Raw genomic sequence first — 563,292 nt, 5'->3', positions numbered from 1 at the left:
GTCAGCACAGCCTTCCTCATCACTCTCATCCTGGTTTTGGAGCATGTGTCTTGAGTTAAGGATAGGAGCCTCTCCACGTCAGTAGGGCTGTTTGCGCCCCTTGGGTACAACTGTATCCCAGCTTTGGGAAATGGTTACCAAACAACAGAAAAAACCCAAACAGCCCAAGCCCAGAACCAAAGAGAAGCAGTGGTGAGCAGAAAGCCTTCAGTAGGTGTAAATATGAATGCAGGAAATGGTTTGAATTATTTCTGTTTTATCAAACTAAGCACCCACAGGGATTGCACTAGGACTTGTAACTGCAGTTGAGTGAAATAAACATTGTTACCACAAGAGCAGCAGTTCAGTGAAAGAAACTATCAACAAGTTAATTCAGCATCAGCCGAGGAAGAGTTTCCAACATTTAAGGGCTGCTGTCACAGAGGATTAAAAATTAATCCAAAAAGGAACAGCCTATGAATCCTTGTGTAATGAATTTTAATCCAGTTTGAACAGTCTGGAGGTGAATGTTCCTACATGCACATGGGAAAAGAAAAGTATTCTTGAGGAAAATCATGGCCAGAAACGTTATTTTTCTGGGGAAGAACAACTACTGAGGAGAAACATGAGAAAAGCCCAGTTATACACTTCGTTTGCGCCATATTGGGAAATTTCTCCTCACAGCCTTTCCCGCTGCTTTTGTGATCAGGGTGGACAGCCCTTCAGCACCTGCGGCAATTAACTCCACCTTGTGCCGGAGTGAGCAGGACGGCCGGAGTGAGCAGGAGGCCCGAGAGCCCGTGCCCCGCCTGCCCCCGCCTGCCCCACCCCCGCACCGGAATAAGAGGCGGCGGCGGCACGGGACGAGCCCAGAGCGATGGGCACCGTCATGGGAGCCGGGCGAGCGGCGGGGCTGCTGCTGCTGGTAAGTGCCGTGGGAGCTGGGGCTCTCTGTCCCACTGCTGCTGAGTGCCGTGGGAGCTGGGGCTCTCTGTCCCACTGCTGCTGAGTGCCCGCTGGGGCTCTCTGCCCCGCCCCTGCCTGCCGCGAGTGGCGGCTCGCAGCCGTCCGCAGCCAGAACTTAAATCCTGGCTTTTGAGGCGGAAAAAGTCTTCCTCCTGCTCTAGCGTGAAGGAGCCTTTGGGTTTTTCTGTACTTTTCTTCTTTAAGAGACTTTGGTAACTTTTTCGAGCTTTTTGTTCGTGTTTGATGTCTAAGGAAAGTTACGGCAGCGCCGCTGGCATGAACCCGGCGCCCTCAAGGAATGTACCGCATCTCCTTATCTGTTCGTATCGCACTCGCTGCTGCCCTTCCCTCTCTCCTCAGAGAAAAAATGAGTTACGAGTCAGGAGTGAGTTCTTTAATACTCCTCGGGTTGTTTAAGTGTGAAACTGGGAGTTTTCTCACCCCCCACAGTTAGGGGGAAGATTTTCAGTCTACCGAGGAGAGAGTTTAAAGAGCGGGACCCTCTTGGTTTTAGCTGAGACGATGCCCGCTGATGATAGTGCTGGGGAGCTCGGCGTGCTGGCCTGCTCTTCTCCCCCCCCCCCCTTCCCGCTGTTGCTCTGGAAGATTTCTCTCCGTGTGCGAGACCGCTCAGGAGGTGACTCAGCGGGGCCGGGCGTGCGCTCGCCTCTCTGGAAGCGCTTGGATATACCGGCACTGAGAGGTTGCAGGGGAGCCCTGCCCAGTAGTGCGCGGTCTGCAACTTTCTGCCTCTTAAAAAAAAAAATCATCCCCGATGCTCCTGTAGTATTGCTAATGACTCGACTTCTGCCTAAGATTCGAGCCAGTGAGACGTGTCCGAGGAGTCTGTGGGGCGTTTCCTCAATTTTGCGGGAGCGAGACTAGCCCTGATTCTGATTAATTAAAAGGAAGGGGGAAGGAAGAAACTAATCCCTTGCACACCGCAAAAACTTTGGCATCTGCAGTTCAACTGTAGTGAGATAGTGGAAAGAAAGCAAAAGTTTATGTGGAGGCAGGAACGTGTGGCAACAGTTGCCTAAAGCCCATGAGCTGCAGCACGGTGCTGCCTTAACCCCAGCTTTGTGATGGCAATTACTGCTGTGTGCAGCACTTAGCAGAAATTAGTTTGGGTTTCCTCTGTGGCTTCCCATAAATTTCTGAATGTGTTTCCACGTCTTTACAAGTTAATCTCCCCAAGATAGTTATCATGTCCATGCAGGATGACTCACTCAAAAGGCCTGTTTGCCTCTGCTGTAGGTTGTGCTACTGACGATGCCTAGAGCCCGAGCGAACTGCGGGGAGAGAGAGTACTCCCATCAAGATCACTGCTGTGTGTTTTGTGAAGCAGGTAAGACTTTGAGCAGTTAAGGCTGATAGCAATTGTTTCCTACACTGCATGCTGGGAAAGTGTGAGCCTGGTTGGAGCCGTGAGGACTTCTTGGTGCTGTAAAGGCTGGGCTCCATTTTGAAGTGGAGCCCCTTATTGCAACAGGTGGTGACTGGGAGAGGTGCTTTGGCATCAAGCCAGGATGCCTTTGCTTGTGGTTGAGGATAAAGTTTTTGAAGTTAATTGATTTAGTTAACACAAAGAACAGGCCTAGGAGAATTCTGATATTTCTGTGTCTGTAGGCAAAGCTTCAGTATGGTTTTGCTCTCCTCCTTGCTCAATGTGTGCAGAGCTAACAAGTTTTGCACTGAGAAGAAACCTCTCATTTTTATCAGAAGCTTACTGGTGCTTTTAGGTAGGATTCACACTCTCCCTGGGCTTGCCCCTTTCCTTCAGCAATGGCACCATCCACAGGCTCCCTGCCTGCTGCAGTGACTCATCCTTCCTGCCTTGCTGGACACCTCGTTTTGCACCTCTCCCTGTCTGAGTGGCAAATTGCAAATGTGCCTCCTGACTCTCCTGTGCCTATTGGTTTGTGTGGCATGTGATTGATTTGAAAGGAAGAGTTGAACCTTTCTCAGAAATTTGTGTTGTAATATCTAGGTTTAGCCCTTTGTCTGCCAAAAGATCCCAAGATTGCTGCTGCTGCCAGTTCTCTTCTTCCACAGGTACCTTTGTTGCTGATCACTGCAATACTTCACATTTGCAAGGAAAATGTGACCCTTGCAAGGAAGGAAAAAGCTTTACTGCCCATGCCAACGGCTTGGAGCACTGCTTGGCTTGCAGACAGTGCAAAGAAGGTACCAAACCTTATGAAACCTTAAAATTTTCCCCCTTTTTAATGTGAAAAACCTGGTCTTCACTGGGCATATTGAATTTAAAAGTAAATCGCCTTTATGGCCTGAGTATAATCTTTGCACTTACTAACTTATTTTTAGGTCAGATAACTCTGAGACCCTGTACCCTGACACAGAATGCTGAATGCCAGTGCAAACCAGGGTATTTCTGTGAAGATGAGGGCTGTGAAATATGTCGGAGAATCAGTCAAGAGTAAGTTTGAGAATAAGTTGCTATTTTCCTTCTGGGGAATGTTAGAGCTGTGGCCCAGTCTGTACCAATAGTTAACACATGTCATCAGGCTGTAAATAATTGCCCTGAAGCCAAATGGCATTATTCATGCATTTAAATTTTAGGTGTCAAAACCTGTGATGTTGAGACCTAGAAAGATGTGGACTTGGGCATGATTGTGCTTGTTGCTTATGGCTGTAAATCGGCATTTTTCATGTCTTCAGGTTGGTATTTCCACAGAAACATATTTGAATGAATTTTCTAGCACCCAGCTTAAAATTTTAGTATGTAGAACTACATGTTGAAGGCAACTAACCATGCATGAATAATGCCTATACTCTGTGGCTTGTTTTTTTTTTTTTTCCCTCCACTTAGATGCTAACATAGGTCAATTTTATCTGCTTTGCTTTTATTTTATCTTGCAGTTTTGTTTTGGATTGTTTAAAGGTACACCTCTATCAGAGTTTATGCATGTTCCATTCATAGTTCTGGGCTCTGTCTGAAAAAGAATCATGCCTGGACAGAGCTATGTACTGATCTGGAAATGTTGATACAATGTTCTGTTACCCTCCACTTCAGGCATCTGGACGGGAAAGAAATCATGAATTCCACTGATACCATGGAACTAGGCTTAACTAATCAAGGTCTGTTACACAAATCCCACTCACCTTGGTTTGTTGGGTCTGTGGCTTCAGGCTAATAACACCAGAGTAGTCTGTAAAGCAGTGGATTAAACTGCTGTAATGTACTTAAGAGCAGCTGCCTTTTAGTCTGGGAGTTATTTGCTAAAGACAAGTTCTCAAAGGGGTTGTTGGGGTAAACCACCTTGAGTTTCACTTGGTGAAAAGCTACATGTGTTGCTAGGGTTCTTCAAGTTGCAAGGGTGACCCAGTTGAAAGTTCTGGGTAGTGTGAAGATGTTTACTGTGCCTGGAGTGGGTTCCTCTTCTGCTAGGAATGCTCACTGTCCATGCTACAGCACCCAAAGCTAGCTATCCTCTTTTGCATACTCATTTCCCCTTAAGTGTCTCTCCATAAAACCTTGTGGAAGTTGCATTGCAGCTCTCTGCAGAGTTCCCTGATGCCTTTGGGAGCATGATGTGCAGTGCAAACAAGTGCTCACATGTTCAGGGCAATGTGTCCATAAGAGTCCCAGGACAAACTGTCTGGGTTATTGTACTAGTTCTGGGCTTAGGTTTTTCTCTAGGACAGCAAGGAATATCTTTTGGGGGGACAGTTTCAGTACTAATTTTTTTTTCCTTACTTTGCAGTGAAGGAAGCTCATAATTGGTTTATTCTGGGGCTTGTGTTGGCTGCTTTGGTTTTCCTCGTTGTCATTGTTGTTCTTGTTAAAAAGCTGAAGTGTGATAAAGGTAACTGCTTGATTATTATCTATGAAATTTGCTTTCCACAGCTGGGCAAAGCATGCACTAGGGCTGTCCCTGGTTCTTGTGTTGCCTTACAAGGGACCTGTTTAAGCTCTAGTTTATTTTGTGTGTGATTGAAATTAGCAAATGAGTAAAGTGGAAGAGTAGTTTTGCTTGGTAAATAAAATGCATAATCCTTAACTATGAGTTTTCTTACCTTGCTGGCAGATGCCTCTGCTTCAAAGCAAGATTATCATAAGGTCCTTAAAAAGGACTTCTCCAATCAACTTGCCTTGCATTGGCAAAGAGAAAAAACCTGTGTGGGGGTTCAGGTGCATGGGGCAAAAAGTAGCAGCTAATTAGATCACTAATTCCTTTCATTGTTTGGTTGTGGGGATTTTTTTGGTACAAATTGGTTCCCTTTAGTAATTTGAACCTCTTAATGTGAATATTCAAGTTGGTAAGTACTGTGTGAATTTATTTTGTAGTGGAAACTGAGCTGTTTTCCTTGGAAACTTCTATTTCTACTATTGTTTCAAAGTATTTTTGCTACTAGCATGGTTAAAATAATACTGAAAGCTATTATGAATCTTAAGTGCTGGGTTTGTTGAAATCATGTCTTACTGATTGTATTGCAGTAAAGACAATTTCTGCCTTCTGTTTTGCAATAGCCTACGAAAATTCTGAGAAACAAAAGCTGGAGTAGAGGATGAAGTGGCTTAAAAGTCAAACAGCATCTTGTAGTCTTCATTATGCTAAGCAGTATTAAGGCACAGTATTTGTGTTGTTGCTAAGGGTTGTACTGGGATGAAATATATGACCAGTCAAAGAAACTAAATGGCTTTTAAAAGCTTTGGCTGTGTTACAAAAGTTTCTATTGTGTATAAGTCTTGTGTGATTTCAGCCATGTTTAAGTTGCTGCAATTCTTATAAATTGCTCAGACACTTTTTTTTTTTCAGCTGCTGCAACTGTTAAAGATATAGAGGGGCATCTGGTAAGTATGTGATGGACCCAGTGTTTAATCTCTAATTGTTCACAGCCTAATTGTACCTGACACACAGCTTTCAATGTTTGTCTCACTGTAGATCTCTGCTAGGATGTGTTCCTGTGATGCAACAAGTTGTGATTCATGCAAGGTCAGAAATCAATTAGCAAGTGTCTGATGCATTCAATAGCTGCTGGTGTCTCCTTGTCAATACTGGAAAACACTTCAGAGCCTGTGACCAGGATGCTTTGGAAGTGGGGAAAAAACTTGGACTAGCTGCAAGTTTTCACTTCAGACTGTCTCCAAGTGATACCTTGATCCAATTAATTTATTTTTTGCTGCTTCCCATGTGATGGCAGCTATTGTTTGGTGTTGCAGCATGGTGGTGTTCCAGCTCTCACTGCACTGTGACTACAAATTATTAGTTCATAAGACTTAACCACTCCTGATCCACTAAGCGATTGAGTCTTCCTGCCTCTGGGCTCATGTCACAAGCTACAGATCAGGACCTGGCAGTCTGAATTCTTGGTCCTAAGCAGTCCCAAAAGAGGAGGAGTTTGGGGCTCAGAGCATGCCAGTCTCAAAGTACATCCCTGAAAAGGGTTTATCCAGCCGAGACTGGCTGCTGGCATTTGTTCCAGCTTGAAGCTGGGTATACCCTGGCATCCAAATGCCATTTCAGAACTTTACTGTTTGAGTCTAAAAAACTTATTGCTAGTCCAGCACTCTGCAAGACAAACACAAGGCTGGATGAAGTAAATACAAGCTGGCTTTAACTTCTCTACTTAGAAACTACATCACTACCAGCACCACAAGGCAAAAATGAGCTCAGTCTTAGTTTTACAAAACAAGTGTTAGTCTTGATGAGCAACTAGGAAGGATATCCATACTGTTCTCAGTGTGTGTACAGCACTTTTTTTTTTCTCCCTGGAGCTTCTCTTGTCCCTCACCAATGCATTACCCACCCAGTGTATGCACTCTTGTCTAATGTTACTAAGTAGACATTTTGAGTAATTAAATGCATTTTAATTATGTCAAAAATACTTGAAGACTGAAGAAAGAGAATTGAAAGAGATATTCAAAGGCTCACCCTAAACTCTGCTCTTTTTCTTTTTTAAGGTCCATAAGTGGCTCAAATATGTGAAACACCCCAGGTTTTTTGTTGGGTTGTATCTCCCCTCACGCCCTGGCCAGATTTGCAGCACTTCACCTATTTATAGAAGCTGATGAAGAAACGTGACAAAAAACCTGGTCAAAAAATGCTGTAGCATAGGAATAGCAAATATAACATGTCTTTAATTTCAATAAAATAGTTGCATAGTGATGCAGTTACAAATTGGTGCATGGTGCCACTTGTCTCTCATCTAAGAGCTGTCACAGGCAGATGCAAAGTCTTGCACTTGGGGTGCTCATGCTTCTGTAAGAGCGTCTTTGCTAAGGAGAATTCCACTGATGCAGTCCTGAGGCTGAGTATTTTGGCACCCACACACGCTCCCTCCCAAAGAACCAGTGAATTCCTACAGCTCTAATGCCCCCAACAGCTGCTGATACTTGAATAGCTGATGCTGGGTTTTGAAACAAAAGACAGTGCTCTTTCAGTCATTTGTTTTCCTGTTTAAGAATTATCCTGTATAAATAAGATCAACTTCTATAAACAGTGTTTCAGTGAGAATGATGTGCAACTATCTGTGTCATATGTAGGGGGGCTCCCCCTCACATCCCCACTTATGCATGTTGGTCATGGGGTGGTGTCACCTGTGGGTCACTGTGCAAACAGAAAGCATGCTGGCTTATGCTTACAAAGGGCTTGTACCTTAATAAACACAAGTCTCAGGGGCAGAACAGTAACTCCTCATCCTCATTTTCCACATATAAACAAATACTCCTAAATCTTGCCAGATTTAGCACTACCTGTCACATGAGACATGCTGCTCTGCTTTGTGCTTGTACTGGTCATGCTGACCTGGTGCTGTAGTCCCTGGCTATGCTTGTTTAAAGAATTGGCAATGCCAGAAATGAAGGGAGCCTTTCTTGATGGCTTCCCTCCTTCTCCCCTCACAAAAACTATGCCATGTACATGGGTGCTCACCTGCTTCTTTCAACTGATTATAGTTTGTGAACCCACCAGGAGAGCTAATCCAGCCACAGACAAGGTAGTGCACTGCCATGGAGCTGACAGGCTACTTGGCAACAATTCTGAGTATCAGCCTTGACATAGCAATAGCCTTGGGGCCCCTGGTGCTGTTAAGTCATCTCAGGTGCAGCAAGGCAGTTTAATTCCCTCCTGTCTTAGGAGCAGTACCTGTCTTCTGTACCTAGAGAGGAGCAAGCAGCAATCCACATCAGTAAGAACATTAGGAGAAGTTTCCTGTGGTTGTTGTGGAGGCAGCTTGTGTGCCTTACCCTGCAGTCTAGTGGGTGCAGAACAGCCAGGGAGGTGGAGAGTCAGGCTCTGAAACCATTTTGTCACAATCTGCTAGTACAAGTGGGGGTTGTGATGGTTTGTTTTACTAATCTCAGAGTGCAAAAGACACACAGCAGGGGACTCTCAGTATTAATCAAAACAAATGCACCTTTTATTGAATGTCCTTAGCAAATGTGATAGAAGGATTAGAAAGATTAGATAAAGGATAGAGAGAGAAAAAGAAGGGGGGGACTAGCTGCCAACAGAGAGACAAAATCCTCATGGTCCAGCCAATAGATCCATCTTGTCACGTTGGGGAGAATCTCAAAGTCTTTGGGTCTTTTATAGTCTTATGTCGAGGGAACAGGTACAGGACAGTGGAGAATAAGTTGTTGAGAACAAGTACAGACAGTCCAGTTCTGAACAGAATAATTCAGTCCCAGCAGTGAGCAGGACCCATTGTTTCAGGACTGGGTCCTATGGGAAACCAGTCTTGGTCCAGCAAACACGCCTGTAGGCAACACCTGGCAGACATCCTGCTTCAGACAGGCCAGCACCCCTGTGTTAGAATTTTAAGGGTCTCAGTCCTTGGGGGGGGGGGGGGGGGGGGCTTCAGTCTCCATCCTTGATGGTGATCGTGTGGCATATGAGGGATCTTCTGTGGGGGATCACCAAAGTTACCCCAGAAAGTCAGTCCTCCTCCAAAGCGGGTGGCATCTGGCCAAGAGGTGGGGAAATCCAGGGGCTATTGCGATGAGTGGGTACTGTGCAGCAGGTGTAAGTGTACAGAGTGAGCTGCTCCTTGTCAGGCCCTGCCCAAAGCAGTGTACCGTGGTGACGCAGCAAGCACGCCTGTGAACAATCCCTTGGCAAGCACCCACCTCAGCCAGGCCAGAACTCCAGTCAGGGTCTTCAGCGTCTTGGTGTGTGTCCTTGCGACGGTTGTGAGGCAAAGGAGGGAAACTTTGGATCATCTCTTGCACATTTGAAGTCTAATTCTGTAAAGGCTGTTACTTTGCCAAATTATCAGCTCTTCTTTTATGTCTCTGACATCTGGTAGCTTCAAGTATTTCCTTTTCTTCCCCCAGAAGAAACTAGTGGAAAATAGTGTGGTTTCTGAGCAGGGCACTGTCCTGTGCGGGAGCTGGAAGTGCTGTATGACAGCATGGTTGAGGAGGATTGCTAAGTCCTCATTGGCAGCAAAACCTGTGCAGAATTCTGCTTTTCAGAAGACTGCCCTATCTAATGTTCCAGGTGGAACTCCAGCAAATTGTAAGATAAGTGTACCTGTGTGAAATGATCATTGCATTTTCTCTAATATAGGTATCCCTTTAGTTGAGCTCGTAACTATTCCCAGAGCTTTCAGCAAAACAACAGAGGAAACTTTCCCTTAAAGATGTAATAGGAAGTATGGGAAGTGATAGCCTGGGGGAAAAAACCTTCAATCCCTCATTTCATTTACTCTGCCTCTTTGACCTCCCTGACAGAAGGTACTGTTTTGTGATAGCAGCAAATGTTGCCTTGGAGCCAGTAACGTGTTTGTTTCACAATGCAATTTTCTTTACTCCAGTACTTTCAGGTCTGCTCTGAAATCTGCTTTCCTTCCCCTCTTTGCTGCGTGTGATGTAAAAGCAAGTTGTCAAATAGGTAAAAAACAATGAGTGAAACACCCTGATTTCTTGGAGTAATGGTCCAACTTTGTATTACAGATATGACGTCCAAGTCAGATAATTGTTAAAGATCTCTCTCAACGTGGTAAGTATCCCATAAATTGGCTGTACTTGGAATTTGGTTTTATTTCCTATTGACTTCAGTCTACTTATGGAATAGTATAACGAGGCTAATGAATATTGCTTAGAGCTATAAGGCTTCCAGTTTATTGTAAAATGTGCTGAAACGGGATTATTGCTGCATTTGTAATCCCTGTGGTGAACTGTTCTACTTTGGAGCATGACTTTTCTGCATGAGAGTATAGCACAGTCATGATTTTAAGAATGGTACCAATTTTTGAAAAAAGTTTTAAAACGAGTCTGCATGGCAGCAGTGCACTCTGCTTTACTGAATGAGGTGTAGGTGAGAGTGAAAGATCTCTCTGTCAAATGTCTCCTCACGTGGAAGAGCACATCAAACCTCCATACACCCTCCTGTAGGCAGAAAATTGTTGTGCTGGATGTCCAAGTGATGGGTTTTGCTCGTGGTGGTGTTGGTGTGGCCAACCTGTGCCAGCAGCATGATGAAGTAGTTAAAACTTCCTCTTCAATAGCCCTGCCAAGGGAACATGCCAGCCAACGAAGCCTTCCCCAAAATCAGACAGTGGATGGTGTCCTGCCTTAGGAGACCACTACTGAGAATGCACCAATACCTTTAGCTACTTTCAAGACCACTTAATAGAAAACTTATTTGTCCTGCTGCTTCTTAGGTGCCAAACCCAGCTGCCTTGCTGCTGCTGTTTGGTCTGTGCAGGTATTGGCTGAAAATTAAGGGAAAAGTATGTGTGTGAGCTATGGAAAAAAACCCCCTGTGTTTTAAAGTCCAAGCTGATGTGTGTTGTGTGTTTCTTCTTGCAGAACTGAGAAAGACCTTTGGTGTCTTTACAAAGGAAGTACCACCACAACAGTGGAAGCAGCTTATGAGAACTCTTCTACAGGAAAATGATATTGATAAAGTTATATCTAAATTTCCTAATAATAGAGAAGAACAATCATATCAGATGCTTCTCATCTGGAAAAAGAGACTGGGAAAGAAGCAATGTATTATTTATCTACTGGATGCATTGAGGCACATAGATGCCAAGGTTTATTACAGTGTATTAAACACTTTAAAAAGTCGTAACACTGTAAGTAGGAGCTGAAGATTAATGTTTATGAGGAACTGCAAAAATGTTCCTGTGTACATATGTGTGTCTTCAGACTTCCTTAAATGAGGGTGTCAGGAACTGCTGGTAGAAATAGAGTTAGCCTCCTCAGCTCATGGAGACAGCCGGAAGGGATGTAATACCTCTGTTTTTTTCACGTTTACATGACCTTCCTACCTCTGAGTCATAAAATATTAAACACAGGTGCTGGATGCCCACTTCGGAGCCAGGAGCTGGGGCATCCCTTAGTTTGTGACAGTGCTGTCCCAACCTGCGGGCGGGTACCAGGACTCCGCTGCTGGTTTTGCGTACTGCGATGCTTTCGTTTCCGAAACCATTTTGTGTTGTATCGGAGTGCTCAGCACCGCTGTGTTTGAAGCACGCAATAAAACAGTGGCTCAGACAGAAGCTGGCTCTGGGACTTTGTTCTGCGGCGGAGCCTCCATCCTTGGGGCTATTTAAGGAGAGGCGGGCGGCGCTGTTCGGAGCGGGGACTCCTCCGTTGGCACGATGCCCTGGGCGCTCATTTCCCGGCCGGGCCGTGCGGGGCCGGGCCGTGTGGGTCCGGGCAGTGCCGTGTGGGTCCGGGCGGTGCTGTGTGGGGCCGGGCGGTGTGGGTCCGAGCAGTGCTGTCCGGGGCTGTGTGGGTCCGGGCAGTGCCGTGTGGGTCCGAGCAGTGCTGTGCGGGGCCGTGTGGGTCCGAGCAGTGCGGTCCGGGCGGTGCCGTGTGGGGCCGTGCCGTGCTGTCCGGGGCTGTGTGGGTCCGGGCAGTGCCGTGTGGGTCCGAGCAGTGCTGTCCGGGGCTGTGTGGGTCCGGGCAGTGCCGTGTGGGTCCGAGCAGTGCTGTGCGGGGCTGTGTGGGTCCGGGCGGTGCCGTGAGGGGCCGTGCCGTGCCGTGCCGTGCCGTGTGGGGCCGCGCGGCGCTGCCCGTTGCCCGGGTGACGCAGGGCTGCCCGTCGGAAGTAGCGTAGTGCGGGCGGGGCGAGGCTTCCGGACGCGCTGTTGCATCAGCTCGGGAGCGAGGGCAGGCGGAGGCAGCAGCAGCAGCAGCAGCTCCGGGATGGCAGCAGCCGCCAGCGCCGAGCACGGTAGGTGGGCGGGCGAGCGGCGCCGCGGGCCCCCGGCGGGGCCGGGCCGAGGGGCGGCCGGCGTTGTCACGGCTCGGCGGGGCCCGGGGTCGCGGCGCCGCTGCTGTCACGGCGGGGTCGCGTCCCTCGGAGGGGCCGCGCTGCCCCGAGCCCCGCGCTGGGGGCGCGTCCCGCTGGCTGCGGCTGCCCTGTGCCCGCCGCGGGTGTGAGGTTGGTGCTGGTGAGGTTCGTGCCGCCGTTCGCCATTTGTGGGGACAATCGGAGCTCCTCGTCACCGCCGTCCGGGAGCGGCTGTGCCCGGCTCGGTGCGCTCGGTCCGTGGCCGCTCGGAGCTCCCACATGTCTCCGTGCCTCCCGCACTGCCTTCCCCAGCCATCGGTGCTCTCCCCTAACTCACACCTGAACTTTTGGGCTTTTACGGACTTTTTTTTCGTGGTCGTGTTGTAATGATGGGTTGTACTCTTCGCTTCCATATGGAAGGAGGGCTGGGGTAGTGCTATAATTTTTGGCACTACTGTAGCAAATGGAAACTTGGCATACCAGTCATGCAAGTATGAAATACCATTATGGTATGTAAAGGGTTGGAAATTTCTGTCATTCCAGTTGAGGATCTGTAAATACAGATATTTTTGCCCCTTTTTCTTTAACAAAGCAACAAAGTAACCGAAAGTTACTTTGATCTTTATTCATCTCGTGTAATATTCCCACTAAAGTGCAACATTTCTTGTCATCAAGGGATCAGCTTTTTCAGAAGTCTTTTCAGTGTCTTAGGGGGAAAAAACCCAAGAAAGGCTCAGTTCAGGTGCACTTTGAGAAACTCTTTAGGTACTGTTTGTTAGGGTGGGGTTTTTTTAAACTGAATCTGCAATTGTTATATTTAGTTTCAGTTCAGGAAAAGTGGAAATGAAACTTTCCGGGCTCAAAAGACTAGGATTGAGAAGCTCTTCCTTGGTGTGAGATACTCCAGTCTTAAAAATCCCTGTTCATCTAAAAGCCCCTTGCTCCTTATGTGTGAGACTTGATAAGTCCTTTGTTTTTCTGTCTCTGTGCATGCTGTGTCTGGCATTAGCTGGAATCACTGCATTGGTTTGGTTCTTGTGAAATGTTAATGGAAAAGGAGAATTCATCTTGTCTGAGCAGATGGTTGGAATTCTTTTCAAAGGTACCAGAGTGGCTGGCCAGGATGACAAATGGCCTGTTTGGAGCTGTATTAATAATGTTACATTTGTCTTTTGTGGGTTGTCTTAAATTTGTGAAAGCCAAGTTGGATGGGAAGTTACATTTCAAAATGTTCAGAATTGGGTAGGATTTCTTTTTGGAGAATGCCTCTGCAGAATTCCCAGAACATTTACATCGTCATCTAATTATGACTGACAAGGTTAGTAGGTTCAGGGAAGCCCAGGAAACATTATTTTTCCCTGGAGTGAAGTAAATCCCTGGTTTTGTGTCAGCTAGCTTACTGCCTTCTTTATGGCTTTCCTGTATTTACTTTGCCATCCAACACCTTCAAGGAGCAGAGGTTTTCATTCTCAAGTTAATAAAAGTGAAAATTTTCAATGAAATTTGATATTGTGGGGATTATGTGCCTTGATTAAACCTCAAAAGTTATCTTATGTGCAGACAAAATGTAGAAGCTGTCCTGTGCCTTTGAGTCTGTGTGTTGCTGCTGTCTCTCAGACAAACTCCCAGTGTCCTTTAAAAGTCTCTGAAGCACTCCATGCATGGAAAGAGGAATGTGTGACACTTATATCACCCAAAGGGATTGTACTTCAGTGGTTATGGTGTGAGAACTGTATTAATTGATGTCTGCAGTGGAACTTTTTTGAAAGAACTGTCTACTGCATTACTTTAATTCTTCTGATTTTTCAAGGTTATTTTGTTACCTCTCCAATGCTCGTGCTCAGTGCTTGTTTCCTCTTGTGTGATACGATAACTATGGATCATTCTGTTCACGAGTTAAAATTCAGTGTTATGCAACAGCTCTGTAGTACTCTCGTGTTTCTGCTGTCAAGGAGACACTTCCTGATGCAATTGAGTAGTAACAACTGCATCTGTTCTGTTTTGGGGATGGACAAAAATTGCAGTTAGAGAGAAGGGCAATTCCTTAGCTGTTGTCCTAAAGCAACAAGGAAAACAGGTCAGATGTGCATTTATCCATTGGGCATCCTCCCTCAGTACTTTTTGAATCCATTGATTGGTATTAATTAATCCATCAATTTGACAGTGGGCAGCTGCCTCTTGCACAGCATTGGCAGACTTGGCAGTGATGGGCTGGAGCTGTGCAGCAGGATGGGGATACTGAAGGGTATGGAAAAATAGGATGCTGCACTTAGGAGGTACCAGGAAATGTTTCAGTATGAGTCTTTAATGAAGAAGGAATTGAAGAAATTTGAAGGAATTGCAAGATGGGGGGAACTGAGGATGCAGAATGGAAATCACAGAAAACCAGGTTCTGTACATTTTCTGTTCTTCTTTCAGCCATGATATCAATTAAACCAGAACAGACTTTTACATAGACAGCTGCCACTGATTCCTTTTGCTTGAAACAAGCGATCCATGGCTCCACTGCCTTCCAAGGCACTGTTATCACAGTCATCTGCTCACCACAGCCTGTGAAACTGATTTGGGACCCTGGGAATGGGACACTGAGCCTGCCAAACATTTTAATTCGAAGTATTAATGTCTGTGCCAAGATTGATAAAAAAAGTTTCAGTTGTTAGGCTTATCAGTGCTAAGCTGGTCCCGATATTCACAAGCAGTGTTTGCTACCTCTCCTTGCCAAAATTAGCTTGTATGAGTGCTGTCATATTTGTTGTATTTGTGTGTAAGTTTGGGCAAGTTCCCTTTTAGATTGGTTTGCAGATGTGGTTGGAAAGCACTTACATTGTTTCAGATACACTGACTTGCTTCCCATTAGCAGCCTGATGTGTGAATAATGGTCATAATAACCATAATAATACTTTGCAAATTGAGTGTTGCTTTTCCTTGCAAAAGATCTTTTCTTTGAGATATAGTTTCGTTTCTACCTAGATCATTCTTGTAATACCTTTTTTTTACCTTCTCCCTCATATCTTTCATGTATACAAAATTCATGTTCAAGTCTTAGGTTTCCACTGTTAATGAACAGAACTGTTACAAACTATTTAATGTGTACAAACATGTGAAGTTCTGTGTTGATAAACATCAGTAAATATTTAGGAGCATGAAAAGATTATAGTAAATTAACTGTGTGAGCCAAAGCTGAATCCCATTCAGCTGGATAAGGCAAACTATGAGGTGGAGTTATGAGCCATTATTTCCTTGGTATTCCTTATTTGTACTGAGCAATTGCATAGATAGGCCTTGAGAAGGATTTATACTTTACATGGATCTGTCTTCTTTTATTCATAGTTATTTTAAAATTTTAAAATAATCAAAATTCACAAAAGATATTAAAATCATTCACCTTTTTTCACATTAGTTCTCCCAATGCATCCCTATATCTCATTTATACCCCAAAGAGTTGAATACAAACATGCTTGATATCTAGCTGCCACTTCCCTGTCATCCTGAGTTGCTGTTGGATATTTTAATAATTGATTTTTGTATAGAAAATGGTTCATAAAGTTTTAACTGATGAAAAACTTCGTGCCATCCCTCCCATCCCCTCCTAGCCATCACTTTCCCATCTCCTTTCATTCCTGCCTTTCCAGGAGCTGTGAGCACCTCCATGCTTTGGGAACTCCCTGTGCAGGAGATGTTCCTGCCAGTGTGAGGAGTGACACTTGTGGCTTTGGGAGCGGGGACAGGTGCTCTCCTGCTGCTCTCCCACTTCTCTGCACGTGACCTTGGCTTGGCTGACTCCCTAGGCAGGATATTGCCTTCATGTTTGTACAGTGCTTTGAACACACGAACAGAGCCACAAACATTGAATCACTGTTGGAAAATGTGAATGCTGGGTTTGCCTAATGGCAGTGCTAGCATAACCTCAGAGTGCTTTGTGCCCCCTGGCTCTTCCAGGGAGCATCCCCACCAACACAGAGAGCTTTCCTCTGTGTCCCTGTGTTTGTCCAGAGGAGACATAACTGAACCTGCTTTGCCTATATACCAAAGAAATCACAGAATTAAAAAATTGTGAGAGAGGGCCGTGGTCTGATATCCTTTCTGTTTGTTTGTGTAGGTTTTACTCATTTTAGATATTATTCATGTGCCTGAGGAGAGAAGGGAGCATGGAAGAAGTATGGGAATACACAGGAGCAGCTGAAGTTGTGAGTTTCCAGAGCAAATAGGAGGAACTGAGCATTGTGCTGGGAGCCTGTGTGCAGGCAACACCCCTGCAAAGATGTAACTACATGCTCAAGTTCAGTGGACATATTCACAGCCTTTCCACAGTGCATAAAATGAATCATATTTAAATATTGACAGGATGAGTGTTTTAGCAGCATGGAAAAGAGTGACTGATTAGGTTTGCTGTATGTGAAGGATTTTCTCCAATTTTGGTAGATTATATTCTTCATGAAAAAGACCTGTGTTCTTGTCCTTATCACTCTTTGAAAGATGTCTTCACAAACTTATGGCAACACGAACATAATCCTGTTAACAGGAAATACGTAGTTATTTGGGAGCTTGTATTAAATCTGATTTTCTGAAATTTCTTACCTGTTGCCAGAGCTAATTTACAGGGGGAGATGTGTGTTATAAGGATATATTTTGGTCATGGGATCTCCTTCTTTTAATGCTGACCAAATGTCCTGTGCCTCTCTTTACAGCTTCCAGCTACAGTTTTATTCTGAGCATTAGTGAAGAGGAAGCCAGGGTGAAGGCTCTGAACGAGTACCTGAGCACTCGTAGTTATATCCAGGGGTTCACATTTTCACATGCAGATGTGGAGGTGTTCAGAAAGTTTTCGGGGCCACCTGTGGACCAGTATATCCATGTTGTCCGGTGGTACAGACACATAGAAGCAATCTATGATGGCAGCAGTGACAAAAATGAGCCTTGTAAACTTCAAACAAGTGAGTAATTTGAAACTGGTGGGCAGGTTGTAGACTAGCTGACATTGTGTTGGTTGTTATTGCGAGAAGTTCCCTTTCATACTCTCTTGCACGCCTTAAGAGTTACAGTGTCAATTTGTATTCAAAGTCATAACATTTTTCTTGCATACAGTTACTGTGCAATTGATAGATCCTGAGCTATTTGGATATAAAAGCTGTTACTTTTTTTTTTTTTTTTTTTTTTTTTAAAGTTCCTCAGTGTACAGAATTTGATTATGTGTATTTTCTTTAAAAATCTGGCTATCTTCTGGTTTGTAAAAGAATGTGTGGGTTTGGGCTTTTTCCTGGAAATACCAAGATTTGCCCAGTCTACTTTTTTCCTTGCAAGATTGACCAAATAGTTGTTCTATAATATACAAATCCACAATACAATAAACTGAATGCTTCCTCTTCTAATTGTTATTAACACTGAGCTTCACAAAGAATGTCTGGGCTTCTTTTTTAACCTTGGTAATTTAGGCATGCTGATGATTTGAGGAAGTATTAACTGGTTAATCTAGGTCATTGTGTAAGCATGGGCAGGCATTTTTGGGAGCTGCATCACTCTCCTGAGTTGTTTCCCAATGAGCTAGTCTAATTTAATTGCCTTATAGTGAGATCCTTGCTCAGGGAGTCATGAAATAATGAAAAATAACAACGCAGAGCTGTTGTATAGTGCTTGCAGTACCTACAAATGAATGCATGTCTGTCATTCTTGCTGATGGTTGTTAACTAGTATTGCTCCAATGCCATCTTCTCACAACCTCTCCCCATTTGTGTTCTCAATTCCTAAAAGATCAGCAGTTAAAATCAGACTGCTGTGAGTAAATTCAGTGTGTTGTGTGTGCCTGCAAATGTTTGTGCTGGTTATTATTTCCTTCCAGCAGAGAAGGGATCTCAGCTGCACCCCTGGCTCTGGTAGCAGATCTGTCCACCAACTGCAGATTGTCTGTAGGCTTCCATGGATCAGGGTGGAGCAGAAACAGAAAAGGTTTCCGTTTTCCTGACCATGAAATCTTTACTGTTAAATCTCTCTTTCTGAAGGGTTATATCTTCTTGATGCGTTTCAGGAATCATGGAATGGTGTTCTGCAGTGTTCACCATGAAAATAACACACAAATCTGCCATGCTTCTTAGACCATGAATGCTTCATTGTTGTTTTTTTGGTGTGGCAGAAAGCTCCATGGTGGATTAGAGCAAATGAACTTAAGTTCCACCAGAGGAAAGGCTGTAGGCTGGCAGAGGTGCATTTGACCAAACTAACCAATATTTTACCAGCCTTTTACTTTGCCCTTGGCATCTGTGTAGTGGGTAAAATGTGACACCTAACTCACAAGCTGAGAAATACGGAGTGCAGTATCTGGGTTTTTCCTTATGTTCATGTGGTTGTAACTGAAGAAAGCTTTACAGATTTATCTTTTATTAGGCTAACCCACACAGGCTTCTTTCCCTGAGGGAAGCGTTGGCCACAATTAAGCGTGCCAGAGTAATCTTTGTAAATCAAAGAGTAAACAAATCCATACCTTGGTGTATGACCTGTGTTATGGAGAGACTGCTCTTGAACTTGGGGTGTTCTGTTCAGGAGTACCTCATGCAGTGAAATGTTTAGAATGGACACACATTTCCATGGATTCATAGCATGGAAGTTAAATGAAGTCCCATGAAGTGAGACAGACTACTACACTTAACATATTTTTTTCTTATTTGGGCAGTTAGTCAAAAAAGCAAGATTAAGAGATTACATTTTTTTATACTGTGAATGTTTACATTACTTGAAGGTTTTCAGCCAAAATGTGCATATGAAGCTATTGAGAGAAACAGAGTTAATGAAGAGCACCCTGAGACACAGGATAAGAAAGGCAATTTCGTTGTCAAAACAAATAGTTTGTATAATGTTTTCTTGCAGCTAAAATTCATACCATGAGAATTCCTAAACATAGTGCTGTGTGTATTAAGCTGGCAAACTTGCTGTATTTTTGAATTTCTTGGTTTGCTTTCATGCCTAGTTAATGTGATAATTGGTTTAACATCATTACAGCTGTAAGCAGCCCAGTACACAGCAACTGCAGCAAACTGCAACTCTGACAAATCACATGCCCATACTTCTCTTTGAAAAAACCCCATGAGTTTAACAGCTGTGTTGCTTCTTACAAATTTAGGAGAAAACAAATTCAAGAATATTGTCACTAATATTACCCTGGGTTTTATCTACTCTCTTTAATGACAAAGTGTAGCCTCTTGCTGAACTGGAGCATATTTGTGGTAAATGAGTGTGTTCAGTAATGCCTTGTGTACTTAGCAACAATGCATGATAAAAAGCTGGGGTTCTTTCTAAGCCTTTCTGTCAGCTCTCCCTCTCACCCTGAGTGCACATACTCTGTCAATATTGGCTCTAGAGACCACCTCTGGACTCTGGAGATATTTTGCAAATTCTGTGTGAGATCTGTGATGTGTCATCACAGTAAAATCAGTGGTGTTGCAAAAAGCCCAGGACTGCCATAACACTTCATTAATGATTCATTAAATTTCAAAACTCATGGTAATACTTTACCTGAATTGCATGCTCTTGCTTTTGTACCCTCTTCCTCACTGCTGTTTGGATCAAAAACTAAAAGGAATGGCAATTTAGAGAGTAGAAAATAAACTAGATTGCAATAATTCACTTTGGTTTTGGTGGCTTTGTAGGAGGCTCTAACAGAAGTAGCTGCAATACTAGGATTGAAGCTCTTTTCTCCATTTAGATATGGGGTTTTTTCCTTCTGAAATAATGATGTGATAAAGAGAAAATGTTATATTGCAAATCTGTGTGTGGAAAGTGTCTTGTAAACTTTCTTTAAACTACCTTTTCTCCTAGGTAAAGGCAAACGAGTGCAACCTCCCTGGTCTCCCCCTGAAGGGACAAAACATTCCAGGCTCTGCCTCTACAACAGCCTGACTCGCAGTAAGGTGAGAAAATGAAAGGGAAGTGGGGATTTCCCTAGAAACACAAACAGAGCAGCCATCAAATCCTGTTTCTGAAGTGTTTGCCCTGTCAATAGTTGGGTCGCTGGGTTGTATTTTGTAGAATGTTAACAAGCACAAGCCAAGAACTCTGTACCAATCAATTGCATTTGCTGGGCAAGTGTAATGCTATTTACATTAACATATGTACACTACAAGTGTGTGTATCTTTGTGCATACTGCATAATATACAGTTTTAAGTTGTCATGCAAAGTAGCCAGGCATTCAACTGTAATACACATTAGTGTAGGCAGTGTGAGCTGAATAAAATCACAGTTTCTTTATTCAGATGTTGTCTATGTAAAAAACGTCTCACCAATTATATAGATGCAATATAAAAAGTGTAAAACTTCTTGTGGTCTTGTTTGAAAGTCCTTTGGGAAAGAGGAAATATGAAGAATATTAATTTTACATGGGATGTAATATTGAAGTATCTGTGAACTGATTATAGGGTGTAACCTTTTTCAATGCAAAAGAAAACTTTTACAAAAAGTTGGAGTAGTGCCCTGCTCAGTCCAAATAGTTGTAAGCTGATAGCTTGGTTGATTAGAATGCATAGAACATAAGCAGCCACACCTCATTATCTCTCTCACAGGATAAAGCTAGTGGTGATCTTTAGTTATGGTAAAGTTGAAAATGGAATAACTACTTGTTTTTTGTAATTATAATCCATGTTTTCACGTTCTCATCTCCAAATGGGGTGTTACTGGCCTGAGGTCATGTCTTCAATTTCTTCTGACCATTCTACCTTCCCTTTCAATTAAGGAAGTATTTCAGCCTCAGAATGGAAAAAAGGTCTTGTGGTATTGCTGTGGTCCAACAGTTTATGATGCTTCTCACATGGGACATGCCAGGTACTGCATTCCTTACTTTGATATAGGTGGTAACAGTGCCTAGTGGATGCAAAAGAGTATTAGAAGAAGGTATTATTCAGATGAGTATATTACTATCAGTGCTTGCAATTCAAGATTAAAAGCACCTTATAATATTTTATCATTGTGGGATTAAAAACTTTCTAATAGATGGGGCAAAGTAAAACTGCTGCACAGCTATTGATTATGGTTAAAATGGTTTGTGGACAGAATAGATACTGCTGTTTACTGAAAACACCTCTGGGTTTTTTTTTTGGTTTTAGGTCCTACATCTCATTTGATATCCTGAGAAGAATCTTAAGGGATTATTTTAAATATGATGTTTTCTATTGTATGAATATTACAGATATTGATGACAAGGTAAGGGTTTTTTTAATCTATTTTTTTGCAAAATTTTTTGCAATCTAAAATGCTCAACTTTTAGAATGGAAGTCAGTCACATGTAATTGCCACTTGATAAGCCAAGATAAATCTTACTCTTATTAACTGAGACATACATTTTGTGCACAAAAGCACTGATTTTCTCTGTTTTGTAGCACTCCTATGGTAGCAAACTCTTTAGTGTTGTATAATAATGAATGCTGTCACAAATAATGAAGACTCAGTATTTTAAAGAGATAATTTATTTTCTTTGCCTGATAAGGTAATTTATTGACTCTGTTGAGGTAGCCTATTAACTGTGTATGGTGTGTTTGATTTGTGTTATTGCACATTATTCTTGTAGCTTGTTAAATTTATAGGGAAATGCCTTTTGTAAATAATAGATTTTATCTGCACTTTGTATAACTATGTGTCACTTCACAGAAATATTTTCATGTTTTTGATTTGTAGATCATCAAGAGAGCAAGACAAAATCACCTTTTTGAACGATACAGAGAGAGCAAATGCACGCCAGATCAGCTGCTTGAAGATGTTAGAACTGCCTCAGAGGTGAGTGTGGTAATCTCTGCTTGTGTTTTAGGGTTTCACTCAGTAATGTAGGAAAGCATCTAGAGAATGCTTCAGACTTTGCTGCCTCCTTAAACTTTCTGCTTCTTTTAGTTCTGGTACTGCACATGTTAGAAATGTTACTTGAACTGCACATCACTTTGCTTTTTACATTGTTTTAGAATTGACATATTCTTTAAAAGGCATCTTAGCACTTATTTTTGAGTGCTCAAACAGCATTTGGATGTTTGTGTGTTAGAAATTCAAACTTTAAAAATAATCCTTTAAAAGAGTTTTTGATCAGTGGTCTGTCCATAATCTTTTAAAGCTTGGGAGGTTTCTCCTTTTTACCTTTGATGACCTTGGAAGGAAAAGGCTGGAAAGCTTTAAGGATTTAATAAATTGTGTATTCAGGACTGAAGGTGAGGGAAGGTGATTCTCTGGTAATTTTTAGAGCTACAGATCACAAAGAGATTATCATTCTAATGAATCGAATACAGGGCTGGAAATAGGAGGCTTGGAAATTTTGCCCAACTATCTTTGCCTGACATACTGCCTAAACATTGCATTTAATCTCTCTGTTTCACATTAAAGCTTGTCCTTTTCAAATTCGTGGTAATCAGCTGTGCAATTAAGGTGATCAGCTGCACAGAAAATGAAAACAGCAGTAATTATGATGATGATGTAGTGATTTATGAAGTCTTTCTGAAAAAATGAAATTGGGTACAAACTAAAGTCTTGTGATTGCACCATTATTTCTGATGAGGAGCATATTTCATATTTCAGTAGTTGATGTCAAAGCTTTTTCTGTGGCACAATGTCTTATTCATCACTAGCAAGGTACAATGTGGCTAAGATAATATCCTGTGTATGGAGCATGGTGCTGCTGTACTGCAGTTGGCTTTCTAATTTATTTTTTTTAATTGTAGCTCTTTTCAGTTAAACTAAATGAAACAACAGACCCAGATAAGAAGCAAATGTTGGAAAGAATTCAAAATGCAGTCAAGTCTGCTTTTGACCCTCTACAAGAAGCTCTCCAAGCAAAGCTCCCTGCTGAAGAGATCAGCAGATGTCATGAGGTAAGTTTGAGCTCCTTTTTATATTTTATATTTGGCTTATAGTTGTTAGGAGGTTTAAAAATATTGTGTAGCTTGTAGTAATTCCCTGAGATGTATGGAACCTTTAATTAATAAAAAGAGAAATGATAGGACTGAATTTTTAGTACTTTGCACTCAATACAGGAAATTTGATTCTTCAGTTCAACTACAGACTTTTTGGATGCTGTTTTTATCAATAACTTTTTTTTTAACCTTTTCAATGAGGATTTTGCTCTTTTATGTACTTACACTTTAACTTTTTTGTCTTGATGAATTAATTTCATTATAGGTTACTGAACACACATTTCTGATGTTCCAATACTGGTGGCACTTTTCCACACAAGTGTTTCTTATCAGAGAGGAAAATACCTTCCCCAAAGTTGTGTTCAGGATTATTTTTATGAAAAACAATTACATTTAGTGACAAACATTCATGTTCACTTTATGGTTCTGTCCAGTAATCAAGTCAGTCAGTATAACTATTTTTAGTAGTTATTGTCTTTTTGTAAATTATTTCCATTTTTATCTTCTCTTGTTTTCAGATTATTTGTGATAAGTACTGTGGGGTACACGTGGTTATGTGCTCCCTTCTTGAGAAGAACCTGTCTCTGAATTATGTTACTTTTTTTTTTAAAGCCCAGCTATTCTAATATCAAGTGCTTATAAAAGTCTATACTGATCTAATGGAATTTTTAAAAACCCTAAAATCTAAGCAATCATACATTCTGCATTATATCCTAGTGTCAGAAATAGAAATCCTTTCATATAAGACTAAAAGGCATCCTTGCTGATGTCCAAATTAGTCTTTCAGACACTTTTTAGCAATGTGCACAGTAAGGCCTCTTTTTAGATTATCCAGTAGCAGTGATGGAACAGAAAATGTAATACAACTGCAGGTCCCATCTGGTGTTTACAGCATAAGCTCCAGATGCCTATTGAAGTGAGCAGTATCAAAACAGATACCACTTAACAGTTTGTCTTCCTTGCTGTGGTTGTTTCATCTATATCTATGAAGAACAATATGATAAAAATATGGTAGAAAACTGCATTACTCTGTATTCACAATTAAGTGTCTCATTGCAAATGTCTTATTCCTTATTTCTCTTTCTCTGTTAAGAATAAGATCTTTCTGCACAATTTAAACAGGGCAAGTCTCTGCACAATTTAAACAGGGCAAGTCTTGGATCAGGTGCTCTTATGATTATTGTTTTCTAGACACTATTGGAAGAAGCCAAAGATTTGCTGTCTGACTGGTTGGACTCAAAATTTGGCAGTCAGGTGACTGACAATTCCATATTCTCAAAGCTCCCCAAATTCTGGGAAGGGGAATTTCATAAAGATATGGAAGCACTCAACGTAAGTAAATGAATTGTTTTGTCTTCTAAAGATGTATGTGCCATGCCTTAGAGTACCCAGAAAACAATTTAGCTCCTTATTAGCTTTCAAGAATCTCAATTTCAGCCTTATTGAAAATTACTTTAATATTAATAGATAGGTGTTAAATTAGCACTTGCTCTGTTTCCATCCAACAATCTTAAATCTGTTGTGGTTATTGTTGCACATCACTTAATTGGTGACCAGGTTTGATGTGTGCTCTCCTTGCCATTCTTCTGCTGCAACATGGGGAAATAATTATAAATTAGTCCAAAAAAGTTTGAGCTGGAACCTGTTGGCTGCACAAGAGATCCCTGCCAACCTCAGCATTTAGACTGCCTACTTAAGAGTATTCAGCCATTAAGAAATTATGTGATGGTAACCACCAAGAAGAGATTTTTCTGTTACACATAAAATGTTGTGTAGTAGTTCAGGTCGGTGAAGGTTTATTTATTTACCTGCAAATCAGAGGGACTTGCTGTCTCTTCTGTCAGAAGAGCTGGAATCCCCTCAAAGGCTGAGGAAAAGTGGCTACAGCACATTGGCTCAGCTTGAAATAGGAGTGTTGGATTTTATTATCACTTGCTTTTGAGCAAAATTGTAACCAATACATAACATATATGTTTAGTGCATATTTCCATATATATATATTTAATTCTGCTTTCTATCTCTAGGTTTTACCTCCAGATGTTTTAACACGGGTTAGTGAATATGTGCCAGAAATTGTGGATTTTGTGAAGAAGATTGTGGATAATGGTTATGGGTAAGTTTGCTACTGGATGCCCAAATGATTGCTTTCAGCTGTGAGCTGTTTTCTCTGTTTCCATCTGCAACAGTAGTCTTTGCCAGGAGCAGTTCTTCATCAAATAAAGAAATTTCAGGTTTCTTTGCAAAAAGCTGTTATTTTTACCTGATGTGCTTCTTATGATGTACTATAGGGTGAAATCCTTGTTCATTAAAGTCAAAGTCCCATTCACTTGAACTGTGTTTGATTGCTGGTCTTCCTCAAACATTGTCCAAAATTGACGTGTAATAGTTAGAAATCAGTTGCAAATAACACAAGAACTACAACTTGTAAAAATTTATGACTGTTTCTTGATACTTCTCAAAAGCTTAACAATAGCTGCTGTTTTCTCTTCAAATAATTTTATTATAACTTCCAACAATTTCTCCAAAGCCTTCATATGGTAAGGCCTTCAAACATAGGCTCACCTATGTCATACTTACAATACTGAGCAGTACCATAATGTGAGTGGAGTTACTAGAAAACTCATGGGAGTCATTCTGGGGATAAAACTCACTTAAGTTGTGATAGAAAGTTAGCTAAATAATGATCTTTAACTTTTCAGGTATGTGTCTAATGGATCTGTATACTTTGATACTATGAAGTTTGATGCCAGTGAAAAACACTCCTATGCTAAGTTGGTGCCTGAAGCTGTAGGTGATCAGAAAGCTCTTCAAGAGGGTGAAGGTAAAGATTTGCTCAGTTGCTGAAGAAACTGATGATGTATTGGTCTCTTCAACTGGTTTCACTGACATTTGGATCAGTCACAATCAGAGCTTAATGATTTACCTGCAGCACTCCCTTTACCAATTTCTTTGCCGAAGTTTTGTAGCTTGAGCCAGTACTTTCCTGAAAGTTTTTAATTGGAAAATACCAAGAAATGTTATTAATGGAAAAGTTTTTAATTGGAAAATACCAAGAAATGTTAGGATGGTTTGGGGTTGCTTTTTATTTGTTAGTGAGGGATTTTTTGGTCAGAATTGTGAATAACTCAGTCATTTGGCCATAGCCCAGTTATTTGCCCATTCGTTTGGCTCAGAGTAGGAGCAAAGACTTGAACCTGGATCTTCCACATGCCAGACATGAGTTTTCCATATCAGGCTGGGGTTATTTCATGACAAATATTTGGGTTCCTCTTTACTACTGAGAGCTCTTTGTTGTGTTTAAACAAATCCAAATATAGATTTTTTTGAATAAAGCTATAGCAGAGGATTAACTTAAAATGCTCAGTAAATGGAACTCATTAGTTATCTGCTCCTAAAGTTGTATAGTTTTAGCAAATCATGCAGAAAGTCTACAAAAAGAATATTAAAAGATTTTAATATAGTACTCTTACCAGGTGAAATCAGGACACTCATAGAGCAGTAGGTAACAGAGGAGTAAATGTAGTTATTGAACAAATACCAACTATTCTGTGCAGCAGCTGAGATTAGGGAAGAAATATTCTATGATCAGATTGTATCAGATTAAGACAATCATAGTCTCAATTTAGATCCATCTAACTTTGGAATGAATTGAATCTGCAGTCTTACTTGTATCTGAGTATGGGTTTTTTTCTTTCTGTATTTCTTTTTCTATAACTGAAGTATTGGATTTGTGCTTGGTAAGAGAATGTAGATGTGCAGCTGATACTTGTCAGCCAAACATTAACCAAACCCCAAAGGATTATCAAGGTTAATAATGAGGATTTTTGAGGGTTCAGTGATTCGGGCGTTTGTGTTTTGGGGTTTTGTTGTTTTGGGATTTTCTTAAGGTTATTTTTATGTGAGATAGAGCAATGCCAAAAATCAGTAATGCTGGTATAAAATGTATACATTTACATTTTCCCTTTTGAAAGGTGACCTGAGCATCTCAGCTGATCGCTTAAGTGAGAAGCGTTCTCCAAATGATTTTGCTTTATGGAAGTCCTCCAAGCCAGGAGAGCCCTCATGGGACTCTCCATGGGGAAAGGTAAGGAAGGACTTTATAATAAGGATTTGGATTTTCTTCGCTTATTTAAGTAGCAGAGTTACACAAGTTTTTTTGCCTTATTTCATATTAACACTGTATAAATTGTGGAGATTATATATTCAGTCCTAAGGTTCTGTGGTTAGCGTTCATTTAATAATCTAGAATGTGTATCAAGTGTGATACATTTTAAGCAGAAGTTTGCATGCAGGGTCAGCATGGCTGTTACTTGTTGTTTGTCCTCTGTTAATAGACAAGCTTTATCTGCAGTAAATTCTGTTTCCTTTTTTTGCCCTTGTGATCAAAAATATTAGTGTAGCTTTTAAAAGAACAGTAAGCAAGATAATCAGAACATTACAGGCTGGATTGCCAGGCTGGATCTTTTAATCAGTTTCCTTTTGTGAAGCTGAGATTGAGAATCTTTTTTACTTTTAGTAACAGCATGAGGAAATGAGACAGGGGCAGGAGAGGAAGACAGTCACTAGTAACCAAGTAATGCCTTTTTGTTAACAGGGTCGTCCAGGTTGGCACATTGAATGTTCTGCCATGGGTGGATCTGTTCTAGGAGAGTCGATGGACATTCATGGAGGAGGCTTTGATCTCCGATTTCCTCACCATGACAATGAACTGGCTCAGTCTGAGGTGAACGAACTGACCTTCCTGCAGTGATAGAGCAACGTGCTTTGCTTTGACTGCAACTTACACAAACCCCTAATTCAGCTTTTTCAACTTGATGTGTGTTTTGTATAAACACAAATTTTGATTCTCAGGATTTTATTCTCTCAAGTTTTCCTACTTCATATGTATGTAAACAGTCTTTTAAACATTTCTTTGGGTTTTGTTTTTTTCCTGCAGGCATATTTCGAAAATGATCACTGGGTTCGGTATTTTCTGCATACTGGTCACTTAACAATTGCTGGCTGTAAAATGTCCAAATCTTTGAAGAATTTCATTACCATAAAAGATGCACTGAAGAAACACACAGGTAAAAATTATTTTGGAATGGGAATGGCTTTGATGTACTTTGAGTGGTGACTGTGATTATTTTTTTATTCAGGGTAACTTCAGGTGTCTTCTTTGCTAACTTTAGAACAGTTTCCTTATTCTTCTCATCCTTGTTGGTATTTATCAGCATGGATGGTAGTGGTTGTGGTTTTTTTTGGTAGATGTAGTGATAGTAAGGAATTTAAAGATTACATTCTTAGCCACTGCAGTATTGGAGTCCATGAAAGTGTTTCAGCTTATAAAAACTTTCCTTGTTTATTTTAAACCTGCTACTAGCACGACAGTTACGGCTGGCTTTCCTCATGCACTCTTGGAAGGATACACTGGATTATTCAAGTAATACCATGGAGTCAGCTATTCAGTATGAGAAGTTTATGAATGTAAGTTTTCCATTTCTTCTCCAGCTCTCTAATCTTTGTGTTGCCATGTATGTTTCAAGGATCAGAACTCCAAGGATATGCAGGCCATATTCCCAGACTGGGTTTGCTTTCTGAATCCATCAGGTGGGATGGCACAGTGCTTATTTAGATACCATCAAACTCTCAAGTTCTGTAAAACCCTATGACTGCTACATTTCTCTGCAGTTGGGTGCTCTCTCCAAGTTTTGACATCTCTGAGCAGCTTGGCACTTACACACAAGATCAATTTCTCAGTTGCTTATAGAGCTCAGTCCAACAGACACTCTCCAACATTTCTACCAGGTCAGGCTTTACACAAATGTAGCCAAAGGGGAAGAAGGAATATTGTTCCCACTTTGTCTCCTCACCACAAACATTGAGCCATTGCCTCTATGCCTTGTGTGAGAGGTTAGGCACAGTTCCTGCCCCTGGTTATTTTGGAGCCATAATTTAAACTCACATTTCCCACAAGGACACTGTACAGCAGTTTGAAATTGTTGATCTTGGTCTCTCCAGCTGTAGCTGTTCTGCTTTTTATGTAAAATGTTTGGTTTGGGCCACAGATCAGGTTAAAATGACTTTTTACTGAGCTGGATGCCCATTCATAACAGATCCTTTATAGAAAGCTATTTTATTCTTCAGCTTCTATTTCTAGCAACACACTTTAAAATCTGCCATAAGAACTGTTGCCTAAACATTTTTAAAAGGTTTTTTGTGTGAGCAGCTTGGTGTTAGAGTATCATAGGGTATCATGTAGTAACAGGGCAAGAGATAAAAACGAATTGCAGTCCAACTGTGATTGACAGAGTTATGCAAAATTACTTCATTGGGTTTTATGGTCTTGAACAATGCTGTTTCTCCTGGCTGAAACAGCATTGAACCCATAAAGTTTAGGAGTCTCATTAAGAAATAATGACCCCTTTCATAGTAAGTATTGGTTATGTGTAATTGAAACCAACTTCTACCTATATTCTTCTTTTCCAGGAGTTTTTTTTGAATGTGAAGGATATTCTTCGAGCTCCCACTGATGTGACAGGCCAGTTTCAGAAATGGGAAAATCAAGAAGTAGAGCTGAACAAAAAGTGAGAGGAGCATTCCTACTTATCTCTGAATTGTGTCACTTCATCTTTGATTCTTTTTCCTTACCATATCATCTACAATGTGAAGAGTGATATTTGTCTGTAGCATTCCCACTTAACATACCAATTCTTCACAAGCAATCATTTTAATCTTGGGACAGCTTTATGAAGGATAGATTAAATTGTTAATTTCCCTTTTGCTTATGTTAAGTACACTGGCATGCCTCATTGCCATGTTTGTGAAGGGAAAGAACTCATTTGTTAGATAGCTGTCATTTTCTTCGCTATGTGAAATCTTGTTTTCTCTCTGAGAAATGACCAATAATTCACAGTGTATACAACTGGAAATATTATACTGGAAAAACAGTATTTTACATATTTCAAAGTATAGTAAGCTATCTGTAACAAACAGAAGTTAAATGACCTGACTAAACCATCAAAGATCAGTGCCAGTGTTTGAAAATATGTTGTTGAGACAATTATACAAATTTTGCAGTCTTTTAACTTCTATAACAAAACAACCATTATTATTTGTAATGCAGACAGCTTCCTAAATGAATTCCTTTTTGTCTGAAATTTAAAATAGAGGCATCTTGCATGGCAGTGCTAAAATTGTTTCCTAGTTCAGTTCACTGTTGTGGTCACTAATGTTACTATTGAAGGATTAAGTGCAGATGTTTCTGTGTAGCGATATGCTCTGAAAATTTTATCTTCAATTTGAGGTTGGTGGAGAGAACCCCTTTATTTCCAAAGGTGGGAGATAATAAGTAATGGAGAGGTCAAAAGGAAGGGATAAAGAAGTGGGAGAAATAGATGATGTGCTTTGTGGATATTTGGTTTTGTCTCCTTTCTTCTACCACTTCTTTTTTCTTGGAAAAAGTACATTGTCTGAAGCCCTAAAACCTTTGTGTCATGAAAATGATACTTAATATTTATTATATTGTATTATTTATTATACCTACTAACATGTCACTAACATGAAAAGATTTGCGTTAATTTATTCCTTTTATCTACTTATAATATTTTCATGACAATTTACTTTGTGTTAGCTTCCAGATTGGTGCTTCTTCCTGGAAAGCTTCTAAACAGAGAACTTGGCTGGTACACAGGGATAGGAGAGCAATACTATAAAAAAAGTAATAAAAAGAAGATACTAAATAAGCAATTTATACTGCTTAAAAAAAACAACAAACTTGGATGAAAAGGCCAGTTGCTGAAAAATTGTTTGATGTAATTTGTGTGGTTAGTTGTTGCCAATTAGATTATGCTGCCTGTCTTTGTCTATAGCAGTAAAACAGCATCATGATAATGCCTTTTTTCTTGTTCATCTGTTTCTTTTAAATACAAACTACAACCAGCAAAAAGTTACCTTACTTTTAGGTCCCCTTGCTCTTCTAACAGAGACTTTTCAGAGTACATTGCAGGGTTTTTGTCATGAGTAATTAAAAAGAATCTTTTTTATCTCAGTTTTTACGAGAAGAAAGAAGCAATTCACGAAGCACTGTGTGACAATGTTGACACCCGCTCGGTTTTAGAAGAAATGCGCTCGTTAGTCAGCCAGAGTAACTCCTATATTGCTGCAAAGAAATCCTCCAGACAGATGCCAAACAGACTTCTTTTAGAAAACATCAGCTCCTATCTCACTCAAATGCTAAAGGTATGTAACAGCAAGGAGTAATGTTGCTATTGCACTGTGCAGTTATAACTTGTATTTTCAAGTATGGAGGGATCTGTACAGTCTTTGTTTAAATCTTACAGGAAACTAGAGATCCTCCACACATCCCCCAGCCAAAACAACCCAAGCTGCAGTGAGTGCAGGAACAATTCTGAGTTCTCCATATTGCATTATGCTTTCAGCTAATTTTTTTTTTTTTTTTTTGAATAGTGGAGAGCCCCTAATATGTCCAAGAGAAATTAGATAGTAGAAAAAATATGAGGTCAGAATGACAAATCTGACATCTTTAAAGCTAAATCTGAAAGCCAATGCTTTGTATGGTGTATGTATGTATCAATTACAGATCATCATCAGAGCATCAATTTGTATGTATCAATTACAAATCAGAACCTCATCTTAACAGAGTTGTGAATTCTGGGTTAAATGAGATCTATTTGAATGCCTAGTATGTGTGATTTTGCTTAGTTTTCACATACCTGTGAATTGATGTGTACAATCTTTTCTTTTTCCTTTACCAGATTTTTGGTGCCATAGAAAGTGATGATGCAATTGGTTTTCCTGTTGGAGGGACTAGTCAAAACATAAATGTAAGTGAAGGACAAAATGCACTAAACAAAATTACTCTGTATCCTCTGAGAGCTTAGGTTAAAGTGATGACATTAGTGATATGTAGCTGAATTGCATTCTTTTTGCTTTTAGCTTTTGAATCTGATGTAATTAATTGGCTTAGGAAGCAGGATTTTTCTTTTACAAGCACTGGGGTTTTTATAGGTTTGTTTGATTTAATGACAGACAAATTGTATAGCAACCAGAAAAGGAATTATCTTGTCTCCTGAATGATGAGTCTGTTTCCTAAACCACATGTGAACTACAGGCAGCACATGCTACAGTCTAAAGACTCATTACAAGTATTTGTATGCTAAGTAGTTTCAAAAATGTAATTATACTGATTAAAGTTCTTTGTGGTACACCAGAAACCAGCCTGGAGGCAGCTGGAGTTTTATCCACATTTCAATCTTTTCTTCTGATCTCATTTGCGGCCACAGTTTTTATGTGGCTTTCAAAGGCTGTTTTGCTTTAGTCACCCAACAGTTTTGGGTGCAGAATTTTTCTGGAAATACCTGAGGGGTACCTGATGAAAATGCTGGTGGGCTCTGGAATACCTGGAATGTTTTCTGGTGCAGGCAGGATAAATAACTCCATGTGAAAGCTATCCACACTTAGTTCGTGCCAAAAATCTCTTGTGGACACATCAGTGCTGTTTTTCATGTATTTTTCTGCATTAAAGGTGTGACCATGCACGTTTGTGTTCCTCCTTAGGAGGAGTAAATTAAACATTTCTGGTGTAAAAAAAAGGTTTAACTTCTTAGTCATCAAAGAATTGGCAAGCTTGCTTATGGTTCGAAGAATGGGAATGAACACTCATCCCATAATTGCCAATGTAAATACTTCTATTTGTGGAAATTTCCATTAATAATATAATAAGGAAGATGTTCTGTATTGCCTACATAACCCATCAATAGTGATTTTTAAATTTAGGTCAGATTTTTTTTTAATTTTAGAAGAAAGGTAGAACTTAAACACTTACCTTTTTAGGGAAAATTAAAATTAAATTTGTATTTAACACTTCAGGCAGTGTTTCCAATAGATATGCTTTATGGAAATATTGATGATAGCTTGAGGCTAAGTCCTTTCTTTAAAATAGCACTGCCAAGGGTAGTAGAGTGAGAAGAATCTTGTGCAAAACAAAAAAAACCTGTGCTAACACATGTTGTTGTCCACAAAAACTGGATTTGTTACCCATGTGCAACAAGCCAGTAATTACACCCTCAAGAGCAACATTGATTATTTGTTTCAGAGTTGTGCAAGTCTGGATGCTCGGTGGTATTCCACAAATCAAGCACACCAACTATCAAAACTTTTTACTCTTTATGCATTTTGGCAAACAAAGCAACTTGTGTTCACTGGGTACAAGTTATGTAATTCTCTTATTAATTTGTATTCTATCCCCTCTTGGTTAATAATTTTCTTGCTTCCCATGCTAATTAGTCTGCATGCTCAGTCTTTCTGTTCTTGTGAGTTGTTGGTCCCTGAGTTGGTGTTTGAAATTACCTTTTACCCAGTGGGGGCTGATTCAGCACAGTTGCTGACTTGGCTTTATGAGTTTCTTCCTTATCTTGGGAGTTCTGCCAAGCGTCCTTGTGGCCTGTAAATTCTTTGTAGCATTCTTTGTGTCCACTATCAGTGGTCCATCCTTCTGCCCCAGTTTTGTTAACTTCCCCTAAGGTCTGAGATCATTGTAGCATGTCTAGCCCTAAACCTTAACAAGGCAATTCTACCAACAAGTAGTTTGTTTTTGTAAAGCCTAGACATCACTTTTAGAACTTGCAGTTAGCTGCTGTCTGTTTCAGGGATTACATCTCCCTTCCTATTGATTAGGCTTGAAAGAATACAAAAAACAAACATTAAAGAACATCCTTTCTTCAGAAAGTTTTACACATTCCACATTTTTTAGCACAGTTGTCAGAAGAGTCTTGTGCTAACAATTCTTACACTCAAGAAGCTTTTGTCTTTATCACCCAGATCATTACTAGTGTTAAGCATTGTAATACAAAAATGCATAATATCACAAATATTTTGGCTGTTTCATTAAATATTATACTGTCTTTCAGTCTTCCATGCAAATTCTTATTTATCTTAGCACAAATTCAAGGAGGTGAATTTCCAAGGTTCAAGAACTTTTCATTAGTTACAGAAGGCTGTGGGTCAGGCCAGTTGTTCCCTTGTCTAAATTAGAGATGAAAGAACCAATTGAGTCAGTATCTCCAAAAAATACATAATCCAATTCAGAAGTGCTGAAAGAAAAACTAACTTAATTACCATGGGTCAGTAATTTACTTGAAAAGTGTATGTAAGATATTTGAAGTCAGAAAGCCTCAGTTCCATAATATCATTTTCCAAGTGAATTCAGCATTTCTCTCAAGTTAGTTGTTGTGGAAATAAAAATGTTTCATCTTTAAATGACTGATAAAGTAATGACAGTGTCTGCTTTCCCCATACCACTTTATTTCCATGAAGAGGTATTTCCAGTGCAGTGGGGGAGTGGAGATGTGACTGTTCCTCACTTTCCAGTCTCTTCCTTGGGCCAGACTTGTCAGCACTGGATCTGATTATGAAGATGATTTCAGTGTTCACATTTATGAAAGGTTGTAACAGAACTCCTTGGTTCTTTTCTTAGGGGCACTTTTCCATCATGACAGACTATCTTGTCCCTTAATTGCACAGAAATTTGTCATGGAGATTAAACAGACAGGAAAGACGTGTGGAAATTGTAGAGGAGACAAAAGTTGGCAATTTTTTTTCCCACCCTCCAAAGTAATTAAACTTTTAGTTTAGGCTTTCCCCCAAGGGCCTGGCTTTTCCTCTTGGGATTCCAGAGAAGTGTAGTTATTGTGTAGTTGTACTACTGATCTGTAGTTGTTTTTGTAGCTCATCTGTAGTTGTTTTTGTTGCTGTTTACTAACTGCTTGCTGCTGCTATTCACTGCCATTGAGACCAGACTCACAGGACCTTTTCTCTGAGATTTTGTGCCTAGTGTTTACTTACACCTGAAATAATTCAACAGTAATCTTTCCCCACTTCTGGTGGGAGAGGGAGTTGTAAGAGGAATATAGAGAATTGCACAGTCTGTGCAATTAGCATAAGCTAAAAATCTCAGGAACAGATCTGGGTTCTAATGAAAATTAGTCCTAATAAGTGTTTGACATGGTATTATTATCTGATAAACAGCTGGGCCTAAGACAACACAGTACATGAAGGCGCAAATTTATCTGAGGGCTGTTTTTATCCCTGCACTGCATATATTGTGGCATGACCCTGTGGAAGTGATGGATCTAACTGAAAGGAGGTGAAAAAGGAATGGAGAGGCTGAACTTGACAAGCTGATTTTATCTGCACAAAATTGACAGCTAATGCAAATTTTCATCTATCCTTTGACATCAATAGAGCAATGACAATTTTTATTGATACACATCTGCCTTGAGGGTCAGATTCCATCCAACAGCACATAAATATGAAGTGGCTAGGGACATGTTTTATATCTAAATGATGATTAACTAACTATGGAAATAATGATCCTGCAGATTGAGTCTACAGTGATGCCATACCTCCAAGTTCTTTCTGAGTTCAGAGAAGGAGTGCGACAAATCGCCAGAGAGAAGAAAGGTGAGAGTTCACTTTTTCCTGTGCATGAGACTTTTCTGTACTTTCCTGAACTTTTCCTGCACATGAGACTTGGAGATCATAAGAACCAAACTGGGGGACAGGATGGAGCTGTGGGTGTGAGGCAGCTGATAGTCTCTCCTTGTTTAGAGAATAAAAGTAAGGCATCTTTAAATCAGAGCTGCTTTGAATTTTTGCATCTCTGCTGCCTGTCTCTTTAATTTGGGTGTCCTTTTAGGCTGCTAAACTAATTTTCATATCCTAAAGAATCTAAAAGTTCTGGAATGATGAGGTGTAGCTGCTGTTTTTCTAGGTTAGGGTGCTCCCTTCTTTATAAGTATGAAAGTACCATGATCTCTTCCCTGGGGAGCTTGCATTTTCTTGAAAGTGTAGATTGCTACACAATAATAGTGTCTGCATTTAAATAGCCCAAGATGTTCACTATTTGTTAGAATAGTTGGAATTGTAGCTCCCTTGATGGTAATTGAGTGTTTTCTTTGGAGAATTCATCTGGGAGTTTGCTAGAAGTTTCAGGTGCCTTTTTTAAATCCCTCTGAAAAGCTTTGATCATGCTGTGTCTGTTGGCAGCAGAACTACATAGTGTTAACAAGGTTGTTCCTTTAAGCATTCTTTGATTTTACTGATATTTCCTAATGGAGGAGCTCTTACTATTTTCTGTTGTTCCCTGTGGAATTTTGCATGTCTTCAACATGTGTTTGGTTCTTGTTTTCTTAAAACTTTGGCACTGGGATTTGTGCGTGAAGGCAAAACAGGGCATGTTTTTTATATACATAAAACATACGAGTAACCCATATATTACACAGAAACAAAAAATTACTTGTGGTGTTTGGTAACCTATTCAGCTGGAAAAGACTCTGAACTCTCATACTGCTACTGTTTGGAGTTCTTCCAAAGCTGATAAGTTTACATTAAAAGCACAAACTGTATTTGCTAATGTAATTACTCTGTTATTATTGTCAAACTCTTATAGGCCTAATTGATGCTGAGAAACAGGCTTAGTAATAAGTTCCAATAGTTCCAATAGTAAATATTTTCTGTAACTTGAATTAATTCAAGAGGTTTGTGTGTATATCCTCAGCCAAAAATGTGAGCTTTAGTCTTTTAGTATTTAACATACTTCTTCCTATGAAGCTTTTTTTTTTCCCCTTGCTTTATGATGGTTGAGCTAAATTGATCATTGCTTTTAGCAGTGGTAAGGTTTAAATATCACAGAGATCATTTTTAGAACACACTTGGCTCAAGTGTTTACTGGCACTTGAGTTTCCTGCTTGGAAGGCAGTGATTTTTTGCCTGAAATACACTGGACAGTGAGAATCAAACTGGATCTAGTGGCTGCTTGGTTGGGGTATGGAGCACTCTGCAATTTGACCAGGGAGGCACCTTTCTTTTAAACTATATGATATATGGAAGCTGAGTGGTGGTTGGCAGGACCTGCACTGACATATTACAGATTTCTTTCCCTTCCCCTATTAAATTCTTGCTTGCAGGAAGCATTAAATTACTGTAAAAGTTGTTCTGATTAGTGGCTGGGGATATTGCCTCTGCATGGCTGTAGGCATAGGGAGTTTCCCCATCATAGCCTGTTGCTGGCAGGGTTGTGTTAGATATTATTTAAAACAATCAGTATTGCTTTAAGTATTCTCAGATGTTAAATAAAAAACATGTGGCTCTGTAAACCTCTATTACAAATTTTCCCATCCACACACATGCACTTTCAAAATGTATCTACAAAACACTTCACAGAATAGCCATTTTTAAAGCTATGGTTTTTAATAATAATCAAAATATATGTACTCTGCAAAAATGTTACATCATCCAGAATGGTTAGCATTCAAATATGGACTTAGTAATTCTCACAGTGCCCACTGCACCTTCTGCCCTCTTCCAAATATGTCAGGAGTTGACCGGAACTGGGACGAACTCTCTCATTGTAGCATTGCCTGCTCTTGTCTTTTGCTGCCAGTCTTTATATCCAGCATTCTCTAGATGTTTTTCAAGCTCTTCTTTTTCCTTCCCATCACAGTGTTCTGATTCACAACATCTCAGCATCTGTTTCACATCTGATGCTCTTTGGCTTGAAATTCACAGAAAATGTGAAGAGGTCTGGGGAATAGTCACAGGCCCAAGGAGTGTCCATCTGCTGGGGTGTTGGTGGGCACTGGTGATAAGGCATTGGTCCCACTGGTTTCCTGGTCACTGTCCTCAGTGAGAGCCTCCTTATGTCCTGAGGCAACCCACAAACAACCCCCTACCCAATCCTAAACATAATTGCTCTGGAGATGCCACATGCAAAGAACAGGCACATCTCAGCTTTAAGAAGTGTGGTGCTGACTCCTCTGCATGACAGAATTGATCAGAGCATGTGTACTCTCAAAAAGAATATGTTTCATTATACGTTTCTCCTTGATGGATTTCTTCTTCTTCAGCTTTCAATTATTCATGATTTTAGATAAGTGAACATCTGTAACTGTGCAGATGCTGTTCTGGTGAATAAGTAGTGTTTCTTGATAAGCAAACACCTTTTAGTATCAACAGCCAGTGAGGGAATCTGATCCCTGGTTTACCTAATGGCTGATCTAGAGGTGCATCAGACATGACTGTGGCTCACTGTGTGTCACTGCTGTGGATCAGAGAAACAAGGACTCAGTTTACAGCAGAACAGAAGATGTTCTGTGCACTGCAGTGGTTTCCTGTGCAAAGAGAGCCACAGAGCACAGCCATGCCCTGAAACAGGGTGCTCCTTCTCATGGTTTTAGGATAGTCAGTGCTGTTCACTTGCAGCTCTCTGAGAGCTGTGGGAGAGATGAAGGCTCAGGGATGGTACTTGTATCTACCAGAATGTGCAGTGTTAAGGAAGCTCCCTGGATGGAAGCTTCCACTCCTTGAGACCCTGAGTACCTCTTGGGTTTAACCAGCTAAGAATTGCTGAAAGGGAGAACACCTGCTCATTATAAGCACATCTAACTCAAGTATCTGTCTTGTTATATTTGCTAAGTGTTCTTCCTAAATACCAGACTGCCTATGAAAAATGCCACAATTCACAACAGCAGCATACTGGGCGTCTTTGATGAATTTAATCCCTCTTAACTGTTGTGCTGCTTCTCAACTGATACAATTTCTTATCCAAAAATTATCTTGTATGAAGATTTGTTTTCTCCTTAAAATAGCATATATTTCAGCTAAATCTTAAGTTCTTACACTTTGCTGTCATGAAAGGCTCTTTGGTAAGTTTGCAAGGGGAAAAAAATAATTAGCTGTGATGTCCTGGTCACCACACAGAAAGCTAAACCAAAATTCTCTGTTCTGCTGTAAATAGATTGCTTGAAATATAAAGAGGGTGTTGGGATTACAGCTCCTCTGACAAATCAACAAAATCATAGTCCTTCAAAGGGCAGTGTTAGATTTAGCACAGGATATGTTAATTTGTGATTTTCTAAAATTAGGTTTTTAACCTTTCTTATTGCACATCCTATAGTAACCATTAGGATCTTCCTGAGTCATATACCCTTCCACCATACCCTGGCAGAATTGTTGCATCATTTCTGAATTGCCTTGGATTTTCTTTCTGTTCTTCTTCAGGAGCAGTGAGGGTATGTCTTGGAAGACAATTATGATTTTCAAGTCCCTGCAAAGAAATATGCTGCTTTTTTATGTGGCTGCAATAAGGCAGGGTTTAGTTATCACATTAAAAGAAAAGACCTTTCTCTCTCTCTGTGAGAGTGGCAATTTCTTAATTGCACTGAAGTAACTATGTAGCTGTACAAAACTATACTTTGGCCAAATTTTACTTCACTAAAAGTATTTTTCATGCTCTGTAGTAACTGAAGTGCTGCAGTTGAGTGATGCTCTTCGGGATGACATCCTGCCTGAACTTGGAGTTCGATTTGAAGATCATGAAGGTACCCAGTTATCTCCTGAAAATTTGTAGGATCTGTTTTTATAATCCTGATGTTTTCCTAAGAAGTGGGAAAACAAATTTAGAATAATTCAGTAAACTCAAGTATTGCAGAGCTATGGCATATCATATGTGCACCATATATATATATTATATATATATATATATATATATATATATATATATATATATATATATATATATATATGTATATGTATAATATGTACTATATATAATAGCACATAATATGTATCATGTATAATAGTGTATATATATTAATATATATTATAGAGCTGTATATTGGAATACATGTACAGAATAAAAAAACATACATTGCAATATTTTTCACCTTTTTGTGTAGCACCTAATTTCTTAGTCACTTTTGAGTAGCCACTGAGTTGTATTTGCATTTAGCATGCAAAAATAAAACAATTATCACAGGATGAATACATTTATCTTTGGCTAATCAAGAAATTAATCTGTCTCTTTTTGCTTCTTCAGGACTTCCAACTGTGGTTAAATTAGTGGATAAGGACACATTATTGAAAGAAAGAGAAGAAAAGAAAAAGGTAATTATTTTAAGCATCCTATATTTTTAAAATTGAAAGTAATGTGTAAGCTATGGATGTTTTTACATTTCTTTGATAATTCATAAGAAAAATCATAGACTAGCAACACAGAAGATGACATAAGAGAATTGATACAAAAAATTTAAGTGTGTTGGAAAAAACCAATTTTTTGAAACAGCTTCTTGAAAACTTTGTATGGAACCTAGTGAATACCTCAAAGATTTTTTATTTCATTGCTTTTTAAGATCTTCATATAATAATGCATGTTCAATATGATTGCATTCAAACTGTCTTAGCTTCTCATTGGAATTTTTCTTCCAGAGAGATAATTCAGACTTCTTTTGTTTGTACAAATGAAGTCAACATTTTCCATAGAACTAATCTATATTCATCTGATAGGTGAGGAAAAAATGTACTGGCTAAATCTTAGTTAATATAGTATGGATTAGTGAGATATTCAGGATGTGGGGACAAGAATTCATGTTGCTCTGTAAAGCTTGTGAATTTAAATTCACATGCACAAGGTTGGGACAGATCCCCTGCTTTAGGCACTTCCTAGTATTAATATTTGACTTTGTAATATTTAAAAGTAACACTTCATATGTCCATCTTCAATTTTACCAAATAATAAAATTCTATCATGACTAGAAATCTATGAAAGACTTTCCAACATTTGTCCTTCCATGTTGGTGTTTTTTAGAAAAGGGAGAAGTCATTTTAGTCAATTCCAGATGTTTTCATCAGAGTGACGTTTGAAGGCAGTTTGTTTAATGCTGCTGGGTAGGAACTGCAGCCAGAGTCCCTTTTCCCTGGCAACAGCATTATGTTCAGTTCTGGCAGAACACTTAGAGAACTGACAGGTCTCTCCCAGGCAAGTGCAAGATGGGATTTTTAGCAAGTTGGTTAAATTTAGATAGTTGTTTCCCTAGGAACATCAAGTGATACAACTGCTGCTTGAGGAACTGTGATATCTTTACATTTTGAGGCAAGAGCTTAAAATATCTGAAATACAGTCTTTTTAAAAAGTCATTTGCAAAACAGTTTTCCCCCTAAAATGATAGGACAATTTATTTTAGGTATTCTATTATAGGTATCCATTTTGCATGCAAAATGCATTCTGAACAGTTAGAACTGGTTTAACTGTGAATAAAAGCAAAAGAAATCAAAGTCATACAGTGGGAAGTATCAGACAATCCTAATTATAAGGCATGGTGGGTTTGCTGCAGGTCATGCTGCCAGTTCTGTCTGTAATTAGATACCCAGGGGAGCTGGCTCAGGTTTGTAGAAAACAACCAAATGGAATAGTGCCTTACCTTTTACTCACTAATACTGCCTCTCACAGATAGAAGAAGAGAAAAAAAGGAAGAAAGAAGAAGCAGCCAGGAAAAAACAACAGCAGGAAGTAAGTAACCTCATTTTGAAGGAAAGTGTAGGCAGCAGTGGTCACGTGCAGGAAGGACCATTAGAACACAGGCTCTCTGCCCAGCCTTGACCAGGTCTCCATTGCTTTTTTTTTTGTTTACAATTTCCTGCTCAGAATGCCTTTGGCTTGCAGTTCAGGCTTGGAATTTCAATTCTGATAGAGAAGCCAGTTTTGAAAACACAATTAAAGCCTGCAAAAACTTATTACAGAAGAACTTGTAGCGCTTAAATTTCAGTCTGTAAATAGTATTACCTAGTTGACAAAGTAGCATCTTACATGCTTGTTAGTGTTAGAGATGATTTTGCTTGTGTTGTTTATTATTTTATTCCCTTTCTATTATCATAGGTATATGTGAAAGGGTTTCTTTTTCCCCTTTTTTTTTCTTTTTCTCTGTAAGAAATCCCCTGTTCCTTATGATTGAGCAGAGAAATGTTTTATCTCTGTGATTGAAATTCACATAGCTCGAAGATTTTGGGCTTTGGACGGGGAGTGGACAGAGGAGATGAACTCATAAGAAAAAATATTGTTTGCCATGCTGATGATTTTAACAGTACAGGAAATACATTCCTGTGTTATAAGAGGACGAAAACTTTTAGAGAGCACCACATACAAAAATAAAACAAGATAAATAGCATTTATCAGCCACAAATTCCAAGTACCTTTTTTCTTTTTTTAATAAAGGTTATTCCCCGGCATAGGGCAAAAATTACATGGAAAAGATTCTGAGATGTGCTTGTTTACAGACAAGGGAGAGTTCAGTTTGTTTTCAGTGCAGTTACTGCATCTGATTCTTCTGTGACCTGCATTAAAACCTTAGCTTGTCAGCAAGAAACTTGGGAAAGGTGGTTCCCCTTTGCAGTGAGTTAATTGCTGAATATGTTTATGATAGCAGCTATTCACTTTGTGTTGACTAAAGAACCAAGTTAGCTAGACTCAGATGTAGTTTTTGGAGTTTATAAGCAAATTATTTTGAGTTTCTGCAATGTATCTGTTTTATAAAGTGGTTCTCTACCGGTTTAAACAGTTTTTCCCTCAGACAAGCACTGCTAAACCTACTGAGTTGTTCCTCACTCCAGGTTTCTTTTCACATAATAAACAATTATGAATTGAATGCTCCTTGATTTTGAAATTATAATGTATGTTTCCTTTTACATATGTGACAGGTTGTCAGTAATTAACTGTGATGTTAATGCATGTTTTATATTACAGGCAGCAAAACTGGAAAAAATGAAGATTCCACCACATGAAATGTTTAAATTGGAACTTGACAAATATTCCATGTTTGATGAAAATGTAAGAGACTTCTCTTCATATAGGGAGGAGTTTTCCTCCCCCAGTTGTGCATACTTATTTGTACATGTTTATAGCAATCTTGTTCCAAACCTCCAGGGCACTGCTATTATTGTAGCAAGAAGAGGGAAGGAGAGAAGGAAAATGTGATATATGAATTTTATTGTGCACTGGGGAGCAAGGTCTCTGTTAGCCATCATTTCAAGGGTGTTTTCATTCTACAGTCCTTTGTACATTCATTTTACATTTCCTTTGGCTCCCCTTACTGCAAAGCAAAATACATATTGTGGGTAGGAATGTGTATGATGTTCATTCACAGACTTATTACTCTGGTGCAAGGCAGGGTATTCATTTGCAAGTACAAACTCCCCAGCTCTTCCAGAACTGATATTTTTGGAGAGGTCCTGTGTTCCCTGTTCCCTTGTGCCCACTGTTTTGCTCTCTCCTGGCAAAGGCTCTCTGAAGGGGCTGTATGCGTAACTTTGCTCTTGATTGTTCCCCTTGGAGATAAAAGGGTTACTTGGAAAACATAAAGAACTGTTTCTTCACTTCTACTTCATTTGGGTCATTGATCCTGCTTCTGCCTCTCCCTTTCACCTACACAAATTCAAGTCAGAGGATAAATACTGGAAAATACCCCTACAAGGCAAGGAGAATGTCCATAAAAATGCTGATCATACTTTCTCCATCAAGAATATAAATATGTTACTGCTTTTGCTTTAAACCTTGAATTCAATCTGCTAGTATGATTAAAATATTATTTTAACCATCTGTTCAGGAATTAGTCATTATTCTCTTAACTAAAACCACCTAGAAGTTAGTGGTCTAAGCTTCCCTTACATGGTTCAGGACAGAAGATAAATACACCCTTATGCCTCTTACTTTGCTAGGAAAGGAACATTCAGAAATAGTCAGTTAGCTGTCAAACTTCTAGGTGACTAAAATTAGTCAAGATACACCCCTTCCTGACAGCCTGTCATTATGACATTATCTCCCTATCTTATTAAAACATGATTCCATAGAGAACAAAAGCAGTCCAAGAACTTATCTTAAATACTCTTTTTTTTTTTTGACTCTTTTTCCCTCTTTATATTTCAGGGATTTCCCACCCATGATACAGAAGGCAAAGAACTTAGCAAAGGACAAATTAAGAAGCTAAAGAAACTTTATGAAACCCAAGAAAAGCTACACAAGGAGTATCTACAAATGGTTCAGAATGGAAGTGCAAATTGAAAACAACAGGACTTTTTATGTAGAAGGCGAGTGCTGGGTTCCCATTGAAGAAGTGAGCATATACTGCTGCTTAAATTTCTGTTTACACTTTCTATTATGTGCAAAGTCAAATTCCTGTTTACGTGGGTTAATAATGTCATCTGGAAATGTAATAAAAATCTATCATTAAAAAAAAAGCCAACATGTAACAAGTTTCTTCTCAATGATAGCAAATGTGGTTGCCAGTTCTGTTTGTGAAGGTGCTGCTCAGTCAGCAAATCCACATAAGGATTCTTGTTCATTCTAGCTGTTCAGGCTTTGGTTAATTTGTCCTGCATACTGATCTCTATCTAATACCCCATGTTACAGTCAGAAAAATGTATTGCTAAAAGGGAGCTGAGTAATTTGCCCCACAGTAAGAACAGTATTTTCCAGATGACTTTAGTATCTTTACATAAGCAGGAAAAGTGGGTAGTTCCACTATGATACTCATTCTAGCTGCTGTTATTAAAAACACTCACAGGTATACCCAGAACACTTTGCATAGTAGAAGTTAACAGTCCCTTTGTTGAAAAAGGGAACAGATCATCAACCTGCAATTGCAGTCAAGTGGGTAAGTACAAGGCAATGCACCTGCATTGAACCAACAGCTGGGAGAGACACGAAGGGCTGATGGCAGAGGTGGTGTGTCCTTGGAGCTATCCCTTCAAGGAAACAGGAGCCCTGCCAAAGTACCTGATTACCCAAAGTACTCAGTCCCTAATTATCAGTTCAGAGCCATGCCATGGGGAATTAACAGAGGGTTTCCTACTGATATACAGTTTGTGGATTGATTTGCAGCTGGGGAATATAGCTAGGCATTGCCCTGTAGTCAAGACTGATGTTTTTAACATGATGATTTAACCCTGAGATAAAAGCCTTTCTGATGTAGTATGATCACACTATACTGCAGGGAGAGTTCTTCATTGCCTAACAATGCATTTCACTGGCAGAAGCTACTAAATGAACTAAAGTTCATGAAATCCTAAAAAATATCTCACCTGCTTCACAGCTGCACAGAACAGCCAAGTGTCTGATTTGCAGAACTATATTCATTCAGTATTCTCAAGGTGACCTGCAGAAAGTCATACTGTGACACCTCTGTTTTCTCAACTCCTAAGTTCATGCTACAGTGATCAGGCTATGTTTCTTTTTGTAATTAAGACTTAAAACATCTTTGCTTTTCCTTGATATTTTTATATTTATATTCCTCCTTCTGAGAAATGAACACATTATTTGGAGTAACAGGTCTAGTAGGGTTTTTTTCTAATTTGTCTGTATTTGCCTTTGAAAACATACGTAATGTTAAGGTCAGTAAAGCAGATACATCTTGTGTGCAGAAAATAAAATCTGTTGTGAAATACTTGTATGTGAACTCTTTGTAGTGGGGAAACTATTAAGCTTATTTTTATTCCACAACCATCTTTTTGAAATGTGGTTTGCAGAACTTTTCCTTTAGCTTGCTATTACTAATTTAACTAATTTTGCATTCAATATTTGATTGTTCTGCTAATTTCTAATCAATTTTATAAATGCATGTTTAAACTGCACAATGATACTTTAAGCAGCCAGCCATGGCCATTAGGGCACCTTCTCCATCCTGTGGTATGGGAAGAGGAAAGGTTCAATTACATTTTTTGCAGTATTTTAGATCCCAACTCCCTTTGGCCTTATCAGCTCATCATTTTCTTCCCAGCATGCTCCCTGAAGATGCATGTGCACTCAGGACATTTTTGAAGGATGGGACATGCCTATACTGCTTCTGAAATTGCAGCTTAATGTCAAATAGTGCCAGGAATTTGAATACAGAAATTGTTTTCAGTGATCTGAGTCAGCACTTAAAGTGAGTTAGTATTTAACTGTGGAGAAAATGCTGTTGATCCATGGCTGTCCTGGGCTGTAGTTTATGACGTCTCCATGATAAAATCCTGGCTTTTGCCCTTACATTTTGGTTTTTTCTCTTTCTCCTATGTTTTTAGTAGAACCTAATCCAATTCCATTATTATATCAATATAAAAGAATGAGGTTTTTTTAAATGCCCTTTTTCTTTCCTAATTGCTTCATTTTCTTTCTGGGACAACTCTCCTTGCAGGGATCTTGGGAGCATTTCAGACTCACATTTTCCAAAGGTTATTTTCCTGTTTTTCTGTATGCTTCCCACATTCACACACTGCTTCCTCCCTCCTTTGGTATGTTTTTTGAAATTCAGCATGCATAAAATCCTGCTGAAGGAAAACTTGGTAGCAAACAAAGAATGCTGCAGCCAGGCTTGGATGCACACTGCTTCAGATGACTTTTCCAGTGTGGGTGTGCCAATTGATATGTGGGATTACTGAATTGCACAGACAATGCCTATTCCCTGGCAATCCCTCAAGGTGGCACTTAATTGGATTCCTCTGCTCTTGCTTTGTGAGAGAGACCTGGCAAGCAGGAGAAGGGAATGCAACAGCAATGGGCTGTGGTGTCTTAGTCATCTGTCTCACTCAGCCAGGAAAAGGGAGTGGACAGACTACACAGTATTTAAATTTTTGGTGGGGTTTTTTTTGGGGGGGGAGGGGGGTGGGTTTTTTGTGTTTGCTTTTTTTTAAAAGGTTGTGTATGCATATACACTCTCAGGGAAGACAGTCTGAAGTATGATTTCATAAGCATTATGAAAAATTATTAAAATCCTCATAGCAAAATCTTAGAATTTAAAAATATTTTAATTTTCTGGAACAGAGACCTCATCTTGCTCAGACAGCATGGAGCTTTTCATTTCCCACCTATCAAAGAATTTATTCAGAGATGGCAAGGGAAGATAAAAGAGTGGTGTTTCTGTTTTAAATTGCACCCTTGGCTGAAGCCCAAACTTGGCAGCAGCAAAATTTGTTTGTCTCTTGCTCAGTGTGCCTTTCAACCTTTCTGATGTGAAAATTCCCATTAACGTCAAATGTGAATACTGCTCCACTCAGGAGAACAAATTCCTCCCATCACTCAGTTTGCTCAGATACTGGTAGAAAAAATCTGTGAATTGTTCAGTGTGAGCTTGATGCCACCAATCTTTTCAAAGACTTTCAACTGGTGAGTGCTGATTACCTTTATGGCACTCTCTTTGACCTGTTTATAACAACATTTTTATTTGCTGTTCTCCTGTTGCACAGAGGCTCTGGTACATTTTAAGTGCGCAAATAAGCAATTCGCTGTCACATAGAAGCTTAAAATGTAGAAAAATAAATGGAAGGTAAGTTGAAGCATTCTCAGCTAGTGGTAGTTGTTGGACCAACTTCAGCTGCCTCTTTATTACACAACTTCTACCACACAAATATGGGAAGGAATTTCACTCCACTCTGATTTCACAAGGCAATTTCTATATGTACCACATGCATATATACTTAACATGCCTTGAGACAGAACACATTAATTAAGAAGCACATCAGCTACTTAGTGCCAAGGCTCTGCTTAGCAATGATCAAACTTCTTCCTCCCCTGCAGGAAAAATCATTGACTGAGGAAATCTTATATCTCAGATGAGGCTGTGAATGTCTGGCATCTCACCCAGTGAGAGCAGTTTCCATTAATACCCACCCAAGGGCACAAGACACAGACAGTTTTAATGCCACTTACAGACCTCAGCCTAAGCTTGCTCTGCAGTGTCAAGTGCATCTGCTTGGCAGCTCTGGCACAATCCCTTCCCTCCTTGGTTCTCCCAGCTCTTGAATGTGAGGCTGGGTGCTTAAATCGAGCCAGGGTGATTCAGCAGATATCCCTGTGCAGCTCCCTGCAGGGGAGCAGCACCTGGCAGCAAGATGACTCCACAGCTTGGGCTTTGTCCACTGTCATGGAGTCTAGCACTGTGCTACAAGAGGTTAGACAGCAGTCAGCAAAAATCCCTCACTGACCATGGGAGAGTTAATGCCCTTGGAGACAGGCACTGAAAATCAAAAGGTGTAAGTGAAATGTGTGTCTACCTTGATAAACAAGCACAGAAAGGTGCAGCTAGATCTCACACCCGTCTGGCATCTTTGTAGGAGACAAAGTCTGGAAGTTGTACTCAGCATCTGAGCGGCTTTTAACAAAATGGAGATTGACAGAAAAATCTTAAGAGAATACTTGATAGCTGTGAGCCAGCAGCAAGCACAGAAGTGTGGAGTAGGAATACCTTCAGATAAGCCCTTCTCTCAGAGTTCATTATGCTCTTCTTTGGAGCACTGAGAATCAAGCATAGTCACTACCATGAATGCATACCTGACCTTAAAAAGTCACTACTATGAATAAGGTCTCAAAATTATGGATTACTGGAAAAACAAGGAAGCTGTTAACCTGCTGATGTTAGAAAAAGGACTTGTTTGGAAAAACAGGGAAAGGGAGCTGGAAGCAATGTAAAGAAGGGGGGCATTCCACTGAACATATCCTCTGGACCACCAAAACTGCTTGTTTGTGCAACTGGCTATAACATTCCTGCAGTTCTTTCAAAATTATCTCATTTTTTAATTACAGTATTGGTATCTAACGAAAGATTCCTTGGTTATGCCTGTAACTTAAATTCCTACTGTAAATTATTTAATCCAACATTAATATATTGACTAGTTGTTTTAAAGTATTGGTCTCATTGCTTCCAAACACTAGGTGTTATAGAAATCCAAGCTGCAGCCCTGGAGACAACATCTTAGAACAAGGGAACTCCCTGAGAGGAGAAAATGATTGGGGTTGGTTTTTTTTTGGTTTTTGTGGTTTTATTTTTTCTTTTTTTTTGGGGGGGGGGGTTGTTTTTGTTTTGGTTTTTGGTTTGTTTTTTTTTTTTTGAGTGAAATTTGAGTGAGATTGAGTGAAAGATGACTGAAACTCTGGAGGTGGCTCCTAGTGCTGAAATTGCACTGAAATTCCCCAATGCTCTCAGACTGCCATGCACACAGAATGTGGGCTGTAGTGGGCTTTTCCCGGCTGCTCTACCAGGGAATTGTGTCTGAGCCGAAGATGGCACTGCCCTGACCGCCTTTGCTGTGGAGGAGCAGTAAGGCAGCAGCAGCAGCAGCAGCAGAACATTTCTCATTTCCCAGGCCAGGCACGGTGCCTCAGAAACCGCCTGGATCCTCTCCCAGCATGGATCATCTCCATGACAAATGGCAGTTCCTGAGACGTGCAGGGATCTCATTGCTGACATGGTGGATAGCCCACCCAGCTGGAATGTTGTCATGGCTGTGTCCTTCTGAGGACAGGTCAGAGGTGGTGGAGATGCTCCGATTCTACCCAGGGGCAGAAGAATGAGCTGAGGGTTTCTGGTGACAATGAAGGGTGACACTACTGTGAGTGCTTGGGACAGGCCCACAGCCTCAGGGTCACAGGCCCGGTTCTCCCGCGGGGCTGACATTGCTGGAGGAACAGCGGGGCCGGCACACAGAGCCCAGGAGGTTCCCGGGCTTCCCGGGGATAACTTTCCTCTGCAGGAGCCGGGCAGGAAAGGGGCGCTGCTGTCACTTTAAGGGCGCGGGCACGCGCCGTCCCCTGCGGCCCCGCCCCGCCCCGCATCACGCGCTCGCCTCGCGCGCGCCCGCGGCCCCGCGCGCCCCCCGCCCGCGCGCTCCGATTGGCCGAGCGCCGCACCGCCGAACAGTCAACATGGCCCGCGTGCGGCGTGGCGGCCGCGGCGCCGCCGGGGCCAATCGGCGGCGTCCTTGCTGAGGGAGGGGCCCGCCCCGCGGCCAATGGGACGCGTGTTTGTTAGCGGCGGCGCTGCCCGAGCGAGGAGGCTGCGAGGAGCCCGGCGGCGCTGCGGCCTCTGCGGCGTGAGGGGCGCGGGCAGGTGAGGGCGGGCGGCCCCGGGCCCCGCGCCCCGGGCACCCGGCGGGCACAGCGGACGGGCCGAGCCGGGCGCCGCCACCGCGGCGCGGCACTGGGGGTTCGCTCAGGGCCCGCTCAGGGGCGGAGCACGGCGGCCACCGCAGCTTCGCGGCGCGGAGGGGATCGCGCCTGGCCTGCCGCGGTTCCATTTTAAGGGCGGTTCCAGAAGTTGGGGCCCACGGAACGGGTCCCGCGTTGCTCCGTGCCTGGGGCCGGGGAACGCGGGGGTTCCGGCCGCATGTATGGCCGCGCTGGCTGGCAGCGCGCCTGCCCTGTCCCCGCCCTCCCGGGGGAGCGGGGAGGAGGAGGGCGGCAGGGAGGGAGCGAGGGCTGCCGGGCTGAGCGCTGCCCCCGCCGCCCTGCTCGGCCTGAGGCAAGGCCCGCGCTGCTTGGCTGCGGTGCGGAGCTTTCGCCTGATCTCGGGCACGGTGCTGTGTTCCCGCAGCGCGGCCGGCGGTTCGGGGGCTCGGTTTTGCGTTTGCGTTCCTCGTCTCCCACGTGAGGGCCTCTTTGAGATTTTCTTTGATGCTGCGATTGTTTACTGCACACAGTACTGGTGCCCGTAGGATTTATCAGATTTCCTTCCTGTAGCGTCTGCTCACGAGGCTTTCAAATAGAAAGGTAGCGCGAGTGTGGAATTACGGATGAAGCCGGAATTACTAGGAACATTTTTATGAGGTCATCTCTAAACAAAATAGTGTTCCTTTTACTAAACTTCGGAGGCGAGCTGAGTATTCCTCATCTCCGGGGTTGTGGAACAGGTGAATGAGTTTCTTCCTCAAATAATTTTTCATGATTACTTATTATCCCTACAGAAAGTACCCGGCTGTTTGTTTGTGGCTTCCCGCGGGGTTACAGCTCAGTGCCTCTGGAACGGAAGCTGTAACTTTCTCTTCTGATTTGTTGTAGTTACGGAAAACACTTAACAGCTGTGGGCAGGAGTCTTCCTGTGAGTTCAGGAGCCCTTCAGTTTCCTGTTTTGTCCTTCGGTTGTGTTTAGAAGGTTTGTGCAAGGCAGGGAAGATTTATTCCGTGTACACTTCTATTTACGAGCACTTGCCAGTGTGTTGATTTTTTCCTTGAATTTGTGTCCTTTAGGATATTGTCCTTGTAATGAACTCTTCCTGTCCTGGTGTGCCTCCAGTTTACAGTCCTGCAGCTTTAAGGGATTGATGGGGTGTGACATTTGTGCCAGACAAGGTGCAGCAGTAGCTGCCTTGTAGGACTGGGGCTTGATCTGATCTCCTCCATCCCCAAAGCTTCATCTGCGTGAGTCACTGGGATCAGGGAACTGCCCAGGAGAAATGAGGCACTAAATTGGCCTTTTAGTGGTGGTGGCAGTAGTAATAATCGTTGTTACTTCCTTGGGTTCTGGTTGCTTTTTCCTGTCTTCATTGCCTGTAAAGTTGCTTGGAAAGCAATGGAGACCATGTCCACGAGGGCTTAGTGCTCTGGTACTGGCTTTTGTCAGCTGGTGTGTGCTGAGCTCTAGCTCTGAAATTACCTTTCCCCCCCGGCAGTGGCCCTCAGCAGCTTGTCCCTAACAGTTTTGTTGGTGCCTCTGTGGCAGTGGAGTCAGTGCGAGGCAGCTGGAATGAAACTGGGAATCACAAGCTGTCTCCTAAGAAAGTTGCCTCTGATTATTTATTTATATACTTCTTTTTACTTTCCAGTTGCCAAAGACACAAGTCTAGGGGTGATACAAGACTTGAAGTATGTGTTTGCACCAGGGAATGGTGCCTTTTTCCTTTTTTCTTTTTTTTTGTTCTTGCTTGTTCCTGGTGAGTGGCTTTTGTCAGAACATGCCCAGTTCATGCCTGTTCCAGTGGAGATGAATTCAGCTGCTATTCAAACATTGTTCCATGTTTTCCAAACACACATGAGGATCTTGAGGAGTAGTTCCCTGCAGGAAATAGAGCACAAACAGCTCAGCAGAAGAATTTTCATGTGGAACAGAGTCTGTTCCATTAGCTGGGTTGCTGGGCCAAGGCTGGAAGTCACAAGCCCTGGAGGGTAACCCTGAAGTACTGCCAGTCTGCATTTTTAGTTGCCTTCTGTGCCTCCTCTAATAGAGACTGGCATCATATAACTTGTTGGCTGAACTCTGATATTGGGTCAGTTTGCTCTGTTTTACCTCTTTTATTGTATCTTTTTATCCCTGCCTTCTGTTGCTGGGGAAGGAAATGCTCATTTATGCTCCTTTTCTTCAGCTGTGACATTGTGAAGATCTGGTTTGCTCTAGCAGTGGTTGCTGGCTTTGCCCCTTTCCCCTGTGGTGTTTAAGGCAAGAGGAAGTGTTTGGGGTGAATCAGCCTGAGCTGGTGGAACACCTCCTCTGCCAGAAGCCCCTTTGTTTTGTTCTGGCCTGAGCGTGCAGGGTGGGTTCCAGGCTTGCATGGGAGATGGGAACAGCTTCCTGTGCAGTCATCTGGAGTGCCCTGGCAGTGCTGCTGAACAGCAGCAGAGCTTTCAGCCCTCAGCAGGGGCTGTGCCAGGGCTGCCTTTGCAGCTGGGAGCGGCGCTCAGCGTTTCCCACACGGGAGGGCGCGTGCGATCCCTGGGCTGCTCCCGTTGGCATCAGCGCTCAGGCTCTCCTTTGGTGGCCCTCTGTTGGAAGCTGGGCCTGGGATCAGCCCCTGTGGCCTTCAGAGAGCTGGAGACAGCAGAGCTGTCAGCTCTGAGTGACTGAAGCTGCTTTTTGTTCTCAGTTTGACTCACAGACCAAGGTGTGCTTTCGTGAAAGTCTGGTGGTGGGAAACACCACCTGTGTTTCTATGGCAGGTAGTGATTATTGTGATTTGTGATCAGCTTTTTAAAGTGGGGGTGGAAACCCCAATCTCTGTTCCTGAAATACGTGTGCAGGCTGGGCTCTTTCACCCCAGAAAGGAAAGAACAGCAGAATCAGTTGGACAATCTGGCTCCCTCTCAGGAGAACTAATTTAGATACTGGGGGCTGGGGTAGCTGTGCTAAACTTGGTTCCAGTCATTGTTAATAACGAGATTTTAACTTCTCTCTTGCCTCTTCATTTTCTGACTCCTGATAAATAAGGAGCAAATCTTAATACAGGGGATTCTCTCTTCCCTGTTGCTAGATAAAAAAACACCAAATAGAAGACAATTATTTAGCAAGAGAAGAGGTTTTGACAGTAGAGCAGCAGAAGCAGCTACTCACAAAAATAACCCTGATTAAACAGACATGTGAAACATGTTTTTCTGCCTGGGTGACAAAAGAAAAAAGTCATTTGGAAGTTATTGTAATTAATTCATTTGAACTTTTGCTCAAGTGTGCTACATAGGCAGAGATTAAAAATTCATTATTTACTATGATGCTGTCAAGGAATTAGAAAATAATACATTTATGTCTTCTTCTTTGGCTTCTTTTTGATAGAATGCTGAGCTAATCTAGGAAACTGTGGCACTTACCTTCAGACTGAAAACCCATAATGGGGTAGAAATTCATTAGTATCTGGAGTATTTAACAGAAAAAAATAAGTTCTGGGAGGGTAAAACCACCTGACAGACTTCAAAAACTGAGCAAGTTTCATTTTGAGTTGGATACTGTGGTAGCTATTCAGTTTCCTGAGAGGGATTATGCAGGATGAATTTTATAGCAAAAAACCAGTAGCTGTTAATTTGCATTGAGGTCTTAAACAATGACCTGTTCTATTTTCATCTTCTGTTGAGGTAAACAAATTACTGTTCAAGTATTTTTAAACACTGCTTTTCAATTTGCAGGTGGATACAGGCACACAGATGGCAGATAACAGGTATGTTGGGCTGTTTTCCTGAAATTAAATCAAGGTAGTTAGAGCCAGGTGTATATCTGGTGTTCTGCTGGAGAAGTTTTGTTGTTGTTTTTTTTTTTTAACTGTGAAGAGTGGATTACCAGACTTGGATAAGAATAAAATGGTAATGTTTTTCTAAATGCTCTAAAGAACTGAAGAGCCTTAGTGTTTCTCTAATCTGTGTAATTTAAGCATGCAAAAAGGCACCTTTTTCTTCTAGTTTATTTAGTATTTTTGACCATACATTATTTTTATGGAACTGATGCAGATCTATATGTGCTGCTGCTCTTCTGAGGCTTGCAGTGCTGGATAAGCTGGTCTGTCCTGTACCTGATAATACCCATGTGCATTTGCACTATCTCTTCTGGGTTTGTGTGTTAGGGTTAGTTTCAGCCCTATCCAGTGTGCATTATGTCACCTCTGAGGTGGCAGGAGCACAGGGAATACTGGCTGGCTCTTGGCTCATGCTGGGCCCTCTCCTTCTCCAGCCTAGGAAGTGAGATGGAACACCTTGCAGCAGGGAGCTGGGGAGGCCAGGGACATGTCTTTTAGAATAGGAGTGAGTGTTTCTATCAAAACAGAGAAGATGGAAACAGAGCTTTTATCTCTTGTTCATCTTCCTTTCATAGCTGCATCCTTTGCCATGTTTTTCTGCATCACTTACACTAAAAGTGTGTCATATTTTTATCTCTGAGTAAAAACACTTTCCTGTGCAGAGTGAATGGCCACATGATTCACAGACTGAATCATACACATGATTGGCCAGCCATTCACTTAATGAGATGAATTTATCTGTCAGAGGTTTTTGTTTTGGGCTTGTTATGTTTTGTTTTGAGGTTGGTTTGTTTCTTTTTAGTTTTCACAAGCTTGAAGACATAAATACGCCTTTTATTGGGGTAATTGTCTATAAAACATGTCTGTAGTAAACCAAAGTACTTCAGTGCTGACATTTGTGTAATGTGATGCTATTTTAATATGTTACCCTTTGAATTCTTTTAGTAAAACAGAAGATACTGCTTCAGAGTCTCTGGAGGCTGCTAAAAATGCAAGCAACAAGAAAGGTATGAAATACATAGTAGTAGGTGACATTACAGAAGTGTAACAAGCCTTTACAGTCAAAACTGAAGATGTGTTCACAGCTGAAAGCAAAACTATGGAAACAATGGTTTTTAGGCTAACTGTTCACTTTCTGATGTTTTCCATGTTTATTGCAGCCAAAACCAGAGTGAAGGCTGTATTTTTGTGTGTGTTGTGACTGCGGTGCTTTTCCATTGCCTGAAATGACCTTCTAGACCCTTGCAATAAGGCCTGCAAAGGCTGGCTTGTAACAACACGTATTCTTTGTCAGCATAGTTACCAAAGTGGGCAGTTTTCTTTGTATGCTAGTTCTTTACTCTCTTGTTTCTCAGAAAGTGCATCTTCAGAATGTGTCCTGGAAGTTTTTACTCTCCATTAGCAAGGTCTACAGATAACTGCTGAGTAGTGTTTTTCAAATTAATGTTTCTGAGTGCAAAAAAGCTGCAGTTCCATTATTTCTCCAGATACTCAAATTTGTAAGTTATAGTGAAATATATTCCATATATGTGGTCACTGAATGTTCTTTAGGTCTCCCTCATTACCTATTTTTTTTTCAATACATCCTTTGTGACTGGCAATTGAAAATTGCATGAGAACTGGTAGACGCCATTGAATAATTTTTAAAGTCAAGTTGCTTGAGAAAAAACAACAACAAAATTCCAAATAAGTAAGGAGAACAAAGCAACACACAAATGCAAGCATATAAAAGCTTCACCGTGTTAGTGTGTGCTGTGCAAATTATTGGGTTTTTAATACCTGGGGAAAAGAGCACTGAGAAAGAATGGAAAAATGTGAAAAGCAAAAGTCCTCACACCATTACACACTGCATGGTTATTAATAAGGGTTTTTAACACCTCACCAGAAGCATTTTAGATCTGAACTCCTGTAAAAGTTGTCTTACTGGGAAGTGTTGTGATGGTTGAGGAGTCTTACAGATTATAAAATCTTCTTGAGGTAAATACAAGTGGTTGTCAAGGTCACAGTGCTGTGCTGCTTATTGTACTGTACACAGAGTTGGAAGGGCTTTTTCAGGAATCACACTAACTGGAAAACAGATCTCCTGGAAGTGTAATTCAGTGGTTCTCCTCCTGAAAATTTATATGTGGCTTTAAAGGTATAGCTAATACAGAAGGATAGAGAAACTTCTGCTTGTACTTTGTTACATAAGAGGAAAACAGGAAATTTGCCTGTGTTGTCAATATAGTACTTGCTTGTAAAAGCAACTGATAGATTTGCAAAGAGAAGAGTGCTTTTTCTAGCATTATCTTTATTATTATTCTATCATTATAGAATAGTAATATCATATTCTATTATTTATTATTTTTATTGTCATTAACTTTATATTCCTGAAAGCTGGTCCTGAAGTAATTATTTGTGTTAGCAGTAAAATACTCACTGTTTTCACACCTTAAATAACAGTGATAGTGATGTTATTTGAGGTGTGAAAATAGTATTTTTACTGCCACTGCTGTAAGACTCAGTATGACAAAAGCATTATAAATCTGTGCAAATTTGTTTAAAAGGGGTTTTCTGTCTTCATAGAAAAGCTGGCAGACCAAGTGATGCAAAATCCACAGGTCCTGGCAGCTCTTCAGGAACGTCTTGACAACACACCAGTTACTCCTTCCAGTTACATTGAAACGTAAGTAGTGGGCATGATAAAATACTGAAAGACTGAAGGCATAATAGAATATTGTTACTGTAATTAGGCTAGAAAATCAGAATAAATGATTCACTAAGAAAAATGGTTTACTTAACCTGTGATTCATAGTGTCTTACTTCTGGAAGAAGAGTGATGTTTTACCTAATGCAAACTTGCAAACAAAGTTTTGTCCTGTTCAATATTTACCATGGCTGTTTCTTGTTTTGGATAGAAATAACTCCCTTCCCTCGTTTGTTTCCTTCTGTGACCCTTAGTCTGACAGGGTATGTGCTACAGTGACTGAAGATTTCTATAACATTGCTCTTCTGGATGTAATGGAAAGTTCAGTACCTGTATATCCCTAGTTTGAAACTTAGTTTTATATTGTAAAGTAGATTTAAATGCTGCCTTTAATAAATACTTACACTTCTATTTCTTGACTGAGAATCGCTGGTTTAGACCTCTTCTCAGAAAAAACCTAAGTTCTATAGTGAGATCTTTTTACATGACTATGTCTAAATGTTTAATAATTGAAAGTGTAGATGGGCAGTGTGTGCTTTATGAGTATGACCCATGAAACAAAGCTTTCTCCTGTAGAGTGCACAGTTCTTATTTTTCATAGATGGATCAACACAAATCTAGTCTCAAAGTTTAGGTGTAAACAAAGGTATTAATTTCAGATCTCTGAACTACACGGGGAGGGTAGTGGCCCCAGGGAATGGAACAGAAGATAACACCTTTGAGAACAACTTGGGTAGGAGAGGATTCTTTCAACTTTTTGAAATAGGTTTTGGAGAAACATGTATGTTTGACATAAGCCTTTTATTTTAAAATTGCATGTAGTTATAAGCAACCTAATTCTCAGTAATATGTGAAATAATGCTGAGGCAACTAACTTTTAACCTTAAATAATTTTGATTTTTAGCTTTCCAAAAGCAGTGATAAGAAGAATTGATGCCTTGAAAAAGCTCCAGGTGAAATGTGCCCATATAGAAGCTAAATTCTATGAAGAAGTACATGACTTAGAGAGAAAATATGCAGCACTCTATCAACCTCTTTTTGATAAGGTAGGAAAGTTATGTATATAATTCTTATTTGTTTGTTCCTGTCAGTTCTGGTTCTGTATATATAATTTTACATCTTCAACTACATTTTTGGGTTTTTTTATCACAGAGAAGAGAGTTTATTAATGGGGAAGCTGAACCCACAGATGCAGAGGCAGAATGGCACAGTGAAAATGAGGATGAAGAAAAACTGGCTGTGAGTATAAGCTGGGTCATCTACTATGGGTATATCAGATTGTCAGAGTTAAATTCTTGTTCTTGCCATTGAAAGGAGTTTAGTGTCAGTGCTGTGTTCTTGTGATGAATGCACTGTCCTGGCCAGTGAAAGCTTCTACACCATTAGTTTAGCCTTTGTTCAAATTTGAGGAGTTGCTTTTGTTGGCACTGTTCGTAACCTGTTAACAGCACCTTCCTGCTAATGGGTTCCATTCCAGTGCTACATGAAACCCTAAGATAATACAGGACTGGTTGGTTCTCTGCCTGTCTCCATTATTTTGGGGGACAAAATTAGCTTTCATTTTCATAAATACAGGTGGGACACTTGTCACACAGCCATAAAACAGAATCGAGCTAATCAAGTGTCTGCTTGGCTGGTGGATTCCTACTTGTCCATTGAGTAGGAGCTGTCTAGATTTAGGAGGCATTTTATAGTCTGTGGGCTGCCTGTTACTTTCCCAGCATCATTTCTAGAGATGTGTGCTCAGGCTTTGTCTCAGAAAAGCGACTACTTAGAAAACTCTGTTTGCCATTCTGTCAGGTTTTCTTTGCATTTTTTGCTTAGCCTGATTCCTTCTTGTTTTTTTTTCTCTGTTCAAAGTGAATTGTTCTTTGTTTTTACTGATCTCCTGAGATTGAGCATGACACTGAGTGCTCCATGTGCATGAGCAAAAAACATTCCTTAGCCTCTGTGTAAATACAGCTTTGACAGGCCATATTCCACACAATAAAATCAGAAACACGTCTAGATGGGATATAAATTGCAGCTTCGTATTCTTGGCAAATCTTAACCCAAGCAACTGCCAGAAACATCTTAAATATCTGCTGCTATCTAGTGGTGTAAAAGAAAAGGTGCAGCTTGCAGACTCAATTCCCAGGGTTGTTTAGGATTGAGAAATTACTTCCTCATTCTTCTTTTTTATAACATTTGACATCAGTTATGTGGAAGGACATCCTGTTTCCCAAAATAGTAATAATTAGACACAGCATAATAATGAAAGATACCTGTAAAAAACAACTTTACAAGTATTCTGCAAAATGGGCAAGCTAAAAAAGCATTTCAGAGAACAAAGTTAGATTTTAAATTTTTAGATGGAATGCTGTAGGTGGCTTATGGAGCTACAGAAATTAGATTAATAGAAAAATAGATATGTATTTTTCTCTTTCTAGAAAGAAGGAAGTGTTTTAATTATTTCTGTTGTTTCAAATCAGTGAAGCAGACACTTGGTCTATTTAGTGTTCATATAGAAGAATTTCAAATTAGTTGAAAGTAAGTCTGAATTGTGTATATGTTCACTTGTGTAAATAAACCTTGTATCTCAACTTCATTTGCAGAGGAATAAAAAAGTAAATTTTAAATGTTCCTTAAACACAGCTTCAGAGATGGCAATTGTTTTGTACTTCTGTTTCTGTTTAAATTGTGACTTCTTAGTATATTTAATAATTTCTCAGCTGTTTCTGTATTTCTTTCCCAGGGAGAACTGAAAAATGCAGTGGTAATAGATGAAAAAGCGGAAGAGACAAATGTCAAAGGAATTCCAGACTTCTGGTTTACTATCTTTAGGAATGTAGATATGCTAAGTGAATTAGTACAAGTAAGTTTTTACTCTGAAATGAACAACTTCTGCTGTATCAAATGAATTGCTGCTTTTCCTGTTAGTAGTCAGTCCTTGTGGAGTGTGAGTCAATCCTTTGGTGTAAGACACCAAATCTTTTGAGTCTTTGCAATCCCTGAAGATGCTTGAAATGATGGACAAGCATTTTTAGTTTAATCCATAAAGGATTATTGTTGCAAGGTTGTAAGAATACCTTGGATTGGTTGAATTTGTGTTAAATAGCTTAGGTAGTTATGCCTGCACTTGTATTAGTGGCTTTTAATAATGTTACAGAAGAGTTCCCTGGAGTGTGTCTGCCTCTGAATCTCACTGGTAATAAATCCCTTGAATGAAGTTACTGTGTCTTCAGTAATACATCCCAGCAGCTTTGTTTACTGAAGATCAGCCCTAAAATGATTGAGAATTTAGCACATAGAATTTGCCACTATGATTAGGAAATTTAGATCTAGACCTTTACTTTAGCTGAAATTGTTGAATTAGTTATAAGGTGTGCTTCTTAATTAAGGAGTGACTGTTTTTCTAAGTATTGCCTGCTGAATTGAATTTTGCTTTTTTCTGCTTAGGAATATGATGAACCTATCTTGAAACATCTGCAGGATATTAAAGTTAAGTTTTCTGAACCAGGACAGCCTATGGTGAGTTTTCTCTGCTTGTTTCTCATGAAGATTGTATGAATGAAGTGAGCAGCATTCCAAAATACTCATTAGCTCTCTTTGGCTGTTGTTGTGTGGGGGGGAGGTTTCTTTCTAAGGTATTATTTTCATGCATTGCCTTTGAAAGATTTATCTCCAGATTTCCATACTTTTTGCTCTTTCATTCTTAGCCTGGACAGCTCTGACAGTACTGTAGTTTCTAGATTAAAATTCTGGCTGAGATCTATCTCTCTCAAATTCAAGTGTAGCTGCTCTTAGTAATAGAATTACATGCTGCTTTTGATTTGAAAATGAATTGTGGGAAAGATTCTGTGTATCAAATATTATTTCAAAAGCAATATGACTTGGTAATACTAATCAAAGACAATGATTATAGATAATATGCCTGTTGAAAAGAATAGAAAATATATTAGATAGTATTTTAAAAGTGTTCCTCATGAGTATTCTTTAAAGTATTACTTCATGCTTTTTTAATTTTGGAAATTTGTTCTGTTTAAGTTCGATGTACAGAAACAGAGACTGTGTTTCTTGAAGTTGCTCTGCTGCTTATTCAGTTTATGCAGACTATACTTATTCCTTGAACTCCCTTTGAGGGGGAGGCAGGGAGAAGGATGGAATTTCAGCCTACACATACTTTCTTTAAATTTTGTCATTCTGGCTTTTTTCTTATGTTTGGTATTTTTTGTTTTGCCTTATGGAGTGATGGTCTTCTGAGAATGTCTGAAATAAATGCCATCATTGAAGATTCACATAAGAAAGATAGGAGGACTTTCTCAGAATAGCTTTTAATGGTTAATAGCAAGTCTGCCAGTACTGAAACACTCAGGCTGATAATTGGCAAGAAATTAGAATGGCAGAGAAAAACTGAGAATTAAGCTTCTAAAGATTGCAGGGCTTAGGGAGAGGATATGAATTTTAGGAAGAAAATGAGTTGTCTAAGCACAAAATAAAGTATTCTAAGAAATTGCCTGTTGTGTCTTGAAGCATATCTATTCAGTGGCATTTGGATGAGATGGGAATAGGGTTGGTTTCTTTTTTGCCCACATGATTTTTGTGTTCTCATTCAGCTTTGTTTTATAGTACCTTAAGCTGGAGAGCTCTTTACACACTGAATTTATCTTGTCTTGCACTGTTCGTAACCTTTTGACAGCATTTTTCTGCAAATAGGTTCCATTCCAGTGCTACATTAAATCCAATAATGGAAGGCTGACAAACTCCATGTCCCTTCTGTATTTGGAAACAAAGGATGTGTTCCTAACTGCTTGAGTTAAACCTGTTCTGCAGCTGTGTGTGACTGTCTTTCAACAAAATCTGCAGTTCTTTGTGGAAAATTGGTGCAGCAGTGGTAGCTTTGTGCTGTATGAGCTTCACATAACCAGTGTGTCATAGATACACTAATTCTGCTGGGGATTAGGTTTTGCTGCTCAAGAAATACATGATAATTAGGAATTTTCTGATTTTCTGTTGACCCAAAACAATTAATTGTAATTATGGCACTCCAAAAGTAGATTTACTTGAGTGCAAATAAAGTGCTTCAAAGTCCTGTTTGTTATGGCTTGCACATAGAAACTTTCATCTGCGTGAAGCATAAATGACTCCATTACTGTTTACTTTTTTTATAACCACATGGGTAAACTCATATGTATTTTATAATTATAATTTCTCTTTACATATTTATTAGGACATCAGGATCCTTAGCTAGCATATTGAGACCTGGATGATGTATCTAGGTATAACTTAAGTAGCTTTAAAAAAGGCAGGGTTTTTTTTTTAACTTCACGAGCATATATTTGATTAAAAAACCCCAGGAACTGGAAAGGTTATTAATTGGAAATATGATGTGAAGCTTGGAGCTTCTTGTCTCCTAATTAGCAGGTATACAGTGAGATGCTGAACTGCAGTGTGTGCAGATATTTTTGTCTTGCTAGCCCTTGGGATCCTGCATGCTAAATAGTGCCACTGGTTGGTTATTTATAGCCCCAGTGATGGTTTATGGGATTATTTGGGTATGAGTGTTCGTCACTGGTAGTGGATCAGCTAAGTTTGTAACTCTTCCCCTGAGCATGTTTGCCAGAGAGAGATTAGCCTTAGCTGAAGGCAGCCTCCAAACCATGCAGCTGTCTCGAATTGCTTTAAAGGGAAGCAAAGCTGAAATAGCCACTGAAATCAGCACAGATATCCCAGGGTACTGCTGGGTCCCTGTGGCTTCCTGTCCTTAATCAGGGAGCACAGGGGTTGGGGAGGCTGCTGTTGCCATTGGTCCCCATCACTCCTGGACCACTCTCTTAGCAGGCATGAGTCCTGTGAGGAGATTCATGGGGTCTTAGAAGGATTAGGGGCCTTTGGGGTATGAGCAGGCTGTTATTAAATATCTGTCCTGAGTTATTTATCTTGTCCACGCATGAATGGCCTTGAGAAAAAGGATGGCAAGGCAGGCTTGGTGGTAACAGGCAGTTTTCTGGCCTGAGTCTGAAGAATGCCTGGGGAAGTATATGCAGGGCCAGTCTTTTAGCAGTTATGTAATCTGTTTTGTATGCAGATTAGGGCTAATTCGTAATGCATATTACTGGGAGAGTAAATCAGATATTTAAAGTAACTGTTACACATGCTGTGGCTGGGCACTGGTGTTGGAAGCTTTGGCTTTCAGGCCTTCTGTTGTGCTGAACTGACCTGCAGACTTTTCCCCCCTTCAAGTCACTAAATCAATACTGCCAAAAACTTTATTCTTTAGTGCTCTCCCTTTCCAAGACCGCTTGAGTTTTAGTGTACTTTGAAATGTTCATAGTTGATCCTGAGTGCAAAGTGAGCATTGTGCAGGGAGTTTAGAAACCTTTACTGAAAACTGATGCATCATGGATGCTGTGGTTTTCTGTAACTGGAGCTTTTTGTTCTCCATGTAAGAAACTGAATCTTTGCAAATAATTTCTGAGTACCAGAAACATCTACTTCAGGCTGTACGTTGTTGGGGCATGTTGGTTGTAGGACTCAGTTTATGAAATCAGTGTTCCTTTGCAGGATTTTCTATTATCAAATGGAAAAAAAACCCTCTGGTTCCAGGGGGACTGTGCTATTTAAATAGACTTTAGCAATCTAAATTGTGCTTTAACTGGAAATAAAGTCTGATTCACTCTCTTAAGATCATGATCAGACTTGGGGGAGCAATAGAACCACATGGTGTTGTTACAATGCTAAAATTACTTCATAATAACAACTTCATCCCAAGTGCAAGGATGATGAGAGGCTTCCATAGGAAATGAAATCAAGACTTTTCTGGAAATACCTCTAAGCTTTCTTTCAAGACAGCAGTTCTATATGTGAAGGTGAATGAAATCTACTAATTACCTGTTTATAATTTGAATATATGCCAAGGTTGTTGTAGCTTCTTGCACATTTGAAATTCATTGACATTCATAATTTCCTGCTTCTGCTGTAGTTTCAAATATATTTGCCATCAGTTTTTTTCCCTGTTTTCAGAGTTTGATTAATGATAATTATGCTGATGAACTATTTCATAGATGAAAGTTAGTAGTAACATAAAATTTCTTCCAGTCTTTCTCATTAGAGTTCCACTTTGGGCCCAATGACTACTTTTCTAATTCGGTCCTGACAAAAACATACAAGATGAAGTCTGAGCCAGACAAGACAGATCCCTTTTCATTTGAAGGACCTGAAATAGTTGATTGTGACGGGTAAGGCAAACTGAAATTCAAAAAAGCTTCTATAGTACAAATGCATATTTTTTTTTTGCTTATTGTGATAATGATTAGTAAAGATAAAATTATTACTGACTTCAAAACTGGGAACATTTGTAGGTGTGATGATGATGTTAGTCTCAGCATGCAGAAGTAATAGATGCATAGATGGAGATACATTGTAACATTGTGTACATTTTAAACTGAACACCGTTCAAATTTAATAATTCTCTATTTAAGGTAACAAACCTTTTATTTCCAGATAACTGGGTAAATTATTTTTAGTTCTTACCTCTCACAGGCTACCCCCATCCTCAGTCTGATGAGTAGCCTTGGACTCTCTTGGATTCTTGTCATATCCTCAGCAATTTTTATTCCAGCACTAATTGGTTTATTATTATCAGGCAGGAATAGGTCATATTTATCATGTGTTCTTTCAGCCTGCTTTGAGGCTGGAACATAAAGGTTATGCAGTTTGATCCTGACAGCTGTGGCTAGTGCAGCAATTTTTTTAAATTTTATTTTTATTGTGTTTGCAACACACGCTCAGAAAACAGCTGTGGATGGTGAATTCTCATGTCTGTTCTGGAAGCCTATTGAGTTGAACACCACATTATAGTTTCTTGGGGGTAAAAGAATTGTTCCATCTAAGCAAACCCTTTCTATTCCTATCCAGGATTACTGCTCTATAACCAAATTCCAGTGCCAGGGCAGAGCTGACACAAATGAAAAATGGCTTTTGTACCCTGTTGTTCTTAGCATCTAAGTATTCTTTTCTGTTGGTGATTATTTGGGTTTTTTTGGTATTTTTGGTGGTTATTTTAGGTTTTTTCTGCCCCTTCAAGGATGTGTTTTGGTGGTTTGGTTTTTGGGGTTTTTTAACTCACATTTAAGGTGTGCCACGTACTTGGTTTTGTGAATGTGTGCTGACAACCTCAAAACCTCTTGACTTCTAGTTCTAGATGTTGTTGAATCCAGCATTCACCTGCAGTGAGGCAAAAGTTCTTCTTGGAGTTTAGTTAAAGTTGTGCCTAAGTAACAGACCACTCCTTTTTGAAGAAAACTTTAGTTCATTACAGCAAAATATTTTCTGTTTAAGTATTATAAAGGAATGCTTTCCTGGATTGCTGATTTGTCAGAACTTTGATTTTAGTTGATGTTTCCTGAGGAAGGTGTTAAATAAGGTACAAGTAGAGCAGGAAAACATATCTGTGCCTTGTTATACAGGTTAAGTATAAAACTGCTGACTTTGGCCATCTGTCTATAGGACAAGGTATTTTGGAGGCATTTCAGGGTTACTGTGACACCATTATTTCCATTGTAGGAGTATTAGCTGTGTTTGCCCCTCACTATGTGCCATGTACAGCTTTGGGTAAAACTTGTTTGAATGGAAAGAGACTTTTCATTGAGTGTCAGTTTGTTCAGCAGCAGAATGGAACTGAAAATTAGTCTCTGTTCAGCTTGCTGTGCTTGGCTGCCAGGTCAGTCTGAGCACTGCTCTTTGGACAGCTCAAACATCCCTCTCCCTGGCCACTCTTTGGACATGCATTTTTAGAGTAAATGGACACTGCCTTGACCTGTAGTTAAAGGATATCATGTATTGTTTTCTAACAGTCTGACTGGTGAGATTTTCTCTGGAATAGCTTTTAATCCTGGCCTTGGTTACAGAAGTCCAGTTGTTGGGCCAGAGGAATTGAATTACAGGTGGAGTGAGGGCAGTGATTAATCTGCCAAGACAAACTTGCACAGCATTTGCATTTAGGAAAATATTTGACCTGTCCAACATACACATAATCTCTAGAACTATGATCCACTTCATAACTGGTCAAGCAGCTTTATCTAGACAGTGATAAGCCATCTTGGCCTTGGTGTTGCTGCTCTGCTGCTCAGTCCCTTCTTTTCCCTGGTGCCTTGTGTTAAAATGCTGTTTGTCCCCTGCTGTCTCTAGGTGTACCATTGACTGGAAGAAAGGCAAAAATGTTACAGTTAAAACAATCAAGAAGAAACAGAAACACAAGGGCCGAGGCACAGTTCGGACCATTACTAAACAAGTACCTAATGATTCATTTTTTAACTTCTTCAGCCCAATAAAGGGTAAGTGTGGAAATTTAAGCATATAGGATCCTTAAAATATGTTGTTATATATTTGTATTTATGTCACCTAAACATTCAAACTGTTTATGCTGCTGCATTGTAAAGTGCTTACTAGAGGAAGATTGCAAACTCTTGCCCATCCAAACAGATGATTTTGTTCTGTTATGCTGTAGAATTTGACCAATAGGTTTGCAGTGTAAACAGGAATCATAGTAGGGAGAGTCTCCTAGACTCTCTTAAAGAAGTTGACGTGTTTTACCACAGGATGGCTCCATGCATCAATTTGTTTCTAGCATGCAAAAGAGCTGTGTTCCATTGTTGGTCAAGTTACAGCACAGCAGTTTCATTGAAACCTCTGTGTCAAGAGACAGAACTTTCTGTCCTTTCTTCTGGGAGTAAATAGTGATCCCTGATACTCCATAAAGAATTTTCCTGTTTTCCTAGATTAATGTTAGATGTGTACTCACATTTTAGACAATTCAGATGGATTCCAGCACCTTTTTTTTTTCTTGGTCCATCTTTCATTGTCCTCTTCTGCAAGCATAAATGAGGGAAGTAGTTTATTTTGTGAACAAAAGGGGTCCTACAGGAAAGATGGTGAGGGACTTTTTGGAAGGGCATGTAGTGACAGGACACATGGAATGGCTTTAGACCAAAAGAGGGCAGGTTTAGGTTGGATATTAGGAAGAAATTCTTAACTGTGAAAGTGGTGAGACACTGGAACAGTTTGGAGCATCCATAACTTCTCGGGGCATTCATGGAAATGTTCAAAGCCAGACTGGATGGGGCCTGGTCTTGTGAAAGGTGTCCCTGCCCAGGTGGAGGGGTTGAAACTTAGTGATCTTCAAGGTCCCTTCCATCCCACACTGTTCTGTGATTCCAGAGGTGTACTGAACAGAATGGTTCTTGATTCTGGTGTGGGCTATTATGAACTACCTGTCCCTCCTAATTACTACTGCAAATGCCCATGTATGTGGGTTAAAAAACATGGGATATGTATTTCTAAATTTGGGTTTGGTACACAAATGTCCTTTAATGTTTGTTGCTGCTTTGAAGAAAGCATGGAGATTTGTCTCCTGTTGGTGTTATTTTGTTCTTTTAAATACTCAGAGGATACATTTTGGAATTAGCAGTATAAGACAAGACACTGACTGACATCTGCTGGCAGTGGATAGTTACATTTTCAACTTGAGAACTGAGCCAAATTATCACTTTCACAGTAGATCACATGGTAATGTAGGGAAGGGAAGTACGTTTTGATTTGTGTTGGGGTATTTTGCATTGATTTTTTTTTTTTTTTTGGTTATTGGTTAGTTGGTTGTTTTTTTCTTTAAACAAACAAAGCACCCACCCTGTTCTATGCTGGTTACAGCACTGGGCCTCTTCTCAACAGTGCTTTACAGATTCATGTCAAAATGTTCACCTATTTAGTTCCAGTTGTTTTGGGGAAGAGGAAGTGATTTGTAGTGCTCCCGCCAAATGAAGTTACTGTAATTACAGCATTAATAGAGGAACCAAGTATGTTGATCTGCATGTCCTCTGAACCCATCCTTGTAGAAAGAGTATTTCCTTTGCAAAAATCTCTTGACATCCAAATGGCAGCACTGATGCTTTAGCTACAACATTTGAAATTCTTACAATTTCTGTAGGTTTAACTTAATACTAATCTGAATTGTCATAGTTTTAATAGCTACCTTGTGATGCCTTTATAACCTCAGTGTTTTCAGGTATGAGATGGTCTCTATACTGTGTTTTGTCATCTTGAACATTGAGGTAGGTGAGAGTATACAGGCATTTCTTAAATTTGTTGTCTTTTCTTTTTGCAGTATCTGGTGATGGAGAGTCACTGGTAAGTTTTTGAAACAGCACAATTGCTCTTTGCCAAGTCACTGTATAGTGACTACAGGGTTCTTTTATTAAGTACTGTGTATTTTTATTGTTATTTTTGCCTTTGACAAAGCTGGGCTTCACCTTGATAAAGTGAAAGATACTGTCAACTTCTCCAAGTAATCAATTGACAGTTCACTGTTCCACAATTTGCTGATCCAAGACCTTTCCAGTGTCACTGTTGGGAAGGTCATTGTTTTCCCTGCCCACTCAGCAGTACTGTGTGGCTGGTACCTGACTTGAAAAATCAGTCTGGAGCATTCTGAGCAGTTCTGCAGCATCAGATGCCAGAGCCAGCCAAGTCTGAGCTTTTTAATAAAAGGTGTCTTGGCAGGACACTAACAACCTGTGTGTGTAAAGTAGGAAGCTTGTACAGAAAATCTCAATTCTGCAAATCTAGATTTAGCTGTTACTACAAAATGTACTGAAAGTACCTATGACCTGAAGGTTGGTGATGACAGTGTGGTGTTTTCCCAAAGATGGTACTTCGAAATATTTTCATCTGCTTCTGTGTGTCACATCACATTTGCAGTAGAAAACTCAAGCTGATTTGTCTTACAGGATGAAGACTCAGAATTCACTTTAGCAGCAGATTTTGAAATTGGACATTTCTTCCGTGAAAGGATAGTCCCTCGTGCTGTGCTGTACTTCACTGGGGAAGCTATAGAGGATGATGATAATGTATGTATGCAATTAGCAGTTTGTTTATTAGTCAGCACATAGAAACATGCTGCTCCTTTTCTGATTAGATTAGGGTGAAGTATTAATTACATGAGAATAACAAAAAAAAAAAAAACCCTGAAGAGATCCTGCTACTTGGGGATAGGAAAGGGTCATTCAGCTTGCTATAAGTTGTTAATCTGCTTCTGGAAGGAGCTTAGCTTCATTTACAGTGTTTGAATATGTTACACCTATTACTGCAAGTTTTTATGCAAATACTTGCAGAGCTAATTAAACCTTGGGTTTGTTTTTCAGTTTGAAGAAGATGAAGAAGGTGAAGAGGAGGTAAGATGCACACTATTTTTTATAGATTACTGACTACCCTTTCCATTCCAGTGCCAGAAATAATTCTATATGGAGCAGAAAACAGTTGTTCATAAATGCTCTTGTTCGTGGTACTTCTTTCCAAAAGAGTTCAGCATTCATGACTTGAAAAACTGTGCCTGGTTTTCCCTTTTCATAGTAGTACTTCCTGCAAGAGCATATATCCATTTTTTTATCCGCTACTTTGAAAGCTGTTTTCTGACATGAGTCAAAAATTAAAGACAAGCTTTTTTTTTCTGGAGTGCTGCATGGTAAATATTTGTTCCTTAGGTGGTAATGGAATTTCAGCTGTCAGCTTTTAGCTGTCATAAGCTTGAAGAGTGGGTTTTACCAAATGCAAAGTGAAAAAGGGGAAGTGTGCAACTGCTCAGCATAAACAATTTAGGCTGGCTCTGGTCTGTTTGCAGTAATGTTGTATGAACACAAACACACTATGAAAGGCTTTGCACAAAGTCCCTAAATGTTACCACACTTAAATGAACTAACATCCTTTACATTTTTTTGCTTTTACTGCTATTACTGTGCTGTCTTGCTGATTTGTCAAAGGTACATCCCTGATTGTTGTCAGCTTCAGCATAGCAGAGTACATCAGGGGTTATCAAGCTGATGTGATATGAGCTGGCAGCCTTTAGCATGCAGTCTCTTTTTTTCTCTGTGCTTAGGCTGTTGAGTGACTAAACATTTTCATTTTTTTTTTTTTAAGCTGGGTATTGATAGAAGTGTGTATATGTATTTTTAATTGGTTTTCAGTGCCAGATGTTATCACTTGGATGTAGTTGTGTGTAAAACTGAGTGCAAAAATCCTGCACAAGAAATGCATAGCCTGTCTAGAGTAATCTAAATAAAGTGGCTCTTTGGAGGGAGACTGAACTAAAGAATAAATTCAGGCATGTATGCCTATTACCAGAACTAAAATTCCAAATAATTTGTTAGGTAGAAGTTTAAAAATTGCTGTGGGACTGCATTAGCAGTGTGCATAGGAAGGTTGTCTTAAGCCATACTGAGACCTTTATACCATGTTTTAAAGATTTGTATTTAAAACTTGTAAGGTGCTGAATTCTTTTAAATCAACCCAATTCTGACATCTGAAACATTCTGGAATACAGTGATAATTTAATTTGTTAGTTTGCTTTTTGTCCATTATAAAAAGTTGCACTTTTAACCTATTTTAATTTCTGTTAGTTTATCTCTATTTTGTCATAGGAGTTGGAGGGGGAAGAGGAGGGAGAAGAGGATGAAGATGCAGAGACTGATCCTAAGGTAAGGACTTCTGTGTGCTTAGTCATAACACAGGCTATAATCATGAGCAGTGTAGTTAAGGGTATGATAGTTTGTGAAAAGATCAATCAAAAAAACACCCTGGCTTCTGACTGCAATGTTTTTATTATCTCCAGCACTCAAATTGCTCTTCAAAGAGAAGTTAATGTTTCCATCAGTTGAGAAAATCCAAGTTTTTGCTTCCAACATGCACCAAGATAATTTTCAATCTGTGTGCCTTTGCTTCTTAATGGCATCTCTGTGTAATGCTGTTACAGTTTTCCTTCAGAAAGGTCATATTTAGATGTTCTTTGGCTGGACTTCAAGCTAGAATTAGTCTGACAAATCTCAACTAGCTTGTTTGTTTATGTTATTTTCCTTAGAATTGTTCTTTATCGTTGTCCTGATGGCTGCAGCTTAGACTCTACATGTCTGTACTTGGTTGGAAATCAAAAAAAAGTCAGTCTTCAACTTTGAATTTTAAACTTTATGATACCTGGCTTAAAATTCAGCCTTGAGGGTTAGTGTTCCTTCTGATAGGTATTTTTCAGGTCTTCAGTCATGGTAAATGCTTATATTTAGTGAAGCTGGGACAGTGATGACAGACTTGTGTTCATGTAGTTCTTAAAACATCATGAAAGCTTTTAATTTTTTATAAAAACAGGTGAAAAAGTGAAAGGCATGCAAAACTGCTTGATCTTTGGATAAAAGTCTTAACAGCAGCTTGACATGTCACTCTTCTGGTACAGTTTTATACATCATCCTATCATTAGTAAATGGTTTTTGTCACTATCAAGAGTCAAGTTTGTTTTTCTTAAGGAGAAATTCTGTATACTAAAGAAAGTCTGTCTTGTACAAAGATCAATCAAACAGGGTTAGATTGGCAAAAATCAGTATTCTGACTGCTCTGTAGGATTCAGATGCAGTGGTGTACCTATAAAGGGTAAAAGTTGGGCAGCTGAGAAACAATGTTAGTTCTACATCAACATATGTTTGTGTGAAGTATCCTTTAGAGGATTTGGTATTCTGTAGGGGAAAAAATCTGAAGTTATCTTGGAAGGTTATGGTTGTTGCCTCCTGTATTATTTTGTACATTTCACTTTTCATCCATGCTGACAGTTCCTTTCAATTTTTTCCCATTTAGGTGTAATATAAGTCTGTTATTCATTCATACATTTCTAGGTAAGGTGGAATTCCATTCATACCTAACTTCCAAGAGTCCCATTTGTAGTCATGCAATGTGGTTTGTTTTCTAGGGTTTTGTGTTTTGTTTTTTTTTTTTTTTTTTTTCTTGTATGGGGAAAAGAAATGGGGGAATGGTGACTTCAGAGTTTAAGTTTTATGAATAAACAATAGAAAGAAACGGGTAGGGATGAGTCCTTTAAATCATATAATTAAAGTAGATTTTTCAGAATGACTCTGCCTTCCTGGCACACTTCCTGCTCTGCCTTTGTAGCAATCAAACTGTATTTCATATACACATGGTAAAAGATACTGAGACTGGTCAGACTATTTTTCCTTGTTTCTGGTTTGATGTTGCATCTCTTTACTGTTTCTAATGCACTTGCAAATTATTTCTTAAATATCTTCTCTGCTCTTTCTAAACTCTTCTAAGTCATCAGCTTACTTAGTATGCCTTTTCTAGCATCTTATTTATGCTGCCTGACAAAGGCAGCCAGTCACTCTTAGAAGCCTTTTCTTGATCTCTCATGATTCTGAACAGGTATTACTCTTCTGCTCATCTGTCTCTTTATTTAAAAGAAGAAAGAAAAATTTCCTTCTGTTGTATACTGTCATCTTTCACCTTTCATTCCATTCCTCCCAGAGAACAATGCCTGCAACAGCCTCCATACTTCTTCCCCCTCTGTATTTTAGGCTTGTGTCTTTTTATTTTAATTATTTAGAAGAAGGTATAATCCTTCCAGCTCACTCCCTCTGCATAGATAATGCCCTTCCTTGCCTTTGTTAAACTCAGAATGGAGCTGTGCTTCTGAATTGGTTTTAGTGCACTGGTGGTTCACCTGCAGCAGTAGAACATCTGTTTGTCACAGTGGCTGCAGTTTGTTTCACAGCTGTGTTCCCTCCCTACAGTTAAAATTGTTAGCCACTGGCTCCAGGTTTTCAAGTCAACTTGGAATTATTTTATTTCATTTTTTGACACTGAAACCCCAGTTCTGTCCTGTTTTCCATTCTTTTTCCTGCTTGTATCATTTTCTGATCCTTTTGTTCCCTGTTCCTTGCCTTTCTTTGCCTGCCAATTCCCACTCCCTTCTTTTCTTTTCTAGAGTAGTTTTCTTTTCCATGTACACAAAAATAATTGGTCTGTTTTCCTTTCAAATCCAGTTTCTCCTTCTCAATCATTTCCCTATTACCTCCTCCTTTATTGTTGTAGTGTATTTGTTGTATTGTTGTAGTACATTTGCTTCATGTCAACACTTTCTGCTTTGTTAACTTTTCTTCCTTCCTTCCTGTGAGTTTTTTAAGTATATTGGAGTTGTTCAGATAGAACCAGTTCATTATCATCTCTTCCACAAAGCACTTGTGCCATGTATAAGTTGTGACTTGGGAAGACTGAGCAGTCAGATGATTGAAAGTAGCTTCAGAAGATGCTACAGAACTGGATAATGTAGCTGGTTTTGTCTAGTGCATTTTCTATGTGCTTGCATGTCCATTCCTTTAGCTGCCTTTATTTCACCTTGCTGAGGCTGTGCTGGAATTGAGAAGTAGCTGGCAGGGTAATGCAGAGTGCGGGTTTGAATCATGAGGAGAAGAGCTGCTCTGTGTGTGAGAGACTGCTTGGGCTTCAAGATCTGTTGTCTCCTGGGTTACAGTGGCAGGACCTGGCAGCAGCAAATTCATTTCCAGACCCTGATGTGGAGGCAGGCAGTTTGGGTTAGGGTTGCCCACTTAACTCCAGCTAGCTCTGGGTTTGCATTCTGATATCCTTGCTTTTTCTCCTTGAGTAACAGAGAACAGGAAATAAAGATAAGATTCAGTTTTAGGTCCCATAATTGGACTTTAACATTGAAGATGTTTCAGAAAGGCTTTCTACCTTCTCCACTGGAAAGGCCATCAGATTTAGTGCCTGGTGCCTGCCTTGATACTGCTGTTGGCAGCAGAGTTCATAGGGAGAGTCAGATGAGATCCTGTTGATCTGCCTGTTCCTGCATGGCCACCTTAGCAGATGGGAAGCTTTCCAAAAAGTGAATTGGAAAAGTAAGGAGATAAAGACTTCATTGCTCTTTGAATCACCTAGGAATGTATCTTGCCTAGTGTGTTTAAATACTGAAGACTAACAGAAATTCACTGTTTCCTTTATGATATCTTTTGAAAAAACAAAACTGCTAAAATAAAAGGCATGGAAATTTTGGGCTTATGTCCCCAGCCTCTAGGGCACCAGTTTACCTGGATGGGCAGACACAGTGGGGTTTGTGTAGGAAAGAAAGCAGTATTAACTCAAACCTGCTTTCTTCTGTGTGTTAGCTCTATGTTCCTGTGAATTTTAGGTGCAATTTTTAATTGTGAGACAGTGATGCAGTAAGTGAGTGGCAGTAACAACAAGCTATATATTGATCTTTGTTAGCAAAAAAGAAAAAATAGGTGGGAGTCTCAGCTTGTTCATATCCATTGGAATGGTATCTCAGACTGAAATTCAAGGCCCAGAGCAGTTTAAACTCCTTGCACAGAGTAAGTGAATGTGAAATGAAATACTTTAAAGATACAAAAATTTTTTAAATCCTACCAATTTTAAGATTAATTAAAGTCTGCTTATGGTTACTGTAAAGAATCTGTTTACAACCAGAAGAATTCTTGTCTCTGTACCCCTGGTTGTGATCTTGAATATGTGTGTTCACTGCTAAATTTATTTTTAAATAAGATGCAATTCCTCCTTATCCTTGCCAGTTCAAGTCTCTCTGGTCTGGCCAATGCACTTCACTATCTTTCTGAGATATCATGGGAAGTTAATTTAGGGAAATAGAGCATGGAAAGCTTGCCAGGATGGGGTGATAAACAGCACAGGAGCTAAGGCAGGTCAGTGTAGTGGTTGGCTGACCCAGTGTCACCACGTCTGGGCTCTGCAGGAGGAGCAGGCTCAGGCTTTAAAGGGGAGTGTGGAGGTCAGCTCTGCATCCCACTCACAGCTTGGGGTCTGGGCCCTGATCTTACAGGAGCCAGCAAAGGCCAGAGATGAGCTTCAGTGTGCCTGTGCCTGCTGGAGCAGCTGTAACTGGAAGGGAATTGTGCTCTCTTTGTGCTGGTGTGCTCTGGGATTAGGCTGAGATGCTCTGCATGAGGCTCAGGGTAGCTGAAGGCAGCGTGGGGCTCACATGCAGGCTTCCTCAGCAAAGGCAGTGCTGTGTGTTAAAGTGGTGGGAGAACATGGATTATGTTGGAGTCTGGATCTGAAATACTGCCTTCATACTTAGGGCCTGCTTAAACATTCTGTGTATAGGGCCAACAGAGATACATCCTCAAGTGTAACCTAAAAATAGCAGTATTTGTCTCAAAATCCTCCAACAACTGCCTCAGATCCAGGAACCCCTCAAACTGTATTTATTTCTTTTTGTCTGAGAGCAGTAATCAACACTGAAAGGTTCTTAAAAAAGAACTTTGTGATCTCTGTGACTCAGTTTTTACAGGATAAACACTTATATGCAGTAAATATGATTTAAGTGTTTACAGAAATAAGGAAAGGATAATGGAGTTTATTAGAAAATACAACAAGTGTTTTGTTTGATCATTAAAATTTGGTGGAAATGGTTGCGGTGGTCAGCCTAGGTGTATTTTGATCTAAATATAGCAGGTGACTAGGAAGGAAGGAGGGAGATGGAAAGATTTTTTAAAGTACATTTTAAATAGTAGATTTCTTGTTTTATCATGGCTCTTAGCCAGAAGGCAAAGAGGAGAGGAAGTGATTTTGCCTGCACACTATTCCGGCCATGTTCAAATACCAAGCAGTTTAAAGGAGAATACAAACCTTTAGAAAACTTTAGATAAAAATGCTGCTGTGTTTTGCTTGCCCCTCAATAAAAAGGAATGGCATGCAATGAACTACCAGTGGCAGTTAAATTTTCATTTAAGAGCAAGAATGCTGATTTTGTTTTGTGTAAACATACCCCTTTTCCTGTATTTAGTCTCCAGTCAGCGCAATGTAATTCACATTGGTGTTACTTGGAACTTCAGGCAGATGAGAGAGAACAAAGTTAAAGTTAGCCAGATGTGCTGAGTGAGGAATACCACAAGGAAGAAGTCTGAAAGGTTTCTGACACATCTGTGCCTTTGGCTGTAATGCTGAATTGCAGTGGGAGTGATAGTGACCACTGTGACCGTAAAGCAGTTTTGGTGGGGAACAGAGAAACAGCCTGGATTTGGTGCAGGTTATTGGGGCAAAACTTCATGATAAGAAAGTTTAAATTAGTTGCATCTGTTCTTCCTTTCTAGAGGCAAAATGCTTTAGTTGCCTTAGCTCTTGGTTACTTGATGTATACTGAGCTTAGCATGGGTACATATTTTATAACACATAAACCTCTTCTTTAGGATAGTAACTAAGAAATATTTTACTTTGCGTCAGTGAGGTTCAAGGTGTTGTGTTTTATGCCTGTATTTTTCTTTATTAGACTGCAGCAGGTTTCTGTGACTGCTGTTTGTGTATAATAAACTATATTAAGAGTGGTAAGGGGAGAAGCAAAGTGGAAATTCACTGAGTAAATTCTCCTGCTTTCTAAGAATGCTATTTTACAATGGAAAAAAAACAAGAAGTGCAGTGTAAACGTGAAGTTCTTAGCTGTTTGAGTACTTGTTCTCATTCCCAAATACACTTCCTTTTGCTCAGAGGGAAGTTGCTTAACTACCTAATGAAGGTGTTTCTACTTTTACATATTCAGATTAACATATGGACTTCTTGCCCAGTGTTAAATTGTTGAATAGTTACCTGCTGGTGATGCAGAACCTAGAAGAAATCAACACATTAATTACATTTTTATCACCTTAGCAGAAAGGGAAAGGCTCCTAAGGAAAAACTCAGACGTGCTGCAGAATAAGCAGCGTGCCTTCCTCCCTCCTCAGAGCTGGAGGAGGTGGCAGTTTATTGTTAAAATTGTTCGGTAGGGCTGGAAGTCAAATAGAGCCTGTGGTTGAGGGCAGTAGGTGGTGGTTTGCTTTCTTGTTTGTGTGAACCTTGGCCTACAGGATGCAGTGTTAACAGCACAAAAATAGATAAATTATGGGGCACCAAGCAGCTGGGGGCAAGGGGAAACCCAGTAAATGTGGTGACTCTGTTGGACCTTTATGATGTAGCTTGAGTTTTCATGTAGCATTCCTGTACATTCTAGTGTTACCTAGTTAATTCAGAACTGCATAGCAAGTTTCTCTGTATTTGTTGAAGTGTTTTCTTTCATGCCAATTTGATTTTTAACTGTTTATTTTCTCTTTTTCCCTTTATGCAGAAAGAGTCCAGCCAACCTGCTGAATGCAAACAACAGTAATAAGGAAATACCACTTGGAAGTGATATTTGAACAACTTGTAACAAATAGTTGGATACCTGGCCTGCAGTTCAGGATATTCTATCGCTGCAGCACAATCTTATTAACAATGCTTAAAATTAATTTGTTTTAAAATGCATGATTTTCACTAACTTTATTGCTTAACATGTACAGTGGCAACTTCAATGCATTTGGGAAATATGAGGTTTAAATAAAGCACACTCTACAGCCGTTGGTACACTGTAGCTAAGTATGTCAATAGGCCTTTAGAGCCTTTTGCCCTATGCATAGGGGAATAGTCCAGACTACCATGTGAGGATTATCCACTTTCTTGCTCGACATTGAAAATCGTGGAATAGCAATGTGCTGAGAAGCTAAAGTAAATGGATGACATGTATGGTAGCTGAAACAGATAGAGCAATATGACTTTTTTGCTAGTTCCCTCCCCCATTTTTTAATGTTTCTTGCAACCTACAGATTGAACTAGTGCTTGAGCAGCTTTAAATGTCATATTTATTATCTCAGTACAACCAGTTGAGTTGAAGTAATTTTACTTCATTGAAGAGGGTGTCATATTTGAGACTTAGTTGTTCATCTTACTATTTATTTATTCATGTTTGTAAGTACTTTGACAGAATTAGTGCTTTTTAATAGTTTTTAATAGTTTTTAATATACTTGAAAAATTTTCTTCCTCTTTTGCATACAATATGGGTACTTGTAAAACAGGTAATTCAAAGTGGTCTCAATGTAGTAGTCTAGACAGAAGAAACAAACTCGCATCAAAATGACAACTCTTCTGGATGAAGATCAAAATGTAAAGGCCAAACTTGCTGTTGGTGGAAGTGGGTTGCAGCCAAAGAACCAGACAATTTCCAGTAGTGTTATTGCTTAGTGTCCAGCATGAAAGGACCTTTCACTATGAACACGGAAATCTATCAAAGTGAGTCAGTTCAATAAATCTGAAGTTTGGGTGTCTTACTTGCAACACTGAAATTATTCCATTCCACAATTTGTTTTATTTCAAGTTCTGAAGTCTGCAAAACTATGTTTTGTTGTTGTGTGGCACTTAAAGTACACATTTCTAGTTTCAGCATCCATTACCAACCTCTGGCAGCAGTTGAATAGCAGCTGTATCAACACTGTGACCAGGCATGTAGAGTGCTCCAGCCTTACCTTACACATTTGTAACTTAATACGGTGTTTTCAATTTGTACAGAATAGATAGAATATTCTATTAAAGTTGTGAAACATGATTGGTGGTGCCTGTCTGGTCCCTAATGCTTCCTAGGAGAAATGAGCATCCTGTTGTGAATGGTGGAGTGTTAAACACAGCACCTTTCCAGCTGTTTGCCCATGCAGCTCCTGGCTCAACATCTGTCTTTGCCAGAAGCCAAAACAGGAGCCCTTGTAAATATAACTTGCTGGCAGTTCTTTGATGTAAATCAGAACAAACTTGATCAATTTGCAAGCAAACAGTCTGGAATCTTTTGTAAGAGTTGGGCTTTTAGGGAGGCAGCATCATTACAAGATTCCACATGATCCATGCACTTAGGTCACGGACTGAATGAGGTGCTGGGGGCCAAACTGGTTTATGAATGTTAAGGTACTCCCACAGCTGACCTCCCAGTCAGAAAATGTAACACTACTACTCAGGTGCCACAGTATTAAGGCAGGAATGAGGAAAGAAGGCAGGAACAGGGATAGGTTCTGGCCTGTATTTTTAAAAATTAGATTTTGTAGCCTAGTCTGACTTCAGTGCACACGGGCAGGCATGGAGAGCAGTGTGAAGGTGGTTCTGACAACGACAGGAATAATGGAGCTTGCCTGTGTGCAGGCTGGCTCAGCACAGTGCAAGGTACATCAAGTAGAGAGATTTGACCTGGTTTGTTACTGTTTCCTCCAATATAAAGAGAAATAGTTCCCCGTCCTCAAGCAGTACTTTCCACTACATGGTTAAACGGGAGTCCTGCTACCTGGAGATAAACATCTGCAAATTAGCACACCAAAGTAATTTATGTGCATGAATCCTGAAAGGCTGACTTTAATTTTGAGAAAACGGGAAATTCCAGAACATGTGGAGCAAATGTGCCAGCATCTAGGGAGCCAAATGAGATGGGTGGGTAATGAAGCTGCCTAGCAAGATGTTCATCCTAGGGAGAATGATGGGAAAGCTGACCTGGGCTTCATTCAAGTGGAGTTAATGCTAGTTGACACAGCCTAATAGAAAACAGATCTTGTCAAAACCCAGCTGTGCTCTTCCCATTGCAGATCTCACCAATTATGGCAGAGATGAGCAATTCTTAGACTTCACTGTTTTCACTTAGAGACTTTGTCTGCAGGAAATGAACTGGTACCTGTGCAGCTCATTCCTCTAACAGAGTATGAAGAACTGCTGAGGTGGTAGGCAGAATGTTATGGCCAGATAAATCCAGGCTGAATGGTAAATACAGGCTTGATGGAGTGTGGGTGTGCAAAGATGCACAAGTTACTGTTTGAACGAATTTATTTCTTCTTTTATATTGGTGTGTTTTGTAGACTGGGCCATGAGACAAATAAATGAATGCTTTATGCAAAGCCAGTGGCAATTTTTTAAAAATGGTGAGGTGAAAAGCAAAATGTCTATGTTCATCCATGCCTGATTGTCATCTCAGCACCCTGATAAAAACGCTGAAGTTTCGTCTGTAGAAACACACTTTGGTGATGCAGCCTTCATGTTGGTGGCTTCTCATTCAAGGGAGGAAAAAACTCCAGTTCTGGGCCTGAAAGCTGAAGCAGCTGGAAGCACTCCAAGAGGAATTCATCTGGTGTGTCACCTGCTTGGGATACACATGATTAACAGCCTCTCAGTGCCTGGGTTGTCTAGGAAGAGAGCCTTGGAGGTACTGCTCTGCTGCCCTATCTGATGCAGGAACAAATGGCAAATGCTGGGCTGCCAGCTGAAACTCAGGGACAGCCTGTGGCTTCTCAGGAGTCCAGCACAGCACCAGGGTACCTTCCTGGAGATTTGGTGTTTGGGATAACAGAGCTTTTGGTTCAATTCCAGTATGTTCAGTTATTTGGGGTTCACTATTTGGTTAGGATCTGTGGTACCTGGAAAAATTAAGATGGTCTCTGTGTGTTTCCACTCTCCTCATTAAACGAGCTTTTCCTGTTTTAGAATAAAGGAGGCTGCTAATGGATTCACGCTCAGTTAAATGCTGCCTTGCTGGCAGTTCCTCAAGCAAATGAGGTCTGGCTGGGAAGCCAGCTCAGCACAGCGCAGGCCGAGGAGCCCCACGCTGCAGAGGGACACGTAAGAAGAGGTCGGACTAGTTCAGCACGAGGAAATCGCTTCCCTGCGAGCTCAGCGATGCAGAGGTGAGTTCAAGATGTGAGACACGGCCCCGCTGCCTGACGCTGCATTGAGCTACCACCTCCTGAGGAACTTGTGCTTGAAATGTGCACCTTCTTCTGAAGCATCTTTGCTCCAGCACTGTTGGAAACAGCTCTAGCTCAGGAAACACCCTTCCCAGCTGAGCTGACAGTAAAGATACAGAGGGACTATTTAGAGGACATATGCTCACAGGACAAGGAGGCTTCAAACTGAACAGCAGGTTTAGATCAGATATTAGGAAGAAATTCTTTATTATGAAGGTGGTGTGGCACGGGTTGCACAGAGAAATTGTGGATGTCCCATCCCTGGCAGTGTTGAAGACCAGGTTGGATGGGGCTCTGAATAACCTGGTCTAGTGAAAGGTGCCCCTGCTCATAGCAGGAGGGTTGGAACGAGATGTTCTTTCCACCCAAACAATTCTGAGTCTATGACAAATGGCAATGTATAAAAAAAAAAAAAAAAAGAGTTCTGTATTCATGCTTCTTTATTCTCTTGCCTTTTTCCAAGGATAAATACCTGTATTATTCCCCAACTAAAATCCACAGGGAATTGATTTTATGTCAATATCTGTTCAGGACTCCTCCCCTGAAGCTGAAGTACTCACAGTTTTTACCTTTGCTGTCCATGTTTTTCACTACAAATCAGTGTGCAAACAACTCTGTTGCAGTAGCTGTGACCTGTGCATGGAAAAACTTACATCCTCCCTTTCCCAAATGGCTTATCACACTAATAGCAGGAAGAAGTATTTTTTTTTCCATTTGCTCATATTGATGTCCTAAATACCACCAGCCTCTCACAGGCCAGGGCCATGAATCCTAAACAATAGTTGCCCTAAGTCACGCTGGTTTGACAAGCATCCAAGAAAAAGAAAAGGGAAAAAAAATTTAAAAAAATCCAAGCCTGTGCGCTGTTAATGAGGCATCATGTGAATGAAGACTGAGCAGTTTGTCAAGTGCCAGCTTTTGTTTCCAGGCTGCCTTTCCTCTCTGCTGGTTCACCTCTCCATTACACAAGCAAAACGCTCGCTCCACCCAGCAGCACTGGCCTCTTGCACAAGCTGCCTTACCCTCCGGATTTTACCGTGGGAATTTGGACACCATGTGGGGATGCCAGAGCCGGTTAATGCAACCCAGTGAGCCTGTGCTGCAGCTGCCAGCTCTGCTCCAGAGAAGCCTCCTGGCCTCTGTGAGCCTCCCTGGTAACAGTCCCCCACTGCAAAAAAGATCCCTCCCAGCAAAGTTTCCTTTCCCCATAAAGCATCACCAGTGATGCTGTGGCCTCTTGCTGGCTCGCCCCCACCTCCCTGCTTGCCCCAGCATCTGCAGGGTGGACATAACCCGTACTAGACTCAACCCAGCTTGAGAAAAAGGGCTGAAGAGAAGGGAAACACTAGGGAAAGGAATTTACTCATCATTCATGACAACCTAAAGGGTGGAACAAAAAATTAATAATTTGCCCCTGTTTGGGGCAGAAACCAAACAGCATAGGATGGTGTGATCTATCACTAATGCAAGTTTCTGCACTGTGCGAATATTCCTTGTGAGCTATTAAATTGGTTTTTATTACAAAGCGAATTCACTCTGGTTTTTGAGTCCGCCTTTTAGGGATAAATGACAACTTGCTTAGTTATATAATGTCTATTTGATAAACTCTGTTAGGTCACACTTAGAAGGAGGTTGGGATTTTTTTCCCTTTTTTTTTTAATATTGTTCTTTTACTGAACCCAGTTATCTGGTTTTCCTTCTTCCTTTTCATGCTTCTGACTTAAGGCACATTCCAAACTCTTTGATTTGCCTGAACAGAAAGAGCATGAGAGAATGAAAGTTGGGTGAAAAATGAGTATTGGAGCTCCTACTAAAGCCAACTGCTGGAGTTGGTGATGGGATATAACTTGTTAGGGGAGTTACAGCACTTGTGTAGAGGTCATGCAGAGCTCCTGCACACGAGTAAATAGTTCAAGGCGTTTTGATGCAGAGAAAAAACAATTAAGATATAACTGCTGCTGACATTCCCCTGAGCCGTTTCATCTCTTGCTGCTTCAAAAAATCAGGGAAAAACAAATTATGCACTTTCAATCTGAGATTTATATAGGCTGAATTGTTGCTTAGCGTATGAAAAGATCAAAAAGGAGATCTTTGAAGACAGATTGCCTACAAAGAACACTGGACTGTTATTACATTAAAAAAAAAAAAGAGAGTTTAATAAGCACAGTTCAGGTCAAAACGTAGGCAAGTGCATGTGTGCAATAAAGTGTTTGCAAGGGCTGCTTGCTCAGGCGTTTCAAAGCCGGGCAGCAGGAGGGAAAATCGCGGAGCCGGCATCTGGAGCAGCAGCGCAGGATTCCACGTGTGCCCTGCTCTGCACCCGGAGTGCCGACTCACACTCGCTGGAGCTGCTTCGGCTGGAAACTCCTGCGGTCGCAGGGATGGCCTGGCTGGTTTTGGGATCTGCCGGCCAAGGAGCAGAGGGGATGGAGCCCTCTTTCCCTCCACCCCCAGCTTCATCTTGTGCCTTCTGGGGAGCAGGTGTTTCAGTCCCTTTCACCCAATGAGGCTGCAAATAAACACTGGGACTGAAGCCCTGGAAACTGATTCTGTTTTGGCTGGGGACAGAAAACCAGCAGCGCTCTGAACGTTCACCTCACAGTGTGAGATCAGCACCGTTCCTGAATCCAAGCAGGGGTGGGGATCACGCCTGTGGGTGCTCCTGGCCCTGGAAACAAGCCATCCATGACCTTGCAGCATCCCTAGGAGATGGAGACCAAAATGCAGAGCTGCAGTGGGCATCCAGCTCCAGCAAGCCCCTGGCACAGCCCGGCACAAGGGATGCTGCCCCCAGTCTTGTTCTCCGCCCCTCATACCCCTGAGCATCCTTCCTCCACACCTGGCCTCATCTGCGGGCGCAGGGCAGGAGGAGGCAGAGGGAGGAGAGGAGGCAGAGGAAGGAAAGAGAGAGCAAGAAGAGGAGGCAGAGGAAGGAGAGGTGAGAGGGGAAGGAGAGGAGGCAGCCTGGCCTCCCTTCTCCTCCGCGGTGTGCGGCAGCCTCTCCCAGCAGCCAGCCCGAGCAGCACTCGGGGTTTGCCGGCTGCGAGGAGCCGGCCAGCAGCAGCAGCAGCAGCAGCAGCAGCAGCATCTCAGTGCGGGTCCGATTTCAAAGGCAGCCCTGATGAAGACATTGGGGGAAGGCAGAGCAAACAGACACCGTAATTGCGGTGCGCGCTTTCTCATCTCCGCGGCGAGTTGCAAAATGTGCCGCCTCCTTCCTTGTCAGCCGGGCTTTAATTGGCTTTAATGAAGAGGCAATTACCTTATTTCAATATTTAATTAAAGGGGGTGTTGGTGCAGAGGAGGGAGGGCCGACCCCCTTCGAGCTTGTCAGTGGCACAAAGGGAGGTATCTGGGGATGGTGCAGGAGGGTTTTTGGGGGGCTCCTCCCTCATACCCCTGGGCAGGGAGGGCTTCAGGGGGGCTCTGGGCTGTCTGGCAGCAGCAGATGGAAGCCAGATGCCTCCCAGCCACGCCGCTGGCAATTGTAGATCTTGCCCCAGCACCCCCAGGCGAGCTGCAATCAGCTTCTTTTCTCTTTTTCTTCTTTTTTTTTTTTTTTCTTTTTGTGCTAGAGCCAGCAGATCAAAGGGGCAGCAAATAGCTTTAAAAAAAACCCAAAAACAAAACAAAACCCAAAAAATCCCAAACAACAAAGCCCCAAAAAGCCCTCCCAAGCCAAACCAAGCCCTCCCCACACTGTGAACCAGCCAGAAACACCTCCTGGATAAAGTGCTTGATGCATGTTGGCAGGAGGAGCTGCTGGGGTGGGATGAGTGTCTTAAAGCTAAAGCAGAGCCACAACTGGGTGCTGATTTTATTTTAATTTTCTATTTTATTTTATTTTATTTTATTTTATTTTATTTTATTTTATTTTATTTGATATATTATTTTATTTTTAGTTGCTATTTTATTTTATGTTGATATATTATTTTATTTTATTTGATATTTTAATTTATTATATTTTATTGTATATTTTATTATATATTATATTATATTTTATTATACTATATTTTATTTTATTTTATTTTATTTTATTTTATTTTATTTTATTTTATTTTATTTTATTTTATTTTATTTTATTTTATTTTATTTTATTTTATTTTATTTTCTAATGCCAAGCAGCAGGCAACTGCCCTGTGATAGAAACACCTTCCCTATGACCCCACACAGTGAGCACCAAGGTGGGACTGACCCACCCAGCTCACCTGTTCATTTTCCTGTAGACACCACCTTGTCTGTCTGTGCTAAAGCATGACTGGAGAGGGGAAAATGGAGGCATGTGGTAGAAATGTTCCTTGGGAAGCAGCAATAATTGCAGGGCCCAAGCTGCTGGCTGAGTGTCTGTGCTTTATTGCTCTCTCTGGCAGCCAGGCAGCCGGAGCTTTGGCCTTGACTTGGTTCCATGTGCTGGGATGTCCTCCGTCACCGTGTTTCAATAAAACACAATCACTTTACGACTTCCTGTAGACAGAGATAAAAAGTCATTCAGAGGAGAAGCTGGCGGCTCTGTGGCTGCACTGCACCCTTGGCGTTCCCTCCGCCCCAGCCGCCACTGCCAGGCTTGCCCTTGGCTTGCAGGGAGCACCGAGCTGCTGGCCAGGCATGGCTGGGATGCCCAAGGTGCCCCCAGAGCAGCTGGCAGAGGCAGGAAGGTGGCCAGGCCTGCACTATAGCCAGGGCCACTCCATGGAGCCCCAGGAAGGGCAAGGGTGGAAGAAAAGGGAAAGGAGGCAAGGTGCAAGGTGCAAGGTCCTTGTGAGCAATGATCGGTTCACCTGCTGGTCAAATATAGCTGGAGCTGACTGGCGCTGCTGTGTGGGCACGCTGAGTCACCCCTGCTGCCGGCCAGCCGCCCCAGCCCCGTGCCAGGTGGGACAACAAGGTCGCCTTTAGGCAGGGAGAAGGGAAACCTGCCTTTTGAAAGAGCCGGGTGGGAGCTGGGACAGTCAGCACTGAGGCAGCAGCCTCCTCCCTTTGAAGGTCGGGGCTGAGATTCCGCTGCAGGCTCCGTGCCAGCCCCCTTCGAGCACAAACCTCCTCCCTGCCTTCCCACTTCCTTTGCCCCGGGCTCCCAGATGCTCCACAAAAGCTCATCGCCCTCGCTACCCGCAGCAATCATCGATCACAGCATGGTTTGTGGAGGGGACTGCTTTACAGTGACCCACAACCTGTTATCTCCCAGAGAAAGGCATCTGCTCCCACAGAGACAGCTGCTTCTCCATCCCAGCACCCAGCTTTCTCACGAGATGAAGGCCTTTCCCCCCTTTCTTCCCTCGTTACTGCTGGATGAGAAATCACTTGATCCAAGATGACATGCAGCAACTGCTTGCAGAGAATGAAAACTGCCTTCCTGCAGTTCAGGCTGGGGAACAGGGTGCTCTTCCCTCGGGGCAACCTCATCCTCATCCTCATCCTCATCCTCATCCTCATCCTCATCCTCATCCTCATCCTCATCCATCTGTGAGCAGCCATCACTGTTAGAGCCTGGCTTCACATCAGAAGCAGAAGCAGCGAGTGAGGCCCCCAAGGACGAAAAGTGGTGGAATGGCTGTGGCTAAAGGGGATTTCTGGCTGCAGGTGTGGTTGTGCTTCTCCTGCCCCTGCTCAACACTCAAAGAGTTTTCCCATGGAGACAGCCGGCCCTTGACAGGCAAGTGAAACAGGAGCAGCCATGAGTCACAAAGATAAAGGTCAAGCTCGTTATCAGCCATGGGAGAGGCTGGGCTGGGTGTGCTGCAAAGAAATGTGCTCAGAGGCCAGCCAGAGCCAAAAATCCCAGTGCCGTGGACACCTCTGCCCAGGGGACCAGCCCAGGGGTGCTGGTTTTCTTCTCCCACTGCCCATTTCCCAGCAGCATCCGGTGGTGATGATGGGTTTCAGTGTGCCCTGGGCCAGGTGGCGCCGGCAGGGTGGCTGATGGGTGCTTCAATGAGCTGTGGGTGCTGGAGCACCCACACGGCTCCCACAGAGTGCTTGGCTCTTGTCACGTGTTCCTGGGGTGCCCACAGATGAGTCCTGTCCTCCGTGGCAGGAAGAAAAGAGATTTCTCACTTAAATCAAACATTTTTCCTTCTGCTCTCACACAGCTTCTCACTTCAAGGTCCCATGAGGAGAGTTAAGACTGGAGATGTGCCATGTGCACACTCCCCTGTGCCTATGGAGTCCAAAAAGGCTTTCAGAAAAGCCTTGGCAATGAGAGGGGGCTGGCAGTGTCTGTGTTGGAAACTCCAGCCTCGTTTTCCAGTATTTTGGCCAAATGTGTGATTTGCTATTTGTGTCCCTGGGTTACTGCTCTTGCAAACAGGCACAGTCATGGACATGCATGTCCCCTCTGGAGTGCCCTGCCCGTGGCCTCTCTGGCTGCTCACAGCCCACAAAGCTTTTGCTGCAGCCCCGGATCCTGCAGCTCTGACCAGGGGTTTCCAATTATGGGAAATGTGTCCGGTTCCACGCCTGACTCCTGCTCCAGTAAGGCTGGAAGAATGGCTTAGTCATCCTGGCTGCCTGCCAAGCCATTTAACTCGTTTTGCTCCCTTTGGAGGTTGTTTCCGGGCTCCAAAGGCCAGCAGGGCTCCACACTGCAAATGTCCGATAGCCGATAAATGCATTGAGGAAACGAGGAACTTAAAGCACTTTATGCCTGATGTAGCAACCCTGGTTGCAACACCTCCAGAGAAACTCAGATAAACCCATCCTGGGTGGTAAATGCCAGTCAGTGCCACCTGTCCTTGGCTGAAGAAAAGACCCCTCTTCTAAAGGACACCAGTAATTTGGGACTAATAGCTAGGATTTTGTGATACTTGTCCCAGCCAGCTCTCAGCGATTACCCCACAGGAAAGGGGTTTATGTGTTTTAAGCTGTCACACAGTGTTAGAGATGTCCTGAATTTTCAGATCAATGCAAATAACTTCCTCCCCCACCCCGCAGCTGTACCAGAGGCTGGGATGGAGCCCCGCTGGGCTGACAGAGGACATGCAAAGGGGAAAGTATGGGAGCCAGGTTCCAGAGGAAACCCCTGGGAAGGGGGAACAAAACTGCCCCAAATAAAGCAGCAGGATGCTCTTGACTGAGCATAACATCTCTGTCCTGCTCCCCCCTGATCCTCTGTGCCATGGCTGCATCCCCCGTTCATCATTCCGCTGTAACCTGGGCTGCCCTGCCTCCAGGGAAATCTATTTTTGGCCCGTCCTGGGGGAGCAGAGCCTGGCCAAGGTTACATGCCAAGCACCCTCATTTCCTCCTCTTAACTGCCTCCCTGCTTTATCACAAACTTTCTCCCTTCATCTTTTTTTCCACTCGTAAATGCTGCAATCACTGGGCTCCCACATTGCCCAGGGCCACAGGGCCAGCAGGCTCAAACCTATCTCCTAAAACACTGGCTTTTTGCTCCCTCCACAAAACAAACAGAGATTTCCTCAAACCCATTTCTCCCAGCCACCAAACTGTAGTTTCTCTAATAGAGCAGGGAAAAAAAAAATCCTCAGCTTTTTATGGCTTAGGATTTCCCTTTCACACCTCCTGGCTCAGCCAGGCGGCACAGGGACCACCAGGAGCAGAATGACAGCATCACTGATGCTTGCCCAGCCCCAGCTCTCAGCCTGGTGGGACATGCCCTGAGCTACTCATTGCAAATATTTGCCCAGGTGGGGCCAGGTGTTTGACTATGAGGTGGGCTGAGTAACCAGCAGGAAAGAAGAGAGTTTGACTGCTACATTTTAGCCCCATGGGCAAATATTAACGCGAGGAGCAAGCGGACTCCTGCTATCCGCTGCCACACGAGCCACGAGGCGAAGGACAGGTACAAACTGGGAGGCACATGGAGCTTATAAACACCAACATCCACAGCTCAGGACTACTGGACTCACCCCAAACCCTTTCATTTATTTGGTGGTAGGAATGGGGAGACAAATCAGTGATAGGTGAGAACTGGGAAAAACCAATCAGAACTGGAAAAATACACATTGCTGATTTCCATTTTCCATTTTATCCAATGTTTTTAGGATTTTTTTCTCCCCTGTGGCTTTCAGATGTCACTGAACGACCTGAAGTTGATGCCTAGAGAGAATTTATTGCATTTTAATCCACCATATGAGACCCCTGTTTCCCTCCAGCCTTCCTGAGCATTGCCAGCCAGGCACCAGAGCATCCTCAGCTCCCACTGCCTGCTCCAGGAGAAGCCTGGTCATGGCACAGGTTTAGTGAGGGAGCAGCAGGGTAATGGTAGCAGGTAAAGATCACAGCAGTGGAAACAATGGCAAGGACGTGAAAGCCTCAGGAGAAAATAGAAAAAAAATCCTAAACCCTCATCTAACTGCTTCCCTTCACACCTGCCACAGTGTGTACTGGCTTCAAAAAGAAAAATTGGCAGCCAAAGCACAATGTCAGCTCTACCACCTGGCCTGCCACACACACCCCAGCTGTCCGGGAGGGAAAGGATGCTCTTTCCCCTCCAGCTACTTCCCACAGCCTGGCCCTGGCCACCTCTGGGAATGATGCACTGGAGGAGTTTCTTTTTGATGTCTTTCCAGCCCTCCTGGAGACAGGAAACATCCCAAAGCTGGACAGTACCATGACCTTATATTCTCCCCAACTCCCTTAAGTTTGCTGATGTTGTGGTTAGGCAGTCCTGTGATCCTTTTCAGTGTTTATTCTAAAAGTTTATATACTGGAAAAAAAAAAAAAAAAAAAGAAACAAAAAAAACCTCCCCAAAAAACCAAAACAAGCAAAATTCAGAATGTGAGGGCAGGAGGATGTGCCAACAGGGAGCTCAAACCTGTAAACCTGTGCTGCCTGTCAGGGCAGCCAGGTTGGGACACGGGTCACACTGCCCTGTGTGACACAGGACATCCTGGCACTTGTCAGGGCTGGAGCTGCCACAGTCTCCACGTGCGGATAAAGACAGGACAAAGATGGTTTAAAGCCACTTCCTGGACCTTGGCAAATTTCGAAAGTTCAGGTAATGTGGAGCAGTGACCTTCAGTACGCAATGTCAGCGTACTTCTGCAAAGCCTGGCCCTTCACAATCTCCAGTAAAAGCACTGCAGGGTAATAAAAGGCAGCAGACAGGCAATGCCAGGCTGAATGGCATGAGCTGAAACCACCAGGGACTTCCTTTGCAAAGAGCTCATCAGTGTCAGCCCAGGCTGAGGTCTCAGACATTTATTGTTGCTGCTGAAAATAAAGATATCCCAAATATTTATCCCAAGAGATTTAGTGTGAGAAATTGAATGCTTCAGCAGGGGAATGTCCCGTCATTTTAAAGCTGTGAGCTGTAGCCTAAACCATCTTCTGAGCTCACAGGACATGGGAAAATGTTGACAGCATTCAGAGGGGTCAATAAATAACCTCACAGTTCAGGGCAGGGCTTGGCAAGCCACTGGCTGGGCTTTCCTTTCCTTTGGCAGAAGGGGAAGTACTGAGTCCCCATGGGTCCCATGGGGCCCTGTGATGGGGTTCTGTCCTCCCCTCTGACATTTCAGGGTGCTCATGGATCCCCCCATGATGCTCAGCAAGCTGCTTTGTGAAGAGAATTGTGAGAACAGGCTGTGTTGAGGTCCACCAGCATCTAAACAGCAGTCCTGGACCAAACCCAAACTGTGGGGTCAACACCTTCCTCACCTGCATGAAGACGCACCCAGGTTCCTCCAAGCCAGGCCAAGCTACACAGGGATCTTGCAGCATCTTTTTACCTGTTGTATTTCTGCCAAATGGGCATGAAATTGGGCCAACAGGCTCAGAGATATGGGTATTAGGAGGGGCACCAACAGCTCAAAAGACCAGATAGCACAAGACTTCTTTTTCCATTTTTATTTTAATAACCAAACTAAACACCTGTACAGCATCCAAAGTGGGGAACACACTACACACACAGTCATGCCCAGGCTGCTGGAAAGAGACAGAGCAAAACAGCCCCTCTTCCCCCAGTTTTTAATGCCAGTATGGAATTTGGGTGCCTGGAGTTGTCCTAAGCAGGTTGGATTTGACACATTCCCACCCTTATTTGGCTGCCTGCTGCAGAGCACAGCCAAGGCCCGGCTGACGGGAAATGACATCTTTTCTTCCCAGCTCCTCACAACTGCTCCATGACTGTCTGCAGCAGTTTACAACATGTAATGGTAACACACTGACTCAGTGGGATGAGACATTTCAAGCCTCTCAGGAAAAAAGAGTCTTAGTCAGATAAATATTAGTAAATTGAGCAAGCTGGACTACGTGCTATTGCTGATTAATCCATGGCTTGCGTAGGGTACAAAAAAAGGATCTCCCAGATTGAGCAAAGATGCTTCCTCTGATGCCCTTGTTTAAATTAACACAAAAGCTCCAGCCTTGCTGCCCATCATTTACTGTAATCACCTAACAAACAGCCTGGGTGGCCTTCACCCCCCTGGCTGAGACCTTTGCCAGTGAACTGCCCCTAAGAGAAGAGCTTCTTCACCTGAGCTTGGCCATCTTGGAGCGATGCACCCAAGCTCTCTGTGTTCATGGAAAGGCCTGAACATCCCCAGGGGACACTGAGCCCCCTCCCAGGGCATCTCCAGTATGGGCAGCTGGCCCTAATGTGCTCCATGCTGCTCCAGGAGGTCCTGCCCACAGAGGGACTGGCACCACCAGTTCACCAGTGGAGTTTGGAGAGACCCAATGGCACCAATTTGTCCCAGGGCATTTCTGAGGGAAGAGAATATTAAGGAACTATAGCCAAAAACTTCCCAGAGATACTCTGAAACAGTCTAAAAACAAAAACAAAAACAAAACAAAAACCCCAACAAACAAACAAATACGCCCCCAAACAACAACAACAACAACAGCAAAAAAACCCAAACCCAAAACAAAAAACCCAAAAAACCCTACCAAATATTTAAAGGAGTATAAGGATGTGAAAAAATTTGAATAAAATGGGAAAAACATGAAAAAGCTCTGCTCATCATAGACTTTCCCCAGTAACAACCCACCCTTTTAGTTTACAGCTATTTAGGGTTTTTTGAGTACAGGTTTCCTAGGAGACTTAGTGGTCACTGTACTGAGCTCCAGCTAAAAGTGCCTGTGGATACAGCTACGCCCTAATATAAACGTGGAGGGCAGCAATTTACAATGCAGGACCATATGTTCCTCTGTTGCTAATCGACTTCAGCTGCCAGGATTACAATGTCAGTGCTGTAAACCAGCTTTTTCCCCTACACATGTCATGTTGAAATCATTATAATAAAAGCAATTTTACAGCCTTCAGTCTGCACTCCCCTCTGCTGCTGAGCAGCCTGCATTAATGCCAGAAAAATTAGGGGTCCTTCTCCAAGACAGAGTCCTGGGGGAGGAGATGCACAGCTCCAGGATTACAGAGGGACAGTGGGAACAAACCCAAGGCAGCTGCAGGAATGCCAATAGCTGCAGCAGGAGCTCCTGCATCTTTTGGGAGGGAGATGCAAAGTTTGGGCCAGCTGGAAACCCTGGTGGGATAAACGCACGGCTAAATCCCACAAAAAGGGCAGCAGGTCCTACTGATGGGCCTGTGGAGTTAAATTGAGAAACTCCCCAATTTTTTGGCATTTTTCCTCGGTGTGATCCCTATCCATCCTCATCCCTGACCTTAAAGCCGGGGCTGCTCCTGGCGGTGCCTGCCTGGCTGCCGCGCTTTGTTACCGTGACTCACACAGGTAGCTACGGCAACCCGATGCTGCCGGCAGCAGGGCACTGCCGCCTCCCTCGGAAACAATGATCAAACAAACCCCTCCTCTGGAGCGGGCACTCGCTGCAGCGCCGTGTGTCACGGCACAGCCACCGATGCAGCCTGCCAGAGCTGGCACCACCAGCCCATCCATCGAGGCTGAGTGTGGCCATGCCATCCCACACCCATAAAATCATCCCTGCGCACAGGACACGTGCAAGCACCCACCCCTCAGCGGCTGAATGCTGGTCCCTTCTCCTGGGAAAGGGATGAAGCCACACTTGCATGCCAAATTGCCATTTAGGCTTCTAAAATGCCCCTGGTAAATTGGAGATTGCTCTGGGCCAAAGCAGAGGGTGGTGCCAGCACCCCTGGCAAGTGTGGGAAGAGGGAGATGGCCGTGTGGGACAGGGCTCCTGTGACTGAGTGTCAGTCTGCTTCCCATCACCTGCCTCTGGTGCACACTCCCCACTGGGTTATTTCCCCCTCTTCCTAAGAACAGAGACAAATTCCTAAATTTTGAGTTTCCTGGAGATGTCCTGTATTTGGGGGGCAAGAAGGGCCAGTGCCTGATGATTTTATATTAAAGGCAGCTTTATATTAAAGGTGGCTGTGTTTGGGAGCTCACACACTGTCCAGGCACAGCCACGGTGATGTGCTGGGCTGCAAGGAAAAAATCCCTTCTCTTTCTCTCACTGGTAACACAGCTAAACAACCAAACCCAGACTAAAGGGAGTGACAGGTTCCTCCCAGCTGCCAGCCCCAGCTTGGACAGAGACAGCAGCAGCACCTGAGCTGCAATCACCCAAAGCTCCCATTAGCTGCAGCTTGGTCATGGCCCTTAATTATCAAAGCCATCCACTACCCACACGTAGTCACAGCACCCTGTGACACTTGTCCCAAGCTCTGGTGCCAGGGTAGGATGCAGGGCTGCATCACATCTCTTACCCCTCTCCCCAGGTGCTGAGGTGAAACCAGTGCCCTCTGTCAGCTCTTCACCTAAGTTATTAACCTTATTATTTAAAAAATAGGGCAATATAAATATTTTTTCTTTCCTCAGGCAAAATTAATGCTATATTCTTGTATCAGCAGTGACCAGCTACCATGGCATGCACTAGGATTAGGGTTGTGCTACTTACTTGTCAGGAATTGCCATGTTCCTGGACCAGATGGTTGCAGCTTGCAGCTCTCCATTCTTTCCTGAGAAATGTTCCTGTAGGAAATTGCTCATGATTTGGCTCTGCTGCCCATTGTGGATTCAGCTGCAGTCACCTTTGCTTTCTGTCTCAGTAAAAGTAATTAAATTTTAAAGACTGCTTTAGGGAATTTCTGCATGGTCACAATGGCAGAGACCCTATGGTACTTTACTAGACTTTCCTTTTATTCTTTTATCCACTTAACCAACCCATCTTAGGTTAAAAAAAACCATGGAGCCTTCATACAATGGACATATGTTCAAAACTAGGGTCCCTGTTCAGCAAGAACCCACCTTTTTCCACTGTGAGGAATTTTTTCACTTTTTCCCCCCCTTTTCTTTTTTCCTTCCGAGCAGTTTTCTAATTTGGCCAGTATTAAGGCAAGTTTACTGAGGTGACAGCTGGGGGAGGCTTTGAATATTTCAAAATGATGGATAAATGCACAAGAAAAATCACCCAGATGAAAGCAAAAGCAGCAAGACAGAGACCAAAGTGGTCTTCTGACCCTGCATCTACAGATACAAGTTTCATTTAAAAGGAAATTCAGGTTCTTTTAGTGGAACTTTTGAAGCAAGGTGTGCACAAACATGCCAAGTCCTGCAGCCTTTCCACACCAGGAGCCTTCCTCCAGATGTTCCTTGTATGTTCCTGACTTGCTGCCTGTTCTTTTTTTATCTTTTTGAAGTGGTGTCCCATTTCCTGTGCACAAAGACCATTCCCTGTTTCATTTTGGGGCCAAATTGAAAATATCCTATTGATTTCTGCTCAATATCCAGCTCTGCTCCTGGTTGGCTCCAGCTCCCTTGTTTTTATGGGTCCTTTTGGTCAGAAAGTGGTTTTACAGAGCAGACCAGCATCTACCCTGAAAATGTAGTGTACAACCTAATTGTAAATCAGTCTGGGCTGTTCCCCTCACTGAAACAAAATAAATCACACTGAAAAGCAGGATACAGTGCTGGCTCTCAGGGAAAAGCCCGCAGCTCTTCACATGCCAGGTCACAGTTGCACATATGTTATACAGCCTCTGCCCTACCCCACGAGCAGGGATGGCCACCGTGGTCTTCCCAGAGCAATTCCCAGCCCATCCCTCCCTGAAAAGCTCAGCCAAGCCCTTCCTGGCTCATTCATCAAACCCAGGAGCATCACACAGCCCCCAGCGTTTTTGGGAGCCTCCCCCCAGATGTGCACGCCGCAGCGCACTATCAAAGCGCGGCCCTGGAATCTGGCAGACGGGAGACTTGCAGCGGAAATGGGTTTGGCTCCAGCTCCGATCTGCTCCGTGAATGGGCCTCTGACCCTGCCGGCTCCCTGGGAGCGCTGCCAGCCCTTCAAAGGGGCCGGGCCCTGCCCTGCGAGCTCACCGCTGGGATCGGCCTGCCAGCACCTCTGCGGGTGCCGGCCAGCCGGGCAGGGCGGTGGAGGAGAGCAGCGCTCAGAGTCCGAAGGTGATGCTGCACCAGGTACATACCTGAGCCAATGCTGCTGGAGAAACAGCGAGAACCAGCTCGTTAAGCACAGCCCTGCCCTCGGCTGGAAGCTGGATCGGCCCTGTGTCAACTATCGTGAAGGAGTGACAAAATGAGAGGTGTCCAAAAGGAAGGGACTGCAGCCTCACACGTGCCTCAAATATCACCTCCAGCTGCCACAGCCTTTCCTGACCTCCCCATGGCGCTGGGCACTGCCGAGGCTGGAACTGTGGGGCCTTCCCTGGATGAGGGTATGGGCTGAGGGAGGGGAATGGGATCAGCCCAGTGATTGCACGGGATAAAAATAAGGAGAAGCAGTATTAATGCAAAACTGGAGAGGTGGGCTGCCCTCGGGAAAGGACGAAGGACGATGGTGATGGGGCAGAGCTGGTGGGATGCCGGGCCTCAAATGAAGCTGGTGGGCTTGGTCAGGCCCTGGCTGAGTCTCTTGGGGTGACCAGGGGCTGGACTCAGAGTAGATGTCCATGGGACATGGCAGAAACCACCCTGGGCTTGACTCAGGCCCCTCTGCCCCAGAGAAAGATGATGCCAGGGCAGATTCAATGCTGTGAAGATGCCCAGACCCAGGCCCTTAGGAGCAGTGCTGGGAGCATCCTGTACTCCATTAGGGATCTGGGAAGGGGCAGGGAGTGCTCAGAGGGGCAAGATGGGGCTGTCTCAGATCACAGTGGCCCTCTCCTCACCGCGGGCAGAGGAAACACGGGTGGGGAGGGCAGTGGGCAGGCAGGACTGGGGTCCCCTCATACGGCAGCAGCAGCAGCAGAGTGGAAGCCCCCGGCGAGGCAGCCCGTGGGGCAGGCACCCCCTCCCCACAGCCTGCCCACCCACCCGGGGCAGCCTCCAGGACCCCCGGGTTGTGTGCCGGGGCAGCCTCCAGGACCCCCGGTTGTGTGCCGGGGCCGCCCTCATGGCGCAGGCCCCGGGGCAGGGGCGGCCGGGCGGGAGCGCGGCCCGGGGGGCGGGCGGGAGGCGGGGCGGGAGGGGGCGGCGGGCCGGGCTCCCCGGGGGAGGCACCGGAAGGCGCCCGGCGCTGATTCATTGCAATAAATTGTTCCCATCGCGGCGCGGCTCGGTCATCGCCGCCCGAGCAGCAGTGGGAGCAGCAGCCGGAGCCACCGCCGGGGAGCGAGGATGAAGATGCAAGCCGAGGTGATCCGCGAGGGCGAGCTGGAGAAGCGGAGCGACAGCCTTTTCCAGCTGTGGAAGAAGAAGCTGGTGGTGCTGACCAAGGACAGCCTCAGTCTCTTCCCCGACGGGCACAAGCGGGCCAAGGGCAAGGAGCTGGGCTTCGGCTCCATCCTCAAGGTGGACTGCGTAGAGCGCACGGGCAAGTACATCTACTTCACCATCGTCACCAAAGACCGCAAGGAGATTGACTTTCGGTGTCCGGACCAGAGCTGCTGGAACGCCTCCATCACCATGGCCCTCATCGACTTCCAGAACAAGCGGGCCATCCAGGACTTCAAGAGCCGCCAGGAGATGGAGCAGGCGGCGGGCACCCAGGAAAGGCGGCTGGCCCGGGCGCCCTGAGCCGCCCGCCCGCCCGGCCGGCCCGGCCCCAGGTGAGCCCGCCTGGCCCCTCGGCGCTGCTGCCGCCGCTCCCCGTGCGCTTTCCGCTCGATCCTTTACAATTATTCACTCCCCGGCGCCCGCTTCGCGCAGCCCGACGGGCTCCGCGCTGCCTCCTGGCCGGGCGCGCCCCGAACCGCGCCGTGCTGCCAGCCCGGGGCTTGCGGGACGCGGCCTGTCCCGAGCCATCGCGGGGGCACGGCCCTGTCCCGAGCCATCGCGGGGGTCTGGCCCTGTCCCGAGCCATCGCGGGGGCACGGTGCTGTCCCGAGCCATCCTGTCCCGAGCCATCGCGGGGCTCTGGCCCCTTCTCCGATGCATGGCGGGGAATTTCTGGTGAGAGCCGCGCTTGTGCAGTGTGCCGAGAGAACGGTGTGGGGGTGGCGGGCAATAAGTAATGGCACTTGGCAGTGCTTTCCTCACAGAATCTGCTAAAAAATAAAAATCGGTGAAAATAAATGCTCAGCGCTTACTCTCGCTTTAAAGCCCCTCATTATTTTTTTTCCTTTGCCTTGTTGTGCTGCTTGTTTTACTAACCTACTTCTCTTGCTACCTTCAGAGCTTACCACTGGATGATAAACCAGATCGAGTGTCTTGGACTGAAATGGGACAGGGTACCAATGAAGGAAAGCAAAGAAGAGAGCTGGAAGCAGCTTGGTTTTCTCCAAGCCCGTTGTGGCTGCTGAGCAAAGAGCCCTGAGCTTTGCCTGAGATGCATAAAGAAAAACCAAAGACTTTCATACAGCACTTCTAACAAAGCGTCCACGTGCTTTGAGTGGCACAGCTTTGTGAACTATTATCTTCTATTTATGAGATGCAAGGAAGATTCAACACTGACTGGTGGTGTTAAACACAATTTAAATTATTTGTAGTATCTATATTTGTATTTATTTTGTTGAATGTCTTTCAGCAGTTACTGGTCTTAATATTGCTTTTGCATTAATGTGTCCATTCCAAATAAATTACTTGAAATGTTCACTTTTTATTACTGTACTCTGGGCTGCAGTAACTTTTGTTGAGGCATATCTGTGGATACAGGCAGTGGTCAAGTGGCTTGAGAAGAGTGGGTAAGGCTTGGTTTGTGGTGCCCTGGACTGGGCAGTGGGAGGTGGAGAAAGCCCAGCTAACCCATTTGTGTTTGACCTTTTCTCCCAGCCAGGGAGGGAGAATGTGTTGAGGTTCAGTTCTGGTCAGTGGTGGAGATAGAAAAGCCTACCACAGCTTGCAGAAGTGCTCCTCTGGAAGCTCTTTCCCACAGAATCCAGTAATGGCAGCTGCAGAAGGTGCAGGAGCTCCCTGCCATGGAAAATGCTGCTTTCTGTGAATGCCCTGTGTCCTCCCCAGCCCCCATAGCTCAGTGCTGTGCTAAGGCACAAAACTGGATTCCTGGTTTGGGAATGAGAGCGCCAACGCTCCATGGATTCCTCAGCTTTGTAGCAAAGCAAGCTGAACTCGCTCTCCTCTCTTCCTTCACCTCTGCAGTCTCTAGACAGAGTTAAATTTCTCCAGGATAACTGAAGAATGGAGGCAGGATCTTTTCCCCTAGCACCCAGACCAAGAAACTTGGAGAAAAATTACCTGATTTTTGGATAAACGTGCTGAGGGGTTTTTTTTTTGTGAGGCTCAATTCTCAGTAACTAACCTGGGCTTCTTCAAGAGCAATACTGCAGCACACAACTCCATTCTGGCAGTCAGGACTGTGAGCGCAGCACACAAAGTACTTGCTCCAAACTTGGTCACTTCCAGCAGGAATTTCCCCTTCCCAATACCAGCGCAATTCTTGCAGGAGACCTTGTACTAGAAGAGGTTGCAAAGTGTGTAATTACGTAAGCCTGTAGTAAGAGCAAGAGATCCTCAGTACAGGGAGGGGAAAAACCTGGAAGGAGGGTTGGCCCAGTTTCTGGAAGTGGCAGGGAGGCTCTGGCACTGCTGCCGGGTACGTCGGGGCTTTGCATCCTCGTCCCTCTTGCTGGCAGCTCGTGCACAGGCAGGGTTGCACACGACTGAGCTGTGGATGTAGCAAACCTCTGGCCACAGCCTTTGAAAGCCTCAGTGCCCCCTCTAACCTGAGAATGCTGGAGATGCATTTAATGCAGCAAAACAACGCTCAAAAGCAGATGTGTTTTACCCCTTGTTTTTTCTTGGTACCATTTCAGAGGACTGAAATAAAAGGCCAAACCAGAGCAAAGGCACTGGTTCTTAATCCCTTCAGTTTCAGTGAATCCAAGCAGGAATGCTGCCTGACAACAGCTGAGGTTGGGGGCTGTTTCCTGCCCTGACAGCCACTGCTGAGGGGGGTTAATGGGAGGAACCTGATAGCTCCAGGGGTCCCATGGCCCCCAGTTGCTCCAGCATGGCTCCAAGACCTCTGCAAACTGATCTGTCCCTTACTCTAGAGGCAAATATTGACAAAATGGAAGGATTGTTCAAATTGTTTTATTCTAGATTTACAGAACAACAACAACCAAAAAAACCCCTCAGGAATTTGTTTCTATGGGAAAGATAAGGGGGTTACTTTCTTGCAACTCTTTTATTGGCTTTTCATCTCTTCCAGTGGGATTTTACTCTTCAAGAGGAAAACAAACAAACCTAAATTGACCATTAACTGTAAATAGCCAAAGGAAGAGACTCCAAATTGTTTATATAAAACTCCACCAATGGTTGGACCCACCGTCCGGGTCAGGGGCTGCACTGAGGCACAGATCCCAAGCATGGCACCTAGGAGAGATGGCAGAGACACACAGGGTGAGAGCAAGTCCTGGCATGGAAAAGCAGAGAAGGGCACACAAGATCACCTTCATCCCTGATGCTGCTCCCCTCCAGTAGCAGCAAATCACTTCAAATGGTTTCTTGCATTAATTTATAGCGGTCCAATTAGGGTTTGTTCTGGTTAGGGACTCCTGCAGGCACAGGGACCAGTTTCCACCACGAGCCAGCTCAGCTCTTCCCTGAGTGGTCTGGGCAGTCACAGCACTGCCCAAAAGGCAAAGTGGGTGCTCACCAGGGTCCAGGGATGCCTTTGGCACCACAGGGTGCTGCTGAATATCTCACCTGGCAGGGCTGGTAACCACTGCATGGGATTAGGGATGGAGAGGTAATTTCTAGGGTCATGTTTGAGCCTTCCTAGCAAATCACACAGATTCTTCCAATCTCCTAATTACCTGAGTGGGCCCTGCTCCACCCAAGCTACTACTGCCATTTATTCTCTAGTCTGAAACAGAGAAACAGCTCTCTAGCAGGAGTGAGAGGGTTAGGCCTAACTAGGTCTTTAAGAATAAATAAATAAAACCACAGATAAAGACAGAACCCCCTTGAGATACTCCCCACCCCCCTTTGCAGAAAGAGCGGATATTTCCATTTGGATGGATATGCGAGCCCTTGCCCTGCTGGGCCGGTTCCCCCTCCAGCAGCTCTCACATTTGCATCCTTAGCAGGAACCCAGCAGATGGGGAAGCACCTCCAGTTTGGCAAAGGTGAGGTTTTTTCCACGTGCAGACGGATGGCCAGGACATCCCCTGGGAGACAAGGCTGTCCCACACACACCCAGTATGCTCTTTTGTCCTGCAGTCTTTGTTCAGGACAGCTGTCATGTTCAGAGGAGCAGAAAATACCCGGCCAGCCAGCAAACCATTAGCCCCCAACACTGGGAGGAACAGCAAGCTGGCAGTGTGTTCAATAAAATTGTGCCCAGCTCTGAAATGATGTTTGCAATTATTTTTTTACTATCGTATGATTATTTCAGCTGCTGGCATCAGTTTTCCACTAAGATACAAGCTGAGGTGCTGTCACCACGTGGCTGGGAAGGATGAGGAGAATGCTGTCCTTTTTGCAAGAAGAAGCAGAGCAGGAGTGTGATGTTTAACGTGGGCAGCCACGGGGAAATGATCCCCAGCTCCCAGAGAGAACAGGCAGCCAGGTGTTCGTGTAATGCCGGGCAGCGACTGCTGGGCTTTTATCAGCGTGCTTAAAATACTTGTGCAATGAGCCCAAGCCAAGGGTGTAGCCATGTGGAGAGGGAAATCTCCCGGGAAGCGCTGCCGAGCGCTCCTCCCACGCATGGGAACACAAAGGCGATGGGTGGGACCTTGCCTTGACCCTTTGCCAATGGGAACCATCCCACAACCACCAAACTCTCTGGGCAGGTTTTGCAATTATTTTTTCCCCTCTAGGTATTTGAATTAAACTAATTACTACGTGCAATTGCCAAACTGGCTCTTATGATTGAGGAGGCACTTTTTCCCCTTTCCTTTTTTTTTTTTTTTTTCTGGAGCAGAAATCCATCGTCTTAAAAGCCCAGGCCCTCCCTCTGCACTTCTCCAACATGCTGCTGTGAAAGATAATTTCTGTTTAATGGGCTTAAATTAGATCCCTCGTCAGACGCCCTCGGGCTTTGGGACATTGTAAATCTCAGCTCTGCAGCACGGCCGTGGCTCTGTGGCAAAGCTGCACATGTGACAGATCTCATTGAAGGCAAGACCTTTAACTGGGACGAGTCACCGCCTCAGCAGAAAATTTCCTGCATTGCTTCGCGCAGCTCTGCCAGAGCACATGCTCACCTGCTTTGTCACAGCTATCCCGCCTTCTGCACCTTCCCTACTCTTTCTTCTCCCTCCCCAGCTTTTTTCCGTTCCTTTTTCCCATACCTGGCACGACCTGTGCCGGCTGGGAACCGATCCTCCCCTCCCAGATCTCCTCTGCTCCCGCAGGTTTCAGGGCTGGGTGCTGGCGGCTCTCCAGGACGGGCGACTCCTTTCCAGCTCACATCCTGTTGCCTCTCAGATGATGGTGCTGGCCCAGATCAGCCACACGCCCATGGGGCAATCGCGTTTAACCATTAGGTCACTGTCGCCAGCGGCCACCTTTGAACCTGCAGAGCTCCAGCAAAGCTGGGGGGTTCAGCGCCCCAAGTCCTGCCTGGCTGCAAACTCTCCTCTCCTCAGGTTCTGATGCACAATAAAATCAGAGCACACGGGCCTGTTACGCACGGAGGCTCTGCTGGGCTTCCTGCCTCCCTCCCTCGGGAACGGGGGGATCTGTGCAGGAACAAGACCTCCATTCTTGGGGAAGGACCGGGGCTGACAAGGAGTGCTTGTGTGGATGCAAGTCCCCCTGGGCTCCGGGCTGCCCTCCCACCAGCTCATGCGTCCAGCAGAGCAGCACGTGCGTGTGGGGCTGGATTTTCTCTTCCTGCCTTTGAAGATGAAGAGAAGGAAAAAAAAAAATCAAAGGGAAACTAATTAAATCATTATTGCTACCTTTGCTTCTGCGCAAAGCCTGAGCTTTGAGAGCAAGCAAAGAGCAAGTGCCAAAAGCATCAGCCTCGGAAGGAAGTGACCTTGGATCGGATCTAAGGCAGGCTGATGGGTGCAGGGGATGGTGCCCTGCCACCTCCCACTGCTCCCTTTCTGAGACGCCTGTTTAAAATGAAAGCATGGGTGACTCAGTGTCTAGCGAGGGCGGACAGGCTACACTCCTGCAACGCCCCATCCATGCCAGCCCCGTGCTGAGATGGACACCTGAGCTCAGCCCAAACTCCAGCTCCTTCAGAAAGCCTCTTCCTGAACCAAAGAAAAACCTCCATTGCTTCTACAGGCTGGAAGCTGACCAAAAACATCAGAGAATGACAGCAGCAAGGCTCAAAAGTGATGCTTCCAAAGGCAAATTCTCAATGTGTGATTTCCTTGCATTAGCTAAAAGTTGTTGCGAGGGAGTGCTGAGGTTTTCAACACAGCAACAGGAAAGCTTTTTCATAAAACCAGATTTCCACACTTATGGTAAGGGTTTCTAACGTGCCACCAAAAACTTCTCTTTGCAGAGCCGGTCTCGGGCTCACAGAGGAAGGAGCAGCCTTCAGGCTGCTGTACGGGTGGAGCAGCCCTTGTGGGTGCCACCCACGGCCAGGGATGGATGGCAGGCATTTCAATGGCTGCATTTCTCTGTGAGACACCCACGCCAGCACTGCTGCAGCTGCTGTGGAAGGGCAGCCTGCTGGCTCTGCTGTGTCAGGCATTCCTGCCTTCGCCCCGGCCCCTGCTCGGGTACATCCAAAACAAGCACAGGACCATTAGTACCTCTTTCCCCATAAATATTGTAAGGAAAAAGCACAGTTTGAAAGGTGTGGGCCAGGAAGGAGTGGTGGAGATAAGGTTTTCCTCCAGTTCCCAATGCTCCCTGCCAGAGCATCCCTCTGTGGTATGCCCAGTTTTGAGCCAGCTGTAGCTCTGCCTTTGTAGCAGCACTTGGCATGGCATCAGCCTGGGATGGACAGGCAGGGGAAAGCCCTCAGTCGCCCATGGCATCCCCGCATTACCTGCAACCTGCTCCTGAGCATCTGCACAGCTCTGCCTCCATCCTGCCCTGCAATCCCACCCTGGCAAAGGGGGACCATCCATCCCGCCAAGGCACAGGCTGGCCTAACAACATAGGCAAGCAGGGAGCAGGGTGAGGCAACTAAGCCCATTTTCCTCCCTGACCAAAGCTTGCCTCCGGGCTCCAAAAGCTAAGCACTGCTCTGGTTTTCCTCACAAAACCCCTTTGAGAAGAGCCTGGATGAATTCCAGCTTGGTTGTGTGTCCCAAAGCCCCTTGGTGCCCTTCCCCGCTGGCTCTCCCTCCCATGAACATTGCTCCAAGTCATGAAACAGCAAATTTCTCCCTGGCTGAGCAGAGGGGCTGATACTCTTCCCAGGGAGGTGAAGACTGGGGATAAATGGTCCTTACAGGTGGAAATATCCCACTTGAAAATCACAGGCTCCCAGCAATTGTAGGAGATGTGGTGGGTCAGCTCTACAAATAAACTATTGAAGTGATTTTCAGAAAAGCTCTTCACCCAGAAACATCTCAAAAGTGCTTTATAAACTTTGCTAATGGGCTGTGCAAACTACAGCTCCCATTCTTGGTAGGGTCTGTGCAGAGGTATCTGCTCAGACAGCTGCTAGGGAAGATGAAGGGTGCAGACTGGCATCCCAGAAAGCCTCAGCTAAAGCAGAGACACTCTTGGGTACCTGGTCTGGGAGCAAACCCTGAGAGGGCTTGAGCAAAAGACACAAACCAGGTTAAGCAAGCTCCATCCCTGCACAAACTCAGCCAGGCTCCCATGACAATAATGTAGGCATATTTCCTTCATCAACAGAACTAAAGCCCCAGGTATAAAGATTTAAGTGTCTACCACTGCTGTCTTGCACAGGGAAATACAGGAACTCTCCTGAAACAAGGCCAAAACAGAGAGAGGGGGAAATTATTGCATCAGGCAAAGCATGATTGCAAACAGTAATCCAGAATCCCCTCCTGAGATACCCTAAGTCAAAAGGTGTGAACAAGCAGCCCTCTCTGACACTGTCACAGTGGAACAGCAGTGTTTTTTGGTTTTTTTAACATACTTTGGCTTTCCATGGAAAAGAGAGCTTGAGAAAGCCTTCCCTTTCTGTGCCCACCACTGTGGATGTCAGCAGGCAGCACAGGACAGAACAACCTGCCCAAGGCTGTTCAGGTCCATCCTGTATCAGCCCCACCATTCCTGTTCGTTCATCGGCTCTGCCAACACCCATTGTGTGCCCACCCGGATCTGGGTGTTCACCCACTGGTACCCCAGTGCTCCACAGCTGTGGTGGGAGCTGGGAAGTGCCCAATGGACTCAAAGCTGAGAAAACACCAGCCTGACCTTTTTTGAAGAGTCTTACCAGTGTCGGAGGGGGGCACGGCCTTGGTGAGGATGCTGTCTGTGATGGTGGCCAGCATGCTGAAGGCAAACACCAGCGGCGCTGCAATGATGCAGTAGTGCCACACTGTCCTCATCAGGGCCTAAGGGACAGCACACAACAGAGCACAGATCATCAAAGAGCTCACACGGTGACTTTGTGGCAAGAAACAACCTGGAGGAAAATCACGAGTCAAACCCATGACTTAGGGAAATGGTGGGAGCCACAAATGATACGTGGTGGTGCGGCTTTGGCCATTGTGGGGTCTTTCACAGCCTGCCATTTGTCTGCAGTGAATTATTCCAAGCATGCAGAGCAAACGATACCCTACAATCTGGCAGCACATTTCCCCGGCACTGCTGTGGGTATTTTTAGCATCTGGGAATTAGTGACGTCCCTTCCCCCTGTCTTCTGTCTTGTGTCCAACTCCCGAGGAAATGTTGAACAGCAGATGTATGTGGTGTACTTCAGGAAGCTTCCATTACTTATACAAAACAGCCTAGAGAAGGCTTTTTGGTTCATTATCATAAATAATTAAAACTAAACCGAGCCTGTCAAAATAAATGAGCATGGTGCATTATGTAACACCGTACCTTTGGGATTTCTAATCCTGTTCTGCTGCTTCCCTGCTAATAAATTCACCAAATTCAGTAATCTGGAATAGGTCTTCTGGCCATGAGTGCACATTAGCGAGCATAATTAGGGAGAGTAATGATTTTGTTATTGCACATATTCTTAGCGGAGACATCCCTCCAGCTGTTTAATGCTGAAACAAAAGCGGTGAGGCTCCCTAAGCTGTAGGGCTGGAGCGGCTCCCAGCTCATTCACAAGCCCTACTGGTCAAATGAATGGATTTCTCTGGGGCATGGAAAGGAAATTCCCCCTTTATTGCAAGTCTTCTGCCCTAACCCATGTCTCAAGGTGTGTTATTGTGGCTGGAAACTTCTGTCACTGGTTTAGCCAGAAGTTTCATTCTCTGGAGTTCTCCATCCTAAAATCTGGTCCCTGCCTCTCGGCTACAGAAGATGGAGGAGCCCAGAGACATTGCTCACTAATGACTTGGAAATGTTGAGGTTTATTCCTAGTTCCCCTCTAGAGTTACACTCAGCCAGGTTTTTCTCCTCAAAGGGTCTCTTTGCTTACATTTTGTTTAAGATCTAGGCACTTCTGATTAAGGAACCAGAGAAGAAAGACAGAGGAACAGGTATTCGGTACATAAACAAAAGGAAGGAGACTAATTCCTTGCTAGGGCAAATGTCATTGCAGGACAACATTGTGGAGCTCATAGAAAAAATCAGTTTTAATCCCTCATGCTTTGTACAGACTCCCTCATGGGCTGGAGCAAGTGAGCGGAAAAGAGCAGAGGCATATCTTGTGTCTCCTGTTAATCAAGGGGAAATGGCTCCTCACTTCCCAGGGGCTGAGGGAGAACTGAGCCAGGCAGAGCCCAGTCCTTGCTACTCCTCAGCTCTGGGTGGTGAATAGTTTTTTTGAGGTGAGCAGATCTGAAAGCAATTTTTAGGTGAGAGGCAGAATCAGGAGCCTCAGCAGACAACTCAAAACAAATGCCTGGGAAACATCCAGGCAGGATGAGGTACAGCCGTGCCTTCAGACAAGGGGAAAAACTTCCCCATTGCAACTGCCAAGCCCTCCCACAGCCCTGCCCACGCTCTCCCAGCTCACATCTGCAGATCAGACACTGGTTCTTCCCTCCTCTCCTTATCCAGGTGTTACTGCCGAACTCCCAGCCCACCCCTTCCCTTCTCCAGCTGCCTGTTGCTGGGAACATCCTGCAGCCTCTTCCCAGCTGCAGCACTGTCTGTCTGCTGCTGCCTGTGCCAGACTTCCACAAACACCCCAGTCCACCTCCCCTGCCTATGACACCAGGATGGGTTCTGGAGTGTCTTTATTAACAGCTCGCCTTTCTCCTCACTTCCATCCTTTGGGGAGGGGAACTGCTGCGTGTGGAGGCCACATGCTGCAAGGGCACAGCAGGTGGGATGCTCCTCCACTAGCAGCTGTGAAGGATTAAAAGCTTCACCCAATAGTTCTGCATTTGGGGCTGCTGCTGTGACAGCCCTCATCCCCACCGAGACAGAAAGCCACCCCAGAGCGGATGTGTTCTTGGCAGCCACTTGGACAGAGCGCTTTTTAACAAGGCATCCCAGCTGCATTTGCCTATGAATAGCTGTCATGGGAAGTCACTGCTGACCCTTGTGCCCAGGCCCGTGCTGTTAGGATGTCCACAGCCCTCTGGGCTTGGCATAATTAGCAGCTCTAAGATGATTTCCCTTCCTGGCTCCGGGTTCTCCTCCCTGTGCAGCCAGTGTGAGCCTTCCTGCACTGGGACATCTGTGCTGCCCCATGTGCCTCTCCACTGCCACCGAGGCTTTCTCTTCCACCTCCACCTGCCTCCAGCCTTCCCTGGAGGTCAGTGGCACCTCAGTGCATCAAAGCCATATAATTCATGCTGCTGCTCTGCCTGATTCCCATGGGATCGGGCTTCAGCACAGGGATTCAGTCCCAGCAACACCTGCCCTGCACCTGGCTGGGGGTGCTCATCTCTCTAGATGGTATCCACCTTGGTCCCGCCTACTTGCTTCCACCCATGACCAAAACACAATGGGGAGCCCTTCAAAGCCCAGGCCAAGTTCAGGAGCATCAAAGCTCTGTGCAGATGTCCCATATTGATTTCAGCCCAAAGAGCATGACACCAATTGGAAGAGACCCTTCCCAAGCATTCTACACCTGACAGAATCCTCTGGAGCCTCAAAAACCTTAAGGAGAGGGACCACGCTCCACCTGCAGAGGCAAGCCTTGGTCTGCACCCATCTTCCCTTCACAGCCTCATCTCAGACATGATTTAGCTTCAGATTAGCTAAGGTGTGTAGGTGCCTCATCTCATCCATGTAGCTGGGAGCCACAAACCTCAACACCCTCCAGGACTTGGCCCTGACCTCCCCACAGCTGTGGTATGGTTGTGGGAATGGCACTCATCCTACCTGCAGCAGTGGGAGCACCACCAGTGTCCTGGCAGCAAGGCTCAAGGCCAAATCCTGCAGGGAATGTTGAAAGGCTGATGTAGCTCAATTTTCTTTTGGGTCCAATGCACTGACAGGGACTGCAAGCACCTTCCCTCCATCCCCATGGGCTGGGCAGAGCTATCAGTGCCCTGAACGTGGCTTATCTGAGCAAACACAGTTCCCAGCACAGCTACCTACATCCACTCAGTTTTCCAATTACTGTTTGAGATTGGCATCAACCATCACCGGTGTGGACACAACCAGCAACAGCTAACATAACTTATCCCAAAATGGAGGAACAATATTACTGCCTCGCTACCTCCTAATCCAAATGCTCTCATGTTGGGGGATTAGACAAAAATAAAGCCCCAGAAGGAGAGGGCACAATCTCTGCTGTCTCACTGCAATACACAACTGCAATGATTTTTCCCCACCATAATCTTCATTTACTTTCTGGGTAGTCCAGGAAATGCAGTTGCTGACAAGACCAGGCCAGGATTTCTGTGCAAATCCGGTGACTCAGGAGGGACGTAGCGAGTTTCAGTGCAAGATTAATACAGTTTTTAATCCCCATAACTATTACTCACACGGCTCTTTATCACGGCTTGGCGCAATGCTGACGTTGAGCGCGGCCCTGTTTGCGCAGAGGCCCAGCAGAGCTGGTTCTCCCTGCCCTGAAGACCACCCGAGAGAGCCAGAGGTGGCATTTCCAGGGGCAGAGCTCGCAGCCAGGTCTCACAGACCTTGTGTCACTGCTTGTGATGCTGTTAAAGGCATTAAAGGCCCCATGGGTGACTTCCCACCCCACTTACCATGCCCAGGCCCACGCAAGCGAAGACGAAGACGCTGAGTCTGAGCAGGGTCATCTCTGAGCAGCGACTGGCAAGTTTTCCAACCACCAAACCCTGGACAACCTGGCAAAGAAACGCATAAGCACCATTAAACCTGATATAACATAATAATTTAAACAAACTCAAAAGAGAATTGCTACTTTCTTCAAGCAAACAGGTTCTTCCATCAGGGTTTCTCTGACAAAGAAGGACCTTATTGTCACAGTAAATGACGGGAAGGTGTGATCCATTATTTCAAGTGTTTTGCTTTCTAGAGAGAGATCCATCCCATCAGATGGAAGTTCTACTCAGGGTGCATGCCTGAGTTTACCATCACTGCCTACTCAGCAGCAGTGACTGAAATTTTCTAAAAAGGCTTGCAGATACAACTTGTGATGTGTTTGTGAAATGCAGTCAATGTTACGGTCTTCACTCCTGGCAGCTCCTCTCAAAGAAAAACTGCACATTTGTGAGCAAAGGAGGAAAATGTCTGTACCTTCTCTTGCCATTATTTTAAACTATAAATATACAAATTGGGTGGTTCATAATTTTTAGGCAGGAAACAAGTATGACAGAGATGCTAATATCCAGTCCCAGCAGTACACACAGATGTAAACGATGGGAACTGGTTCTACAGATTTTAAACAAAAACTGGGGGGGAGGGAGAGGGAAGGAAGAGCAAAGTATTAAAATCCCAGAAAATATTTAACTTTTCCAGCACTTTGCAGAGCACAGATTCCCTCTTTTATTTATCTGTTCAGCATCTCCCATACTTCAGGTGATCCTGGCCCAAGTGGACATGAGAGGAGAGAAGCTGGAAGAGATCATGGTTAAACAGTCTGACTACAATACAGGGAAGGGACTGATAGGGATCTATTGAGTTTCCCCTGCCTTGAAAGGCTTTGTTTGATCCAAATGAAAACCCCTCTGACTTGAAAGGAAAGCTCTAGTTCAAAATGCTTTGTTTCACTTTATTTCTGTGGCAGTCCAACCTGGAGAAAACTTCAGTGGTCTGTTTGGACCAGGAATGACACTACACTACACTCAGCCTTGTTTTGTTAGTCCTTAGGCAGAAATCCAAAGTCAGCTGAAAGGAAATGAGTGCAAAATAAATCAGAAAGTAAGTTATTAAACAGAAAAGATATGCTAATCTATAATAACCAGCTTTAAAAAAAAAGGCAAATAGCAATAAAGTGAAAATGAAGTTGACATAAAGAATAATAGCTGCAAAATGAATATATTTCCAACAGCATACAACTGAATGGAAAACCATCAAAATTCAGCCCTTCACTTTGCTTCAGAGCACAAAGGATTTTTGACACGAGGGCACGTCACATCAAGAAGACATTCTGGCTCCTTTTTTGTCATTGTCCCTGCCTTTGGCCAGGGCTTGAGAGCTTGGCTCACGTGTGCCCAGCTGCCACGTGCCACTGGCACGGCTCTGTGTGTCCTTCCTGGGTCATGGCACCTGTCCAGCAGCCTCTGGGACAGGAGGGCCTGCTGTGGCACGAGGCCTGGACAGTGCCTAGGGTGACCTGAATCATCCTGACCAAAAGCCCTGCCATGAGAGGAGGCTGATACCAGCCCCAGCAGCTCCTACTCCCGGGGTGGGTGGGGAAACCACTGAGTGACGCTCCATTAAGCTGAGTGCTCCAAAAAGGGAGAATCATCATTAACTTTTTGCAACTTCCCAGTCCCTCCTACAGCTGGGGCTGTGCTGAGTCACATGGGATGGGGGCTGAGCCTTGTCACAGGGCACAGATTGACTCAAGGGTGGCATCACCCCAGCCCCAGTTGAGCTCTGCTGAGCCATTGGAGGAAAGGAAACATTTGCCCAGACTTGAATGGCATATTTTATTGGGATACACCGTGCAGGCACAGCCCAGTCCCTGCCCTTCCTTGAGTCATTAGGGTATAGCATCAGCAATGTCCCTGGTCTGGTGGCCATGGGAGTGGCATTCCCAAAACCACTGCCATCACTGCACACGAGCCCCTGTGGGAAGGCAGCAAGCACCACTGCAGCAGAGACAGGCTCTGAACAGGCAGGAGCTGGGGATGTGCAGAGTGAGCTGTCCTCAGAGTCAGCAGAGCAGAGATGGTCCTCGTGCCAATGCTGGCATCCCCCATGGGCTTTCCCACCACTTGGACTGTGGCAATGAAAAGCTCAAGGTAAAACATCCCTGCTGAATCAACCAGCTTGGCAAGGGGACTATTTCCAAGGGCAAGAATGAGCCCAAGTCACCTGCTTTCCCCTTGGGGCAGGGCAGCAATCCTTAGGTTGTACAGATGGCAGTCCCCCCACAAGCTCTCTGGGCTGCCTGCCTTCCTCCCCAGCAAGGGCACTGCTGATCCAGCCATGAGGCCCAGGCAGGCAAGGCCCATCACCCTGATTTTGGACACAGAGCCTTGATTTAGGCACTAGATAATATTTCCAGTCACCAGTAAGTCTGGCCTCACTTTCCAGTCTGAATTTAGACCTGAAAACCCATTACTTCCAGCCTGAAATTTTCCCTGAGTGCAGAGCTCAGGGACTGGCATGAGCAGGAGGTGAAAGGAGGCTCATGTGCACTCTCCCATGTAAGATTTTGGACATGTGCTGCTGGTTTACCAGAACATAGCAGGGACATTCCAGGTGACTTGGCCATCGCCACTCCTATGGTCAAGTTCTGGTAGCTGATAAAGGGAATTTATCCTTATTTTTATTCTTACTGGTGTGTTCTGGGCTTTTTCCTTACACATAAATTCCCCTTGAGACCAACGGCAATGGGCCTTACCCTCCTGCATTTCATTTTGCCTGGATGGTGCTTGCCTTTGTAACCTGACCTCCTTTGAAGTCGGGGAAGAGCCAGTGTACCTGGCTGGAATGCCTTCTGCCATCAATAAACAAAAGAGAGAGGAAATTGTTTGCAAGTGAAATAACAGGCACTGCCTGTGGCTGTGTACATATGTCACAGGAAAAACCAACTCATCTTTTTTTCCGCCCCCCTCTCCTTCTTTGAAGGCAAATAAGTCTCCCAATAAATGCATAAGAACAGCCAAATCTCTGTTCATAATTTTCTGCATTCAGCAAGCTGGGGATTTGTTACACTAGTCCAGCAAATCACATGGAAAAATACCCTCTTGCCTCTATCACTGTGTTTGGTTTCTGGGAAAACATCTGCTCCTCTTTGCTCAGAAAGGCCAATTACCCATTTGACTGTTAACCTCTAACAAATTTCAGGAACCCCTTCTTGCAGGATGGAAAAGACTATTTGGAAGTCCAAGGTGCTAGTTTTTGGAAGACTTTTGAAGCACCAGCCTTGCTGCACAGGGCTGCTGCTGAGCTGGCTGGCACCTGCAAGAAGCTGACCTCACCTGTGGAGGTCAGAGGAGCTGTGCAGATGCTCAGCTGCTCCTCTGAGCTCAGAGGACATGGGACTGTTGCTAAAGATTCCTCTATGAGCACCAATTCAAAGCCTGACAGAGCCCAGCAGCAAAATCAGTCCCCATTCACCTGCCAGCTTGGAACTGGAAAGCTGTGAGAAGGTCGGAGAGGCAGACACAGCAGGCCAGATAAGCTGGTACAGCCTTGCAGAGGAGATGCAGGGCCCCATCCCTGCACAGATAGCATGATTCACATCAGAAGCTGCCTCCCACGCCCTGGACCCGTATCTCGCCTTTGAAATTGTGCCGGCTGGCAGTTCCCAGGCCAGCCCAGCTGGGGAGGGACCTGCTGGGGCAGGGCCGGGGGTCAGCACGGTCCAGGGGCTTTTCTGCATGAGCTGAACGTGTGCAAAGTCCATGCTGGGGAAAAGGGAGCGCTTTTACTGACACAGCCTTGCCAGAAATCGCTTGAGTCGTTCAGGCCTTGCGGAGGAGCAGGAGGGCGGTGGGACTGGAAGGAGGGATGATGGTGAGGACCAAACTGCTGAAGGCAGCACTTTGCCAAGCAGGGGGAAGAGGATGGTGTGTTTTGAAAACTCCAGCCTAATCGCTTTCTTTCCCCCTCCAACCCACCCCCTTGCACAGATATAAATCCTTCAAAGCGAGGAAACTGGAGAACTTTCTGTTTGTTGTTGCAAGGTCCTTTCACTAAGTGGGTTTTCGCCCCAGGCATACCTGGCTGTAATTAAATCCCTGGCTCTTTAATCATCTCTTTTGCTGTGTAGGGAGAAAAAAAAAGCGAGAGGGACAGACTGGTGATAAGATGATACGCAATGTAAATCTCTCCTCCAGGAATCTCTCTCATCTTTTCAGGATCACTCCGTACCAACTTGTCCCTCCAGAAGCTGCACAGCTAGAGGTGGAGTTTGTATAACAATACAAATTTAAATGCAGTAAATAGAACAGATGTCTTATGATTTCTTGATCCTCAGGGTTATAAATATCTACCCCTTTGTCCTACCCAGAGTTTTGTTGGGTGCATTTTGCTTTGGGTTGGTTTTTTTTAGAGAAAAAGTTCTTAAAGGGAAGTTTCACCCACCCCCTCCCATGGTTTGAAATCTAAGCATCAGATGTGACTTCAGATATCAACTGGGGACTCCAGGTATTTCACTTGCTTAATCCTCCAGCAGCATTTTCCAAGCCACATACTACACCTGGAAGGTGTCCATGCTATCATCACACTTCAAACTGAAAAAAAAAAAAAAAAAGAGTCTAGGTTCATTTCTGCCCATTACTCAAAATGAAATTATTTTAAACCATTATGAAATTAATTATTCTCTGGAGGGAGATGGAATGGCATTTCACACTGCCAGGCATTCACTCTGAGGGAAATCTCATTTGCATGGCTGCTCAGATGAGAGGGCTCTGGAAGCCCAGCCCTGGAGGACAGAGGGATTGTGTCCCTGACGGGCTCTCATAACTCTTGCCTGGAGACCTACCAGTGATCAGATAAAGATGCTTCCAGCACATCATGAGCAAGGGAATCTCTGCAGTGGTGCAGAGGCAGCTCTCCTGCTGTCTGCCCTCCTCTCCTCATTTCGTTATCATCTCCCACACGACTTCTCTTTACCTGGCACAGTCCCAGCTCATCAGACAGCCCCACACTTTCAGGGTACTTCAAGAATCACTGCAGAGACCTGGATTGCTTGAATCACCCCCATGTGCTACTTTCATTTCCCCATCAGTCCATTCCAGCCTCAGTCATATTCCATTTTCTAAGCCACAGCTCTGTTTCCTCATCAGACATTTCTTGTCTCAGTGCTGTCTCACTGCCTTCCCACCCCTCTTTGCTGACCTTCCTGGCTGTGTCCTGACCCAGACACAAGTCCCCTTCCCACCCCCACTGCACTTCACCCTGCCCACACTTTCCCATGTCCCCTGCTGCTGGATGATGCTCACCACAGGATGAGGTGAGCCTGAGGAGCTCTGGATGGGATCCCTCAGCGATGCCTGAATTGGTGGTGTCTAAACTAACATCCTCCATCTGTGCTGATTCCCCATGCAAAGAGCTGTTTGGTATAACAATGACAAAGAATTTGAGTTGCCTACTTAAAATTAGGTGGACTGGCTCAAAGCCTCTCAAAATCTCCTCTCTAGGTACTCGGCAGCTGTCTTGAATGAGAGGAATGAGGAGAAACAGATTCTTACAGTGCATTGGCCACTTCTCACCACAGCAGGTCAAATGAGGTTGGGAAGCTGAAAAACTAGATTAAGCAATTGGAGCATAATATCCTTGGGGTGGGAGAGGAAGGCAGGAAGACACCATCACTATTTGAGTCATCCTGGGATTGCTGATCAGGCTGGGAAAGGGAGCTGCAACATTGCCTTCTGTAAGAGGAATATGTAAGCTTTGAGAATATTTAATTTAAAAAATAGAAACTACAATAACACAAAGAAATAATTTCCCCCTTAATTTCTTTAATGTCCCCTTCCAGCTATAAAAGTCCTTAAACACTATCTTTTTCAAGTCCAGGAAGAGATGCAACCATGGGGGACAGGTTTCCTCTAACAGAAGGGCTCAGGGCAAGTCCAAGGGGATGGGAAAATCCTCACAATGATTTACAGCAAGGCAAACTAAAGAGTAAAAAAAAAAAATCAAAGCTGAGTATCTGGCTGATGAAATTGACTGAAAATTACACTGTATTCCTAATGAATAAAGCTGTCATTTACTCAAGTGAAGTGGGGAAGCCAGTCAGCAGATATTAATCATCATTCACCTATCCAGATTGGTGGAATTCACTTGCACCCTAATCTGCATTTGTGTCTCAGCAGTATCAATTCACTGTACAGCAGAAACAAATGCATCTGAAATGCCAGCTTGGGCAACACAAGCAGCTCTGGGGCTCCGCAGGACAGAGCCAGCACACCTCTATTCCCTGCAACCCAAACAGAAAGCAGCCATGAAACACTAACCCAGACACCACCCCCAAGAGATCTCTTTGGGTGGTTCTAGACAGATACCTGAAAGTAAAGACATGAATTCTAATATTTTACAATAATTTAAAAGCCAGAGAGTGAGGGTTCAGTCTGGTCCAGTTGAGGATCTTGTCCTGCATAAACCAGAGTAGAGTTTGGAACTGCCACTGTAGGATGGTCTTAGCAATATGGATAGAAACTGCATGGATATATGAAAGAAAACTGCCTGGCTGATAAAAGCCAGTTTCTGTGCCAAATGTCCCAAGGCAAAGACTCCCCAGTAGAGCAGATGCTGCACCTGAGCCTGCAGGGCCCTGCTGGGTTGGATTGTGGCAATAGGAGTGATTGGCCTCTGTGGGATGAAACTCTGTGACTCTGGGAAGGGTCAGGTCCCTGGTTAGCCTGGCACCTGACCATCCATGAGGAAGCAGAGTGGATGCTGTAATTCCCATATCTTCCAGGGCTGTGTCTCTGTGTGGGGTGGCCCAGCAGGGCAGAGGAAGGTGACCTTATCTGCGGCAGTTTCAACCAAACTAACCAGGGGAACAATGGCACTGAAGGCACATAGTTATTCCAGACATAACAGCAGTGTCCTCAAGACAGATATCCTGGGCCTAGCAGCAGAGTCCAGGCTCCATCTAGCCACACAAAGCCACTCCTTACAAGAGCCATTGCTGCCCACCTTACCCACTCCAAACAAGCACACCACAGCCATGCTGCAGCTCCACATCTGATTTCTGCCTGTGTAACAGGGGGTTTAAGTGACATGTCTAAAGTTAAAAGCCCAGCTCTGGGGATTCCTCCTGCATTCAGAAGGGGAAGAAGATTTGGGACAGTGACCTGGCCCCTCAAAAACCTGAGTGATTCCTGCAGATCCTGGTCTAGGAGGCAGCATACAAGGCTAACATAGGGAAAGCCTCTGAAAGCAGTGGAGTGTGGGTCAGAAGCTTGCTTGTGCACTGGCAAACTGGTCTTCTTCCCAAAGAGGCTGAATGGGACTGCATTCAGCAGGTTGGGGATGTTCACAGGACCAAGAGACAGCTATTCCAAAACCACCCTCACAGGAGGGACATGGCAAAGGCACCAACTGCTCAGGTCCAGTTTACACTGCAGAATCCAGCTGCTGATGTACAGCCATACCTGGCTGCTGCTCTACCAAGATGCCCAGACCTGGTGAGAGCAGGCCAGAGCCCAAGTGACTGACAACACCATGCCAAATCCAAATCACAAAGGAAGCAGCCTGAGCTGCCATTCCCCAAATGAGAAGCTCTCACAGGAACTCTGTGGCAATACCCATGAAATGAAGAGGATTTAATAACAAGACCACTCTCCTTCAGGATATTGCTTAACTTGCATTCCTACCTTGGGGCTTGGTTATAACCATCTGCTGCTCCTTCTACAAAATTATTAAGCCTCTTCCTCCAAAAGGAACACTCTGCTATAATACAACACTGCACATTTTTGACCCCTTAGTACTGCCTAATTCAGCTGACTTTTCCCTTTTACCCATTTTGGTAGCCTCCTAACCATGCTTTGTCACCCACCTTTCTGCTTTCTGTGCTTTGGTGGTTTTTTTTTTCTTTTTTTTTTTTTTTTCTTTTTTTTTTTTTTCTTTTTTGGGAATCACAAGCTTGCTGTGCTTGTTTCCATGCAGCAGAAACAAGTTCTTCTACACTGAAGGGATCTTCAGTAAAAACACCAGTAAGGTTGTCTGCTTTCCTGACTATACAGGGTGCTATATAAATGCAAATCAACTAACCTGCACCAGGAAAAACCTCAGCCAAGGCACTTCAGCTTCAATGTAAGTTTTGTTACAAAACCCAGGACATATCAGTCCAAGGAAATTTTAGCTCCACAGCTTAAAGATCCACAGAGAGGGACAAGGGGAAGAAAGCTTTCAGGACACTCCTTGCTTCAATTTCTTCCCATTCCAAGGAACAGAATAAATTGGAGTCACTTCTCTTTTTGAAGCTAAATGCCATATGGCAGAGCTAGGATTTGCCTGTCAATAATGCACCTGGATTTGGAAGAGCATGTGTCCAGAAGGTAGTGAATTAGGTAGCAGTGCTGCAAGCTAATCTGTCCAAGAGGGGGACTTGCACTTCACTTACCATTTGAAGGACACCAAAATATGACATCAGATATCCAGACTCCACTGCTTCCAAGCCAAAGAAATCCATAGAGATGATGGAAAACATAATCATGAACAAACCTGGAGGGAGGGTTAATGCAAAGAGTACATCAATACACTTGCAGTGCATGTAATAGCCAAACCCTGCTCCCAATCACCACCAGTCCAAGTCAGTAGCTCTCCCTGGGTTTGCCAGCACTGGGTATAAACATGAACATAATCCTATTCAAAGTCATTGTAGTAATTTAATCTTTAAATGTTAACTTTTTATCCCCCTTACTTTCATCTTTAAGTAATGTGACTATGTAGGCTGTAGTTTCAGCTGTTAATTATAAACTGGTAAATATTTGTATCACTGAAGCCAGGCTAACCATTAAGACAGCAAGAAAACATTTGTTCAGACAAGACTGTAACCATAAAAATAATCTGATTGGATTCCTCACCCCTTTTGCCTGACTTCAGATATTCAGTGTGGGGAGCAGCCCAGTGACATCAGCCAAAATGCAGTGGTTTCACTGCACACCTCAACAATGATGTCTGGGGCATGTGGAAAATCTCTTGTGAGGACAATGATAGCAATGTCAACACAAGCAGTCAGGAAAGTATGGGCAGAAAGAGCACAGACCAGGTCTGCGTTGCAATTGAGGCAATTTCTGCAAAGTGTAACAGAGAACATCCACTCAATCTCAAATGAAAATACAATAGTGTGTGTTTTCCCCACTGCCAAACATACACAAACACAGGCGTGCTTGCACATGCTCCCAGCCTCACAGAGAGAGCCATGAAATTAAAAATATGATGTCAAAACACTGCACTTCAAGTGTGGTGTGGGGTAAGAGTCTGCTGCTTCCCCCAGTGTCTTTTGCACCTGAGATGGACCAAGACAGGAGGAAATTGGGGCTCTCTGCGTGTGAAGAACCCCACAATGTGCCTGTTAGAGACCACTGATCCTTCTGGGAGAGAAGAGACCAGATGACTTTCAGCAGTCCTGCCTTTCCTTGAAAGACTCTCTGAGTTATAAAGACTGGGTAAAAAGGGAGCCTTGTTCCTCTCCTTCCTGCAAAAACCAGAATGCAGGAGGCAATGTGTGAGGACTGAGACGACAGCTGGTGGTTGGCAAAGTGACATGGCATGGGGAGGATTTGCCAGCTTTTCCTGGAAGGATGAAGAGGGTGATTCCAGATTGCTGGAAGGATTCGCTTCCTAAGGAACAAGAACAACTCCACTGCATCCAGCAGCCCAACTCCAGCCCAACCAGTGCAGCACCTGCAGCAACAAGGAGCTGCCTCCAGGCACCCAAAGCCTTTGCCTGGAGGGAGCACTGCCCTCCCATCCCAGGACCTGCCACAAAGCCTCCCTGAGCTCCACCAGAGACACGTCCTCCCCTTTAACAGGAGTAGCTGCACCCCAGCTGGCTCCATGGGGTTGGGAGAGAGGGATGGGGGCAGGAAGGGAGCCCTGCTCTTCTGCTCTCCAGCTGTGTGGAGAAGGTGTCTGGGAGCTGGGGCTCATGAGGATCTATGGCTTCACCACACCCCTCCACGGAGAGCACCCCATTCTTATCCAGTTTCTTTGAAATTGCTCTCAGCTCAAGCCAGCTTAAGGTAACATGCAAATTCCAGTATTTACTCACAACAGCCAAATCAGGCAACGGGGTTGCACATGTTTATAAAAGGCACACGTGACAAAATGAAAGAAAAACCACACTTGGTTTCACTTGTAGGAAGATGAGATGGAAGCAGGAGCTTGCCCTCAATCCTGCACCCCTCTGCAGGTACCACCTAGGAGGGGCTTGGCCTCCCTGCATACCTGATGCCTCCTCCTGGTCCTGTGCTCCAGCTTCTACAGCTCCTCTCCCCTTTGAAGTCCCTCATCAAGTTAAGACAGATTTGGATCTTTCTCCTCCAAACAAGCTGCCTTCTTTCTGAGCAGAGGAATAGGCTGTGCTCTTAAATTACAATTACACATTGCACAGCATCCCTGGAGGTGCAAAGGTCTCATTTTCAGATGGGTGTCATCCCCTGTGCCTGCAGGGTCCCTTAAAGCTGCCTGGAGGAGGGAGACCCCCTTGCCCCTCTTCTCTCAGAAACTAAGGTGGTCTCTCCCACTGGTAACACATTTCTTGATGAAACCCACAAGGCAAGCCTCAGATTGAACTAAAACAATATGTTATGTTCATTGGAACAAGCATTTCTCACAAAGATCTCAGCAGGTTCCCAGCTGGGTAGGCTGCAGGTCAGCTGAGTGCAGCACATAAATAATGATAAGCCTCAGTCCATGCTGACAGGCTCAACGTGGGAAAAAAAAAAGGAAAATGGCATAAAATACCCTCAGAAAACATGCCTTTTTCGAAGTCTATGAAAAGGGTGAAAACAACTTTTTTTCCTTAGAAAACCCGGCATCAGTGGGATGAGTAACAAAGGTCATGCAGCAGAAAGCAGGGAAATGGTTTGTGAGATGCAGTAACGGTGACAAAAAGCACCAAGGAAAATCAGGAGTGCAAACCCTATTTAAAAAAAAAAAAAAGTGCCAAGTCTGAAAGCAGCCTGTAGTTTTGGAGGGCCAGTTTAGCAATCCCTACAGCAAGATGGTGTGAGAAGGCAAGCACAGCCTCTGGGAGCTCATCACAGCCCTGCTACACTGGACTGGAAATGTGATGAGATGCAGAGCCCCAAGGCTCGCTGCAAAACATTGCTCCACACGTAGAAGAAAATCCTTGAAAAAATGGGATGCAGGTGCTAAAGCAATCATGCTGAAACCAGATTTTCCAAAGGGATTAGGCAGCCAAAGATTCATACAAGCAGCTATTTATCAATATTTTCAAGGCCCTGGCGATTTCTTGTCAATGAGAGTTATGTTTGATATTTTTATCCCCTTGTTTTTCTTTCTGTCTCTATCTACCCCAATGCAGTGAGGCTCTCTTTTCCCAGGTCAGCTGAGAAGATAACTGGGCTGTGCTGGAGCTCTCTGCTGCCTCCCAATCCCTGGCAGCTCCTTTCCTGCAAGAGGCACAGAGCCCACGTCTCTGCTTTTATGCAACACAGGGAGGAGGTTCCCAGCCCTGCAGCCCTCCCAGGGAGGTTCTTTCGGTCTCAAACCAGCTAATTTTAGACAACAATGAGATCCATAAGGAACAAAAGATTTTCTTTGCTGTATATCACAAACCTGTTTACAAAGTAAATAGAAAACAGTCTGTAATTTGGGCAATCTAATTAATTATACAGTTGCAGCCTGGGGATGAAAGGTAAATGAGCTCATGAGGAGCTCAGCCTCCAGCTGTGAGCTGCAGAGAATTAGGGATGGCCAGATCCCCTTTCAGCTGCCAGCAGTTTGGTCAGTGACCTGAAGTGAAGAGAGACCTGCAAAGAGAAGTCACTAGGATTTTAATCACTCCTATGATTTTAATTACTCCTCACTGTAGTGGGAGTGCTATAGCCCCAAGTGAACCTTCTCCTACCCTTACAGAAATACTGACAGACTGAAATCCCAGTGCCTGCCTTAAATCCCAGCTTCACTGTCTCCATCCTCTTTGCCTAGAAACTGCCTTGCAGCTTTGGGCAGGAGATGTTTATTTTGGTCAGTGAGTATTTTTGCTTTGCACAGGGAAAGGAGAATGGATTCTGTAACAGGCAGGAATTTGCATTTCAGCAGGAATGTCTAAAGCAAAGTGCATTTTGCCTGGCCTTTGGAAAAGAGAAAGCACACAGGAAATTACTGTGGGAAGCTCACATGGATGCAGTCTCAGGCATTTTTAACAGAGAAATGAATGCTACTCTAAGATGAGAAATGAGTCAGAATCAGCTAAGAAAACCCTTGTAAAACATCTTTCTCATTCTGTGAAATGCTGTCATTTTATACACTTTTTAGAGTGCAGTTTTAGAAGTTGATTGTATTAAGAACCAAAAGAATTGCACTGTTAGGTCAAGCCAGCAGTGGTTTGAGACTGCATCCTGTCTCCAGGGTCAGGGGTAGAACCAACTGGCATTACTGATCTCAGCCCATCTGATCACAGCTACACACAGCAGGGGGAAAAAACCCAGAAATCCTTTAATTCCAGCTCCAGTTGGACTCATTCCCCCAGAGATACAGCAAGAAATAACAGATGAGCCTGACCAAGCCCAGGAGTGCCATCCCCTTCCGATTCGGCCACATTCCACAGCCAAATTCACTTTCATTTGTAAACTGAATTTACAGTTTACAAATTAGCATTTAATTTGTAAATCATGTTTCATGTTCTTTAAACTTCAAGGGCTTCTCCAGACAAAAATGAATTGTAAAAAGATACAAAGTCTAAAAGCTAGGGTGCCTTAAGTCCCCTCTTAGGATCCCTGTTTGGAAGGGAAGTGCCTTAGTTTGTTCAGATGCATGATACACACGTGTTATGATGTGCACAAAACTCAGTTCTTGAAATCATCCTCAAGAGAAACTGGACTTTTTGGGTTGAATGGGAAAAGAGCTGTGAAGGCTTTGTCTGTGGAAAGGCAGAGAACATCACCCTGTCCTTCCACATCACTGATGAGGATGACTTGCAGCTTGTCTCTAGTCAGGTGTGTGGGGAAAGAAGTTAGAGGGTAGGCAAAACTGAAGATTATTAAATTATGGCCAGGGATACATAGTCAGGCAAATAGAGAGATATGAACCCTGCCAGGACAGCAGTTGACTCAGAGGAAGCAGGGAAAGAGTTGGGTTTGGGAAAGGATTGAAGGATCAGTGAGTTCCTACCATGACACCCCCCCCCCCCCCCCCCCGCCCAGCAGAATATATAAGGGAGAGATGAACAAGCATCCCCATCAATGTGCTAGGCAAGACACATGCTGTGGGTCCCCTGTGTGCAGCTCAGCCCTCTCATCCATCAGCAATTTTTAATTGCTGGGAAAAAGGTTACGATACACCTTAAAATCACTAAGTAAAATCAGGAAGGACCTCAGTTTTTCTGGCAGAGGAAAACCAATTTTTTTCTGCTCTGAAGAGCTTACCACACAAAGAGAAATGACAGACAAGAGGAAAAAACATTTGCAGTGAGGGACATGGAGAGATTAAATGATTTGCCAAAACTCCCAGATGCAGCTTGTGACAAGTAACGTGTTGGACATTCAAGTCCCAGGCTTTTGACCCTGTGTAGCTGAGACTACCTGAAAGCACCCAGCATCAAGTTAGGAGGTGAATCCTCACTGCTCTGTGACCAAAAGCAATGTGCTTTCAGAAACTTGAGACAAGCCTGGCCTACATCATCCTATTCTAAATGCATCAGCAATGATGGGTAATGGGTGAGATTTACCTATGGGAAGTCCAGCAAACACCTTGACTATGAAAACTTCCATCACTCCCGGAAACTTCATCAGACGCAGGATTTCTCTGATGCTAAACAAGCTGCCAGACGGTGATGTGCCTGCAGAGGATGAAATATGGGTTAATATTCTGATTATACAGGCTAAGGGTAGAAAGCAGTAAACTCTGAGACTCTGCTCAGGTTCAAAACCCACCCAAAACCCACCCAAACCCCACATCTCTGCTGTACCAGCTTTGTGCTGGTGGCAGGAGGTTGGGAGCTGGTGCCAGGTCTGCATGTAGAGGAATCCTCTGAGACAGTGGGGTTTCCTCCCCTGTCAGACAAAACTAACCCCCAGCAGGAGCTCCACAATCGCCTTTTCTGAGACTGGAAGACTGCAATTCTACATGGAAGAGTGATCAATATATTTGGAATAATCCTCTTCCATAAGCTCAGCTTAGACATTGAAGTGTCAGCATCTCAAGGCTGGAGCCTTTTTGCCCTTAAATCAATTCCAAAGTCCTTCAGCAGTTCTTGCAGCATGTCAATCCCCTGCCCTTTTTCATGTACTGTTTTTCAGAAACACAAAATACTCACTGTGCTCTGTCCTGTGATGGTCTGACTTTGGTTTAGTCTGAGAAGGGATCCAAAGCACTGCTATCAGGGTGTTGATGAGACTTCCCACCAGCCCAACGTATGTAGGAACATAAACACTGCAAACAGAAAAAATAGAGATAATGGATAAATACCATCAACAAGGTGTTTATACTTCCATCCTGCAAAGGCTTGGGCATTTGGATGAGGAACAGTTTCCCTTTCAAGTCACACTACATAAGGCATTAAAAGAACTCACATCCTTTCATGGAGGGTTTGGATATGACTACAGTTTGAAATTTCACCAAAAGATGGTGAAATTTTTATCAAGATGGTTTATCATTTTATTCATAACAGGGTATAATACAATGCTTTTGAATCTCCAAGTGTCAGGGGAAAAGAGCTTTTCTTGGTTTAATGAAGCTTAGAAATCTTCCCACAGAAAGCAGAGCATCTGCTTGTTAGAATCCACCTAATCCTTGTCTAATCCCCAAATTCATTAGTCTAAGTCTCATCTCACTCCTTGAAATTTCTCAGTGAAATAAAATGAACTTAAGGAAAGTACTCAGGATGATTAAGGATGTAGAATACGGCCTACAAGCAGAACTAAACCCACCAGGGAGATGATACCATTTGAAAAGAAGGCATTAAAAATAAAAACACGACTAAAAAACCTTCTGAGAAGGTAAACAGCATTTTGACTGATGCACTTATTTTTCTCCAAAGGTGCCACAAACCAAACCAATATCAGTGACCAAACATTGAATCTTTAACAGAAGTGGGGCCACATCCTTGGATATAGACACAGTGAACAGCAATTATTAACTATAGTTGTACAATGATAAAAAGGAACAATTACAACTTATCTAAAATACACAAACATTAAAAAGTCAATAGAGCCAGTAATTAGTCCCCAGTTATCACTGTCCTCTTAAAAGAGAAGATTAGGAAATTACTCTTCCTAGTGTTTCAGGGTATGTGGGAAGATTCCACAGTCTAAGGGACTTTAATGTTAACAAACACAGTAGAGCAAAGTCCAGGCCTGGAAGACTGAAACTGAGAGAAGTCAAGCTGAAAACAAAGAGAGAAGTTTGTTTTAACACTGAGAGCAATTATCCACTAAACCAGCTCATTAAAAGTCTCCCCCATCATGAGAACCCAGTTAGTTGTAGGGTTTCCTAAAACATGTGCTTGAAACCAACCACAGCAAGCAGGTTTGGGGTGGAAATGCCCAGCAAAAGCACCAAACATTGATGTCATGTAGGGCACAAGACAAAGTGACCACCAGGGTGCCTTGGAGGCATCCAAATTTAAGCATTTTGGACTTCAGCAAAGTAATGCCTGGATTTCAGCAGAGAAGGCTTTGAAGTTCTGCAGATCCATGCAGCCTTGGAGGTGAGTGTGCCATCCCTGCATTGCCAGCAACCTGTGCTGCCACATATAAGATGTAAAAGTGATCTGTGAGCCCCCAGCTGGTCCTCCCTGTGATCCTGCTGATTAGACACTGCTTATTGCCTGTTTTTTTACTGCTGATTTCCTTGCCAGGCTATGGTGCATGTTTTTCATTAAATAACCAGCAGCACCAATTGTAAAAGCCTCAAGTTTCCTCCATGCTAGACAAAGGTGCAGTCTGAATAATTTCTGGAGTATTATTCAAGCCACAGAGCAAGACAGTCAAGGATTGAGATGCAAACAAGCAACAAAATCATCAGAGAACAAATATAAATATACATATTATACACATATTCCCGCTAACAGTAACAGTGAAATCCCAGCTGAATATTTTAATTCTCATTAATTATTATTAAAACAATAAAGCCAGATAATATCTTTCTACAAAAGGATTTAGCACAGTAATTTAGACCTGCTGCCTTCCATCCACCAAGTTGCTTCACTAATTAACACAGACCACAAAATTAGTCATTTACTGGATCATTACTTTTCATTTTTAGTGCAGCAGATTGCCACTTGCTAAATTAAAATTATATGCCAAGCAGTTCCCAAACTACTAAAATCAAATTTGTGGACAAAAATTTTTTATCCAAGACATCCAGAATTTCTACTTTGCATTGCAACATAAAGTAAATTTACTAAGAAAATAAAAAGGATAAAATAACCAAAATAATAGTTGCAGCTGGCTAAATGTGTGTGGGGGGGTGTGATAATTTTTTTTTTTTGGTTGTCTGGTTGTTTTTTTTTTTTTTTTCTGGGAGTTTCTCTATTTCAAGCTTTCATTCTGATATATAAAACACATCTCAAAATTTTTCATCAGCCAGAAGAACTTCCTTTCCAGCCCTACTTTTCCCTGAAGTTGTCCAGAATCCCACATACCAATGTAAATATGTTTTACTCTTCACATCCAAGAAGAATTGCAGTAAGCAATGACAGAAGGATCACTCTGTAAAACTCTAAGCAAACAATGCCCTGTGCTTACTTCACTGCAAGCACAGGACTGTTAATTCACTGCTGTGAAAGGGAGAGGAGAACCTTGACAATTTACATGTTTGGGAAAACTTGGGCTTGATATAACAAATTTGTGAAATTTTACATGGCTGCTTGCTGAAATCAGAGAAATCCAGTAAAATATGGAGCTCAAAACTGTGTTTCCCACACAAACCTGAAGCAAAGTAATCTGAAAATCCCTTTTCCTAAGCACATCTTTCTGTTGATGCTCCATCTTTTTCCTTTAAGCACTGTCATTCCTTGATGGAATGGTGAGGAAAGTACACCCTACAGTTAGGTGCTCTCCTATCTCATCCTTCAGCAGGGACAAATGCTGAAATTTGACAAAACTCACCTGTGTCCTGGAAACTACCTTTTGCATTTGTTTGCTGGCTCATTTAAGAGAGATGAGGTGGAACCAAGGGAGGTGGTGGTAGGAATGCTTTGCTGGGTTGGTAGCACCTGCTGAACAAGAGCTGGCTCGTGGTCACTCGTCTGTTTTTTTTTTATTTTAAAATTTAAACGTCCCATCTCTGCTGATATCAGCCAGAGTCCTTTTGCATTCAGTTTTGTGTTTGGCTTACCAGGAGGAAGCCTCACCAGGAAGGAATGCAGTGGCACTATTAAGATAAATGAAGTACATCAAGCAGGTTGCTCCCGTGGGACCTTTTCCCATCCTCTTCCCCTTGCTGCTCTCCCTCTCCTCCCTCCTGGCTGTCCACAAACCAGCCATGTGGAACCAGGGTGAGCCCTGCCAAACCAGCAGCAGATTTCCTGAGCAGGGCAGAAGAACAAAGGCTGCGGGCAGGACTAATACAATTAAATTAAATGGAGCAAAAGGGCACAGCAGCTTTGGCAGCTGAGCTCATTGTATGGCCTCTTCCAGCTTCTTGCTGATTAATGAGAGATTAAGGGCCTTTGCTGTCCTGGGCTTTATGGCCAAAATAACTTGGGTAACTTTATCTGTGCACTTCAGCATGTTATTTATAATTCCTCTGCTTTTTAATCTGTAGAGAGAGCCCCTTCCTGACTTTTGTCAGCAGCCTCCTAGTCTTCCCTGGGGACTTTTACTAGCAAAGCCCCTTTCAGCTGTCAGCTAAAACCACAGCTGGCCACTATTTTTTTTTCCAGCCCTGCTATGAAGCAGAGGAATAAAGAGCATTTTCCTGTCCTGCTGATGTATCCCAATCTCCTGCTTTCAGGAGGATGCAAACACTTTGGCTGCAGGGAGCAAACACTTGAATCTAGCACCAGGAGGAACTAGGGTCGAGGAGGAGTAGTTTTTGCCAACATGACTAGCTGCAGCTTGTCCCGACATAAAACTTTCAGAGAAGCAGGAAGAGAACATGAGCAGAGGGACCTGGAGGCCAGGAGCCCATAACATCAGCCAAGCACTGCTTAATAACCTAACAACAGCCTCTCCTTTTCACTTTCCTGAAGCCAATAGGTAAAATGTGGTTGTATTTAAAGCGTTCTTTTAAAGGGTTTTGAAGGGTTTCAAAAAGTGGGATGGCCACTTGTCACAGGACCCATGGTGTGGCCCAGTGCAAGGCTTGTTTGGTAGCCTGTGGCCATGGAGAAGGGATGAGTGGCTGGCAGCTAACATTACCCATCTGGAAACTCCATCCTAAATGCTGGTGGGAAAGCAGAATTGATGTTGAAACCATTAATAGTAATGTACTGGAAAACAGATTGACCCTCAAAAAAATCCTAGGATCCAAAGCCAGCTGGAGGAGGGTTGCATTTCTTCCCATCTAACACTTAACCTGCCCCTCCTATTTATTGGCAAGTAAATCCCTACCTTCATCTCCCAAGGGCAGCAAAGTGAGGAGCTAATCCATGATCCTTCACAACCTGCTGCCATCAGGGTCAATTAGTGTGAGCCAAAGGAATGCAATCAGAGTTCAGTTTCTGAATCAAGACACGACAGTAACACAGCAAGGCAGTAACACAGAGGCTTTCCAACTCCTGTCGCCTGCCCCTGAAGTCAGAGGTGGCACACATGCAGCATCTGAAAAACTTTAGAGCAAATGCAGCTCTTGGAAACCAGGGCCTGGCCAAAAAAGAACGTGAGGGTGTTGTATAGGTACATACATAGGTACAAATACATGTGCAGAGCATTTCACAGTAGCTTTGAAGCAGTGCTTTCAGCAAAACTTCCATGAAAATTCAGTCCCACAAAGGCATGTGCAGCATGCAGGCACCAGGCAGTGGACCAGCAGCAGGAGAGGCCCCTGGCCAGGCATTTACAGACATATTTCCAGCTCACAGACAGGGAGCCTGAGCAGAATCCCAGCTGGTGCCTGCCAGCCACAATCCCCAGCAGTGCCAAGCAGGGATTGGGCACCTGAACCTCCTGCCTCCACCAAGGGCAGCTACAGCAAACCAACAGGGGCCACAGCTTTGGGCTCCAGCCCAAATTCCAGTCCTTGTTCAGCTGCAATTCCCATCTTTGATTTCCTGCCTGAGAAGCCTGGGACACACCATGGAGAGAGGTACCTAAGGGAGGCTGCCTGTGCCACAAGATGGTATCAGTGGCTCTCCCATTGGCATTCTAGCCACAGAGTCCTGCTCTGCAAAGCCCAGGAGCAGAACACACGCCCGTGATTGCACAATTATCCTTGAGTCAACGCTGCAGCGATTCTTTCGATTCTTTCGAGGAGGAAGCAGCTCCCAATGATTCCCCAAGGATTAAAGGATCAATATGTATTTCACAGTGAATGGGATTGTGTTTGTTTTCTTTCTCTTTTTCGTAATAAAGTCAAAGTTGAACATAGAGACAGCACAGATTGTTTTTTAGTGACTCACTCCTACTTCAAAACTGCGCTGCATAAAGCTGGCATTCATGGCCGGCCCAGATTCCTTAAACAGCTCTGAGAGGACTCTCAAAATATTTCTTTGATTGCAGTTTGGCCACACTATCCCCTCACACCCTTGGAGGGGCAGATATAGGTGAAAAAAAGCTGGTGAGTTAAAAAGAAAAGCGAAGCAAAAAACTGAGGTGGACAAAAAAGGTTCAGGTGAAATCACGACACCAAACCATGGGCTCGGGTAACCAGCTTTAGGTCTGTAAAAAAGTGAGCAGTGACCACTGTGGTCCTAATAACTTAGTGATGCATAAATTACTGCATAACCTATTGTAAATTAGTGATGGTTTTGTTCAAGAAACTCTTTTACTGCCTTGCTGAATGCATTTCTTCTCTGACCCATTGTGGTCTGGTCTATATTGTTGAGATTCTGCCTAAATATAAAAAAAAAAAAAAAAAAAAAAAAAAAACCAAAACAAAACAAAACAAAAAAAAAAACAACAACTAAAAAAACCCAAAAACCCAAGCACAAAATTCCACCAAGCCTTCTTAAAAAAGCAAACCCACAAAAGCCTCAACCAGAAAAAGACTTATTGAGCTGATAGAATTTTCCCACATTTCCTAGGATGTTCATGCCAATGTACAGAGCTAGTCCAGCTTCCACAGCCCAGGGCAAGAAACAACACAATAACACACATAAATTCAGACACCCCAATGCTCAGCAGACTTCAAGGCAGCACTACCAGAGCAGGACCACCCATCACATTATCCATGCCTTTGAGAGGAAAACAAAACACCCCTGAGTCTTCCTTTCTGCAGCTCCTACTCCTGTCCTCATGGAAAAAACATCACACAGAGAAGCATGTTCCCCATCTCTTGACACAGAACACAAAACTTGAGTGGATAGCCACCCCCTCCCATGCCTCAGCAGGAAAAGGGGGGAGTTCACCCTCCTGGAAACCATTACCAGGTTGTCCTTTTTGCCACATATGCTTTAGATGAGGAGCAGCAGAAGTTGGCTGCTACTGCTTTGAGCAGAGCAGGAGGCTTTTTTTCGCTATGGTGAGCTTGACATCACTGCAGTGTGTCCAGAGGGGGAGTGAGACTTCACATCCACACCCTGCAGAGAGCCCCTCACAGGGTGAGAATGAGTCATTCTCACAAGTGCTCATTCTACTGCTTATTTCTAGTGGCAGCCACATCTGGAAAATTCGTGTGGTGCGGAAGGAAAAAAATATGATGAGGGGAATAGGCAGTCTCCATGAGCTGTTTCCATCAGAACTGGGCAAGGGAGGGGTGATGAAGATTGGTGCATTAGCAGGGCAAAGAGCCAGGAGTGGAACCACAGGGGTACATCAGAGCTGCCATGTGCTGGGGACATTAGGAACAGGACTTCACAGCCATCACCAGTCCCTGGAGCCACCTGCGGATTAACTTCTCTTAAGGGACATTCCCTCCTGTGTGTGTCACTGACCCAGCACAAGGAGGGCTGCAGGTGGCTCTTGATACTCAGCCTTGAAGAAAAAGCACCAGGGCAATGCAGGGCACTGAATAAAATGCATTGGGCTTCTTCCACAGGGAAAAATCCTCTTTTGGCAGAGCTCCCCAGATAAAAAGTGTTTTGTATGGATGGATAAGGCTGGCTGTCCATCAGGAGCTCTGCAGCATGAACGTGATCTATCCCCACTGAGTGCCTGCTGCAGAGAAAATCCCAGCAATGAGAAGCAGCTGGAAGGAGCCAGCCCCAGCAGATCCTGCTGCCAGAGAGGGAAGGAGATTCCTGTGGCAGGATGCTAATGCCCAGGCAGCTGGAGGTCCCCATGGCAGGATGCTAATGCCCAGGCAGCTGGAGATCCCTGTGGCAGGATGCTAATGCCCAGGCAGCTGGAGATCCCTGTGGCAGGATGCTAATGCCCAGGCAGCTGGAGCAGCCATGCCAGGCTTGTGCTGCCCCATCCAGCGCAGCGGCACTGGGCTGATTGCCAGAAGAGGGATCTCAGTCACCCTTCAATAGGATGTGGGTGGACCTGCTTGCTTTGCCCACAGTCTGCCACTAATTTCGAGTATCATTTAGCCTCATGTGCCCTTTTCTCTGATAAAACACCCTATATTTCCAAATACTGCACTTTCCCCATTCAAAGCTTTGCTTGTATGTGTGATTATTGCTTTTCCCTATTGCACGGCATCAACAGTCCCACTGGCACCTCGGTTCACTGAACACCTGCACACCTACAAGAATTTATAACAAATGAGGGAATAAACTGCATTCCCCAAAAGATTTTAGCTGTTTTAGGCATTGCTTGCCTCACACTTCTATAGAGCATCACCCTGCATGCCTAGAAATGGAGAAGTCTAGCCAAGGACCAGGTATGAGCTGTGCTCCCTGAATGGGGGCTTGCAACACCTGGCTGTGATCCCAGCAGTGCTAACTAATGTTGGATGAGCTGGGACAGGCTGAGATAGAAAGTAGGTGTTGGTAGTCAGTGCTCACATCAGAGGCACCCCACTGGTGAGGCTGGGACATGTGCTCTTCAACCTGTGATCAATCTGGCACAGCAGTGAAGTAAGAAAATTTCCTGAGAGTACACAACTAAAAGAGTATTGGGGAAAAGAACAGCCAGTGGGGAATCACATAAATTGCATATGGCCCTCACAGGGCTGAGGGATTGGGTAATAACACAGATTAGATTTAAAGTTTGATTAGATGCTTGCAGGCTAAAGTCCTAAATTCACACATGAAATTATGCTTTCTGAACTGCTTATTTCTGGAGCAGGCAGTTAGGAAGTGACTGACATGGTAATTTCCACCACAAAAACTGGGAAGCACCAAATGAAACTGTCAAAGACTAATTCAAAAGAAAGAGAAAGGCCTAATTCTTCTTGCAACATGATGGTCTGTGGAGTTTGTTGCTACTGTTGTTGTGGAAGCAAAAGGTTTGGAGGTACAAGGCGAGATTAGATAAGCACTTAGAAGAATGCTGCACTGAAGATTACTAAAGCATCACGAATCATATTCACTCATTCGTGTCAGGAAATCCCCTGAGCTGAAAATAGTTGGAGGCTGGAAAAGTAATCAGAGAAGTATTATGCAAGTTTGTCTGACTCTTGCTCTTCACTAGGATTCTTACTATGATTTTTGTCACAGAAAGGATAAGGACACTAGAGCACATTGAGAGGCAAGTGCAATTTCCTTCTGTACACTGGGAATCAAACCCGTGTCTCCCACCACCACGTCACAAGCCAGACAGGCACATATTTGCTCATTCATTCCCTGGAAAATGCTGCTTTTTTTCCTACAACCCTAAAACATTCCAGAGAATAAGTAAGAATAAGCACAACTCTCACTTTGTGTTTGGGAGGACATGCAGCGGGGAAAGGGTAATGCCACATTTCAGTCCAAGAAGTGTTCATGTACCTTATTAAGTGACTGTTGAATATAACACAAAGATGCAGTCACCTATCTCTTAACCTTTTTCTTGGATACCTCAAAGAAAGTAGTATTACACACAGATTTTGGGGTTCTCCCCCACCCTTCTCCTTCATGTTGGTTTGTTCCCTAACAGGTAGTAAAGCCTGTAAGTATTTTTGTTTAAATTACCTAATTAAGGAACAAAAACTACTCTTCCAAGCTCAGAACGTGGTAAATTATTAAAATGCTCAGTTTGGGTGTGTTGCTGGGTAAGGACTCCCACACACATACTGGTTGAAGGTGAGCTTGCTAGACTACTCAGTGACTCACCACCAAACACATCATTAATTATATGTTACAGCATGTCTGACTTCATAGAGTGCTGTAGGTGGTGTGAAATAATCTCTGAATGAGTTCAAGCTTTTTCCAGCTTTTATGAGGTTACAGTGCTCCAGACTCCAAAAGACTCAGCTAGGCAGGAAACTGTTGAGGATTTGCTGTAGTAACCTGAGCTGCACTCCAGCACGTCAAGTCTCGACTCCCAGCAGTGGCTTTGGAAGATCTGCAGGCTTGGCACTGGCTGGAGCTGTTACCTCTCACCCATCATGATGCACTCACTCACTCACAGCTGGCTCAGAGCAGTGTGTGGGCAGAGCTGAATTTTGCTGCCCAAGGATGAGGGGTGGGGTCCAGGTAGTTCCTGCCAGGGGAAGGGGTAGGATTTGGCAAAGAAAGGATGGAGAGAGATCTGGCAAGCCACTGCCTTTTTTACTAGCACCGAGGAGTGAGACAGTGACTGCTGCTTCCAAGAGGACGTCTCCCACCTTCCAAAAGCAGACACAGAGAGCAGATGCTCTGGCTTTCTGCAGAGTGCCTTCTCAGCACTCTGGCAAGCAGACAGCAGGATTGTGGGCAGATAGGCTGATGCTGCAGGTAGCAACCTATTTTGCCAATCTTGGAGGTGTCCCAGCATCAGCCCACTAAGGCACTCTAGCTTCTCCCTCTGCCAGTCCCTTTTGCAAGCAATGCTGCTGCAGTGATCCCTGAGAACAACCCTTGTGTCACACAAAAGCAAGGACTCTCTCCACACCCCACACCCACAGGCTTTGAGGTAAATAAATAGAGAAGTCGTTGGCTAGCCAAGTCTGACACTTAAAATTCATCTCTTAACAGGACTGTGCTCACGTGAATGACATTTTAAAGCTACGTAATCCCTGGCAAAACAAGTTAATTCTTTACCTTGAGGTAAGTAACTGTAAATGCAGCATCCTACCAGAGGCATGGCACAGACTGATCTTGCCTTGGAACAAGCAGTGGCAGCCAACACCTCCCTCCTCAAGGTGTGAAAAACCTTGCCATGCTTCATCAAGGGCTCCAGCACCTTTTGTCTAGTAAGACCTTTTAATGAAATAGGACATATTAGGACTAATTTTGTATGGGAAGCAGTGTTGAAACACTAATACCCAAAAGTCACAAATAAGGCATTTCAAGGGTCAGGTGGGAGACTTTCCAGCATCCCACTGCAACCTCTCTGGTTGCACAACAGGCCCTTGAAACCAATCCTTTCTCCAGCAAAGACAGAGCCTGAGGGCTGTGGGGCAGCTGAATTGATTTCATGAAGAGTTTGACCCCAAAAGGAGGCATCTGCATGAGATGAGTGAGTCACTCCGTTTCAATAATGGGCGAAACCATTAACTGAAGGCACACAGTTTGCTTGTTTGGGCAGGCTTCCTATGCTCTAACCAGGAGTGGTCTCACTGCTGCTCTGTTTACTGAACTCCTTCAATTAAGTACTTTGTTTCCCTCATCCATAATGACAATGGTTTCTGCATGTTAAATATATTCAGAAAGGAGGTTGCTCTGGGTTTCGCATTTGCAAATTGGAGTAGCTTTCTCCTCTGCACAGTTGGTAGGAGAAACCCTAGCCAAGGAATGGCTAAGAAACTTCTCACTGAGGGAGGTATTCTCAACTACTTTGTTTAGCATAGTAGGAAATTATTTGGGTTAAAAAGCACATTCAACATTAACTAAAGTTGCTTGCACATTCTGGAGCAATGAATGAAAGCAAACTGAATGCATTTCATACCAGTCAAACGTAATTGCCAGGTCTTCTATTAATCCTGGGTATTTTGGTGGATACCAGCATTGCCAAAGCCCTGAACAAGAACATCCTTTAACTGCAGAGCTGCTGCAGCATTGCATCCCGAGCTCTGCCTCCCACACCTTCACTCTCAGTGAGAGCAACTCCCCTTAGGGAGAGAAAGAGCTCAGCTCTTTCTTCACACCACGTTTCATCTTGGCCCCACTACAGAGACCACCCACAGGGATGCCAGTTAGCATCAACTGCATTATGCTGAACTGGTATTTGTGGGAGCACTCAGTGGGAACCACATCTTAGGCAGCCTCACGGGCAGCTCTCCACCCAGCCACCCGCTCGCGGCACAGCCCGCTCCGCTCACCGCCCAATGGCAGCGGCAGCAAGCTACCTGACAGACTTGTGTGGAAAACTGGGAGCAGAGTGTTTACCGTATTTTTAGTTGCATTTAATTGCAAATTAGCAATTTAGTTGGAAACCAGGAGGGGTGAGGGAGGTGTGAGCTGCCAGCTGTCTGCAGAGGAGTTTGGGAACCTCTGGTGCTCCATGGCTGTGGCTGTGCGGGGTGAAGCGCCCGCCCGCTGCACGCTTGGGGCTTGCTGTGGCTGCAATATTTACATCTCAAGCCATCTGGTGGTGCCAGAGCCAGAGGCCACACACTTCTTTGGCAGGACATCCTAGGGAACACCTGTATTTCAGGTGCTATGAAGGCAGTAAGGGGCCATGTTATTTAGTGGCCAGGAGCGCTGATGATTTCAGACTGGTGTTTGTGGTATCCTGGAGCCTTGCAGAAGCTGGCTGCTTTCAGTACACCAAAGAGGTCCACTTAAACAGATAAACTTATTGATTAGGAAATTATTTACCTTGAGATTATTGGCTTTTTTCTTTTCAGTGCACAGGGGAAAAAAATTACATTTTCATTTCATATCAGTTCTACTTTCAGCAGGGCAAAACCATGGAAATAAAGACTTCAGAGTGCTGCCAAGCCTGTTGGACTACATCTGTACAGCACCAGGGAACTACTGGGGTGTCCAAAGCGCACAATCCCCAGACCTGGGTCTGCATCAGTCCTTGTAAGAGACTTGTTATAAAGTTTTCCTTTCTTACCTACAGAAGCAGACCCAATGCAATGGCAGCTGAAAACCCCCACACTTTAAATCTAACAATTTATCTTCATAATATCCCTGTGAGTAGTGGTGGTGCAAACAGCCTGGATGTACTTACAGAAAACCTGAATGCCCTAATAAGATCCCATAAAGACCATGGTAGAAATAAAAAACCTTAAAAATCAGGTGTCTCACATGCAAGTTTAGTGCTCAGACCAGAGCACCACAGTTTTCCTCTCCTCTTTCTTTTCCCTGGATCCCCCAAGAGCCATTTCTGTCCCAGCCACAACAGTGATGCAATGGGAACCCACAGCTTGCTGTGTCTCACTGCACCCTTGACAACACAACAGCAGCACCTACACATTACAACACCACTTACGAGAGATGCACACACATGTTGATTTTGAAAATGTGTGACATCCCTATTACTGTTCCAAGAATTCCTCCCCAGGAGCCTTGATGTTGCACACTGGTGTCAGCTGGCCCAGCTCCACAAGAACCAGGTGCCCCAGGAACAGCCTTCGCCCTGGGGACACATCCTAGAGCCCTGACTCAATTTAAGCATGAATTTGAGTCAGGGGAAACTTGTCTGAGGAAGGACTGAGTAAAAACCACAGGGTGAGAGTAAAACAAGCAATGACGATCCTGAGGAATTAGTAATAAAAGCTGCAATCCTGCCTGCAGCAGGGGCTGTCATGGAAAAGGGGCTGGAAAAGATCAACTGCAGGCATCATGGAAAAGATGAAAGTCAGTAAAAATGAAAATGGTTTAAGATCAGGCCAAACATCAGCAGCACAGATGTGATGGCTGCCAATCCCCATCAACATGACATCAAAATCCAGTACAAAGAGCCCAGCCAGAGCACAGGGATAGGGATTAGCAGTAGGAAAGGACCTTAAATTCACTACTCTTCAGTGAATTATCAGATAGCAGCAGTTGAGTGCAAGAGGTGGTGAGTTTGGTACCTACACATTTACTTTTAATCCCTGCTTCAGATCAAGTCTAGTAGACGTCTCTGACAAGGGTTATTTTTTAAAATTAAGTTACACAAACTGAGCACAACTTATTGTATTTACAGACACAGCCAACAAACCCTGTATTTCAACTACACCAATACGATGATGTCCTAAAAGCAAAGCACCATAGAATTTGAAGGCTCTGGGGATATTCTTTGTGAGTTGCTTTAAGTCTGGTTTATATATACCTTTAATTTCTTCCTCAGACTTACTTCTTGTAAAATCCAAACATAACCAAGAGAGAAGAGAGTACTCAAAGATCAACAAACACATGGAAAAATTTATCCCAGAAGGAACATGAAAGCCATCTGCCTGAGACTCCCTCTGTACTCATCCCACAGATGTGAACAGTGAGAGATGAATGTTCTGTTGGCAGAAAAAGAGTGGCCAACCCTGGTCCTGTTGGCATCAAAAGAAACCGCACATCCAGCTGGCCAGAGAGCTGGTTTTGCCAGGAGCAAATTAGCCCCGAGGCCAGCCAAGACTTTATCGGCTGGAAAGTCCCAGTCATGAGTGCTAGCTGCAAGGGGCAAAGGAAAAAAAAGCAACAGGGAAAGATCAGGCAGGACAAGTCTGAACATGTTCAGTTTGTCCTTCCTACGTTACAATTATATCCTCATTCCTCAGAGCAAAAGGCAGTTCAAAGACACAATAAATCCCTTTCTAGTCTTACGCTTCTCAGGAACGTCATGGAAACGGAACTGAAGTGGTTCCCAGAGATAAGGTGACAAAGTAAAATTAAACCCTTCCCTACAGCAACACTTTGGTAAAATATCAGCAAAGAAATAGAGGTACCATTCAGACACAGCTATGGTATTCATCTGAGGAAACGGGACTGACCTTAGAGTTTCAAACTGATCATTTTAATGTACTGCTCCTCACACTCTGCAGCTGTTCCTCTCTTTTCATTGCCTCTAAGGCTCATGCTAACTTCATTTCATTGTCTGGATTTTATTGTCCGGAAATGCAATTCCCTTTTGGGGTATATCTTAATACATACATGCTTCAGTTTAGGTCCCAAGAAATTTGGGCTAAAGCACTGTAGACCAAGGATGGCTTTGGAGCAGGCAAAGCCTGAGTGACCAGATAAAGCAGCCACCAAACAAGAGATTTTTCAAAGCTTTTTCTTTCATCCCTTCAGGCCAATGGAGGGGACAAAGAAAAGAGAGAGAGCTGAAAGACAAGGCAGGAAGCACGCTCAAGATGGAGCTGGGAGATCTCCCAGGGTGTTCCCACTCAGTGCTGTGTCCCTCACAAACCAAACAAAGCAAAACCAAAGGCACAAGGAATAATGATGCCACAGGGACCAATTAAGTGGCAAGGGGAAAATAATTGGATCTTCAACTAAAATCATGTGCTAAACAGCCCTAGATAGCAAAACATTAGATAGCTGCAAATGTAGACATGAATGGAACAGACAGAAACAAAAGGCTCCATCATCTAGTACCAAACCACACAGAAGCTGTCCAGCACTTGTGCTGAAATGTTATGATTAAGTGAAATAACAGTGGCTTTAAAAATTATTTTTTAATCTGCTTAACACCAAGACTTTGATAGAGTATGGAAGTCACCCTGTCCATCATCCCAGCTCTCATTGCTGACATACATTCATGTCACTGTTACAAGCTACAGCCTGGCACAGGACAGACACCTTTTTTTTACCATAACTGGGCTGCATGAGATTTTAATTACCCTATTGAAAAGCCATAAATATTTCAGACTGAGTCATTTCGGGTACACTGGATTTTTTCCTGCCTTTCACAACGTCAGGGAATTTCTTTCCACCCTGCAGCCCTCAGGAAAGGGGTACATGGCTGAAGGAGTCAGCGGTCATGAATAATCAGGGAGGGACTTGTCCAGAACAGGGCACCAATGTGAAGAAGTCTTTCTTCTGGGGCGACATTTGCATGACTGAGGGGTGACATAATAATTCCACAAACAAAAAAGGCTTTATACCCACAGGGTGGCTTTCGAAACCTCTCTGCACTGACTTGGTCCTTCCCTTCTATACAGCAGCATCACATTTTGGGGGCAGGAATTTAAGCCCCATCTCTGCAGCCATGGCTTTATCTCATTCTTTCTGGCTAACACAATCCCACAGCTCACATTAGCAATGCCATTTTATGGGGGCACAGCATTTCACTAAAGTGCTGAAGGATTTATTTCTGCTTTGGTATGAGGGCATAAGAGGCAGGTAGAGCCCAGGGTGAGAGACATGTTTTGGTAAGAGAAACATCAATATACAGGTGGAGTTGAGGTCAGTGCCTGGACACCAGCTTGCAGTGATGGAGCAGCAAGAAAAGGCAGAAACGGTATTGCTAGAGAGTGAAAAAGAAGCAGCATGCCAAGACCATGCCCTCAGCCCCCTCGCCAAACAAAAAAGAAAAAAAAAAACAACAACCCTAGCCCCGTTAGACACTTGGGAGCTTCTGAAAGAGCTACACTGAAAAGGAGGTGCTGAAGTGCAGCCAGACAGAGGAGCTGCATGCCAGGGCACATCCTTGTGAAGGACTGTGTGTGCTGCCAGGGCACCAAACTGGTGCTGGAAATGGAGCCAGGGTGTAAACACATGGTGCAGATGATCAGACTGAGGCAGAGCTATTGTTTCCTTTCCAGCATGGGCTGTTTGCCAGACATGGACCTCTGCTGAGAGATAACCGAAACACATTTGAAATTCCAGAGAAAACCCTTCATTTTGGGGGTAGCTTGTTTTTAAGGAGAGGGCTGAGCAGTGATCTAAGGAGTAAGAATCAGCCAGTTCAGACACCCCCCACCCCAAAAAGCATCTGGGGGCTTTCAGAGCGGTGAAGCAGGCGCTGCAGGAAGGATGGATGCTGGACCAAGCCCAGCCTCCCAAGCCTGAGGGGATTCGCTCACGCTGGCGGGAGCGGGGAAGCCGTTTCTCACCAGGATAGGAAGTCGAGTGCTTGGCAACAAGGGAGGCAGCTCTCCCACAACTCTGGTTACGCAAACAGCTGCCTTCTGCTGGGTTTCAACATGCTCCACTACTCCAAAAATAATTTCCTGCTAGATTTGATAGCATTAGCAGGAGCAGGGAGCGCAGCGTGAGCGGTTGTGCCGCGGCACACTGGCTGCAGGTTGCCACTGGGCTCCTGCAAAACCCCAATTCCTGATTTTGGCAGAGGGGCCTGATTGCACAGCAGGGAAGGTGAGCAGGGCGATAGCATAAGCCTTCTCTTCCTCTTTGAGGGGTTTTGACACAAGCCTGGACAAAAGTACCTGTCACCTTTGTCCTTTCAGGCCCCTTTTCCAGAGCTGACATTTCCCAGCCCCTACAGCTTGTATCACTCATGGCCTGTACCCAACACTCAGCAGCCAAGCAGGGATCAGCGCCAACATAAAGTTCAACGACAAAGTCGCTGCTTGCTGGGTGATTAGGGGAGCTGTGCTGCTCCTGGGCAGAGTTGCTGGTGTTCTCCCACAGCACAAGCAGCAAAAAGCTGCTATCATGCCTTCTTGCATTCACCAGTGGATGACTTTGTGTCTGCTTTGGAGGTTGCTGGAATAATACCAGTCCAGGCCATTGCTTTGGGAACAGCAGCACTTGCCATTCCTAGCTGGAATGGAATTTGGATATCAAATTTTGCCCTAAGGTGCATCTTGTTTCCTGTTCCCTATTCCCAGCCCGTTGATCTGCATGCCCCTTCCCCAGGGCCTGCCTTGGGGGGGACTCCTCCAGAGGCCTTCATCAGATTTGGAAACCTTGAGTAGTGCAGGGAGTTAAAGATTCCAAGGGCCAGCTCATTAGCACCACACTCCATGGCCTGTGCCACACCAGCAGCACAGCACACCAACCTTCCCAGCTCATGGCCTTACACAGGGGTCAGCTGGTACCTTCCAGCTGAAGTGCAGGTCATGTTCAGCAAAGAGATGAAGCAGCAAAGTAAAATTCAACTCACTCATTAAAACAGCAGCTGCAGGCTTCAGGGGTGGAGAGCACAACCACAAAAATCAGCGTATTTTAAGGTAATCCTCTTATACTTTGAAAGAAAAATTGTGCAATGGCACATGTTTATGCTCATACCTTTTAAACCCAAAGAGATCATGAGAGATGATTCCACCTGCCCTGCACCACACTAGTCTTACCAACCTTGTTTTCCAGAGCCATTCTTTGAGCCACACAATGTTTTATGAAAGATGTCCCCTGGCCATGACTAGAAAAGTAAAATGGGTGATGAACACACCACTGCTTTTGGGGAGCTTCATCAGAAACTAACCTTGGAAAGTAAAGCCATCAAAAGAGAGGAAGAGTCCCCTCAGCCATCCTGCACAGGACATAACTGCAGGATGACACTCCAGCTTTCACACACAAGACAAAATTTGCATCTGAGCTGACCCAAATGCCAGCTGGGGCCTCTCCTGTCACTGCCACAATAAAAGGGAATGACCCTGCAAAGAAGGTGACACTCCAGCTGCAAGAGGACCTGAGCTGGGCGGCAGGACAGGACTGGTGGGAAGAGTGTGCAGGCTGGTTTCTGTGCTCAACTGACCCATGTCTGCAGCAGCTGCTGCTCCCACAGCCCCGGGGAGTGCAGATAAGCAGCAGTTCAGCTTTTCCAGACATAGCACAATCCCTGTTTACAGCCTCTGGGCTTGTCTTTTCAAAAGAAGGAGCTAGGTGTCTATTCTTGCAGGAAACCAGGTGTGTAAACAGTTCAATTAATATACCCAGCAAACCGTGCTCTAGCACAGCAAAGAGGGCCAGTGGAGACAAGCCAAGAGCACAGGAGCCAAGAAAGGAAAATACTTTTAAAGAATATGCCTAATTAGAGATGGGCCTGGGCCAAAAGTTCATATTTGAACACCTGGAATAGCCCAGGGGAGCAGAACGGTAACCTGAACCCAGATCCACATTTTGTAATTCTCTCCTCTCCCAGATGAAGTAAAACCCAGCCCCAAACCCAGCCCACAGTTGGAGCTACAGGTTTCCAAAAGCCAAAGTCTGGAGATTTGGCTTTCTACTTTCAGCCTGGTTTTTGGCCAAGTCATTGTGCCCAGCTGCTGGTGCCCTGTGTTCCTCTCACCCCACAGCACCCAGTGCCCTGCTGTGGGCCCACCATGCTCCCCTCAAAGGCTGGCTCTTGTCCCCTGGCATCCCCATCTGCTCCAGCAGCCACAGCATCCTCAGCGCTGTGACCAAGCCCAGCTTGTCTCTGCACTCCCTTCTCCCTGCCCTCACAGGAACAGCTCCTGGCAAAGCAAGAAGCCTGCCCTAACTCAAAGCCCAGTGCCTCCACTCTCAATGCCTGTGAGACAAATATTGGCAGCAAATCCCAATTTTGTGCCAAATCCCCAGATTTAGGGCTTGTTTTGAAGGGTACAACCTGCATGTCAGGGAAAGCCCCCCATGCCCTTTATGAATGCTTGCAGAAGAAGCAGACTCCCTTTTCTGCCCTGCAGCTCAGTTTTCAAGAACAGACAACTAAACTTCTCCCACACCTTATCAACTCTTTTGTCTGTAGATTTGCTTTCTAGCAGAGTCACATTTGACAAAGAAAGGTCAGCCTGATCCCCATAAAATCACCCTGTCACAGGCACGTCATGCATTTCAGACAGCTTGCAAGGCTGACTAAACATTTACTTTTGGATGGCTCTCTTCCAAAGCCCAGAAATAGATCCCAGTTCCCAGTAGGAGAGAGCCTGAGTGTGCCATCAGATGGCTTCACTGCCCTGCCAGAGAGTGCCACTTGCATTCCTGCGCTTTCCCCCTCACTGGGTGCCACCACTGAGCTCCCTGCACATCCTCCAGGGAGAGGTGAGGCCTTATCTCCCAGCTGGATTATTCCTGGTAGGTATTTGTCACTCCTTTTTCCATCATCTGACCTTGGGTCCTGTTAGGCTGAGGTAAGTGACTAATGCACAGGGCTCTGCATTGCTTTCCCAGTGGGCACCCAGCCACTCACCAGCATAGCTGGAGAAGAACAAATAGCATTTGCTCACACTGGATGCTGCAATATTAAAGGAAGAGTTTGTGTTCTGAAAAAAATTAAACAATTGAGCTCCACTGCTATTCAGAGCAGTTTTGCACCTTGAATGTACTCTTGTAGCTGTTGTAACCTTCATCTCCAAGAAATAAAAAAAAATTTAAAAATACTAAACTGACTTTTTACAAAAGTACGGGGGAAAATTATATAATCCTTCAAGGGCCAAGAGTCTCTGTCTGCAAAGTGCTTGCCACACAGCACCCAGGCAAAATCAAAATGATGCAACTTTTGTTAGGGTGTACAGATTACAATCAGGCAATTACACATCCCAGACCGTGTAATCACATGCAATGAGAACACACGTGGGTGTAGGGTGAGGTGTGAGCCTGGTGTCACCAACCACAGCCGCCTCCGGTTACCAAAAGGAGTCATTCAACAAATGCTTTAAAAATTTATTTTCTAAACATCACTAGATTCAGAAGAAGGCCTCTTTCTGTCATGAAAAGGAATTCCTGAAAGACTGGGAAACCACCAGGACTGCACTGGAAAACATTAGCCGGAAGAATTGATCTATCATCTGTCTCATATCCAACTGTGTCCGGACAGTTGGAAAGGGAAGGGGGGAAAAACCCATCACACACAAGACAGAATCTGTTATACAGCTTTATATCAGAAAAAACCTCTCCAAGCTTCTGTAGGAAGTAAGTTTAAACATCTGATGCATGAACATCCTCAGCTTTAATAACCATTACTGTCTTTCATCTCCCCTTTTTTAAAAGTCTCAGAACAGCATTTAAGACTCTGGCCTCCTGTAAGCATTGCTCAGATGCTCCCCAGATGGCTTTTCCTAGGGGATTTCTAATTATTCAGGGTCTTTTAAAGGCATATCCTACAGGAATCTTTTAGGTTTCTGGGGCTTTCCTTCCTTCCTCTACAAATTTCTTTACCCAGAGCTTGATTTAAAACCAAACTCAAAGGAAACACAATGACTTCAGTATGTCTCAGATCACATACCCTGGGGTAAAAGAGAATTGAACCAAATCCCATAAAAATGGTGCAGATTTCAAAGGGATTCACAGTGAAGTTTTGTAAAGATGTAATTAGACCAAAAGTTTTAGCTGAGAATATAATGGAATAAAGGAACATTTAGTGAGACTCAGAAAGTTAATACTGCATATAGACCACAATGGCTTGGACATGCAATCCCCTCTCCTCAAAGAAAAATAAATTAAAATCGAAGCAACAGTTGCTGTAATAGCAGCTAAACAAGGAAACCTCTGATTCTCAAAAACTCTCACAGTTTTCAGATCCTGAACTACCTTAAATGGATCAGACTTCCAAAAGTGCTGAAGTCCTGTCTGCTGAAAATCCACTTTAGTCAGTGCCAAATAGGAGATGAAGAAAATCACAGTAATTTCTGGAAACACTGGCAACTGCTTCTGCATAAGAGGGCAGCTGGAGAGCAGAGCCAAGCCCCTTACATGATGATAAAGCAAAGCAAATAATTTCAATGAACATATAAAGCTTTTGTCTCTCTCAGGCCATCCAAGCAATAGCTAATAACAAGACATGCTACTCTTCCAAATCCCCCCCAAGTGGGATACAACCCACAAGAGGTTATTTTGCCACCTGCAGATGCTGACTGGGCAAACTGGGAGTGTTTCAGTGTGTCCTATGGCACAGACACACTGCTAGCTCAACACACAGTGCACTAATGGACTGACACCATGGTGTCTCGCCCCTCAGACCCCACCATGAGCATTTCCCTCCTCTTGGATCAGCATCTTTGTTTGCCAGCAGTGCTTATGGTAATTTCCTGCACTGCTTGGCACAGCACAGGGCTCAGCACAAGCAGTCAGGAGCTTGTGATATGAATGCTACAGAGACTGTTTGATAGAATGACTTGGGCTGGAAGAGGCCTTAAAGATCACCTATTTCCAAACCCTTGCCATGGGCAGGGGTACATCCTACTACATCAGGCTGCTCAGAGCTCCATCCACCCTGGCCTTGAACACCTCTAGGGATGGAGCACCCACAAGGCCTGTACCAGTGTCTCACCATTCTCACAGTAAAGAGTTTATTTCTAACATCTAACCTAAGCCGGCCCTCTTTGAATTTAAAGCCATTACCTCTTGTCCTGTCACTACATGCCCAAGTGAAAACTCCCCCTCCATCTTTCTTATAGACTTTATGTAGTGGAAGGTGCTTTAAGGTCTCCCCAGAGTCTCCCCCAGGCTGAAAACCACCAAATCTCTCAGCTGTGTTCATAGCAGTGGTGCTGCAGCCCTTGTGGCCCTCCCCAACAGGTTGACATCCTTCTTATGTTTGGGCCTCCAGAGCTGGATGCAGCTCTCCAGGTGCTCTTGAGAGTGGAGTAGAGGAGCAGAATCCCTTCCCTCAACCTCTCTCCACACTTCTCTTGATGCAGCCCAGGACACAGTGGGCCTTTTGGGCTGCAAGTGCACATTGCTGGGTCATGCTGAGCTTTGCCTTCTAGAGCAGAAGGTTCTCTCTTCCAGCTCCTGCTTTTGGCTTCTCAGCTCTGACCTGGGCAGTGCGGCTGGGGCATTTGCCAATGAAGACCGAGGCAAAAACATCATCCATACCTCAGCCTTCTCCATATCCCATGGAACCAGGTCTCCTACTTCCTTCTGGAGATGGTCCACATTTTCCACCATCATCCTGTTATCAGCCATGTGCCTATAGAAACTTTTCTTGTTGCTCTTTATGTCATTGGTCAGATTTAATCCTTCCTGGGCTTTTGTTTTCCTAACCTGATCCCTGGCTACCTAGATGATCTTGCTGTGTTCCTCCCAGGCTAACTGTCCTGGCTTCCACCCTCAGAAGGCTTCCCTCAGACATCCTCTGTTTTTCTAGGAGCTGCTTGTTCATCCATGCATTTCTGCCTGACAGCTTTGTTGGGATACATCTCTCCTAAGCTTGCAGGAGGTGATCTCTGAATATCAACCAGTTTGCTCAGATCCCTCTTCCCCCCAGGGCTTTATCCCATGGCACTTCACCAACCACATCCCTGAGGTGGCCAAAGCCTGTTCTCCTGAAGCCCAGGGCAGGCAGGTTGCTCTGCACCCTCCTTGCTGCACTGAGGTTCTCAACTCCACCATTCCATGGTCACAGCAGCCTGAGCTTCACCTTCCCCATCATCCTTTCCTATGCTGAGAACAAGGTCCAGCCTAACACCTCTCCTCACTGGCTCCTGTACGCCTTGGAGCAGGGAGTTCTCTCCCCTCCTGCATTGCTTATGACCAGTTTTGTTGTCCCTCCCAGCATCAGAGCTGAACACGAGACCACTCCTATCTGAATAGAGGATGCCATTTGCTCTGTCACCCTGACTGGATGGCCTACAGCAGACCCAGACTATAATGTCATTTGTCCTGTCCTCCCTTTAGTCCTGACCCATAAATCCTTGGTGCTCTCTTCATCCATCCCCGGCAGGGCTCCCTGCAGTGGCTCCACGCACTCCAGCTGCTCACTGACAGGACTCTGAGGAGCACCAAGAAGTTTCTGATGCTGGAAATACCTTCTCACTTGGCTGCACTATCCCATGGCTTGTCAGGTGAGAGAGACAAGCCAAAACGAGTGAGTGCCAGGGGTAGCCTGGAGATGGCCATTCAGAAACTCCTTTGCCCTCTGGCCATGTCCACTGCCCAGATGCTTGACACACCTTTGGCTCTGCTGGTGTGGCCGTGAGCAGGGTTTCATAAGGAGACCAAGAGCCAACAAAAGCCCTGGGTGGGACTGTGGAAGCTGCTGTAGTTCATGAGAAGGTCACTCCTGTTCCATTTCATTCTAAACACCCCGTTCAAGCAGTCTGCCCTTCAGCCTGGCTCACAAGTAACTGGCACCTTGTGACAATGGGGTGTTGCATCTCTCCAGCCACCCAGCAGCAAGAAAAGCACCGGGGATGGCTTTAAAGCCAAGACCAAAGCTGTACAAAAGGGCTGCTTTTCCACCCATCCTTTACAGCAGGCTGTCCCTTCTTCCCCTGTGGCAAATGAAGGTCTATTTTGGAAACACGCCTTCCTTGAAGCCCTAGGGCCCCTTGGTGCCCTAATCTTACTGCCCCAGGTGACACAATACATCTAAAGTCTAAGTCTGTCTCCTGCAGAGCTTCACTCCTCATCTCCCTAACTCCAGGAGTCTCAACTCCTCCCAGCCCACCCTTCACATGCCACATCCGCACATTTCTGTTCATCCCGACCTTCCCTCCCTCCCTTGTCTGATCGTCCTTCCCACACAAGCACCACATCCTTCCTGCCCTGGCCTCGCCACAAAGCTGGGCTTGTTCACTGAAGCAGATCAGAATGAAACATAAGCATGACCCTTTGAATCAACAGGATTAGGAGAAGTAAAGGAGAGGGCTGGCCGCTTGAATATGCACAAACACAAAGGGAGGAAGGTAGGGCCACCTCATGTTGCCCTGGAGGTCCCTTTGCTAGGTCTTGCTGGGCTCAGCCTCTGGGACTCTTCCAAGACAAAAAAAACCCTAACCTGGCACAGACTCTTTACAAACAACTAAGAAAGAAAGGGGGAAAAAAGGAAAAAAAAAAAAACCAAATAAACCCACAAAAAGAGAAACAAGCCCCCCAAAATGCGATGGTAATTTGGCTTACAAGGACTCTGCCTGCCCAGGGCACCAGGGGATGAAAAAGAGAATACACCCAGGAAAAGCAGGATGTATTCCCTCAAGGTAGTAGATATATTTGCATGAGCATACCTTGTGATAGAGAAAGTCTGCATCCCAAAGGCTGTGTGATCTAAATAGCAATATTGTAAATGTATTGGATGAGGGAAGGAAACACTATCTCATTGCCCTGTATTATGCATGGGAAACAGCAGTGCAGAGGGACGGGATAACACTCACATCACGGGAAAATCACAGCAGAGCCAAGTCCCAAATCCCAGTTCAGGGACTTAACCACAAGCTATTCTGTACCTTCTATTTTCTGTTAACAAAGAAAACAGTATTTTCCTGGATTTCAATCCCCAGTGATACTGCTGGATTTGCTGCCCAGTCATGAAATAGTCCAGGAGTGGGAAGAGCAGATGAAGCTCTAGTGAGTCATGAGCAGACACTGCCTCATTGTGCAACCTGGGCTGTGAGGGTCATGTCCAGCCCTCCAACTCGACTTCTGCTAGCAAGGCCAGACCTAAAATACCTTGTGCCATTTCATAAAATACCCATTTTGGTTTCATTGTGGGTTTCTTGCCCCCACTTTTTACTTACTCCTTGGGGCTGTTAAGCCAGGCTTAACAAGAAAAATCAGCCACCACTTCTCACAGGCCAGAAGGGATGCAGTTAACAACAGACCAGGCAGGGCTCTGCACTGCACAGCACCCAGGGCTTTCAAAGCATCAGGGGAGGGGAGCAGTGTTCAAACACCCATAATTGCTCAGCAGAGCTGACTCCACAAACACACACACGCTGTTGATTGTGATCTGGCGACCGCGCACACGGAGCGGGGTTTCGCTCGCCCGCCGCCCCCTCACTCTCTGACTCCAGGCATGGGGTGCGAGGCAGGGCAGCCTCCCCCGGTGCACAGGCATGATGAAAGCTGGAAAAGGCAGCAGGGAAATTTCCTTAGCTCCCCTGGAGATACCCACATCCCTCTGCCTTTTTTTTTCTATCTGCCCGTTTGTTTGGATAACTGCTGTCAGCCCATGGAGGGAAACCAGGCAAATCCTGCCAGGAGTGCCTCTTCCCATGGCTCTGGTGCAAGTCAATCTCTAGCAGCCTCTAAACCTCAGCTCTCTGTAAGCAGCACAAACCAGTCACAGGAGAAAGCTCTGGGTATTTTTTTTTTCTAAAATGCATTTTCACCATTTACTGTGGGAAAATGAAGCAGCAAACCTCTAAAGATGCTCAGGACGTAGGAGGGTGCTATGGGGAAAAGAGGCAGGTGTCCATCCCCTGTTAGCTGGCACAGCCTCACTCACTGCCCTCCCAACACAATCCCTGCAGAAGGCTGAGTGGGAACGAGGGTTTTGGAGGAAAATGGAGAGCACACACCTGATAAGGCTGAGGAAGGGGCTGCCAACATCCCCCCCATTAGCTCAACCCAAGCCCAGCCCTCCCTGAGGGCAGCCACAAGGCACAGGCCGCAGGCTCCTGCCCTAAACCCCACTCTTCCTCCCTTGGGAAAGGGCCCCACCTGCGGGTGAAGGACCAAGGAGGAGCTCTGGCTCCATCATCACACCTCCCTCCCCTGGAGCTCAGGCCAGGGAGAGCACAGAAGAGCCAAGTTCACTGAGGGTGGGCTAAGGGGGAACAGGGGCACCTTTGCAGTGACAGTGCTATCTTCCAGTGGGTACATGGCAGAAAGCCAGGGCACCCAAACTTAAAAATTGGTGGCCTAGATGTGGGAAGGAAGAGCTGGGGAAGAGCTCAGTGCAGACCTGTTGTATGAATGCAGCAGAGACAGAAAACTACTCAGAACTGCATCCTGGTGGCTTTTGGTAAGTTCACAATCCAGCATCAAACTCCACAGGTTCTTGGCCACAGGTATGGTGTGCTGATGGCCAGAAATGTGTCCTGGGACTTGGGGGTCAAGCAAGAAAAAGCTTAGGAAGCAGATGGTTCCCTGAGCTGCTTCAGAACTGCTTCATGAGGAGGTAAAGGATGCTGTAGAACCACCTGTGCCTCTCTGTCAACCACAGAGTCTGAACAGCAAGTTTAGATGTAGCTGTCTCCCCTGCAGATGTCTAAGATTAGATTAATTCCACCCAAAGTGCACTGAGGCATTTCTTAGGTTCAAGAACAGGTTTAATAAGTTATCAGAACTAGAAAATTCTGGTGCTGGGAATAGAGGACAGAAGTGCCCTAAACCTGGCTTCTGAACTAACAAGCTTGTTGAAGGACAATATCCATGGTCCTCTATCACAGAATTTACAGATAAACTTTGGGGCCATGTCTCCCAAATTAAAACAGCTGCCATGCAGAGTAAGCGATAAGAAAAAACCCTCAGATTCTGTTTTGTTTTTTCAGAGAAGGCCACAGCTGAGGGCATTTGCACCTTTCCCAAGCCATCAGCTCCTTGACAAGCAGCCCATTTCCTCTTCTGTCCCCATTTCTGCCAGAGCTCAGCCAGCAGTGACAGACCACATTGCAGATTATGGATGACTTGCCTCCCTTTCTCCCAAGTGCCCTGACACAAAGGACAAAGCAATGCCTGTACAAGCGTCACCAGTCCTTGCTGCTTGGCTGGGCAGCATCATCCCAGGCAGAGAAACATCAGAGTTTTTGCTGGAAGGGAACAGGAGCAGCTCCCAGAAGCAGAATGCCCTGCTTTGTCCCGAAATGGAGCACAACCCTTTCACCCTTTGCCGTGCTCCCACCCGCCTTCCCAGCTCCCAACCTCCAGTCCTTTCAACACCCACAGTTTTTCCACTCTGCCACGAAGCCATGAGAAATTCCCTGCCAGAGGACTTTGTTCAAATGGGTTTTTGAAAAAAAAAAAAAAAAAAAAAAAATGCAATTGCCTACTCCAGGCAAACAAGCTCCTTCTTTTCCCCATGAGGAAGAAGGGTAATAGCAGAGCCAGGGGGAAAAAAAAATCCCAACAAACTATCCCCAAAGCCTGCTGTAATCAAAAGAATAATTGCTCCAGGAGATTTAAGCCTACAGCTGAGTCACTAAAATGAAGAAACTTCTCCGTGTCCATAGAAAGCAAACAATTCTTGGGTGATGCAGCAGAGATTCTCTACAGCCTTGTTAGAAGGAAAGAAAAAAGCAGCCAGATGTAATTAATCATAGTCCCAGAAGAAAGGATGAAATCTCTGTAATTAACTACCTAGACTCATCTTTCCACTTTTGAAAACTAATCCAGCTGCCTACTTCCACCTTTCACCCAGAGGGCTGGCACAGAAGTCTATTGCAAGCACCAAATCACCTTCCTTTAGGGATGCACTCACCTGCAGCGCCCCACAACAGCTTTGCAGAAGTTGTTTGCAGGAGTGCAAACAGAAATCCTTTCCTTAGTCCCCTTTGGTGGATGAACTGCTAGGGAGATTCATTCCCCAAGAACCTGAGTAGCCCTCAGCTGAACTACAGGAGTTCTTTTCAAGCTGAAGGTGTTTTATATCCACAGTCCTGACCCAACCGATCAATTACCAGAAAACGCAATTAAAAAAAAAGACCCCCCCCCCCAAAAAAACCCCACCCATGCAAACAGAAAAACACTTTCCAAATGGTTAAATGGTTACTACTGCTTGTGTTAACAAATTGGCTTATACTTCATCCTCAGGTGGTGAAATTTGCCTGAGCAGCAAAGTTTTGGAAAACAGGGCAGGGGGAAATGTAGCACTTCAAAGAGAAGAAGAGGAAGGGCTGGAGCTGGCAGTTGCAGTTTACTAGGAAAGGTCAGGAACTAACATCCAAAAAATCCTATGCAAATCAGAACAAGACATTCAACTTCCTCAGGGCTCCCTTAATAAATAAGGGTTGACAAATATTATTCCAACAAAGAAAACAATAAAAGACCAGTTCTTTAGGTCAAATACATCAATGGCAAATACAATACAGAAGAATAATACCAAAATGACATCAGCTGAGAAACTGAGAGTGATTTCTAATCCCTCTCTTGTATACAAAGCACTGCTAACATATGAATAATGCTGTCAACAACACATGGGGAATGCTGGCCAGCTTTGTGGTGAGGGAAAGCAAAGAACACAGAGTGGACAGAAATCTCCAGTATTGCTCTTCCATGACACAGCAGAAATGCTTTTTCAGTGGAAGGTGATTGGGTCATTCTTCTGGGAAAAAAAAAAAAAAAAAAAAAAAAAAAAAAAAAAAAAAAAAAAAAAAAGAAAAAGAGAAGTGATGACGCAGCTCCAAGTGCAGCTGGAGCCTTCCTGTACACATGTGGGAAAGAGGGAGGGAGGATGAGCAGGCTGTGGGGCACAGCAGCAAGGCCAGGGAGCCTGGGCCATGTCCCTAGGGCACACCCGCTCCTTCCTGCGGCGGGCACAGCCGGAGGGGATGGCGATGCTCGGGGCTGTCCGTGGCACAGAGCTGCTCTCGGCTGAATTCCTGCTCTCCACCGGCACCAAAACACCTAAAGCCCGGTGGATTGTTCCTCTAATCTCTGCACTGACACCTGGCAGAGGAGCTAAGCACACTGGGGATTGGCTGCAGCAAACCTTGGTACCAAACCCCCAGAGCAGCTTCCTAACCCTAAAGCTGCTGTTTATCCCATCCTATCAGCCTCTGTGCACATCAGGATGCTGCCAGCACAGCTCATCCCGTGTGAATAGAAATTCCCGTCGTCCTTCCAGGAGGATGCAGAGATGCTCAGGGAGAGGAGCAGGTGCTGCTGTCCCCAGCCCTGCCATGGGACCGCAGAGCAGCGGGCTGGAGCTGCCCTCCGCAGGACGCGAGGGAAACCAACCAGCCCTGCTCGGGAAAGGCTGCTAGCTCCTTTTCCACGGGCAGCGCTCTCACGCTCCCGTAATTACGGACAAGGTTCACTTTTCTCAGCGTTGTGCTGCAAACACAAAGTTTAAGGTCCAGAAGGTTTCAAAGGGAGCAAGGAGTGTGGAAGCCTCCCGTTGTCTGACAGCGCCTGACATGCAAAAGCTAGGCTGCCTTCCAGTCAATGTCCCTGAATAATTAAATGACACAGGAGAGTCCCTCCCCTGCCTCTTTTCTATAAACCTGTGACTGATGCACGTACTGGAAAGTGAAACCCCATGAATTTTTGCTAGATAGCAATGATGCTTCTATGTTGATGTTTAAATATGGGCATATAACCAAAACTGAGAACTGAGGTAACCTTTACTTTCAGTTAACACATAAATGTCTACAATCACTGTACTTGGTTAAAAATAATACTTACTAAAACCAGCACTCAGCCAGCAACACCTATAAATACCTTTAAGTGCTGATCAGTTAATATTATGTATGTCCCTAATTTTATTTTTATGTAACCATGTCATAGCTACAAAACTAATCCTCCTGATTAGTTTTGTGTCACTTGGCCAACACTGCCAAGGTAGAGCAGCCAACAGGTTTTATGGCTGCTCCCTGAGGTTACAGCATTCTCCTCAACCTGTGAAAGGATTTCACACAGTAAATTGCATCTCTGCAGTGCCTGAACGCACAGTGGGATTCAGAGAGCAACACACAACACTCCACATCACAATCCCCTGGGCAAAACACCCAGGAGATGCATGCCCATACACAGTTCACATAGCTTATGGCACTAGGACAAGGATGGGAGTGATTTTTACCCTCTATCCTATGCTGTAGAGTTATTTTAACCTGAGTCTGCAGAGGCAAGCATCCATAGTAAAGACAAGCAGAGCAAAACAAAAACCTGAATGTCCACCAGGGACTTTTTTCCCCCACCAGAGCAATGCTGGGGAATCCTCCAAGGAGATTACAGCCACATGCATTTCATTGCCTGCAAAATTCTCTGCCCACACCATAGCTTCTGAGCATTTATTTCCTTCTGCAGAATGTAAGAGAAGGTGGCAGCCTGCTATGGTGTGCCAGGCTGTGGAGAGCCAACATGGAATTGTCAGGTGTCTGCTTCATCTTGCTCTGAGAGGGTTAGACCTCCTCACTCTCTTCCCCCACTGTCCCAAGCTTGCCTTCTCCTTTCCCATAGTCTTGCCCTATACTGAGCATCCCCCAAACACAACATTTTCACCATTTTCTCCACAAGTTCCACATTGCTCCTGATTTCCACTTCTCAGTTGTACAATATCATTCCTTAAATGCTCTTTCAGCACACTCAGCTCCAATGACAAGACAATCAGCAGAAAGACAAAATCCACTTCTCAATCTAGTTTGTTTTAAAATGTACTTAAGTAAGCAGAAGGTGAGATTTTCAACAAGATCTCCTTGAAAACAGCGGGAGTATTCTTCGTAGCAGCACAGAAAGCAAAATGTAGAGTTCTGGTATGGTCCTCTACTGCCACCAGCAGTAAGACAGCATCAAAAGCTCTAGGGCAGCAGGATATCCCTTAGCAGCTCCCTCAGTGATTGCAACAAAATCAGTACCAAATAAGTGGATCACTCACCCGAATTTGGTGGAGAGAACACCTCCCACGACAGAGCCAGTAATGATGCCCACTCCAAAGCAAAAGCCCAGCTTCCCCAGAGCACCAGCACGTTGGGAAGGAGTGGTCACATCTGTAATAACCTTCTGAGCACCTACATGGGGGGAAAAAAATCAAACCACAGGGTCTGAGCAGATCCCCCAGTAGTTCCCATGGTTTCATTGCTAAGCCATTAGGAGCTTTTTGGGGTATTGTTTGTTTGAGTTTTTTTGTTTGGTTGTTTTTTGTTGTTGTTGGTGGTGGTGGTTGGTTGGGGGTTTTTTGTTTGTTTGGTTTTTTTTCCCAATTAAAACTTCTCTGGGCTGGTTTCTGGTTACAGGCAATTTCCCCAGCTTTTAATTTTCATACTTTCCATGGAAGAGGGCCCCCAAATAAGGACTGTCAATCTCCTCTGGAAGCCCCATAGTCCATCAGTTTTGAACACAACAGCCCCAGCAGTCATGAGAAACAGAACCATTCAAACCACTCAAATAAACCCCTTCACAAGTGACAGGAAGCATTATCAACCTGATTGCTCTTGCATGAGTTACATGGACTTCTAGCAGCTGAAGTTTATGTCTTTCACATGAAAAATTTAGGAAATATCAGCCAAAACAGAACAGCTTGGTGGGTAATGGAAAGTATATTTGTAATAATGTTTAATTTTTACCAGTATGTTCATTTTACCAGGAGAAAGGGAAAAGCTTTTGTGTAAAATATCCTGGTTTCAAGAAGGCAGCTGAAAAGTCTGGGGTAACACTGCTGCCAGTAAGTGACTTGCACCCATTGGGTCTGGATGATCAAGGCCAAACAATTCCCTCAAGATTCTACAGGAAGATGGGCCTGGAACTTGGACTAATAAGCACTGCTTTCCACCTGCTGCTTCATGTTCCCACCATTTCACCCCTGAGGACCATCCCATGCTCCTCCTGCCTTCCTTCATGCTGCTGGACCTGTTGGCTTCCCCTAAAACAAGCCAGAACTGGGGGGAATCAGGCAGGAAAAGCAATTTGGAAAGCTACTCATCCCTGACTGACCTTACCTGGTATCCCATGCATGAACACTCCAGGAAGCCTGGAGAGAAAGAGGAGGGGGATGTTGGTGGAGAAGGACATGAGCAGGAAGAAGAAGCTTCCAGATGCACAGGAGAGAATTAAAGCTGCTCGGGCACCAAATCGATCTGCAAACCTGGTACAGAAATGGCACAAGGTTGTCAGTTTTCTATTTAGGTTTAAAAAACAAAAATAAAACCCTTCTCAACAGTAAATCAGTTTTGCTCCTATTTAAGGGGAAAAAACAACACCACAACTAAACACACTAACAAACAACCACAAACTCCCCAAGCCCCAAAACACAAACAGGCAAAACCCCAGTCAGATCAGGTTTTGACCCAGCTCCAAGTCTTTGCTGTAATTCAACTCCAAAAAGCTCAAGTTGGACAAAGTCTGAGAGTACCACAGAACAGGTTCTGAGCAACAGGGGCTAAGATGACCATAAAACCTTAGACAGAGTTTCTTGTTACGATTCCTTCTTCCTTCCCTTTATTTAAGCTGCATATTACAGTTAGCAGATGAATATTACCTTGCATAGCAATTAGTTGTGTTTACACTAAGAGGAACAACCCCCTAAAAATGCCAGGGTTGGTATACAAACAGAGCTAAGCTTAAGTAATTAAAATGTTTTGTGTTGAGGGAGAGGTACAGGTCAAAAATTTGCTGTTTACATGTAAGCCAGGGCAGTTTACATTTGCTGTTTGTAACCTGAAGACCACAAATCATTACATTGTTGATGTGGGGAGTGGGGATTTTTTTGTTTTGTTGCTTAAAAGTAAACACAGTGCTTTATCTTTTCATGTCTGTTTAGGAGCATTAAGCAAGAACACGAAAAACTGAGCTAAGAAACACATTCTCTCTTTCCCCCTTTCTTCCTCTTTTCTACTTAATCTGTCCCTACACTGACATCAAAACAGACTTATGTCTAGAAAAATCCTTTTTATCTCAAACTTGCATTGTAAATTTTGGCTTCAATCTGGGAAAGGACACCCTCAGTCCCAGTCAGATTTTGCCATTTTCCTTCCCTTCAGCAGTGACTCTGGATATTAGTGAATGACATGCAGGGAGGAGAACCAGATTTCAGATGGCACCAGATCCAGGACAGAAATACTACTCTAGGTTTGTGTGTTAATAGGAAAAGCATTAAAAGTGGGCCCTTTGCACCATCTCCATTCTTAGAAATGCATTTTCTGCCAAGCAGCGCTGTAGAATCAAATGTTGCTGTATTTATTTGAAAATGTGTCCAAGGGCTGAGATCAGATCCACAAAGTGCCACACTCCATGTACCAGAGGATCCTGTAGAGCCCCCAGTCTACATCAGCCAGAAAGTAAATTTCCTGCAGGTAAACTGAAGCAGCACACAGCAGCTCCTATCCATTTATTGATTGGCTGATCAGTAGCAGGATCAAGAAGAGAAGTTAGATTTTCTCTGTCCCATTTTAGTTTCTGTCACTGAAATGCACATATTTTTCAGGGTTTTATTTTTCTTGGTCTTTAGGAATGTATTCTCCCACCACTCAATTTTTTAGGGCTATTTGCATTTCATTAGGAACAGGAGAGTCTCACGGGGTAAAGAGGCAGAAAACCCAAATATTTTCCACTCTTTTCTTATTTTGATAGCTTGAGTTTATAGATATTCTTAAAAGTTCTGAAAGGTCCATGCAAGTCTAAATTTGTATTCAACATGGATGCAGATTAATTCAGCTGGCGAAATGACACCACCTTCACTTATTGTAATTGACAGCTCTACTTACCATCAATAAATACCCTCTTTTTTTTTGTTTTGATTTGTTTTTTGGTTTTTTTTCTGTTTGTTTGTTTATTTGTTTTTTCTTTCCCAGTCACAAAACATTTCTAAGGTTACACGTGGCTATAAAACATTTTCAGAATTAAGCTGTTAGGATCTGGGCTCTGAGGACTCTGGTGGTTTAAGCCCATTCCCAGGATATTGTTACACTTAAATGTGTGTCATTAAAATGTAGCTAAGTTAATATAAAGGCTGCTTCTATGCTGCAGTATTTTCTAATAATAGCATTTATTTTCCCCTTGCTCATTATGAAATCCTCAAACATTTCAACAGGACCACAAACCAGAAAGAAATTATTTTTATGAAAGTATAAAAAATGCCTGGCCTTTTTCAGCTATGTGAAGGGTCATGAGAATCATTCTCACTTACCTTCCAAAAATGTAACCTCCCACGAGCTGGAGGACACCAAAGATGGTCTGGAGATAGCCAAACCCCACTGAATCCAAACCTAGGCTCTTTGCCAAGTACTAAAAATGAAAAAAAAAAAAAATCAAAACAAAAACCCACAAAAAACAAATAAATTGAAAAGAAGCAGGCTGTATTTATGAATAAACATCTTAATATCTGTGTGGAAAGGATCACAGCTCCAAACAACCACTTCCTTCAGTTCCCTACCCCTACAGAGGAAACGTTCATTGGCCAGACCCTGGCAGCTTAATAAAGACCAAATGTCTCTGTCCCACACCCTGAAGGGCAGGGACATGTGATCAAACCCATCAATTTTGCACCAGCTGGCACGTTTGTATCACCATTTACCTTTGCAGCTCCACACAGCTGAACACATTCAGCGACTGCTAAGGGGAATAAGGAAAGTTTTAAATGCCTTCCTGCCTCCAGACCCTGCATCTGGAACAGCCCATCCACCCTCTGGGAGATAACTATGGAAAAGTTCTGGAGCTGTTGTTTAATCAAGCAAGCCAGAATCAATGAAAGTACAACATGAGCAAATATTGCCTTTGCTAGATGGTACACCCACAGCCTGAGCTTGCAAAAAACACAGATACACACCTTGAAGGGCCAATGGGCAGTTATTTCGGATTCATGTTTTTGTTGTGTCATGCTTTTGTTTTGCCTGGAGGTGCAGGGAGTCCTCACCTCTCTCCCCAACTGCCTGAAAGGGATTGGTAGCCAGCTGGGGTCAGTCTCTGTTCACAAATAACTAGCAATAGGACAAGAGGAAATGACCTCAAGTTGTGCCAGGGATGGTTTAGATTGGATATTGCAAAATATTTCTGCCCTGAGAGGCTTGTCAAGCACTGGAACAGAGTGCCCAGGGAAGTGGTGGAATCACCATTGCTGAAGGTATCTCAAAAATGTGTAGATGTGGCACTCAGGGACATGGTTTGGTGGTGGACTTGGCACTGTTAGGTTTCTGATTGGACTCAATGACCTCAAGGGTATTTTTCAACCAGAAGTCCTCACTGATTCTATAAAATCAGACAGAAGAGTCCCGTAAGTGAGAAGCAATGAATCCCACTGAGCTGGTTAATTACACACTCAGAAAACCCCACCTTTGATCTGAAACCTCTGCTTCCTGATAGCTGCTGGATGGGTCACTCTCACACTCCATGAGAGAAGATACAAACTGCATCAGCTTCACCCAGGAAAAGGCTCTGGGTGCTACTGCAGCCCAGGTAATAAATCAGCTTTTATGGCCTAGCTGTACCCTGGACAGAGACACAGCCTGCCTCTTTGGTAAGAATACCAAGTATTCCTTTCAGTTTCAAGGATACCTTTCCTCTTTCCTGCTAAAAACTATCCTCTGGCTTTGCTGGAAAACCACAGAGCCCTGCGCTGAAGGAAATGCTGTGGAGCAAGAGAACCCATACTCACAGGCATGAGTCCAAACTGCATGAAGAGAAAGGTCAGGTCTAGGGCTGCAATCACGTAGGCAACACGGATCACTTGCCGCCTTTTGGCCTCTCCCAGGGTCTCGTTGCTCATTCCTGAGGCTTCTTCCTCACCTGCAGAGCTGGTTTTTGCATTCATGGTGCTCACAGAATGGCTTGCTGCAGGACGGGGTGGAAAATGACATGGAGGCACTCGCTAGCTGCGAGTGTGAAGCGTAGATAAGGGGCACAAACTGTGTGCACAGTTCAAAGCTTACAGTGAGAGGTGCTGAGCCAGCATGCCACGGATTTAATGTTTCTTTCTTCCTTTCTTTCCTCTTCCCTTTGCTTGCCTGCTAGGCAGGATCAAAGGTAATCGTGCATCAATCCACAGATCTGGTTCTTCAGCCTTGTGGGCTCACTGCCCCAAGCGCCATCACAACAAAAATCAGCTGGAGTATCCCAGCGAAGAGAAAGTGAACATTGCCCCAAACAAGAGCATGTGATAAGCTCTTCAACTCTTTTAACTGCTTCACTTCCTTCACTTTTACTGCCTCTGGTGGCTCAGGAGAGATGCCTGTTTTAATCCTTCATGAAAGGCACTTCGCTTTTATTTTTGGAGGTTGCAAGTGAAGCTTACAGCAGAATAGCTATTTCCAATTCCAGTAGGTTTATACAGATCCTGGAACAAAGACAACTCTTGCATGCAGTCAGAGCCTCTCTAATCACCTTTTCCTAAGCCATTTTCCTTCCTTTCCAGGTGCTGCAAATTTATAGTAATTCTGAGCTAGCAAATGTTCACATGTGACTCCAATCAAACTACAGATTACCAGCCAATGTCAAAAACATTAAAAAAAGTAATATTAAATCCACACAAATCATGAGGCTGACTGCCAACTGGCAAATGAAATAAATGAGACTCTGGCCTTTGGGCGTTTTGTTGTTTGCTTGCTTGTTTATTTAGGGTTTTTATTTGTTTGTCTGCTTGCTTATTTGCTTGGGGGTTTATTTGTTTGTTTTCTTACTCGTTGAAGCCTGGAAGTCTGGTTGAGGATTATCTTTCTTTTGAAGAGAAAAAGAAGGCAGAGATTCCAATGCTCTGACTTTGCAGAATTATAGGACTTTTAGAAGGAAGAGAGCTGGAGAGCTCATCCACCCTGCTGCTGGAACACTTTGGTTCAGCTGTGGCTTTCTCTAGGCAAGCTTTGAAAATCTCAAAGAAAAGAGATTTGCTCCTTCTCTAAGTATGTGGGAAAAAAAATTTTTCCTACTGTCCAATGTGAATTTCTTGTGCTGCAGCTTGACCATGTCACCCAGTCCCTCTAACTTAGTAACACCTCAGCTCAGAAACAGAGTCTGGACTCACCACGAAGGCAGACAAAGACACATCAACACAGAGACACACACAGATGTCTGCTGGCTTGGCTCTGGAGGGGCTGTCAGAGCTCCAGGATTCCAGCCAAGCCTGGGGAGGGTGACCTGTGAGATCTCTGGGCACACCTTTTTGTTCAACATGTCACCACCAAGCCCTGGGGTTTGCTGAAGGCTGCCAGGCTCCACATCCTGGCAAAAGAGGGGGAAGTCCAAAGGTTAAATCTTTCATCAGGGTTGGGTACCATATCACTGGAGATTGCACAGAAACAACCCTGCACAAACTCACAGCTTGAGTGAAAAAAGCACCTTTAAAAACTACTTTCCTACAGCAATGCCAGCACTCAAGCAGATCCAACTCACAAGAATTTGAATCCAGAATTTGGATTTTTTACTGAGGAAGGATGATTACCCAGCATGCATCCCAACCCAGCAAAGCATCAGTGCTCGACATTTGGTTCATCTCAGAGCAAAACAATGGATTTGCCTGCACTTTGAAGGTCCTTCAGCACAGTACCAACATCATCACTCCCTGGCTTGTGCTGGATAGGCACAATGTACAAATTACCATTGAATAGAAGAGTCAAATTAATGACAGAATTCTGTTTATGGAGGTTTTGAGACAACCAAAAAGCGACTAATGCAAATGCAATGCACAACTGTGCTTACAGGAAGCCTTGCTGCCCTGGACTTGAAAAGCATCAATAATTTGACTGGTGAGTTTGTCTCAGCAGCAACTGAAAACAGATCCCAGCAAGGCAACCAGGGCAGCAAAGACTTGCAGATGCAGCCACTCTCCACCAGACAGGAGCCTTGTCCTGCCAGGGCATGCAGTGCAGACAGCTAGCCAGACACATGCTCTCCCTTGGATTTGGCTTCTTTTTACTGGCATTGACAAGGGAAGTGGAGTAAAAAACCACAGAGTTTAATTCCCAGCCTCTGGGGCTAAAGGCACAGTTCTGAAAAGCAGGAAGCTAAACTTGATGCCTGGTGTGGAGATGTCCATGGAGAATAAGCTGTGATCATCAGCTCCTGTACACCCCCACCCCTGGATGGTTTAGCACCCAAGACTGCTCCTTAGATCAGGCTGTATGTAAGAAAATGCCCTGGGCCCAGCTTGGTGATCCTCTTCTAGCAGTCGTGTCCTTGGGCAGGATCATTTCTCTCCCATCCCAGCACTTTGACCCACACAGCACAAAGGTGGCAGTTGTAAGCCATCTTTACAAGCCAATGGTCAGCTCAGGTCCACGCTGCCCTGGCCCCAGGGATGCAGGGATGAGCTGTATTCTCCAAACCTGGCCAAGATGTTGGCAGCCTCAAACCATCTCAGTATCCTCTTGCTAGGTTTTCTGCACAGGCACTTGGATTTTCCTGACTTTCAGCGCCTGATTTTTAGAGTCTCGCCCCATGAATCCATTGGCCTGAGGGCTAAATGTGGCAGCAGGAACACTGATGGGAATACAGCCACTGTGATTGCCACAAGACAAATTCTCCTCCTCCCCTGAGTGAGAAGCCTGACTGAAAATGTCTGCAGGAGCCTAAGTATGGTAGAGATTAACCCAATTCCCAGCTATGCTCCACTGAACACCACGTTTGCAGCCATGCAGCTCGGGGCCAGCTCATTTATACCTGCAGTGATAATGCACCACTAATGACAGATGGCATAAGCTGGCACTGCACTGTTATCTAAAGGCTCCTTCTGGCTCAATTATAGACTACACCATGGGTAGCACTCAGTCACTGACAAGCTATCTTTGAAAAACAAAATTAATTTTAAAACTGGGGAGGAACAGGTTATGAAGAGGAAATGAGTTTTCTTGGGTAGGATAAATAAACTTTGAATAGACATATATTTCAGGGAGACTACTATGAAAACGAGCAAGGAGATAAATATCTTGTGGTAAAATTGCAGATTAGTCCATTAGCTGTGCATTAAGCCTTGACACTTATTCTCAGCAATTTTGGAGTATTTATAGTTGCCGTCCTGGTGTGTCTTTCCTGAGGCCTATTTATCTGAATTTATCTGATCTCTGAAAAAAATAGAGCAGGAAACCTGAGAACATCTTTTGAAAAATCATAAAGGCTCACTGTTTATGTTACTTGGGCAGAAATTTTTCTTAAATTGCTGGAATGGGAAGCAAGGCTAGCACATGCATAGGGAAGGGAAATCCACCCACATCAGTACCAGAAGTTGAAAATGTTGTTTGGAAAACAATGAACTGGGGGTAAATAAATCTTTAATCCTGCTCTGAACTTGTTTTTTGTTCCACTGAGGAAGCTAATATGATCTGGAGGAACATGAGGTACCCTGGGTGGGGTCAAACCAAGTTTTCAGCCCCAAAGGAGCCTTGAAGAGACATGAAAATGCAGATATAATGCCCTGCAATGAAGGGCATCTCTTGGGCCTCAATCCTCTATGAATTTGAACTGGCCAGTGTCTTCAGCTACACAAAAATGGGATGGGATCTTCAGAGATGGGATGAAGCAAATCCTGCTCCAACACAGATCAGTCACAAATCCTTGCCCTTGTGGGTGTGCATGCACACCCATGGCAAGCATGACAGCTGGCTGGGAATGCCAGGGAGGGAATCACTGCCTCTTGCTGTCAACAAAACTTTCATTTCTCCTTGCAAAGAGAAACAGCATCTCTGTGTGCTGTGTACTAAGGTGCCAGGAGAGACAGGAGGAGCAAGCTGGAGCATTATGAACGTACCTCATCTCCCTGCCCATACCTCACCTCCCTGCCCAGGGAGCAGCAGGGAAAACGCTTCCTCTCTCTGGGAGAGCACTGAGAGGCCACCAACCAAAAACAGTGAGGCAGGCAGACATTCAGACATGGAGGGACACAACAATCCTTCACAGAGACCCAGTCCTCAGGGAGCCATTGTCCTGGGCATGTTTCTTCAACTCTGTAACATGAGAAAGGAAATGGAAGAATTATCTCGAAGCAATTCCTCAATAGTGGGAATGCTGAATGGCTGTAATGAGGGAAACTGCTCAACACCAGCCATGGTGGGTGGGAGCCATCAAATCTGCAGGATCTGGCCTGATCCCTCTCTTTCCCCAACCCCAAGACCAAGGGAACAGGCCTCATTTGTATTCTGGTGAAAGATTTACACAGTTAAGCAAATAAGAGCATGGATGGCCTGGTATTGCCAAAATTATATCCCAAGTTTGTTGATTTATTCCTTTGTCTAATTGTGTCCATGAAAAAAACAGCTCACTAATGAATGGAAAAAGACTCCACATGGCCAGCCAAAAAAGGAGAAAAAGCAGCCATGTTTAGTTTACAAAATAGCACAGTCTTCAGGGATTTTCATAAAACTACAGAGACAGTCCAAATCGACAATGAAATCAGATTCCTGGTAGCTGCTGAGCTCTTTTGGCTTTTTCTATGTGTGTATTAAATTGCAAAAAGCAATTATTTATAATTTGTTTTTATAAAAACACTGGTGCACTTATTATGCCTGGCAAATTATTTTGTAAAATGGAAAAGGCTATTGTTCATTCTCTTGGTAAAGTCTTTGTTACTTAGCATATTAAACTGCAAATCACATTTTATCTGAAAGGTCCCTTCCAACCCAAAGCATTCTATGATTCTATGAAATATGGCTGGTTATTATTAACTTTTTACTGGTAAACCCCCAGAGCTCCAACTAATACTGAAGCCTCATTTGGTGCCCTATAACCACAAAAAGATGTTGAGATTCAGATGAGGGAAAAGCATTAAATCCTCCTTGTCTTGCAGATGGGACTCTAACAGACTGAGGGGTTTAATGACTTCCCTGAAAACAGAGGAAGTCTGTGGAAGAGGCTGGAGTCACATTCAATCATCATTTGGATGCCAGTCCCCTTGCTAACCACAGGGCAGCTTCTTCTCTCTAATATTCTGGAAAAATTAAAATAAAAGAGAACATTTCTGAATGCTGGAATTTGACAACAAAGCATGCAGATGTGACAGAACTCTCCTGAATTCAGGCCACAGGAGTTTTTCCAAAACTCCTTTACAATTGACGCAATTTGTCAATTGTAAAGGAGTTTTGGAAAAATCCTGTGGCCTGAATCCAGGATTACACCAAAACTGACATGACCAAATAGGAAGAATAGGAAGAAAAACTCAGTTCTTTGTACCCATCCAGTCTCCTGGGCTCCAGCAGGACCTCACTGGGGCAGGAGCCTCCTGTGCCTGCGCACACTGAGTGGCCCTGGTTTAGGATGATTTCAGCTCAGGCTGAGGGCTCACCCTGCATCATCCCCCAGGTGTGGCCATGGCTGTGGCCCTCCCCACCCAGAATTTCTCCCGAGCAAACAGAAACCCCTCCAGTTTCAGTCAGCTGTTGCCATGCAGTGCAGAAGGGCTGCTGGGCTGCCTCTCCTTCAAGCAGGGACACCAAAACCCAGCAAATGCCTCCAGTCTGTTATGCCACAACACTGAAGAATCAGCAAGCAAAAGATGACCCTTAGTGAAAGCCCAGGTCTGCTGCATGGGTTCTCTGATGGGCAAATGGTTTCTCCTAGACCTGGCATTGCTCCTCCACAAGCCACACTTGTTTCCAGCAGGCCTGACCCATCCATCTCTGGAGGAAAGTGTGATTGAAGGACTGGTTGTTCCATCAGCTGCTGAGCAGGGTCCAGGCAAAACTCCACACACTAATAAGCTGTGGTGACAGCCCAGAATCAGTGGATGCTTCTGCTGCCTCTGTGGTTGTGTCTTCAGCTTCCTGGCATGTTGGCATGCCCAGTCTTCAGACAACTCACTGCTGGATAATGGATGAAGCCCTGGGCTCCAAGATACACACAGTGCATTGGCAGTCTGGGGTTCACAGCCAAAGAATATTCTAGAAGGGATAAATCCGGATGCACACACGAATGGAGGCTCAAACTTCGCCTGCAAAGTACAATATTTCATTCAGCTGGTATTACACAGCCACCTTCTGGAATTGCAGCAATGTCTGGAATGCAAAAGCTGTTTATCATTTAAATAACATTTAGGCCATTATAATTTATATGAGAATTGTGACTGATTGGGGCTGTATGGAGCTTCTTGTTGTGGTTTGCTGTAGGAATGCTGCAGATTTCCTCTGCACTCAACATTCTCCACACAATGGGAGTCCCAGACATTTTCAACTAGTCTCAAGCCTTCTGCCTTTACCAAAACATTTTCCTGTGTCAGAGTCAAACAATTGCCTGATTTATAAACCTCAAGCATTCAGGAGACCACCAGCAGCACAATGTAACAAGAATCCCTCTGTCATCCCTTCCAACAAAGCTGTACACAGCACAAACAAAACACGGGTGTGCATCCAGTGCTCCTGCAAGTGCACATTTCTGTATGGAGCAAGTAGGAAAGGGCAAAGCATGTGTCTGCAAAATCCTGCACATCCCAGAGACAGCTCCATGCACAGAAGGGGGTCTGTGCTACATGCTGAGACAAATCCTTACAAATCCAGGGCCAGGGGAGACATTTCCTCTCCCAGTCTTGCACAGAACCAACATGCCAGGAGTGGGGAGAGGACAGCTGACCCCAATGCACCACCCCCTACACGAGTGGGGGACAAACCTATGTTGCAGAGATTTGCTGCCTATGGCAGGGAGAGAACAAAGATATCCAGAGTCAGGCAGGCTGGATTTACCAGCAGCTCAAAAATGGTGAAATGTGCAAACATGGCTTCACAGCCCCTGACCGATCTGGGCTCTAAATGACTTACAAAGCCTCGTCCAAGGTTTTTGTTCTTCTCCCTCTAAGTAAAACACCTCATTTCAGATGAAGGCTTGAACGGTCTTGTAAGATCAGAGCAAATTCTGGAGCTCACACTGCTGCAAACTGGAGCAGAGCATGTACCCCTGAGTATCAGTCAAATATTCACCAGGAAAACCAACGTTCTTAAAGATCTGAAGGACACAAGCCCTTGGAGGTGTCCTCTCTGCAGCCCCTGCATCAGCAATAAAGGCTCTAGGCACGGCTACTCAGAGAGAACAATTACAATCTTGATTTTAGTTAGAAATACAAGAAAAATGACAGTCCTACAAATGCTGGGGGTTTTGTTCAAACCACCAGAAGACTTTGGAGATGCTTCATTGTTTCCTCCTGGCTTCCCATTAAATCTCTGCTTGAATTTATCTGAGACAAAAAGAAATCAAATCACCTTTGCTGTAAGTGGGAATTCCTCATGGACTCCTTAGCACTGAAATTGTAGGGGGAACCCACTAGGGCTCTTGAGTGGGATATGAGGAATCTTCACAGTGGTTTGGGGAAAATTTTCAAGCAAAACCAGTGCTGAACACTGAATACAACTCTAGCACGGACAGATAGATGAGAGTGGAAAAGTTCAGAAAACACATCTCTAAGCTCAGCCTACTCTATCATATAATTAAATCCCTCTTCAAATATATCTGAAATTTTCCTGTAAGAAGCCAGAACCTGCATGGTACCATTTGATCCTCTTATTTCCAGTTTCAACTTCTACAGGCATGGCCTTCCCTCAGAGCCAACAATGAGGATGCATTTCTAGCATGTTGCAGGTATGTCTGTCACAAGAAGACACCAAACCTGCTCAATTGTTCTCTCTTGAAAGCACAATTTTTATAATAGTTCTTTAGAATTATTTTGGAACAACACCAAGACCTGTGAATTAAGTTTATCTCTCTTTGTAAAGAATCACAACAGACTTCGCACACTGTTAGGATCCAACCTTGGCATCAGGACATGAGGGCATACACAGATTTTCCCAAGACAAAATCCCTAAGAGCTATTTATTTTAAAAAAAGTATTTGAAAATGTTTTTTAAAGCTTGTCCCTGAGATGATCACAGGCTCATAATGCAGAAATCAAGCAAGTTTTACAAATTTTTAGACTAGCTCTGTAAAACTGCCCCAGGTAGGGTGCTGGGAAGTAATTCCCCAACTTCCAAACTTGACTGGGTCCTGAAGGCTCCTGTCAAAACTGACACAAATACACTCAGTAGGTCTGCCCAGCCTCTCTCCTCACTGCCTTCCAAACAAAACAATAAGGATTTACTCCTTTTATTTATTGCCCAGTACCACCAGGGGAGTAGTGGGTTATATTCCTTCTAAGCCTCATCAATCAAATTGCCAAATTCAGCCATCTCTGCACAGGTGAAGCAACAACCACCACAAATCCCACTGGAGGTGCCCTCAGAAGCTGCAGGACTGCCAGGGCAGGTCACAGACAAATCTTGCTTAATGGCTGCGGTGCGCAAAAAGAAAAGACTCTAGATTAAAGTTGCAGCCTGATGGTTAAAAAAGGAGAAAAAAAAATAATAGCCATTCTTCTATCTGCAAAGCAAGTGCATTTGATCCAGAGAGCAATGAGATTCTGTAAACATAACACCTCCAGATGTATTTATTTCCTTCCAGAGCAAACTCACAACTATTTGGCCACTGTCAGCTTAAATGATTTCACCTGGTTTCTTTTTTCTCTTTGAATACCAACGATGACCAGCTGACTCATTTTTACTTTAAGAAGTACAGGATCTGGATTACTTGGCTTTAGACTGAAACCATGACCCCAATCCACTGGGAGTTTTGCCTCTGATTTCCATGCTGCCAGAATTTAACTTTCAAGTCTTTCATCCAGCTCCTCTTGTGTTTTTACTGTTAGGAAAACATTTGTTTCAGACCCATTTGGTTATGGCTATGTTTGAGAATGTGTCTCCTGGTTCACACCAGAAGAATTTGTGCCATGTCATTTTGAAATGCCCTGACGTGCACACTCACTGAGCACCAGTGAGATATCTGTTATCTTGCACAGCATCAGGGTGTGGTTTTAATTGCACCTTCGTGGAATTAAAGTTTAATTGAGAAACTCAGGTACAAATTAATCTCTTTGTGCCTGATTCTCCTGTCCGAAGTCCAAAAGTCATCCTAGCTGAAACGGAGAGCTGGGCACCTGGAGCTCATTGCCCTACACCCTTGTTTTAGCAATAACTCCTGAAAGAAGTTTCAGAGCAGCTGCTAAGGGGAAACTTGAAAGGCTACAGGACAACCTGATGATTTTTCAACCTGGTCACAGCACAGGGAAAAACTTGACTTTCTTCTGGCCTCCACCATCTACCAAGGGACACTAGAATCACATATAATCAGAGTATTCAGTAACATTTCCAACCATGATCTCAGGTAACACGACCTTCCAGCCTCTGTCCAAAGCTCAAGAACTGCCTCATTAAGAATTAGCTGCGTCACTGGGTGTAATGCAAACCATTTGAAAGCCTTTAAGCCAGTGCTACCTGTGGCCTTCCACCTTTTCTGCCTTGTTAGGGGACATGGCACTTGTTTTCTCTTTGGATCTGCAGGAGGCTGAAGGCTAGCGGGATTTGTGCTGAGTGCTGTTGTGGATGGCACATACAAATCCCTTAATGCTGCCCCTTGATATATAACACAGGCTGAGCTCCCAGCAATGAGGCACAGCACTAATTGTTCTGCATGGTATACATGTGCTGCTGGAGCCAGGTACAATTAACTCCTCACTCTGTAGGAATACATACCTGATTGTGGGCATGGCAGCCCTATTATGGTTAAACTGCTGTAAAATGAACGTGATGGACTCCCCCAGGGGAGTTCTTTGAAACCCTCCCTCTGCAGGTTCACCACTGGCTTGGTGATGTTTGGTCCACATTCAATGCTTGCAGCAAAATTAATGCTATGATTCTAGCAGAGAGATTATAAAGTGATTGCTTTCCAAGATTAGAAAAAAATAAAATTTTAATGCTGTGTCTTCAGAAAGTTACTGCCCTAAAAGCGAATTTAAAGCCGTAGGCAAGAAGATAAATTAATCAAAGATTACAAACAAGAAGCCGGGGGGTGAGGAGGGAGGGAGGATGATCTCACCATGCTGCGTCACTGCAGGATATCTCAACAGCCCATCGCACCAATAGAGGGAGCAAGCCCTGAAGGGGAGGCAGATAAGCAGAGGGAATCCAGCCTGGAGCGCAAGAAAAGGAACAGCCAGAACCCACAGCACTGCACTGCTTTGCCAACCGCTCCTAGAGAGGGAACCCACCGCAGGAAAATGTAAAAAACAAAACTCCTGGGGCTCCTTGGGACACGCCAGGCCTCCATGAAGCCAGACAAGTGTCTCAAGGTCTGCATCCTCTAGAGCTGGATCTGCTTCTCTTGGATTGCCAGGGTTAGAGCTGCCATTGAGCTAAGTCACATCTGTCACATTTGAGAAGTGGCAATGACAGAAGGAGGGCTAATGGTTTTAAACCAAAAGATTTAAGAAAGATATTAGGAAGAAATTCTTTGCTGTTAGAGTGGTGAGACGCTGCTACATTTCGCCCAGCGAAGCTGGGGATGTCCCATCCCTAGAAATGTTCAAGGCCAGGTTGGATGGGGCCCTAGAACAGGAGCAACCTGTTCTGGTGGAAGATGTCCCTGCCCACAGCAGGGGGATCAGAACAAGATAACCTTTAATGTCCCTTGCAAAGCAAGCCATTCTATGAGTTTACAATAGCAAACTTACACTCCAACCCTAATTTCTCACCAAAAGAAGTGAGTGTATTCTTCTATTCACAAATCTTGCCAAAGAATGGTACAAACTTGGAGCAACTTAAGAAACCTTTAGGATGGTGGTTAGAGCTAAAATGTATTTCCTTACTCTAGAAGCACTTTGCACACCATATAGAATGAAAATCTGCACTTTTCCATAACCTGCTCCCGCAAAGCTGCCCAGGGCGGCCTGCAGAGCAGTGTCGCCAGCAAACCATGCCCTGAGGGATCTCTGTGGGGAAGCAAAGAGCCTGAAACGAGCTACAGCCGGCCCGGGGCTGGGCGGCGGGAGAAGGCACCGATAAGGCCCCAGCCCCGGTGTGCCCGCAGCGGCCCTGCCTCATCACTGGGCGAGGGGTGCTCGGGGGGCTGCGGGGAAGGTGCACAGGCTGCGGGGCGAGGTGTGCTCCGGGTGCTCCGGGCAGAGCGGGGCTGGCGCTGTGGGCAAGGTGCGGCGGCCGCGGGGAAGCGGGGAAGGCGGCAGGGCCGACATTAGAGGGCACCATTGCCCCGCACATCGCCTCACCCAGGCTCCGCCGCGCCGGACGGGGCTCGGGAGGGACGGGGACCGGGGCAGGGACCGGCGGGACGGGCTGCGGGCACGGCCCGAGAGCAAACGCGGCTGCCCCGGTCGGTTTTCCGCCAGCGCCGCACGGACTGGGGCGAGTAAAATTTGGGTTCGTTTAGCTCTCCCTTCACTCTGTTTTTAAGGTCTTCGTCGTCAGCATTCTTTAGACAGCCTCAACTTCTCGGGTGTGTGTTGCTTTCAAAGTCAGATTTCATGACGTTTCTAAGGCTTTGGGGAGTTTTTCCATACTCTGTAGGTTGTGTTCCCTCTAGGCATGTGCTGACATCCACGTGGAGATGCCTGTGATGCACTTACCGCTGCTCTTGGGCTTGCTTGGGGACCAGGCACCTCCCCTCTGCAACACTCCGGGCCATGAAGGATCTCCTTCAGGACTGGACTACCAGCAGTAAAAAACCTGTTTACTTAAGAAACATGAAACCAAAAATAAAACCTGCGTAATGGCCCCTTCACCACTACCTCCCCCTACATAAAGTAGAAATAACCTATGAAAAGCTACTCCAAAAATAATATTGCCGTGGATCAAGATGAAAGGCGAGGGGAATGTCAAAACAAGCAAAACGCAAAGCTCTAGTTCAATGCAGAGAGTGGCAATGAACAGGACCTGTGAGCGTGGAGCATGACTTTGACAGCAATTACACCAACAGAAAAGCAGGAAATATAAATAAATGGAGCATTTAACCTCTGCTAAAATATCACTACATAGACAGCGAGCAAAAAAGAGCCACCCTCCACAGGTACGTACTGCGAGCTCAAAATGCTGCTGGGGACCTGCATTGCCAGCCTGCTTTCCCAGATAACAGCATCCTGCAAACGAGCCAGGCTCCCAGTCAGGATGAGGAGCCAGATGGCGAGTGGAGTTCATCTAGTAAAACAACATGATGGCAAGAGCAAAAGAGGAGTGTGAAGAGAGAATGCAATGGCCCCTGGTGCACTGGCAGGTCCATCAATAGATTAAGCTAAATTCACTGCTACCTTTGTGCTACCCTAATGATGCACAGCAGCTGGACAGCAAGGCTGGCTCTTCTTTTAAAAACCAAGAACAGAAGGCATAATAAAAAAAATAATTAAAGGAAATTAAATTAAATGAAGCAATTTTTTTTGTCTGAGATATTAGCTTATGCCTTTTTTTTTTTTTTTTTTTTTTTGAGAACACAACAAAAAGCAATTCAAACGGAATTAAAGCTGCCAGAATTTTTCCAGGGTTCTGCTCAGATTTCCTTTACCCATTTTAACCCCTGTAATAGTGTGGTTTTGCCCAGCTATCAAATCTGGTAATTTGACACTTTATGACCTTGTCAAGAAATGGGAAATTCTGAGTCTATACCAGTTTGAATAATTTTAATTGTCACTTTGATGGTGGAAAAGCCTTGATGAAGAGATTGAGCAGTCTGTCCTAACTTGAACCTTAATTGTAATCAGTTTATTTAAGCAGGATTCCAAAGTACCAAGCAAAATTGCCACTGGTATAAATGCAAATTGCTTATGATCACATGCTTAGTAAAAGAGAAGTGCAAAGGAGATAAAGTACCAATGTCTATTGGTCTATGCCTCTGCTAAAGCAATTATGGGATATAACACATTCTGAAATGAAGCAATCGCATGTAGATCATACAACAGTTGAAGAATCTTGAGTTAAACATTGCTGGGTGCAGATAATAACCGTGTACTAAAGGAAATGAGAGGAGAGCACAAACCTCGCAGTCTCAGGGGCCCAACAACAGGTCTGCTTGTCTGGCAGCATGCTGAGGACAATCCTGCAGGAGAAGCTCACTCCAAGACTTGCCAAAAAACAGAGGAGTGCTCCTCCATGGCACCATGTCAGGGGGACTGTGTGCCTCTATACTTAAGCATCTCACTAAACCCTCTCTTCTGAGTAAGTTAACCTGGAGTTGCACAACAGTCAGCCCCATCAGAATCAGAGCACCAAGAACCTCTCTTTTGTTACCTCCATAACTTCCTATCAAATCTCCTTGGTTACTCCTTGCTCAGTTTCCAGTGCAAGGACCTCTCTTCCCCTATCTGCCAAGCCATCAGACTCAGCCCTGGCTCTGACAGTCAACCTGGACCCTTTCCAAACAGAAATAATCAAATGCAATAAACCTCCTGCAATTGCAATCCCTTTGCAATGATGCACAGGCCATAAAGGAGCTTGCTTTTCCCTCCCCTCACCTTTTTGAAACAGAGCAACCAGCAGGAATACACACTAGTTAAAGTCATTATTTTTCCTGACATAAGCACATATGACTTGGATATTTTGAGCAAAAACGTTTCATTCTCATGGGGCATTGTTCTAACCATAGCAGTAATTACTCTGCTTAGTGTTCTGGAGCAGGAATTTCTAAAGAAGCTAATAGGCTTGGTGGTAGGAGCTCTTGGGTAAGATTTTGTGGCTCATGTTAGGGAAACTGCTGGTTTAGAGGATCATAACCTACCCCTCTGGCCTGAGAGTTCACAGATCCACTAAATTTAAAACATCTCTCTGTGCATACAGTACTCCTCAAATGGGCTGGAAGCCCTCTATCTCCACACAAAAAACCAGACAGTGCTAGAACCTGTGAGCAGAAAGTGGCCAGGACTGTCACCACCACCTTAAAACCAAAATGTACAGTGGGACAAAAAAATCGAGTCAAAAGCATTAGGGAGCATTAACAGTGAGGAAGCTGAACTAAAATAAACAGGGGTGGTAATCTCAAACCTGAGCTACTTTACCTCCCAGGTGAGCTGGAAGGTGAAGTGGCCTCACACAAGGCAACTCCTGAGCGTTGAAACCGTCGTTCCTTGCCTCCCTCAAGCGCTGCGTAAATATTGGTTCACCTCGGGGAAGGGTTTGAAAGGACAACACGTGGGTTTTGCAGAGGGCACACCCACACCTTGCAAACAGCAGGGGATCTTGCTGCCATGCAGCTTTCATGGCAGGAATGTCTAAAATCAAGGAGGCAGAACACAGGAAGGGCGGTCACTGGCTTCGCTGGCACGGAGGGAGGACGGCAGCAGGCTCATGAGGACTCCTCACAAAGAGCTCCTGTCTGCAGGGACCTGGCCATTGCCTTTGGCTCGAGTCTTGAACAGAGGGCACTTTTCCAGCAGGTTTCTTGAGGACCTCAAATTATTTTCTCTGCACAGCACATTTATTCCTAGAACCACCCCAACCTATATCCCGAGAGATGCATTTGATGGCTGCTGAGAGAAGTCCCCAGGTGAACACTGTGCCATGTTCTCCAACCATCCCAGCTTGTGAGACCCACACCTCCTCTCCTGGCTGAACCTGTGCCTAGATGATGTGCACCTCCTGCTTTTTGAGATGATGTGCTCTTAGTGATGAGGAACTTTTCATGACCTGCTCCCGAAAATGTAACCTTGGAGCCAAGAGACTTCCATATGGCCATCTTCAGGAGTCATTTTGGGATGGAAAGGACAGTGGGGTAATAGTCACCTAAAGCAGCCACATGGGTAGGCTGTCCAGCTCACCTGGGAAACTGAGAATGGCTGTTAAGAACATAACATCTGAACAAGCATCTTTAAAAGAAAAAAGTCCTCACATTTCTTAGAACACCAGTGCTATCACCATTAGTGAAATGAAAGTGCTCTGTCTGTACCACCAGTCTGCAAAATCTTCTGCCAGGTGTGAAAGCATCTTTAAACAAAAAAAAAATTCTTCCCATTCCTTAAAACACCAGTGCTATCACCATTAGTGAAATGAAAGTGCTCTGACTGTATCACCCATTAGTGAAATGAAAGTGCTCTGACTGTACCACTGGTCTGCAAAATCTTCTTCCATGCCAGCCCAGGAAACAAGTGGGGATCTGCACCCTGAAGGCACCTGCTGCATCTTCTTCTCTCCATCACCAAGCTACAGACACTCCCCACCCAGCATCCCACCTGCCCCACAAACATCAGGAAATGACTTCAGGAGATCAAACCTGGCATAGCATCTCACTGCTCAGCAGCCTGAGCATGGATAGATCCTTCCTGTGCAGAGAGCCAGGCTCCAACATTCTCTCTCCCAGCAGCAGCCAACCGCAGGTGCATGGATCCAAACCCACGGGCACTGCGGGTGCCTCCTGGGGCAGGCAGGCTTGGGAAGCACCACTGAAGGTGCAGCACCTGGGAGGTGACAGGGGCTGTCCCAGCTGCCACAAGCTCCTCACTGGCATGGCAAGCACGGGAGTGAGGGTCCCCAGCACTGCTGGAGGGCTGCTCTGGCACAGAGGTGGGACAAATGTGGAAACACCACAGATTGACTTTGGTGCACCTGGCAAGGCCTTTGCATGGATGCAAAGACAAATTCCTCTCTTCTTGAAGCAGACCTACCTGTGGGCACCATTGCCCAAAGCTGCAACCCCTCCAGCTCTGCAGCAAGCAGGCATCTGGGGCAGTCTCTGCAAAGCCAGCAGATGCTAGGAATTAATATTAATTTTATTCCCTCTAGGAATTGGTTGTCTTTGCTCAAGGGTTTGAACTTCCCAAAGGCAAGAGCCATAGGGACATGAGTGAGGGGGTCCCCAAACACACTGCATGAAAGAGGTTCTTCTTTCCCCTTGTTGGCTGCAGATGAAAAAATCATTGTCACGATGACCCTCTGAGATGCGCATCAACACTGTGATGATGTTGTGGGACCAATTTTAGCACGATGTCAATTATGCTCCCCCTTCTTTTCCTTTCATACTCCTCCATCCCAAAACAACAAAAGGCAATGATTGCAGTGACCTGCAGAAAATGTAAAGCACAAGCCAGCTGATCCCTGGCAACACAATAGCAAGATTAGTTCATCTGCAGTGAACAAACACGTATTATGTGGGTTTTAAAGTCAGGAGAGGAAAATGCTGTGGTTTTCATGTACATCTATTCACTGAGGCTGCAAGTTATTACTTCCATGCAGCTGAGAAGCTCTATTTTTAAAAATAGCCTTCAGCTTGTTTTGAAATCTGCAAGCATCTCGCTTTGTTTTGCAGCAGAGTAATAAAAATCTCCGAGCCAGAAACGATCCCGTTTTCCTCCACACGCATCGCCTCCCCCGCCCCAAGCCCCCGCGCTCCACGGATGCTGAAAAAACTGGCGACACTCCTCGAGGAGAAAAAATTTAAAAATCTCAAACAAAATAATAGTAAAAAATAATAGTAAAAACACTCCCACACGCACCCTTCACGCGAAAAAGGCAACGCGGAGCGAGGGGGAAAAAAAACAACCCCGAAAGTCGCCGGCTTGGACGCGGCGGCGGAGCTGCGGCCGGCGGCAGACAAAGGGAGCGGGGCCGGCCGCGGGCGGGGAGCGCGGCTGCCGCCCTCCGGGGCCGGGCCAGCGCCGGGGCCGCCCCCCCGGGCCGGGCCGGGCCAGGGCGGGCCAATGCGGCCGGCGGCGGCGCGGCGCTGCCCGGCGCAGCCAATGGAGGGCGCGGGCAGCAGCGCTGCCGCCGGGGGCCGGGGGGCGGCGGGGGGGGCCCCGCCAATCGCGGCGGGCCGGCGGCAGGGAAACACTATTATGCTAATGGTGTTTTGCTCGCACTCGCGGGGAGCGGGGTTTAAAAGGCAGCGGCCGGGGGCAGGGGTTCAAAGGCGGGAGGCAGGGCTGCTCTGAGCGCGAGGGAGCGAGCGGACGGGACAGGACGGCAGGAGAGGAGCGGCGGGGGGGCACGCACGCCTTCCCGGCCCGGCGGCGATGTCCAACGTGCACCTCTCCGGCACCGCCGCCCTGGAGCGCCTCTCGGCCCGGCGAGCCCTGGTCGAGCACGGCCGCAGCCCCGTCTGCAGGAGCCTCTTCGGGCCGGTGGACCACGAGGAGCTGGGCCGGGAGCTGCGGGAGCGCCTGCGGGAGATGGGGGAGGACGACCAGCGGCGCTGGGACTACAACTTCCAAACCGACACGCCGCTGCCGGGGCCCGGCCGCCTGCGCTGGGAGGAGGTGGAGGCCGGCGCCGTGCCCGCTTTCTACCGGGAGACTCTGCAGGTGGGACGGTGCCGCGTCCCCCTCGTCCGGGCGCCCCCGTCCCCGCCGCCGCCGCCCGCCGCCGGCAAGGGCCCCGGGGCCCGCCTGAGCCGGGAGAACCGCGCAGCGCCCCGCCGCCGCGGCATGCGGCTCCTCCGGAGGGGCCCGACCGCCCGCATCACAGGTGCGTGGGGAGCCGGGGAGCCTGGGGGACGGGGGGCGTCCCGCCGCACTGGCTGACGGACCCCTCTTTCCTCTCCGTCCCCCATCCAGATTTCTTCGCGAGGAGAAAAAGGCCGGCGGAGCCCAAGGCGGCGGCGGAGCGCCCCAGCGGCTGCCCGCCGCCCCCCGCCGCCGTGCCGGCTGAGCAGACTCCCCGCAAGCGGCTCCGGTGAGCCAGGTAAGACGCGCCCCGGGAGCGGGCAAGGCTGTCCGGGCGCTTTCTGCCGCGCTCTCTTCCTTACTTCCTATACCACGACCAATTACTTTTCCCTTGCTTATTTTTTTCTCCCCCCTTCTCTTTTTTGTTCTCCTCCAGACTTTTGCACTACTGCACCCACGGGAGAGGCGCGCCGCCGCGGGAGGCGCGACGCCCCGGAGGCAGACGCGGGAGGCCGGGGCGGGCGGCGCGGAGAGCCGGGACCCCCCCGCGCCCGCCCGGCCCGGCTGCGGGAGCCGGAGCGGAGCCGCAGCGCCGGCAACGCACGGAGCAGTGTTATCGTACAACAGTGCAATGTATGACGTTCTGTATAGAAATGTATTATGCCTAATGTGAGTACACTGGCCAGAAGTGTAAAGCTTTAAAAGTCATTTATAAGAAATGTTTAATCTCTGCTGAGCTCTCAGTGCAAAAAAAGGAAAAATTAAAAAAAAACAAGTGTATATTTGTACAAAACTTTTTTTAAGAGTTATACTAACTTATATTTTCTATTTATGTCAGAAACGTGGATAACTTTGACATCCAATAGTCTTTTTTTTCTTTTGGTTAAGCCAAAGGGCACTATATTTGCTTTTGTTATTCACAAAATGTAAATTTATTTTTATAGTGGAATTTTTTTTTTTTTTGCATTCACGAGATGTAGCTATGAATCAAAATATTTTTTAGACTTTACTTGAAGACAAAATCTCTTTCAATGGAGCCTGAGCCGGTCTGTACCACTGCAAATAATGCCACAACTTCAATATAAAATTAAATAAAAGGAAACGGCCGCAATCCTGCTTGTTGTGTGCTGGAGGGGAAGTCCGGGGGGCGGGGGGTGGCAGGGACAGCCCCGGCGGCTGGGGCGGGGAGCCCAGCCCCGTCTGAGTCTCTCGGGGCGGGGGCTCCTCCCTCGGCCCGGCTACCCCGGATCGCGACCCCGCCGCTGGGAGGGCGCTCCCCCCCGCGCCCCGCCGCCTAAAGCGGCCTGCGGTCCGCCGGGGAACGGGGGAGGGCTTCTGCCTTCAAAACAAGTTCAAACTCCTGAGTGCTGCCGGAGTTAACCTAGCGTGAGGGGACCACACGCCCTTCATCACACCCTGCCTTCGCCTTTCGGTACGCTGTAATGGTTACTTCGAACAGTTCGCCCTTTCTTCCCGAGCCTGTGTCTGCCCCCCCGGAGGAGCCCGGCTGCCCCCCTCGCCACATCGCGGCTGTGGCCGCTGCCTGCCTCTGTCGGGGACAGCCTCGGGGGGTGACGGTGCCTGCGGGTGCCTGTCGCGGCTGTGCAAACCTTCCCCCTCCCCCTCTTTTACGCGGGCCCTCACTCCCCAGCCCGGAGCCCTGGCTACTGCAGGGAAGCACTTCCTGGTACCTCTTGCCCAGCAATGATTTACAGGACTAACACACAACAGTTCTGGGAAACGCAGCAGTTTTAGCTCGCCCTGAACGACGTAAAAAGCAGAACAACACTCACGCGAAATAAACCCTCCCAGGCAGCGTTTTGACAGTGCTTTGGTGACAGTGCTGTCACAGCCATGCAGCAGCAGCACTTTGCGGCGTCCCCGCGGCCTGAGGGCAGGTTAAAGCCGCGGCACCCTCAGGCAACCCCGAGGGGTCGGGGCGCTGGCCCTGTTCGGAATCCCAGCCCGTGCTGCACGGGAAAGGGGCACAAACCGATTGGGATGCTGGAGAGTGCAGATGGGGAGGAGGACCAGGACGTGGGGACGGACTGGGCTGATTTATGCCTTTCCGATTCCACACCCCAATTTGGCACCTCTGAAACGCTGCATCCCCCGCGCTGGACCCAGCAAGCTGGGGCGGACCGAGAGGGCGTCACTCCCTGGCTTTCTGATCTCTGTATGATACACTTCCACGGAGCGGGAGGGAGCCGAGAGAATGAGGTCCAGGGTGAATAAGGCTCAAGGTTTGCCCACATCGTCTTCCCCCGCCACAGCGCTCCTCTCTGCCCCCCCTTTCCCCCAACCTCTCCCCCCGCTGTCACGGCCGCCAAACGCTCCTGGCTGTAAAAGTAACATTGATTACCTCCAGCTCCATGATCGCTTAATCAGAACGGGATTATTTTACACGCCCGCATCAGTGGCCGCTGACTCAATACGATTTTCCCCCCCTTTGAAAAGAAAAATAGCTTTTCCCTTTCCTTATGAAAGCCAACAATACCCGGAGTGAGGCAGCTGGATCCTCCAGGATTTATGGGCTTTTCTCTCGCTTTCATGAAAGCAGGTGCCTTTGGGACCTCCATTGTCCCAGCCCGCAACTAATAATAGGACTTTTCGCAATGAAAGATCCCTGCTCCGAGCTCCCAAATACCTCGGCCGGAGGAGCCGCGAGGTGTGCCCAGCCTGGCCCGGGAGGAAAGCTCTCACCGCGGGCACGGCTTAGGCACGGGGCTCTAAAGCAAACAGCCCCATTCCCTGGGCACTGCCCGAGCGGAGCTGCCGGGCTCGCAGCCCGCAGCAGGGATGGAGGGAGGCAGGGCCGGTCCCGCATCCGCGCTCCCTTCGGGCCGGGGGTGCGGAAGGTGTGCGGCCGCCCCCGCGCCCTGCCCCACCCAGCCGGCCGGCCCTCCGCGCCCCGGCACAAAGCACACTGCCCCTATTCTTTCGGCCTTTGTAGCCATATGGCAAATCCATGTAGACACAGCCAACATCCATTTATTCAGGCACATAATGTCCCGCAACAGGGAACAATTGGAACTTTGTTTGCTTCTATTATTGATGCGAATGGGCGACAGAGAGAGAGGGAGAGAAAAAAAAATCATTTAACTATAAGAGATATCCAGCTAATTATGAACCATATGTGCCTATAGTTTCAAAGCAATCCAATGAAGTTCATTTTAAATCTAGACTACTTTATTAGTACGGAAGACAGATGTCTCAACAGTACATGCATCAGGGGAAACCATGTAAAGAAGTTCTTGAAATATTTAACTAGGACTCATTCATTGTCAGAGGGGCTTTAAAGTGCCCTTTATCATGAGAATGCATAAGCAGAAGCGGAGGGAGGCTGCTGGTTGTTACCGCCAACCCACTTACCCCTTAGCGCTAAATCCCAAATTCCACTTTGGATTTGACGACAGGAATATTTTTGGAATTGATTCAAAATATCAGGGGTCTTGAAGGACCGAGCTTGCTGCTCATTACAGCAACAAAAAGTCAGGTCATTATTTGAGCTGCCTTAATCCCAGACTGAAACCAGCTACGCAATCCGAGGAACAATCTACTCCAAAATCACCACTGCTCCCTCTCCCAAGGAGCATTTGGAGCACGGCTACTGCAGTTCCTCCCCTGCCCCAAGAGACCAAGGCAGGAGCCTTTATAATACAGGACCTCCAGAAATTTTACATACAAGCATCTCTCAATGTCAATCTGTGATGGGCACCTAAAGGAAAAGGGTGCTGAAGGAAGACTGGAAGGAAAGCTTGGTGGGAGGAGGTTTCTCAGATTTCTTTTTTTTTTTTTTTTTGGGAATGCAATTATCAGCAAACAATCTTGGCAAAAAGGTATCTTTATGAGCTCAGCAACATCTACCAGTAATTAAGCCACTTCAGTTAGATGAATGCAACATATGGTTGACACTGGGAATCATTCTCCTTCCTAGCCACAACTTTGCTTTCTGGGCCAAAACTTGTTCTATTATCACTTAAAATAAACAAAACACTGCTTTCCACTTCTTCAGCAAATATTTGTTGCTAATGAGCAGGAGGAATACGTAACAGGATGGGGGGGAAAAACCCATCATTTTTAAAGAACAATTTCTTATGTTTTGATACAGAAATAAAATATTCATTTGCAATGAGTTGAGATTGCTTGGTAGGATGGCTGCACAGGGAGATTCATGTGAAGGATCCACAAAGAGAAATGTAAAATGGATTGACCATTTTAAAGCAAAGAAACAGATATGAAGAGATAGAAGCATACACACACATATATGTATTTATATATATATATATGTACAAGAAGTAACTAACCAGGGAGTTACTGGTTTACTGATAAAATGATTCATCAGGGAACAGGGGATTTTTTAAGCCACATTGTCACCTATTGCTACAGGATAAAATTGAAATGCTTTTCCAATGTCTTCCCCTCCTGTACCTGCTCAGAAATGTTACTCTTGACAATTATTTTTGGAACAGGGTAAGCCAAAACACAAACTAAAAGTCTTTACTTAAGACAAAAGGATGGGCTTATATCTGACTGTCAGAGGATGGAGAAGAATCAAGTATCTTCTCCCCACACACACAGTATCTAACACTGAAGACCACACAATTCCCAATGGAAAGTTCTTAATGTTTTGGTTTATTCCATTGTCTTTTAAACCAAGGGGGATTTTTAGCCGTGTCTTTCCAAGAAACCTTGGTTGGAACAGTTTTTTGGGGAAGGAGAGAGAATGAAAGATGCCAAAACAGTTAGATGAGCTGTATAGGACATAAAAGCCCTGAATCAGGCCCTGCTGAGACAAAAAAGAACTCAAACTCTTTTGAGCACAGAACAAGCTAAATTTCAGACCCGCTTTCCACAATCCACATGGCCAAGCCTCTGCTCCAGGAAAACCAGTGGCCTCACATCTACATCAGTGGTCATGTGGGACCCAGTGTACAGGATGGGGATGCAGGGAAAGGGAACAGGAGAATGAGGAGGCAGTGGCAGAAAACACCTAGGATGGGGATAACAGGGAATGGGGGGAGCAGAAGCATGGCTAGGGTACACTGGAAGAGGTTGGGCAGACAACACTAAATTCTACTGGTGTGCACGAAGGGAGGGAGAGAAGGGAACAGGCCACAACATTTTTACTCTGTACATTAATTCAGAGGCTGCCTGGCCCCAGCACATCTCTGCTGTCAGCAAACACCCATGAAACTCATACAGTAACATCCTATCCCTCCCCTCAACTCATTTACAGATGAGTGCTAACAATTATCTCCTCTTTTCTGTCCGTGTGTCCCATGTCAGTGTGGGAGCTAAAATTGCCCCAGACCTGCTCGGGAGTCAGTAGGTTTCATTCACATCACCAAGGACTACTCACTCTCTCCTACCAATTTGCTTTATCCTGCTTGATACTCCCTGTCACACACATTACACCTGTACTACACAGAGAAGGAGGGTTGGGGAAAAACCCCTCAAGTTTTTGAGCTACCCAAGCTGTCTGTACAATTTCAGCCCAGATCTTTTGCTCCCAGTGCATTTTCACAGCCATACACAACATTTATTCCCCCAGGACACACAGTACCCAATTCACCCAGTGCTTTACCTTACAGGATGGATCTGGGCCATGCAGCAGAGGTGAAACTTCTGCATAAACTCCTTTTGCCAGAGAAAGAAAAGCAAGGAGCTAAAAGATGCTTTCATGTGTAATCCAGTGCCAACACTTGAATGCAGGCTTTTATTCTTCAGAGCACAGTTGGCTCCTCCTGACCTGTTCCTGCAACAGAGGCTTTGTGCAGTTCAGGGCCAGGTGCTTCAAGTTTTCCTAAGCAGCCACTAATTGTGCCCAGGTTTGTTGGGCAGCTGATGGGAGCTGCTGGGCTCTGACCTGTGAGAGTGCTGAGCATCCACAGCTGCAGCCAGGGTCACAGTGCCTGGCTCTGCATGTGGTTTTGGCCAGACAAGGCTCATGGTTTGAAAAGGAACAGCCACGGACCAGCCTTGGACCAGCACTCCAAATTAATTATTAGCTCCCATCTCATTTTATTTGTCTCCCCATCGTTAAACGGGGATAATAACACTCATCACTTATATTTTGATCCATTAATGTTTGGAAAGTGCTGGGTTACTACCGTGAGCAGCACTGTATAAGTCTGGTAGGGACATTAATAATGTCTTTGAGCAGGGTTTGAATAGTGCCCAGTTAATAAGACATAGCACCATCCATTGAACATGGAGAAAAACAAAATTGAGCAACTGCTCATTAAAGCGAGCACCGTTCTCTCTGTGCACTCAATGCGATCATTTAATTAAAAGATTTTATCTTCATGCACAGACACAAGGGGGCAGAGCCAAGGCCACGTCTTCCCTCATCCTCGCCTGCTCCACATCAATCACACCACAGTATTTCTTGGATGTAACCTACAATAAGAACCAAAAAAACATTCAATATTTTTTTCCAAGCCCCTGCAGTAACAGAAATCACTGCCTGAGCTTTGAGAAGGCTTTTTACCTTGCCAGATCTATTTTCCCTGCTTGTCACCCCTCAGTCCCACCCTCACCCTGCTGACCACTTGCTGGACCCTGCAGGTGCAGCCACTCAGCCCCAGCCTGTGATCTCCACCATCCTCGACACCACAGCAAGTCTTGGAAATCACCTCTGAGCCTGGCTATGAGGTGGGGGAAGGAGAAGAGTTTTTCAGAGCTGGAAGATGCTTTGTGTGGGGTTGGTTTTGAGTGGTACTGAATTAGAGGAACATGAGCACACAGCTCCTCTTACATGCTGTTCTCTGCAGGGGCTGGTGGCAATAGGTGTGCAAACCAGCCACCTCAAAAACCAACAAATGAAACCAAACACACCTTTCCCCAAGAATACATCCCCACCACAGCATGTGTTTCTTCGTGAAAGTTCTGAGGGAAAGTCCCTGTTTGGGTCACATCAAGCAGCCTTAGGCTTACTGGGAGCTGAGGTTTAGAGCAATTTATTCTGGAAAACAATGAGCACGAATTAAGTTGTTTTCATACATTTGGTAATTGGCTTAGCAGAGCCAGCTTTTCTTAGGACGTTCAGTCAAGATGTTTTCAAACACGAGTTGAGTTAAAATCACTTCAGTTTTGCCGGTGCAGTATACAGCATTCCATCTGCTGACTGGGGATCCCAAAAGCTTTGGATTTGTTTTGTTTGTTTTTAGTTTTGTTTTTTGCTGAGCAGGACTGGGAATACTGGCCCCTGGTTCTCTATTTTATTCTGCACATCAGGAAGCAAAACCTGTTTCTTTTTCCTGCTGACCGAGGGACTCCAGACACGCATCCCTTCAAAGGAGGAAGCCCAACTCCTATGCCAAGAGCAAACTTCTAGGAGATGCTATGACCATACTTTTCTGGTTGGAGAGCTGTAGGAGAGGATGCAGTGGTACCCACCCCTCCTCTCCAAAACATTCAGGGTGTCCACTGCAGCGCGAGTGAGGAACCCAGGGAATGCAGCTTACAGGGGAGCACACATTTAATTGGAATCAAGATGGCAAAAGTCACCTGCCTGCCGCAAAATCCGCTCCCCGAGTGTTCCAAATTGCACATTCCCCCTCCAGCACCCAATCCGTGAGTGCTGGGGCAGGGCAGGGCAGGGGGAGAAAAGGGGGACACCCGGCACAGCACAACTGCTGGGCTGGGCGCTGCCCAGAGAAAGGGCAGCACAGCCTGTCTGCTGCAGAAATAAAATAAAATAAAATAAAATAAAATAAAATAAAATAAAATAAAATAAAATAAAATAAAATAAAATAAGCCGTCCGTGTTTGCTCTCGGGTGCGCAGCACAGCCCCGAGCAGCAGCAGCCACCTCTGCGGGGGGATACAACAGGAGATTTGGGGATCATTTCCATAACAATCGCTGTTAGCAAACACCCATAAAACACAGCGGGCAAAGACACCTTAGCAGAAGGAGTTAGCTGCAAACTAAAAGACATGCTTGTTGGTTTGGCTTTTGTGCCTGTCTGCAGGATTTCGAGGACTCGAAATAGTCTCTTTAAAATATTCTCTTTAACCGCACTAGATTAAAAATAATAATCCCAGTTGCGTTTACCAGCTATTAACAAGCAGAGAGAAATTACAGAAATTATGTATAAAGCCCGATCAAAGTTCACTGAACTATTCTATTAGACGAAGGGGCGGTGGAGGGGGAGGAAAAGAAAAAGAATAAAACTTCCCCAATTATCATATTTCCCCGAAATTCAGCTATGAAGAACCGGAATAATTAGACTTAGCAGAAATATTGCAAAATGTCGGCACGGAAGGGTCTTTTTCTTGACCCAGCAGACTATAATGGGAGATAAAGAGATTGACCATTTTGGGAGGAGGATGCCTTCATTTCTCGACGTGACTGTAGATTATTTCGGCTTCAGGAGACAAGAATGTCCCTTTAACATCTGACCTGGCCTTTATTTAAGAGCAGCACTTCACGGTTCAGGAAAGACAGACAATTTTCTAATTCCCAGCTCTGCTGGAGGCTGAGGCAGCAACTTCCAGACAGGACACCTGCTAACACTAGAGAAATGGCATTATTATGTCTACAAGTTTACAAATCTGAGGATCAAAAAGCCTTTGCTTCTGCTGCTACTCCACAGGCCAAGGACGACGACTTCTTCAAAACAGAGTTTCACAGAGTTTTTTTCTTCCCCCCTCCAAGAAATGGTTTCTTTTCACTTTGAGCAGATCGGTTTCCACGTGAAAAAGTCAATAGTCAAAGAGTTTCCTAAGTTTCATTGGTGTGTAGCAGAAAGGGGATTAGACCTGGGGCCTTTTTACTGGCAAGCCTTTAAGCAAATAAATGTTCTTGAATTCTTAGAGAAACAAACCTAACTTAAACAAAAATCCAGAATATATGGGATTTGCCCCTCCCCAACACAAATTTAAGAGAGAGAGAGGAGAGAGAGAAATAGATAGTTACTAAAGATTTAAGAGATTCTAGGGTTAAATCTTTTTCTACTGTAATTTTGCTTTTATTTTTGCTAGTTAACCCAAAGAAAATTCCTACTTCTACACATTCACAATGAGCTATTAATAGTAACTAGTGTAATGCAATATCAGAAATAATAGAACCATTAGGGTAATGCAATATAATAAATAAATATTAGAATAATGCAATAATTAATCTTTAACAGATCAACTGTGATTTCCCAGCACTGAGAGAGGCAAAAAGCAGATGGCATGCACATTCCCCACCTTCCTTCAGAACCCTACCTGGTAGGCAAAGGCACTACTTAATTCCTTTACACCTGAAACTCCTAAAGGTGAACCTGTGGTTTTTCTTTTGGGGCACAGTCAGCCAGAGATTATAATAATGATTGTTTTAAAGGGTGTTTTTCTTACCTCCAAAAATCAGAATAGATGGGTCATTCCAAACAAAAATATTCAAAGTGTGTGTGTATTTATATAAATACATATAAATATAAATAAATAAATATATACATATAAATATATATATAAAAATTTGTAGTGACAGCCCACTGCTGCAGGGCTGCTCCCCCAGCCTGCAGACACAGGTCCAGGTGTCTGTGCCAGCCATTTGCCAGCCATGGATGGATAACACCTGGATCAGTGTTTGCAGGCTGGCTTTAATTAAGCCAGAAATCTAAGGGGGACTCAAGCAATGCACTTGATTAACATGATCCAACATCAGTGAGTAAACGTCAGCATCTTGCTGTAACAAAACAAATAATCTGGGAAAAATCAAGTGTAGGTTTGTGACTGCACAGAAAATGATATGCTGTCTGTTAAGTTTGCCTCTCTGCACCATTAAATAGTTTTAAAACTTTTCAGACATTAATTTCCTTTCCCTGCCATGTAGCTTTGTGAGCCCAGATTGCAATGCTCACCTGCCAAGCTCTGTGAAGGTGCCACCTCTGATTTCACTGTGAGCCATCCTACAGCTCTGCACACCCCCAGCCTTGGTCCATCTGGAAATCCTTGTGGTGCCTTGAACCACATCCATCCCACTGACAACCGGGGCAGATCTTGGGCCTTTCCTACCGCTGAGGGATTTGCTGCAGAGCCCAGTCCCAAACCCAGTGCTGCCCAAAATGCAGAAGCGCCTTAAAATTCTTGTATGGCTGACCTGCCATGTGAACAAGGCTCCTTCTTGCTGAAAATTCAGGAGCCAAACCCACCTCTAGTCCAGGGACAAAAATCACCGTGCCGTTGGGTGAAGAAGAGCAGCATTTCCCCAAATTACATAAAATTCCCACAAAAGGGAATGGGCCAGACCCGGGGCTCACCCCGTGCAGCCGGCAGCGTGAGCAGGACTCTGGGTTTCATCTTGCAAACTCTGTGAAGCTGCCTTTAAGGTGAGGGAAAAACCCAGTTTTGCTCTTTTGGCACTGTTTTCCTTTCTGAGGGCAAGCATTTCAGCGCGACCGTTTTTAAGGGATTTCAAAGGTCACAGACCCCACCTGAGGACAAGTTCATGCTGCTAAAGCTGAGTGTCTCGCCCGAAGGAGAGGGCACACCGCTCCCAGCCTCTCTTGCCCACCTGTTCTGGTGGCTCTCCCGTCCCCCCCGCAGGTTTGGGTTCCCCCCGGATGTTTTTCTCGCTGCTGCCCTCCTGCACCCTGCAGTCCCCATCCCCACAGACTCAGACCTGTGCTGGCACCCACTCCCCACCTCCCAGCAAGACCAACGCTTTTCGAAAGAAAGTTTGAAAAAGAGAGAAAACATTTATTTTCCCAGCAAATTCAACCTCATCACCCCACCAAGATGCTCAGGAAAGAGAAGAGTTTTCCCTTTTCCCGGGAGGAAAGCGGCGGGGAAGCAGGAGAGCTTTAAAGGGAGGGAGGGAGGGACGAGGCCGAGCTCATGCACGGATTTTAATCTGATCACTTCCCTGTCAAGCTAATCCCTGCCTGACTCAGATCGGACTTTTAGAAACGTGCCTAGAAACCAAAAAGCAAACCTCATTTGAATGAAGCACACACTCCGCAGCCCCCATCTGCAAAGGGCTGCAATTAAATGCAAAAAAAAGAAAAAAAAAAGAAAAAAAAAGGAAAAAAAAAGGGCGGGGGGGGGGGGGGGGAAGAGAAAATTAGCATTTTCCGCGGCCATCTGGCATGAGGAGCAGGCGATGGGGAACAAAAGGAGATTTAGGCAAAGGGGAGAGGCGAGTGTGCCATGGCATTGACCTGCAAATGAGCCTTTGTGAGCGAATTAAAGCTTCCCGGACCCCCCGGGACACCCCAAAACAGGCACCATTACAAACCATCCGGACAAAAACCCACTCATCAAAATTGTCTGCGTTTGAAGGGAGGGGGGAGAGGCCATTTAAACCTGCACCTTCCCTGCCCCCACCCGCAGTAATAGGCTGTTAATAGGGGCTCGGCGGGGGGAGTCACCCCTGCACCCCCGACCCTGCACCCCGCTCCGACCGTGTAACGGGGGGGACACCTCAGAAACGTGGCTCGTCCATAAAACGCACCCGACACGTTATTTACAGCCCTAATCCTCAACAATGGGGAAGAAATAATAAATTAAAAAATTAAAAAAGAGGGGGGGGGGGGGTCATTTGGTGATATATCAGCTTTCAGATGCTGTTTATTTAATTCGAGGGAAGGGGGATGTAAGGATGTTCCAAAGTAGATTTCTAAGCAATTATTAATATATACTTTTAAATGGAGATGATAAAGAGAAAAGGGATAATCAGGGATGCCAAAAGAAATGGAAAACTGTGCGGGTTGGAGTTTTTGTCTCCTACCCCCCCTTCTCCCATGACTCTTGCCTTTAAACTGGGAAACCTTGAGGATTTGGAAGTGAAAGCAAAGATTTTGGCCTGGGGTAGATACATGAAAAGGAAGGGTGGGGGGAAGCCATCTCCCCCCATCCCCTCTCCAGAAAGGGAATAAGGACTAAAGTCGGGGGCCAGCTGGGGGAAACTTGTAAATGAAACGTGTTTCTTTTATGGTGCTCCCCCCCGGGGGACAGCCCCATTATAACCCACCAGCTATATAGACTCAGCTGCCGCCTCCCCGGCCCGCCGCAGGTACGCGGGGGCGGAACGGCCCGGGGGGGGCTGCAGCCGGCCGGACCCTGCGCCCGAAACCGGGCCGGGCACGGCTGGGTGGGCGTGCGGGGCTGGGCATGCATGTGTGAGCATGCAGGGCTGCATATGCATCTGTGTGAGCATGAAGGGCTGGACGTGCATCTGTGTGAGCATGAAGGGCTGGACGTGCGCGGCTGTACATACAGGGCTGGACATGCATGTGTGTGAGCATGCAGGGCTGCACATGCTGCACATGCAGTACATGCACGGCTGCCCATGCGGGGCTGCCCATGCAGGGCTGCACATGCAGTACATGCACGGCTGCCATGCAGGGCTGCCCATGCTGCACATGCAGTACATGCACGGCTGCCCATGCAGGGCTGCACACGCTGCACATGCGGTACATGCACGGCTGCCCATGCAGGGCTGCCCCCGCACGCTCGTGCCCGCGCCCCGCTGCAGGTGAGCGCGCCCGGCGCGGGCCCGGGGGCAGCGGCGCTCGCAGCCCCCCAGGTGCCGCTCCCCCGGGGTTTGTTTGCAGTCAATATTCATGTGTTTCTGTCACCGGGGCGGCTCTTTTCACAGTGATCAGCCGGGCAGAAGGCTGAATGACAGGAGACTCGTGGCTCGGCTGCTTTGCGGAGGGGGAGGGATGGATTCCAGCCGCCCGGCCCGCTGCCCTTGCGGGGTTTTGGGGGGGCCCGGCCCCGGCGGGAGGGCTTGCCCGGCTGGGGGCCCAGGTCCTGCTCTGGGTGGGCACAAGGCAGCGGCGCTGGGCACCGGGTGCGAGCAAACAGCTGTGGCTCCGGGGGACCCGCACCCCAAACACACACACACGCACACATACACAGACACACACACACACACACAGCCTGGGGCTAGCAGGGCCAGGTCACCCCCACGCCGTGTGCCGTGGGGTGACGCCTGGGCACCCGGCACGGGTACAGGCGTGGCAGGAGGTGGCAGTGCAGAGGGAAGCCCCGGGATGGCCGTGAGCAGGTGGGGTAGCAGCAGGGCTGGAGGGTGGGCTACCAGAAGAACATTTTGGATTTTCCTGCGCACTGAGCAACAGGAGAGCAGCAGCAGCCTGCTCCTCACCCCCGATGCTCGGGGCACCGCGGTGCTGTGCGTGAGAGCCGCCGTGCAGGAGCTGCGGCGTTTTGTTCCCTCCCGCTCGCCCAGACGCCTTCCCCTCGCCTCACAGCGCTGCTCTGTGTTTTGTTTGGTTTTGTGTTGGGTTTTTTTTAACGTCCACAAACTTGTGATTTTCTGTGCAACTCGCGGGGAGCGAATCAGTATGAGGGAGCACCCTTCTCATTGAAACCGGAGGTGAATAAATTATGAACAGGCGAAAATTGGAACAATGTCTCTGAGTGAGTGTTTTCTAGAGAGTTACTATTCCAGGCTTTGAAATCAATTGATACATAATTAGATTCCTCAAGAGAGGACAAACAAGGGCTGCCATTCACCCCTCCTTCTCCCACATGCATCCCAAAGAGAGACTGGAGGCTTTAGCAGAAACCAGACAGCCAGCATTCTCCAGCACTAAAAACATATTCTGGCTTTGGGTGTTCATTTAACAAACAGATCCTTGAACCTTGCTTCTGTTTTCAGTTTATTTCGACCATGTTTCTTTGTGTTCAGTTCATTAAAACATGTCTCTTTTGAGATCTATTTTTACATTTCAAGAATCCAGTATTGTACTTCTGTGGTGGCAGATGGCCCTAGACATCCAAGCATAAGCTCTTTCCTGCTTTTTTTCCCCCTCTTTCTTAGGTCCTTTCTGCACTGCACTTGAAGCTCTGAGCAGCAACCATCCCTTTCTGCAAGGTCTGGGGCTGGCTCTCGATTCAGCACGGGGTTCTAACACGTTACAGTCCCTGCTGTGCCCTCGAGGTGTATTTAAGCACAGCGGCTGCTACTGTCTGTAAAATAAGGGCCCTCCACAGCTGGATAGATCCTCATCACACGGGTGGCATGAAGGCTAATTTTGAATCTTTGCCTCGTATTTGCCCCATGTTAATGTTCTGTGGTCCCCCAAATGAATTTATTAGTGGTTAAGGTTGAGTTTCGTTTTGAGGGAGACAAAAACTACAGATTTGGGTTTGTAAAAGACAGGTAAAAGCATGTGACAATTAGAAAAAAAATGTCATAAAGGTTATTGAACAAAGCAGCAGCACCCCTAGCCAAGTGGGCCACGTAACTGAAGGCAATGGCTTGGCTCCTCTGGCTGTCCTTGGGATTGATGTACTTTGATTGATGCACAGCCACCTCCAAACCTGCTATCAAACACAGATCAGAGTGCTGCAGCCATGAGCATAATTTGTGTCACATATCAGTAGACTAAAAAGACCTCTACCAGCAACAAGAGAAGCCTGCCTGAGCTGTCTGACCCATTTCTTAGGGAAGGCAGCAATACTATAGCCTACAATAAGCTGAGAGTCTTGAAAACATTACAAACAGAATGACAAATGCCTACACCTTGTTAAGTCACAGGGTCTTTGGGAGAGAGTAAGGTAAATCTGACTTATCTATTATTTGGAAGCATAGGCACAGGTAAATCTATGTGCTCTCTAGTAAAAAGATGAAAAGGCTGAGAGGTTTTCATCCAAAGATATTTGTTGGGATAATAAGCAAAGCAGAAGGGCTCAAACATATATCTAAGAGGAGGCTGTACTTTGGGTTTGCTGCACAGATGGTATCTATTTATATTTTTGTGTGTGCGGCTATTTCAGTGTCTGATTTTCTGTGGTTTGCTGTCTTACCTGAGTTAACCAACAGTCCACAGGCAGAGCCAGCTGGAAGATCTCGGTCAGTGCAGGCAAGACAGCTTTGTGCTGCTCCAGGGACACTGCACGGACACGCTGACACAGTCTGCTCCCTGATGGGAAAGGGACAATTCCAGAGGGACACGGAGCTCCCTGCCTCTGCAGGGCAGTGCTCGTCTTGCTGCCCTCTGCTGCATCCCAGGCTTGACCATGTCAGTCCCACTGCCCTGGCAGGGTGAGCACACTGCAGGCTGCTGTGCTGCCTCGGCAGTCCCTTGCTTTCAGTGATGCCCACCTTGTGTCCTGACACAGCCCTGTCTACTGTCAAACTGAAGAATAAAATGGATTTGACTCAGCCTCAAAGCTTTTTCCCACGCTCCAGCCTTAGCATAAAATTCCAGCATACATATTCGTGCCTTTCTGGCACAAATTTGGACACAAATTTGGTGGATTTGGACAGGAGATAAATGCATATACAGCTCAGTGAAACAAGTTTCCCTCAGTGCTGCAATTCCTCTTGTGCTGCTGGCCCCAGGCACAGCATGGAGTGAGTGCAACTGGGACCACCAGGGCTCCTGGCTGAGGGTACAAAATCCTTTGGCCCCGCCAGGGGAATGTAAGAGAGGATGGCACAATTTGGGATTGCACAGATTGTTCTGGCAAACACAGACTCCTCCAGGATGAGCCTGCCTCCAGAGAGCCTCAGGTTCCTGAGAGTGCACAGGAGAGGAATATCACAAGCTTCTTCCTTTCCCCTTCACGTGGATCCCCTCTACCTTCTTCTGGTGGGACTGCACTCAGAAATGAGAAGCGGCAGAAGAAATCACTGTGTTAGAAGGTTTTGCCGCCTCACTGAACACTTGGGATTTCCGCAAGCCAGAGACCATTCTTTTTACCTCTTTTTGAGTGTCTCCTTCATCCAAATTCAGAAGGTGCAGTTGAAGATAATTTGGAAGTGAAACAACCCACAGATTCACAGTCTGGATGGAGGTGAAACTTGGCAGCTGCAAGCCAAGTCTTAGAGAGGTCAGAGAAAGACAGTAAGGACACAAAAGTAGAGAGCCAGAAACATTTACAGGGCAGGCAATGTTTGGGGCTTGTCAGGAAAGGAAAGAAGAAAAAAAAAAAAGCTCTGCAGATCAAAGCATGATTAGTCTTAATCCTCCACAAAAATGTCCAGGTCCTTCCAACACTTGCTTTTTTCCCCCTTCCCCATCATCCCTGCTATTGCTTGACTTGGTGATTTGCTTGAAAATGTATTAGACAACTCCAGATCTTTCACTGTTAGAAGCATGAAAATAGAGGATAGGTACTATTATCCACAAAGCAACACTCCCACAGCTAGCACAGTCCTCTAGAGAGACCTGTCAGATAATGGCTTTTGAGAGGAGCTTAGAGACATCTGGAGTAGCCATTTTCCCTCTTTGTACATGGAAAATAAAGATTAGCTAGGGCACGGGGAGGGGGGGCTAAGAATATAATGAAGGGCAATGGATAAACCAATGTCACATTGCCCATCTGTGTGACCGGCTTCAGGTCTACTCTGCAGTTCATGCAGGCTCCCCTTAAATCCATGGATTTCTGTGCAGGTGGAAGAGCTCCCCAATGGTTTGTGAGTCTGGGATCTCACATCACAGGCTCTTCGGGGTGGATTTTGTCTATAAAGCAGCTGGTGCTTTCTGAGTGGCAGATGCAGAAATAAATTTCTTTTTTTTATGACTAAGTCTTTTCAAGAGTTTTCTTTTCTTTGTAAGACCTGGTTTTCTTTTTAAATTTTGATAATTTTCATGCAAAAGACTTATTCCAACCAATTCTGCATCAAGGGCCACTAGAGTTTGGGACTGAGTTCAGTTGTCACTCTCAGGGCCGCATATCCCATCAGAGAATAAAAACTCCAGCACTTGTAATCAGAGATGCTGCAGAGGTGATAGTCACATTTAAAGCATCAATGGCATGCTGGGGATGACATTCCTAGATTTGGTGTCTGCCTAAAAAGGTATTTGTGGATATTGTGGTGTGGTTAGAGAAGAGATGCTCTGGAGGACAAAGCCAAACCTCACACCCCTCAAGGGCACGGGTTCAGCCCCGCAGCAGGAACTGCCCAAACGCAAAACGATGGAAGAATCACATTGGCGCGGGCTGCGGCCGGGTGGGGAGAGGGCGAGGCGGGGCGGCTCGGGGAATTCTTTCCTTCGCCCGAGCACCCCCAGCCCCCGCCGGCAGCGGGGCCGCGGAGCCGCGCGTCGTGTGCGCTCCCTCTGCTGGCCCCGCCGCAACCCGCACACCGGCAGGGGACAGAGGGGACAGACCCTGCCCGGCCACCCCGCAACCCGCACACCGGGAGGGGACAGACCCTGCCCGGCCACCCCCGCAAATCCCCGGGAGGGGACAGAGGGGACAGACCCTGCCCGCCACCCCCGCAATCTGCACACCGGGAGGGGACAGAGGGGACAGACCCTGCCCGCCACCCCCGCAAATCCCCGGGAGGGGACAGAGGGGACAGACCCTGCCCGGCCACCCCCGCAAATCCCCGGGAGGGGACAGACCCTGCCCGGCCACCCCCGCAAATCCCCGGGAGGGGACAGAGCCTGCCCGGTCACCTCCGGGAGCACAGGGAGGGGACAGACGGACCCTGCCCGGCCACCCCCCGCTCCGCCGCCGCAAATCCCCGGGAGCACAGGCAGAGCCCAGGCAATTCCTCCCGCAAGGGCGAACATGCTCGGCGCAGCCCCCGCTGCGGTGACAGCCAAAGGTGCAGGAGGATGGGAGCTGTGGACACACTCCCTGCATCCACTGCATCCCGGCATTCTAGGGAAAAAAGTTGTTTGTGCAATTTTCCAAAAATCTACATCGGAATGGACTCACATAGACGCGTTGCTGCCCAAAACTGCTGAGCACCCACCTGGAAAAAGAGAACAGAAGAACAAATGTGGCTCACTACAATTCAAGATACACACCAATACAGGAACACATTGTGTCTCACTGCAATTCCACCTCCCAGTTTTGGGGGAATAAACCCAAAGGCAACGAGGGGAGGACAAACAGAGCTCCTGACAACATTTTCTCAGGTGCTGCTATGTTTCTGGGTGAAGAGTTGTGTGAGGAGTTCCACTTATGGTCCTGTTGTGAAGACCTTAACCTTGAGCAAGAAATGCTCCTCCAGACTCATTAAGCTCATGGAGATAACCTGTGCTGTCTCTGGTTACAAGGGAGGAGCTACAGGTGGAAAAGGGACAACAAATAACTCTATTTTGGGATAGGCACACCTGTCCAAAGCCACCCACAGGGAGCCAAAGTCACTTGTTCAACCCAGTGAGATACAAGTTATGTGATGGTTAACACAGCAGGTTTTACCAATACCTGCAAGATGCTAAGGGAGGTGTGTGGGGGGCAGCTAATCATGCTGGAGTGAGAAAACAGAGATCTTTGTACTGCTCCTGTCCTCAAACAAGGTGGCCATCACTGGAACAGTTTGTATATGACACCTCTCTAATGCAGCATTCAGAACTACCCTGCTTTTGAGATAAAGGGAGCAAATTGCATGGACTTGAAAATTATTAGTTGAGATCATCAAGTGCACTTCCAAAACCTTAACAGTTTTGTCTGCTTTTTAGACCAATGAAAGCAATAATAAAGTTCTGACTCATTTGATATTTACCCATATGATTGGGCTAGAAGGTTTGACTTCTTAAGGCTTAATTTCTATTTCACTGAACCATATTCCTGTATTTAACCTGTGAATTAACAGTTTGATCCTTGTTTCCATTCTGCTCCCCACCAGCTCCATTCTTCCCAAACTCCTCCAGACCCAGACTCCAATCTGACTGCAGCAATTAGAATAGAAATCACAGAGCAAGTGTTTTAATTGGCCACAGAGCACATTTAAATCTCCAGTGATAACACAGAGAATATAATGAGTAACCCTGATGATTTTTAAGACAAGTATGTACAGTTGTAATGTTATTACACAAAAACACCTGAAGTGATTTTAAAATTAGGGTAATGCTTTTTCACAATAGCCAGGTGAGTGATAGCAAAATTAAAGTACCTAAATGTTGATTTTTTGGATAGATTTTAAAAACTCCAACTGTCATGTTAGATAATGTTTCATTAATAACTGATGTATGTGTAATTTGGCCAAAGAAAGGTGGCAGAGTTGTTCCAGGAGCAAAATCTACCATTATGCAAAATCAAATACAGTATTTTTAAGAGGAGTATTTAGTAAAAAGAAGAGGTACCAAAATATACAGAATCCAGGAGGGCCAAGTGGACAAAAAGAGACAGGACTAGTATTCAAAAAGAGGAGATATGGCTCAAATATTAACAAATGCTGCTTGAATAAACACCTTAGAGATCAAAAAAATTATAGGACAACTAGTGAGGCCAATACTAAGTGTGCAAAGAGAAAAAAAAAAAAGGCTAACCAAAATAGTGAAGAACTAAAGGATAGGATTGTGACTGTACTTGGAAAGTGTTGCTTCCTTACGGTGGGAATCTCAACTGGTCCATAGTTTGGGCTGGCTGCTGCTTGGTCCTTGCCAGAATCCATCTTCAGGGGGGTTCAGGCTGGGCTCATTGAAACACAGGGACCTGACATTGCTGATTAGATAAGAGAAACTTGCCTTAACATGTTTTTGTGCAGCTGAGTATGGAAAGGAAGGAAAACTAAGCAAATGGAATTGCAGTGAATGGGTCTGTGAGAGGGGGAGCATTCCCAGTGTGAGTGGGGAGCCCTGACATGGACAAGGAGCACACAGATGGATAGATTTGGGATCAAGACATTGCACTGTGATATGCTAAAAACCTGTCCCAGTCTGATCTGCCTTGGCTCCTTCCTGGAGGACCCTGAGCTGAGCAACTGCTGGGACCCCAAGAGCTGAAATTATTCTCCTATCAGTGGCATTTACACAAATGGGACATTGTCAAAAGGGACATTGCACAGCTCCCCTACAGAGCACACCTGGTTAAACCCTAGCTGTGGTGTACTCAGGGTAACACCACAGATGATGGGCCTTTTCTGGCAGCTCAGAGCACATTTTCTGCTCTTGATCTTATCCTGATAAACAGCATAGAGCAGGTTTCTCTACTAGAGGCAAACCTACTTAGCTAACAACTCCAAAATACACCTCAATAAAAACACTATCCTAGGCTTTCCTTACCTGTGTTTAACAGAGAAAGGAGATGATGAAGCATTTTATTGACTCCTCTACAGAAAAACACAGAAAGATTAAAACATCACCCCTAGATAGGTGCCCCTCCCTCCTCCTTGGGAACACACTGGTAGTGCTACTCACCCAGGACAGGGTCTTTTCCAAGGCTCTCTGCAGAAGGAATTAGGTAACAGAGCCAGCAGGGAGGAGTTTTATTCATGAGGGTATTCCTGCTTGGCTGCCCCACACCTGTGAACATCATGGATCTGGCAAAAGGCACAACAGTGCTCAGAGGCTGCAAGCTGAAGTCAATTATGTGCCAGGTGCATACAAACCAGGTTTTGTCCACTTTCAGGATGCTTTGCAATCTGATCACACTTCCCACCTCCACCCCACCTGCTCAAATAAAGAGGTAAAAAGCTCTTTTTTGCAACAAAGAAACCTAAAAACTTTTGGGTAATCCTATGCATTCAGAAGCTGCAACCCAAAATGAATCATGAGATCATCTTTGGTGAAGTAATGGCAGAGCTGCTGTTTTAAGCCACTGCCTTCCCTGTTCATAGCCTAAATGCCATTCATTTCGAGGCACAGTGTGGTATCTAGCAGCACATTGCTGTGGCAGCCTGGTTTCCTGGGAGACATCCACCTTCATCTCATGATCTGTGTAACCAGGAGAGTGCTAAGCCTGGCTCAGCTCCCACTGCCCCCCAGCAGTATTTTCACCAGCTCCAACAGGAGATATTCAAGCCAGGATTTATGCAATCTCAATGAATCCTCATTTTGATGATGGCAAAAATTGCCTTTGCATTTGACCTGTGAGGAGTGAATCTGCCAGAGAGGAGGCAGCTGGAGGAAAAACAGCCCTTGTTTTGCAAAACAAACATGTTGGTTGTTCCTACCTTTCTATCCTAACCTTTAAGGCAGAGTAAAGCTGGAAGCACCACCAGTATTCCCAAGTCCATAGGGAGCTACCAGCTGGATAGTCCCCATCTGGTCTTTTCTCAGCATGCTCAGTAAATGCCAAAACTTTTGGCCTATCTTTGAGATAAGTGTGTGACAAAAACTTCATCTCTTATATTCAAACCTCTGATTTGTAAAATATGTGATTTGGAGTCTTTTCGGGTGAAAAAAGAGCTCCTGAGAGGAGCCACTGGCATCCACCTCCCCTTTGTGGGGGACAGGAATGATGCAGTCACTGACCCTGCTGCGTAAAGTTTTGAAGAAATACAAGTTTCTCTCCTGATAAACCTGCATTTCCCCATGCACAACTGGCTTTGGAGGAATCTACCCCTATCAGCTGGTTACTCAGCAGCTTCTCAAGAACCCAAAACACTGTGAGCCCATTAAGCACTTTCTTGTGCTGACGATATCTTAGAGGAGGAGGGACTGGACACTAATATTTTGAGTTCAGTTCAGTTGGTAGATAATTCTTCTAAACATGTGAAAGGACATTAACCAACACAGAAATAAGAAATTCTAACAGATAGCTTTCTCCAGTTAGAAATTGTATGGGTTTGTATGATTTCCCACCCCCTAAATATAAGCCATTTTCTCCCACAGAGATGATGGACAACAGTCTGACCCCTCCTGGCATTTACTGTTTTCCTTTAGAAAGGTTTTGAAGGCTGGAGCCCAATCCATTTTTCATCAGATGCTGGATTTTATACTGTATTAAATGTTTTCTTTCGCAGAGATATTACTTACACAAGTTTCATTAGCATAGGGAAACTGCTGCCATACATTTCAAACTAAGAACAGTTTCCAGGAATCATCCCTTCCAGTATTTTGCTGCTAGAACTGTCTTGTACAGCAGTCTTCCCTCATGCTGCCTTACAAATGGAAGCCAAACTTGTGCTGCTGCAATCCATCCCAAACAGGGATGCACTTCAAACATGTCCAGTAGGTTTATCTCAAAGTCCACATGATGTGTGTCTGCTCCCTCCATAAAAATCCTTTCCATTCCTGGAATTGTGATATGAACTCCACCCTTTCCTGGAATACCTGTCGTGGTAGGCTTATCCAACAAACTTTAAATAAATGCTGTCATTTTGATTACCAGGCAAGTTATTCCTTCCCAGCAGAGCAAATTCCATCCCTTTTCCAGTTGTTTTTCTCCTTTAGATGTATGGGTTACCTTGTCATAACTTGTTTAGTTACTGACAGCTTGTCACAACCAGAGGAAAAGCATCATTCTCCTCTTGGGTATATTTATTTAAGCCAGGCTTTCTGCCAGTACTTTAGGCTGAACAAGCACTGAACAGCCTCTGTGGGCCAAAGGCAGGAGGATGCAGAGATTGGGAGTTCAGCAAGGGGCTCAACTCCTCCTGCAGGTGAAATCTCTCCCAAACTCAATCTCACACTGCACTGGTAAACACAGCTACACTAAATACAAAAATCCAAGTTAAAACAGTGTGAAGGCTCTTCCAATTCAGAATGGATTTCATTCTTGATGTTTAACTTCCAGTTTTGGCTGCATGCTTTCTAAAGCAATAGAAAACACTTGTTCTGCATGTCTTCCTTTCTGATCATTTATCTCCTTGCTTGGATCACACAGATCTAGAATCCCTTGGCCCAGATTCCTTCCTTGACCCTAAAAAGCCTTTTTACAAGTTACGTAATTCGGGCTCCTGTTTTCTTTGTGTAGGTTGCACAGCGGTGTTACAGTGTCAGCACCAACACCACCACAGTCTGGCAGCAGAAACACTCGGGCCATAAGAGTTGGTAACTTCTTACCAAACATTTCCCCTCCCTGCCTCCTCCTCCCCCCCATCTGCTGCTCATTTTGTTATCCAGCCTGTCTCATGTCTTGCAAATGGCATCCCATTTGGTGGGACACACACTCAGAGTGAAGCCAGACACGTTTGCCCAGTCACGCAGGCTTTACAAAAGCATCCATAGTGATGCAATAATATATAATAATTAAAAATAATGTTTACAAGCTCAATCCAAAGCTTCCATGATGGGAGGGGAGCTGATGCCAATAATCTGCATGTGACAAAGTGTAATTAAAGAGTAAGAGGATGATGGTTGCAGCTGTGGAGTTGACAAGGCTGATGCAGTTCAGGCTGTTGATTTTCTTTCCACAGACTTTGGAGAAACTGCCCCATTTTGCAGGATTCTCTGGTGGTTCTGCAGGAATGTTCTCCATTAACTGCCAGAAAATTGTCCCCTACAGATCCCCTCTTGCAGAAGACTGTTGCACACAGGTTCTGACAGCATCTGTGTGGGCTTTGAAGGACCTGAACCTGTCAGCTGACACATGGATAGCAGGGACTAGAGAGTGATCAACCACAGTCTGAGAAATTGGAGCCTGGCTAGAAACAGTGCCAGTGGCATTTCTGTGCTATTTCACAGGCTGTAGGTGCTGTTTTGTGCAGACATTGTCTGCAGTAAAACACACACAAACTGTGTCTTACAAATGCTGCTGGATTTAAAAGTTTCCTGGAGAAGCAGTGGAAGTTTGCAAATGCGGGAAGAATATTACTGGGACTTGTTGAAGTGCTCAGTATAAACTGTAACACACAAGCCATTAAAATGAGGATATTTGGCATTCAGAGTCACACATATGGGCCTTTCAAAACCATTCTTCTCATTTGGCAGCTCCTACGGTCCTTGAATGATGCACAACCTCCTTTTATATGTTCCTGTAAGATGCTTCTGCAAAGTTGGCATTTTTTAAAATAAATTGTGGAGGAGAAACCTTACCAAGAAACACAGATCTGATTTAAGGGAAACTTTGGAAATTGACTTCATTTGCATGATTACTTTTGCAAATCCTAGCTGCTATCTGTGCTTTGTGCTCAGTTTTTCATTTGGCTGCTTCTAGACGTGCAAATCTGGAAGCCTACTTGTTCGAAGCAGCCCTGAGCCAGGCTTTGCAAGCGAAATGTCAGCGCTGTCCGAGGCTGGGGACACTTTCTGTGCTGATAAGCACCTCCTCTGAGTGGCCAAACTGATCCATCTCCTGCTCTGACAGTGCCATTGTCTAACCTGACTGTTGAGCTCGGCTTTAAGGCTAAGCAAAGGATAAAACCCTACAATTGACCATGTCCAATGACTGCCTCCATCATGTGACATTTCCTCCACGTACATAAAGGCATAATTGACACTTTGGACCTTGCAGATGTTTTGCAATTCATTTGGTTCCCACAAAGATAGCAGAATGTAAGTCTCGTGAGCTGGCAATACTGCGTTTTCCTCTGAACACGTTCTTATCTCTAAAAGGTATTTAGATGCAAATTGCATCATGTCTCATGGCCCCACTTGTTTTGTTTTGTTTTTTCCTCTAAACATTCTGTGCCATGATTTTTTTCTTTTTTAAAGTATGAAAGTATTCAGATATTCCTGGAAAAACTGAGTACCTCTGACTTCTTAGATCACATGCAAACAGCACAATATTCTTCTGCCCTCTGCCCATGGCACTCTGCTTTCTGCTTCTTAATTTAATTTGCTTTTCTGACTCTTCAGTGATCCTTTCCAAAGAGAAGCCTTTTTGCTAAGAGGCCATTTGCTATGCTGTCAATGAAACAGATTATATGAAAAACTGGTTGGCTCTCAGAGGTTTGGACAAAGGCAGAGCAGCACGGTCAAGTGTGGCCCTCAAACTCTACACAGACATCTTACTACAATCCTAGAAAAATGCTCACTTCTTCATGTAACTGAGCAAAGATATATTCTCTGTGGCCTGTCCTTTCTCTGTGTAAAATGGGAAAGATGAAGGTTCCTTCCTGGTTGAGCTGAGATTTTTCCTGTAAGCAGCCTTTGCTTTCACAGATGGAGACCTCTTGGGCTTTCTTTTCAGCCCCAGTTTGCTCCTAATTCGCTCCCCTGCAGTGACAAGGCAGTAAAGGCAGGGATATTGCAATGTGCAGTACCTGCCTGGCTCACCTTTCTCACTCTGGGTTGATCAGAGGCAAGAAAATGGCAGCTTCTCTTTTCCCCAAGGGAGATAAAACCAGCTCATTTGGACCAAACCTTTCTAAGCTGAAGTCTGCAGGCAAGAATTTCTTCTAGAAGTGAAGTGAGTTCTCTCATCTGCTTCCATACTGCCTCTGTGTGCCTTCACTTTTCTTTAAGTAGTGATCAAAAATTATATCTATTTAAATGTAGAAATACGTATAATGTTTCTTTCTCTGGTGATGATAATACCTAAGACAAATTGCTGGGCTCAGAAAAGGTGAGATCTATGGCCTGAATCACACAGAAATTCAGGCCAGATGATCTAATGGGCTCTTCTGGCTTTAAAACTGATGAAAAACTGGAAAGGGAGAGATGTCTTGAGTCACAAGGACCAGTTCCCTTCCTTTGCAGGCAATCACACCTCTTTTACAAATTGATCAAGTGGCACCTTAAAGCTTGGAGGTTTAGTTCCTCATATTTTCGCCAGAGTGCTGTTGCAGAAATCCCCCTCTGTGATGTTTAGAAACCTTCAAAAATCTATTTGTGGACAATTTACATATTTGTTCTCATGCCAACACTGCCCTTTGGGTGAAGCAGCCATTCTCCTTCCTGTATGTTTAAGGAAACCAACCTTAGCCTTTTGTTTCACTGGGTTAGATAGAGGAACTCCTAACACAGCCCTTAATTCCTCTGACCACCCTTGCTACCCTTCTTCTGCTCCATGCCACGTTCAGGAAAAACTCATCCAGCTCAATTCACCAGACTCTTACACAGTGTTCCAGATGAAGGCTCAACACTGGGTGCAGCTTCCACAATTCTTTAGGAAACTCCTCACCTGGTGCTGCATGGAGAGCAGAGCACCTTGAGCAGAGGGGACAGCCTGCTCTGGTTCCCTTCCAGCTCTTCTCAAGCTCTGGAGCTGGAGGGATGCTGAGGCACCCCAGGGCTGCAGACCCCATCCCTGAAGCTGGGGCAATGGAGGTAGGAGGGCTCTGAGAAGTGGAGAAAGGCTGCACAGCTGAGCCCCATTTGCAGTCCACGTGACAGACCTGGTGTTTGGACCTTCCCTGAGCACTCACAAACACCTGAAGCCCAGGTGTTTCTCCTGCACCTCCCCAGCTGGCCCTGCTTGGTTGCCCAAGTTGAAGGCTTTGTACCTACAGAGGTAATGCAGAGGCTCAGATGGAGCAAATTGCTGACAACTTTCAACACTTAAACAGGAAAATAGGAACTCTGTCCCTTCCTCCTCACTGCTGGAATCTGCCAAGCAAAACACGGCTAAGCCAGGCTTGCCCAGGATCAGCTCCTCCTCTTGCACAGGCACTCTCATGTGCTCTGTGTTTTATGATCAGGTGCCAACTCAAGCATGTGATGAAGCAAATGCACTCACCATGGCACACCTCACGAGCAGGTCAGGGGCAGAACGTGCTGCAACTCAAAACTGAATTTCATTAGAATATTTAAAACCAGGCTCAGGGTTGCATCTCACTGTTATTTCCTGCCACCAGTCTACAAAAAAGATGTTGTTTCATGAGGGGAAAACCCTAACATTCTTTTACTCTTTTCCTCATAGTAGCTCTGAAACATTTTAGGCAAATGATTTAAAAATTGCCTTTAAGGTCATATATCCGTATTTTACAAATGTTACTTTGAAAGTAAAACCTCCATTTATAAATGTGTGAAAATAATGTATCAGACTTGATGTTATGGCAAATTTATCACAAAATCTATATATATAGTTATTATTATTTCATACATGTATACAGAACCTCTCTTAACGGTTATTGCTGGTTCTCCAATACTTGACCTGAGCCCCTGACATACAGTGCAATTTTTTTAAGCTACTCATACCTTGACTGAGGCCTGCAGTTAAGTGAATTTTGCTTAGGCACCAATTGTACTTCTTAGTTGTGGGTTTTTAATGCTTAGAACTCGTACTTGATGTTTTACATCTTTGGACAGGTATTTTCACTCTATTTCACTCTAACTTGGGGGGATTTTGGCTGTCTGTGACTATTACCGATACCTGAGGAAGGTAACGTTGCTGGTATAATTGTTCTGTAACAGAGTAAATGATTCAGTGGGGCACATGTCTTTTATTGGTGGAGAAAACACCTACTACTTCTTTTTTCTGATTAAGTTTAGCTTGCTGAAATGGAATTTTAGAGTACTGTGCATACTGCTTGGTCATGGTTACAAGGCAGACCCTGGCTCTTTAAATAAGTGGAGAAAATGAATGCTACACTCCAAAGTCACTTCGAAACAAACCCCACAGAAAATGAAAAGGAAGGTAAACCCCTCATTTTTTTTTTTCAATCCCAAACAGTTTCCCACAAAGAAACATCCAGAGACCTCCAGTCGATAAACAGAGCTACTTTCTTTACAGAGGCTTTAAGCTTTTTTGGGGTCTGGATTAAAAGATGTGAGCATCTAAAAAAAACCTGAAACAGAGAAATAAATAAAGTCACCTCAGTGCTTCATGGATACCCTGCCTTTTGCAAATGCTTGTCCAACCACAACCTAAATAATTCAAACCATCGTTGTCAGGCAGCAGCACAGCTCTCCTCAATAGGCACTTGCCTTATCACTCTACAGCAGATGCTTCAGTCAACCATTGGATATTGAAAACATAAATAATGAAACAAAATTTGGAGACAATGGTTTCTGGGCCGGGGACAAAATACTGATGGATATTGTCAGTCTCGGTGTAACCAAGCAGCAAAAGCTCAAGTGACAACAATAGGGAGGAGAAGAATAGGGACAAGTGAGGAGCCCTGAATCTCAATAAGGCCTGGAGCTGCACATGCTGCTGTTACCCTAGAAACTAACCTCTCCCCTGAAGAGGTTTGCTGGGGCATTGTCCGGGGGACACAAGATGTGTCATACACCAGATGGTCGTGTGCTGTATAACTCAGTTATCTGAGTGCTGGAGTGGAGGAATGCACGCCGCCGAGCGCTCCCGAGGGCCGCCCAGGGCACCATCTGTTCTTTCAGACCCAAGGCACTGCTTTGGCATTGGCTTTTTTTTTGTTGTTTTTTTCTCCTTCCAAGAAAGGAGGGGAAAACAAAATTAAAATGATTCACCATTCAGCAGGGAAGGGAGAGAGTAAAAAAAAAGCGGCTTAATACAGTTGCCATATCTTGCTTTCATTTAGCTAATTTTATCCCTGGGTTTTATGTCAGGTGAATTGCTTTTTTACGCCTGGGAGAGCAGCAATTATTTCTCTCTCAGGAGTCTATCATTTATAAATAAAACCCCTTTGAGACCTCATAGGTCATTTACCATCTGAAAACCCCCAAATGCTTTTAGCCATATGTTCTCCAAAGTCTACTCTCTCCTCCCCAGAGCTCCCTGCAAAGGTTTCGGCAATGCAGGGGAAAGAGCATTTTTGTTTTCCAGGAATTGTTCTCCCCTTTGGCTGGGAAGGGGGGAAGGAGGAAAACAAAAAGTCAGGGCTGGAGCGGCGGCATGAAGGACTGGCACAGGAAGGAAATGCTAATCACGGGCTGTGCCGTGCCAAGGAGCAGTGACTAACGTGCCTGAGAGGGCCAGGCACCAGCACACATCCCGGGGCTCAGCCCCAGCACCACCAGAGCCAGCCAAAAGCCTTCCTGCCTCCTGCTGGCTTTGGACTGAGACCTGACTCAAGTTGTGGAAGAGGGAGAACCAGATGGAAATTAAGATTCAGGAAACTTCAGGGTACCTCAAAGGTGCATGAAAGCACTTAGGTGCAAGAAGATCAAGTCAGGGCAGTAAAAGTGATGCTCAGGCTGCAAGAAACAGGGACTGAAATGTGTGTGCTTGGAGCAGTAGATTTTGCTTAATGACAAGACCTGTCTTTTGGTGCACCTATCTGCTCCCCTGCTTCTGGCTTCTGTCTTGCAGCTACAGAGCATTCTCCCACTTCTCAGCACAGGAGAGAAAATAAATGGAAAATAAAGTGCTGGCTTGATTGCCAACTGAAATAACAGGGAAACATTTGCAACCGTTTAAGCAAAGGCACTATTTCAAATCTGCTCCATAATGGCTGCAAGTGAGCACACGTGGTGGTGGCTGTGGGTCTGCAGCTCCTGCAGCACAGGCAGAGGAGGGATTCAGCAGGATCTTCTGTCATTCAAGCTTTACAAGACAAATTGTGATTAAAAAGACATTGTGGCTTGCAGAAGACTCCCTGGTGCAGTTGTGACCAGTCCTCATGGGGGTAACTCTCACCTGATTGTTCCCAAAAGTGATCTGATGTGCATGAATCCCTCTGCCAATCAAATCTGCAGACAGTGTTTCAATGAACAGAAGGAACTAGGAAAAGGGATGTAATTAGGAAAAGGGATGTAATCAAAGTAAATTTACAAGAAGGATAACAGCCAAAGATGTAAAAGGAGTAGAACCTGAATCACATTTACATTTAAGTTCCATGTATAGACAGCCCGGTTAAAAATCCAATTACATGACCATTAGGACTGCCAAATTATTAGGCAATGCTTAAACAACAGATGATAATGTCTCACAAACTGTTTGTAACCCTAATCCTTCACACATGATTATCAGTCTTACAGCATTGGTACTACCTGTATCAACTCTAACATACTGATGTTTAAAAATCAATAATCAATATAATCCTGAGGACGTAACATAGAGCAGAAGTGAAAACTGAATTTATTTTCCTCCTTGCCTTCTTGTTTTTTATTTCTCTGTAAGATTGCTTGCACAGAAAGCAGCAGTGATGCATTTCAGCACAGCTGGCTTTAAAGACTGTTGAAAGGCACAGGCACTGGGGGCTCAGTGTGTGAGGCTCCCAGACTTGGGAAATTATGGCAAGAAAATCTCTATGGATTTGTCTGCACACCCCTGCTGGGAATTTGGCCCTCTCTGATCCAAGACAGTTCACTGAGGGTTGCCTAGCCTACTTTCTGCACCTGGCTGAGAGACTGACCAGCAACTCGACGGGGTCATGGAAGCTTTATTCCCTTTGTTCCATGGGTGTCTGCCATGGAGAGCCAAGCTTGGATTAACCGAGCCTAAATCCCTGGGCAGCCTGCCAGAGCAACGCTAGCTCTGAAGCAAACGTAGCTCCAAGATGGTTTCAAGACAGGCTTTATAGCTCAGCTCTTCTTAGGTGCAAATGCACAGGCAGAGAGCACAATGCCTCATGTCAGATCCCTGGGAAGTCTCTCCCAGAGGCAGCAGTTGCCAGCTCATGCGGGAGCGATGTGAACTTGGACAATGCCACTCCTTCGGGCCAGCCCTTCCCCAGCAGGGCTCCCCTGCCAGCATGGATGCAGACAATCTCTCTTTGGACACCGTGCTGTGTTACAGTAACACACATGGGCAAGGTTCATAATGTGCCTGTCCAGCACTTGCGTGTTCTTTGCTGCAGACCAAGCATTTTGATGTTTTAAGCCATTGTCATTGGAAGCAATGTGAGGAAAAAGCTATTTTCCAGCATCTTTCGATAGCTGATCCAAAGGCAAGGTGCATCAAGCCTTACAGGAGCAAACAAAACCCTAGAACACATCTCCTGCGTGTCTCCTCCTCACCTCAGGAGGTAAAAGTGTCTTCTGCTCCAAAGTGAAGGTTACATTTCTTCCAGACCTCTGTGTTTGGGCAGGGAGAGAGGGGACTTTCAGCCCAGTTCCTGTGAAAACACGGTTAATGCACTCATGCTGTGTTTGTTTTGCCTCACCCTAATAACTTTTGAACCTGTTGGCCTTGTTCAATTCAACTTGACAGAAGGACAGAGGTCTAGAAAAAAATTAAATTCTCCTAAGTTTTGTGAAAATAGGCACTGAAGACAGAGGGTCCTGGTGTTGTCAGCATCGTCACCGACGAAAGGCTGAACAGGAAAGCACATCTTGCTGGGCATCAGGGGAACAATACAGAAAACAAACCTGCAACCACAAAAGAAAAGCTTCAGCTGAAATTCACACTTCTTAGACATCAAAGTCAGACCACAGATAAGACCAAAAAAATCCAGTGTTCACAGAAATTCTTGCTAGTTTCAACCTGAACTCAACACTTTGTGGCAATTCCACAGCTGCATCCTGGGATGTAGCTAAGTGTCACCTCCACATTGTACTGGCACAACCACCTGCTGCCTTCCTCACAGCTGCTGCTGCTGCTCAGGGGACCCAAGATGCAAAACATTCCAGAAGCTACTTTAATTGAAATTGGAGAGCATTTTACAGGCTGCTCTGTGTTGGGTGTGTGCAGTAGGACTCACACCACTGAAGTGGAAGGAAATACCTCTAATCATTTTGGCTTGAAAACACAAGTGGCATGCAGGAATATTAGAAACCAGTAACTTGAAAACAGGAATAGGAAGCAGAAACTTGTGAATTCACATGGTTCTGTGGCTCTGTGACCATGAAGAAAGGAATGCTGCCTACAGAGCTGAGCCCAGCTTCTACTGAAAGCCATGGAAAGGCATCTTTAGTGTACATTTTCAACTTCCAAAGGCTTACACTGACCTGCATGGACTGAGCAGTCCCCTTGCAGGCAACACCCAACTCCAAGCCAACATAAATCAAGTGCACAAGAACATTTTCATGGGAGCTGCATTGCACCTTCAATCTTTTTCCTTTTCTTCTCAATGCTTTTCCTCTTCCCAAACCACCATCCCAGCAGTAAAACCTATCTCAGCAGGGTACATGAAGATTAGCTTAAAACTTTTTTAACCTTTTCTCATTTAAACTCCCTGAAAAGAAGATCTTCCCGTGTTTTACTTTTTCATTTTTCAAAAAAGCAGCTTGTTTTTTGCCCAGACCTTTAAAGCTCACCAGCCTGGAATATTTCCAACTTCCTCAGAACTGATGGGTGCTAAATCAGCCCAGAGGTATCTGCTAGCAACAACAAACCTTAATTTGCTGTAGTAAAATGCCTGTTCAGTCCACTGACATCCAAAAATTTCTGCCTTAGCTAGTATTTGAGCATAGCAGTGGCCCATTGTGTTATTTGAAATGAACCTGCTTTAAAGCAGAAGAGTGAAAATGAGTGGTGGCCAGGCTCCTGATCTCCTTTTGTAAGATACTATGAGGAAGGGAACCTAAATCCAGCTGTTGGTTTGGCAGCAGGCACTTCTAACTGGAGCTCCTTGGGCTCGAAATAATTAAGGGTTTGCCTATAGCAGGACTCCAGGGTGGGCAATCATTTATCTGAGAGTGGTACCTCCAGTCCCCAGAGGGCAGGTCCCTTTGTGTAGGCACTGAACAAACACACAGAAAGGGGCCCTCCCTTCCCGAGGAATTTGTGGTCTAAACAAACAAGTGGGCTGAGTGCAGTAGAGGGGGCAGCAGATGTGGCCAGGCAGGTGAAATGACTCGCCCTGAGGTCACACTGCAGATTAATGCTGATGCCAGGCAGTGCTTCTGTCTTTTGAATCCCAATACAGTCCCCTCACCAGGAGCCCAGATTTTGCTCACCGACTGAAACTCCTCCCCTGCACAAATCCTCTCCACCTCCCATGGATCTTCTTTTTTGCAAACTTGCACATCATCTGCCTCTGCTGCAGGCTGAGGCAGGGTAGGCATTCATCACCACTGTCAGCTGGGCAGCCCCGTGTTTTGCCTCCTCCCCTATTCCTTGGCTTCCTACCATCCAGATCTGGCATCCATCTGGCTTCCCCCTGGTAGGCTGGGAAAGCTAAGCCAGATAACATTTTTTCGATGACTATTTTTTAACTTTATTTTTTCATCAGGGATCAGGGTCTAGGCTTAACTTACACCAGTCTGGAAATGAAAACTCTTCTTGAGCTGCTCCAAGAAAGATGCTTCTTTTGCAGCTTCAGATGCATTTTATTCATTAACACAGCTCACAAAAATGGGGCAGATTGTTATAAAGTCAAGGTTTGGCCTACCTTAGAGTTTCTTTTGCTCCCTTTCAAGATACTTACAAACATTTCCTACCCACTTTAAAAACCCCCACTCTGGACAGTTTGGCCAAACAGGAGACACCAGTAGGAAAGGTTTTAGCAGAAACACATACTCACTGCATGCTGGCTACTTCAGGCTGCTCCAGTGTTGGGCTGCTCAGCTCATCTTCCCACTGCTGCTGTTCTCTGTGCAAGGAAGATGCTGAGGCACCTGCTTCCAGGAGAAGCCATTGAGACAGGAAGCCCCAGCAGGGCAGATAACTCCAGGCAGTCCTCCAAGCAGAGATGTCAGATCTGTCTCTGGTGAGCCCTTGTGGATGGCTGGCTCCAGGCAGCTGTATGGTAAATTTGGATGGTTCATTTTATAACATCCCTTTTCAACAGGGAAAAGGGATTGTCTTCTTTTCCTTAGGTGGATCGTAAATTTTGAAGAAGTAGATCTCAGAGCTTTGTACTTTCTGAAAGGATCAGCTGGACTCAGGTGACGAATCACAGACCTCACAACTGGCCACCAGCCTCAAAAACCTGTAAAATCTGCTGATTCCAATGAATCTGGTTGCAATGGAGACCTTCAGATGGTTATAGACAACTGACCAGAAAGGGACATCGTGTTTTGCATTAAGTGTTTGCAGTGCCATGCTGCTATCACTGAGATTAGGTGTCAAACAGACAATGGAGGTATGGTCTTGGGAACAAATAGGCAGGAATGGAAGCATTTTCTGTTTGAAACAATGCCCTAGAAAGGCACAGACCTGTCTGCTTTCAGCCAGGGCTATGGGAGACACCTTTCTCTCCAGTCATCCCAGCTGATAAAGTCCAGATTTTCTTTTATTTCTCTAGTGAAGAATCAGCAGAAGCCTTACAGTCATGCATTGCAAATAAGGTATATTTACACTGAACAGTGGGCTAAGAGAGAAAGGAGAAGAAAAGCCATCTGCTTTCTTGTGTATATCAAGTGTCTGGATTTTAGAATAACCAAAAGACATGGCACTCTTGTCCTGTAATTTATTAGGAAATTAACAGGCTGATTGATAACCTGAAATTACACAGTGAATCTCATTTAAAAATGTTCAAAATCACGAGAATAATTTTGATTTCCATGAAAACATAATGCCCTGATACAATTCTTCTTTATGCCTGTAAATTTCTACACCCTTAACATTTACCTACTGTACAACAGAGAGGCTGGATAACTGTAACAGAATCTGGAAAGTTAAATACAGGATATTTAATATAGGACTTTCACTGCAGTCCAAGTCAAAGAGATGAAATGTTGGAAAGAAAGCCCAGAATGTGAGAGTTCCCTATGAGGAGGCTCCCTGTGATCTAATTTATTATGCATCAGTATTTCAGATCGGTAGTATTGGTCAAAAGACTGGTAAATAAACTGCTGTGCCAAGGTGTGAGGCTTTAGGGCATCCCCCAGGAGAGGGAGAGCACTGTGGGGCACAGGCTGTGCAGTGAGGGGGACAGGGTGCACTGCGTGTGCAGGATGCTCAAAGTTCAAGAGCTGATAAATCTGTCTGCATCTCATTTCCCCAGCAGTCTGAGCTACCACTACCACCAGGCTGTTTTCCTGAGGCTGTCAGCTTTAAAGACTGACACAATTCAGGTGCTGAGTCTCTGTAAGGGCTCGGTAATTTCAGCCTTGGTAATCAAAGCCCAACACCTGCTCACCTTGTGTGTGTGAGAGCTCCCACTGAGCCAACACTGTTGGTTTCACTGCAGTCATCCTGTGGGGCAGCGTGGTTCAGCCCCATGGGTCACAGCTGAGGCCCTCAAATCTCTAGATAAAGAGCTGGCACTTGCCAATACCAACCCACTCTTGAAGGGGGTTGAGTTTCTCAAGGCGTTATTCAAGAAAACATTAAAATTGCCATATGTGCTGTGTGGATTAGAGATGTTTTCCTGAACTGAAGCCTTGATTCCTGCAGGAATTATGGATGTTCTGTGAGTGGCCAGCTCAAACACTTGACCAGTGAAGTCCAGCCACTTCAGCCTCTTGTATTATTCTTGGCATCTGTAAGCTGAAAACCAGTAGATTTAAGAAGTAGAATGCCTTCATTTTAAAATGCTCAGGACAAGTACATTCAGACCACTGTGTTTTCTATTTACATATAAATTCTTTGGCAACAATTTTCTAGAAAGCAGAATTTTTTTGCTATATAATACTTTATTGTCTCCCCAAGAAAAACTGATATCTTAGAAAATCTATAGCACTTTCCACTATAAATAGTATTGTTCCAGATTAAGGATTAGTTCCTCCCTGAAGAAAAACAGATTTTAAAAATCTGGTCATTATCTGATAACTGTTTATGTAGTAACACTAAAATAAAACAGAAAAAGAAAATAATTCAGTAGGTGGTTTGTTATTGTCTAGAATGTTAGTGTATGTTTATACAATAAAAACAACATAAGTTATCCTAGTTTGTTTTAAAAACCTTAGTAATAGAAATAAATTGCTATCTGCAGATTCATAAACAGAACGCATTTTTTCCTTCTAAGTTCAAGTATTATTAGAATATTATTATTACTATTATTATTATTATTACAGGAGCTCTAAATCCTTGCCATTTTGCCTGTTTTACATCATTTTGGTCTTTTTGAGAAATAAGTTGTGATCATTTGTTCAGGAGCAAAATCAACGTGGAGCTTCCAGAAGTTTTGCCTGGTGGAAGACAGCCTGGCAATCCTTTGGCTACTGTGGGTAACTTCAGCATGTTTGAGACTAGTGGTGTGGATACAGCAGTTACACGATTTCTTGGTTGGCTGATGAACTTAATTTCCCCCTGGCTCTCAACACTCAGTCCTGTTCAGAGGAGAAAAGTAGGAACAACCCAACCCAGGCTTGCACCACATCAGGAGATGTCATCCTCGTTCCCTGCCGGTACTGTCAGCTGCTCATAGGTGGGCAGGGTGTTGTTGGGGAGGAAAAGCTCGGAACTGACGCTGCTGTTGCCTCTCTGAGATGATCTGTTGTTGCCCTGATCCCCCTGCTGACGGGAGACCAGATGATGCAGCATGTCCGTGATGAGGTTCAGCTTCTGGTCCATTTGTGTCACCTACAAAGGCAAAGGGCAGAGTTCTTTAGGAGCAGCGTGCAAGAAAATTGCAACAAACAGGGTAGGATACGTGTAATATTAATTAGGATCACAGCAACCTCTGTGAAGATACCACAGATTCACAGAGATCATTAGAAATTTAATACAATAGGTCAGGGTTGGATGGGGACAAGTTTGCTAATACTCACCTCTGGTGTATGCTTTGACACTTATATCTGGCTGAACACATGACAAATGGGATTTTAAAGAGATCTGCTGTGATAGAGAACTAAGTCCCAGAACTGAAGTTCTGTGGGCTTTTTCTGGTTAGTTTTGTGTCCATATATATTTTTTTGTTAAATGATAGACTTGTAGCATGCTTCTATGCCCTCATAATACCAATATGCTCTAGTAAATAGCTGCTTGACTTGCAGTGATCTAATCAACTCTTATGAGTGATGCTCTTTGCTACATTTGGGTTCAATTAACAACTCAGGCCACAAAATGCCCATCGGTGTTTTTGCTGCCATGATTGAATTGCAGCTGGGAGTGGGACGTGAGTCAGTTTTATGCTCTCAAAACCCAGTGATACAGCATTCCCTAGGACTGCCATCTGAAATTACATGATCCCCAGCAAGCCAGAAACCAAGAATTCTAAGATGGCTGAAAATTAATTTCTTGACTGTGGGACTCCAGGTTCAGCCTGTATCCATAATGCTAATTTTCTTCTTTAGACAGAGGCTCCTTAAATTATTTAATTTCTCTTCTCCCCCCACCTCCTTTTTTCTGGCATTTCTTCTAATGTTTAGGAGAAAATATAATTAAAAAGATGATACCTAAGAGAAGTTAGGTTATGGATGTTTTTTGGCATGCATTTGTGGTACTCAGAGGAAAATTGAGAATTAGGTGTTTCTAGGAGTGTCACCCCTTTTATCTAGCATTGGGAGCCTCCTCTCTTCACTGAGCAAAATATCCCAAGGGCAAGATAGGCACTTCTAGCTTCAAAGTCCTGCCCACTCTCTGACCCTTGGCGTGGTAAAAGCACTGAAATTAGGCAGTAAGACTCTGCCTTATGTCTCCTAATTGCTTCTTCAAGCATAATAAGAAAGCCTTGATTTTGTCATTGCAGTCTCTGACCCATTGATCCACAGGGATCCCAAAACACTGAGTAAATTCTAGGCAAAGAGACGTAGTACTTTTTAGAACGGGAAAAGAAAGCAAACAGAAAAAAAAAACTGTGATAGGAATAAATTGTTGCCTAAAATATCTGCTAGAAAGTAGTGGAAGGCACATAAAACTGCCAGAGAGAGCATGAGTGGGAGCAATTTATATGTGCCTGGCTGTCATCCAAATATCACACAGGATAGTAAAAGACAGTAAGGCTGAGCAGAACATCAACAAACCTGGAGGATTTCAGCAGAGACTAAAATGTTTTTCCACCACAGAGAAAATGCTGGGTTTTTTCAAACACTTTGTACAACTGGTAGGGAAGCAGATACAGTGATTTAAAAATATGAGGTGCCAGAGATTTATACTTTGCAGCTGGTTTTGAAAACATTAGGCAAAGCACCCTAGATGGTACATGAAACACTAGTAATTCTGGATGGAAATGACTGTTGAAAGATGAGATTCTATGAAATGAGGAAGCTGAAGAACAGATAAGTTCAAGATTTCTAGAAGGAAACACAGATGGAAAACTGAGCATATCATCAGGTTCTCATTTCATCACTGTTTATTCCCTCCCTTAAAAAAAAGACACATTTTGCCCAAATGGTGCCCATTACAGATGGAAAACTTGTGATGCTCCAAGTGTCACAGCACAAATCAGTGGTAGTGAAACTTACAAAAATACCTCATTCCTGCATCCCCCACTGCCCAGGTATTGTTTGTTTTCTGAGACAACTCTTCTGGAAGGACTGCAGTGAAAGCCTCCACACAAACAGCTATCTTCAGAATGCAAAAGACAACTTTTCCTTCTACAAGAAATGTCCTTTTGCTAACCATTCTAAATGAACTGGGGGATTTTTATATGCATATGTGTCTTAATTTGTGATTCCAGGCAGGGATTACCAGAGGGAACACAGGCTGGAGATATATCTGGAAAACGTGCATTCATGAAACTCTTGCAGTGATGAACTATTGAACATGACAGTAGGTTGGACTGAGATCTGGATAGTCCTTCAACAGCTGTGCATCTTGGTGATGAAGTACTGGGGAGAAGTGAGAAGTGAATATTCTTGCTGGGAAATAAATTCCCAGAGATAATTGTCTAATTTCTTCTAGGCAACAAGGCCTGGCTGCTGCAGCTGTGGAGTGCAGGAGGCCCACAGAAGCAGAGGCAGGAGCTAATTGCTATTGAGCTGAGCCAGATGAGATTAAAAGTAAAGACCTTTGTTGTCCATGTTCCTGCTCTTTGGGGTAGGGCTCTAAAGCCACAAAGATTTTGTGGAGGGAGGTCCAGAAAGCTGTTGGTGTTTAGTTGTTTAATCAGTTTTGCTTTCCATTTCCCAGGGGGTTCAGTGCCCCTGAAAGGCTTGCTCCAAGACATGCTGGACTCACTGGTAGATTTTGGCAAGCACAGACTCCCATTGGCTTCAGTGGGCTCTGTACCAACCTTGGACTGAATCATCAATCCCAAATAGTAATATGTTCTTTGGATGTTACAAGAGTCTGGATTTCTGTACATGGATCTTCTGCTTCTCGGGCCTCTATCAGAAAAGATGACATTGGCAAACGAGGCAGCAGTGGGCCCCCATTTTTAATTCTGCCAAAGGAGTATCTGCTTAAAGTATGAGATATTTTAAAAGGAACAGTAAGAGCCACCAGAAGGCAGCTTCTACTGTCATCACAGGCCTCTGATGTACCAGAAAAAGAGGCTTGCTGGTGAACAGCCTGGCTTATTAACGTGCCCAATCTGCCTGTCATCATCCAAACACACATCCTGAAATACATCATTCACTTGCTTGCTGCAGAGATAATTATACCCACTAGAAAAATGTCATTGTGTGCAATATCCTTTTTATTAAGCCAGCTTTAGGCAGTTAGCATGGAGAAATGTATCATCCCCCCTGAATCATACTTTCAAACACATTTACTTGATTAGAAATTAGCTCTGATGCCAGAAGGAATAAAAGTAAAGCAAACAGAAAAACTGCTGATGTTGCTCTAATCTTAACCGCTTTGAACAACTCTGATCTCTCTCCTTAAAACAGCAAACATTGTTAATTACATAGAAAAATAACTCAGACTGATTTGTTTCCTTTAGGAAAAACTAAGTAAGCTCTTTGTAGCTGATTTATGTTTCATTAGAAGCATGATGTTTGGATGATCAGATTCTTTATATGCAAAATAATTTCCTTTGTATTTCACAGTTGTTGGGAAGAGGAAGCAGTGTTTGAAACTTCAGAAATTACACACCACAGTTATTCCTACGTCTGACTGAAATATTGTATGAATACAAAATCTTTCCATCCTCTAAGTTAAAAAAAAAAAAGTAAAAACCCAAGGATCATAGATTGAGCACAGATGGAGAGAAGATTTAAACAATTTTGAATCTATCTCTTAGAAATGAATGAAATCCCATCCATGCAGTGCAGTGAGAAAAAAAACAACCCAAAACCAAATAGTTCCTCATGAAGGCTGAAAGGTTAGCACACAGATCTTAAATGTCACATCATGAGGAAAAGTTAAAACATGCAGTTATAATAGCCTCGCTCTATCTCTCCTGTAGGCTCCCTTCAGGTGCTGTGGAAGGCCACAAGTAGGTCACTCCAAAGCCTTTCTTTTCCAGGCTGAGCAAGCCCAATTCTCATAGCCTTAGTGACATGCATTTACAAAGGCAATAATATTTGCAAAGGGATCAAAGGCATTCCAGGAGGTGCTACTGAACAAGACAGAGACTGTTCTTGCTGAAAAAGCAAAATAATTTCCAATTAAAATTGTCTATTATTTTTTATCTATTAAAATTCTGCAAATCTTCACACTGTATTAACTTGAAACACTTTGTAATTTTAAGCTTTCAGAAAAAGTTCATGGTATGATCTGGAACATAGTATGAGGCAATGAATTTATTTCCTTGATTTTAAAAACAAAATGACCAAACCAAAACAAAACACAGAAGCTTGGTTGGCTCCAGGGACAGCTCCAGGGACAGAAGGGTCTCTTTTAAGCTCCCCTGTAATGGAGAACTAAAGGGTAGCACTTTGGAGACCTACTCCCAAAACTAATTATAGGAATTTATCAGGAAAAGGCAATGAGAGACACAATTACAGAGCTGAGTGGAACAGTATTTTCAGCCACGAGAAGCTGAAGGACAAAATTTTGAGTTTGGCATAATTTCAGCCACAAAGACCACAAATTATTAATAGGTTATTCCAAGTATTGCTCCATAATCTGCAGAGATCAAGGTTGATTAATACTGTTGATTAAAGCTGTGTCATCTGCTTGTCATTCTCAGACTCAGAGATTTTAAAAGTAAATATTAAGGGTAAAAATCACAGTCCCTTTGAACAGAATGCTGTTTTATAACTACCTATGTTCTTAACATGGTTCACTGATTAAACAGATTGTTTTGTCCATAATGAAGAGAATTCTTATCAGCTCAGTGGGTTCAGGGGGGCTGTCCTTGTTGCCAGTAAAGAGAGCCAAGCATGAAGCTGCTAAAGGAAAAGAGGGAAACCAGGATACAAGCAACACTTAGCTGAATGAAAATGTGATAAAGGAAGATTTCAGCTGCTTTTACAACATTAAACTCCCAAGTCTGCTGCCTTGACTTAAGTAACATTCATTCCTGTGGGTGCAGCTTTTTGGCTCAAAGAGAACTAATTCTTTAAGGCAATTTTTCAAAACACCCAAAAAAGATTGGGGAGACCTTCATGTATTCAGCACTTCTAGTGGCCTCTTTCTAAGGAGGACCCTATTGTTCTGCAGTGTAGCAAACTTCTAGTGGAATAAAAAATGATGTTTTCTTTGAGCATCTCTCCATGTTGTATCAAATCTCTAATGTGTCTGCTGTTCAGGACCATACTGAGTAATAAGGTAGCTTTATTTTTCATAAAAACACACAAAAAGGTCCTTTCTGCCAACAAAATAATCACCAGGCACACCAATGACTCAGTTGGAAAGAAGATGAAAGGCAAAAAATATTCCAGAACTTATGATACCTGTTAATGGCAATGTAATGAAGGAATGTATCAGTATTCAGTGGTACTTAACACTGAGACTGTTCTGGAAGAAAACGTGGTTATAAATCACAGTTGTCTTTGGTGGGATTCTTCCTATTTAAGTTCTTCAGAATACCTGAGGAAGCTTCAGAGAGAAATTCCCCTGGCTCCTCTTCTTGCTAAGTCCTCTCACATGTTGGTATCAGCATTTCTAAAAGTCAATACTTTATCCCAGAGCATAAAAGTTTATGCTCAGAGGACAGGAACAGGAATGATGTTAGAGGTGGCTTTCTAGAGGAGCTCAGGGATAGGTATGGGAATCCTCACAGACAACTGATTTTAAAGATTTCTCTATTATAGTGGCAGGATCAATGGTCTCAGTATTGTTAAAGAACGTTTCTTTCTTCAGGTGCATGATTCTTCAAAAATCATGGAATGTGCCTCCCTTCCACTTGCAATGCCCAAGATCCCAGATTCTTGCAAAACCCCCTATCAGAACTTCCATCTTTGATGTGTTTGTTTTGTTGCCTGAGATGAGGCAGCAGTTTTGCTGGAGGTTATATTCCTGCCCCTGAGGTGTTTAAAGGAGAATGCAATCTGCATGAAGGGAGATTTGCTCTCCAGACTGTCTGTACTTTCTCTTGAGAGTTGGCCAAAGAAGAAAATATGTGTGTGGCGTCCAGGGGAAGGATAGAAGAAATGGAGCCAGTGAAAAAAACACTCTACTGTAAGACTGATCATTGCTCAGAAAACAGGAGGGCTGAGCTTCTGAGGAACAAAACTGACAGGTTTTGAGGGTTACATGAACAAGTCTCTTTCTAGTCAATGAAAACATTATATGAACACTGTAACCGCTGTCTTAACTGACAAATAAAATGGGTATATTTCAGGAAAAAAGCATCTTTGGAAAGAAAGGCACTTGCTACACCCTGAGTTCTAAAATCAGCTCTCTTGCCTAAAGCTATCAGTGACAATCTCTGCTTTGAGATACTAAAAATTGTTCTGTTTTTTCAATAAACTTAGACTGTTGCTGCTCTCGTCTTGCTGTGTATTTTTATAGGAAAATATTTATCTTACACTGCTCAAAAGCGTAAAAAAACCGCTTATTTTTTGTAGTAAGAGCCCTTGAACAGCTGCTGAGAATTCACCATTGATCAGGGTGTGCTGCCTGTGCATTCAACAGAGGGGGATGACCCTGGGGAGAAAATTTTGAGCCACTGAGCCAGGATCAGAGCTCAGCAACAACCAGGATTTATAAACCAGTTGCTGGCTCTGATTCTCCAGAAGTTATCTTGATATCAGTGAACTATTACAAAGGGCTTGACTTCTACAGTAAATTTCTAATGTACTGTAAAGAAACTCAATTTTGTACCACAGTTTTTAAAAATTCCTTTGGGAATTAAACTAGCAACACAGCACATAGCCATTTGGTTACTGACTGTAATACCTGTAGCACTTTAAAGTAATTTTTGTTTGTTTGAAGAATTTTGTTCTGGTTGTGCAGCACAAGATCTAGAGTAGCAAATGCTCAAGCTATAGGAAATGGGAGAAATTACACGGTTGATTTATGCATCTGTTCTTTCTATTAGGATTGGGGAAGCAATTTTGATTAGCAAGTAACTAAACTGCAGAGAATAATTTTTCTTTTCCAAATGTTCTTTTTCTCAAAGAAAAGCATGTTTTTCTAAAAGCTTCCTCAAAGTTTCTGGAAATATGACACTTCTGGTTAACTATTCACTGAGCTCCATTTCTTTAATGACTCTTAGGAGAGGGTAGGTTACAACTATAATGTCATTTTTCAGATGAGGTGTCTTCCCTGAATTATATTTGAAACCAGTGGCAGTAAGAGACATGCTCTGATGGGTCAAAAACTGAAAAACTGATATGAAAAAGCCACTTCAGTAATATGTGATGGAATAAATAATATAATATGAAATACTGCAGACCAAATAAAGACTATTAGCAGCAGGTTATCAAAACTCTCTTCTATGATACTGCCACTTTTCCCTATGAAGAAATAAGCAGCAACAACAGATGTTGTGCTTATGTAAGAGAGCAATTCCTTTAAGATTTTAAAAATTTTGAGGAATAAGTAGAAATCAAAGGTTACAAACAAATTGGTTTGGTTTTTGACAGGTCAGCTTCATAAGATTTTTCATCTATAACTTGCTGCTTGACTGACAGAAGCAAGGTAAGATGAATACAAACCACTCCTAACAAAGAGGTCGGTAGGATGCTGGCAATTGGGAGAATTAAATTACAGGAGAGTGAAATGCATTTGGTCATGGACTGTTAGGGAGTGTAAGACCTCGAAAGATTTTGGAACAGCACTTCTTTTAGCAATTTTTTTTTTGGTTCAAGGTGGAAGAGGGACAATTTAGGCTAGTTGTAAGGAAGAAATTCTTTGCTGTGAGGCTGGTGAGGCACTGGAACAAGCTGCACAGAGAAGTTATGGATGCCCCATCCCTGAAAGTGTTTGAGGCAGGCTGGATGGGGCTCTGAGCAGCCTGGTCCAGTGGAAGGTGTTCCCATGGCAGGGGGCTGGAACTGGATGATCTTAAGGTCCCTTCCAAACCAGGCCATTCTACGATGATTCCATGATTCTTTTAGAAGTGGAGAGGATTCAGAAAGGCTTGAGGGTAAAAATGTTGGGAAGGGATGACCTAAAATGCTGTTAAGTCAAGACAGGAATGAGAACCATGATGGATGTGGCTGCAGGAGATGGTCAGAAGCAGGGCTGGAAACAGCTGCCCTGAAGAAGAGAGCAGAGAACTGGGGTCCCTGTTCAGCGCTTTTGTTGCCATTATTAACAACTTGCAAAAATATTTGGCTTCTTTAAAGCAACCAAACTGTTGGAAATCAGCTTTTCCTGAGAGCCTTTCTTTAGTTCTAGGTGTAGTCTTGGGCCACGAGGCCCATCTGCTGCCTCACCACTCCCCAGGCCCATCCTGCTGGCCTCCCAGCACTCAGTCCATGCCCAGATGTGTGCAACACTCACAGATTTATCTGGCATCCAGAAGGCTATAGCCAAGCAATTAAAATTTGTGGTTGACTCTTGTTTTAGATAAATCAGACGAGACTTAAAACACATGGAAATTTTCAAGTTAGAACAGCATCCAAAATCTACAGTCTTTGGCCCAGCACTGCCTCAGGATACAGCGGTTTTTTTTCTAAAATATTACAAAGGTCAGATTTTTTTTTAACCCTTTCCTCTAAATTAGCAGTGTATCAGTAGATAAACAAGGGAGTTTGGAATATTTTTCCGTCCTTGCATGAAGCCAGGAAAGTGAAGGTGAGGGTCTATAAATATAACTTTAATCAGAAACTGCTAAAGATGATCAAATCCCCCTATCCTATTAACTGAATACTCTGATATTTTCAAGAATTAGCTTATCTTCATTAACTTTAGCCCCACCTTCAGGAAACAGTATCTCTCTGAATAGACACAACTTTCCTCCCTCTCTGTTTGAAGATAAGACATGAGTTGGCAAGAAGGGAGGGATTTTTCCTTTACAAGTGAATCAATGATACCAGAAGTATTAGAAGTTAACGTATCTGCAAAAATCGCTGGATATCCATCCAGCACCATAATCATAAACAGCTTCCCAAATTATGCTTAAATTGAAATCCAGCCTTATGGAGGATGGGAAACAGGCTTGAGATAACAAGAAATATAGAGGAAATATTGATCAAAGAAACCAGGGAAAAAAGCCCCTTATCTCTGTGTAATAGTTTGAATAGTGTTCTAGAATAAATGATGGTCATCTGCAGGGCCAGGAGTTGGACTTTGATGATCCTTGTGGGTCCCTTCCCACTCAGGATGGTTTATGATTCCATGTTTAGTGTATCTGCAGCAATGTGCAAACTTGGGTGCACCAAAGCACAGCAGATAAGTCCTGGTATTGCCAGCACAACATGGGAGAAACTGAGGCAGCACAGCCAGCGGCCCACCTTCAGATACAATAAACATTCCTAACATCAGCTTGGATGAGTGTCTCTAAAAAAACCTTAAAAATGCTCTCCCTGTCCTGGGCACATCTTCCAGTCTCAAGGAAAACCTCACAGCACTTTTCTGGTTTCTATTATCGCTACAGGGGGTTGGAAAACAGGTTGGTTTCTCATTCTCCATCACCTTCTTGTCCAGCAAAACGTTTCTCCGTGGGGGTCCCTCTGGTTGAGCACCCCAGTACCTCTCTGCAGAGGAAAGAAAGGCTCTCTGTTTGGCAAACAGGCACTTGTATTTCAGATGCCTCAGCTCCACAGATGTGAAGAAAACTCCCCGTGGCTCTTGCCTCTGGAGGACCCTTTCTGCTGGCTGCGCCGCAGCAGTACAGCCTCTGAATATCACTCCATATTTTCCTTGTCAGGAGTTTGGCTGTCAGACAACAGCTTTCCCCAAGCTGTAGATTCCCATTCCCCGTGTGGAACAGTGGCATATTTACAGCACTTTGGGGTTAAAAAGTATAGAGTACAAGACCCAACTGGCATAAAAATACGTCCAAAACTCCTCTCCCCAACAAAATAAACCCCAAATCAACCCAACCCCCACTGTCCCCCTCCCCCCAATAAAGAAAACAAAAGTGACTAATCTTGACCTCTCTCCAAAGGAGAATGTTTTGCTTCTTGAATCCTTGGCTCTGGCTCTTGTATGATACTGGGACTATGACTAATAGCCTCTTGCCAGAGTACTGCTGATAATTTCACCTTTGAGTAGCTGTTCTCATTCTGGACCATCATAATATGCACTTAAGTTGCCAAGATTTTATTAAAAAAAAAAACAAAGAGTAAGATATACACTCATAATCCCCTGTGTTAGAAATACATTTTTCAGCCTTAACTGTAAGGTTTTGCCTGACAATTTTTCCTCCTTCCTCCAAACTGTTATTTTTCAGATGCCTGCTACGAAATGGTTCCCTTTTTCCTTCCTTTCCCTCAAACACTTTTTCTAATTCAAAACAGATTTGAGACTGCTGCTCTTTTTAAAGCAAATCTGCCATGTATCATGTCGTGTTAGGTCAGCACTGCTTATGTTATGCTTTGCACTTCACCCAAATGAGGCATCCATGCTGCTTTTCAAAGGGAATAAAGCCAGACTAGGTGCAGTGGCTTTCATGGCTGGAAGAGATCCACATGTTATGGATCTGATCTTATGGCATGACACTGGGGAGGACATCACTAGCTGCCTTTTTGCTCAAAAAGTTAAAAACAAAGATAACTTCAACTGTTATCTTAAAAAGTGGTTTGTTTTGGCCAGCTCCTTTTTCAGCATCCAGATTCTACTAATTATTTATAATTTGATAGTTTCTATATGGGCAAAAAGGGCAAAACCCCCTTAGTACTTAAAATGAGCTTAAAAATGAGTAACCATATGATGACTTCTGCAGCAATCAAAACTGGAAAGGTAAAAAGAGTGGGGGAGAGAAAGAGAGAGAAGCAATTACAACAACAGTGAGTTTTGAGTGAGTTTTCCCTGAGGGCTGCTGGTAATTAAACTAACGGCAACATGAATCTCTGTTTGATGTGGTCATGAATTTGTTTTCAAAAGAAAAATCTTTAAAAAGATTCTTTCAAGAGAAATTTTTAGAGAACAAGCTCAGCATGAATAATTAGACCAGAAGTACTTTGATAAATATTATTATGGGGAAGTCATTTATGGGCCATGGCATCTCAAGGTTAGAAATCCTGATGATAAATAAGGTGGCAAGTTTGCACCCATTTTAACACACAAAACCATAGCTGTGTTCCTGTTGGCTTGAGCCTGCTCCTCAGAAAGGAGGCGGCCTCTTGTTTTGCCATTGCATTAAGCTTTACAAAGACACAGATGCAAGACAGAAAATTTCAGTGGGAAAGCTCAGTGGAACGAAAGAAAACCACACACAATTCCAAAGGCACTTTTCATTCCCAGGGGCTGCACAGAGATCAGAGGTGAAATTCAGTGGTGATAAAAAGCCTATGAGCCCACTCTACTCCCCCAGCCTTTCGAAATATCATTCAATTCTGCTGAAATCATATCCTTGGAAATATCTCCTTCAGAATCTTCTAAATATAAAACCACTTGCATGAGGTAGAAATTTAAGCATCCAGCAAAACCCCACTGAAATCCGGAGAAGATGCAGGTGATCTGCACCCTCTAAAATCAACAGACATCCCAAAAGCACATTTCATTTGTTTCATTTGAGCACTACAAAAAGTGGAGGCAGATACAATCAATCACAAGCCAGCAAATAACCAATGAGTGAACTAGAATGTAATATATTTACCAGTGGAAACTCATGTTTACAAGGAAAAGAAACTGCTTGTTGGCTGTCATGGTGTTATTCATAAAGGCAAACTAGGAGATCTTAGGGATACCAGGAGCAAAACTACAACAAAGGCAACCAACTGCTAATGAAGAAGGGTTTTCAGTCAAATTTCATGGGTCATACAAAGTCATTACCATGCCTGCAGGAGTTCAACAGCTCTGCCAGTTGAATTCGGGGGGAATGAAGTGATTATTTTGTTACGCATTTTGTAGTTTTAAACATTTTTGCTTAACATTTCAAATTCTGAAGCCAACTAGCTATGCAAGAATATCAGCTTCAATTTCCAGAGTTAACTTCTGACCAACTTTCTTGCAGAGGAAACCTCAAAAACAGGTCTTCTGTGTACACCAAGGTATCAAAAACTAGATTTTAAAGACTCATATCTGTTTCCTTTTTTTCCTACTGCTTAAATAAAACCTTATGGTGTTAAGCCAATTTCCCAACACTTTGGAGGCTTCATAAACTAAGAGACAGATAATTTGACTGCTGCTGGTGGCAAGTTCTGCATGGGTTAACTTTCCCAATTCATTGCAGATTTCTCTCTGGTTTTGAGTCAGTTAAAATATCAAGGCTCTTTTCCATAACATTTTAAGCTATAATGCCTTCAAAAGTAAGCAAATGTTCCTGACAAAATAACATGGTTGAAAAATGTAATGGATGACAAAGATAACAAAAAATCCTTAGTGCATTTCTTTGTCAGTAACTTCTTCTAGGAATACAGCCAGGCTGGGCATTTGTTTGGATGGTAAACCATGACTCAAAAGTGGATCTCTTGGCAGCACAAGCAACTGCTCTGTGGTGGAAGCAAAAGGCTCACAGTCTTTCCTAGCTGATTAATCATTTTGACAGGCTTGAAGACTAAATGATCTGCCCAGCTCCAGATGTTAGATGTGCATCCACCTCTTACTCTTCTGGTTCTTAAGCAGTAGCCTGAATTGCTCATTCTGAAGATAATGATGACCATTTACTGTTCAAAACTAAAAAGGGCTTTGGGCTTTGTAATATTATATTATGATAGAGGAGGCTACTACACAAGATCACACAGCACATAGAGTCTAGACATGATGAAATGCTGTAAGACTCTTCAGGCAGAGGTGGTGATAGTCTTGACCATAAAGCTTTGTGACGTTTCCCCTCTCCATTTCCCCCTCCAGCCAGGACTGTTATAATTGCACAAAGACAGAGCATGAACACGTGGCTGGCTCTCTCCCACCCAGCCCCTGCCATCGAGGGCTGCACTATCCCTGTTAAATCAATAACAAAATGTAGCTTCTCAGTGATGGGGAGGCAGCATCTGTTCCACAGCACAGGGTCACACTCCTCAGCCTTCACAGAGAGGAACAAAAAGCAGTGATACAGAATCATGGTGGCATACAGAAGATACTGAACCCTGTCTGAGACAGCCAAAGAGCTCTACAGGATCTTCAGCAGCTGCAAGTCATGAGAGACACCACTTTAATTGTCACATAGGGTGCTCCTCCACAGAGGGACCGAGTTTGTCTTGGGCATTTGCCAGGGAGACTTCAGTGACAGTGGCACTCCAGGAAGGGAACAGCAGAGAGACAGCACCCTGTGTCTGAGGCAAGCTGCAGCCTGCTCCTCCTGGAGATTGATCACTGGTGTTCACAGGGGCCAGACCATGCTTTGCTTGGAAGATCTGGGTATCACCACACAAACTGGTTTAGCTGCAGGCATTTCCTATTTTCTCATTGCATATTTTCCTTGAGTAAGTGAAAGAGGTTACTCTGGAGTAATTTGTTTTCTTTGTTCTGCTAATCTCTTTCGTTAAGTAATATTTTTGCCTCAGTCCAATGGATAGACTAATCAGCTACTCAGGAGAAATTCATTCACCCCTAATCATGCAACCTTTGAAAAAAGTTGTCACATTGTACCTACTAAGGACTTCACAGATTAAAATGCTAACATAATTCAGAATTAATAAAGATGTTTTTTCATCCATTTTCATGGATGGCTCTATGGGATTTGACTGATAGCTTTAGCTCTGACACATCTGCTCTGAAATGTGAAAGGGCTTTACCTTAGTCTCAAACATCACAGCTCCTTTAGGGTGCAAGATGCTTCTGCTCATAGTACCTGAACTGTTGATTTATATTTTTATGGAATCACAGAATGTCCTGGAAGGGATCCTAAATATCACCTTATAGTTCCAACACCCCTGCCATGGGCAGGGACACCTTCCACTAGATCAGGTTGCTCAGAACCCCATCCGACCTGGACTTGAAAAATGCCAGGGCCATCAAGAAACAAACTTTTCAAGTTATATCTAAGTTTTAAGATAAATCCAGAACAGCAGTGGGAATAACAAAGACTATAAACATGATCAAGTGCTTCTGTTTTCATTTTTGACCTCCAAGCCTCAAAATGTTTATTATACCCAGTACTCATGGCTGAAGAAATGGAAACAACAGAAAGTGAAATGGCTTGCCTCAGGTTCTGCAGAAAACAATGTCTGAGGCAGGAACAGCACCCACACTGCCTGAGACCCCCACAACAACCACACCAGTGCATGCTTCTAGAAGGGACAGGGACTGCCATGATGACACAAGTGTCTGACACTGCCTTTTAAAAGCTGATTTTCAGAGAGGACACAGGAGGTCTGGTTGCACTTTTCTCTGGCTCAGGGAGTACTCACAGCGTACATGTGCAAGTGAGTACACCATGTGGGACCAGCTCTGATATGCATTATTTATACAACAGCTCTACTGACTTAAAAACTAATAAATCCACAGCCTGCAGATGATGTGCAGACACACAGACACATCATCACAAATATAACTTTATCTTGATTCTTTGTGTTTCCCCCCACTGTTGCTGCACAACAGAGCATCTAGTACAATAGCAAAATAAGCCTCTGGCTAAAGCTAAGCTTGTTCAAATCACAGCATCTCTCCAATGCAATAGAAATAAGTGCCATTTTCCAGGGAACCGTTTCTAGAGGAATTGTTGCTTTCTGATGTAAGGTAAGGCCATTTGGTTCTGAGGAAACGGACGGCGACTCAAACTCTTTAGGGTTACTCGGGTTAAGAATACACGCAGGCACTAGTATGGTGGACGGTTTAAAGGCTTTTATTGTCTTGTCTCGTCGGGTTTTATACTCGGGAAAGTTTTTCTTTACATCAGGGGGTCTTACTTTACTGTAATTGGTTAATAAGGAGTAGAAAGTTACTAATGTTAGGGAGGACTACATTTTTGGGTGATCTCTTATCACTAGGCATTAGGGGGAGAGGAATCTTGCTGCTTTCTGTGACATCGCGAGATTTTCTGACCGCCTGACTCTATCTACTACAAGGAATATTTCACGCAGAGGAAACGCTGTCAAGCTTGTTTGCAATGCATTGCTGCAAAATGCTCCACACTTCCCTTACTCTCTGAGTGCCCTCGACTCCTGGTGAGCTTTTCACTGAGGAAGATGCATGTATTTGGATAGAAGTGAAGCACATAGTCTGTAACTTTGCACAATACAAGTGAAAGCACAATACAAGAGGTCAAAATGAGGTTTCTCTCCTTATGTATTGTAATTATGGTCTGTTTATAATTCTACAGTTAATTTAGGGCTTGTATGTCCCCGCTGGACAAAGCAGCTTGCCCTGTGTGGAAAATGACATTAACTCAATCTTTGCAGACTGTCCCTGAACCTCCAAATGCTTTTGTTAGTACAGTGAACACCTGTACTAATTACGCACTTCACTCACTCGGGGGTCACTGCTCATGGCAAAGGTTTTAAATCAGCCACCCCAGGAGACAGACATCATTATATTTGTGGAGCAGTCATTCCAGTGCTGCAAAACTAGGCAACCCTGGAAACAGATTCACACTCTGAAGTCTCTAAAGGTGAAAGACCGGGATACCCCATTGCTGGACACAAAATATTGGAATGAATAGAGAAAATGAAGAGAGTAATCAGAAACTGCTGTTGAAATCTGAAGTTTAGCACTACTTTTAGTGATTCTGTGATTCTTCTGACTTACATGTTAATAACATTTTTTCCCCATCTCTCATTATGTACCAATTCCTGATACAGTAAAGCATGCCCCTTGTAAGCATGGGAGAAATGTCAAATAATTTAATTTTACTCACTTTGTGATTTGCATGTGCTATTTATGCACCTACAGTTATGCTGGAACTCAAATGCCAAGGTCAGCATTCATTTCTTTCACTGATGTAGTTCCCCATGAAGTCATGTTCAGTCCTTCCCAGAGAGTCCCTGTTCACGCTGATGCTAATCAGCACTGGTACTTCCCTCAGCTCAATATGCAAAACGTGCAGAATCAATGGCACATTATGTGAAGACCAGCATCTAAGTGGCTGCAGGGGGCAGAGATATCTGCATTTCACATTACTCTTCTCCTAATCACTGCATGTTAAAGCTGTCAGCAGGTTTGTCACTGGGAAATCACAGAGCAGAAGGTTACTTTAGGTAGGTGCTGCCTTCAATTAAACACAGCCAAGGTGTCGTGCTGCCCCAAGTAACAGCATTTTCCAAAGGCAAGGAGCACTGAGGGTGCGGGCAGAGCTCTCCATCCAGCTTTTTGCAGCTGCTCTGTGCCCCAGTGCCATATATGGCGTAAATAAAAGGGAAGCAGAGGCAGGATTTGTTCAGAAATAGCAAAGAACAGGAGCCAGGGCAGAAAAATAATGGAGAGCCAGGGCAGAGAAGGGATCCTTGAAGGATTTGGCATCTTCACAACTGCCTCCTATGTGAATGCTAAAAAGGATGCAAATGACCAAATACACAAATTCTTCCTAAGGTGCCTAGGAACTATAACATTCAAGCTGACGGCAAATTTAAAATTTGAAAATTTCTATCAAATTATCTCCAAACTCTTTAATCTGTACTTCATCTTTACAAGCACACAGCATAAATTTTCATCGACATGTAGATGCAAATTTTTTCTACCATTTGTGTGACCCTTTTCAGCCAGATTCATTAGGCAACGTTGGAAAAACAATAATGCCTTGAGCTCTGTGTACTGCATGAGCCCCTCTCTCTCCCTCGGCTGACTCAGGAACGGGACATGTTTTGCAACAATGTCGCCTAAATACACAATAGTCCCAGTTCACTCCTCTTTCATTCCAGAGTAAATGAGGAGTAAACTTATTGATGTCAATGGGATTAAGGTAATATAAATGCCCTGAAAAGATGGATCACAGTTAGCACTCAGAAGAGCACACTCCAAAGGTTTGTCCACTTGCACGCAACATATCCCCTACAGTAACAGAATCTAGTAAATGACACATGTCACTGCAAAGAACTCCTGTGACTAAATGGTGCATTGTGTAAAGCAAACCTTTCTTCAGTGCACAGAGACAGTCTTTTCTTTTACTTTTTAAAACCCAACCCTGTCATGCAAATTCTAGCCAAGCCTTCACTGTTCTGTTATTCAAATTTCTTAAAACTTCACAGCTTCATAGAAAACATACTATTAAAAAAAAAAAAACAACTTAAACAGAAAACACCAAACTTGGCAGGGAATATTCAGACAAACTATAGTCTTGGAAAAGAAATTGCAAGGTTTCTAGCATACGCTGTAAAAGTAATGAAAACCAAAAGTTTATCTGAAGTGTAATTTAAAGAAATGTGTTTGCATTGTTTTCAGATAAAACAATCCTGAGGCCATGTGTAAAAGTCCTGAACTGCAGGACAGTAATGAGTGTGTGAATCAGGACTGTAAATTCCCTTGCTGTGGATGTGGGAGCCATCAGGAGCACACAGGATTGAGTCAGCACTTACCAAGGCACACACATACAGCTCAGGCCACTCAAGTCTCCCAACTGCCATTTATCATTTCCTGACAGAACAGTTTCTTGGCAGGCCTCCTTTAAAAACAATTTTTTTCCAAAACAACCAACCATTCCAGCAGGCTATGAATACCGCTATAATTTGGTCTATTTTTCATATCAAGTAGACTATGGGCTCTGGTTTTCAGTTAATTAAAGAAACCTTCTTTTCAGATTTCCAAACGTCGTTTGCAGCAGGGTAGAACCCACAGTGAGCCAGCCCTAAAACAGTGCCAGTTACAGACTGAACCGTATGGAAATGGAAGGAAAATCCCCCAAAACATAAATAAACCCAGGGTTTGAAGTTGCAAAGCCCAGCTTACATAACACCAAATTTGGTTGCCCTGCCAAACTGTTAAATTTGGTCTCAGATGAAAACTGCTGTCTTGGGCTTGACTATGTTTCATTCTCCTGAACGTGTAATGGCTCTGAGCTGTCTGTCAGAATTTGAACTCCAAATGTTGTTGTTGTTGTTTATTATTATTACTATTCCTACTATACACTAATAGCACTTCAGGTCCACACACAGAGAGAAGCAGCCCTTGCCTTGAAAAATGCATGATCTAAAAAGATGAGATAAAACAAGGGGTGGAGCAAAGATCAGATTTTCATTCCTGTTTTAAACATATGCAGCTGAGATATGGAGGGATTAAATGTCTTTCCTGTGCTCACACAAAAAAATATCTGGGGCTAAACCTAGGAACTGAACCAATATTTTTCAGTTTGAACCAACTTCATCTTCCTTCATTAACCCTTTACTTACTAACTACAAGTCTACTCCAACCTGTGTTTATAAGCTGAGATCTCAGAGCTGTGTTCAGACTTTGGGCTCACAGGCTCCAAGCACAGAAGGGGAACAGCAGCCCTCTAACCTCTTGCAGGAATATATATGCTCAAATAACAGTAGTTACTCAGGAACTTATCACTTGAAGCTTTAGAAAAATACAGCTTAGGAAATAAAGTCCCATATTCTGATTTCTTATTTGGTGAAGGAAATCTGGATTCTGCTGTTACTCTGCAGAGTCCTCTATGGAAGCCACAGAAATAACAAACTGTGCCATGCTTCAGGGAAAAAGAAAATAATCACTTAAGGGATGTCTCTAAACATCTGACCTGCAGCTCACACATTCTTACTAAAAAAAAAGAAGGGGAAGAAAGGGTAGTTACGCATCTTTCAGTAAAGAATTCTATTACTCGGCCTTCAGAAGAGTTTTGTCAGGCTCAGTGATGTGACCATTTAGCTGGGGAGCCTGTTCCAGTGTCCAACCACCCCCTGGGTGAAGAACCGATTCCTGATGTCCCACTTGAACTTCACCTGATGCAGCTTCATTCCATTTCCTTGTGTTCTGACACTGGTGGCCAGAGAGAGGTGATCAGCACCTCCTCATCTGAATACTCCTAAGAATGTCTGCTTTTAGATGCTCTTACTTTGGTCAAATAAAAAGTCAAGGTTTTGTTTTGTTGTTGGTTCATCCATTTTTTAATTGGTGCTGTTGGGTTTTTCTTTTTTTGGTGTTTTATTGATGGGTGGTTTTTTCTTTTTTTTTTTTTTTTTTTAATAGAAAGAGTAAATGTACCTGGGATTCAACTCCCAGATGAATTTCAACTCTTCATTCCAAAATATGGATATAGGAGAACATCACAAAACACTAGGTTTAAAAAATAACTACAATAATATGTAGAAAAGGATGTGTCTCTTCCTATCTTTTTGCTTGGAATAGCTGAAGCTTTTCAGCTGAAACATTCCTATAAATTTTGGTCTGACATGCCCCAAATGGAAAATTTCAGGACAGCTGGCTAAATATGCACATAATTAAAATAAAGTCTTACAGTAGGTAATGTCTTACAAAGTTTTGGTAAGTATTTGAAGCACTCCTGACAGCCAAAATCAAGAGGTGTGTATGCATATTAAACCCTAAAATACAGTTAATGGAAGACAAACTGCTTCACTACTTGGCTTCAGTACCCCATTTTTGGTTACTTTTACAGAAAAAAGGGCTGCCATTACATGCCTTGGTCAGAAAATAGGATTTCTATTGTATGGGAAATTATGGCATATCACAGTTTTTTTAACCTCTAAAAATATTGAGATATTTCAAGGAATGGAGCTGGCAAACTATTTTAATTTGGAAATGCATAAATTACTTTAGCTTAATAATGAATGTTGACAGTACTGAAATGCTTCATTAAAAGACTAAAAAGTCTATCACTATTCCAAAGGGCCTGAAAGGAATAAAAAGACAACAAAGCAGACTAAGTACAGCCTTTCAATGTCCTTGGATTAAAATGCTGACCACAATGAAAAAGTCTAAATCAATGATTCCAAGAAGGTTAAATGGAAAATATTATTCAAGTAGTCCTCTTCATATAAGACAACACAGAGGTTTCTAATGGAACTTCTTTTCCCAAAAAGGCTGATTTCTGCCACCTCTAACTAAAACAAGGTGTTTAGGACTTCTTACTATTTGAATAACATCTCCTCTCCATGACAAAGCCCATCCATTTCTCAGTCCTTACTTGCCACCAGCTTGCCCTCCTAAAATGTTGCCCCAAGTACCTGCACACTGGGGAAGCACTTTGGACAGGCTTCTGAAGAACCACCTGCCACAAGGGCTATCAGTTTGAAAATAATTTACAAAACTGCAGAATTGCCTGTTTCTCTAAGTGGCCCCAACTGCCTCTTTCCGGCAGAAATCCCTGGGGAGAGGAACTGGTTTTCCCTGTACAGAACTGCAACTGCTGATGCTGCAGAGTAATAAGATTGACAAAAAACCTTTGAATTTTTAGAGGGTTGAAGTGCACCTTTTGATCTCCAGCTTTGCTCAGGGTGAACAGGCAGCATGTTTTACCTGGGAGTCTGACATGCAGACTGTGCTGGGGGTCACTGTGAAAATACAGTGGGATGGAGGTCCTCTAAAGCTAGCCAGACATTGGCCATCAACTTTAACAGCAGCAGAAGCTCAGTCAAGAATAATTAATTTTTATCAAGGACACACTTTAGGATTACTCCCAAAAGCATTCAGGTCAGGGCTGGCCCTGAAGGTGCTTCAATCTGCACAGTCAATTAGTGTCAGTGTTAGTCTACGTTTTCAAATTTTGACTAAAAAAGGTCTCTCCAAGACTTTTAGTAGAAATGGATGGAAAATATAAATCCATCCAGTGATTAGAGGTGAAAATTTTCCATTAATCTCTGGTCTTACTCAGTTTCAGTAATACAAGAAACCATCTTGATCCTATAGCCCAATTTGTTAAGCCAGTTCTTGTACACATTGATCTGATTACCAGGGAAAATAGAGAGGGAAAAGAAAACATTAAGAGCTGGTCATGTGGTTTTATGAGACATGGATCAGAAATCTTAGCCCTGGTTGCCTCTTGAGGATGGTAAGAAACTCGGGTTTATGAAGGATATCCCTGCTAAAGAAGGAATGCAGAGAGATCTGCAGGCTGCACAGGGAAACTCCACGCTCCATGATACACCTGGCAGTACCAATGGAGAATCTCAACCACTCCTGACAGAACCAGTGCACAACCAGAAGCACCATGTGAAAGGAATTTAACAAAGGCAAGGAAGATGTTGAGGAGCAGTGCATGGAAAACCCACTTGCACAGGGTAATTCTGGAAAACACAGAGGGGCACTGCCCTTTGAAGGAACCTTGCTCGTGTTCTGGGTGCTTCCCAGGAATACTGGCATTCAAAGAGTTAATAAGGATAATACCTATTTCCTGGCAATCAGGATGTGCCTGCTGACTGTCTGAAATGCTTTCTTAATGAAACCTTAACCTCTGCTTCCAGGAAGACTCTTGTACCAGGCCACTGACCCAGCTGCTGGACACACTCCTCAAGCATCCACAGGAATCTCCCTCTTTGGCTATAAAGACTTCTGTATAATGTTTAAAATCCTCTTTTCTAGACAGGCCCTGTAACTCAGTGTAATTATGACACTGCTTCTGATATGAATGGCTCTCCTTGCCACCAACCTCCTCCCTGCCTTTCCCCCAAAATAAAAAATCCTGGTTGGAAACCAAAACAAATAGTAGATTTTTTATCATGCAGAATTTGTTAATAATACTTTCCCTGAAATAGTTCCCAGGCCTTTTTTAATGCTCAAATAAAGGCCCAAACATTTACAGCCAGCACTCTAAGCCAACTAATAATTTATTTGAGCCATACTGAAAAGCTCAAGGGGGATTTTGAATGAAAAATCTAGTGAATAAACTGATAGGCAAATACTGCCTTGGAGTCCTGCCACTGCAATACACAGGATGCACGGAGCTCTGTCAGTGACAGACACATCTGAAAAACAGTCAATGAGAGGAGAGTTAGGTCTTGTCAATCTAGAGCAGAAAAGATTATGTCTTTGAGTAAACCACGAGCTTTAATATTTCCCAACTTCAGTAGCACATAGATGATTAGATGATAAACGTCTACTGCCTTAAAAACTAAAATACATGTATATATATATTTAATCATTTGACAATAGGATAAGAAAGGCAAAACTCTACTTTCAGAACTTCATGGGAAACTTAATACATGGAGAATTCCCAAAGATTCTACTGACTCTTACAGAATCTGCATGTACAGACCAGGATTAAAACTCACAGAATTAGGAAAAAAGGAAGAATTTTTTTTCAAAGTCACTTCAGAACTATAAAATTGCTTTGAAGTATCGAAGCCAAGCTGATTTTCAGGACTCAGCTTCCATTTTTCCAAACATAAAATAAAATATATATCAAGAAGTAAAGAATTTTAGGGCATGTAAAAAAACTATCTTCTCAGTAATTTGCAACATAAACTTAAGAACATGAAAAAAATTATTCTCTGACTGAAAAAGTTTTCCTTCCTCCTTTTGTTCTGTCTCATATTTTTCACCCAAGTTCATAGCTGAAAGAAAATGAATTCATATAAGAGTAGCAACATGAAAAAATAGTCCTCACAATTTACTGCACAGTAGTTTGTTTCCAATATTGCAATAGATGGGAGTTTGAAGCACCCTGTGGCTTTGGCTGGAGCAAGAGCACTGGTTTAGCCTTGATTTGAACCTGCTGTTTACAACACACTGCAAGCCCTTCCCATATGGCTGACTTTGAGTGAGGTTTATGTGAAAAAAAACCCCACTGCCAACCAAACACAGGAAAAAGGAAAATATTTTGCATGTGTGTATTTATTTTTATAAATACTTTGGAGTGCAAAATGAATGAATTCATATTACAGAAAATGTACATTTTACTCTGACGAAATAGTTGTGCTGCTCTTTTGCCTGCTATTTGGCTTACATGTAGCACACAAAAGACGTGGGACGTTCCAGTTGCAGCCCCTGAAGAGACTGCATGTCCAAACTGCTCAGGTTTTTGCAGCTTTCCTGAACTGGGCTCCTGGTGCCTTTTAAACATTTTGCCCCATTAAACACCTTGGGGATACTCTGTGCAAGTGAGTATGCACGTGAGTGTATTTAATTGATTGTTTCACCTTCTGAACTATTCAGAAATCTGGAAATTACTTTCAACGAGCAAACAAACCATTGGAATAATCTCTGGAACTTATCTCAACCTCTGGAGACTCCAACGTTGAGCTAAACACACCAGGAAGGCTGGATTTGTATTTCAGCACTTCTGTTTCCAGCTACGACCCAGAATCAGAGTTGAAATTTAAGAGGAAAAACAATTTATAGCTACAAACAACTCAAAGCTAATTTAGCAAGGCTCACTTGTGTAGCATTTTCATGTGTCCCAACTGCCCCTTTGCTGCACAGGCTTAAGCCCCAACCAAGACTTATGGCTGTGAGCACATACGTGCACTGAGATCATTCCTCATCCCATTTCTCAGGGAGCAGGGGGACAAGCACAAAGATATGTCTTGGTGATACCTTGGCTCCAGAGCACACTCCATCTCACAGCTGCAAAACAACCCAAAGAAGAAAGATGCTGTCATAATTAAAAGTATACAGCATGGGCTCATGAGATTTGGGTCTTGATTGGATTGTTTGAGACAGAGAGCTCTGAAGTATGTAAAGAATTTAACTACTAGTCCCATGGTTTCTGTTCCATTTTTCATCCCTAGCTGTGCACGTTTCTGCTGTTGCCACAGCTCCCAAAGTGTAACACACCTCTCTGACTCACAGTGACACTGTGGTGGACACAAATACATCTTCACACAAGGCAAACAGATTCCAAGCAGCTACGGAGCTGGGAGGAGAACAGATTTACAATGGCAGAAGTGGAGTTGAGCCTCCCAAATAGAAATGAAGGGCATACAAACTTCTGAACTTTGGGAAAGTTTAAATCTGTCTTTTCTCAACTCACAGCACTCTGACTCAATACTCATCTCAATGCCTCACTGCAGTTTGGGGAGACAGGGAATAATATTTTTATTATTTCCATTCTACAGATGGTCGAGCTGAAGCACTGCAAGGTTTATTGACTTACTCAGAGTTGCACAGCATGCTTGAATGGAAGCAGAACCCCAGCTGGCCTGATTCCCACTCCTGGGCTTTTAGCTGTTACACTCTCCTGTATTTGCTCCTTTTAACATCTGATTATTTTACTGCTCTAATCAGCTCCCCATTTTATACTCAAATTATATCCTTAGGTTACATTAAACCCTTTTGTCACATTACCCAGACAAGACTATAGATATATTTTTTCAGCCATGCATAGGTAGAAATTTAGTTTCTTTTGTTTAACTGCCAACATGCACAGGGTCAGTGAAGGGATCCAGACTCTGAGAAATTATTTCTCTGTTCATTTTCATGTTCACAACATGAATTACATTAGGAGCAGAAATTAGTCATTAGCATCTCTCTGTATTTACTGAAAAACTAATAAAACATCACATTTTAAATGCTTGTTACTGCATACTTTTGTTAGCATATCACCTCTCCCACTACCAATGACTAAACAACTGACATAGCTGGATCTTGGCTGAGGCTGCTACAGAACAGCAGGAACACTGGTGAAGCATCTTCCAAAACTGAGTTATTTATCTGGCCAGGGAGATTTCCCCCCCCTCCCCTTTCTCTCTCTCTCTCTGTGCTTGCTCATGAACCTGACCCAACACGTTTCCAGAAGAGACTCTGCAGTTGTTGTTGCCAGACAATGCCTGCAATCATTTTTCTCCAGCCGTACATCCAAACTAGGGGGGGAGGGAGGGAGGGAGGGGGGGAGGAAGAGAGAAAAGCTCTTTTGTTTGGAAGTGTGAAGAGCTCTGTCCAAACACGTCTCTTCAGGGTAGTTTTAAGTTGCAGAACTGATAAGAAAAAAAACCCAAAGTAATGATTTCCCTCTGCTTGCTGTGCCTACCCTCGGAGCACTCCCCTCTGCCTCTGGTGCCCATTAGGAATGAGACAACTCTTGAGGAAAAGACCCTCCCTGTAGGAATACATTCACTCCACTTTATTTTTTCCCCTATGTTTCACAGAATCATAGAACCATTTGGGTAGGAAGATGACCTCTAAGATCATTGAGTCCAGCAGAAATCTGGTCTCTGTAATTCTCCCCCTCACCACCACCAGGTACTCCCAAAGGGGCTTCTGTCTCCACATTAAATTGATGGAGTGTCCCAGTGTAGCTGACAATCGCTGCTGATCAGGCTCTTGTGTTCAAAACTGATGGACTGTGGGGCTCCCAGAGGGGAGGGCCAGTGCTTATTTGGAGGCTCTCTTCCATGCAAAGTATGAAACTTATGAGCTGGGGTACTGCCTCTGGCCAGAACCCAGTCCAGGGAAGGTTTAAGTGAAAAATAAAAAAGTCTCTTAATGGCTTAGCAATAAAACCATGGGATCTGCTGGAGCATCTGACAGTCAGAAAGAGTTAGTTTACTCATGATTTAACATGGTTCACAAAATTGAAGGAAAGGCATCGTGCATTAGCTTAAAGTGGCTTGCAGGAGTGGTATGTAAGAAGCAATGCAGCATCCATCAGGGAAAAGCTCTTGATTGCCAGGAGAGCGGGAAAAGAAGCCAAACTGTTCTTTTCACACTAATTAATTAAATAAATAATATTCCTGCCAAAAAGTTGCCAACTGCCTTCAAACTGCAGAGCAACGTGTTCACACTGGATTAGCCCAGGAACGTAGCAGTTCCTGTCCATTCCTGCTTACAATTTTTTGAATTTTTTTTAATAGAATAAAAAAGGTGCCTTTGCTTTGGAAAGAATTTTTTAATGTGTGACTACTGCAATGCAGAATAAAACAGCCAGCTTAATCTTTTTATGAAAGATGAACAAAATAGATTGGTCTTTGTTCAAGTTTGTTCTAGAAACAAGCTGGACTTAATCCTTTCAATAACAATCCCTGAATCTGTTCCTACAGTACTTTAGACATTTTTCCAAGGAAAAAAGATACATACCTAATCTCCAAGGTACCCATACTGCAAATCCGGATCCTGCTATGCTAGGCTACTCTGTTACATCAGGTTTATTTTCTCTTTAGAGAGAGAGAAAAAAAAAAAGACAAAGAAAAAAAAAAAGACAAAAAAAAAAAAAAAAAGACTAAACAATCAGAGGAAAACTACAGTTAGCTCAGGGAAAAGGGGAATTTTCCAGTTTAAATAGATGTGCAACCAGTAACAAGCATAAGCTGTTTATGCAATGAGCTTCATCATTTTACTGTGGCTCTGCCAGGTTACACTGTCTCACTGTCTAAAACTGAAATTTACTCTGTGTGTGTGTGTTACTCACTCTCTCTGGTGAAGTGAAAGAAGAATATGTTCAGATCCTCTCTGTTCTTTATCTCTAGGACAGAGGTTTGCACTTCTACATGGTTAAAACCAGGTATGAGGTAATTTTCAGCATTCCTCATGTGGTAGAGAGGAAAATACACCTAGAAAATATATCTCTCACCAATCCTAATCAAATTAATTAGTTACTTCTGTGGATTAGTGATTTAAGGAAAAATAGGCAGGCTGAGATAGGGCCTCATAGACAAAATTATCTACCACATAATGAAGAAAGTTCACACATTCTTCCTTTACCAAATATGTCCCAATAGTCTGGGGCCATCTGGAAATACATATACTCCTTTTGAAAAGCTTTTACTTTCACTTTCTTCAAAATAAATAACAATTCTTATGTACCTTTTTTTTTTTTCACTTTCCCAACTAATTAAAATACCCATCCAAAACCCAGAAAAAAATCTCATGGCTTTAAGGTACAGCCACATACAACTTCAGGGGCTTTTTTTGGACATCTGATGCACACAGATCTTTCTCCACAAACAGAGACAGTGAAAGTAACAAGGACCTTTGGCACTGACCACAGAATCACAAAATGGTTTGAGTTGGAAGAGACATTAAAGGTCATCCAGTTCCAACCCCTTGCCATGGGCAGGGACACCTTCCACTAGACCAGGTTGCTCAAAGCCCCATCCAACCTGGCCTTGAACACTGCCAGGGATGGGACATCCACAGCTTCTTTGGGCAACCTGTGCCAGTGTCTCACAGTGAACAATTTCTCCCTAATATCTGATCTAAACCTCCTCTCTTTCAGTCTGAAGCCATTCCCCCTTGTCTTGTCATGTCATGTCCTTATAAATAGTCCCTCTCAATCCTGTAGGCTCCCTTCAGATATTGGAATGCCACTATGTGGTCTCAGTGGAGCCTTCTCTTTTCCAGGCTGAGAAATCCCAACTCTTTCAGCCTTTCCTCACAGGAGAGGTGCTCCATCCCTTTAATCATCTTGGTGACCCCCTGTGCAGCTGCTGCAGGAGGTTGATGTCCTTTTTGGGCTGGGGACCCCAGAACTGGGTGCAGTGCTCCAGGGGGGGGTCTCAGCAGAAAAGAATAGAAGGGCAGAGGGGCAGGATCCCTTCCCTTGCCCTGCTGCCCACGCTGCTCTGGATGCAGCCCAGGATACAATTGGCTTTTTGGGCTGGGAGTGCACATTGCTGGCTCACGTTCTGCTGGAGCCAAAGGAATGCATCAGTTTGTACTGCTGCTGATAGCAGCTTCCTGTTCACAACTTCTGTAAAGAATATGGGAGAGGATTAATGTCCCTATCCCTTTATGCTGATCCAAGGAGCAGATCAGACACTAGGCAGCTGACAAACATTCCTTGAGGGCAGGGAAGATTGCTTTTGTTTCCACACACAGCCCAGGGTCGTGGCTTCTGACCAGACCTCCCTCCTGTGACATCTCTTGGGCCAGCAGATCCCTTGCTTACCTACATATGAGTCAGAGGCAAGCAGAACTCAACTAGAGATCAGTATTTTCTTATTTTTAGGTTTTCTGGGAAAAATTGTTCAACAGCTTTTTACACTGGGCTCTGCAGATCTGTCAGCATGCTGCTGTTTTTACACAACATGCAATGATAAATCACTGATCCCAAACCAGCTTCTGTCCTTCACAGAAGTTTTCTGTTCTGAAAGCCCTCCTGTGCCTGATAGGTTCCTCAGCTGCTGGAGAGATTGTGAATAAACTGTTCTTTATTTATGATGTGCTGTTCACTTCTCTGGAGCTTTGTTTTACAGCTGTAGAAATCCATCAGCAAAAAGATCCCTGTTTAATCATAGCAGGGACAAAACTGTGAGAAAATACTCCAGGAGCAGAGAAGTGCAGATACAGCCTGAGTCCTGAGGCTTATAGAGTGTATACCACCCCAAACAAAGCTCATGTATTTCACAGCAAAGACTGCCTTTGACAAACTTACATGTTGTGAACAAGCCACTTTGTGAATTTTTGCATTAACTAAATACAAGAGTGAGAAATAACACTGTAAATTCCCTGCTCACATAGCTAATGGCTAGACATTATGAAGGGAGTTATTCAGATAAGTAATAGCCTCCAGCCAATCTTTTCCTTAAACCATACAGAAGGCAATAACCTCGTACAAGCCCGGGCATGCTGTCCCTTCCACTTAGATCTTCAACTTGCCTGACAGTAAATTTATTTTTCCTTTAATCAAAGCACCCCTGACTGACCATTTCATAGGGTCTAATCCAGCTACCAGTGAGGTAAATGGAAATTAAACTGTAGCCCTGCATTTAGAGTAGGAAATGAAAATGAATAATTAAAAACCCCATATAGGAAGGAAACTTGGCAGTGAGTACATGCATTAAGCAACGTAACAGGCACATACAACAGGGTATATAATTTCCAAAGGACAGAGAGACAGGTTCAGAAGTTGTTCTGGTTCCACGTGATAGCTCAAACCAAAGGTACATTTACTTTCATCTTAGTTAAAAGATACAGAGGAAAACCCCTTCTTAATCATAAATGAGTAACTACAAGATGGTGTCAGCAACAAATACTTTAGATTCCAAATGCTTTCTTAGAAGTTAATTTCACAAGTATGACTACATGTCAATGTCTGACCTAGCTCTCCTTTGAACTTAGTTTCTTATGACTGAAATGACCTCTTATTTTGGCAGTCCTGTTCCCAACAACAGTAAACCTGGAGAGGCTGAAGAAGCCACAGAAAAAATGCTGTGTGGAAACACAGTGCGAATGCACACTTGAGGAGACCTTCACACACTTACACCACGTGCATGAGCAATAGCAAGCATTATAACCACTTGGATTATGTATTCATTATCACCATTTCAGGAAAGACTAATCTGATCAGGATTTAATGCATGCTACACTCCATACCAAAAAGGGAAAGAGAACAAGAGAAAAGAGAGACCTTGCTTCAGGTGTCTTCTAGTCCAAGTAGTATAGAGTGACAACAAAGGGGGGACAAGAAGGAAACAACAGGCAGCATGATGGGTACTTTTTCATGGCATGAGTTTTACAGAAGGATCTGAAAAAGCAGAAAACCTTTAAGATATTTATGGAGGCCCTCTCTCAGCAGACGCACATGAATACGTTTGTGTATATATATATATTATAGTGTGTGGGGTGAAGTACAAATGGGCTTCTCTAGGTGATACAAGCTGGTGTAAGCCATGAGCCAACAAAGTGACAAAAAGGAAGGATCATGAAAGATCTTTAAATTAATCTAAGGACCATAAACTCAGTATGATGGCAAAAGTGTTAGAAGGATGCAAAGAGAATGATGAAACCTCAAAGCTGAGGGCTTGGAAATGTGCAAACAGCAGCAGATACCTCAGTGAATTAAGAAAAGGTGAAATTATTGCATTTATCAACAGATAAAATAATGTTGTAATAATAGAAATTTTGATGGCAACAGCGTAGACAAGTCTTAATATTAATGAAGAACAATAATTAATATGTTAATTATTGAAACAAAATGCTATTTGCAAAATGGGAAATGCTATTTCCCCTGAGTAAATGGCGTAACAGAAATAACCAGTGTCCTCACAGTTCAACAAAATAAGAACACTTCAGACAAGCTATCAAGCTTTTGAAGAAGTTACTCTGTCTTGCTTGGAAGTGGATGGGCTGAGTATGCTTTTAACATTGTGGAAGAGAAGTCATATGAGTTTCTCTGCTGTTACTCAGTTCTGCAGTATTAAGTTGTGCATAATAAAAAAATACTCTTTAAAGATTAAAAATTCTGGCATGCCATGTCTATAACTCATGTTACAAATGTTTACAATTACAGCTGTATTTACTTTTCCTCTTTAATTTTTCTCCTTACAGTGAAACTGATTTATGTTAGCACTGACAATAAGACATAGAAAGAAGAATAAAATTTTTGTAATTAGTTAATCCAGTTTGTGATGGCTATTAGTAAGGGAGATGAAAGCATAAAAGAATCACCCATGGATTCTTCATAATAAATTGGATTTTAGGAGGAAATGGCACAGGTACTCTCTGGTAAGCTGAAAACTCAGTTGTTAAAGATCTGAAGCTTAGAAGAAGATTTCACCATCTTCTTCATGACTTGTGCTTTGTGACAGTTTAAGTGCAGTCTTTAAAATCATCTATACTTGTGTCTCAGGACAACATACTCCATAAGCCTGGATTTAATACATTACAGTGTTTTTAAAAGCACATTTAAAAAAATATTTGTGTCCACACGCAAGTATTTAATGTTTTAAGAAACATCTATTTTACTTAAAAAAATTACAAAATGTATCCTTTACTTAGAAAACACCAATAGTCAAACCAAATTAACTGAGGAAGCTTCACATATGAAATAGCCATTAAAAACCTCAAACATGATGTTTTTGAAATATAGAACAAATTTCTTCCACCCAACCTTTATAAACTATCAAATAAGTTATGAAGACTCATTCCATAAAGCTTTACATTTCAAATTTAAGAAATACTTCTCATCCCACATACTCAAATTCTTAACAAAAATACCCAGAATGTTGCATGCCTTATTTTATGTACATTAATAATTACTAGATATGTCAAACATATATTAACAAATCTGCAGTTCTGAATGTTGCACAGTGCATGCTCTGTTGTTTCCACACTTTTGAGGACACTGAAGGATTCATCCATCAGATAAAAACACGGTGGGTTCTACTTGGTACACTATGAATTTGTTCTGAATCTGACTGAATTCAGCACCTTTAGGGGCAGTGCTATATGAATTGTCTAGGTTAATGGCAAAGTTGTATAAACAAGAGTGACTGATTTGCCAAGATCAAAGTGGAGAATAACCTACTACTGAAATGACCCAGCATTCGAGAGTGTAAAGCTGTGCCCTCAGTAACCCCAAATTTAACTAAAAATAGGTTGATATCATGACAGAGCACAAGCTATGCAACTTCTTGCATGGTGGAACTTGTTTTAAAATGGAGATTACCTTGAAGTAACCTCTGTTCCTTTTACAAGACTGTTTTTCCAGCCACATTGGCTACTACAGTTCACATGGAAAATCAGCAGTGGAACAGTAAGGGAAGATTTGAAAAATCTGTGTGACTGCTTACAGGGTAAAGCATCACAGTTTGAACGGGCTATTTTATATGCCTTATTTACAACACTTGGCCATTCATACAGACAAAGTCACATAATTATCTACCCAAGAAATCCAACCTGCTGACACTGTGAGTTTCTATCCCTTTATCATCTGAAAGAAATTGATTGTGATACATCCTTCAAATTCCTACTGTAAAATTAGGACTTAGCACTGTAAAATATCACAGGTCTTTACACCAGAGATTCTAAAACAAACTTTAGAGTTGAACAACACAGAGATTTGTTGGAATTAGGGCTCTAGTCATATGTTATTCATGGCTCTTAACATCATATCTCAACTGATTCCCAAATTCTGAGAGAGTTCAAACCCAAGTTTGGCTTGTCACCAATTCAGGCTTAAAGATAGAGCATTTATTAAAATCATTGAAGATCTCTCCGTTAACTTCAATGAATTTTGAGTAAGACCTATAATCCATCAATCTCTGGTCTTCCCCCTAAACACATAATTACCTGCAGGAATACATTTCTGCATTACAGGCCTCTGCTTAGCAAAGCACTGGCATGGCCCCACAAAGCTCGCATCAATGATACAAGTTCTTACCTTTTCCCATCCTTTTATGTTAGAAGAGAAACACATTACTGAGTTCAAGGCCCTCACAGTAAGAGCTATGACATGCACAAAACAACAGTATATTTACTTTTGGTATTGCAGACACTTTGGAAGTCAGACTGTGAGAGAGACTGGGAGTGGGCGAGGGGAAGAGGAAAAAACCTCCAATGGTCTGAAATACATGAAGAAATACAATATTAACAGTGGGCTCTGAAAGTTAGTGTGTAGTCATAGTGGAAAAGTCTAAACACTATGTATTTATAGGGATTAAACAAAACCTGGTTCTCTTTTGAAGCTTTGGGTTTTTTTGTTTTTTCTTGGAACCTGTGAAAAGCTGGATTTCATAGTCAGTCAATACAAATGAACTGAGTTTCTGAAGTCAAATAGGCTGTGTCAGTACTGCACCATCTTTTTGCAATAAACCATTACCAACTCTGTCACATTATGTGTCACAAACCAAAAGCCGAAGTAACCCCTTGGGTAAAACAGACTTTTTTTTCAGTCACATTTTTTGCTAAGCTTCTCCTTCTTTCTTGGAATGTCAGTTTAGTCTTATAAATATTCCAGAGCAGAAACAGTTGCAATTAATTACTGGGAAATGGGTATCTGCATCATTAATTCTTTTAATGGCAAAAACGTACTAAATGCTTTCCTATACCTCATATGACAACAGTCAATTACTCCACAACAGACAGGCACTATAATTTATTTTGGAGGATTTCATTCCTCTTCATCTATCTCTCAAAGCTCCTGTTTTGGGGCTGGAAAACAGTGCTCTGTTATCTTTACATTACTTGACAATTTACTTTTTGTTTCACCTGTTTCTTCCTGGAGTTACAGCAGCAGGCTCACAAAATTGCCTGAGCCTGGAGAGATAAAAATCAAACCCCAAAACAAACAACTCCCCCATCTTTGCCTCATCCTGAAATATCTCAGTTTGATAATGCAAATAAAGGGAGATAAGTCTCGCCCATGAATACATCTTTTTCTTTTCTCTCTGTGCCAATACTGGCAGCAGTGACAGATTTTATTAAACTGTGTCTTACAAGATTTAGTAAACAAAGTGAGTTGGGCATCATTGCAGCTCAAGGTTTGAGTCTTTCCAGAGAATCATAAAGGTTGGAAAAGGCCCTCAGGATCATTGAATCTAAATTTTTACCAAGTCCCTCAAGATCATTAAAAATAACTTTTGATCAAACACCATTATATCAACCAAACTATGGCACTCACATCCAGTCATTGCTTGAACATTTACAGGGATGGTGACTCCACCACTTCCCTTGGCAGCATATTCCAACCCTTGACAACTCGTTCAGTGAAGAAATACAGTCAATAAGCATGCTGTCCTCCAGGCAAGAAGGAACAGATGACAAATCCTCTTCCTTCAGCTCCTGAAGAAACGCCAGATCTGATCTAGGAAATGAGCTCAGCTCTGCAGCAGCACACTTCACCTAAGTCCAGACACTAACCTCCTTTGTGACTGCAGCCCCTGAGGTTGAAAAGTTTCATTTAAACCATGGTAGCCATTCCAGTTGTCATAAAATTCAGGGCACTGACTCATTCAAGCAACCGATGGCAGTTCCATGTGGCAGCATATGGCTCTTGGTTTTGGAAAGGAAATTTTCACATTATCGCCCTCATGAGGGAAATCAGTCTGGCAGTCAAGAGCACCATTTCCTATCATTATGGGGTTAAGGACATACTAAGTGGGTCTCATGATCTATAGAAATCTCATTAAGTGGACATAGACATAAACATAGGAGTAATAAAATACTTTTGGTGGAAATGTGGCAGCTCCAAGCCACCCTATGTTTCCGTACTGATTGTGATCTTGAAAAGCAACACCTGCTTTCAAAGAAACCTCTTCCAAGAAAAGGGGAATAAAAGCACAGAAATAATTTAGTAATTCAGTGGTTTGATTAACACAACAATCACCATCACCAGTCATTGCTCCACCTGGTATGTCAGACAAAAGCTCAAACACAGCGGTTTTGTAACTAAATGTAGACTTCCCATGATCAATTTGTTTCAGTCCTTTGGGTGACATAATTTCCAACACATAATGGGGAATTACTAAAGAGAAGCCAAGAACAATTTGACTTATAGCAGGGTATATTTTAAAATTTCCAGTGTAAAGAAATAATCAAATTCATAAGTTTTCAGAATATTCCATCCTGACAGAATTGAATTCTGGAGCAGCAGTGTATACTTGCTTGCTGCTTGCATTCCCTGTCCAGATGGAAGATTCCCTTTCTCCAGGAGAGTCCTGGGAGGTGCAGAAAGTTGGCATAGCTGATTATATCACTACAGGGAAGTGCTGTGTGGACGAAGCACAACCAAAATTCAATTATTGTCTGTGGAGCAAACAGCTCCATAGCTGCTGCTGCAGCTGAGGTTGGAGGAAGCTGCCTGATGACTGCTCTGTGTGATGCCAGCTCCAGGGCACAAAGCACCTTCATACAGCTGCCTTTCCACACTTCCAGGCAGATTAGAGGAAGTGCCAGTCCCAAATGACAAGTGATAACTTGTTAAAAATCACAAAAGATGTTACAGGAGTTCTTTAAAAGCAACAGAGTACAGTACCCGCTTATTAGAGGACACACAAAGAAAGTAAGAAATGATGCTGCTTTCAGAAGGAGCTGGGCATAAAATGGCTTTTCTGTCTGTTTCATAAAATATTTTTTCTGTTTTCCTTTCTGCTGAGAACAACCTCAAAACCATGCAAATTTGTGAATGTAAAGCCAGAGAGAATATCAACCCCTTTCTTCCTGGGACAGCAGAGTCTACTGGTGAGGAAATGATCAAGATGTGGGGAAGCCAGGCCTCCATCTGTGCTCTGTGCAGTCCCAACAAAGAATCAACCTTTTGGCATCCCAGGTAATGGCCCTGGTCATTGTGACATTATCCAGTAGCACAAGCTTGTCTTTATGCAAAACTTTTGCTGGAACAGAGATTTCAACCAGGCTCCTCCAGTGCATGAGAACAGTACTGGCTCTTCTAGAAGAGGTGAGAAAAAGAGGTCACTTGCTTTCTGTTTTTCCAGGAATTCCAATCTGTGGCCCTGAATCATCTTCCCAGTAAAGCTTTGTCAAAACTGGCATGCTCTTGGGGTTTTTTTTTTTTCCCTCCTTATTTTCAGTTTTAACTAATTTGACACTCTCTAAGGAAGAAAAATCAACAATATGTTGCTGGAAAATTTTTGAACAGCTCTTGTTACAAAGCACAGGGGTGCCAAAGCCAGGAGCAGGACCTGGGAATGGTCACAGCTCTAATCACTGAGCTGTGTGCTCTGCTACTACTAATTTGTCATAGGAAAACAGATGGTGATGGTGGTGCACAGGGCCAGATTCTTACACCTCTTTAACATTTACAACTTGCATTGCAATAGCATCTTTGGGACCTCAGGAAGCCTGGGGCCCTGTTATGTTAGGCACTGTACAAACAGAGAGTAAGATACAGTCCCTGCTCTTGGGAGCTTCCTGAGAGACTAAATAGACAAGAGAGATAAAGGAGGGAGAAAAAGCAGAGAAGTGATTTGCCCAAGGTCACACAGGAAGAACTTGCAGAGCTTGGAGTAGGTCTCACATCACAGGTCAGTATATTTCCACTTGTCCAAATCCTGTCTGCAAACAAACAGCTGTGACCATTAAATCACTTGCTGAGCCTCCAACAACTTCAGTGCAGCTCTCTGCTTTGTAACTACCCTGTGCATGTTTCCTACAGAGATACCAGGAGGAGCTCACCAGCACAGCACAGATGGGTGTCACTGCTGCTGGACTCAGTGAGAACATAACCAATAATCCCAGGGCAGCAGCAAAATGCTTCACAAAGGGTTGGGTGGGTGTTTGTTTTGTTTTTTCCCCCTCCACAACAGAACAGCTTTGGATAGAAAGTTACATTAAAATACACTTGACACTGAGCACTGGAGAAAATGCCTGCTTCCAGCAGACCCCAAGTACTGTATAAACTCATCTGGTCAAAGGTTCAGGCACCCTTTGCCTTTTTGTGTGTTGCTTTTATACCAGGTTCACTAGAGAGGCCAAATGTACTTTAACCCTTTCTATATAATGCATTCATAAAAATACTCAGCAGATGCAGAAGCCTGTGCACAAAGCCTCCACCTTTTAAAGGTTAAAAGAACTGTTTTACAATTAAGGCATTATTTTTCATGTGGAATAACTGAGCTGTAATCTGACGTGAAGCCACAAATTCCAACTGCAAGGATGTCCATTGTATTCCATGATGCATGCACTCTATTAAGGCTGACAGAAATTATTTTTTACATCAAAACTCTAGTAGAGGTCATTTAACAACTGCTTTTCCAGAACCTCATGAAAAATACATATCTTCTAATGAATTCAGGTGTAGTTCAAATGTTTCACTGTAGGCTTGCTCTGTTCCATGCTGCTCCTGCTGCAGGCAGGACTGTCACCTGGATGAATTTCCTTTCTGATCAATCCACCCTCTCTCATATCTCAGGGTAAATAGAGACCTGAAAAATGATGGCACCAAGGCCTGGACTCATCCTACCCAAAAGTGGAACTGGTTTAGATGCCCAGTGTGGTCAATGGCCTGACCAAACAAGACACAGGTATGCTCACCCTCTCTCTCTTGCCCTTCAGAGTGAGCTTCCTGAATTTGAGCACCAGGGGCTGTCTCTGCCTCAGCACATGAGGCAGTGCAGGTGAAGAAGATCTCTGCAGGACAGGAGAGCTGCTGCTGAGAGCGAGCCACCATCATCCCCACACCCCTCTGGAGCTGGGTTTGCTCCACACCAGTTCAACTCCAGACCCAAGCTCCAGACCCAAGGAGGGAATGCCACTCTTGGGCAGGAGTGTGCTAAGTGTGCTCCTGTAGCATCCATGCACAGTTTGATTTCATTCATAACTCTCCCATGCTCCAAGACTGCTCTCAACAAAAACAAAACCTTAATAAATGGGGATTGTCAGATGATTGTTTCAAAAGTGCATTCCTGCTTTGAGCTGAAGCACCAAGGCAACCAGCAGGACCTACACTGCACTAGAACCATTAATTTTTAAAAACCAAACAATATCAAGTAATTTAGCACTCAAATTGACAGTGGGTTTTTGTTAAAAGCAGAAAGCAAACAAAATCCAAATTCTTAATATCCTTAGGAGTGTTTTCATCGCTCATTTAATTGACTTTCTCCCTTTTGCAATCTCACTGCAGTAAATTGTAAAGCAGGAAAGAGGATCTTCACTATAATAAGGCCTGACAAGTTAAATTCTCCTAAACGGAGCAAGCAGAAAAACTTAAACAAGATTTAAAACAATTGTATTAACCTAGGATATGACAAGAAAAAAAAAAAAAACCCAGTTATGGATACTGGTAGCACATCTTGCTGGGAAGTTTATGTCTCCCTGTCATTATACACTGGACTGCCCATCCTAATGTTGCACTCAGAATGTCTAAAGCAGCAGCAAGAGTTTACAGAAGATCTCTGGCTCTCAGTATTATATTTCAATAAAATGCTCTCAGCATTTCATTTCTTCTCCTTTTTGCCAGTTAGTGTTGCAATCCTTGCAGCGTATTAGGCTACCACTAGACATTCCTGAATTCTTTTAAAAAAGACTGTTCTTGGCACTTGCTAGAAGGCAGCAAGACCATTCTCTTCATGTAAGGACACTGCCACACATGTAGTGCAACTGCTTCACTTTCAGGCAGGGCATTCACCCCATGCTCCACCTTGGGTGCACTTTTAAAGCCTCTGGGTACCTCTAGCAGTAATGCAGAAAATGACTGGTTGTGCATTGAACAGCTTTTCATGGGGCAAAACATTACAGATATAGATTTTAATCTATAAATTGCTATGCAGCCAGGAGAAAAAGGGGAGGAACAATCATATTCCATAATTGCCTGCAGCCCAAAAGGCAGCTGGCATCTGAGTCCTAGCAAGAAACGTTGAGCAGATTGTGGGTGCTGGCTATGGGGGAGCATTTTCTTGCTGGCATGGAGGCTGGGTGTTGATTCAGTGCTGGCAAAAGCTTTCCTCTGCACTCACAGAAGTTAAATCCTCCATCACCTCTCAACAAGTACATTATGATGGCAGAAGGCTTTTTTCATCTAGCTGATGACAAGGAAGCCTGTGAGGCTTTTTGGGGATCACAGTTAAAAAAACACAACCTGATAATGCCTTCTGTTTCTCTAAGGTGATCCTCAGCTTCACTTAATCTTGTTTGGGGAGTGGCTGAGATACCAGGGTGAGCTGGCAGGGAGTTAGGCAGAGCTCCTGTGAGGGGGAGCAGGGAGAGGATGGGTGGGCAGGATGTCACATGGGAGGCACCACTCACAGACCGTGCCTGAATGACTCTACTTCCATCCTGTGCCACTGAAACAAGGCAAGTGCCAGTATGGATTTAATATTTTCAGAATTTATGACATGTGTTTTAAATTTAGGGAGGTAACAAAGAGATGGAGAAGAACCATCCATTGTAATAAAGCATGGCAAGTCTCTCCAAGAGCAGTCACCTTGTGCTGGCTTAGAGAATACCTGGCAGATTACCTGATACTTACATTAGAACATATAAAAAGGGACTTCAGGGCTGAATTTGATACACGCACACAGAGACCATGCCAGGAGCTGTGGTTCTGTGTCCACTGTTGGGACCCACCCAGTGAAATTACTTTCTGCAAAGTGTGGTCAAACTCAATAGCAGAGCTGGGACCAAGAGAAAGATCATGTGGCAAAATGCTGCCTAAAGGAACTAATTAGCCAACAGAAGATGAGATTGATTTTAGTTTCTTCTGCCCAGTTTAATGTTTTCACCATATGTCTATGGATGATGTGAGACATTAACTGTATTTCAGGTGCAAAATTTCAGTATAATTTTCTGACCAAAAAAATCAATAATCAGACTGTTGTAATTAAAAATTGATGCTTACAGGGAAATTTAGCTATCTGTCAAATTCAGCATCGAGCAACACAGCCTTTGTGTAAATCTGCTTTGGTTGACTTTGTAGGCTGAGGGCCGGGTGTCCCTTGTTTGAGTTTGAGATTTTGACCCACAAACCACGTGGGACCTGGATTTTCCTCATGTTGCCATGTGAATCCAGAAATCAGCTCCAGTCTGAGTGCTAGAGGGCCCGGTTTTTCTGAGCAGCCTGGAGAACAGTCGCAAAATTTTCCACACACCTGGGCTGAGCTTCGAGTCTGTAACAAAGCTGAAAGCTGGCCAAGTTTCTCCTGGCTTTGTTACCGGGCTTTTTGCACAGATCTATTATTCTCTGCATATTTTTTTTTCCTTTCAAAACCAAACCATTAGGGAAAAAAGGTTTGTGGAGGGGGAGGAGAGAATGTAAAAGAAACAGGAGTGTGTCTTTGCCTGCAAGAGGGAGATGCAGCACTACAGCAATTAGTATCACTGCACACACCAGCAGCTACAAACAGGCTGAGAGTTTCAAATGTAGGACAGCTCAGAGGAAGGGGGGAAAAAAAAGAAAATAAAAGGAAAAAAAAAAAAGATAGAAGACAGCAGGAGCGCTGTTTGTCTTGGCTGGTTAGCACTCAATGCCCACCTGCATTTGATTCTGCTCAGTCTCTGGACTCCTCCCCTCACTTTGGAGTTAAGGCAATACAGGAAGGCAGGAGGGGAAGGGAGACAGAACACTTTGTACTAGCAGCCAGACCACTGTTTAACTTCTTCAGCCAAAAAACAAATATGAATATGGAAAGATTTTATGGTGAGATACATCAACAGACTGAAGCAGTTCTGAAAATCCTTCTGCAGTTGCTCATTCAAGGTTTTCAACCTGCAGACCTTTCTTGTGATTAATCTCAGTGTTTGTTTTGTAGTAGTAGTGCTAAGTATTTACCAAGTGAGGTGAACTGTCAGTTATCCCACAGAGAATTCTGTCTGCTGGGAGTATTTTATGGCCTTCATAATTTGCAGTTATATCCAGTCCTTGTTGCTTTTTCAATTTCATTATGGTTTGAAAATGAAACCCAGAAAATAACCCCTGTGCTTACTAGCAAAGAAGCCTGGGTGTTGAGCAGTAGGAATACAGTAGCTGTAAGCATTTCAAAAAGCAGAGAGGAAGAAAAAATTCTGCTGCAAACTATACTTCCCTGTGCAAGGTAAACTTTGAATCACTCATTAGTTTACTTACAAAAATTCTTCTATGTCAGACTGCTTTTGCAGATATTCTCCCTCCAAATTCAGAGCATATTTTAGCAGCTCAAATGCTGTGCACAGGCCTTAAGCATGCTGAACCTGGCAGTATAACCCCAAATTAGGCTGAGCAGAGAGAACAACAGACATCTTCCTCCATTGTGCCACAAGAGATTTCAGAAATAAAAGTTCCTTTTTTTTTTTTTTAATTGGAAATGCTTCACATAAAGAGACTTCATAAAGTAAACTGCTGATAGCAGCTGATGGTGCTATGGCAAGCACTTCTTGTGAACCAGGAAGTCTCATAAGGTAACAATAACAGTTAGAGAATAACAAGGTGCCTCTGGATCCACAGGCATCACATCACTGAAATATCCTGGTGTCTTCTAAAGCCTTGGGGATCATAAACCACTGTCAACTTTCTATCTCATAGAGAAAAAAGTTACAGCTTTTTAGAAAGCTTGAGAAAAACTGAATCAGAAATGTAAAAAGAGCTATTTTCATTTTGTACAAAAGTCTGCCACTGTAAAACCATGATACCTAAAAGCAATTGCTTAAAAACTGTTGAAAGTGAATATCTAAATAGATACTCTACTATAAATTTTTAGCTATCCTATGCATTACAATTATGAATTAAATTAATTAAAGTGTTTTCATTATTTTATTTAGAAGTGAGGGAGGGAATGACACTCGTCATTGGAAACTGTAATGTTAAATTCTAAACATTTGGAAATGGGGAAACACAACACTAAGATAGGAGTTAAATGAAACCAAAAAGTTAGAAACAGAGGAGGAAGCAGTAGGACCAGTTCAATGCCTTTCTCCTTCTCATCCCTCCTGCTTTACCCAGCACAGGGGAGATTGCAAACAGAGGGGTTAAGAACCACAGAAAACCACTCCTGATCTCTGAGTCACTCCTGGGTCTCACAGAGGAGTATTGTAGAATATTGCTAGATGTACTGAATTGTTGTCCATAAGGTAACAGCAATGGGAAGGTGGATTTCCACCCAAATACCATGGATTTTTTTTTCCATGCCATTTCAGTCCTCTCCAGCAAATGATCCTTCTGTAAGTGTCAACAGAGATGTTGTGTTTTGGAGCCAGTCATACTGATGCTTCTTATAGTCAGCATAGAGAGAAATGGGCAACTACATTGTAGTCCACACGATTTACCTTAGATGTCTGTTTTAGGATGAGATGCATCATGCTCTAGATATGACTTTCCTCCCACCCCCCTCCCTCCCCAAAACATTGAGTCTAGACTGGTAAAATCAGAGATCAACACTTAAGAGTAAAATACCCAAAGAGTCAAAATTAGTCACCTTCCCTCTGGCTTGAGCCCATTGCTCTGCTGCAGTGAATGAGATTCTGCCACAGACTTTGTCACAAAACCAGAATCACGCTGATCATTACTCTGTCTCCATTTCAGCCACCATACCACATCACAGTCACCAGGCCAAGAGTCAGCAACCTTTGGAGGCTGTGCTTTTCCATTTGGGAAGATAAGCACATTGTCCTAACCTGGCTGGGAACAAAGATGAGCTGCTAGCAATAATAACCTGCCTTGGCCAAGGCAGTGGTTCCTACAGACCTGGACCTCAAAGGGAGGCAACAACAGGGAGTCAATGCCAAGGCTAAAACATCACAGCTCTCAAAAACAAACCTTTACATCTCAGCTGAAACTGAAGAAGCTTACAATGCTCACCCTTTTTCTTCCCTGTTCCAGGAACACTCACCAACATAACTTTCTAATATCTCCAAGAATCTGGCTTTTGGTAGCTCTTTAACTGGAGCAGATTAAATGCAGCAGTGAAAGACACAAATGTGGACTTTCACAGGACAGACATTTTTGTGACAAATTTCCAAAAAACCATGAAAACAGACTAATTTTTCTCCATTCAAAATATCTATTCTTATTTCCCCCAAAATTCATTATCAAAGCTTTTGTGGATGGGATTGAATATAAGAACTGTGTGAAGACTGAAGTCTAAGGAAAGTTACAAGAAGAAAAAATGGCTTTCTAATGAAAAACTTTGACACAGTAGTCAGGAAAGAAAAGCTATGGGATCACAGTAATACACCATTTTCAGTCAAAATTTCATTGCCTTTCACTCTGTTAATTGTGCTTTAAATTGCCCGAGATGGTGCCAGAAGCAGTTACAGAAGTAGAATAAAGGATGATAATAACACCAGTTTGGTTTTGTGGAGCCTCCATAGCTGGGTGGCACCTAAATAAAAGCATTTAAAGTGCCAGAAGCCAATTTGTGGTTTGGTTTTGGATTCATTTACAATTTGGTTTGGCTTTCAAACAGATCTAAGTATGATTGGGGTAGGGTATGAGAGCACAGAACCCTCTTATTTCTGTGAGGTGGGCAAGGCTTCAGTTTCACCATTGCTGATTTGTGGTTAGCCTCTTCTTTTGGCTATTAAATTTAATCAAGATTATAGAACTGCTGTTTGCTCAAGGCACTGCTAGAGTCAAAGATGCTCTGCAGAGGTAGAGATCTAGGCCTGTGCAGATGTGGCTGCAGAATCAGCCCAGAATATAGATAGCCTTTAAGTATAGAACAGAATATAGTGGTATTTACTAAAACACAAGACTGGTACCTCAAGTAAATGCTGAATGCCTTAACAAGGTGACCCAGGGGAAGTCATTCAAAATACCTTTTTAAGTCTTCCACAACATAGTGGTTTCAGTGCACAGCTTTCTATCAAGAATTTGCAGCTAATGAAATCAGGGGGGAGTACTGACAGCTATATGAGCATTTAAGCCATATGCATTTATAGGAGGCTTAAATAATGAAAATTAAAATTAGAAGGGCATAAAAGAGTTAAGTGCTTTTGACAATGTTTTAAAGATGAATAAGATCCTTATGATTTATGAAATCCCTTAAGATGAGTGGAGTATGAAAAGTGACATGCTAACAACATGCCTGGTTCTAGGGTTTCTTTATGCTGGAAGCCATACGTGTAGGGGCACATACCAACTTTCTAAAACCAAAACTAGGCCAGGTTACACAATTCTCAGAAGAAGAGAGAAGGTAGCTATTTTTTATTGTATTTAGATCTGCTTTGATTCTCTTTGTGCTGCATCTTCTTCCACCTTGCTACTTAAACTGAGCAGGACTCCAAGAGGTCTTGTGATTCAAGCAGAATGAGAAGAGCTTGGCAAGAACCTAAACTTTGATTTTTTTTTTCTTTCAAAATACATGTGTAGAGATACATGTCAGAGTGCATAATTTATATGTTTTAACACATGCACACAGACAACTTATTTAATGTTCATGGTCTCACATTTCCTAGATACCCTACTTCTAAATATCTTAAGGACAACCACAGAATGGAAACCAAGTTTCAAAGAGGGATCACAGAATTTATTAAGAGAGAGAATGCATCCTTTTATAGGAAAATAGGAGAAGCTGACTTGTTCAGCCTCATAAAGGAAAGGCAAAGAAAAGATATCATGGTTCTGTGTAAATATGACCATAGAGCATAAGATCAAATTGCAATAAAATGATCACGAATAAATGTAGTTTAAGTTAGGAAGAGGTTTTTAGCTGTCTGAGGAGTGAAATTCTGTAAGCTGATTACAAATGAGGCTCATGGTGACAAGTTGCCTAAATGGCTTTCAGATGGATTTTGAGGGGATTAGGGAAGGGAACAATTAATTTATAGGGAGAAATTTCCAGAAAGTGGGTTCTGAAGCAGACCTGTAGGTATCCAGCATCTTGGTGCTAGGGAGTTTAAAGGGGACTGTATCTCTGTTTGTAGTGCAGTTATACCAAACAAACCTCAAGCTTTCATGCCTTGTAAAGAATTAATCACCCTGCTGCCCTTGTTTCTGGTATTTTCCTCCCTCGGCTGAACAACTGGATACTGCAATAAGATGCAGCCACACTCATGCTTTAAGGCATTACATTCCCTTCAGCATCTAGTTGGCACATCCCACTGGGACTCAATGGAAAAGCACATGCTTTTCCTTCAGGTCATACTGGCAGGTACTTTACTGGGTTTCCCTATTTCCTCAGAAGCAATGGTTATTAGTCAGCTTTTTTTTCCACCTGGGAGCTGTATTTCACACACAATCTCATTTTGCAATACCCTTGATCTCTCCTACTAGAGTCCTATGGCACAGCATAGCAAGACTTTTGACCTTCCACTACAAATATGTATTTTTGAAGGCTAATAAGTAGTGTTTTGTGTGCTGTGATTGCAGGAATGAAAGATCTGTGCACTCCTGAACTGGGCATCTGTCTAATCTGTTGCAACTGTGGGAGATCAGTCTCAAAGGTGGTTCTTTCTAACCTGATATTCCTGAATATAATTCACTATAAAAGATCTCCATGCTCATGAGCACAAGGACTGGAAAAAAAGTCAACAGACAAGTTCTTTTTGGCTTGGGTAGCATTTGGTAATTGCATCTGAGAAAACAGCCGAAAACAGGTTTAGCATGGATTCATCTGAATTAAGTAGAACATTCAGTTCCTTCCTCACTTTGGCCTCTTGGAGGGCAATTTTCATCCCAGACATTTCAGAGCCTCAGTTTTGAAATGCATATAAAGGGAGATAAAACAGACAGCTATCTGGCAGGCAAGAAATGCAAGTGGAACAGTGATAGGAAGTAGGATAGGGAGAGAGAAGTCTGGTTTGGGAAGAGAAGAAATGAGGTTGGAACTGCAGTACCCTGAGGAATGGAAAAGCCAGGAGGAGCCTGGCATTTTGTGACATAACTCTAATACAAAAATACCCTTTTTGAATCTTTAAAGAAACAGAGAAATTGCAACTAGTTATATTCAGAGTTATGCTTTGAAACAGATATTTAATTTTAGTGTTAGGAAAAAGAAACAGAGAGATTTTCCTACCAAGACATGAAAATCTACCCAAAGCAAAGACCAGAACTCAGAACCTTTTTCTCTCAATCCCATATTTAGTCCTCTAGTGGACATGTCTAACAAGAGCAGATGCACAATAAATGCTAAAAACAGCATTTCTATTTTTTTTACAAGAGGCAAGACCCACAAACATCTGCATCTCAGGAAAGTATCACTCTTGAACAATTTCTGCAGAACACATTTTTGTTTCTTGGGATAAAAACTTGCTGAAGCTCTAGGTAGGTACTATGAGAATTTTCCTCTCTGTGACAGCATACTGTCACTGCCATCCATAAACCATCCACAGAGCTGCCAAAAATACAGCAGAGCCTTCTGCCTTCAGAGCATCACCTTGCCATCCTTGTCTTTTTGAGGGGAATTGGGTTGGGTGCAATGGTCAATCCTTTCTGCTTCCCCTGCTAACTTAACACCCAGCACAATAATCACCTAACTACACCATGGAAGGAAATAGGTAGAATTTATTAATGGGGAAAGGAAAATGAAAGAAAAAGCTTGCAGCTTCCTCAGGTATTAGGGTGGAAATGGGGTGGACGCTAACTTTGGTACAGCTCTTTAATGACTGAATAAATGGCAGTAATGAGGCAGTTCCAAGGTTTATCAGATGACTACATTCATTTGCTCTAAATATCATATTTAGTGATTTGTGCTGATTCGTCAGTTTGTGGGATTAGTTACAGTTCATTGTAAGTTCTAACTGTATTTCCATGTATTGTGTTAAGACCTGATTCAAGAGTAGTTTTATTTGATAAAAACCAGATGTTCTTAAAAGAGACTCTCTCCTTCACAGTACAAAACATTATTCTTAGCAATTGTATGTACCTTACAAAATTAATAAGCACAGCATCTCCCTGCATGACATATGACATTATTATATTTTTCCCTGTTGAGGGACTTTTAAGCCATTGGGGTCATGACCTCTGTGCCTTATGAGAAATGGAAAAGCACATGGTTCCAATTTTATCTTCAACCCTGCCCTGCTGCTGACATGTATGTTTACAATACGGTTCATCTGTTGACCCTTCACTCACATTTAAAATATTAGCTAACATTTTTTGGTCCCAATCTCAACGGTGCATGGCAATTAGCTTTTAAGACCAGTTGTTTTCTTTATTGCCTTTTGACATGCACATCTTATCCGAAAGCCCTTGACTGTTTTTCTAATTTGAAAACAGCACCAGCCACGAAAGCAGCTCGGGTTTGTCTGGATGCTCCCGCTCTCCTGTGACGCCGGGCAATTCAGATCTTTAAATACACAATATAACCCACTTGCAGAGATGGGAAACATCCTGCACTGGTCTGAGATGTCCCTGAGGAGCTGCCTGGCTCTAACCCTGCTCTTGGCTGCCTCCAGTCCTGGCTGAGGTGGGTCAGGCTGAGCTCAGCCTGGCGCGTCTCCTGGGGGACACGGTCTGTCCCCCGAGTTTCCCTGCACGAGATCCCTGGAGAGGGCAGCTGGATCATGCTACAGGACAGTCAAGAAGAAAACTCTTCCAGAGAAACCAGCCCTTTTCCCAGTCAGGGCTGGTGCTGAAAGAACACACTTTCACTTTTCAGCATGCAGAGAAAGAGCAGTCAGCTAAGACTGACTTTTTTCAAGGGCTGGGGGGGGGTAAAAACTGAGAAAGCTGCTTATTTTTCACTCCAATTTCCCTTATATCAAAAGAAAGCTGAAGGAAAAAGGGGAGAAGTGGGGGAGGAGGTATCTAATTTTCATTTTTTTTTAATAAAGGGGAAAATTTGAACTGGAAAAATAAGAAGTATTTTCCTTCTAAGTTAAAATGACAGACAATTCAGAAAGATACCTTTGGCACTTGAATTTCTTCAAATTTTTCCCCTTTGTTTTAAATATTATTTTTAAATTTTGAAAAACAACATAAAATGTGGTCTCATGATTGTGAAAAGAAAAAGAGCACTTTCACTATACAAAAAAAAAAAAAAAAAACTTTGTTATTTTCACCATACTGTATTATATGATGCCTTATTAAGTGAGCTCACAGACATGGGTGCCTTAGCTCAAACTTCATAATAGGGCATCACATTCATCATTTGCACAGTTCAAAATATTTTCATAATTCTGAAGCTTGGCACTCTCAGTTTTCCTATAATCCACTGTCCTGGTATATATTTTCAATGTGCTTATTGATGTATTTGGTTTCCCATAAAAATTATGTAAATAACTCCCAGGCCTGAAATGTACTAAGCTTATTATGCTGCTAAAGAGACCTTCAGAAGTATTAATCCTTTCTTTTCAGGGAGTGAGAGCACAGTCTCTTTTCAGGGGTTGGTATGGGAAGATATTTCACTGGCAACCAGGCAGATTCAGGGACATTGTTCCTTGGAGGAAGGGATAAGGATATGACAGGCTCTGAAAACACCTACTTCCTTCAGGTTTCAACCATCATACATGTCCTCAAAAACCTTGAGAAGGGCTGAATAATGACAGAGTGAAAAAAAAGCTTCTGACATCTGCAGGCTAGAGCCACTGCTTTGCACTGTGGAAAGAACTGGCAGAGAAAGCTGAAGTGAGATGCTGTCCTTCCCCTAATGAGCACAGAAGCACACCTCAACGCCACAGACACACTGCTGTGTACAGCTATGAGCTCATGATAACTGCAGAGGGATTTCCTCTTCCCTAGGTTTGGGTAATCCCATGCACTTCCAGGTAATTTGGTTACACACAAATACAAATATCCACATGTACATTTGTTTAATAGCAAGCTGATGTATTCCCAAGCTGTCCTGTAAGAGTCCAGTCCATAAATAATCTTGTTAAAGTGTTGAAGTCTTTGCTGTTCACAGGGAGTTGATACTAGCTGGAGAACCAGACCCTAAAATTGTCTTCCTTCGTCACTCTTATAATTCCTTTAATCTTCTTTTTTTTTTTTCTTTTAAATTTTTTTGGATGGCTCCAGTTGCCAGAACAGCAGATATTGGCCAAGACACTTGGCAACTCCGTGTCTCAGGAGCTGATGCCAATGGCAGTTGGGGAACAGCACTGGTGTTCAGCATAATTGGCTTTTTTCCTCTGGGTAATAAAGACATCATACTGCTTTTGCCCTCCCATCCCTATAACCTCTGATCTGGGACATGGAGTCTCTGGGAATGAAACATGGAGCCTCTCACTGCTGCATAAAATCAGTCAAAGGCAGTGCCACCAGGGAAGCTGTTGCTTGCCATGTTGGCAATTCACTAATCGCCTCCATTACCACACCAGCCAGGCGGACAGATGGAGGCAGCACTCCTGAGTCATCTGCAAACTGAGGTCATCTGCAAACTGAGGTCCATTTCTACATACAACTCGTTCTAAAAGCTTCTAACATAGCCCATCTTCACTTATTTGCATCTTTGACTCATGCAGGATTTAAAACTGTACCATGAGCATGTTGGATCTGTGCCAGTTAGGCACCACAAAGCTGCATTTTCTCCTTCAGTAGTTGTGAGCAAGTCAGATTTTGAAGGGAAAAAACAACCCATAAATTCACCTGCTGAAAATTATGCTGTAGCTTATTAATATGTAATTTCAGGAGGTTATATTTCCTGCCTTCCACTCCACCAATATATAGCAGTGCAAGTAGAATGCTTATAGCTTTCTTAATGGCTGCTTGCCCACAATTCCTGTAACCTTGCAACAATGAAGAGCAGAAAAATTTGTTTCATAACACTATCACTAATGGTCAAATCATTAAAACATGGCCAGACAATTATTCTTTACATCTTTAAAAAAAAGACTCAGCAGCAGTAAGGCATAGTCATCAGGCAGCAAATCTTTTCATATTGTACCTTTTCCATGATTTCTGACCTCACTGTGGAAATACTCATATTTTATCAATAAAGAAAAGAAAAAGACAATAACTTTTTCCAATGTGACTACTTTTGCAACATGACAACGAATGACTGAGTACAAGAAAATCTGTTATATCTCAGCATCAGTTTTCTGCTATTTGCTTTCCACTCCACTCCCATAACCATAATTTAATGCTTCAAGATATGCAAGAAGCACTGAAATGTATTTGACCATCCAAATCAATTAAACTTGATTATTTCTGATTCCTCTGACACATGTGGCATCATCATCACTACTTCAATTCTTCTTCTGACCTGTTCCAGCTCACTGTTCTCCCTCTCCATGCCTGATTTTCAACTGATCTACTGTCTAGGAAAGGACCCTCTATTTTGTAAGAACTTAGTGAGAGAGAAGAGGGCTGGGCCTTGAGGTACTACCATAACTCAAATATTATGATTACTATTAATAACAACAAGAGCAACAAGATTAGGCATATATGTCATATTAATATTAGAAGTGCTGTGTTGACAGCTTCACTTATGCAGAGGTAAACACTGATGTTTAAAACCATAAAAAGCAAGGGAATGTCAAAGTGTACACTGACTTAAAAGAAGCTTTAACTGTTACAGCATTGTGGAAGACATAACAAGAAATGCTTCATACTACACACATACAGATTTGCGCACACATGTACTTCATCCATTTTTGTGTGAATGATTTTCACACAAATCCTTTGCTGAAGTTCAAAAAAACCGTTGAATTTTCTGTTTACTCAGATAAAACAGTTACAAAACAGTAACTCTGCTGAGGGTGACTTCAGCAGAGAAAGGAACTCTACAAAGCAAAAAAACACTTTCAAATTCTAACTGTAGCAGATGTTGTTTAGGTCATTTCTAGCTGGCTGTGAAGTTAGAGCCTCAGAACTGTGGTTTCATATGTGGTTCAAGCATTGGCTGCATTTATGCTGGGAGAAAAAAAAAAGGATTGTTGCATGCAGGATCTGGCATGTATTGTTTAAAAAAAACAAAACAAAACAAAACCCCAAACCATGTCTGTCTTCAATTATTTTCCATTACAGCATTGTCTGCATATAATTGCTCCATGTTTTCCATTAAGGAGTGCCAAATAAATGAGCATGTTAGAGTATAGGATGCACAAATTCCAGTGGTGATGCTCCCCTGTATCAGTGAGTAAGATGAAACACAATCCCCCTTGACCTGTGTGACATTTTCATACAATTAATCTGTGTTTTTCAAGTGTCCAGCATTATTTACCATAACTTCCATCAACAGCTGAGACTGGGGACTCAGAGAAAATCCAAGCAATGCAAACTTATACAGCGCCTTCAAAGATGTCTTAACTGAGGCTAAATGGTCAAATGCCTTGTAAATGGACTGTTGCCAGAATATGCAAACAGGATTTTGGGGTTTGTCTTTTTGGTCTTGTTTCTAAAATTTGAGAAAGCTACACATCATAGAATATTTTTTGTGTATGTAAGAAAAGCACTGTTTCCACAAAGGTGAGGCCTTGCATGGAAATTTGGTTGCTCCCCAAAATCATCCTTTTTTTCATTGGTCTTTCTGCAAAAGGCTTTGTCTGCTTCCATATCCTGGCTACATGGATCAGACTTATTAGGCTGGGGACAAGAGGAGGCCCCAGGAGCTGGCACCTGGGGATCCTGAGCAGGGCTTGGGCATCCCTTCTCAGAAGCAGAAGGCATGTGGGAGCAGTGCACACCAGGAAACAGATCGTGCCAAACAAGAGGCAGGGTCATTTCTAAGATGTAAGAATTCAGGAGGCACATTGTGATTTGCCAGCTGTTAATGTTGTCCTGCAAAGAGCTGGTCCTGGGCTCAGCTCTGCTACAGTAAAGGTTTGTCTTTTTGCATCAGTACTTATCAACACCTTTAATCAGAAAAAAATAGTACAGGGCCCAGAATAATTCCATTGTACAGCAGGAGTTAATATACCTGGTCTATAGCACACACATGGCTACTTCTGCCAAGGGGTCTTAGTGAGCAAATTGGTCAGGTTTGGCAGTTCATAAATAAGCTGTAATTATCCATTGGAAACAGCATAGTTAAACCTTAACTACAGCACAGCATTACCATGTCCTTATTAGTCTGATCAAGCTATTAAGAGAGATCCATCTAAACAGAATAAATCCATGCCCTTCACATTGCTAAGGCTGTGCTACTGCCTCCTTTCCCTTTTCCTCCCTAGTGCACTGCCCCCACCCCAGCAGTGCTAGCTGTAAACTCGAGACTGCACACCCTTGGGTATAGCCAGCTGTGCTGCTAGAGGGGAAATCTGAGCATATGCACACTCCAAAATGAAACTCAAATAACAGCAGAGAAAACAAAACAAAGCTGCTTGTGTAAGAGAAGACAGAGTCACACTCTTTCACATTAATGAGGGAATGATGCCCAAGTGGAGTCTGACACTCCATCACAGGAACATCTGCAGAAGAAGTTTTGAAAAGGTCAAGAAGTTATGATTTGCAATGGAAAAATACTCAACTGCTATCTGAGCTATTCTTAATTGAACTTGACAGAAGACGTGTGCACTGACACTACGAGGATATTCAGGAACTGAAGCTGGATCAGCTTCCTAATGGAGCAAGAGAGAAATGTATAAGCTGTTAAAGAGGCTGAACTTTCATTGGAATAGTTGTTTTTTTTAAAAAAATTTTGATGCGATGAGGAACAAAAGCAATTATAGCACACATTGAACAGAATACATTTTAAGTACAGCTGCTAGTTCTTACTCATTTTCAAGGAAAAAATCACTTATTTTGATGGGACAAAAACAAAAATACAAGATAAATGGAGTTTTAAACCTAATTAATGATTGTAGCTGAGTATTTGGTTAATAAAAGCAATTGATTTTTTTTTTCAGACTACATCCAAAAATAAGTGATTAGTCTGAAAGCCATTGTGCTAAGAGAGCAGACTTTTTCTATTACCAGGACAGCAGCTTTCTGTGTTCTGTGGACTTCTTCAGGCAGGGCAACTTCCTTCTATGCCTTTGAATAACTCCTAATGGGCTTCTAATGCTGACTGGATCCCAGAAAAAAGAAACTCCACAGCCTCCCATCCTACTCTCATAAAAAAATCCCCATCTATATATGTATCTATATGTAGATATCTATCTCTCACTCTCTATATCATCTATATATATATATATATATATATATCTATACATCTGAATCTATTTGATTACAAGAATCTACTTTAAAAACACACTCATCCTGCAAAATGGAACCAAGTCTATTCTCCTGCCCATTTCACATACAGCTTGCATCTAGTTAGCAGCTAATACCACATTCCTTAAATATTTTCCTTTCCAGAAAGAAGACACCTCCAGCATCAACTTTCTTTAGCCCATACCATAGTGAAGTAGCCTTTCCCAGAGCTTTTAATTCTACCTCAAATACTGTATTCTGTGAGCAATTTTTTCCACTAGAGAGGAAACCTACTGGTACTGGTCATGTTGGGATGCCTGCCAAGTGCCTGGTAGCTGTGGGTCTTTGGTGGTAGGTGCTTACACCTGCACAGTCTTGTAATAATTTATTCTAAGAAAGGGGTAAAACTCTAGTTTAACTGAAGTTAAAGGATGTTTTTCTTAAGTTAATTTACTTGCATTTGGATCTCCCAGTCACAAAATGGGAGTAGGAGAAATCAAAGGGTGGAAGTGTGACTGACACATTTTGAACAGTGCACATGAATGAGTTCCAGTGAAATGCAGAAGTGGCACAAGCAGCATTCCCTGACATGTCTGAGCTCAAACCTGACCTTAGAATATGGGATTGGAAAACAAGAAGTAAGGAGCTATATAATCCTTAGTGACCTAAAGAAGAATAAGTATAAAAGCCCCAAGTTTCCTTCAGCAGGTGGGAAAGAAGGGAGGTAAAACATGTGCTTCCTTTTACCCCTAGCTCTACCAGTGCCTTTCCATGTCTTTTCTGCATGTAGGAACTGCACGTGTAACTGTGAAGTAGTAATTTTCTAGTCCATGCCTTTTCAGCAGCTGTTAGGACATCTGGGGAAAAATCCATCTGGTGCTTAGCATAGCAAAAACCACCATAAACTTTCAGAGTCCCCTTCCTTTTGCACAGTTACCTGAACATGAAACAACAATGGGGCTCAGAAGCAAGTTTTGCTTCCAGAATAGGAGGTGGGGAGTTGTGAAAAGAAGGAAGATTTTTCAACACGGAGCTTCAGAACTTTGACTCCCTTCAAAGTCTCAGGGACAAACTTTTGACTCCCCAAAGGCAGCAGCATCTCCAAAGAACTGTAGAGAGTTTAATTTCATCCCATCCCATCCCTTCCTGGGTATTTTTCCGTTAGGGTTTGCACAGAGCCTGCAGGATTAGGGAAGCGCCAGCTCTGAGTCTGTCAAGTTCTGGTTCTGTTTTCAGTAGTTATATATACTGTGCTCTGTGTTGAATTAAAATGACTATAAAAGTCCTCTCACTTGTTACTGTATTTGTGTAATGCTCAAATTAGATGGGAAGAGTTATTTGAGAGAAACTAATCCAATGCACGTCCAAAACCACATCAGGTTTCAATACAGCAGATATCTACTAACACATTGCATGGTCAAGTGGGGAAATTCAGCCAGACCTCTCTTGCTCAATGTCAAAGACAGGCAGAAATTGCACTTCTGGCTTATCAACTTCCTCACTGCCCAGGACAACAAAAAGAACTCATTAAAAAACACATGAAAATCTTCTTGGCAGGATGATAACATGTTTTTGTGCTTCAGTCAATCATTTGCTCTTTACACTCCCAATGGAAATCCCTGGCACCTGAGAAGTGAAATATTGGGAGGTTGCTGGGCTACATAAGAGCTACAGATGTGTGTCACTAGAAGAAGGAGGATCCTGTTTCAGGTTCCTGACCTGTGAAAGAGCCATGGGTAGAAGATATGCAGAGGAATTTTCAGGCTTCTTGAAATATTTTGGCCCTTCATTTTCTGTGTATGTGTAGCCTGGCCTATACAATTTGGATGATGTGCAGACTACCATGTAACTGGTTTCTACAAGAGATGCTCCTAACACAGGATCTGTTAATCAATTTACTGTTTTAAGCTAAATGATTTGCTAATTTTTTCCAAGACCAATGTGGATTACCTTGTGTACACACAAAGAGTTTGCACTGCACTCACAGAAGTCAGGTATGCAGTGTTAAAAATTTATCCTTCATATTTACATTATATCTATTACAACAGTTTTCAATGTTTCAATTGGTACTAAATTACCTTTCATCTTTCGTCATTCATAAGGAAGAGGAATGGCAAATCTACCTCAACCCTAGAGGCATGGATATGTGAGTTGCAAGGAAAAACAACCTCAAAGGGGGGTTTTTCCATGAAAATTGCTGCTCGTTGGGCCAAAGGGCATGGCACTGGGTGGGTCCATTGCATCCCCTCCCATGCACCAGCCTCTGGGGAAAATGGAATGATATAATGGACTGTTAAAGACTACACTGAGAGAAAAGGGTGTGGGGACATTCAAACATTGGGGTACACATTTAGGGAAAGCCACCTGCTCAGTCAGCACTAGGGGATCTGCCAGTTGGGCTAGCCATGCCCAAACCAGTTTATTATATACTAAAGGAAGGGATAAAGGCCCTATAGTGCACAGAAAAAATATGCTGGGGAGGACAGGCTGGGTTATTTCTGTCAGGCAAAGGCAAAACCATTCATGGGATTGCTTTTGCTCAGGGACCTGGAGGCACATCATGGGTGATTTGGGATGGTGAGGAAGTCTGGTACATTCCTCTAGGGGATTTGGTTCTGTGTGAGAATAGCCAGTGACTTGAATTGTATGATGTTAATTCTATATCATACTATATGCAATCCCTACTATGGCTGCTATATGCAGTATCAACAGCATTACAGTAACAACTGCCCAGATTAATGAAGAATGAAATAACAGAACCAGACAAGCACAATGGTGACAGAACCAGAACTGGCTTCAGTGCACAACAGTCCAACACCACAGACCATTTCTCCTGCCCTTTGGACTGCTATGACAAATGAGTCTCAAAATTATTGACTAAATAAACTCAATGGAAATTTGGAAGGGATGGCCTACAAAGGGAATTATGCCTCTGTGTATATATCCAAAGTCAGGAAAAGATGCACTGGAAAGTGTGGGGCCTGGGCATGAAATAAATGGTATAGAAGAATGAACAGGCGCTCTGCTGGTTTCAGTTCAGAGAGAGTTAATTTTCTTCCTAGTAGCTGCTATAGTGCTGTGTTTGGGATTTAGGAGGAGAATAATGTTGACACACTAATCTTTTAGCTGTTGCTAAGCACTGTTTACACTAAGTCAAACACTTTTCAGCTCCCCACATCACTCCACCAGTGAGTGGGCTGGGAGGCATAAGAAGCTGAGAGTAGACACAGCTAGGACAGCTGACCCAAGTGGCCAAAGGGATATTCCATAGCACAGAACACCATACCCAGTAAATAAACTGGGGGAAGCTGGCTGGGAGGAGCCAATCAGTGCTTGGGAACTGGCTGGACAGCAGCAGCAGGTGGTGAGCAACCGCACTGCGCATCACTCATCTCTATCTCAGCTCATGGATGTCACTTCTTTTTCCCCAATACTCTCCCCCATTCCACTGGGGTTGAGGGGGGCATGTTCAGAGTCCCATAGTTGGGGACAAGGGTTGCTACAAGGGATGCTTAAAACAAAAGATCTGTTAATCTGGTTTTGAGTTCAGCTATGTTAAACAACTGACTTTTTAACCTAAAAACAATTTGCTACTTTTTTCTAGAGCACTGTGGACTGCCTTGTGTACACACACTGGATTTGCACTGCACTCACAGAAGTCAAGTATGTGATTAAAAAAAGTCCTTTATATTTACATAATAGTAACTGTTTTTGATGTTCAAATAGGTACTAAATTACCTTTCATTAACAAGCTGTTCACTGCAAGCAGAAAAGAACAGAAATACTAATTGCAGTGCAAAGAGATGATTTGGGGGAAGTCCATAAAGTTGAAAACTGAAACTGAGCTGCAAAAATTAGGAACATATATGAAATGAGCTTTGGTTCAACCAGAAGACTGATAAAGACTGAGGGGTGTTTGCATTGGCAGTTATGAGTTGAGGATTTATGTGGACTGGTACACTTGTAAAGTTGGATCAGAACTTCAGTAAATTACTGATATACATAAATATATACACATACATATACATATTCTGTCTAAAGAGTAACATCTCCAACCTGAACAAGCCTTTTGGCAGATCAAAACTGGGAGGGTTTTGTTTTCAGAGAGAGAGAATTAAAACAAGGGCTGCCCAGGACTGCATTCTGCCCTGAAGCTCTGAATTTATTTCTCATAAATTTATTTCTCATGTTATGTAGTTTATCAGGATCTTATCCATGGAATAGTTTGCTAAATTAACAGCTCAAACAAAATAGATTGCATTAAATGTTGTGGGTCAAGGGAAAATTAATTCCAAAGTTTGAAGCTCCCAAGCCCAAATCCTGCACTTACATTACTGTGGATTTACGCCAGTGTAAATGAAAGAAGAATTTGGCCCCTGACCTTCTCCAAGCAGGTCATTATAGTTGAAATAGTAACTGATCTTAGAAAAACATTTTTGCTGCGAGGTATTTATTTCTGTATAAAGGTTTATGGAACATCATATTCTTTGCCCTTTAAGACTGATATTCACATATGTAAACACCACTGGGCCATAGCTTAATCCAGCCTCTCTAAATCTGGCTAAAACAATGGAAATATCTTCTGAAACCATTGTGGGTTGTGTCCAATATAGTTAAAAACATCTGACTGCAACTGCAAATATGCTGGTATTCGGTTGTGCTATAAAAACATTTTTATGTCAAATACAACTGGGACTAATACAGTAAACTACAAGTATGGTTACCCCTTGGAATGAACCACATTTAGACACATGAAAGTTAAGGTAGTCTGCACTGGTTACATTTTCTTATGAAGAACATAAAATGAATGTAGGGTATAAAAAACTAATTACTAGTATTAATAGAGTAATTGGCACTTACATAGCACCTTCCATGCTATGCTATAAACGTACCAGCAATGTGATCAACTCGGCAGCTACTCGCTCTCCTGAGTGCTCAAGACAAAACTGAGCCCAAATGCTGCTTGTTAAGTGAATAAACCTGTGCCCCCTTTCCCCTGCACATCTACATGTGCCCAAGTGCACACACACACATACATACACACAACCATTTCAATGCTCACGAACCCTGGTGTTACCAGAGGGGTCTAAGGGAAAGCTGAGTTAGGTGGGGCTGCAAGGGGAGTGCTTAGCTGGCACAGAATGGTATTACACAGAAAGGCAGGTTACACACTTGGTTACTACCAAAAAAAAAAAAAAAGGCATTTAAATAGAAGTAATTGAGAATTTTTTGCTGAGGAACACACTTTCCAACCAAGTGGTGTTCCAGGAGAAGACAGAATAGTACTGAGTATAATGCAGGGCCTTGGATTTGCTGCCTGGGCTCTTGTGACAGAGCTGCTCAGCCCATCATCTGTTTAACACACAAATAATGGAAATGTTTGTGGTACACATGTAAAATTTGTATTTGTAAAATAATGTATATCTTTAAATAAAACTGGTATCTGAGAGTTAAACTCATATGAATATATAATGTAAAATAACAAGAGATGCTCAGGAACCATTAACTAAACAGACTCTAGAACTGCAAATTCTACATCTCATGAAAAACCTTTTGGACAGAGACTGCTGACAAGTCTTGCTATGGTGATGAAGAAGATACTACCCCTAACTACCCCCTCTGGTGACACTGCTGGACTTAGAGCAAAATAGGCAGAAGGAAGGAGTGTGCCACTGCAGGGACATTTGCCTGTCAGTACAGGCATCATGGCTCAAAGGATCTTTCTTCAGGGCAGATTCTCAAATACTTGATTAAGCATGGCTTCCATGCTTGCACCATGCCCCTGCTTTGGAAATCTATATTTGTTCTGTGTTATATTAATAAAATATTTATGATGTACAAGATGTTTGTTTCATTCTCTGTGCCCTTCCTAATTCTTCTCTATATAGCATCTAGGGAATGAATGGAAGCTTTCATCTACAGGGACTCCTCATTTCCTCCCTGAGTGGTTACAGCTAATTCAGTGTAGAGAGTAAGAAGGTTTCTCCCTGTATGCATTGCTTCTCATTTACTGACACTTAATTTCATCTGCCATTCAGTGTCATGCACACAATTAATTTTAAATGCCATTAGCTAAAATCATTTTGAATCACTAGCAAATACTGTCACTTCACTGTTGTGCAGATCACTCATTAATATGTCGACCAGCTCAAGCTCCACACCAGATCCCTGTGGGAACACACCACTACCTTCCTAGCCATGTCTCCACATTGCTTCCCATCTTTCAAATCCATGGGGCATCCATGAGACTGTTCTGAGAGGGTTTAAGAGACCTTCAGCAGGGAACTTGTCAAGCCCCTCTGGCAATCCATACCCAGCATTTCAAACAGGTCACTCTTGTCCATGTGAGTGGTAGCTCCTGTATGTCCAATAATTACACTTTTCCCTGACTGCAAAGTCATTAAAATATTGTTTCCTACTATAATATAAATGTCAGTTTTACACTTCTAAAGTAAATAAACAGGGCTGCTATGGATTTCAGCAGTAGTCATTTTACAGTTATGTGTAGAAGCAGAGCAAATAAGATAACCTTCTCCAGCTGCTGGATAATCCAAACCTGCCTAAGTTTCCTTGACCTTCACTAGGAAGTCATCGTCAACTTATTTCCATTAATTTACAAATATTAGTGCCATCTGTTTTTGTAGGAAGCAGCCAGTGTTTCTTATTTGTACATTCACTGCAAATCTCTTTATCCTCACAGGCTAATTACTTGCATAATTTTAATAAGACCATATATATGTGGCTGAATACACTAGATACTTAGAGCAGTTCATCCAAGCAGGTACACAAGCAGGTTCCTCACTTGACTGCTGTCCCCATCCAGCCACACACCAAGTCTCACTGACTTTCTCACTCATGTCTGCCTATGAAGACTGTGGACAATATCCAAACTTGGACCTGATCCTACTCTATTCCATTCAAGGGGAGTGTTTTCAGCAGTACTATAGAAGTATAAATGTAGTACTGTGAAACAGCTGCTCAGCTACAACTCTTGGCACCTTTCAGAATTAAGCCAACATCTTAACATTCAAACAATGAACCTGTATTCTAATAATTCAAATTGCCATATCTGAAAAGATTAAAAGCAAGTACAGTTAATTGCTACTTAGCTTAGCTCAACATTCAGCCTTTTCCTTCCAGAACAACATTGTGATCACATGGTGAGCACTGAGCTTCTGTCCTAAATTGATGGTCAATATCCACCACAGCAAGATAACAAATAACATCCCTTAATACACTTCATTATTAGGCATCCTTTTAAAATGAGCTGCCAGCATTGTTAAACTTTCAATTCTCTGATATCAGATTGGTGAATCCTTATTTTCCAGGTGGGTAAGTTAGAACAGACCAAATGAAAAATGTTCTGTTATCAGTTCACATTCTGGTTTATCAGTAACTTCAACTGCATTTTGTTAGTCAAGAATATGAACCTCTGGTTTAACATACAATACTGAAGAGCCAAAATTTATTCTCTACAAAATAAACAACAAAGTTTCAGTAGTTTATTATAGTATTTGCTTATTTCATGCTTTGAGTATTTAAAACTAGATTTATATATTCCAGTATGGAAAAGCTTTGTGAATTAGGTAAGAAAGCATAATGTGTATTTTACTTTTGGATATCAATGAAATAGAGAAGAAGCCTTAATCATGTAACTCCTCTGATCTTCATAATTGAGACCATCCCACTTGTACTGTATCTCATATGTAACAGAGGAAAGAAAATGTGTGGGTGTAAATGTGTGGGAGGTGAATTTATGTGTTTTTCAGAGCTACAACAGCAGCTGGTCAGCAGGTTCAGTCCAGTCCTCTCTAGTGAAAGCAGCTCAGGACTAGTCAGATTGAGATCTTTTATTAGGAGAGGTTTGGGAGGAAATGCAAATTGTTATTCAAAAGCAGACAGCTGGAGGGCAGGAAAAGTGGGGAGCAGCCATGAACTATTAATATCCACTTGCTAGTCTGATTAGTTTACCAATGAGAAAAGAGTGGGACACGCTGTGTCTCTTAGTCTTTACCCACCTATATTTTAGTATTTATATACATCCTACTGTATCTATATGTGTTTTAAGAAAGGGACAAATTACACCAAAATAAAATTCCTGCCAAGTTCTGATGAGAAGTCCTCCCCCTTCCTCCTCCTCTTCCTTCCCTCAAATGGACACTGCCAGCACGTTACTGCTGAGCAACAGCTGAGAAAGGGACAAAGAAAGTGCAAAACGCCCTCAGTGTGACAGCAGTCAAGCACTCAGACACAGGAGTGACCCCCACAATAAATATCCTTCTGGCTTCCAGAGGAGAAGTTAGGGGGATGAGCTAGCACAGCTGAGCTCATGTACATAGAGGACATCACCACATATCCCTGTAGGAATGGAGAGCATAGCAAAAGCCCTTTCTGCACTCCTCTGATTGCCAAATGCCTTAGTTGTGCAGGGGCACCTTTGGTTTTTCCCCAGGCAGAGGGGAGGAAGCCCACAGCCTTCTGCTGCACCTGAAGAGAACTTTAAAGCAGACTGTGATTTTCAAAGCTGAAGGTAATTTTTCCTGTATTATCTCTAGGCTGCCTTCTTGGAGAACATGTACAGAAAATAAACTGCACAGTGGAGGAATACCTTTCATGCCGTCCATACTGGAGAGCACAAAGGATCCAAAGTTTTTATTAATTCAATTCATCCGCACTCCCAAACCTTAAGGCAGTGGGGAGTAAGCTATTTATCTTCTGGTTTCTTGTAAGGAATTCACACTAGACTCGCTGCTAAATCATTTTCCCTGTACTACTAGTACAGGAAATTAACTATAAATGAACTCTGAAAACAAATAATTCTGCTGCAATTTTCCACTGATATTACTTTACAGTTTTAGTACATTTAGGAAAAGCAATATAGATTCAAAAAAAGAGTTACAACTTATTTATATACTGATCCTTAAGTTATGCCCTTTCCTCTTTTAACAGGCCCTACTTATAAGATTTTTCTTGTTTATTCTGCAGAGGTATACTGTAGCTGGAACCATCCTTATGACTACAGCATCATAGCATGGTTTCACAGTTGACAGTGAAGATAATTTTATTCTGAGACTACTATTTACTGAAATCTGTGGGGGAGGAGATACAAGTTAGATTCTTGTATTCTGTGCTATAAAGCAAACAGCTTCTGACATTTCTCTAAATAGTGATATTGAGATATTCTGTGCTTTTTCAGTAGTTACTGATTTTTTTTCATAATTTCCTTTCCTTGCAAACACTACTGCATTTCTTTAGAAAGATTAAGTACCAAGGATTTATGCCTTCATTAAGGTCCATGTTTTGAAGAAATAAGAGATGGTGAGATTTAAAGATGGACTACGCAGTTTGTTCTGAAAATGCTTTTTAAGCAACACACGGGGTAATTGTGGAGAATTGCAGTTTAGGGAGGATCTACTCCATACTGCTTGAAACTCCCTTGATAAAGTCTTACAACAGATTGTCAGATTATTTGACAAAGAAAATCTGCTGAGAGATATTTATTGAAATATGGTAACTAAGAGTATGTATTCTGCAAGCTGGGGGTTTTAATTTTTAATTACAGGGCAAAGAAATTAGAAATAACAATGCTCTGAGCTAAACACAAACAGCAAAACTTCAAATTTGCCCCACTGTAATGTGTTTATTTTAAGAAATAGAAATCCTTTATTATATCAGTGACGTGCATACACATCAGGGCTGGGTTCTAAAGTACTAAGTGGGAGCTGGAGTGGGCAGCAAACCTTTTTCTTGTTCTTCACACTTTACAGCAGAAGAGCCATGTAGAAATGAGGTTTTCCACCACTACAGATTGCAGGCTACAGTCATACCCATAATTTTTAATGCAGTTTACCATTTAAATAGCTAGGGCCAAATTCTACAGTAAGGACCTGAAGCTGAAGTCTTTATAGGATGAGTGGGAGTAGAATGTGCTTCTGGTTTTTTTTGTAGTAGTACAGTGGTAGGTGTTAGAAGTGAAAAACCAATTTTCTTTTGTCATGAAAAACATGTAAATCTACAAATTGAAATCTCAATTCAAAAGGAGTTTTCTGTGAGAAATCTCGAACCAGCTGTTTTTGTGTAAAGTCCCAGCCTCACTGCATTGAGTGGATAAAACACCCATTTCCTTCACCAGAGGCACCACTTCACTTCTTGTTCGAATTTCTTCCAAATTAACATTTCCCTACAGAAAATATTTTAAACAACTGTTTTTTCCTCCTACTTTTTTTAAAAAAAACTTTAAAATTTTTTTTTTAGTCCTCCCCCCCTCCCCAGTAGGAATCACTTTTTTTTGCCAGAAGCACTTTGGTCAGATCTACAAAGGAGCTGCAGACAGAAGCCATGAACAGATGTCCTCTTGGGAGCCCTGCTGTGAGTTGGAAGGGGTTACTACTCTCAGCTGCTCAGCACCATTCCATGCTCTCCTCATTAAGGATCACCCCCACTGATGTGCTCATTGAACAGTTTGTATGAACACTTCCTACATGGCGCAGCTTCAGGCTGAGCCTGTTATCTGGGTACAGACCAACGATGAGCAAAACAAACGGAGCTGAGTTTTGCTTAAAACAAACGAGGGAGCTCCTGCACAAGTGGTGTGAGTGGATGGAGAGGGCAGCAGCCTTTGGCAGGGGAAGTACAGCACGTAGCTAAAGACTGGAACTTGTTCTGGTGACCTGGCTGGATTTGGAGAAGCCTGTCCATGGCTCAAACTAGCAGCTCTTCCAGTGTGTAATGGATGAGAGTTACCCAGACATCGGAAGGAATCTGGCTCCAAGACATTCAACCAAAAGAGCATTTGTCCCAAAAGTGGTATCACAGAAAGCTACTAGGAATTACAGAAAACAGCTACCCAAGCTGCAGTTCAATAAGAATCACAAGTAAATTAATGACAGTGTAACTTCCCTGCAAAAAACACGTTCTTGTAAATTCCCAAGCATCAGCATCCTCTGACTACAACTCTTGGGTGTATTTTGGCCCGTGAAATCTGCCTGATGTGCTGGAACCCAACTTCCCTCACCAGACAAGCAAACAAGCAAACCTCCTCAGCCATGCAATTCTTTCAGGAATTAAGAAACATTCATAGGGGTTCTCACGTCTTCCTAACGACAACAAACAGTTAGTCAAGTTACCTTTGTTAAGCAAACCAATTTTCATTGCTTTCATTCAAATGGCCTTAAAATAGAATTCTTGCCTGCTTTATTTTGTCAGATGCAAAGAAAACTGAGAAACTGTATCCATTGTTCCTTAAAAGAGCTTATTAGTGAAACAAAGACCTTTTTTTTCCAGTGAGTGCTGTTTGTGCAGTTACTTCATGACATTTATTTGGATTCCGTCCCAGGGGAAAAAGGCCAAATTCAGTTTCAGCACTTGCCTACTACAGCATAAACAGTCATTAGTTAACAGATCTTTTTTGGCGGTCTTTATGTAGCCTCCAACATCAAAGCACGTGATATCCATGAAATAATCAAAGCAACATATGTACACTGAAGCACTGTACGTACATTATTTTTCAGTAGCCTAGCAATCCTCAGAAATTTGAAGAGGTTCTCCTAGGCCTTGAGCCAAAGCCCTTGGAAGCTGATGCTTTTTTTTTTTCCCTTTGACTTCAATAGATGCCGAGTCTGGTCGTCAGATAATCACTGCCATGTTAATGGCAAACTACTTTCCATTTTTGTATTAATTTCCTGCTCAAGGAAGATCCAGGACAGAAAGCACTGGAGAATGAAATCATTTGCCCTGTTTCCACACAGGGCACAGAAAGTCTGGGTAACAGCAGCCAGATCCTCTCTTAGGGCTTCACTGATTCATCCTAACTGTGGCATGGAAGAGTGAATGGATACTTCCTTTGCCACAGTTTTTCCCCTTACGAAAGGCAGTACAAAAACCTGGAAGAATAATGGGTTTTTTTGTGCTGTGTCCACTAGAATTGGGAACAAGGCCAATTTACTTTTTCCTCTATCACCAAGCTGCTGGCAGTCATTTGTCCTCTAGGTGCAAGTTTTTAGGGAAATGCTGGCTACCTCAATACTGGCTGTCTCATACCTGGCTTTGTCTCCCATTTGTCTACATCCTGCCACATTACTGGCACTGCCTGTACTTTCAGGTCTTGTGTAACATCACAGTTTTTCTCCAAGTCCTTTAAAAAAAAATCCAACCAAAAAGAACAAAGTAATGCATTGGCTAAACCCTCCTAACACGAACAGGTGACATTATATGAGATGAGTCAGGGGGATATAACCTTTTCCTGCTGTTAGCAGAAGAGAGTCCTTCTGCCCTTGCTCTGCATTTGGTCTTGGGCACTGCTGAGATGTGGCTTTTGAACAACAGAGAGATACATCTGTAAAGCAGCAGGCCAGCAGACCAAGGGAGGTGATCCTGTCCCTCTGCTCTGCCCTGGTGAGACCTCACCTGCAGTGCTGCATCTAGCTCTGGGGTCCCCAGCAGGGGAAGGACATGGACCTGTTGGAATGAGTCCACAGCAGGTCCACCAAGACAATCAGGGGATGGAGCACCTCTCCTGGGACAAAGAGCTGAGAGAGTTGGAATTGTTCAGCCTGGAGGAGAAAAGACTTTGGGGTGACCCAATTGTGGCCTTCCAGTACCTGAAGGGAGCCTACAGGAAAGTCCTTATAGAGAAGGACTATTTATAAGGACATGTAGTGACAAGACAAGAGGGAATGGCTTCAGACTGAAAGAGAAGGTTTAGATCAGATATTAGGGAGAAATTGTTCACTGTGAGGCACTGGCACAGGTTGCCCGGAGAAGCTGTGGATGTCCTATCCCTGGCAGTGCTCAAGACCAGGCTGGATGGGGCTTTGAGCAACCTGGGGTAGTGGAAGCTGTCCCTGTCCATGCCAGGAGGGTTGAAACTGGATGATCTTTAAGGTCTCTTTCAACCCTGGCCATTCTGTAATTCTGTGATACTAAGAAAAGTTCACTGTCAGAAATGGTTGTGAATATACAGCCTGACTTGATTAAATGAAATCTATTTTCATGAGAGAAATTTGCAATGTGTACTGGCAAAGAAGCACAGCAGACAAGTTTTGTTAAAGCTGAAAGAGGTAGTGGAGTTGGCTTGGGAAGAACATGGATACTTCTGGAGAGTGAAACCTAAAACTAAACCCCCATAAGAAGAGACTGTAAGTAGTTTATTGTTAGCTGAGTAAAAACAGAATTCTGAAAAAGAGAGTGAGAGAGCAGTAGAATTAGTTCATGGGTAAAGGACTGACACAGGGTTTAAATTTTACAAGAAGCAACTGACGGAATAAAGACAGTATTCAAAAATATATAAAATCCATGAAGGTCAAATAGCAAAACATAATTAATTTAAAAATAAAATAAATTTGAGACATACTTGAAGGTTGAGAATAAAATTAATTTAGTGGAACTATTAAAGGCAAGATCCAAATCCCATTAAAGTTGGTGGAAAGACAATCACTGACTCCTACAGCGTTGGAGCCGGACCAAAGAGAACAACAAAGAAATTTCCAATGACTGAAAAAGTATCAAGAAAATCTCAGTGGTTTCTTCACATCTGTGTTTGATAACAAAGAACACTGGTGACATTCATGAAGGATGTGTTCCTGGGTACTAATGAGGACAAAGTGAAGGAATCTGTGAAGTAACCAAGTACAGGAACAAAATAAAGACAGATAAGTAGTAATGGATTATACCCACAGATGAAGCACAGCATTTTTTGAGTTTATCTGTGCACTGTATAATTTTTCCTGCCATGTTGAGGAAAGTCTTAGAAATTGGTACTCTAGAGCATTTCTGAGTACACTGGGCACCAAATAATTGAATGTCAGTTGCTAAAAATCAAATAGATGGCTAGTATTTTAAATTATTTTCACTTTTTAAAGGAATTCTATATATTTTGGCAAAATAGTAGCAAATGAAATTGACATTTTGGGCTATTTCTTCTAGAAACACTCCCTTCACAAAAAACAAGCCATGACATGATTTGCAATCAGACACAGAGTGCTTCAACTGAAGGTCTGGACTCTCTCTTGTTTCTGGTTACTTTTACAAACAAAGAAAAAAGCCATACCAACAACAAGCAAACTAAAATATTTCTGAATATGAAACACTATGTGTATTGGACATAGATCATACTCACTGGATTTAAATATGTCATTATCAGTATGAGCTTAGGCATGTCTGAACAAAATACTCAGTATCTTTGTGTATGAACATACCCACTGGCAATCCATGTTTCCTTGTCTCAACACATCCTTAGGCATTGCAATGAACTGGAGAAGTAGAATTTTCTAGGCTATCACCTTAATAATTCTGTCTTGTGTGCTCGGCTATTCCTTTGTTCCCACAAGACATTGTCACAGCTGAATTCAGAAGTCTGGACTGGTGAATTACTGGGGGTTAACTGCAAGTTGCAAAGGGTGTTTTGTACACTACTGTTAATTGTTTTTTACCTGCCATGCCTGTTCCAGCTGGAGAAGCTGGGAAAGACAGGACAGACACCAGAGAAGCTGATATGTACTACAGTGGAAGAAATAACGTGGCATTTGCAAAGTCAGATGCTAAGGAGAAAACCTTCAGTATGTTCTTCCTTTGGGTAAAGCAGATAAAAGCAGACCATGCAGAATACAAACAAGCAGAGCTACTCCACGAGCCCAAACTGGCTGCAATTCTTCCATCAGTCAGTCTCTGTGAAATCTGCTATAATCTCATGACCCAGCTGTGAACTGTTCCCTTAAAAAACAATTCCTCTGGGTATTGGGTTTCCGATTATCCATGACAGCCAGCTGCAAACAGAAGACCTGCAACACATTTCAGGTGCTATTGAAATGCAAATACATATAAGGTATATTCTTTCTACTTCTCCCAGAGACACATATTTCAAGCAGTTTCATTAGCAATGCAAATGTATTAAGGGAAAATATTGTGCTCTACAGTTTGAAAGAAGTAACTTACTCTTAAAGGTCTACAAACCTCATCCTGATTTCTGCCTGCTAAGAACCAGGAAGACTTTAGACCTCTGTGGTTGCACAGATAGGATTGCAAAAATGCCCTGCAGTACAAGCTCCTATGCTTCAGTCTGAGCTGCTTTTAATGTCCAAAAAGATGTAGCCTCTGGCTCTCCATCGTTTCCTCTGGGAGACAAGTTCTATTATGTCAGAGCTTTTCTCCCTGTTCTGTAATACATAGCCCCTACTGATATTTAATGATATAAACCACAACAGATGGCTGGCAGAGCATTGTGGTAAGTTAATAGCAACTCTTGTAGGCATTTAGAAGCTTGAAAAACCTTGGAAGAATCCTCTAGTGTGGATTGTAACTCAAAGAAAAGGGAGCCACAGAGATAAGAGATATTTTTTTCCTACTTAAATGTAGGACCTGTCAGTGGTATCAAAAAACAAAGAAAGACTTTATTAATAAACTGAGAGTCAAGAAAAACCTCTCCTTACACATAAACCTTTGGCTTGCTTTCACAAAAATTCACAAAAACAAAACCAACCTCTCTCCCTACGACATTTTGTATATGCTGCTCTTTCAAGGAAAGGCAGAGCAGCAGGTGATGGTATTTCATAGTGTCACATGTCCCATCTGCAAATTCCTGAGGGAATCTCCCAGTCTGGGATTCCAACAGGGAGCACCAGCCCACTGGCCATTAGCAACCAGCTGACTGTGCAGATTTGGCAAGTGCCAGGTACAGGTGTGGGGCTGGATGCCTCACTGAAGAGGCATCCCACTCAGTTTGACCTCGAGACAAAAACTTCCAGCTCATTTGCTCTGCAGAGGTGAAGTTCAATGTCTCTGAAATCCTTCTCTTGAACTCTGACATTAACCTCTGAAAGGTATTTAAGTGTTCCATCCCCACTGACTACAACAGCATTTAAATATCTCTCAGTCATGAACGACAGCTACTTGCTTGAATAATTTAAAACCCAACACCCAGCACCATTTATGCCTTTCTGTCTTCCCAGCCACTCCGAAACCCTGATATTTCACTTGCTTTAGACCACAGCTACCAAAACCCAAGCAGAGCTTTTGCAAATCCCTTCCCCTTAGCTGCTCACGTTCCCTGGCTGTGAAGGAGGACAGTGATGTACGACGTGCTTTGGCTGACGATGGCCCAGCTCTGCCAACAGCCGCCACTGCCCGGCTGCGCCTGCTGCAGGGAATGCTGCGGGATTTCCCTCATGGAAAACAAACGGTGTTCCCGAGCTGTGCCCCGCTCCCCAGCAGGGCCAAACTCCTCAGCTCAGTGACAGGAGCTCAAGGTAAGTTTTTGTCCTTGTTGTGGTAGTGCTGATTTCTGAGCAAGAGAGTATTAAGTAGAATTCTACAGCTTAAGAGCCAGGGCACGATGACCTCTGTGAGATTTTAATGAATGAGACATTACAGCTCAGACTATAAATAAGTCACTTAGAGGACTGGCATGTACACACACTAGTGTAGCATTCCTATTGATTTTACTTCCTGCAGTTATGGCCTCAGGGTGAAATGACAACTCCCAGTAATGGGGTGGGGACTGGGTTGGCCAAGCACTCTCTTCAGGGTGGCAGCTCTCCTCCATGCAGGCTTGGCATACAAAAAGATTGGGCTAAACTCAAGCATATGGAAGGTAAAAAAACAAACCACTTCAATACTTCAGTACTTTCAAAATTTCATGGGATTTATAAAAGGAAATATGAAATACCTGTCTATATTTAGGTCACTTCTACAGGGCTGCATTGACATGTAAATCTATCACCTCTTTTTTCCCCCCTCCCCTAGTCCGCTCCACTCAGGCCAGAGGCCTTTCATTTTTTTCCTTCATAGACTTAAAAGCTCTGTTTTGGTGTCTGGCATAATCTTCTGGCACTTCATTCTATCTTAAAGTTTGGTAGGGCAAGCTGGAAGGATTTCCAGCTAAAAAAGCAAGAAAGTTCCCTTCTATAAAAATCTCCTTTCAAATTCAAAATTTCAGAAAAGTAGCAAAACTTGTATCATGGGTTTAGATCCCAGGTCCATAGCAAAGGCTGGAGTACTGCTGGGTCTGAACCTTCTCCTTGGAGTCCAAGCTACCAGCTGGGCTAGAAGATGTTCCAGAGATGAGGGGGTAAAGCTGGTGTACTTTGATAGAGATCTCCTCCTTTTTTGTGTTTGCTGAACCCAAAAAATCTAGGTCATGGAAGAACACCAAAATCAAACAGCAAACTGAGTTGGCAAGGCAATCTAGAAATGACCACACCAGGGAAAAAAAGATGTGACTAACACATACACCAGTTTGTTTTATGAGTTTTCTTGTTCTTGGGGACACCAAGGTACCCACAAAATACTTGCTTTATGAGAGATTTGAAACACTGATGGATCAGTAAATACATAGTAGTTAATACAGAGTACATTGTGGGGCTTTCCAAAATATGCCTGAATTTTTAGATGCTCAGCTTTGAGCATATAAATATACTTCTATACTAAACACACTACTATATTTTAAGTAGTTGAATTAAACAGGAGTTTTGCCAGTGATGTCTGATTGACTAGGGCTTGACTACAGCTTTGTCACACATTATTAAAGTCCAAGTTTCTAAAATATGGTTTATTGTGCCTTTCAAGATCCACGTAGCCTAAAGGAGTTCCCCTGTACTGTTACTGAATTTCTCTTTGCCACTGACTTCTAATAATTTTCTGTGTTTCTAAAAAATTTTGGACCATATGTACTGAGTATCTCTCAATCTTCCTAAGCTCTGACTGACAAATCTACAGGGAAGTCTAAAACCAGCCAGGACTCCATGAGAGTTACACACCAGCTGGGAAGTTTCTTTGTGTCTTGCTATTGCCAAACGTAGGTGCAGTGCTACAAAATATTTAGTCTCTTTCATTTTTATAAATGTCTCTTTCATCTAATAGATGCCAGTACTTATTTACTCTTAATTTAAAAATAAAACTCATTAACACATGACAAAAGTATTCTTCAATATTATCATGATGTAAAATGCCTTTGCCTTCATAAACTCTGAGCTGCTGATGAATGTAGTGGTGCAGTTTTAAAGCTAGATTAAAAAGAACAAATAGCAGCAAACATTTAGCTTTACTTTGGTTTTAGCAAGGAAAGTGTCATTTTCTTGGTTGCATGGACAGGCAATATAAAGAAAAGGAAGGTCATCCTCCTAGAAAGTCAATACATGCTTGGCACACTGCACAGCAGGGCTCTTCTTTAAGAGGATAAAACAACAATGCTAAAAGTACAGAATAATGTCCATTTTTTTCCCATTTTAAACACAAAATTGAACAGTGTCTAGCTAGGATATTGGTGAAAAAAAAAAGAATTTCTTTTCAATAACATTCAATAACAAGAATTTCTTTTCAATAACAATCACTCAAATAAATTAAAAATCTTCCAGAGCTAAGGATTATTCTGGTCAGAGAAACTGTGAGCTGAGGCAGCCTCTTTGGAGCAAACTCAGCATCGCCACCTGAAGCTAGATTTAACAGAAACACAAGCCCTGCATGTGGTAGGTAGGGCCAGCCTTAGTTTGAGTGGTCTCTTTGATGTTACTAATTTTATGCTGTATTTTAGAATTCATAATAAAATGGTAGCCAGTTGGCTCTTTGATGAGGTATTATTCATAAGCAAATGGGGAGGTTACTGTGAGGACGTGCTGTGTGTGGCTGAGGTTAAACACACCAAAACCACTGTTCTGGTTTCTAATTTGAGCAATACAGCAATTACTTCTCTCTGACCTACCTGGAAACCAAACAGAAGGGTTCATCCCTTCCTTTTATTGACCAGACAAGTTCAGTCACACATTTTACTTATCCTATCATCACCACCTAATTGCTTACAAATCTTCCAAATTAGTCTGATACTCTGACAGACTTAGTATGGAAATGTTAACAAAAATACATTATAGAGATGCTGTCTTCATCCAAACTAAACGAAACATAACCTCACTTTAGGGTCTGTATATTCCCTTAATGTTAATGCAAAATTGCTTTTCAAAACAAGACTTTATTCAATTGACTGCTCTATTTTTTGAGTGCAGGATGAGCAGGAACAATCCAGGAGGCAGGTGATCCCACATTGCGAAGCTGATCTAGGGGCTGGTAACTGTATGCTGCAGATAAGCAGGATGCAAAGGAAATTACAGGCTTTGAAATTCACTTATTTCAGAGCCCTGAAAAATCACATTTTCTGAGGAAAGGTAAGACTCTGAAAACTAGTAGCTAGTATTGGAAGGCAAAGAAAGCAGAAATCAAAGAGCCAAAGCATACCCTTGGATGAGAAGATCACAACAAGCCCTACCCATTTGCTGGGCCCTTCTCATTCATTGGTGACATCTGGGTCAGTCAACCCTTACTATCTCTGGTCTTTGCTCTTGCTGTTATGATAAATCCTGAGCCCATAATTGTGAATGGTTTTGTGAATGAAAGACAGCTGTGGGCACTCACAAAAACCTGTACTTGTTTTTGAGAAGGCACTGCCCACAGGTACATGTATAGCTTTTGGCCCACTTTGCAGCGCTTGCTGCTAAATGTAGAAGACATGTCAGCTTAATTCAGTTTCTAGCATGCACATTACTTGTCTGTTCCTGAAGTAAACAATGCTGATGTCAAGGCATGCAATTCTGATGTCCCAAGCCTGGAGCTTGTAAAGTACCCAGAGATACTGAAGAACCTCTTCTAGAGGTGCTCCTCCCCCAGAAAGCAGGTTGACATTTTTTCAAGCATTCCCATTCACCATTCTCTTCAAGTTTTAACTCTTCTATAATCAACATCACTCCAGAAAATAAGCAGCAGATGGATCTGATGTACCACATGGGCTCCATGATGTTGGCCCTGGAACAAATGCGACCCCTTCAAACGGCAGCTATCAGCTGCTGGGGCCAGAAAACAGAGTTCTCTCTACTGCAACCTGCCCTGGCTGACCCAAAGTGGATGTGAGCCAGAGGCTCTCTGCTGAGTGCTAGGGAAGGGTGAATGGTGTGGAGGCCAGTGTTTAATTTTGAACTTAGAAGTGGCACTTCCAATTCAAAGCACAGATCTCATCACAGCCCGTGAGGTGGTGCTCAGATCTCTGTCTCTCATACACACTTCTGCTCTCAGAGGCCATTAACAAGCCAAGCTTGTTAAACTTCCTTGGAAATCCAGGCCCTGATGTACAGAATTGCATTTATTCCCTATTTCTGACCATATTTTCTGCCTTCTGACTTGCTTCCAGCCTAGCAGTACCTGTGTTAAAATCCTGTTCACCCTGGAATTCACACACTGTGATGAACTCCCTGTGATGTGGATATTGTTCAAAGGTCTTTCCAAAAGACACTCACTGCAGTGTGTTTCACTGGTAAAAACAGTGAACTGTGTTACCATCTGACCAATTGCTGATATGCATATCTGATTTTCCTGTCACTAAGTAAATTCAAGTGTTCTGGGCACAGCCTCAACATTCTGGCAATTTTCTTATGCTTTGGCTTTCTTAAGGAAAAAGTAGAAGAACACTGAAACTGTTTCATGGATAAAGTCCATAGATTCAGTTCTGCAGGTTCAGATGGTATTAACACAACTAATAAAACAGGAAAGCATTTCATATCAGTATTTCAGTACATGCTTTTCTTTTTATAGTGTTATTTTCATCCTGTGTCAGACAAAAATGTACTGCAATTCTGAAATGCTGAAAATATTTTTGGAAGATGTGATTAAACAGAAAAGACCCCAAACCAAACAGAAAATAAAATCCACAGAAAGATAAATAAGACAGCATTCCTCATGGTAGACTTGGCTGTGCTGGGTTAACGATTGGATTTGATGATCCTAAAGGTCTTTTCCAACCCTAAATGATCCTGTGGTTCTATGAAGCAAAAACCTTGTTTACCTAGACATGCAGAGCAGAAGATTTATAAACTCAGGGAATGTCTGCATTTTAAAGCCTCTCTTATAAACATCCTTTTCTAATACTATCAAAACACAAAACAGACTCCAATTTTTAAATTAACTTGTCAGCGTTTGTGAGATGCTAAGCTAAAGAGAAAAATACAGAAGCTGTATGTGGCCACATACACAGATTTTGTGTATTCATGATGTTTTCTTTTGCTATGTTGACAACCTCAGTCTTTCACTCCTAGTAACCACATGAGAGATACACCTGTAGCAACTCAGAGCCTGGAAATCAAGCCTTTAAAAATCAACTTCAATTAACGTGCCTCCGTGTCACCTGATGTACCTTGGAGGCGAAAAAAGTGGATATGAAAGTGTGTTTGTTTTCCTTTGCCATGCCTTGCAATAAGAAATTTCATTCAATATTTATCTAAGGATTTCAGTAGTAAGTAGAGAGTTTGTGGCAATCCAGTGAATGTTTTCAGAGGGCTGTTGTTACTGCAGTTGTAAAGTTTCACTTATGATTGAATGTTCAGGGCTGGTAAAACCCTGTGTCTCTTTACTGCTCACAGATGTGTCAGAAAAAAATGTACTAAATGCATGTTTTTTATTACTGCTCTGCTGATCCTTTTTCTGTGGACATTCCAAAATGCAAGTTAAATCCGATGGTGAATGTATCTTCCAGATATTCACATTAAGGAGCGTAATTCATGTAACATAAAACATACTACCATAACAAACTGTAAGATTTAAAAACAGATTTTTTTGGAAGCAAGATCTAATTTCATCCCTCACAAATGTTCTCAATTCAATTACTGAAATAAATATATATGTGTGTATACATATATGTTTTTTAATATATTTACTTCATATAAAGATATGCAGGTAAATGTAGCTATCTGCAAAAAGTACCCAGAAGTTCTGCCAGTTGGATGCAAATGTAGATACCTGAAGGAGTGTGCTACAAATTTTACATAGTCATTGAAGTCTATTTTGGCATTTTGTTCCTTTACTGAATCATCTACGTAGTAACTCCTGGCATTTCTTGGTATCACAGCTCAATCTCAGAACGCCTTGTACACCCAGCGTAAACAGTCCTTTGGTTGGACAAAGCTGCCAGGAATTCTCTGGAAGTCAAAAGGTCAAACACACACTGACTGTTCAAGGTCCTATTTTCATAAACCTCGGTGACCAATGAATACTCTGAGTTTCTTTTTCAGGCTGACAGCACACCTTTTTGGATAATAAGTTTTAGAAGGAAATCAGAGCCTGCCATTTCATCCTATTCCACCAGTGACATGCATTGGGTCACACCATATGTTGGATTTTTAATCCTGTTACAACTTCTGTGGCCAACTGCACAGAACAGACACAACTGGATTCAATTTTTTTTTCTGCAAACAGATGAAGCAGGAAAGAAAGGCACTTCTCTGATAATCAGAGTGAAAAAATGATTAGCACCTTGCAAGAACAATTAATTTAATGTACCATACTCATTCACTACACATATACTGATAGAAAAATGGATTTAACCGTCAATACAAGTCCTTGGGTTCTTAATTTTTTTATATAGTTAAGATTATGTAACTGCACAAAAACTGCAACGTGTTTCATCTGATTAAGGACACGTAAGTCTGAAACTAAAAATATGCCACTACCTCAATTCAGATCAGAAAACATGTTGGATGTACCACAGAGCAATGCTACAACCAACATTTTGATTTTATGACTTTACTCTGCTTTTGTGAACGTACAACCAGTTATTTACATTACCAAAATGGATTTTCCTGTGATGTATGACTAATAAACACTGACGCTCAAGCACCTGCAAAAGAAATGTCGCTGCTTTGTAGTCTCTGCCATGAACATTTCACCTTCTATCGTCTGAAATGATCTCAAATTCCTCTCATCAAAGTATATCTTACCGAGGCAAGGAGCCTACTTTAGTACTTTAAACACATGTTGTAACCTCCACTCTATTTAATCTTCCTGCCTTTTCCCTCTGAAAAGGATGTTGTCATGCATGAATATACTGTTCCTTTACGCAACTCCTGCCACAAAGCCAACCATGTCTTCCACACAAGCTTTTGCCTTTGTTGTGGTTCACTGTCATTTAAAATCATCTTTTCAGCTGCACTAGAATTAGTCGTCATCCATCATGCTGCAAACCCAAATAACAGATTTAATGAAAACAAAGCCTAATTTTATAGATTTTGCCCAGTGAAAACAAATCTGTTTTATGCAGATTTGGTGCTGTTGCTAACCAGATGACAATGCAGATTCTCAACATCTACTGAGGTGCCAGAAGGGCAGAGAAGTAGCATCTCCCTCCAACTCTCACAAAGATATTCTGTGTTGGGATTATGGGAAGCAAGTAATGCTGACTGTACTGAGGTAAACACCATTTTTATAGTGATAGCATAAGACAGAGCTGTCTTATCAATCTCTGTGATGGACTACCTGCTTCTTTCAGAGTGCACTTATTGTCCTACAACGAAACCAGTTGTGAAAGCCATCAACTTACGAGATGAGATCCACCATATACAAAAAAAGTGCTGCAGCAGTTCAGTATTAACTGCCTCTGACACAAATTACATGTGGCATGCACCATCTGGTTTCCAAAAAAAAAAAAAAAGAGCAGACAAGGCAAGGAATAAGCAGGGAGACCACTGCCTTTCGTGACTGAGCATGATCAGAGAAAAGCAAGCTTGAGCAGCAGATATTTGCTGCAGGTAATGGCATCAGGGTATAAAAAATGGCAGCTGTCAGAGAGATCCTGAACTTATTTCAAAAGGCTCAGAAACAGAAGGACCTTTACTAATTAAATATTCTATAAAGCAAAGAAAATGCACGGGACAAACAATAAATCACACAGCTCCTTAGAAGTGATTGCACTTTGAAAAAAAACCTAAAAAACCCGTTGATTTTTATGTAAGGAAAAACATTTCAAAGTGAGTATTCTGTGCAAAGCCATATGCAGAAAGTGTTTCTGTGTCGTGTAAACTTCATAGAGTTCTTCTGTTCTCTGCTCTGTGCCTCTGGGACTCTGTCTGGCACCGTTTGACCTCCAAGGAGCTTTAATGAAAAGCACATCAAGCCTGAGTGAGGGACTTTTTGATGTTAGCATTGCACATCACTAAAGAAACCAATACTTTTCAAGTGGTGTTCCACCTCCTCCAGTAAATGCAGGTTTTCCTCGAGACAGCAGTGTAAAGGTTTGAAAATGCATAATCTAACTCTTGCAGCTCTTACACTTTCACAGAAATGGTCATGAGTCCACTCATGACAATTCCCATAGGAAAAGAGACAATCATTGCATGTCTTGCAGGCAAAATACACGCCAGTCCTGAACACAAAGTGCCACAGTGTCACACCTGAATACAAACTCCTTTCTGAATGAGTAAAATAGACACTGTCAGGATACTATTTCTGGGATTGGCAAGACATTATACAGCGTGCACCTGGAGCAGCAGAGACGCCCTTGGCAAAAGCAGTTCTGATGGTCAGCTCCCCCTGTCATCTTAGACAGATCACGCTCTTTAGCTGAAATATATTCACTGTAAAGCAGCAGACCAACCAGCCCTACAGCACACAAATCCCTCAGCACAGAAATTCAACATGAATGGTCAACATGACGGGCTGGGAGAATTAAGACACACCTTCCTAACTGCAATTAGATAAGGCAGCAGCTCACCTGCACATGCCAGCACAGACTTAGCTGACCTCTAGGCACATTCTAAATGGCACTTAAGCAGCAGTCAGAGTTGCCTGGTCAACAGAATTTTAGACTGATCCCTCAAATGAAATTTAAGTGTTTTAACAAATAAGTATTTTTACAAATATGAAATATGCATTGCAAAATGGGATTTCACTTTTTGTATTTTTCTGATGGGAAAAGTACTGTACTAAAACTTCCGGGTGCAAAATTCTCAAATAGCTTTAGAAAAAAAATGTAAAAGTAATTTTAAATCTGAAAAATATACCGAGACATTTAAAATCAGTGACCAGTTCCCCTCAGAGTTGAATAAAAGCACTGAAATTTACTGGCTTTATAGGTGCTACTGTCCTGAAGTGTAACATTGCCTAACTTGCTACTTGTGATCCTATTTCTGATCTTAGAAGCAAGGTCACGATCCTACAACCTTAAAGTTAATTGCCAGTTTTTCTACACACTTTGATGTGAGCTGAAGTAGGGCTCAAAGCAATCATGGATATACTTAAGCTCCTTTAAATCAAAGTGACTATGGGAAGGGGAAGCCTGCAGAAGCGGTGCCCTTGGAAACACCCTGTAAAAATGGAAATTCTCCCTTCCTGAAGCAACTCCCATTCTCTGCATATCTGCAGACTTTGTCAGCAGTTAGTAAATTAGCTGTACTTTCTCCCATCTTTCTCTTTTGACTCTAAGCTATAAAAGATCAGAGGTTGAGCTCTAAAAATGTTCATGTAATTCTATTCAGAGAAAAATACTGAGCATCATAGCTCCTACTCAGTATGTATCTGACAAAACTATTTTTGATGGACAAGGAATTACAACATAGGGGAGAAAAACCCAACTCATTATCCACAGAACAGATGGGAGAAATGCCAGATTACGTACAAGCACACAGATGAGAGCTTTCACTGCAAAACTAAGCCAGCCTATGGTTGGCTTAGGAAGCAGAGACAGATATTGATATAATCACATTAAATGCAGAATTTTCCACTACATAGCTGTAATTATTATTGTTTTCAATTTTCATTATCTCAAGCCTTTGTGGGTTGTATCTTTAGGAAGAAGCTGCTGAAGGAACCTCCTATTTTCAGTAAAATAGAGATTTCATTTTAAATTAGAGACTTTCGGTGTTCATACATAAATTTCACAACAATTTAGCTCATGGGGCTTTTCCCTCCACTGTAAACCTACACTGATTGCACATAACCAAAAAACTCTACAACATTTCCATTAATCTGATGCACCTGGGCTGGGACAACCTCAAGCTCAAATACAGGCTGGGTGGAGAATGGATCAAGACAAGCTCTAGAGAAAAAGACTTGGGGCTGTGTGTGGATGAAAATTCAATATGACCCAGTAGTGCATGCTTCCAGCCCAGAATGCCAACTGCATCCTGGGCTGTATCCAAAGAATTGTGGCCAGCAGGTCAGGGGAGGTGATTTTGCCCCTCTACTTCATTCTTCTGGGATCCCATCTGGAGCTCTGGGGCCTCCAACACCAAAATGAAATGGACCTGTTGGAGCAGGTCCAGAGGGAAGCCACTGAGTTGGTCAGGGGTCTGAAGCACCTCCCCTGTGAAGACAGGCTGAGAGAGCTGGGGTTGTTCAGCCTGGAGAAGAAAAGGCTCCAGGAAAACCCTACATCACCATCCTGATGCCTAAAACTCATCTTTCTCTAAAGGTTACACACTCCAAAAAGAGTGACTTTCTTACTTTTGTAACAGATTTCTTTCTAAGTAGAACTTCACAATTATTTTCACCATGAGGGATCTGATCCTCAGACTAAAATGTGACAAAATGTTTTCATTACATAAAATAAGAGAAAAATTACACATGGATGTGCCTTGCAGACACCTCAGAAAGCCCTTCCAGCTTTAATCATACCCCATTCTCATCAATCTGTACTGCTATGTGAGATTTATCAGTGACTTCCTAAATCCTATAAAACAGTGCTGATTGGTGAGTAAAGGATTGGAAGGAAATCTCTTGAGTCTTGCATAAATGAATGGGACACAGGAGACTGCTGCTTTTCACCAGTCAACACTATAAGACGTAACTTATTGGCACATAAAATGAAGTTGTTTAGTCCTGATTTCATTGCAGTGACCTGGTCTTTGGGAATCTGAAGTTTTTGTCCTGGCAAATTGTCTGGTCCTTATCACCAGAGATAAGAAAGTTAAAAATTTCTAGACATACATGGATTTTTGGGCATGTGGTTAGGGTCCTCTGCTTTCACACACTAAGCAGGGTTTATACATACAGGGACAAAAGGCCACAACAGTTGTGATTCCACTCTCCTTGTAAAAGCTGTAAGCTTTTTAAAAAAAGTAGAGTTGTTTTTAAAGTTTAGGGAAAAAAAGTAGAAACCTACAGATGAGGACCTTTGTTCAACAAGCTACTCAAGCAGAACATAAATCTAAAGCAACAGTACTTCCAACTGAAGTGGACAGTAATCATTTATACTTACACATGGCACATACTTAAGTACCTTGATGAATTAAAGCCAAGTGTGCAACATTAAATTTGGGAACATTCAAACAAAATTTTTAAAAATGAACAAATAACCTTGAAATGTACTGTACCTCAAATGTACTACACCTTAAGCTTAAATGTACTAGACTTGTTAGAGAAAGCAACCTGCTGCAGGGAAGCTCAGTGGGGTCCAGTGGGTTAAAGCAGCCTAAATAAAGAGAAGTGTAATTGTTGACTTGTGCTTCAGCCAAACTTGCAAGCAAAAGCCAAACAATTCTCTATTATGCTGATATCCACTCTCTGCCTTTGTTAAATTTTGCCATTCATGCGCGTTTTACTTTTTTCATGTTTCAGTGAGGTATGTAAAGATGAGCATGTCTCCATTAGATCAAGGGTTAAATACAGCTATTGCTGCTCAGTTCTTGGTGCTTTCCAGAGCCAGTTCCAGCAACTTACTGTCTTTTCCTTGAGCCTGTTTGTAGTCACATTGAGATTAATGAGATTTACACATGAGAAGTTGGAGTGAAAACGATCTTGAAAACAGCTGACTGATTCTTAAGCACCACTGCCTTGAGTCATCCTTAATTCCAGACAACTGGAATCAATGTCCCTAGCGGTGTCCTCCAAGGTCCCAATACTGGGTCTAGTCTTGTTTGACTTTTTCATCAATGACCTGGATGAAGGGACAGATGAGCCCTGGAACAGGTTACCCAAAGAGGTTGTGGATTCTCCCTCACTGGTGATATTCAAGAATTGTCTGGACACAATCCTGTGCCATGTGCTCTGGGATAGCTCTGCTTGAGCAGAGAGGTTGGACCAGGTCACTCACTGTGGTCCCTTCCAACCTTACCCATTCTGGGATTCTGTGAATACTGAGGAAAGAGCCTGGCACCTTTACTCAGCTGAATTGTTGTAAAAGAACCCAAAACAGTAGCTCATGACAAGTTTGCTTTTATCTCTTTTATGTCCTGGCTTCCCCTTCGCTTTTTAATTTGTGCTGTATCTCAGCCTCCTCTGCAGATGCTGTCTGGTTGATTACAAGCAGACACTTTGTTTTGCTTAGGACAGGGATTTGCTGCCTGACAGAGTCCAAGAGGACCAGGACACATTCAAGGGACTCACTCATTTATTTACTTATTTATTTCCTCTACCCAAACCAAATTCATACTTAGCTAGACATGTATATGCACACACCCACTCTTAGTAGAGAGCTGTTTTTTCATTTCACTAAAACTTCCTAATTCTTGAGCTTTCCTGGAATTAAATCCCTATTTACCCAATGCAGCAAACTGCTTGTTCACCAATAAATAGTATCACCTCACCAACAGTGCATTTATGGAAGCAGAAATTATTACAGGACTTAAAAGACAGACAGGAAAACTCACTTTCTAAAATGAAAGCCTTAAGAGGGCATTGCATTTCCTCATTCAGTCAGCATTTGACATGTGCTTGATTGTAAAAGGTTTTATAATAATCATCAAAATGTATATTTAAAATTGCACAATGGATCAGATGTTCTCTCAGATAATAAGGAAAGTTGTAACAAATACATTAGGAGTGTATAGTCTACCCTATGCTTCCTGTGAAATGATAACTCTTCAGTACTTCTGCCAAACTACAACCCTTGGGCCTTAATTTCCTTAATGCTGAATATCAAAGATTTTTTGAAACCTCAGACAAATTAATTGTCTTTTCTAAAAGCAATGACAACAAAAATTAATTTCTGTCAAAAAAAAAAAAAAAACAAACAAAAAAAAAACCCCAAAAAGAAGACATATTAGGGAAATCTCTAGCCCTCAATTTTCTGTAGCAGAAAACTTAATTCTGATAAGATGAAATTTTGGGCAAAGGATATGATTTCTTGTTAATTATGTGAAATCCACGGTATAACTGCCTGGAAAATGATAGGTTTTACCTTCCCAATACAGAGATGCCAGCAGCAAATATCCCTTAGCAGTCATTTAGCCCATGCTCCCAAGCAGCAAACCCTCAGGACTTTCACTTTGTGTGATATTAAGGCCTGCTGGGGGTGATGCCAAGACTGAGATCAAACCCAAGTGAGTGCAGGAGTCTTTCCCAGCACTGCCAATTAATCCTGTTTGAGCCCAGAAAACACAAAAAAACCCCCTCCTATTCAAATGTAAACAAGAGAAAAACAAGAGAAAAAAGATGAGTGGGAAGTATCTGGAAAAAACGTTATGGCTGAAGTGAACTTGAGAACTGCATCACAGATCTCTGTAAGAATGTTGCTGTATTCTCTTTACTGAAGCCTTTATGTTGCATTTAATGCACTTTGTGACCAGGAATAATTCCACAGTATGAAAGAACTCTGCATTTTTAAAAAATCCTACTGTGTCAAGCAAGCTATTCAAAATAAACCCTTAGAAAGGCAGAATGATAATCAATCAAGGACTTTTTTATCCACTAAATTATTAGTCACTCATATCCTCCGAGAATTTCTTTAGACCAACAGAGAACCCCAAATCTAGGTATGTCTAGGTATTAACTGCAATAGGCTTTGCAAAATTAAGAAGGAAATGTTTCTTCAACAGGAGATATTAAATGACTTCCTTCAGAAGTCTATTAAGGTCCTGGACAACACCACAGTAGGAAGTGACCTAATGGAAGAAGATGTTCGGCCTGTGGTGCCTGCACATGACATGCTGTGGGATTTGTCCCCAAAGGAAGAATTTGGAGCTAAACATGGCATAGTCTGGATATAGCCTGGCTATTCCCACACATCTCTGCCAGCAGCAGGAATGCCTCACCAGTACTTTCCATCCCACGGGTGATCATGTGCATTTATCCCTCCTGTTGGTCATTGTTTATCCTTAACCCGGATTCTCTGCACTGACTGCCTACAAGACTATAAAATACCAATATAATAATAAAGAAGCTGTCTATATGCTTTCAATTCTTTTTATCTATGCATTCACAAACTAGAAGAAAAGATTAAGAGCCTGAATTTTGGGACTGACTGATCTCAATGGGACCCAAGCACAGTCCATAGGCTGCCTTTGAGAAACTGGTGTTGTTTGTTGTGTAGCTCTATATTGGCAAAACATTTCATTATGTTACTGCCTCAAAACAGAAAAAAATGTAGCTTGTTCTGGACAAATCAAAGACTGGGGGCCTCCCAAAACTAAAAAAAAAAACCAAACCAACATCAAAAACATTCAGCTAAAGGTTGAAGATAAAAATCTCATGAGTTCTACATTTGTGTAGTTTTTATCAGGATTTCTGCCCAAGAAGAGGACAGCAATAAGAAACAGATGAAGGACAAATTATATATAAGCCAAGGTACAGCATAGCCTCTTTAATTCCTGGGGGATAGAGGGAAAGGTAGAAAGAGGGTATCAAGAATGATAGTACAGGAACTCAACATCTTAATGCAAATTTTGCTAAATGCAGATCAAAGGCCTTTTCTCCCTTCAACTTGGAAAAGTCATGTCTTTCAAACATAGCAGAAACTCTATTCTGATGACAAATAATACTTGTATTATAGTTCTTGTATATGTCAATTCAGAGTGCTTCTCTAATACCATTATATGTGCTTTATTGAAAGAAGTTTTATCATTGCAGAGCAAGAATCCCTTGCCTCTTTCCCTCCCAGGGAACTCCTCCTAGCAAGGCATTTGCAACATAGGATCAATGTAATTAATTTCATTCATTTCCCAAGGCTGTTCTGACTAGAACAGTTTAGATATTCATATAGACACTAAATTTGCAACCTGAGATGTAGGTAGATACATTACTGCTGAATAAACATCACTCACGTGCAAAGAAAAACAGGATGAATTCTAGAACTGGGCCAGAATTCCCTGCTATAAATACGTATATTAACTGTGTGTATATCTAAGAAACTGCTGACACAGCACTGTGGAAAGCACTGCTAGAGGGCTTTCTGCTGCTGCCAACAATGTCATCATAAATCAGAAGGATTCTCAGGAGCAGCTCTGTGGTTAACCTGCATGAGGATACCGAACAACAGCCCATTGTTGCCAGAAAAGGACTCTTTGACACCGCTTGGCATCACCTCACACACTTTGTGAACCAGACTTTACACCTATTTCTTGCTTAGCTTAAGCAGAGAACAAAAAAAAAGTAATTAGTATTCCATAAAAATCACAACAAAACAGGCACCAGTCAATATCAGGAAAACCCAGTGCTCTCTCCCCAATGCTGAGCACTTGTCCAGCCCTTTTGTTTAAAGACAAATATTTGAACAGCTTTGTATCAGATGTACCTTTAGAAAACCAGAAACTGAGAGGGGAAAGAGCACAAGAAATGCTTACTTCTTGAAAAGTTCCATTGCAAGAACAACCATCTATGGAGATCCCTGCAAAGATCCAGCTCACAATGGAGCTCCCTGTAACATGAGAAAAAGCAGAAAATTGCCAGGACCTCACAGAGACACCGGGCAGTTGCTGCTCCCCACTGCACACTGCAGCAGCATTGGGTTCTCCCCACCTTCTCTGCAGAAGCTGCCTTGAGGATAAAGACTTTCTCAGCTGCCTGGAAAGGGCTCTTAGTGCTATGGTTCAACATGCCTAAGATTACATGAAATTAATTCAGGCCTCAGCCTCATGGTTTCACCAAAAACAAGGTCCCACAAATACTCCAGAAATACTGAGGCTTTCTTAAGTTTTCTAAATTAACCATCATTGCTTTGTTTCTGCTCAGGTACAGTTTTATAATGTTTTTTTCTAATGTTTCTCAACATGAGGTTTTGTAATGTTTTAAAGCTACATAGTGAAAGTGGCAAAGTTTAGACTGCTGTGCTGGGGGAGTTAACTTCAAGGACAGACTTACACACATTGAGGCAATTTGCAAACTTCCCTAAACTGTGTGGAAATATGGTCAAAATCAGATGCCTTACATTTTCTTTTCTTCTTGATGGAATTTATTCTGTAAATTACTGCAAGAGAAAAGAATTAAAGAGCGTGCTACTGGAAAGGCAACAGTGCACCAACAGATACATGAGCAAAGCAAACAAGTGATACATTTCCTCACTAATTTGATGGAATCAGGAAAACAAGATTATAAAAACACAAAGCTTCACTACTCCATCTGTCATAATGCTGTTAAGTTTGCTGTTTCTTGAACTCAGCATTTCTGAGAGTCTGTTTCTTTTCTTCCTGTCTTTTTTTTCTGCCTGAGAGCTCTAGAGTAAGTATGAGTATATGAGTATATATGTATATGAGTATATGTCACTAATTGCATAGTGACACCTTCAGCATCAGGAAACATGGTGAATCCTGTTTGCAGGAATGGCTACTTAAGATCCCTAATCCTCAAACTCAAAGTGCATTGGTGCATTTGCCCCCAGAACAACAGTGCACCAAGATATTTTGCATGAGATACCATTCTCCATGGGTATGCATGTGAGCAGCCAAAGCACACAGGACTCACTGGGAAGGAAATGAAGACATGAGTAGCTCTCACCTCCTCTGACTTCCCGAGAGCCAGAGAACTTCATAAGGATTATCAGATTTGTAGGAATTTTTTGCTGTTTAGTATTTTCTGAAGCTTTGTTTTGTTTTCTCAAGGGTGGTTATTTTGGCCCTCTGAGGGTTTTATGAATTTTACCTGCTCAACACTGTCTTGAGACAACTCACTGCTGGGATCTTAAAGATCCCAAACTGATTTCATTGTTGAAAGAGCCATTCACCCTGCAGCCTTCATGTACCTTGCCTGGTTACCTTCTGACCGAGTACAGATCTCTCTTTATACAGGAAACTTGAGACTCCATGGCCCCGTTCCAAGGGCTAAACAAAAAGAGGTTGTAAACTTTAACCAATCTGCCTCCCTACAACTAGCTAGAGAGACTAATTTTCTGAAATCAAATCCTCTTGCCTAGAAACAAAACACACTTTTGGAACAGCTTTGGGTCTGCTGGCTACCATGAACCAAAACCAAGCTGTCCTTCTTTTCTTGCCTCTGGAAACCAAGGATAACTTCAGAAAGCCTTTGACAGAAGCAGTCAAACCTAAATGCTTAGGGAAAGCATCAACACCAGCAATCACAGAAAATACACAAATCTAAGGTAAAAAGGAAGAAGTGAAAAAATGGGTGCAAAATACCATGGTAACATTCCTATGGTAGGGAAAATCCATTTCCTCAGAGTTGAGAAATAAGAAATCATTGAGAAATTAGAACACTTTTGATCACAACAATTTTTCAGTATTGTGTTTGACAGTAGTTGGTTACTGATGCATAGGAAATAGTTAAGAGATGGCCAGAAAAATCCACACACAAAAAGTTCTCATTTGTAGTAATCCAATACTACTGTGGTGGATCTCTAGCAAAAAATTTGCCAATAACAGTTCACTCATTCTCTCTTTTTACTTTGTATTCAGAAGTTGTTCTTCCTCAGCCTCATCCTTAATAGCATAGGTAGGCAGCATTTACCAATTTCCTACAATGACCAGAAAACAGGAACAGAAAGGTCCCTCCCTTGTGGTTACTTTGCAGTTGAAGTTGGGTCTTCTGTTTGTACTTGAATGGAGCCCCATCCATGCTTATCCATTTCATGCTATTATCATGAGGTTAATTACACCATTATCCTAAATTACAGATTGTTTGAGAGCCTTGTTGAACTCTACTCCTCCTGTTTTCAGAGAGATTAGCAAGGGTAGGTTTAGCTTTTCAGGTGCTCAGTGTCCTCACTGTGAAAAGCTGCTGCCTCTTCAGCCCTGTACAGGCAATATGGCATCAAATTCCTTTTCAGAGCAGAGGTAGGGGCTGACTTCTCAGTGATGCTGAGCCCCCAGAGTGTCTGACACCACATTTGAAAACCAGGCTATTGGGACATGAAGTGGGGAGTAACAGAACTAGATCCTCCCCTCTTACTTTTGCTTCTTTGAACAGCAAAAAATGGAAACCAACAGAATAAACATTAGACAATTCTCTTGGACTAAGTCAGCTCATCAGAGCACGTGCATGGCTTTTCAGGTGTTTCGTAGAAGGATTTAATTTATTTCTCACTGTCCTGAGTAATCCAGTCACTTCAGAATACTACCAGAGAACCAAAATAATGGTAGAAAAAAAAAAACCACTAACAAAACAGCCTTGCCAAAAAAGTCTCAAAACATTTCCCACAATCATAAAGTTTCTTTTCCCTTTTTTTCTTTCCCCAGTAACTTTCTTTGTTCTTAAACATCTATAGCTGTTGGAAGGAATGCTATCAATCTAAAAACAAAGAATGTGTTTGTTGTTGTGTTTTTCTTTTGGAAAAAAAAATTCTTATATACTCAGTTGAGCTTTTTGATTCTGTGCCCAGATACCAACATTACAAAACATAAGACAAAATTATAGGTACACAGCGTGCCAAGAAAATCAACTCAGCGTGGCTTGCTCAGGCTCTTTGAAAGAAGGCATGCACACTGTGTCACTATTATGATTTAAAATAGCTGGGCCTCCAGAGCCAGCACACTACTGTAGCACAGCTCAAGGTGCCTGCAGATGCCTGCAGCAGCAAGCCAAGTGATTAGCTTCAGCAGTGCCCTGAAAGCACCACTGTGATTCCTGCCCAGTGTGCATCTCGCAGCTTCATTTGAGTACAAAACAAACCGCCGAAGAAATGAAAGCAAGCCTGGGAGGGGGGAGGAAATAAACCAAGTCTTTTACACTAAACCTCATTATTATTTACTAGGGAGTGCAAATTTCTTGGGCCTAATGGAGAGGGGGATTTTCTACAGCAAAGGAGAAGAAAATGGCGTTTCTCATTGTAGAAGGACTTCTTCTTTTGGGTATAAAATGGGTAACAAAAGTTTACAATTCCCTGAACTCAAGGTTTGCGAGAGGCAAGCAAGAGTCTGTAGGTACATGCACATGCATCACCCTGCCAAAGAGAACCTTCTCAAATGCTTTCCATGTTACCTTCTCCCTTCTGCATCACTAAGAATCGGGACAACGCCCAGGGAGATTTTGGATGTGCTCTGACACCTCCCCAGACAAATTTTTTTGAAACTGGAAACGATTTTTTAAATTTGTTGGCATCAGTTGTTGGGTTTTTTTACAGTGCCCTCCAGCTGCTCTGGTATCCAGGTTGGAATCAAGGTTCAAGCTGCTGCAAGTTCACAGATGTCACAGGGCCCAGTACACCCTGTGTTCACCAGCACAGAGAGGAGACACACTCTGGGCCCAGCTCCCTCAGCCTCCTGTGAGGATGAAGGAGGGAAGATCCCCATTCCATAACTTATTGCCTGATAACTGCCAGCATAGCTAATAAAATTTCATCCTTAATTACATCTCTAATAAACCAGTCTCTGTCCTTACCTTTGTACCACCTTAAATTTATGTTAAATCTCTTAGATAATTCCAAAGAGATATCTACCTGTCTCTAAAACTAATGTATACCATATTCTTCCAGGAGCTTCCTTGATGCTTTGCTGACTAAAATATTGGTCATGTTGCTACACTTTACCATCCATGTTCTAAAAGGAAAATATTTCTGAGTGTGACCAGTATGTATCTACTCTGCAGGCATCCCTTAAGTTATTTTAAATACTCACTTTATTATGAATTAATAATAGACTTCAAGAATTTTTTACTAGAAGGAATCTCAATCCCTCTATTTTCCAATTTCTTCCTCCAGAAGAAACAGTGATTAAAACATCACACCAAATGTTTGAAATAGTACTGTATATGTAGTGATTATATTCTTCTGGACTTACATTTAACCCAATTTACCTGTAATAACTCATCTTGGTAACTGGTTTCCTTTCCCCTCTTCCCTCACTACCATCACACTACAAAAATGTATGAATCCACATTTTTCTACAATGGTTTCTGAAGTTCTCTACTTTTTTTTTTCAGTTCTCCTAGCTATCTACTAGTAATTTATCTAGCATAGAAAATACCTGTTTCATTACTGCTGTAATTACACTGTTTTTATTTTATGTTTAAAAGCCTAGGAATCTATAACACACAAATCTTCTGCTCGACTGTTTAATTCTTTGTCATCAATAATATCCAAAATCCCAGCACCAATAGAAATCAGAATAGTCCCACCATCCACACACACATGAAAAGGCTGGAGCTCTGAAAGCTTTCAGCCTACATGAGCATCCCAGGTTTTACACAGGAGCTGGAGCTAAGATGTTTGAAGATGTCTTTTTAAGGTTACAATACAGGTCAAAGCTTGGGGGGGAAACACAGGGCAGCTGGAGAGAAAAATTAACTTGAATTATTATCAAGTGAGAGCTGGATTAATTCCATTACATTATGATGATTCTGCACTGCAAAGAGGCCATAGATTCTAAAGACTTCAACTCCCTGAGTGCATCTCTGTGTCTCTGAAGACAGAACAATTCATTTTTTTTTCTGAGGTTTGTCTGCTGCACTTGTGAAGTTAACCCTTATTTGCTTCAGTTATTCATCAGCACAAGCCTCTCTCAGGAAGGGTGTGTGAAAAGTACAGATGAAGAACTTCACTGCATTAAAATCTGCATCAGTTGTGATTAGGACTTTGTTTCACAGTATAATTTACACTCCTCTAACATGCAGCTCTTCAAATAACATAAATGTAGAAGTCACTGATAGATCTAATGAATTTGCTTGTGTCCTAATTTAATTATACCTTCAGTTATGCCATACAGAAATACTGACCTTCTAAAGGCTGTGGCTTTCCTACTCTTCTCTCACAGCCCTTCCATGGCAGTGGAAAAAAAGGAGCCATCAAAATGAGTGAAGCAGTGCATTTGGTCAGTTTTTATTACAGCAGCCACCTCAGAACTGACTAGGGACAAAAATTGGAGAAAAAAGGAAATTATTTGCTTGGTCTTAGACAAGAGATTATGCGGCAGCCAAGGCTCTCTTCATTTACCACAACCACTCATGACCAAAACAACCCACTCCAAACCACCAACAGAAGTAGTTCTCATTTTGTTTCAGGTCTGGTGTGATGTTCTTTAACTGAAATTGTACAGCCAGTGCACAGAAAACAAAATGAAGCTGACCTTGTTTGTAGGAATCACAGTCCTTTTCATTCTCGAGTGCAGCACCACTAACTGACAATCCTCCTCCTCCCCTTTCTCTATTCAGAGAAAATTACTTTCCACTGGCTTTTTTTTCTAGCTGCCATGAGATTCACGAATTCCTCTGCACAGAGATTTCAGAAGGCTTGGATTCAAAACCAGCTTTGTCAACAGCTATCTTGGAGCAGCTTTAGAATGACCTTTTGATTGTGAGCACTGTATCAAGTCAGCTACAGTTGAAACTGTGCTGCAAGGACAGCAGCACCAGAGCTGCCCATGCTGAGTCCAGACACAGCTGCATGTTTGCAGAGCATCATGCCCACAGCAGCAAGCCACCTGTGCATGCAGTGCCACCCAAATGCTGCTTGATGGATCCCTGGGCCCCAGCCAATGTGCCTGCAGGGCACTGTGTTAGCTAAAAGAGTGTGAACTCTGGGCTACAGAAGAAACTGCAGTTCTTTTGCATATGGGAAAAGGCACTGTGCTCCTCCCCATCCACTTCTGATACCAAAATGCTGCTGAGAGATTATGGTGAAATCTCTTTGGGATTGGCTGGTTGACCTCAAAGTTTGGCCAAAATTCCTTTCTGTAACATGGAGCAAAGAAAGAGGAAGAGGATCTGTGATTATGGCTCAGGCACCCTCTTTTTGAGAAGACGCAAAACTTCCCCTGGACCATTTCCTTTCTAAGGCGTTCTGCTGTAAAACTCCTCTGGTTGAAGCTCTCTAGAAACTTGGGAGAGAAGCAGCACAAAGGCTTCCTTCAGGCTACCTGGACAACCACAGCATGCACTCACAGATAACAGTAGCACAACCGGAAAGTTTCCAGACAACTTCAGCTATGATGAAGCAAGGACCCCATCTCCATTCAAGCTGACATTTTGAATATATTTTACTCTTGGGGTTTTTGTTTTGATTGCCTCATTTGGCAGGATTATCCTACATGATGGTCGAGTCAAGTCAGATGTCTCTGTTTCCAGCATTAAGTGGAGTGGCAAAACTAATGTTTACACATCCCTCTACCCTGGGACAGACAGGCTGTGACAACCAGAGACAAAGAACTGTCAAAAGAATCTGCCTCAAGTGCAAGTGAGCAGGAGGAAAATCATAAATGAGTGGTGGCTGCATCATGAAATGATAAAGCAGAAAAAGGACGGCCCAGGCAGGGCAAAGAGCCAAAGCACACTGGGACTGGCAGACATGTACAAACACAGACAGAGATGTAGATGTAACTTCTATTGTCAACATATATTTTTATAGGGATAATTTTAGAATACTTAACAAGGCTGTACACATTTTCAGTTTGGAAACACAATCTATTTGTTCACTCTTTTTCTATGACTGGACAAAGGGCAGTATTTATTGGGTGAAGGGTCTGACAAAGCCTTTAGTGTTGTTAATCACACCAGCTTCCTTGATATATTAAGGCTATTAGGACTTAACTAGATAAAGACGCACATGTTACTAAGTGAATCACCTTCTATCTGTCTAATGGAAACCAAGTGTTGATTTAAGTGGAGTCATCTGTTTAAAAAAGAAATTGAAATAAACCCAAGATTAACAGATGTCACAGAAGGGTCAATGGTGAGCAATGTTGGATCCAAGGCTTTTAAAATGGAAACTTATATGAATATTTTAACTCACTAGAATATTGCTCTCTGCTTGAAAATACAGCATTTAATATAATTTTGTTTAGCTTTCAAAACTACATGCATAATTATCTATATGTATGACAGTTTCTGTGTCATTTAAGCATGTTCAGACCTCTCCACCCCTAGGTTCCTGGGCTACAAAATTATGTTAGTAGATTAATTTCTAGATGATTTAAAATACACTGTCTAAAACAGTCCCAGTACATTTATATTGGCTGGGTTGGTGTGGTTTATGTGTTTATATATGCTGTTCTCAAGTACTGGATGGTTTTAGTATTAATGGGATATGATTATGTTGAACCCTGCACTGGCCAATATAACTATTCAAAACCAGAGGGGCGTTTAAACACAACAACAAAAAGGAATGCTGATTTGTGGTTAAGTCCCAGACGTGGCTTAAGTTGAATTCCTGGCTGTGCCACAGATGCCACTGTGATACCTCAGGCAAGTCACTTCCTGCACCTTAGCTGTAAAGGAGGGAAACAATATTTTTCTTTCTCCCTTCCCTTCTCTATTTTGTGTGCTTAACCTGTCAGAGCAGGAGCTTTCATGCCATGATGGAAATAACAAAGCTGCCAAAGAGGTCCGTCCAAAGGGAGGCAGCTGATCAGAATGTTACACCCATGGCATATCAGGTCAATCACACTGTGCCAGCTGGGGCTGATGGATGGAACTACTAAGTGGAGCATCACTTAGTTTGGGACAGAAACGGAGCCTTTGATATGGGTTCAAAGCCCTGTGCTAACTGCTGTAACAGTGGGATACTTAAAAAACACATAAATTTTTGTTGTAATCAAATGGGTAGGACACAAGAACAGAGATGGATTTGAGGAAAATGTATTTGTCCTCTTGGTTGCCTGAGCTCCAGGAGTGGTAGGTATATTTCGAACCATGTGCTCGTATTCTCCCTTCCATAACTGCCTGATTTTTTTATCTTCCCTCTGACTCCCCTGGCCCTAAGTAGGAGTCAGACAGCAAAGGCTCTATCTCCTATTTCTCTTCCTGGACCAGTTTTGGTTTGCAATTTTTAGCTGGGGGTGGGGAGAACAGAAGGAGCAGATAGGGTGTCAGAAGGTATGGACATTGTGTAAGAAAGGGAGTATACCTCCCTTTTCTCTGAATCTTTTCCAAGAGCTGAATAGATTCCAGCCCTGAAAAGACTGCAGCCTGAATAGAGTCCTTTCAGCTCCATCCACTTTCCCTCCCTGATACTCAACTGCAAATGAAAATAAAGTATTTTAATTCCAGCAAGATGACTCTAAAACCAGATCTTTGACAAGAAACAATTTCAACTTTGATGCATCTAATTTCAGTAAAGGTCCATCCTGTTGTATCAATTTGCCATTTATGGTGGACTGCACTCATCTGCAACACACATACCAACCCAGGAAAAGCAGAGATGATCTTATGGTCATTTTTTACCCTTTAGCCTATAAGATAGACAAATAAAAATTGTCTGTGTAGCATGTTGTGCACATGTGTTGTTCACTTAAATGCCTTTTCTCTAATCAGCTCTACAGGGTAGTCCATGCAACTGTTCCACATTCTCCCTCGGCATATGCACCATGCATTTCCATTCCACATCAAATGTAAACACTCTCTGCACAAGAATGATGGAGGCTGCGTTTCAAATCTTGCTTGGGTTTATCTTTGAATGCCAGACAAAACAGGCTTTATGTGGTCTGATAAAAGATCGAGTCATCCCCATTTGCAGACCTTACATCCACTTGCATACCTACTCAAACATAAACACCACCAGCAGATTCCCAAAACAGCAACTAATCTGAAGATTGTTTAAAAGATTATTAACTGGCAAGGCATTATTTAATTCCTCCAATACTCCCCCCCTCCCCAAACTCCTAGACTGTATAGGATATTTTGCATGTTAGCTAAAATTCCTCTAGGATAAGCAGGCATCTGTGGGATCATAAGCGCACAGCTACTGCCAGTGTTAAGAATTTTATATATATATACATATATATGTATATATATATATGTATGTATGTATATATATGTGTACGTATGTATATGTAACTCTTTGAATTTGTAAAGGTTTACACTCTGTCCTCAGCATTATGCTTCCCAACTGCTGTCTGCATCCAAAAGTGCTAGAAATTTGCAGTAAAATCTATCAAAACTCAATCAGGAATTGTTCTCTTTAGGAGTATTTTGTTTTCTTTTTTACTCTTCATAAAATTTGTAGAGAAGTATCACAAACAAATCATGCAAATGAGTCACCAGAGCTTAATTAGTCATTGCTTTCGAGCGCTAGCATAGCCTCTGTGTGCTAGCCTGAACTACCTTCAGACAGTCTTCTTGAGAATGAAGATCATGTTTTGCATCGCTCAATTTCATTTTTCAGTGCTGAGGAAGTGTACACTCTAATTTCCAGCAAATAAGCTGATAAGGTGCAGTTCTCTCACTACCTGCAGCTATTTATGCTCAATACTAGATTTCTTCTTTTTCTATATAATCAGATTTACTCTGATCCAAGAGCTGAGGCTTTAGAAACAGACCACAAAACACAAGTGCTTGTAACACTGCTCTGCAGGCCAGGTAACTACACCTAAGCTACTACAACCAGAAACTCTCCTACAGGTTATAGAAAGCACTTAACATAGGTTATACTAAATAATTTCAAAATTTATGCAAAAAATGGACTGGTTTGAATTTGTGCAGTGATAGGATCTAATGATCTTCAAAGAGATAAAATTGGTGCTAACAAACAGATGCAAGTGAAGGCCACTCCAAAGACCTTGAGGTCTTTAAGGTATGGCTCTGCCAGCCCTCCCAGGAACAGGGTACTGCTTACACAGCCTTTGTAAACAGATCAGACCCAAGACACAGCACAGCAATGTTCCATGAGGCTGTGCAGGGGACCAAATCCAGCAGCAAGCAGCTGTATAGAAAAAGCTAGGATAAAAAGGGTGTCTTGAACAAATTTCTCTGCCCCAGTCTTGTTTCTAATGCAAAGCTTGTAGCACAGTCTTAAAAATAAAAGCATAAGAAAATACATATGCATAAAATCATAGTTTTCCTTTTTTTTTTTTTTTTTAACCAACTCATCCCTGACTACTGTTTAAAGTACTTGCTAAACTGGAGTTTACATACAGACATCCTGTTTAATAATCCTCAAGTGAGTCTTTCTCCATGGCTTTGCCTAATCTCTCTCTCAGTTTGTTTCTATTCTAGCTACTGAAGCTTCTGGCAGCAGTGAATCCAGCAAGCAAATATTTTTTTGTTTTAGTTTTTTACCGCGTAAAAATTTAATTTTTTTACCACGCCTGATAATTTTATTTTACTGTAGCTGGCAAGATGGGAAGTGTAGGACACTGGACACAGAAATCTGTAGTTTTCCATTGTTTACCTACTGAAATATCATCAGATTGGTAAGAGAAAAAGCTATTAAAACTGTAAGGCTGCCTAATGACCTGGGCTGTTGAAGGATGTGCTTAGTTTTAGTCCAATTTATAGAAAATGGGCATCCTCATCACAAAGTTCAGCACGGAAATTGCTTCCGTATGCTTGTACTTCAGCATCTGGAAAAAGACTAAGGATTAAATTAATAGGGATACTTAATCTTCCATATGCCTCAATATTCCTCCACATCCCCCAGGTTATTACTTCTGCATTATTGCAAGAACTACATACAAGATGAATAACTGCTTGGTGGTGTTCGTTTTGATTTTTATTGATTTCAGGTATCTTTTAAAACTCCCAGCCAAACCCACAGCTTTTAGTTCCATTTCCCAGTATTGGGAAGGCAAATCCTCACACAGCTATTGCAGAAGCTGACAATATTTAATACCTGAAATGCCTAGTGCATGCTCAGCCTGTAAAATGCTGAATATTTCCATGCCAGACACTTTCTTAAGCCATCTCTCCAAGTCATGATTTTAACCTTGCCTTCCAGCACTGGCCAGAAAGTTGGGTTGCTTGTCAGTCTTTTGCCATCAATATCTATTCAATTAAATTCAATTAATTAATTCATTACTATCCAATTAAAAAGAAAAAAAAGCCAAAATGTGCAACAAGGGCAACATCAGTAAAGGCTATTCTTATGTTTGCACTAATTGCTCTGCTACCCTAGGAAGCATGGTAACTGTTCCCAGGCTACAGAATGACATTAAAACAGAGGAAAAACCCACCAAGGTTTGATCCTCTGTTAGATAATGCAGTTGTTTCACATGAAACTGAAAAACTGGCTGCACATGAAGAATTATTTTAGGTGAACAAGCTGTCAACATGAAACTTGGTATTTCTGAACTCAGGATGATGTAGACGGTATAATACTTTCTAAGAGGTTAAACTATCTAATATGTGCTCATTGGGTCATAAGAATGGAGCATCAAATAATGAGACATAAATAAGTACAGATCTATATTTTCATTTATGACAGAAATGCTGTCATAAAAGTAACACATCCATGCTGCTGAGCAAAACTATGTCACAACAACCAAAAGAAGTAATCTCAAAGGTATACAACTTTAATAAAGCTTAATGCTTCTGCCTAGCCATGACGAGGGAAAACTAAAATGCTGACTCCTCAGGTCAAAGGAATGACCTATCGCCTTTAAATGCTCTCTGCAGCATGTCCTAAACTTTTCTGCATTGAATGGGCTGAGAGCTCAACATTAGAAATGACATTATTAGAATCTGCCTTATGATATACTAAAAAAGTGTATTTATTCACATTACAGTAAGATTCCTCTGCAATGCGTAGCTCAAGTTCACACATTTTCAAGCAAATCAACAAGATAAATAAATCAGATATTAAATCTTTTGCAATGGGGAACTGTTAATTGATTAGAAAGCAAGAGTGGAAAATAGCAAGAATGAAGTCAGAAACTAGACCGAGACTTGGCAATGGTCATTCAGTTCCTTGGAGCTGCCTTCAACATGGTCCCAGTCAAACTGGTTTCTAACACATGTATGTATAAGATCAATACTCCATTGAAACAATTACAGAAAACTATTTAGTTAGAATAATATGTCATACCATGTACATAAATGTTGTAAGATCCAGCATTCATCACTTTTTGAAAGCCACCTCAAACAAGCCTTTACACCTATTTTTCTTTAAAAATTACATAGTCAGCATTCACTGCAAAAAAGGTATCAAATATTTATTATATCCTTACAATTTTACTGGCCTCTATATGTTTAGCAATCACAGACATGGTAGATGGAAGACAGGAAACCAAATCAACATAACCAGAACTCAAAAGGCCTGTGAGAAGTACACTGCCTTCCAGCTTTGGCTTCCAAGATCAGTTCAGATTTCCACTAGTCAACTCAACAAGCACAGCAGCACATATCTTAGGGTAGATGTTTTCATGTGATAGATATGTTTTTAATTGATTTTAAAAGTGGTGCTATCTGCTTTCCAAGTAAATCTGAGAAAATGCAATGATGTCTATGTTGCTCCTTGGGTTAGTACTGGTTAGAATATAAGGGTTCACCTTCTCAGCTAGAAGCATGCAAAATGTGTAAAAGCTTGCAATTAATGTTGTCTTACAGAACTGTTTGAGTCACATTAAAAGGTGTTACATGTCTCATTACCACATATATCCTGTACAAATAGAAATCTCCATTTAAATCTCTACAATACAAATTTTTGCAACTCCTAATAACTCCTGATGTTTCATGCAACTGAAAAAGATTATTACAGGATTTTAATTCTGACCTTGGCAATCCTCGTATTAATACTGTACTTACTGTCAGATACAGGAACAATTCTGAGTATAGAAGAAGGGATGCCCAGAAAACTGCCTTGGATTGCTAGAAACCTTCTTGAAAGGCAAACTTTAAAGGGTTCAAGTCATTGCAGAAGATTAAATTCTATTTTCAAAACAACTTAACAGAGAGGATAATGTCTACTGCTCAGAATGGTTTTAAATTTTTTTTGTAAATCTGGGTTGTGTTATTCTACTCTGGGAGGTCCACAGGCAGGACCTATTGACAGCTGGGGCAGTCTGGGAGAGTCCAGGGACTGACCACTTTTAGCCTTCACTGCATATTCTAGATGATTTTGTGCAGTGCCCATATTTGAGACTGAATTTCCTTAGGGCAGCCAAAGCAGCAATCCTGGCTGATCACCTGAGAAGTGCAAACTGCGCCTGTTATAGCTAAGTTAATGGCTGGCAAAAGGCTGAAAAAGAACAGATTAATGTGAAAATTAAAAAGCTAGCATTGCAGTCATTTATAGCCAAGCTAAAATTAGTGCAGTGAAAGGAAAATAGGAGCTGCAGGACACGGAATTTCCCAGGTGTGCTGTGGGCTTGCTCCTGGCTGGAGCTGCTGGGCACACCCAGAATTAAGTCCCTGGCAGGCAGCGCTTGCGGCATGAGGATGAAGAGTGTTGTGTGAGGAAGAAGGGCACTGTGCACACACAGCTGGGCCCATCTGGAAAAACTGTTTTTGATTTTGAGCTTGGTAGCAAGCCAGCTGTGGCCAGGTTCCTTGAGGGTAGGCTGAATAGTCACTCACAGATGTTTCAAGGATGAAAAGAGAAGGCTGGTCACCGCAAATAAATTGATTTGCTGCTGTAATCCTGCTCAACCACATTCCCTGAGGTATCTGCAGGCATGCTCTTGGACCATTGGCACTTGGCAGGGGATGTGAGCGCCTCTGGGTGCTGCACTCCTGCTGGTACATTCCTACTGGGCAGCCCCCTGCACCCAGCACAGCAGGACACCTTTAGGAGGGCACAGCACTTGCCACCCACTGCTTTGTAAGCAACAGAGAGCAATGGCAAAGTCAAAATATGCCGTGATTACGTGCTGGATTTCTTTTCACAAAGGCCTACCAGGCTGTGCAGTCTCTAGTCACAGTCACCAAACCACCTTTTCAGGGTCTTGCCAAAATTACAGCACTCAGCAGGAAGGAATCTGCAGGAAGGTTCTTGCAAGTGCGATTCATCCCTTTGGCTTTTGTACGAAACAATCTTTAGGTTCAGGATCACAAGCTGTGTATATCACAAGGTCGAAGTTTCAGTGCACAAAAAACTCTGTCCCTTAAATGAGCATACTCCTAAATTTACAGCAGAAAACACAACATTTTGCTGATGTCAATACGTGAAAATTCAGGTTTTTGCCATAAAGGATCATAATTTTTGTAAATACACTGCTGTTTAAGCTTTTTATTTTAAAATGTCCCTTTTAGGTGCCATCCCCCTGCATTGCTGGCTGTACATAGCTCTCCTCTGACTTACAGGAGATTTTTCAAATGCCTAAGAGGTATTTAGATGCTGACACTAGCCTGCAGCACTGAAAATATCTCCTCCTGCAGTCCAAGACTGGAAAATAATTCACAAACAAAATGGGATGAAACTGTTTAAAATATTTTGTCACCTTCAAAACCACCTGATATCCTTAAAAGTGTTCAGCTCAGGAAGGATTTAACTGTATGTTGAAAGCATACCAAGCACCATGTACTTTATGGGAAAGAGAGGGCCAATCTCTGAGAGCAAAAATACCAAAAAATTAGCTTTAGCCACCATGTACAGCTGCAGCAAAAATGTGATTCTAGCATTGCCAGCGCGTTTTTATGTTAACCACTGTTTGCTGAGTCCAACTGAAATTCTCTATTTTTAGCCTTTCAGCTACTTTCAGATAAAATTCCTGCAGATAGGACTAGCTGTATAGGGCAGATAACATACAACTCTGAAACCACAGATGACCTCATACAACTGCAAAGAAAGAAGGGTCTGTTACTTAAAACAAGGCTAAAATTTAACCCAGCTATACTAAAATTATACAGGGAGTGTTTTACAGTCCCATTACAAGACATAAAAACCCAGCCACCATAAATTCACGGTGTACTTATTTGTAAGGATGTAAAAAAGAGTAATTAATAACCCCCAAACAGCTTATCTCTGAGCCAGTACAACGCCAAGGCTTTCCCAGGCTTGCTGGAGATTTTACAAATAGCACTGAGAAGCTGCTTTAGCTGCCATTTGAGAATTATTTGTCCACACTGAAAAGTCATTGCTCTTTGTCACAAGTCACAAGACATTTCTTAGTGTTCCACACTTTTAGTTGACATTATGGAGAGAAAATAAATAAATGTAATCCAAACTTTCTGGAAAGGGTTTCCATGTGTAAGAACACATATTAACCACAGATGTGAGGGAGCACAGCACAGTGATTCTTTTTTGCGCTAAATACACTCTACTTTCCTCTCTTCAACTCTTCCCCTGTGTCCCCCATATACCAAGAGAAACCAGTTTCCTTTAAAATACCATTATTTCCAGAAGAGTGAAGTGCAGTTCTGAGTACTGCCATTCAAGTTTACTAAAGTAATGCAGGAGAAGTGTGTAAGGAACAGGCATGTCACAAGTGAATCAATGCAGATCAGGGTGCTGGCTTGTAGTCCTTGGGATGTACTGCTCACAACTCTTTTGGTTTGCAGAATATTTGCTGATATTTCTTCAGAACAAAACCTACATGAGGTTACCACATACTTCCAGTAGTGGAAGAAACACTCTGAAAGTTTTTTTCCTCAGGAAAAAGTTTCAATCTTAACAACTAAAGAACAGATACTAAGGTCCAATACATGAGTGAAATAATTCTAAAGTAAAGAAATGCTTTCACTACCTCACCAAATCACTCTAAGAGATCAGTAAAAGATTCAAAATATTCTTCTTAACTCTTCCTTTCTTTCCTAAATACCAGCATAGGAAAACCTGTATTTTCTAACAATGACACAACCTCTACCATGACAATGAACCTCTACCTGTCATCTATTTTCTCAAGCACAGCCAGCATTGAAATAAAGGCTTACAACGCATTTAACTGTTGTAATTATGGAACAAGTCTGATTTTTTTGGATTCATGTCACTTGGAAGGATAAACTCCACTTATCATAAGGAATGAAAACCAGGACGGAACAAGGTTTGCTATTTCCCTCTCTAAGGAATTGTAGGTGGACTTATGTAAACAACAGAGCAAAGATCAAAGGTAAATCTTGGGGACCATAATATACTAAGTTATTAAAGGAACAGAGCCTTTTATCTATTGTGGAGGAAGGAAGTAAAGCACTGAGACATATGTAATATATGCAATTAAAAATAAAATACCCAAGTGAGTCCCAAAAGTGACTGAAATCAATTAAATTCAGGTTTCTTTCCTTATTCTGTTAAAGTGATGAGAACCAAAAATGCAATCTGTGACAAAAATTAGACTCCATCACCTGGAAAAGCCAGGCATTCAACTCTATTTTAAGTTGAATTTTCCTTCACATCCTATGAAACAAGCACTGTTCAATCACAAACCATGTCCTCATTCACTGCTAGTTCAACTGAGCCTTACCTTGTCCTCCACTCTGTTCAGCCTGGCACCAACCGTGTTATTTCCTCGATCTTTGCTTTTCTCTGTGGAACAAGAAACACTTTCAAATTAATATATGGTGGTATAACAAAATAGCAGCAAACCACAACAGGGTGTGTTTAACTAGCCCACCAACACCGTGTAACTGAACACCCTTACCAGGCCGATAGATCCATTCCTTAAAAGTAGTTTTCTGTTTCTTTTTATAGCATTGGCCCACGCCAGGGCTTTTAATAGCCCTGAGTTTAAGGCATTTTTAATCTTAGTTTTATGCTTTAACCACGGACAGCAAAAATGTTCCCAATTTAGTTAATGTTTTAGTTGCCACTTAAAAACAATCTGCCACTATGCAAAGGACTCTACAGCCAAGTTGAATAACACATTTGGTAACATTCTATCTTTTCCCCCCACTGTAAACTATACAGAAAGATGAGTTTGCAAATGACATAAACAGAGAGTTTTCATTAGTCAGACTTGTCACAAACAAATGTAGTCCTTTGTGCTCCATTTCCAGTGTCTTTTCAATGCTATCAAAGATCTATGTGAATATTACAAACTTCATAGGAACTCTGTTCTTAGCACACCAATTTATTGAATATATGGTGAGTCTCAAAAAGACTAGAGCCAATATTTTGAAGACTTCAGTAAAAGTAGGTCCTTTAAGAATCTAAATAAGAACAACCCTAATTTAAAAGTGTTGATGACTAAATATAATTGCCAATGCTTAATCTTCAGAGCACAACCACTTGGCATGGTTTAGAAGATTGGCAATAAAACGAAAATTACTTGAGCAAGTATTTTCCATTAAATATATGTTCATCAGATTAATTTTAGACACATTCTTTGTATTGACTTACCTGAGACAGAGATAAAAAGAGATGGCTTTCCTATGGACTGGTCCAACCTATAAAACAAACATTTTTGGTTTTTGTCAGTCTGAACCTGCATCTTCACCCTCTCTAGCTGGAGCAGGGAGGTCTTTTCACAAACAAGCAAAGTGAAGTTCAAATAATTTTGGTTTGTCCTGTGAGTGAAGCAGTTGCTCTATGCTAAGAGTAGCTTGAAATTTAGTAGCAAAATGGAATTTGAATTAGATTGCTCTACAGCTTCTTGAACCACTGTAAAGTTTTACCATGCCCATTTCCATGTGCTCAGCATTGATTTGTCTTTTCCTTGTTATTCTTCAGCTTTCTTTTTGTATCTGTCACCTCTTAATTGGCTCTTAGGGGCAATTCTATGAGAGCAGGTGACAGTATTGCACTCTCCAGGTGTAGAACAGCCCCTGTGATATAAGGATTGCAGTCTATAGTCACAGCTAGCAGGGACTGAGGTAATACATCTAAGTCCCAATCATCAGATTTTTAAGCATTTTGCCTTTTCCTCCCTGTGTGAAAAGAAAACTTTACACAAATGCCATTTTATATTCCCTAATTGTGCACAATCCTGCCAATATGGCACCTTCAACCCTGGCATTTTTTTAAACATGTGCCCCTAATTCACAAACATCCTCCTGCTGCTGTTCATGGGTACCAAGAGGGGCGTCACTGACATACCTCCTCTGCAGCTCCTTGATTCGCACCATCAGGTTGAGGTGACCCTGAGAGTACTGCTCAATAACATCTCGGACATCGTAGGGCTTTCTGGCTTGCTGTAAAAGAAGAGACAAAAAACAGGCCCTTAAGTGACAAGGATGGACAAAAGGTCTGTGGCAATGTAGATGTTTTTGAAGAATAAACAGTAAGTTCTTTTAGCACTGCGTAAATATGTGAGTTATTTTGCCATGATCACACATTTTTGGTGGAGTAATTCTGACAGTTCTCATTTCATCCACCTTTTTGTTACCACAGGTCTGTATGCCTTGCAAGAGATAATCCACCAAAGTGGAGCTCAAAAGGACTTGGAGCTAAAAAGAGTTTATCTAGCACTTGTTTCAGAAGCCTGTGCTCACTCTAATTCCTTCTGGAAATCAGGTTCATATTCCTTGGCCACTGAAAAATATTGGGTCTTGAACATGCACAAAACCCTGTTCTCAGTCAGCAGCTGGGGCTCACAGTTCAGGCCTTACCATGGGAAGTTAAAACACAGTCCTAGAGGAAGGTGCATGACTGATTTCCTCTTCCAGAAAGACTGGCTGAGCTTTCAAAACTGCTGGGAAATGCTGGTGCAAGAAATGCCCTGTGTCTGGAACTTACACCTCATACATGGGAAAGACTTCATCTGGCCTACTATTCATAAAACAACTTTTATGTAGTACAGAGGCACTAGTATCAAGATAAATGCAATAGTATTTACCTGCAAGACTGACTGGGAAGCAAGTTAATGAACATGTTGAACGGTAGGAACAAATTAAAGGTATCTTAATCCTACATCTAGAATCTAGAGTTCTATCAGTGCCAGAACTGGTGTTCCCAGCACAGGAAAGACATGGACCTGTTAGAACAAGCCCAAAGGAGGCTACAAAGATAACTGAAGCACCTCTGCTATAGACAGAGTGAGACAGCTGTCTTGTTCAAGAGAACCTAAAGAAGAGAAGGCTACAGGGACACCTCATTGGAGCCTTTCAGTATTTGAAGGGGGCTTTTAAAAGATGGGGACAGATTTTTACAAGGGCCTGTAGTGACAGGACAAGGGGGAAATGGCTTCAAGCTGAAAGAGGGCAGGTTTAGATTAGGTATTAGGAAGAAATTCTTAAGTGTGAGGGTAGTGAAACACTTAAATGGGTCACCCAGAGAAGTTTTGGATGCCCCATCCCTGGAAACATTCAAGGTCAGGCTGGGAGGAACCCTGAACAACCTGACTGCATGAAGATGTCCTTGCTCATGGCAGGAGGTTTGTACTAGATGACCTTTGAAGGTCCCTCCCAACCCAAATTTTTCTATGATTTCTGACTCATTTGTTATGCTGTTTATGGAAACACTGCAGATCATTTTCAAGGTTTTGTAAAAACCTTGGTAACATTGAGTTACAACTTCTCTTTTCTTGCATTGTTTGAGAACAAGGAAAAGAGTTTTCAGTGGTAGCTTCTAAGATACCAGAATTTGGATCTCTTTTGAAGTCTCAGAAGTATTTTGTCACCTGTACTTCAAAAGCCGATGTCTCTGCTCTGCTTTATCTTACTTCCCAAACTTCAGGATTTCCTAAACTCCATGCCATAAATACTGTTTTTTTCCTAAGCCAAAGGAAAGTAGGATACCATACAAAAACAAGCTGTGGAGACTGTGGCATCTTCATGCAGTCCCCTGCACCTGCCTGGGAAGCAGTTCCCACATTTCAGGAATGACTCCTTTAGTAACATCACTTCATCAAACAAAGTATATTTCAGTCTCCCAGATTCCCCACCTCAACTGCAAGCCTTGGGTGAATGTGAGACCCTCTCTGGTGGGAGGCTAAGCAGGACTGGGAAGTACTTTAATCTAACCAAGGAGCACAGAAGAATTCCCAAGCATCCCAACTGCTTACACACACATAAATCATAACTAACATCCACAAAGAAAGAAATATGATTCTGCCATGGCATAAATCTTGTAATCCTGTAAATCTTTCGATGGACTAGAACTGTAAACATGATAATATTAACGAAAAAAAAAAATTATTGGATTCTTTTTGTACTATAAATAAGCAAAAGAGAAATCTGCAAGTTTGAAAACTGCAGGTTCAGAAAAGGTGTTCAGTAAGAATAAAGATGCAGAGCTTTCTCCTGCCATCCTCATCCTCTGACACAGGAGTCTGACAGTAGTGTAAGTACTTCCCCACCTGTTTTTCATTTACAGGGCTGCCTCTCTCTCTTTAAAACAAGAATTTAAAACCTGGAGTAAATATATTAATGAGGCTAAACTTCTGAGTAAGTCTGGGTATTTAAGTCAGTACTGATTTTTCTGTAACTGCTTCATATTGAAAGCTGATCTTCTATAAGAAAATACTCTTGCTGTTGACCATATAAAAAAAACTGCAGCAGGCAGCAGATTAGTATGGAATAGACAAAAGCAGAAGCCAGTCCCACAGCCTTCTTAATTGCTTCTTTCCTTACATTTGGTCCTCTACTAATTAAGCAAAACTCATGGCAAAACTCTTTTTAAATGCCTTAGTATTTCCTCCATCATAAATGACAGTTTTTGAAAGGCACAAAATCCAGTGCCAGACATTAAATGTGCACCACTGGCTGTGGCTGTTGTTCCCTAGTAACTGCATGGGCAGGGAGGCAGACCTGGGAAAGGGGAATCCAGGAAAGGGGAATTTCTGGGAAATGCAGCCAGGTAACATCAAATAAAATGGGCAAAACACCCTGTGAAGCACAGGACACTGAAATACACAGTTTAGTGCAGTCCAGTATGGAGATTAGAAAAGATTACACACATAATTCATATGAATCACATAGTATGATGAACTAAAAGACTATAAATGTAAGATTTTCCAGGGAAATTGTAACAAATCAGGCAACAGTTATGTCATTGGTAGAACTGCAACCTGTATTTTTAATTTATGCTATGTATAGAATATTTGCCATGGTAAAAATCATTCCACAAGTTAAAAAGCTATTTTAGAAGGAAATTAATTTACTCAATTGGAAGAATTTACATGGAAAGAAAATTTAAGAAGTTTTCAAAATGAAAATGGGAAATCAGAACCAGTTCATGGTCTCTGTATCTGACGGATATCATGGTTGCATCTATGTAAATTAGTTTTAAGACTTCTAGAAACATTAATGGTTGGAAAACACAAGGTTATTTACTCATAAATCAAGCTAATGGGATAACTGAGTATGGAAATTATTTTTTTTCCGGAATTCCTTTGTAACATTAGATTGTGTCAAAAACATCTGGTTTACAACTAATATATAAAATTAATTTTTGGTAGGTAGGGTGAACAAAGTCTAGAAAAGCATTAATTTCTAAGCCTGCTTTCCCTATAATCAATAAAATCCTTCCTTAACCGTAAGTCATTAATCTTCACTGATGCACAGGACTTACTTGTGTCGAATGTGATCATTTGTATAGAATTTGAAACAGTCCTACAGACTTTACAAGAACATAAACACATCCATAAAAAAGGTATTAATTCTTTATAATATCATGCTGGGTTCATGGGTTATACATGGGCATCCTCCTAAGGACTATATTTAAACCTTGACTTTAAATTTAGCCTAAATTTCTCTCCTTCTTTTTAAAGAGGAAATGATACTTCACAAAGACTTGCTTTTCATGTCTTTTGAAAATCTTTGCATCCCTGTTTATCCTTCCTTTATTTCTTTTATTTATTTATTGAGATTTAAACAGGAAGGCTTTGCTTTCTAAGTGGCTTTTGTCCTTCTGATGCCATCACCCCCTGTTATTAACTGAGCACTTCAAAAAATATATCTAGTCAAATTTAGGCCTACAGGTGTGTCCTGCAAACAGCTGGTATAATTTAAGAACCATGCTGAGTTCATGCTGGGACCTATTTTGCAAAATTTTCCTCTTCCTCTTCTTCTTCCTATGCTGTCCTACTAAAAGGTTCAGAGGCATCTCTAAAACATACTCCTTTAAAGTGCTGGCCTTCCTTAGTGTTCCAGCTAATTTTAAGCATGAATTGCCCAATGGACTTCAGATGAAATTGGGTTGTGATTTTTTTCAACAGTTACAGGAAGAAAATATCTGAATTTTCTTTTTTGGAACTTATTTTTTACATAATTGTAAAGCTTAGAAAGAAAACACCTACTAAAAACCAGCTGTACAGAACTCTAAAATACCGAAATATATATTTTTAAAATGCATCTTCTGCTTTACCTTATTTTTGGATATTACATTATTCAGCTTATTAGGAACAGTACAGTCATTACTTGGCACATGCTAAAACAATTTAATTTATTATGATTATTTTATATGCATAGAACAGATTTACAACTTTTGATGAAAGAATAATGACAGAATAAATGACAGAAAGAATAAAGAATAAAGCCTAATTACAGGAGAGATTTTCAAAATCATCTCGGGGCTTGAATTTCAAGGTGACTTCGTGCATCAAGTTACTTGGGTGCTTTGGAAAACTGTACTTTTCGTGCTCTCCAAATTTCTAAGCTTGATCATGACCTTATATTCAGAAATTATGGAGAAGTATCAGATATTCCCCTCCTTTCCTACTGGAGATTCTGCTTCTGAAGAAACAGCAGCATATTACTTGTACACAGGAGTAGGTCCATCCCACTTCAGCCAAATGACATTTTTAGTTCTTTTGTAGCAGCTAATATGGATCCTTGAGGAAGGAAGAAGACTGCTGAGGAGAGATGGGAGACAACCCTGCCCAGGGATTTTGTAGATGGCCAGGACTGAGCCTTTTGCAGATGCAAAAGTGAGAGTACAACTGAGAAGCCAGATTAACAACTGAGATACTGAGCACAAACAAGTCTCAAGTATGAACTGAATAGTCCCATTCTATTCAGTCAAATGCTTTTTCAGCTTCTATCAAATCATCTGCCGCAGGGGAGTCTCGTTTATTTGCCAGGTGGATAATGTTGCACACAGTGCTCAGGCATTTTCAAAATCTGTTTCTGACAAATACCACTTGGGAGGTAGAACTACAACGTGTGGATTTCTTGTTACTACGCAGTTTAGTTAATACCATGGCAAATATTTTAAGATCTAAATTTATGAGGGCAATGATTCAGTAATTACCATGGAGCAAAGGATCACAATCAAGTTTTAGAATGAAAATAAATTTGATTTTAATGGAACTGGCCACATTTAGGCAATTATTCACACGACAGCAGACACATCACTGGACTGGGCCGCATCTCTTGCCCAATTTAAAGTGCTGACCAGCAAGTGCTAAAAAACTTCTCAACAAAATGACTATGAATATTATCTTCAAGTAGTTGAGACTGTGCCTTTCTTAATTTTAGTCTAATAATGATAATAAAGGGTGAAATGTGCTAGCAGAAACTTTTTGAAAGCCCTCTCTTCAAGAAAACTCGGGACATGGGACGTTTCAGCCTAAATGGTACTGATCTGAATACATTATACATAACTAAAGCAATTTTCTGACAAGCTCAGGCAACCTTAGCCATAAATTAGCTTATTATTAAAATTAAAATATTCAAAGTAGAAATTTGCTAAAGAATTCATGAAGTGCTTCTGAATTTTACAAGGAAATCAGAATTGTGGGATTGTAACAGGAGCAAACTTTGCCTTACAGATAGATATATTGGACTGCTAGTCATAATCATCATCCTCATCATCATCATGATCTTTTTGTTCTTAAATTTTGTAGCCTTCAAATTTAAAAAAGAAAAGACACTCTGCCTTTTTGGAGGATCTAGATTAAAGATGGGATAGCTTTCTGGTTTATTAGAAGCAACAATAGCTAAAAAATAGATGTAGGCAGTTAAGCCACTCTCATCCTTTGCATTTTCAGTTGTGAAGACTGTCCTCTAGAGATTATCCCTTATTGATTGATTTTAAGCAAGGTAATATATTTATTACCTATATATACATTCACCTGGTTTAAATCAAGCTGAAGGCTGTTGACATGTGTTTTTACTGGATTAATGAAACAGATTTTTAGAAAGCTGGCAGTCAGAATTTTTTATTCAGACCAGGAAACAAGGTAAATTAGCTACTGTTAAATGCTTATGACATCACAAGAGCACAGTAAGTGAAGTGGCACATGGGAAATGTATCAGTGAGGGCCAGAGGAGGAAAAAGAATCAGTATCTCAATAACTGGGAAGGAGGTCTTCTACTATGCAGAGGGGAGAAAAGAGAAGAAATGAGAAACCCTCCAGTACACTAACAAATTTTCACCTCGGTTTCTTATCAGGACTTCATTATCATTGAGTAAGGGACAGAAACAAGGCTGAGGTAGTATTTTAATCTCTAATCCTACTGACTGGGCATGAAAGCAGCACACAGCTCAGAATTAATGGAGACATATGAGAATGTTTGCACTGCCAGAAAGAGACAGCGATAACAGAGGGCTAAGGGTCAAGTCCATTAGCAGAAAATAACATTTTAATTCAGACTGCATTTCAGGAGTTTAGCCTATTTCCAGTGCATCCATAGCTGACTAACCTGCTGCGAAACAACCACGCTACTGAAGGAGGGAGAGAATAGTGGGTGTAGATCACCATTACTGAAATGAATTGTGTTAGTCTCTCTTAAGTTTCTAAAAGAGACAATGAATCAGGTGAACAAAAGGGTTTATTTAGAAAAGGAGCTTTCTAGTCACAACTCACCTGGAACTTTTTTTTTGCCACAAAATATTGCATCCTCCGAATCACCTTGATGGCAGCGCGGTGGTGCTCCCGCAGCCTGTGGGAAAAACCAGGAGGGTCAGGGGGGAAAGAGCATCTCCATCCAGACAAGAAATACAGCAGGCTGCAGAAAACCCTTCCCCAAAACATCAACGTGCAGTGTAAGTAGCTGTGATTCGGCACAGCACACCGTTCTGCCGACCTTCCTCACCTTTCAAGAATGCTCTGAAAATCCAGGGTTTTATGTGACCCACGCTAGGTTTGCACCCATGTCACAGCTAAAAGAGGTGTCCACATAACCTCCTTCTGTGTCTAAGCAAACCTCCATGCATCCCTCCCAGCTTCATTTCCACAAAAAAACCCCGAACTCTCAAGTTCCTGCATATCCAGCCATGAACAGCTTTTATACAATCACTCCAGTTTTTAGGACTTTTTTGGTTTGTTTGGGTTTTTTGAGGTGTTCACTCCACAATTTCTATACAACATGTTTCTTCACTTAGATGGTTTTTTTTCCACAAAGAATTATTGAAATACAAACACTTGAAAGATCTTTGATTTGTTGACTGCTAAAAAAACAATCCAAATAATCTAGTAGTTTCTGGATGTAACATCTACATACATATTTATCCCCAAATGGAACTGTAGCTTAATATAATAATAAAAAAATCTGACAGGTCTTTAAAAAATATATGCCCCTCTTTGTGCATATGCATATGATCTGACAATAGAATAAAGAGAAAATAATTTGCTCATTGTGCTTTTAAATTACAGACTTTCAAAGAACCTGACATGATTTTTCAAATAGTGCCTTAAAACCAACAGTTATTTCAAATCTTTAAAAGCTTCCAAAAACGATGCATTTTCTTCTTAACATTAAAATATAATATCAAACATTAGGCCAATTATTCAGATTGCTCATTCTATTACTCTTACCAAGATTTACTTGAATGACATTACAGCACCATCTTTATTTCCTTTCTAAGTGCATGAACATCTAATGTTTCTAACTCTCATCCCAAACACACTTCTAGTGATGGCTCTGGGGAACAGCTGCAAAAGCAGTTAGGTGTTCCAGATATTTTATCTTTATAAACTTGTTATTAGTATTCCAGATAGAATGGTATATTGAGATGTCACTTTGCAGTGCTTTTTCTCCATACTGAACATGACAGCATTCATACTCACTAAGGGATGGAGAAGTCACAGAAGTTCCATAAAAGAATTATTTTAAGTGATATAAAAGTTTGTGCAAGTTTGGGTCTTTAGCATGTTACAGCATGGTATCACCCAAGCCTCTGCAGCTAAATATAACCTGGATTTTTTGTGAGTATTTAGGTGTTTCCTCGGGATAGATCTCCCTCAGTAAATAAAAGTTCTGTATGTGCAAATGGTGGATGTCTGTCCTCTGAAGAGGTGTAGCTGGGGTGTTCCTCTTCTGAAAACTCACACTTTTTAGTGAGAAAACATTCTGCAAAGTCAAAAGCAGAACCAAAACAAAGCCATCATTTCCTTCTTTTAGCTATTCCCTCTCAGGTGGGCTTCGTTATAGAAATTGTTCAGGTCTAGCAATGACAGAAAAGATTACTTTCTCCAGAAACAGCACAAAATGCATTATTTTTCAAGCTAATACCATAGAGCTTTCCACTGCAGATCTACAGATGGCTACCCTTAAGTGTATTTATATAAAACCATCTGTACCTCAATAATTATGCACCAAGCCTGCAGTTAGATCTGCATAGGAAGCTTTTTCCCTCTTAACACCTTCCTGAGGTGTCTTAGAGCCACTGTCTCCAGGCCCCTGCTCCCACAGATTGGACAGCAACATCATGGTTCAAGTTACAAAAATGGAAATTTGCTCCTCCTGCCTGGAATGGCTGCGTGTTTGGATCAGTTCCCAGTGTAATGAGTTGGCCTAGTGCTGGTTCAGGGCACCCCTGTTCTGTGAGCCTGTGCTGCATCATTCTGCTGCTAAGGACTTGGATGACTTCCCCCAAACCCAAAGGAAATAAAGTGTTCGGGCTTTTAAGTTCTGCTTCACAGAGATGGGAGCCAAAAAGGTAAACACTGTTTAATTTTCTAGTAAATATCAAAGGTATGATATCATGCAGCTATACATCCTATACATAAAAGCACACAAAAACATCTTTTGACAAATAGAAATATATTTGAATTGCCATAAAACTGCTTGTAGTATTTTGGTTTATGCCTCATTTCCTCTGGGGTGTTCTTCACAGTCCATTATTTCTGAGTAAAACATTTTTCTTTGGGACAGCCAGTCACCAGTAGAGCACACCAAATCCCTCATTCTCTATCTACAGGACAAGTCCCATCTATAAGCCAGGCAAGCAGATAATAAAAATGGTATTTGCTATTCAGTGAAATAACAAAGCTACACGACCAAAATGATTTTCCAATGCAGCCATTCACCATCAATCATTTTTCAGTGCTAACATGAACTACCATGCCAGGAGGAAAAGTTAATATTCTCCTTTTAATCCTTCCCATTTCCAGCTCCAGTAGGAAGCCTTACAGTAAGCTTGTTTCTGCTTATGCTGAAAAATGCAATTCTGCACAACAGGCTGTCCTGATTCCCCAAGATTAAATGCTTCTGTGATGAGAGAAGGGAATAAAGGATTTAATTAGTAGCCAAGGCTGTGATTCACGGTTGTTTGATCTCTTTGGCAAACTGGTAACAAACGCTTTAGTAAATTGAGAGCTTAACCATTAACTGGTGATATTTGTTTGTTCAGCCACTTGTGACATCTCTGAATTTTGGTTACAGAGGGGCTGTCTGCAGCCTCTGGGCACAGGGAGCACGCTCAGACGTCAGAAAGGTGCTCAATGTGTTACCGCGCCCACCTCTATGAATACCTGGGTTTTTTAGGAGTGTGGCTGGAAATGACCTCACCTGAGTGTGCTGCCAGAGCACAGCACCTCACCTTGCTGCTGTGTCCCTCCCCTGCCCTTTGGAGAGGCACAGTGATTCGCTGATGGCAGCCTAGAAAGGGTCTCCAGGGACTGCTGGGCACCTCCAGAGAGCCCTTCTGCTGCACTGTAGCTGTGTGAGCAAAGCTCTCACGCAACTGCAGTCCCCCATTTTCAGATGTTTAGCTTTGCCTGACTTTGGGGGAAAGCTTGTTAGATAAATGCATTAGCAACAGGGTCAGCAAGCCTTCTGCTCTTTTGGCAACAAAGCTATCTTCCTCCCCTAAGCATTTATCAGGCTTTGAGCCTGATCGACACCATACCCATTATTATCACAACTGACATCTGAAGGAACTTGCCAAACGCTGTTTGACTGACTCTACCTTAAAAAGTAATATACACAGAATGCCTTTAAAATCAAGCTAGTTATTATTTCTGATACTGGACAATTTCTCAGCCTGCACCCTTCTGACGAAAAACCACCAATAGCTTTCACTGGCTACCAGTAATTTCCTTTCTCAATATGAAGAGGACATCAAGATCACCTTGAATACAGCACATGCTATGTGACATTTCTCATGGATGTAAACTCACAGAATTAGGTCCTGAAGCCACCAAGGAATATACAACATTGTTATAACCCTTAGGAATCCAGAAGGATGAAGAAGGAAGTAACAATTCAACAACAGAAGACCATCCTGGTTGTAATAGGGCCAACAGATTCATATAAACCTACATTATTTGCAGGTATAAACCAGGATTGCTTTGTACATGCACTGAAAAACAACCTGTTGTGGCTTCAGGCGCTATTCAAAGCATAAGAAATGAGGATGAAAAAACCTGGCAACAAAATACAATGGATTGAGGACCCACATTAAAAAAAAAAGCCTGGCAGCATTAAATGACCAGAAATCCTTAGTTTTTCCTGCCTCCTTTAGTTGTTAAGATACTTAACCTACAACCAGTCACTTGGAGGAAATCTGATCTCATCACCAGTCCATTAGAAATCTGAACTGGAATTTCACTTAAATTGGAAAACAAGCATGATGAAATACTTTACGTAATTCAGCTGACATTTCCATTTGGTTGGAAAGTTATTACACGTTAATAAATGCTCTGAACTGTTGTAATTCAGACTTCTGTTCATTTGACTTCATACTGTTCACTTTCCCCACACCATCGGCCAAAGCATCAGTAGGTTTCTGAAACTGCGGCTCCTTCCCCAGTCCCACACTGACTGGGAATGCCACTGCTCAGTCAGGACCCACCTGCCTTCTTCCTGCCAGGGGACATGCAGCGCCAGCCCAGAAGAATGTTCCGGGACAAAGGCTAAAACTTTTTAGTTGCCAAAACTGTGTGGCTTTATGAAAAAGGAACTAAGCAGGTGCATGGTTCAGTTGCTCTATGATTCAAAACAAATAAAACCTGTTTTTAAAATTAAACTTTACAAGATTATTCCCCTTTCTGAAACAGATTTATTTTGATAAAGAATCATAAAGGAAAAGCAATTATTAATCAGAAATATTAATTGCCCTTACAAAGCTGCTAAAGTTTATATCAAACCCTTAGTAATTCCATTAGAAGTTTGTTCCCCTTTTCATCTCAGGAAGGTGTTCTACATATTGGTTTAGTGTTAACAGAAATATTAAAGCAACAGGGCAGAGGAAAGGTGGTGCTGATTTCCTATTTCTAACACTTGCCTTTTTGTTCATGTGCAGAACATTTCATTATGAGGACTGTGATGTCTGGCACAGACCTCCCAACACACATGGACACTGATATTATCAGAGCCTGAAGGTCAATGCTCTCTGTTCAGAATGAGTCCAACAGGAACAAAAACACAGTTGGAGAGAGCCACAGATTTATAACATCTTTTACAAAATGCCCATTTCTCAGTAAACCTAATACTGATTTGAAGTCAGGCTCAGTTTTTAAACCTATTTAAATTCTCTGCAGTCATCTTAAATTTCTGACTTGGGACATGGTGAAGTATTAAGAAAGAAGACTGAAGTTGGTTGGCCTGAAGCTTTTGGCAGTAATCGTTATTTAGATTTGAGCTTTATCTTTAATGCATCGGTTTTCAATCATGTGTTTGCATGTGAGCTGAAGCATTTTTTTCCATTCAGGCCCTGAAAAACATTCCTTGTCACAGAATCTGGTGGAAGAGATTCAGAGTAACGACATTAATCCATTTCATTAGTGCATTTAAGTCTAATGAAATCTTCCATCCTTAGTCCTCCAGGCATTTTAGGTATAGAATTTGCTGTGGCTCAAGCTTATTCTGTCATTCCCTGCCTACTCCCAGTTGATGGAAATCTCTCTGCACTGAGCTGCATTTTAGATGCTGAAAATTGGAAGAGATTAGGTTGCATTGCTGTGGATTCTGAAACAGGAAATACTTGATCACCATACCCAGGGATAAAATCAGAATCACTGATTATTTCCAATATTATAGACTACCCAGTTTCTCCTTTCATTTGTTGCTAGTTTGACAAGTGTTTTTTGCCATCATTATGATCAGTTCAGGGAGGGCTCTCTACAAATAGCCTGGCCCATAAATGTTTTGCAAAAACTATCTTAAGGATAAACCAGTAAAAGCTGCCCAGAAATGTTAGAAAAGCATGATGGCATTTGAAAAGCAAAACAGTTACACATCTGAAATTTAATTAAATGGGCTTAGTTTACACAGAATGGTTTGGGTTGTGAGGGACCTTAAAGGCTGTCTCATTACAACCCCCTGCTGTGGACAGGGACACCTTCCTCTAGAGCAGATTGCTCAGAGCTCCTTCCACCCTGACGGTGATCACTTCCAGGGATGGGACACCCACAACCTCTCTGGACAAACTGATCCAGTGCCTCACCACCCTCACAGAAAAGAATTTCCTCCTGGTACCTCATCTGAACCCACTCTCTTAGTCTGAAGCCATTTGCTCTTGTTCTGTCATTACTTGCCCCTGTAAACAGTCTCTGTCTTTCCTGTAGGCTCCCTTCACGTACTGGAATTTACTAAACGCTCCCATAACATTTTCAGTGTAATCAAAGTTAGAAACTAGTCACAAAACAAATGAAATTCGGATAAATTCATCTATCCTCCCCCATGGTTATCACTGCCAGAGTCTTCACAGGTTTAAATGCAATAGAACTACAGAAATAATAGATACACAGAACAAGAAGAATCACAAATAGAAGGTAAGATAGCTTTAAAAAATTTCTTTGGTCTCAGCATTCAAAGGCATTTTAGTAATTACTGGCAAACAATCTATTTATGAAAGATCTACATCAGCTGAACTCCTGTTCATGCTTGTAAATTAGTTATGAATGGGAAAGATTTCATCAAATGAATTTGTTCATCTAAGCACTGAATAATTCATCAACAATAGCTAATTATTTCTATAAAGACATTTGATGAATAATTTTATAGAACAGTATGTCTCAAGGGTTTAACTTCAAGAATAAAAGTTTCTTTGACTTAAATGCTTGTCTTATAATGTAATTTCTGTTCCCAACCTAGGGGAATGCAGGAGCTGACTTCCATAGGAGTATCAGTGATTCTAAATTAAAAAATTTGTCTGCAGGAGTAATGTCAAAATCAGTCTTTTGGTGAACCCTTCAGCCAGTAAACAATTTGATTATTTACTAATTGTGAACATTGGCCCATGGGGAATTAGCTTAAGTTGAATTAACATTTGTACTCTTCTTCACCCACTATGTAATTTCCCAAGTATATGTAGTTGGTCTTTTTTATTTAAAATATGTGATTTTAAAACCACAATCATCTTTTAATGGATTTACATTTTATTCTACAGCAGCTTTCATGTCTCCCTTTTCAAAAGTAATAGGTTTAACTGAGAAATCCTTTCATGTAATTATAGCAATCCTCTTTCTCTCTGCAGATAGTCTGACTTAGTTTGATTTAGTTCGAAGATTTTTAACAGACATACAAAGAAAGGCAAGTTTAAGAAATAACATCTCCTTTGGGAGGATTTTGGTGTTTTAAACAAAAACCAACAAAAAATGCTTTCCAACTAGACCTAAGAGGATCCAGAATAGCTAAATGGCGTAGGATTCTGGAGTGTCACACTTAAATTTGTTCAACTTTCTTTGGGGGAAATGGTCCAACACATTGTATGTCTAGAACAAAGACAAACTGCTGAAACTAGAAGGAAGACCAGGTATAGGTTTTCAGAACTAATGCCATGCTGGGGCAAACAGAGATAGCAGCAAGATATTTCCTCTGTGGTCTACTCCTCAGTGATGGCAGCTAAGAACTCAACTCATACAAGGGTAGTTTGTATGGAAATCAGGGAATAGCCAGAGATTTCTTGTAAATCCTTAATCGCCTTTGCTGTATATTTTCACAATTCCATTTTAACTCATGCCTCTTACTAGGACAGGAAGAGCTGCACAAGGAACATAGGGAAAAAATAGGAAGACAAAATTATCTTTGGTCAGGACCAAAAAGCCACATAAAGAAAGCAGGAAACCTATACAAGCCAGTTCCCATTCTGTCAGAACCAAGTATTGTTTCACAGCTTTGGTGATGTCATTATCAAATACCAATTGATATTGATGTCCATATCAAATCACAGAGAACCTTTTTTCAGCTCTTCACTCTCTGCATCTTATTGAGTTAGAAGGCTGCTGCTTTTTCACACGGTTTCAAGGCCAAGCAATTTGAAAGTAGCGAGACACAACTGAGATCACAGATAAGTAAATAATAATGTACAGCACTCTTACAGATAGAGTCTGACACATTAAACTCCTTTTCTAAAGAAGCTGAATTCAGAACACAACAGAGCTTTTTGTTCAGTGCACACAGGAAGCCGTAGGCATCATTATTTTGCCTCCTCTGGTTAAAAGCCATCTTTTCAGATTAAAAATAATATTTTTTTGCTGAGTTTTTCATTTGTAGCTATGAATTATACAAGGAAATTCAGGGCTACACTCAGAGGCATTAAGAAGAAATAACCATACTTCCCCTGGCTACTTGCCTTTCTATTGTTTGACTATTAATCTTACAATAACCTTTAAATATTTAACTGGATGATGTTACACTACTTCATTATGCTCGAGAAGTTGCTCACACTACACAGTAGCTTTTTGCTGTGCTCATTGTAGGGAACTACAAGGCCCCTGCAAGCTCAAGACTGAGCTTGACTTTTCTATTTGGCTTAAATTACATTGCTCAGAATGCACCTCAGATACCATCTGTACACAAAAATATCTAATGCTGAATATGAGATGTAAAAGCATCAAAATTATGTAACCCATTGAGATTTCTCAACTATATGTTTCTATTCCCAATTATTTGCTCCTACTCTATGTAACACATACTAATTTAACATATGCTGTATCTCACATCTTAATTAGGACTCATCTTGTGGTACTACTGCTGCCATCCCATTTAACCTTTTGTTTTGAGACAAAAGAAGCTTTCATTGGGTCAGCTACTGATGCAGTTCATAGAGGACTCATGAAAGGTCAAAGCAATATTGCCTTATTTAAACTCCACACAATGACTTTAGCCAGAATCCTCTTCAGTTTTTTCCCCACATCTCAGTGACATGTGAATTTTCAATAATAAAGAATAGATGCAAAACCATTGTCCCTTATTTGTAAAACCAATCATAGGCTAGAGGTTAGAGTCACTTACACAACTTCACGAATTCAACTATCCTACCAAGGCAAAGTTGAGAGAGTATCTCAGCTGTTCAACACACATGAAAGTCACTGCATGGTTGTGACTGAAAAAATGAAGCAGGTCTCCTGTTGCAGAGACAGGAATTACAGCAGGAAAAATACCTGAAAGGAATTGATGTGAATACCAATATTTAAATAATTACCAAATTAAGTGATGGTACTATTTCAGAATTCTTAACACTTTCCATGTGGTTTTTTACTACAGAGGTGATTGGCAAATTCCCCTGCTCCTCAGTAACGATAAGGAGAAGATGGAACGTGCTGCTGCAAAGCTCTTTCTAAGCACTGAATTCTGAGAACAAACTGTACCCAAAGCCCCCGCCATTGTCACAGAAATCCACTGGAAATCACGAAGCCAAACCCTGCTCTCGTGTTCACCATGGGTAACAGAAGGGACTGGGAGCTGATGGACTGTGAGGTCACCTTGGCTCCGGGCCTGCCATCTCTGTAGGGGCTCTGGACGTTACTCATGCACAGTGATAGAAGTGTGTTCTCACAGCTGCACTTTTTAGTGGGTGTAGCCTCCAAAAATAAACTGATAGAAGACTGCAAACACGAGGGTGCTGCTGCGGTTTCTGTGAGCTGCAGTGAAAAGCCCGGCAAACAGTGAAAGATGGCATTAGGACAAGGGGACTTCACCTCCCTCGTCAAAGCCATCACTTCAGGGAAAAAAGGCAGTTACAAATGTAGTTCAAAACTGCAATTTTTGCAACTGGAAGCATTCTCCAGGATTTGTTATTTTACAATAGTGGAGAAACACATGGGATTTCAACTTGTGGAGAACAGCCTTTCCCTATAAATCACAGAGTGTAATCTGAAACCTAGAAACAGCACAGGGGCTCACATTTATGGATTTAAAACAGATGAAGAGCAAGCATGCTCTTAACCCTTTCCCCATAATTCCTTACCAGTACAAAATAAAAATGAATATACAAATACTGAACAGAAATTAACTTGGCAAAAATCAAGATTAATACAATTCTGTAAACACTGAATAGTTTAGACTTCCCTAAGGACACAAGCACAGAATTGTGCTAAAGTAAAGCACTGTAAAACTGTTAGAGCATAATCCAGTCTTTGGACTGTTCTTTCATCAACTTTTATTTAAGCAGTTTATCTTACTGAGATTAGGATCTCTCCTATAGAGCAAGACCTGGCAAACACAGGCCTCTGGTTTTGAATATCAGGCTATATTTCACTGGGAATGAAGGAACTAGCAGCCTGTCGTCTCACCATAATGTTATAAACTCCTTAATCAGGCAATAGGAGAACTAATACTAACACATTAGTAATAATTTCTCTTCAAAAATATGTAAGAGCATTAAGATGACATATTGTTTATTTATGGTTCTTAAGATCCCAAATAATTTCTGTATCAGTTTAGCTTCTCCTATGGCTCGCTGGAAAAAAAATCCAAAACCCAGAAAATCCTGTTCCAACTTGAATCCTAAGACACAGCCTTCTCCTTGATTTTTTAATTTTTAAAAATTTAAATTAAAAAAACACAGTGTAAAAGAATGGACTGGAATCTCAGCATTGCCAAGATGCATTAGTCTCTACCTTGTCAGAGTCAGAGTTCCAGTACTTCCAGAAATTAACTCACAAACGTAACACAATGGTGTGACTGAAACCAGAAATGGGCCCAGATTGAAATAAAGTATGATGGCATGTCATGTCAAATCTCTACCCAGTGTAATATTTTAGAGAAAACTCTAAACCAGCCATCCCAGGATGGCTGACAGGGGAAGACCAAAAATAATTTTAAGCTTACTGCAAGATCACTCATCTGCAGACACAGTATTTGCCTGTGGTAATTCAAGCTCTGTCCCTTTATTGGCTGCAGTTCAGTGAAGTGGTACTTTTGCCCATGGCTCCTAATGAAAAGCTAGGGTATCTCTGGTCTTCACTGAAAAGGTTGCAATTGATGGAAAAAATATCTCCAAAGTGGCAATGATGGGCACCTGAATCCTTTTCAAGTGAAGAAATCAGCTACCTAAGAACAGCAAAAAAAAATACATCATGAAAAAGAACTCAGTCTTAGACACTGGGCGTGTTGTGGAGCATCCAGAAAATACTCATGGCTAGAATTTTGTGCTACAATAATCAGAGGGGCAACCTGAAAAAAATCTGAGCTCTTTTGAAAAATCCTGCTAAAGCTCTTTTATGTAATTGTAGTTGCAAAGAAAGATTTGGGGAAAACAGGGAGTGTAACACAAAAAATTACATTACTAGCCCAATTCTGTCTTATGACCAACATTTGGTATGTCAAATGGTGTGTTAGCAGATCTCCATAACCACAAGAGCCATGTCTTTTACTTTAAATAATTTCAAATCAAAGACTGATTTTTCACAAATATATACTTTGTGGAAAACATAAGATTAGACCATCAACAGCTCCACCTTCATCCTTTCATCACTAAAGATTTTCAAGCTACAGTCCAAGTTCAAGTAGGACCACCCAATGCTTCACATTATTCCTGCAGATGCTCAGATCCAGACATCATCTCTTGTGAACCCATGATGGCATTGGTATACAAAGGCCATTGAGATTTACAAATATGTGCATCAGACCATCTAACTAGGTTGGGATGGATACATGCTTCTGAAAAATCTCATGAGAATATCTAAATTATTGTGATAACCCGACCTATTCCATATGCACAAATTCTGTGAGTTAGAAGGAAGAGGCACTTTGCACCTTGAAAGCCACTAAAAATAGGGACTGCATCACATTTACTGAATTATGTATTCCAAATACATGGATAAACCCTTCTTTAAAGCACATCCAGGGCAGAAGTTCCTGCCTAAATGTACCAATTGTGTTCAAGTCCCCATCTGGCCACAGTGGGTGCAGGACTACACGCACAAAGTCAAGGGGAGAACACAGCCCTGAACCTACACACAGGCTTGGCACACCAAGGGATCAGTAGAAACTTGGAAAATTTGTACATACAAGATGACACTTAAGACGGCAAATGTAGATTACATATTGTGTAGTACTCTAGATACACACTTCCTAATTAGGTTGTTTGGGAATATCTGACCTGAAACATCCAATTTCTCTTCAATCTAAAATTAAAGAATGTACTGTGTTATTAGTATTGCAAAAAGGCAGGGAATTTTATGAGCTGATATGCAGGAGACAGAAACTGGCTGGAACTGACTACTTTGGTATGTGAACTCTGTTTCTGTCTGTGGCTTCAAAGCACAAGCACAACTCAACAATATATTTTTTTTACTAGAATTACCCTCTGGAAAGTTAGATAGGGAAACCAGAATGTGTTTTAATTACTTTTCCCCCTCTTAATTAAGAAACTGTTAACAAGCCCAGCTGTATATTTCAATTTAATTTCTGTTACATAAGAAAAAAATATTTTTCTTAATATTCCTATTTCATTGTGTAAATATGTGATGATGTGTACAGAACAATTAACAGTTGAATACTTTGTTAGAAATATCAGATTACTTTGTAACTTTACAGCCTTGCAACACACATTTTTGCAAAGCAATAATTCCTCAGTAAGGGTTGAGCATCAGCTCAGTTACACTCATTGTAGGGAACAGAAATGCCTTGATCCTGGCAAGTTTTAGGTGGGCTTTATTTATTCTAGAAATACTAGAATTTCCCTTTTTTGGGTGTAAAATAGATGTATACACAGCTCTCACTCTCAAGTGTCTTTCCTACAAAAGAGGTAGAATCAGAAGTTAGCCAAACCCTCAGCTGGTTCAAATCAGAACTCCACTGATTTAATTAGGCAATCCTGAAGGTCTTAGAAGAATACTGCATCAGGCCCTCCTCTCCTCTTTTCTCTCCATATCCCTGTGAGCCAGCTCTCTTCCCCACCCCACCTTCCTTCACATTAGCTCTTGGCCTCTCTCTCCTCCTCTGACTTCCCTACACTCAGATTTTTCTACTTTATATTTTCTGGATCTGTCCTGGGGCTCCTCCTCTCTCTTGTATCAGTCATAAGTTATTTGTCCTTGTTTTCACAGCCCTTCATGGTTTACTGTGACTTCAGCCATCAAATCTCAGAGCTGTCTTCACTCTGTGTGCCACCACTCAATAATCACACAAACATCTTTCAACATTTCCTTCCTTGTTGCCTTTTACCAACCAATTCTCTAGCAGAACCTTTTCCTACTTCTCCTTACTCTTTAGTTCCACATAATCTTCTTAACAACTGAATACAATTCAGAGAATATAATCCTCATATTGTGATGAGCACAAATGCTGAAGAGGAATACAGTAAAATTAGGCTGTCATTGTAGCTATTGATTTTGCAACCATGTTTTCTGTGCTCAACAAATTACACTGATGTCTTGAAACCAAGCAAAAACATATTCTTTCAGATTTTTGCAAGACAAGAGTTGTTTTGGAAGAAAAAGGACTTACCAAACCTAGTTGACCCTTCCCAGTAAGCACTTTGCAGATACACTGCAGTAAAAGGCAATAAATTATTCCATTTCTACCTATTCAATAAAAATATCTATTTATATAAGCTAAAATTCATAGCAATTAACATGCAATAAACATCTATGAAAGCAATTTGCAAACAAGAACTGGAGAAAAAAGAAAAATTTGATTTTGAAAACAGCAAAACTGAGAAGGTATTTTTAAAGTGATAAGGAAGGTGAGGAGACTTTCAGTAGACACCTCAGTGATGCCTCACTGAAAATCTTCTGAGAAAGTAGAGAAGTGTGAAATGGGAAAAGTGCACTGAAAATCAGTAGTAATTTTCTACCAGCTACTTTTACACCTTGCCTTTATATCCCTGAGTTCTTCACAGTCCAAGAGCAGAGAGGAGAGCAGGCTCTGTGTATGCAGGAATACTGAAACAAAGCTGGGTTCATTCGTGGTCTAGAGCTTCATGGAGAGTTTATCAGCACTGAAGGTAATAATGCACAATGCCACCCTCATATGAAGAGCAAAGAGTTGACTTCACAGTTGACATTGTTCAGGGCTTTAATTTAAGTCTTCATTATTAAGCCCTGATTACTTTGGGGACTGAAAAACAGTAATGAGCAAGCACAGCCTTATCATACCCCTGAAGAGCTTTTTATTTGGGTTTAATACTGCTTTCCTCCCTGGTTAGGATGGTATGAGAAAACCAGCCAAGGGTATTTCATCTGTGGATGGTGTGGTTTCAGCCAAACCAGTCTCTGAGGCTGTATTTTCTCTACCCCCTCACACGCCCTTTCTATTAATATTATTTTCCTCTCCTCCCAGTTTATGAAAGCATGCTCTCACCAGGACCATCTACTGAGACCCTTAATGAGAGCCTGAACAACATCACAGGTATTTTTGCAAACAGGTAATTATCTAGACTTTTCCACATATAAAATACAAATGATATTCCCCCCTCCTATCCCCTACATAATTTTATTACTCATTTTTTGCATGGCTTTTAGAATACAGAAGAAAGAACATCCATTAGAAGAAGATTCAGGTTGCCTTTTCACCTAGCACTTTTGAGTTAGTATTGATTTTCCTGGAATGTGCTGATGAACAAACCCTGAATTCCACTCGAAAATCCTATTAAATATCCTGTAGTTGGCAAATGCTGGGTTATAAGAGTAAATATCACATTAAAATATGTTACAAGCAGTAAATACAAGTATTTACTAGTAGTACTAGTAAATACAAGTAGTAGTACTAGTAATACTAGTATTAAAGTACAATAAACCTGACATTTATTGGCCTGCAGGTCTACAAGTCCTTTTTTGGCCTTGGGGTGTCTGATCTTGTGTGTGGCTCAATGCGATAATCAAATAATTAATATAGTTGTGTATTTTCTTTTTCTTTGCTGGTTCTTAGAGTGGCTTGGCTTATAAAGACATAGCCTTTTTTGGAGGATTTTGTGTATAAGATATTTGGAGCAGGAAAAAACTTGGAGGTTTGGTGGTATTTATAGCCTGAGTTTGAATTTTAACGTCAGCAATCAGTTTGCAGATGTTTTGCTTTGTGAAAGAACTGTACAGATTCACAACTTTTCCACAGGCAAGTATAAAATGCATTACTCATTGCTTGTTATTATTTTCTTATCATTGATAGGATATTTTCTTACCATTGATGGTGGACTTGCAATGTTGGGTTAGTGGTAGAACTTCATGAATTTAATGGTCTTTTCCAGTCTAAATGATTCACTGATCATGTTTTAAATGAAATAACAATCTGGTCAGAAGGAAAACCAAGCTGATAAACTGCTTAAAATTCAACCAAACCCAGACAAATTATAAACAAGTTTGAGCAAATACAGCCTGAGAGACTCCATCCTGGAGTGCCATAATGGGAAGCTCTTAAAAATCTGTGTTTGTTTGCTGGTTTATGCAAAAATGCTGAGCCAGGCACAGCCAGCTCTGTGGGCAGAAAATGCCTGGTGACCGTGCAGGACAAGGAGACTCTGCTGTGCCTTTCAGGGATCAGGGACTCAGTGATGACATTTTTCAAGCCAGGGCTGATGTCTGCTGGGCAGCAGCTGTGGAGCTGTGACTGCAGCTCATCCCATGGGCAATTTATCCCTGTGGCAATGCCAGTGAGAGACCTACGAAAAGTTACGGCCTATGAAAAGTTACATGGCCTAAGAACAGCAGAGCTTAACGCGCAAGGCAAATGTGATTTTTTGCACATAACTGAGAATTTCAGCCTCTAGCACTTCTTGGTAGCAGTGGGTTTATTTAAACACACTAAATAAATTCCTGAAGATGCAAGCAGACAACAAAAACCACTCAGGTAAACCCTACCAACTGCTCCTCTATCTCAGAGTTTTGTCTTATACTGACAAAAGTCTGGTCTTTAATTGAAACAAAAATCATTTCCCTTAATCTCAGCCCAAACCAGAAAGAAATGGTTTGGTTTTAGGAAAACTCTTGGAATTTTACATTTGAAAAGGATTAAATATATTTTCTTTGTACTGATTATTTCTGTTTGCAAGTCAAGACAAAATTCATCAATGATAAAATGCCACGATAAAGAACATTTTTTTTCTGAATTTCCAGTCTGAACGGGAAGCAGAAAAAACCCAAATAAAAACAACAAATAAAAACTCAGCTCAAAATCTTTTCCCTCAAGTCTTTCACGACACAGTTTGAAAACCCAGGAGATTTGGATGAGTCTGAGAGTCTCCACATGGGGCAATTTTTGCTCAATTCTCTGAATCTTTATCCACTACTTTTTTATTGAGAAGACTAAGATGAAATTGTTCTCTAGAACAGATTATCAGATTTGTCTTACTTTTTCTGTCACCAGATGGCCTCTGCTTATGTTTAAATGCAAGTCTAAATACACCTAAGAATACTTTATATTCCATAAGTTCAAATATTATCCTCTTTTGAACAGTATTTACATGTGTTGTCTGCGTATATAGACAAAATAAGCCAACAGCATATAAAAATTTATTTTAATTTGTACAATTAGGTGATTAAACTGAATTTGTGATTTTTTTTCCCACTCAGTTCCTTTTTTTTCCCAGAGGTATGGAAGGTCCTGAAATGTTTTACCCTGGAAAACAGCCTGTACTGATAGCTGTAGTTGTTTTCCAGGGACATTTGATACCAAGCTATTAGGACAATTATTTGTTTGCAGTCAGATCTAAAATAAAGACCAAATAAAATCCTAAATGATTTTTCACATCAGAATATTTTCCTGAATCCGGGCTGAAGTGAATGCAGTTACACTGTATTTTAGTGAAAAGCAACTGCAGAATTTCTGAACAGCTCTTGCAGCTTAAGCTTCACATTCCAATAAAACTGAAGCACTAACTGGCTACAGACAGTATTTTCGAGTACAAAGTTCTGTCCCAAAGCTTGTTTTTATTCTGATACTCAAAATTATTAAAGTAAAGCACTATAAAGTTCCTCTTCAAATGTAGTAAAAAGTATTTCTTATATAGTTATGGTGGCATCACAAATTACTTAAGCTATGTACAAACTATACCTGGACATTCCTTTACCTGACTCCTTACAAGGTAAGTATATATAATAAGGCTAAAACCCCCTATCTGGGTTCCAAAACACAAGTTTTTATTATTTCAAATTTCATATGTGTGAACTTCTAGATAAAAAACGGGATCTTACTTCACTTAACATTAATCAGCACAACACAAAATGTTTTATCAGTAGCAGTAACACAATCCTGACTGTTTTAATAGAAAAAAAAAGCTTTAATTTCTGCCTCTGTGTATATGTGAATAAATATATATTTGCTTGCTTATTATTGGAATCATTCTATGAACCACAGAGTTAGTTCTCTTCTTTATCAGGTAAGAACATTAAGAGTAGTTGGTTGGAAGAAAAAAGAAATGGAATACAAAATGGAGGAAATACTGTATCCCCCTAAATGAGGTCAGGCCCTTTCAAGTTTCTTGGATTGTGCAAGGATTGATGTACAATATATAAGCTTCAAGATGTTTTCCACTTTAAAACATGTAGACCTGCATATAATTTGAAGGTCCAAAGGCCTGAAGTCCAAGAACCCTCTTCAGGTCAGTGGCAAGTCAGAGCATTTTCGCGACAGAACTAAAATAACTCGTATGAATCCACCGGAATAAAAAAATCTGCCTTATTGTGTGTTACTCGGTTACTAAGACAGCCTTAAATAAAAACATGTGGATTATATAATAACATATAATTGTTTAGTTTTTGTAATGTACCCTCACCTAAGTAGATAATTGGCAATGAAGACTGAACATGAGAACTTTTGACCTGAAATTACTCTTTTTTTTTTTTTCTGGATTCAACAGGAACATGCTCTCTATTCTCTCAACACTTAAAACAATTTACAAAGGTCATGATTTTTTTACTTAAAGGATGTGCTTAGATAAGATTCAATAGTTCTTGGAAGCTGAGGGGAGATATCCAACACAGTGGTACCTATTTTTAAACAGGAAAAATGACAACATAGTTGCTGGCAACTGACAACACTTAAATCAATATTCTGGAAGTATCACAGTATCACCTGTCAGTGAAAAAGAACCAAGAGAATGTCAAAGAAATGCCATTTATGCTTTATTTTTCTCACACACATGTGTAAAGGTAAATTTTCAAATACGCATTCACACCAGTTCTTGAAGAGAACATAAACGGCAGAGACGACGTAATACAAGAAGATTAAAGTGCCCTAAAATTGCTTCTCATCTTTACCCATTTGTGGAGAGCTGTCCCTTCACAAGAGTTAGCATAGATCTGGCACGGTAAAATCTTGGCCTGCTAAAGTCAATAAAAGTTTTGCTACTGATGTCATTGGGTTGGAATTTCTTCTATTATCTTTAGACACCTGGACAGCTGCCTGAACATCTGCTGAGGTTGTCTCTAAAACGTCAAAGTGCAGTTTCTTACAATTACTCTGATCTGCTGGTGAGGACAACTTCATCCCATTAAAAAGCACTTACAAATTAGGGTTCATTACAAGTTGCTGTGCCTGACTTGTTTGGTAGATTTATTATGGAGCTCTCTCACGTGAGAAAACATAATCAAATACTTTCTTGCTTCCCAGAACCACATTTTTCTTGACCCCCATCAAAACATGGTGTAGTAAACCATTTTTCCAAGGGTACACAGGAAGTCTGTGGCAAAACCTAAAATTCAGAGTCCCGTGAAATTATTTGAACATATTCTTTTTTTTTTTTTTTTAAGTACCAATCAAGAATGAGAACATGAGGGGAAAAATGAGGGAGTTTTATATTGGTGAACTGACATTTTTCAAGACTAACATTTCCTAAAAACACAATGATTTAAAGTGCAAGGCAAACACTGTACATGCACAAACATAAGCCAGGTTATTTCCCTATTTTTGATCATATATGCATACATCAAAATATTTGTGTATCTCTGCTTATAGAGGCACAAGGAACAAGTAAGGGTCTGCCCACGAACGACAACATTTATGAACGACAACATTTATGTGACCATTTATAGAACAGTGACAAGAATACCAAATCCATATTAAAACAGAAAAGAGTTTAGAGAGATCTCACTACAGCTGCTAAGTATTAACCACTCTGTTCACAATTAGTTTCTCTCACTTTTTGTATTTAATGTAGTCTTCCTAACTAAGCTTTCCAGTTATACAGATATCCATTTAAATTTGCTATTATGTGGAAAAAACAAATGCATTTTCTAAAAATGACTGTTTTTATAAAAGCAGGTCATTGGCAGGAACCTAGCCTCACCAGGATCACCGATGTTAGATTAATGGTACAGTCTAAGTTCATTAGGCTAAAGCCCAATTGCTTGATATACAGATGGCATTTAACACTGGTTACATGTTCTTGCTATGCTGATGTTCAGGGAGAATTAACAGTACCTGCCTGTCTCAAGGGTACCTGCCCTGAAAAAAGTTGTAATTCTTTTAATATTTCACTTTATCTCCAACACCTTACATTCAGCTAATATGAGGAATTTGACAGAATATTTTCAGAAATACAGCGAGAAACATCCAGCCTTGCTACAAGACTGTTCAATGCTTCAGCAGGACACAAAGCCCCTCCACCTCCCTCCACAGCCCTGAAATATCCTTTTCCCCAGACTGTGCAATGCACTTGCTTGAGTAAGCACTAGACATTACAACTGCAACAAAATATATAATAGTGTTTAAAACTCTGACTTTAAGGTTAACCAAGTACATTCAAGGCCTCAAGAAAAATCTTGCCTGAGAGTGGGGGAAAAACAGCCTGGGAAGGCTGAGGAACATAAAATTAAAACCTTTTGTAAATGGTCATACTATCAGTATGTTGGAATCAAGTATGTTAAAAAAAAGGCACATCCAGGGGATTTCCCTGCTCTCAGCATTAAACCATGGCTCCCAGTATGAAGAGTAAGATGTTATTATTCATTTCATATAATACTGTACATGTACATTGAATTTATTGAATTAGGTAACAAATTTGAATTGAATTAGGTAACAAATTTGAATTAAATTAGGTAACAAATAAGTTCAACTTATTTGTTACCTAAATATGAACAGCCATTCAAATATCCCACACATTAAAACTTGATGTTTGTATGAGAATGAGTCTCTCCAGGAATAAGAAACAGAAAATATTCTAACTTAGTTTAAAAAATCTTGCAGAGACAATTTCATGCTGCTATGAGTATATGGACACTTCCACTGAGGGCACTGGGCAATGCCTCACGTGAGGTAAAACATCCTTGAAAGCCTTGCAGGGATGAGGCCAGAGGCTTTTTCCTTCTTATAAACCAGAAACAGATCACCAAAAGACTGTTTCAGGAAAAAAAGATAATAAACAGAGGACTTACACATTAATTTTGCATAATTTGATGTTAACCAAAAGACTGTGGTGTGGGCCGAAGTACAAACTTTCAGCCTGATAACATTTATAGAGTGAAGTTAATACTTACAAAAACAGTGATAAAATACAAAGCACACAAAGCCCATGCAAGGAGACCCTCCAGATAAAGAGGCAGCTCAACATGGCAAATTTTTACTTAAGGTACTTTTCAAATTTAGTATTTCTCCAACATACTTCCTACCCCAAGTACTGAGGTTTTGTAATGTCTAAAGCATTTCAAGATAAAATTTTCATCTTCTTGGGAAATGCTGGTGTGAGAAACAATGGCAAAGTGCAAGCATTAATACAGAGAAGTGAAACAGCCCTGACCATTCTAAATTCTGATTAAACCTTTGTTGCAAGCTGACTTTTAAAGTGTAATGTAGCAATTTGCTATTGCAATGCCATGCTGTTTAAGTTGTTTACCAGATTTTGAGAAACCTGATGCACTTAAAAAACACAAATAAAATGCCACTATTCTTCCAATGAGTAACCATGTTTTCAGCTCTGCCTTCAGCATATGGCTGCCACTGGTAGGAAGGTAGAATTCAAGCAAGAGAAAGCAAGACCTTACTTTTGTCCCATTTAATTTGCCAAGCAATTCCATTTCTTGGAATTTAGTAACATATTACAGCCTTCAGTGAACAGTAATCATTGGAAGTATTAGGAAACAGAAGCTAAGGATTAACCTTGCATTAAAACTACTGTTGACCTTATAAGAGTGATTATTTATTAGTCTGTGAAAATCATGACATAACCTCACAGCTCATATAACTATTCAGGTGTATTATAAAAATAAATAAATACCATCCTTCTCTCACCACCAACAGCAGTACACTTGAAATCACTTGCACTTGAAATTTTAATACTGATGTTTAACAGATCAACACAAATACAGCATTCAGATTATTGTTAATATTAAAAGTTTTATCCATAAACTTAATGACTGCTGCATGAATAAAAAAATGCCCACAAAAAAAACCCCCAAAAAAACCAAAGACTCAAGACTGTTTTGTATTTAAGCTGAGTAAAAAATTTTGTTTAGAATACACAGAGTTAAAAAGCAACTACTTGGTCATACTCGGTTGTTTGTGCAGCACCAAATTTAAATCCAGGAGAGATTATGAGAAAATTTGCTGCAGGCTGTCAGACCTCATTAAGTTAATGGAACTGGTAAACTGGCACATTTCCAGCACACTGCAGAAAGAAAAGTGCTTTCAGCTCAAGAGTGAAGGAGATCTAGTTTCGGTTTGGCAGCTAAAGGAGATTATTAGCTATAAATAATGGCTGCACTGAGATGACTTATATGGGATTGCTTGACCAAAATGAAGTCGAAGAGACAAAAAACATTAACATTTTGAAATGAAAGATACAGTCTCTTTGTTGGATGGAATCTAGAACAGCTTTGTAGACATTTTCCTTTTAAAGCCTTACTATTTACAAAATCATCCAAAAGTCTTCGTAACAAGGTTAGCTACCACTGAACTCATTAACGGAGAGAAAATTCTTTTTGTTGAGCCTTTGAGTCTCTTAAAAAGATGCTATGAACCAGTGCTTTAGCCTGAGGTGATAATGTGCTGTGATGTACTAATATATTAGTATAAAAGTATTATATTATTTTGGTCTGAATTACTGTGGCATGTTTTCAGAGCCAGCACAGCAGAAGGATATCAGTACCCTCACAGGGCATGGAGTAGAAATCAGCAGACCTGGGAGGTGCTGGTTTCCTGAGCCACCAGAAAAGACAAAATGCAGAAGAATTCGTGTATGTGTGTGTGTGAGAGAGAGAAGTTTCTCTTGGGACAATGAGATCTGCATTCTCTTACATTTATGTTTATTACATATTTCTTACCCCAAGTTTTGAAATGGTAAACCATCCTAAATGGTGAACTACAGAAGACCAAATTTTATACCAATAAACCCAAATTCTGAGGCTTACTTAGATGCTGAGATCTGTGAAGTTTGAGATTTCAAGTATCCCTATAGCCAGAAGCTGGTTCTATCAATTTCCTTGTCGGATTTGAAGTCGGCTGGGTATTTTTCCATTTTTCTGTGGCGAATTTTTTGGAAACAGGTGCTAATTCACTGCACTTCTAAAAAAAAGGCACAAAGCCTGATTCCTTCTGCATAAAATGAGAACAAGAATTCTGCTGTTTACTTAATTCATTCTTTCTTTGCCCTCTTATTGTTTCTCTGGAACACATTTTAAAGGAAAACGAGGCCAGTTTCTGTGTGTATTTTGGCCTCAGTTTCTTTGTCAAGCAGTCGGCACAGGGGGGCACGTGTGCCCATGAGAGAGTTTGGTAAGAACACCTGTCACCTTGCAAACTGGATTAGCATCACGTAGATCCTTGTCAGCACTGCACTGGAGGGACATTCAGTCCAAATTGAATCCAACCACCTTTGCTCATGATACAGCCAATTTCCCCAGGCACCAGGCACAGTGGGTACAGAGGCACTTCAATATCTGCATGCGTCTGTTTTTACTTTAGATTTACTGGTGAGTGACTACTGAATTCTGCCAAAGAAAGAAAACATCAGGTTCCCTCCCTATGAATGAAAGCTTTATTATGCTCTAAAAAATTCTGCACAGAAAAGGCTGCCTCCAACAACCAGCTGAGCTAAATGTGAAAAAACAACAACAAAAAACCCCAAAAAATATTTATGTGGTAACACACAGAGCTTTCACTAGGGATCTCAAGGAAGAATACATCAGAATGTAGAACACCAGTCATGTGCTGATACTGCAGGGCCAGTTTGAAGAGGTATGCATACTAAAACAACCTTTATTCACTGCATCCCCCACATAGCAGGTAGAAATTCAGCATCTAACACTTACTCACACTCTGCTTCACTCCAAAATACCCAACCTGAAAACACTTCTTATTTTAATACTCCTCAAGAGTAGCTTATCTCCTCTAGGTAATAAAATTCAGCATGTGAATGTTTCTGCAGGAACACTTGCTAGGAAAATTTAGGTTACTAAGATACTCTGTAACAGAATACCAGCATTCCTGCATGAAGTCCTCTCCGTCCTTTATGAAAGGATAAATGAAAATCAGAGCTAAATAGTTTATCCAAGTGTTCTGTTTGAACAGAAAACTAAATTGACTGCTCCTTTTCTAAGCACCTTTCTTTTCTAAACACAGAGGCCAAAGAGAAGGCATATGGAAATAACAGCTACCATCACGAAGACCAAAATTCCCCTATCCAAAAACACTACTATCCAAACAATCTACTTTGGAACAATTTTAACTCTTTTTTTCACCCAGACACAAAGAAGTGAAGAATGAATGACCACAGTTTCAATTAAATGTTAAATGTAAATATAATACTCAAATAGCTAAGTAACAAAACTGCAAACAGTTACAAATAGGCAGTATCTCCTACTATCTCTTTTAATAAAGCAGAAAAAACCTCTTTTTTTCACTTGTAACTTTCAAAGTATATAAGTAGACTTGATTTTCTCCCATTAAAAGATGTTATGTTTTATGTACTGAAGATTTATAATTAAATATCTCATCAATATACCCAAGCAGTGCAGACAAGATTCTGGTCAGCAAATCCACCCCAAGAGACCTGAAGCACTAAGTATCTTCTGATATTCTTCTCTAGACATATAAGGCAAATGAAATAAAACATAAATGAGAGGGTTCTCCAAACCTAGGAACATTACAGATTTTGCAGTCTAGTCAATCATATCTTTTAACTAAACTCTTTTGAACCCTTACAGATTAAACATTAAATATAGGCAAATTGCCTAATTAGATGAATGCTATAAACCTTGACAGAAGTAAGGACCACTCATATTTCTCATGATAAAGTTACATCACATTTTTATACAGATACTATAAGCCAGAAAATGTAAACTGATGCCTGAAGGCAGGAGCCTCGTAATGAAGGTAAAGAGTCAAAATAGGACAAGAGAGGAAGGAGCAGAGACAGACAAATTTTCACGATGAGGGTGGTGAGGCACTGGCCCAGGCTGCCCAGAGAAGCTGAGGATGCCTCATTCCTCAAAGTGCTCAAGGCCAGGCTGGATGGAGCTCTGAGCAACCTGGTCAAGTAGAAAGTGTCCCTATTCAGAGCAGAGGGGTTGGACTAGGTGACCTTCACAGGGCCCTTTCAATCCAAACTATTTTATGATTCAATGACAACTGATTGCTACTTGAGCCAAAGCAAAACAATAATTCTGATTCTATGATTCTAAGGTATCTGAGCACATGAATAGACTTATGAGATAGAGGCTTGGTTATATTGTTCATTTCTTGGAGGAAACAAGCTTAAAACAGCCTGAACAGAGTATCCTAATTTGAATGCAAGATATTCCAGAAATAACAACACTCAAAGAAGGAATATTGCTGCTTCAATAGTTGCTGGACTTTTTTGTATAGCTGACAGTATACTGACTGAATTTTATGAATCAAACCATAACCTAACATACACCAGCAGCACACGCTGCATTGTATCCCGTGCCTTCCTACTTGGACATATTAACAGGGTGTGTTTTGACCACTTGTCTACTGTAATTACATTGATTTTCACAGAGGTTTCACCCATTCCCAGCTGTTAACCATGAATTTTTTGTTCTTAATGTATGCCAAACTAAACAGAAGCCAGACTTACTTGTTTGCTATCAGTCTTTTGGGTGCATATCAAGACTGACACCCCAAAGACAGAATCAATAAAGTCCTCATCCTTGTTCATTATGACCATGACAAAGAAACAAATAAGATTCTATGGTAAAATTAGTTTAAAAAGAGGTCTTGTTCAGTCACAAATTGCTAATCAATTCTTTTCTATCTGACGCTGAGTATAAATAATATATTGCTTCAAACACACCTGGCTGTATATCTGTAATATTCTCTGCATCCCAGAACTGCGTATGTGGGCATTAGTTTTCAATCAGTGCCAGAATTATTTTTCTTTTTTAAGAAAAGTGGCTATAAGAAGACATATCTATGTTTTTCTTATTCCAGTTTAATTTCAAGTATCTCTAAGTACATATTCCTAACATGAAGTTCCTTATTTTTACTTTCTGTAAAAGCTCCCCTCCACCTCTTCCAACTTCTGTAAGGCAGTAAATGCATCACTTTGAAAACACCTGTTTGTCTGTAATTTATTGCTTTATAAGTATTCTTGTTGGTAAATAGTCAAAATCTTTTACTCTTAGACTATTATATGCATATATTATTTATAAAAGATTTTTTTTCACTCTGTACTATTTATGAGTAACTGTCTCCTTCACAGAACTCATTCCTGCACAGAACTTAATTCTTGCCATTGAAATTAATTTTTTGAACTATTCAGGATTAAAGAGAGGTCAATAAACCAATTACTTTGGGCAACGGTGCAAAATCAGTACTAGTAAAGTAATTAATACCCCTTTCATTGTTTCCACATCATGGAGTGTTAATAAATTGGGCTTTTGTCACTATCCAGTAATTTCTTTACAACAAATTTCTTCATTCCAATCCATCTTATTTTATGGCTCCCTGTTAATACTTTAAAATACCAGACTAATTAGGTTTGCATTTACACTGTTAAGTCACAAGCTCCATTTTCATCTCTGTTCAGACTCTCTATTTTCTGATATTCCTAATGAGGCAATACTTTTATTTAAAGGGTGTGATCCTTTAAAGAATTTCTAGTGGCTTATTAGTTATGTGAAGAGGATCTTTCAGGAGTTCCCACGTATATCGTTTAAGCACAGCACAGCAGCACACACATTAGCCATGAACGCTGGCACACCATTAAATCCAGGACCCCCTCTAACCTGGAGTTCATCTTTTTACAGCATCAGCCTGTTTGCAGCACTTTAATTACTCCCTTCCCTCATATGATATTTTGACTCATGTCATGCATTTGTAAGGTGCTCGACTGTGGCACAAGTTAAACATCTTCCTTACCTCCAGCAGAGGTGAGGAGAAAAAGCAAGACTGGGCAATGTCCTCACTGAGGGTGACTGAGGGACAGAAAAGAGGGCTTTCCCCACATTTCAGCTGCTGCATCTTCCAAGGGTACCATCAGGAAATACACAACTCCATAAGGAAGGCATGTCACAGGCAGCAATCCACCAGAGTATTTCACAGCCACCCACATGAAAAAGGCACCTTCTCCGTAAAGCACAACTTAACCTCTTTCTCTTGCAGGAAACAAGAAAATGAGAAAAGACATTAATTTCTCTTCTGAAATGTGAACTGATGTGAATTTTTACTCTGAAAGGGACAGAAATTAGTAACTTGAGCATCTTCCTTCAAAAAGGAAATTGCAACAGTAGGAGGAGCCCTCCTGCTGAAAACAACTGCATAAACCAAAAATCTTTTAAGGACATTTTCTTCCTGGAGGAGGGGTGGGGGGGTAAAAAACCCAAAAATTTTAAATTCTCTTGCCTAGCTGCTACTCCTGAGGTTTACAGAGGAAAAATCAAGGTCACACAATGCTGGTCTTGGCTGGTGGAGAGTTAATTTTCTTTATAGTAGCCACTATGGGCTGTGTTTCAGATTTGTGCTGGAAACTGTGCTGGTAATACAGGGATATTTTCATTGCTGCTGAGCACAGCTTGCACAGAGCCAAGGCCTTTTCTGCCTCTCAACCCCATCAGGGGGGAGGCTGGGAGAGCACAGGAAGTTGGGAGGGACACAGCCAGGACAGCTGACCCCCCCAGCTGCCCAGGGGGACATTCCTCACCATGAGCCATCAGGCTCAGTGATAAAGCTGGGCAAAGAAGGTGGAAGGGGGGACAACTGGAGTGATGGTGTTTGCCTTCCCTGGTCACAGTCACATGTGATGGAGCCTGGCTGAACAGCTGCCTGCCCTTGGGAAGGGGGGAAGCAATTCCTTGCTTTGCTTGCACCTGTGGTTTTTTCTTTACATAATTAACTGTCTTTACCTCAACCAACAAGCTTTCCCACTTTTACCTTTCTGATTCTGTCCCCCATCCCACTATGGAGGGCATGAGGGAGCATCTGTGTGAGGTTGGCAACGCCCTGGAGGAATGAGAAACCTCATTTCTGGCAGGTCAGCTAACCCAGCTGGAGAATAACTGAGCTTTCTCAGTCCCTGAAGAAAACACAAAGATCTCTTCAATCCAGGCCTTATGTGAGGAACAATACTCTGCATGGCAGCATCATGAGTGGAATCAATGGTCAGTATCACTGTACCTCAAATGCTTCTCATGCCTTGGAAATGTGTTTGGCATTAGTCCTCCCTCCTCAGATGCTGAGGTCCTACATCTTGACATACATGCTGTGGTGAGTTAATACACAGGTAACACCGAGATCTGAGCACGTACTTCAGGCCGTTCTGAAGCCAACAAGAATTATGTCTGTGCCTTGAATGTGCTTTTCTGGTCCTTCTCTGATTTCTGAGTTGCTTGCGGTGAAGAGAAGGAAGGGATAAGAGCCAAGCACACCAAACACAGCCTACATCACCACCTCTGCTTCACTCAGAGGTGAATGAAGTCATTAACTTGAAAATCTGGACTTGGAAGAAGTTTGAAACCACTCACAACCTCCAAAATTCCACCTGGGAGATAATTTGCCAAGGTGCTAAGTGGAGACAGAGCCAAAGTTCCTGGTTCAGCCAACCCAGCTGTATGGCAGAAGCCTCCTGCCAAGAACGTGAAGGTACAGAATTACAAAGTCAGATACAAGACTGAGCAATTTTCACAATCGTACACCCAATTTAAATCCCTACACTGATGTTTGCAAAAGGCCTTGAAGATGAAAAGTACTATGCACAATAAGCCCTGAGTAAAATTATTAAAACCAACACTTCGTGAAAAGAGATTAATTATGTTATTACTGTTTGCACATGTGAATTTTCCATAGAAATAGAAATCTGGGCCCCAGTTCAATGAAGCATTTTAACATGTGTCTGACTTATAAGCACATGAGTAGTCCCATTTCAGTTAATGAGACCATTCCTGCTTAAAAGTCAGGCATGTGCTCCACTACCTGTGGCCATGGGATTAGAGACACAAGACAGAGACGGGTACCACCTCTTTAGGCATCTTGACCTCAGATAGTGACATCTTTTCTTATCTCAGAAGCATAAAACGTGAAAATCTCTGCCCATAAATGTGACTTACACAACTGTCACATGGATGAGCCAGCATGCCCTGATATTGTCCCATAGGTAGGCATCTACAGATATCTCTGAAGGTGCGTGGTGTTAAGGACATGACTACTTGATGAAACCTTGTCCAGCTTTGAAATTCTGCCATTGACTCCTACCACTTGCTGAGTACCTAAAGCCAAATTTCCCTCTTCCTTTTCCCAACTTTACATAGCACAAACAAAACTGCATAGAAATTATTCCAGTTCTACAACTGTCCTTAAAGCTTTCACCACTCTACTGAGTTTAAAAGGCACAGAGCTACCTTTGAGGAACAGGGTTAAACTCCAGTAAAAATCAGAGGAAAAATGAAAACAATGGTGAAAAATTATTCTCAAGTTTGTCAAATAAAATATGTCAGCATATCCAGTTCTGAGCGAATACTGCTCTTTAAGGAAACTGAAGGGGAAAACAAATTCTCTAGACAATATATTTCAGAAATTTCCATGGCAAATCCTGTTCTTGTAGTTCCTTTATAGTATATATTTTTAACTGACTGGAGAGCACAGCTACCACTATCTCCCCTTGCCTCACTTCTTTAGATGGAGGATGAAACATAATAGCAACCAGAACTTTATGCCCTACTTTATAGTTTATGTTTCTGAATATTTATTAATTTTATGCTCTTCATTCTTTAAAGTATTCCTTAGGCTCCTCTTGAACTGTTGTCTTTAAAAGTTAATTCCAAAAAAAAAAAAGCACTAAGCAAAAAGAGCTCAAGACTTGCCTTTCTTTTTAAACTCTGAACAATGCACAATGGTTCTTTCCTGTGGTCACAATTATTGCAGAAAGACCAGAAGGAGGCTCTTCCAATTGATTTCTATGCAACTTCAATCCTGAGAAAGAGACCCTACAACTGAATTTTCCTTCCTGGAATGGCTTATGGATTATGTACTAAGACATGGACTCATTAAAAGATAATCAAAGGAAATTTCGCAGAAAAAGAAACGCCTCTCACCTGTTTTAGTGATACATGTACTATTTTGTGATACATAAAACCTGTCAGACACCTATTACTCCACCTAGTGAAGTACATACTCTGCTCCCAGAGATTCAATACTTTCTACATTTTCACATCAATGTAGCAGGAATTTTTTCAGTGTAAATGAAACCTATAGAGATGTTGATATTTGGAAGTTGAACTCTCTTTACTGCTTAAAGAATATCTGTTTTGCTTTACAAGCACCCATTAAGTGACACAACTGAGAGCACCTAAAAACCTACAAGAAAAAATAATAGAGGAAAGGAGGCAAGGGGGCAAATCTGGCATACAGAGAATATCCTTTTAGATAAAGAAACTTTGCACCTGGTGTCCTCTTTGTAAAAAAAAAAAAAAAGGAAAGTAATTTGGAAATGAACACCACTTTGAAAGAAAAAACTGGATAAAGTGAATACTAGAGAGAAAGCAAATCACTTATCTTTTTGGAGTAAGAGCAATAGGGCTCTTTAATGACAGATATTTTATATAGAAATAATTAAAATGCTGCATAATGTAAAAAAGAGTGAAGCACAGAAACTAGCAGGAAACTTGTGAATGCTGCATTTAACAGCCACGTGAAATACCTTTATTACTTGAAGTCCTCTTGCATAAAAACCACTGATAAATTTTTTCTTCCTACACTTAATAATATCCACTTGGTAATTTACTCTGTTTTGACATTCTCTTACACACACGTGTAGATACACTTCTTATAGCCAGCGCTGTGAGAACTCCCCATCTGGTCTGCAAACTGTAGAATTTCCTTTCCCATCTATCTCAGAAATATAGTCCCATGACCCACGGGTCACCATCTGCTCAGTTACACTGGCACAATGCCTAGTATGCTTGAGGTAATGCCACCATCCTTTCCTCCAATTGTAAACTCCCAACAAGGCAGACATCTACCAGAGTGTTTGCACACAATGAGGCAGCTCCCAGTGAGATTATAGTTAAGACACCACAGAAATTCCCTTCATCTACAGTAGCCTAGGATGTGGGAATGACCAAAGACACATGCAGTCTCTCTTGATCAAAGGTCATTCTAAGGAACAAAGCAGTCAGTGCTGATGTGTCCAAGATAGCATAATATAACACACACACATAATTGTGTCCAGCATGTGTGGTTCCCCCCCAGTTCCTCTCTTAATGATCTTTGCTTCACTCAGTATTCATTTGCGTACAATCTCCTATTCTCAGGATGCCCTAGAGCAGAACAAATTATACTAAACATAAGTGAAATCAAACAAAGTTTTCATTGAGTACCATTCATAACATTTACAAACAAGTCTCTTGTGTTAAGTTTCTCAGAAATAATTGGCAGGTTCAGTTTTACACCGATAGATTTTCTTCTTTCTTTTTTTTAAGGTTTACCTATAATACAGTAACAAAAAAAAATTACGTGACTTATTTATTAAGAATAAAGGTAGCAGAAAATGGAGAAGTTTTTGTATCATAAAAACCAGTAGATAGGAACAAATATAAAATTTAACCAAATTAAAAAATGTGTGTGGAAAGATATTTTTCACTTTTTTTCAAGTGCTATTAAATATTAAAAAACCCCTTAGGAATGGATGTTCTCTGGCTTATGCAGCAGAAATTACAGGTAAAAGTCTTCTTTTACAGTGCTCCAGTAGAACAACTCCAGGGTAACAGAAAAGTATATTTGAAATTTATCTATACACTGTACTTTCCTTTTGAGCCCCACTACAAGGAAACACTCCAGCAATTTTTGCTACACACTTTTCTGTGCCTCACTAGCTAGCAAGTGTTGTGAAACAATAAGCTAAAAGCCCACTGGCAGAACAAAACCAACACAGGCCTTTCTCTAAAAATTGGTGCCATTTGTAGCATGTGCTTCTCCCTAAGTTACCATTTCAGCTTCATTACTCAACTGCCTAACACTTGATTCAGGTAACATTACACTGGAAGAGTAATTTCAGCAACATTATGCTTATTAATCTTCAAGAATGCCAAAGCTCAAAATAAAATCCAAACAGTGTGAGAATCCAGGCAGGGTTATGACAGCATTTCTCAAGGGATCAAAATGTCATTATATTCACTCCTTAGAGGGAATTTTCTCCTCCAAGCCTCAGTCTTGCAAGAGGACAGGCCAGACCTCTGGCAGGCTGTGAGTGTGTGCTCGTGGGCCAACGTAGGTGTTTTCCTCACCACAGCTGCACACACTGACAGGGATGAGGCAAAGCTCCACAGGTTTTTGCCTGAATTCTGCCCACATCACTCAAATGGGTTTGAGTGAAAAGAAATGCACATTGAGGAGACTGCTTGCAACTCTCTTCCTTTTTAACTGAAGGGAAATGATTTTGTCATCAGAACAATGCAGAAACTCGGATCCTTCTTGGGGCACTCCTTGCCAGCACTAAAAAGCAGCATCTGTGATTTAACCCACACTCATCTACATTTTGCAGAAGAAAAAACCTTTTTCTTTCTATCAGGAACTTAGAGCAAGCAACATAAAGCTGTGCAGTCAGACAAGACTCTTGGAATTCACAGCATTTTCACCTCGAGAAGTTATCATCCGGCTTGTGGCATAGTGCACAGAGCTGCCTACAATAACCTTCTTCTAAGCAAGCTGAAAACCTAATTAAACTGACTATTTTTGATTACCCAACTAAATACGCACTTACTTTAGCGTCTTAATGTCTTTGACTTGATCTAAATTCAGAAGAAGCAGAAGTACAGATTATTAGGGAGAGCTGGAGCTGGTGATGGTAAGGATGTCTGTGTCATTTCTACATACACATATAAGAGACTCATCAAACATCACAGAATAGGGAAGAATTTTCTTAACTGGAAAATAGCTGTAAGGAAACCACTTGACTTTTAGAACATTTTTCTTCTATATTTGAAGGTAACTTGATTTTGCTATTTAAGATCCATATTATTTCTCAGCCTCTGCTAGTGTTTCAGCATGTGACCATACTACATTTTCTTCTCTTTGTGCTAACATGCAAAATCTCCTTACTAAATTTTAAATTAAGGGACAGGTATAGCAATGGCTGGCTGCAATCTTCCGGATTGTTTCCTGCCCTGATACTTAATATTCAACATCCAGCTGTGAGAAAACAAAACAGGAAAACAGTCTGAGTAGATGCAACCAAGGACTTCATATGGGATAGAAAACATCTTGGATACACTCCTGTGTGTCTCAGATAAAAGCATACTGTAACTGTATGAATACTAAGCAGGTATTTGCAGCAATCACTATAGGAAATCAACTTGGAAAAACTGAAATTGCACGGTAAAGTTATGACAAACCCTCTGAGAAGAACTGGGAAGGAACCAGACATCTACTTCAGAGCGTGACATGGATCTGCATTCTCACATATGTGCTGGTTCCACACCACACTCCCTGCCCCAGGGGACATCATGGCTTGACCCTGCTGCACATTTCTCTAAAACAAGTTTCTTACAGAATTAACTGATTAAAAGGAAAGTAATCATACAGAGCAGAAAGAGGGTTGAAAGATGAATTTTATTTTTTCCTGGCTCAGTGTGTTTATTTTTTGCCTTGGTTAGACCATTCCAGTAATGTCGTTGGAATATAAATGTAATCCACAAGTATGAGACTAGACTGAGTGCTGATTAATTTAAGTGTCTTAAATCCACAGCTTCGTGTATGAGCTAAGCTTGGGTCAGAAATGCCAAATTAAATAGTGGCACAACTCTTAAGAAATAACTTGTGACTTGGACAATCCATAAGGAATTAATACCAAATTAAAACCAGTCAGTAGCAGTGAACTGAATAAATGAGTCATTCTTCCCAAAACAAATCTAATAGTAAAGTTCATTTGTCTATCAGGAAATTAGTGCTGTATTTTTGAAAGGTGCTAAATTACTTTTTAGAGATATCATAAAGCTGATATTGTAAACCAGAACAGTTAAAAGGCAGCTTTCCAAAATGCTTTTCTTACTTACTAGGTAAAAGTACCATGTTTGTGCTTAGTATTTCATTCTTCACAAATGGGTAGAAAATTCTTTTGTTTCACTTTTGAAATGTTTACACAGCACAGCTTTCCCAAAAAGCCTTCTGGAAAAGTTTCCAAGGGATTTGGGAAAGATTATAAAATAATGTTATTCAGGATTAGTTCAGAAGCAGTAACTAAGCCCAGAACAGCACTGGAAAATGGGCAAAAAGCAAGATATTTGTATGCAGCATTAGTTAAAAATGTAGTTTGATAAGAATCAGAGCTAACAATTTTGAAATTTTCCAGGAATTCCAGGAATTGTGACTAAGTATGAAAATGTTGTTCAGACTTAGAGGACTTCAGTACTGGCTTATCCCACATCAAAATAACATTTAACTTATTTAAAATTCCTACATATTCAGGAGGCTGGTAGAAAACGAAAATTATTAAAGACTTAATTATTTAAATGTTTATGAAAGGATTTTAATAGCTAGTCTGTGCTAACAAGCTGTGCCTTAATTGAGATTACTTATATTCTCCTTTTGCAAAAAATTCTGATTAATGCATCTCAAAATACCTTTAAAAATTAAAAATCTCTTGATTTTGCTGACAGTAGGGTTACCAGGAATCACTCAATGAGCTTTGAATCAGTTCCTAACTCCTGATTTTATTTCAAGTAATGGATTGAACAAAAACTTTCCTTATTCAATCAAAAGATCAGTTCATGTAAAACTGACCAAGAACTTCTTTTCTATTGTATGTTTAAGTATTTCCTCATATCCTCTCATTATATTACACCTAGAGAATAACCTATTAGCTCTACCACAAATTAAAAGAACTGTTAGATCTGGGTAGGTGAGTGCAACCAAAGACCCAGCTCCAATGCTCAACCCCTTTTTTTGCTTGGCACAAAAATGCCAAGCTATTCAGCAATAATCATCCTTAAATACACAGCAAAGTGTCCCACTATGCAACCACTGGCTTTTCCCTCCAACACCCCAGTCTATTTCTTCTTACTGTAGCCTGAGAAAATTCTAAATATGTTTACACAAAAGAATGTGCTCAATAGAAAGCACTGGCTCTCCAATGCTATTTTTTTCTTCTCCCAATACTCCATTGAAACTTTCTATAAATAATTTTTTCCTCCAATTAACATGTGTTATAAGATCAGCAGAAAAATCATAAATTATTGTTGCTGTAGGCATTTCAGTGTAATTTATTACTGAGAAGTCATGAGCACTGCTTTGGAAAGGCCAGCCTGCGAATCTGTAAACCGAGGAAATTAAGAACTAAGCTGGTCTCTTTACCCTGAGGTCAATTAGAAATGACACCAGCAGACTTCTTGGTGACCTGGGGAGATTTATAGCTTACCATGCTAGGCCTGTGGTTCAGCCAGAAGATTAAGATCAGAACAGCACCTGGAAGACTGTCATCAGTTAAGACAGGCTGGACCAATGGCTCCAGGCTAAAATGTGCACAGGAAAAGAGGTCATGTCAAGTAGCCTTTGTTTTAACCAGGGCTAAGGCACATGTGGAAGGTGCCCGTTTGAGAGAGAGCTGGGCTAACAAAGGTCTGATATGGGGGCATTGGACTGTCTTGTAACAGGAACAAAGGCAGCAAGTTGTCAAGGTACTGACTTCTCTCATTACTAAAGTCACCTCTGAAGATATTTGCTACTTGACGAAGCTTCGTGCGATTTGCAGATCTTGTTCTTTTCTGCTTTTCCTTTGCTATTTTTACAAGTGCAACCGTTAGCTGCAGAATGCCTCACACCATAAACTCTCATGATTTAGGAAAAAAATTTGATCTCACTGCTGTGAGAATCTTATAAGAAAACAAAAAAGGCTGTGTCTTTTAGCCACTCATAAATATTTTATAATTTGGTAAGAACAATAGCCTACAAGGTCAAAGTTCAGGTCTGTAATAGTCAACGAGATCCTTGCAAGACAATAAAAGGGAAAGCTACCCTTTGTTTTATAACAACTTTGGAAACAACTTCACCGAGGCAGTGGAAGCTTACAGACTTTCCATTGTATTCAAGTCATTTGTGCAAGCTGCCCTTATTACAGCTTTGATAAATGATGTTTGCAGTGGAAAAGCTGTTTAGGGTTTCTGAGCATCATGAGCATTTAGATCCATGTCAGGTACTCAACAGGGATGCACGGAAGAGCGCACAGCAATTGTCATTTTCTCAAGTTACCACTGTTAAGGCTCAAAGAAGTATTTCTTAATTTCTTCTACTGCATGTAGGCCCAGGCTGGAGGACAATTAGGTAAGAGGAGAACATAATCTTTGAGTTCTTAGTGCCACACGGTCTTTAAAATTGGAATAAAAGAGATATCTGTCTCATAGAGTTGTGAGGCTTAATTAACGCTCAGAAGGCTATTTATAAGGTGGATAACAAACTCCTGGGCGAGTCACTACTGACACTTGTTATTTCTGAGAACTCTGTGCAACAGGGAAGTTGTCTCCATTTTTCTTCTATCTCCCTAAAGTATTAAATTAAGCCCTCAAAAAAAAAAAAAACAACCAAAAACTGAAAGTGGCATAGATGAGGTTTTACTAACTTAGCTATGGTGTTTCTTACTTTGTTATCCTCTTTTGGTTTATAAAGCTACAGGCAATAACTCCAGATGTGAATCTGCACACTAAGATGTATTACTTATCCACCAGATTAAAACACATCTTACACATCTTATCATGTTCCCAGAATGTATGAACCCCAAACTTCTGTTTCCAGCTTCAGCTTCGTAGATATCTATTCACAGCCTGACATTTTTTGTGCACAAAGTTTCACATTTCTGCTTCAAAATTTGAGGTTCTTCTGGGTTTCTTTGATGTCCTCAGAATCAAAGAATAGTTTGCTCAATTAAAAAATCCTGAAAAGATTTCCTACCCTTTCCTCGCCTTCTCTCTTGGAAGGAGAGCCAGTGCATGCCATGAAACTCTTAACATCAACCTGCTAAGCACTGATGTTTTGAAATGGGTGCCAGACAAGTCCCTCTCAGGTTCTACACATGCAAACAAATGTGCTATTTATAGAAATAATACTAAATAACCACCTGTTTGATGGAACTGACTGAGAGAAAAAAAACACATTGGCTAAGTCAAGAAAAATGCAGGTGCGACAGTGGGAGCTGGCTCCAGAGTTATATGCAGTAGCTTTTCCAGCTGTTTAATTAGACAGACATCTGATAACAATCCTAGAACACCAGACATAAGGCACAGTGTGTAAGGCTTTTCTAGTTGCCTATTTGCATCAATTGAGACCATCACAAGCCTCTACTTCCCATCTTTGCAATGATTTATTCAATAGGGACTTTAACTGCACATAGAATATTATTTTTTCCACAAAACTTGATGTTCCTTACAGCATATTAAATCTCTCCTCAGTAACCACAGTCAGTACAAAATTTAAATGCTTATAAATGTTTCAAGCTGTCACATCTTTGTCCTCCATGAGATTGAAGGAGGAATAAAATCAAACAGCTCTTCTCCTCAGGCAACTTTTCCCAATTGATGCAGTCCAGAGATGGGTTTGTTGGCATTTGTTATTATAATCAACTTTCCATAGCTTTTACCAAGGCATAATCCTTAGTATATGTTTAACCAATGCAGATAGATTTTCAAGTCATACAACATAAAACAAGTGCACAGTGTGTTATGCATCATCAAGAACACAGTGGATCATGTTCAGTTATCCACTTCTTTTCTACTCCAATTCCATCCCCTTAGATGCTCTCAGCTCTTATTTGAATGACCCCAGTGTTTCAGTCTTAATAACCTTCACAGCAGTCCATTCCAAACATTTATTACTCCTGGGTTAAAAAGTATTGCTCAGCTACATCTGTTCTTAATTTGATTTGCAAAAGTTTTTCTTCTCTTTTTTTTTCTTTTTTTTTTTTTTTCAAATGCAGTATTTCCAATGGAAAAAATAGATCTAAATGCTCTACTTAGGGAAAAAATTACACACTATGTAGGAGGGTGTGGCAAACATGCCTTTTGTCAGAAAGCTGAATTAATGGGCACTGGCTGATATTTAGAGCTTGTGGGCTTTCCTGCCACAGAAAAATCTGTTATGTTTGGGGATATCCTTCACTCAAAATTTGAAAAATATATACACACACACACAAAGGAAAAGGTTCCTGCTGGGAATCTCCCCATTGCTCTTATTTAAGTATGTGATGAACAAGATATCTTGGACACATCCAGCTCATTTTCCACACATACCACAGACAGCATGCGGCAGACAGGCCCAGTACAGCTCAAATACCAGGGTAGGTAGGGATCCTGCAGCTCCAACCACTGTGGGCTTTGGGCAGCTACACGGGACATTAGCAGTGCTGAGAAATCTGAGGAAAATTAATTTCCCTGAAGCTTGCTGGGAAATCTGAGGAAAATTAATTTCCCTGAAGCTGCATCAATAAAACTATCCTGTGCTGTGATATCCCAGAGTGTGGTTTATATAAGGCTGTTTTGCTCCTACTTTCTCTTTTGACACACAAGATGTGCCCATCACTACCCTTGGGGAACACAGGACAAGTGTGAGCAGCTCAAGAGGGCTGTGAATCCTAGAATGGCCTGAGTTGGAAGGGACTGTAAAGATCATCTTGTTTCAACCCTCCTGCTACAGGCAAGGACAGCTTCCACCAAACTGGGTTACTCAGACCCCCATCCAACTTGGCCTCAAACACTTCCAGGGATGGGGCATCCACAAATTCCTTAGTCAACCTGTGGCAGTGCCTCACTACATTCATAAGTAAATAATTTTTTTCCTAATATCTACTCTAAAACTAAACCTCCTCTTTCAGTTTGAATCCATTCCCCCTTGTCCTGTCACTACCTGCTCTTGCAAATAGTCCCTCTCCATCTTTCCTGTAGTCTTCCTTCAGGCTGCAATTAGGTAACCACCCTGAAGTCTTCTCCAAGCAGAACAGTGAGAACTCTCTCAGCCTTTCCCTCACAGCAGAGGTGCTCCATCCCTCTCATCAACTTGGTGGATCTGCTCTGGAGCTGCTCCAACAGGCCCATGCCCTTCCTGTGCTGGGAGCCCAGAGCTGGATGCAGTGCTCCAGGTGGGGTCACAGCAGAGCAGAGGGGCAGGATCTCCTCCCTGGAGCGGCTGCTCACAGCGCTGAGGATGCAGCCAGGATGCCATTGGATTTCTGGGAGGCAAATGCATATTGCTGGGGGATGTCCAGTGCTCCTCTCATCATGGGTCATCTGCAATCAGATGGGGATTTTTTTGGTGTGGGCAGGGCTATCTCAAAGACAACCATTGGGCATTTTCACAGAGTGAGAGACGTAAGTTAATAAAATTGCTCCTAGCATGTTCCCCTGATAATATGAGTTGAAGGGCAAAAAACAAAATCAAAGTTCCTGCTAAGCTCCCAAGGAAAACCAGAAGAAGTCACACAGGCACATTTTCTATTCCATTTCACATACTGTGATTAGTAACAGCTTCTGCTTTCCTCCGAGTCACTCTTTGAGAGACCACTTTTTAATGCTTCACAGAGCAAAAAAGACTTTGCCCCACCGAGAGGGAACTTTCTGAAAGTTCACATCAATCGACAGCAGCAGCAGCAAAGCAAACCATGCTCCATCTTGCTTCAGTGCCCTTCTGGCACTGCTCTGCCTGCAGTGCAGACAGTAAACAGTAGTGTGTTTGTGTGCAAATAGCATTCTCCTGAATGATGTCTGCACCTGTGTAAACTAACATCACTATCTTTTTTCTAAATCCAGTTTATTTAAGGAGTTCACAAGAGACACCTGTTCCATGCACAGGCACAAATAACATTCAATGATCTGAAAAAAAGTGTATCTGTGTGTGGGGGGAGGTGGAGGGCAAAAGGACTTGCAGGGCTGTATCCACAAGTGTGTTTATATCTCCTGGTCCTACAACAGACAGCTGCTGCTGCTTTCATTTCTGGCCTTCCTGGTCTAAGCCGGTATTTGCAAAATAAAATACAATTAGTTAGTTTTCAATACTGGCTTACTAAAGAGAGAACCTAAGTACATACTGGGGAGGAATGAAAGAGACGGGCTGGAACAGGCAGAAAACAGCCTGGCTCGTGCCTCATCTCTGAGAACAACCCCCAAACACTATCAAATAGAGGTGGCAAAAGACAGCCTAAAAGCTTATACAGGATGTTCTATGGCATTGTCCTGCTTTGCTCTCAGCATTTTAAGGCTTGCACAATGCCTGTCTTTGGGGTGTTTTGGAGTTTTGGTTTGGGTTTTTTTTTTTTTTTTTGCATTTCAGTTTTGTTTTTTTCTTTGAGAAGGAGCACAGCAGGCTTTGAAGGTTTGGTCTCCAAAGCAATTGCACTGTTCTGTGGGAATACTGCTCCTGTTTGGGACATCTGTTCCAGATATATAAAACACAGAAAACCTATTTCTACTTTAGAGTGAACGGTGAGACAGAAGGTGCTCACATCCCATCTGACTGAAAGCACTTTAAAGAAATCTATATTGATATTCACTTGTCACCTGGCACATTCTCTCTTACTGAAGTAACCATTCTAACAGTATTAGAAATGCATTTCTCTAACTCACTGTTATGATTAATGTAAAGAAGCCATTTTGAGGAATATTGGATGGCAAGGACAAAGACTTCCAAACAACCACGGTGAGTAATTAATTCCCACCTCCTCTTATCTCAGTGGGATAAGAGCCAGGAACCACTGCTGCAGGAGAGCAGTGAACATCCCATGGAGAAGCTTAAGAGTCAGACAGAAAACCAGAAGTACTATGGCTGGAAAATCAGTTAAAATTGAAACTTAGCAAGCTGGAACAAGACAACAGAATGTGGAAACCAATGATTTTGAAACACATCACAGTATTGAAAATTAACGTAAAACCCACAAAGTAGCAGAGCTTGATTTTCTGCGTACAGCCATTGTAACACACCTCTCACAACAGTCAAATTTTGGGGGAAAAACGGATTCGTGGGTTTAGGAAAAAGAAGCCCTCCTGCCTAAAGAACAGCCTTGTTCATTTCAGTGAAATAAAGACGGAAACCAGATTTTCACTATGTATCCCTAAAACACCAAGAGACCTTTTGTCTCTTTCCTCTATCAACAAATTGCACATCTCCTATCAACACTTTTCAAAAATTAATTTAGAGCACATCATCACCTTAAGAAGGGCAAATAATAAAAAAAAGAGAGATAACCAGTGGCTTATTTTAAAGGCTATCAAATGCACCCATTTTAGTCAGAGAAGCACCTTACACCTAATTCACTCTCTATTACATCCCCTCTTTGCTGATTAAAAAGTGTTTTCCTGAGCAAAACTCCACTAATGTTTAAACACTGGATTTTACTTCAATGGAACTTGAATCTTTTAATTTCACGAGTAATTTTCACCCAGGCACTGGATTAGCAACTCATATCCCCTTGATATTTCAGTATCATTCCAGTGTCACACTCTAAACCTCTCCAGAGACTCATAAACCCCAGTGCCATTCCCAATCCACCCAGTCTCCAGGTCAGTAATGATGGGAGGCAGACACACAGCTACTTCTGTAATCCCTAGAAGACTACATGATAAAAACAGTCACACAGAAAACACAGAGGTTTAAAAGTGAAGACCCTCAAATAACTTCATAGTATTACAGAGGGGCTAAAAGAAAAAGCATAAAAAATTAAGTGTGAAGCATGCTTTTTCACAGAACCACAGAATAGCTGAGGCTAGAAGGAATCTTTGGAGAATTTTCTAGTCCAACCTTGCTGCTCAAAGCAGGGTCAGCTGGAGGACATTGCTCAAAGTTTTGAATAGCTCTAAGGAGGAAGACCTCATAACCAGCCTGGGTAACCACTCTGTTTGACCAAGTAAAAGTGTTTTTTCTTATGTTTCAATAAAATTTCCTGTCTTTCTTGACAATATTTATGGCCATAAAAATAGAACAAAAATAGTAGAGCAAGGCAATTGTTCCACGTGAAAAAAATAACCCCTTGTAGTTTGTCTATAGGTCTGTGCCCTGACAGCATTAACTGCAATACCAACATGTTACTTAAATGAGAGCCTGGAACCAACAATTCACTTGCAGCTTTTATGTTAGTGAGCAGTTTACAGCACAGGAAAAGCCCAAGCAGCTAAACTGCTTTTTATTCTAGGCCTCCATTCTCAATGACAAAGCTCTTTCTGCATGTTATATTCAGCAGGTTGTAGATGCTCACGGGAATTGAAAACAAAGTTCCTTTCCTTTGTGCCAAAGTCAAGAGTTTGACGCTTTTGCAGTGATTTGATTTTAGTTAGAATTTTTTTTTTAACATGCAGAATTACCAAAATCAAGTCCAGTTCTACAGAAACTGCCCATCTCCCTCCTGAGGATATACAATTCTCTGAGATGACAGTTTGGAAACACCATGATTCTTAATGCTCTCATCTTTGTATTTCACATAGAAACCCTTTTGTGCCCTGTCAATTTTAACACAGTTTATTGGGAAGTTCAATCTAACACAGATGTGTGCTGACAGAAATTTTACAGGTGATGACAAGACTCCATTAACTCAATGTGCATGATGCTAGTTTTTGTGAGTCTCTCAGAAATCTTATTGTACACTTCTGACCCTGTATCCTCATCTACTGCTGTGCAAAGCTCTTTTGCTGAAGCAAAACACAAAAACAATGTTTGTATTAGTTACAGAGATTTACTTACCCATATATTTCTTCTTAAAGTGTGAAAGAGACATGTTATGTGATGGTTTGTGAAACAAACTGCTGTTCTGACAGCAAGATTAAACATAAGAGCACTTGTATGCTTATAGACGCAGAACTAGACAGCTGGGGAGGATTTACAAAACCACTTAAGCAAACCAGGTTCCTAAGTTTCCTCTGGTATTTCCCAGATATACAATCAGCTTTAAGAGTGACTCTGCATGACAGTTTGGTCTTACCTTGTATTTTGTGACTGTAACACTCAGGCTAAAGAAGGCAGCAACTTGTTAGCACAGGAATTCAGATCTGGGGCTGGAGCAGCCCCCAGTACCTGCTCTGCCCTAAGATTTGGGCTGTGATGGGCAGGCAGCACTTTTGAAAACAAAAGCCTCCTTTTTTAACTATCTCAATTCTGCTTGATAAATGAGAAATATTTATTGCTAAACTATTATGGGCTGTTTTTTGTCCAATGTGAGTAACATATGTCAGATTCCAAACTCTACACAGTTACTTCTCTTCCGTGGTATATGCTCTCTATCACAGTATGATCCAATTCCTCCTCCTCCTTCCTCTCCCTCTGAAGTTTCCTTATCGCTGCAATGAGATACAGCAACTTTCATATTACAATCAAGTAATGACACTTTGATTGCCTGTGGCACGAGGCCAGACAGCTCCTAAGGCAGGCCATTATTAGACTGCAATACACACCAAGGCAAGTTTCACTGATGAAATGGATGATGGAAAGGAGCACAGTGAAATGAAAGCAGAGGCACTAATTTAAAGGTGTCATGTGAGGCAGGCAGGAATCCTGCAGTGCACAAGAGAACTCGCTTCTCCCCGTGTCTTGGAACCCTTAAACCCTTGGAACCCTCAATATAAAAGGTCTACCAACCACTCATGCACCTCAGTCTCATGGAAGTGCAGTTCAAGAAATGCATCTTCCTGAAGAGTGTTAATTTCCCCCAAAAAAAACATCAAAAAAAGCGCAGGAAATTCAGGTTCTAATGAACATAAATCTTGTATCTAGATGACTCATTAGAGCACACCTGACTAATGGTTTAAGGTTTAACTTTCACTGAAAATCTACTTTGATTTACCATTACTTAATTTATTTCAAATTTCATTATAGTATCTCAAGGGTGCAACATTGTGAATATCATTTCTTGACCATTATCCACTCATATGAAGACAGAAGTTGTTCAATATACACAGTCTCAGAGAAACAGATTATCTCACAACTCTGTTTTTCACAATTTCAAAAATTACATGGCAGTTGTGAAAAGAATTGCTTCACATGACTGGAGAAGGTCAAACAAATAATTTGCTCTCACACCAAGCTCTTTTGCCTCCAGTCGCCACAAATTCTGTAAATCAAAGTTGATGGAAAGCTCTCTGAAGAAGAAATCCTAGCTTTTATTTTTTACATAAGCCTGACAACACTTGCAGGATTTTTTAAACCTTGGTAGTGATGTGATGAGAAACCTGGCAACTCACACTCGTTTTCTGCCCTTCCTCCAGGCTTGCTGTAGTGAAACGTTTTTTTATTAATAAATCCCCACCAAAATATCTCTATGATCCCTGTTTCAGAATTTAGGGGGAGGGAAGAAAAAAAAGGTGGAAATTATTAATAAAATAAGAAGAACTGGAAGTTCAGTTTCTAACCATGTGCGGATCACTTTTTGTATCCAGCTACTGAGAATGTACACACGCAGCATGTGAGAATTTACTTGGCAAGGAAGACTCCATGTATGAATTAACAATTTTGCACCTCTTAAGCAGTAAACATAGTGGTCATTTCACAATTCCTAACTCACTATGGCTGCCCCATTTAAATTAAATATATCCCCAAATCCTGCCCCAGGAAATAAGTTGTGAGTTCAGTTAGTTTCTGAACAACTTAAATACATTAGTATGAAAATGATCCCTTTTTATGAGGTGCTGTTATTTCATAGGATATACTTCATGTTTAGGAATGTGTATATCATGTACTGAAATTATGTACAACCTATAATGAAACACATATAAAATTGCAGTAGCACCAGGAACACCACTGCAGTTAAGATTCTGACAGACTCTCCTTTATAAATTTATTTTTTAATCATACAGAATTCCAAGATGAAATCTGACAAAAACTATCAAACCAAACCCCAAAGATTTGGAGGATACAGACTACAATTTGTGTTTCCTTCATACAGAAGAAAAGAAATGGGAAGAAAATTTCTGCCCTTATTCTGAGATATGTTTTCTTTGCGCATTAGATTTACAGTTGCTGGATTTGAGGGGGAGAAAAAGAATTATTTGGTCTCCTCCTCCCTCCTACTGCCATCAGTGCAACTCAGCAAATTTGCCATCTGCTATAAACAAAAGCCTGGTTGTTGCTGTACAGACCTTGTAGGTAAGAGTGACTGTAATTCCCTATCATTCAAAAAGCAAATGTTTAATGTTTCTGCACTTCACTAGATCAGGTGAGATAAGCAATTCAACCAACCAAAAAGACTGCTTAGGAATATACTTAAATTGATGGAGGATTGGATGTGTGTATCAATGTAAAAAAAATAATGTAAAATCACAGCACACATACACCTTAAAATTTAAGAATCTGAATTGAACTATTTTATGAATTATACTAATTTCTAAATGCATATTTCTATGAGCAACAGCAGGATGCTAAGTACTTAATCTAAGGTGGGGAAGGACAAGGAATGTTTAAAAGATGTTTTCATGCCCTACAGGTATAGATGTTTCTCCTTTCATGGGACCATCACACACTCATCTGCCCTGTTATTTTCAAAGCTACCTTAACCACATAATATAGAGGTTCATTCTCTAGTGCTAACACAAAAGTTAACTCAGAAAACAACCAATCACTTTGGGAAAATGATAGACAATCTGTTGGGAAAAGGTTAGTGAAGAATAACTCCAAAGGAGATTTTTGCACATTGTCTTCAATAAATGCATTTTCTCCAGAAACATGTAACCTGAAAAAACCACTCTTGCTTGTCTGATGTCAAAACCAAAGCTATTTATGCCTCATACATTGGAGAAATTGTTCATGCCTACGTAAAGATTGCCCCCATAGTGTTTCCAAGGTCAGTAATTTGCATGGAATTTTCATCAGAACTCAACAATGCTTGTGGCAAAAAGAGACTGCTTTTTCCGTATTTTATGATGAAGTTCCAGTATTTAAAATATTTTTTCCAAGTAGAGCCAAAGATTTTACACCATCCTTTTCCAGATAAGGCTTCTGTTGATTTTATGGAAAACTGCTTATGTACCATGCAGCATGCAACTGTCTCACAAACCCCAAGTTTTCACGTCAGCATTTGGTAAGAAGTTAGCCTGCAGAATCACATTCCATCTATTCATATCTTTTTTCAAGAACCAGATTTTCTGTCTTTTACTCAACCAGAAATCAGCCATCAGGGACAAAGGCCCTCAATTAAGAAACCTCTTAAAGTCCTACCCTGTGTACAAAAGCAAGTGTGTGCTTAAACCCTTTGCTGAACCAGCTGTGTGGAGACAAGCAGGAGACACTGCATTTACACAGCAAGAACTTTCCTAAGAACAAGACCTACACTGCTCATTCACTCAAGAAGTTTACTAAAATATATTTGCTCATATGACCTCTATGAAGTGAAATACTTACTGCACTTTCTAATTAAAAACAGGAGTAATCACAAGCCTTAAAAATTGGGGTGAAGGGCAGTCTACACTCATATGTTGTAAGCAATGGGATTATTTTCAGAAAATAGAGTACCTTTCAAAATTAGACTGAGGTTATCACCCTTCCTCACTAATGATCCTAACTTCAATCATTTGCTCATACAAAATGTTTTGTAACAGAAATTCCTCTTTCCAAATATAAATCCCTACTTGTCTTGCCCATTTATACACTGATTTTCAGGGACTTGAAATGAAAAATGCTAAGTAATTATGCACCACATAAAGACATATTTGTAGTGTTACTTTAAACAATGTTACACTCTAATGTAAAGTTGCTTACAAGACCCAGAAGATTTCCAGAATCTGGAAGTTAGTGGTTTTTTTCCAACTGTTTCTCTTTTGATTATAATACTTACACAGTACTCACCAGTAAGCAAAAATAAACAAACTGTCTGTTTACTGCTCTCCACAGCTTTTGAAGCAGGGAAAAGCTTGTTTCTGATGTTGTAAAAGGATAAAGAGGGCCTACATCAAACTAGTTCTAGCTGACAGGGACATCTGGGAAAAACTTACTCCTGAGCAACGCTCCCCTTGATGGCATCACCTCCAGGCAGGCCAGCTGGGCTCCCTGTGTCACTTATAAGTGGGGAAAATAATAATGACTGACAAATTCTGCCAGGTTTCAAACACTGTAAGAAACTGGAAAGGCCACCAGGTAATTCTCTTTCTAGAGCTCTTAGTATTACAGATGTTCTTGCAAATTCTATCCCTAGTGACTTTCAGCCCTTAAATGCATGCTCAGGCTGTATTTCACAAGGAGGATTCCAGACCCTGTGCCAGAATATGAAGCAAAGAATTCTAAAGAGGGACTGTGGATAATCTGAAAACATAGCCAAAAAGTTTCAGGAGAAAAAAAAATCAAAACAAAGAACAAATCAAAACATGTCTTATTTAGTGATATGTCAACAATGCCTCAATGGTATCCTATAAAAATATGATACTGTCCTAAAAATTCTAAACCAGGTCTAGTATTTCACAGCAAAAAATAATGCAACAAGTTGTATGATATTACAGTTTTAAGATATATTCACTTTTCACTTTCTGGCTACTGGACTAAGCTATTTCTACATCCAAAGGTAAAACTCAATAGTCTATCAGATTTTTTTTTTCCTGCTCTTTTTCGTTGTGGTCTACAAAGCGCCCTGGAAGAGTCCCAAAAGCAATGTTTGCCCTGATTGCTGTACTTCGTTATGTTCTGCTCTCTGCAATTATTTGGATGGTTTAAGAAAAGGAGAGGGAGAACAACTGTGAAAGGCATTGTGCAACTGCAGCTGACTTCATGTTAACCCCTGTTCCTGGGTTCCACCCTCGGGTCAAATGCCTATGAGTCAGTGTCTAGCACAGATGAAAGATGTCACACTCACACCACCTCTTTAGCAAGAAAATGTGGTGGAGCCTTTCATTGCTGATCTTAAGAGACCCTGGGTTACTAAATGAAGTTCCCAAGATAAAAAAAGAATAGGCTTGGATTTAAAAAGACAGGAAATGAGCACATCACTCTAACAACTTCGAAACAGATTGCAAGAAAAAGACTGTGATGGGTTCATATGCAGCAAAAATGACCAACAGTATGCATGTATTAAAAGTCAGAAAAAGATTTGCAATACCCGAAAAGCCAGTAAACAAGGGACATTATATAATCTACCCATTCTAATACAAGCAAGCAAACTGAAATAAAATTAAACAGGGCAGTGGATGTGATCTCTCTTCCAGGTGCCAAGCAATGATAGATCAGATATGCAAGGAATAATTTGATTTCAGTGAAACCTGAATAGAGTACACCTGTGTGGATTTGAGGAGACAGTTCCATATTGTTTCAATACACTGGAATGTGTAATAACTGGTTTGAATGCAGCACAGTTCTTTGGTTAGGGAAAAATTATCTTTGAGATGAGAATCTTGTGGTGCAGAATTACTGCACCTGAAACCATCAATTAATTAATCACCATTTTAAACACAGGAAAACATAGACATGAGGAAGAAGTGGAATGAGTAACCACACAGTAAAATGCACTCCTAGATGAAGAATGCATAAAATGACTCAGAAAATACTTAAAGTGGAATTAGATCAAGCTCAATGAGACACTAAAAATGTTCCACAGTGCCTTTCTGTGAAAGCTCCTGTGTATGAGGGTGGGAATCGCCTGTCTTCGCAGGAATTGAGATCTGAGAGAAGGACATCAAAATTTCCTCAACTCCAAAAAGTGGTTTGACAAGGGAAGGAGAAAAAAGAAAAGCCCTGAGAGGGAACTGTCATATCATGACTTGATAAGCCTGCCTGAGAATGCAGGAGTATGGATTTAACAGAGTTCTTCTTAAACAGATCCAAGATGATCCAGATGCACATGGAAAGAAACAGCAGCAACAGCTTTCTGTAATACTGTGATAGTAGGACAGGATTTTGATTATTCTCTAAATGCAAAAATTTATGTTATTTCCAAAATTTACTGTAAAATAATGAGACAGAATCACAGAATATGCTGTGCTGGAATGAATCCACTAGGATCAGCAAAGCCCAACTCCCATCCCTGCATAGGACCATCCCCAAGAGTCACACCATGAGCCTGAGAGCATTGTCCAAACACTTCTTGAGCTCTGTCAAGCTTGGTGCTGTGACCACATCCTTGGGGAGCCTGTTCCAGTGCCCAGCCACCCTCTGGGTGAGAAACCTTTCCTTCACATCCAACCTAAACCTCCCTGCCCCGGCTTCAAGCCATTCCCTCAGGAAGTTTGTACAGGTCCTGGCTGATGCCTTCCTGAGGCTCTAGCAAGGGTTAATGTAATTTTGGTTAGGGATACTCCCAGGATGCTTGCTCTCTCAGCTTGAAGAAATATCTTGTCTTCTCTTTTACTCTATGCTCTGCATTTTGAAATGAAGCAAACATTAAACCAGAGCAACATTCAAACAAAACATCTTTCAGAGGAATTCTAGTAGGAGTGAAATGCATAAAACTAGGAATATAATGTATCAAATTCCATTTTTGTTTGAGAATGTTGGCAACTAATAAATTCAAATACATACATATATAAAGATCTGCCCTTATTTACATTTTCCTTTCTTTTTTGTTCAGCTGCCATTTTTTGGCCTATAGAAAACAATCCTCTTTTTTTCAAGTTGGATTCCACTATAACAATGCTCTTTATTGGTAGTCCTCCCTCACACCCTACACCCACAAACCGTGATACAAAACTGCTCAAAAATCAATCTACACTTCAGCTAACACAGGCCTATTGTCTGCTTTTTTCACTCCTGTCTGTATTCATACTAATTTTTTCCCTCAAAAGCCCAATCAATTGCTTCAAAGAAGAAAATACATTTAACTTGCCTGGAATTCCCTTCCCTATTCCCACTGACATGATCATTCCTATCCCTTGTCTCCCTATCCACCTTCAGTAGGTCTGTGGTTATATGGTCTTTACTTCTACAGCTCCTGCAAATGGCTACAGTCTGTCATTCTGGCCCTAGATCTGAGTTTCAGTCTTCATGAGAACTAAAAGCCTTCCTTCATTCTTCAAACAGGTTGGTATTTATACTTTACCCTTATTTTCAAGGTCCCTGAGCTCACTGTCTTCAACAAGCCTTGGTAACAACCAAAATCAAAGGCCTCAGTAGCCATCAGAATCTCCTGTGCCTATTCTCCAAATGGAAGGGTTCTTCCAGCCCAGAGGGATAATTTCCTTCCTTCTCTCCTTCCTTTCCTTCATCTGTTTTAAAAGATGAGCTGTACTAATAAACAGGGAAGGGCTATTCAGAAGCAAGGTTTTAAATAAAAATGAGCAGGATGCAGCTCAACCTCCAAAGTACAGAAACTGGTCCCAGATAAACCCTGCATAGCCTGGTATGCATATTGTAAGGAAATAAAAACTAAATAACTGTTGTGGTTGGTGCACCACATTGTCATTCTAAGATGACTAATAGCAGCTGAAAAACATTAAGGTTACATAATGCAAGTCATTAGTCTAAATCACTCAGACTAATTAATTTTTATGTGCATTTTTTACACAGCATAAAGAATCCTCTTGCCTCCCTCCAATGTGCAAAGACAAGATCAAGAGAGGAATAAGTACATGGGCCATTTAAAGACATTCTTCCCTATTCATGTCTAATTTTAATATCCTACCAAGGAATCTGAGTGTGCAAAAATTCATTACTAATGAAATGACACCATCATCAATAACTTTTCTTGTGTTTCTGCACCAAGTTTGCTAATACAGTATAATGTAGTAGTTCTGGATTTGACTTTAAATATTATTATCAGCAATTTATTATGCATAAAAATTAAGGACAATATCAGTTCAATTAGAAAAATTGTCTATTTTCAGAGCTAAATACAGACACCTGAGGTAGCAGAGTTTCTGGTATGGGGTCTGTGGTCATTTTGTCTTTTCACCCAACTTTTTGCATAGATTCCACTTCCACATCTTAAAATCTGCTATGCTGAATTGTAACCACTGACACACTAGCAGCAGAAGGAAAGGTTTCAGGACTGCTTTTTCATTCTTAAATCAAAGAAGCATGAACAAGATAAATCTTTGCTCTGTTCAGTCAAAATATTCAGTGCCTGAATATTCCATAATCTGCAAGTGCTTCAGTGCACTGCAACAACTCAAAATAGCCTAACAACAATAATGTTAAGTTATTACACCAAAAATTCTCTGGGACCACCTTTGAGAAGAGCAGATACTGTAGTTATTTTTCTGTTAAATTTTACGATCTTGGATGATTTTGGTATTGGTAAGAAATCTGGGGCACCTGGTGCTTCTTACCCTTGGCAAGAGCATGAAACACTTTGAGAGGGCTTGTTTAGTCTTACCCAAAGAAAAAGAGAGTTTAGCATGGCTGTCTCAAATCTCAGTGCACCTCTCAGACGAACTACAAAACCCAGCTAGCAGTTCTAGCATTCTGCTTCTTTTCTGGAAGCTTCAGAAGACAGTCTGACTTTTGCTGCATCTTAGTACCACCTAACTCTTCGAGCCCTGAAATTGTTAATGGGCACTTTGGACCCCACAGGAAGCCAGAAAGTGCAATGCTGGTTTAGAGGCAGACAGGGATGTATAAATAAGGCTATTGTTTCTAGGGAATAAAACTTCAATATTGTTATATGGTAGTTAAAGTAGAGTATAATGGACTATTGTTTCTATGAATAGGTTCTCTCGAGCACCAATCAACACCTTATCGTTAACATTAATCACTGGGATATCTTCTCCAAGATCAAACAAACACTTCTTGAGAACTCAAACTTTGACTTCAGAAAACTTTCTGTGTAATAACAGATTAGATTTAAGTATCAGCAACTACATCCTTATTAAATGAATCTTATTTTAGCGATTGAATGTTTCTTAAGGCCACCTGAAAAGGTTTAGGAAGATTGTGAGTAAATGTAAAAAATAAAAAATAAAAAAAAAAATCCAGCCACCAAAATTCTATGTCAGGCAAAGTTCTGTTTTGGTTCTGCTCTTTAACATTTGGCATTGGAACCATAATTCTGCTTCTATATGGTAAGATTTTTAGAATTGCTTTGATTAAAAGTATCTATTAAAAGCAACTAACTATATTATTTTATACACTCACTAAGAGATTGAATTTTACTATATTTGTAAAGTCCTATTTTACTTTTAGAAAGAGAAATGGGATTATAGAACAATTTAGTCTCCAGGATAGCCAGAGTCAGATACTCCAACCAGGCAGTTTTGACAAAACAATCACCAAGAGCTCAAATACTCTGAGAATAAGCAGTTGTCTGCAAACTGGTATTCCCTGAAGCACGAATGTTTAGTGTCTTGGGATATTTTAAAACTACTGACTCTGTAATTCCAAGCCCTTTTTATTGATATACCTTTCCAATTCAGCTCAGAACACTTCTCAGATGGTACAGTGCTCTATTCTTCTAAAAGTAAAAGTCACTCTCTTGTACACAATGCAAAGCTTGATAGTAATTCGATCATGTTGCATATAATTTAATAGTTTCTGTAATCTCTACACAAAAATTTCTATTGCACATGTTGTGGTGCTTAGATTTATCCCTTAAAGTAATTGTTGGTGTAATACTACTTTCATCTACAATTTTTTTTTTCTGTAGGCCTGATTGGGATCACATGAAGGTTAGTGACAAGTACTTCCAAACAGCTATTTTTGAAGTAATAATTTTGTTCTTCTGTCTTTCATTATTATGCACTGAGTTGTTTGGGTTTTTTTTTTTACATTTGATAATTTTACAAACTTAACAGGAAAGAATACATCTGCATTAACAGCAGTTGCATCAACTCGCAGAGGTAGAATGCCAAATCCAAATCTGTTAGTTTTAACTATCTCAGCCAAACAAAATGATGGTTTTTGCTACAGGTAAAGGAGCATTTCCCATTAATGCTGGCTTCAGTACTGTCCTTGAGGCAATGGGCAGCTGCCATGTATTAGAGAGAGCCCAGTTCTGCCTCCCACTGCTTTAAAAGCCTCTCACCTCATATAAAAGGTAGCAGCTGCCCGGGCTGGTCACCAGGGCACTCAGAAGCACACAGGTCACAGCCGGACAGGGCACAGAAGGCGCCTTCCAAAGAGCCCTACTCAGCTCCTGGGTATAACCAGGGCTCACCCCAAGTCAGCACCAGGAGAGATTCCTCCTGTCAGCTGCCTTTTGCACAAGGAACACTGCAGCACTCCAATCTGGCATGCAGAGGGGAGAATATAAATAAATATTATGCAATTATTGTAACATCATTCCAAGGACATACTTTGAACTGATCCAAGGCAATTAGGACAGTTACAAGTTCCATTCTATCACAGTAAAATCCAGATATCTTGATTTCACTGAGTTTTCTTCTTGAACAGCTTCTCTACATCAGTAACCCTCAGGTAGCTTCCCCTCTTTTTTTATCCCTTCAACAAATATTCTGTCCCTCCGCTTGTAGCAACAGAATGCAAAATAATTGTAGTCCCCCACACTTTCCCATGAAAATGAAATATTTTGAAAAATTCTTGAAACTACAAGTATAATGATGTTTAAGCCAGAGAAGCGCCAGAGAAGAGCTTTCTAGGAGAAGAGCAAGCCTTCTAGTTCATACAGTATTTAATTTCTGCAATATGTAATATATGCTTAGAAATGAGCATTTCTATGAAAGACAAACTTATCTAAGGGGCTTTTGCTACTACTCATTTTAGCCACAATTCCTCATTTTGCAGTGGTTCAGCAGACCCCACAGAGGGGTGGGCTGACTAGGACTGTAATCCTCCCTGAGCTTTCTTCCAAAGGTTACTTTTGAGATTCACCTTTTTTTTTTCAGTTTTATCAACCTGACCAAATATACTGTGCACATGAAAAATCAGCAACACTTTCAGATCTGCTATACATGGTATACTGCCTAAAATGTAAAGAAAAGAATGAAAAAGAGGATCAGTTCCAAAGTGAAAATGAGGTTGAGTTGCTTAGAAAAAAATTACCTAAATGAGCATCAAATAGGGCAGGAAACAACACAGATAAAAACTATATGAAGCAATGGCCTACAACCAACACAGGATAAGCTCTGATAGTCAAATCTTAGAGACTAGTTGATGCTATGGCAAGGAAAAATAAGGAAATGTAATATTCTGTAAAAACAAAGAAGAAAAGGAACCTATATGAACAAACCATCACACTTCAAGTTTAGGCAGATTCTGCATTTTGTTTTGGCAAACAGAAGGAACAGCTCAACAGGACACAAGTATTATTTAGAAGTTTCATTAAACTTTTAAAGCTCTCTAAATTTTAATAAGGAAAATTCTTCTCCATCCCCCATTCTCATGAAAGCTTCCAGTCCCAGGTCCATAGTTTTTTGCTAATATTTCATTTGTGCTTCAGAAAACTGTGTGAGGTCATAGCAGCTATCCAGCTGGAAGTTGGCCAGGATCCCTTAGAGAATCCACCAAACAAACTGAGGTAAAGTTTCTCCTTCACAGGATGGGCTATAATACTGATACAATGATCCAAAAGTTTCCTATCATTTTACAAGTCTTGACTTTCTCCTCCTCCAGAAGGATGAGGAGGGAAGTCCTGTGGGGCAGCAAAACACCAGACAAAACAAGTAACAAACTATCCAATCTAAAAACTCTCAGGTAGGATAGGAGACCAAACAGAATTTTTTAAGTTTTCTGACAGAAAAACTCTTAACCTTATCATGATGTCACCTAAAGTTTTGCTTTTGCTGGAAGTACATATTTTCCACTGACGAAAGTTTAGCTGGAACTTTCCAACAGGATCATTTTTAGGAGTTATGCCAGCACAATTTGATGTCCATGATGTCATTTTGGTTGATTAGTCCAAACGTGTCAAACAAAACTGAAAATGTCTCCAGAAAGAAGTGTCAGTTGCCTCCTGTAGCTAAGTCAGACCAATGTTTATAACAAAACAAACCCACCATATGCCTCATGTAGTTAAGACAGTAAATAAGGGCACTTAGAGCTCTGAAATTTCTCACTGGCTCCTTCATATCCTTATGCATACTCTATACTGCTATGCCAAGGACTTAGTAAATTTTTTTTCTTTTTTGAGATGTCATTTTCCATCTCCAGAAACATTTGTTTTGTTATCTACTACCTGTTAGCCACATAAAAATGAGCATGAAAAATCAGCAGTCCCGCTCCCTCAGAGTCTGGACCAAAGATAACTTGGTTTATTACCAGTATGTTTGTATGGAAATATTTACCTCAGCCAGTCACTAAATCCAGCAAGATTTTAAGCAAAAACCTTATTCAAAAGACATCATATCACCCAGGTCCCAAGATGGCAATGAGTTCTTTATGTTTGTTTCCATTCCTCCTCAGCAGCCAAGAAGAAGTATTTTGCTCTGAAAGTTGTCAGAAACGAACATATATTCCTGCTGCAGAAGCTCGGAGCTGCATGGCAGCAAATCCATCAAGATGCACCAAGCACCCAAACACGCTAGAATACGATTTGAAATAACCAACTCAGGGTTCTCTAAATGGTGAGAAATTGACTCACAAGGGACACATGTCCCTAAGATCATGGAATGAGTTTCCAGTTCTGGAATTGCCAACTTTCTTCATTGCAGAAGAAAGTTGAATGAAGGAATACCAATAGTTTTGGGATTAAGGCAGACTGAGTTGTCCACAGTCAGGTAAAATGGCAACTATTTACTGTTGTCTAAACTTACAGCAGGAGGTGGATTCCAAGTTTCAGCCATGCAATGAAAGCTAAAAGTGACCCATGTTTGGAGTGATGCACCAAGAAGTACAGACTGCAACCTTCCATAACAAGGAGCATTTACTATGCTACTAAATCACAATTATAGGTGTTTTATAAACCTTAACTGCATTTATACATACATGTGGAGATAGTCCAAGCATTTGAGAACACCTGATGATTCACACAGTACCTGTTACTTAAGCAAAGAGGGTAACAGGATCAAAACCTTACAGAAGAAACATTAACCAAACTGACCAAAGAAATTACTTTGGTGATACTTTTATGTTGAAATACCAGACACAGCATTTAGCTCTGCCTCTGCTGAAAACCACCTCTGACATTTATAGAGCTTGCAAACTGTCAAAATTTCACTTAATGCTCCCCCCAGTAATGAGACCTGAAGCAACATAGTGCTTTTTCCTACGCATCAGAGCCAAGGCTTAAGCAGCATGGGATTTAGAGGCAAGCACAGAGGCATGGAGTGCTATTTTAGGCACTTCTGTAATATCCAAGACACCTGCATGGGGTTATGCAGATATAACATCAGACCCATGCCCTTCTGGAGAGGCATTTGTAGATCAAACAAAAGTTAAGTCAGCAAAAATGGCACTAGGTGTTGACAATTGAATCTGTTCCAGTAGAGTCTGCTTCTACAAACTCACTGAGACTACTATTGAATTCTCTGAAGTGTAAATCCTGATTTGAGTTTTGCCTTTAAATGTGAAGAGATTTCCATGAGGATGACTAGCTGCTGCTCAGAGGAAGCTTGCTCAACCTATTTATGGGCTAAAATGAGATATCAGTTTTGAAAGTATTTTGCCAGTGCCTGGAAGGCTGAAGGACAGCTTGCTTTAACTCTATATACCTTGCTATTTTCCGCAGGGATATTGTTAAATATAGTTCTTAAAGAGCTGACTTTACAAAAGCACTTGGGGTGGCTGCTGGCCTGAATTGGAAGGTACTAGTGTGACACTGGACAATCACACAGTCCTCTCCTTAAGCAGCAGCAGGGGAAAGGGGGAACAGGGGCTGGAGCAGAGAATACATTGAAATGAGTCTGACCCCAGAGGGAGGCTGAAAGATGCTGGCTGCAGTGGGAGGTGGTTTCCTTCATTTTGAAGAAACTGAAGTAGCAGTGTATGAAAAATCTGGAACAAAATTTGTTCTTAAGGGAAAGCAGCACACATACTTTATTCACAAAGCATCCATGCTTTCTGCACAAGGCTAAGTCCCACATTAGCATCAACATAGCCACAAGAAAGGGTCAAAGCCCACGCATTTCACTGTGACCAAAGGAACTAAAGCTTCTCAGTTTCTCTCTTGAGGAGGAGACTACAGGACACTGGCTGCCAAGAAAGAGGGAAGGTCCCTTGAAACAATGGGAAACTGGACAGCCCAGGTAAGGAATGACCATATCAGAGAGTGGTAGGAGCTATCCTGAGGGAAGGCAGGGAGGTGTAAGTGTTTAAGTGTAGCAGCACCGTGAAGCACAAAGGGAGCCTGCTGACATTGTGTGTGTATGCAGGCCAGCTCTACCCTGACACAAAAACTTGGCAGGGTATCTGCTTACCTTTCATCTTGCAAAATCCTAGCAGAGATGTCCTGGCTTCCTGCTTGGGCACTGCCCTCCCTAAAAAACCAAGGAGTTTTTCTGAAGATGATGGCTCATTTCACACAGCATATAAAATTCCCTCTGTTACAGGAGCTCTTTTGGAGGTGTGACAAGCCTTTCCAAGATCTTCCATTAGAAGAGAAATTTGTGTCTAAATCGTGAAGTTTAAGAGGTTGTGTCAGCTTGCAAGCCTGCTGCAGGCTCCTACAGCTTTGAACCCCTGTGGAATGATTGCACAAGCCTGTCAAAACAACAGCTGCCAACCTTACCTGAACTTCCTGCTAATGTACCTGGTCATGGATCTTTTTTTTAATTGCTAGTTTTGTTTTTTTTTCCTTTTTCTGTGAGCACTTTTTAAGGCAGAAACAATTACACCAATTTCACGCTTACTGTTGCTTTTGGGTCAAAACCATTTCATAGCAAACAATTTTCAGTGAAATAGAAATAGAATAGAGGCCACACAACAGGTAGACATCTAAGTGACATCACTTGCATCTACTGGAATGCCACTTTCTGGGAGGAAAAAAAAAGTTGTCATAATAACAACAAATTCTAAGTGCTTTTACAGATGTTGGCTATGTCCCATTTTGCCTGAAGAAACTGAAACTTGGAAAATTGTTTTTCTGGTATTTGACAGCATCAACTTAAAAAGGAGCCAGAAAGCGGCAGAAAGGACTGTACACCATTCCGCTTGCACACAACACTAATCACACTTGATATGCTTGTTTAGAGACATACTTGTATACCTCAGAGCTTGGCTATGCATATTTTTAAAAGTCTGAAGAATAATTATTTGTCCATGGTACACTGGATGTGGCGGCGTGACCCGGTAAAACGTGGAAATATTTTGTTCCTCTGTGCTTGTTCCAAGCCAGGCCACTCTTTGCTCCAAACGCCTGGAATGAGGATGTACCCTTTCATATCCTTTTAGTTACACAAGCAGGAGTTTCTATTTCCTTGTTTATCCTCAGTGAAAGGGTGAGCAGTCAAGTCAAGCATTGGGCAATGCAGCAGATGTGCACAAAGCACCCATCTGACAATGGCCAGGGTTCCCACTGAGACTTTTGAGTAGAGAATAATTGTACTTTCTTTTGGCATGAACCAAGGGTACAAAATCACATTTACGTGTGCAAGCCTTTGCCCTCTCAACATGTGTTCTCAGCTGCATTTGAGTAGCTGGTGCAGGTCAGTTTGATTTTCAGTCCTAAAAGCAAAGGATGACAGTAGGAATATGGCAGAAAGTAAAATTTTAAAATACAGCACTTTCTCTCCAACTACATGTGGGCTTTATTAATTAGGGGTTGCAGGACTTGCAGGGGAAAAATTAGAAATACCACTCAAGTAATAAACAGGCTCAGGTTTTTCAAAACACAAAAAACCCACACCAAAACAGCAACCAAAGAAAGCTGATACTGCACAGAATTACTCTTTTACACTAAAAAAAAAAAGAACAAAACAAAACAAAAAACAAACAAACAAACAAACAAAAAAAAACAAAAAAAACAAAAAAAAACCAAAAACCCAAATTGACATAAAAAATTAGAATTTAGTTTCAGGCTTATGTGATGCTTTCTTGTAATGACTCTTCCTCTATTTGTTTTTACATTATTTTTCCCTCCTGCATCTCAATTATCTCTAAGCATAAAAAAACCTCTCAACATTATCTCCATCTGTTATGTTTTCTGTCCCTGTTTTCCTTTCTATTTTTCTCCTTCCTTGATCTTGCTTTTTTGTCTTACCTGCCTTTCCCAATCCACAAATTCTCTACTATCCTTTGCCATTTAGAGTACTGAGCTTTTTTCCATTCATTAACAGCACAACACATTTCACCTGAATCTCATCTCTTGAAATAGAACTGAGTATTTTGATTTTCTATGTGCTGTATAAAAATTAAGCTGCAAACCAAAAAATCCTCAAAAGAAAGCCACCAACCACTCAGCAGGTAACTGTACACTCAAGTACTCTGGAAATAACAAATCCTAACCTCCTAACATATTTAAGACACAGCAAAGAGTTCATCCTTCAAGCTAAATGTGTGTGCTAGTTCCACATTTGAGTATCCATAGATTCAAATGCTGTATTCAATCAGAAACCAAATACAATCTGTGTGACTAAGGTCTCCACTACCTACAATAAGGCTTGTTTATTTGCCTTAAAATTAATAGCAAGAAATCATCTGTGTTGCATACTTTTACAGAAACACAGAATTTCTAACTTCCAACTGTAGGCTTAATTTTTGTGCTGTTTTGATTTCTCGTAATAATTTCTGTAACAATATAAAAAAATAAAATTTTTGAGAAAATAATGACAGATATCCATGAGACTCCCGACTTGTTTACTTGGCAAGACCCAGTCACATATCAGCTTACCAAAACAGAGAGCCATAGGTTCATACAACACATCAAACCCAAACCAGAGAAATAAATGTGCGCCTTGAAAAGTAGATGAGAAGACAGAGTGAAACTCCTTGACTTCTATATCCTCCCTACAAACTCCTTTAAAGCTCACAAATTAGATCTGTGAGACCAATTAACCAGTTTTCTGTCCTTTTAGTAAAAAATGCCCAACCCTTTAAGTACAGGATTCTGCCTTGGGTCAGTAGTAAATTGATGGTACTTCATCCTTCACCCAGCACTGCTCCTGCATGAGACTCTTCCCTTGCTCCCAAAATAATGTGCTACCCCAGACCACCCTCACCTGCTTCTTTTCCGTGCTGTTAATGCTGGAAGTGTGCCTGCACAAATGCAAGCAATGCTCAGTGGGATGTTCAGCAGCACCACCACATCATTTCAAATGATTTCTAACTGAGACTGCAAATATTTTAAGCTCATTTGTAAAGGGTGTGATTTGCAGGGACATTTAATTCATTAAGCAAATATTCAGCGTAAAACAAAACAAACATTGGGGTACTTTTGCTTTCTCTGCTTTAAGAGCTCCCTCTGGCTCTGGACAGAGCCACAGCCATATTTTCCAGGAAAGCTGTTCTGATGCTGGGGTGCACTGGCTGTGCCTGTCCCCTGCTCCCCAGCACGGGCCATTCTATGAGAGTGGCAGTTTAAGGGTTAAGCATCACAGGGCAGGGAACACCAGCTCCATCCCTGAGCCCTGAAGATGCCAGCATGGAGAGGGCAGTGCTGCCTGGCCACCATCACAGGCATGTCACTGCTTCCCACTAGAAGGCAGGCAATCCCCCTTCTTCTCCCCATCATTTCTAAGCTCTGCCTAGGTACAAAGGCAGTAAACAGAACCTTGCTGGGCTGGCAGGGCTGGGACTGGCCCTTTGCAGCTGCTCTCCCAGTGTCAGACCTCATTGATTGCAAAATTAACTGAGCATCCCCCCCCCCCCCCCACGCCGTCTCTTGCCAAATCTGTAATTTGCCAGGTGCAAATTCCTTGGCATTTACAAGTCCAAACACTATATTTTGGTCTTATCTGGAAAAGCAGGAGCAGGAACAATAGGCAAATGTTACTAAATTGATCTGATAATTGGGGACTGGGGGGAAAGAGTAGGATCAGCCAAACCACAACTGTACAGAATAATGTGCCTTCTTGAACAGCCCAGAAGATCTGACAGACATCCCCATGGATAAATGTGTCCTTACATTTGTATGTTGCTTTAAGACAGAAAAAGACAGGCACTCAGAGAGAGACAGAAAGACAGCAGTAAACATTAAAACTCTCAGCTACTGAAATGCTTCTGGCAATTTCTATTCTTTGAAAAAATTACCAAGCAGGGTGTTATGAAGCTGGTGCATTTATAAACTCAGGCAATGAATGAGGGAACTCAAATATGAGTTAGATACACCATGTATTTAAGGAAAAAACAACTCACAAAGACAGGGAAACCAAAGCTGATGGAAGCTGAACTGAAGGTGAATTAAGAGTGAACTCAAAGCCTCACAGCATGGGATGGTTTATTAGCAGCCTGAAGACAAAGGCCACAAAGCAGTTTTACTCCCTTAGAGAGAGGAGCCCTATTATGGAGCCTTTCAACTCTCCAAGAATTGCCTTTTAACTCTCCCTCCACAGTAGGACAAACAGGGGAAAGAAATTAGTCTTGGATGATGTTAGCTGTTTTGTAACTTGTAGTGCTAGTCCCACTGAAGCTCTTCTGACTCCTGTCAGATTTATCCTCTTGACATTCAAAATGGATTAACCTAAGGTATCTTTTCATAAGTAATAACAATAAAAAAACCCCAAACCCTCAATCCACAGAACATTTTCTCCCTCTGCCTCAAAAAAACAGGGATTAGTTAGATGACCCAATGATATTTCCTGGACTTTGTAGTAATCTCTCCTCCACTGCTAGTGCTACTTTTAAAGGAAATGCTACATGCTAAAACAGAATCTGCATAATCAATCTGACATCATGGTGTCACCTACCTACAGCACAAAAATGTAAAAAATTCCAAAACCCCCCTGTATTTTCAGAGACCTCTAAGTCATTGAACCTGAAACACCATCAATAGTAAAATACATTGGGTAGTAGTCAGTGCATCAGTATATCCAATTCAGCTCCAATTATTCTGTTCCTGCCAAGAGAAAAATCTATTCTTTTTAAAGCAATTTAAGAAGAACTTGGAAAAATGATGCAACCTTATTTCAGCTGTCTGGTGCTGCTTACTGAAGAGAGTTTTCTTTAGATGTGCCAAATTCTGTCTTCCTGCAAATATCTCATCTTTCTGTCTTTTATTCTGATGACTAACATACAGCTAAACTGTTTTCTTGTATTATTTTCTTACTGTAGGATTGTTTGAAGAAAAGCAGTGCGATAAGTTCAGCATCAGTTCAGAGCAAGAATAATGAATGTATATATTTTTTTTGCTCCCATAAGGAATGGATAAGCCTTACAAAGTAGTGTCTTTCAGGAGTGAATTTGCTTTGTCTAAGCATGTGGTGCTCCAAGCAGACTTCGGTCCACACCACAAGGTAAAATACATGTACTGCTGTTTCTGTGGAAAAGAAATTTGCATCTTAGAGGGCAAAGAAAATGCACATGACTTAGCTGCAACATCTTGGTCACATAAAGAAATTGAAACTGCTCTCACAAGACAAATTTCATGATCGTGTGTCTCTGGCCATAAACTGTAATGCCCCACATGAGGTGCCACATTGCTTTAGGAATATTTGCAATAAATCCCTATAATACTAGAACTCCTTTTTCAACTGTAGGGTGCTAACTAAAGATCTCAAAACAACCTGTTTTTTTCTCATTGTCGCAATAGATTCTCATGGAGTGGACATGCAGCAAAAAATAATCTGATGCCATGAAAAGCCTTCAGACTCAGAGCTATCTGATCAACTTTCCAACTTCCATCAGCTTTTACTGCATGCCAGCACACGCACAAATGATAACTATGAAAATAGTCAATGTGGATTTTTGCCACATGATTAGCAGCTACTGGATTTGAGTAACTAACCCACTGCTCAATGCCCTAAACATCTAAGGTATCAAGATGACTTCTTGCTCAAGACAAGCTTTTCTTATTCAAAAGAGGAGCATAAATGTTTAAGCACTGAGCAAATACACAGTGAATTTGTATTTTAATAACAAATTTCAAATTTCAACAACAGTACTGAAACACTGGGGTATTTAAAATGTGGACATTTGAGGTGTCTGTTGCAAGAGACATGCTGAATTGCTGCACTTTCACTATAATAAGGTGGTAGAGTCTGAGTTTTGTCAGCAGTCTTAGAAGAAGGCCTGCTGAAGAACAGAAATTAGTAAAGGAAAATGTCAGTGAGGGGAGAATGGAGAAAAGAAAACCCTCACTTGCAAATGCTGTTTCACATTTAAAAAGTACCATGCTAGAGAAAGAGCTAATAAAACTTTTCATCACAACTATTCACATGAAAAAACTGAATAAGCAAAAACTGAAAAATAAAAAAGAGATGCTATTTTCTGAACTTCCAAGGCACAAGTTGCAACTGTATTGAACCTGTGAGCATTTAAGTGAAGAATACCCACTAGAAAGGACTATCTGAGATTGTGGCACAATAAGATGAACAGGTCAGATAAATCTTATGCAATAGTCCATGGGAGTATTTAGGGCTAGATGGTTGGCCCCACACCCTTTGGGTTTTGCTAGCAGGGTATAAAATTTGTTTTCCAGCAACATCTCCTCTCAGTGTCTGATTTGCATCAAAGCATCTCTTCAGACAGTTATTTTCCAGCAGCTCCACAAAAGTTAAGGAACAGTTTTGCTTATTAGAAGCCCTGTTTATGCTAATCTCAAGGTTTACAGTAACAATTACTGATCAAATCTGACACTCATACTTTACAGAAGCATTTCTGCTTTACTTTGCTGATACTTTTTCACATGCATCCATACTGTTATTTCAAAGCACACAGAATAATATTTTTAACAGTCTCTGCTGAACAGCTGAGCACATACTTCACATTTGGATCTGGATTCACTGTACAAAGTGTAGCAAAACACTGAAAAGTGTGCTATTCGTTTGGCCACGTACAAACATACCCTCCAAATCATTTGTATGAGAAGTGGAGAGTTTAAAAAATTCATTTAATTTCTTAAAATGTGAGGGTCTTCCATTTTTATGACTTACTATAATTGCTTCTCTCTTCAAACTGGTGATTTTGTCTAGTAATGTAGTAGTGGAACTGATCAGTTAAATGAAGCATGAACTGCAGCCTGCAGAGAGCTGGATTAAAAACTGCTGAGTTTTCAACGTGATCCTTAATCAGAAAGCGTTTCTTTTAGGGGAAAGAAAATGTAAAACATAGGGGGCAGAGAGAAAAGGGATAGGGACAGAATAATGGCGTTCTTTTAAAATAGCAATGCATTTTAATTTTTATATAATACATAAACCCACAGAAGCACTATTCATAAACATGTAGTTCAATTAATAATTATTTAAGACTACAGTCATGGCTTAATTCTGGCTTTTTATAAGTTCATACAACAGCTTGTCACACAGGGTGCTCACAAGGGCTTTACAAGAAAAATAATTTAACACCAGTAGTAGCCTTAGCCTGATTTTACCCATTCTAATTATAGTCATCATGCGCACTCACAGATGTGACATCACAAGATGCTAAATTCACAACGTGTATTTCAGTTTTGGATTTCCCTGGAATGAACAACCTTAAAGGATCAGGAGGCATTTGTATACTGTGCCTTGTGCGCAGATTAATAAAGTCCATTTCTTGAATAGCTGGCAGAGTGCAAAGAATGGGACAAGGAATGAAATGAAGAAGAAAAGAGAGAGGAAATGTCATGTTGCTTGCCCACAAGTGATGCCAAATGGACAAACCTGAAGGGCAATCCATTTCCCCAGTTAATGCTGACACCATTTTCAGTACTCCTGAGCTTCTTTTTCCTTTTGTTAATCCTGTGCCTAGCAAGGTTCATTAACGCTGTTTACACAGAAAAGTTGGGTCAGTCTGACATGCTAATAAAGTGCATGTCTATCTGCACATACACATATATACACTTCAGTTTCCTCTTAACAAACTTTCTAACTAAAAATCCCAAACATCTGGAATGTATGGGGGTTTCTTTCCTCAATTCACATTAAGAAAAAAAAATCTAGCAAACACAGTACTTAATTTTACAGAGAGTACTAAGCAGGAAGCACAAATCCACAAGAAACTTTCCACTAATACTTGGTCCCTTCCTCTCTAAGGTTTTAGAGGAGCAGCATGTTACTCTTACAGGCAGGTACATGTGGACCAGAACACAACCCCATCCAAGGGGACCTTTGAGCACAGTACTAAATCCAAAGGCCAGTGCAATCCCACAGTAAACACTGAGCTGTGATTCGTTGGTTTACCTGGGGCAGAAAAGGGATGCTGCAGCAATTTTCAAATTTAATGCTCCTAAACCAGTACTGGCATCTGGACTAATTGCTTTGAACATCTCTTATTTAATAGAAATATGTGAACAAACCTCTGCATGGAGCTTAAAAGAGACTTCTCCCTCATGGGCTGTACTGCACCACATGTAATCATGTTTATTATAAGGGCACTTGGTTGGTGCCTTCCAATGGGTCTGGAAGAGCTTCATGGATATTTTATGAGAGAACCGTGCACAAAGAGATGCAGCTCAGGTCTGAACAGACTTTAAATTGCAGATCTTAACACTTGTGGCCTGAGAGAGGGTGAAAATTCAGAGGTCTACCTCTCAGGTAGCACCATGAAAAAAAAAAGGGATACAAAGCAGCTCCCCAAGCAGAGAAGCAACTTTCCCTATAAAGTAGAAAGGTAGCACTGCCTTTTCACTTAAAAAACAGAATATTTTTTTGTTCATTTTCCTGATGGAATTGTCCTTTTTTTACACAGAGACTGGAAGCAACCAGACTGATAGCTCTATCCACATGTCTGCAGCACTCTTACAAGCTTGTCTGGTAACATCCAAAACCTAGCCTGTACTAGGACTGCTGTGATCAATACACATTTAACAGAGCTACCAATGAGAGATTCCCAATGCAAGCTTTTGTTAACCAAAATGCCAGTTTCATGAAATTTGCAGGCTTTCTCCTGTGGTAAACTAACCTTACCATGATTTTAAACAATCCAAAGGCTGCTGAACAAGAACTGGGTGTCTGGAGTTCTGCTGCCCAATACTGTACACACTGAGCATGCCATGGAAAGCACCAGGTGTTTTTTTGGAAGCCCCCTTCCCACTGCTGATTCAATAGCTCATAGTTACACAGTAATGCACAGAACAGCTGCACCTGAATGTTAGCACAGCAACAGTGTTTATTCAGCAAGAGTCCTACAATGAATTACCTCAGCCCAGTAAGGAGGCTATTGGTAGTCTGCAGAAAGGTATTTGAAGCATCCACAGAAATCCTATTTATGACTGTGCAATAATGCTATCTGTATGTCTTGATCTTGCCAAAGTTCACTTGTGTTTATGGGAAGAAAACTGCAGTCCAATTCTTCTTGGTCTGCTCCATTATGACAAAGAGAGAAAAGAATAGGAAACTGATAGGCAGGTGAGATACAATGCTGCCCCACATCAGCCTTGTTTTAATTAAGTCAGCTATGATCTCACAGCAGGATAATTTTTAATGTTGGTGTTTAAGATAAAGGCTTACATTGAAGGCTATTTTGGCCCCCTTTAGTTAAGAATGTGATTCATGTGAGTGGGAGAGAACAATGCAGCAAAATCCACATTTTTCTACATGCACAAAAAATAGGGGATTTGTAAATCAGAGAAAAAAAGTAAAAAATAGAGCATACATCTTTTGCTGCCTTATACTGTGAGGAAATTGGCTGCAGGAAGCAACAGCTTGTCCCAGCAGAGCCATCACTATTCATACAGCAGTAGGTCCATCTGAGTATTCACGTGCCACACGCATTTAGTCCTTGTTCAAACATCTCTCCACCATCTGAACCCTGCATGTTTGTTTCACTGCTCTGAATTAACAATAGTACACTGAGCTGTGTGTTTACATGTGTGAATACAAAAATAACACTGACTAAGAATGTGGCTTGTTAAAAAAACCTAAGATTGTCTGAAATTCTTAACAATCACTATAGAGCCTTTCATTCTTTACAAAACATCTCTTTATAGAGAAATTCTGAATATTTTGTTACTGGAGTTCATTTGTTTCTAAAAAGAACAGATAATCTAATGGTTTCTCAAATAATATGCTTTAAATTCTGAATCTTTTTATGTAATTTGTTTTTAAGGCAATAACATACCTTTTTTAATAGCTAAGCTGTCCAGCGAGCAATAGATTTCCACTGGTAATTTACACAAGCGAATTGAATAAACGCATTGAGACACAGTTTACAGATACGTAGAATGTAAGCACTGAGTTGCAATGGCCTGAAACTCCTGGTTGTAATGAATTTTCAGTGAATTACTTATTTGACACAGGGGGAAAAAATTACCTCATTACAAAACCTAAGTTTTCACTTTAAGGCAAACAGTGTAATAGCCAATATTATTCTGTCACTTAGAATTTCTTGCCTTCACTTTTAAACACAATCAGCTGAAAAACTGATAGGTAAAAAGACCTTAAGCAATAGTCATCTCTTTCAAGCTACTTTCCTAGTAAAGGTGCTCTAGAAGTGTTCAGACTAATATTTTTGAACTGTATTGAAAATTGCTAATTTGCCGTACCTTTGTCTTGTTTTGAATTATATCTGAAAAAAACAATAGGTATCCCCTCCCCCTAACCTAGCACACAACTTTCATGACCAGCTGGGACCTCAATGGTGCTTTTTTTTCAAAACAATACTTTTGATAAAAATATATAGATTGTTCCTTAATAACACAGGAAACTAAGTCATGTTTTCAGAAATGACTTAAGAACTTGCTAAAGGACTGTCTACACATGGAATTATTTAGTAATGACTGCTCAAGAACAGCTATTCCCGAATAATTCCATGTGCAGACACACTTATTCCAGAAAAAAGTTGCCTTATTTTGTTCTAATTCAGCCCATCAAAGTGTGTTAAGGTAAACAGAAACAAGAGTGTCAGCACATGGAGTTATTCAAGACTTGCTGCTCCTAAATAATTCCATGTGTGGACAAGTGCTTGCAAGAGCTGAAGTTCAGCTCTGTTATCCCCAGCCACGTTATCTCTGCTCTCACAGTGAGCACACGGCACTCTGTGGTACATGTATAGCTGCTCATTCTGCTGCTTTTCCTATTTCTGTTCAACTTAAAAAAAACCCTTTTTAAATTCAGTGATCATTTTTGAATGTGAGCTAAATAAATACAATGACAGAGCCACTCAAATACGATTGTTCTAGAGATTAAGTAAACCTTGGCATATTTCGTTTTCTGAACAAACCAGTTTTTATATTGGAATTTGTTCTTGTAAAGTGATTGTTCACAAAAAAGCCACCTCTTTATGAGGTAGTAGGAATGGTTGAAAAGCATTTGGGATTTGGTTTTCCTGAGACAGAACTAATATGGCCAACTGCTGAATTGACATTTGGCTTGATATTCCATTTTGTTTCAGGTAATAGAATAAAGAATTTGTTCATCTTATTAAAGAGATTAACTACTGAGTAATCAATCACAGCACACACTAAAAAAGAAATCATATTTTCAGCAAGGCACAAATCTGTCAAAGGGTTTAATTATTACTGAAAAACTTTCACAAATCCTTATAATTATTGGACTTAATAAATTATCGGACTTAATAGCAACATGTTAAGCCCAGCTGGAATATGGCATTAGGTGCCTCTAGTTCCAAAGTTTAAATCCAAAGTGATAAGACGTGAAAATGTATTTTGATAGTCCTACAGCCCCGCAGTAGACCAAATTACAAAATCACACCCCAAATGAGTGTTGTTGGAAGCCTGTGGTGAAGAAAAATCCCTTGCTGGAATATCAGAGGTAGAGCAGATGCCCTTCAGTGCATCCCTGAAACTCCTGCAAACTGTGCTTGACTCCGACCATTGTTTTAGTGACATTTTCCTTGAAGTGTCAAATGTGAGGAGGTAAACTACAAAATTATATCTATTATATTCCCTATAAAGTTCTTTCTAATAAACCCAGTTTGATAGCATTAGAGTTTCGTCTAACTGGATCACTGCTTTGAATTACTTAAAAAAATCCATGTTCCTAAAACTCCTCATAACTTTGTTCTGGTTTTGTGTAAAAGCATGGGTTTATAGCTGAGGATGAACGTGTGCCTGTGATTTGCCCTAAATATACTACAGTAAGAAAAAATCTAAGAAGGAGATAAAGACCTTACAGAAGGAAAAAAAAAAGCTCAAACATTGTCATTTTTATAATTTTTATCAGAACTTGAAATCAACTACTAGTTTATTTCACTGAGAAGGTTTACTACAGGTGCACAGTGAGAAAAGTGCTAAAAAAGTACATGCCTGGAGGGTTATTACATATAATCTCTTATTGCAGAGTTGTGCTCAGAAACTGAAAAGCCCATAGTATGAATCCTCCTTCCTTTAGCGTTATCATGTAGACTTTAACTAAATGTCCAGTCCCAGCTTTTGTGCCACAGCCCTGGAAAATGAACTCACAGAGGAGACCACTCCTTCTGCAACTGATTTGCTTACTCATACTAAAGTACAAATACTTTAGAAATATCAATACATTTAGCTTCAAAACACTCCTGGTGGCTGGCTGGTACGACAAAACTCTCACTTTGCAGATCAAACCAGAAAGCCAGTGTGGTTGTGGCCAAAGACAGTAACTAACTTTACATGTGTAAAAGCTGGATTTTTCAAAATGAATGTACTTTTCATTTTCCATGCTCTGATGGACCTGAGGGGAGCTGCAGACACTTCAGATAACTCTACTGGACTTGGAACCAGGGCCTACTAAACCCCTCTGCTGAGCCCCTCAGCATGTCCTTGTGGCGTCTTTTCTAGTGTCACCTGACAGAATATCTGCAATTTTGGTAGTGAAAATGAAGAATTAATTGCAGTTAAAATCACTTGATAGAGTCAGGTACAACTCCCATCAATTTCAACCTTTTTCAAGTTCAGATCTTTAGATCTCATATTCACCCTCCAGAAAATGGGAGTGTTTTACATTTGAAAGAGTTCAGATCACAAAAGAATTCAGTAACAGAGACAAGATAAAAAACAGTGAGCGCTCCCCTGAGGAACTGGAGTATCAGTGTTTAACTTTTTACCTTAGCATTACCCTAGCACCAAAAAATGAGTGTAAAAATGTTATAAAAACCACATGTACAATATTTTGTTACAAAATCTGATAACACTGCTGGTGTTTCCAAAAGGTTAATTAAGCTTACACAAGAAGATATCAGGAAAATATGTGATGGCATTATAAGCACTATTTTTGGAGGAATCATGTAAAGAAAGTGTCAGATAACAAGTACAGAGCTAATTTTTTTCCAGTTAGCATTTTGACTTAATACACACTTTCTAAAAGCTGAGCAAACATAAGATAAAGTACTAACCGGGGGGATTTCCACAAAATGCAAGTCTGTATTTACTTATTCAATCTAGGTATTCATTTAAAAAATAGTTCTACAGTGCAATGTGGCATTAATACATTGCTAATTTAAACCCACTGTTAGATCTGTGCTTAGCATAAAACATCATCTACACCAGATCTCTTACTCTGTCCTTATTGCCACTGATCCCAAAAAGGATCCAGTTTAATGACTTAGGAGGCTTTTTAAAATGAAATGCCTTTGCAATCTCTCACAGTTTAATGAAATCTAGTCACATCAGAGTGCTTAACCTGTTATTTAGTAGAACTGCCATTTTGGTGTTAAAAAAGTGCATTTGGCTTTCCACTTTCGAGAACTGGGTCTGGATTTTACATTTATGATTTGTTGAGGGGTTTTTTTCCACTCCAGAGCACTTACTCTGAATAGATGCCTACAAAAACAAAAATGAATTTACATTATCCGCCTCAGTTATAAATCAGAACTACCTCCTCAACTTAAGCTTTGAGAAAATTCCAAGAGATAATATTTGAATAAACTGCCAAGATTTTCTTATGGCAGCATTCAGAAAAAAAATCAGTGATGGACAATTTTGACTTAAAAATTTCCATGGGCCACTGTGGCACAGAAGTGCCCAAGACAAAAGATACTTTGCTAAACCTAAGGGGGGAAGAAAAAAACCAAAAATGAGTCTTAAGACTCCCCACTTTGGTATCCTGAATGAAGTCAGGACTAAACCTCAAACCACATAAAAAAAAAAAGAATTTGTAGTATTAGATATGCCCATTTTACTGGTGAAAGCTCATCTATCACAGAAGCCTGGCTCATCATGAAATAAAACATGCTTCTTTTACAAATGGAATACAACCAAAAAATGAGAAATCCAACCATCCTAAAAGGAAAAGCAGAAAAAAAAAAATCTCATGATCAAGTATTTCAGGTAAGTATCTCAAATCTAGGTGTTGGTAGTGACATCCCCATAATGGAAAGTTGGGTTTTAAAAAGCGCAAGCAACTTGATTTTAAGAGTCAACCATACATGAAACCTAAATGGTCAGGAAAACAAACTTTATCAGTCAGATTATTTTTAGTCAGCCTCAATAAAAAAGTTTAATTACCTGACTCTCCATTTCAGGTTAGAAATCACAGACTTTCTGTTCTGAAAAATCTGTCTCACCAACACATGTCCCTTCTGCCCTTTCCATTTCCAGCACCACCACATCTTATTCTGTAGCTTTCAGGGATGGAAACTTTGTGCAACATCTCCATATATCAACATATTGCTCTCAACTTTATAATGTATAAATTTCTTTATATTTTTCTCAAACAATACTTAAAAACAAAGGTTAAAAATGTCTGTCCATAGAAAAATGCAAAAACACAGAAAGGAACACAACTTTTTTAAAATACCAGACTTTCAAAGCTGAAGTCACATGTGCAGGAAAGCCAGATTTGTAAAAATTGGTTTTAAACGTTAACAGCGTCATGTCACTCCTCCTCCATTTTTGAAGTCCCTGTCTTTTTTCTAGTGAGCAGGCATATCTTTCTTGTAAGTGTTACAGGTCTTGCTGGTAACAATTAACTTACAGTTCACTGAAATTAGCGTGGCAAGGACTAAATATGAGGTGTAAAAATTAGGTGTTAAGTGATTAATTTTAAGATATCAACAGAATATGGATTATCCTTCAGTCTACTGAAGTAAATTCAACACTGATTTTTAGGTTAAAATAAGGAAAACAATCAAAAGAATACCAGGCAAATGCTCTATCAGACAGCACAAGTGGGAACTCATCTGCTGTGCACTTAAATTAGGATAAGAACATTTATCTCAGCAATTGGCTTCTTCTATCAGTTTGGAAGCAGACAAGGTATATTATTTATAAACAACATTGAAAGAGAAAGAATGTCAGATAGAAATGTATACATTAAGCACTTTTAAAAGATTTGAATCTAATACAATGTCCAAAATTCACCTTTTTTTTTTTTTTTTTCAAACATACAAGGCTATATATACACCATTCACTCTGGTTACCTTCAAATATATAATAAAATCAAATTTCCACCTCAGCTGCTACCCTTCAAGCTCCCCTTCAGAATTCAAAGAAATGCAGAATGAAAGCACATGACTCACCCCCACTGCTAGCAAAACTGCTTAGCACATATATATTAAATCAGGCCTCTGCATTACCTCTTCTGTCAGATATGTTTGGAGTTTGCTAGGGTGGGTTTTTTTAGCATATAAAACATGCCATAAATTCATACTTAATCTACTAGAGTGTATCCATGATTTACCAACAGTTCAAACAAAAACTAAACACAAGGGTGAATTCAAAGTGTAACTATTTTATTTCATTATTTTCCCTCTAAGTGTAACAACCACTGGATTTAGAAGCAGTTAGCTGAAGTATCACTCAAGTTCCTCAGCCAAAACTATAGGCATTATCTTTGGAGTCAATGAAGTCTGCAGCTGCTGGAATCTGGAATGGAATGCATCTTTTCATTAGGCTGGTGCCAAATTAGAAATGCCTGCTCATCCAAATGAACCATGAATGCAGTACTTTAGAAATATCTGCTCTTCGCATGTAACTCAGCATGCTAGAGAATGTGACAAGCCTAGTAACACTCAATCTCTGGCACTTGCTGGGGAATGAAAAATGTCACTGCCAGTGTCCTTGACTGAGCCCTCGCACAGCTGCCCTGTCCCAGAGGTGCAAGAGCAAACAAACCCAGCCTCCACTTGCAGCTCCATGCTGCTGCTCAAAATAGAACATTTTATTGTTTGGATGAACTGCATGGAGAGAAGATGATAAAGCCACAGATAACTGAAACCAGAGCTGGAAACCACAGTAAGAACCAACACACTGTTACTCTGCTTAATTAAAGTGCGTGGAAACATGACTGGCTTGTACATCATGGCACAAACCAATCCTCCTCAGCCCTACACTACTGCTGCTGTGTCACCCTAAGCCTCTATGCGCTCCTCTTTTCCCTCCCTCTGAGCATATCAGCCCAGAATCACAGGCTGTAGAAGGATTCAAAGTACCTAATTAGGATGCTTTCCCCCACATAGCCTGGAACTTGCTGCCCCTGCTAGCATTTTATGCAAGCAGAGAAGGATTCAGTGAGCCCAGATACCCTTAACAGGAACAGACAGAGACAGTCAGCAACTTGCTGAAAAAATAAGGGGAGGGGAATGAAGGGAATCATAGGGGAGTTTGGGTTGGAAGGGACATTAAAGATCATCTCTTTCCAACCCCCTGCCATGAGCAGGGACAACTCCCACTATCCCAGGCTGCTCAGAGCTCCATCCAGCCTGACCTTGAGCACTGCCAGGGATGGGGCATCCACAGCTTCTCTGGGCAACCTGTGACAGTGCTTCACCACCCTCCCAGTAAAGAATTTCTTTCTAATATATAATCTAAACCTGCCCTCTTTTTTGCCTGTCTCTCAGGCAATGTTCAATATTTATTTCCCTTGAAAATTTTATAGCACTGAACTTTAAAAGCTTCTAAGCACAGTGATCTCAAAGAACTGCTCTGGAGAGATGATTCCATAGGCAAAGTGCCCTTATATAAAAGCCCTCTGAAGTCCCAAATTACAAAAAAAACCTCTTTAATTTTTATCATGTACATCTCAGTGGATCAAAACGTGGAGTATGCATGCTCTGGACTGTATCCATGTAGCTACAATAAATTAAAAATAAAAGGGTTATTTAACCCACACTTGCTTGCACGCAACTCTGCTGATATTTTACTGATAATATCTAGACTTATTATTAACTATTAGTCACAGAGTATGGTTAAATTTCTCTGACACTTGCACATATAAAATACTCTCACTATCTGATGCAAGAAACCGTAAGGGCCAGAGCATGCAAACTTCTATTACACAGACTCACAGTGTTTATTATCACAAGCTCTCCCACTGAATGTCAAAATTCATAATATTAATTTTAAAAAAAAATTGCTACATTAATGAACATTACAGCCATTTTGACTAAGTTCATGTGCAAGAAAAATTCATTAGCAATCTTTTGTTATTGCATATATATATATATATGATAATTTATACTACGCAAAAAATCTTTATATTTGTTCAGTTGTTCTCAGAATGACTGAAATCAATTGTACATGGTATACCACACTGCTTAGGGGGAAAACAGAAAAAATAAGGGCAAGGAACCTGCCAGCACTTTCAGCAAACACCTACAATAAAAGTCAAACAAATATTTACATAACTATGGTTGACAGAACTAAGACAATCATGGCCTTCTCTCAAATCCAACCTCGAAAGCTGCTCACATGTTTCATGTCACAGCCAGCTTCAAACAGCAACTCTACTGATGAGACTTTTCCCTAACATTTTAAATGTTTATTGCAATGAGGAATTAAAGTGAAATTTCTTACAGCTTTTTCTTTGATTTTATACATACACATACAGTGATAAATTAATTCATTGAATCATTAAAGTTGGAAAAAACCTCCAATATCACCAAGTCCAATCTCTGACTGATCACCATCTTGTGCTCTGATCACAGACCAGAGCACTGTGTCATGTCCAGATGAAAGTTGCCCACCAGTATTTCATATTGGCAATAATGTGAAAAACTTGTATTACAATTAACAAAATCTTATGCTAACTGGAACCAACAAAAATGGTGGATATTGCCAAAGTAACAAGGTATTCAATGACTAAAGATGGAACTAGAAAGAAAAGACCTAGCAAAAATCTGAACAAAAAATCCAAAAAATCAACCAATCAACGAAACAAATCTAAAACCCCAGGCTGTTGCCAACATTGAACTATGAGTCAATGCACCTGCAGTCTGTCATGTCTGAGATAAGGGGACTCTAAATAAGCCCTCTGTCACTGTCAGGAGATCCAGAGACAATTTAGAAACAAATATTCCTTCCATTTAGGAAGGAAGTGCTTTGTAGAAGAACATGCACACAGAAATACCACTCTGGCTGTTGCCATAGTGCTTCAATGAGTATTAAAGCATGGAAAGATGGCCCCAGCATGCAGAAGATGTGTCTCTCCTGTACCACAGTACAGAGGAATCTGTCCTTCTGGTGAGTCATAATCCACTTTAGCCACGGAGTGAAACCCCAAAATCGTCCAGAAAGGCGTGCACAAAACTTTTGTTCTCAATGCAAAGCCAGGCACTTCAGAATGTGCCACAGGGTATCTACAGCATGAGTCTAAAATAAGGAAAACCAATTACAAATGTAATGAATTAGTTCTAAATTCCACTCTTCATGACTCTCCAGATTTTGCTAGTTAATTATCCTAATGATAGTTATTATATCTCATAACTATTATTACCAATAAAAGCCCACATATTGCTATTTAAATACTAAGTGAATAAGAAATTGACTACTTGAATTAGATATGTATGAGATTTAGCAGGTGACAAATCTTAGCTTTTTTATTGCTGTAAAATCAACCAGAATTCAAGAGATATTAGTTCATTTATGTCCCATAAATTTTACCCTTAGGCATAGAATTATTATAATAGACATCATTCCAATCAACTATGAGCTATAAAGACATTACAGAAAAGAAGTTAGAGTCTACACAAATATATAATAGCTCCACTAGGCATAAAGATTAGATCCACATGCAACTTTACTAAATGTTTCAAACATTACATCACTAATTATATGATACTGTCACTTCTGGTAAACCACAGATGTAATATGAAAAATATTCAGCTTGGTCTCATGTAGATCTTATCACAATGTGCAGGTTCCAAACAAAACTGAACCAACCCTTTTGATCTCTGCACTGTATTAGCTGTTAGCTTAAGAGCAAGCTTGCTGAGCTGAGAAATTTTTGCAAGACTTGCTTCAAATCTCCACATGACAGAGGCAAGAGGTTGCACTTAAAATATGAAATCCTAACTTTCAGTTAAATCACATATTGTAGCATTTATGTAAATCATCAAGGTTAGTTTATGTTTTTGATATTTGATACAATGTCCCTTAGAGAAATCCTTGTCTCTCTCATTCCTCTGGATTTTCCATAAACAAAAGCTAAGTTCAGTTCAACAGCTTGCTGCCATGTAACTAGCTTAAAATTAAAGTTTCTCCAAATGTTTCAAAATTCAGCAGCCAAAAAAGCGCTACATAAAAACATCATATTAGAAAAAACCATAGGTACACATGATACTGAATTTGTTGTATCACCTTTAAATAAGAAAGGTCAAAACTTCATCTAGATTAGTATTTCACTGTTCTGTGTGCCAGCACCACGGGCTTCCAAAATTTCATTTAAAGTGTACATTAATGAAATTTCAATGGACAGCAAGACCTCTTGAACGTTGCAGAAGAGAAACTAATCCAGCACATAGAACCTAGCTGCCAGGTGGGGAGAGGGGAAGAGACAAATGGAGAAATAAAAAATGGGACCGAGAGGGCGAAAAGAAAGGGCCTGGAGGTGAAGCTGTATGAGGAGCACCTGAGGTCACTTGGTCCATTCAGCCTGGAGGAGACTGAGGGGAGACCTCGTTGCAGTTACAACTTCCTCCAGAGGGGAAGAGGAGGGGCAGGCACTGATCTCTTCTCATAGGTGACAGTGACAGACCCAAGGGAATGGCCTGGAGTTGTGTCAGGGGAAGTTTAGGTTGGATATCAGGACGAAGTCATCATGACAGCCACCCTCTGAGACAGGACACGACACCCTGGAGGTCACTACTTTGGATCTGCTGACAGAGCGGCTTCATTCTGGAGCCGGCTGAACCTGAGTTTTCCTAACAAAGGGGAATGGGAAAAAATGGGATTCTGGCTTTCTCACATTTAGTACCTACAGAGTGGAAATTCTCTCTCCATCATAGCCAGCAGACATTTCCACAGGAGTTCAACAGTGCCAGACAAGTGTAAGAAGGTTTTCATCTCCCTGGCCACTGGCTGTAAACACGTACAGGGGAAGAACAATAAAAAGAACTCATAAAGTAGGGTGCTACTATTTTCTTCTATCCTGGAGAATAAAGTAAACAAAATGAAACAGTTACTCCATTTGGGGTCTTCGACCCTTTTGTAAAACAAAGCAAAGAGGAATAGTGCCAAGCTGTTGGCCAAGCAGCTCAGAAACTCTCCTGAGAACAGTAATCTGTAAAAGAAACAACCACGGGCAGTTTTGCAAGGCCAAGCTGATTTTTGCCAGGGGTTTAATAACTGTGCTATGTCTTCTGCAGCAAAGAGAGAAATAAACACAAGGAAAGAAAAATCGCAAAAAAAATATTAAGGAATAAAAACTGCACAACAGCAGGTAAAGTAGCAAAAAAATCACATTTTAAAAAGATTTATGAAGTTTCCTTTCTTCCTCTTTTCCTGCAATCTATATTAATCAGGGCTTCTATCTCTTTTTGGGACCTTCATGAAGATGAGGTGAAATCAAATATGTTTAATGAAGTCTGAAATGAGGCATGAAATTGAACCATTGTTTAATTCTGTGTTGCCTCTGCTTTCATAAGCAAGGCAGTTCTTGAAGCCTGGGTGGTACACCAGCATTCACTGAGAGACTGCCAAAGGGAAATATATTTTGCTTTCAGATATTGTTCTTTTTCCTTTTATACTTTCAACTGGCGAGCTTTGTTACATACATCATCCAAACTGGTTGTATAGATGAAAAAGTAGGTAGATAATTAGGATAAGGAGCTAAGGACAAAGAAATGTCACATTTTCATAACCTAACAGTAAAATAGTAAAATTGGGGTAAGAATGTAAACAAATAAAGGTTAACCAGAAAAAAACTCACCATGAAGTGATCTAAAATAGAAAAATTCTAATTGCACTGAAAAATGTTGAAATTATTTTCTAAAAAATGAGTTTTTATGCCCTTATAATAAGACTCTACTATAAGAGCTTAAACTGGGGGACTCACACTAAAACCACTAAGTTTTTATCTATTTGCTTAGTACTTTTCTTGATTTTTAAAGATAGTGATAGGGTAGATCTGGAGCCACTCTGCAGTCATTTGTTATTAGTTTATGTCAACCTTAATGTCAGGATTAATAACCATATGATGGGACTAACAGCAAGAACCTGATATGGCGCTGGACTTTAGTATATTTTGCATTCAAAAAGAAAGCAACAAGTGCCATTTTAAAAAGAAATGTGAAGTAAGGAAGGTGAGGACAGAGCAAAATGGGACGGGGGCAGACTTGTAGCTTTCTGCTGTGGTGGGTGGAGTTAACCCTGCAATTCTGTGAGAGGACAGTAAGTCTTATAAAAGGAGGATGCACACATTTAAAAGGAGCAAAAAACTATTCATTTAAACCCTTTTGTTGTGATTTTTGCCACTATGATTTAAGCAATCCTAATCCCACGAGATGTTGCAAAAGGAGAGCTCATCTTGATTTCTGCTCTCAGTTGAACCTTTAGAGGAAGCATAGGTGACACACAGGGTACAGTGTCCCTGAATCTGATAAAGCCCACACCAGGAAGAACTTCCACCAGCTTCATTTCTAGGGATTTCAGCACCCACATCACAGAACCACCCCATTAATTGCCTCAAGAGTTATGCAAGTATCAGTCTGGTTCCTGCTGCTCAAATTCCCATTGGAAGGCAGCTCCAGAATTTCACTTTCTTGTAGTTAGATTTCCCCCCCCTTCTCAGCCTCAATTAGTTGGTGGCCAGCTGACACCCATTTGAGCTTTTGCTAGCAGTTCCCTCTACAAGCCTCTTAGCTTTTGGCTGCTTTGCCTACCTATTATCAAGAAAACACAGTCACTGGTTGATCTTTTGACAAGTTTTTCAGATTTAAGTCCTAACACCTAAAAGCACCTCTTCTATTTCTGGCTTAAAATCAGGCAAGAGGTGTGTGCAGTTCAGTTCACTGTATAAACCACAGGGGACTGATTACTGCCCTGTTAGAAAAAAAAAAAAAAAGTGGTAGAAGTTTGGATAAAAATAGCAGCAGCAAAGTCAACTGTTTGAGAATGTTTCAAACCAGTTTTCTATCCCTGTTTAGCCACAGGGTACACACATCAGGGAAAAGCATCAAGTATGTAAGACATGCATGTTATGTTCACACTCACTTTTTTCTTTTTAATGTACATATTTACATTAAGGAGTACATATGGGTATATTTTTATATATTGATATATTTTATTATTTTCTCCTGTTAATAATCCTATTCATGCATGCAAACATAGCAAATTTCCCCATGGATCACAGCAGCTGAATTTGTAGAACTCGAGTGTTGCATGTCTGCATGCATATGAAAGAAAAACAGAGAAACACAGCAGGAATTGGCATCTCCCACACAAATGATGTGTTGTGCGTATTAACAAATGAGCAGCACACTCCTGAGGGAGTTAAAGTACATGGACCAGAAGTTTACTTCCTTGCCAGTTTATTTCAAATATTTCACTAGATGTTCTTGCTGCAAAAAACACACGTGTATTTAATGTCCAATCAAGTATCTTCAGTTTTTAAAGACTGGGTTCTATTTTTAGAAAAATAATATGCACTAGAGAAATAAACATAACATTAAAAATTAATTATGCCATGCTCTGTTGCAGCATAACATGCAATCCACCTTTGATTAGCTGATGTAACTGAAGTTAAATGTATGAAAAGGCTGTACTGTGGTTGTAATTAATTCATAACAATGGATTTGAATAGCTACCCAAAGCAATGGCAGTCACAACTGAATGTAATAAAGCAATTCCAAAAGTAATTTGCATGCATAGTTTATAAAAGTCTTAGAACTCTTTTAAACATATTTCTTTGATTATAAACAGCTGACATACAACAGTATATTCAATTTTTCCAGCCCTACTTCCAAAAAAATATTACATAGCATAGGGTGAAATAAGTCATACTGTAAACACAGGCTTTGTGTTCAATTTTAGCAAATCAAAGACCAGCTGATTTTAAGAAACCAAAATGTACCATCGCATAAAAAAAGCTTAATATGCAAAAAGTTAATCACAAAATTTCCCAAGCAAGTTCAGTCACACCAACTTTCTTGAAATTACTTGCCTAGGAAGTTTTTGTGAGACAGCGACACATAGACAGAAGTACCAGTGCTAAGGCTGCACTTTGCCCACTGTCCTCTCCTCAGAAGAGGACTACACCCTAAAGGACCAGTCCTTGGGAAAAGCACTCCTGAAACAGATCCATTGCAACTCCAAAGGTTTTTAAAAACATTCTCTAATGTGTCAGAATACATACTTTTGCCACTGAAGTGAAATGACAGTGAGCTCCTTTATGCAATTTGGTTTGAAAGGCAGTATGATGTTAAACTCCATCTAAAGTCTACCTTTCTAATGTTCTCTTACCAAACTAATGACATGAAATAAATAAGCATGTATGGCTGAGCAGGTACAGAAGGACTGCATTTTCTTGCAGCTTTTGATCCTTAAAATAAAGCAGCATAATATCAGAGACTTCTGCATTGTGTCCAAACTCATGGTGAGTACCACTTGTATACAAGGATTTTAAGAAGTTTTGGTGTCTATTTACACTGAAGAAGACTTTCTTCCATGAATAGTTTTTGTGAAATTTTTTAGGCAGCCCAAGGCACTACTTGAGCGTGAGCACGGACAGCAGAAAGTGACCCCAGATCTCTGCTGTCTTTGAAAATGATACAGCAACCCACACTTCAACAGAATATCAGGTTCACACTTCAAGGGGCTCATGGAAGTGCACAAGGCAGATCCTCAGCTAGTGAACAGATTCAAGAGCTGAATGAAAGATAATCTTTCTGTTCTGTGAAAACATATATGATTTCAGAAATTGTTCCCATCCCAGAAGACAGAGTGGGGGAGGAAAAGGAATCAAAAGAGGATTTTCAAATAAAAATGTAACAATGCTCCAGTTTTAGTTAATCAAAGCACTTTAAAAGTTGGTTTGAAAATTCCAAGATAGGTTTGCTTGTACTTCATTACAAAGTGTGCCTGAACATGAAAGGTCTCTTTATTTTAAAAAAAGTAAAAAACTTGTCAGGGACTTTTTAACTATCTCTGATCTTTTTTCCCCACTTTTTTTTTAGTGCAGCAATAGATCAAAACAGACTGTGTTGTAAAAGCTTTTTTGAAGAAGAGCCAGTTTCTTTTGTGATAGCTCTCCCCTCAGAAGTTCACAACAAATTGCTGACTAGTCTAATGACTGAACTTTTCTGTGAAAATTTTCCCAAATCTATAGCTGAAGCTAATCTTCATCAAGAGGCAATCACAAACAAGCCAAAAGCCTCTGAGTAATTTAAATGACATTCTGTGAGCAGTAGGGAATTACCTTCATTGCCAGTAGGAAAAGGTATGTTGTTTCCTGGAAAGCCCTGACCAAGTTTCTTAGGAGACCTTTGAACTCCGAATTCTAGACCTCAGACTGAGTCAACAGGATTGTCTTTGTTGGGGCTTTTTCAGCATGGAACGTGTGATTTAAAAAGACTTAGGTAGTTTTTCAAACAGTCCATGCCCAAACTGGAAAGCTTCTGAAGAACACACACGGAGATGTGTGTGGGACAACATCTCTAGGCTTTCACACCAGCGAGGAAGGAAGCTGAAGGTGCAGTATGAGGCCTGAGTAGAGAGCAGTCCTCATGGAACACAAGGGTGAACAGGAGATAAGGAGTCAGTGTTAGAGCTCACAAGAGGATGAGAGCAACTGTTCCATGCCTAAAGTAAAAACTCAACCAATGCTGTTATGAAAAATGTAGGGACACTAGAGAAGCTTGAAAGCAACAGCCCAAAATTCAGCAGGGCTTATACTCACAATAAGATAAATCACCTCACTAAAAAGAAGGTCCCTGTACAGGTAAATATCTGTACAGCATACCTACTATGAGCTAAGAAAAATATTTTAACTCATATTATCTCAAGGATTAAGGGCTCAAAAGGTAACAGTTATCATGGCCCACCCAACAAAACCCTTGCAGCAGGGATGAACAACACATGAACTCACCAGACTTGTTCAGTGACCATTATTTGTTAACTACTTGTTATCTACAGAATGAGGCAGAGAATTACAGAAGAAGGAAAAGTCTAACTACACTCATCAGAATATATAACTTTGAGGCAAGATTATATATTCATCCAAGAAAACTCCATTTCCTCTCTATCTTCACAACACCGAGCTTGACAACATTCCAATACAATTTTTGGGTTACAGCCCTAAATTGTGGATGCACAAACTGAGACACCTGGGCTGTACTACAGACCTCCAAGGGGAAGCCAGCAGAGCTTGTAAGTGTTCAACTCTTGCAGTAAGGAAGTGTAATTTAGGGGAAGTCTTAAATGGACTTTAGAAGGTCTTGAATTTTTAGTCTGGATTTGTTTGATACACTTAGTTAATTCTGAAAGAATTCTTCATGCTGGGGTGACAATATTAATGGAGATAAAACTAGTAATGCATAGAGAGTGAGGAGGCCTACAATACAGAATGAGGGTATGCGCTCTTGATTCAGTGAATGAATCACTGATATGATCACTGAATGCTCACAATAACCAACATTAAGCAGCCACCCCTCCTAATGAAGCCCTGATTCTCAAAAGCACTGAAATCTGTGTATCAAACTTCTGATCATCAGTGCTCAACCTTAAAGGAGCTTTTACATTCAACTCCAGCCCTTCCACCTGACCCTACACAGCCAGAGAAAATACAACAGCCTCTGGATGTCCCAAAGATCTCTGCCTGTTCAACTCCAGGTCACAAGCCCCACACATTCCTCAACACTGCCTCACCTGGCAGCACCACTTCTACGTATCTCCATCTGTTTTGAAAATACAACTGGTAAGAAAATAATGGTCACTGACAGTGGGTAACTGTTAGGCAGAACAGATTTTCTTTTCACAACCAAGTCACCTGAGCAATAAAAAAAGCTCTTGAGTTAGAATGCCATCAGAGGAAGGTCTGTTACTCTAGGGAACAGCCTGCTCACAGAATCATTGCAAAAACCCACAAAGCATTTCTCAAGGGTACTGTCTTTGGGTACTTTGCCTTGTCTAATATGACAGTTTCATGGTACAGGTTTAGTTGCACATTTTCTTTGAAAAATGCAGAGAAAGAAGGAACCAGGTGAAGCATAACCCTTAATAACCCATTTATTTTATGGGTTTAATAATCCCCAACATAAGTTACCTCAGGATAGTGTATTTTTTTAGCAGAGCATCTGGAACAGAAGCACATATTTAAGAGATGGTCTCTGTGCCTGGATGAAACTTGGAAGAGAACAAGTCACCATTCACTGCAGAGATGATCTACGTGCCTGTCTGGCATTCAACAGGCTTGTCCTAGAAACATTTTTAGCATGCTGTTTTACGCTAAGCTAAACTCTCAGCATGATAGGAAGTTATTTTTTGACCTAACCAAGTTGTCCTTAAAAAAGGTACAGCATAATTATTGCTGACTTTTGATTACTTTTTTTTTTAGCTATTTGGCTGAATCAATTTTGCTTCACTATAGAAGCAAAACTATGTTTGAAGGGACACTTGAGTCTAAAGTACCTGATACATTTTCTCCAAATCCAGTGTCCACAAAAACATAAAAACATATAAAAAATATGTATTCAACCAACACCGCCCCAAAAAATCTAAAGACCAAATGAACCTGAGAAAAACTGTAAAAGACTCTCACCGGAATCAAGATGGGATGAAAATATTACTGAGTTTAGCAGTACTTTAAAAGCTGGACTTCAAATGCTTACTCTAGGGATATACCCCACTGCTGTCAAACCAATTAATAAAACCCTACTTGGAGAGGAATTATGCCAAATATTTTATTACTCTATAAAACATCAATATGCAAAATGTAGTACTCTACACTAGGAAAAACTGTAAAAGACCATTTTTGAAAAACACATGATAGAACAAAGACAGCACCTTCTGTACTTGTGTACCTTAGGCACGGAACAGTTAGCTGGGTCAGTGTTGCTATTTCCCTGTGCTGGGAGAGCCTTTGCAACAGTGTGAAGTCATAATTCAATACAGCAATATGTATGGCACATTAATAAAACCTGTTTGATATACTCTCTGTATGCAAATTTGAGAAACTGAATCTCTGGATTCAGCTTACAGATTTTGATTACTTTTCAGAAAGCTTTTTCAGTTAAAAATTTTATAAAACAAAGTGAATGCTGAAAGCAAAAAATAAATAATATTAAACACTGTAGCCCTAGGGCACTCTTACCTACTCTGCTATAGTGAAATACACAACTTGGTTTCTGCTGCAGATGATCTGTGATGTCCCCTCTAAGCTTTATTATGAAGCTGATAAATGACTCACTAAAAACATGGTGAAAGCTTTTGGAATTCATTGTGCTATGGAAAACAAATTAGAAACTTAACTTGTTGCATGAGGGATTACCCTTCACAGCATGGCCTTTACAATGTGAAACTAATTATTGCAGGGAAGATTTATGGTGTTTACAGTCAAGAATTCAGGGTCACTTTGACCAAATTCATGTAACTTTAGACCTCAGGCTTGTCTGACTCTAAATAGAATGACGACTCCAGCAAATTTAAAGACAGCAATAAGACTTCTTTTTTTTTTTTCTATTGAAAGCAAGAAGCTGGGAAATAGGGGCTTAACAATTTTAGTTTTAGGTATTTACTCTGATCATTTTTTCTTTCTGAACAGGCAGATAATGCAGCATGTCAGAAAAATGTGTTTTAATTTTGATTAATTTCACAGGAGTTCACTAGAGTGGTAAACCCTGGAACCCTCCAAGTATTTTCATACAATCACTCCATGATCAAAAATATGTGCTACTGATCTGAAAATATGGCTGGCTGCATAATGAAGAGGCCAAGCTGTCTATCTTAAGTGAATATTACAAGTGATTTAAATTCATAGAACAATGTAAAAAGTCAATAGTAAAACACAATATCGAATATGGAAATTGGTTTGGTTGGAAATCCTAAGTTATAAAGTGAAACAAACACTTAAGAGAATGGAAAGTGATTTGTGTGTCAAGAAATTTCTTTCCAATAGCTCAGTATTTTTAAGCACGTCTTACCACATTATATTGTGTTCTAATGAAAAACCCAATGTTTTATATGCCATCTACTGCCTCTTGAAAATTATTTATTGTTTTGCCAAAAGCATAACTCCAAGTTTATGAGGACACCTTGAACATGCTTGAAACAAATGCCTTGTACTTGAGAGCCTCCTGTAACATCCTGCTGCAGCTAACCACATACTTTTCCCAGACTCTTACTCATTCAGAAAAGTATTTAAGCTTGCACTTCATTTCAGTGATATAGCAGCTCCTTTATCATTATTTAAGAAGATTTTAAAGCTTTATTGAACTAGGGCTGCTGGTACATCCAGCAGGGTACTTTCAACCTCTGTGAACACACACAGGAGTTAAGCAGTTGTGTAACACTAATGACAGGAGATAATTATGACTGCAGTTGTACTTCCAGCCATATTATAAACTTAACAATTTCTGGCAAAAGCAGACAACCTCTGAAGTGAAATGCAAGCAAGCCTAACAAAATCAGGATCACCATGCTTAGATGCAATGTTGTACCTTGCTGCTCTTGATACAAAAATACATTCCAACAAAGACAGGAATCAAACACTCTGATTTCTCTCTATCCAGAAGACATATAGGAAAGTGAATCTCTCAGACTGAAGAGCTGATGCAGAGCTAATACAATTTAATTAACTGTATCCAATAACATTCCCCCTTTAAAACAGAGTTTACAGTGTTTTTCTTGGAAAACACTAGCTCATAGTTTTAGCAATGACCTAAGCATGACCCGAGCTTTTCCTGTAGCATTACCAGGAGGTGATACCCACTAAGTAAGGAATTTTGAGGAAAGCTGGTCCAAACCAAGAACAAAAGACTATGTCCTAAATCAACACAGAGAGCAGAGTTACAATGGGGCCATACTGCTACATTCCTTAAGGCAATGTTAAAGACCTTCTGCCAACACTATAACTTGGCAAATGTTACAAGCTTGTAGTAATAATTATACCATGATAGATTTTATTTATCATAACTCAGAGCCATGCAATTGTTGGCTGTCTGGAACTTTATTTTTGGTGTATTAATATCAGATCCTGGTTATAATTCCTTATTTATCACCAGCAATGACACAGCAGAAAAGAAAACAACTTGGCTTTCAGATTCCGGCATAGGCTTACAATATTGACAGTACAAAGTTTAGAAATCAAAACATTCAACAGGTGGTGATGCTATTTTTATTTATATCAGCCACTTTAAAAAAAAAAAAAAAATAGCCCATGAGTATTGTCTGTTACCATATTAATAGCTAATGAGAAACAGAGAAATCAAGACTTTATAAGAAGTCCTGTACAAATCAGTATTTTGGGAACAGCACAGCAGTGGCATTAACAGCAACCAATTCTTTCATCAGAAGCAATGGGGAGAGAGACAGGAGAAGTCCAAGAATTCGAGGTTGCCCAGAGCTGCCAGAATGATTTGGTGAGAAATGAGAGAATAACTAAATTTGATGTAAGGCAGATGAAAGGAAAGAGTAGAGTTTGAGGTTTGTTAGTTCCTTAGGACAACACACAGGAGGACAGGAGCTCTACAGTGGAAGGAGGTCCAGATTGAGGTAGGTTTGAGCTACTGAGTCTCCCAACACACAGATTTTGTGTGCTTGGAATTAGGGATTATGGTGGTCTGATCCAGATGTATCCTAGGTCTGCAAACTAACAACTGCACCTTGACCACAGTAACCTCAATAGCTCCATGGACTGAAAATTTAAAGGATTCTCATTTTCACTATGACTTGTGCTGAACTTCATGTTGATGTAAATAAGATTGAGTCACTATTAGAAATACCCCTATTTATATAATTTGGAATTCTCTCCTTCAATGAATTGAAATAATTTAATTTTATATATAAATGCTACACAACCATTTCTTAAGGAGAGTGCACCTATACTGCAGGTAGATTCTAGCACATATTAAAAAACAATCCCAAATTTGTCATAATTTTAGAATAGCTGTCAAAGTTTGGTTCAAGTATTGCATTAATTATGTATTCAAGTGCAACATCTAATTTAACCAGACAGTACTCCAGAATCCCGAAATGGAAACACTTCTACTTTAAATGATTTCATGAGGAAACAGTATTATCAAATTATTCTTGCTATTCTCAGAATACTCCAAGCTAAAATAGAACTCCATGTTAAATGCAACGAGACTAATGAGCAGTGTATTCAAACCATTTTTATATGTAAAAAAATTAATTAATGTTACAAAACATGTAAGAAATTAAAAATCTGAAAACTGCTGCACACAAATGAAGTGTTTGAAGGAACATTATTTTTAATTTACCAATTGAAACATATTTCATAAATGAAACCTCCTAGAATCAGGCTCTTCTAAGGGAGAGGTTTCAATGTATTTTCAACACACTGCAAGTTCAAGAGATTTAAGACCCTCTCTTTCAGTATGTACAAATATTCCTCACTTGTTCAGTCTCAAAAACAAAGACAGCAGAAGAGCTAATGCTGTAACAGTTTCTGATAAAAAACAGCCATAAATCAAAGTGTCAGTCTCATGCAGTTTTTCCCTTATTATTTGTAAAACTTATTAAGCAGCACAAATTTAGTATTTCAAAGAACTAATTTCTGTTTAAAATCATCAACCCTTCCCCCTCCTCCATGTACACATACAATTAAAATTATACTTGCAAATATAATGTCAGTAAACCTGACAGGCCACATACTGGCTACTCCTACTTTGCATGGTATCACACATTTAGGTTATGAATCAATAAAGTCAGGTTGATGAACAAGCACAGTGTTGTTCATCTGAGAACCAGACACTTTGTAGCAAATTTCCTATTTGAATGGAAGGAACAATGCTGGCAGAAGTCCCAGAACCGCTCACACCACAAAAGGAACAATGTGACAACAGCATGGCAGGTTTATGATAAATATTTCAGAAATGTGTCTTTTAGCAGGAAGGGATTAACATAGACCTTGGGGATAAAAATATTCCCAGTAGAGTCTAGTTGGCATGTCCTTTATGCAAAATGAAAAGCACAGCACAGAGGATAATTTCCATTTATTTGAATGCAAATCCGTGACTATTAGAATAAAAATAAATTTTAATTAATTTTATGGTCTTTCGCTGTGAAAATCTGAAGAAAATTGTGTCATTTAATTTGTTCTTCTGAAAAGCAGACCTACATTTTTTATTTTCAAGGATTTTAAATGTACATGCAGTGCCAATGAAGAGGAAGGAAAATCACCTTGATAGGACATAGGTGAACAATTCACCATTGCTATTTCATTTCTATATATAATTTAGCAGTTTTCTCTCAAATGGGGAACAAGGCTATGCAAAAGACACTAAAGCATGGAAGAACCTAGCAACAAACCCAAAATGCACTGCATTGACAGAATTCATGGAATGTACAGAATTCACAGAATGATTAGGTTGGAAAAGACCTTCAAGATCATAGAGTCCAACCCATGCCCTAACACCTCAACTAAACCATGGCACAAGTGCCACATCCAGGCTTTTCTTAAACACATCCAGGAATGGTGACTCCAGCACCTCCCTGGGCAGACCATTCCAGAACTTTATCAACCTTTCTGTAAAAAACTTTTTCCTAATATCCAACCTGTATTTCCCTTGATGCAGTTTGAGACTGTGACCTCTCGTTTTGTCAGTTGTGGCCTGGTGAACGAGACCAGCCCCCACCTGGCTACAGCCACCTTTGAGGGAGTTGTACAGAGTGGTAAGGTCACCTCTAAATCTCCTTTTTTCCAGGCTAAACCCCAGCTCCTTCAATTGTTCCTCACAGGGCTTGTGTTCCAAGTCCCTCACCAACCTAGTTGCCCTCCTTTAGGCAACTCTGTTTTGCTAGCCACCATCATAAACTCATGTCCCCAAGTAATAAACAACCTCCTCAATACAACAACAGATAAGAGAATCTTTGCAACATTCAAGTACAGTAAAACAAGATACTGTGAAAGCTGGCAATGCCTCTGTGCGTGTAAAGCAAACATTGCTCCATGTACAACATCCTCTCTCTGTCCAGCTGGTAATGAACATGGGATTGAACTCTTTGGCTGTACATCAAGATTAGCTGACTGAAAAGTAACACCAGCACAGGCCACATGTAGTTACAATCTGGAGGAGGTATACTGAACATGCAGTACAGATTTTTTTAAATATTCTTTTCTAGAAAATGAAGAGTTTGTACTGCTCACTCAGGCTCACAATGGCTTTAAAACTCACTAGACAGCTCTGTCAGCATTTTGGTGGTCTCACATGAAGAGTACAGCCTAAGGAGAGGCTGTCCTTGACAGTGAAGTTGCGCTCCAAACAAAACTGCAAATCTCCAGTGGGGCTTTTTGCTTTTCTTTACAATATTTTCAGTCAACTTTCACTCAGTGTTAGGCAACATGAAAAAGAGGGACGGTAAGCTGGTAAACAGCTCACTCTGAGAAAAGCACAAACATTTTGGTAACAATGATATTTTAACTGAAGTTCTTAGAGCAATATTTATTAATAACATTATGATTACCAAAATTTAGTGTGGCAATATATGTTTTGGTACACATTGTTTTAAGGCAACATTCACAGTAAGGAACTATGTTACTTCCTTGCTTGGAGGAGAAGATTGGTTTTTAAAAGGAAGAAAAGAAGTATTTTAACATAACCTTTTGCTATCCCATGAGATTTAAGCACAATTAGCTGTTAGGACACTGAACACCACCTACATACTGGTCTCTGTTATTCAGATAATGTTGTAGGGGGGTTTTTGTGTTTTGGACTACTTTGTGCACCACAGCTACATGGGCTTCTTTTTTGGCTAGCTCTACACAATTTTAGGCTTTTGGACTGTCTCTACAAATGCTAAAATGTTTATTCTTCTTGCACAGGAAGACTGAATTCAGCCAGGAAATGCATATGTATGTATAAGATATTCAAGTCCAAGTGCACTTGACATTGCATTTTGAAACTAGAGATAAAAGTATTATATATTACAATCAGAGTAGTGAGAAAGATATAAAAGAGCAACATGCATTCTCTTAAAAAAGAAAATGACAGGAACAGTAACACAAAACAACTCAGCATTAATCCAGTGCTACATTATCCAAGACCAGTCATCTTTGATCACATGCACATTGGTTGCAGTATTTAGTTTATACAGTTTGACTCAACTGTCACTATTGTAGAAACCTATCAAGTTCAGATATATAGACACTTTATGCAGCAAGGTTGATATTGTGAAATGTCAAAACTAGCACTTGTTTTGACAAAACTACCACTACATCTGGGCAAAATGCTTCATTAGTTGTCATAAGGATAGCTCCTCTTGCTGAGCACTGGAACTAATATTTACTCTTGTCTAATCTCTTCCAAGAATTCTTCCATGCAACAGTAACATGTGAAATATTGACTCAAGTTTGCACTTTTTCTAAGTTCCTAAGTTTTTTTCTTTTAGTCACTAGCTTTTCTACACCCGATGGGGTTATTTTTTAAACTCTATATTTATACATACACTGGGAATTCCACAGCCGTATTGAAAGTGAACAATACAGTAGGAGAAAATGCTGGTTTGACAGGAAAGTGTGATCCACACCTTAACCTAAATTTAGTCACCTATTGATTGCAAGAAAACTATTCCTATTACGTCAGGATAAACTTGATCTGTGTGTAAAACAGAAGCAGTACACCAGAAAAGCCAGTAGGTAGAAGCTCACTTCACCACCAGGTGAAATCAGATACTTACTAACCCAAGCAGCGCCCTTGAAAAGGAGAAGTTGACAAAGCACATCCCCATAACTCAGGAGCCAATGTAACTCTTCCTTTTTCGCTCTTTATCCAGCCAACACCACTTGCCCATTGATCAGTGTTTAGGGAATTCTTGTTCACTTCTGTAACCTCAGCTAAACACCACTCACACATACCTAGTGGGTCAGTGGAAACACGTACAAAACTCAAACCAATGAACAAACAGGAGGGATTTTTATGCCTGTCAGCTACTGGCATCCAAACTATCATGGAAAAAATGTGACTTATAGTCCCAGCAGAAAAACTGCTGCAGTGTTCATGAAAATACACATTAACTATGGACATGAGTACAGCACTGCACAAAGTGTCATTAGCCCTCTTGATGATATCTCTTGAAGCAAGAGATATAATATTGATAGTTATAATAATAACTTACCTGTTTTCATCTACCTTATGTCCCAAAAATAACACATTTCACAACTGATAGTTTTAAGTGTTTGTTGGTAGCACAGTATTACTGGTTCTGCCACTCTATGCCTATACACAAGGGATCAGACTCATTTTTTTGTCCCATCGGACTGAGTATGTATTGAAGAGAATGCTCAACAGAAGAAATGCTGTGCTTGTACTATGCATGAGTAAACAGGTTTGGAATGTGACTTTGAGAGTAACCATTCATATCAAAGTGATCACTTAATTCTGCAAAATTAATCTAACCCCCTGCAGCAAAAAAACCCCAGATAACACAAGCCCAAAATATTTAGGAGATGCTTGGCTCTGTATGCACTTGTAATCTTTTCTTCTTTAACATGAGTCATGATGGGAAAGCAATCTTTTAATTTCTTCAAATCTCTCTACTCTGAAGTGCTTGGCCACACCAAACACATTATTGTACAACATCCCAGTCACATAACCACAGTTACCAACTGCCATGACCTGCAGCCAAGGGCTGCACATTTATGGAAGACTGTCTTTTATACAGCAATTAAGCAGTAATTAAAGATGCAAGACCTATCCAATACATGGCATATTAGCTCTGGCCTTGGTGTCTTCTTCTTCTTCTAGATAAACCACAGCCCTGTAATCCCCCTGAGAGGCCTGACCTCACTTTCAGAGATAGCCAGAGCTAAAAGTCATTACTCAGACCCCCAGGAGTTACAGAGCTATTAATATGAGCTGTACAGATTAGTGTTTACCCAGGAAGTCAAATCAAAATTGCAACATCGCCTTCCAACTTTTCATTCTCTTCCAAACAAAACAAAAGCTAGAAGCCATTTGATTTTTTTGCAAAATACAATACTAAAAAAGAAATCGAGCATTTCTCTAGAAATCATTCTAAATGGGAAGAAAGGACACTGACAATAAAAAGCTTGTTCATTGAAAGAAAATAGTAACAGTAAGACTAAATCACTGCCTAACTGTTGCCAGTTAAATTAAAACAAAAGACAGGCCCAAAAATAAGTGTCAACTCTATACATCCTCTCAACCTGGGAAAGAAGAGTTTAAGATTTGGATCCAAATTCTGCAGCACAAGCCCATCTCTAATTAAAATGAATAAGATTTAAGAAGAAGATGATAATAAATATACAACTGACTCTTGTGGTGACAGTGGCCTGTGTGCCAAATTCTTGCCGAAGGCAAATTTCTATAGTCAAGCTATAAGGCTATAAAAATAAGGGTTTATGATAAAAGTACTTACAGATGCTTAACCCCAGCAGTGCTTTCAAGACTCCTGTAACAAATGCTACCTGAAATGACAAGGTCCATTCACCATGTTTAACTGCAATGCTGATTCAACATATCTTCCCAAAGAAGCAACAGGGCCTTGCTATCAGCTGTGGCATCTCAGATGGAGAACATTCCAGCAATTCTACAATATTCTACTTACACAGCAGCTGCAAGAAGCTTTCTGAACCAAGCTTTTTCCATGAAAAGATAATGTGTGTAAAGCATATACGGGTATAAACGAGCTCTTGTAAAGTCAATTATCTAAATTAAGCACAACAATTCCACAAGATGTAGTGGATAAACACATAGCAAAAAAAAACAAAAAAAAAAAAAGCAAAACAAAACCAAAAAAAAAATAAAAGGAAAGGGAAAAGTTTATCCAAAGACATTTCAGAATATGGAGTGTAACACTTTTTATAAGTCTAACTTTGGAAGACAAAGCTTTTCATTTGGTAATGAGATACATTGTTAATAGCAGACTGTAGGAAAATGGTAATCAAAATGAGGCACTACAACCTTGAAGGTTATCCACAGCTGCCAGGAAGTTTTTCATTAAGATGAGCCATTTCAGCCAGTAATTGGAAGAGAGGCAGCAGGGACACACTATCACATCAGCCTTCTAACTCCAGGGCTCTTATCAGCCCCTCACTCTTTCTTAGGACTCCACAACTATCTCTTCCTAACTCCTCTATCAAGGAAACACAATGCTGGGTCTCTATTAGGCACAGAGGTGTGTATTTTAAAAAGACCAAGCACAGCAGAAGGAAGCCAGACCTGTGGCTTCAAGAGCATTTTAAAGGAGTTCTCCTACAAAGCAACTACAAAATACAACTGCACACACTTTTATCTATTCACAGTCATGCCAAAGGGTGCAAAAGGGTACCTCCAAAGGCTAGGCTGCCAGGCCAGGACCAGCTATACATCCCTGCAATTTGCACAGGCAAGAGGCATTCATGGGGGCTAATGCAAGTGCTGTGAATCCTGTGTCTGTTACTTTGGATCTGTATTAGAGACCTATCAGATTCCACAGCATCATTTCGCACATGTTGCATTCTCCTGCAGCCGGGGGTTGAACATAAGACAGTTTTGTAACTGCACCTGGCTCCCTGTATGCCTGTGTCCTAGATACAGTGAGATGGCACGGCTGATGGTTTGAGGCTATCTGCAGGATTCCCACTGAGTTAATAGCAGTGTCAACAAATGTTTGTTTTACCCCTTCTCCTTCACTTCCTCCATACCTCAAGTCAGAGACGCTGCAGAGTCTATGTAAATCTCCCAAAACTGGGAATATGCCAGCTCTGCAGAGTTAGCAGGGTATTGTAAAGAGCTGGAATCCCTTTTAACATCTGGAAGAAAACTAAACAGCCCAATGCGTGATTAAAAACACTCCTGAATAACAAAACCTCCACAAACCAAACCGCCCCTGCCTGCAGCTTCACGTGTCTTCTGTATTTCAGTGTACACTGTTACCTTTAAAATAAACAGCATAGGCTACATAGCCGAGCCAGAAGCTGTTATAAACATGGGGTTTCACCACAAATTTTTACACAGTTAGAATGGAAAAACTCCAGGTTGATGAACATTCAAGTGGTTTTGGGAGGGGTTTTTTTGGTGTTTGCAGGGGATTATTTTTGTATATTATATTTGTTGTGTGGTTTGGGGATTTTTTGTGAAAGAAAATGTATGCGGTAACACTGTTTCTTTAATAGCATAATTATGAGACTTACAGGTACCTGAATTGTGTCAACTGCCAAGGACAGCAATAGGAACTTACTTAGCTAAAGTTCCTATTCCTTAACTCTAGGAACTTACTTAGCTTAAATACTTAGAAATTTATCTCACTGTAATGGTTTGAATTTAAGCAAAGTTAAATTTACAGAGCATCAGAAAATTTCCTAATCAGTTAAATTTAAAGAGCATCAGAAAATTTCCTAATAGCAAAATATACTAGACTGTGAAACAGTCTCTTAGGGAAAGCTTTATCACTTGAGTCAGATAAAAATGGACACCAGAAAAAAAAAAAAAAAACAAAACAGTAGGACACAATCTTGTACGGGCAAGTGTATCAGCCAAGATGATCTAAAGGGTTTTCTTCCTTTGGTTTCTGTTAAGTGTGAATTGCTCATAAAGCGATTGCAGTGGAATATGTTAAAATAAACTATTCAGGAGCCTGTACAGTAGCCACATCAGCTATTAGTCATTCCCTTTCAGCTTTCCCTTCCTACCAAATATGAGAGTAGTTTAGGCAGCAGAGAGGAGCAGAGCCTTTCTGCGAGGCTGCCACATCACCCTTTGAAAGGCAGTGCACCCTGGAGTCACCGCATCCTACCGGGAACGCACACTTTGAACTTTTCAGCAATTCTTAACACCTACTGCGTCTCTGCTTGGTCTCTTGTAGTAGGATTAACACAAGTATGTGTGACAGGAAAAGCGCCTTTGATTTGCTTGTCTTCAATTCAACGGTCAGTGCACCAGTTCTGAACTGCTCAGACTGTGAACTAGCAGAGCTCCAGTTCAGAATAACTTGCAGAAGTTAATTATTTTGTAAACATCACAGATGGTTTTTGGTTGGTTTTAAGTCAGCATTTAAATTAAACCTGATTTTTTTATCTTTCCAAAGCAACAACAAAAAAGACAAATAAAACCAAATCAATCTGGTTTCTCCCTTGCAATAAAAGCATTCTTAATCTCTGCTAAACCAGGCATATACTGTACATCACACTGTTTCCTTCATGGAGAAGAGTTAACCACAATTATGAGACATTTACAGCAGCAAATTATTTATTCCTTTCAGCTTCCATAAATGACTAGAATACTGTATCATAGCAGTTCAGAAAAATAGTCAAGAATGTGCTTAATTCTAAGCATGTAAACAATCCCATTAACTTTAATTAGATTTAGGGAGATGCATAAGTTGTTTTCTCAGTAAGGATATGATTTGTAATGTGCTTAACCTTAAGCATACACCTACATATCCTACAAAATGTACATACCACTTCAGAACTCAAACCAGAAAGAACGATGGAGGTAAATACTAGCAAAAAAGTATGTAAAGGTGCCTCAGAGAAAAAAAAAATGGAAATAAGATTTTCAAAATAAAATCTATTCCTACTTGAGGATGCTGTTTTGAAAAGCTCTTGCATGTGCTGAAAAAGTTCGGGAACAGGCACAGGTGACTCAACAACTCTTTAACAGTCAGAGGAAAAAGAGAGAAGCAGTAATATAGTTGAGGTACAATTCTCTCTGCCTGAGGCCACAATATACAATTCTACTACAAAACAAATTGGAAACATCATTGTTCATCAAAATGCACAGTAAAGTAATCCAGGACAATTTTTAGCATTGCTGTCAGTTCTTTCTCAGGGTTTAATGTACTTTGATAAGCTCTACAATAGCTTTCCACTAGGAGAAGGTAACAGGTTAGTAAAATGGATATTCTCCTTAAAATTAAACAAGAGCATTGTTCACAATTTCCTATCATGAGACTTTTATTCTACAGTTTTTAAGGAAAACTGAAATCAAATTTTGTTTAAAAACTTACTTAATATCTGTCAAATTAAGATTTTTAACTAAAAGGTTAAAAACAAGCTCCTTTTCATAATTTTTGGATTACTTTTTCACATTCAAATGAATCATTATATTAAATTTTTTCAATTTGAATTTAATTTTATATCTTCATTCCCAAGTGCTAGAAAGTTCCACTCTGCTTAGCAACTGGAATGAACACTCTGTGCATGGTCAGTACTGCATTGCAACCTTTTCATGAAACTTTGTGTTTAGCTGGCATGTATAATTTTCCAAGTACTTTCTATTATAAAGATTTTAAATTTTTTTAAGACATACTGATTTAAAACTATCGATAGCTTAGAATACCACTTAGGTATCATGAGAAAAAATGGAACTGTAATTGCTGTAATTTTTAAGGAAGTTGTGGCAAACTGGTACTGGAAGAGTTACTAAGAATAAAAACTGTACTTAGATCATATACGTTCCTAATTTAGCATGAAGTCCTTACTTTATTGATGCTCTGTTGAATAGAGACATATCTTTGAACTGCCCTGTTCTGAGGCTTCTAAGCACTCCAAATGTGCCCTGCCTTGCATGGAATTACACCATGCCAAGTCCTGACTCAGAAAATTGGATGTGTCAGATGTTTCTCATGTCCCTAAGGAGAGTATATGAAGCTTTTTATTTTGGTCTGTGTCTTCATATCCAGCTTTCTACAGGCTGGTTTTCTAAGAACCACATCCATCATGTGTACCTGCACTTCTAGCCCACCAATCAACCTGCCCTTCCTGCAGCACAATTTATTATCTAGTGACAGCTGTTGGGCTGTTTTCTGGCACGTTCAATTTCAATCACAGCTTTGGTACTGAAGCAATTCACAGGGCACTGCTTTCAGGTCAGTTTAAAACACACAATCCCAAGCACACAGCTCCTGTGTAGACTAGCACCATTTCCACTCAGGCACCAGGTTCTGACAACACCATCGAACACAGAGCAAAGCAGCAACTAAAGACAGGGCTGGCACATAAGGTTACAGCTTGGGACAAATCCTGGCAACCAAACAATGCTGCAAACTCTGCATAAAATCTAAGGCCTGCTCAAATTTCTGGCAAAACCCCCAGTGGCTTCCATGAAGCCAGGAGCTACCCACCTCCTCTCTCGGACCAAAGGAATGCCACCACTGAATATGGGTTTAAATGTCGCCTGCCCTGCAGCACACAAAACACACCTCCCTGCTCTGCAGCACCGAGCTACCAACCAGCTCTGCTGAGGCCACAGATGCTGCTGAACTAAACCCAAGGCAAACAAGTGTCAGCCAAACTTTTCTTTTCTCCTTCCCTTCCCTGAGTGCTCTATTCAAAACACAGGGTGGGGAGAAAGGAGAGGGGGAGGAGGCACAGATCATGTTTCAAATGAAAATAAATGCAGTTGTTCCCAAATCAGTCTCCAGCTGTTGTTTGTCATCTTCTCCAGGACACAATACAGGTTGTCACTACTTGGAGCCACAGATTACCAGCTAAGAAGGGTTGAAGGACAGGAATACACAGGTTACACTACTGAGATACAGAAAAGCTGAGTGTAGGAAGCATGTATCAGCCGTCTGCACCACACACTTGAAATTTCCTGAGTATGTTTTAGTTAAATTACATTAATGAAGCAAAAAAAGAAGAGTTGAGAAGAGCAGGAAGAAAAAAAAAAAAAGAAAATACTGTCAAAAAACATACCCACCAATAGTAAAGAAACAAAAATTAATTATAACTTTTAAACTTTTTTTTTAATGAATTGATAAAAAATAATCTCTAAAAGGTCTTTAGGCCCATTTCTTAAAAAAGGCAGTCTGTGTTAAATACAGTATTTCTCAATGGATTATCTTCTACCAGATTTTACTCTAGTATGCAGTGCTGATCATCTCATTTCTGGTCCAAGACTGCTGACTTCCCATCAGTGCCTATTGCTAGGATTATCATCCTTAGGAACTACAGAAATTATTGTATAATAAATAATGGTCAATGAATCAAGCATGACTTCACCACTGAATTATGCAGCTTCCCTCACAGTTGCCTACACTCACAGAACTTTAAAGATTAGATGGTTTAGCAATAGAATTCAGAAGTGTCCTTGGTAATGAAAGGAAACTGAAAAGCTTTCAGGAAACTGAAAAGCTTTCAAGCTATTACTTTAGTTTGTTTCAAATCCCAGAATAAGGAATGGAAAAGGCAGCAACTTTTCTCTCTGAAAATAAAATTAAAGATTTTTACTTATCTTTTTTTAACCAAACTCCCTAACTGGAATTCCATTATTTATAGTGCAATTGCTTTCAAGGCCACAACACATATGAGAAATGCAATGAAAACTGACAGCAGTATGGATCTGCACTTTGTAAAAGAGGCTCTGTGGTTACATCTTTGATAATTTTAGTAAGAGAAACTAAAAAAAGGAAGCAATTTGGTGAAAATGTCAACATGCAATTCCACACAGGTCTGATTTTCCACACAATGTTCCTCTTGCTGAGCTAGTGCTTCAGCCAAAGCTGATGGCACAGGGTACAGCCACACAAGTACACCACCAAAAACACAAACACACAAATAAATTACCTTGAATACTTTAGAAACCACCATCACTTTTAGCAGTGCCTATACATAAATGTCCTACCATAAATGCAACCTGCAAAGGGACTTTGCTTTCATCATAGCTCAATATGAAAGGGTAAACAATATTCCTTTGGGAAAGATTTTTAAAAACAAATGAGTGATTATATATAAGTGTTTTTCAAAACTGTTTTTCTCTTTTGTGAACTCTGCTTTGCCATGTTAGGGAGTAAGGAGAAACCAGCTGAACATAGACTGTTTTGAAAGTTTGCATCTGTAAACTTCTGAGACAGCCTGAGGGAGGCGGTGCTAATTCAGTATCTTATAATAGCAGGCAGCACGGAGATCAAAGAGAAGGAAGACTTGGCTGAAACGAACTATGACTGTTTGACTGTGTGAGGTACTAGTAAAAATAAATTATTTTTTATGCCTAAGGAAGACTGTCTGAACTGCAGCCCTTTACACCTTCCACTTTTCTGGGCTTTGTTACAGCCACAGAGCAGTAAGAGCCTCCTGCTGACAATACATGTCTTTGATAAACACTTGGAATAGATGTGAAGGTTTGGCTACACTTGCGTGGTCTTTTCCTTAAAAATACAGTTTTTGTTTAACTAAAATTTGAGGCTTTTTTCCCCAGCAGAAAGCTAGGAAATAATTGAAACTGAAGCTCCTTGAAGTACAGGTAGAGACCATCTCATTGTAGAACACAGTAATTTGTTCAGATGAACTATCTCAGCATCTGAACCAAGGTCTCAGTACTGAATACTAACTTCACATAAAAAGCTAAAGCAGACTCTGTCACAAAATCTGTGTTTTATTTGCGTGGGATTTTTTTTATGATCTTCATTAATTATGCCAGACTGCAAGTGTCTGGCTGTGATTTTGTCTCTGGGAAGACTCTAGAGGCTGGCTGACCTGTACACAAAGACACTATTTCTTTCTGTAAACCTAACACAATTGTACATCTAGTACTGAACATGGCTCTCCAAATGCTACTTAAAATACTGTTGTGCAATTTTTTTCAGAGCATCTATTGCCAAAGAGCAGCTAAAGTACTTGACTTCAGATTTCTATCTACGTCCTATCATAAGAGCAAAACAGCAAGTGATGCAGCCCAGAGGCAGATATTTCTTCAGCTAAGAGAAACATATTCAGACAAACTACATGGTGCTCGTGATGCCTATTCAATTTCATACAGGCTTTACGCTGCTCCTCTTTATTCATTAAGTATCTAAAAATATTAGGGTCTGATTGTCTTGAGGTGCTTTTCCTTTTACACACCCCACTGTATTGCACAATGGTGCTGTTAGGACAGACAGGTCATGCAATGATCAAAGGGTGTCAAACAGATGTAGAAATGGCTTTGGACTTAAATCATATCCAAGCTGTTATGGGCGTGAGCCCAGGGGAAAAAAAATAGTGTTTTCTTATCCATAAGCTACAAATCATTTGATACTCTAAATCCCAATTAAGCTAGTGCTTAAATCCTTCACAAGCCAACAGCTACCTAACTTTGAGCAAGCACATCAAAGCATTTCACTGAACTATGGCTTTGGAAAACAATGCAAGGCCCACTGTGGATCTTGTCTACCTGGATTTCAGTAAAGCCTTTGGTACATCTGCCATGGCTTTCTTCTGTAGAATCTGGGACCCATGGCTTAGACAGGTGCACCCTTTGCTTGATAACAACTGGCTGGATGGCCAGGTCCAGAAAGCGGTGGGAAATAGGAGTTCTATCTAGCTGGGGTATGGTCACCAGGGGTGCTCCCCAGGGCTCAGTGCTGGGCCCAGCCCTGTTTGATCTCTTTCTCAGTGATCTGGATGAGGGGATGGAGCAGCCTCAGTCAGCTGCAGACACACCAGGCTGGCTGGCAGTGCTGATCTGCTGCAGGGCAGGAAGGCTCTGCAGAGGGATCTGGGCAGGCTGGAGCGATGGCTGAGGCCCGGCTGTGTGAGGGTCAGCCAGGCCAAGGGCCGGGGCCTGGCCTTGGGCACAACAGCCCCAGACAGGGCCACAGGCTGGGGCACAGGGGCTGGGACCCTGCTGGGCAGAAACGACCTGGGGGTGCTGCTGACAGCAGCTGAACATGAGCCAGCAGTGCCCAGGGGGGCAAGAACGCTGAGGGCATCCTGTACAAAATATGCATCTCCTGTTGCAGCCATAGCGTGGCCAGCTGGTGTGGTGAGGCCACACTTGGAGTGCTGTTTCCAGTTCTGGGCCCCTCGCTGCAAGAAAGATATTGAGGGGCTGGCAAGAATCTAGAGAAGGGCAACAGAGCTGGGGAAGGGTCTAGAAGACATCCTACGAGGAATGGTGGAGGGAGATGGGGATATTTAGTGCTGGAGGCAAGACATTTTCACTCTCTACAGCTGCCTGAAAAGAGAGTGTAACTACGTGGGGCCTGGTCTCTTCTGCCAGGTACTGGATGACTGGGAGAGAGGACATGGCCTCACCTGTGGCAGGGGAGGTTCAGGCTGGACATCAGGAAGAAATTCTTCACTGAAAGCATGGTTAAGCATTGGAATGGGCTGCCCAGGGAAGTGGTGGAGTCACTGTCCCTGGAGGTGTTCAAGAAACAACTGGACATGGCACTTAGCACTGAGGCTTGAGTTGGCATGGTGATAATTGGTCTAAGGTTGGGCTTAATGATCTTGGAGGTCTTTTCCAACCTTAAGGATTCCATGACCTCAATAAGTGAAAAAGATCCAGAAAATATTTCCTCCCCTAAAAATAAATAGAAGTATGACAGAACAGAAGTGACATCATCCTATACTTGTGCCAGTTATGGCCTAGGTGCTGAAATGACAAATCCACTAAAAATATCTATGAAAAAGTGATACCACATTACATTTACATTTTTGTAAAAAGAATGCAAGGAGGGTTTTTCATCCAGTATCAAGACATCCAACATTGTTACTGTCAGTTAAACCATTTGTAATTCTGATTACACCACCACCTTGAGGCTCCATGCAAAAAAGAATTAAAAAGATTAAAAAGAATGTACGGATTCATTTGCTAATTCCTAGGTTCTTTGAAAAGACATTTACTATTTTTACCAAGAGTTTTCAGTATTATGCTGAAGACTGCATGTTTCAGATCAGTAAGGCTTTTTACTGCCCCCCCCCTTTTTTTGTTTCAAAGATGCTGATTAATCTAAGTTACTACATATCAGACGTTTTAATTTTGAATGTTTCCAAGCTCATGTCTGCCTTGCATCTGCATTCCTCTTTAATATACAAATACTACCACTGTGTATAAAGCCCTGAAAAACACATCACAGAGAAGAATAGCCTGCGTTGTATATATACGGCAGACAAACAAAATTCCATGGAAAAACACACACTGTAAACATCAATGCCTTCCCATTGAGGACAGCTGCTGTAACACAATCCAGGGTGCCTGCTGCCAGGATTTTCCACATGAGTGCATCTTCTTTTAACCGCTGCTCAAACGTTGGCTGAAAGAGGAGCTGCTAGACTGAACATGTGTCTGCGCTCGGACGACAAACACACGGCACAGCACTGGAATGCAGAGCAAAGCTCAGGGTTTGGGTGGGAAACAAGCTGCCTGCTGCCTACCTTTGGGCTGAGTCCACAAACACTTCTGAGCTGCCTTTCAGAAATGCATTTTATATTTCCCAGTGAGAAAAAAGTGAGCGTGTTTGTGAGCATGCATGCAAGACACAGAGGTTTTAAGGAGAAGTTATCAATAAACGAACCACAAGTTATGACAGCAGCACAAAATATATATCTCCTATTGCAGCCAAGTAGAAAGGAAGGACAAGCCTATCAGACACACTTTTGCCAGATTAAATAAACTAGATATTGGCAGAAAATTTCAAAGCTATAAAATGCTGGGAGGAGGAGGTCATCATAGGTCACTGCAGAAAACTACTTCATAATATCAACAAAATGCAAACCAAGTCATAGATTAGATAGAAAACAGAATCAGGTTGCCCTGCACAAAAGGCACCTTAGCTGCCAAAAGTACAAGAGCAATTAACGAGCACAAATCAGCTTAAAAGCAGAGGAATAAATGGTGTAAAAAAAGGGAGGGGCTCACTTGAATTAATGAGTTTGTAAATTAACATACACACACATTTATCCATACATACAGCCACAGCCTTCCACGATGTCAGGGTAAATCATCCTCACAGACTGAGGGGTCTGATTGACCCTGGACTCAGATGTCCTCCAGCCCACCCCAGCTCAAAGGGCCAAGCTGATGGTTTTTCCCTTGACTTCTGCTGCAGACTTCCTGCTTCACCTCTGCAGAAATGGAAGCCTTTTTCCTGAACTTCCTAGGCAATGAAACAACTACTACTGATTCTTGACATATTTCTTACAAGATAAGCCCACAAAGATTATAGATTCAAAATTCTAGATATGTACCAGCCAAAGCGGACACAAAATTATAGTAAAAGTTGTTTTAACTGGCAAAATAATAAAGGTTTCCTGCACAGATGAGAATACTCCAGGATACCAGAAATCTCCTCCCTCTCCAAAGCCATCAACTGATCTGGTGTCCTCTCTCTGAGTGACTGAAGTAAATAAAGACATGGGCTGTATGTGTGAGAGAGAGAAAGACTACATACAGATCAAGAGAAAGGAGTCAAGAAAAAACTTGAAGGATTGAAGCTTCAAGGATTTATGGGAACACCTTCAAAATTTTAAGTGTACTAGCTTTGCAGAAGGGCGTAAAACTACGTGTAGCCAAAGGGCTAAGGCAACAAATGGTTAAAAAGAGATGCTAATACTTCCTTAAGTCTTGTGATTCAGCAGGGCCTAACTCACAATTTATGACCTTTTCGAGGCTGGCAATGCTATGATTACTCAACCTGGCTCATAGTTGGCAGACATAGTCCAAACAAGAGAATTGGAGAATCTCAGTTCTAATCCCTGATCATTTACAGGGATTCAGCTGGATCTGATTCAGCAACACATGCAGGCACATGCTGTATGTTAAACAAAACGTTACCTCCACTGAAGCTATTAACACTCAGAAAGCACTCAAAGTGCATGCTTAACCAATTACCTAAATTGGGGGCTACATGTTCAGGAGACAGCTACTCCCAAAAGTGGTGTATTCTTCCTTTGGCTTAATTGCCTACTCAGCTGACAGTGTCTGCTGTGTTGTGGGAAGCATGCACATGGTCAAGACCAGAATTACTGTCCAATAACATGCATCAGACAATATTCAGCTGAAGCAATAAAAAGAATTATCAATGCAGCTACAAGGGCAAAAGAAGCAGAAAGCAAGCCAGGCAGATTTCTGAAACTTTAGGAAAACCTTTTTGGCTCCACTATACCTTGTCTCAGAAAACGTTTGCCAAAGACTCTCAGTTGTAGTATATCTTTAGGTTACTGACAAACCCTGTTAAATCTGGTGGCTCCAGTCTTTGCACGATTTAGTCTTGTAGCCTCTCAGCTAAAATTAACCTTTTTTTTTTTCCTTTTTGAAAAAGAAACCCAAAACAAACCATGAAAATAAACTGTTAAAAATCTTAACAGAAGCCAGAAGGAATCCCACATTGCTTTTAAGATCCTTTTGGCTATAAATGGCATCATCACATAGGTAGAGTTAACAAACACATGAACTGTGAGATCTGTTTAAGAAGTCTTGATGAAATTTCATTTTAAGAAGAAAACTAAATGGAACAACGATGTTGAAACATGAAAAATCGAAATACAGGAAATGAGCAAAGGGATATAACATAGAATAGAATAAGCACAAGATGTGAAGTTACCAGTTTCAAATATATGGGTTGTTGAACACCACTTGCAATACTAAAAATCTGCAGCTTTCCTTTATGTTAGAACTACCAGGTAAGCACCAGTACTTTCAAACACAGAATCAGGTCAAGCTGGACATTAAAAAGCTCTCACTTTCTAGATCTCTTAGAACATCACCTAAGAAAATGGAAGAGCCTCAAACAGAAAAGTAGCAAGAAGCAAATATGTGTATGGGACCATATTGATTCTTCTGTGAAGCCACACCATTTAGACATCAAATATCTTTTGAATTTCATAGAAAAACTAACCCCTTTAACTTTGTGAACCCCTGCCCACAAAGTTAAAGGGATCATGGCCTACTTTGCTGTGAGGAGGACCAGCAAAGTCTGCATCCCAGTAAATGAATATCCACAACATGAGGCAGAGATGAGAAGGTAGCTGGTGGGGGGGGGGGGGAAGCTCAGCATGAGCACACCGAGGGTCAGACATGGCTATGCACAATCAGACATTTAATGAATTTCTGCAGACAGCTGCTTACATAACTGTCAAGCTGTCCTACCAGCCCTTCAAAAGCACTGAGGCATTTCCCTTCCTTTAAGGAGGGGAAAAAAAGCCCACTCAGAAAGATAAGAAAAGCAAAACTCATAGGCTGCAACAGTCACAATTACTTATAATAGCTTATGACTACATGGATTAAGCTTTAATTATTACACTGATGCCATTTGTCTACTATTGGATATGCAGAGAAACCAGTTCTAACTTGTCAGATATGATGGACTCGTGTTTTCTAATGTTTAAAGAGTTATAGTTTGCCCTTGCCTTTTGCCAACAGTGTATTTCCCCAATTAAAGGAAGTTATTTTATACTATTTTAAACAAAGGTTGAAGAAATTTGCCGTAGGAACAAACTTCCTGAGCTTCATTATCCAGAGCTTTAAAATGACTGGCAAGCTTCACTTTTGAGTCATATAAGTTAATTGATGACACCATAATCAGGTCTAATCAGGTATTCTTTCTTCCTGGTAAATACAATCCAGGATACCCTGAGGGATTCTGCTAAGCACAGATGTAGAAAAAAGCACACAGAGAAAGAGGACAGGAACACATTTTTCAAGATGTCTTTTCCCCTTATTCAACTGTCGAAGAGAACAAACGCATTGTCCAATGGGGATTATAAATGAGCTTCTGCCCAAAGTTAAAACTGAACTTCTGAAAATATACATGCTGCCACTTCGAATTTCATCCTTCGGACTCTGACAACTTTTATCCTATAGCAAAGATTTACAAGAAAAAAAGGTAGATGTAAATGATTTTTAAAAATACAAGACAGATTATGAAATTATATACTTTGTCTTTCTGGTGAAAAGAAGGGACAAAAGGGACAAAGGAACCCAGCCACCGATTTATCCACAGATTTGCCAAGTCTCATGACAAGATGATGAAAAAACCTTTAACTATTTCCATCTGATGGAAAATGTAGTTTAACAACCTTATAGGAAGGCTCCTAAGAACATATCAACTAACTTTAATAAAGCAAGACTAATTAGCACACTCCGCTGCTTTCTTCCCTGCCCATAAGGCATCAGCACTTTCCCTCTCCTGAATGCACCAAAAACAGAGTTCAGATGCAACAGCTTAGAGGAACAAGTATTGAACAGTCAATGATGGATTCCTATGAAATTGGTATAAGATGTAATTTCAAGAAAAGAAAATTGTTAACGCCTCATGCACATCTCACTTATTTTGTCTCTTAATGGAGATAAGTAAAACATACTGACTGTTGTCAGAAAAATTAATTACTTTGACTGATACTCTAAGCCTTACATTGTCAAAGACCTGCTGTAGTACCTCTCTCCCCATCTGTCCCGAACAGAGCTGTTATATCTACTTTTCCTCTCTATACCCTGGAGTAGAATATACAATATTTCACATTAGAAGCAGCCAGATAGATGCTGGAAGAGGAAATGCCTAGTTCAAGGTTAGTGTAATCTCACTAGTTTGGGCATGAGTGAGAGTGAAATATTCACTCCCTGAACTAAAATGTCCATCGCACTGTTGAATGGAATCAATCTGAACCTACCTGTCAAGAAGAAGAGAAAAATTATCTGGAGGACAGGGGTTTGCCCCTGATGTCTTTCAATGGCTGTAAAGATACTGGCTTACTACAAGAAGTGCAAACAAGGCTGAGAAAACAGCCTGTCACAGCCACCTCCCTCACAATTTCATTGCTCATGTGGAGGTTACCTGTATCTTTACGTTCATAGGGCTTCTCTTCATTAAATTACAGGCATTTTCCAGCTCTCAACTTTGGTAACATCTCATCCTTTCTCTTATAAAAGAAACAGTTTTATGCACAGGAGAATTTACAAAACCTGGTTGTTTAACTCCCTTTGTGGGTTGTAAGACTTTCACTTCAGTGGAAGAACCACCTGTGAGCTTTCCCTCTTTCTCCTTTCCTACACAACAGCTTAGTTAATGAAATGGAGTATCATTTAGACTTAACTCCTATGAAATTAAGGTAAGGCCAGACAAGAAGTTCACAAGTCCTCTGGGGATGAGTGACATGGAGACAACAGGATCAAATAACCCCTATGCAGCAGGGCCTGCACATCTGTCCAATTTTTTCTTGTTGATTCACCTGGCAAAGGAAGTTGAAATAAGGGAACTCATGAAGGACAAATCACCTGAATCCCTTTATTCTTTCATGACAGCAAAGTATGCCATATCTGACGAAACTATTATTCAGCCAACAATAATATGCATAGCAAAATGCTGTCAGCCATGATAAGGAAACATTAAAAAAATACAACTTCCCAAGTATTGTGGGTCAAGGAAAAAGCCACTTTCTACAATAATGACCTCAAGTGAGACACACTAGGAGATGACAACATAAACTTCAGGATTATCACCCCTCTGAGTCACTTACACCCTATTAATATCCAGTTGAGCACTCAGTGGTTCCAGCACCATTACAACATTTTTTCTCATCTTTCAAGGGTTCTTCACTTTTCTTTTAATAGTTTCGAGAAACCAGGGAGATTCTGACATGCTAAAGTGAGAGAACGCTATAGGTAACTTTGTTCAGCTGCAGAATACTAAAGCTCTATCAGCTTTTAAATATGTGCTCTCTCTTAACAGAAAACAGATTCCAAACTTAGAGTTAGATAACATGTTAAGTTGTTAACTTGTTTTCCACTTTGCATTCTCTTCTGAGACCTATTCTCATCATGGACCTAAGTTTGAAACTTGTTTGAAAGCTGTGCTCAAGACCTATGCTGCATGATGTGTTGTAACAGATAAAGAATAAAATCACCTTACTTTAAAACTATAGTTCTGGAACACTGTGCTCATGCAACTTCACCTGCAAGGCAAATCAAACAGTTTCAAATTTGTATTGAGAGTAGCTGGATCATTCAAACACAAAGCAGAAGGACTGGGGGAAAATACTATCACTTATCTGGCCAACTTGAAGTTTTAACACCTCCCCACAAGCCCTGATGGCAGTAACTGTACTGAATCTGCAGCGACTGTATTGAACATCACCCAACTCGTCTTTAGAAATGCCAGGAGCAGGCCTCAGAAGGACGGAAATAAGGCTTTCTGAGCACTGGCCTATCTCATATCCAAAACAAATTTGGAGAGATCTCCTGCTCAATCCTTCTCAGAGATCAACAACTTTAAAACCAAGTACACTCTCCAACTAAAATCCTTTGTATTCAGAGTTTTTAAAATACATATTATGTTTAGATTTCCTCTTATTTCACAATCTTGAGGTGATATTAACACTTGAGTCTGTAGGTGACAAGTGTGGAAAGCACTGCAGTCATCTCATCTAACACATTATCATACACATATGATTTTTAACCTTTAGACTGAAACAATTTATCATACACACTCCGTTTTTTTTTTTACCCTTCAAAATAAGGATTACAAATAAATCTTTCCTGAAGTTCTAGCAAACACTCTACTTGAAGCATGAGTGAAGCCTGTTGAAATATAAGACTGCACTCATGCCACTCTGCAATGCAAATTTAGTTACCCAATTGCCTATTAACCCATAGTTGAGTAACTCCAAAGTAGGGAAAATTTCATGTATGACATGACTGCCCCCTCGTGCCGAAGTACATCCCCTTCCATTAGAAGTGTGATTTCTCACATCTTAATATGACAAACCCACTAAAGCAAGTCATTAAGCTAGTTTCTTAAGTATGAAACTAGAGCTATACAGTTCTTGTAACTAAGAAAAAACAAAATGTAAGCTAGGGATGATGGAAAGTAATTTGGAAAACAACACTGCACAACACCAAAGTGACAGGATCTTAAATCACAATCACGTTTATAAACAATATAAGGAAAAAAATAATTAAAGCAAATAGTTTTTTTAATCTCAAAGGCTGTTTTCTTTATATCATCTCTTTGTTCACAGAATGATCTGGGTTGAAGGGATTTTAAAGGTCATCTAGTTCCAAACCCCTTGCCACGGGCAGGGACCTTTCACTGAACTGGGTTGCTCAGATCCCCATCCACCCTGGTCTTGAACACTCCCAGGGATGGAAAAATACACAACTTCCCTGGGCAACCTGTGCCAGTGTCTCACCACCCTCACAGTAAAGAATTCTTTCTTATATCTGATCTAAACATGTCCTCTTCCAGTTTGAATCCTGTGGTCTGTCACTGTCACTATATAGCCTTGTAAAAAGTCTCTCTCCATCTTTACTGTAGGCTCCCTTCAGGTACTGAAGGGAGCAATTCGGTCACCCCGAAGTCTTTTCTTTCCCAGGGTGAATAATGCAAATTTTCTCAGTCTTTCCTGAGAGGAGAGGTGCTCCTTCCCTCTAACCACCTCGGTGGCCCTGTAGTTCAGTTATGAAATGAATTCAGTGAAGTGAAACAGCAGGACTGTGAGCTGAGCTCACTGGGTCAGACACACAGTGTGACCCACTGGCAGCTCTGAACACACAAGTCTGGATTCAACATGTGAAACAAACTGTACTTCCAAGGGAAAATTCCCAAAGCACCTCAACAGTCCGAGTGGGCTCATAGACACATACAGGAGAAATATTCACTTTTCAAATTATATGAATGGAAACCTAGGAACTAAGAAATGGCAAAGTTAATTTCCTGGGAGTTACTACTGAATATACAGCCACATAGTTCCTAGAGGAGAACCAAGGTGTCTAGAATGCAGCGTCACAAATTTAGTACCAGAAAACAATGAAGCAATCAAGCCAACTGTAATGATTTGAGTCTGAAACACATCAATTTGCCAACAGAATTAAAGGCATCACATCCCAAACATAAACACATCCAGTGGTATCACCAAGATCAGCTGACTTTCCTCCCATGTCCTCAGCTCATTTCCTCCTGCTGCTGCTGATACAGCTATTCCTGTTCACCGAAGCTTACATCCTTCAATTACTCTCTTTCCTCCTCTCTCATTCTCCTACAACCCATCTGCTTCTCCACAGCATCCCCAAGACTTTTCCCTTCCTCTCCAACCCTCCCCAACCCAATTCACTCCAGCCTTTCAGTGAGCTGACCAAAGGGAGTACAGATGGGACAAGGGGAACACAGGAACTAAGGTACAGCTTGCTGACTCATTTTGTCTTCCTACTACCCAAACCCTCTCCTCCTCTTTTTTCAGTCTCTGTACCAGACCTGTCACTACTGCCACGTGCACTTTGAATGTTTTCTCCATCAAAGCATAACTCTGTAGAGCTATCAATCTCCTTTCTCTACTGCATGTTTTATGTTCTGCAGTCTACACAAATGCCTAATCAGGTAGGAGCTGGACTCAAAACCTGCAATTCAGATGTGAATATTCTCAGACTTCAGATTCTTAGCTTGCTTTTATCCCTTCCTCCCTTCCTTTTTTTTTTTTTTTTGTTATCTAGATCTTTCTGACACAAGGACACCTTGCATGCATAAAAAAAGTTATTAACAAACAAGAGACTCCTGACATTCAAATATTTTTAATAATACATTCTTCTCTCAGTTGATCTGCAAACTATACTGACTACAGCTCCATTAGGTACAATCTATATTGAACTGTTTTTGTGAGAAGTTCATACCTTTAAACTGTGCTTCTCTCAGAAAATGAGTTCCTAGTTGTACCATGGCTCAGATGTGCTATTGGTGGAAATACTGCAAAGTCTGTGGCATACATTATTTTTCAGTTCATAACTCACAGGAAAAGTCTGAAAGCTTTCAAGTTTTCAGACAAAAAGACAAACAATTAAGAGCTCTAATAATCTGATCCTGCTGTTTGTAGTAATTTAAAATTATTCATGTGTTTCAATATGGAAGTGATTTAACATAATTTAGCAAACCTGAAACCTACATTAAGATGTAATAATGATGAATGGATGAGAAACAGCACACACACTTAGAGAAAACCTCAGAGTCCTGCAGAGTAAAGGAAGTACCCCAGAAAACCTGGCAGGTGCCCCAAAGTGGGTGGTCTAAAAAAAAAAAAATCCAAACCAAAAAGCTAACCACCACAAAACCCCCCACAAAATTCAAAAATGAAATCTTTACATAGGCAGAATTGGGTTAGGTTTCTAAAATAAAAAGCAGATGGACTGAGAACATTTTTTAAGTTCACTGAAGAATAAATACTATGGTTGCATCCCCCCATTATTTATTATCCCAGCAGCCAATTTAGGACTCAAACACAGCTATTTCTGGTCTACTACCTTCTGGTCCTTGGCATAGGCTCCACATACACCAACCACACTGCAAATCCTCTGGGACAAAGCTCAGTGCAAATCTTTACCTTTCCTTCCAGACAAAGACATTTCTCACAAAACCTAAAAATTCTGATGTTCCAAGAAATTAAAAATCAAGAATAATGACTGGAATGCCAACTTTTTAGTGTATTTATCACAGTTTGAACACAGATAGTTTTGTAACATCTGTTTAATTAGGCACACCTGACTTCCTGGTTCTGCTGCATTACCCATTTATTTTATGGGATGGGTAATAACAAGAACCATTAAACGTTGCCCAGTTTTAAAAATAGCAAAGAGTAGAGGGTGGAAAGAGAAAATAAATACTTTTTCTTTTACACTGTAGTGAGGAATGTTGTGATATTTTGGGGTTCTATAATCAAATAAAAATTATGAGCTATTTTTTTAAATATTAGACATTTCTATAATAAAATCACATACTTTAAAAAATGAAGTTGGTTGACAATTTTTTTTGTTTGCTTTTATAAAAAAAAAAAAATCCCAAACAAATTACATACATACTGGTGTCAAAATTTTCAGCAGGGGTGGTATGACTTTGGTATCTATGAGGTGTTCCCAAGTTACAGACAGTGTCAAATACGTACTGATTATGAAAAAAAAATAGATACAAGGGCTCAACTGCTTTTTCAATTAAAAGCTGCACTACATGGAAAAAATCAAGTCATAAGGATAGTTCAAATACATTTCACTGTCTACATGTTAAAGGTTTCAACGAAGTGAACTTAATGCCAGACACAGACATGTAAGTGATTTCAAATAATGCAAGGACCAGCTTTCTGTTCACTGCCCTTCTTATTTGTTCTGTAATGACCACAAAACTTTTCTGGCATCATCTGGTGCTTTGTAATCACACACAGTCTGGATTATGGAACTGGCCTCCTTGGAAGTGCCATCCCTCCAAAAAACACTACACCTACAAAATGCACCTTCACAACCTTTCATTAACCAAAATGAATGTTTCGTTTCTGCTGTGCTCTGCTCACTTCACCAGCTCTCTGCAGGACGTTGTGTCATGCTGAACATTCTCTGCCTCTGTTTTCAAGGCTGTAATTTTTAGGGGCCCAAAATTCCTGAAAGACCAAGTTCCTTGGAGCCACGCCACTCAACAAGTCCCCTTCTCAGGAAGAGTCACATTTCTGTACCAATGACACTTGGCTGCACAGGAGATGGAGGCTGGGTGCTGGGCAGGCCCTGATCAAAAGGACATGAGGATAGAACACCACCACCAGTTACCACTTTTTGATTCATTTCCCTTTTCACATTATACTCCACATTTTACATGGGAAGAGGAAAGGGAAAAATGAACACAAACATCAGTTTTCCTTGGGAAAGACAGACATAAAGGAGTAACCAGCCAAGTTCACAATAACAAGCTTCTGTATTTATTTTTATCCCAAAAAGCACTCAGTAACCACAGAACTGAGAGGGATACAGGAACCTGAGAAAAACACAGACCAAAACACAACCACAGGCAATAGGTCAGTGCTTAGCTTTAGTCTGCTAACAAGCTGACAACTAGTGTAAGATATTTAAGGTATTTTGTCTGCAAGACAGTGAAAATACTTCAGTTTTTCCCAGCTGAACTTCTTGCTGGAAGTGAAACAAAACACAGTTCTACGCACAGGGTGACAAAGTTAGAAACCCTCAGTGAAATCACAACTATATTCAGTCCTTGCAGTCACAGAAAAAAAAAATTTCAATCAAGAGTTCCATGATCTTCTATGAGCTTTCTGTCCAAAGCAAGTGCCAAGGCCATGCATGCTGCACTTCACACACCCAGCATCAAGGATGATGCAGAGAGCTCCCAATTTTACAGCTCTGCTATGGATTTGGCAAATGTTTAAACCAAAACCTTCCACTTCTGTAAGCTTTGCTACACCAACAGGGTGTTAATCACACTTGGCCATGTTTTTAACTTCGGAAAAAAATCATCAATAGTGATCAGAAAGAGCAGCTGCAGAAGAAAGTGTTTAATGTGTCAATGTTGTAATTGAATTTCCAGAGAAATACAGCAAGAGGAAAACACTGCATTTAGTCTGGATTGGGTACTGGTCATACTAGGAGCAGCATTTGCTTATGAATAAAACCTGCAACAATTTCACAAAGTTAGTAAGAAAAATGTATTGATAATATATTCAAGCAATTTTCAGGTCACTTTTACCCACAAAACGTACATCATGCAATTTCCTGGACAATTACAGTATTAGGCCAGGTAAACTAACCCATTTACGCCTCTTGGAATTGTTTCCCTGTGCATTAACACTTTACAGAAAAGTATTTTCCTGTAGCATTGCTGTTCTGGTGCACTATTTAACAATATTTAAACCAGCTGTTGATGTCCATTTTTCCAATAAAGTGTACTTTATGACAAAAGATGCTCTAACAAGACCTTATTAAAATTAGTGATCCAAGTATTAAAGCACAAAGGTCACATGTGCTATTGGTTTTAAAAACCATAATGTTCCATGCCTGGACTTGATAGCTCAGCCTGGAACTAGATGATTAGGTCAAAAATATATCAGATTAACTATTTCCTTGTTAGGCATTGTTGGTTTCCAACTCTGCCCCAAGCACAGACATGGATATCGGTGACTACACTCATCCACAGCCATCATTTCACTAAAGAATTATTTTTTTAACAAACACTAATATTTTGACCAATACCAGAATAAATTTTTTTCCTAAAAATGCATTTGCTAATTTGTGTCTGCACATGGAATAAACCTCAGTAGTCAACGATGTCTCTTGGCTGCCACATACTGACCTTGACAGGCATTCCTACAGCCTCATACCGATACCAGGTTTTCCTGCTGGAAAGCTCTGATGTTGAATCCAGTATCTTTGCTGCACAGATTTAGCACAGTCCATGCAGCATCTCTGGGCATAATGTTGCCCATAGATTTTGGAGTATTCCAATCTAAATGCTATTTACAAGTATTAAATTTTACAACTTCCTAACTTTGTTGCTGGTAAAAAAAAAAAAAAAAAAAAAAAAAAAAAAAAACCAAAAAGAAAAAATGGTATTGGTAAAAATTTGTTTTAAAATCTATTAATTTTTGCATCATTAATAAAATGCTAAATGTTATTAAACATATCCTTTTTATTGGAAAAAATAACTCCCAATGAAAGTGCACACATTATCAAATAATTAATCAAGTTTTTAACTTCTATTTGTTATCCAATGTATCTAAACAAAAAGTAAAGCCATTCTCCATCCTCACAACAGAAAAACTTTATTTCTGTCTTGAATTTTAATTCTGGAATTAACTCAAAACCATGATAAAAAATTTAACCTTTTTTTAATATTAGATAAAAGTAGGATATTTTATTGTCTCCACCATTCAATAAAAATTAAAATAATAAGAAGCAGTTGCACTTATCATTCTGCATGATGCCCAAAGTAAACAATGATAAAAGTTAGTAAGTGGGCAGTAACTTGTTGTTTTTGCAGCAGAGGAGCCCTGTACTTCTGAATCACTAAGCAGCTGGAGTCTGGTTTAATTACTCAACATCAATCAAGATGTAAAGCAGCACTTGGAGACCAAGGAATGCAACGCTCATCCGCAATACAAAAGAAATAGCTAAGCTATCTTAGCTTCTGCCTAGACGGTTTGTACACTAGAAAAAGTCAACACATTACTTTTATACCATGTCAGTAACATAAAATAGGCAAACAGTAATTTTGCACTGCACTTGAATGCATCAGTGACAGTTTGCAGTAAGGGAGAAAGGACCATAACAGTCTTATTTCATGCAGGTTTGCGACCTCTAACACAGGAGATATTTGTACAGTACTGACTTCCAGCAAACAGCAGCACCAGTGACAGCACTCCCCTCTCCAATAAAAAAAGATAGAAAGTTAACATAATAAAAAGAGGAGATGTGAAATTGCGAACTCTACTTTCTTGCCTGATTTTTTAAATCTTGTTAATTGTTTGATATAAGTCTTTTACTGTGATTATGCTCATATTAAAAACACAGCACATTAATGCTGCAGCTTGATGGAGTGCTACAGCCTTTTACAGGATCAAAGGGAATCTGATTATCCCTTCTGCTCTTCAGAGCTACAGACATATACTGCACACTCTGTCTAATCTATGAAAAAAAGCAACCACCCACCACAGTACACAAGAAAAGCTCCCTGAAGATAAAAGGGGTAAGTAACCACACGGACAGATGTTCACCACACCACTGATTGCACTGTCAGAAGCTGCTCAGTTGCTGCAGTATCAAGGGTGAAATAAGACACCATGAAAAACTGCCCAAGTCGTCAGCACATCTCAGGTTAATCCACATATAAAAATAAATATTGTAAATAACTGCCTGTTTTACAGAAGACACAGTCAGTCAACTTTAGCCAAGTCTGCCATGGACATCAGATGCAGAACACAGGAACAGTTTTGTCTGCTGGGATCCCCCCTGTTCCCTATAATACAAACACAGAACAGGCACCAGCTCAAAGGGCCGCCAGGTGAGGCATAGGATGGCTGAATAGATATATATATCCAGATGCAACAGCCCCTGCTAATGTCACATTTGTCTCAGCACAGCCATTCCACACCAAAGGGAATAACTGAGGGAAACAGTCCTCCCCTTTTACTATTAAATCAGCAGATTGTAAGGAGAATTCCTAAGGGAGCTTGATGACACACTGAAACATGCTGAATGAAAAAGGATGCTGCCCAGCATCCATCAAGCACTGAAGCCTTTTCTGTAGCAAGTCAAGCAAATGACTGGAAAAATGGCATGTGACAGTAACCAGTGATGACTGAACATTAAGATCTGGTTTTAACTCAAGGATGTTCTTACAAAGCTGCTATCACTGCTCTTCTTCTAATGTGCCCTGTCATTAATGATAAAATGGACCCCATGGAAGTCATGGTTTAAATGTTGCTAACAGCATTTCAAAGAGAATTCTTGTGACAGCAGAAGTCAGCTCTTCCATCTGGCCCATTTGAGAGTGAAACTGAAATATTTGCTCAGACTTCAGAAGGTCATTTTGGAATAGAAGAAGATAAAAGCAGGAATCTTTTACAATATGGCCTAGCAAATCAAAGCAAATAGGGATTCCACTCACTGATAATCCAAAAGAAAAGAGACAGTTATAAGACAAATACAGCACTGTTTGTTCTAGGCAATGTGGTTGTATTTCTTGCCAACAACCTATATACTGGTAATTAAAACATAGAACACTTCATAAAAATATAAAAGAAAAGAGAAAGAAAACATTATTTCCAACAAAACCCAGTGGTAAGTGCAGCACCATGGACACTGCACTCAGTGTTTACCAGCACACTTTATCTTAAATATTTCAAAGGGATAAAGAGCATCCATTTCAATAATTCAGAAACTTCCATCCGTTATCATGTCCTCTCGGTCTGGAAATTATTAAAAAGTCCTAAATCTGTTTGCTTAATTATTACATCTATTACACTGTTTAACAAGGAGGGGGTTATTTTAAAATGTCACGACAGAATGCTTTCAGGATGGAAGGACACTTAATAATAAAAATGAAGTGCTTTTTGTTTTTAATGTAAAGCTTTCCTTTGAGTGTAAGCCCACTGTATAAAATCTAAGATCACATCAGTATATCTCTGCAGGAAGAAAATTATTCTATATGTAAATAGACAAGCCCAATGCTTAACTAATTAAATGCATTTTCATCATCCTAGTTATGACATACCTGAAACATCTGGGGAAGAGTCATTAAAACATCAAGAATTATTGTCATTTTGATACAGCCAATAACAGGACCACAAATATGTCACGTTAGCTAATGCTTACACCCAGAAATACATGCAGTCAGCTGGATCCACAGTAATGCTGAAATTAAGCAATTACACACACAGGGCAAGAGTCTCTTGGTAATGGAGGCTCAGCTACAAGTAGCATTGATTTTCCACTGCTTTAAAATGCAGATAAAACCAAAGAGTCAACACAGTGAAACAGAGCAGGAGACAATCTGGGAACACACAATCTGGGAGAAATAAACCAGTGAGAAGTCCAGAGAAGAGGGCTGGTATTGCTGCAGTCCCCTTTTCTATTTCACTTTTGCAACACAACAGACCACAGCAAGCATTAAAGGACCAAGTTTTGTCAGAAACATCACACTGTGTGATGTTTCATTTTTTAAACTGTTACAGGCAATTTTATAGGTTGTCTTGTTTGAACATCAGGCCTAGTGTCCTTTAATTATTATTTTTGTTTCCTCAAAGGGATACTGATAGTGGTTAACTGATAGAGCAGTCTTTCTTAATGAAAGATTTCCCATTAGCAATTCCATAGAAGGAGGGCTACATTAAATACAACATTTACTTCAATAGAGGTTTAAAATAGAGTTAGACATATGTCCTGCCAAAAAAAACCCCCACACCTGCATTCTTATAATTGGACACAGAACCAGTACTATTAAACTCAGTGAGAATATGCATCTACATTTACCAAAAGATAATAATTTTTGCATAAACAAGCAGGGATCTGAAATTTAATTTAAAGGGAAGCCTTAAGCCCTTTACCACAAGGGTTGAAATTTGGCATTCACTTTCCAGGACTAGCGAAGGAAAGGAACTCGGCCTCGTTGGTTTCTAAACCACAAGGATGCCAAGTGTTTCCTCTTCAGTACCACAGCATGTGCCCCACTGTTCTGACATATCTGTGCTACCTGTCAAAAGGAAATATTTTTCATACTGTTGGCTAAAAGCTTTCTAGCTACATGTCTCAAATTAACTATGTAAAATTTACTCATGTATTCATGACTTTCAAAAATTAACATCTATTCTGGAGTCACCTTTTTGTGATTAATGGATAAGTTAATGCACATGTTGCAATTGGTCAGGAAATAGTTCCATGAATCCCAAATCCATGCATCCTCAGGTCAAGTATTTTACATTATGCTTCCAATTCTGAAAATGTCTTTGTGTTTCTGCTTCTCTGATAGAGTATGAACTGCTTTTAAGACCTAAAACTAGATATACTCACACTTAATTTGACCTGTCTATACTGTGGCTAGTGCCATAATTTTGTTGAGTATTTGGGTTTGCATTAAAAAACACAGATTTTCACTAACTTTTTGACTAACTCTCCTATCTGGTGCTGACACTGTTTAAGGTCTTTTAATTAACTGTGCACAAAGTACATGCACCTTCAAGCAAACAAGTCTCAGGATCTACATTTGGGCACCCATGTTTCAAAGGGACACATTTAAATTAATTTTTTATTGATTTAAATTAACATTTTATCCAGTTTTACATTTCATCCAATTCATTTAGTTTTGAATTGAAACCAAAAGTCTTAAAAGAACCAAAGAATCCTATTTGCTCCACCCTAGCAGAGGCTCAATTCAAATTCAAATGTACAGATTTTGTACTGTCCCATCATTCATGCCTTAGAGCAATCTAGGGAAATTTAAACAAAGGTTACAACCAAAAATTAAGGGAGTAAAAGAGTATTATATGTTACTAAAAGTTGAGAGTGTTCATTTGGTGATGTTCTTCATCTGAAACACACCTATTCAGCTACTACCCAAACTGGACTTAAAGATGACAGAGTGCTTTGTGAAATGTATCAATAAGAAATAGCTACATAATTCCCAGACTCAGAAAAGATAATGGAAACTCCTAGCACACAAATTTATTAAAAAAAAAAAAAAAAAAAAAAAAAGTGGTTTTGTTGCTCCATTGTTCTTGTCTAAGGCTTGAGGAAATTTATTACTTCCTCCTCCTGCTTGTACTAAGAAATCTTCCAGAATACAAGTCTCTTAAATCCCCTTCCTACAAACAGATGTACACTTGGGTGAATCAGATGAAAATGCCAATACCTTTGCTTGGGGACAGGGAAGACTCCCCCCAAACATATTCTTTTTCTTTAATAAATGCCCTTCCAAAATGGCTCTAAAAATTATTTTGTAATATTTAGTAGTCTGCTAACTATAGTGTATAGGAAGAAGGCCTGGAAGTTGGCAGCAGGCATTTCTGCATGTTTTGTACCTCAGAAATACAAGTATGTCAAGAATTTTCATCTGTGGTTTCACTGCAGAAATCCTCACATTTCTAGAGTGGAAAACATTGTTTCATTCCTCTACTAGAGGATATACTGCCACACATTTACTATGGCAAACAATTAACATTTTTCAGGATTTTGAATTACACAACGTCAGAAGATTTAAAGGCATTTAAAGAAAAATCTGCTGCAACACTTTTTTTTTTAAGAATAATCTGAGAACCTGAAATACCATTTTAGCATAAAAGACAAGTGGAAAATCATCTTCCACAAGGGAAAATACTAATGTCCCCTCCCATGCACACACCCCTACAGGCCTATGTCAGATCTTTTTTTAATATACAACAAAGCAATAATAATGATCAGAGTTTTTCTTCAAATGTAGAACATAATTTGACCATTAGAGAACGTGCTGCTGAAATAGAGAGACTTGTATTTCATACCAGTAGTATGTAAAATTTGCACTTCAAAACTATTCCACTGGAAAATGGTGGAGGGAGTAAGATAACCTTCACCAGGCAAGTACTCCCACACACTGCCTCCACACAAAAATCTTGAGGCTATCAGCCATCAGCTGCCCAGAGACATTAGCTGAAAACTAAAGCCTTGTGTCACAGTCAAGTGAACTTGTCTTTAGGTCAGCATGAAGATTTACTGGCGGTCAGAACAGGATACTCCAACGTCAAGGTGAAAAGGGTTTGACGCAAGCATCTGAGATATTTGAGCCCTGTCAGCCCCTCCCACCTCAAGTGCCTTCTCTTGTCTAAGCCAACCAATGCCCAGTTCTACAGGCTGGACTTACTGCGAGATGTGAGTTATTGGGGTCAGCAGGGTCTCGCCCTCCAGGTCAAGCTCATCGGCAAAGCTGCTGGTCCTGATGAAGGGTCCTGTGCTCACATCTAGAAATGCTGGGCTCTTTTTTACTGTGGGAAAAGCATGCAGATAACAGTTCAAGCAACAGCATTTGTCTGCAGCTCACCTGGACCGCTGAAATGCTGTACATTTTAAAAGAATACTGAAAACAAAAGTTGGTACCAAAATTGCAAGTACCGCAGAGTTCACAAAAGGCAAAATTTTAACTCTTCCTCTGCCCAAAGTATTTGAACTTCTGGTGAAGAATAAAACTAATTTTATTTTTTTTTATTTGTGTTCATCCTCCTGATACATTAGAATATTCAGTATCTATATGACAGAGAGCTTCTTCTAATAATGCTCTTCTTGCATTATTAAGAGACAATTTGCTGGTTCCCTCTCACACTACGGCATGAGGCCAGCTCAACTTTGGGCTCAGAATCAGGACAGGTGGCAAGATCTCCAGCTCATCCCAGACAAAGTTCTTACTGGGAAGGTTGGTTCACAAAACTTCAGAAATTGAAAGTTTTACTGGCAGATTTACTTGCAGATCATCATTTTCACGGATCCAAGAAATCAGGGAGAGTGTCACAGTTTTCATTTTTAAACTCAGGCTCTGAAATTCTATCAGATACTAAGAACACCAAGTGCTTTTTCTAACATGGCTCTAGCATTTGTTAGAGAAGCCACAGCATTTGCATATAAATAAAACTACTGGTGTGGTTTACATGATTGTAAATGAATTTACAGAAAATAAAATTTGATAACATTCCATATAAATCATACGTAATTGTGACAAGTCCACAGAAACCTTTGTCAGTCCAACTGGCTGGAATATGCAATAAAACAATTAAAATGTAGTAATTTATGAAAACTCTACTTATATTTATGAAATATTCAATAAAATATTTTATAATATAGCAGTAAATAATGCTCCGCCAAAAAGCCACACAAAACCTAAAGGAATACAACAGAAATAGATAACTTAAATGTAGCTGATATTTCCTGAGAATTCAAATGGGAATATCAGGAAACAATTATTTTCTTTTAATGTAACCATTTTACTCAGGTAATTGGGTCTTTTCATATGGGAGAAATGGATTTGAATTTAAAAAAACCAGAAGACAAAGTATTAATTCATCTTTAAGCACATGGCTCTCCAAACTACAAAAGGAAAGCCTCTGAACTCCAGAAATTGTAATAGGAAAGGATGACCTCTGAAATCACAGTTTAAAAAAAAAATAAGATAACGGCTAGGAGATAAATTTATTACAAGCAAGAGCTACTTGTAGCACTTAAAAATTAAGATTTTGTAGCAAGTTTTAGGAAGCACTAATTTCTATTTTTGCTTTTAGCATCATACTAATATTATGGTATTATACTACTTAATTCCTTTACTATAGCCATCATTCAAAAACATGGCTGTGAAACCAGCAAAATAATTCCAGATAGAGATGTGCAGTGAAATGTGTTCCAAACTTTTCAAACTTTTCTTCGAGCTTTCACCAAATTAATTTTAAATGCTTTCATTTCTACATGACATAAATGAAACTTTCCCAATTTCTAGCAAATAGGGACTTGCAAATGTTTTTGTTTTCCTGATGGCAAGTGATAAAAACTGCTGAACCTAAAGCCATGTAAAGTGTTTGCTGAACACTCATGAGACTGTGCTCATGAGAGACACAGCACACTCCACACGCAGGGGGATCTGCAGCAGCAGCAGTTCTTGGGACAGTCACAGCTATTGCTTTCCAGTTTTGTGGGAAGGGAAAGAAGGACTGGCATAATGAAAAAAGAACCAGAAGTATGGGGATTTTTGAAGGAATCTTGAATGAGTTAGAGATGGGATTTCTGAGTTTTTAGATGGTGTGGTTTATTTTTCTTATTTTCTACATTGGTAGGAAGTGTGAGTTTGGCTCAAATCTTTACTGTATGGTTCAGAAACTTACAAGATTCCTAGTTATAAGTCTTTTATGGGATTTATTGACTAATAAAAAACTGCTAATAAGGATATTTATGTTTTTGACCTAATCAAATATTTCATCTTATGGACTCACATTACAGTCTAAGTTTTTTTTAGTTAATCATGTTATGATACATAACCTACAGCACTAAACTCCTAAACTCACATTACAGTGGTTTTTTTAGTAAATCATGTTATGATACATAACTTACAGCACTCTAAACTCCTTGTTTCCTTTTGTAACTACTTTTATTTTTTCTATATTCTAAATTCCAAAACTCTAAACCTTCTTCTTCTTAATGTGTTTCTGCTTTAAACTATTAATTCACATTCTCGCTTCTAGTACCTAAGTTTGGAAGCCTTTTCCAATGTCTCAAATCAAATTCTCTGTTTTAATTCTAAGCTTTGAAAATTCCCTGCATTTCAAATTCTAACACCAAAGTCAAGACTGGGCTTTGGCCTATTTGAAAGAATCCTTGTGTGAGCACATAGCAAGCAGGAGCTGATTAGAATGAGGCAAATATGGTATCTGCTTCCCTCTGCTTTAAAAATTTCTGAGATGATCATAACTAAGAAAAAAACAAGCCCTTATGAAAGTTTCTCTGCCTCAAAGTGTCTTGAAACAGGGCTCAAGCAGAACACCAGGGAGCACATTTTTTAACTTATGAAAATTAATTCATAGCCATTAGACATTGGACAAGTCTTAGAAAGCAGTGTTAAGAATATGCTTTAAAAAGACACAATTTCTACATATGAAGGCTAAAGAGAAAAACAAAGTTGAAGCTTTAGACATTAGTTTTCAATGGATAATAATGGATGAATTTGAACATTTTCAATTTACAACCTGAACAACCTCCAGACTCAAAATTCTACTCAAACATCTCTTTTTAGAAACCAGCTCTATAATTTTTTGTGCCACAGAAAACAGCTCCAGACAGAGCATTGCAAAGATTTAGTAATTAACAAAGGTGATGAAACATGATGGAACAATGAAATATTATGAGCATTACCTGGAGAGGAAGGAGCGCTGGAAGACTGCTGGTCTGTGGAAAAGGATGGCCAGGAGCGCTGACAATCTGAGTCAGAGTGAACATGCACATGAGACAGAGATAGGAGAGGTGAAAAGAAAAACAACAAAAAAAAAAAAAAATAGAAGATCCAGACAGACAGCTAAGGAGATGCAGACATACCTAAAATTTAGTATATTCTACCTGACACAAAATTTAAAATACTATAGAAAACAGTGTATGAAACTGTACAAGAGTGCAGATTCATGTTGGCAGAATGTTCACTGGCCACTGTGGAGGGGTCATGGCTTTTCCAAGCTCATTTTTCACGGCAGTGTCAACTGGTGCAAGATATTCCTCCCTACAGGCCAGTCACTGTTTGCCCCTTTCCTCCAGACTTCTGGGTTTCTCAAGTCTTTCCCTTTCCTAAGTGTCCCACGGGTCAGACCCCTCTCATTCTGGCTCACACTGTTCACAAAGCAGCTCTCTCCTGGTCAGGGTTCAGTGCTGCCAGGTGGATGGGGCAGTTTGGACACCCACATCTGAAGCTTCCAAGCACATCCCATAAAAAGTTTTTGAAGCTGCCCACTTCAACCAAGTAAACCAAGTGCCTGCCTCAAGCTGAATTTCTTGGGGAAATGTTTCAGGCAAGCAAGAGGAGTCAGTGATGAGAAGGAGTCTCAGCAAAAAACACAATCTTTACATTGTGTTTAGTTCTTTTGAATAGCATTATGCTATTAATAACTATTTGATTAAGAACTGCCTGTGAATTCACACACTTGGACAGGCTGATACTTCTCAGGAGTGGTGCCTTACTTTTATGCAATGAGAAAAACTCTTAAAATAAAAAATGCATTGGAGTAAAAAACCAGAAAAAAAGCCCCTCATTTTGCAAGTGTCCTCTCAGTGCTACACATGTCCTGGTTCCAGCCAGGACAAGGTTAATTTTTGCAGTAGCCAGGATGGGCCATGGATCCTTTGGGTTTTGCTGTACTGACGATGCCAGGAGAACAAAAGGAGGGAGAAAAAGCTGGAAATCCCTTGTTGCACAAAATACTGGCAGGGAAGCCAGATGAGGGATCCAGGAGTGTGAAGACTGAAGTATAAGTGGGCAGCCTAAAAATTTACTGAATGTGAGAAAGCAGCATATGGATATGTTACTAGAGGCTTTCTGAAGGCCTAATTAAAGCTGAATGAGTATCCTTTATCCTTGTACCTTCTAGTTTCTTCCTTCTAAACTTTTGACTTGGCAGCTCCAGTTTTCTGTGCAGATAATCTTTTTCACAGAAAGTAAAATAACACACTCTCCTCTTTGAGCTGCTGTGAGAACAGTGTTGGACACCCTCTCAGCTCCACTGAGGTCTGGTTGCCTGGCTGGGACACAGAAACTGAACCTGTCATGGCTGGTAAAGTTCCTCTGATATTTCCCCAAGATGAAGGCATTTCTTGTTCACGTAAAACAGGTGATTTGTTTGGTGGCTCTTTCTGCCCTCCTCATCTTCTTCCATCATGTCTATCCCCACCAAAGATGCACCTCGTGGAATGGTGGAAACTGGGAAAATCAAGGATTGATGGGGGGAGTCCAGGAGATTCAGTTTGGTTTTGCTGTTTTAACACCTTAATTGCACCTGTGTCCCATGTGGTTTCAGGGGTGAAACTGAACTTTGCCATTTCTGTCAATTTAATCCGAGCCTGAGCATCCTTGCACTCAGCCACTGGAAGGAAGCCTCTGCTGTCTGCAGTGGATTCAGAGCAAACTTACAGGTGGCTCATAGCACTCTCACTAAATCACAGAGGTCTTTTGCCCAGACCTAGCCCTAATCCTGCTGTCTTTGGGGAGCACTCAGTTGCTAAGGAAGTGCCTAAGCAAGCACATTAGAAACATCACAGGACTACATGGCTGCTTAAGTGATCACAGAATCCAGACAAACAGTAAAATAAATTAATTAATTTATGGGTCCCCATCTGTTCACAAATATCGACGGCATATTTTTACAGGAACAGATGCATGTACTTCAGAATGCATAGCACTCGGGGGTCAAATCTGAACCTAATTCAGTTATTTAGAAATTAATTTGCATCATATGCTTAGATAACTACTGGATGAATTATACCTTATTTAATAGAAAATTATAGTTTTCTATTGGCAATATACGCAATAGCAATTTTTCTCAAATATAAAAAACCATTAGAGGTTCTGTACTTATACAAATGAGTGCTCAGTTTTCTCTTTGTAATGAGACTGGGTGCAGTTGTGATTCCAAGTGTGAGAACGCACATTTTCTGTCTGTCTAGATCTCCTTGGCTGCAAAAAATTTCTTAGAAATTATACGGCACTAGACACACATGAAAAGCACTGCAAACATTACACTGTCATAAGCTGACATGCCATAAACAGAATTATTTTCCTCAACTTACCAGGCAATTTTAACATTCCTGTTTGTCCTGTATACTTGTAACAGTTTATAGAGGAGAACACAGATAAAAAAGAAAAAAGATAAGTGTCAGAAGAAATGAGAGAAATCCTTTTACAGAAAGCTATAGAGTTGACTTTTGAAATAGCAAGAGCAGGCTGCCATCAAATTGTGTTGTCCTTAATCAGCTCAGAAATTTAGTGGTAAAAGGTGGGACTTTACAACTCGAAGCATGGTTCTGTAATTTGATTGTTTTGAAGAAAGGTGTCTGTACTCAAATTTTGAGACACTCAGTACTTGTCCACCTTTTAGCAGCTATGTCATTTCTACCAGCAGATGCAACCGGCAACTGTTCCTTAGCAGAGGCCAAGAAACAGTGGAAAAGCATGGATGATGCAGAACAACACAACACAAGCACACCAAAATAGCACAAGGAAGGCAAGACTTTCTGGTTGCGCTAAAATATGTCCAGTGCCAGCCCATGCTGCTGTCTTATTTTCAAGTCCATTATGTTTATTCATGTCAGCCAAATTTTTGAGGAGAAAAAACATAAGTACTTAAGGTATCTATAATAAATAAAACACACCATAAAAATTAAACCTTGCTCTTGTTGCCAAAATTTGAGCAACACATTAAAAACTTCCAATAAAAGTACATTTGTAAAAATGCCACATTTTAAATTCAGAGTTATTCTGGAAGTTCAGTGCAGCAAAAGCAAATATAGATAAGTTATTAATCATAAGGTGATTATCAACGTCCTGTCTTCCTTTTCGTCATACAGTAGCATTTTGTACATTCACAGTGACACTTAATACAGATGGATCCACATTTATCTTAAGTACTTCTGCTTTCAAAACTTGATTCACAGCCTACTGCACAGAGCAGATGGCATGAGCACATGATGATTTCATGCAGCAGACTATGTTTGGTGCAGCCAAGGCACACCAATCCTTTTTGGTTCAGGTACAAGCACAATAGTAACACATCCTGGGTAAATTTCACATGGAAAAGCTGACAGCTAAACCCTGTAATTTCAATCAATTGCAGAATTGGGGAATGTATGCACCGGCCTAAGAGTCTGCCTGCTGGAAGAGCCTAACCAGCTCTTCCAGCAGGCGGAAATGAAAAATTATTTTGTCTGCAGTGAAGCATGCTCATTAAAGCAATGGTTAAACCTCACCCAGACAAGCCAGCAACCAAAGGCAAAAAAGCAAAGTATTCTTGCTTTAGAATGACAAGAGCTTGTTCTTTCCCTCTTTACTACAGATACTAAAAAGGACCTGTATGCAAATCTAATCATGGAACTCATCACAGTTACTGGCATTTTATAATGGAGCCTCTTACCAGCATGTTCAAATGGTTCAAAACTGAAATCAGTTTTCCTGTCCTCAGCCACGTGGTCATAAGTGATGTGCGGTATAGCCAACATCCTGTCTGGAGAAGACGGCCCATTGTCCTTGTCTAACTTAAATTTCTTCTTTTTAACCTAAAAAAAAACCCCACATAAATTAAATTACTCAAACCAAGTCACACAGAGTTGTCTCTTCAGTGACGCCTTCAATAATAACACAGTCCCCAATGAGCTATAACCAATTAAAAGAGTGCCTGAATTACATTTGCACAATCCTGCACTGTGTTTCTCATTATGTTGCCCCCTCATCCTGCCAAAACTGGCTAATCACTAGATTTCTGCACATTGTCATTTCCAAATCCCTTGCCTGCAGTTAAAAAAGAAAATCTGCTAGTTATGCAGCTGCTTATATAAATCAAACTATTCCAGAATATCTTTATCATTTTATGGATGCAATAAATCACACCTTCAGCACAAAGCCAATGGATATATTGCTACTGAACTCAGATGAACCTTGGAGATACAAGAGAAGGTTTTTGCACAACATCCTCTCCATTTAGCTTGAGACTGCTGTGCAATACTCTTACAATGCAGAGGATGGTGTACTACATAATCTAAAGAGTCTGACAAAGGGGTTTTGTTGCTGTATTTAAAACAAAATAATTCTGAACTTATGGAATCTGTTAATAGGACAATATTACTCTATGAAGGCACAAGAAGTCTTTACCATAAAAGCTTAGAAAATCACAAAATCAATAGGTGAGAGAAACAGAAGCTTTTTTGGGGTTTTGTTTGTTTGTTTGAATCAAGTAAAAGTTACGATTTTGGAAATATGACGAAAGTGATTTTCTTTTTATTTTTTACCTTTCCTTATAGTTTTTCAAACAACAGTAGTAAGTAACTAGCTGACGTGCCTGAGTTAAGTCATTATTACTCTTTTCCATTAAAAAATCAAGTTTAGAGAAATTCAGCAAATCAGCTTCTAATTTATAATGTTTGGATACTCAGTCAAAACTGAAATGTAAATCAAAATTTGAAACCAAGTAATAATCTGTAAAACAAGCAGAACAAATAATCTCTAAAGAGTAAAAAAACTCAATCTGACTTAAAATCTTCAAATTACTATAATGTGAATCAATTAGTTATTGATACCATCACCGATTTCTTTGGTTTTGGACTGGGTGAGAGCAAATGGTAATTCCTGGCAGGTTTTCGAATGTATATTTTCCATGTAGAAGAGTCTGGGTTTTCTGCAGCGTAGCATCTCCATGCAGTCTGGAACAAATGTTTTAAGCAACAGAACAATTATTCAATCAGATTAGTGGCTCACTGTACAACACAGTAACTTCAAGTAGCATGTCAGTCATTCTTTACTTAATGATATTCTTTAATTTGCCCTCTGGAAACAAACCCAGCATGGTTTATAACTCTTATTTAGTAAATAGAAACCGCATAGTTAGAACTGGGAAACCACACAGAAAGATGAGTCCTTTCAAGTGCAACTTTTATTCTCAGTAGCAACAAACAAATAATGAGAGAGAGCTCTAGACCAGACTCAAAAAAGGGTCTAAATTTTATGTTCTGCCCCAATTTCCTACCTGACTTTAGGCATTTTGCCTATTGTATCCTATGTTACAGGCCCCTACTCAGAAAAAGACAAAAATGGTTCTTTCATGCCTCACAAAAATATGACCAGAAAACAAAAGGAGTTGTGATGTGGTCAGTAGGGCTATATTCATACGAAGAAATGCAGCTGTGGGCACAACAGAATAGTACCAGTGGTTAACCAAGAGCCAAAACCCAAACCCAGAACTCCCTCTTGCCAACCACCAATGCTAAAGTCCCATGTTCTAAGGCAAAAGGGAGGGAAAGCAGGGCTAGGAAACAAGACCAACAAGAAAACACTACTGCATTCTCTCTTAACTGTGTAAATACCAGAATTGATTAATAATGAGTCTCCAAATTAAAAAGGCAGATCCTCACCTACTACATGAAGAAAGGACACACATACACAAACAATCTAAAGCAGGGAAGGCCACAAAACCCTGCATGAAAGAAACAAAGCAAGGCAGAATGAGAGAGCTAAAGAAACAGCAGTTGGAAAGTAAAGAGTAAGTAAACTTACAAGTGATATATGGTGATATGAGTAAGTAAACTTATTTCACTATATAAATCCCTCCATGATTAACAGAAGAGTGGAAGAAACAAATGACCTCTAGAAGAAACCAAGAAGGAATACAAGGAAAGAAAATTACTCATCTAGGCTGTTCTCTTGTCTTGTACCTGCTTTGTAAACATCTTGATTTAACAACAATCTTTTTGTAATTTGTAGAGCACTTACTGAATTGGGCATTCAGAAGTCTGAGACTATTAGTAAATCATGACTACAACTATTAAGAACAGGTACTCTGGAACTCATTGTCTATCCTTTACTCTTCCTTAACATTTCTAATGGAACCCATTCTGGACATGCAGTCTCAGGCTTCCCAATAATTTGGTGTTCATTTCCCAAAAGAATCAGTGGGAACATTAAAAAAAAATCCTTTCTTGACAAAACCATACCATACAAGTCTCAAGATTTTTAGCTAATCTCTGGCTATAACCAGGGCCTTTTTCACATAAACTCTGGGACTATTTAGTTTCAAGCATAAACTTTACAGTTAGCTACTGTTTCCATAAAGATCCTGACCTGGAAACCCACATTCACTCATGAAGCTAGAGAAATAAGTCATATGAGAATGAAAAAATGATATGGCGTGTATCAAGTTTCCTTTCAAATTTGATCTCTGTGCTTCTAAAGCTATGTGCAGGTACTGAGTAGAGGGAGGAAAAGCTGGAAAAACCTAGAATGAAACCATGTTAATACTTCTCCAGGGTGCAATGCTGGGTCCAACAAAGTAAAGGATAAAATCACTTCTACCATACTGATACTGAACTGCAATTCCATTTATAACAGGGGGATCAATATTTTCCTGTCAGTCAGTTATTCTACATGAAAAGACTGATTTTAAAGAGTCCCAGTGGTTTCCAGCCACCTATTCTAGAGCTGAAAAGTCCAAACAACATTTTCCTATTTAAGATTCTGACATATTTCTCCTAAATTTGAAATTTTTGAGAATTTAGTTGTACCAACTGAAGCATATTTGACATTTGTCTTTAAAGCACAATTCTATGTAAAACTTCCTCTTTTTTTCATTACTCTAAGCATAACATTTCACAACACTTTCCTCAGGTAAATTGCTTAATAATTGCAGGATAACTTTGAGTTTTGATTTTAACCAGCTAAATTAAACAGTTTACACTGATTTGGGAGTGCACTTTTCTGCTCATTAGTTTATATTAAAGACTGGATTTCCAAAACTTGCATCTGTAATTTCTGCACAGTTTTTAATGGGAATCAGGGAGGGGAAAATTGCCAACAGCTTGGAAAAAAAATAAAAACCACAACAAAAAACCTACTATAAATGGAAAGAGATTACAGTATGCAATATGCAAGAACTCAGTACCTGTATAAGAGAAGCAGCAGCTGGAATCTGACGGTTGAAATGCTTCTGTCTTTGTTTCTGTTGTACCTTTAGGGCAAAGCCTGAACCAAGAATTCCCTGTGGAAAGAAGAAAAAAACTTTTTTTTTCTTTTTTTTTTTTTTTAAAGAGTGGAGGGAAAGAGCCCCACATAAAATTGCCAAATTATGTTGTGGTAATAAACTTCTATTCAGCATCATAAAACCCAACTAATTATTTTGAGGAAATGACTTAATACAGTGAAATTTTTAGTCTCAGTTATTACTTGCTGAAGCCAACTGTGAATGCTACCATGCCCTGATGCAAAACCTGCTGGACTCAGACCCAAAAGAGGAAACAGAAATGACATTTCATACCCTCTAAAAGTCTCACAAAGTCTTGTGTAGGAAAATGACAGACTACAGGAGAAAAAAAAAAATCAACCTGATGGGCTCAACTACATTTTCATAAGAAATAAAGCTTTGGCAGGGCATGATTACCATACCGTAGTAAAAAGGTCTAGTGGGTTTTTAACTATGGTATGGTAATTTCTATATCCATATATTAATCCCTGGTGATTAATCCCTGGTGGGAGTGAGGAAAGAGGAAGAAGAAAAGAAAGAGGCATATTTCAAAGTGGTCAACTGAGTTGAACACAAAGCCATCCAATTCACTCTCAGGACAAGGGACATGGACTAATGGCACTGGATGGTGTGAAACCTGAACTAGACTCCAAATGTAATACAGATATGAAGTCCAAATTTAAGTAAAGAGCAAAACCATTTATGTGGTCATTTGCACAGCTATAGACATATTTAACAGAAGTTTTAGTAACAGGTGAAAATGAAATCTTTTATAAATTGTCTTACATGTTTACACCTACTCAAGAAAGCACAATTCTTTTTCTACACACAGTTGAAGGCATCAGAGCAGCCAGGAATCTAGGCTTGACCTCTAAGAACTCTATTAATCATTAAATATTTCGAAAGGAACATGAAATGCCCTTCCTATCATATTGATTTAGTAAAGATCAAAGAGATGATGATGCTCACACACCACATATTTGGGAAATGAGTGATCATTGCCAGATCCAGAACCCACACCAGTTGCATTTAGCCACTACAATCACTTTTGACTGTGATCTCAGCCAGATCCTCCTACTTAAAACACCAAAGTCTGAAATACAGCTTCAAACCCTGAATTCCCCCTTGAGCCAACCCACACAAACAACTTCACTCAGTAAGGAAAATCCCACTAATAAAGGGGTGATTGGTGGTGTTCTACTTCAACAAAGGTTAGGGAAATCTGACAGGTAATCATAAAACATGGCTGTGAAGGCACAGCTGCTACACAATCATTTATAAAACATTTTTGTGGCATTTTAGACTGATTTTAAAAAATCAACTAACCAAAACAAAACTCCCCATCACCAACACTCTTCAGTCAAAAAAAGTAGGTTTTGGCATTTTCCATACCAATCATTTCACTTATCCGATTTCTCTTCCAAAATAAAAGTGGAAGAGATTAGAATGAGGAGGGGGGGAAGCATATGCTTTAAAGGCAAACTGATGCTGGAGAATTTAAAGAACTTAATTATCCTCTTCTATAAAAGGTTATGTACTTTTAAAGTAGGCAACTAATTTTAAAAGGTCACTGGTGTTTTCATGCTGTGAAGAACTTTTGTGATGGTACTGGCATAAAAGTAATCCCATCTATTCTGTACCATCCCCACCACTTCTTCATTAGAACTACACAAACATCTGCTAACATGACTGCTTGTGTCCCTGAATTGAAAAAAATAAATATGTAAACAGAATGCTTCAGGTGGCACAAACATTTTAACAGCACAACTCAGGAGTCTGGCTAAATTTGTGGAAAACACACCCTTAGCTACACCTGGCACTGAATATTTGGATTTTCAAACCATAGTCCAAGATTTGCTGATTTTGAATTTACCCTTGGAACTCAAGTGCCTTGTTTCTTGTTTGAAAGCACTCAGGAACCTGTTTTCAGTGCAAATAAAGTGCCAGAACAGCTTCAAAAGATCAGTTCTAGATCACTTTTGAAAACAGAACTTTTGCCATGGACAGATATTAATTTTGTGAAGAACTGCATCGGTGTCTCTGGCTGCTGATTGCTGTCTTTCTGACAGTGACGTATTTTTGGAAGCTTTTCTAGAAGAAGGATGTACATGAGAATTCTCCAGTTCACCTTGGACCTACTCTGTTGAGTAAACTATGAGTGAATGTCTTAAAAAAACCAAAACATCATTAAGTCATCACAAAGAAGTAATTAGAAATAATTTCCTTTACACTTCTGAGATAGGCTAGGAAAACTACATGGAATTAAACATCTCTTCCTCAAATCCTTCTCAAATCTAGTGCCTCATACAAAAACCACTGCATATTTATTTAGCTACTTCTAGAAGCTCTTTTGTTCTACAAGCTACATAAATTTCAGATACACTATACAAGCTTAATACAGAGCTGACACAAAACCAGGTTAAATGAAAGGTTAAAGAACAATAACAGAAGTTCCCTCTGATAACTAATGAATCAGCATCAAATTTTTGCAAAAGTACAAGAGAACCTACCGCAGGCAGTGCAAAAAACGAGATTGCAAACACTGAAAAACAAGAGGCAATTGTCTTTCCTATCCAGGTCTGTGGCACTTTATCTCCATAGCCAATAGTTGTAACAGTCACCTGCAAAGAGAAATAAAGAGGGCATTACAGCAAGTATTAACAAGGCATTTTGGGCTTGTTGCTCTCTCTTCCTTTTTTATTTCAAAGAAGCATTAGCTGCATTCCTGACCCTCCCACTGCCAGCCTGTGCGACACTAATGAAGGTTAACTCTTCCTTCCAGGATTGCTTCCCCACCTAATACTGAATGGAAAAACATATACAGGAAACTGAATCACAACAAAATACACCTTTAAAATCTTGCAAAGTAATTTAAGCATTCATGGCTGAGGCAACTGCACAGCACACGAAGTTACTGAGACAGGGGTTGCCTGCCCAGTCACACAGTTTCCTTAGGGAAAGGCTGCCAGCAGTTCTGAGCTGTGATTTGGTTGATGGGCAGGAGAATATTTTGCTGAGAATGCTGCATGGAAAGAGCACACACACTGTAAGCAGGCACTGTGTCTGAGGTCAGGCATGAAGCACTCTAGAGATAACATTGGTACAAATAGCAAGAGAGACTGAACATTTTCCATGTAGTAAAGACCCTGAAAACAGCCCAATGAATCACCAATTCATATAAAACACTGAGAGCAGGAACAGATGATTTAAATGCAGGAAACATCTGTTGAGTTTGCCCTTCAGAACACTGAAGCAAAGATTACCACCACAGTGATGCAGCATAACAAGGCTTAATAAGTCATTATTTGCATGAGCTCAAGGAAAGAATGCATTTGTTTGAAGCAGGAGGATACATTTGACATCTGAGAACAATTTAAATTCACCTATGTCACCAGCTATTTCTGCATTTGTAAATTAGAGATATTTTTATCTGTGACTTCGAGGAAGGCTAAGCAAATCAGAGCATGGGAAACCACGTGGAGCCCTCAAGCAGCTGAGGCACAGCTCAGCTGTTGGCTGGTCAGACTTTCTTCTGGCCCTGTGGGTTTCCACCGCCCAGGACACAGATGTTGGTCCCACAGTCACACACAGGCCATCCTCACCCTGTCCTGAACGTGACCACCCTCTAAGCAAAGTCACTGTGCGCAAGTCAAACCCAGGACAAAAGGGGCAGCTTGAGGTGGGGATGGTCGTTGCAAGTTTCTCACCAGCTGCTGATACTCAAACATTCATGTGTTTTTAGTTTTTAATACAAGTTTTAGATTTTAATTTTTAATACAAGTTTTCAAAACGTGGCCTTCTTCCAAAACTGTTTCATACCCCACAGAAGCATTGTAAGGGTTAGTTAACTACCCAAGCACCTTTGTCTGTATTCCTGAAATTGTTATTAAAAGTATACCACATTCAGGACCTGATGAGGGAAGGAAGCGTGATGTTATCTCCTTACCTACATAGGAGAGTGGCTCAAAAAGAAAATCCTAAAGTCTAATTACAATTTCACTTTGAAAAATATGGAATAAAAAAAGAAAACATAATTATGGGAAAATTTACAGTCTCCAATGCCTTCTTACAGAGAAGATTATGAGAGAAAATAATGGTTTATGCTTCTGTTTTTGAAAAAAATTATAAATCCTTGTAAGCAAAAAATGTTATCAACTATTTTGTTTTACAGTACTAAAATCATGCTGAAATACACACATTAACTAGAAATGTGAAAAGAAATAGGTGCTTCTGAGCTCACCAAAGTATAACTGAAGAAGAATTCATATACATCTAAGTATTTATCTCCTCTTTCCTACCACATCCCTGCCCCTTCCTTCTGAATTGGCTTATATGAACCATCAGTAACACAAAAAAAGTATTTCCTGTGATGGTTGTCTAGCAGGCTTTTAAAAAAAAAAAAAAAAAGTTTTGGAAATTGGGTTGCAAATTAAAGTCTGAAGTTAACTTTTCTTCTGCCCTCATAACTCTAAACCATCTACAAATGCAGTGTATTCTGAAATTGCATTTTCTTTTTTCCTCAAAATACATGCTGTTGAAATATTACACGCCAAGTTTCTGCCCTAAGTCATTTTTTACAGCTGGATTAAAACTCCCTAAAGAGCACAATACTAATTTTACAGTTGTAAAAGAGGACATTATAATGGAAATACTGACTCAACTTCTACTCTACCATATTAAACGTGTTGGCATAATGAAATTAAAATTATACAAGATCTCACACATTGAATTTCATTGAAAAGCCTGTAAAACAATTGCTTTAATTAGGAACAAAATCATATTCATCCACTGACTATTTTAGAACTTTGATCTGATGAACATCACCAGCGATTTAGGCATTAAGACTAATGTTGTTCCCATTACATATGAATCAAAAGTCTGAAGGGAGGAATATGAAGCAAAAACCCACCCATAAAGAAGAAATAGTAATTTTCATCAGCACTATGTAGTAGGGAAAGGATTTTATTTTAGGCTATACCAGACTAAAGTGAGCACAGGAAACCAATCAGTTAAGTAAGGATGTTCTGTCTATGAAATCCTTGCTGTGTACTTTGGAAAATTTGGATAGCAAACAGCTCTAAAATGCAAGAATCTTCACTTGTAACAATATCTACATTTGTACTTTGCAAGTAACAATTTTAAAAGGTTTCCTCACATCTACCCCATAAGAGTTCCTTGTATGAGAACAAAATGTAGTTGGAAGCACTCATGGAGTTAAAGCTCAGAGATGAGAAGGCAGCTGCGAAAGGAAGGGATGCCTTTCAATTGCAAAAACAATTGAAAATATCTTCATCTTTCAACCCCTGCTCCAACAATTGCTAAACTAAACAAATCGCCCAGAAAAAAATCCAAACACATAATCCCCAACAGCTGAATTTTTTTTTAAAAAAAGGATGTCACAGGTGTATACAGATGTTGGTCCCACACAGAAAATTACATAGAAACTAAAAATGACATCTTCCCTTCTGTCAAACATTGAAGTCAGTGTACAGTTCTCTACAGCCTTTTTATTTGAGAAGAGTGGAGAAAAGGGTTCTGAGTAACACAAGATCTGTGAGATAATTTTTCATGAAGCTATTTTTGAAATGTATGTCCAACTATTTTATAATTTAAGTCAGATTACTTTTAATTTAGCAAAAATTTTATGCATGTGCATAAAAAGTTTTGAGTGGAATTTCCTTTAACATTTCAGCAAAGATTTCCCTCAACTTTGATTTTCAATTTACATTTAGCACACACACATGGGCTTTACTAAACAGGACATTGTTTAGTATGCTTAAAAATAAGCATACTAATTTTGCGTATGCTTAAAAATAAGTAAACTTGTAAATGTTCTATGGAATTTGGTCCTTAGTGAAAAAGTCTATCTTCTAAACTGTAATAAATAAAGGAACCATAAATGCTCAAGTAGAGCTGTTATTTACACAAAACTGCTTGCTTCAATTCAAAGCAAAAGGCACAGAGAAATATCCATGCATGGGTATATTCAATAATTGCTTTTGGAAATAGTGTTCATGATCAAAGAGACTGTTAGCACAGTTTTTCTGAGGCATGTTTGTGCCAAAGTGAAGGTTGGAAATTGTGTGTTTATTCAGTGGATATCAAAAGCAGAGCTCCTCTCTGTTGCTGTGAGATAGGATTGAAATGAATGCTCAAAGAGAGAGGGGGACAAAAAAACAACACCACAACAAGCCACAAGCAAACGCTAAGACTCACAAAACCCCCAGAGACAGTGAGCAGGTAATGCTTTCTGAAGGTGCTCATCTCTGACAGACACGATGAGAACATTTATCCTATTTTTTTAAGTACCTGCTTTTTAAATTTTATTTTTAATGTTTTCCTGGTTTTATTTGCCTTAAATTTAATATAAGGTCTTTAAATTGTCAGTCTGGACATGACAGACAGTATATGCAGAGTTATTTTGAACATTGGCACTGGAGAACTGAAAGATGCACCACATTATATTTATTTTACTTGCTAAAATTAAACCTGTTTTTGAAGGATGTACAGATATCCTGCCTGTGGCAGAATTTATACAGCTTGCACTGTATTCTAAAGGAGCAATAATACAGACAACTCTTTATGCTGTTCAAACTCTTTAGGTTTCTTCAAGCCCATAACTGACAGGGCAAATAGCTACAGTCCGGAGTTGTCAAGGAAATTCAAATAAAGCCCAGGAGGCCAATTCACATATGAAAATGGAAAAGCAATGTAGATTTATAAATAACAACAATGACAATGAGGAACATTTAATTACAAGTTATGCACCCTAAGGGGGTGCCTACAGTCAGCCAAGCACAGCAATATGAAAGTACCCAACTCCAGATGCAGTTTAAGTGTTGGTAACACACTTAGGTTTAGTTGTGGTAACACAGACCTTTTATATGGTTTACCTCAGCTATATTGCATATTCTGTTACTGCTGCCCAAAGAACTTAGCAGTGCACACACAGACTGAGATAACAAAAATGCACAGTCTAGACAGTGAGACAAGGGGTGTGAAAACACTGTCAAGGGCTTTTTGAAGCATTCTCATTTGTGGTGTTTAAGCAATTTGGAAAATTCTGGCTAAGCATAACCAAAGCTTTCATGGTCTAACACTTGAGAAGGTTTTTGTACGAGTTTGAGACCTCTATTAGGAAGAATCCTTGTGACTTCCCAGCTATTTGTTGAATCATAGAATGGTTTGGGTTGGAAGAAACTTTAAAGACCACCAAGTTCCAACCCCCTGAGATGGGCAGGGACACCTCACACTAGACCAGGTTGCTCAGAGCCCCATCCAACCTGGCCTTGAATACTTAGAAGGATGGGACATCCACAGCTTCCGTGGGCGAAATTCTCTGTCCTATTTTCCTCTTGGAAAACGGATATTTCCTGTTTTCCTAAATTTTATGGGTTTTTTCCCTAGCAGAAAGAATGAAGAATATTACAGTACCAAGAAATCAGAAATGGATGGACCTGAATACCTCTCAGTTTTGTTCTGCTAAATCTTCTTAGCAGTTAGTAGAAGTGTGTTAGAGCAGAACATGGACACCTAATTCTACTTTTAATATTAAAGAAATTACATTATGTGTTCATTGAATGCAGTCTCACACTTCATGTGGCACGCTGCAACACAATAGAAGCTATAACAGAGAAAAATATTACCATAATTAAATGTATTGATTAAATAAGTTTATTGTAATTAGGAAGACAAAATAACTTGCACGCCCATTAACTGAACAATAATTCCCTGAAAGGAGAATATTTCAATATCCTGACAGATCGTGTTGCTTCTATGGGAGGTTTTACTGTATTTTCAGAAAGCCAATCTGGTCTGTCACACACTCAGTTTTTAATGGCAACGCCAATGACAGCATGTGCTTTTAAATGCAGCTACATCTGCCACTGTTAATTACTGAGTCATCTGACCAATGTAGTGGAAAATAAAAATGCCATAATGACATGAAAGCACTGAAAAAAGCTACTTGACAGAAAGCCACTTTCTTGTGCTACACAGTAAGTCTTCTGCTCCTAAGAAAGCCTGTATTTAACCATGGCAGACAGCAAGAAGAAAGAATTCTACAGCAGATCATAGCAGCAAAACAACACAACAAAACAAAACCTGTTGTATTCAAAAAGGGCTACATATGCATTTCAGCACCAGCAGACCTGCAGTGGATTTGCTCATCAATGGCTCTTTCCTTCCTCAAACAGCAAGTGATGGTTTGAAAAGAGAAGACTATATGAGCACACACATGCAGACGTTTATCAAAAATATTTCTTAATATTTGTTCTTAAATACGTACATGTATTTTATTATTGAAATGGAGGTGTTAGTGCTTTCAGGCCTATACAGAAGACTTAATAGTTAGCATTATTTTTAACAAAAAAAAGAGAAGCAATGCCTTTTGATTTTAAGCAGCAAAGAAAAAGCTCTAGAAGATCAGCACTTTTGAAAGTGCAAGTATGTTATCAGTGATGTCTATGCATTTTAAAGATCTGTAGCACTTACTGATGACTGTTTGTTTGATTAATCTAATAGAATAAAAGCAGATTAAAAAAATGCCATTGCTTGAATGCTAATGACAAGGAAAAACAGCTTCCCAAAACTACCTTTCTTTGAACTGCAATAGGAAACAGAAATAAGAACAATCACAGAAATGAGAACAATTACAGATGGGAAATCCCAGAACAAAATTGCCAACCTAGTATTTGTATATCCTGTGAGAACGAAAGAGGGAATAGTAACTAGCAGAAGCAACAAAATGAAAATGTTTATGAAAATATAATCCCAGAATAGAGCTGCCACACCAGTAAGTTAATATAATAAACAAAGAGACACTGTCACTACTAATACCAATAAAGGAGAATTTCACTACCAGAACTAAAGATACATCTACACTGAAGTTGCGGCAGCAACTAAGGGGCTTCCAAAGCAATATAACCACCTTAGAAGAGTCTTGTCCCTGGATTTCCTATCTACGTTAAAAGCTTCTTGCTCCAGAATTAGTCCATTCTGAATAAACTGGGAATTACAATCACAGGTCAAACTGCAAAACACAGATAACTGTTTTAAGGAAAAAATCCCAACTCAACCAAAAGATGGGCAAAGAAAACCAAAACAACACAGCCTTCTCAAAAAAACTAACCCTGAGTTAGCAAGACACTTAGCATCTTAGACAGCTGAACACTACCATGACAAAGGCAGCAAGAAATAATCACTGTACCAGCAGGAAAGACAGGATAAAGAAATAGAACATGTGTGTCTGCACTTTTTTAATGTAATGTGATCACTTTAGATCACATGGGACTGCAAACACCACGTAATATTACTGATCTTCTATAGTATTTTTGTGGAGTCACGGAATTACAAATTCCATGAAAGTGTATCAAAGCAGTAAGAAGCTGTTTCAAAGTGCTGCTCTTACTCCATGACTGCTTGAATTTTACTCCACATTGGACAGTGTTAACATGTGAAATTGCTATACTTACTACTCCCCACCACAGGGCGTCTGCATAGCTGCCAAACTCCGTTTCTCCAGAATCATTTACAGCATCTTTCTCAGCCAGGTACACAAAATAAGAGGAAAAAATCAGGCCTAGAAATCCAATGTAGAGTGTAGTTATCAGTTCCTGCAAAGAGAATCAAAATAACGGCATTATGATCTCATTGAGACACCTAAATGTCACAACATTGATGGGTTATAAAAGACAATTGTAAGAGAAAAATGCAATTTTAGCAATCAAAAAATATTGACACTGAGTATTAGCTATGCAAATTAACAAAAAATCCACTGAGATCCATAGACAACAAAGAGTCAAAATGACCTCATCACACAGGACTTGTTAACCTTCCGGCCACCAAAAAGTAGTTGGGTAACTTTTTCAAACAGTGTCAGATTCAAAATAACTCTGGAATTTAAATACATATTTTAGGAAATATTAGAACTAACTTTCAAAAGTCTCATTTTCAGTGGTTGAGTCCAACTACAAGTCAAAATTTGCCGAAGTGGCAGTGAACATAAGGCAGAACAACCACACTTGGTTAAAATAAATTACTATCTGCCTCCACACCAAATATAAGTGATACCAGCAGCAGGGCTGAATGTAGGCTGTTCCGAATAGCAAAGCTTTGGCATCAGCTGTGCCATTCCTCATCAGAGTGCCCAAACTCACCTGTCTGTGTATGAACACCACTGACCCCAGCAGCCTCCAGGTACCGCCCTGACGGTCAACGTGCAGCATCCGTAAGATCTGCAGGAAACGGATGCCCCTGCAACACCATTTTCAAATTAATTGACAGGCCAAACACACAAGAGAAGAAACAGAGGTGGAAAAAGGAACTCTGGCTTCCAAAGCACAGTTTTAAGAGACACAGAGTATTTTATGTTAGATTCAGTAGCCTGTGTCTTTTCAACCCACTCACTCATCTTTCCTCTTTTTATGAAGACCATCTGGGGATATTGTCCAAGGGAAGAACTGACCTTTGTACACATGGCTAGTAAGGATAACTCAAGGATTCAGGAATTTTGGACACAAACTGTAAACACTCTGGAAATCATTCATCAACTCATATTTGACATGTTCACCACGATGAAAAAACAAGATATGGAACCAGCTAACTGAAGATCTGATTTCCTTATCTTTGAGGAATTTCATAGGCAATTTGAACCACACAGTCCAGTAATATTTTAAAATATTCTTTTTATGGGAGTCACTGCAATCCTGGAGCATGGCTGCAGCTAGTGTGAATAGCAAAGCCCACAGCTACCCATTCATCCAAGAAAACCAAGGGGTGTGACCTTACTGAGCACAAGGTGGATTCAGTCCATCAGGAATTCACAATCACAGACGTTTTTTAAAGAAGCATCTTGAAGATGTCAGAGATATGAAGCACCAAAGAATTGGTATAAAACTGAGCTAAGAAACTAAACCAGGATTTGGGTATAACCCACCTAGCTGGGGAAAGAGGGGAGGAGAATGAGTTTCTCTGTGGGTTAGCTTCCCACTAACCACAAAAGTGATACAACAAAATTTTATCTCCCCTACACTTCATGGGATCAGCAATACACAATCAGTGATCTGCTCTATTACATCACACTGGGCAGTGACTCATTTTCTCCTGCAAGAATTGAAACAGGGGGTAAGTTAAAACAAAACAAGAAATGCCACCTTGGTCAGATAGCACCACTTTCTTATATTGCATACAATTACCTGATAGCAGAGGTTGCAAAGACTTGACCTTTAGAGCCCACACAAAGAACTATCATGGAAGCAACAACTACAATTAAATCTGGAAAACAAAAGTCAATAGAAGAAAATTAATTACCAGCATCTTGCAACACTTCTACAAGACTACTAGAACCAAAGACCATATCACTTTAACAAGTTGAACAGTCACTCCTACTTAATATTTTTGTTTATATATCAAGAGATCTCAATTGTGGCATATAAAAAAATTCCATCGTGTAATATCATGGAAAGGTTGTACTAAGATGGGTCAAAGCTGGCCACAGTCCAGAGGAATGAGGAGTTACTGTCAAGCAGCCTGGAATTCTTATTAGCTTTAAGCCAGGAGGAATTTCAGCAGTTTCCATCTATTCTCTCTTCTCCAATTCTTATTTTCTCTTCTGTGCTTAGACAGGATTTTAATTGACAGAGATTTTAAGGTTAATTTCATATATAAGAAAATTGCCTTACTATCATTTCATCTGTCCAGGCCTAAAAGGGAGAGAAAATTGAAATTAGGGTATGAGTCTAATTTAGTTTAAGTTAGTCAGTACTGTATTCTAAATCTACATGCCTCAGGCCTAGTAAATTTTGGAAAGGAACTCTCTATTTTGGAGAATTAAATAGTTCTTGATCCATATCTGGGACAGCAGAACTACATTTTGCTTTCCAAACTGATCTAATTTGGATGATGTTTCAGAATGCTTAGTGTTCTAGCACTTGAGAGAAATGGATTGTGGCCAGAGGGAAAAGATGCAAAGTCTTTTTATAGCTGCAGTCACACCTGAGATGCAGTTGCTATTTACACATATACACACACATATATGGATGGATGGATGCACAGAGGAGCGAAATAAATTTTGTAATTGTAAAAATACCCAGGTACAAAATTTTGTAATTTACATTCGGAAAAACTGCAGATAGTTTATGGAAACCTATGTCCTGTACTACACAATATATAATGTTTCTGAGTAGTGGAAAATGTCACAGAACAAGAATTACTATTCTTCCACAACAATACTCCTCTTCCAATGCCTGATTAATTTATTTAGTCCATATAGATTTGAAGTACTTAAGTACAGGGAAAAGGTCTTTACACTGTTTTATCAATGCTGGCCAAGAAAACACAGATTGATTTTGAATTATGTTTCTTTTGGTGAAACTGTTAAAATTAATGACAAGCATTCTAAAAAAAACAATGATTAGTGACATGTATGGAATATTTGGATGTAATTTCCAGGAACCCTAAAGTCATTTTAGGAAGCCAATTGAATCCCAATGGAATTGAGGTGTCCAGCTCCAAATGCATCACTGAAAACCTTAATTCAACTGATACACAAAGCAACTGCAGTGCATCTATTGCACACCAACATGTGACACACAGCTCAATTAGAGTGCAAAATAAACTCATAATAAACTAGTCAAATGGCTGCTAAAGGGAGAAAAAAAGGCTGTTCAGTATCTTTGAAAAAATATATTTGGGGCTCTTGTACAGTATCTGGGATCCTCAGATCACAGTAGACAGGACTACAGCCAAGACTTATTCCTGGGAAAGCTTAAGATCATTTCTGAAAATTATCTCTTCTGGAAAAACAAACCAAGCTACATTTGTTCTCAAATGACAGTGCCATGAGTTCCTGAAAGGAAATTCAGATCTACATCCACACTAATGACAAGAGCTCCCGCTCTAACTTGGCTTCAAGTGCTACACAAGTTCAACTTCTAAAAGCCTTCAGGGCAAGTTTTACTAACTGTTTACATAGACTTTGCAAGCTTTGCATACTCACCAATGATGGAAATGGGCTTCCTAGCAAAACGAAGCCTTCCCCACACTCCCACGTATTTACTGCGGCATCCTGCTGACCATAGCCGAACCACATACTCTGTTCCAAAGAACACCACTAATACAATTTCCTACGAGAAACACACGGGGAACAAAGTTAATTTTCTACTCCATATATGTCTTTCATCTCTTTTCAGAATGTATTAGAAAGCAATAAATAAAATGTAAAATTATTTATCAACTATAGCAAAAATGATCTGAAATAAAATAGAAACACCTGTAAGAATAGAGGAAGAAAATATTAGGAGCAAAATGAAACACTTTGATTGCGTGCAGTTTGGCTTGTCTACACGTACTAAAACTGAAAACCATTCTGTGCAATTCACTTGGTCTAATTCAAACAAAAGATTTCCTGACTGAGCCAAAGCAAACAAGAGGAGTTTGTATTTAGAAGATGAGCATTTTGCTAGTTTATTGCATTTCTAGAAGAGGTGTGCTTCATGTACCATCTACCAGATCAGCTTAACTTCCCCCTAATTTATACTTTTTCAGTTTCCCTTTAAGCTAACATGGACTGAAAAATGTTTCTAGTATCTATCACCAATATGTCAGTCTCCAGGTACACTGAAGACAAAGTGAGCTCTCTAACACACCTCTCCCATCCTTGTGTCAGCATCTGGGGACTTCAGCAGAAACAGAGATCTAGTCCTGCAGCGCTGCCGGTACCAAGCTACTTATAAACTGCTCACCTATACTCAGGTATGACTTTGGAAATGCCTCCAAGGTGACAGATGTCAAAGACACCTGATATTGTTGTTGATTGGATGGAGGTACAGTTAGGTCCTATATGGAACAACATCAATGTGCAGATAAACCTTGGGCTTTCCACAGACTAGATAAGCAGGGCGTACCCAGCATGGTTTCTGTGTATATCAGGGAGCTACAATCCTCCCTTATTGGCCAACTCAATTAATAAATGGTCACATTTTCCATCAGAGCCAACAACAAAATCTACTTATTGAAATGGTAAGAGTGGCTTGTCATTGAAAACACACAACACATGGCATTAAGTAAGAGTGCAGCTGAGAAACCAGTCTCAACATGTCACAGTTACACAGGTTAGTGCAGATTAAGAGAATGAGCCCTTGTTTCAAAGTGTGATTCCACATAAAGAGCAACTGCAGAGAACACAATGTGCTGTTGAACATTCTATCCACCCCTCTCACATGTCTGCAGGGTTCACTGCTGTTTTGCATAACAAATTGGCAAACAGGACTCAAGATGGTACCTATGATTATTTTCTTAATTGACTGAAACAATTCAGCCAGGACACAGCCCTAGTTTAGTCAAGATGAATGGGAGACATTATCACCTTCAAAAATGCATGGGACATTGCCCTGAATACTAAGCAAAATAATATGGCTGTACTCAGTAAAAATAATGGGGAAAAGGTTAGGCATCAGTTGACATTGCTATAATATTTTTGTGGCTCTAAAAAAACTGGATGGCATAAAAAACCTGCTCATCTCAGGGCAAGAAATTGTCTAAGTTCAACTTCATGACATTTCTAGCCAAGCTGGTAGAACATGAGCCAGGGCTCTTTCCCTTAATTTTGATGTGTCATAACCTATGCAAGATGTCAGATACAGTAGAACATCACAATTGTTTATAGCCACTTGTATTCAAGGTAGGTTTTTAAGATATAATAGAACTATCAAAAGCATTGGTTGTAATGAACAGGCTCTTCAATCCAGCCAAGAATCTCTTCTACAGCTTCCTTCTGAAAGAAGCTTCCTTCCTTCTGAAAGGATCCACCAGAACCCTCCATAATTTTTTTTTTACTTTAAAATTGAATTATAGTTAAATGTTTTTCAATAAGTTAAAGGCATAATGAACATCATAAATTGAAAGAAACAGCAGCTGCATCAGATGCTTTAAGGAAACCTTGTGTCTTATGACAAGCTTCAAACACAATGAAACTCTCCCTTTGTCCAGTCTAATGTCACTTACAAACCAAAATTGAATGGGAGAATTATGAGCTCTGCTTGACATGAGGTCCTGTGGAATTGTCACAGAAATCAGAGCACCTTCTCTGATCAGGTGACTGTATTCCTTTCACAGACCTGGTCAATATACCCTAATATTCAAGTGCTCTCCCTTTTCCAGAGGACTAGTAAATTTCCCTTCATCACTACTACCATGGAGGAAATTCCCTTTGCAAAAGACAATTCCAACCACACGGGAAGCAAAAGCTGTCCTTCATTCAAAATAGCTCATCTGAGGAAGGGATAGGAAGGGATATATAAGGATATATATGTAAGGCTTCACATCATGTGTGATCGCACAGATAATACCATTCAGATACCCCCAAAAGCAATTGCCAAAAGCAAAAGAAGGGGAAAAGGTTACCTTGGCAAGGAAAGAAAAAGCCAGAGAAAAAGGTAACGTTTTAGCACAATGGAGCCACAAACAGCCCTGCGGACTGTCAGGATCACAGTTTCAGTCTTACAGGAGGAAGGCAGGCAGAGAAAGCGCGGATTGTGCTGCGAAGGAGCGAGCGTTCCCCACGCAGGGAATTTGCATGGGAGCTGTGCCCGTGCTTCCTAAAGCCCTGCATGGTTCATTGGCTAACAGGCACACCGGCAAGTATGCAAATGGGGGCTGTCCCAAAGACAATGGGACAGACACGCACTCAATGGTTACTGTCACCCAGCCCTTTGCGTGACATGCAGACAAGCTCAGCGAACACTGATTGTCCCATAGACTCCGCTGACTGCGGGGAACGACCAGTCGGCTTACACCAAGACACATTTTTCACTCCTGACGTTTTGATAAAGGCTTATTGACCTAAATGAGACCCAAGTTATTCAGGGAACATCGGGGGTGAAAGTGCACAAGCTGTTCTTCATGGTCATACACAAAAACGCCAGGTATCCATTAGCAACTGGCAAATTCCCCCTCCCCTGCCCGTGGCTCTGTGACAGACAAAAGTGTTTTTAATATCTTGTGTTGCATAAATCTAATAAGTAGTCTCCTGGGGGTGGGGCAGGCTGATGAATTTCTGTCTGTGGGCTCTTATATTAGTGGCCAGAAACTTACAGACAATAAAAAAAGTACATTAGTTATGTTCCTCTGAGCTACCAAAACATTCCCTTTATTCTTCTGATTACCAACTTAACATGAAATTTACATGCACTAGAAGACAATAACTGCCTGAAAAACACAGGTGAGCATGGGAATTAAAGCTCAGTAGAGGAGTTTTCTTGGTTAAAATTACATACACACAAACACTACACACTGTGCAAGGACCCATTCAACCCAATGTAACTTAACAGAAATCTTTCTACAGGGTGAAAACAGAAATGCAACACTGAGATTAAAAATTTACATGGTATAAGGAGTCCTCTAAGACGTGACAGACACATACATTCACACTATGGGCATACAGGGGCTGTGTCAAGAGAAAATACTTTTTCTTCCTTTAATTATTGATTTCTACATGGTATCCTCACTTCTGCCCTCCCTCCTGTTCAGCCCAGGTATGCCCTGTGCCATATTCATGCCTTCTCAGCCACATAATCCCAGCACAGCCAAGTAAAACATGGCATAATTTAATCACCTGGTTACAGTACAGCTCTCACCATCCAATGAAGGAACTTGAGCAGGATCAATACAAACACAGTTGCCTGGCAAATATACCCATGCTATCTGCTAGTACAGTCCATACCTCCAGAGTTCCCAAGGTGTTTTGCTAATAAATGCATCTGGAAAAGCCCTTCCTTTACTTCTCAATCCCCACTGTTCTGAAAGAGCTACAAACCTTGGATGGGAGACATCCAATACCTGCACTGTGAAATAAAGTACAGTAGCAACTCCAAAAGAAATCACAGGGCCCTAAAACTTAACTGAAAGAAATGTTTTTAAGCTATTAGATTAATAACTTGAGAGGAAAAAACACAAAAAAATCATGACACCACAACAACAGCTATTTAACAGATACAGAAATTGTCTCTGGAGGCTATGAATGCATCTGTATAGAGAATATATTGCCTAAGGCTCTGCCTGTAGACCTCAAAACTATAACTGGTCATGGAGCATCACATTCAGGCAATTAAATTCCATTTGATGTGGGAGGGCTAGACAAGGTCAACTGAAATCTATTACAAACAAAAATCTCTTTACTTGGTCCCTAGACTTTTTTCAATGCACTCCATAAATGTAAGAGAGGTAAAACACATGCTTTAAGAGGAAGGAGGCAAAGTGTACCATTATGTTATTCTGATTGGCTACAGAACACCCAAAACTGAAGAGTGCATACAGCTTATTGCATCTCCCATGGAGGTGTCTGCCCTAAGAGAAAGGAGAGATGACAGGCACAGGAAGACAAGAGGCATTGGTGAGGGGGACAGCTTTGAGACTCACAAGTACACATTTCTTGTACTGAAGAATTTCCTCCCATCTCAACATTTCACTGGGAATACAATTTTTACCCATATCTGCAATATCACAAGCTCTACTATATTACCCTCATAGGAGAGATGAATCACATTATTCCCACAATTCTATCAAATCTGGCTTCAAGGATGATAAAGTTCCCACAGATTTCTTTAAACAATTAAATAATCCCTCATGCAGCTTATGTGGGGATTGCATGCCAACAACCATTCCTTCAGCTGTAAGATTCCTATGGCTCTACTTGCACTGAAAGCTATTTTTTAGCCAAGACAATGGAATATTGCTGCTACAGAGAAGTGGAACCTCCTCACAGTCTCAGGCAGCAGTAGTGGAGCAAGGACCCTGCCACAAGCTTTTTTCAGCAGTCATGACAAGCAGGAGCCAAGAGAGGGGACAACAGATCTGCTGAAGTAAAGTGACAAACGGGACACTTGCCATCAGTCAAGGGCAGTGTAGCTGGATTGGACAACAACCAGGCTAAGCATCTTAACAAGCAGGGATACAGCATCTCTCTACTCCTCAAAGGTCAAAGAAAAAGCAGGAGCATGTCTCTCATAATGAACCTTAAAGATCACCCAGCTCCAATGCCCCTGCCATGGGGGAAGAACTTTCCACTAGACCAGGTTGCTCAAAGCCCCATCCAACCAGGCCTTGAACGCTTCCAGGGATGGAGAACCCACAACTCCTCTGGGTAAACTGTTCCAGGGCCTCATCACCCCCACAGTAAAGAATTTATTCCCAATAGCTGATCTAAACCTGCACCTCTCAGTTTGAAGCCATTCCCCTTTGTCCCATCCTATTGTAGAAAGTGCTCTCCAGGTTTCTTGTAGCCCCCTCTAGGTACTGGAAGGTGCTCTAAGGTCTTCCCAGAGCTTTCTTCTCCATGCTGAACAATCCCAGCTCCCAGTCTTGTGTTCACAGGAGAGGTGCTGCAGCCCTCTGATCCTCTTTGTGGCAACAGGTTGCATTTACACAAAACCCAAACGCTACAGACTGTATGATAATTCAGAGACCTGGAGCCCACTCCTCAGCACACTGTTCACCTGACACACCAGGGCTTGCAAAACGCTTCAGACAGCACTTCTGTACAGCCAGAGCAGGGCATGCAAATTAACAGCAGCAAAGGCAACTGTTTCTTCTAATCTCACCCACTTTGTACAGAGAGGCCCCTCTTTGTTCTATTGAGAAAGGCAGGATTTTTTTTTTCCTGAAAGCTGTACTGTGCTTTCTAAGATACACAGAACAGCAAAATCAGATGGCCTAGGCAAGCACACAAGGACTCAATAAAGTAAAAATCCCAACTTGACCAAGTACAAAGATCAAAAATAGAAAGACAAATGGTTTCTCGTATATGTAAACACTTACTGAGCAACAGCAAGTCTCAAAACCCCTACTTAGGACTGGAGATTTTTCTCCCCCATACTTAACCTCCTCACTTCCAAAGAGCTTGTAAATTACATCTTTTCAGAGGAAAACAAATAATGCTACATTTTAAAAAAAATGTTTAAAGCCAACACCCTTGGTTGTTCCTTTCTTTCAAAAGACTGGTTTTTCATTTGCTAAAATTCTTTATCTGGCAAATTGGGCACCAAATGATTAAAGAGGCTACAGAAAACCAAAAACATATCAGTATTAGATTTCCACCTTCAGAGGCCCATAATTAATCCCAAGTTACTGGACATCATTAAAGCCCCCTTATTATGTTTTAAATTAAGATGAAATAATGTTTCCATTACTGTTCATGTCCTGAAAAAAAGGGATGCTTACCAGGAGACAGAGTAAGAACAGTTGATTGTGATGAAGCTTTTTTATTTTCCCTTAATCAGTGCTGAGAGCACAGAACAATAGCACTGGGACCATTAAACAATACTTCAGGCCTGCAATTTTGGGTTGAATTCTTTCCAAAGGCTCCAAGCAACCAAATCCTTTTGAATTTCAATAGAAGTCAGGCACCTAACTCCTTTAGGTGTATTTAAAAAGCCTTTTGCTGATTTCCTTCGCTCTCTTCTCACTAGAGTTTTCACCAAACCCAAATGCTGGGTGTTGGAATTTTTCCACCAGCCCCAAAAGGCCTCAGATGTCAAGTGGTGTAACTCTGCACGTGAAGGCATGGATGCCTTACAGCAGCTTTGCACAACACCGTCACTCCTGCACAGGTCTCTTCATAATGCAGTTGTCTTTAGCTTTTGAATGTGGCTGCCGATGATATCCACCAGGAATTTGCAGACGTGAATTAAGCTGGGCTTGCACGTTCATTTTACAGAACTCGTTTTAATGTGCAGCTCTCCCCCATCACAAAGTATGCTCTAGAAGTAGACTTTGTTATGAACAAAAACTCGGTTAATATTTTTTTATGAGAAAAAGTTTCAAAAAGGCAGCCAGACCACTGGCTCTGCCCAAGTTCTGTGTGTTTTGTTATTGTAATCACGGGTCGTTGTCGTTAATGGTTGTTTTTGTATTAGTAAAAGCCCTGGCTGGGGCGAGGTAATGGCCCTTCTCCTGGGTGGGGACCTTGCCCGAGGCTAAGTTGTACCTTTCCCAGAATAGTGAAGACACCTGAGAAGGTGGGGGGGGGTTATGCAAAGTGACTCGCAAGACCAGAATGCTTTGTGAGACCCCCATCTCCAAACTCATGGAGAAACCCCAAAAACAACGAGCCACCTAAGAGTTGAGAGACTAGAGTGATGTCTGGACGTGAGGAACCGAGTGCTGAGCCTGCAGAGATGCGGAACACCTTCGGACCCTCTCGCCCTGACCATGGGAGTTGACCCTGGAGCTGAGACCAGGCCGACTGAGTGGGAGAAACCAACATCTGACACCATCTTATGGGATCAGGAGACCCAAGAAGGCTTCCAAGAGGATCTGATCCCCAGCTCTGCCCCTGGTGGACAGAGCTGCGCATATCCTCCTCCTCTGAGTCGCCCTGGGAGAGACGACGGACGCTGCAGACCCGTCGAGCCGCCCGATCCTTGAGCTGGTCACTTTTTAATAAAGGCATTACACAGGAGAAGAAGTCTCCTGGCCATGTTTATTTCAGCTGGGGGCTCTCGTCCGGAATAGCCACGCCGCAAGAGGACTCAGGACTGGCCATCTTGGATCTTCAGAGGACAGCTGGCTACCAGGACCAGAGGGACCGGCTCAGGACAGCGACGCAGAGGAGCACCGGAGCACCGGACTGGTGAGAAACTCGGTGGCGGGAGCGGGAGACGTGCGCATGTGTGTGTGAGTGAGACGAGGGCCGGCAGCCGGACCTTCGAAGCGAGAGTGGACCCCTTAGTACTGCGGTTCCATTTTTTCGCGAGAAAAGCGGCCAGGAACAGGGGGACGCGAGTGGAATTAGTGTGAGTGAGTCGTCTCCCAAGGGGGAATAAAGGGCCCCCCCACTCCGGGCGTGCGGAGTGAATTACTGTGTATGAGTGGCACGCACCCCAAAGTCCTGACAAAGCGAGGTCAGGCACTTTTGTCAGTCCCGAGAAGGATTCGGGTGGTTCACAAGCCCTGCAGGCAAAGTAAGTCCTGACGAAGGGAGGTCAGGCACTTTTGTAAGTCTCGAGAAGGATTCGAGTAAGATTTGTCAGTCCCGAGAAGGATTCGGGTGGTTCACAAGCCCTGCAGGCAAAGTAAGTCCTGACGAAGGGAGGTCAGGCACTTTTGTAAGTCTCGAGAAGGATTCGAGTAAGATTTGTCAGTCCCGAGAAGGATTCGGGTGGTTCACAAGCCCTGCAGGCAAAGTAAGTCCTGACAAAGGAGTCAGGCACAAACCCCAGCGAAGGAGGCTGCGGTTTGCTTTTAAGTCCTGATACGGTGAAGCCTAAAAATTGGCGGGTTAGGCAAACTAAAAATCAGGCAGTTGTTTTTCCTGACTGAGGGTGTCAGGCACGACCCGGATTCTTGGCCGTGGCTTCGTGTGTTTAAGTCCCGATAGATGTAAGACCTGACGCTGGGAAGTTGGGCAATCAAGAGATTGGGCAGTTGTTTCAGTATAAAGTCCTGAGCATCAGGCAGTAAATTTGAAGTTCAGTGGAGGAGGCTGGAGCTCCTCAAGGAAGGTTTTTTTTGAAATTCCCGGTCAGTAGAGGCACCTTCGGGATATTTTTTATTGAGACTTGAAAAATGGGATGTTGTAGTAGTAAAAAGACCGGCAAGAGACTGAGGTATATACATCCCAATAGTCCCTTAGGAGAACTGTTAGTAAAATGGGATTCTATAGAGGCCACGGAGGGATTAGATAAAGTGAAAATGATCCATTATTGTATGGAAGTCTGGCCAGAATTAGAGGTGCAAGGAGGATGGCCTTGGTGTGGGACAAAGGATAAGTGGATGTGCCAACAATTAAATAATTATCTGACAGCTCGAGGGGATACTGATCCTGAGCAATTATTGTATGTAGCTTGCTGGTTAAAGAGTGCTGTTGGGGATGAAGGGGTGCGAATTTGTAAGGTACAGAGGAAGAAAGAGGGGAATGAAGGAGGGGATGATAGGACTAGTAAAAGATGGGACCCCCTGGATTATTTGCCTCCTTCTGCCCCTCCACCTTATAATCCTCTTCTTCAAGCACCTCAAATGGCAGGTCCGGTTCCTCCCCCGGCTGCCATCTCATTACCACCTGCTCAAACTCCTCCTTCTACCTCTTCAGCTTCTGCTATGATGAACCCAGTATCTCCTCCAGTTCCTTCTGCACCACCACAAGTGCCTACTCCACCTGCTGCATTCTCCACCCCTTCTCCAGCTCCGCTTAATATCTACTCAGGCTCTTCTCCCCCTCCTATTGCTGTCCCTTTACCTCCTTCTACCTGGGACACAAATGCCTCCTCGCCCGATAGACAGCTATCAGCAAATACACCTGCTGATGGGCAGAACATTCAGGGTAACCCAGAAAACCCACAAAGTAGTTTGGCATCTGAAGATGGGCCGTACTGTAGCACCAGATCCAAGACCTCCAAGGCAGAGAGACTCTTTCCCCTCAGAGAGGTTCCTATGGGAGGAGTGGCGGGAGGTGTTGGCTTTGTGAATGCTCCCCTAACTGCTTCTAAGGTGAGGGGATTCAAGAAAGAGTTGGGGCATTTAGTTGAGGACCCAGTGGGCATAGCCAAACAAGTGGATCAATTTCTAGGTCCAAATATCTACACTTGGGGGGAAATGAATTCCATCCTGAGTATATTATTTTCCCCAGAAGAGGTCCAGATGATAAGGGCGGCTGGCATAAAAATTTGGGAGAAAGATAACAGTCCAGGACCCCAGGTGCCATCAGGTGAACAGAAATTGCCACTAACGGAGCCCAACTGGAACCCTAACCAGGAGGAGGGGAGGAAGGCCATGAGGGAATATAGGTCTTTGATAATACGGGGGATCAAAGAGTCAGTTCCCAAAGGAACTAATACCCAATTGGCATTTGAGGGTGCACAGGAGAAAGATGAAGCTCCTGCTGCCTGGCTTAATCGCCTAAGGCGGAACTTTCAGTTGTACTCTAGAATAGACCCAGACACCCCGGAAGGTCAAATGCTACTAAAAGTCCAATTTGTTACCAAATCTTGGCCTGATATACGGAGAAAACTGGAAAAGATGGAAGATTGGCAAGAGAAGGACATTAATGAGTTATTAAAAGAGGCACTGAAGGTGTATTTAAGGAGGGAGGAAGATAAAGCAAAGGCCAAAGCTAAGATCATGGTTGCTGTAGCTAGAGAAAGTGCAGGGTGGGCGGGTCCACCACCAGGAGGAGGCAAGGATAGGTCAGTACTGTCAGGTGCAAGAGGGATGGAGACACCTCAAAGCCCTTTGAGAGAGCGACATTGCTCTTACTGTGGAAAGGCAGGACACGTGAGGAGGTTTTGTAGAAAACTCAGTCTTGATGAGGCAATAGCCAGGGAACAAGATAATTTAGGGAAGATCCTTAAAGGTGACGATTAGAGGGTCAGGGGCTTTACACTATAGGGGACCTGATGTAACATCTAGAAGAGCCCTTGGTAAACTTTGAAGTGGGACCCTTAAATGAAGAATTAGAATTTTTGAGTAGATACAGGAGCAGATAAGTCCTGTCTCAACAAAGTACTAAGAAGTATAGTATAGTATAGTATAGTATAGTATGGTATGGTATGGTATGGTATGGTATAGTATGGTATGGTATGGTATAGTATAGTGAAAAACATCTGAAGTTAGAAAAAAACAGCTAGGTAGAAAGGATATCCAATAGCACCAAAACTGGCCAGTAATACTTAACTTGTAATAAGTGATGTGAAAGTAAAAGGTACCTTATTGTTGTCTTGTTGTGTGCGTGAGAGCGAGTCACAAAGTCAGCCTCAACTTCCCGGGCACGTGGGAAGGGGGCAGTGAAAGTGTGTGTATGTGTGACCTGCAAACCAGGCTTGTGTCCCCCAGGCGGGTGGGGGCTGTGGCCAAAGAGTGTGTGTGACCTGCAAACCAGACTAGTGCTCCCCAGATGTGTGAGGGAGCCATAGCTGTAAGAGTGTGAGTGACACGCAGACAGCCTCACAGGTGAATGTGCACCAGAGGCAACCAGAGCCAGGGCCCTTCCAGGAGGCCCAGAGATGCTGAGACCTGTGGGCCAACCCCAAGGTGAGGGGAGCCACAGTGATTTTCTAGCAATAATGATCCAGTTTGTGTCTTGAGGGTGTGAAGGAATGTGTGAGAATAAATATAGACAAATTAGAATAGAGGTAATGTAGATTGTGCATTATAAGTTTTACCACATCTCCTTAGAGGGAAGTGTATTGTTTAGAAGAATGGCGTAAGAAAAAAAAAAGAGAAAAAAATTCAAGTGTAAGGGGTTGAAAGAAGTATTTAAGCTGTAAGTGAAAGTGAGAAACAGAAGCAAGAGATAAATAGATAAGATCTTGAAAAATAGAACAGAAAAACTAGTGAATTAAATACACAGAAAAATAGGGGAATAAAAATACTTTGGGAGTTAAGTTAGCTGAGAAATACAACTCCTTGCAAAATACAGAGTATGTAGAAGTTGATGAGAGAAACATGCAAGCTATAGAAAATGAGAAATTAACCAATAACATTAAACAGAGAAACTGAGTTTTGATAAAATCATTAAATTGCAGACCATTAATGCCTGTGTTTGAAAGCCCGTTTCAGGTACTCTTCATTACTAATTCGACTGTGCAGACCAAAAGAAAAAGGTTGGACTCACATCATTCTCACCTCCTGGCATTGGACCAGGATTCAACACCAGTTTTTTTTTTTCCCTCTGGCATTCTAGCATTGGATCGGACTCCACCCCTTTGTCCTTCTGGCATTGGGCCAGAGTCCCAGTTTTTCCCTCTGGCATTGGACCAGAGTCCACATCACTCTCACCCCCCGGCGCTGGACAAGATTCATCTGCTTCACAAGTTAATTCACCTGAGTATACTGTGATTTAAAGATGACTCTCAGAAGGAAGAGTCAAAAAGACTGAACTGTGTGAAAAAAAAAAAATGGTATCAGAGTTCTAATATTGCTTAAAATGTTTTAAGACTCTTCTGTGTAAATTATGTTGGAAAAAAAAGTTTAGGACTGTAAATAAGTAATTCTGGTTAAGTTCCCCAATTTATTTCTAAAGACTCCAGGTTAATCCTCTACAGAACACTCCCCTGGGAGGGGAAACCAAAATTGGTAAGGAACAGACCGAGAGAGGTTTAACCAGAGAAACGGGTAGAAGGGACTCTAAAGAGCTTGGAAGCTTTTCCTCAGTAAAGTTCCCCAAGAGGCAAGGCCGGGTGGGCAGGCTGTGTGAGATGACCCATACCGGACTCTTGGGAAGGGTAGTGCTGATGGCTCTGATTGCTGGTGGTGCTCAGGGGAGCCCAGCTGAGCCGTGCAGTGAGTGCTACCAACCCCTCTGTGAGGAGGAAGTGAGCTCCTTGTCGAGAGTCCACATCAGTTCTAACCCTGATTGTGTTAACCTCTCCCAATTGGTCTTTTATCAAAAAAATAAGAGAGTGTATTGGATAATATACAATACTGCCACTTTTAGGCAGCCACTCCTAGGAGAGTGCCCTATAGGGGAAGCCTGGTTGTGCTTTGAATAGGATGCTGCTGAAACAAGCTCAGCAGATCTAGTAAAAAGCAAAGAAATGGTGAAAATAGTAAGAAAAATTGTTTGTTACAAGTATTTATATGGGTATACTGGAAAAGAGATAAACTCCTTTAGGAACACATTTCAGGGGAGCCTTAAACCCCTAGACTTGATCTTGTCTGGCAGCTGCACCGCTAGAGTGATAAAACCAATTTTCTTGTTGCCCAAAGAAACTGGATCAAGTTTGGGAGTTCCTATATATAATGATTTGGGAGAAATTAAACAGAACAGGCACAGTGAAATAGAAATTGAGAAAATCCAAAATTGTAAAAGCCAAATTCAGATCCCAATATCTATGTTAAACAAAATTATTCGGCTCCAAGCAGTATTAAAAATAAAGAACTCAATTATTAGGAACATTTCAAACGAAATAAAAAGGTTAGCATGTGTAAATAATGAAGATCAGACTTCTACACTTGATCCCAGTGGGTGGGAGAACCTGGAGATTTTCAAAAAGGATGTGTGGGTAAAAGTAGTTTTTCTCGCTGTGTGTGCACTTGGAGGATTGCTATTTTTACTATGCTTATTTATCTGTTTCAGTAAAATAGTGTTTGCCGTGAAGACAAACCTGAAGAAACCAAGGAAAGTAACATGGTTAAGTAACCGTGATTACCAAAGTGCACAAGAGATTTATAGTAGATTCAAAACAAAAATCGGGAGTTGATGCGAGCTTAGAGTTTAAGCTCGATCAAAGAAAAAGAGGGGGGACTGTTATGAACAAAAACTCGGTTAATATTTTTTTATGAGAAAAAGTTTCAAAAAGGCAGCCAGACCACTGGCTCTGCCCAAGTTCTGTGTGTTTTGTTATTGTAATCACGGGTCGTTGTCGTTAATGGTTGTTTTTGTATTAGTAAAAGCCCTGGCTGGGGCGAGGTAATGGCCCTTCTCCTGGGTGGGGACCTTGCCCGAGGCTAAGTTGTACCTTTCCCAGAATAGTGAAGACACCTGAGAAGGTGGGGGGGGTTATGCAAAGTGACTCGCAAGACCAGAATGCTTTGTGAGACCCCCATCTCCAAACTCATGGAGAAACCCCAAAAACAACGAGCCACCTAAGAGTTGAGAGACTAGAGTGATGTCTGGACGTGAGGAACCGAGTGCTGAGCCTGCAGAGATGCGGAACACCTTCGGACCCTCTCGCCCTGACCATGGGAGTTGACCCTGGAGCTGAGACCAGGCCGACTGAGTGGGAGAAACCAACATCTGACACCATCTTATGGGATCAGGAGACCCAAGAAGGCTTCCAAGAGGATCTGATCCCCAGCTCTGCCCCTGGTGGACAGAGCTGCGCATATCCTCCTCCTCTGAGTCGCCCTGGGAGAGACGACGGACGCTGCAGACCCGTCGAGCCGCCCGATCCTTGAGCTGGTCACTTTTTAATAAAGGCATTACACAGGAGAAGAAGTCTCCTGGCCATGTTTATTTCAGACTTCAAACCCAAAGTAGTTGGCAAGAGAGAGGAAGTGTCAACGCGCTAACCCTGATACAAAAATTATTAAAAATCCCTATTCCTTTCTGTTTGTTTCATGAACCTCTTATTCAGGGCTTCATAAAAGTCTCTAGAAGGAATTCATTCAGGACCCTCTCTTTGAAAAATGCTCTGGTTTCTACCCAGTGCAGCATATGCTTAATTTTGTATCTTACTGAATTCAAAGGAACTATTCACCTACACTTCAGATGAAGCACACATGAAGACAGTTCACAAATACGCAAACTCATTCATCAGTGCATACAATATGCTAATACAAGTAGAAGGAACTGCTACAGACTATTTTAAAAAATCAGTGTAAGCCAAGCAAGTCTGTATTTGTGTGTTACAGAGAACTGTCATAATAACACTATTTACACAGTGGCTACTTTCCTTGATCTGAGCATTTTCATCCTGTCAAGTATCTTGTTGCATGCTTTTTTATTAAACAACCTTTCTCACTTCTTTTTAAAAAAGTTACTTCATACCCACCATGCCCGACACCAAGCAGCTCATAAGTCTTGCCTTTGCTCCAGAGCCAACATGGAATTTACTGAGGGACCTCAGGAAGAGACTGTATGCCTGTTGTTTTCCAGCCACAAAGTACAGGGCAATAAAAGCCACTGTGACTCCCAGCAAAGAATATTTCCTTTATACCCTTAGACTATCATCTTACAACACTACTCCATTCTAAGAGAAAATAAATATTGCATAGCATCTCTTATCTGTAAGCAGAGTGAAACAAAAGGAAGAATTTGGCCATGATCTGCCTAGCTTAACTTGCAGTAGTTCCACTTTGTACAGCTAAAAGCGAATGTAAGGGTAGATAGCATTTTTAAGATGTAATGGTCAAGTTCTGGTCACCTGCTATAAAATTTTATAACAGCAACACCTGAAATCTAGTAGTTTCAGACACAATGTACTTTTTTTTTGTTGAGGCCATATTGTAATACCATCCAGGAAGCATCACCACATTTGAAATTAAAAGGAGCACTGATAAAAAAATATTTTTGTCCTGGTGGTTTTGAAAACCCACTACTCAGCACCCACACAAATGCTTCAAGACAAGAAGCACTCTGGATAGAAGTACAGCTGGATATGCACAGAGACATCATGAGGCCCCCACACTGAGTAATGAGCTAATTATTTATGGCCTATTTCAACAACTTGCTCCTGCAAAAGCATACAGAGTATGCAGAAGAGGAGCTCTTTCTGATGAAGTTCTAACTTCTTAACCCTCTTGTGCAGGCAAAATATCTCCCCGAGGCCCAGTCCTTCCTCCTGGAAGTAAGTTATGGAATGGCCCTCTGTGCTAGCCTTGCTTCAGGATCCTCAGCTCTGGCCTTGCTGCTCTTCTCTATGTAGTTTTTGGTTTTTCTTTCAAGGATGTGATGTAATTTCCACAAGTAAGAAGAGTGAGAGGTCACCAAAAGCAGGACATTAATTACACATTTACTCATGATATCCTCTTCTTCTAGAAGAAGCATGTTTTCAAAATTCATCCTCCAAAACCAGGATTTCTGGCCTGAGCAATGAACAAGCTCTTCAAAAAGAGTTTAAAAAGAAATAAATCTTAAGTGACCAACACTGGTTTCAACTTCTCCAGATTAAAAAAAAAGGCAAAAAAGAAAACAATTTTTGTCTCATCTGGCAGGACAAATTTCCAGTACAAAAACATGAAGCTCTGAAACAAAATCCTTTCACACACCTGGGTGACAGTCACTCAGTTAGCAGCATAGGGTTCAGCACTGATAAGGGTTCAAGTGCTGTATTTCTGTTTGACATTCCCATAAACACAACCTGCTTTTGCCTCAACATACTTGAGCTCTCTCCCAGGCCTGCTCTAGGGAATACACATCATGCTCTTCCACACAGCTGCAAAAACAGTCACACACTAAACCTGCAGTCCAGGCACTTAATACTCCTCACAGGAAAACACATGTGCTAGTTTAAGCTAATAAAAACCCTCTCAGATGCCATATGTACACAGCCCATTCAGTCAGCATTTTACAGTTGCCTCTAAAATTTGTGAAGGAGGAGAGGAGAGCTATTTGACATGCAAAATAAACGTAACTGAAGGCAACAAAGTCAGCATTTTCAGCTAAGTGGCAAATCCATTTCACATAGTGAAGGCAAGTAGGCTTCTCCTGGCGCCAATTTCCTGCGCCCGCTCCAGCCAGCGAGCGCCGAACAGTTGTGGCCATCATTCAGCGCATCAGGATTAGAGCATTCCAAAATGGGAACTTATTACCAACCAAAGCACATGGCCAGCGCTGTGCAAACTCTCTCCAGAGCTTTGATAGCGTTCCAAAGAGACCAAACTGAACTCACATTTGCAAAATGAAGATAGAAGCCAGATCTCTCTGAAGTCGCGTAGCCCATTAACCAAGCTACCGTTATGCGCAAAGACTTATATTTTTATATGAATTCATGTTTCTATCAGTTCAGGGTCCAACATAAATAAATGGTGCAGAGGCAGCTCTTTGCAGAATTCAAAGTCAGTAAAGGAGAACTGCAGCTCTGTGAAACTCCACTCACTCACTATCATCTTTCCTCTGCTCCCTTTACAAATAAAGGACAAGTGCACTATTCATTGCTGGAAGAAAAAAAAAATTCTTTAAAAAGCCACAGCCTTCTCAGTAGCAGCTGGTCTGAGCTTCAAGACATCAAATACCTCAGGAAGCTAATGGGCATTATATGGAATGAATTTTTACAGAAACAAAACAAATAAAAACAAAACAAAACAAACAAACCACCAAGCTGGTATTTGGCAGAATTCAGCAACACCATACTCAAAAGCTCTTTGGAAAAGGAGGGACCTTGTAAAACCAATGCCTTGGATATGTCAAGAATAAACTCTAGACTCTGCACAATACTGAGCAAAAGCCACCCGAGCAGAAGAATTCCCCCAGCAGAACAGTAGTTGAAGAGTTAAACACAATTGTAACTTAAAGCAATGGGCACAAGGAGCATGGTTTAGAGACAGATGAGCCTCTTCTGTGCTGGAGCATTGGGCAATGAAGGTCAGACTTAGAGTACACTTTAAGATACACATTATTAGAAGAACCAAAGCATTGGTTATGCATTATAAATGCGTTAACACATTAGAATGTCCAACTGGTAGCAGTAGAGCACAACTTCATATTGGTGCACTCATTTTTCTAAAGCTTGAGGCATAGCTGCTCTTTATGTGAACTATACTTCCAGGTAATTCATTGAAGCATTTTTTTTGAAGGATAGCAGAATTTTCTAGGCCCTTCTCTCTGATCTGAGATTATTGTTGCTTAAATTAGTATTAAAATAAACATATCTTTGTAAACATTTTCCAAATAATTTTTCCCAGCAAGTGATGAAGGAAACGTCAGTCTTACTCCACAGTTAGATGAATTCTGTCAATAATTATAAAACTTCTTTTGTTTTGTGGTTAGGATGTTTTTGATGTCAAAAGATCATCCAATGTTTTAGCCTACACTTTATATCTTTGCAGTTTTCAATGCTTACTCTTTTAAAAAGCTGATTTTTGGATATCTGTCCTGCTTAAGCCTCTCAAGACCCCATTAGATGTTAGATGTGATATCAACAAAAATCCTTAAGTCTAATCTGGACACCAAAGGCCTTACTCACAAATCAAAGAGCCAAGAACACCCACTGGAACCAAAAATGCTCATCACACATAAAAATATATGTGTTCAGCAACAATGGAACTAGTGAAAACTCACACTTGTAACAGTTGTCTTACAGAAGTGAAGCAATAGGTTATACTAAAGAAAGGTGGGTCCTTGCTTTAAACATACCCAACCCTCAATATTTACTAACTCACGACACAAACCACCACTCTGTGTGAGTGGTAACCGAAACATGAGACACTCTTCACATCACACCATTACTGAGAGGTTATAATGGTTTTTCCACTGTAAAAAATTCTTTTATAGCAATATTTTCTCAGTATGCAAAATAAATAAATACAGGCGAAGTTATTTTCTAAAACAAAGTGAGAGGAAGAAGAGGGGGCGTCCTGATGCACAACCACCAAACACTGACACATGAATAGTGTATGTAAAGCTCAGACAGCTCTGCTAAAAATGACTTTAATGACAACCTCGTGTTTTCCCTTTCCCCAACATGCAACACATTCACATTTAACTCTGTCAATCACTATCACTTGCTCACGGTTTAATTCATAACAATTATATTACACTAAAAAGGGAACTGTCTTGTGTACAGTGTGCATTTCCTCATCAACTGGATGGCCAAAGGAAACCTACTAGATATGCAAAGTATTGACAGCTGTGTCCCATAACTGGGTATTTGAATATTTATAAGCCATTGCACTTGGGATAGCAAAGCTGAGGACATGAGTGCATGTTTTTAGTAAGCCCAAAAACAAAGCTTTCCTCATTAGAAATTTGCCCTTAGTATGTTACATCAGAGAATTCTTCTATCATGTACCACATTACTTACTTATCCCAAATGGCACACTGATAGAGCCAGAAATGCTGTGCCTATCCAAACATCAAGCTTTACGGTGCTCTAGAGTGGTAGAAACTCTCTGGCCATCCTTTATGTGGTTTCACACCCTTTGAGTAATAGTAATGGGTATTTCATGCTATGAAGACATGGACTATGTTCATCTTGGGTGCTAATTTACTCTGAAAAACAATAAGAAAGCCCTCTTTTAGACACTTTGTGAATTAATTGCAGGCTCAAGGAATTGAATTACTTTTTAGCTTTAAAACTACTGCAAACAAGGGTGGTGGTAAAGTGAGCAATCAGAGCAACACCAAGCAGCTAGCACTGCAATTCCTCACACTGCTGTAAGAAATCATCTTTGACTGTTTCAGTGTTAAGGGTAACATTGAATGCGGATTCTTTTTTTTTTTTTTTTTTTAACAGGGAGAATAAGCTTGGGGAAGGGGAATCTATTGCAAACTGGAGGCAATTGTGTACTGACTACTGTACTGATGTCTTCCACAGAAATTCCAGTCACATTAGCTTTGGCAGCAATTAAAGAGTACTTCTGAAATCCTTAACAACATTCAAGGAGTTCTTTTAACTTCACTTCGCGTTCTGTGGTTCTTTCTACTCTTTAAAGCAGCGAAAGCAGGGTGTTTTTTTCAACCTTCAACTTGTTTTACTGTTAAAATAAATACAAAGATAATTCAGTCACACCTCAGGCTCAAAGGAACCCCACTGAAGTATTTATTCCTCTTCAGGAGCTGAGAAGCTCCTCTTTTGCTCAGCTTGTCCCTCTTTACTGCTGCTCAGTACACTGTGCAACTCTGCCTGTGAGCCAACACAATCATAGCACCCAAAGATAAAAGAAGCTATTCAGAGTTTTGGCAGGAAGAATACTTCTGACATTTTGTTTTGGGATTAGACTTCAGTCATGAGGCTTTAACACTAAGCTGCCCATGGTACATACACACATCTGATTTCCAACACCTCTTCACTCTATAACAAATTATTTTTTAATATCCCCATCCAAATCAATGGGATGACCACTGAAGCCAAGCTGCCATCCTTAACAGACAAGCACAGTTGAACCAAGCTGTTGAAAAGGGAAGATTACACCCTTACACCACTGATAACTGAGTACTGAGCCACATAATCAACAATTTATGCTTCCTGAAAGGAAAACACAGAACAAAACACCAGCATGTAACCAGCCATCAGAAATGCAATTGTACCATATTCCAAACACCAGCTAAACCCTTAAAAACCTCTGCAACCACATGTGATGTGTTTTCAAGCATGTTCATAACTATGAAACAATTATACAACCAACATTAATATTTATACTGATCAAATAAATTAGCGTTAACTGCTGGGATAGAAAGTGAGCTCATGGGGACTGCAAACTCTGAGTACCTGAACAAGGTAAAAATCCCTATTTCTCTCCAGGTAAGGGAGAGAAATAGGGATGTACAAAGGGAAATTATGTCAAGTGCCCTAGGCATGTTGAGATGTCAGCAGCTATGATTTCAGGAGTACCTACACCCTTTTCCATGAAGGGACAGCATATATGACTGTCTTACACTACGTAACCTATCTAATAGCTAAAAGCTGCAAAAAAACCCAGTCAGCCTAGAAAAACTGCTTTGAACTCAGCTTGGAGCAACAGCATAAAAAGCAGAGGAAATTTACTGAGGAAATTTACTATCAGTTCTCACTTGAAAGAGATGTTTGTGTGGGTTCTCTCTTTTTGGGCTGCTCTCCCACGTGATTACCTTGTCTACCTCCGGTTTCCCTCTCAAAACTCCCAAATCCATGACTTGATGTGGACAGATCAGACAACCAGGCATGTCAGAGGAGATTTAAGCTTCCTGAAAATGTCGTGAAAATAAGGAGCCCAGTGGAAAAGAAATACCCTCTCTATACTCTGAGAGGAAAGATTTCATGTTAATAACCACACTGACCAGAACTCCCTAATTTTTATCAACATCCAGCTTCAGGAAGACTTATTGCAAGTTTCAACCAAAGCCATTTGACTTGATAAAAACAAGCAAACAAAATGCAGAAAGGCAAACAACCACCCACCTCAAGACCCACAAAGCACCCTCACACCTTAAGTCTTTCTATAATAATGTCATCAATTTTCTCTGATTAAGTACAATTTTTTCTTATTGATTCCTGTAGCCAGAAATTTAAAACTATGAAACCAAGAGGTTTTCAGTTTCAAGGACAGTTCATTTGCCATGAAACTCAGTATGAAGTGCAGAGTGGAAAAGGAAAGCCTTCCTTCATGCCATCTTTACCACCACTCATCCACATGCTGCTTTACATTGTTACATTACTGTTTCCAGGTAGGAAATAAAAGCATTTGGGGGGGAAAAAAAAAATCTGACACCCACTTTCAATGGTGTAACTCCACAGAGAGCTGTAACTCTTGGTTCATCAGAGCATGAGCTCAGCAGACAAAGAAAACCAAAGACTCTTCATTCAATAAGGTACATGCGTTCATCAGGTAGTCAGTCACTTCTTGAATCAACTCAGATTGATTAAACTTCTTTCATTAACTGATTTCAGCTCATCTGGTTTATTAACATCTATATAGCCCACCTGGGGCCCTTGAACATCTGCTGCACTTGTCTGATTGGGGAAACTCAGGCCCCTTTCTTTATTATAATAATTTCTTGATTTCTGTTAAGACCTTTAGATGTCCTTTAGATCTTTCTTAAGAGCTATGGCAGCCAGCAGCTCTTACTCTCCATAAAATCATTTATTGCTGTCATCCAGCAGAGCTGAACACACTTCTCTCATTCAACCCCACGTGCTCAAATAGAAATCATGGGTAGGGATTGTCAAAGACTGACAGCCCTGCTGGTCTTCCATAAACAGAGACACACGGTTCATGCCTGCCCATACATTTTCATTTTCTAGATCCCGATGGTCACAACAACCCACTGAGCTCAAAAATTTGTAACCAGGAGTGGGCATCAATAGTGGGTGCGGGTGGTGGAAGATCAAGCATTTCTCTGTGCCCCACACATTAGGATGTTCCTCTTGACCTGCTGCAAAGATGCTTTTCTGCAGGCATTATTATTCCAGAAAAGCAATGATCCACTACAATCATTTATTGGCATATGAAAAATATGCAACGATGTTCTAATGTGCAAATGGAAAAAATTTTCCATTCTTCAATTTCCTCCAGATTTCTCAGTGTTACACAGAGCTGTAGGATGAGATAATAAATTTTATGGTAAACAGGAAAACAACAGCCAACATACCCAACCACCATATCCTCAATATAATCTCTGCCTATTGGATGCAGAATTTGTTCCACAAAAATCAGTTGGGAATTTTCCTGTATTGTACGCAAGATTATGATCTGTAATTGGTTTAATTGATGCTAAATAGCTCAAGACTTTGACACATATTCAACAGTTATGCAGCTGCATAACTGTTCAGAATATTCCTTTTGAAAATGTGTAAGAGTTAACTGACCCAAGATTTTGCGGGTGGGGAGTGAACTTTTTTTAGAGTGCAGGCCACAGTGTGTCAACACAGACATTATCTCACACTACATAGACCTGCCTAAGATGAAAGGCATAGATGGCTCACTGTATAATAAAAAGAGCTCTTGTAAGCAGAAGAAGTAAATATTTAGAAAGAGAAAACTATCTTTGAATTCATAAAACCCACCCCACACTGAAGAATCACCTAATATTAGACAGAAACATCGCCACAGGGAGGAGTGGGAGTGGGGTAATGAGCACAAGCAATAGCCTTCCTTACCAAAATATTTATCTTAGAGTAGTTAGATAATCTTTGACTTTCAAAACTGCTGAACCAGTTGGTTCTATCTCATGTTCAGCATCATACTATTAAACCAAGTCAAAAGTTTCTGTGGTTACTATCAGATGAAATGAGCTAATTTCCCCAGAGAATTGGCTACACTGACCAGATGTCTTCAGCCAGCTACTCCCCAGATCCAGCAGGAGCAGCACATGCAATGCCTGCTCTGTTACCATGGAGACAGGTTTTCCCATCCACTCCGCAGCCGGGCCTGTAGTAGCTACCAGCTGTTGTCTCGACTTGTGCTCCATCAGGAGAGGCTGAGGAAAGAAAGTGGGAGACGTAGGGCTGAGCTTCTCCCAGCCCCGGAGCTCATAAACTTTAACCGCAGCCTCCAGCCACCCTCAATCTTCCCAGCCATTGTTCGGAGCCGCCTCCGGGGCCTGCTCTGCCGGCTCTGCAGCCTCGGAAAGGGTTGGTGGCAGCCCTCAGCTGATGGCTGTAACGTGCTCGATTGCTGGGCTGCAAACTTAAGGATTCCCCAACGCACGCTTCCAGCCCGACGTTCCCATCAGAATGCTTTATGAGCTTAAATTTAAATCTCCAGCAGAAACCCATTTCAGGTTCCTGACATTATTCTCGCTCCGTACTTACAAAGAAAAACTTTGTGGATTAATGGCTCCCTATCAATCCTGCAAGGCTGGTTAATGCCTTCAATCCCCATTGCTTTTTAACTCCTGTGGAACTTTAATCCTTCTCTGACCATGCTGATGGGCTGCAGAGAAACAACGCTGGCCAGGATTTTCATTCTTGCATTTTCTTTTTGAATGCAGCCAAGTTCAAATGTCTAATTATAACATTGCAGAGTTAACGATCAATTTAACAAAGGCCTTAGAGTATCTTTGAAGTCATAACAACAAGCCAAAGGGAGGTTTAAAATATTAACTGCACAGGGAGCCTACGTAGAGAGCTTTCTTAGGATTATCTCTCTCACTTAAAGTTTGAGTCATTTCAGAATACTTCAGCAACCCCATGGCTGATCTGGTTGCCACATAGCACAGAGCTCCAGCTAGTGTTTATTTTATAGCTCTGAGCAGCACCAATCATTACCCTATTAATTCAAGCATGTTTAATTCAATGTCCTTCAACTACTCAGTCATGCCTATTTGTAACTCTTAAGCAACTCCAGAAAGGTACAGCTTGTCACCACATTTATACCTAACAGGCTCTAATCACTGAGGTTAGATATACAATGTAAGTAGGGTATACATAAGAACAGTTAGAAGTGATATTCACTGAAACATACGATACGCAGCTTTGGCTTGAGGCACGCTTTTCTGCACTTATTGCCCAGGCTGAATCTGCCTTCAGATGTACATAACTCCTGCTGATGTCAGTGTGCTATAAATACACATCAGAGGACGCACTCTGACCTGTTTACTTTTTAATCTGACATATGTAGCCACTCATATTTTGTATATATTACACACCGCTGCCACGCTGAAACAGCACATCCAGAAATAACAATAGGGCACGCTCAGCCTACAGCAGGACAGAGAGAGCAGCCAGTCTCCTCCTTGCCTTCCTGTCACAGCAGCCCTACCAGACAGCGTCACCAGGTACGTTTTGCAGAGGGGTTTTTGTGTCCCCAGTTCAGGTATCAGACAAGGGTGAAGCTGAAAGGCATTAACCTGCCTTAAGGGTTAAGCAAAGGGTTAGGATAACAAAGAAATTACAGTTGAGGAGGCAGCCATTCCTGGTCCTCCAAGGTTAGCTGAGGGGGGAAAATACTCCAAATCTCAGCCTGCCCACAAGATCCCTAACAACCTTTTCCTTTGCATTCTACTGAAGAACAGGGCTGGACATTTTTCCTATTTTAAATTATAAGTGAGGAAAACATCTCTCCTTTCTGCTGTGGACAGCCTATAGTGCTGGGCGCTCCAAGAAGAACATTTCAGGAGTTTAACTAATCAATCTAACAGCCAACCTATGGCTTGTGCTGAGGGACAGTGCTGTAATGAAGAACTTGTAGGCACATAGGGACTTACACATGGGGCTTTATCAACAAAAAACACGTACACATCTTTTTCCCTTAGTGTTGCACTTACAGACACAATGACTGTATGGTGACACGTAGGATAAGTAAAAGCAGAAAAACTACATCGGCAAAAATCAGTGTTTCCTCCCTAAATCAGGTGGTGCAATCTGATTTCCTTTCAGATCTCCAGGGAGATTACATCTTATTGCTTTCTTCATTTAAACCCAATTTCCCTAGACCTTATCCACATGGCAATTTCCACTTCATGGTGAGTTTGCTCATTACGCTCAGGTAGCTGCCCCATAGCCCTGCCACAGCAAAGGATTACGGACGGACGCCTGAGACCAAAGATCACTTAACTCTGACAAAATGTAAAGCAATAAAGAAGGGAAAGCAGTCAGTCTGCAGGACACTTAAAAAGGCTTTCAATGAACCCCCAAGTACACCACTGCTGCAACTAAACCTTGAGGCTTCCCATTTTGAGAGGGTTTTCATGTAAACTCCAAAAGCTAGTCTTTCCAGAGATGATCATGGCACTCCTGAAACTTACATTCCACAGAAGTAGAAGGATAATTTTTTTGTTCTATTTCAAAGCAATTTTGCTAGAAAAATGCCATGATTAAATGGTATTTGGACACTATATGACAACAATGCCTACCCTTCTTTCAAAGTGTACAACACAGACATTGCACTGCAGTGGCAGTGCAGAACTGTGTATATTTAATAAAATACAGCTGCATCCAACAAAGGAGAGTGAGGTATCAAATCTATCTGCTTCATCATGCTTTGAAAACAAAACACTTCATTTAAATCAGAAACACAAGCAAGTTCATCAGCTCTCCTTAAGATGCTTAGGACCCTAAGATCAGGGGGTGCATAACAAGGCATGGCATTTTTTTGTAGTATTTCGCTGATATAGTTACATAACAGCTATAAATAAGCATTATATCCTGAGGAAAGTCTTCATTTTGAAATATTTCAGTGGTTTAGGAAGCCCTATCTTCTAAAATGGTAAGTACTATGAGCAAAATTTGCACACCTGTGAAAAAGCTGGATTCGTTTAAGCATAAACTGTCAGAGAGATGGTGGTGACAAGACATATGTCAACTGACACTTAAATACACCAGAAAGATTCACCCATTCTTTTCAGAGATTATAGAAGCATGTGTTTCATTTCAGAAATACAATTAGGCCTGCATTTGTTCCACCTCAGCTTTCTGCTCTCAGCTGGGACCCCCTTGGTTCCATCCATAAATCTGTGCAGGAGAGGGGCATGGGCAAAAAACACACTGAGGCCCTGCTTTTGACATCTCAGCCTCAGGTTAATTGGTGTGAGCTCATATTCGAGCTTCAAGCAAAAGCAGCACTCAGGTTCCTGAAAGCTACGAAGTACAAACACAAAAAATAAACCAAGTCACACCAAGAAAGAGCTTTGCCATACTTTGTGAGGTAAATGCACTGATTTTCTGTCAAGTCCAACAGCAGGGATAAAAGAAAAGAGTGTATGACAACACTTCATAGACTTCCCATTCTACTGCATGAAGTTAAACTGAGACCAACAAATGTTCAAACCAATGATTCAGACTTTGAACAGCTGCAGAAGCCAAGGAACCACTGCAGATGACTGTCACCCACCTCTTATGGCAACAAATCAGACCCAGGGGATAAGCAGGTGAATTTTTGGCTCCACTGATATTCAACAGAAACCATGTCATAGATTCTGGTTCAACAGTTTCTCTTTCAGAAAAAAAACCCCACCACAGTGAAAATCAGCACACCTTGGGATCCCTTCTCACATTTATACAGCTCAGATCTCAAACCCCCAAAAATTCTGAGAGATTCTTCATTTTTAGGCATTATGCTTTGTGGTGCAACACATATATAAAAGCTGCTACTGCTAACTTGTCGCTTTTTGTGCCAATTCGTCAAGTAGTTTGTATCCAGCAGATCATAGCTCTAAGTTTTTGGCACAGGAAATCTCCTTAACATATTTATATGACAGCAAGGGTCTCAATGTGTTTAAAATCAAAAGGCACCCTGTTTTGAATAACAATCACTGCAGACATTACAACTGCAGTAGCAGTGGCCAGCTACATGGCAGTATCTCACAAATATTAGGAAGACAACCTGCAGTTTGAGGCTCTTGTAGCTAAGTCTTCACTATTCCCCTGCAGAAGGTTGCAGTGCACAGGTGCTCCAGACACCATAAACACCACCCAAAGCTGAAATCTCTGTCCAAACAGAAATAAGTAGCTAGGTTCAAGATACATGCAAAAGTTTAGGCAATGTCATAATTTCTCTTGAACTTTTCCTTAAATTGTTTGGTTATGTGGCTAAATGATGTATTTATTGCCAAATGTGTGTTGAAATGCACTTAATAGAAGACAGACACACTGCACTACTCTAATTCTTGATTAACCACCAGTTTCTAAAACATACATATAGCTTTTAAAATCCACCTGTTTTGATTCATCTAATGCCATGCACTACAGAAAAGACAGAAATAAAACACGTTATTTAAAGCTTTCTGGAACAGTACATTTGTCAACAATACTTGATCAAAGCATTTGCTTTCACTGTACCATATTTATTTAACTACTAGTGCTTATTTTAGTCGATATAAAGAGTTCTGAAGAACATAACCTCAGTAGATGCCAGAAGAATGCAGCTTTTAAACATAACCTTACATTCAAAGAGCAAAATCAAGCTCTAACAACATAAACAAGCAAAATTCTCTCATATACACAAACCTTTCCTGTGTGATTTTCTTTTCTTTTTTGAAAGATTTAGTGGCAAAGCCAGGATCTAAGTATTTTCCATTATAAATAATTCAGAAGACAGTAGAAAAACTCACGTGTGGTTGCTGCTATTCAGCAAAAGCTATTTAAATGCATCTAAAATTTTTACTTTATTATTTTATTACCAGAAAATTGAGCACGTTACATCACAGTAGGTTTTGTTGGCTTCTGTGCGGGTTGTTTTCTTGAGGTCAAGTTGTTTAAGAGGGGTTGGTTTGGTTTTTAATCTGGTGTGTTTATCTGTTTACCAGAATCACATTCTCACACTTCAAGGTGTTTTCTGACTTTATTACATAGGGGTGGACACCCTTTATGGGGGTACACCCTATGTGGATACCATCAAAGCCATTCCCTTCCTCAGCTGGTCAGGAGAGAGAAAATATAAGGTTCCTGGGTCAAGATAAGGACAGGGAGAGATCAATCACCAGTTACTGTCTTGGGCAGAACAGACTCCACTTGGGGAAATCAGTTTAATTCATTACCAATCAAATCAGAAAAAGATAATGAGAAATAAAACCAAATCTTGAAACACTTTCCAGCCACCCCTCCCTTTTTCCAAGGCTGAACTTCACACTCAAATTCTCTGCCTCCTCCTTGCCAGAGGGGCAGGGGAACCCCAGGACTGGGGGTTGTGGCCAGTTCATCACACACTGTTTCTGTCCTTTTACACATTTATTGTGTAGAAAGACAAAACCAGAGTTCTTCACTCTGAATCAGCAGCAATGCTGCACTGAACTGGATAAGATCAGTAGTTCTGTAAATTACAAAGCTCCACAAAAGGCCACAATTTTATTTCAATGGCACTGCAAAATACAACCAGTAGGAACCAAACCTGGATTTAAAAACCTCTCCCATTCAAGGAGGGAATAAGCACCTGTAGTTCACCATTTAAATTACAAGTGAAACCTTTTTATAAACTAAACAACAGTGCAGCAAGTATTGACATTTAGAGCTTATAAATGCATTTTCAAGACTGATCTGGTCCACATATCTTCATGGCGCAGCAGGCAGGGAGGATTGTAACAAAATGAGCTAAAAATTCTATTTTTCATCTGACTTCAAGGTTTGTCATGTTTCACAGGGTTTCCACTGCTAATAATAAATCTGTCCCTGACAGCAGAGTTAATCACACGAGATGAACACAGACTTCACCATGCAGGTGAAGATCTGAAAGATCTTCAAAGATCTGAAAGATGCTCCAAATGTCAGGTGGGATCACACATGAGACTTTCAGGGACAGCTCCTGACCATCACACACGAGACTTTCAGGGAACAGCTCCTGACCATCACACATGAGACTTTCAGGGACAGCTCCTGACCATCACACACGAGACTTTCAGGGACAGCTCCTGACCAACAGAGGCAGCCACCTGTTCAGGCTCATGAGGGTCACCTCTCTAAAGGCTTGACATAAAGCCCACTCTTAGTGCCAGTCCAAGCAGCAGCACTACAGGGAGGGCAATCAAAACAAATACAGCCCATCATTCTTCAAAGCAAATCCTAAAAGAAAGAGTTTCATGCAGCTTTTCCAGACCCCTCCACTCGCAGTGTATCTCTCCTTTGGAGTTATAGTAAAAGGAAGTTTTGTACAATTCCACCTCACACACAGAAGTGGCAGTCCAGGAATCAAAAGGAAGCTCACAAATATTTTTGTTTCTTCTAGACAAAACCAAATCTCCTCAAACCAGACTGCAAAGAGCAAAGGTCTTTGCAAACATAGTAAATGCCTTCGGCTACTTAAAAGGCAATGTTTATTTTACTTCAAAGATTTTTAGACTAAATTACTTTAAAGCAAAAAGTGCAAGCAAAATACCTGGTCTCCTTTTCTTTCCCAAACTCTTAAAACATGCCAGTTGGTCTAGACCTACATATCCCAGGCTAACATAAATAAGTGCATCTTTCATGAAATTTATTTCACAAACAGGAGCTAGACCACTAGACAGAAGCAGCAGCTATGTTTTAAACATTCTGGCATCCCTTTTCACCCCAGTTTCCGTTTCCCTGCACCTTGCTTTTGATCTGGCCCCACCCTGGGAGTCAGTCATCTTCCCTGGGGGAGGAAGGCTGTGCTGGCACAGCTCAGCTCTGCCAGACGTTTTGAGCGAAGTTTCATTCCCTGCTGCTACTTGCTCGAGAGACAGAGGAGGTATTGCTCTGGGCTAAGCTTCCTGCCCATTGGCTCTGGTGGAGCTTTCCAGCTTCTGAATTAACACCTAAACTAAGCAGCCAATCCACAGAAGAAAACAGAGGGAGGGTGTATGAGAAGAGATACCCTGTTTGTTTGATGGTTTGGACTTGTATCATTAGTGCCAACAGGTAATCTGTGATTTACAAAACCAACACAGATCTGGGGAAGTGTCCTTCAGTCAGTCCAGCCTACTACAGCTTTTATCCTTCAATACCCAACTCTCCATACTGTATTTGGGCCCAGAGGACAAAGGGGCCCTCATTTACAGCCAGCTCCCAGGCACCACCAGGAGCACATGAAATAGGTGCAGCAATCACAGAGGCACGTTCTTCAAAGCTCACAGGAAGCCCAGGGTGGGTGTGAATTTTTCTCTTGCTCAAGGACAGGCTTGCCTGCTTTCTTCCAAGGTATTCTCCACCTAGAGCAGCGTGAATTAAGTACAGGCACATTCCCAGAAAAGCCTGGGAGCCATAAAGGCTCTGCAGGAGGTAGAAGGCAGATTGGAAATTCTAATAACACTTAGTACGTTAACTATTACAGATTTTTCTTTCAAGAACTGACTTTGTCAGGGAGGGTGAGAACCAGCTGTAGACTCTAATGCTTGTTCTTTGTCTTTCCTGCAATCACATCTTATCTTTCCATACTTTGGCCTTTCTTCTTTAAATCATTAAAGGAGACTAGAGAACTGCTTTTTTTGGAATTGGCCCATGAAATAAAAAGCTATATATTCATCTTAGAGACATGCTCAAGCATAATCCCACAACTTTCTGCTGTACTATCATTTTCCTGACTTCTGACAATGAAGACAATGAATCCAGTAGTCTGGCACAGTTTAACATGTGATACAGTTTAAACAAAATTTCTCTTGGGAAAAGGTTTGTCTGGTGACATTGGCAGCACTAGTGGCTGACCCCTAGGGAAGTGGGACAGCCACACACAGATGGGAAATAGCCAGGAAGGGACTACATGGAGGCACTGAAACATTAGACCCTACCTCGTGGCTGAAAACTCAAGTGCGAGGTCCAGATGCTAAAGTCTGAATGTGTTAGCATCACTGCTGGGGAACTGATACTAAGTGACAGATAGATTATGTTACATAAAGTTCGATTTCTGGCTGCCCACAATGGCAAACAATTCAAACAAAGGCCTGATAAGCTACTGACAATAAATAAAGTAAAAAAGCACACTGCTTTGAAACTTTAGCCTTACAGCCAGACCATTACAGTATGCTCGTTTGTTAAAAGAACTGCTTGATTTTGACCTAATACTACTTTACCAAAGCAACTGAAAATTATTGATTGCCTCTGTTATGAAGTGAGATGAATAAAAACCTAAGAGATTACAAATAAGAAGCCTTCTTTGTTCTGTGTATCACTTCTGCTATGCTGGTCAGTCAGATGCCATTGTTTTTCCTACTGCTCCCACAGCACGTGAAAAGTATCTTACTGAGAAATAAAAGAAATGAAGAGGTACAAAACAAAAATATTTCCCAGGATTTTTACTGACTGTTTTCAGCCTTATATCTAGGACTAATAATAAGTAAGAAAAACAGTAGCAGTTCTAAAGAATTCCCCACCCTGGTTCAATTTTCCTTTTTGTTTTAAAATGTTCATAATACCTTAGGTCCTGGAGCCTTTTAAGATAAGGATTGGGATTAATATTTATATAGAAGTGATTAAAAGACATTTTAATTTTAGAAAGTTGACAGGCAAGCAAAGTTGTACTGTGCATGAGAGCCTAGATGCACTTCAGGAAGGCAATACAAGCTCCCCCAAATTTAAATTGACATTGGCTTTCTCTGTATTTGGATTCTCCATGCCTTGCAGACTGCTTCAGTCAGTAATGATTTTTAAGTTCAAGCTAGAGAAAGAATGATGAAAGATAGAGTTCCACAATGAAATCTGCAATTAATTCAGAAATTAAAATACTCAAGAAGTCCCTATTCCAAGAGATAAACAGAAGTGACATTTCATCCCTCATCCAAGCTACCTGACATTTCTTCCTCCACTTCTGACACCTTTGCATGAAATGTTTCACTGACAGCATCCACCACCTTCCGCCAACTCTTTAAAGCAAACAGTTTTGCTAAAGTGAAAGAGCTCTAACTCAACATCTCCTTTAAATACTAGGAAGAATTAAATATCTGTTACCAATGCCTCACAAAATTAGGAAGCAAGGAGAAAGAAACAGCTGTTTCAAGGAACAGCTCAGACAACTCAGGTTTCTCAGGTAACTCATCAGAAATGTTTCTCCTGCTTGCCTCCTTTTCTCCATAATGAACCAATGTTTTTCCATCTAACACCAAGACTATTTGTTATGCCTTCCTGCACTTTTATTCCATTCTATGTTCCAAGAGACACAGCGGCAGAATATCCCACTTCTCGCCTACTATTTTCCAGATGTTCACCATACCAGATGTAAGTGGCAATAATCCACACATTTGTGGGAAATCTACAGGAACTACAGAGCTGAAGAGTTGTTACATTAAAAAACCCCCATTATCTGACTCTACTTAATAGAGATTTAAAGTGCCAGAGGATATTTTTCTGAATAATCACTGATTCCCTTTTCCTAAAAAAAAGCACTAGCAATGCTGCAGGGAGAAAATGACCAAAACTTCTTACCCTCTATATTTACAAACACTAGTCTCTTCTTTCCAAGTAAAAGCTAATTACAGACACAAAATCAGAAGAAATCAGCAGTTGGGGAACAGATCACAGAATCACAGAATGGTTTGGGTTAGATGGGACATTAAAAATAATCTCTTTCCAACCTGCCTGCCATGGGCAGGGACACTGTTCACTAGACCAGGTTGCTCAGAGCTCCATGCAGCCTGGCCTTGAGCACTTCCAGGGATGGAGCATCCATAACTTCTCTGGGCAACCAGTTCCAGTGCCTCACCACCCTCACAATAAAGAATTCCTTCCTAATATCCAATCTAAACCTACTCTCTTTCAGCTTGAGGCCATTCCTCCTTGTCCTGCCATTATATGCTCTTGTGAAAAGTCCCTTTCCATCTTTCCTGTAGGTTCCCTTTAGGTACTGGAAAACCACAATTAGGTCACCCTAAGCCTTCTGTTTTCCAGACTAAATAAAGCTAATTCTCAGCTTTTCCTCCTAGGGAAGGAGCTCTGACCATCTTCTTGGACTCATTCCCACAGGTCCATGTCCTTCCTGTGCTGGATGAGAGCTGGGTGCAGCACTGCAGGTGAGCTCTCACCAGAGCAGAGGGGCAGGATCCCTCCTTTGACCTGCTGCCCTGGGCTGTGAGTGCTCATTACATGACCATGAAGGTATGACTTGATTTTAAAGACAGAAACACCCCTACACAAAAGCTACAAAATAAACGGAGCTGCCTGGGACTTGAAAGCTAACAGTCCTTTGTGTCTGAACACTTAGAAACCAGAGTTCAGCTCCTTTCCAAAAGTCAAATCAACTCACAAAACAGGAGATTCTCCTAATCAGAATTTCTCTTAATGTCTTCACGAGCATTTCAGTACCATCGTTTGCTGACCTTGACAAAGTAAAGATTGACAGACTGCCTGTTTGTTTTGGGAATTGTTCGACAGAATGGGCACAGTGTGCATTTTTGTGTGACTTGATGCATGGCTGAGCTTCTCACCTCTGACTCATCGGCCATTAACCTGACATAATCAATTAAGAAGAGGAAAGGAAATTTCACATTATTGCTATAATACTTGAAAGCATTTTTTCTACATTGTAGCATGGAGTTTCCCAGTTGTGTTGCCAAAATATAAATACAGGTCTCTGTTTACAAAGTTATTAATTTCAATTACTGCTACAAACTTCTGCTGCTTAAAAGGTCTACAAGATCCCAGATCTATTGCCTCCACCTTACCTAAAGTATCACAAATGTATTTGCAAGCACATACCATTGTAAAGTTGACTTGTATAGTCAGAACACTGCCCCTAATTTTCTTGATTTTTTTTTTCCTTGTGCATGAGATAACAACTTCCTAAGACAGTTCAGAATTAGGAGTAAGGGAAGAATTATTTCTTTAAATACTTTTCAACTCTGTTTGCTTTAAAAAGGTGTATGACTCACAGTGGTTAAACATTTAACTGTTTCACTAATGAGCTGAATCCTAACATGTGAGTATGAAAACACGTGTCATTGCAGCTGAAAAATCCCACTCGTATCCAAGGAGTGTTTTAAAAAGTTTAGATATATATTAATACATATAGAAACACATGTTAGGAATCTATAAGGCAAGTTGCTATTTTAAGACTATTCTACACACACATTTAGTATTCTGTGTAGAGATATGTGGGAGTTGGGGTTTGGTTGTGTGGGTGTTTTTTTTCCCTTTTTAGCAAAAAAATTGCACTAATTCAACCCCAAATGTGCCTGTTATTGCATTAATAATAATGATGACATAATAGTACAATTATACCCTGTGGGACTAGGCTACACTGACATGTGCAACCACGTGCCCACCATCACTTCAAAGACAGAAAGAGATGGAAGATACTGCCCCACCCTGCTGCTCATTCCTGCACTTCTCATCTTGGAGATTGCCACCCACAGAGCTGAACAGAGGTAACCTGTTGTGGAAGTGCTCTTGGCCCTCTTTGTTACCACCACATAGGTTTAACCACCTTTGGTGGAAAAATAAAAAAGGCTTTCTGGGGCAGCTGGGCACTGCAGCAGACCATGAAAGTGAACATAGTCCAGTCCTGGGCAGTGGTAAATCCCACGGAGGGCCTGCAGCAAAGAGCTAGCACACAACTGCTTCTTAAGATTCCCAGAGAGACATGCATCTGCAAACCTACCTGCACCCTGCCTGTTCTAGCTGAGCTTGAACAAAACAGCTTTTGTTTGTAGAGATGGCCCAGCTGCCAACTCAGGTTCAATAGCCAGCTCTGGATTATGGTAGGCAGGTCTAGACCTGCAGGATCAACTTAATCTCAGCCAAGTTGGCCTCAATCAGCTGTCAGGGCTGCTGTCCTGCAGCAAAACAGATTAAAAGTAAACACAAAATGCTACTTAACTCATTATTCAGTCAAATCAATACATGAGAGGCACAAGCTCCCGTGTGTAAAATAAGGGCCAAAATCTCAGTTTTTGGGGGACAAAAGAAACACCAAACCAAAGCCTTCACAGTTCTAAGTTAAGAAATGAGACAAGAAGTTAAATATATTTTCCTTTTCAGTGTTGTGACTGCTGAGGCCCATCACTCAACCAGAATGCCTGGAGCAGGCCAAAGCTGGGACTTGTGGAAGTCATGTTTTCTCTGCCTCAGTGCCTGGCTGTGCAAGAGCCCACTCAGAACTTCCTTCCCCTTACATTTGCACACCACTTTGTTTGGGCTGCAAAGCCTATGAGGGTAGGAGCTATCTTTCAGAGCACGTGGCTCCACACTCTACTAGGTGTTGTACTCAATCTTTCAGGCAGGGCTGTAATGGAAACAACAATAATGTCCTTTCTCAGAAGAATAACACATGAGTCTGCTTGTAAATTGTGTTGCAGATAAAGTTTCCATCACACTTTTAACTATCAAAAGCTAACAAATCTTACTCTACAGTTCCACAAACAGTTTAAGCCAGAACTGTTGCCAAAAGAAGCAATCTCATCTGGCCAAAAAAAAGGTTAATTTGAACCCATCTGGGTTCTCCAAGGCAATTGACAACAGAGCTGCATAAATGCTTGTGTTGGCAGAAGGAATGGAGCAGCAGGATCATTTCTTCAGGTGGCAGTGCCAGTTTATGTAGTCTGAAACCCCCTCTTGAAAGTCCAGCCTTGGTTCTCTGAAGGATTTATCTCACAAAGCCAACTTAGAGTGGAAAAGCTATGGATCACCCGATTTTACACATAAAACTGCTAATATTCACCTCCCAAGAACGCTGCAAGGTTAAGCACACTCGTGTTTGTAAGGCATTACAGAAGTAAGATTAGTAAATATTTAATTTTCTCTCCTCCCTTTCCCCCAGCCTTGGCCACTGAGTATAACTCATTCTGAGCTCCAAATACTAAATCAATGACTTGGAGCAGCTCCTAGAAGGTAGCTGTCAAGCTCCCTGCCTGTGGGCCAGATGGAGGTCAGTCATCACACACACGCAATCCAACTAAAAACTGCTCTGCAGTGCTGCAGCCACAACAGCACCTAAATGCACTGTACCCATCCGTGCTCCAGGGAACCCTGGAACAGACAAATCACCTCCACAGCAGACACCCCTTCTCACCTTCATCTGGGGAACAGCTGCAGAGGGATAAAGGACAAGCAAATCAACTCCTCCTGCATGCGCTCCACGTGTGAACACATCCTGTCAAACTGACAGAAACAACAGCAAAAAGGAGAGCTTCTGAAAGGTGCCTAAATAAGGATGTTAACAACATGCTGGAGGAAAAAAAGAGGCCAGCCTCAGTGTGATTAGCATAAGGGAAACCATCAAAGCGAGGCAGCACACAGCTCGCTTTCACAGACTGGGTGTGAAAACAGGCATTTTGCTTATTTTGTAAGTACTTCAAAGTCCGCCTGTTTCTGAGTGCCAGTAACAGCTCTGGGTTCCCCAACATCTTAAAAATATGCTCCTGATCTACGGGTTAGGTGGAAATACCCGATGTAAGCAATGTACTAAGGCACAGGTCCCTGAAATCAGTGACCAGCGGGGATGGCTGAGCAGTGCAGAGGTTCTAGGACATTTATCCCAATATTTGGGATAGATAGATAGATAGATAGATAGATAGATAGATAGATAGATAGATAGATAGATAGATAGATAGATAGATAGATGTAGATATAGATATATATAAAATATATATGGTCCCTAGAGGGAACTCAGAAGGCTACAGAAGTCACTCAGCTGCAGAGCCCCTGGCTGCTGTGGCTATCAGGGCACACGGGCACCCATCCTTGTTTGCTCCCAAGGCACGGGACATGCCACGAGCAAGGAAAGGAAAACGCAGCACGTGGCAGCTCCCTGGGCTATCCAGACTTCTCCAGCAGCTCAGTGCAAACACCATGTTCTGAGCTCCACAATTAAATTCATTTCTTTTATGAGCTGAGATAAAATGTAAATGCCTGTGCTAATACTACTAGCCACTGAATCAACAGCTCTAATAAACTTTCACAAGGCCCTTCTGATTACTGAGATAAAGTAGAATTGGGCCTCACAGTACAACAGGAGCAATCCTAGAAACCCTTTGTGCAAGACAAGTTTAACACAACTCATGCTTCAGTCACAATGACATTTTTTTATACCAACAAAATAAAAGTAAATTAGATAAAAATACATTTAAAACATTAAATGTGAGATAAATACAGTTTGGAGTTACATAAATCAAACTCGTGCTTCCTAGGTTACAAGTGTTCCCTAAGTACAAGCAGACTCTGTTGAAGAAATCTTTCCTATTACATCCTGATCCTGTTAATATGTATGCACACAGGAAGCTCCACTGAAGTCATGATGACGACTCATACACACAAAGTTAAACACACTGCACAACTGCGAGTCTCGTGCCATAAAAACTTCACTTAAAAACGTAGAACATAATTTAGTTGCCTCTGCACATATACATTTAAGAAAAAAACCCAGCATACAGTCTTGCCATTTTTCCCCCCTGAAAGGCAAGGCATTACCCCTTTGTCTAGAGCCATGGAATAAACTCTCAGTAGGGCAGAATTGCTAGAGGCTCTACTCAATGAAATGGGTACAAATGAAATCCAGCTAGAAGTATTTTTTTCTTCAAATTACTGATGAAAAAAGAAAGATTCTATATATAAATACATATGTAAAGAAGCATATACATAAATGCATATGAAGAAGTAAGAGTATTCTCCCATGGCATTGCTCTCTATCTGTGCACAAAGCCAGATATTTGTCACTTTTTTCATAGCCTGGCAAATTTCTAACAGGATGTTCATTTGCTCATTGTCCTTCCCAGAGCAGTCAGATCTCAGTGCAGAGACGCACTCTGCTCCTGCCAAACTCAGAAGTCAAGAAACAAAATAATCAAGCTTTTCAGAAAATAAACTCATAGAAGTTTACTTTAGAAACTGCCAAGAAAAAGAAAGCCACCAAGAAGTCCAGTTGATTTTGGGTTTTTAGCCAGTTTATTGAACCCACTTAAGCCAACATTGCAAAATAAAGTTCCTAATACACTCAATTTAAGTTATTTTCTCTCTCCTAGCTCCTGGAAGCTCCTTTCTTCTTAGGCACTGGCACTCGCTGCTTTTCTGCACTACAGCTTCACCACACCTGCAGAGCTGATTCCAGTTCTGCCTACCAAGGGCCACTTAAAGCCATTCAAGAGCCACCAGCAAGTGACAGCTGGCAAATTCAAACCTGTCTCAGTAGTCTATCATATGTAATCAATTGCAAATAGAACTTCAACAGACTCATCCCATTATTTCCTAGCTAATTCCCCCTGGGAAAACAAGCCAGCAACTCCCACTTTGAATCATGAAGCAAGTTTTGCCCCTGTCCCTCCTCCCAGCTTCTCCTTTTCCCCTCCCTCAGCCTCAGTTCAGGGCCCTGATTCAGTTTTTGGGCTTGATATCCGTTATGTTATGTCAGCTGTTACATTGCGCTTAAAACAATAGACTCCAGCTGGCTGAGGTCAGATGTGAAAACAAGGACCTAACAAAGCCAGGGACCCTCCAGTTATACTGAAATTGAGATACACACTGAATGTAGCACTTAATGACAAACTACTTTCCAGACATTTGGGCGAAGCATAAAGGAAACACCTGTCACTGCAAACATTACACACTAATCCAGATAAACCCTAAATTTAAAAATCTTTCTTTTCACTGCTTGGCTATAGCATGCACCAGTATTCCACAGCTTTAATTTTTTTTTCCCCTAGATGGAATTTGTATTATTCTGCTTGTTCACTAAAATAATAAATAGTGGGAAATATGTATAATTTCAAAGGAAATATGTTTACTACGCTTCTTTTGGAGTTTACCAAGCTGATGTTCCAAGTTTCACATGAATTCATACCCCAGGAAAGTTTAGTCAAAATTTAACCCTTAAGTAGGAAGCTTGACAAAAGTGAACAATAAATGTAACTGTGAATGAAACATGCCGTTTTCAGCGATGGCATTTTCTTATCTGCACCTTTGAACACAATTTATTGGAATGTACCTGTTCTTAAAAATAAAGAAACGAACCACTGTGTGAATTATGAAGGCAAATACAAGCTCCTGAGAACAGGTGAAAAACTAATAACTCCAGAGAACATATCTCTTACTTATCAAAACCCTGTATCCATCCCTGGTGCCTGTGCTGGCCACAAGCTGTCCCCAGCCCCAGCCTGAGCTCGGGGCAGTCACTCTGCCCAGAACCCATCTCAGTCTTCAGAGTCTGAGTCCCAAAACATGCCTGGTGCTTCACAGCCCCCTCATCCCAATGGGGATAAATGCTGAATTCCTTCATGCACAGCCATGCAGACATTGACTTTATTTTAAATGGCAGCGTTCAGTTATGCCACCACGCAACTCCAGGTACAGAAAACGCAGGGAAAGGGATTTTTTTTTTTTTTTTTTCAAACTTCGTAGAAAAGGCAGAAGTAATCAATTTTCTACATCCAAGCTACTCCATTGTAGCAGACCAAAATAAGAATTCAAACCCACAATGCGGACCTTCTGGATTAAATGTATGGATATATGTAAAAAGAGACATAGTTTTTTCCTGTAAAAACTGCTGCCTATTCTTATCATATATATCTAAAGGCCATACCTGGTGGTAACATTACAGAAATTTAGAAAAATTAACTTTTTCTTTTATCCCAACTGAATAGGAAACATCTAATAATACCAAGACTGTACCTGGCAAGGCATAACATATTGGAAGTCTTTCTATGTTTTAACAAGTTTAAGAACTTTTTCTTTCTCCTCTGTGCAAACACTTGCCCAATTCATTTCACTGAAAGCATTAATTGCTCTCTGGTTTTTTTTTGTTGTTGTTTTTAAAGGTATCCACATGATGAGCAATAAAGTAGACCAAGCTGCATGAATTTTGAGGCTCCACCACAAAGTTGCCAGAGTTTTCTCTGGCACCAATGTTTACACAGCCCTTTTCTCCCATCCCTCTCTCCACAAATTATGGTTGCTAGTTAGTCGTATAAAATTCCCCAAGCCCATGTGGAAAAACATTTCTTAATAAAGGAGTTCATTCCTTCCAAAATATATTTTTATCTAGTAGAGGACATCATCCAAGGTCAGAAGCAGCCGCCCCAGGAGAAGACAGCGTGGGCCAATGCTGCCCTCTGCAGATTTTACATGGAAACTCCAGCCCTTCTACAAGGTTTTGACTTTCAGCACATGTCTAAACAAAACCAGCTCATCTCTCCCTTACTGGTCTTAGCATGCTTTCATTCCGTATCATCTCGTCATTCCTCTTTAACTCAGATTTCGTCTACACCAAACCAGAGAAAGAGGCTTGCCTTTAATTTTTTTTTAACAAGAAAGCACCCATTTAATGAAATTAGTTCAGCTGTCCTGAACAGACAGCCTTATTTCCACTTTAGGAGAATCTGATTTGGCTCCCTCTGACCTGCTCAGAATGGACATAAAGCAGAATTTAAGCACGTTCACACACTCTTCTGAACCAAACTAATTAAATACTTTTAACATCACATCTACATTAAGTGCGTAACTCTCTTCTGCAGGCCGGGGGAGTTGACAAGGGATTGCTTTGAGAACAGCTGGAACAAGTTAAGATCTCACTACCAGCAACCTTTCAAACCAGTGCAGCTGATTTTGCAGGGAGGCAGATTAGAAGCCCTTGCGTTATCTGCCAGCACAGCCCAGGCACAAACATCACAACCAGGGGCTGAATGCAGCCAGAAACACCTGGGTGCACTTTCAGGGGAAGGTCCCTGCTCCAGCCACTCCTCATACTGTTGCCTCATTAAAAGAGGAGAGGGCAATTTTAATTTATAATCATGTTTTCTGAGCCTCCAAATCACTCACAGCTGGCATTGTTCCTACAAACTAAAATGTAAAGAAGCCAGCTTTGACTGAAAGCTGGGATTCTCCACTTCAGCTGTCAGTGAGTGACTCCCTGGACAGGTCTTTCTGCAGGTCCAACAAAGGAAAAAGTTTAAAGACCATAAATCCACTAGACACGTCTTCTACACCGGCTGGCCTCACTTTGGGTCAGACCAGGGGACATTGCTGAGGCTGCAAGGACAAATTTTTCACTTTCTCAGCTACAGCTGCTCTTCAGAGTCTGCAGACTAGATGAATCTGTAGAGCTGTCACCAGGCACCTTTACAGATACTAAATTAATTTTTCAAAAGGATGAAAATGCACCAATGCAGATGGTGAGTCTGCATTTTGGCCTTCTAAAGCAAGGGATATTATCAGGAAAGAAAACTGCTGGAACCCCTTTGAACTGTGTATTCTCTGTGAAGACCGCCTTCAGAAGCAAAAGCTGAAGGTGTTTTCCTCTTTCTCTCTCAAAAGACCCACAAAAAACTCCAGCAAACAAAAGCCAAGTTTTACACTCAAAACATTGTATTAAAAAAGCAATATAAACTAGATTTCCTATGGGCCTAGACTCTGTACCAGTTTCTCAGAAGTGTAGTGATAATTTCAATGTCAATAAAGTAAACGTTAATAAACCAAAACTATTGCCTTTTTATCTTAATTTGTATTTTTTAAAGTTTAAATATTATCTCTTCAGTAAGAAGTATGCTAAAGTAGAAAAGGAACTTAAAACAGAAAGCTGGAAAGAGTTTGTACTTTCATCATAAAAACACAGCTTTTTCTTCTTTTTTTTATTTGGCAGGAATCAATATTGAAATGAGATTCCTACCAGAAAATAGCTTTTTCAGGCACACCAAATATCCCTTGGTTCAGCAGAATATTTAATCCCCTTGGATCAGGCACTTGGATTTTCTTAGATCATGCTGAGATAACAGCATTCTGCTGTGTTCTGGCACCATAAAACCCTTGCTTATGAAAATAAAAGAAAAATACGGTCTCTCTGGGAACATACATCTCTGCGCTGCTTTTTTCCATAGTTTAGACATTGTAGTCTCAGAATCAATTTCTGCCCTGATACACCACATTCTCTTTATGAGTCATGGCAAAAGCTCTCCCGCACCACTGTTTTACACGGGCCAAGTGCACACAGGGCTCTTCTAAACGATGATGCTTTCACAGCCCTGGCTCGGGCTCCAGCCCACGCTGGGCAAGCGCCAGCGAGGAACTAACTGGAGTCAAAGCCCCTCCGACAGCACCATCTAGTGAAAAACAGAGAGAAAATAAACACATGCAAATTTAAACAGTTTTCACTGCACTCTGGAAACGAACAAAAGGCCAATTCTCCCCTAATCTCCCATTACAACTGCGTTTAGGTATAGCTTTCATCAAGGCTCTTTGCCTCGTGAAGTGTGGTGACAAGTAGAGAAAGATTCGGCGGCTAATTGTAAGCTTTTTGTCTAAATCTGGAACGCCACTTGGAACACGTATAAACTTGCCCCTGTTTATTTTTCCAATGCTAAGCTTGTGCTTTTCTTGCTTTTAGGAGAAATAGAAGTGGTTTTTAATGCTTTTAAATTATTGATAGCATAACATCTTTTGTTTCGTGCTGTGCTAGTGGGAGGTGATTTTTAAGACAAGCAGCTCCAGAGTAAAATAAATTAATATATTTGGATATACTACAATATTTTTTTTAATATACTTCACGAAATTGTTTTTTCCACCCAGTTTCAAATTGAAACTGCCACAACATCTAATCTCAACAACTTTTATCGTTTTTATTTTCATGTTATTGTAGTATCTTGTATGACTATATTAGTAAAGCATGAAATTTATTCTTCATGAAAAAGGGCACACAGCTTCTATCTGTAACTTCAATGTGACCAGGCTCCCTGCTTTCAAAACGACTACCTGCTGAAATCATGCAGGTGCTCAGATCTTTTACAGAGTCAGAGCTAAATACAGAGCTATTTGCAGGAAATAAAGCAGTATGGCTATTAATTGTGAGTGCTTTTAATAGTCTTGTTTAATTAGTTTTCCCGTCAGAAGGAGGAGATTCTGTTCTTTTCCCAATGCATATCTTCAGTGCCATGCAACTCCAGTTTCATGGGCTTACTTGAGGTCTCAAACCACAAACTCTACATGACCAAAGTTCCTTCATTCTCAGTTAAAGCCATCTCCAGGATTCCCATACTCCTGGTAGGTTGCTGGTACTCTCCTGCCCCTTTGAGCTCTGTCTCATTTAGTATTATTTTGTCAATCAAATTGCTTGCCTTCCTTTGCTCACCTACAATGACAATGTTTCCCACTTGAATTGTCTGGCTCCAAATAAAAATCATTACTGTCAATTAAAAATCCTTCTATAGACACAATAAAGAAATTAATTCCTATTGCAGAGCAGTAGAAAGGGTGCTCTCCTAAGCTTTCATTTCTCCTTACAGCATCATTGGGAAGCTTGCACTCTCTCTCTTTCAGTTTTGTGCCTTAATCCCTACATACTGTTACAGTTTATTTTACTTCCTTCTTTCCATTTTGCAGCCTCTCTTCAACCAGCCCTCTGTGATTAAATCTCCCCCTAAGAACTCAGTTACATCTACTTTTGACAACTTGTAATAAGTAAACAAAAGTAAAACAACTTATTTGACTTTAAGGCAACTGACTACCTTAAAATCTCTTAAGGAACAGGAGACTAGGAAATTTCACAGGGTAGACAGATGCCAACAGGAGTGTGATTCTGACATTTATGTTTGTGTTTCAAGATGCCACAACCCCTTGGAAAGTCCCACTGAAACTGGATAGAGCAGAGAGCACATTAGCCCATCTACTGCTTTGGATGGATGGCTCCCCATAATCCCCACAGGTTTCATCAAAGTTACCACAGTTAATCCTTTAAGAAAACAGCATCAGCCTCTGCCAACACTGAACAGACAGACAACTGCTCATTTCCCGTGAAACACATGCCAGTAGGATTTCAATTTTAGAAATTAACCACAGTTTTTCTCACTATGCAGAACAGGAACACTGATCCATCATTCACCAATTCCCTCACTACTTAGAGGGGATGATAACACAGAACAGCAGAAATACACAATACTGGATATTCCACACACTGTGTAATCCTGAATGTGTTGCATGCACTTTACACTGCCAGATACAGACAACACACACACTGAACACAGGATGAACAAACCAAAACAAGCTCCATGATTTCACAGGGTGGGGGTAGAGAATGAAACCTTGCTGGTTATGTTGACACCAGAAGCTGTTTCACTGAGACAACACACATGTCTAACACTATGATATATTGCAAAGGTGAGTGAGACATTACCAGGAGTTAAATTCATCACAGACATTGGCAGAAGTTATGGATAAAAAACCCTACTAGCGATAGAGTAAAAAAACCCAAAACAAATTAAATCTGTACAAAAGAGGAAATGCCAAACCACAAAACATTGTACTGAATGCATAAATAAATGTATGGATGCTCTTAGCTGGCACTAGTTATGTTACACTTAGGAGTTCAAACATCTTACAGGTTAGTTTAAAATTATATAGAGGAATGAAAGCACTTAATGCAGAAACAGTATGATTGACACTAAATTTAATATGCTATATTCCTATTCTTACAGCATTCATATTAGGTATAGAACCTTGGCATATTTCATAGATAATCAGACAAAAATTATTAGAATTGATGGGGATCTAAAGTGAACTTTTTCATGTGAATAGTGGTAATACACTTATTGACATAACTGAAGCATTGCTACAATACCTGTTTTGAACAAACATTTAAATTGCTAGTTAGCATTTTCTCTATAAAGTGACAGTGCTTCCACAAGTTAAATAACAGTCATTTATTTATAAACACAAAAAATCAATGATTTAGCAGGGGCTATCCCACTAGTGAGGTACAACAAATTCACTAAAAGTTTGGATGTTTAAAATCATGCCTCTCCAACCTCAAAACTAAGGCTCTTCAATGAAACCTAGGCTGGCAGGACACATATACTCGTGAAGCATTTGTGTGAATACCTCTATGCTGCAGCACTGGTGCATCACAACCACGGTGACTGTGTTTTCTCTGCTGAAGGGAAAGAGCATAAGACTGGTAGAGCAAGTTGTCTTAAAGTCAATGGACATAAGTTTTCCATTTCTGAAACAAAGCTGGATATGACACCAACTAAATTAAAGGACTTCCACTTAGTTTTTTTCCCCTGCTGTGGCCAGGTGTCTGGTCTTCAGTAGGCTGAAAAAACTATTAACCCAAGCAATAGGAGGGATTCAAGCTTAATTAGAATAACTGTATGTGTTGGGCACAGCACAGGTGTCCTCAGTACAGGCCACAGAGGGTACACACCACCTCATTTTTGGGTTACCATGACTTTTAGAATTTCTGTAGTTTGCAGATTCATCAGGGGAAAGCAGAAAAGTCTCTTGTCAATTAAACCACAAGGAGCATTTTGTTTGATATGGTGTTAGCTCAGGTGATCAGAATTTGCACATTGAGAACAAACACACATCAATCACATTAATGTCCATGTACATACCATCCAAAATAACGTCCCTGTAGCAAGAGCTGCATACTGCTCAATTGTAGAAAGCACGCTGAAGATAAGGCATATCAGCACAATAAGGAAGCTGCAAATGAAAAGAAATTAAACAATTAAAATAATGTAATGCAGTGTAATAACCTATGGGGAGAATAGATAATTATGCCATCACAAATCATCTGTTTACAGTGAAATGTCATTGGTATTGGATTATCCCTAAACACAGCTGGTAAGTGTTGCATGATCGTGCTTCCTGTTTGATAGTTTATTTCTCTTCAGACACTGAGGTTTGGGGTTGACATTATCAAATGAAACCATATGGTAACACTAGCTTTAGCCTACCTCCAAGATTTGCTGTCTCCTGGCCCCTCATGGAAAGAGCATTCCTGCTCTTCCCTATTTTGAGGACTACTTTGGCTGAATCACCACACAATCCCCAAACATGTTTCAAGTATCTGCCTTTTTGCTGATCTAAAGCCCAATAAACCAGAAAAAAAAAAATCACAGCTAAGCCAAACTTTAATAGGCTGTGCTATATTGTCTTTTATAATTGATCCCTAAAAGACCCCAAATAAATAAAGTCTGACATTTGGCATTTGAAACAACCTAGGTCTGATTCCACCTAACTCCAAACCCCTGCCAGGGGCAGTCAGTCACCTAAACCAGGCTGATCAGAGCCCCACACAGGCTGGCCTTGAACACTTCCAGGGATGGGGCTGACACATTTGTCCATGGGGAGATGGTCCTGGTTTCCAACATAAGACCCAGCACAGCCAGGGAAGCAGCCCAGCTCTCTGCAACCTCCCAGAAATGCTCTCCCCCCATGTGGGGAGCAAGGCTGCTCAGCCCTGCAGCCTCTGCCTTCAAAGCCCTTCCCTGAGCAGCTTCAGCTGCCCCCCACCCCACAGGAGTGCTGCTTCCCCTGAAGGATGTACCACCCCTGGGAAGAAAACCATGCAGCACCCAGACTGGATGCTACCCACTACTAGCCACAGGCAGCTTCCAGCTCCCAAAGAACTGCACGTTTCTTTGAAAAACACAACATGAGCAACCAGCAAGGCTGAAAACATCCACTTGTTAAACACAACGTTAGTTGTTAGGGCTATGTCTCACCATTCTCTTGAGACAAGCAACACCAATCCTTTGTACTCAACTGAAACTTGCTGCAAAATGCAAAAACTAAATCACTCATCCTGTTAGGCATCTCTAAAACAGTTCACAATCTTCTAAGTAAAAAAAAAAAAAAAAAAAAGAAAAACACAACAAAAAAGAATTGGCATAACAAATAAAACTGAACTCAAGAGAAGTATTAAACCAGGACATAAGACTGACATAGCTCAGCTGAAGAGCCTCTACCTTTATTCACAGAAGTGAGCACTTCTTTGGGTGGATCTTTTGAAAGACCGAGCACGCAAGAAAACAAAACAGTGTTAAGGCTGACATAGGCTACACCCCCCAATGATTGCTTCATGATACAGCATATGCAAGTCCAAAGCACACACAAAAAATGATGCCAGAATCATTAAGGTTGGAAAAGACCTCAGACCAAGCCTGACCTTTGAGATAACTGAGTCCAGCCTTTGAGATTGTGCTACCAAATAATGGAGAAAAAGTCTGTAGCTAATTAGGTACAAAAATCAAACAGATAATGAAATTATTGGATAGAGATTCTCACATATCAATAAAAGTACCCATATAAAAACATACTTAAGCAAAATATAAGTATGTGGGTGTTTGTTTCATCTCTAAAGTCTTCTAACTTTACCCTATATCTCTCTGCCTTTGGGCATTCTTAAGCACAAGTAAGCTGTGCAGACAAGGCAGGAGAATGCAGAGGTGAGTCAATAATTTGTAACATAACATAAATGTGCCCTAAGTATCCAGCCCCTCTGTCTGCAATATTCTCAAAATTGCATAAGCGCTATACACATGACAACGTGAACATAAATGTTCCACAGAGAGAGCTGAGGCTCTCTGGATTCGAAGTCCATACACAAAATTAGCAGTTCAAAGCAAACAATGAGCTGCAAGGGACGAGCAGCACCACTTCACATTTACTGTACCCCTCAGTAGCAGTAGACACGTTGGAATGTTTAACTCAGCCAGCACAAGAAACCACAAGGGGGCAACCAAAGCAAAGACTATCCCGTTCCTGTCCCTTTCCTAAACAAACACAAACCCCTAATAAGCATCGAAGTTGAAAGTTCACGTGCCGAAGCGACAAAAAGATAAACTTAGTGTCAGTCGTTTGCCAAATCTCTATGCTTGTTCATATTAGAGAAATTGATGGCTGAAGTAAGAACTGCATCAAGTGCCACTCACCCCACTGCCTGCCTACTTTTATGGCTTTTCATGCACATGGACCCATTTCAGCCTTACTAATTCATTTCTTTTTCACCCCCAGAGAAGCTCTTACAATTCACTGCAGACTCTTTCCAGGCTGATGCACGAAACACCTTCATAACCACAAATACACATTATGCCAAGCAAAACAAAGATGTTTGGTGAGGAACTGCTGCTTCATGTCTGCTCCTTTGGCAAGGGAGAGATGACACCCACAAGGTGCCAGCCCAGCACCACAGCTGAGCCACTCACCCTGTTACACTGGCATTGCTATTCTGCTTAGATCAATTGCACATAAGGAACAGAAGGTGCAAAATTAAGACATTAAACAAACACACATGGTGTTCTCCTCCTGTGGCATGAGCCTACTGTTTGTTGCCTTCCAAAACTCAGCTTTGTTTTTGTTTTGGTATTAGTGGCTCCCTTCTCCACCTCTGAAGTGTAAGAAGGGAGTGAGGCACCAGTAAAATAGAAGACAGGAAGTTTGGCACTTCTTTCCTTTCTCTTATTCAGTCCTAAGTAGAACACAGATCCCCAGTTACTGCCTAGGCAGCAGACAAGTCCACAGGAGTTAGTCACAAACAACAGTGGCAGGGACAGACTCTGCCTGAAACTTGAATTTGCTTATGCAAAAATCATCCTGGAGCAATTTAACTGGCCAGCCTCAGAAAAGCAAACATTACAATTTTCATAAAATAACCTTATCACTTCACTGTGATTGCTATTACTACATATAAAATTTTAAAAAAAAAGGAAAGAAAAAACACTTGTCTTGGTGCAAATGCTAAACATGTAAACTCTTCATCCAACCAGTAAATATCAGACAAACTAATGGGCAGCTAACTCCACTATGGCATCATTTTTTTAATATACATTTTTCCTCTTAAGGAGAGACAGTCAGCAAACTGGAATTTCTTAAAATTTAGCACTCTTAATGGTCAGACAGGGCTTCATCTCTTGCAAACCACGAGTTTTATCTCCTGAAACCCACTGCCTGTTTGCCCTCTGTGCACAAATGTGACCATCCTCAGGAAAGGAAGCAGAGTGATGAGTTCAGGCTCTCATCAGCTCTGATATCTCTCTGATTGTGGGGCCAAGCAAGCACCAGAGATGAGGAGATAGCCTGGGAAGTTTTTCATGCTGTCCCTCCCAGGTTACAAAGCAGCATCTACTTGCATGTAGATAAGTCACATCTACTGCATCAGTAGATGCATTCAAAAATACTCAGCTGGATGGTTAAGTCATATCTAACAGTGCTACGGTTTTTTTTAAACCAAGAATTTTGCAAGTGGCTGATCATCTCTGTACTGCCTGATGTGAAACTGCATCACCACTGCTACAGCAGCGTGGACATTACAAAGCAGCAGATGTTTTCCCATCCCTGGGGGAGCCAGAGCCAGAAGTGGAGCTCTCAGTGTGCACAGCACCAGGGTGTCACGCTTGGACTCAGGATGTGTCTGTGCCACACCAGCCTCTGGAGAGAGCAGCATGAACACGGACACTGCTGTACAGAGAGCTACACAGGGCAGCGCCTGCACCGCTGTGCTCATGTGGGCAAACATTTTATAAATAAGTTCTGTCTTGCTTCATTGTGTCAGTCAGACAGCTTAGGTAATTTTTTGTCTCTCAAGGGTTTGAAAAGCTAGAGCATTTCCACAAAACAATCATTCAGCCAACAAGGGAACATGGCCAGCCAGCGTATGTGCTTTACTTAGCAATAGATAGGAAATATGTTAAGAGCTCAAGGTAGATTTAATGTTTTATGACTATTTTAGGATATATTTTGACTTACAGACAGACCTATGGCTTTTTCCCTGACCTCAGTGTCAGCTGCAGGAACCTGACACATTATAGGTAGCTATCAGTACTGTGCAGCCTTCAGCCCTGAGCTGCTGAGTTTTTTCTATATTTAACTTTGATTTTTGAACATTAGCATGTCTTTTTTGTGGCTTGAAACAATGTGTAGAATGATCAAAGGAACAATAAACCACTTACTGAGAGATAACAGCACTCATTTAGTGAATGTCACAGGTAGGAGAACTGATAAGGGTTTATAAAATATGTCCAGTGATATGACCAGGAACATTTAAAAAACAGTGTATGAGACATGCTGGAAGTACTTACTCACCAGTTTAATAGTCTCATGTGCATGCAGCTGTTATCATCAAAACCAGCACTAAAATGTGAGTAGATTTCATTCCTTGCAGTGTTTCTTACATACTCACAGTGGGAGTCTTTCCATTAACCAGGAAAATGTTGCCATTAGGCTATAAACTGAGCTGAGACCTTAAATACATATAATAGATGAGAAGGGACATGCAAAGTTCAGCTCAATTTATATCAACTTGAGCTCTAACCATCCAGGAAGACAGTTTTTCCTTGCTCAATGCTACAAGCTGTCTTAAGTCTGATTTTTCTAACCATTTTTACTCATTACAGCTATCAGTCTTGAAGATATCCAACTACTGATGCATACAGTTTATTTTAGCTGGTAACTGCCAGCTAAAAAGCAGTTACCAGCATCTGTGCTTTTTTCTGTTTGGCCTGAAGTCAAGGTGCAGTTCATCCTCTCTGTCTACTGGAGAAAACCACTGTAACTAAAAAAGAAATATTCTGCAAAAAAAAGAAAATGTCTTTAGCATGCTTCTATGTACTTAACATTCTACCTAAGCCCTCTTCTTGAATCTGTCAACCCTTATTTTTACAGAAATAGATTTTCTTTGAATGCACATACAGCCAGTCACATGCATGATCAGTCATCTACCCTGTAACTCAGGTGTGGTTTTGTTTTGTGGGATTTTGTTAGTTTGTGGATTTTTTACAGACTAAATATTAATTTTTTTGCCATTTAGCTTCTAAGTGTGACACATTTCTTAAGTAAACAATGTAATTTAAAAAGTTTAACCTCCTCTAAGCATAAAGCCTTACAAGAACTGGAAGGATGACATTGACAATGAACAACACAAGTGTGCAGATTGAACTTGGGCAGATTCTTATCTCCATCATCATAATTTGAAAACTATAATGCTCCTGCATATCCAGTTCACGTTAGTTCATTAAAACATATGACAGCATCATTATCTAATCTTTCATCCCCATGGCTTATACCTGCTGACACTACACTAAAAGGTCAATGGTGCCAGAAAAGGACATTTTCATGCAGATTTCCAGGTTACAAAGACTGTTATTGCAATGTGGATTTAGATAGGCAACTTCAGGTCAGAGACACACTGAAGACTCCTTCATTTTGTCATACATTCTGCTGTGTTCCATGCCAGCAAAGTGACTCCTTACTTAATTTACATCAGGAAAATCCTCATGAAAATACAAGTCAACATAAATCCCTGACCACCTCACACTACCACATAGTCATTTCCACAGTACAAACAAGAAAACACTCAGAACTAACCCATATCAAGTAATTTCTTACTGCAGCAGGGATGATTATTTTTTTTAAAAAAAAGCAGAGAAAACTTTTATCCTTACCTTAATCAAATTCATGCAAGTAAACACCCCATATGTGTAGGCCTCACCCTGAACCCTTTAGCAAGTCTGAACTGAATACTTAAAGAGCACCAACTCTGTCATGACTATGAGAGCACAGTACCAGGCTACTGATGGAAAGCTAAATAAGCACTTAATTATCCAGCTGGTGGACACCAGAGGTCCTCCATCACTTATTCAATTAACAAGAAAAAAAAGTGTAAGAGAATGGTCTGGCAAAGGCACACGGTTAGAAAGAAGGAGCCCTGCACTCAGCTCCTCTTTGCCCATACCTTAAGCCAACTTGAACACTCCTAATTATGCATTAATTTTATTAACTGCAGTAGCTGTTAATGCATTGGCATGAAAAAAAGAGAAAAATCACTGTGGCAAGGAGTTAAGATACCAGCAACCTACACAAACCATATCTGAAGATGAAGCAAGCTTTAAAAAGAATAAATACACAGAAAGTACTTTAGTGCTGATAATTTAAAAAAAAAAAAAAAAAAAAAAAAAAAAAAAAAAAAAAAAAAAAAAAAGTAGGGGTTTAGGTCTCTGTCCATGCAGGCTCTTTGCATGGTTTTCCTCTCAGGATTTGTCATCTCTTCTCCTGCTTTTTTTTTGAGGCAGGGGAAGGAAGGAGGGGCACAGCCTCTCTGTGGCAGGAGGATGCCCAGCAGAAGGAGATGTACACTCACGTTCCTGCAGACAGGCATGACCCCCTCCAGGAGCTGCCCACAGCAGTTTCCTGCCCAGCACACGCTTCCTCTCTGCTATGGCCAGCACAGGTCAAGCCTGCAGACAGGTCACTGCTCTCAGCTGTCACTTACCATCAAAAACCCCTCCACAGAGTGAGAATGCTCTGTTTGTCTCAGCTTAGCTCTATCAGATGGAGCTTCCTGTTAATATGTCTTTGTTCCAGCTCCTAAGGAAAAGCAGAGTTGGTGCTTCCTGAAGGAAACAATGGCATAATTTTTAACCAGCTCCATGACTCCTTGTCAAAGAAATGCTGTCTTCTGGCTCCCGTGTAGGAAAGCAGATTTATTGCACATGAAAGATCACATACAATGCAGGGTTGTCTGATACTAGGAAAAATAGGTTAACTATACAGCTAAATAGGCAAGGCTTCTATCACACTTACCTGGCTCTTCTGGGAGGTTAAAGTCTGTGAAAATGATTTAAATTATGGGCACTGTACCAAAGCACAAAGCACACAATGAATCAAAAGTCATTTAGGATACAGCACCAGAATTATTGCAGGAAAGGCCTGTAAGGGCTTGGCAAAGGGTATGATTGCAGTAGAAATGCAAACCAGACGTCAAGATGCTTCAAGAGGAAAGGTTAACTACTCACAAAAAGCAATGTTATTGCATCCTGCTAGGAGGTGTTGGTTCCTTTGAGAGCAGGCAAGGATTAACAGGAAAAAGATGATAGGTACTGAGTAAGAAAGAGGAAAATGAATATGCTACACTTAAAACAAGTGCATGACCAAGAGATGTGAACCACTGGACTGCAGAATATTTATCAGCCCTCCCCAGATAGTTCCCAATAAGCTTCCAATGTGCTCATCATTGATACGAAACCCCAACATAGGAACACAACAACCACAGAAGAAGGGGCAAGTTCACATGCGCAGTAAGGGCATCACCCAACACTAGAAATCAAGAGAGTTTTTGCAGTTTTCTTTACATCAGGCTTAATAAGGGGAAAGGTGTCATTTTCTATCAGCCAGTTCTGGAGATGCATCCTTTTAACAGAGGAGAAGAAAAATGTTCTAGAAACTGAGTGTCACAATACAGGTAAAACTTGTTTAGTAGTTGGACTTTTATACAGTTGGTCTGAGCACTCACTACACCACTATCCCACTTTTCTTGTGACAGCGGATTTAAGGCAGCAGAGTTTAAATTATTTAGTATCCAAACACTAAAAGAAAATTACTAAAAGTTCTTGGATTATAAAATGCAGCTTCTGAAAAATTGGCAAGACTGGACTATTCCTCTGCTTTGATGTTGTCAAACCTAAATTAAATAAATCTTTCTAAATAAAATACTCTTTTTTAAAAATAAATTATTTTAATAATTACTTTCCTTAAATACATAATATTTCTTTAAACAAGTAACAATATTTACTTCCAATGGTTTTTCTCTTGCTTGGGCTGGCTGAGCACTATTTTCTGGCTTCATCTGACAAAGCAATTCAAGAGCTCTATGTATTACCTGGGTTTTTTTGGTTCTTGGTTTGGGGGTTTTCCTTTAGTTTTTATTTCCATCCCAGCAGCACTGCCTCCCCCATTAAAGATCAGAGAACATTGAATCATGACTTCTAGAGCACATGCACCTTATAACGCTGCAGACAACTGGACTTGGTCAGCTTTTCAGCTTACAGACATCTTCCTTTGGGAGCAGCTTCTGAACACTTCAGGTAGCCAAGTAAGTAAGTATCCTGCCCCAAAGATGCAAAACAAGGCAGAAGAACGGAGACATTGCCTCTACACCAAAGGAAAAATGCACTATGCCACAATCTTGTAGAGCTGATGTAGCAGTGCACGAAAAGTTGGAGGCTAATTGGTAAGTGAATATGGGCTACGGTTTTAAACGTTCCATAAAGAAATACCCACATTTCTAGCTCTCTAAAAACCTTCTCCAGAAGCAATATTGATATTTTTGACAGCATCCTTAGTTCATCAATTGTGAAACAGTGAAAGGGACTAAAAATAGATGGATAAATATACAAACAGGGAAGAAGCAATCGTACCTTGACCTGGACAGAAAATGTGCTTTATTGCAAATGCCACAAAAGTGATACCAGACCTGAGCAACTGGCCTACCTCCTCACTTGATCCCCTCAAATGACTTTTCAAGCTCCTTTCTGCTAAAACCAGTGTGCCTGAAAGGCACTTTCATCAGTGCTGGCAAGTAAGATGAAGACCGTGAGAAAGATCTGAAGCTGGGATAAGTGCTCTCACCAGGGCTTCCATTATGACCCTCTGCTTTAATTATTTAAAGGTATAGCTGACAGATGCTTTCACTGAAATCAGTCTTGTCATCATCCTTTGAGCTTCTCCACATTCAGCTCTCAGCTGTCCTTTTCTAGGGGCGCTGGGGGCAGAACATGGCACCCTTCATGTGTTACAGCCCAGAAACAAGGAAGAGAAACTGCATGACAGGTTAACATTGCTGAGGTGAAAGCAGAGGAATTCAGCAAACAGAGGTTATTTCCCTTTTCAGGGTATTTGCTGAGGGGAAGATGTGACGTCTAAAAGCTGCAGCAACTTGACTTCTCAGTTTGCTTTAAGCATGATGGAAAGTTCAAGTGTCCCTGGAAGAAAAGAATCAAGAGGGTCTAGAAAGCCACAGGCAGCTTTTAATTTATGGTGAGAGAGCTTTTCTGTAAATACAAAAATCTCTGTAAATACATGCCGTGGAATACAGGAATGCTCAGGACTCCATTTCCTCAAAAAACCTATACAGATGAAATTTCCTAAGTGAACCCCACACTATGCTTAAAGAGCTTTAGATCTGTGCCCTCACCACACAATAGACAGTTTTTCAGGCTGAAAACTATGAGGATAATTATTATTCCAACAGTCAAGTTGGCTGTTAGTGGAAATTCCAATTGTCTATCACAAGGCTAAAAAAATTCTGCTGTATCATTTGAACTCACCTGCCCTGAATTAAACAAGGTAACATTGAGAGAAAATGGCTCAAGAAAGTTATAATCTGTTCTGAGGCCTGTATCCAAGACACATTTCAAGGTGGTTTAGAGTTCAAAACACTTATGTTTCAAAATGGGACTTCAAACTTGAACACTCATTGAGCAAAGGAGTTCCTTGTAAGAGAAGTTAAGATGAAGTAATAAAAGATGTTAGATGCTTCAAACCTTACAGGAAGGGCTCCTAATCAGGAATACAGTGGCTCTATGTAACATTAAAAAAAATAACCAATCAACTATAAATTGGACAACCAACTCTGCTGTGAGTAACAGCCCCCAGCTGCCAGATATGCGCTTTACTTTTCACCTGCCCACACACTTCCAGCTCTAAAAGCCAGGACACATTCTGGGAATTCTATACATTTCTGGGAGTAGTCTTTTGATGCTGCAGGAAAAGAAACCCTATTTATCTTGTAGCAAAATCTCAGATTCTGCCAGGTAACCTCCAGAACAGGGGTTTATCAAAATTCATTGGTGAAAAAGACTTGAGAGATGGTAACATTTTGTAGCTCACCTGAAGGCCACAGCCTTGGGAGAGGAAAGCTAACATAGTACCATAATTCTGATATGCCACTGCAGGGCAGCATGAGGAAGCAAAATCCCAGTGCCTGAGAGGACACCCAGTGTGCTATTCCAGTGTTAATACAGACATAAAATTATTTCTATTACAGCTCTCACTGGGGCATTCAAACCACACCTAGCAAGTGCTTGTTAACAGCACGCAACACATTTCTGAAAACAGTGGTAGAAGTCAGAAAGAGGCAAAACAATTGTTTTGCACATTGACTTGAATAATAAATGAAATTCCAGTTAATTGTTAACATTGCAAGGCCCAACGTTACATGTAAAAGCTTGAATATCAGGTAGTTTCAATTGCATAGAGGAAAGCATGCAGTATATCCACAACATTAAGATATCAAAGCTATTAAATTACACAAATTTAGGACTCAAAAGAATTCCAGAATCCTATCTCCTTTAGGCTTCATAAATAGCAGAAAAATTTAGGGCATTAAACCATAATACATATATTTTCTGCATATATCCTTTTCTAAAGTGCCAATATTTCCATGTGTCTATTTAGTTTTCTATGTGGTGCTGTACAATGACAAATAATAAACAAAAATTTTTAACACATAAAGCTGAGTACAAGGGAGGAAGACTTGATGAGAAGCAGACCTGGAAGGGTTCTCTTTTGGAAGTCATAATTTCATGGCTAAACTACCAGGAAATATCAAACGATGACTTTCTGTCGAAGTTCAGTGCCCTTGAGATTAGGCTGCCATTTCAAGTGTATGTTTAGAATGTGTCTAAAATTTATTGATATGGTCTGCCAACATATTAACAGCATCCATCCCAGTAACACGTGACCTCATGGCAAAATTATGCTCCAAGATACCACTCCGGGCCCTGAACCACCAGTCATTTTAAAGGAATATTGACAACAATTCCAGCAGTATCCAAAACCCCAAGGGAACCACAAATCAAGTTCAGGCACCTCTGTGGCACTGCGCTAATGTGTGTCATTCCATACACACAGCTGGCTGCCAGTTGTGATGTTCAATAAGAAACCTTCTGGTAATCATTTGTTTCTTGGGGTCTGCTAACACTCGCAGCTGACTTTTCAGCCATGGGAATTCATTGTTTGGAATCCTGTAGATTCTGGTAGCACTGCACAGAGAGAGAAAAGGCAGAGCTCAAAGATGCAGAGAGAAACCACATAATCACCCACCAAAAATACTGATTTCTGCTTTGCTTTTTAAAAAACAAGGATTTCCATAGTTATAAAAAAGGCAGCCTAAAATTTTGAAGGCATTTCAGACAGTGCATCATAATTAAACCATTACACTTACCATGCATCAAATCATCCATAAAATCCTTCAATGTAAGGAACAGATTTGCAGGCATGTTCCTCATCCAGGAACACAGACATTATTCTCTTGAATAAATTTTTAACTTAAAGCACTGATCCCTTTTGAACATGCAGTTCAAGTTATAGATACTAATTGTTTCTGACCAATCAATCCCTAGCAAATTTATTAACTACAAAGTTAGTCAAGTGGAAGATTCAGGATCCTTATTCTGTGCTAACTGAAAAATTTTACAACAGCTAAAAATAGGCAAGAATTGTGATATGGAGGATGGAAGACGCACTAGTCACCTTGCAAGTCACAAGACAAATGAAAGAAAATAACAAAAGGTAAAAATAGTTTACCTCGCTTTTGAAACTGCAGCTTTAAAGAAGTGCTTACTTTTTATTTCCAAATTGTTCTAGAAATAGGTTTACACAGATTAAAACACAACTTCATTTTTTATTGAATTTTTTTTCCAGAACAGGCTAAGTCCTATGGAGTTCAGAATTTCAGATCTGACCATTAAGACTTTTAATAAAAAAAACAAAACAAAAACAAACAAACAAAAAACCAACAACCAAAAAATCCCAAGCCTGAAAGCTTGATTTTATTGTAGTCCCTCAGGATTGATTATAGACAGAGGGGGTCAGAGGGGTCACTCTGTCTGTATATCAACGCTAAAACCATATCTGCAACAATCAATATTGTTTTCAAAGATGCAAAGCACTGAGGAACACCAAAGTCATCAGTGGAGCACAAGGCTGAAGGACACAGTTTGATGAAAGCCATTATTGAAATGGCACCTGGGCCATTGGAGAGTGCTTTTCTCTGCTGCTTCACCTTCGTCAGTACAAACAAAAGCATTGTTCTACTTGGAAAGTCTTTGGCAGCAGAATGGGGAAAAGAACAAAGTATCTCTAATGTGCACAGCACATAGCATTTGTTTCGTAATATGATGGAGCAAATTAATTTCTTGACCAGCTGACAGGATATGCTTAATTAAAAGGGGAAAAAAAAAATGTGTGGAAGGGACCTTTCTTAATGTGTGTACTCTTTTTTTCCTTCTCCAAGGAATTGCTGCGCAGATTCCTGCTCCACACAGTCTGAGTGTGACTTTCACCTGAAACAACCCTGGATGTCATAAATCCAGAACCACTGAAATCCTCTTGCTATTATGTTTCTTAGATATTGTTTGTATTTTTTAATGTTTCTTACAAAATACAGCAGATGGTGACACACATTTTAACTATCTGCTGCTCCAAAGGCCACTCATTAAAAAAAAATAAAAATAAGGAAAACAGTAAATACCAAGGAGTCTTTCCCATAAAACAATCACTTTTTCGAAATGTAGTTAGCACTACCAGCCTCAAATAAAGTTTTAAAGATGGATCCAAGGACAACTAATTTATAAGCCTAATATTATTCAGATTTCCTTTTATATACTGTTTCTCACTGCTCAACAAATACCAAAATAAAGTTACATTACTCTGAGATATCCTAATCAATTCTCAATTGGGAAGAAGGATGCAACTTCACATCATCCATCTCTGACACAGACTTCTGGGAGAACAGTATTTTTAATAAAAAAAAAAAATAGTAGTAGTAGTAGTAGTATGACTCTGGCTCCAGACCTACATTTGAGCTCCGAAAAATCTGGTATTGCAGATCCATAAAGAGTGGGGCACACCAGCAAAAACAATATTTCTGATGGAGCACTGAACTACCTCATAATATAGACTACAACACAAAAAAATCAAAACCAAAAGAAACCAAACAAAAAACCCCATAATTATCCTGAAGAGTGAGAAGCTTCTTCATCTGAAACAACAATCTCTGAACTTTTCAAGTGATCTATGGAGCTTTTGTTCTTTACTCAAGTTGACAGACATGTTTCTCATTCACCTCAGCCACTTAAGCACAAGTTAAAATAATATTATCACATCCACAATAGACAGCTCCAGAAACAGGCTCCTTTTTAACCAACTAAAATTCCCCGTTTGAAACGTTTTGTTGGGTTTTTTTTTTTCCCCCTGAGACTGACTCCTTTACCTAAAAATAAATTCAGATAAATTGCTGCAGCTCCCTAGCGCGGTTAAGACACGGGAGCCCAGGATCAGTCTGGGGATGGAAACTGCCTCAAGTCAAGCATTCATCAGAGTCAGGGGAGAAAAAAAGACTCACTGGAGAAGCAAATGATGCCTGGAGAGAAACAGGTGAGGGAGAACAGAGGCTCCAGAGGGAGGGCTCCAGCAGGTGGCCCCAAAGCAACGGCACAGCTCATGCACAGCGAGTGCCATTCCCAGCAAAGGGAACCACAATCCCAACTCCAGCTAGGTCTGCTGGCACTGATGCATTTGAGAATGCACAGCTGTTTTATTAAAGTGAGCAAAAGCTTTATTTAAAGCTTTGTTAGTTAGTTAAGAACATAAACCAATACACAAAACTAAATCTGCTCAGAAGTTGGGATCCCTTAAATAGGCATTTATTTTTTTAAAGTTAAATTTTTCCAAGGACAGTGTTTCTATATTTTATGGCTACAGAGCTGCACAGCTTTTCAAAAGCTTCTTCCACTGTGATAAAAAATTTTTCAAATCTTTGTAGAAAGTATTTCAGGCAGACATTTCCAGTGTATTTTAGGAAGACATTTCCCTTTAATAGAAGGTCAGAACGAGGGTAGAGCACATATTTCATTACATGTCATTACTCACACACTTCCAAAATTAGTTGTCTCAAAGCCCTGTTGAGAAACTTAGGTATGGTTTCCCATATAAGAACATTAAAAAGCACATGCTCAAAAAGCAACACATTCTGGTTAAAAACTACTGCATTCTGAAATGGCACTTTCAGGTCTCACATGCAACTGTCTGCCTTAAATCTATCCCTTCAGAAAATGTTTCACTAATACAGCTGAAAAATCAAACTGGCCTTCCTCCATATGCAGGAAGGTATCCTTGGACCCAAGGAGGTGTACTGATTAATGAACTTGCTGATTAATAAAAAGATAAAAAGAAATAAGACTCTAACTTTTTAATTTTTATTATTTTTAAGTGAGACAATAGGATAAAGAGGATCAGATCACAGAAGCACAGAATCGTTGGGGTTGGAAGGCACCTTAAAGCTCAACCCATTGCAAGCCCCTGCCATGGGCAGGGACACCTTCCACTATCCCAGGTTGCTCAGAGCCCCAACCAACCCAGCCTTGAACACTGCCAGGGATGGGCCATCCATAACTGCTCTGGGAACAACTTTTAAAGAAATTCAGTAGTACCTAGTTCTCTTAATCTGCTTTTTCCTTAAATTCCATCAGCTTCTTATACACCAGTTAAGAACTTGTCACGCATAAAGTCTGAGACTTCAAAAATATGTCACAAACCAAGAAATTGAAGTTCTGCATAACTTCTACTCCAGTATTCTTTCTGCTCTCACATAGTTCCCTTGCTCTTCCAGACTGACCTTTACTGAAAGAATACTGCATGCTACCTATTGCAAGTCTGCAGGCACAGAGCACATGCTTTGGTCAGGTTAACACTGAAAAAGAAAAAAGAAAGTGGATGCTAGCTCCTTTCTACTTCCTAAGTGCATGTAAATTTCCACTGCAGTGACCCATGGAGCGATTATCATCTTCATTGGCCAGCAAAGAGAACTGAACAGCAGAGAGATAAAGTGACTCGTACAAGGTCATACAGCACGTGTGATGCAGAGCTGAAGGTAGATCCCAAAGGGTCTGGCTTCCAGGAGTGAGTTTCACACAGCTGGGCCAGTTCTCTGCACTGAACTCACCAGGAGACAAGGGGACAGCAGCCTCATGCCAGTCACACTGGGCAAAGACCAAAGTCAGCGCCTCTGAGCCATTCCCCAGTCCCAGTACAGTCACACCAAGCCTCAGCACAGACACTGCAGACGTGGTCAGAGCAGAAGGGACAGAGCTGCTGCATCCCAGCAAACCCAGCACACCCACCAGCTTGCTGGCCACCTCCCCTGGTGCCCAGTGCTGAGCACCCTGCTGGTCAGCCAGCTCAAGGGGGAAGCCTGAAAAATTGGGAAATTCCCTCCAGAAATTCCCTGACCCAATCCATATGCATCCTGGTGCTGTCTTGTCTTCTAAGGAAGGGCTCCACATGGGGAGAGCAACCCCTGCATCTTCCACCTTGGGCAGATTTGGGACAAACACTGAAACTGCTTTGGCTGTGCCAAAGATCCTCACCCTCATTTCTGATTCCATCTTTCCTGCCATGACAAGCTACGTAGCTGCTTAAATAGTAGGAAATTTGCTTCTTCATGAGGAGGCTTACAAAAGAGTCACTTCTAAGCATGAAGAAAAAGTATTTGCTTGATAATTCCACTTAAAGGAGTGAAAGAAAAAGCTGATAAAAGTCCCTTAAAGTTGGCTTTACGATATTGAGAAAATTATACAGACTGGATAAGCTGAAGGCCTTAAAAACTGAAGTCATCTACCTTCATATCTGAGGCCAAATGAAAGGAGGAGACCACTGGTAACGGTAACAGAATAGAAAAAGGCCAAAATCATCCCATTTAAAAAAGAAAGAAAATAAGTGCTTTATAGCAGTAGCATGTATGCTTTCAAGCAGAGCAAGTCCGCATCTAGCAAAAGTAAAACATAGTAGTAATTCAAATACAGGATAGTAATGACTTATCTAAGTTTCATGTGCCAAAAGGGATCCAAGAACCCTCTATCACTCCTTGCATCTCATACTAGAAAAAATAAGAATCATTCTTGAAGATAAAACTACATGTAACAATCTAGAGCATTAGGAAAGATCAGTTTCCTATCAAAGACAAGTATGTAGCACAAGATTTTTTTCGTTATAAATATGTTGAGATTTAGCTAACAAAGGATTAAAATGCACCATTCTCTGAAGAAGCTGTTTCTATTCCATTAACTTCCCAAATACCAAGGGGGTATTAATTATGCACACAATTTTGCACACAAGCCCATTGTTTGATTCAGGATCTCTACTTACACGTAGATGAGGACTCACACCACTGCAGTGGGCACAGACACTGATCCCTTTGCACCACTCAGTCCTTGCAGCAAGACAAGTCCTCACAGGAGCATTCTGGACTGAGATAAATTAATTCTTATCTATCATAAGGCAGCTAACCTCTGCTGAGGCTTCATTTACAAACCTTTCAGATGTTATGATGGGCAAACCTTCAATATTTCTTTCTGGCCTTGTTAACACTGAACAAAGCGTGGAAGGTGGCAATAAGGAAATGAGCATTTAAGCAGTGATCCAGCCCAAAGACATGCAGAGTGCCAAGACCTTCAGAGCCATATCAGGTACACAAGAAATCAAGTGTGAGAGTGAAATATCAAAGGTGTCTTACTTCTCTTAAAGGACAGGAAGATCTGGGTTTCCAATTTTACACTGGAGGAAGGGGAACAAAAGAGAAAATCTAAAGCTGTGACTCCAGTGCAGGTACTTTACCTAAGTCAGCAATAAAACCATCTTTAATCCAAAGTAGTACAAATACAGATTCACAGGTATTACTGCACACCATACAGAGAGAAAAGAGAGAGTGGCTTGCAGTCATTTCAGTGTAAAATAATACAGCATTCTACCACATCATGTAGCACCAATATAGAACAATTAGCCATTGCCTTCTCATCACTCAGAATGAAGCTTAAAGCTAAATTTGTTACATGTTTAAGGATAGAAGAAAAGCAGGATTAGAAACTTTATCCATGCCATTTGTTCTATCAAAGATTGAGCTCTATAGGATATTACTGTATACCTCTAAATTTATGCTACAGCTTATGGATCAGTGTCCCAAGTCAAAATTTATCTTTTCTCAGCTACACACCTCCGGTCTTAGAAGGTGAAAGACACCTTGTTTTGTGGAACTGCACAGAGCCTGAATGGGAAACCACAGCACAGCCCTATACAGGCACACACTTCCTTTAGAAGCTGTGGAATTATTTTGTTCTCTGAAAACACGTAACATTCTTCAAGTTTTACTTCTTGTGGTCCACTGTCCACATCACAACATCACCCTCAACACCCCGGATATCAGCAGCCTTGGCACCTAGACAGGGTCAGGACAGGAGACAGCTTGTGAACACCAGGAGCCATAGGCTCCCAAAGCCTGGCTAGAGCTGGCACTTGGAGGCAATGCCAAGGGCATCCAGAAGAGCTTCTGCTGCTACAGCAGCAGCAAAAGACTAAAAAAAAGAAACTCAGGCTTACTGCTCAGTGGAGTGGGGGATTTGATGGCATAGAGGCACACAAGCCAATGCACCCAGTGCCCTCTTTGCCTCAGACTCTACCAGCAACATCTCCCTGACTTCTGTGCTTAGATGCAAGGCTCAAGGAGGAGATACAGTACCAGGAAGAACACCAGACTGAGTTAGGGATGAGTTGAGAGAACTCATCCTATACCAGAACATCAAACCAGACACATTGTGTTTGAGGGCCCTGAGAGAGATGGTCTGTGACTGTGACTCGTCCCTCAGGTAAGGAGTCCTCCTGACAGCTGAAAAAGACAAAATCACACTCACATCCAAAACAAAAGAATAGAGCGGAGATATTTCTGTATGCTGCAGCTGAAAAAGTCACAGCCTACACCCCTATTTCCAGTGTCCTGCAGTAGCTAAGATTGCCACGGACTACACTCATTCACTTCACTGGAAGCTCACCCACAGAATCTACATCCACCAAGCCACAGACATGAGGGCAAGAAGCCAACAATGGAGCAATCAGGAAAAAGGAAATCCCTTGCATCACAGAATTAATCTGTCTGAAACCATCTGGAAATTGACTCTTCAGGATATAAAGTTCATAGCATAGTTTCTAAAGAAATGCAAGCAAAAAAGATTCACAAGTTTCCTGGGCTTTGACCCAGAACAGACTCGAACATCCTTGTCTGGTTCTATATAGTTCAGAGGAAGATTTAAGTGAGAGGTAAAAAGTTTTCATGCTGAGACAGACAACCCCTTCCTCATCCTTCTCCAATTCCTGCTTAATCTTCTAATTTCTGAAAGAATGAAATCCTGTTGTTTCATATCTCTGGGGTGACACGGTACAGAACCCCACGAATCCAAAAATCAGGGACAAAGACACAACAGCTACTCCCTTCAAACAGCACATTTCGAGGAATACCATGAGTGACTTGTCAGTCACCATGCAATCCACAAGCCTGGCTTCCTGAAAGATCCCTGCTGGCATTTTGCAGATTCTAACATTTTTCTAGCATGAAAGATGGGGAGGATTCAGGGTGCAAGACTGATGACACCAGTCAAGTCCCACAAAACCCTAACAGTCTTTTCCCACACATTTTGGGAGTTGGCAAAGGACATTTATTTCCACCAGAAGAGAAATCCCTGCATGAATGAGTCCACTAAATTTAGTATGAGAATAAAGTCACTGGTTCTTTTACTTTTGTCCACAACCCCAACACAGTGTGGAAGTGATAGTCACTCTCTTGCTCTTCCCACGTGAAACAATCTTTGTCAGTCCTCATATGGACCAGAAAATAAAAAAGATATGCATTAAGTGGCTCAATATTTTTCTTAAAGACATCATCTGTTTATGGCAGCCTATCACAATTGCTGCTACACAGAGGAGGGGGAAAAAGAATGTCAAAAAAGAAAAACACACTTGAAAATGAGACCATACCTTGAGACTAAAGAAATGAGAGTGAATACAATGTGCCTTAACCAGCAGGCCTCACAGAGTGCCTGAGAGGGAACAGGACAGACTTGTCAGGTAACTTGCAGGGGTTAAAAAAAATTGCTTCAAGAATTTCCTAACTACCAGTTATTCTTCCAGAGAAGATCAGCCTGGTTACTGTCAGGTCACAAACGTTCCAACACACACTTTGGCAGCAGATGCTACCCAAAGGTCTGAAAGAGTAGTTCAGTTCCCAGGCTTCCAGGGACTGCCTCTGTCCTGCTTTGAGATATTCCACCACACACTCTGATCAAATCCCACCCAAGAGACTTGCAGCTTTCCCCAAAAAGCTGTGGAATTTAAATTCTGTCTCTGCCATAACTTTGGGGGGGAGAGGTTGGTGATAATGTTCTTTTCTCCCTCACCCATTTTCTAGTCTTCTAAACTCACTCTAGAACTTTTTTCTCCTGATTGGTTACTGCTGCAAAAGGATCAAGCAAACATGTAAAAATGTCCAATTCAAAATATTTTTCATAGCCCATGAAAATTAAAAAAAAAAAAAACAAAAAAAAAAAAAACAAAAAAACAAGAAGCAGAAATTTTCAAGAAGAGAATATTCAACATTTGGAGGGGTATTTGGACATTCTCAGTCTGTCCTGAATGTTAATTAGCTCTCTAACAGCATATTTTAGAGTTAGGCGGTCTTCAAGAAAGGTTAAATAATGCAAAGTCCAAAGGGGTGTCCACAGATTATCATTGTTGGGTATCTCTGGAAATAATATCCAGCATATCTGGAGAATTAATGCAACTTTTGGGCAATGAATAGTAATTAATCTAGTTTTGCCTCTTTGATGCGCTGCTGCTTATTTGGTCTCTCAAGCACTCCTCACTGCACTTTTGACTGTAGGTCAAAGAACTCATCGGCTCAAAGTGAGTTCCCCTTCCACACAATTCATCAGATGCACACACACTGTGCCCAGAGGGGCTCAAAGAACGGGCTCAGGTACACACAGATCCACCGTGGTCTCAAACTGGCCAAGACAGCAACCATGGACCACTCCACAGCCGTGCAGGGCTCTGAGCTTTGCGGATGCGAAGGATACACAAACCCCCCTCCAAGCTCACAGGAGCATGTCCATTTTGCATAATCCACGCATCCTTTCCTCCCAGGTGTGCTGCCAGCTCCATCCCAGCCCAGTGCGATGAGCACAGCCCAGAACAGCCCGTCCCATCTCCCTACACGCGCTGTTGTTCACAAGCACACGGAGCTTCTTCCTCGCTGGGTCCGAACACACAGCTCGGGAGCTCCTGACGCACGCAGCCTTTGTTCCTCCGTCACAGCATTAACTCATTAGCTGTAAATAAGCGAAGTGCAGCTCGTAACATTGTTTCCCCCACAACGCTTTCAAGCTGGTGTTTTATTTGAATGGCTTTTTACCAGCGGCTCCCGAATTAAGCAAGGAAGCAGGCCCAGCACATTCAAGGTCACTGTTTGCATGTCCGATTACACTGATGGTTATAACTGTTGTGGTTTTCCACCTTGAGGGGGCAGGAAGCTAGAGGTCTTCTGGGTAATCAAATGCACATGTAGAAACAATAAAATACACCCATAAAATGATGAGTGCCAAGCTCATTAACGCAGGCTGCCTTGCCAGAAATGGCAGCTAGCTCTAAGTGTTCTTAGACACCTTTTGCCTCTATTTTTTTGTTTCTTTTTGGTAGTTTTGCTTTGCTTTTGGGTGGGCTTTTTTAAGTGCTCCAGGGGTGCAAACAATCAGTGTTCCTAGAAGCCACCATAGCAAAAAGCAGAAAAAAAGACATCTGAAATTATTGTCAGTGTGTGAACTGTTATTTGTATTCTTCACTCATTCTTCAAATATTGTGTTTAACACAACGACAGATGCATAATGAAGGCTACTCTTGGCTGTCATTTCTGCCTAACACTTGTTAAACAAAAGGTGTTACCAGCAGGTTATTCTGAGCAACAGATGTGCAAAACCAAGCAGAGAAAAGCACAGCAAAGCAGAGCATCTTTGCAGGACAGTTTACCCATTTCTCATTTAGCTGCTCTCCCAAAACACCATCTTATTATTGCTGTCATTTGAAAATACCCTTCTAAATTTTATGATAAATTATTATGATAAAGATATGCTCTCCTCTGAGGCGCTCAGGAGCCTAAGAAAAGAAACAACTGCAAATAAAAGGAGATCGGGAATTGCAAAGCAGGACCATGCTATTTGCTAGGTATTGGTGGGATTTCTCTGTGTCATCAGGTCCTCTTCTAGGCATTACATAGCAAATACACAACAAAGGAGTTGAACACTAAGGTACCCTTGGGAAGAAAACATTTAACATCCCACTCGTCTCAAGAAGAATTTACTATCTGTGACTTCCCCTCAAAAACGTTCCAAATATATTACAAAAACCAAAAAAACTAGAAAAGGTCTAATTTTTTTTTCTTTCTTGAGGATTGGGTTTTGTTGGTTTATGATTTTTGTTTGTGATCTGAAATGCATACCCAAAGCTCTTCAAAGAGATGAACACAAGTATGTATGAGCTACCCAAGGATGACTTCACTTCCCCATTGCTTAAACTGAACAGATTGTTCTAGAAGGACTCATCACAAGACAAAGGCTGCCCAAATTTCTATTTGCTTTTCCTTTTCTCTCCCAATGTACCCTCTCCTAAAAGAAAAATGGATGCTGAACATAGATTTTAAAAGGTAGGCAAAATACAATTTAGTTTTTCTGGCTATGGTTTTATGTTATTCTAGAAAAATATTTTTTTAAAAAAACATAACATCTTGAGACAGTTTTTGACATCAGCAAAGATTGTCTTTACAAGAGCCACTACAGGGTGTTCTGGTTCTAAATACCTGAAGAATACCAAACTATACCCACCCAGCCTAGGTTATTTTAATATAAGGGGTTTTTTTCTTCCCTCCAACTTTTTCACCTCATCAACTGTACACTTTGAAACTAGATTCAAGCATAATTGTTTCCCACCATCCCAAACAAATGGGAAAAATAAATTATACCTGAAGATTATGCAATGACAGGTAACTTTTAATGCTTTAACTGCCAGGATTTAAGTCAACAACATCAATTATTTCAGTGCAACTTGGCAAGAAAAATCAGTATGTGGCAAAATCAGAACCTTCTAGATATTTAGTATATGCACTAGAGAAGCCATTACTAATTAAAACAATTACTTTCCTGTACTATCTTCAATGCTGAGCAGTGAATACTCAGGTGAAGATTTTAGGGGTTTACCTTGTTTCATGCTTCTTTTTTTTAACTCTTTAGTATTTTGGCTTTAAGTTGTTCAGGATGGGGCTTTTTTCCCCAACTCCTAAGTGCACAGATATCTCTGATTGCCAGCAGAACTGCATTGTCTAAGCAGCAATGAAAATGTCACCCACAGTTCATAACATCCATTTAGAAAATCTGTCCAGTACACACAATGTATAATTTATATTCTAGATAGAAAAGTACAACTACTACTTTAAGTTCACCACCTGAGCTTTGCTGACCCAAAAACACACCAAAAAGCAAACCCCTGGCCATTCTTTGTGTCAGGCACCACAAAGGATCTGACCTTTGCCTCAGCTGATGCACTCTCAAGTAAAAAAATTTGGACAATATCCCTGATTTAACAGTACTTCATATACATATTGGGCTCCAAACCAGTTTTTTATTTTGACCCAAAAGGAAACATATTGCCTTCCTCTGTTTCTCAGCACTTTCTCTCAAAGAAAAAGCAAAGAATAGGTTCACACAGGGACTCAACCACTGTTTGCAGACAGGAGGAGTAAGTAAGCACTAAGGAGTAGTGATGCAGAGAGCAAACTTAAGCTTAGGAGGCTTTGTGTAATGGGAGGTGATGCTCAACCTAATTAAGAGCTTCACTGCAATTTCATGCATATGCAAATCTATCTGCCAGCTAGCAGAGAAATCTACAGCACTGAATTCAAGTTGAGCTGAGAAAACCCTCTGCCAGCCAGCAACAAGTTAGTCATGTGCCATTCTGAGCACACAGGACACACACACTGCCCAGTCACCAGCAAATAAATGAATATAGGGGCAGGGGTGTTTTAAAGAGATGTGAGAGAATGTACATGTAAAAATTAATTATGGGTTCTGGGCTTCTTTAAGGTCAACCTTGGCAGAATATTTTTCTAGACGACAGTTTGATATTTGGAGCCTCTCATTTACTGAAACTTTAGACTTACAAGAGAGATTGTTCCTGCCAGCTGACAGAAAACCACATAGTAATAGATTCATAAAAGCCTTCTTTACATGCCTGAAATCACAGCTTTTAGATGGCTCAGGAGCCAGAGGATTATAAAAAAGAATGCAGGCAGCACTCTTTAGGTGTGGTAGCTCCATTCAGCAAACACTGAGGAGGCTTTCCAAGCTTTTACATCCCTGCCTCAGCCTCCAGTCACACACTGGAGACTCTCTGTGCTGTGGAAACCCGTACAGGGCTGGTAAAGGAAAAACCATAAACAAGTGCTTCCCAGTATTTTACTGCAGTTATCCTGCCAACAATGTTTTGAGAGCTTGGAGTGCTCTTTATTAATAACCTACCTGTTGGGTTAATTTCAGCACCACACTGATAACTTATCTGTTTAACTTCACTGCTTCAGCTGGTACTACACAAACCTCTGCCCCTTCTTCACTCTCTATTCCTCCGCAGCTTTCCATCTCCTGTTTTTTCTAACAATCAGAGCAAACGTGCACTTGGCAGGCCCTTGACTCACAGGTCAAGATGATGAAAAACAAACGAGAGCGCGTCTCATCAGAGAACCAAGTATGCTTGAGTACTCTGTGAATGAACACTTATACAGCAAGTTTTTATTACTTTTTTTAAATACTCAGCATTTCAAATATTGTATTACACTGAAATCAGCAAGACTTCCACCCACAAAGAATTAAAACCAAAATACAAATTAACATAGAAAGAAAAAAAAAAATCTCAGAAAGCAAGAGAGATTGTCTCGCATAACTCCCCAGAAGAGCTCAGAAACTGAGTTTCTCAGAAGCCCCATCCTGATGGCTGAGCTGCAGAGCTCCACATTCTCCAGAACATGGGCTGCAACTCACTGGGCTGGCTCCAAACAAGGTCTCCTTCATGACCATCCACCACTGATGTCTTTTAGTTGCTTATGACACCTTTCATTCCATGCACTGCACTCTATTTTAAAAGGATGTGTCCCAGCCTTAGAGATAGTTCTGCTTGAGGCTAGCAAAAACAGAGGAATTACTCTGGAGGCTGTCTTATGTTACACTTCATCAGAAGACTCCAGCCCTATTATTTATTATTTGCATTGCCCTAGTACCTAGCAACTTCCACCATGTAGCATGTGGGTTTTTTTGCTTAAGCACTGCACACACACACAAAAAGGCAATCTGACAGTAAAATTGTTTAAAAGGCCAGCTGTGCTCAAAGCAGATTACAGAACATCACTATCACTGCAGGCCTGAAAGAGCTGGTGCCTTTCAATAGGTGCCAACGTCCACCCAATTATTCAAAATAGGGAATCATAGCTATGTGCACCATACCTTCTGCAGAGTTCATATTTCTTATAACTCCCAACAAGTCTCCTGGCTAACAAGGCTGAGTACATAGATGTGTTTGTATTACACACTGGGTGAAGGAGAGATTTTCCAATCTAGAAACAGGGCATGCATGAGGCATTAAAGTTTGCTCTTCAGGATTTATTTCCTCACCAGAGCTTACAAGCAATTCAAAAAGCATTTGGTTGTCAAGCTGCTCACAATACAGAATTGCTCCACTGGTTATTTTATGGTAATTGCATAGCAGAGATCTGGCGCCTTTATTAAAAGGCCACTCCTGTTTCATGAGTAACAGGAACTGCTTGCTGCACACAAAACTGCAAATCCACTCCCAGGCTGGAGCTGTGAATGCTTAGAAAGACTTTTTTCTTGAAAGGTAAACATTTCCTATTTCATGACAAAAATAAAAAGCTAACAAATATGAGGAAACATCAAGATAAATAAAGGTGAGAAGTGAAAAAATCCACACCTTCCATCCATCAAAGCCAAAGACAGCAGCACAGTAACACTGCCAGGATACTCTGAATTCAAAGACTTGAACTGGTGTTAACTTGAAAACCGACTGATTCCAGCTCCTGCTTCTGTTTCATCACACAAAAGTAGCCAGCCAGTAATAGCTTGGCTATGCATTATTGCAGCAGGAGTGTCCCTCTCCATAAATTAACCACAAACACATCAATAGCTCAGCATTTCATAAGCCAAAGCAGTCTCAGCTATGAAATTCCTCATGCAGGAGGAAAAAGAAAAAAAAAAAAAAAAAAGATAAAAACAAAACCAACACAAATCCTGGCAACTGGCAATAAGGAAAAGCAGTTTCCTTCCACTTCAAGTGTGGACAGACTTCAACACAGAAAGTAAACAACTACTCTAGCTTCTCATTACTGCTTTTCCTAATCTGATACACAACTGCTCTCCCAAGAGTCCAGTGGAGTTCAGAAACATACACACACTAAAAAAAAAACCAAAAACTAAAACCAAACAAACAAAAAAAACCCAGAAAAATGCTGAAGGAAAAATAAGAAATTCAAATGAAGACAGATACATACACAACAATAAGAAAAATTAAGATATTGTCATTTCTTTGCTACTTCACCAACCAGAAGTGTAAGAGTTTGGAGGAGAGACAATGGTATTTATTCTCTACCTGTACTCAGGGGGCACCAAAATAAGGATTTTATATATAAAAGTCCTTATTATCAGTCACCAGGACCGTTCTGCATACTATTTTTGTTCCCCCTTGCCCAACTTCTTTGGGAGCAGACAGCTGCCAACAAATTACCCATCAAAACAAAGGGCTTCCTTCACCATCTCAAGAAAAGGATGAAGCATTAAATGCAAACAGCCACAGTCACACCCCTAGAACCGGTTACTTCTGGTCAAGTTTCATCTAAAGACTTTCAAAGCTGCTACAGAGAGCAAGTGAACTCAGGTCTCATTCCAAGTCAGCTAGGGACAGTCCAACACATCTTCCACAGCCATGTGTGAAAAGCAGAGAGACAGATGGGATACAGCTGCTACTTAAGGAGTAGACAGACCTGAGGTCAGAGAAGCAGATACTCCTGATTGCAGATACTCCTGATTAGCTAACTGCTGTCAATCTGCTCCCTCTCAGCTGCTATAGAACACATATATTTCTCATATCAGCTTCTTGTATTAAAGTTGTAGTTTCAGAGTAATTTTCAAGGAGTTTTATTACTGCTCTTTGGTTTAAAAGTGGTTCAGATGCACTTTAAATTGTATTTAAAACGCTTGAACCCTGCACATATACCAGTTTCTATTGATCCAGGTGTAGGCCCTCACAGAATCTGACAACAGCTCAAATCCAGCAAACTGACTTAAAAACCAAAATCTCACAGGCAAAGCCATATACAAATGTTGATGCAACTGTTCAGAGTGATTTTGTGTCCGGCCCAGTTCCCTAAAGGTGTCACGAATTTTGGCTAATAGCATGTGCCAGGAATACAGGGCCATTCAGAGAACATTAACCCTGAAGTTTTTTTTATTTTCAGTGCAAATGCAGAAGCACAACTGCAACATTTTAAAAGGCAATCTAAAAGGATTAGGGAACACAGAACTTTGTTTCAACAGCAATGAAAAGCAATTACAATATAGCATCTATACTTTTAAACCTCAACTTTCTAAAATTTAACATGTTCACATCGTCCAATGCACCTCCAGTCAATCTGTTCTCAACATCCTATTTTGCATTTCTTTACTTGTTAGATTCAATTGTTCAACCTGAGTTCTTCCCAAACCCAAAGGATTTCTGCTGAATTCAATTTTGCATTCAGCAGAATGCTGCTGGCCAGAAACATCTCTCCAACAGTGTCAGAGTTGCGAACACCAAATGACGTTAAACAAATGGCAGCCCTCCACTGCCCAGCAATTAAAATTGATAAGAAGCCTGTGTTCTTCAGGACTCCTTTTCAAGTCTAGCAGAAAGCTCTGGAATTGCCAGCCACTGGAGATTTTTATGGCTTTGCTTTTTATGAATGCACAGCCGAGCAGGCGATAAGCGCTTTTGTGCACTTGGCTGGTGTTTGCCCACGATCACACTGCTGATGGGGGTTTGGTGGTGTGAAAGATGCCAACAACACCCCAAGGACAGACTGGGACATTCCAGCACTTGTCAGAGAGGTGCCAATTTGCCCCTAAATCAAACATGCCACAGCAAGGCTGATAACAGCTTTAGACACGGTGCCAGAGGAGAGCGCAGTCAGATTGTGTTATTTACCACATCTAGAACAAACAGCCTCCAACTTCCACTGAACTTGTGACTCAGGGGGTAAGAAGGCTAAAAACCTTATTAACGATAGAGCTGTCAGCCAGTCCCTGATGCCACTGCACTCACACACATCCAGGGGTGCTGAAAGCAAAGCGCTCTGAGGCACCACAGCAGTGCCAGGGGCAAACTCAGCAGCACAGACTGGCTACCTGCGTGTACGGTCGCTTCATCCTAGAGGCCAGAAACATTCCCAGAGCACTAGATGATGTAAGGACGCACAAGGCACGAGGATGCCTGCTCTAGAAGGTCATGCTACAGCACACAGCAGTGTCTCTACCCAGTGAGGTGCAGCCACAGCCTGTGCCAGGCTCTGGTCCCAATGCCAGCCAGGACTGTTGGTGCTCACTTGTGCTAAGGAGCCCTCTGCCAGCACAGGCACAACCCTGCACTGCTGCAGCTGCCGAGCTTTTGGGCCAGAACCAGCTCAGAACCACCAGCTGGGGCAAGTGCAGGGTTTGCACATGCATTCCCTCTACCTCCATGCTCAGCACAGCTTTATCCAGGCTGATCTAGCAGGCACAGCTCAGCTGTAATCCACATCTAGCAGCAGAAATGCATGCTTAAAACTATCTGGATTAGTATCAAATTTGGTAGAGATATGAAGTGCACAGGAGGTTACAGCCAGTAAATCTCATGATTTCATTCAGGTCCCTGGGATGTTGATGGAGTTCATCTAGTCCACTCATCTGTATAAAATGATACAAGGAAGCCAGAAACACTGATCTGAAGGAATTGTGAGGAAGAAGTAAATTTACAGGTGGTCCTTCTTCCTGACTGTCTAGGCTATTTTCCTCCATTTCATCCATGAATTCAAACTTATTTCAGCTCATTACTATAAAGCAGTCACTTTACACTTTGGAAAAGAAAGCACACGTTGCCTGGCTTTCCCATGACCATTCATCTTCCTTGCATTGCAATGGCAGTGTTGTTCCTACAAAACATCCTGGTAAAAATGAAATGGTAAAAAACCATTTCAATTCTTCCTTACATTTATCACAAGATACAGAAAAGGGAAGAAACTACTTTCAATACCACACCATATCCTAACTATGTAGGAAACCACTTATTCAAAGCTGAGTTCAACTTATAAATGTCTTTTAAAAGACATGCTCTAGAATACCAGTTTTATTTTACCAAGGTAGGTGCTAATCTCAGTGGTGAAGCCAAATTTTATTCTGGTTAATCAATAGCTGCCTATGGGAGGCTTTGCTCCAATTGAGTTAATTTCTGCCCTCAGTTCCTGTCCAAAACTTGCACAAGCTTCCCATGGTATTTCACAGCCACTAAAATTCAACAGAACACAAAATCTCTTCTACAGACCAGAAAGTCTGAGACACAGGGAGACTGGAGAGCAGGTAAAAAGAGGCACCATATGAAAAAACCAGTGACAACAAAGTCTGCTTCAAACTGACAGATGTGGTGTTTGAGGGAGATGCAGAGAGACTGCAATTCCAAAGAAAACACAGCACATCACTTTAGCAATCGGACAGGAGCATCATCAGATTGCATTTGTAACAGGGAGGAGGAGGAAACTGAAGATGAAACACATGGCTGTGGGTTTTGACCACAGCTCACACTGACTGCTGGCACACGTTGTATAAACAGACAGACTGATTTCCTCAAAGTACTTAGAAACAGTCTGATTACTTACCAAGTCACTTTCCGCAGAATTCCTCAGGAAAAGAATCCCATGGCATTTTGCATATATTATTTTAATAATATAATAATACAATATTAAGTGCTGTATATTTACTATTTAATTATTACTATAATATTAATAATATAATAACAAATACAGACCATATACAGGTTTCCTGAAAAAAGCATTGTTTTTTCAAGAGAAAGGAACCTGACAGAAAACTTTCCTTGAAAAAGCAGACAGTCTCAGCAGAGGTTAACAGCTAGTATCAAAACCAGCTTGAATGTTATCTCCACTCTCTCATGTAAGAGGAACAAGCAGGTGGCCCTTTATATCCTACAGATATAAACCGCTGAAAATTTCTATACATTAGGCTCTTCTCATATTAAATCACATTTTCACAGTCAGTTCAATTTCTCTATTTCACTTTACCCTGAGACTTGATGGATGTGTAATGTTTCCTATTAAAGCCACACAACAAAAGAATGCCACAGAAGTCACCAAGAGATAACCTCAGTGCTTGAAAACCAGAGTACAGTAAGCAATCAGACACTCAAGAAGGGTCAGCAATAACACAGCACACCTACTGCCTTCCACGTGCTGCAAAACCTGCAGGATTTCAAAGGTCTGTTTTCTCCCTCTCTCCTGTAGCTTTTCTCTCATTTCCGTGGTTTAATTATGCAGTTGCCCAAATAAGACTATGTCACAAAATTAAATAAAATCTACAGAGCGCTGTCTGGAATGAAGAGAACTATGAAGGCATACAATTGGCATGACTGGGCAGCACTCAGATGCCTGTGCCTGGCATGCTTTACATGCTGTTGAAACAGGATGCTCAGACAGCTTAGTGCAAGGGTGCTGGATGACCTGCTGACACAGAAAACATCAAGTGAGCAGGTTTATTGTGTGCGCAGTGCTGAGATAACCAGTTATCAATACTTTCTGGGTCACAGCCAAGATAACAGCATACAATCACATGAAGTTTACTCACACTACAATAAAGCAATACATGTTCAGTTATTTACTCATTGTCAGGTTTGACCACATTGTAATGTCTTCTAAGACAGGGGTGAAAAACAAATAGCCTCTACTAGATCTATTTAGGATGAATATTAGGGGGGGGAAATTGGACCTTATTTGCTGAAGTTTGTAAAGATCAGATAAAGCCATTGCACAGAATACAAACACCACTGCTTGTTAACAGGGTCAGCAGAGGACATTCTCTACTTATAGAAGCCACAGGATGGAGGATCTTTGCTCTTGTCTCTTCCCCTATCTCCACTGCCCTGCACAAATAATTGGGCACAGGCATTTGAAGGGTGTAAGAATGAGATTAGCAGCAGAAACCATTTCCTGCATTCATTCTCCTTTGCTCTACTTGTCAACATCCGTGCAGGAGATGAGGCACCTTTGGCTGTGCTGCCCTGCAGTTCACTGTGAAGAAGAAGATTCTACCCAAACCCAGCTCATTTTCAGATGACGTGGGGAAGGGGATAGCTGCTGCAGGAACAAACACACTCTTGGACAGCAATTCCTTACTCTGCAGGAAGAAAATGCATTCAGTACAAGGACCTCAGCCTTCGTGGTACAAGGGATGAGCAAGAGCTCTGCAATCCTTGCCTCTGCTATTACACCTGGTGTCTTTGGAGAGAATCCAAGGAAATTACCTGCTGGGTGACTTACATTCTGTGCTCAAACCATGACCGGATTTTCTGTACTATCCAAATAATTTAAAAGTGTGCAATATTAACACTGCAATGAGAAAACACTGTAAAAAATTCAAACAATTTAAAAGTATCCCTGAGGTATCAGGAATTCATTGCAAGTTTGCAGAGGAAACCAACAACTTCTGAATTTCTACACATCCAGGCCTGCCCAGTCTCCTTGTGTCAGTTCCAGCTGTCTGACACTGAGCAGCTTACTGCAAGGGTGACCACACTCTGCTCTAAACAGAGGGATAAGCTGTGTTCCTGCCCGGTCTAAAACACATAAGCAGGAACAGAGGGAAGACCACCAATTGTCAGAATCTACAACAAAACTACTGGTGAGATGGTAAAAACCTGCATTAAAATAGCGTGTGATTTGACATATTTACTCAGACATGAGACAGCAGTCACTTGGACAAAATTCATACAGAATTAGCACTGTAAGATGCTTAGTGTTAAAGAAAAAACAGCCTTACTATAAATAAAATAATATTAAAATATTTCTTTACATCTGGTGCACAATGCCTTGCAAGTAGTTATAATTGCCCTAATTATGGAGATGAGTAGATGCAAGTTTTTGTCTTCACTAGTTGGTCCCTACCTTTTACCTCTACAAATTGCTCCCACTAGGAAGCAAACAGCTGTCCACACAGTTAAGTTAAACACATGAAGAATCAAACCAAGCATTACTCCAACAAAGGCATTATATTTCCTATTATTGTAAAAGAAAATGTATGCTCTATTTCTGGGGTAATAGTAAAAATAATAGGTTATTATCAAGAGCACAATTTCTTAGCATAAACAAAGATTTTCTACTATTCTATGATCTCAGTTCACTAAAAACAGTATATTTCTCATTTGAAGTAAATATTAGTGTAGTTATATACAAAGCATTTACTTTTTAAAAAACCTCAGCAGATTGCACAGGGATTTTAGAGTTGAGAGTAAAAAAATCAGTTTTCTATTACAAATGGGACAAAACTGTGTTGTCAAATGAGGTCTCGTAAGTCCACTGGCATTAGCAAAACATGTGAGATGTATGTTTCTAGTGAGAGCTTTAATATGAAATTCAAAGATTCACATCAATATGTGCAGAAGCAGAAGAAACTTAAAAGGATCCAGAAGCCCTGTCCCAGGTTTATTTTGACTTTGAATGACATTTTTCATAAAATATTGAATCACAGTGATTGTGAAGAACAAGAAAAAACACAAAAATATTTAACACTGAACAACCTACAGCATAATTTCTTATTTTTGGGAATTTATTGCTTTTAAAATGATGAAATCCCAAGGCTGCAGACTTGGTGCTTGATGTGTTCCTTGTGAAAAGTACCAGACATTTTTTTCTTAAACTCAAAAAGGGTTCAGTCAGTTTTGAGCAAATGTGTGCTCATTATCTCACACAACTGGAAGTTCTGACACTGAAGCAGTTCAGAGAAAACAAACCTGGCATTTGTCATGGTGGTTGTACTAAGCTTTAGTAAAACACTAGCTTCCCCTGTGCCTAGGTTTTATTGTAATGTTTCCAGCAGTCACATTCTCTGTTATAAAACATGGCTGTTAAATAAGGGACTTCCATTGAGGAAAGGCGGGACAATATTTTTGGGGTTTTGATTGAATTTTGTTGCTGTTTTGGGGGTTTTGATTGGGTTTTGGTGGGTTTTTTTATATATATTTTAAACTACTTACAGTGCACTTACACACTTACTCAGGCCCTGCTTTGCACTGTGTGCAACTTCTTACAGTTCCTTGAACATAGAAAATGGCTGTTATTTTAGTATCCTGTACCAGAGAGTAGGAAAAAAAAGAAGAAAGTCTATATATCCTCAAAAATTGAGGAAAAGCTGTACCACAAAGTAGCAAAAAAAAAAAAAAAAAAAAAAAAGAACAAAGTCCATATATCCTCAAAAACTGGTCATGTGAGACAAAGGAAAAGCTCACACCAAGCACCTCTATAGTCCTCCAGATATGCACAGCCTGGAGGCCAGAAAGACTCTTCATTGAGAGCAGCTTTGGCATTTTCTATTTAAAAAAACAACAACAACCACCAACCCCAAAAAAAAAAACCACCAAAAAAAAAAAAAAAAACCAAACAAAAACCAACTACCTAAAAATGTACAATAAAATTAATATTAGATTTGATTGCTACAGCATTGAATGCTCCTACCCATTATAAACAGAGATATAAAACACTCTCACATGCGTATCTTCCTGGTAGGCGGCAAGAACTCCACACCTCAACTACTCCTGCAGCAGAGCCTGGCAAAGGCCTGCGCTCTCCCATTACCATGCCCGGTGCTACAATGGTTCTCAGGCCATTATGCCAGATGAAGCATGACTGCAGAGGAGGCCGAGTACCCCACCTAAAGCCTCCCCAGCCTTGGCATCCTGCTGTAACTCAGCCTCCCCACCGGGCTGATTTGCATCTGGCAGCTCTCCAAGGCATCTGAAACATGTTGGCCCTCTCGTTGGCAGGCAGAAAAACACCTTGCCCCCAACAAGACACTATTTTCCATCTGGAACTGAATGGGCAAGTGTTCACAGCTTTTGTGCTCAGCCACTAACACACATTAAACAATCTATTAACAGACCAAATTAATGAGGTAGTGCCAAGTTTGAAGTCAGCTAAGCCCTGTGCCTGCGCATAGCTCCCTGCAGCATATGTTGGCACCGCTGTTTGTAACACATCCAGCACTCAGGCATTTGGAGCTCAGCCTAATTAGTTCCCTGCAATTGAATCTCAACTCTAGCCCTGATTCAGCTGCAATGGAAGTTTTGAAAGAGGCCTATCTACACAGCCTTGCATGTTTTCTCCCTGGCACTTGAGGAGCCAGGGCAAGCAAGTGTGCCAGAATTGCCCAACCAACCATTTGACAGAGACAGAGAAATGTGAATGCTGCACTTACTGGTTTTTTTAAGATCATTCATGTGCAATTTTTAAAGGTAGGATAATTCTTTTCCTACCTTTAAAAGCAAACATGAGAGAAGGACTGAAATGTCATACTGGAAGGATGACGAGAAAAGAGAGAAGGCCTATCCTAGGAGAAGGACTGAAATGTCATACTGGAAGGATGATGGGAAAAGAGAGAAGGCCTATCCTAGGAAAGCCTGCCTAAACTGAAAAAATGCATAACTTCTATCTGTGCATTTCACAGTTCTTTATTTCCCCACTGCACACAACCTGTCTTTACTGAGCACTAATTTTTGCCAGTTTACACTCTTCTGCTTCCATTTGTTTTTAGAAAACCTAAACATCAACAGAATTATAGTCTTTTTTCTCTCTACAAAACTTCCTTGACCCAATGAATTTTTTCCAAGTAGCCAACCATATCCCACTGTGCATTTCAGAAAAGAAACTGGATTTTCCCAATTATTGCTAGAAGTGTCTTCAAAAGGCATTTTAACTAGAAGTTATCTAGATTTTCACCTTCCTTCCCCTTCAACAATCAATAAATTTCCACAATAATTTTCATGATGCAGCAATCACTGAATGCAACAAATAATGCAAAGATGGCGATTTCATCAAAGTGGCTTCCAGGCATTATCTACAAGCATTGGCACTGAGAGGATTTGGTTTCTCTTACTGCTTTTCTTTCTGATGACAGTCAATTACTAAGTAAACATGCTTTTTTTCTAGTCAATTACACAGTTATTTGTATTTGCATTTCTTAACCTAAGACGTCTACTGTCCCACTTGGATAGAGAAACGGGGAGCCCTTCTGATCTGTAACTAGAATGAGACTTGAGCTCTTCATGGCACAAACTTGGGCTGGTCTCAGCCACAAGACAACCAGACAGCCACAAGCAAAAATGAAACTTCTGACAGGTTACAAACTGGGAAACGGGACAAGAGGAGGGAGCTCTGTACTGGCCAACCCAAAAGATAGTACATCAATTACATGCTCCCAAAGAAGCACTACTGTAGTGCAATATTGTTGATTGTCATCATCTTATTGCAAAGGTTCCATACCTTCTCAGTGATTCCCCATGTATGGCTCCTCACAGCACTGACTCCTTCTTATTCACAGCACAGTCAACAAACTGCTACCCCACTCTTTTGTAGCACTCTTTTTCTTATTGGGCACAGCTGTGGCCTGTTAAGGGCAGGCCTGTTCCTAATCTTTGGTGATTAGTACAGCTGCAACTCCTCAGGTGTGAGATTACCTTCTGCACTATCTTTATTTTCTTACATTCTATCCCCCCACACAATATTGTGGCTAAGGGGCTGCACTGCAGCATGCAGAGAGTACAGAGGGAACAACAAAACTCTTTAGCCACTCTCACCTGCCTCCAAAAACCTGCCAAGAGCCCAAGCTTCGCCATCAGGCTGATCAGCAAACAGGGGTGCCTCTGCAGCAGCAACTCCTAAACATGAGCAACCTTCTTACATAGGGCAGGCAAATTGTCTTCCCTCCTCTCTGGGAGCACTTAAAGTCAGCTTTCCAATGCCTTTTCCCTTCAGGTAACACTTTACCAAGCAGATAGATAGATAGATAGATAGATAGATAGATAGATAGATAGATAGATAGATAGAGTCCAGTTGCAAAGGTGTCTGCTCTGCTGCAAATTGGCCTCAACTAAACTACCTCGATCATGATGAGACAAAAAAAGTTAAATCTGGGTCTTCCTGCTATTGACAGCAGGGAATATGACCCTGAGCAAGTCATACTTCTTTCTTTCCACTTGGAAAAGCTGTGCTTACCTTGGAGGATTTATGTCTCCTTTTTTTGTTTTAAACAGAATCTGCAAGTCTGATTTCAAGCCACAAAAATTTCTAAACATACAAATGTTCATGTCAAAACCACAGCATTTCAGTTTGCAACATCCTTCAGTCTGAAAGAAAAGTCATGTGTGAGCACATACACACACTAATTGTTTTATGGATCTTTTTTCCTCCTCAACATTTTACACAACAAGTATGAACCAGTAGGTTTGGAAGTATGTTTGCACCAAGTCTGGAAACATGGCAAAAATGGGATTGTAAATTGGAGTTATGCTTTTTCTTCACGCTAAAGAGCACGGTGTAAACACTGCATTGCCTTTAGAAACTGAATACTGTGAGTCCTGATTCAGGCAACTGGAATATTCTATCTACCCTCACTCCCTATCTCTGTGTGCACACACATGCAGCCATGCTGCTCAGTCTGCCTGTTTCCACAGTTTTCCAAACCCCAGCCACTGGCCAGTCCAGGCTTATGTAAACAACTTGGGATTCAAACAAACTCAATGACAATCATTGCTGATTAAACCAAACCTATACAAAGGCAAAGTAAATTGAACCAGGTACAGGCATGCAAAGATAAGACAGATTATCTCACATGGCAACAAAGGAGAGGTGCCACAATGGAACAAACCAACGGTCCATCAGTTTCCAAATTGCTCCCTCTGGTTACAGCCAACACTTCAAAGAACACAGGGAGTCAACACTGCCAGAAGTCATTATTTCCCACACCAAGAACAAGATAAATCAGTTCATAACTTCAGTTTCTTCAGGCACATTTCAAGATGCTTCTTTTAAAATTAAGAGGGTAAGAAGAACCTCTTCTGTTGAGCACCTAAACCTAAAATAATTCTTTTTAACATCTGACAACTTCACTTACTCTGGACAGTCATTTCCAACTGTGGGACAGTACCCAAGAGTTTCAGCAGGCCACTATGAGGGCAGAGTTTCTTTTTCCACCTCTTCTCAGAGGCTGAAAATTTGATTTGTTCAGGCCACAGAACATTTCACCTCTCACAGCTGCCCTCTCAAGGTGCACTGCTATGGTAAGTGTGATAAGATGCCCTAGCCTGGAAGGTCACTGAGAACAGAGGCACTCAGTCATTCCCCTGCTCTGACAGCCAAGGCAGATTTGGTGGCCCTGGCTGGACATTGCCACCCACACAGCCAGGCCACAGGGCAAGCAAAGCCTGCAAAGTCTGAGTCTCCAAGCAACCACCAACTGTGTCTGCAGAAGCCATGCAGGTAGATCCTCAGACACCAGACACAATTTACTTGCCCTGGTAAAATCAGGTGTATGTACACCGTATGCTTCATCTACTTACATGAAATTTATTACAAAATCAAACCAAGTCAAGTAGCTGAACTAAGAGGTTCTAGCATCTCCACAAAGTAAATTTAGGCAGGTTTTTTTGAGTTAATCAATTAATGGTTGATTAGCCATTCTTTCTCCCCACAGAGACCATTTCCTCAGCCTTCAAAAATCAAGAACAAGTGAGGGACAATAATTCATTCTCTATTCTGCTCAGTTTGGTTTAAGCAAATAAGAAAAATTCTTAGAAAAGACCTGTCTAGAATTAAATTAATTTAATCAGAGACTGGGGTGTCAGATTGCCCTGGAGATTCAAAATATCAACAAGAGATAATACACATTTTGCATAGTGGAAAATAGGTATTTCTGACACCTTATAAAAGAAATTTCAGAAGAAAACAGGTCATGGCCTGACCTGTGCAAGACAGCCAGATTCCATCCTTTAAGTCAAGGGTACACAAGGGCCATACTCACTAGAACAAGCAGCAATCAAAATAATATGAAACAAACAAAACAACCTAGAATCTGTGGATTAAAGCTTGGTGTCCAACTTCCCTTTTCTAAACAATATAGCACAAAACCAAGGAAAATCAATCCTGAGTATCAGTTCTTAGCTATTAGTATTCTACATAGCACTGACTAAGATTCCTGAGCAGGAAAAGGGTGTGACAGGCAATCAGTAGATGTAGCTCTTATCGCTTGATAAACAGTGTTTTAACAAGCAGCCAGAGATACAGGAGTACTCTACGGAATAAGCTACATGGGCTATTCCAGGAGTTGTTTCTAACTGTAATAATTACAGCACATAATTAAGAACACAGCCACACACTCCACACCACGCAGAAAACAGAAAATTAAGCCTCCAGTGGTTGTTGCTCCCATCACTGGTCTAGATCTTGGCCAGGGCTCTCTACTCAGCTTAGGGCTTTATGCCCTGATTTAACACCACTCCCGCTTCCTCTCCTTCCCCTCTAAACATTTAGGACAGCCACTGAGACCTCTCAGGCAGCTGAAAGCCCCTGGAATAGAGCAGCAGGCAGACTGCAAGGGGAGTCAAAAACACAACAGGCAAAATGAGTTCAGTTCCTTAAACTCGTTTGGGCAGGAGAGACTAACACCAGGGTCCTGGCACTCCCCAAGGTAAAACCAGGCTTAGCATTCTATGAATGACTGTTTGCATGCTGACAAGAGAACAATCGAGTACTTCCTCCAGTGGGAAAGGAGCACATGCACACCCCTGTGTGTGCCTGATGACTCCAAGTCCTTTCCAGCTCTGCACCTCATCCCTTGTATCCAGCTGCCTGCACAAAGCAGGTCCTGTGCCTCCTCCCGAGGAGACACTGGTGCCCAGCAGCTTCTCTGAATCAGACAAATCTGCCTCAGCAGTTCATTTTAGCAACAATTCATCTGCCAATACTCAGCACCTGGCTGGCAGGCATTGTACTCCAGAGCATTCCTTTGCACAGCAGAAAGTTGCTTTGGGAGCTCAGAAAGAGCTGGAGTAGTATGGACCAAAGACCAGTACCTTACACCATGATTTAATGGGCACAAAAAGCTTATGTACTACAAGAGAAGGAAAAAAAAAAAAAAAAAAAAGCTGGGAAGCTGGGCTGAGAACAGTAAAGTCTCAATTCCCTCTGCTGGTGGGAATCAGAGTTAGGTTGCCTAAATGGTACTTGCAGATCGCCTTGTGAGAAACATACAAGGGTGTCAGTACCCTCTTCTGTCTCTTCAGTGCCCTAAGGAATTTGAACAATGCTCGGTAAGAGGCTTGAGAATATTTACTGCCGCTGTCATTCGTCATTGCATCAGAGGAGTTCTGGAAAGAAGGGAAATGCTGGGGCTAATGCTTACACCATGGGTGTGTGTTGAGGGGGAAACACGTAGTGACTTACACAAATTACAGAATCTTAATTCTTGCGCAAACAGGATTAATCCACACTGGAAATACTTGAAAAAAAAAAAAAAAAAAAAACAGTTAAAAGTTGTGCTAGAACTTTAAGTAGTGAAAGGGCTATAAGCTTGGTTTTTGTTTTTCAGAGTTTTCCCAGACTTGCTGTTAAGATTTAGAGAAGATTAGTTAAGATATTGAAAACAGTTTGCTGCACCATCCAAGCATAATTTGAGACACCTGGAAGGTCAGAAACCGTACAAGATAGCTACCTAAAACTCCTGGTTAGGGAGAGAAAAAAAAAAGGGGGGGGGGGCTCCAATTCCCAAAACTGTTTTACATTGTTCAACGACAGCTATTAGGCACTTCATCATTACAGTCATTACTCATTTTCTCATCTCACGGCATTATCATAAGGCCAAAGAGAATGGAGCCCACAATTATCCCATCAGTTGTATCCAGTCATCTCCCAATTACATACACTCAGATGACAGCTGTTTCCCCTGCACTAAAAAAAAGTTGGTACCACTTAACCTGTTGACCTAAACACTCCAGAATCCTCAAGTGTGGAACAGAAGCACAAAATCCTGCACTAACTTTAGATAACAGTTATTTAGAAATTGAACTTAAAATCAGAATACAGTAACAAAGTCATAAAAACTGACTTTGGTGTGATTTGTCTTAGGATTTTGACCACAAAACATCTTTAACTCTAGCTATTGGAATGAGCATGTATACGTATAATGGATACACACATACACATATATATGTTTGTGCATGAATACAATAAACACACGCCACATTCCTACCTGACCTTCTCACCTACATTTAACACACGCCAAATGCCCAAGGGCCACACAAGCCTTCAGCAACACCTCGATGGAAAAGCTTATACCTCACAGAGACACCTGTTGGGATGCTCGTGCTGCACAGACCTGCTGGCTGGGTTTGACACTACACTCTACAGACAGTACCACAGAAAAAGCAACTTCCAACCTACCTGCGGCTCAACAGCACCCTCCGACCACCACTGCCTCCCCATCCTAATGGATAGCACAAGGAGGTAGAGCCGGAGCAATAACAGAGGTAAGGAAAACGAGCATCACCTGTTTCTCATCCTCCTCTGACAAGACTGCAGCACTGATAATTGACAGCACCTGTTCAATAGCACCTGTTCAATTAGAACCTGCTGCTATGCAGCGAGCATCGGCATCACACAGGTGTCACTGCTTGAAATCAGGAGCCATGCATCAAAAAGTAATAAAGAACGGGTGACACTGCTACCTACTTCATTTCTACGATCAGTATGAACAAGGCTCCCTGGGTAGCCTTCCGAAGAAAATTGCCTGAAACCAGTTCCTCCTGCACTATTTGATAAATACACCCAAGAGCTCCTGAACTGAGATACAGCATTTCTCTTAACTAAAAAGGCAAACTTTCCCCTGGAGGGTGACTTTTGTTTTACTTCACACCTGCAGGGAAAAAAGAAAACAAAAAAAACCCCAAAAAAACACAACAAAAAAAACACCAAACCACGCACAGCCCAAAGGACTGTATCTGCCCGATGTGTAAGCGCGGAGCACCGGGTAGGTCTGGGCGGCTCGGTGCCCGGGGGGCCTCCGGGGAGGGGAGGGGGCTCGGCAGCCGCGGCCGCTCAGGGCACGGGCAGCGCTGCAGCGGCGGTAACGGGAGCGCGGAGCAGGTGCCCGGCGGCAGCGGGGCGCTACTCACACGGTGAAGTGGTACACGAAGCACTTCCATCCCGTGGGCCGCTCCAAGAAGTTGTAGACCCTGCCCTGGACGCTGCTGCGGCTGAGCAGGGGCTTGCGGAGGCTGTAGATGGAGACGCGGGGGTCCAGGCTGACGGGGGGCCGCGGGCAGTCGGCGCTCACCACCAGCACCTCGCTCCGCAGGCGCGGCGCCCGCTCCCGCTCCCGCTCCGGCGTGGGGCCGCATCCCGCGGGCGCCTGCCCGCCCTGCGCGGCCGCCAGCGGGGCGTAGTGGGCGTTCGGGGCGCTCTCGGCCAGCTCCAGCGCCGCCAGCTTCTTGCCGGGCGTCATGCTGCCTCTCCTGGGCAGCGAGAGCCGGCCCAGGCTGCGGCCCTTGGGCTCGCCCGGCGGGGAGCTGGAGGACATGGCTGGGGCGGCGCGGCGGTGCCCCGGGAGCTGCGGGCAGCCACGGGCTCCCCGTCCCGCCGCCGACACCGCTGGCCCGGCCCCCGCGGGGCGGCTCCGGCCGGGAAAGGTGCGGGAGGCGGGGGCGGGCCCGGCGCAGTCCCGGAGCCGCCCGGCGGGAGGCGCTGCCCGCGGCTGCCGCTCCCCTGCCCGGCCGCGGCCGGAGCATCCCCGGGCTGCGCTACGAGTGTCGCTGTCCTCACTGCTGACCTTCGCCTGCAGCACCTGTGCCTGTCACCGCTATGGCTGCGTGCAGGCGGCCTCTCACCTGTGTGAGGAGCTGCCAGGGCAGAGGGCAGGGAACAGCCTTCCAGCAGCCCAGCAGACTTCCCTGCCTTCTCTGCCGCTCCAGTGTTTCCCAGAGCTGTGGCAGTGGGTGGCTTGAGATGCTGGGGTACAACCCCTCACTTCAGATTTAGGACCTCCAAAGCCTTCTGCACCTGCCGCTCCACTCCTTTTTGCAGAATTTCAGTGCCTGAGAGCAGCAGAGCTCTGCCAGAGTTTGAATTCTCGAGGAGGCTCTTTTTAAAATGAGTAACAAGAACGATGAGCCCAAAAAACAGGTCTCGCAGTCCTTTGTGTTATTTTAACCAAAGGGAGTGAATACCTGAAGAACTGGGGAAACAGTAGAACTCAGCAAACACAGTCCTGCAGAACTGCATCCTCTACAAGCTGGGTCCCTCACCAGCATCGTTCTGGCCTTTGTGGAAAGTTGCATATGTTTGGCCATCGAGACCAGGTCATTCTGAGGCCCTGGATAACTTTCCTGTGTGGTGGAGTTAGTTACGCCTCCCATAACTGTGCTGTGAATCAATTTATTGTGACTTTGGTGCACCAATTAGTTAACAATTCCCATTCCCAGAGTGAAGGGAAAGGTGCTCTTTGATCTGGACTGGTGGGTTTTTTCTTCCAGCTCAAAATAGAACAGCACTAGTAAGAGCTATGTTGAGTTCATGGTTGATACTGGTACCCGGACAAGAATGTTACAGGGAGATAAGGTGCTAAATAAAGTTAAACGAAAACAACTCTTCTAATTGCAGCTCCATTCAAATGCCAGGCTGCACAAATTGTAGGGGAGAATTGTAGGGGAACCAGGCAAGATCCTCCACCAGTGTAAACAAGAAAAACCAGTGGGCTCTTGTACTTATTTACACCCCTGAGGGATCTGGCTCCATCTTAGGAATACAAAACCAGAAGTGTTAAAATGAGACTTTGAAAAACTTGTTTCTAAACCAACAATGTCCTAACCAGGTTTTCCCCCTCTCCACCAGAGCATGAAGAACAAACCAGCTCAATAAAAACAGCATTTCAAAGGAAAAATTTCCTGCATCAGGTTAAAATAGAGCCTGATTCTTCTATTTTGAGGAACTGTTCTTTCCTGCAAGAAAAATGGCTAATGGAAGAAAGAATGTCACCACTACCCTTGAAGGCTCACTGTTTGAGGGCCAGCCTGATAAAGTCTTGATATTAAAGCTAACAAATGTGTTTCTTTATGTAAGTGTTCCGCTTTGTTTTATAGACCAACGTAACATTGTCTGGGTTATCCTGGAGCAAGCTGCAAAATATAACACACAGAGTTCAGCCAAACAAGAGGCTGTATGTTCATACAAAAATGATGTTGTCTTCATAAAACTTGTCAAAATCTTTAAAAAATATTGTGGCATAATGTTGTTATTTATCCACTGATTAACAAAACAGAGAACAGAAACTTCACTCTATCTGAACCTAGGAAAATGGAATTTCTGCATTACTTATGCAGTGTCCTTGCAAAAGAAAAGTTATGGGGTATTATATACTTAAATGGCTAAACAGGGAAGAAAATTGGTAAGATCTAAATTTGATCTTCAGTGGTCAGTGAGAAACTGTTCCAAAGAACCAAAATTTGTTTCAATAAATTTTTTACTTCAAAAGAAAAAAAGATCTCAAATATATTCCACAGCCTAATATATTGAATTGTTTTTCAGGACAGAAATATTTTCTTAAGGTTTTAGATTGGAATTCCAATGCTGGCTAAATATTTCAAAGAATTGTCACAAATAAAGGAATGTTGAAGTATTTAAAATTAGGATTTAGGTAATATTTCAAGACCTTTTCCCAGAGTCAAGGAATTAATCAAAATTTACATTTTAAGTGTGTTGATGATAAATGATATAATTTGTTTTATGTAGCAAAAAATCATATTGTTAGATGATTGCCAGCTTGTTCAAGGTACTAAATGGTAAAACATGTCTGGCACAGGTGAAAGCAAGAGCATACTTAAATAGAAGTGTCAAATAAATGACTACTTAGTGATGAGAATCCAGGGTACAATTATCTTTAATGTATATTAAGTTGCTAAAATTGTATATTAATTTGCAACGTTTTCAAGATGCATATTTTAACATAGTAATGGAAATTCCCTTTTTTTCCCCTTCTTAAGTTGCCTTGTCTTGATCTTCTTGATCTTAATCATGTTTATTTTATAAAACAACAGAATTATATTAAGTGGAAGAAAAGAAAAAAAATGAGTGTGGTGTATATATGAAAGAGTTAAAAATGGGAAGAAGAGGGAGATGAGTGTTCAAATATATTTATGGAGCTTGGTATCTAGGCTTTGATAGTGAAGAAGGTAGGAAGATATGTTGAATAAAGAGGATGTGGGTTATAAATATTAAGGTGGAACTACTGTGTTGAATTGTTTCTTAGGATAATAATAACAATAATAATAATAATAATAATAATAATAATAATAATAATAATAATGTACTTTGAGTGTTTACAGAACTGCAGTGAAATGAGTAACACCCAGTATATTTTAATTCAGGTTTGCAAGAACTGTTTTAAATCCTTATGTCTTTAAGAGGACTGTGATTCTAAACATGAGATATCACAAGTCGCTATAGAATAATGATAATACAGTGAAACTGGTGGCAAAGCTCCCAGTTTTAGAAATTTAATTGGAGCAAGACTAGTAAATTATTAGTTAAAGGCTTTTTTGATCAAAAACGCTTGTACCATCCTGGGCCTCTTTGTGTCATCCTGTACCAAGTTATGAGCAATATCTGCCTGCAGTGACAGATGTGCCCCTGACACGCTGCATTTTCACTTTGTGCCTGCCAGAGCACCATGCAGCACCAGCCTGCTCAGTCACTGATGAAGGTTTACAGGCAGGAATGGCTGCAGCCAGTTAGAGGCACCTTGATCTTTTGGCTGATTTCTTCCCTGTGGAAGCTTAGACTCAAACAGTTTGTGTCTGAATGTTCTCTGTCCTCTGAAAGCCTTTAGCACGTTGCAATTACAGGTTTCACCACTTCTGGCATGGGAATCTTCTTGTTTGCTGTTAGATTACTTTGTGGGATGGTTTTTGTTTGAATTACGTTTGGGTGTTTTTTTTCTAATGCCACTTCAATTTCTGCCCAGCTACAGTAGGAGACATGTTAAATATCAGCTTTCAAGGAAAGGAAAGAGAGAGTTGTGTTGTCTCAATTTTTGAACTCTTTTTCTTGGAGTAGAGTAAATATTTGGTTGTGTTCAGTTTCCTGGAGAATCCACATTTTGATTGAATAGATCATTATAAAACACAGTCAATGGTGAAGGTAAATGTCACTTGAACTAATAAAGTTCTAGATTGTTTATATATTTTCATATAGCAAGGTATCAATTAAAAATTTTAAATTAAATTAAATTTTAAAATTCTGCTCACAGACTTGTCATTACTTTAAAAACATTCCTATTAAAAGCTATAAAATAACTAAGTACTTAGACCTCAGACAAAAACAACAGTTTGAAACCACAACCATAACATGGTAGACCAATAAACCTCAGCCTTAAGATTCAAAACAAAAGCAAGGGAAAGAGACACAAGGGTTTGCTTCACTTTCTAAATCCTGGGAAGACTATGGCTTAGGCAGTTCAGTAGGTAGATGGAGAGACATATGTAGGTTTTCATTCATTCATCAAATTTCCAATAAGAATAATTTTATGAGTACGTGTAGACATTTTCCATTGGGCACCTTGGTAATCTCATTTATCATTATTTATAATAATTCTAAATCCATTAATATACAACTTGTGTGCCTTTATGCAAATTAACTTCAGGTTTTAAGTTTAAGCAAAATCTTTGCTACAGGCTCTTGAATACATCCATGCTTCCTTCCCCTGTGCAAATCCTGCAGATTTTCCCTGTTGGCAGGCATTGCTAGTCAAAGAACTCAGCACACCAGCAGAAACTCCAGGTACAGAGAGTGTATTCCAAACTGCAGTATGTCCCAAAACACTGACCATCAACTTTTCATAAGTCAGAGATCACATTAATTAATCACTTCCTTAGTAGACTAATCACTGCCAAAAAGACACAATTCCAGCAGGTGTTTATGCAGTGTGCTTTTCTGCCAGTCACTTTCAAACAGATGGAGCAGACAGAAAAGAGCAGATATTCTACTCAGAAAGTTTGAAGTGTCCTTTAATTCCTTCCCTCCTTTACTGATGGGTTATTTTGAGCAGTGGATGCAGTCTGCTCAGGAATCTGGGCAGCAGAGAGAAGCAGCCCTGCAGGAGATAGCGAGTGGCATGCACCAGATATCTGGCATATGGAGGCCATGCAGCCCTGCTGACATCCCTGATTAGCATTATCTCTGTGAATGCTAGCTGAGTGCAGGGTAATGGCTACATTAATTTCATGCGTTTACATTGCTCCATGGGATTTTAAAGCATATTGGTGCTGTTCTGGGAAAGAATTTACTGTCCACCAATGCTCAGGTTTGAAGTCGTAAAGCAAAGAAAGACTCTGAGAATATTTATTTAGGCTTATGCCTCACAAACACTTTCTGTTTTGTTTTCAAACACATTGGGAACTCTGAGCCATTGATCTCTACCCTCTGGATGCAGCTATCCAGACAATTCCTTATTCACCTCACAGACTAGCCATTGAATCAGTCTCCAATTTAGAGAGAAGGATGTTGGGAGGGACCATGCCAAAGGCTCTACAGAAATCCAGATAAATGACATTCCTTCCTGTCAAATGATATTCCTGTATCCCTTGCCTTGTCCACTGACGTTGGCATTCCACCACAGAAGGCTGGTCAGGCAGGATCAGCCCTGGGTGAAGCCTTGCTGGCTGCCTCACATCACCTCCCTGCCTTAGCAGAGCTTTTATGAGGATCTGTTCCAGGATCTTCTCAAGCACAAAGGTGAGGAAAACAGGTCCTCCCAGATGTGTGCAATATTTCCCTTTTTCCAGCCACATGACACTTCACCTGACAGCCAGGACTATCTCAGTATCACAGAGAGGGGCTTGGCAGCTGTGTCAGCCAATTCCCTCATTCCCTGGCATGCATCTCATCAGGTCCCATGGGCTTCTGTATATTCAGGTTCCTCTGGTGGTCCAGAACCTGATCTTTATTGCAGTGGGAGGGACTTTGCTCCCCCAGTCCCCATCCTGCTGTCCATCCACTCAAGAGCTGTGAGAAGAGAGGTTGCCATTAAAGACTGAGGTAAAAACCTTGGTAGACTCTTAATTTCTTTTGTTAAGGAACATTAATTTATACAAAAGGCTAGAACCAGCCAAATGGAATTTTGGTTTCCATCAATAAAAATAAAAATTTTTTCTACACTGTTTGCCTCTCCTATCTGCTTTCTGGCTGACCAAAATCTTCCACGTGTGAGTCTGAAGAATTCAGGCTCTAAAAGTTTACTTGTTTAGGAACAGGACTTCAGGGCAGAGCCCTTGAATGGCTCACAGGCATTAAGAAAAAAAATAAGAAAGTGGTGCTAGAATTGTAACTGAACTATGTTGGTGCATCACAGCTTGAAAAGTCCCTCGCAACATTTTCTTCCTGCCACCAACCTACTTGCAATCTTCAACAAAGCAGCAGTAGGAAAAATAAAAATCTAGAACTTGGGAAAGCTAAGAGAGAATAGCTTTAGGAGATCTTGCTCCAGACACACTTGTAGATCCATACATGGATCCAGTCTGTTTCAGCAGTTGCCCATAGTGTCCTGTCCTCCTGAGTTCTTTAATGTAGATAATTTTCCAGCAATTTTTGTAACTGAAAAAGATTCTTTTATGTACTACTCCAAAAGAGAAAGCTAAAGAGGCTGACAACACCTTGGCACATTCATTTTCACCATTGTTTCAGAGGTGGTGTATTTCAGTCTCAGGAGCAGGTGAGACTCAGCAGGATTTGCTTGCTCACCCATGCCACACAGGATCCTGAGTGCACATTCTTACCCAGGCCAGCACGTCTGAGGGCAGAGTGACTAACAGCATTCTCCAAATGAAGAGATTGTTACATCACTTTCTTGCATCAAAAGCAAATTCTCCTCCTCACATTAGTCGCAAACCTTCTCTCTGTTAGGCTAAAATCAGCACCAAATAACACTGCTGAGCAAGCTCCAAATGAATTAACTGAGATTCTGAAATAACCCCCAATTTTTTTGCCCCATGGTTGCTTATGGAGAGGACTGGTCTTCATGAAAGGATGTCCTGGCATTTCAGAAAGGGTTTCACTCTCAGCAGCTGAGAAAGAAATCACTGGCTATCACCAAATCTCTTCCTGGTCCAGGAACACTTCCTGCCTGTGACCACGTTAATCTGTAACATATAATATCCTACCTTACGTGTAAGGAATGGCATGGGACAGATAATCATTCTTCTTCAGCAGGACCCACTTGGCAACCCACTTGTGATGTCAAGCATCATCTGTCTGACAGTGAAGCCTGCAGCTGAATGTCTTAATTGCAGGTAGTTCACTGGGAGGTTTTGTGCAATGCAAAGAATTTAATGCCAACTCTATGGGAGAATCAAAGGTTTTTCAAACAGTAATCCATCAAAAAGCTTTCTAATGCTTAAAAAACCCCAACCACAAGCAAAGAACAAATACCAGCAATGTCCCCTCCCCTCCCACTGCACCTTTTTTTACACAAGTAACCTCTCAAGGCAAACAAATTGGAAACTATAAAACTCAGTGGACAGACCACAGGAGACCTGTGCAACAATCAGCTCTGCCAAACTGGAATTTCAGGTTGCTTTCATCTCACAAAATAAGTTTTCATTTCGCTAGGACCATTCTAATAGGTAAAGCTAAACAATGGAACATAATTTAAAGTCTTGCAAAAATTGTTTTAACCTGTTCCATAATTGTGATTTAATGCCAAATTCTAGAGATATGCCTGACCTTTTTCTAATTGGGTTAATTGCAATTCTTATCTCAGTGTCCTCATCTCCAGTGTCTCAAAAGCCCAGTTGCCCAGCAGGATTTTGTGTTTTACAGTGCAAATGCTAAAGCTGAAGCTTGCCGAGCTTGTGGAGCCCCAAAACTTTGTGTGTGAAGAACACCACAGCTCCCTCTGTATTTTTGTGGAAGTGAAAAAGGGAACATTAGAGCACCCTCATCATCTCCCTGTTTGATGGCTAATCACAAATCCAGTGACCCAGGCTGTAGCACAATTACTTTTTAGCGACCATTTGCATGCAGAGCAAGGCATTAACATTTGTTAACTGGGCTATTAAACTGCTGTTAAAATTTGACATCACTCGAGGGCTCTGCTCAAGTACCACCCGGTGGGAAAGGAGGTTACTGATTTCAGACTCTCTGCACCACGTCCAAACCACTTTCTTCTCAGAAACTCTGGAAAGAGAATAGCTGCATTTGCTTTGTACTGCCCAAAAGAACAATCCATAACCTTACTGGTAAATTACTTCATCTACATCTTCAAATCTTCAAAGCAGATGTGCTAACCTCACTAAGTCAGGTGAAGAGGAAACAACCCACCGAAGTCATATCTTACCAGCAGAAAAGTTGGTTTTTCTTGACCAAATTTTAAAAATAATTAGTTAACTCATGTTTTCAATTATTTCAGACCTCATTATAAGCAAACACTTTGGTCTGCAGAACTTCTTTGTTTTTCTTTAAAGACACCTAATGCTTCAAATGTTTTTTTGTAGTCTGTTTCTATATATTCTATTCCTGGAGTTCCCTCTAGTGGCTAAAGTGTCAAGTTCATCTGGTCTGGCTTAAAAGGCCACAAATGTTTTGCCTCATTTTCTTTGGTAGCTATTCCTCGTAATAGACAAAGATTTTCCTAACGCTTATAATTCCTCCTACTAAATAAATGTCAAATTAAATAAAAATATTTTTCACATTACAAAAAGAAAGAATAATTGTACTAACTTGATACATTATCCATATTTGAATAATGAATAATAGGAAGCTGGCAAAGAGAGGGTCAAACTCTTGTAAATACATTGAATTTATGAAAGCATTTTCAGTCCCCCATCAAAGAGAAAAGCTGCAGTCTCTGACCTCGGACTTGGACGGCCAGAGTTCAGCAGCCAGTTCTCCCACAGACTTCCTGTGTGACCTCTCTTGTGACACTGTTCTTATTTGTGCCTCAGGTTGTCACTTTGTAAATGGGATAATGGCACTGTCCTCCTTTGTAGCTGCGATGATAAACGTGATTGCAGGTCAAGCACTCGGATTTGCTGGGGAAGAAGAGAAGCAGCAGCAATCACTATAAAGGCAGGGATTCTTTGGAAAACTGCACAAAATTCTGGTGTACAAATAGAACACTGGAATTCTTAATCAAGACATGTTTTGAATGGAAAGACGGACTTGAATGAGTGCTTTAACTGTTGGCATATATAGAGATTATGTAATATAATATATATTATATTATAGTATTGTATATTATCGTATATTATCATATATTTATAGTATATTACATATATATATATAACTATGCCATATATACAGAGATTCTTTCTTGCATTTGCTCTTGGTGAAACTTCACCACCTGAACAGATTTGGAAAGGAGCATTACCTGGCTTATCAGCTACATAGTAAAATACTTTAGTGTCACTGATAACCCTGATTTTTGAAGTTGGAGGCCAGCCATTGCACACACCCCCTCTTCCACTCCCTCCCCCAAATACAGCCCATCACCACATCCATGGCTGGTTTTGATAATCAGAAGGGGAGAAATGGGAATCTGCTGAGGATGCAAAACATCAAATTTTATGTTAGAAGACACAGTTTAATGCAACTAATATTCCAATGAAAGTTCCATCCTGTAAGATAAAGGAATAATTCATTGCACATACAGTGGCAGGGTGAGCAAGGCAGTGGAAAGAGCTGAATAAACAGCGTCATGAATTTGTGGGTGCATGTAGCAGCTTACAAGATTTTTAATCTGAAGCATCTGTAAGATAGTAATTAATTATGAATCTTTACACTCAAGAATTATTTCCCTCTTAGCAGATTGGCACTAAGGCTGGAAGACTACCAGGAAGGGAGATAGATGTACAGGTGTCATGATGGATCAGAGTGGCCAGCAAGTCCTACTTCTCCAGAAAAGTTAATGGAACTGTCTGGGGAATGTTTTTGTTTTTTTTTAAAATAATGGGTTAATAATAAACACACCTGTTTTGAGCAGAAGGGAGAAGACACAAATAAAAGCTAACCTGGCAGCATCCTGATGTTTAAATAGTACTTAGAATGATAAAAACATGCAGGATTTCAACAGAGGCACTTGCAGAGTCATAGCCCAGGAGGGACTGAGATGGTCTTAATCTGGTACAGTTTATCCTCAGACCCAGAAATGCACATTAACTGCAGATTAAACTAAGCAAACCACTCATGTCTAAATTGGAGGGAAACTTCTGCTTGGGATGTGACTTCCACAGTCCCAGCACCTCCTGCTTTCTGACAAACCATTACTCAAGCCTGGACAAAAACAGCCACTAACTTCAGCACTTTCAGAGAACATTTCTTGATTAAGGTCCTGCTTCATTTCAGGGTTTTACACTTCAAGCAACTGTCTCTGCTGTAACAAAGATCAAAGACTTTTTATGACGGTAATGTTATGGAACTTATCACAATTATATTCCTAGAAATACAAGCATTTACAGAAATATGGATAGTTAAAAATACTGACATATAGAGGTACAAAGGAAATTTTTAAGCAATTCAGAATTATTACATGGCTCATTGTGAGAAAAATGAAATCTGCTGCTCTCTTGAACAGATAGAATTTGGATATCTGACTGCTTCATGTCATTTTATAGTCTCATCAAAGGGATGTATCAGAGGTACATTTTAAAAGTGTTTTAGAAACAAAAGCACAAAGGAATGCACACTCGCAGAAGAAAGGTGAATTTAAAGACTATGAAAACAGCAAAATCTGTTCTAAGGACTGATAATATTTATGGCATATATACAATAAAACCCAAAGCCCCAGTACAAACATATAGGAATCATACCATTCATTTTAATAGTGAAGGACAAAAATATTTGAAGAAACACATTACTATAATCATGAAAGAGTTGGGCATATCTTTGATTTCTTCAAAGTGTCTTTTATTCACAGCAGTCCACTGAGTTGCAATAATTTATACCAAATGTGGTCTGTTACATATCAAGAAAGGCCCAAAGGCAAGTTACCCAAGGAAGCATTGTGATATAATTTTGTACTCTAAATACAGAATAAATCCTTAAACAAATTCACTTTCAAGTGAAGTTATCAGTGAGGATAAGTTGCTTTGGAAACCTAAATCATTAAGAGAGGACCTTGACTGCAAACCTGTGCTTTGGGAAATTTGTTCAAGATTTCTGTAGCTTGGGAAAGCACATGACTCTTCTCAAAGGGAATGAAGGAATAGTTACTGGTGCATTTACTCAACATTCAATTATTGCAAAAATTTGGAAAGTAATTTAGAAAATACATTCACAGTTAAGTCTACTCCTGCTTGTTTGCTCCTGATACCTCTATGCTCCTCCACTGCTGGAGAGAAGTGCTAATTATTTGCATCTCCATCCATTTCACAGAGCTTATTTCCATCCCAAAGAGCTGTGGATACCATTCTACACCAGCAACGTTTACTTTCATTGTCATAGGGACCACTGTGACAGGTAAACTGGCAACATCTTCATCTTCCCAAACAGGAAAAGGGAGCAGCAGCAGATAAAAGCCACCTCAGAGCATCTCCAGCCCTGCAGATGGATGGCCATGCCTGCTGCAGAGGACAGCCAGCAGGTAGGATCACAAAATATTCTATGTATGTTAAGAGATGCTTATGATTCACCCAAGAAGGGATCATTGCTTAATCCACATTTTCTCCCCCCTTTACCATTTTTCAGTAATCATCTGCAGCATACACAAATCATTGCCACTCTCTCTTCCCCCTGAATAATGAAGTACATGTAAATTTTAAGAATATCTGGCAGTAATTTCACAAGTTAGTTGTTGCTATCCTTTGTCCACAATCACTTTCAGCAGTGTTTTTTCTGTTCAGTAATTTGGTTACCTCAGATAAATGGTAGCTGACTTACTGTGTTTGCCCTGCTCTTCAATTAGACACCAGCAGCATTCCACTAGTGCACTCTCCACTGTTCAGGTAATTTTTAGCTTGCACTAGGAATAATCTTAACAGGCTCAGGTATTTAGCTGATCCTTGCAGTATACCCAGATACCCAGCAGTATCTTGGGGTGCAAATGATGTCTGCGGTTCTGTGTTTGTTCTAATATTTGCTTTTCTAAATTTTTCATGCAATTTTGATTTTATAAGATTGCATTCAGAACAGCAGATTATCTAAATGCTGGATGAGAGAATTAAGGTAGAAAAAGCCCCCTTTATTTGATGGTCTCTGATAAAAGGCAGTAAATGTCTGTAAAGATTCCATATTCAGTCAGGATCACAGGGAACACAGCCAAAAATGCTGCTAAATCAGAGCTTGGCTAAATTTGCTCTTCAGTAATTCTTCATCTTGGAAAGCCCAGTGAATTTGAAAAATAAAGTCAATAAATTATAACAGTCAAAACCATCCTGGTTTTTTGGTAAATTATTTCAACTTTGTGTTTCTTTTTTGTTCTAAGGGGCAGCTCAAGGGAGCTGCTCATGTCAATAGAATGAGTTACACACATTCTCGGAGTACTAAGTCTATTGTCTTCAAAACAGGCTTTTAAAGATCTTCTTAAAAGTAAACAATACCTGGCAATTAGTACCACCCCAGGTGAGTATGTAACCTATTTCAGTTTTATATTTACTATTATGCAGATACATATCTTATAGTTTCATCAATATTAGAATCACAGTCAATGTGGAATAGGAAGCAGGATTACTGATAGCAATAGCAGAAATTACACATTTCTATAGCTACTTTTTAACCTTGTATTAATTTGGATTGAGTTTGCATAATTCTATATAGTTGTTGTTTTTAGTTGTTTTACAAGAGGTGCAGCAAGTGAGAAAGCGACTTCTTAATTTTTTATTTTTTTTGCTTGCATTCTGTCATTAGCTAGAGGTTACATGTTCATCCTTGTGGATTTTGCTCTTTTTTTTTTTTAACAGACAGCCAAAGAGCAAATTGACTGTGATTTGCTGCAGCTGTGGGTTAAACATCAGTACTATTCACAAGAAAAAAGAAAAACAGGCTTCCTTGTAGTGGGAAATAAGCATACACTTAAAAATGTAGGGTTGGCAGGTTTGCTATATGCAGGAAACCTGAATTTCTGCTATATGCAGGAAACCTGAATTTCTGAAGGAAAAAAACGATTAAAAGAAAAATCATAGGGCATTCAGTGGGTCTGATTTCTAAAGGTACAACACACCCAGTGAACTCAGGTGCTGAGGTCCAAGGTTTCCTGCAAGTCACAGACACATCCAAATGCAATTTCAGTTGTGCAGTTATTGGAAAACACAGAGAGAATATTTGTATTTAATAAAGGGAAAACTTAGAACATTTGATAAACCATTTTGCCAATACTGTTTGTGCACAATGTACCAACTTCAGAACTGTGTCTGCAGTGTTGTTATATTTAAGAGAAAAAGCAAACTAAGTTATTTTCCTAAGGCTTTGAATTCTCAATGTATATTTTGTATACAGCTTATGCAAAAGAGCTTCTTAGTTTTGAATATACTTCCCCTTCAAGCTCACAAAATTTGCCTGAAGCACTGAGCAAGCTCTTGTAAACATGAGACCATGAAAGTAGCCACACAAGGAAACACAGCAAAGGGGTTTTTCCACTGTAAAAACTGCTCTTCTCCATACAAGAATGCATATCTGCAGGCACGAAATTGAAAAAAAAACTGCACAGATGACAAACTGGAAAAAAAGTAAAGAGATTATTTTAGCATAGCTTGTAAACATTGGTATGAGCTTAATGGTAGGAGTTAATTTTGTGAAGTCAGCTGTTGGCATGAAGAGAAACATTTGTGAACTTTTGCAGATTCTCCAAGTATGATATATTAAGATCCTAACAAGCTGAACTGGGGGAAACCACTCTAAGTTGTTTCAAGTCTTTCCATTTCCCAAGTGGCAGTCCATTTTATTTTCTAATGTTTTGGCTTTCAATTGTATTTTTGTATCTTTTGCTTTTAACACTATTTATTTACCCATGTCCATGCACAATCCAGTTTCAACTAAAATGTTCAGGTCTAGTTTTGTCCGCCTTATGCATTGCCCTTCCTGAAGCACTTGTTTTGAATTGGAACTACCCCAAATTTCTTGTATTTTCTTTCAGCATGAACTATGGCTGTGGTTTCTCAACACATTATTTCCAGAGAGTTGTGTAGCGTGCTGTACACCACATCAGTGAACCGATTTTGCTGAAAAATGACCTGGCAAAATCGAGTTCTTTTTATGTGAACTCAGTCTGATTCACTGTGAGGCCACACAAGGAGCTGTGCTGGCACAGCTTCAAAGTACCATGCCATGCTGTGGGAACAGAGCAGGGAAGGTCCAGGAGCATTTGAAGCCGTGTCAGCCTTCCCCCACAGCCCATGCACATCGTGCTGTGCAAGCCCTGCCAATTCCTTTGTTTCCATCCAGCAGCCTTGCTGTGCGCTGTCCCTCCTCAGATCCATCTGCTCCTTACATTGTTCTCTTCCCCGGATCTGCGTTTCCCTTTCATCACCTCTCCACCCTCTCAGGTTTTCTCCCCAGAAGAAATCCACTTCTATGAAATTCGCTGGCTGACATCCATATGCAAATTTCTGCAGATTCACTGAAAGTACATTATTCAAATAGCCTCCAGTCCTCTTTACTTTGTTAAACAAATGAAGACAGAAACAAAAAGACTGAGTACCTATATTTGCATTAGCATTTTGTACATTAATTTGTTAGTGCTAACCCTACCCAAACCAAAGCACTACCACTTTCCTAGAAAACAGTGGGAAGGCTCCTTTGAATGCTTGGTTTGCTTCACATCCTCGTGTCCTGGCAATTGCAGGAAGGATCCTGCTCCAGAGCCCTACCATTGAAATGTTCAAACAAAGCCTACACTGCTTCAGTAACAAGACTGTCTTCCCACACATTTATTTGTAGATTGCTTCTGTTGATCAAGATTTTTAAATCATTCTTTCCCTCTTCATTCAGTTGTTCTGATTTTTGACTATGCACAGACACAGAAAAGAGGAATTACTTGACAGAACGTTCTTTAGCAAATGCAGTTCTAGAAAGGAAACTGACAACCCTGATGGGGTCAATTCACATAAATATACTTAAACCCTCTCTGTTTTACTAGGACACCTCAATGCTTCACTTCTCCCCACGGTTTTAATTCAAGTTCCTGATTTCCTGTCTGGCCCTGTGTCTGCAAACTCATAAAAGCTCTGGTTACTGAACACATTCCCAAGGTTATCTACCTGAACTAGCCTCTCTCTGTCTCTGTCCTAGCCAAACTATGGAGAAACCTTCCCATAGGTCATTTTTGTATCCCTCCAGGTCTCATCTCTGGCTGGCTTTCCTTAGCCCTCCTGTCTGAATGGGAGAGAGGTGTAGCACAGCATAATTCAAGCTGGACTTGCCTTGACAGTCATGTTTCTTTTGTCCTCTTGTTGTATTTGTGCCATGCTCAGAGATTTATTTGCTACAGGCATGACGAAGCCCTGTGCAGGACAGCTGGCCATGATTTCTGCTGGTGTGTTTCACCACCCCCAGGTCTTTACACTTTATTTAGCAATTCCTTGGCAATCATGGCACATGATTCTGCTTTGTCATTAGGCAGAAATGTTTCATGCATTCTTACTGGAATTTGAATGTGCTAATTCCTGAGAAACATTTTCCAAAGCTGCAAAATAAGTAAGATAATGTTTGTAATTGCACACAGATGTATGTACATCAGTTTCTCACACAGATATATATGCATTTATTTTATATTTTTATATTCCCACAACAATTACAGATATTTTTCCCTTCCTGGATCCTAGTTAATACCTTGCTATACCTCCCTTTCTTCACTGCATTTAACCCTGATTTAAGTACTGGTTTTGTTTCTTCACACTTATATGTGCACACCAGGTAAAGTCCATCCAATTCACTTTTCAAGCACATGCTGAAACTGTATATGACATTTGCAGTCTTCACTGTGCCCATCACTTCTCTGGTATTCTTTTTTCTGATCCTCTGCATCAGCTTTGTTCTTCATATTTAGTAAGTTTTAACTCAAATCAGGAATGAAAATGCAGCTACTACTGGAAGCAAATAATTCCATTACACTGTTGCTGGTGCTGGCCCAGTGAACTCACTGATGTAGTTTTCCTGGAGTGAGTACTTGCAATAAAATCAGCAGGAGCATTTCCACTGGAAAAGTTACATAAGTGTATGTGTATCTCAAGGATCAGAGCTGCAGATCCAGCTCTGAGGGTTTAAGGTCAAGTTCTTTGGGTCACAACAGAGAGATGCCATTGCAATCAAGAGCTGCTGCCTAGTTGCTCTCCTTGTTCCCTACCCAGCAGAGAAAGGCTTTCATCCTTTCCAAGGAAGTCTTTCTCAGAGTGTGGTTACTGCTGTACCCCTGCACAGCCCTGACACCATTCTTCCCTTGAGCCTGCTCCTTGCTGTCCTAACCACAAATACAAACAACAAATTTTCTCTATCATCCTTTTGCACTGGCAGACCATTAAATTCTCTATTGTCTCCCTCTATTTTTCCCTGCTTTTGGTAGCATAATTCTAATTTGTCCAAGCTTTCCTTCTCTTTTAGCACAAGTTCTCTGCTGTTCTTTGCCCTAGCTCAAACCTCCTCCACCTGGTCTGTAATTCCCCTGAGGCTTGGCACCCAAATCCACACATGATATTGCAGTTAAAAAGCTGTTCTGATGAGCAGCTGAGTCACTTCACACAGGCTGTTTAAGCTCTCCCAGGTGTCATTTCTCTCTTGCAGGACCAGCACAGCATTACTCACATCTGCTCTGCCTGTAACCCTCAGGTCCTTCCCATCAGGGCTGCAGTTCAGCAGAAGGGATCCCGTTTCCTGGGTTGGAAGCTGACTGTTCCTGCCCAAGTGAAGTTCCTTGCATTGGTCTTCATGGAGTTTTCTCCCTTACCACCCACTTCAATTTGTGTGAGCCCTCTTCTTTTCTGACCAATAATGGAGCTTCTTTTTTGCTGGGATTGCTAGCTCACCTTGCTCCAGCAAGGACACAGGAACTGGTGTAGTTCTCTTTTGCTGCACATGAGAGCAGACTTGCAAGTTTATAAATCAATAGGTTTGCCTCATCTGCCACTGAAGCAAAGGGCAGGGTTTGTGACTGGTTTAGCATTAACAATACTGCATTACTATATTTAATCATTTCACCTAATTATTCAAATGTACACCATGAGTGGGTGAAGGAATCTGCTGTGATTCAGTCAGGGTGTGTCCCAGCCTGCTGATCAGCATTCAGGTATGAAGGAGAATTCTTAGTGCTTCTAAGTCAGGAGAGCTAATGACTGCCACACACCTACTCTCTTAATGGAACCATTGCCCTGGAAGAAAACAACTGAGGTCAAACCATCCCTTGGCTGGGCCCATTTTCAAGAGACATGTTTGCAAGCCTCAAATTTGACCTCTCTTCCTCCCTTGGACATAGCCTAATACTGGGTAAAATCTAAAGGGAGGGTGAAGCAGACCCACATTCTTCTCACCCTCTGGAGGGGAACAACCTGTCCTGTGTTACCACACAAGGAAGTAGGGATGCACACTCACAGTGGAGTAGGGTGAAAGAGACAGTGGAAAGCCGGGGGACACAGTGAGAGAAGCTGTAGGAGAAAGGCATGGCAGGGGAGGGCCAGAGGAAGCAGAGACAGGAGGGAGGAAAGTAGAGAAAAGGGGGAACACAGGAATCAAAATGTTTCCCTGTAGCCCTGTTCTCAACACTTTTTCTGAATAAATCCTTTAGAAAGGAATCTCTGCAAGGATTCTCCTTGTGGAGCTTCCCCAGAGCCATCACAACTGCCCCCTGGAGTGATGCCTCCCTGGCAATTTCCTACATCCCAGAAATCTCGAGTGATGAAATCAACTCAGGACCATACAAAAGGAAGGAATGAAGAGCATTAGGACTTGCAAGCTCCAGCATCACTGGTTCATATAATGTTACAACTCTTACAACTCCTGTTTATGAGGTTAAAAAAATAATGATTCACAAGGCTGGCTGTCACCTGGAATGATTTAAGCAGGCCATCCCTAATGTAAATGACATTGACTCACATTTCCAGATGTAGGTGCAACTGGCAATTGTCTTTTCCTCATAATTGTCTTAACTTGCTTTGCTAGTTAGAAATAGTTTCCTAGATTATATTTCAAATCTGGTAATCATTAGAGGTACATTCTTCCCATAGATGTTTGTATTTGTAGTTGATGGAACATCTAGGACAGAATTTGACCTACAAACTTAGATATGTAGCAGCAGCCTAAACAGAAATACATGTACTTAAATCTGGACCAGAACTAAAGATTTCTTGATATATACACAAAATTTAAAATATGAATGCACATGTTGCGACAGACAAGATTTTTGTGAGGGCTTGTTTTTTTTCCCTTACCTCTGAAGTTTTTCAGGTTACTTACATTTAAACAATCCTTTAATTAAATTTAATACAATGGCATTCTCTTAGATAATGCAGAGGAAAAACCTTTAAATAACAGGATAAAAGAAACGTTGGAAATCTCTAAAAAGTTTGATCAAAAATTGTATACGTAAAAGTGAGAAAATTATGAAATATCATCCCCCCATTGGTTTTCATCCAAAAAGTGCTTGGACTCTCCTCCTCCTTCTGTCTCTTCTGTCCCAAGGCACAGGTTTATCCAGCCCCTCACAATTAACCCCCCGTGTGACGTTGCAGTGACATCAGTGGCTGAGCTGGCTGCAGTGGTATGCTGTGACTTCCAGCACAGAGATCCGACCCAATTACTGCGACCTGACACACTTGCAGTCTAGTACAGCCTCAAGTCTCTGAGCAATAGCCCCTGAAACCACCAGAGTCCCATGTGAAAGCTGAAACCAAGCCAAACAAGACTGAATTAAACCCAGGAGACAGATATTCTGATTAACCATGATTACATCACACAGTTTGCTGATCCATGCTTACTTTGCTTGTTGGAGGACTTTGGGTGAGATACCCACATGCTTTTTAAGAACAGCAGTGTTGACAATCCAGGAGGAAATGACAGGGCTGGTGATATCCTGCCCTGAGCACCCACCAGGGACACAACACAATCCATGAGCTGACTGATGGGTGGGGACCGAAGCTGCACTGCAGAGC

At 41.5% G+C, this 563,292-nt stretch overlaps 7 protein-coding genes and 2 non-coding genes across 13 annotated transcripts; 7 read left to right on the top strand and 2 right to left on the bottom strand.

Moving 5' to 3' along the window:
- The first annotated feature begins 1,714 nt into the window (after positions 1-1,714).
- Positions 1,715-6,973, top strand: LOC131085240 (CD27 antigen-like). Of its 2 annotated transcripts, XM_058027158.1 has the most exons (6): positions 1,715-2,293; positions 3,001-3,132; positions 3,271-3,382; positions 3,980-4,044; positions 4,671-4,772; positions 5,727-6,973. In XM_058027158.1, exons 1-6 carry the CDS (start codon positions 2,218-2,220, stop codon positions 5,771-5,773), a joined length of 534 nt encoding a protein of 177 aa, XP_057883141.1. In that variant the 5' UTR covers positions 1,715-2,217; the 3' UTR covers positions 5,774-6,973. The 2 variants fall into 2 exon arrangements, with proteins under 2 accessions (XP_057883141.1, XP_057883140.1); XM_058027157.1 differs by lacking the exon at positions 5,727-6,973 and having other exon boundaries at positions 4,671-5,686.
- Positions 6,974-11,997: 5,024 nt separating this feature from the next.
- On the top strand, positions 11,998-45,299 carry CARS1 (cysteinyl-tRNA synthetase 1). 2 transcript variants are annotated; one of them, XM_058026079.1, is made up of 23 exons: positions 11,998-12,098; positions 16,847-17,092; positions 19,965-20,056; positions 20,876-20,964; positions 21,246-21,342; positions 21,814-21,912; positions 22,839-22,988; positions 24,222-24,362; positions 25,055-25,143; positions 25,730-25,851; positions 27,002-27,114; positions 27,625-27,753; positions 27,967-28,096; positions 28,393-28,496; positions 29,499-29,596; positions 31,061-31,250; positions 31,787-31,855; positions 35,411-35,492; positions 39,329-39,409; positions 39,907-39,974; positions 41,317-41,376; positions 42,607-42,690; positions 43,786-45,299. In XM_058026079.1, exons 1-23 carry the CDS (start codon positions 12,071-12,073, stop codon positions 43,918-43,920), a joined length of 2,496 nt encoding a protein of 831 aa, XP_057882062.1. In that variant the 5' UTR covers positions 11,998-12,070; the 3' UTR covers positions 43,921-45,299. The 2 variants fall into 2 exon arrangements, with proteins under 2 accessions (XP_057882062.1, XP_057882063.1); XM_058026080.1 differs by lacking the exon at positions 16,847-17,092.
- A 4,316-nt stretch (positions 45,300-49,615) lies between these two features.
- On the top strand, positions 49,616-77,519 carry NAP1L4 (nucleosome assembly protein 1 like 4). 3 transcript variants are annotated; one of them, XM_058025705.1, is made up of 15 exons: positions 49,616-49,717; positions 53,491-53,522; positions 54,540-54,601; positions 56,160-56,259; positions 57,185-57,326; positions 57,433-57,519; positions 59,015-59,134; positions 59,719-59,790; positions 63,358-63,497; positions 65,449-65,594; positions 67,421-67,443; positions 68,043-68,162; positions 68,457-68,486; positions 69,729-69,785; positions 76,229-77,519. In XM_058025705.1, the coding sequence occupies exons 2-15, from the start codon at positions 53,509-53,511 to the stop codon at positions 76,265-76,267; spliced, it is 1,152 nt and encodes a 383-aa protein (XP_057881688.1). In that variant the 5' UTR covers positions 49,616-49,717; positions 53,491-53,508; the 3' UTR covers positions 76,268-77,519. The 3 variants fall into 3 exon arrangements, with proteins under 3 accessions (XP_057881688.1, XP_057881689.1, XP_057881690.1); XM_058025706.1 differs by lacking the exon at positions 76,229-77,519 and adding an exon at positions 70,927-70,964; XM_058025707.1 differs by lacking the exon at positions 76,229-77,519 and having other exon boundaries at positions 69,708-69,787.
- Positions 57,703-57,830, top strand: LOC131085363 (small nucleolar RNA SNORA54). The gene has a single exon (XR_009114627.1). It is a non-coding gene; the product is annotated as a small nucleolar RNA SNORA54 (small nucleolar RNA).
- LOC131085362 (small nucleolar RNA SNORA54) lies at positions 60,933-61,053 on the top strand. The gene has a single exon (XR_009114626.1). It is a non-coding gene; the product is annotated as a small nucleolar RNA SNORA54 (small nucleolar RNA).
- A 17,526-nt stretch (positions 77,520-95,045) lies between the features above and the next one.
- On the top strand, positions 95,046-96,591 carry PHLDA2 (pleckstrin homology like domain family A member 2). Its single transcript, XM_058026641.1, has 2 exons — positions 95,046-95,591; positions 96,158-96,591. Exon 1 carries the CDS (start codon positions 95,161-95,163, stop codon positions 95,557-95,559), a length of 399 nt encoding a protein of 132 aa, XP_057882624.1. The 5' UTR covers positions 95,046-95,160; the 3' UTR covers positions 95,560-95,591; positions 96,158-96,591.
- Positions 96,592-98,018: 1,427 nt separating this feature from the next.
- On the bottom strand, positions 98,019-156,212 carry SLC22A18 (solute carrier family 22 member 18). The gene is made up of 10 exons (XM_058026624.1): positions 156,054-156,212; positions 154,590-154,687; positions 152,404-152,549; positions 151,344-151,476; positions 121,484-121,599; positions 120,896-121,006; positions 115,598-115,698; positions 107,130-107,231; positions 103,277-103,397; positions 98,019-98,316 (listed from the first exon to the last, which is right to left on the bottom strand). Exons 1-10 carry the CDS (start codon positions 156,207-156,209, stop codon positions 98,129-98,131), a joined length of 1,272 nt encoding a protein of 423 aa, XP_057882607.1. The 5' UTR covers positions 156,210-156,212; the 3' UTR covers positions 98,019-98,128.
- A 16,776-nt stretch (positions 156,213-172,988) lies between these two features.
- CDKN1C (cyclin dependent kinase inhibitor 1C) lies at positions 172,989-173,531 on the top strand (the record flags this gene model as incomplete). The annotated part of the gene is made up of 1 exon (XM_058025785.1): positions 172,989-173,531. A coding segment is annotated over exon 1 (360 nt), but the record flags the coding sequence as incomplete, so codon positions are not given.
- A 35,272-nt stretch (positions 173,532-208,803) lies between these two features.
- Positions 208,804-544,754, bottom strand: KCNQ1 (potassium voltage-gated channel subfamily Q member 1). The gene is made up of 18 exons (XM_058026420.1): positions 544,351-544,754; positions 503,967-504,057; positions 459,210-459,336; positions 457,408-457,486; positions 456,370-456,466; positions 455,686-455,826; positions 448,723-448,833; positions 446,135-446,230; positions 443,781-443,903; positions 442,622-442,763; positions 441,282-441,308; positions 438,867-438,932; positions 435,844-435,964; positions 317,060-317,135; positions 310,408-310,502; positions 309,712-309,758; positions 308,837-308,898; positions 208,804-209,287 (listed from the first exon to the last, which is right to left on the bottom strand). Exons 1-18 carry the CDS (start codon positions 544,752-544,754, stop codon positions 209,084-209,086), a joined length of 2,109 nt encoding a protein of 702 aa, XP_057882403.1. The 3' UTR covers positions 208,804-209,083.
- Positions 544,755-563,292: the final 18,538 nt, after the last annotated feature.

The sequence above is a fragment of the Melospiza georgiana genome, chromosome 6 (genome assembly GCF_028018845.1).
Source record: "Melospiza georgiana isolate bMelGeo1 chromosome 6, bMelGeo1.pri, whole genome shotgun sequence".
In the NCBI taxonomy this organism is placed as follows: Eukaryota; Metazoa; Chordata; class Aves; order Passeriformes; family Passerellidae; genus Melospiza; species Melospiza georgiana.
This window is presented reverse-complemented; position numbering and strand designations above follow the sequence as displayed.

Excerpts from the sequence above, each read along its gene's own strand:
- LOC131085240 (XM_058027157.1), top strand. The coding sequence starts at position 2,218 with ATGCCTAGAGCCCGAGCGAACTGCGGGGAGAGAGAGTACTCCCATCAA. Across the intron at positions 2,294-3,000 it reads CTGTGTGTTTTGTGAAGCAG|GTACCTTTGTTGCTGATCAC; the intron begins GTAAGACTTTGA and ends CTTCTTCCACAG. Across the intron at positions 3,383-3,979 it reads TGTCGGAGAATCAGTCAAGA|GCATCTGGACGGGAAAGAAA; the intron begins GTAAGTTTGAGA and ends CCTCCACTTCAG.
- PHLDA2 (XM_058026641.1), top strand. The coding sequence starts at position 95,161 with ATGAAGATGCAAGCCGAGGTGATCCGCGAGGGCGAGCTGGAGAAGCGG.
- KCNQ1 (XM_058026420.1), bottom strand. The coding sequence starts at position 544,754 with ATGTCCTCCAGCTCCCCGCCGGGCGAGCCCAAGGGCCGCAGCCTGGGC. Across the intron at positions 459,337-503,966 it reads CAGGGACGTTATTTTGGATG|GAAATTGTATTAGTGGTGTT; the intron begins GTATGTACATGG and ends TGTTTCTCGTAG. Across the intron at positions 438,933-441,281 it reads AGGAATGTTAAAATTGCCTG|ATTGTCAGCGCTCCTGGCCA; the intron begins GTAAGTTGAGGA and ends ACTCTGACTCAG.
- SLC22A18 (XM_058026624.1), bottom strand. The coding sequence starts at position 156,209 with ATGAATGCAAAAACCAGCTCTGCAGGTGAGGAAGAAGCCTCAGGAATG. Across the intron at positions 154,688-156,053 it reads TGCAGTTTGGACTCATGCCT|TACTTGGCAAAGAGCCTAGG; the intron begins GTGAGTATGGGT and ends TTTCATTTTTAG. Across the intron at positions 115,699-120,895 it reads GTTTGCTGGACTTCCCATAG|GTTTGTTCATGATTATGTTT; the intron begins GTAAATCTCACC and ends CCCTCCCTCCAG.
- CARS1 (XM_058026079.1), top strand. The coding sequence starts at position 12,071 with ATGGCAGCAGCCGCCAGCGCCGAGCACG. Across the intron at positions 12,099-16,846 it reads AGCCGCCAGCGCCGAGCACG|CTTCCAGCTACAGTTTTATT; the intron begins GTAGGTGGGCGG and ends CTCTCTTTACAG. Across the intron at positions 20,057-20,875 it reads ACAGCCTGACTCGCAGTAAG|GAAGTATTTCAGCCTCAGAA; the intron begins GTGAGAAAATGA and ends CTTTCAATTAAG.
- NAP1L4 (XM_058025705.1), top strand. Across the intron at positions 54,602-56,159 it reads AAATGCAAGCAACAAGAAAG|AAAAGCTGGCAGACCAAGTG; the intron begins GTATGAAATACA and ends CTGTCTTCATAG. Across the intron at positions 69,786-76,228 it reads ATGCAGAGACTGATCCTAAG|AAAGAGTCCAGCCAACCTGC; the intron begins GTAAGGACTTCT and ends CCCTTTATGCAG.